Raw genomic sequence first — 559,588 nt, 5'->3', positions numbered from 1 at the left:
ATTGTCTCGAACAGAGCTCTTCCAGTTTATTCTCTAGTGATTGCATGTTCGCCAATAGAAGTGAGGGTAGAGGCAATTTATCCACTCTCTGATGTAGTCTCATCAGGTATCCTGCACACCGGCCTCTATAGAGGCGTGTCCTCCTCCTTTGAGGATTTGGGCCTGGTCCGCGATAATCAACGTATTTTTTCTCAGACTCATTGAAGTAGAAGTCCTCGTCCAAGTGGAGGTTAGTGACAGCTGTTCTGATGGCAGGAACATTATGTGCAAAAAAAGTTAAAAGATCAGCTCAAACAAATACGTAAAACAGGCCCAATTGGTCGGGAAGCCCGTAAAATGTATTCCATTCCCTCTGGCACCATGATTATTATTGTGTACGTGTCTGTATGGTTCTAGCATGTGTACTGTACATAAATGCATTTGTATGTGAAGCCTATTCATGGGTTGCACCTATTGGCCATTGTTATCAACGTTCTACAGACGCCGCAGCCACATTGATGTCCAAAAGTACAACAGGGGCTGAACGGAAGCTACAGTATGACTGTTTCGACTGAATTACACTATAGTGGCTTACAAATACGATGACTTTGCTAAACAACTTTGCTATCATCATCATCATGTCGTCAAATTTACTTTAGACAAATGGCAATGTGGTCATTAGCTGGCAACAATAGCTAGAAATCCTAACTTTAGCAATCTAAAAACAGGTTTTCTCCCCTTAGTCTTAACTAGCTAGCTAATGTTATACTGCAATAAAAGTCAATCGAGTGACATCAAAATCATGAAAAAAGGTTTTGCTACTAATAATTTACCTTCTTTAGAAAAAGCATTGTGTTTTCAAAGCACAGTAATGCACTTTAGACCAAATCTTCATCACTGCTTACTAAGGATGTATTAAGTAGAATGTTCAGTTGGCAATCAGTCCTAAAACAAACGTTCAAAGCAATATTGTGATGAAACGTGCAACCCATGAATAGCAGAATGATGGTGAGAGAAGGGAGACATAGAGAGAGCGTGCTCTGTACATATGCTCAGAAGGAGCTGTTTTCCCTGCGGTTACGATGGAAAGAAGGGATTTCCCCTGCAACACATTAATTCACAGATTATTATACATGACATTTGCCTGAGTAGCCATCCCTCTCCCCCAGCTGCCAGGCTTCTATACTATCAGCATTGCCTGGAGAGTCTCTCTTTCTGATGGTGACATTTACAGGGATAAGTGAGCGACCTGCCAGGTATTTGAGATGCAGGTAATTTCTGAAGCACATTCAGGTCACAGCAGGCAAGTGGGAGAGACTGCGGTTTGCCTCCCACATTGAGACTTATTTGCATATCTCAGTACACTCTAAGAAACAAGGTTATTTGGCTGTCCCCATAGGAGAACCCTTTAGGATTCCTTGGAGAAGATTTTTGGTTCCAATAGAGCCCTTTTGGGTTCCATGTAGAACCCTCTGTGGAAAGGGTCCTACATGGATCCCAAAAGGGTTCTACCTGGAACCAAAAAAGGGTTGTTCAAAGGGTTCTCCTATGGGGTCAACCGAAGAACCCTTTTAGATTCTAAACCTTTTTGTCTAAGAGCTTATATGCAAACAAGCAAGAGTAGCGTGGAAGGAATGTAAGTATTACTCTACCATGGGGCCTCAGCTCAGAGTGTGTGCAAGTCTTCGTTTGCTCTGTGCTGTCCTAAAGGTGTTTTTTTACAAGCAAAGAAACCTCTGCCGGTGTTTACCTTCAGGAGCAGTGGGCAGACGACGTGTGTGTGTGTGTGTGTGTGTGTGTGTGTGTGTGTGTGTGTGTGTGTGTGTGTGTGTGTGTGTGTGTGTGTGTGTGTGTGTGTGTGTGTGTGTGTGTGTGTGTGTGTGTGTGTGTGTGTGTGAGGGTGTGTGTGTGTGTGTGTGTGTGTGTGGGTGGGCGGGCGGGCGGGGAGGGAGGGGTAGGGTCAAGTGGGGTTAGTTAAGTGTCTAGCTGTTGTTTTCTTTGTTGTTCCCTGAAGAGAGGGAGAGAGACAGTGAAGGGGGAGGAAGGAAGGAGGTAGCATTTGATGTACTGTTCAGGGACACACTGAATGAGGGTAAACAGGAAAAACCTTTATTTAGGTTATCATTAGGAACACACACACGCAGTCTCTCTCTCACAAACATACACACAAACAACACAGGAGGCTGGTGAGGGAAGGACGGCTCATAATTTCTGGAATGGAGTGGTATCTCACACAAGTACTTACACTGAGAGCTAAAAACACCAGACATTTGTCTGCTGTATTGACAGTGAGGGGGTGGGGAAGAAGGGGAGGGGAGAAGGACAGGAACACAATTCAGTCCACCATCTAACAAGGATTGTGACCTGTGCTTGCCCCTCCACCTTAATTTGACCACAACATCAGCAAGTAAACACACACACACACACACACACACACACACACACACACACACACACACACACACACACACACACACACACACACACACACACACACACACACACACACACACACACACACACACACACACACACACACACACACACACACACACACACACACACACACACACACACACACTTTTCATCAACCCCCCTAATACTATCACAAAAACAATGTCCCAAACACACATACTGTTTATCCCCCTCCATGCCCTAACCAATATCCTCTCCTCTAGCCCAGAGCTGAAGCCTTTTTATTTTTTTATTTCACCTTTATTTAACCAGGTAGGCTAGTTGAGAACAGGTTCTCATTTGCAACTGCGACCTGGCCAAGATAAAGCATAGCAGTGTGAGCAGACAACACAGAGTTACACATGGAGTAAACAATTAACAAGTCAATAACACAGTAGAGAAAAAGGTGGAGTCTATATACAATGTGTGCAAAAGGCATGAGGAGGTAGGCGAATAATTACAATATTGCAGATTAACACTGGAGTGATAAATGATCAGATGATCATGTACAGGTAGAGATATTCTTGTGCAAAAGAGCAGAAAAGTAAATAAATAAAAACGGTGGGGATGAGGTAGGTGAAAATGGGTGGGCTATTTACCAATAGATTATGTACAGCTGCAGCGATCGGTTAGCTGCTCAGATAGCTGATGTTTGAAGTGGTCCTTCTGTAGCTCAGTTGGTAGAGCATGGCGCTTGTAACGCCAGGGTAGTGGGTTCGATCCCCGGGACCACCCATACGTAGAATGTATGCACACATGACTGTAAGTCGCTTTGGATAAAAGCGTCTGCTAAATGGCATATATTATTATTATATTATAAGTTGGTGAGGGAGATAAAAGTCTCCAACTTCAGCGATTTTTGCAATTCGTTCCAGTCACAGGCAGCAGAGTACTGAAACGAACGGCGGCCGAATGAGGTGTTGGCTTTAGGGATGATCAATGAGATACACCTGCTGGAGCGCGTGCTACGGATGGGTGTTGCCATCGTGACCAGTGAGCTGAGATAAGGCGGAGCTTTACCTAGCATGGCCAGACCCACCTGGAGCCAGTGGGTCTGGCGACGAATATGTAGTGAGGGCTAGCTTCACCTCCTGATTTATCCCCAGTTTGATAATGGCACAGGAGTCATCCAGTCATTTAGTCTGGATGACTGGAGAGTGACAGAGCTTGGGGGTTACTGACCACGTGCGTATTCTTGCATGTCAGTCACCTTTGCCATACATTCCCCAAGTCCCTTGGGTCACTCCATCACCCCCAAGGACTACTTTGAGGAGTACTTTTCACCCAGACCATGCTGGTGTAGAAGTATGTGTGTATTGGTTGTATCGGATGGATGGCCCACTTTGGCCTGGGAGGAGAGTGTTACGAAGATGATAGTGATGATTGTGACATGACACCACTCAGGGTAATAGGTGTGTGGTGAAAACTGTCCCTATTGTATCATCACTGTGCCACAACAGGGCCATCCTTTCCCCTTAGAGAGGACCACCCGCAGATGGCCGTGCCCCCCCCCCCCAACACACACACACTACATTGCATGATCAGGTGAGAATAGAATAGAATAGCACACAAACGGAGCACATGAATATGCCCTTCTCAGATCCTAAGGATCTAGCATCACAGAGGATCTATTATGCACTTTGTGTTTGACTGGATAAATGACTTCCCCCTAGAGGATTTTCCCAGGAAGAAATGTTACATACTTCTAACGGCTTTTAGATGTACCTGAGGCAGATTCAATGAAGAGCAACAGTTGCAATGTATGCTGTCAGAAATCACTATGCTTGCATGCATATGTTAAGCACAGGGAAACTGTGGGATTCACACTTGCCATATTTGCATAACGTGTTTCTATCCTGTTTGATTAAGAAGTGTTTTCTCTGACTAACACGGATGCTGGATCAAAACAAGTCTGTTTTTCTTGAAACATCATTACAGTTTTTTTTACAATCACTTTGGCACTAATTTCAGAACCTTGTGGTCATTTTTCAAACTCAAAACGGTCATCCCTTGTAACACAGGCTGTCCAATGTTCAAAACATTGCATTGTGCACTCATATCTTTAAAGAAACCTTGCACTTGAAGAATCATTGGTTCAAATAACTCATTTATCAAGAAATACCATATGTACAGTCATTTAGATCACCCACACACAAGATAACGATAGTTTCACTGTGAAGTTGTTCGTACAATCATTAAATATTGTAATACAAAATATGTGATACATGTTTCATTATGCTACTGCACATAAATCCATCACTGTAAAAGGACTAGTAGAGAGAATGCTACAGACACAGTGGAACATCATTGAACAAAATATGAAATGTATTGATGAAATGCAATAAAATCATAACATACGTTTCTTTGAATCAAAGCAAAAATAATTAGCTACAAAAAAAGAAAAACTACAGTAAAACATCAACTGCAGTGTTCCTCACCTGGCTTACTGTAAAACATCACTGCAGTGTTCCTTACCTGGCTTACTGTAAAGCATCACTGCAGTGTTCCTCACCAGGCTTACTGTAAAACATCAACTGCAGTGTTCCTCACCAGGCTTACTGTAAAACATCACTGCAGTGTTCCTCACCTGGCTTACTGTAAAACATCACTGCAGTGTTCCTCACATGGCTTACTGTAAAACATCACTGCAGTGTTCCTCACCTGGCTTACTGTAAAACATCACTGCAGTGTTCCTCACCTGGCTTACTGTAAAACATCACTGCAGTGTTCCTCACCAGGCTTACTGTAAAACATCACTGCAGTGTTCCTCACCTGGCTTACTGTAAAACATCACTGCAGTGTTCCTCACCTGGCTTACTGTAAAACATCACTGCAGTGTTCCTCACCTGGCTTACTGTAAAACATCACTGCAGTGTTCCTCACCTGGCTTACTGTAAAACATCACTGCAGTGTTCCTCACCGTGGTTACTGTAAAACCATACTGCTGTGTTCCTCACCTGGCTTACTGTAAAACACCACTGCAGTGTTCCTCACCTGGCTTACTGTAAAACATCACTGCAGTGTTCCTCACCAGGCTTACTGTAAAACATCACTGCAGTGTTCCTCACCTGGCTTACTGTAAAACATCACTGCAGTGTTCCTCACCTGGCTTACTGTAAAACATCACTGCAGTGTTCCTCACCTGGCTTACTGTAAAACATCACTGCAGTGTTCCTCACCAGGCTTACTGTAAAACATCACTGCAATGTTCCTCACCTGGCTTACTGTAAAACATCACTGCAGTGTTCCTCACCTGGCTTACTGTAAAACATCACTGCAGTGTTCCTCACCTGGCTTACTGTAAAACATCACTGCAGTGTTCCTCACCTGGCTTACTGTAAAACATCACTGCAGTGTTCCTCACCTGGCTTACTGTAAAACATCACTGCAGTGTTCCTCACCTGGCTTACTGTAAAACATCACTGCAGTGTTCCTCACCTGGCTTACTGTAAAACATCACTGCAGTGTTCCTCACCTGGCTTACTGTAAAACATCACTGCAGTGTTCCTCACCTGGCTTACTGTAAAACATCACTGCAGTGTTCCTCACCTGGCTTACTGTAAAACATCACTGCAGTGTTCCTCACCTGGCTAACTGTAAAACATCACTGCAGTGTTCCTCACCTGGCTTACTGTAAAAAGCAAAACAAAGGTTTGATTACTATACTTCTATATTTCCATCAACCCTGTCTTGTGGATTTGGCCATACAGTGAGGGAAAAAACTATTTGATCCCCTGCTGATTAAGTATGTTTGCCCACTGACAAAGAAATGATCTGACTATAATTTTAATGGTAGGTTTATTTGAACAGTGAGAGACAGAATAACAACAACAAAATCCAGAAAAACACATCAAAAATGTTATTAATTGATTTCAGGGATAACTGGTGTAACTGGTTTCAGGGTTTACTGGTTTACTGGTGTAAATGTTTTCAGGGATACTGGTGTAACTGGTTTCAGGGTTTACTGGTGTAACTGGTTTCAGGGTTTACTGGTTTACTGGTGTAAATGTTTTCAGGGATACTGGTGTAACTGGTTTCAGGGTTTACTGGTGTAACTGGTTTCAGGGTTTACCGGTGTAAATGGTTTGAGGGTTTATTTGTGTAACGATCGTCGTAGGTGGAAGAAGGTGAGGACCAAGGTGAAGCGTGGTATGTGTCCATATTTATTTAATGAACACAGAAATAACAAAAATACCAAAGGGAACGACCGAAACAGTTCTGGCTGGTGCAGACACACAACAGAAAACATAGAATGCCCACCCCAACTCACGCCCTGACCAAACTAAAATAGAGACATAAAAAGGAACTAAGGTCAGAACGTGACAATTTGTGTAACTGGTTTCAGGGTTTACTGGTGTAAATGGTTTCAGGGTTTACTGGTGTAACTGGTTTCAGGGTTTACTGGTGTAACTGGTTTCAGGGTTTACTGGTGTAAATGGTTTCAGGGTTTACTGGTGTAAATGGTTTCAGGGTTTACTGGTGTAACTGGTTTCAGGGTTTACTGGTGTAACTGGTTTCAGGGTTTACTCGTGTAACTGGTTTCAGGGTTTACCGGTGTAACTGGTTTCAGGGTTTACTGGTGTAACTGGTTTCAGGGTTTACTGGTGTAAATGGTTTCAGGGTTTACTGGTGTAAATGGTTTCAGGGTTTACTGGTGTAACTGGTTTCAGGGTTTACTGGTGTAACTGGTTTCAGGATTTACTGGTGTAAATGGTTTCAGGGTTTACTGGTGTAACTGGTTTCAGGGTTTACTGGTGTAACGGGTTTCAGGGTTTACTGGTGTAACTGGTTTCAGGGTTTACTGGTGTAACTGGTTTCAGGGTTTACTGGTGTGCCAGTTTGCAAGCTATCTGGCTACTGGCGCATTTCATTGCTGTTCATCTGCATTGTTCAATAGATTTTGCTTGGAGATGCTGTGTTGAAAGTAGTGCATGTACAGGATTTAAAAGAGGTTTAGGGTTATAGGCCCCACCCCATCAACCCCTTTATAGAGGCACATTAATGTCCACCTCTCCACCCCACGTTTACTGCCCTTTTCAGTCCCCCTCCCCCCCAAACGCACACACACCCTTCACGCCCATCACCATACACAAACTCCCTTGATCCATCCGTCCCTCATTCCCTCCATCCCTCTGTCCCTCCACTAACCCAGTTCTCGTTTCTTCTCTTCCCATTTCCCCAAATCCTACGGGCCACCTAGTGTGTTGCTTTGGAGAGCAGTGTGGTGGAAATAAATCATTTCATCTCAACACTTTCTCAATTTTCAACTAGAGACTAGCAGGGCTGTCTCTCCCTAGCAGGGCCGTCTCTCCAGACAGATCCATCAACACGGACCAGACTGCTACGGTATACACAGAGACGCAGACACATACAGACAGACACAAGAAGACATTTCCCCCCCGACACTCTACACACAAACAGACTCACGCACTCCTCCAATATCCCCTCCCCACACACAGACATACCCTTATAAAACACACCCAACAACATTCTACACACACACTCCACCCACCCTCACACACACATGTATCCCCTAACTGCCTACACACCCATCAACACAAATCCAACCCTCCCCTCCCCCTGCCTTGATATATTGTATGTCAATGCAGAGCTTTCTTGTGCTTTTCAGATAGGAAAACAGAGTGATAAATCAAAGACTGCACAGTGGAAACAGATGAACCTGTGCTACACTCCTAACCTCTACTGGAATGGTAGAATCACAGCAAATACTCATTTTTCATCCATCCTTCATTTGGTCAGCAGGTCTGGAAACAGAGAGGGAGAGTCTGATGCTGAAGCTAATTAACACAGCAATTAATGAGATTCTATACTGCTGACCAGGCAGACACACACACACACACTAATGTCTCAAACATGCACACACACCCTAGGAACCCTGTGATGCTAAAACATGACAGGAGAATGTTCCTGTGATTGCAGATACATACTTGTCTGAGACAACACCTGCAGCTGTCTAGTATGGTCTGAGAGAGAGAGAGAGAGAGAGAGAGAGAGAGAGAGAGAGAGAGAGAGAGAGAGAGAGAGAGAGAGAGAGAGAGAGAGAGAGAGAGAGAGAGAGAGAGAGAGAGAGAGAGAGAGAGAGAGAGAGAGAGAGAGAGAGAGAGAGAGAGAGAGAGAGAGAGACCGACCATTGGAGGCTGCTGAGGGGAGGACGGCTCATAATAATGGCTGGAAATGGAATCAGTGTAATGGTATCAACCACATGGAAACCACGTGTTTGATGACATTCCATTGGCTCCATTCCAGCCATTATTATGAGCCGTCCTCCCCTCAGCAGCCTCCAATGGTCTCTACACTGTCAAGCTAAAATTGTTGCTGAGTAAATGGGAATGTCTCAGGTTGTCAGCTTCCTCCTGGTTTTCTGTTCAGAGAGTCAGGACATGGGACTACATGGAAAAAAACTGCTCTGGGAATTATAATAAATCATGTCAATAACAATATGATTTCCTTGGCAAATGGAAGTATATTGCGTGCCGTGTAGCCTTTGTATAGCAATGTTGTTTTTCTTTCCCATGGCATTTCAGTATATGGACTTACTGTATGAGGTATATCATAATGCACACACAAACATACACTCACACGGTGCTATATTCCATGTCCAATATTCCAAAGTAGTATTCCTGGCGGAAATTCCAGATTATACATTTTCAGCAGGGTATTGTAAAAGAGAAAATATAGCAAGATTTTACTACAGTAGAACCCATGCATTGGAAATATGATTCATGATTTTACTACAGTAGAACCCATGCATTGGAAATATGATTCATGATTTTACTACAGTAGAACCCATGCATTGGAAAAATGATTCATTGTGCATATCTTTGCCGGATTTGATCGATAAAATCATGAGGTAATGAGGAAACGCTTTGCAAGCAAAACAGATTGTCAAAGAAAGGACACAGTTAAGATCTTTGTGCTTCTGTATAGCTTCTTTAAATAATCTTTCTACATTCGTCTACACTATCAGATGTAATCTGAAAGGTTTGCTCTTACATCAACCATTGTACACTGTCAATCATGAGTTGGGGGAGTGGAGTAATGTTGATATGAGATTTAGATTAGATTATTAGATTAGATCACTGTACTAGTCACATGCACAGGGTCGCAGATGTAATCGCAGGGTACAGTGAAATGATTGTGCTCCGAGATCAAACAGTGCAGGTCAAAAAAAGAGGGGTGTTGAATGTCCATAGGGGGAGCAGCAGGAGGGAAGTGAATGAAACAATAATGCAAAATAAAAACATGTACATATTTACAGCTGTAACAATGATAAATGTCAATTGGTGGTGGGGGCAGGGTAAATGTTTTGTTGGGAGGAAGGGGGATGGAATATCCACAAGGGAGCAACAAGGAGGAGAGAGGGGGCAGGTATCTGCCAGCCTAACAGTCTGGGTGTAGAAGCTGCTGGCCAGTCTGACAGTTTTTGCCATGATAATCCTATACTGCCCTGGTCTGAGTGATGGATGCGGGGCGAACAGGCTGTGGCTCAGGTGGCTGAGGTCCTTGATGATATTTGGCCTTCCTACGACACCTGGTGTTGTAGGTTTCCTAAAAGGCAGGCAATGAGCATCCAATAGTGCGTTCGGTTGAGCGCACCACCCTCTGTAGAGCCGTGATGAAGCCAAACAGGATGTTCTCGATGGTGCTCCTGTAGAACACTGGGGGCCCCTAAGGACAGGTCGAATTTCTTCAGCCTCGTGAGGGTTTAGAGTCGCTACCGTGCCTTCTTCACCATGGTGTCCGTGTGGTTTGACCATTTCAGCTCATCGGAGATGTGTACACCGAGGAACTTGAAGTATTTGACCGTCTCCATATTGCCCCCGTTGATGAGGATGGGGGCGTGCACAACCTGGTTCCTCCTGAAGTTCACAATCAGCTAATTTGTTTAGCTGATGTTGAGAGAGAGGTTGTTTACCTGGCACCACACCGTCAGAGTGCCTACTTCCTCTCTGTAGGCAGTCTCATCATGGTTGGTAATCAGGCCTACTACTGTCATCTCATCAACTTGATGATGGAGTTGTGACTGTGTGAGCCCATGCAGTTGGTGATATACAGGGAGTACAGGAGGGGACTGAATACGCACCTTCGTGGGACCACCGTGTTGAGGGTCAGTGTGGAGGAGGAAATGTTGCCTACCTTCACCACCTGGGGAAGGTCCGTCAGGAAGTCCAGGATCCAGTTGCATAGGGAGGAGACCCAGGGCTGTGAGCTTTATGATGAGCTTAGAGGGCACTATGGTATTGAAGGCCTAGCTGTAGTGAATGAACAGCATCCTCACATATACATTCCTTTGTCCATGTGGGTGAGGGCAGTGTGCAGTTCATTGGAGATTGCGTTGTCCGTGGATCTGTCAAGGCGGTAGGTGAATTGGAGAGGGTTAAATGTGTCGGGGAGAGAGGAGGTGATGTGGTCTTTGACTAGCCTCTTGAATCATTTCCTGATGACGGAAGTGAGTGCTAAGGGTCAGTTGTCCGGTGGGGATGGCGGCCTGAGCTAGAGAGAAATATTTTTTCCTTCAGAAACACAACAGCTAGCTGGTCTGCTAGGGATACCGTCTGGGGCATCAGCCCTGCGAGGGTTAACATGCTGGTCTGCACATGCTCTGAGGTCGCTGCTAGGTATACCATCTGAGCCTACAGCCTTCCGGGGTTAACATGTATTAATGACATCTATACATTGCATTCAGAAAGTATTTAGATCCTGTGACTTTATCCACATTTTGTTACATTACAGCCTTATTCTAAAATTGATTAAATTATGTTTTTTCCTCCTCAATCTACAGACATAACCCCCTAATTTCAATGCAAAAACAGATTTTTATCATTTTTTTTGAAGACCCTGCCACATATGCTTCTTGTCCGACCCATAGAATTGCTGAATTTCTCCTTCACTTTGTCCTTACTACATACTTGTGTCTCACCATCTTGATCGATCTGTGTAGGTCATATTTGTACTGTTTCACCATACAATTGTCCCCGGTCTCCTTGCCGTGTTTATAAGCAGAATCTCTCTCCTTCAGTTTCCCGACAAGACTGCCATCAATCCACATTTTCTGAGATGAGGAGCGGAAATTTGTAGGAAACACACTTGCATTTCCTCTGGCATATTCTAGATGTATAGACGTTGGGTTTGATAAGGCCTGTCTGACTGGATTAGACCAGGCTCTATAGGATTGAATGAGGCTCCATCAACAAACACCTTCCCCAACATATATAATATGAAGATCCACAGATCTCCAAGATTTTAATCAAGCACTTGCCAGCTAATTAAATCTCCTCATTTTCCCAGCTAGGAGTCGTGAGGGATCTAATTAACAGTCGAGGTAGTGTCTTAATGAGAAAGTAGAGGAGAGATAGGGAATGATTGGAGAGGAACAGAGAGAGCAAAAGAGAAGAGAGTGGGGAAGTACACATCCTTTTTATTACTGGCCACCTCCTATCTACAGTTGAAGTCAGAAGTTTATATCCACTTAGGTTGGAGCCATTAACACTTGTTTTTCAACCACTCCACAAATTTATTGTTAACAAACTATGGTTTTGGCAAGTCGGTTAGGACATCTACTTTGTACATGACAACATCCAACATGACAACATCCAACAATTGTTTACAGACAGATTATTTCCCTGTATCACAATTCCAGTGGGTCAGAAGTTTACATACACTTGTTGACTGTGCCTTTAAACAACTTGGACAAATCCAGAAAATAATGTCATGGCTTTAGAAGCTTCTGATAGACTAATTGATTGACTAATAGACTGATAGACTAATTGACAACATGTGAGTCAATTGGAGGTGTACCTGTGGATGTATTTCAAGGCCTACCTTCAAACTCAGTGCCTCTTTGCTTGACATCATGGTAAAATCAAAAGAAGTCAGCCAAGACCTCAGAAAAATATTTGTAGACCTCCACAAGTCTGGTTCATCCTTGGGAGCAATTTCCAAATGCTTGAAGGTACCATGTTCATCTGTACAAACAAAAGTACACAAGTATAAACACCATGGGACCACACAGCCGTCAAGCCACTCAGGAAGGAGACTGTCTCCTAGAGATGAACGTTCTTTGGTGCGAAAAGTGCAAATCAATCCCAGAACAACAGCAAAGGAACTTGTGATGATGCTGGAGGAAACAGGTACAAAGTATCTACATTCACAGTAAAAAGAGTCCTATATCAACATAACCTGAAAGGCCGATCAGCAAGGAAGAAGCCACTGCTCCAAAACCGCCATAAAAAAGCCAGACTACGGTTTGCAACTGCACATGGGGACAAAGATTGTACTTTTTGGAGAAATGTCCTCTGGTCTGATGAAACATAAATATTACTTTTTTGCCATAATGACCATCGTTATGTTTGGAGGAAAAAGGGGGCTGCTTTAAAGCCGAAGAACACCATCCCAACCGTGAAGCACGGGGGTGGCAGTATCATGTTGTGGGGGTGCTTTGCTGCAGGAGGAACTGGTGCACTTCACAAAATAGATGGCATCATGAAGGAGGAAATTATGTGGATATATTGAAGCAACATCTCAAGACATCAGTCAGGAAGTTAAAGCTTGGTCGCAAATGGGGTCTTCCAAATGAACAATGACCCCAAGCATACTTCCAAAGTTGTGGCAAAATGGCTTAAGGACAACAGTCAAGGTATTGGAGTGGCCATCACAAAGCCCTGACCTCAAACCTATAGAAAATGTGTGTGCAGAACTGAAAAAGCGTGTGTGAGCAAGGAGGCCTACAAACCTGACTCAGTTACACCAGCTCTGTCAGTAGGAATGGGCCAAAATCTATCCCACTTATTTTGGGAAGCTTGTGGAAGGCTTTCTGAAACGTTTGACCCAAGTTAAACAATTTAAAGGAAATGCTACCAAATACAAATTGAGTGTATGTAAACTTCTGACCCACTGGGAATGTGATGAATGAAATAAAAGCTGAAATAATGAATTCTCTCTACTATTATTCTGACATTTCACATTCTTAGGGATAGGCGTCCTGTTATAGCATAAGACACATACAGGTGTCTTATATCCTCTGAAAGCTTAAATGCTTGTTAATATAACTGCACTGTCCAATTTACAGTAGATATTACTTGTGAAAAATGCCATGCTATTGTGTGAGGAGAGCCCCTAACCACAAAACACTTGGTAACTTTGTCAAATAAGCACCAATCGGGGTCAAACAAAGCTAGCTAGAGAGCCAATGAGCTGGACTTTACGGGAGTCAGAAACCCAGTATCTGTCGCAAAATGTTGCTGCTAACGTTGTGCAGCATCAAGCCTTTCCCTTTTGGACAAAAATTATAAGAATATGGAGAGTTATGAAGTTATGAAAACTGAGTGTTTTGTAAATATTGAACTTATAATATGGATACTAATACTGAAAAAGTTAAACTATACAGATTTGAAGATATTCTTACAGAAAAATGTAATGTGAATGTAAATTTGGAACCTTTCTGTTGCGTTTCAAAGATGGTGGTAGAAAGGAAAAAAACAGGGTTTTTTTCATTGTATTGTCTTCTTCCAGATCTACTGTGTTATATTCTCCTACATTCAATTCACATTTCCACAAACTTTTCCACATTTCCACAAACCTGAGCTCCAGGCAGTTCGATTTTTGTATGTCATTTTAGGCGAAAATTGAAAAAGGGGGGCCATCCCTTTAAAGCATTCCAATTATCTCCCAGTTCCCATCAATTCCTAAAATGTATGTAAACATGGAATACCACTCTCACTGTCTGACACTGGGGCGGAATCATTCCTCACACACACACACACACACACACACACACACACACACACACACACACACACACACACACACACACACACACACACACACACACACACACACACACACACACACACACACACACACACACACACACACACACACACACACACACACACACACACACACACACACACACAGGCCTCAGAAACACAAAACAGCAGGAGCCATTGTTCCATGGATTTCTAACACAGCCTGTCTGATAATGTTACACACACACCTCCTGTCTACTCTTTCAGAACACACACACACACACACACACATGGTGCTATATTACATGTCCAATATTCTAAAGGAGTATTCCTGGCGGAAATTTCATAAGCAATTCCAGATTGTACATTATATATAGCCACCCGAAAGTCTATGCTCTTCCAGGGCTCCTTCTCTGCATGCAACTACAGTATAGACAACATAAATCCCTCTCATGTTGCCATGCTGGGCAGTTAACCAACATGTTTCCTTGGTAAATGTAATGGCTGTCCCCAGGCTGAGATTATACTGGATCACATTACTATTTATCTCATACTACACTGGCTGGGTGGCCTCTACACTAACTGTATTAGGAACAGCCTCAATTCGTCAGGGCATGGACTCTACAATGTGTCTAAAGTTTTCCACTGTGATGCTGGCCCATGTTTACTCCAATGCTTCCCACTGTTGTGTCAAATTGACTGGATGTCCTTTGGGTGGTGGACCATTCTTGATACACACAGGAAACTGTTGAGCTTGAAAAACCCAGCAGCGTTGCAGTTCTTGACACAAACAGGTGCATCTGGCACCTACTACCATACCCAATTCAAAGGCACTTAAATCTTTTGTCTTGCCCGTTCACCCTCTGAATGGCACACATACACAATCCATGTCTCAATTGTCTCAAGGCTTAAAAATCCTTCTTTAACCTGTCTCCCCCCCTTCTTCTACACTGGTTAAAGTGGATTAAACAAATGGCATCATCAAGAAGGGATCATAGTTTTCACCTGGATTCACCTGGTCAGTCTTTGTCATGGAAAGAGCAGGTGTTCTTAATGTTTTGGGCACTCAATGTGTACTGTACATTCAAAAAAAGCAAGCGCAAACATATACTCTAGTGTTGGATAAAGATCGTGAGCAGTGTTTCCAGATGGCCAGTAGTAAGAATGTAGTGACATGCTGTAGACCACACTATCTACAAAGAGAGTTTTTATCTATATTCTTCGTAGCTGTCTATTTACCACCGCAAACCGATGCTGGCACTAAGACCGCACTCAATGAGCTCTATATGGCCATAAGCAAACAGGAAAACTCTCATACAGAGGTGGCGCTCATAGTGGCAGAGGACTTTAATGCAGGGAATCTTACATCCGTTTAACCTCATTTCTACCAGCATGTTAAATGTCCAACCACAGGAATAAACTCATGGCCACCTTTCCTCCACACACAGAGCTCTCACTCGCCCTCCAACTGGCAAATCTGAGCATAATTCTATCCTCCTGATTCCTGCTTACAAGCTAAAATTAAAGCAGAAAGCACCAGTGACTCGGTCAATAAAAAAAGTGGTCAGATAAAGCAGATGCTAAACTACAGGACTGTTTTGCTAGCACATACTGGAATATTTTCTGGGATTCTTCCGACGGCATTGAGGAGTACACAACATTAGTCACTGGCTTTATCAATAAGTGCATCGATGACGTCGTCCCCACAGTAACTGTACATACATAACCCAACCAGAAGCTATGGATTACAGGCAACATCCGCACTAAGCTGAAGGGTAGAGCTGCCGCTTTCAAGGAGCGGGACTCTAACCCGGAAGCTTATAAAAAATCCCACTATGCCCTCAGGCGAACCATCAAACAAGAAAAGCATCAATACAGGACTAAGATGAATGGTACTACACTGGCTCTGATGCTCGTCGGCTGTGCAAACTATTACAGACTACAAAGGGAAGCACAGCCGAGAGCTGCCCAGTGATACAAGTTTACCAGATGAGCTAAACTACTTCTATGCTCGCTTTGAGGCAATGCTCGCTTTGAGGCTGTTCTGGAACAGGTCAACATTCAAAAGGTCGCAGGGCCAGACAGATTATCAGGATGTGTACTCCGAGCATGCTCTGACCAACTGGCAAGTCTCTTCACTGACATTTTCAACCTCTCCCTGTCTGAGTCTGTAATACCAACATGTTTCAAGCAGACCACCATAATCCCTGTGCCAAAAAACCCTAAGGTAACCTGCCTAATTGACTACCGACCCACAGCACTCACGTCTGCAGCCATGAAGTGCTTTGAAAGGCTGGTCATGAGTCACATGAACACCGTTGTCCCAGAAACACAAGACCCACTCCAATTTGTATACCGCCCCAACAGATCCACATATGATACAATCTCTGTTGCACTCCACACTGCCATTTCACACCTGGACAAAAGGAAGACCTATGTGAGAATGCTATTCATTGACTACAGCTCAGCATTATACACCATGATGCCCTCAAATCTCGTCACTAAGCTAAGGACCCTGGGACTGAAAACCGTCCTCTGCAGCTGGATCCTGGACTTCCTGATGGGCCGCCCGCAGGTTGTAAGTGTAGGTAACAACACATTCGCCACGCTGATCCTCAACACGGGGGTCCTCAGTGGTGCGTGCTCAGTCCCCTTCTGTACTCCCTGTTCACTCATGACTGCATGGCCAGGCATTACTCCAACACGATCATTAAGTTTGCAGATGACACAACAATGGTAGGCCTGATCAACCGACAACGACGAGACAGCCTATAGGGAGGAGGTCAGAGATCTGACCATGTGGTGCAGTGACAACAACCTCCCCTCAAGGTGATCAAGACAAATGAGATGATTGTGGACTACTGGAAAAGGAGGATGGGAATGCCCCCATTCTCATTGACGGGGCTGTAGTGGACCAGGTTGTAAGCTTCAAGTTCTTTGGCGTCCACATCACCAACAAACTAACATGGTCCAAGCACACCAAGACAGTCATGACGAGGGCACAGCAAAACCTATTCCCCCTCAGGAGACTGAAAAGATTTGACATGGGTCCTCAGATCCTCAAAAGGTTCTACAGCTGCACCATCGAGAGCATCCTGATGGGTTGCATCACTGCCTGGTATGGCAACTTCTCAGCCTCTGACCGCAAGGCACTACAGAGGGTAGTGCGTATGGCCCAGTACATCACTGGGGCAAGCATCCTGCCATACAGGACCTCTATACCAGGCGGTGTCAGAGGAAGGCCCTAAAAATGTTCAAAGAATCCAGCACTCTAGTCATAGACTGTTCTCTCTGCTACCACACAGGAAGCGGTACTGGAGCGCCAAGTCTAGGTCCAAGAGGCTTCTTAACAACTTCTACCCCCAACCCATAAGACTCCTGAAAATCGAATTAAATGGCTACCCAGACTATCTGTTATTATCTATGCATAGTCACTTTAATAACTCTACCTACATGTACATACAGTTGAAGTCGGAAGTTTACATACTCTTTAGCCAAATACATTTAAACTTAGTTTTTCACAATTGCTGACATTTAATCTGAGTAAAAATTCCCTGTTTTAGGTCAATTAGGATCACCACTTTATTTTAAGAATGTGAAAAGTCAGAATAATAGTAGAGAGAATGATTTATTTCAGCTTTTATTTATTTCATCACATTCCCAGTGGGTCAGAAGTTTACATACACTCAATTAGTATTTGGTAGCATTGCCTTTAAATTGTTTAACTTGGGTCTAACATTTCAGGTTGCCCACAAGCTTCCCACGATAAGTTGGGTGAATTTTGGCCCATTCCTCCTGACAGAGCTGGTGTAACTGAGTCCGGTTTGTAGGCCTCCTTGCTTGCACATGCTTTTTCAATTCTGCCCACTAATTTTCTATAGAATTGAGGTCAGGGCTTTGTGATGGCCACTCCAATGCCTTGACTTTTTTGTCCTTAAGCCATTTTGCCACAACTTTAGAAGTATGCTTGGGTCATTGTCTATTTGGAAGACCCTGTATGCGACCAAGCTTTAACTTCCTGACTGATGTCTTGATATGTTGCTTCAATATATCCACATAATATTCCTTCCTTATGTAGCCATCAATTTTGTGAAGTGCACCAGTCCCTCCTGAAGCAAATCACCCCCACAACATGATGCTGTCACCCCCGTGCTTCACATTTGGGAAGGTGTTCTTCTACTTGCAAGCCTCACCCAGTTTTCCTCCAAACATAACGATGGTCATTATGGCCAAACAGTTCTACGTATGATCTTTGTCACCATGTGCAGTTGCAAAGCGTAGTCTTTCTTTTTTATGGTGGTTTTGGAGCAGTGGCTTCTTCCTTGCTGAGCGTCCTTTCAGGTTATGTCGATATAGGACTTGTTTTACTGGGGATATAGATACTTTTGTAGCTGTTTCCTCCAGCATCTTCACAACGTACTTTGCTGTCGTTCTGGGATTGATTTGCACTTTTCGCACCAAAGTACGTTTATCTCTAGGAGACAGAACGTGTCTCCTTCCTGAGTGGTATGACGGCTGTGTTGGTCCATGGTGTTTATACTTGCGTACTGCTGTTTGTACAGATGAACATGGTACCTTCAGGCGTTTGGAAATTGCTCCCAAGGATGAACCAGACTTGTGGAGGTCTACAATTGTTTTTCTGAGGTCTTGGCTGATTTATTTTGATTTTCCCATTATGTCAAGCAAAGAGGCACTGAAGGTAGGCCTTGAAATACATCCACAGGTACACCTCCAATTGACTTAAATTATGTCAATTAGCATATCAGAAGCATCTAAAGCCATGACATAATTTTCTGGAATTTTTCAAGCTGTTTAAAGGCACAGTCAACTTAATGTATGTAAACTTCTGACCCACTGGAATTGTGATACAGTGATTTGTATGTGAAATAATCTGTCTGTAAACAATTGTTGGAAACATGACTTGTCTCATGCACAAAGTACATGTCCTAACCGACTTGCCAAAACTAAGAAATTTGTGGAGTGGTTGAAAAACAAGTTTTAATGACTCTAACCTAAGTGTATGTAAACTTACGACTTCAACTTTATTACCTCAATTACCTCGACTAACCGGTGCCCCCGCACATTGACCCTGTACCGGTACCTCCTGTATATAGCCTCGCTATTTCTATTTACTGCTGCTCTTAATTATTATTCATTTTATTTGTTGTATTTTTCTTAAAACTGCATTGTTGGTGTAGGGCTTGTAAGTAAGCATTTCACTGTAAAGTCTACACCTGTTGTACTCGTTGCATATGAAAAATACAATTTGATTTGATTTGATATTAGGTAGTGATATCAATGTGTTCTCTGACACGTCCTCCAACAACTTAATGCAGAGAGGAACGTCACACAGCCGGTGATATATCAGTTCCACCATACCCTCACTAAGCACAGATATCGGAAATTATTTGCACCTTTTAATGGCACTGCAATCGTATCTGAGAGAAAGAAACCACTCACACATGCACATAAATCCACACACAATCATGCCTGAAGTGCATGTAAACCTAGACAGAAATACAAAACACACACACACTTTCATTTCATTCTTTAATTTCATTGAAAGAGAGGCATGTGTGTGTGTTAATGAAAGCATAGTAGTCCTTAAGGAGGGAAATCTACTGGCTTGACTCATTTGAGAATTTGAAAATACCTGAGTGTAAAGTCTATTTACAATATCTGTTTATTGAGAAATTCATTCACCAATCTGAATATCACTAGCTGGAGTGTGTGTGTGGATTTATGACAAAACATTTTATGCTGTCTCTCTCTCTTATTCTCATTCTATCTCTCTATCTCTCTCTGTCTTTTCTTGTCTTTCACTGTCTCACTCTCTCTCTTTATCGGTAGTTCTGGGTAGGACACTGGGGATCGGTAGTGTCTGGGAATGTACCATTTCATTCTCTTCCTCTTCCCCGTGCCGTCAAAATGTTCTGTTCCTCTGTAATCTCCTCCATCAGCCGGCTCTCTCTCCCTGTCTATGCGCCAGCAATTCGAGCCTGGGGACGAGGTTAGTTCCTCAGTGACTCCAACACATTAGTATTCAGCAGGCGTATCACAAGGCAGTTGTCTAGCAGCTAGGTGATGCACTGTCTGTTGAATACACACACACACTCACACACACACACACACACACACACAGACACACACACACACACACAGACATACACGAGACAGTCACGTGGTGATGCACTGTCTGTTCAATACTGTCTGCCTGCTTCCATCGTTTTCCCATGTGCTTTCTCTTCCTCTCTGTGGGTCTCTGTGAATCAATGAGGATAAAGTACCTATGATCCAATACCAGTCTCAGTTCACTGTTAGTTTGACTGTGTTGGTAGGCCTACTCACAAACAGAACAGATCTGACTTCAGCCATGAAACTACTATAATGTTTGCCAGACAGTCAATGCCACTCTGACATGACTTGTCCTAATATTTATATATTTCTTATTTCCATTATTTTACTTTGAGATTTGTATGTATTGTTGTGAATTGTTAGATACTACTGCACTGTTGGACCTAGGAACACAAGCATTTCGCTACACCCATAATAACATCTTCTAAATATATGTGACCAATAACATTTGATTTGGCATTTGAGATGGTGTATCTGAATCATTGTTGATCAAAACTTTACTCTGTGTACATCTCATATTGACAACAATGGATCAATGTAACTGTATATGCATATTTTCTATGTGGTGGCCCTGCTAGCACATTTGGTTCCTTGGAAGTTGTGGGAATGTAGGTTTTTGGTTTCCCATTGGTTCATGGAATAAAGTCATATGTTTCCTGACCAGTAAAACGTAATGTTTTTTAAACATTCTGAGAACAGAAGGGAACATTTTGCCAGTTCTGGCAACGTACATTATTAGTTGCAGGGAGGTTCTGGGAACATTTTACTATGGTTCCCTGAAATTATAGGTTATTTTGAGGTTTATGTGGCAATGTGTCAGTGAGATTCAAACCTATGACCTGTTCCTTATCCATGGAATTTGTCCACAGCGCTACTAGGATGGAGCTAGTATGCCATGTTTTCTTTTAACTATCTGCAGTGACCAATTTACAATAGCTATTACAGCAGGGGGGGGGGGGGAATGCTATTGTTTGAGGATAGTGCACAGCTAAAAAAACATTTTTATCAAGGCAACTGGTTTGATACATTCACCTCTGAGGTAAATAATGTACTTACATTCAGTAATCTTGCTCTGTATTGTCATTCTGAGAGTCCCAGAAATAAAATGTAGCTTAGTTTGTTTGATAAAATACATTTTTATATCTTAGCGCGATCGATGTTGTATACAGTGTTTTGCATGAATTCCAACCTATTCAACAACAAAACAAAACGTTATTTAACACAGTCACGTTCAATCCATAGACAATCTAAAATGCTACCAAACTTGTTTCATCATTCTACATTACGTATTACCTACACAGCATGTCAATTGGCCCATGGAAAGTCAACCATCATTACGCACCAATGAGACGAGTGGTATTAACTTTATTGACAGTGTCTTTGTCCAATGACCACCTATCGTTTTGAATCATAGCTAGCTAGATAGCCAATGAGCTGGGATTTCCAGTAGTATGTGAATACCTTTAGTACGACAAACAGCAGCTGTGCGCAACAGTGTTCATTCTCAGGTGAAAGCAAACAGGACGCGCACAGTAGTTTACTTTACGCAGCGGTTCATTCCCTTCTACAAACTTTTCTCAAAAATGAAAACGTAAAACATGGTTGCTTCGAGCAAAAAAGCTAAATCGAAGTCCAAGTATACAAAGTAAAATACGTTTTAATTCGAGATATTTTCTTTGAGTCATATATATATATATAGAACCCTGAGGCATACAATGTAAGCCTATTTGTATGTTATGTTGGCTATGACATGCTGTGGTTTTTGAGTGTCTTATTGCCTACTGGTCCACATATTTCATTATTATCAGGTGTGAAGGTAAGACCCAGATGCAGACAACATCAAATTAACAATGGTTTAATAATCCAACAGGGGCAGGCAATAGACAGGTCAAGGCAGGCAGGAACCAGTTAACCAAAGGTGGGGCAACGCTTCCGGACCGCAGGCAGGCCCAGGGCAGAACGAGTGGTCAGGCAGGCGGGCTCTTAGCCAGGACAGGCAGGGGTCAAAACCAGGAGGATGAGAAAAGAGAGACTCGAAAAAGCAGCAGATGAGAAACAAAAACGCTGGATGACTTAACAAACAAGAAGAACTGAAAATAGACAAACAGAGAACACAGGTATAAATACACAGGGGATAAAGGGGAAGATAGGCAACCCATGGAGGGAGGTAGACAATCACAAAGACAAGTGAAACAGATGAGGGTGTGAAAATTATAATACTCTATAAAATGTAAATATTTGTAGATACACTACCTTTCAAAAATTTGGGGTCACTTAGAAATGTCCTTGTTTTTAAAAAGAAAATAACATTTTTTGTCCTTTAAAATAATATCAAATTGATCAGAAGTACAGTGTAGACATTGTTAATGTTGTAAATTACTATTGTAGCTGGAAAATTCCGATTTTTGTGGAATATCTACATACAGACAGAGGCCCATTATCAACAAACATCACTCCTGTGTTCCAATGGCACGTTGTGGTAGCTAATCCAAGTTTAGCATTTTAAAATGCTAATTGATCATAAGAAAACCCTTTTGCAAGTATGTTAGCACAGCTGAAAACAGTTGTTCTGATTAAAGAAGCAATAAAACTGTCCATCTTTAGACTAGTTGAGTATCTGGAGCATCAACATTTGTGGGTTCGATTACAGGCTCAAAATGGCCAGAAACAAATACCTTTCTTCTGAATCTTGTCAGTCTATTCTTGTTCTGAGAAATGAAAGCTATTCCATGTGAGAAAATGCCAAGAAACTGAAGATCTGGTACAACGCTGTGTACTACTCCCCTCACAGAACAACAAAATCTGTCTCTAACCAGAATAGAAAGCGGACTGGGAGGCCCCGGTGCACAACTGAGCAAGAGGACAAGTACATTAGAGTGTCTAGTTTGAGAACAGATGCCTCACAAGTCCTCAACTGGCAGCTTTATTAAATAGTACCCGCAAAAGACCAGTCTCAAAGTCAACAGTGAAGAAGCAACAATGGGATGCTGACTTTCTAGGCAACTCCAACGAGACCACATTCAAGTCCTCCACCCCCCACTCATTCAAACATAAGAACTGGTTCCTCCAGAAAGAGGCACGAAAGCCCATTTCCATCCAAGACCTATACTGTTACATCTCACTGGTCACTCAAGACTTTACCAACTGCCTTTCCCACCACAGTCAGGTTTCTGACGATCTCGCGGGTGCTTCAAATCAGTGACCCACATGCTGACGATGACAATGAGAAGAATAGGGGCATAGCAATCTTTGATAAGCTCTGCAAAATCAAACCTCTCTACTCCAGCATTGTTGAGGCCTGCAAGAACCATTTTCAGCCCGCCCAGAACCTCTCCATAGATGAGAGGATGGTTGCCTCAAAAGCTAGAACTGGCCTCAAACAATATATGCCTGACATGCCAAAAAAACTGGGGTTACAAACTGTTTGTTTTGGATGATTCTGTGCATGCCTACACTTGGAATTGTTTTGTTTACGAGGAGATATCCATCTCAGCCACCGGTAAGGGAGTTAGTTACGATTCCGTTATGGAATTATTATATTTTCCACTGCTGAGGATGGGCTACAAACTGTTTGTGGACAGCTTTTACACAAGCCCTACCCTGTCTATAGACCTGAGGACCTAAATGTGTCACGCCCTGATCTGTTTCACCTGTCTTTGTGATTGTCTCCACCCACCACCAGGTGTAACATGTTTTCCCCATTAGTCCCTGGGTACTTATTCCTATGTTCCCTGTTTGTCTGTTGCCAATTCGTCTTGTTTGTAAAGTCAATCAGCGTGTTTTTCCGTGATCCCTCTTTTTCTTATCTCTGTTTTTGCTACTTCTCACAGTTTTGACCTTTGCCTGCCTTGACTCTGAACCCGCATGCCTGACCATACTGCCTGCCCTGACCTCGTGTCTGCTGCCACTCTGTGCCTCCTGGACTCTGACCTTGTTTATGATCTTTTGCCTGTCCACGACCATTCTTTTGCCTGCCCCTTGGATTATAGTAAATATCAGACTCGAACCATCTGCCTCCCTTGTCTGCATCTGGGTCTTGCCCTGTGCCCTCATAGAATGTCTTGTGGCACCATTCTTCCGAACAGAGTGGGTTTTCCCAAAACAAAAGTAAACTACATGCCTAAGAGGGCTGATAGGGGTATCATGCGAAGGATTCGTAAAGATGACCTGCTCTTTGTAAAGTGGATGGATACCAGAGAGGTGGTCATGTGCTCCAGTATCCACAAATCGTGTTGCCCTCTGCTTCACAGATGAAATAGACTGCTATGGTACTTGGCATCAGCAGCACAATCTTGAGTAGAAGACCGTGGGTGTTCTAAATATTCTAATTTTAAGTAGTGTGTAAATAGTTTGTGTGGTTTGTGGTGTGTGCACTTATGACGTTAGATCAGTGTTGGCAGCTTGGCCCTTATCTTAAATAGTTCACTTCTGTGTTAGGGGGCAGTGTATAAGCGTTTTTCGGCGATTCTCCTGTTCGTACCTTTTACGTAGGAAAGCTATTGATCCATCATGTATGACATTCCTGGGAGTGTGTAAACTTACATTTTTTATTAACCTCTCTAGGGTAGGGGGCAGCATTCGGAATTTTGGATGAAAATAATGCCCAAATTAAACGGCCTGCTACACGGGCCCCGAAGATATGATATGCATATTGTAGATTTGGATAGAAAATACTCTAACGCTTCCAAAACTGTTAAAATAGTGTCTGTGAGTATAACAGAACTGATTTAGCAGGCGCAAACCTGAGAAAAATCCATTCAGGAAGTTTTTTTTGTGTAGTTTTCTATTCAATGCCATTACAGTATCCATTGACTTAGGACTCCATTTGCAGTTCCTATGCCTTCCACTAGATGTCAAAAGTCCTTAGAAATCGTTTCAGGCCAGTCTGAACGAGTGGACCCTAACATGACGCAGAGTTTTTACAGGCGCATGTGCATTTCTTGTTTACCTTTTAAATTGACAACGTTATTATCCGGTTGAAATATTATAGATCATTTAGACTAAAAAACTACCTGAGGATTGAATATAAACATCGTTTGACATGTTTCTATGAACTTTTCAATTTGGATTTGATTGTTTTGACTGAGTTTGAGCCTGTGAATTACGGAAGAAAACGCCCTAACAAAACTGAGGTTTTTGGATATAAAGAGACTTCATTGAACAAAAGGAACATTTATTGAGTAAATGAATGTCTTCTGATTGCCACCATATGATGATCATCAAAGGTAAGGCATTCATTTTATCTCTATTTCTGAGTTTTGTAGCGCTTCTGCTTGGCTGGTTACTGTTTGTAATAATTTGTCAACTGGGCTATGTACTGGGCTAGGTATGTTCTGGGCTAGGTATGCTTTCGCCAAAAAGCATTTTATAAATATGACACTGTGGTTGGTTTAACAAGAAGTTAATCTTTAAACCTATGTAAAATATATTTTGTTTTCTGAATGTTTATAATGAGCATTTCTGTAATTGAATTTGGAGCTCTGCAACCTCACTGGATGTTGGCCAGATTGGACGCTAGCGTCCCACATACCCTAGAGAGGTTAATGTAGCATTTTTGTTCTCTATAGTTATGCACTTGAAAATGTATCAATTGACCAATTTGGCCACTTGGAAGACAATTGGGTACATTTGGGCAAACTCGTGAGGGACACCTGGGAGACTTCATACCAAGTATTATGTACAGTCCAAGTTGTAAGTTTACATACACCTTAGCTAAATACATTTAAACTCAGTTTTTCACAATCCCTAACATTTAATCCTAGTAATAATTCGCTGTCTTAGGTAAGTTAGGGCCCGCACTTTATTTTAAGAATGTGAAAAGTCAGAATAATAGGAAAGAGAACGATTTATTGCAGCTTTTATTTATTTCATCACATTCCCAGTGGGTCAGAAGTTTACATACACTCAATTAGTATTTGGTAGTGTTGCTATTAAATTGTTTAACTTGGGTCAAACATTTTGGGTAGACTTCAACAAGCTTCCCACGTTAAGTTGGATGAATTTTGACCCATTCTTCCTGACAGAGCAGCTGTAACTGAGTCAGATTTTTCGGCCTCCTTGCTTGCACACACTTTTTCAGTTCTGCCCACAAATGTTCTATAGGATTGAGGTCAGGGCTCTGTGATGGCCACTCCAATACCTTGACTTTGTTGTCCTTTAAGCCATTTTGTCGCAACTTTGGAAGTGTGTTTGGGGTCATTGTCCATTCGGAAGACCTCATTCGCGACCAAGCTTTAACTTCCTGACAGATGTCTTGAGATGTTGCTTCAATATTTTCACGTAATTTTCCGAACTCGTGATGCCATCTATTTTGTGACGTGCACCAGTCCCTCCTGCAGCAAAGCACCCCACAACATGATGCTGCTACCCCCGTGCTTCACAGTTGGGATGTGTCCTTCGAATTACAAGCCTCCCCTTTTTCCATCCAAACATGACGATGGTCATTATGACCAAACAGTTCTATTTTTGATTCATCAGACCAGAGGACATTTCTCCAAAAAGTACGATATTTGTCGCCATGTGCAGTTGCAAACCGTAGTCTGGCTTTTTTATGGTGGTTTCGGAGCAGTGGCTTCTTCCTTGCTGAGTGGCCTTTCAGGTTATGTTGATATAGGACTCGTTTTACTGTGGATATAGATACATTTGTACCTGTTTCCTCCAGCATCTTCACAAGGGCCTCTGCTGTTGTTCTGGGATTGATTTGCACTTTTCACACCAAGGTACGTTAATTTCTAGGAGACAGAATGCGTCTCCTTCCTGAGCTGTATGACGGCTGTGGAGTCCCATGGTGTGTATACTTGCGTACTATTGTTTGTACGGATGAATGTGGTACCTTCAGGATTTGGAAATTGCTCCCATGGGTGAGCCAAACTTGTGGAGGTCTACAATTATTTTTTCTGGGGTCAAGCAAAGAGGCACTGTGTTTGAAGGTAGGACTTGAAATACATCCACAGGTACACCTCCAATTGACTCACATGATGTCAATTAGCCTATCAGAAGCTTCGAAACCCATGATATCAATTTCTGGAATTTTCCAAGCTGTTTAAAGGCACAGTCAACTTAGTGTATGTAAACTTCTGGCCCTCTGGAATTGTGATACAGTGAATTGTAAGTGAAATAATCTGTCTGTAAACAATTGTTGGAATAATTACTTGTGTCATGCACAAAGTACATGTCCTAACCATGGTTGAAAAGCAAGTTTTAATGACTCCAACCTAAGTGTATGTAAACTTCCGACTTTAATTGTTGCTCTCTCATTCTTGAATGTATCAGTCTGCACACACTGTTGCCCTGTTTTGGACAACATCTATCCCCAGCTTCTTATCTTTTACATTTCATAGATGATGCAAAAAAAATGAAAATGCATGTTTTTTTGTTTGTTTCATCTTTAACCAGATCTATTTGTCACGTTCTAACCTTAGTTCTTTTGTTATGTCTTTGTTTTAGTATGGTCAGGGCGTGAGTTGGAGTTGGTTGGGTTGTCTATGTTCGTTTTTCTATGTTGTGTTTTGTGTTTGGCCTGGTTTGGTTCTCAATCAGAGGCTGGTGTCGTTAGTTGTCTCTGATTGAGAATCATACCTTTTCCACCTGTGTTTCGTTGATGATTGTTCCCTGTTTGGTTGTTTGTGTCACCATTCAGGACTGTTTCGGTTTTAGTTTCCATTCACTTTGTTATTTTTGTATTGAGTCGTGTTCAGTTATTATTAAAGTATCATGGACACTTACCACGCCGCGTATTGGTCCGGTCCTTGCTAGTCCTCCTCAGAAGATGAGGAGGAAAGCCGTTACAGAATCACCCACCAAAAAAAAGGACCAAGCAGCGTGGTATCGGGCAGCAGCAGAAATCTCTGAACTCATTGACATGGGAGGAGATTCTGGACGGAGAAGGACCCTGGGCACAGGCTGGGAAATATCGCCGCCCCAAGGTAGAGCTGGAGGCAGCGAAAGCTGCGCGGCGGTGGTATGAGGAGGTAGCACGGCAGCACGGCTGGGACGAAAGGCAGCCCCAAAAATGTATTGGGGGAGGCACATGGGGAGTGTGGCTAAGTCAGGTAGGACCTGAGCCAACTCCCCGTGCTTACCGTGGAGAGAGGTGGACCGGGCAGGCACCGTGTTATGCCGTGAGGCGCACGGTGTCCCCGGTGCGCAGGGATAGCCCGGTGCGTTACATCGCAGTGCCTCGTATCGGCCGGGCTAGAGTGGGCATCGAGCCAGGTGCCATGAAGCCAGCTCAGCGCATCTGGTCTCCAGTGCGTCTCCTTGGGCCAGGGTACATGGCACCAGCCCTACGCACGATGTCCCCGGTTCGCCATCACAGCCCAGTGCGGGTCTGTTCCACCTCGCCGCACTGGCCTGGCTACGGGGAGTATCCAGCCAGGTAGGGTTGTGCAGTCTCGGTGCTCGAGACCTCCAGTACGCCTCCACGGTCCGGTCTATCCGGTGCCTCCTCCACGCACCAGCTGCCCGTCAGTCAGGAGCTGCCAAAGCCGCCTGTCAGCCAGGAGCTGCCAGAGCCGCCCGTAAGTCAGGAGCTGCCAGAGCCGCCCGTCAGTCAGGAGCTGCCAGAGCCGCCCGTCAGTCAGGAGCTGCCAGAGCCGCCCATCAGCCAGGAGCTGCCAGAATCGCCCGTCACTCCGGCACTGTCGGAGGTACCCTTCTCCGGCGTTGCTGGAGTCTCCCGCCTGTCCGGTCATTTCTTAGCCGGTAATTGAGATGAAGGTTCCTATCCAGAAGTTTTAAGTCATGCAAAGCTGTTAATTTTAGTCTATTCTAACAGATCCCATTTCAATGTAAACAAGCACTCATTAAGATCAGTTTTGGCCAATTATTGGGCACGTCCAATACACCTGAACACAAGATAGAGTTTTGTTGACGCTGAGAATGGAATGTATATGTTTTTCAATAACCGTCTTTGAACGTTACTAATGTTATCTTGTGGATATAATGGAACGTTTTATTAAAGTTCTGAGAACATGACTCAGAACCCTGAGGAAATCTGCAGAAAATGTTATGCTGAAGTAATGACATTCCCACATGAGAACTTTTTTTCTTAACATTCTCAGAGCTATTTGAGAACATTCACAATTTCAAACCAGTTGTAGAACATTCCTAGAACATTACCAAAAATGTAATAAAATGTAACCATGTTTGAACTTTTAGGAAACATTCTGTTAAATTAATGAAATACCAAGAAAATACCATTATTTTTGTCAAGTTCCTTGAATGTGCTGAGAATGTACCAAAGCCAAACAATTACCCTGCACCATTCCCAGAACGTTGTAAGGTTGTATACAAAATAACCATAGGACAACCACGCACTCACCAAGCTCTAATAAACATACTGTATGATTCTCAGAACATTATGTGCTAGCTGGGCTGTTTCTACACACTGACACAGTGCTCACCTTGTCTGTTGTGTGTGTTATGGTAAAAGCAGAAGTCAAGTCAGTGGCGTAATGTTGACACAGAACACAATGGCAGGAGCAGGAGAATCCGAACAGAAAGCGGTAGGCCAATGTCAGTGTTGGGCCAACAGGCAGGTGATGACACACTGGTTAAAGACTCATTAGTGACTTCACTACTTTTCCTTCCAGTCTGAACTGTTGACATAATGATCAAATAGAAGGGATCACTCGCTACCTCGCTACCTCGCTGTCGAACAAGTTGCATGAATTGAGGAGCAAACTGAGGTAGAGAGGAGATTCAGCAACACTTGGAGGACAAATGGAATTAAATAAAATACAAAAGCTTCTTACTTGTGAAAAGTAGAACCAACACATTTGGACTTTTGAACTAATTCAGGTTATTTTTAATAATGATACATTAATAGTTCATATCTAAAGTACAAATCTATATCTATAGAGAATTATGTTTTCATAGTAGTGCTACCTGGGTAGTTGAAATATATGACTGGTTGTGTGTATACTGTATACCATCTGAGTCTGCCAGCTGTATCCTATTTCAAAGTTGGCAGGCATATATACCAACTTGGAATTGAAAGGCAAACTTGGTCAATTAAGTCATAATACTGTATTTTATAATGTAATAGGCTTGTTGTGTGTAGAATTAAAATGGTATGTGGTGAGTCACGATGACAATGGGGAGAAGTGGGATGACATGGCATTCTATCGCTTGTTCCACAATCTAACTTCTAAACAACATTCCACATAGCACTGTAGTAGCTGTTCTCTGTGGCTGAACTCTAGATGCTCCCTATACCACTGTGACACTGTGCGATAACAGGGCTTAAAACACTTCGCTTTAGAAAAGGCTTCAGGTCGTCTGGATGGTGGACAGGTCTTTTGTTTTTTTGCTTTGTCGTCTCTCACTGTCTCTCTCTCTCTCCATCTATCTCTCTCTCTCCATCTATCTCTATCCCTCCATCCAGGTATTGTTCTTCCTGTGTGTCTGTTCTTTCTCAACAGAAGGATTTCTTCTGAACGGAATGTTCAGAGTTGGCAGTCTTCAAAGAAAAACAGCAACAACTGTATGATTGGCTAAGTCGGAGGAGAGGGGAAAGGTCAAGCCATCTAATGAATCACCTGGCTGTATGGTGATTGTCTCCCGTGTCACGGCTGGCTGTGTGTATTAGATAGGAGATAACATTGGGCAAATAACAGCATGTTGACTTCTTAGGAGGATGTCCTATGGAGAAACGGATGTTCTGGGGAAATAGTGGTAACTGAGTCAATTTTCTTTTTACTTTTTTTCTTCCTCATTATTGTTTCTGTTTGTGTGTCTGTGTGTGTTCCTTTACTGCACCCTATTTTGAGTATGTACTGAATGTGAAATCCACAACAGGAGTATCAGAGCAAAATAGCTTATTTTCCTGAACAGCTCCAGCTGTGTGAGAGGATGACATTTCCAATAGTAGGTCATCTCTGTCTCTTAGTATAGTTAGAATGTGTTGAGTTAAGCACAGGTTTATTTTTACCCTTCTCTACCCAGGCTCTGCCATGGGGCGCTGGCAGCTGTTTGCATGTGTGCATCAGTGGAGGATCCTCAGAAGAGGAAGGTGAGGACCATCCTCCTCAGTGAATTTCATTAAGAAAAACAGTGAAACATTGAAAAAGTCATCCTTTTCGATCCTAAAAATGATCCTAAATATATTCACGTCACCAAATAATTGATTGAAACACACTGTTTTGCAATGAAGGTCTACAGTAGCCTCAGCAGGACTCTGTAGGGTAGCACCATGGTGTAGCCAGAGGACAGCTAGTTATTGTCCTCCTCTGGGTACATTGATTTCAATACAAAACCTAGGAGGCTCATGGTTCTCACCCCCTTCTATAAAACTTCCTGAGGAAGTCCTCCAACCTATCAGCGCTATTGCAGCAAGAACTGACATATTGTCCATCCAATCAAAGGATAAGAGAATTAATCTAGCACTGAAAGCATAAGCTAATGCTTATAGCACTATACATGTAGTGAGAAGTTGACTCAAAGAGAGAGAAAGAAAATAGTTGAACAGTTTGAACAAATTAATTTCTTCCAAAATTAAGGAGAAGCTAGAGTGAGAGAAAGAGAGATATTTAATAGGATATCTTTTTTTCACTTTCACTTACTTAAAATAGCATCAAATGCAGCTAGTTTAGCCTACTCAAACACCCAGCTCAAACAGAGAGGGATGATATGTTTGTGTGTGATCAGGGGTGTATTCATTCTGCCGATACTGTTGAAAACGTTTCTTAAATGGAAACAAACGTAACGAAGCGGGGATAAACATACTCTCATTTGCAACTGTTGGACCAATGATTACACCCTATATCAGCTAGTGTGCAACGCAGTATTGAATGTGTCAATGTTTGTCACCTTGATTACGGTAAATTCTCTCAACCTGTGCAGCTATGTTGTAAACTTTCATTCATAGGCTAGGTTGTAGTAACCTCATGATGGGTACAGGGACAATTCAAGTATCATGTAGTAGCCTAAACCTATCGATGTTACATTGAGCTGGGTGAATGCAATATGAATGACAGTCATCCAAAATGCTGTAATAGAAATAAGCCCATGTTCATAAAATAATAATCCTCCCTCATCTTAAATGGAACAGACCGTCACTGGTGTGCATGTGTACATGTGTGCATGTGTGCATGTGTGTGTTCCTGGGGTCGGGAACAGAACGTGATGCAGCTGAACTTGGGGCTAATTTGGAGTTCTGTTTCCATTCCCTCCTCTGGCACCCTGCGTTCTTCAGATCTGTCAACAGGGTACAAGAACACTACTCAGCCCCTCAGCTTCCAGGTTCAACCCACACACACATATGCAGACACACACACAGCAAACAGACAAAGACAGAGTGTTCCTGTCTCAGAACACACTATTCTAGGAGAAGAAAGGGCAGGTTGTTACTGAAACCTCATTTAGTTATCAGGAGCGGATGTATTGGTGCATCTAGCCTGAATGACAGCAATGTATATGTGTATGTTCTTGTTGATGTACGTGTTTGTGTCCTTGTGCATTTGTGTGTGTGTGTTCATGAGGGCATCCCTTTTACAATACTCTCCTCTCTATAATTAACACACACACGGTCAGTTGGCCGTGGCATATTATAGTGACTGGCAGTTTATTTTCTCTGCCATTCCAGAGAGAGATAGGAGAGGAGTGTGGCAGGGTGCCAGAACCACAATGCACCCAAACGATAACCCACTCTGTCAGTAACCGTGATGACAAACACACAGCCTCGGAACAGCATGGAACAGCATTTGTTTTACACTTAGTTCAGCTGTTTTCATACCGAAGAAAGACTTAGGCAGTCAGCCATATAGGCTAGTAACTCTCGTGGAAAACCTGCAGAGACTGTTGAGTGACTGATAACATGGAGATTACAGGTGGAAGATACAATATGAGCTATCGGGTAGACCTTGGGAAAAACACATACAGCTACTTCAACAAATATACTGTGTTTGAGTGGGAAATATCAATAAAAGCTTATCAGATTACCTTAAAAAATGAAGTGTCACCCTGGTTTGAAACCACAAAACATAAATCATAGTGAGACAACGTTCGTCCACTTTTGCTCATACTGAGAAGAGGTACAGTACATATTATAGAAAGGACACATACACAGTAACCACCCTGACATTTTCTTCTAATCTGTCATCTAGACTGATATATCTGATGTGAAACACTGACTGATCTGAAACAATGGGAGTCTTTAATACAATCACTGTGTAAGGACCCAAAACAAATGTGCTCTTTATTCAAGCCAACACATAACAATAGGCCTGCCTTGTCCCAGACAGACTGGGAGGTCACCACAAGCCAGTAATACAGTGGAGTGGAGACCGGTAATCGAGTTCTCCTGCATTCAATTCAAATTCAATCACATTTAAATCCCGCTTGACACCGAGGGCAGGTTGACCTTGAGGTCACACGCACACACACACACACACACACTGGAAGAAAGTCACATGCCTCATTCTAACCAGCCAATGCACACATACACACACACATACCCACATATGCACACACATGCACATACACAAACATGTACAAATACGTATATATGCACAAACATATCCAATCACAGTTAGAACAACTGACATACAAAGAGACTGAAGAGAGCAGGGGGAGAGAGGGGAGGAGGGAAAATCTGTTATTTTTTTCCTTTTTTTCTGAGCAGGGCTGACGCAGGTGTCTGCAGACACATTTGGCGGCCATCCAGGTATGGATTACACCAGCACTACCACCATGGGAAAACAAGAGACAGAGGGAGAGGAAGGGGAGAGAGAGACAGAGAGAGAGAGAGAGAGAGAGAGAGAGAGAGAGAGAGAGAGAGAGAGAGAGAGAGAGAGAGAGAGAGAGAGAGAGAGAGAGAGAGAGAGAAAGAGAGAGAGAAAGCCAGACAGAGAAAGAAAGAGCAGACGGAAGGGTGTAGAGAAACAAAAAAGGGTCAGAGAGAGATAAAAAATAAATTAAAAGCAAGTGAGAGGCATGGAAAACATTATTGAATGTATTTCTGTCTGAATCTGGATATTCATCATATTTACCTTGTTTACCACAGAAAAGCAGTTGGCGTATCATCCATATCTATCCGTCACCATCATCCTCCTGCTCTTATAAACAAATAAAATAAAATTGTATTGGTCATATGCACCGAATAGAACAGGTGTAGACTTTACCGAGAAATACTTACTTACAAGCCCATTTCCAACAATGCAGAGTTTAATAAATAAGAAAAAGCATTGCGAATTTTTTATATATATATAGTACCAGTCAAAAGTTTGGACACCAATTGAAGGGTTTTTATTTATTTTTACTATTTTCTACAATGTAGAAGAAAATTGAAGACATCAACACTATGAAATAATACATAGTAATGGAATCATGTAAGCATTACCCTCTGTAGCGACTTGTGGTCAGATACCAAGCAGTTGCCATACCAATTGGTGATGCAGCCAGTCAAGATGCTCTTAATGGTGTAGCTATAGAACAGATTGAGGATCTGAGGGCCCAGACCAACTCTTTTCAGCCTCCTGAGGGGAAAAAGGCGTTGTTGTGCCCTCTTCACGACTGTGTTGATGTGTTTGGACCATGATAGTTCCTTACTGATGTGGACACCGAGGAACTTAAAGCTCTTGACCTGCTCCACTACAGGCTCCTCCTCCGTCTCCTCCCTCTCATCCTCATCATCATCATGAACATCATCATCAGCATCCTTCCATGCTCATGTCATAATGCCATATTAAGTCAGTTTGTCCTTAATGTCCTCTCCATACGTGTCTACAGTGGGCTGGGTTAGTCTATCTCACCCACTTAGAGCTGCAGGCCCAGCAGCAAACACAGACAATCAATATCTAAGATGGAGCTAGCAGCATTTATCCTGTCCTGGGTGGGGGAGAAAGGGTGGACAGAGATACCAGAGGGGAGGAGCATAGAAAGAGAGTAGGGCTGGAGGAAACAGAATACAAGTTAAGACTGTAGAGATAGGAAGAAAGGGTTAGCAGGTGGTTCGTTTTAGGGGGAGGTGGGGCTGGAGACTGATGAAGGGAAAGTGCACAGGGGTTGGGTAGATTTTGGAGGGTGTGTGCGGAGGGGGAGTCACTCTAGTTTTTACGGGATATTAGAGGTCAAAGGAGTGCATTAGACAGGGTCATTAGTGAGAGAAATTATTGGTACTTTTGTCTACAGCAGAGTTGTCATTTCATTGGGGAAGTATCAAACATACAGTTGAAGTCGAAAGTTTACATACACTTAGGTTGGAGTCATTAACTCGTTCTTCAACCACTCCACACATTTCTTGTTAACAAACTATAGTTTTGGCAAGTCGGTTAGGACATCTACTTTGTGTATGACACAAGTAATATTTCCAACAATTGTTTACAGACAGATTATTTCACTTACAATTCACTGTATCACAATCCCAGTGGGTCAGAAGTTTATATACACTAAGTTGACTGTGCCTTTAAACAGCATGGAAAATTCCAGAAAATGATGTCATGGCTTTAGAAGCATCTGATAGGCTAATTGACATCATTTGAGTCAATTGGAGGTGTACTTGTGGATGTATTTCAAGGCCTACCTTCAAACTCAGTGCCTCTTTGCTTGACATCATGGGAAAATCAAAAGAAATCAGCCAAGACCTCAGGAAAAAATGTAGACCATCATGGGACCATGCAGCCGTCATACCGCTCAGGAAGGAGATGCGTTCTGTCTCCTTGAGATGAACGTACTTTGTTGCGAAAAGTGCAAATCAATCCCAGAACAACAGCAAAGGCCCTTGTGAAGATGCTGGAGGAAACAGGTACAAAAGTATCTATATCCACAGCAAAACGAGTCCTATATCGACATAACCTGAAAGGCCGATCAGCAAGGTAGAAGCCACTGCTCTGAAACCACCATAAAAAAGCCAGACTACGGTTTGCAACTGCACATGGGGACAAATATTGTACTTTTTGGAGAAATGTCCTCGTCTGATGAAAGAAAAATATAATTGTTTAGCCATAATGACCATCGTTATGTTTGGAGGGAAAAAGGGGAGGGCTTAAAAGCCGAAGAACACCTTCCCAACCGTGAAGCACGGGGGTGGCAGCATCATGCTGTGGGGGTGTTTTGCTGCAGGAGGGACTGGTGCACTTCACAAAATAGATGGCATCATGAGGGAGGAAATTATGTGGATATATTGAAGCAACATCTCAAGACATCAGTCAGGAAGTTAAAGCTTGGTCGCAAATGGGTCTTCCAAATGGACAATGACCCCAAGCAAACTTCCAAAGTTGAGGAAAATGGCTTATTGACAACAAAGTCAAGTTATTGGAGTTGCCATCAATCCTATAGAAAATTTGTGGGCATAACTGAAAAGGCTTTTGCCAGCAAGGAGGCCTACAAACCTGACTCAGTTACACCTGCTCTGTCAGGAGGAATGGGCCAAAATTCACCCAACTTATTGTGGGAAGCTTTTGGAAGGCTCCCCAAAACGTTTGACCCAAGTTAAACAATTGAAAGGCAATGCTACCAATTACTAATTGAGTGTATGTAAACTTCTGACCGACTGGGAATGTGATGAAGTAAATAAAAGCTTAAATAAATCGTTCTCTCTACTATTATTCTGACTTTTCACATTCTTAAAATAAAGTGGTGATCCTAACTGATTTATTACTCAGATTAAATGTCAGGATTTGTCAAAAACTGAGTTTAAATGTACTTCACTAAGGTGTATGTAAACTTCCAACTTCCACTGTAGTTGGATGAAGCTGGTGTTTTATTAGTGTAGCATTAAACTTTGACCTTTTGTTACATTCTGTGGAGTAGGAACCATAATCTGGCGACACACAGAGAGTCACACCACTGCCTTTAGATATACTGTATGTGTCTGCTCTAGTATGTCTTCATTATGTTACATCTATCTGTCCCCGTGTGTGCCGATTATATTAAGTTGATATGCCCTGTGTGTCCATATATTCGATTAGTGTTTTGTGTGTCCACTATCAAATGCCGGGGTTGAGTATAGTAAGGCTAGGGTATACTGCTACTGATTAGTCAAAGTATTCATTAAATAACATCATATTACATTTCAGTAATTTACCAGACGCTCTTATCCTGAGCAACTTACATTCAAATATCGTGTTGGAATACACATAATATGAACAGCAAAGTAATACCTTCTTCAAACGTAGAGTTATTAGTGACATGCCCTAAGTAGAGTATTATCTGTTGTGTTGTTGATCTACTGTATGACAGTCAGGCTAAGAGCTTTTACATAAAGCTTACAGTTACACTAAGGTAATGTCACACACACACACACACACACACACACACACACACACACACACACACACACACACACACACACACACACACACACACACACACACACACACACACACACACACACACACACACACACACACACACACACACACACACACACACACACACACACACGCGCACAATCTTACTAATGTCCTGTCCTGTCCCGTCACGTAATGTACTGTAATATAATAGGGCTGGTCTTCTGCTAGGCTTATCTGCTCTGCTCTAATAGATGCATCACCGTTCTTATACAACTCTGACCTGCTATCTACTACTGCCCCGGGGGCCTCACCCCCTACGGAGTGTCTGTCTGTCTGAGTGTGCACACATACAAGAGGGTGAGTGTGATATGTTAAGCATTGTACTGCATATGTTTTGTCTATGTGTGTTGGAGAGTGTAAATGCATGTCCTGTTGTTGGTTCATAAGTGTCTTCCCTTCTGCTCTGAGGGCTTTCACAACACAACTAGAACAGAACAGGACACCGTGTGAGTGTGAAAAGTACTGTAATTGTAGTCATTTAGCAGACACTCTTATCCAGAGTGATTTCCAGGAGCAATTAGGGTTAAATGCCTTGCTCAAGGAACACATTGCAGATGTTTTTTTTCACCTAGTCAGCTCGCGGATTCAAACCAGCAACATTTCAGTTACTGGCCAAAAGCTCTTAACCACTAGGCTATCTGTACATGTGCTCATTCAGGTCGCAATTGTAAATGAGAACTTGTTCTCAACTTGCCTACCTGGTTAAATAAAGGTGAAATAAAAAAATAAAAATAAATATGTTAAACTGTGGGAAAGGATCATGCCAATGTTGTTGTTCTCAAACCATTAATATATTTAAATATTTTAAGTATATGATTACACTGGTAATAGATCACTTGTTATATTACTTGTTGTATTACAGCACAGCTGAGTGAGTATAATATTCTTGTTTTTTTACTGAACTAATGGCCTTGCTCTAATGGTCAGTCTGAGGGGAGGGAGCAGCAGTGTGGCTGCCTGTCACCTGACCCACCGTCCCTCTGCTCTCCCTCCGCTGAGAAAAAGGGACACAGTCTTCAAACTGATGGCAAAACTGAAGTCACACTGCATTATGTCTGCGTCACGCACCAATTCATGTTGTTACTCCTATGACCAGAGAAAGTGAAAGATTCCTCGATATTAAACAGACACAAGCTGCTAATAATAACAATGCAAGCTTATTAGAACACTTTGTTATACTCCTTCATTGCAGCTGCAGTTCTGGTTGTAGCGTGAGTGGAAGTAGGGAGAACATGCATTTTATGGCTTATAAAAGTGTTGAAGTGCCTCACCCCCTACTGTGTTGACAGTGCTGAATAACAACTTAAACATGAACTTACCAATAAAAAACAGCAGCTGTTTGCAGTATTTGTTGAGTCTCTCACAAGTCAAGGTTTTAAAAGTTTTGAAATCTCACAATATCAACTTTGGTGTGCGTTCGGGTCTTCTATTTACAGTCTATGGCTTGAGGAACTGTGCATAAACAGTGATCTGAGCTATCTGATTGGCCAGAGGTAGGCCTATAGGTGCTCTTGATTTGCTCTCTTGGCCTGCTGGGTCTGTGAAGTTCATAACGGGAACACTTTGCCTTCCCGGCTCTAGGGCTGCTGAATCAAATACACCTGCCGCAACAGCGTGAAACAAATGTTTTAAAAAGCAACATACGGCTGTATTGTTGGGTTTTCTACATAAATGATTGGTGATCAACTCGGAATGTGTTGGAAACTAACCACCTATGTAACCTCTGTAGAGTATACAAAGTAGAGGAGGTGTTGAAGAAGGAGTACTTCATGAACTACATGTGTACATTCCACAAATTCTGACCTCTTTGTGAACTGTGGGAGCAGACAGGTTTAGAACAGAGTGTCCGAGCTTGCTTAAAGTACTTTGTGTACAGGTAACAGCCAAAATAAAGGAAACACCAACATAAAGTGTCTTATTAGGGTGATGGGCCACCACGAGCCGCCAGAACAGCTTCAATGTGCCTTGACATAGATTTTACAAGTGTCTGCGACTCTACTGGAGGGATGCAACACTATTCTTCCACGTAAAATGCCATCATTTGGTGTTTTCCCAATAGGCACCATCATCTAGTTTTGGCTTACATGTGGTTGAGTTTTCAACTAACTTCAATTCAATCAGAAAATGTCACCATGTCATTGGGATTTAGGTTCAAAAAATTTGGCATAACCACGGGAAGTATGGGTGCGGAAGGTGCCGATATCGCCGTCTGTAGCACGGCACAAACCTCTCTGTCAGCAAAAAAATTGCAGCACCCCCACTCCCAAACATCTGCCTGCGGGTGTGAAAGTTGGGTGAAGAAAATACAAAATCCCCTTACGTTGATCACTTTTTTTTTATTACAATGAGTTTTCCACATTGATTCAAATATTTTTTTTTGTTGAAATTATGTTGAAACAACATTGATTCAACCATATACGCACACATCCTTTATTAAACCCTTATGCTCCTCTTAGACCCTTCTTTAAAGTGACTAAGATTTCTTCTTCTCATGTAGCCAAAATAATGGGCAACTGGGCATTTTCATACATGATCCCTAAGCATGATAGGATATTAATTGCTTCTCCCTCATTTACTCAAGTCTTTCCTTTTAATGCATGATTGCGTGTGTGAGAAACAGTATGGCCTTTAAAACGTACTGTATTTGCATTGATAAAGTACACAACAGCCATATTTGCATATTACTCCAAAGTTACTTGCTGCGGTTGATTGTCAGGTGAGCATTAATTTTAATCTTCTGATCACTGAGCAGTGTCCCGTTGATGTCGGTGTGTTGTTTGGGCGTTGGTCCAGCTTTAGTGCAGCGTTGGGTGTGTGGCTTGTGACTATGTTTGCCCTCTCTCCCCCCATCTCTACTGATAGCGATCAGAGGAAGTCTTTATGAGTTCCGTTATGGCTCAACGTTCATGCCACACACACACACACACACACACACACACACACACACACACACACACACACACACACACACACACACACACACACACACACACACACACACACACACACACACACACACACAAACACACACACACAAACACACACACTCAAACACACACACACACACTCAAACACACACACTCAAACACACACACACACACTCAAACACACTCAAACACACACACACACACACACACACACACACACACACACACACACACACACACACACACACACACACACACACACACACACACACACACACACACACACACACACACACACACACACACAACACTCAAACACACACACACACACTCAAACACACACACACACACTCAAACACACACACACTCAAACACTCACACACACACACACACACACACACACACACACACACACACACACACACACACACACACACACACACACACACACACACACACACACACACACACACACACACACACACACACACACACACACACACACACACACACACACACACTTACATATTCTTGCATGCATGAACACACTCTCTGTCCCACACATACACACACGCACACACAAATCTCTCTCCCTCAGCTGACCAGCGTGTCGTGTGTCAAATAGAGGAAGCTGATGATTAGTATCCTGAGGAACAGAGAGGAACAGATGAGTGGAGGAGGAAGGGAGACAGGAAGACAGGAAGAGATTATCAACACTATGGATTGCCCAGTCGGAAGCTTCATCTTGCCTCTCCACTGGGCTGGGGGCTGGGGGAGGGTGTAAGAAGGAGAGAGACTAAAAGAGAGAGAATAAGGGATGGAGGTTTCCAACTTTTCTGGCCCGTAGCAGGACAGAGAGCGAGCGTGGTAATATTATTGACACAGGATGTGGAGGTCCGGACAACAGGAACTACCATGCCAATGACTCTTCCCTTTATAAACACCAACCCAACCTTCAATTCCCTACCTCTTGACTATAAGAGCCAGGAGGACATTTACATGGCCTAGTACCAATGGTTTTATTCATCATGAAATGTGTGTACAATGTAAGCGCCCCCCCCCCACCAATCCATTTATTGTTTATCATCTGTGTCCACGTGTCTTGTCTTTTCCTTTATTCTTCATTCTTTCCTCTCCCATTTCTTCTCCTTCTGTGTGTGTCTACCAGCTATGTGCTTCGATACGTCTACAGATTCATAAACAGATAAGTCAACCTAACCACAGCCACAGCACAGCAGCACAACAGCCACAGCACAGAAGAGCTGTGAGACTCCAGAGGCTTGTGCTTAGGATTAGAATGGGAAGGGGTATGGGTGTGGTTGTGTAATTGTTCCTCACACTCTAACGCCTATCCACCACAGAGAAAAACATACGCCTAGATCAAAGCACTCGTGCACATATAAACGCAAACACACCAAAACACAGTCACACACAATCCAGCCATCAGCCCAGACTTGTTCCAATGAGAAAATGGGTTTAAAAAAAAAATAATGTGTTTGGCCTTTTAGTATGTTCTGGACACCGTTTTCCCAGGGCAGGAATGTGGACAGGAATGTGTTTTGCTCCGGTAGCGCTTTGCTTCGACAGAGAAAAAAACACCATATCAGAGGAAAAATGAGAAAAATGAGAGCAAGTGAAAAACAGAACGCAGAGGAGCCAAAAGGAGGAAAGGACTAAATAATACCTCCATTAGTCTTGTGTAATAACCACAGGGCCTTAGGCAAACCCTCAGATCACTGGGATGAGTTGACGTCTGCCATACATACACATGACTTGTCTCCCTCTCCTCTCCCCCTTCCTCTGTATCTTTGGCTCTCATTACCGTTGTTATGATGCCTGGAACACTCTCTCGCCGGTACAGTTGCATAACTGCCTGCCTGGTATTAGGGTTCTAGTCCAAACCTTCAATTAAGCCTGTCCCTCAGGGTAGTGCTGCCCTACTCACTAGCTCAGGAGGGGAGCCAGAGGAGCCCGTGGGCTAGCTACCTGAGAGATGGATGGAGCCTGAAGATGGCTAACAGGACAGCAAAACATATCACACAGCATCTCTGACACAACACTGCAGGAGAGGTGTCTGATGACTTATCTTGATATATCTGCATCTAATCTGTGAGTGATTGTACATGTGAAAGAGCACTCTGAGTGTCCATTTGATACCCCTGTATGTGGTCCAGACCCATCCCTCACCCAGGGGCGCACTGATAGCTATTTATCCCTGGCAGGGTCCAGTGGGGGAAGAAGAGATAGATGAATGGAGAACAAATGGAGGGAGGAGGGTGGGGTGAGGCAGGGGAAAGTATTGGAGGATAAAGTAGATGTGAGATGGAAGAAGGGAAGAGGGGGAGTAGAGTAAGGGCGGGCAGAGGTAGAGATAAAGGGAAGACAATCTTGTTATCCATAATTGCTCTTCCATTCATCCGGTCATGTGTTGGGAGACCACCGGAGTGTTTGGCAGCCAGGGAGGTGTGTGTTTGTTTATGAGAGTGGATGGGGAGGTTGATGGATGTGCTATATGTGGCTGTATGACTGGCTGTCCATGTAAAGTCAGTGTGTGCATCTGTGCATACGTGTGTGCGCACATACTCAATGCATGCCTTCTCTTTCAGACAGGAAGTAAACAAAGAAGAAAGGATGTCAATATTAGGATGATGTTGTGTCCACAATGCCCTGAAAGTACACACCCACACCCACACACACTCTCATTCATGTTTTATTTACCTAATGTGTATTTGTGACGTGCTCTATCATAATCAGTCGGAAGTCGCAATGGCAAATTTGCATATACATTCTGTTTTTATCCAAATGTAGAGTTTTTGCTGTTTGGGGATTTCATCTCTTTTTAACAAAACAATGTCTTTGCTTTCATTATCTGTTTGTATTATTGCCAAATTCAGAATATAAAAATAGTTTTCAATCTTTATAAAGTAGGAGGAGCCCTTTCACATCGTTTCGGTGGATGCTAGCTTCTAACACATCACATCAGGCTTTAGCAGCACTATCTTATCTTCAGTATTAAAACCCAATGTCATGTTTTGTCTTATATTGTCTTGTCATTTTGCTTTTCCCTCTGTTAGTTTTCCCCCTGCTGGTCTTTTTAGGTTCGTTCCCCTTTTTCTCTCTCCCTTCCTCTCTCTCTTCTCTCTATCGTTCCGTTCCTGCTCCCAGCTGTTCCTATTCCCCTAATCTATCATTTAGTCTTCCCACACCTGTTCCCTATCTTTTTCCCTGATTAGAGTCCCTATTTCTCCCCTTGTTTTCCGTTTCTGCCCTGTCGGATCCTTGTCTATTGTTCACCGTGCTGTGTCTGTGTATCGCCCTGTCGTGTCGTGTTTCCCTCAGATGCTGCGTGGTGAGCAGGTGTCTGAGTCTGCTACGTTCAAGTGCCTTCCCGAGGCAACCTGCAGTTCATGATCGAGTCTCCAGTCTGTTCTCGTCATTACGAGTGGAATTGTGCTTTATGATTGTATATTTACTTTACTGGATTAAAGACTCTGTTTTCGCCAAGTCGCTTTTGGGTCCTCATTCACCTGCATAACACCCAAAGTCAGAAATGAATTACAAACTAGCTATATATTTTTATTCAAGCTACTAGGCTATTCAAGGCTATTCAATCAGATGATTTTCCTGTTTGCCCAATCAAAGTTACTGTAGCGTATCATCTGCAGTTAAACTAAAAGTGTACCTCAGCTAACACACTCTCACACTTCAAAACCCATCATACGTAGTCACACTGTCACGACTGACTACACCTTAGCTAGCTAGCTAACGTAGCTTTCTACTGCATCGATGGATTCCCAGGAGAGAAAAATCGCTACATTTTTAAATAGTAATGTTGTTCTGGGAGCTAGCTCAGATGATCAGTGGAGTCAACTTATTGGCGACTACTTTTTGACCCTGAGCCAGAGAGCGTCGTCACCATCAGCGACTCTCTAGACAGCACACATACCAACTCAGAGGAGCTCAGTGAAGTTGAGGCCGAGCCCATTGAGGAGGCAACCGAGGAAGACCACCCGTTCATGGTGGAGCCGTCAATTACGGTCCTTCAGTTGGTCGAGGGGTAATATGTCAGTGATGGTGGACAGGAAATTGAAAAGGCTTGTGTGTGTGGTATGTGTGGGCACATGAGCGAGAGATAAGTGGGGAATGTGTAGCACATAAAACATTTTCAGGGACCTGTGCGTGTGCGTGTGTGGCGGGTGCTTATATTTGTGCTGTTTGTTATGAGAAACATCTAGTGTTCATTGGGAAGATCGCTGGCTCTGCAAGGAAACGGTCATCTCGAAAAGGAAGGAAACATCAGAGGACATCATATTTCCTATTTCTATTATTATTGGGGCTGCAACAGTATTAAAAGGTTCATGAGGTATTTAAGAAAGAAGGAGTAGTAGGCTGTATCATGAGAAAAAATACAAGAGCTCAGAATACACTGTGCCTTTCATGTTAAAGACATGAAATCAGTTCTTTTCTGGTTTCAGAATTTCTGCAACAAGCTGACTGCAGTGATATTTTCACAATAACATGGTGTGGCTCCAAGGGAAAAAAGGTGTTGCGGTCGTCTCGCCAGCAAATGAGTGCTGTCCTATGAGGACATTCAGTTAATCGTCCACTATGTCAACAACTTCACCATTGTCCAAGCGATGCCACTCCCAGGACAGATCCCTGGATTTAAGAGGGCAGACATCCAGGTGCTACTGACATTTAAGATCAAGTCCTCTCTGTGGTGCAAGTACAAAAACGTTGATGTGTGATCATGGTGAGTGGTTTCTTAAATTGTTATACTTATACAGTATTTGTGACAAATGTTCAACAGCTGAAGCCAGTGGACCAGAGGCAAAGACTCTAACCAAAGCCCACACGGATCCAATCCAAAGAGACTGTCAGTCCTTACTCTCTGGTGACATGTTTCTGTGGTCAGACTTTCTTAAACTTTTCACATTTTAGTTGCTGCTTAGAGACCAGAGCTTACTGGGAACGTTTGTAGCTCTCATCTCCTCCATCCTCTTCCCTGTTTTAGCTCTTTTCAGATTTCATTTACTCTGTGTGGCTTTCATAAAAATGCGGGTCCTGGCTTTGTGAGGGTTGCTTCATGACATCTATACACATTCTCTATGACGTATTTATAAGAAGTGTTATTTTCAGTGGTAATTTATTCATTATTTATCCACAATGCCTCTCTGAATGCAATCTAATATGGAAAAACTATGGCCCACAGCCATGATATGTTAGAGGATATGATATGTTAAATGTGTGTATGTATAGTTAGAGCAAGATGTAATCTGTGTGTGTGTGTGTGTGTGTGTGTGTGTGTGTGTGTGTGTGTGTGTGTGTGTGTGTGTGCGTGCGTGCGTGCGTGCGTGCGTGCGCGTGTGCAGGCGAGTGAGTGAATGAGAAAAGTAAGAACATTGGCAGTCATGTCAATGGATTTCATGTATTCTGTTTTGTATTAAGTATAAAGTTATTAATTATTTGAATAAATGTCTTAAAAGTAACTTCAAACTTTGACTGCTTTTTTATGGAAAACATGGTTTGGTGACACTCAGCATGTAATAGTACATAACTCACTTGATATTTGGAGTAGAGATAATGTTGGAGTAGAGAGATAATGGTGCTCATCGGCCATTGGACATAAACATTACACAACAAGTTGGAAATCGCAAATTCAACAATTAGTGGTTTGGAAGGGATCAGTGGCTAACTGCAAGCATTGCAAAGCAATCACTAGCCTGCTATTCAGTGGAGTGGGTGTGTGGTCCCAAGTCTGGGTTTAAGGGTCTCTTTTCCAAGCTTAAAAGGATAAACATTCAACTGTGGCCATACTGTCAATCCAGCATGACTTCTGCCGCGCTCAAAACAACTGTTAACTCAGAACTGGGAAATCTGACTTCAGATTTCAAGACAACTGGGAAAATACGTTTGAAATGATCATCCAACTCGCAATTGCAAGTCGGGGGACAACCTGAAGATCACAGATGTCATCATGATTCAACCTTGTTTTTTTCAGAGTTCTCAGTTGTCTTGAAAGCACCATAAATCCAGACAATGTCAGACTTTGATGACAAAATGTTATGATAAATTTTGCTCACAAAGTACCGCAACGCGCCACCTTCCTGTTCAAGTGAGCACAGAACAACAAGGTGAGTCCAAAAATGTATTGTATGCTGCCGCATAAATTATATAATATGCCATGGAGATATGTATACTGTCTGTAGCTAAGAAAGTAATACTAAATGTATGTTGTGTACTAAGCTTTGTGCCTCACCCTAATAATTTCCCCCTGATAGTTTTGCCTACTGTTCTGACTTGGTGGTGCACATGTAGCCTATAACCTGGTTTAGAGAAATGTAATCATGGAATATTGTAAGAGCTTTCATTATCTGCTTATATGACCCCTTTATTTATCCTACAGTTCTGACTTGGTGTACAGGGACAATACTGTAAGAACGGCCTATGTTCTTAATTTTGTTGCTGTACGTTTTAAAAGTGCAGAACAAATATATTGACTGTGTACGTCCTGGCTCACTCATGAATGTCTTAATGGAAATTACGGGTTGCATCTTACCCAGTTGTCGTCCCTTTATGCCATAGTTTGTACATCTCAATTGTCAGTAGTAACCACATTTGTTTAAACAAGTCAGCCATATCAGCTATGTTTTCTTAAAGGTAGTAAATGAGGCTGAATGAACTGTTTCGCTGCCAGACAAGGCTCTGCTGATAGCCAGGTGTAGCAGTGATAAGATGTTGGGACTGCTGTTTGGACAGCTTTATGTAGGCCCCAACCGTTTTTGTGCACTGTTTGTCACTGTCATAGTGCAATTAATTTATTGTTTAGTGTTGTGTTGTGTATTGGGCTTGCTGGCTTGCATCATTTTTTTATTTATTTTTTGCCCCACCAAGATTAACATGCTAAAATTGCCACTGCTAACAATACACATACATGTAAATTGCCACTGCTAAACAAACACCCACACACTGGGTACTGCCCTCTGTTCAGTGGCAGTCTCTGTCACTGATCCGGTTCTCACTGGCTCATTCTATATGAATTCAATCACTTTCTAAGTGTATGCTGTGTCTCAACCCATGACGGGCACAACACAATCACCTCTCAAGATGTAAATAGGGTCTAAGTACAACATATATGAACGTGAAAAATCTGAGTTTACACGTTTTTAGATAATTAACGTCAAAGGTAAAGAAAATATTATGTGACAAATGTAGGCGGAAACACCTTTATGAGCAAATATTGATGTAATAACTATCATATTGAAGTAAATGTGGAGTCACGATGACATGGTGCATGGTCCTCCCACTACAACTCGGGAAACTATGCATTTTATTAGGCTACACATTAAATAAGTTACGATGAACTTCACAGGGTGGTGAGAGTGCAAGGTGATGAGCTTGATGCTCCTTATTCTTGTGAAATGATGATCGATGCTTGACTGCTGTTGGACAAGTACAAATATTCTCGCTCTTATCCATAATAATCTCCTTTTGTAGACTTACCTACTCATAGAGCCTACTGTATTTGTGAGCTGTTGGCTAGAGCACAGGTACCAAGACCAGAGTAGCACATTTGCTATTTAACTCAGCAGTTTGTGACAACAAAATGTAACAGTTGAAAATGTAACATTAGATTTTTATTTGGTTCATGCTTTTACATAATAGCTAACTAGCTAACATTGAACCTGTTTGGTTAACATTCGCTAGCTATGACAATCAGTTTGTATTGCTAGTACTCTATGGATTGGGATTTGGTTAATTGTTTAGCAAAAGACCCCACGTTAAATCTTGCTATTAGCTAGTTAACTGACTGATGGCTGGCTTGCTAGCTAACATAACATCACTACACATAGTTCATACACGTAATCTCAGAATGCCATTTCACATTTAATAATGCTAAAATATTTGTATTTGGAATTCGCCTTTCATCAGTAGAACACACTTGACATTCCTCTTCCAGTCATACAAGGAGAATGGTCTAATGCCTCCCATCAAGAAGAGAGTTGGCCCAAGCAAGCACAGGTTACACCTGAAGCATGAGGACTTGCAGAGAGGGGTGAACTTCATCAACAACTACGCAGAAGATAATGCAATAGTATTAACAGGATGCCACACAGGACACAAACACTTTGGTGGAAAGCTGCTGCCATGTCATGTGACAAAAGCAGCAGTGTGGCGTCTCTTCAAGGAATCGATGACAACAATTGGTATGTAAAGCTTTGATTATTTAATTGATCTCCAACATGATTGGCACTACTTTTATTGATCTCACATTACTTATGTATGCTCCAACACAGTCTGGACCTTCACTTCCTGATCACAGGCCACACCAAGTTTGCCCACCCAAGTTTGCTCCAGCCTCATCAAACAGTGCTTCAGAAAGACCAGAGTGAACACTTTGTCTGAGATTGCAGGTGTTGTGAAGGACAGCACTGTGACGGGGGTCAACATCCCACAGCTGGTTGGACTGGAGGACAGTACGGTGCTGGTGGAAAGCTATGGCTGGCAACAACACCTGACTCCGTACTTCAGGCAGCTGCCACAGATCTAGCAGTACCAGCACATCAGGGGAATACCATTTTCATTGCTTTGTATGAGGTTATTCCTCTCATCTAAACATGGGAGGTGAATTGATGTTGTGCAAGGTTCTAGTGTCCTCTAAAATGGTTTTGTTATTTCCTTTTTTTACAGCTTCGATGCTCTGGAGCCTGGTGTTGTTGTCGCCAAGGAGCGTTCGGACTCAGTCGGTGCCAGGTTTCAGCTGATAGGTGGTCTGCCTTCACAAGCACCAACTGGACTGGACACAGCTAGACAGACTTATCTTTTTGAGAAGATCAGGGAGTTTTGAAACGAAGAGGCTATGGACATCACATGCCCTGCACCAAAGCCTTGTTCATGTGTGGTTAATCTGCAGTGCCTCTATTCAAATTCGTCTCTCCTAACACACACGCCATACGTTGCTGCTACTATTTTATCCTGCTGCTCAGACACTTTACCCCTGATTGTATGCATATAGCTACCTTGCCTATCACTGATATCGGTTTAAATATTGTTCTTGTACATACTGTATATTATTTTATTTATATTGACACTATCTATCTATTTTTTATATTGCTACTACGCAAGTAACCATTTTGCTGTACCATTTACAGCTTCTGTAGAGACCCGTCCACTTAGCAAGATGTGGCCAGTGGTGTAAATGACCTAAGTCAAAATATTTTATTTTATAAGTATTTTGGGGGAGTATCTGTACTTTACTTTACTATTTATATTTTTGGCAATTTTTTATTTTGCTTCACTATATTCTGAAAGAAAATAATATACTTTTTACTCCATACATTTTCCCTGACACCCAAAAGTACATTTTGACAGGAAAATGTTCCAATTCACACACAAGAGAACATCCCTGGACATCCCTACTGCATCTGATCTGGCAGACTCACTAAACACAAATGCTCTGTTTGTAAATGTGTTGGAGTGTGCCCTTACCTATCCATCAATAAAAATACAAATTGTGCCTTCTGGTTTGCTTAATATAAGGAATTTGAAATGATTTATTCTTTTACTTTTGATAATTAAGTACATTTTAGCAATTCAATTTACTTTTGATACGTAAGTATTTTCAATCCAAATACTTTTAGACTTTTACTCAAGTAGTATTTTACTGGGTGACTTTTACTTTTACTTGAGTAATTTTTTATTAAGGTATCTTTGCTTTTACTCAAGTATGATAATTTACTTTTTCCAACAATGGATGTGGCTGGGGGTTACAGCATTTCTTTCACATGACCCATCAAGTTAGAAAAGTGCGTCTGGGTAAACTTTCGGTTTCCCTGGAATTTTTCCTTATCGTAGGCTACTACTTTTACAACTTTCAGTCTTAATCTTTACTAAACTACTCACTGTTTAGCACCACATAACATGTGAATCCTTAAAGAGATGGGTGGAGCTGGTTTAAGAGGGGGTGAACAATCCTGAATGGGTGTAGACAAAGGAGAGCTCTCCAATAGGTACCAAAACATTCAAAGTCATTTTCTCAAAAGTGAGTTTACAAGTTTATCAACTTTCAAAGCAGAATTAATTTCCTATTGTTCCTCAAAAATGCAGTGTATAATATATCATTTTATAGTTCTGAGTCTGTATCCAATATAAAAAACACCATTTCAAATGTTGGTACATAAGACCGCCAATCTGTCGCCAATTAAATGGAAACATAGCTAATGTTGCAAAAATAGCTAATGTTTGCAAAAATAGCTAAAGTTGCAAAACCATGCTGTTTTAGAATATAGTAAACAAACCAAATCCTCTAAATCTTTGCTGTAAAAATACCATCTGCTACACATATTAATCAAATGTAAACTTGCGTACTTACTATATCTTGACCACTACCTCCGGAGGTAGTGCACGACACTCACCTGACAGTTGCCCCCCTGAAGCAGTGCAGTGTAAAAAGAATTGCATCTTTGAGCCAAAACTTCTACGGTATAAATGGTAATAGCAGAGCAATGTTTTTGAAACAGCTGAAATGTAGAGATATTTTCATAATGTTTGAGACTTGTTTTATTGTGTTTTATTGTGTCCAAACATACAAATAGGATATTTGAGACAACAACTGTGATTGGACAAAAATGAACAATGAGCTCGCTGTACGCAGGGTTGCATTGTGTAGAGCTTTGCATCTGTAATTAAAAAGATACTCATACAGTATATCATCCCTACTGTGTTGACGGATTAATTCCAGTCAATAGTTTTGGATTAAAAAGGCCTAGGTAACCTAGCCACCCGAATTGTGAATATAAATCAAGTTTGATTAAAATAAAATTATCTAAGAACACAAATAAATGGGCCTATTTTAAACTATAAATACATAGCTTAGGCTATAAATTCATAACTTAGGCTATACAAACATGAGGTTATGTTACCCCTGGCCAGGCCCAGATGGGATCAGAGTGCATAAGCTTCTCTAGGCTACCTGCAGCTGTGGTTGTTAATCAGTAGGCTGAAGTTGATCAGACTGAAGCACATACTAATTGTGCATGTTGACAAATCAGCATTACATTTTGGGGTATGGGCTCCCATATAAAACAGCTAGTTGCAGGAAACTCACTTATACCCACGTTTTCATTCGCAATTTGCTTTCACCACATGTAATGATTTGCATGATATTGATCAAAAATGAAGCCTGGTTTGTTGTAATGTTGTAAGGTAGACCTACTGTACTTTTATATTTGCCTGATAGGGTTAATCATTTATTTTTGATAGGCTAACGTTATTTAGTAAATGCTGTTCTAGCAACTAGGCTTTTGTCTTGATGTTACAATGTAATGTGTAGCCCAGACCCGGAACCAGGATAAAGTGAATAAGGGGGCAGTTGAAGTCGACGAGGGGGCTATTCATTCTTTGGGGTTCTTGCATTGGAATTACATTGAATTCTTCTGAACATGAAGTTCAAATGTCAAGACTCATTGTGTGCTTTTGAAGTGACAGGTGGGTGTGAAATCTGTATCTCCGCTACACTGTATCAGCGTGAAATAGGGGCCTTCTAGCAGTCATAAGGATAAATATTCAGTAGGAGGCAGGCAGGAAGAGGTCCAAATGAGTGTTGGATATATTTACACAGTGCTGGTGTTTAAAAGATGAAGGTGAAATTTATAAATATAGACAAAGTTCTGACATCAAAATGTCAGCATTCAAAAGGAAAAGACTCTCATCAGGCAAAAAAACCTGTCTTAACCAATAAAGCACAGATGGAGTCTACCAGGCTCAGATATGGCCACCCTATGAGTTACCCAAAAGAGAACTAACTAGAACATCCCCAAATGGTCATTTATATACACTTGGCCACACCTATTCATGGCGCGCAGGTCAGGTATATCTATGTATGCTAAAGCACGCGAGTTCACACAACATTAAACATGACGGAGAAACAGGGCACATGCTCTCCAAACAAAGACAACAAAGAAATTGACAGTACGCTGGTAAAAGCAAATTAAATAAACCAAAAGTTCTTAGTCGCCTGTGTTACACAGTTTGTGCTCTCTACAAACAACATTTCCACTGAGAATGGTATGAATTTATATTATATTTAACCTCTTGAGGTTAGGGGGCAGTATTTGATGTTGTCACGCCTTGGTCATTGTATTTTGTGTTTTTGTTATATGTTTGGGTAGGCCAGGGTGTGACATGGGTTTATATGTTGTGTTTCGCATTGGGGTTTGTAATATTTGGGATCGCGGCTGATTAGGGGTGTGTCTAGTTAGGCTTGGCTGCCTGAGGCGATTCTCAATCAGAGTCAGGTGCTTGTCGTTGTCTCTGATTGGGAACCGTATTTAGGTAGCCTGAGTTCGCGTTGTATTTTGTGGGTGTTTGTTCCTGTCTCTGTGTTGTATTTCACCAGATAGGCTGTAATTAGTTTCTCGTTTCGTTTGTTGTTTTCGTATTTCAGTTATTTCATGTACCGTCTTATCATTCATTAAAGTCATGAGTAACCTACACTCTGCATTTCGGTCTGACTCTCTTCTTACAACAGACGAACGTCGTTACAGATGTTTGGATGAAAAACGTACCCAAATGAAACTGCCTATTTCTCAGGCAAGGAATCTAGAATATGCATATAATTGTCAGATTAGGATAGAAAGCACTCTAAAGTTTCCAAAACGGTCAAAATATTGTCTGTGAGTATAACAGAACTGATATTGCAGGTGAAAACCTGTGGAAAATCCAACCAGGAAGTGCTGTTTTTCCTGAAACCTCTCTGTTCCATTGCATGCCTTCCCTTCCATTTAAAGGGAAATCAACCAGATTCCTTTTCCTATGGCTTTCACATGGTGTGAACAGTCTTTAGACATAGTTTCAAGCTTATATTCTGAAAAATTAGCAAGAAAGAACACATCGCGTCATTGGATGGCTGGGTGCCAGCAGAGCTTGGAGCAGACATTTTCTCCATCACTCCCATTGAAAAAGCTACAGTCCGGTTGAAATATTATCGATTATTTATTGTAAAAACAACCTGAGGATTGATTATAAAAAACGTTTGACATGTTTCTTTGAACTTTACAGATACTATTTTGATTTTTCGAATGCCCTGTCGTGACCGCTCGAGTCTGTGGATTTCTGAATATAACTCGCCAAACAAATGGTGGTTTTTGGATTTAAAATAATCTTTATGGAACAAAAGGAACATTTATTGTGTAACTGGGAGTCTCGTGAGTGCAAACATCCGAAGATCATCAAAGGTCAGCGATTCATTTTATTGCTTTTCTGACTTCCGTGACCAATCTACTTTGCTGCTAGCTGTTTGTAATGTTTTGTCTGCTGAGAGAGATGTCCTCACATAAACTCTTGGATAGGTTTCACCAAAAATATTTTTTGAAATCTGACATGCCAGGTGAATTAATAACAACCTAAGCTGTGTTTTGCTATATTGCACTTGTGATTTCATGAAAACTAAATATGTTTAGTATTTGAATTTGTCGCTCTGCAATTCAGCGGATGTTGATGAAAATGATCCAGCCAACGGGATGGGTGCGCCAGGAAGTTAATGAACACACTCCTTCCCTTATTCTGGAGTTCGGACTATAGACATTTCTGTGAGAAGACCGATTTTCGGGATGTCTCCTGGTCTGACAAATAGTGCTGTAGCTCTGCCACTTTCCACCGCAGATGCGGCAGGCAAAACATAGGCGGATGCGGCGGATTGAGACGCAGCCTATCCAAAAAAACTGATATCTCTAGCATAAACTGATTTTGATGAGGATTATTTTATTATGTTACTTTGACTGATGCACGGGCTTACATTTGTATTGGCGGATCGAAACCAACTGAACGGTGCATATACCACACCCTACTGTACTGGAGTGTGAGGCCGGTCATCTATTTCTCTTATCTAGCCTTGTGTTTCCTCCTACTATTCTGGAGTGTGAATTAATTACACTTTGTGACACAAAAATGGAAGGGAAAAGGACGGGAAAAATGCGAAGAAAATTGTCATATCAACTAACCCTACACCCATTAAAACCTCACCACTATTCCACTACTTGACCCTATCTGATCCTACACCAGGCCGGCAGCCTGGGAGGACGGGACACTATTGTTCAACACACCTTGTAACTTTTTAACAGTAAAAACTTGCACACCCAGGTACTTCTCTACAACTGCCACTACAAGATGTATTTTCTTTGATTTACGTGACATTTCTGCGGTACAGTTGATAACCATGGCCACAGTATGAACGCTAAGAGGCCAACCTTATTGAAGCACATGTTATTCTTTTGACTCTCTATTGGCCCGCGGCCTCCTCACAGGGATCATCTCAGGATCAGTCGCCCTGAACCCATCTTCCTCTACTACTCTATTCACTGCCTCAGTATATGACACCTTCTATACTTCTCTGATCCTGGCAACCTCAACCTGCCTTTTTCTCACCGGACACTTCTGACCTCCAGCATCATGGGTATCCCTACAGTTAACACACACACAACTGTTTCCTCAGATACTACACATTCCTTTGTCTCATGCCCTCCTGCATATTTCTTAAATTTAGGAATCTGTAACATGATCATAAACTTGGCACCTAAAACAACAAAAGCTCTCATGGGATAACTGATACATTCTAACTTGACTTTAGCTAGTATCAGTGCTCACTCAAAAGCAGCTTTGGTCACTACAAACCCTGACTCCTTCTGTGTCCTGTCTGAGACACACCCCTCACTCCCACTTGATGAGAAGTGCTGTTTCTCCTCCTCCTCCACAACAACCTCCATTTACCCCTCTCCCTCACACCCTTCTCCCTTTAACCCCCCACACCCCCCACACCCTTCTCCCTTTATCCCCCACCACACCCTTCTCCCTTTACCAGCCCACACACCCTTTTCCATGTATCACCTCCCCCCCATAAGCAGTGAACTCACATAAGACGCACTATATTAACCCACTCCGTCCCTGGCTTAATCAATCCTCACCAGCCCACACATTTTTGCCAGTATTTCATTCATGAAACAACACTTCCTGTCCCATCAGAACACTCAAGTAGCGAATACATTTTTGAAAGTAATTTAAATAAAGTTTGAATTTGATTTGACATTGTGTTTTTAATTATCCAATATTTATTTAGAGAGGAATAGGCCAATTCCGTGTAAAAAAAAAACATGACATGTGAAAAGCATTTGTCACATTTTCATCATTCAGTGACGTGGGTCGATCAGGATTCGAAAGTCTGTGACAGAAGCCTAGTAACATAATTTAACGTATTTGACTAAACCTGTTATTAATAAGTCACATCTTTACAATTCGACTATTTAATTCAACAAAATCTGACTGACTGCTGAGCTGAACTGGGGCATGAAAATGAGGACAATGGCCAAGGTGGTAAAAGCTATCAGCATGTGTGAAGAAGAATGTCCTTCCAGAGCTGATGACTAGGACTGGTGAAGTTCACAACAATTCCAAACTCATGACTGTTGAGATATTTTTTTATTGTGACTTGTCAATTCTTGGCTATTACTTGCTATGATTAGCACAGCCTGCTGAGTTCCAGGCTCTGGTAAATCATGTTTACTGCGACATGTTGAACCGGTTCATCTTCGTCTACATTGATGCCATCATCATCTTCTCCCGCTCCCCCCAAGAACGTGTGCTCCACGTCCGACAGGTTCTTCAACGCCTCCTGGAGAACCAGCTGTTTGTTAAGGCAGAGAAGTGCGAGTTCCATCACTCCACCATCCCCTTTCTGGGGTACATCATCTCCGCTGGAAGTGGCCCGATGGATCCCGGGAAGGGGAGAGTGGTGCTGGAATGGCCCCAGCCTTCATCCAGGGTGCAGCTGCATTGTTTCCTGGGGTTCACCAACTTCTAACGCCACTTCATCCGGGGTTACTGCACCGTGGCTTACCCCCTGTCAGCACTCACTTCTCCCAAGTTTCCGTTCAAGTGGTCCCCTGCTGCTGACCGGATGTTCCGGGACCTCAAATACCTCAAATACCTCAAATACCTCTTCACCACTGCTCCCATCCTGGTTCTTCCAAAACCTTCCCGTCAGTTCATGGTGTAGACCGATGTATTGGATGTAGGAGTGGGGGCGGTGCTGTCCCAGCATTCTGCCCTGGACCTGAAGCTACATCCCTGTACCTTCCTCCTCCCATCGCCTCAACGCCACAGAAACTTTGATCTGGGAAATCGTGAGTTCTCGCAGTGAAGATGGCGTTGGAGGAGTGGAGGCACTGGCTGGAAGGGGGAGAACATCCAGGGTGCAGCTGCAATGTTTTGTGGGGTTCACCAACTTCTAACGCCACTTCATCCGGGGTTACCGCACCCTGGCTTCCCCCCTTGTGGGGAAAACAATCTGGAGTATCTTCGTTCCGCCAAACGCCTTAACTCCAGGGAAGCTAGATGGGCCCTGCTGTTCACACGGTTCAACTTCTCCCTCTCATATCGGCCGGGACCCAATAATGTCAAGCTGGATGAACTGTCTCGGTGGGCCACCAAAAGCGTTGTCGCACAAACGCCAGTGTGTGCCCAGAACAAGACTCCTTGGCAAGCTCTGGCTGGCAGGAACCAGGATGGCAGGCCAGTCTGGAAGAGTGGGCCCACTCCAGGACCGCAGAGCGGACTGCGTCAAGCATGAACATCTGGCTAACCTTCTGCAACCTCTGCCTGTCCCTCAGCGTCCCTGGTCCCACATATCGCAGAATTTTTTTCACGGACCACCCCCATCTGAGGGCAACACTGCCGCCCTGACGGTGGTCGACCAGTTTTCCAAGGCTGCCCACTTCATTCCTCTCTCCAAACAACCCTCGGCTAAGGAGACGGCCCGGCCCAGCTCATGGGGCAGCACGTCTTCTGGATCCATGGACTGCCTGTGAACATAGTATCCGACCAGGGCTCTCAGTTCTTGTCCCGGTTCTGGAAGGCGTTCTCCACCCTCATTGGGTTATCAGCCACCCTGTCCTCTGGGTTCCACCCCTAGTCCAATGGCCAGTCTGAGTGAGCTAAACAGGACCTTGAGACAACTCTGCGCTGCCTTGTCTCCAACCCCACCACCTGGAGACAGTAGCTTGTGTGGGTGGAATACACACGCAGCGCCCTTCTCTGCTCTGCCACAGGCCTATCGCCCTTTAAATGTTCCCTGGGGTATCAGCCCACCCAGCTCCCCGGTATCGTTTCGGGCAGAAGGTATGGCTATCTGCCCCTCCGAGTGGAATCCTGCAAATTCTCCCCCCGGTTTATTGGCCCGTTTCCCATCTCTAAAATTATTAGTCCCTCTGCTGTTCATCTTCTGTTGCCCTGTACCCTTCATATACACCACACATTTCATGTGTCAAACATTAAACCCATGTCTCACAGCCCTTTGTCTCCTGTTTCTAGGCCCACTCCTCTTCCCCATCTCATCGACGGCCAACCGGCTTACACGGTGAGACACCTCATGAGTGTTCGACTGCAGGGCAGGGGTTTCCAGTACCTGGTTGACTGGGAGGGTTATAGCCTGGAGGAGAGGTGCTGGGTCCCCGCTAGAGACATCCTGGACCAGTCCTCGTTGTTGACTTCCACCGCCGGCATTCCAAACTCATGACTGGTGAGATTTTTTTTTTATTGTGACTTGTCAATACTTGGCTATTACTTGCTATGATTAAAGACCTTTGGACACACATCTAATCAATTGGAAACAGGACATATAATGCAGTGGTGGAACTGACTCTGGGTCCAGGATGTCTCTGGTGTCACACCCTGATCGGTTTCTCCTGTCTTTGTGATTGTCTCCACTCCCCTCCAGGGCGTTGCCCATCTTCCTGTCACAATCGTCGTTGGAAGCATACTCGGACCAAAGCACAGCATGATCTGGGTTCCATATATTTATTGATGTGAAACTTTGAACAAGACAAAATGAAGAAACAACAAAACGTGATGTAAATGAAGTGCTCAAAGGCAACAAGACAAAAACAAGATCCCACAAAACACAGTGGGGAAAATGGCTGCCTAAATATGATCCTCAATCAGAGACGATAATCAGCTGCCTCTGATTGCGAACCATACCAGGTCAAAATATAAATAAACCACCTAGATAGGAACACCCCCCCTAGTCACACCCCGATCTAACCAAAATAGAGAATAACAAGGCACTCTATGATCAGGGCGTGACAGCACAGGACGTACTGGGCTGTGGAGGCGCACTGAAGATCTGGTGCGTAGAGCCGGCGGCACAAATTGTACTGGAACAATGACATACTTCGCACGGCGAGTGGGGAGAGCTGGCACAGGACATACTGGGCTGTGAAGGCATACTGGAGACTTGGTGCGTAGAGCTGGCACAGATGGTGCCGGGCTGAGAAGGAACTCTTCAGCACGCTTCCACTGAAGCATACCCCTTGCCAAAACCTCTCTCCGGTATCTCTCATTACCTTCCTCTATCAACTCCCACACAGGCTCTGGCTCACTCCCCGCCTCCGCCGACCACCCCGTGTGCTCCCGCCAAAAAAAAACATTTGGGCTGTTTTTGTGGCTTTCTAAGTGGCCGCGAACCCCGGCGTCGTCGCTGTCCTCCCTTCTCTCCTTCCATCTGCTGTCAAGGAAGGCGATCATGTCCTTTCCTCCCAAGTCCAGGATCCCTTCCCATCCAGGATTTCCTCCCAAGTCGAGGATACCTTCTCCTCCTGGGCACGCTGATTGGTCCTGTTGTAGTGGGATCTTCTGTCACAATCGTCGTTGGAAGCATACTCGGACCAAAGCACAGCGTGATCTGGGTTCCATATATTCATTAATGTGAAACTTTGAACAAGACAAAATAAAGAAACAACGAAACATGATGTAAATGAAGTTCTCAAAGGCAACAACACAAAAACAAGATCCCACAAACACAGTGGGGAAATGACTACCTAAATATGGTCCCCAATCAGAGACAACGATAAACAGCTGCTTCTGATTGGGAACCGTACCAGGCCAACATGGAAATAAACCACCTAGATAGGAACACCCCCCCTAGTCACACCCCCCCTAGTCACACCCCGATCTAACCAAAATAGAGAATAACAAGGCTCTCTATGGTCAGGGCGTGACACTTCCCCATTATCCTTTGTGTATTTATACATGTGTACTCTGTTTGTCTGTTGCCAGTTCGTCTTGTTTTGTCAAGTAAACTAGCGTTTTTTTGTATCAGCTCCTGCTTTCCCCCAGTCTCTCTTTTCTTTTCCTCCTGGTTTTGACCCATGCCTGTCCTGTCTTGTCCTTGAGCCCGCCCGCCTGACCACTCTGCCTTCCCCTGACCCTGAGCCTTCCTGCAGTCCTGTACTTTTGCCCCTGTTGCTTTAATAAACATTGTTACTTCGACACGGTCTGCATCTGAGTCTTACCTTTATCCTGATAGTTGGAGCCTTCAAATCTGTGAGCATCTGCTCTTGCAATCATTGTCATGAAGCCACACCCACCCACTCCTGCTAGAAGTGCAGAAGGAGAAAGTTTAGGCTATATAGAAATAAAAAGAAGGATTTTTATCATCCTAATCGTCTATCATCCTAATTGAGGTGTAGCATACATCTCACATTCCAGTGTTCCAACTTGTTAACAAGGCTGCATGGGATTTCTGTTAATACGACTCCATGCAGCCATTGGCAATGTTCGCTTTAGGTATGATGCCAGGAGCCACTTGTGGATTTGACAGCTATAATGCAGTGTCACCTCCAAAACAAACGTTACAGGATGACGGCTAAAGCATATCTGATTGAATAGAGCGTCCCCACTCTCTCTCTCTTTTTTACTGTTGTTTTGGGAGGCAGTATGAGGGTGGATGTTTTTATGGGTGGCTGTGGGGGTCTAATTGGTGCCCTGTGAAAGAGTTCAGAGACCCTCTCTACACACACACACACACACACACACACACACACACACACACACACACACACACACACACACACACACACACACACACACACGCACACACACACACACTCAAACACTCAAACACACACACACACACACACACACACACACACACACACACACACACACACACACACACACACACACACACACACACACACACACACACACACACACACACACACACACACACACACACACACTCAAACACACACACACACTCAAACACACACACACACACACACACACACACACACACACACACACACACACACACACACTCAAACACACACACACACACACACACTCAAACACACTCTCACAGTTCAGTGGTCCTGTGCAGAGCCTGGGAATGGAAGTCAGAACTGTGTCTGTCTGATGGTAAACAAACAGAGAAGACAGAAGGGCGAGGGCATTCCACAGGCCTGTCTGAACACAGGAGAAGGAGAAGAAGGAAAATATGTGAGGGAAGAAACAGAGAGAGAAAGGGAGAGAGTGTAAAAACAAAATAAGTTATTGCGTAAGAAAGAAAATGATTCCTGCCAGATCTCCGTATGATGCTGCGTTTCTTATAAGAGGGTTTGTGCATTTCTTAACAACCAATGGGATTCCTTAGAAATTAGTCAGGATGTCCCAGCTGTCCATGTGTGTGTGTTTGAACATGTGTGTGTGTGTTGTATGTGTGTGTTTTTGTCCGTGTGTGTGTGCGTGCTTGCTTGCGTGCGTGCGTGAGTGAGTGCGTGAGCGTGCGGGTGTATGTGTGTTTTGGTCAGCCTGTTTTCCTTCTCCAGACACTCCCAGCTGTTTTCCAGGTAGTGTTCTCACGGTGACTGTGGCCCTGCCTACACTTGGCCACCAGGTGAATGTAGCCCACCTCAGCCACACCCCTTAATACCTCTGATCACAGAGAGAAGAACAACAAAGACCAGAGAGAGAGAGACAGAGAGAGAGAGCGAGAGAGAGAGAGAGAGGCAAGATGAGACAAAAAGGAGAGAGAGAGAGGGAGTGTGAGCGATGTAATGAGCTCATGCTATGTCTCCCGACCCAAGCCACCCAGAGTGACTCATCCCTGGTAGGTGTGTGTGTGTGTGTGTGTGTGTGCGTGCGTGCGTGCGTGCGTGCGCGCGCGTGCGTGTGTGTGTGTGTGTGTGCACACATCTGTTTGAGAGTGTGTCTGGGTGTGTGCATGTGTGTGTGTTTACAGCTGATGTAGGTCAGGTATGGGTGTGTCTTTATTACAACACATAGAGAGCATGTTTCTTCAAGCACAGTATTTCCACCAGAATTTCCAGAGAGGATCTCAACAACAACTAATACTGTCATGAAGAACAGGGATAAAACAAAGTTATCTCTCCAATGAAACATATCCCAGTCCACGTGATGGAAGCAGTCTTGGAGTGTGGAGTCAGTTTGGTCGGACCAGCGATGGACAGACCTCAGCGTGGGAGCCTCTTGTTTTAGTTTCTGTCTGTAGGCAGGGATCAACTAAATGGAGTCGTGGTCAGCCCCCCTTTCGGAAAAGCTGACCACGACTCCATTTTGTAGGCTTGATTACCAACAACGACGAGACAGCCTACAGGGAGGAGGTGAGGGCCCTTGGAGTGTGGTGTCAGGAAAATAACCTCACACTCAACGTCAACAAAACTAAGGAGATGATTGTGGACTACAGGAAACAGCAGAGGGAACACCCCCCTATCCACATCGATGGAACAGTAGTGGAGAGGGTAGCAAGTTTTAAGTTCCTCGGCATACACATCACAGACAAACTGAATTGGTCCACTCACACAGACAGCATCGTGAAGAAGGCGCAGCAGCGCCTCTTCAACCTCAGGAGGCTGAAGAAATTCTGCTTGTCACCAAAAGCACTCACAAACTTGTACAGATGCACAATCGAGAGCATCCTGTCGGGCTGTATCACCGCCTGGTACGGCAACTGCTCCGCCCTCAACCGTAAGGCTCTCCAGAGGGTAGTGAGGTCTGCACAACGCATCACCGGGGGCAAACTACCTGCCCTCCAGGACACCTACACCACCCGATGTTACAGGAAGGCCATAAAGATCAAGGACATCAACCACCCGAGCCACTGCCTGTTCACCCCGCTATCATCCAGAAGGCGAGGTCAGTACAGGTGCATCAAAGCTGAAGAAGTTAAGGTGCCTGGAAGAACCTTTAGGGTTACCACCCTGTCAGAACCTTTCCATTTGAAAAAGGTTCCTTGAAGAATCCCACTAAAAAGGGTCTTAGAGGAACCACTGTGTAAAGGTTCCAACCCGTCATGTTTTTCATGAAAGTGAATGATATTTGAAGGAAACCAGATCAAAGTACGATGACCAAAGTGTGAAAAATGACTGTTACTTCTACATTGATCAAGTTTGATCATAAAGTTACTGGTCCCTGCCCAGCCTGCTCATCAGAAACACATGTCAATTTCTCACTTTTGAGAAGGTCCTGAGGACATTGATAAACAACACTGGCCTCAAACTCATAACTCTCAGAGCCAGAGAGCATTGTTTTTATTATTATTATGTTTTATGGTTTCCCCAAACCATAGCACTAACCTTAACCACTTGGAATTAATACCTAAACGTAACCCTTTGAGTTGGTTCTGATAAAAACATGGAGCCACACGGAATGAGCCCTGTAACCATGTGGAATTAATGGGTCAAAATTAGACGTTCATCCACATTAAGTCAAATCCCGATTTGAAGCTATGAGATCATGATCATGTTGCCCCTCCCCCATGTCAAAAACTTGTATTCATTATTAAGGGGACAAGGTGACGTCACCTTAACTCTCACTTTAATACACCTATGTTGACATTATATTATCTGTCCTCATTTAAATGTGTACCGCCTTGTAACCAACATTGGACAAAGTGTGTTTGCGGAGGGGCATGGTCTATATACATTTACATTTACATTTAAGTCATTTAGCAGACGCTCTTATCCAGAGCGACTTACAAATTGGTGCATTCACCTTATGACATCCAGTGGGACAGTCACTTAACAATAGTGCATCTAAAACTTAGGGGGGGTGGGGTGAGAGGGATTACTTAACCTATCCTAGGTATTCCTTAAAGAGGTGGGGTTTCAGGTGTCTCCGGAAGGTGGTGATTGACTCCGCTGTCCTGGCGTCGTGAGGGAGTTTGTTCCACCATTGGGGGGCCAGGGCAGCGAACAGTTTTGACTGGGCTGAGCGGGAGCTGTACTTCCTCAGTGGTAGGGAGGCGAGCAGGCCAGAGGTGGATGAACGCAGTGCCCTTGTTTGGGTGTAGGGCCTGATCAGAGCCTGGAGGTACTGAGGTGCCGTTCCCCTCACAGCTCCGTAGGCAAGCACCATGGTCTTGTAGCGGATGCGAGCTTCAACTGGAAGCCAGTGGAGAGAACGGAGGAGCGGGGTGACGTGAGAGAACTTGGGAAGGTTGAACACCAGACGGGCTGCGGCGTTCTGGATGAGTTGAAGGGGTTTAATGGCACAGGCAGGGAGCCCAGCCAACAGCGAGTTGCAGTAATCCAGACGGGAGATGACAAGTGCCTGGATTAGGACCTGCGCCGCTTCCTGTGTGAGGCAGGGTCGTACTCTGCGGATGTTGTAGAGCATGAACCTACAGGAACGGGCCACCGCCTTGATGTTAGTTGAGAACGACAGGGTGTTGTCCAGGATCACGCCAAGGTTCTTGGCGCTCTGGGAGGAGGACACAATGGAGTTGTCAACCGTGATGGCGAGATCATGGAACGGGCAGTCCTTCCCCGGGAGGAAGAGCAGCTCCGTCTTGCCGAGGTTCAGCTTGAGGTGGTGATCCGTCATCCACACTGATATGTCTGCCAGACATGCAGAGATGCGATTCGCCACCTGGTCATCAGAAGGGGAAAGGAGAAGATTAATTGTGTGTCGTCTGCATAGCAATGATAAGAGAGACCATGTGAGGTTATGACAGAGCCAAGTGACTTGGTGTATAGCGAGAATAGGAGAGGGCCAAGAACAGAGCCCTGGGGGACACCAGTGGTGAGAGCGCGTGGTGAGGAGACAGATTCTCGCCACGCCACCTGGTAGGAGCGACCTGTCAGGTAGGACGCAATCCAAGCGTGGGCCGCGCCGGAGATGCCCAACTCGGAGAGGGTGGAGAGGAGGATCTGATGGTTCACAGTATCGAAGGCAGCCGATAGATCTAGAAGGATGAGAGCAGAGGAGAGAGAGTTAGCTTTAGCAGTGCGGAGCGCCTCCGTGATACAGAGGAGAGCAGTCTCAGTTGAATGACTAGTCTTGAAACCTGACTGATTTGGATCAAGAAGGTCATTCAGAGAGAGATAGCGGGAGAGCTGGCCAAGGACGGCACGTTCAAGAGTTTTGGAGAGAAAAGAAAGAAGGGATACTGGTCTGTAATTGTTGACATCGGAGGGATCGAGTGTAGGTTTTTTCAGAAGGGGTGCAACTCTCGCTCTCTTGAAGACGGAAGGGACGTAGCCAACGGTCAGGAATGAGTTGATGAGCGAGGTGAGGTAAGGGAGAAGGTCTCCGGAAATGGTCTGGAGAAGAGAGGAGGGGATAGGGTCAAGCGGGCAGGTTGTTGGGCGGCCGGCCGTCACAAGACGCAAGATTTCATCTGGAGAGAGAGGGGAGAAAGAGGTCAGAGCACAGGGTAGGGCAGTGTGAGCAGAACCAGCGGTGTCGTTTGACTTAGCAAACGAGGATCGGATGTCGTCGACCTTCTTTTCAAAATGGTTGACGAAGTCGTCTGCAGAGAGGGAGGAGGGGGGATTCAGGAGGGAGGAGAAGGTGGCAAAGAGCTTCCTAGGGTTAGAGGCAGATGCTTGGAATTTAGCGTGGTAGAAAGTGGCTTTAGCAGCAGAGACCGAGGAGTAAAATGTAGAGAGGAGGGAGTGAAAGGATGCCAGGTCCGCAGGGAGGCGAGTTTTCCTCCATTTCCGCTCGGCTGCCCGGAGCCCTGTTCTGTGAGCTCGCAATGAGTCATCGAGCCACGGAGCGGGAGGGGAGGACCGAGCCGGCCTGGAGGATAGGGGACATAGAGAGTCAAAGGATGCAGAGAGGGAGGAGAGGAGGGTTGAGGAGGCAGAATCAGGAGATAGGTTGGAGAAGGTTTGAGCGGAGGGAAGAGATGATAGGATGGAAGAGGAGAGAGTAGCGGGGGAGAGAGAGCGAAGGTTGGGACGGCACGATACCATCCGAGTAGGGGCAGTGTGGGAGGTGTTGGATGAGAGCGAGAGGGAAAAGGATACAAGGTAGTGGTCGGAGACTTGGAGGGGAGTTGCAATGAGGTTAGTGGAAGAACAGCATCTAGTAAAGATGAGGTCGAGCGTATTGCCTGCCTTGTGAGTAGGGGGGAAGGTGAGAGGGTGAGGTCAAAAGAGGAGAGGAGTGGAAAGAAGGAGGCAGAGAGGAATGAGTCAAAGGTAGACGTGGGGAGGTTAAAGTCGCCCAGAACTGTGAGAGGTGAGCCGTCCTCAGGAAAGGAGCTTATCAAGGCATCAAGCTCATTGATGAACTCTCCGAGGGAACCTGGAGGGCGATAAATGATAAGGATGTTAAGCTTGAAAGGGCTGGTAACTGTGACAGCATGGAATTCAAAGGAGGCGATAGACAGATGGGTAAGGGGAGAAAGAGAGAATGACCACTTGGGAGAGATGAGGATCCCGGTGCCACCACCCCGCTGACCAGAAGCTCTCGGGGTGTGCGAGAACACGTGGGCGGACGAAGAGAGAGCAGTAGGAGTAGCAGTGTTGTCTGTGGTGATCCATGTTTCCGTTAGTGCCAAGAAGTCGAGGGACTGGAGGGAGGCATAGGCTGAGATGAACTCTGCCTTGTTGACCGCAGATCGGCAATTCCAGAGGCTACCGGAGACCTGGAACTCCACGTGGGTCGTGCGCGCTGGGACCACCAGATTAGGGTGGCCGCGGCCACGCGGTGTGGAGCGTTTGTATGGTCTGTGCAGAGAGGAGAGAACAGGGATAAACAGACACATAGTTAACAGGCTACAGAAGAGGCTACGCTAATGCAAAGGAGATTGGAATGACAAGTGGACTACACGTCTCGAATGTTCAGAAAGTTAAGCTACGTAGCAAGAATCTTATTGACTAAAATGATTAAAATGATACAGTACTGCTGAAGTAGGCTAGCTGGCAGTGGGTGCGTTGTTGACACTACACTAATCAAGTCGTTCCGTTGAGTGTAATAGTTTCTACAGTGCTGCTATTCGGGGGCTAGCTGGCTAGCTAGTAGTGTTGTTTACGTTACATTGCGTTAAAAGAACGAAAATAGCTGGCTAGCTAACCTAGAAAATCGCTCTAGACTACACAATTATCTTTGATACAAAGACGGCTATGTAGCTAGCTATGTAGCTAGCTACGATCAAACAAATCAAACCGTTGTACTGTAATGAAATGAAATGAAAATGTGATACTACCTGTGAATGCGACCGGGTTGTTGAGTTCTATTCAGAAGACGTTGGCTAGCGTTGGCTAGCTAGCAGAGTCTCCTACGTTAAGGACGACAAATAGCTGGCTAGCTAACCTCGGTAAATTAAGATAATCACTCTAAGACTACACACTCTAAACCTAAACAACACAATTATCTTGGAACGAAGATATGAAGACAGCAAAGACAGCTATGTAGCTAGCTAACACTACACTGATCAAGTCGTTCAGTTGAGTGTAATAGTTTTCCCAGTGCAGCTAATCAGTGGACGTTAGCTAGCTTAGGACGGCGAAATACGATAATTACGCAATTATCTTTGATACAAAGACGGCTATGTAGCTAGCTGAGAAGAAATTGCTAAGATTAGACAAATCAAACCAGCTACTCTACTGACTTTACGGTGCCAGGAAATATAATTAAAAGTTTACCCTATTCATATATGGCCAAGATACTTATATGTTTCCCCTTTCATCTGTGTCTGGTGTTTGCTATTCTGAACAAAAATATAAACGCAACATGCAACCATTTCAAAGGTTTTACTGAGTTACAGTTTATAGTAAGAAATCAGTCAATTTAAATAAAATCATTAGGCCCAAATCTATGGATTTCACATGACTAGGAATGCAGGTATGGATTTGTTGATAACAGACACCTTTAAAAAAAATTGTAGATCAGAAAACAAGTCAGTATCTGGTGTGACCACCGTTTGCCTCATGCAGCTATTGATTGTGGCCTGTGGAATGTTGTCTTACACCTCTTCAATGGCTGTGCTGGATTTTGGCCGGAACTAGAACACGTTGTCCTACACGTCGATCCAGAGCATCCCAAACATGCTCAGTTGGTGACATGTCTGGTGCATAAGCAGGTCATGGAAGAACTGAGACATTTTTAGCTTCCATGAATTGTGTACAGATCCTTGCGACATGGGGCTGTGCATTATCATGCTGAAACATGAGGTGATGGCGGCGGATCAATGGTACAAAAATGGGCCTCGGAATCTCGTCACAGTATCACTGTGCATTCAAATTACCATTCATAAAATGCAATTGTGTTCATTGTCCTTAGCTTATGCCTTCCCATACCATAACCCCACCGCACTCTCTTCACAACGCTGACATCAGCAAACCACTTGCCCACACAACGCCATACACGTGGTCTGCGATTGCGAGGCCGGTTGGACCTACTGCCAAATTCTCTAAAATGACTTTGGAGGCTACTTATGGCAGACAAAAGGAACCTAAAATGTTCTGTCAACAGCTCTGGTGGACATTCCTGCAATCAGCATGCCAATTGCAAGCTCCCTCCACATTTGAGACATCTGTGGCATTGTGTTGTGTGACAACCTTTTATTGTCCCCAGCACAAGGTGCAACTGTGTAATTGCACCTTGTGCTGATCATGCTGTTTAATCAGCTTCTTGATATCCCACACCTGTCAGGTGGATGGATTATCTTGGCAAAGGAGAAATACTCACTAACAGGGATGTAATCAAATTTGTGCACAAATTTTGAGAGACATTTCTGGGATATTTTATTTCAGCTCATGAAACATGGGACCAACACTTTACATGTTGCATTTATATTTTTGTTCAGTATAGATACTGGCTAGCAAGGTCTTCAGCCAGCATTAAAAAATGGAGGGAAGTATAGTTCAAAACACAGACGCAGTCGTCAAGCTGACGCATCCATCAGTGCTGGTGTGTATTAAAACAAATTGAGGTGGGAGACGGGATAGCAGCCGAGCACCCTGTTTGGTGTGTGTCGAGGAAAATGCCATCCCTTGAGAGGGCAAGAACAAGATGTATTTCAGGAAAAGTGCAGTATTATCATAAGGAGGCATATACTTGAAATATGGAGGAGGAATGGAGGGAAAAGGAGAAGCAGAGGAGGTCTAAGAGAGAGAGGAAGAGGGTGAGCTTGAATCTGAATTTCTTTTTAAAAATGGTGGAAAAAAGGGAGATGGTTTCTGAAAGAAGAATGGTAAAAAGTGTAAGCAGAGTGAGCTGTATGCCGGATCCAAGACAGGAGTTCAAATGGAAGTGAGTAAGGGCGAAGTATCGAAGGGGTAGGTGTGGTGAAGTTCTCGGAGCCCAAGGCTTGTACCAAGGGTCAGCATAAAGATGAGTCTGTGATGGTAGGAGTGACATTTTCTTTCAAGTGGACCCTTGCCTTTGCTCTGATCCGTTTGTGGCTTCAGAGTTGGGTGCTATGGAATCGGTGAGGGTAACCAGAAGTGGTCTTGTGATAATTGTTTGGGTTTCTGCGGGTCAGAGGGAGCAGCCGCTCCGCGTTTTTTTTTTTTTTTTTTTTCCAACTTTATTTAACCAGGTAGGCTAGTTGAGAACAAGTTCTCATTTGCAACTGCGACCTGGCCAAGATAAAGCATAGCAGTGTGAACAGACAACACAGAGTAACACATGGAGTAAACAATTTACAAGTCAATAACACAGTAGAAAAAAAGGGAGTCTATATACATTGTGTGCAAAAGGCATGAGGAGGTAGGCGAATAATTACAATTTTGCAGATTAACACTGGAGTGATAAATGATCAGATGGTCATGTACAGGTAGAGATATTGGTGTGCAAAAGAGCAGAAAATTAAATAAATAAAAACAGTATGGGGATGAGGAAGGTAAAAAATGGGTGGGCTATTTACCGATAGACTATGTACATCGGTTAGCTGCTCAGATAGCAGATGTTTGAAGTTGGTGAGGGAGATAAAAGTCTCCAACTTCAGCGATTTTTGCAATTCATTCCAGTCACAGGCAGCAGAGAACTGGAACGAAAGGCGGCCAAATGAGGTGTTGGCTTTAGGGATGATCTTCTGGAGCGCGTGCTACGGGTGGGTGTTGCCATCGTGACCAGTGAACTGAGATAAGGCGGAGCTTTACCTAGCATGGACTTGTAGATGGCGACGAATATGTAGCGAGGGCCAGCCGACTAGAGCATACAGGTTGCAGTGGTGGGTGGTATAAGGTGCTTTAGTGACAAAACGGATGGCACTGTGATAAACTGCATCCAGTTTGCTGAGTAGAGTGTTGGAAGCCATTTTGTAGATGACATCACCGAAGTCGAGGATCGGTAGGATAGTCAGTTTTACTAGGGTAAGCTTGGCGGCGTGAGTGAAAGAGGCTTTGTTGCGGAATAGAAAGCCGACTCTTGATTTGATTTTGGAGATGTTTGATATGAGTCTGGAAGGAGAGTTTGCAGTCTAGCCAGACACCTAGGTACTTATAGCCAGACACCTAGGTACTTATTCAAGGTCGGAACCATCCAGGGTGGTGATGCTAGTCGGGCATGCGGGTGCAGGCAGCGATCGGTTGAAAAGCATGCATTTGGTTTTACTAGCGTTTAAGAGCAGTTGGAGGCCACGGAAGGAGTGTTGTATGGCATTGAAGCTCGTTTGGAGGTTAGATAGCACAGTGTACAATGACAGGCCGAAAGTATATAGAATGGTGTCATCTGCGTAGAGGTGGATCAGGAATCACCCGCAGCAAGAGCAACATCATTGATATATACAGAGAAAAGAGTCGGCCCGAGAATTGAACCCTGTGGCACCCCCATAGAGACTGCCAGAGGACCGGACAGCATGCCCTCCGATTTGACACACTGAACTCTGTCTGCAAAGTAATTGGTGAACCAGGCAAGGCAGTCATCCGAAAAACCGAGGCTACTGAGTCTGCCGATAAGAATATGGTGATTGACAGAGTCGAAAGCCTTGGCAAGGTCGATGAAGACGGCTGCACAGTACTGTCTTTTATCGATGGCGGTTATGATATCGTTTAGTACCTTGAGTGTGGCTGAGGTGCACCCGTGACCGGCTCGGAAACCAGATTGCACAGCGGAGAAGGTACGGTGGGATTCGAGATGGTCAGTGACCTGTTTGTTGACTTGGCTTTCGAAGACCTTAGATAGGCAGGGCAGGATGGATATAGGTCTGTAAAAGTTTGGGTCCAGGGTGTCTCCCCCTTTGAAGAGGGGGATGACTGCGGCAGCTTTCCAATCTTTGGGGATCTCAGACGATATGAAAGAGAGGTTGAATAGGCTGGTAATAGGGGTTGTGACAATGGCGGCGGATAGTTTCAGAAATAGAGGGTCCAGATTGTCAAGCCCAGCTGATTTGTACGGGTCCAGGTTTTGCAGCTCTTTCAGAACATCTGCTATCTGGATTTGGGTAAAGGAGAACCTGGAGAGGCTTGGGCGAGGGGCTGCGGGGGGGGGGGGGGGCGGAGCTGTTGGCCGAGGTTGGAGTAGCCAGGCGGAAGGCATGGCCAGCCATTGAGAAATGCTTATTGAAGTTTTCGATAATCATGGATTTATCGGTGGTGTACGTGTTACCTAGCCTCAGTGCAGTGGGCAGCTGGGAGGAGGTGCTCTTGTTCTCCATGGACTTCACAGTGTCCCAGAACTTTTTGGAGTTAAACAAATTGGGACAAGAAAATTGCCCCATTGAAAGGAGTGATTACTGGGGTAGCAGTAAATGTGAAAGGGGAAGATTCCCGGTGTTTATGATGCTCATATTTGGTGCAACGCAGACAGGGTGGCGTGAGTGGTGAAACAGAAGAGTCGTCTGTTTTGAGTTTGCATGTTGAGTCTTTGCCCGATAAAGTGATGTTTGGATATATAAATGACCCTGTATGAGCTTTTGTGCCGAATACATTACGTTGTTACAGGTGTCAAGTCAAGCTTATGGGCATGTGGCAGCAGTGTGTAGGACTGAGGTTCCTAGGTGTGAGAAGTGTGCAGAAAAGCATGAGACAAAAGAATGGTTAGCATTGGGGAAAGTAGTGGTATGTGTTAGTTGTAGGGTGCCCATGGGGCTGGTGATCAGAAATGTCCAGTGCGAGAGAGGCAGGTTGAGGTTTCCAGGGCAGTGCAGTAGTGCAGAGGTTGTCGTATGCTAAAGCAGTGAAGAAAGTAGAGGAAGATAGGTTAAGGGGGAGGAATCCTGAGAGGAGTGGTGTGAGTAGTAGATTTATACTAGTACAGAGGGATAGGCTAACAGGTGATATATTCTTCAGCAAGATTGGCTTTTTAGCATTTATAGAAATGGTTATCAACTGCACTGCAGGGATGAAACATAGGTCACAGAAAATTGAGGTTGTGGTGTTACCTATCAAAGAGGTATTTGTATGTACGAGACTTGACTTCAGAAGAGTTACAGGGTGTGTTGAGTGGTGGTGTCCCATCCTTTCAGGCTGTTAGCCTGATGTAGGAATAAATAGATTTAAATAGTGGAGTAGGGTGGTGGAGTTTTAGAAGGTGTAGGGTTCGATGGTAGGTTATTTGTTGATTTATTTTCAAGGAAATTATAAGGGAGTTATACTCCAGTCTGGTATGTGGTGGTAACACAACATGTATTGGATGCCAACCGCCGTGATACCTCATTGAAGAAGAATAAAACATTTGTTTTGATGTCACTGATACAATTTCAATATGGTTTGAGTTGCTTTGTGTCTCACCAAATTTGCTTGAGGATTATTTTATTGCAACACGTGCTCACTGCATCCAAGTTGCTTGACATAGTTGTTTCAAAGAGCTGTTAGTCAAGGCAAGCTCATGACTATAAGCTCCCCGCCCAGTCAGCCTGTCTTTTCAAACTGGTAGTTAGCCATGAGAGAAAATGTACTTTTCAGAATGACTGTTCAGGACCTTCAATAATACATTATATGGTAGAGATGTCAGCCTATCAGATCGGTGTCATCCCTGTTCTCCATGTTAAGTTTGCACAGTGCAAGTTTAAACACTCCTTGAATATTTATGTACATTACATTATAGCCGATTAGATACATTAATAAAGTGGTAATTAATCCAAATTTTAAAAAAGGCATTGACTCTGTTGACCGCATTGAAACTACAAAACTGTATTCAACCTTAATATGTAATGTCACTACAACAGAACCCTAATGTGTGGGACAAAAAACATCTAGCTTATAGCCACTCCCCTACTAAACCACACCTCCACTCCAGGGTTCCTCCAGGAACCCATTGCTACATTGAACTATTAAAAGTTCCTCCAAGAACCCCTTAACTAACCGAAGGGGCAAATGTGAACCATTGACTAGCAATGGTTCCTTGAGAAACTCCAGGGGCTCGTTGAGGATCTCCAGGGTTCTTTGATCTACCATTAATTCCAAGAGTATTGAAAAAAAAAAAAAAGAAAAAAAACAAGCTTTTCCAGAAGCCCATCTCAGAGCTGGCTGAGCTGGGGAGAGTTTTAGAAATCTCGCTAGCCATCACCCACTCCCCTCTCCTTCTCCCTGTTACCAGCCCTGGGTGATATGGTGGAGACGGCATACGACTCCCAGACATCCCGCCCCTTACCCTCTCGCCTTCTCATCCCTCCTCCCCCTTCCCTCAGCAACAGGGAAACACCACCTGGACCCTAGCCATAAGTGCTCAACACAATGAGTGCTAAATGGCAATGAGGCGTGTGTGAGTGAGTGATTGGCCGTGGGGGGGTGTATGTATATGCATGTGGGGTATTCATGGTGGTGAGTAGCAATGAGCTGTAGGTGTATACTGTATATATGTGTGTGGTGGTGAGTGGCAATGAGGCGTGTGTGTGTGTGTGTGTGTGTGTGTGTGTGCGTGTGCGTGTGTGTGTGTGTGTGTGTGTGTGTGTGTGTGTGTGTGTGTGTGTGTGTGTGTGTGTGTGTGTGTGTGTGTGTGTGTGTGTGTGTGTGTGTGTGTGTGTGTGTGTGTGTGTGTGCGTGTGCGTGTGTGTGGCACAAACTGCAGGCTGTGTCTGTACTCCCCCTTTCCTCCTCTCCTCTCCTCTCTCTATCCCTTTTCTACCACCTCCTGTCGTAGTGGAAATAATGGGGCTGGGACAGTTCCACTGGACCATGACTGACCACATGGACTATAGGGTGGGAGAGAGGAGAGGAAAGAGGAGGAGAGGGGGAAGGGAAGAGAAGAGGAGATGGTTCACTCAAAAAAATATTATGGGCTAAAAACAACCCAATTTGGGTTATTGATTACCCAGCACTGGTTAAATAGTGGACAGAAGCAACATTGGGAAATTTTGACCCAGCCAGTTGGGTTGCGTGAAAAATGCATTATAGTAATAAAGTTGGGTTGTTGGGATTACCCAACCATGGGTTAATTTAACCATCTGTTAGGTATGTTTTACTCTCATGCTGGGTTGACCTCGAAGCTGGGTCTTTTTTAATATAATCCTTAAATTATTTTTAGGAGGTTTGGCGTATGAAGGGAGTGTCTTTTAGATAGACCTTGTTGGACATCCACGAGAGTAAATGTCATCCATGTTCATCATATGATAATTTTTATAACACGTTCTATAATATTAAGATGATTTATTATAGATTATAACAAAGTATATCACCTTATTGTATCCCGACAATGCAGTTTGCATAGGTTTTAGGGAATGCATACACTTCTGTAAGTGTCATTGAATGCATAAAAGATCAATGTTCAACCTTAGCATGTGAAAACTGTGATGTCCTGTTTGATACCAGAGCTCTGAGGAAGGTGTCAAAATCGCTAAGCAGCTAACTTCAAAGCAGTGTGCCGATGCGTGTATCACTTTATCAGAAGTACGTCATCAATGACATACGAAGCGTCATTTGATCACATGCTTTTTCAAACAATTTGTTGCAAAATGCGAGATCCCAGTGTTTGCGTTGTTGTTTCAGTGCTTTCTTCTATTCCAAGCTGCTTTTAATTTGTTTGGGATGGGGGGCAGCATTTTCACTTTTGGATGAATAGAGTGCCCAGAATGAACTGCCTCCTACTCAGTCCCAGATGCTAATATGTGCATATTATTAGTAGTAGTATTGGATAGAAAACACTCTGAAGTTTCTAAAACTGTTTGAATGATGTCTGTGAGTATAACAGAACTCATATAGCAGGCAAAATCCTGAGAAAAAAATCCAAACAGGAAGTGGAAAATCTGAGGTTTGTAGTTTTTGAACTCCCTATTGAATACACAGTGGGATATGGATAAAGTTGCACTTCCTAGCGCTTCCACTAGATGTGAACTGTCTTTAGAACCATCTTTAGAAACTTGAATGAGGATTCTACTGTGATGTGGAGCCGGATGGGAGCTCTTTGAGTCAATGGTCTGCCTACAGCCTCGTTCTCAGTCACACGCTTTCACTTGAGAGCTAGCTGTCGTTCCATTGCTTCTCTACCTACATAGGAATTCTCCGGTTGGAACATTATTGAACTTTTATGAACTTTTAACAGCATCCTAAAGATTGATTCTATACTTAGTTTGACAAGTTTCTTTGACCTGTAATATAACTTTTTGAAGGTTTCGTCTGAATGGACCAGATCGCGCATTTGGATTTGTTTACCAAACGCCCTAACAAAAGAAGCTATTGGACATAAATGGACATAAATTAGGGACATTATCGAACAAAACAAGCATTTATTGTTGGCTTGGTGGTGATCTAACATAATCGTTTGTGGAGCTTTCCCTGTAAAGCATTTTTGAAATCAGACACTGTGGCTGGATTAATGAGAACTTTATCTTTAAAATGGTGCCTAATACTTGTATGTTTGAGAAATTTGTTTTATGAGATTTCTGTTGATTTGTATTTGGCACCCTGCCATTTCATTGGCTGTTGGTGAGCGGAACCCCAGTCCTAGACAGGTTAAACACCAACCTCTACTGGAGACCGTACTTTTGTACAAAATGATTTACCTGACTGGCAGCTTAGCAGGTAAAGTAGGGAACTATGGAACAGTCAGTGATGTGACGGTATGATGTTGAATGCTGTTGAAGGTACACTATTAGAAATGTTTTAATTTGAAACCACATTTTCTGCACTGTTGTTCAAATGATTTGTTTTATTTAGTATAGTATAAGCGTCTGTCTCAAACATCCTAAATAATGCCAGGCGAAAAATGGAAGCGTGATGTAAGACGTGAAACTGTTTGGTATTCCAACTGATTATAGGCTACTAAAGCCAATGGATAGGAATAACATATATCTGATAATCACACACTGCTATTTTTGCTGACCAGCAATCAGTACAATTTGGTGAACGCACCAAAGCCTGCAAAACGCCTTTGTTTCCCATCACTAATGATAACTGAGCAACAGACCAGATGAACAGGAATGACATTTACTCTCATGGGTAGTTAAAAAGAACTAGCTGAATGCCACACCCCTACTAAACTACGCCTCCAGTCTTCTGATCTGACCGGAGCTGTGTCATATCGCTATAACCCAGCACCCAGCATCAATAACCCAGTTGTTTTTAAAGAAAACTACCCAACTAAGTGACCCAATGCCTGCAACCCAGAATATCACATACTCAAGAAGAGTACAACCCTAAACATACACACACAAACATACACTTGGAATTGATTTGAAGTGTATTTTCAAGTTCAAATATTTATATCCTCCACGCATTTGAATCCAGGTCTGTTTGATATTTGAAGTAATGCATTTGGAAATAAGAATTGTAAAATAGTTTAAAAAATAGCACACACACACACACACACACACACACACACACACACACACACACACACACACACACACACACACACACACACACACACACACACACACACACACACACACACACACACACACACACACACACACACACAATGTATTCAGTCAAAAACAGTGGTTCCAAACTGTGGGTCACGGCAGGAGTCCAGGTGGGTGTAGCAGGATGACATTTCTTTGTGCATTGTTTCAAATGATTTCATTATTATACAGTACATTTCTTAAAATTGGACACAAGTACCAGTGTTGAAAAAAGTACCCAATTGTCATGCTCAAGTAAAAGTAAAGATACACTACATGACCAAAAGTATGTGGACACCTGTTGGTTCAACATCTCATTCCAAAACCATGGGCATTAATATGGAGTTGTTAGCTCCTTTGCTGCTATAACAGCCTCCACTCTTCTGGGAAGGCATTTCACTAAATGTTGGAACATTGCTGCGGGAACTTGCTAACGTTCAGCCACAAGATCATTAGTGAGGTTGGGCATGAGTGAGGTTGGCTCGCAGTCAGTGTTCCAATTCATCCCAAAGGTGTTCAATGGGGTTGGACTTCGCTTTGTGCAAGAGGCATAGTCATGCTGAAACAGGAAAGGTCCTTCCCAAAACTGTTGGCACAAAGTGGGAAGCACATAATTGTCTAGAATGTCATTGTGTGCTGTAGTGTTAGGATTTCCCTCCGCTCGAACCATGAAAACAGCCTCAGACCATTATTCCTCCTCCACAAAACTTTACAGTTGGCACTATGCATTGGGGCAGGTAGTGTTCTCCTGGCATCTGCCAAACCTAGATTTGTCTGTTGGACTGCCAGATGGTGAGGCATGATTTATCACTCCAGAGAATGCGTTTCTACTGCTCCAAATTACAATGGCGACGAGCTTTACACCGCTCCAGCTAAAGCTTGTCATTGCGCATGGTGATCTTAGGCTCATGTGCGGCTGCTCCGTCATGAAAACCCACTTCTTGAATTACATTCAGTTAAATGGTTTGGAGAAAAGGGGTTAACTGTATTAACTTGCTCTTTAACTTTAAATTCGCAATTTCACTTGCTCTTTGATCTGGGTATGTTTTTTCATAGCTCAGCTTATGGTGGGTTTTGAGTCAACCTGGGCTATAACACCACACCACAGACACCAAATTGCATTAGTACATTTACATTTACATTTAAGTCATTTAGCAGACGCTCTTATCCAGAGCGACTTACAAATTGGTAACCCCGTGCTGATTGGTTCCGGTAACGCTGAACATTCCATTTCCTCACCACAGTCTTGACTGTATCTGGCTCATGTGTCACTCTCTGTTATATCCTCCAGTAACCCCTCACTGTAAACACAGGGGACCTGACCTGACCTGGGCCTCACACATATTTCAGAATACAGGCTACAGCATGATATTACCCTTTCACACAATATTTTGTAATTGTGACAGTCATGATGGATCGTGTGTGTGTGTGTGTGTGTGTGTGTGTGTGTGTGTGTGTGTGTGTGTGTGTGTGTGTGTGTGTGTGTGTGTGTGTGTGTGTGTGTGTGTGTGTGTGTGTGTGTGTGTGTGTGTGTGTGTGTGTGTGTGTGTGTGTGTGTGTGTGTGTGTGTGTGTGTGTGTGTGTGTGTGTCCATAGAGAACATTTTGGCTGTGTTTAGCCTGATACATTCATCTTTATTTAATAGGGCAAAATAGTGTGCTTAATTAGGCCTAACGAGCAGAGAGGGAGGAGAGACATGATGGATGGAACCTCATTTAGAAAGAACAGGTGAGCCCTCTCCTGTCAGAATCCTCAGTCCTTTCAGGATTGTAAGATTTTTGGCAAAATCAACAATTCCCTGCATATTATGCCAGGGCTTGCAACTTTGACCAATCCCTATTACCGCATAAAACAGTAAAGTCATCGCAATATTACTGCATATACAGTAACAGTCCGCTCAATGCACTACAAAATCGCTATTTTAACAAATCACCACACTGTCAACAAACCTTTTCCGTCATCAGAGCCCTTTCGTGACAAATTGCACTAAATCATTGTTAATTGCCATGCAACATTTCAGAATTATGTCAGCAAAGTCAAGCATTTTGGCCTGCAAATGTCACGCTACTGAATCCTTCAATCCTATATCCCTCTCTCCTACCCCCTTCAATCCATTGCGATTAAGATCCACGCTGTAGATTGAGCATATGCAACGTTTACCGTGAATCCAGTCTCTGCGAAAGTGAAAACATTGCCTTTAAATTTCAATCGCTATGGATTGAATCTAACCCTAACCCTTTCTGTTACCCCTCTCTACTAATTTGGGTACAACCAGTCCTTCATTCCTGTGTTATATTCTACCCAGGCTACTGTGATTCCTCTCTGTAATCTATGCTTCTTTAGCCTCTGCCCCACACAGCTCTACCAGCTCAAGACAGAACTGAAATAATAGACTGGGTTTGATTTGGTCTGTTGTCCCTGGAAACCAACTCTTCACACTCATAAACATGTCAACACACAAATATGTCTCCTCCTCTCACCTACACGCACATGCTACATGCACACAATAACAATCTTACCCACCCCCCCACAAACATACACACCCCACCCTCCACCCAACACACACATGCATTCAAAATACAATCACCTCCCTCCATAAACTCTGCCCCCATACACATACCCCCCCCCCAAAACACACACTTATATCCCAACCAGACTGTTACACTGATACCTGGTTTCTCAGCCTTAATTACCATTTTAATTAGCACAGCTGTGAGAAGGACTAATCTGACAGCATGTGGCTGAGGGCACAGGATCATAATCCCATCACTGCTTTTTTTATTCCCTCACAGTTCTGCATGTCGCTGATGACAAGCTAGTCTAATTACTATTGTAAGGGGTCAGAGAGAAGGGCAGGTGGAAGTGGAGGGGGAATTGGGTAGGAGGAAGATAATGGGTGCAGGGGGAGTGGAGGGGGGCAAAACAATAACAGTTTTAATGCTAGAGGATGCTAAGATAACTCTTCTCATTTGTTCATATTGCTACTGGGGTGTTGTTCAATGGACAGAAGTCATAGAACAACACTTACTGAAGGATACTAGCAGAGAGGGAACAGAGGAACATGAGTGGCTAAGACACAAAGGACATTCTGAGAGAGGGATTTTATTTGATGTAATGAAGAAACCTTGTCATTTAACAAGCCCTAAAACTAATTGAGTCATCTGGTGTCTGAGGAGACTGGTGATGCTCCTTCATTCTGCCATTCAGATGAGAGAGAAAAAAACTCCACAGTTGTTTGTGAAGAAATATAGAGGAGAGGAAAGAGAGAAGACAGAGACATTAGCTTTCTTAAATAGTGTTATTCTTTATTGCATGTGTCTATAAAGAATCAATACAGTCCAAAGCCATGGTAACTACACTAGGTTTAAATTATATTCTCTTAGTAGAACCACAATAAGCAATACGATATTAAGTATTTACAATGGAAGACACAGCAAGTTAAGCTAGTTTGTCATGTTATCTTATCCTTTAGATGCTAAATTAAAACCCAACGGGAACGTTATCCAAATGCAAAAAACACCAATAAGCTCCAATAGCAAAAACAAACAAAAAAATGTCCCAATAGAAATTGGCAGAAAAAATTTACAAAGAGGCCAAAAAATTACACGTTTTGAGGTTTAACAAAGATTATTAACATAGTATTTATAAATGTGGTACCTCTCTGTAAAGAAATGTAAATATTGCATATGCCATTCGTGAATTGTACCTAAGTAGCAAGAATTAACTTTTAATTAATAATTTCTCTTAAAATCTATCTTGGCATTACAGCATTAGAAAATGTCCTTGTAGTGGCATTCATTTCACAAGACCATCCTGTAATAATAGTTTCAAAAAATCAAGTCCAAACTTTGTTGCTTGGCGTATATAACAATAATTAGTGCTTTCATTTCCAAGAATTCACTCCAAACACATATATACAGTACAAACAACATAAGTTATCATATTTAACTTAAAATATCTCCAAAGCTAAAGGTTCAGCTTGCACTCACTTGTAATTCTCTGTATTTGTACATTATTTACAGTATATAGGCAAACGCTGGGTACCAACAAACTCAAAGTAAGTGACACTGCTTTTCGTATCTGTTTTTTTTTGTTGCCTCATTCTGCATGAAGTTGTTGCAGTAGTTGTTTTTATTAGTATTGGTGTGGTATTTCTCCTTGCTGTCACGGTGGTTGCATTCCCCAAGAGGAGAACATGGAATAGACTACATTCAAAAGTGTCTTGTGTTTACAATCTAGGGAGTTTGTAAGTGCAAGACCGTGCAGCGTCAGCTCTGGTGTCTCCTCATTCAGTGTCAGATCCCAAAGCAGCAGCGATGGCTTCAATCATGTCAAAACCTCCCTGAACAGCCAGGTGTGTGTATGTGTCTGCCCACCCGCCCAATGACAGCTCACCTATGTGCCAAATAGCCTATCACAGCTTACCAGAGGCTCAGTGCTGAGGCATCATGTGAGAAAACATGTCACAGGTGGGTTGTTGTGAGACAACAAGGTAATAGGTTAAAGTATATAAAGGTACCTTCCGCTTTGTCTCTATAATGGTGTTTTAGTCACTAAAGACTACCAGAAGCCCAGGTCAAACTGGGATGTGTGTGTGACGATGGTGTGCATGTCCTACTTCCTTCTCTTCTCTGTATTTGCATTGTGTGTGTGGAATAATGCCTAAGAGATTCTTCTCCTAACCTTTGTATGCAATGATACATATATTACTATGACATTAATATATAGTACCTATATGTGAACAAACTGTAATAATCTCAGGAATCTATGCTAACAGAGGGAAAGAGGAAAGATTTTTTCCTCTCCGGCTGCTCAGACAAAAATTCCATCTCCATGGCGATCGGTTTAAGTTTTAGATTTTCTGCGTGTTTATAGGTCCAAACTAAATGTCTGTCAGTAACAGTGGACAGTAGATAAGTAAGGCTTTGGATTGGTGTTCATAAAATCATTCACCTCTGAAAATAAATAAATATATCTCTGTATGCACTGAGTGTAGAAAACATTACGAACACCTCCCTAATATTGAGTTGCACCCCCCTTTTGCCCTCAGAACAGCCTCAAATCGTCGGGGCATGGACTCTACAAGGTGTCGAAAGCATTCCACAGGGATGCTGGCCCATGTTAACTCCAATGCGTCCAACAGTTGGGTCAAGTTGGCTGGATGTCCTTTGGGTGGTGGACCATTCTTGATACACACGGGAAACTGTTAAGCGTGAAAAACCCAGCAGCGTTGCAGTTCTTGACACACTCAAACCAGTGCGCCTGGCACCTACCACAATACCCCGTTCAAAGGCACTTAAATATTTTGTTTAGCCCATTCACCCTCAATGGCACACATACACAATCCATGTATCAATTGAAGTGGCTTTAACAAGTGACATCAAAAAGGGATCATAGCTTTCACCTGGATTCAACTGGTCAGTTTATGTCATGGAAAGAGCAGGTGTTCCTAATGTTTTGTACACTTCTGGTGTGTAAATAAGTACTAACCTGGTTTGCTCTGAGGTAGGCTTTTAAGCAACTGTTAACTTAGTACATTGTTATAAACTGAATATGTTCGTAAAATGCCAACTCTCTTTCGTACAAATTTAGTGTACACATCCACACAAACACATATACACAACAAAGTGCACACATATAAATAAATAAATATGTGATGTGTACGTATATATAACGTGTGTGAGTGGGAGTGTGTGGAATATCTCCAGGTTTGGTTCACAGGTTATTAAAGTGAGGGTAACTGGCCCTGTCAGCCAAAGCCAAACGAAAACCAGTGGAATAATAATTATTATTATTATTTTGCAGAAGTAACTTTGCATGTACATAGATAATCATCGATGAGTACAGTCCTTTAAGTTGTAGTTGTTCAGAGAGCAGCAGCGACGGACCCTTAATATTTGGGTGCCGAATGTGGGGAGGATAGGAAGCTTGGAAGGGGGGGTGTCCACATTGCCGTGACGATGGTGGTCCCGTTGACCCCTGGGGAGGGGATGGTGGAGGTTAAAGGTTGTCTACTGCAGCACATGGTCCAGCTGTCTGCGTGGCGACTTCGTCACTAGGCTGCAGCTTTATCCCTCATTCACAGCCAGGCGAACAAGAGAGAGGGAGCGAGGAGCAGGGGGTGTAAGAGGGGGCGGTGCCATCAGTGTTCAGTCTGATTGGAGAGAAAGAGAAACAGAGAGGGGAGGGATTTGGTTAAATAGGTTGCCGTATGTATCTACTAGCAAATTACACATACAGGTATTGGAATGCATTACATTTTCTGTCCCACTACGATCTCGCTATCTTTTCCTTTGAAAATGATGTGTGTGTGCATGAGTGTGTTGTTGTTTTGTGTGTGTGTCAGTTAGTGCTTGTATGGGTCTGTGTTTGTCGTCATTGGAGACTGTACTCCGTCAGCTGCATAGTGCTAAATGCCACGGTTTTCCCCCTGCCGCAAAAGCACCTGCTCCCAGCTGACAAACACACGCACGCACACACACACACACACAAATACCCCTTACTGAAGAAGACTTATTCCATACTTGGTAACAGAGTGGGGATACACCGTTTGACCTTTCTCTCCTGTGGCTCCCATTCCAACCTCATAAATCACTCGCACATACACATTATGTTCTTCTATCTTCATGGGAACCTAAAATACATTTCTAACCCTAACTTCTAACCCCTCAACCAAACCCTAATTCTAACCACAACTCTAATTGTAACCGTAAACCTAACCCCTTAGTGTAAAATAACCTTTGTCCTCATGGGGACGTGGGAAATGTCCCCACGAGGGTGAATTATCCTTGTTTTACTATCCTTGTGGGGACTTTTGGTTATTTTAGGTCCCCACAAGGATATAAGAACCAACCCTAAGAATACAGAACTCACAGAAGCACATACAGAAGTAGAATCTTGAATTTGAGCCAGTGATTACAGGAGGAAAATAATCCTGCAGCAATAGGAAATGTGATTAAAACAAACACCCACTGACAAACATGTACGTATACACAGTGTTTTTCTGGCCTTGTGTAAGCTCTCTCTCTCTCTCTCTCTCTCTCTCTCTCTCTCTCTCTCTCTCTCTCTCTCTCTCTCTCTCTCTCTCTCTCTCTCTCTCTCTCTCTCTCTCTCTCTCTCTCTCTCTCTCTCTCTCTCTCTCTCTCTCTCTCTCTCTCTCTCTCTCTCTCTCTCTCTCTCTCTCTCTCTCTCTCTCTCTCTCTCTCTCTCTCTCTCTCTCTCTCTCTCTCTCTCGCTCCTGTGTACTTGTTTGTGCGGTGTGATTTGCATGCAGTGCTCACATGGCAGCGGAAGTCTCAGCTAACAGCACATAGCAATGCCTCACTCACTCACTCCTCTCTTTTCCAAGCAGAGAACAAGAGGTGTTTTCACAGAGCTCGATGTGATCGTCACTCTCTTAAACAAACCCCCAATTCAGAACCCCCAGTGTTACAACACACACACACACACACACACACACACACACACACACACACACACACACACACACACACACACACACACACACACACACACACACACACACACACACACACACACACACACACACACACACACACACACACGGCATAACACCAGAACTTGAAACGAAAAGGTCAGCCCAAAACACTAAAATACTGGTACTTTTCCAGACTACTGATCCCCTATACCCACCGACTAGGAGAAAGAGAGGAAAGAGAGGAATCTCCTAGTGCACTGCTTATACCCAAAACTTCAGTTACAGAGGAGGAGCAGTACATCGTTTACTATAGTATATAGAGGAGTGATTCACACACACACACACGAGGCTGATTAGCGTCTCCATTAACCTGCTAAGCACATTAGAGGGGCTGACCCACTTCCACAGACATCCTGTCTCACCATGTGCTGTGCTCTGTCTGAGACAGTAAACCAGGAAGCAGGAACTAGCCTGCTACTGGGAACCAAACCTCATAGCTGTCCAACCTTACCAAAATACAGTATATATGTTTTATTATTATTTTCGGTAAATCGTTTTCAGTTTAAACTTAAACGACTAAAACCATATATAAAGTTTGTAGACACAAACCTCTTTTTGCTTTGTCATTATGGAGTATTGTGTGTAGATTGATGGTTGGGTCTAAATACTTCCCGAATGCACTGTGTATCTTTCTTAATCAGATCATCGTTGAAAACTAACAATCACCAAAATAAAAAATAGACAGTCAGGGAGAATCTAATTAATTTTGTGATAATGTTTGAGACACTCGACAGCATAAGAAATATGCTTTAAAACTATACATTTCCTAGGGGAAACACTGAGGTAGGTTACAAAACCTAGCCATAACACTACACCTAATAACGCACACTACCCACATGAAAAAATACTATACAATATACTATGGTATAAATACTATAGTATTAACTGTAGTGTTTTGAGGGCCTTTACTGTATTCACAGTAGTATAATTTATAGTTCAACTATAGCATGAATCAAATCAAATTTTATTGGTCACGTACCGAAATTTAGCAGATGTGTAGCGAAATGCTTGTGTTCCTAGCTCCAACAGTGCAGTATTATCTAACTAAATGCTTGTGTTCCTAGCTCCAACAGTGCAGTAGTATCTAACTAAATGCTTGTGTTCCTAGCTCCAACAGTGCAGTAGTATCTAACTAAATGCTTGTGTTCCTAGCTCCAACAGTGCAGTAGTACCTAACTAAATGCTTGTGTTCCTAGCTCCAACAGTGCAGTAGTATCTAACTAAATGCTTGTGTTCCTAGCTCCAACAGTGCAGTAGTACCTAACTAAATGCTTGTGTTCCTAGCTCCAACAGTGCAGTAGTATCTAACTAAATGCTTGTGTTCCTAGCTCCAACAGTGCAGTAGTACCTAACAATTCACAACAATACACACTAATCTAAAAGTAAAGAGAATGGAATTAAGAAATATATAAATATTAGGACAAGCAATGTCGGAATTGCATTGACTAAAATACGGTATAATACATATGTGTAAAAACAGTATTTAAACATTATCAAAATGACTAGTGTTCCATTATTAAAGTGACCAGTGATTCCATGTTTATGTACATAGGGCAGCAGCCTCTAAGGTGCAAGGTTGAGTACCTTGCGGTAGCCGGCTAGTGTTGGCTATTTAACAGGGATGGCCTTGAGATAGAAGCAGTTTTTCAGTCTCTCGGTCCCAGCTTTGATGCACCTATACTGACCTCGCCTTCTGGATGATAGCGGGATGAACAGGCCGTGGCTTGGGTGGTTTATGTCCTTGATTATCTTTTTGGCCTTTCTGTGACATCGGGTGCTGTAGTGTTCCCCCGGTGTTGTGACGGTCTTAGGGGTCAAGGCACATTTCTTCAGCCTCCTGAGGATTAAGAGGCGCTATGCATCTTCTTTACCACACTTTATGTGTCGGTGCACCATTTCAGATTGTCAGTGATGTGTATACTGAGGAACTTGAAGCTTTTCACCTTCTCCACTGCGGTCCTGTCAATGTGGATAGGGGTGTGCTCCCTCTGCTGTCTCCTGAAGTCCATGATCAGCTCCTTCGTTCTGTTGACGTTGAGGGAGGGATTATTACTCCTGGCACCACTCCACCAGGGCCTTCACCTACTCCTCCGCCGCCTACTGTTGTGTTGTTTGCGAAACTTTATGATTAAGTTGGAGGCGTGTGTGGCCACGCAGTCATGGGTGAACAGGGAGTACAGGAGGGGTCTAAGCACGCACCCTTGTGGGACCCCTGTGTTGAGGATCAGCGTAGTGGAGGTGTTGTTTCATGCATTCACCACCTGAGGGCGGCCTGCCAGGAAGTCCAGGACCCAGTTGCACAACGCGGGGTTCAGACCCAGGGCCCCACGCTTAATGAGGAGCTTGGTGGGCACTATGGTGTTGAAGGCTGAGCTATAGTCAAAGAACAGCATTCTTACTTAGGTATTCTTCTTGTCCAGATTGGATAGGGCAGTGCGCAGTGCGATGGTGATTGCATTGTCTGTGGATCTATTGGGGCGGTATGCAAATTGAAGTGGGTCTAGGGTGTCAGGTAAGGTGGACGTTATATGATCCTTAACTAGCCTCTCAAAGCACTTCAAGATGATAGAAGTGAGTGCTACAGGGTGATAATCAGTTAGTTCAGTTACATTTGCTTTCTTGGGTACAGGAACAATGGTGGACATCTTGAAACAAGTGGGGACAGCAGAATGGCATAGCGAGACATTGAATATGTCCATAAACTCTCCAGCCAGCTTGTCTGCACATGTTCTGAGGACGCGGCTACGGATGCCATCTGGGCCGGCAGACTTGCAAGGGTTAACATGCTTAAATGTCTTACTCACATCTGCAAAACAATCTTGAAGCATGTATTCCGATTGGTCAGACCAGCATTGAATAGACCTTAGCAGGGGTACTTCCTGTTTGAGTTTCTGCCTTAAGAGAGGAACAGAATGGAGTCGTGATCTGATTTGCCAAAGGGAGGGCAAGGTAGGGCCCTATAGCCATCCCGGAAGGGAGAGTAACAATGGTCAAGAGTTTTTGAAGCGTGAGTACTACAGTCAATGTGTTGCTTTCAAAACTTCTTCTGTTTTCTATATCATGTAGGGAACAAAATATATGGTCTATTCTTGGCATGTGGGTTTCACAATTATTGGTGGCACAAATTGTGATATTGGGGAGGGTAATGGGTAGGATATATGCAAATTAAATACTGTATTTACTATAGTTAAAAAAGTGTAATGTTTTGTGGACTGTAGTGTTTTTGCAGATATTACTGTAATATTTACTACAGTTTTTTTCTTGGATAATACAGTATACTATAGTATTCTCCAACATTATATAGTAACTACTACACATGATCAAGGGATCCTACAGTGTGAAGTAGAGTTTTCTACAATATACTACAGTTTACAATATAACTCTACAATAAGCACTGTAGAATTCTATAGTGAACTGTAATCATTTTTCATGTGGGTACCAATAACAACACAGCTGATAAAATGCCTTCTCACTTCTGTGTTCAAACTAGAAATTAAAACAACTGCTGTGAATTTTGCCCTCACTCTCCCTGTCCCACACACACCACTCTGAGTGGTCAATTGTGTTATATGTGTGGGACGGGAAGAGGGGGGCAAAGTTCACAGTAGTAGTTTGAATTTCACAGGGCCAATTACACCAAGGCCCAGTCACTTTCTCTGAGGGGTCAGGGAAAGGAGGAAAGGGTCGGAAAACCAGAGTAACACAATCAACGTGACACACAGACATGAGAATGTGGTGAGGCCATGCGTGTGTGCCAGCAGGGCCGGTTCAGACCTGTTGGTTGCAGACACAGGGGTATGAGGGAGTGGGGATGAGGGAAGGTTGCCGGGAATCAGAGTTGAATCATCTCAAGACACACAGGCCAGGTCTCTAAACACACATCTCTGGTTACCAATCACACACTCCTGCCCAGCTATCACAATCTCCTTTTATCAGTGGAGACTCAACCAGCCCTGCTGAGTGCAGTGTGTCAGCTGAGAAAGACAACCTCTCCTAACACAGCTAATCTTACACACGCTGATCACAGAGGGAGAGAGATAGAGTGCGAGGGGGAGAGGGAGGGATAAATGAACCCGTTACTCTGTAACCCTCCTCCTTGCAGCCATGCCACACAGACCCCGCTACCCATCCCTGGAAGGTACCCCTACCCCGTCCCACACGTACACACTGCTCTCTACATGAGTTATGTATTTCTCACTGGCTATATTTAGACCTGCATCTCTCAGGCCAGGAACACTCTACCACACACACACACACACACACACACACACACAGTACTGTACTGCTAGTACAGTCGTTTAAAGTACAGTAAACATGTGCTTATGTGCTTACTAGTTGATTTATATGGTTCTCCTAGCAGTAGTTGATTATATGCTTCTACTAGCAGTAGCATAGCTCAGACATAACAGGCCTGTAGCTCTCCTAACAGGACTTACCCCAATGTAGCCTTTCTGCCACGCCTGAAGAGGGAAGGGGGGACATGGGGAGATGTAATATCATCAGCCATCGCTCTCCCTTCTTCGCTCTCTTTCTCTCTCTTCTCAGCAAGTCAAGAGCCCACAGGACAAACAAACAACAAACAAACACCAAACAAACAACAACAACATCCACGTTGTTTACATTGCTAACATGGCCAGCTCCTCCTCCTATCTAGGCCACCCACACACAGACACACCCACAAGCTTCCAGGAAGGACACACACGTTTAACACATTCATAACAAACACATTATACATTCATAACACACACACAAAGACAGCTAATCACACAACAAGTGGTGTATGTAGGGAGGAGAGGGAGGTAGTGGTGTGTGTAGGGAGGGGAAGGGGTAGTGGTGTATGTGTATGTAGGGGGGTAGTGGTGTATGTAGGGAGGGGAGGGGGTAGTGGTGTATGTGTATGTAGGGGGTAGTGGTGTATGTGTATGTAGGGGGTAGTGGTGTATGTAGGGAGGGGGTAGTGGTGTAAGTAGAGAGGGGGAGGGGGTAGTGGTGTATGTAGGGGGGGTAGTGGTGTATGTAGGGAGGGGAGGGGGTAGTGGTGTATGTAGGGGGTAGTGGTGTATGTAGGGAGGGGAGGGGGTAGTGGTGTATGTAGGGGGGTAGTGATGTATGTGTATGTGGGGGGGTAGTGGTGTATGTAGGGAGGGGAGGTAGATTTTTGGTTTCGGCACAGGGTTGTGTTAAAAAATAATGCGAAATGTGAACATTTCAATTTTTGAGATAGGAAGAGGGAGGGAAAAAGAGTGAACTAAAGAAAGAAGAATAAGAAGGAATGGGTGAGGAGATCACGTAAAAACCGCTTGGCATCGTCCAAATAGGCCTAAATTACTAAACGAGGTCAGACAATAACCATCACTACCATTACAGCCATTACATTTCCTCTGATTGTATAAAGTCATTATCGCAATAGCATATTACATTAGTCACACACACATCTGTCCAACCGCCAAGTGCTTCTCTGTGCACGGGGAGAAATGCGTTCATTTAAAATCATGTCACATGCTGGGCAATTATATTCAGTCACGGCACAAGCCCTTAAAGAGAGCCCAGCACCCATTTATATTCTATTATTACAAATCGCACGTGTTTATATTTCTTATTCAATTGAAATTTTACCTTGTGCCAAGGAGAAGGCCCCCCACCCATTCACACACGCACGTGTTCTGGGACACCGATTAAACTTCATCACAAATGGCCAAGGTAATCCAACAACACACTAATCTAGCCATTTGTACGACCATGTCTCAGAGCACTACTCGCACCCACACACATGCAGTTGACATCTGACTGACTGTCAAACATAAACATACACATTGTTCTGCGGAGAGGAGAGGACATGAGAGCTGTGTTATGATGTAACTGTAGTAGTTGGCTGAGGGACTGAAGCCTGTATCTGAGAAGTCAGGACATGAGCACAATGAGGCTTAATTGATCCTAACTTCAACTCACCTCACTGTTTGGGAAAAACACCTCAGTGTGTGTGCTCTCCGTTCCCCTAACTCAAAACAAGCTGCTCAACAATGTCTAATCCTGAGCAGAATGTAATCCTCCTTAACTCCCAGCTAAATGGAGGGAACATTGACAGAGTTTTTATCTACCCATGGAACATCCCGCCCTAGTTTACTCAAAGGTACTGTAACGGACAGGGAGGGAGGGAGGAAGGGAGGGTGAGGTGAAAGACGGGTGAAAGAGAGAGACAGGGGAGGGAGGGAGGGAGGGAGGGAGGGAGGGAGGGAGGGAGGGAGGGAGGGAGGGAGGGAGGGAGGGAGGGAGGGAGGGAGGGAGGGAGGGAGGGAGGGAGGGAGGGAGGGAGGGAGGGAGGGAGGGAGGGAGGGAGGGAGGGAGGGAGGGAGGGAGGGAGGGAGGGGTGAAAGACGGGTGAAAGAGAGAGACAGGGGAGGGAGGGAGGACAGGTGAGGTCAAAATATATTATTTTTTAAATATGCCACTACATCTAGGTTTATTATAGGACTGCTCTATAATTAACCACACACAGCAGCTGACAATTCAAGACTTTTTCAGCACTGCTATGATATCCTCTAAAATCACACCACCTCAGTAAAGTTAATTTAGTTAACTAATTTAGTTCAAATTAATGAAAGCCATTATTCTATTCAAAGTCCATAAAACAGAAGGCAATTCAAGGAATTCCTGTAATGGGGCTGATTAGCTATCTGATGAGCTACTTGTTTAATTAGTCATTAAACAAACCTCCATGGTCTGTCCTTAAAGCCAATCAGTGGCACTCAGCTGGAAGGTTAGAGAGAGGAGGGCAGAGACCAACTGACTTGGAGGCCAGATCACATGATTTACCGAAAAGAGAAACTAATGCTAGAAAAAGTGAGGGAGATAAAGAAAGAGAGAGAGGAAGTGAGTGAAAGAGGGAGAGAGAGAGAGAGAGTAGGATACAGGATAGAGTGATATTTGGCTTTTTGCCCCACCCCCCCATCCCAACCCCCCCTCTCGCCACCATCTCTCTCTCTGTCCGTCTCTCCTCCTTTCTCTCTGTCCGTCTCTCCTCCTCTCTCTCTCTCTCTGTTGTTGTGGCAGATGGTGCTGGTCATTAGCGTATTGTCACTCCCTCTGAAGGGCCAGATAACCAGTGCTTGGAGGCGCAGGTGCAAGACCCCGGCCATCACCATCTGCTAACACACACGGGCATACTCACAAACACACACTGAGGTAGAGAGGGAAGAAAAAGGGGTGAGAGGGTTTGGTCAGGGCTCCTAAATAAAAACATGAAGAGAGTGAGTCAGTCAACTCCCCCGTCTCCCTCTGTCTGTACCAAACACCTGACTAACCCCGGCCAGAGAAAAGAGAGAGAGAGAGAGCGAGCTCTGGTAAACAAGGGGAAGACATGAGGAATGGAGAGAGGCAGGAGAGAGGGATGATAAAGAGCTTCAGAGAAAAACAGAGAACGTCAGGTGACAAAAGAGAGTTAGAAGATCGACAGAGAGATAAAGATTAGAGAGAAAGTCAGACACAGAGACAACGAGACAGTAGGGGAGATAAATAGATAAATACTGAATAGTGTGCATGTTTCTTCTGTTTGCTGATATCTGGTGTTTCTCAGGCAACATGCTAATCCCAACAGCCCTTGCACACCCAAGGGCAGTTCAAAGGTCACACTTCTGATGGGGGCATAGCGAGGGGTGGGGGTGGGCCGTACAGGGGCGTGTTGAAATGTAAACAGCCTCCAACCCACTCAGTGACCCCTCACCCCATCCCCTGTCAGTGAGTGTATGCAATTTCCCAAACCAAAACAACAACACTGGCAAAAACGCTATCGACCGACCATCAGCTCAATGAGCCAATAAACTAATATATCTCAAACCCTGATCCCTCATTCACAAAAACACAAGGCCAGAGTAATCTACACACAGATACACACAGCAGCTGTCACACTAACACACGCGTGCACACACACGTTTAGAACAGGATGTCAGGCCCATATCCTTGGTGTGTAGGTAAAGAGCTTTATCTCTAATATAATGTGTTTGTCAAAAGAGCAGCAGGCACACACACACAATAAAAAAGGTCATTTCAGCCTCAGATGATTTGCATTTCAAATCTAGCCACTCGAAAATTAATGTGAGCATGTGGAATGTAGACTGTCTCGCCTTGTGATGGTGAGGGGAGAATGTGGAAAAGCCGGTAATTTCTTAGTAAACACACACATACACAGTGAGGCCTGTGGCTGAAGTCTAAGCCTCTCTGTGGGGTGGGTGTTTATGATTAGAGTGTTAGTGAGTAGCTGGCTGTCCTGACAGCATTCCTGATCGGGGCAGAGTATTGGGCCGTTCCGGAAACACAGCTAACTGTTCTTTCTCCGGCTGATCTTTTGTTTTTCAGGAATCCCGTAAATAACCAGGCAAGCCAGCCACGGCCAACTTTTACCGGATCAACACTGCTCCCTTTCTTTCTATCTTTCTCCCCCTCCTTCGTTCTTTAGCCTCTCCCTCCCTCTACCTACTGGCTCCCTGTGGTCTGTTTTATCATGATTTTGAAAAACAAACTAACGTCACTCCATTCCTCCTCCTCCCATCTCCTCTCCTTCCATAGCCTAGGGCCATGTCTTTCTTCCTGCTCAACTTATTTAGTAGAAAAAAACACATGAGTGCAGAAATGCCTGCCCTACCTAGAAAACAACTCAGCAGACATACTCATGCTCAAATGCACATTCAGAGACAACCCAACAGAAATACCTTATTGCACATATATATATTTTTTAAATACACTGGCATAATACATACTACAACTACACACACACCCTTGATTTACTATGTTTGGCCAATAAGTGTGAAGACTTTTAGTCCTCTAGAGAGCAAGTTCAGTGTGTGTGTGTGTGTGTGTGTGTGTGTGTGTGTGTGTGTGTGTGTGTGTGTGTGTGTGTGTGTGTGTGTGTGTGTGTGTGTGTGTGTGTGTGTGTGTGTGTGTGTGTGTGTGTGTGTGTGTGTGTGTGTGTGTGTGTGTGTGTGTGTGTGTGTGTGTGTGTGTGTGTGTGCGCGCACACTATGGTCTGTTTTGTAAAGTGCCTCAGAGTTTAAAAAAACAAAAGCATCTCCAGTAGGTTAGAAAAACAAGTGAGCATTCACCTCTCCCAGCAACCTTTGCACAATGCCTGCATTCCTGCCCTGAAGCCCAGTACCTGATAACTGATAAACAACTGACTCACTTGTTTTTCTGGGGGACCCAGTACACAGACTGCACCCAGCCCTACGGTATACAGCCAGAGAGGGAGACAGAGGAGAGAGAAAAGGAGGAAGAGTGAAAGAGGAGGAGGAGAGAGAGAGCTCCCTTCACCAGTGCATTGCAGATCACTATGTCAGTGGGGAGCTTCAACAACAACAACATTGTGTAACCACTACCTATAGGCCTACAAGTCATTCATATTTCACCATCAATGTGCAAACCTATTATACAATGGGTACAGATCTATGGTAACTTATGACATAGCGCTTAAAAGTTATATACATTGTTATTTGATTTTGTACAAGATACTGATGCTGCAGTAGACATATGCACGCATAGATTTGCCAGAACGAGGTGAAAGGTCATGTTTTGGTGTCCCCAACTCTCTATCTCATACAGGGATGCATCAATATTTACACATTACATTACCGGGGTTGAAGTGTGATTTGTTAGATGAACGAACTGTCCCCATTATCCAATTATCATTTTGAATAGAAATTAGTTTCCTTCCCACTATATTTGCTGTATCCTAAGGTAAACTCTCAGAGCACATATAGCCTAACTGTGTTATAGAAATAAGAAAAACCCTGGTCCATACCCACTGGACACAGATGACAATTCAGTGACGTGGAACAACGTTGATTCAACCAGTGTGTGACCAGTGGGTTGGCTATTCCTAATGGATTGTTCTAGCATGCGGAGGAAAACATCTTCTGCATCATTGAACCCCTTGGGATGTTTTCTCGTACATTTGTACTAGCGTAGTCTGGTACAAAGATAATAACTACGTAACAGGGAATGCTGCTGGGTGGGACTCGAGGGCACACATTGATCCAGAATAGAAACGACTTCAATTACTTACTTCACAACACCATGCATATTTCCCACAGTCTTGGGCTAACTGATGTACTGTATGGGTGTGACGGGCTACTCCTAATCCAATCCAAATACCACAGTTTACAAGCACTTATTATACTGCTTGCCAGGGCTGGAACATTTACTGTACATTTATCATTGTGCTTCAACTTGCCCTGTCCTGTTTCATCTCATCCACCATCCACGTGTTTGATAAATCACGTTTAGAGTAGGAAATAATATCTCAAGTCTATGGTCTAGTTCAGAATTGTCAAGCATACGTCGGGATCCAGCCCGCGAGGGGGGCCAGTCTGGCCGGAGGGTGGTTTGAGTAAACATCCACATCGAACAAAAATGTATAATAATGAAAACAACATTTGGGGGGGAAACAAACTCAATATACTTTAAGTTGACTAAAACCAAATCGAAACTGTGTAGAAATTATACCGTTTCTTGACTGTCCAGCTCACTAAAAATCACTGTGCATTCAACGGACCTGCATTCATCCAGTTTCTTGACTGTCCAGCTCGCCAATAGTCACTCGACAGTCAGGGAGCATCGGAAATTCCAAAAACGATGGTTAGAAGACAATTTTTTGTTATTTTTGAGGGCAATAAAATATAACACATTTTTAGTGCAGCCCTCCAGACCTCGTTGAAAACCGAATGTGGCCCAGGGGCTAAATTTGCTTGATATCCCTGGTCGAATTAGTAGTCACACTATAAGCACCAATGCATTTGTTTAAACGGACTTGCAATAACAAACAGATGAACACTAAACAGCCTGAAAAACATGGTTGTTTTTCCATATTCATATTTTCCTTCAATATACAGCACATAAAACTGTCACATAAAAAGTAGGCTAATATGGGCGCGCTTCATCATTGTAAGACTGCATTGCTTCCGTAAACATATATATTGTTTCTCTCTCTCTCATGACTAGGTTGCTCAAAACCATCATGCCGTCTCGCCACCTAATTACAAAGGGCGTGTAAAAAACAAAATTACATTAAATATAGGATGCGTCAACGGTATATCAAATACCAAGTATACAGCCTAGATAAACAGCGCCTTTGTAACCACTGCGCAAGTCTGTTTGTTTTTTCCACTTGGGTAAAGTGACAGGGAGCTGCTAGCCCTAGAGCCGGGCAGCAGAGCTCAATTTCACTGCCTGTCGATACATTAGTGTGTACAGTAAGCCACAGTGGAGTGAGTTGGCTGGCTACAGTGGGTTGGTTGAGTTCAGACTATGAGGGATAGAAACCCGTGGTCTGCGTGCCGAGCTATCGCATAATGATAATCACGCGCGCACATAGGCAGCTGCTGTCCATGCAACATAGGCAGTCTAAATTCTCTGGCATTATTAGAATGTTGGCTTCAGTTTGACACAGCGAACACACAACGTCTCCTTAGGACACGACAAACTTGGAGTGCACTGCTGCTTAGCAACGGGTAGATATGCCAAATAAATGGGTTGCTATCACTAAAGCGATATCTTTACTCAAGCACTGACACACACTGACTGTTTGAATGAACACCTGGATGAATGAATGGGCTCATGATAAGCATGCAAACACACACGCCACACAGAGTCGGTGCTGGCTCACCTTTCACTGCTGTTGCAGTCTCCTTGAAGCCCATGGTGGCATAGGGGCTGGTGTTAAAACCGTTCATGCCCCCCTTGCATCCACACGCTGCCTTGAACCTCAGCAGTCCCTCACTGCCCCCCAGAGTGCTGCAACCCCCCAGGCTCCCTTCCATCAGGTTTAAGGCAATGTAGTTAAGTCCATTCTGGTAGCCGGCCGACGTCTCCCGGCACATGGGGCTGTTGCTGTTCCCGTACTCTTCATCTGAACCCTCCGAGCTCCGGACCGGCCGCGACACGTTCTCCACCGATGCCGAGCTGTGCCGCTTGTTGGCATCGGGGGCAAACGACGGGCACACTGGCGTTACCATGGTGGTGGAGGAGAAGGTCTCTGAGCTGTGGCGCCTGCGCCCCTGGGGGTCGGCCCGGATCACCTTTGCCCCCCTGTCTGGGTTGACAGGGGAGATGGAGAGGGACGGACACCCAAGGAAGAAGGTCTCGACAGGAACCGGGGGGGACCCCACTGTACCCTCTCCCCTCAGGGTGAGTCTCTGGACACAGGCAGACGGGCTGGTGGGCAGGGGGGTGGTGGCATCGGAGGGGCACAGGGTGGCAGGGAGAGGCGCAGAGGGAGGGGGGTTGGTAGGACTGAAGGTCATCTCAGTGTAGTCGTCTTTTACATCACCAACCAGGTATACAGGGCTTGCAAGCTTTTGGAGAGGATATTCCACAACGATTATCTTCTCCTGTTCCTCACTCTCCCTCTGCTCTTCTCTGGGAGGCTGGCTGGGACACAAGGGAAGCGCAGGACTCGGCTCCAGGCACCCTATTGAAGCAGGGGAATCGCCGTGTTTGGGAGAGTGCGATCTGACGTCAATGTTGACGTAATCGGAGAGTGGCGGGGAACACCTCATCAGCCCGTCCACCGAGCCCAGTGATGAACGAGAGCGCTCAGTCATGGCGGAGATGGGCGGGTAGCGTGTAGTGTTGCTAAAGTCAATGTTGATGTACTCCCCGGGACTCCTGGGCTCAGAGGGGAGGGGGTGTTCGATCATACAGGGCAGCGTCCTTAGAGAGTCCAGGGCTAGCCGGGTAGGCCGGCTCACCCTCCCCTTGTGGACCAGACCCCCCTCCTGAGTGACCGTGCCGGCTCTGAGGGGTGAGGGGCTGAGGAGAGAGTGGAGGTGGGGGGTGTAGCGGAGCAGACAGGTGAGATGGGACAGTAGTTGGACTCTTCCTCTATCCTCTTCTTCTGTAGACTCATCACCACGTACTGGTCTGTGTCTGTAACCCCCTTCCTCTGGGGCTGGGCTTTGAGAGAACGGGGCAGGGAACTGATGGAGTAAGGCTGTCTGTGGTGAGGGTGAAGCTGGGGAGTTGTGTCTGTGAGGATGTAGTCTGGGGGGGTGAGAGAGACCACGGGGTCCACAGGGGACATGTTGAGGTACTCCCCATTGGTGAGCTTCCCGTCGGAGCTGTCCACAGACATCTTGGCCCCGCAGAACATTCTCATGTAGCCGCTGTCCTCCAGAGACACACTTCCAGGGGAGTCGGTATGGGAGCAGAGCCCAGCTGGAGAGGGGTGAGAGCGGGGATTGATGATCTGCTTGGGGGCCGACACACACATGGGGCTCATGGGCATATAAGCATCACCTTTGACCCACCCTGTCTGAGCGGCAATGCCCGGAGTCATGGGCATGTAGCCACAGTCACCTAGGTGACCGTTGGAGCCTATCTGGACATCGCCATAGTCCTCAGGATAGGTAACTTTCGGAGAGGCGGTGTGAGAGCTGCGACCCGATTGGCCGCTACTGGTATAGGTGGCCCTCATAAGCGTGTACTCGTCCAATGAGGTGGAGGAGACCTGGGGCGGCGCCCTGTGCTGGGGCGGGGTGGTAAGGGAGTATGTGCGTTTCCGGTATGCCTTGTCCAGCTCTGGTAACCGGCGGAAACCGTTCTGGTTCTGCCTCTCCATCACCATGTAGCCATGCAAGTCGCTGCTATCCCGAGAGGGGGGTGTGTCTGCCCTTAGGGACTCTGGAGTGTTACTGCTGCGAGTGAGGTACAGGGCTGCAGGACTGGAGCCATACTCATCACAGGAGATGAAGCCGCCATCACTGGGGGAGCCAGAGACAGATGCATTGCAGCTGGAGGGGCGAGGAGCACTGCTTTCAGAGCAAGAGGACAGGCTGACAGGGCTGGGGGTGGCTGTGGGTGGGGAGTGGGACAGAGGCATGGACATGGACTTACTGTGCTGGAGGGAAGAGGATTCAAATGTCCGGCAGTGCTGGGCTGTGATGGTGTTTGAGCTCCCTAATAGGGTCCGGTGAATATCAGGGCTGAGGGGACTCCCGTTCACAGGCAAGGTGCGCGCCATGGTGCCATCTCCCTCACTGGCAGTGCGTATCCGACAGGAGGTGAATTTACTCATGGGGGACTTTTTGGCCATGCTGTCAGTGCGCGACCGTCGCTGGAGCCCGGTCTGGCTTGGGGGAAGGTTGTTGTGGTGCCGCCGGGTGGGCACGGAAATGGGGTTAGTGCCCGATGACTGGCTCTTGCTGCGCGGCCGGAACTCTGACAGCTCCTTCATGGCTTTCATCGCCTCCAGAATAGTCTCGTGGATGTTTTGCGCCACAACGGAGTCGTCAGCCTGCATCCACAGCTCGCCGGGTCCTGTGGCTGCTGACCGGCCGACTTCGATGAAGAAAAAGCTCTCCGAGTGCCCGCATCTCCTAATGTTCATCAGTTGTAAACTGACGGACGCAACATCCGAGTTGAGCTTCACAAAGCTGATAGTCCGGCTGGATAAGCACAGCCTGTACACCCCGGTAAGATTCCGGCTCTGTCCCAGCCCTTTGGATTTTAGGTTAACTTGCCATACCTCCTTATACACAGCCGTTACCGGCGTAATCATCCCGTAGTTCCCCTCATCAAACCCCACCAGCGAGGACGCGGAATTGGATGCGGAGCCGTCTGAGTACACTTTCCCCTCGCTCATTAAATCAGTTAAGACTCTGTACCAATTCTCCTGCTCCTGTTCATTCTCTGCTGCCACAGCAAAATATTCGTCCTTGGTATAGAGGGCGATAAGGTGTTTGTGTTTGGAGTCCGCTCTCTTATTGATATTGAGGCAGCAGTCCAGCGGAATAACTCTCTTTGCCGCTGACTTGTTTTTCCATTTCTTCTCGCTCTCGTAGTACTCCAGCCGGGCAGGGAAGCCCTCGCTCGGCTCCTTCAGAACGAAAAATCGCTTGTGTCCGTGCTTCTGCTTCTTGAGGTATCCACATTTCTTAATTTTGTTGTTGTTAATATTCGCGTTGGATAACAAGTGTCCTCCAGTATTTGGTGGATTTGCCATTCTATCGTTTTTTTAACAACTCACTTTCCCTAACCTGTTGTTATATCCTCACTTATCGAAGGCTGGAGAGATCAACTGTAGTTTATAGTCCGTATCTCTCCAAGGCTCTGTTTCACTCCAGGCGCCGGTTGTGCGTCCGGCGTATGTAACAGTTTAACAGTAAATAACCCATATCGCTAAGTTACCGAAGTGAAGAGAGAAACAACGTGTGACGTTCTACACGTCAAGCTTTAGTTACAAAAAAAGAGAAGGGCAGGGAAAAATACACACACTGACACTGGGGCGGTGCAAACCGACGGGGCGTACCTGCAAATCCGCCTATTTGATGAGATCATGGGCTCATTGGTGGACAGGGCTGAATGATAGTGAAAGACTCAGTCAGATGGGAGAGAAAGCCCTCCCACACACACTCTCTCTCTCACACACACACACACACACACACTCCTGCCATCTTCCGACTCACCCTGGGTACGGTTGGAACTGTCAACCCGCTCATCTGTCTATGATGCATTTATGCATAACTGCTTACGTATATACTCTTCTCCCAGGGCAATTTATCAACGTATTCATTAAGAGGCCTATCACAGATCGTGTTGGCTATTTGGGTTAAGTATTGATATATATATATATATATATATATATATAAAAAAATTGATGTAATAGGTTTGTGCGCAATAAGAATGATTGAGGACACGGTCAATGATCAGTTTATTGATATGAAATAAGAACAGTAGCTGTCAGAAGTTTCAGAGTGTATAAACTGATCGAAGTTCGTGGGAATGTAGGCATGTAACGTTAAGCAGAAGTATTTCTCCGCACCACAAGCATTTCGCTACACTCGCAATAACATCTTCTACATATGTGTTTGTGACCAATAACATTTGATTTTATTTGATGTTATAAATGTTAATTTATCTATATTAGCCTACATATCCGAATACAAGGCTTGTGCAACAATTTCACCCGTGGCATTTACATAACAACCCAATGATGATATTAAGCACTATGTCTATTGGCATTTGATTACGCACGAGTTATTACACAATTCAAAAAACACTGTGTGATCTAGTAGATTCTACAATATATTATTCAACTGCGACAACAACGTGACTGGGGCGCACGTAGTGAGGGGAGGGTGAGAGGCCCCAGCCGCTGCCCTCCAACTTCAGAAGAAAATAAACTTCAAGATTAGACTGCGGCTCTGTCACACAACTAGGCTGGGAGGGAGAGCGGGAGAGATCGAGGTAACGCCTCTGACGCAGGGAACACTCGATAATTACCCTGCGTCCCCGATCATCATACCCTAGATTCATGTCTGCGCCATGATGGCAAGGGAGTTATGCCGTTCTTCTCCCTCTTTTCCTCTCTTACAACATTCGGGAAGATGAGAATCATTAAACTGCGAGAGCAAAGCGCGCAGTGTAGTTTGTTACGTAACGCGCGTGCCCACTGATCTATTTTTAATGCGCCCTGGCTCCCAACTATTCAGTACGAGTAGCTCTAGCGTTTCTGAATACTGTGTCCTTATTTGCATGCGTGGGTATATTTGCCTTTGCAGACCGTGTGTGAGCAAAGGGGTGGTTGTGACCATTGAACATATGGATGCTGTGTGTATTCGATGTTCTGGAGACGATGCCTGTATTATTGCGTTTGTATCTATTGCATAGATACAAACTGGCAGGGGAGGGAGAGAGCCCCTCGCAACATGAAAACAGCTAAAATAGCTATCGCACAACCCCAAATCCTCTCCATGCCACCATCCCAGATTATTTTCCAGTGGAGGCAGTCTTTTATGAAAACACCCTATTTGTCTGCCAGGCAGGTGATGTAAGGTCGTGTTGTTCTGTTCGGTGGCACTACATTGTACCGGTGACGCAGCTTTTCCAGGAATGTATGATCGAGAGAGGGTTGATGGGATTCTTTAGACACCTACTAACACAATGAACTCCCCTTAATTAGTGCCACTAATACTGTTAATACAAATGACGTTAAAGTCATTCTTATGTCATGTTTTAAATGAAATGCCTTCATGTAGTGGTTTGCGAAGAAGATGCACTGCGAATTTAAGATCAGAATTTGAACACAGCAGTGTTAAACGTCAAGGTCATGAACAGTCAATATAATGTTTTTCATGAAATTAGATGATATTTGGATGAAACTGGTATGATGACCAAAGTAGGAAAAATGAATGTTGCTTCTACTTTGTTAAAGTTTGATCATAAAATTACTGGTCCCCTCCCCCATGTCAAACACTTGGATTCAGGAGGGTCATTCAAAACTCTGATGCAGTTGTCATATCAACACATCCATAATTGCTGCTGTGAACTACATCACAAGAAACATGTTAAATGGGAGCTGTTGACAACAATAGCCACGTTTGTATCCACACTTTTATGCAAGTAAAGTCATACAGTATCAAAAAATATTTCACAACAGCTGTGGTGGAAACAGAACGTTTTGAAGCATTTTTATAAATGCTGACAGATATTTTGTTCATTCAACGTGGTGGGATCTTTTTGTGTTGGTAACATTAATTATGTGAGAAATGGTTATGGAAATGTCTTCATGTGCAAATACTGTATTGATGTAATAACCATAATATTGAATGTAAACTTCAGTATGAGTCACATGATGACATGGTGTGTAGTCATCCCACTATGACTGGGGAGACCATGCTTTTTATTAGGCTACAAATAACTTAGAATGAACTTCACAGGGTGGTGAAAGTGCACGTGATCTTGATGCTCCCCCCCAAAAAAAAAACAATGGTCTGATTCTGGTGGCATGATGATCGATGCTTGACAATGGTTTTGACAAATAAAAGCATTCTTGCTCTTATCCATAATCTTTTCATGTAGACTAGCCTACCTCCAGAGCCTACCTGCACTGTATCTGCAAACTGTTGGCTAGACATTTGCTATTTAACGCAACAGGTTTTGTGACAAAACTATCCATAGAGTTGAAAATACAATGGAAATACATTTAACTTAATATTTTATTTGGTACATGAAAACTTAGGCGAGAACGTACATTTTCTGTGCACTATGTCATCAAGCACGGATTTCTATTCGCAACAAGTCCGTTTGGTGGAAACACCACTGGGTGGGAAAATGTGCAGATTTTCTTTGTGAGGATTTGTTTTTTATTTGCATGAAAATCTGTCACCAATTGGATGGAAACATAGCTATTGATGCAATTTCAATGTTGTTTGAGTTGCTTTGTGTATCACCAAATCAGCTTGAGATGATTTTACTGCAACACTGCTCACTGCATCCACGCTTCTTGGCATTTAAAAGAACATTTAAGAGAACTGTCAGTCAAGGAGACCTTTATTAATATAAACTCCCCGCCCACTCAGCCTGTCTTTTCAAACTTCCTGGTACTTAGCCATAAGACAACTAAATCTTTTCTAAAAATGTTTGCATTTCAATCCTGAAAAAAAATATTATGGGTGATATTTTAGTCATTCAAAATGTTATTTTACATTGGAATCAGAATGACTGTTCAGGACCTATAACACGTTCTTATCAATGATGTGACCCTGTTAAATACCTACACCATGGATGGTGCAAATCCCGATTTAAAGAACACTTTATTAGAGGTATGACGCTACAAGCTTGGTACACCTGTATCTGGGGAGTTTCTCCCATTCTTCGCTGTAGATCCTTTCGCTGACAGGTTGAATGGGCAGCGGTTTCAGGTCTCTCCAGAGATCCTCGATCGGGTTCAACTCCGGGCTCTGGGTGGACCACTAAAGGACATTGAGAGACTTGTCCCGAAGCCAATCCTGCACTGTTTTGGCTCTGTGTTTAGGGTTGTTGTCCTGTTGGAAGGTGAGCCTTCACACCAGTCTGAGGTCCTGAGCACTCTGGAGCAGGTTTTCATCTTTTCCTCGATCCTGTTTAGTCTCCCAGTCCCTACTGCCGAAAAACATCCCCACAGCATGATGCTGCCACCACCATGCTTCACCATAAGGATGGTGCCAGGTTTCCTCCAGACGTGACACTTGGCATTCAGACCAAAGAGTTCAATCTTGGTTTCCTCAGACCAGAGAATCTTGTTTTTCATGGTCTGAGAGTCTTTAAGTGCCTTTTGGCAAACTCCAAGTGGGCTGTCATGCGCCTTTTACTGAGGAGTGGCTACCGTCTGGCCACTCTACCATACATTTCTAATTTTTTGAGTGCTGCAGAGACGGTTGTCCTTCTGGAAGTTTGGCCCATCTCCACAGAGGAACTCTAGAGCTCTATAAGAATGACCATCAGATTCTTGGTCACCTCCCTGACCAAGGCCCTTCTCCAACAATTTCTCAGTTTGGCCATGCGGCCAGCTCTAGAAAGAATCTTGGTGTTTATAAAAACTTCTTCCATTTAAGAATGATGGAGACCACTGTGTTCTTCAGGACCTTCAATGCGGCAGAATGTTTTTGGTGCCATTCCCCAGATCTGTGCCTCAACACAATTCCTTGGTTTTCCTCATGGCTTGGTTTTTGCTCTGACGTGCACTGTCAACTGTGGGACCTTATATAGACAGGTGTGTGCCTTTCAAATCATGTTCAATCAATTCAATTTACCACAGCTGGACTCCAATCAAGTTGTAGAAACATCTCAAGGATGATCAATGGAAACAGGATGCACCTGAGCTCAATTTCAAGTCTTAAAGCAAAGGGTTTGAATACTTATGTAAATAAGGTATTTCAGGGTTTTTTTCATACATTTGTAAACATTTCTAAAAACCTTTTTTTGATTTGTCATTTTGGGTTATTGTGTGTAGATTGCTGAGGATTAAAAAACAATAAGGCTGTAACGTAACAAAATGGGGAAAATTTCAAGGGCCCCTGAGGCCCCTCCCACATCCTTTCACCGAGAGAATGAATGGAAATTAACTCAACATGGTCGGTCGAGTAACAATAAACACAAAGCAACGCAGTGTTGATTCCACTGTGATTCAGATAACACTTCAATCCCACTGGTGTTAACCCCACTCAAAAAAAAAATCAGCTATAACACTCACTACACCTTTTACCTTAAGACCGAGATTTTAACACTTGTAAATTTGCTGCAATGACACGGATATGACAGAGATAGCCAAACATAGATATCCAACCCACTGTCTCTAATGTATTTTCAACTAGAGATCCTTCTAGTTCTAACAGTCAGTCTGTCTACCACATAAGTGGTCTATGTAAGTGGCATAAAGATGAAAATGTTGAAAGTCAACATATTCCTCCCTCACTGCTCTTTATTCCTGTTAATAACCTTTCTGCTGGCTCAGCAGCCAGTTAACTCTGTCCTCAGCACCAAGGTCAATTACACAGTGCCCTGCACGGGTCAATTATGCCACCAATAGCACTGATTTGACTGTTGCCGCACTGGAAATGGAATCAAATCACGGAGTGACATCAGCCTGACCCGCTCTCTCCCCTCAGCTCCCCTACAGCCAGCGAATTACTCAAGTGAATCAATGGACGGGTGTCAGGTCCTGATAGGGTATGGGCCTGTATTTAATTTGGGTGCAGACCCTGCTGCACCCCTCTCTGCCCTAATCACCACCTCCCACAACCTCTAAGGCTCTTTACGATCACATTATTAATTTATGAAGCACGGGAGCGCTGATATGTCAAATTCAATTTTAATAGGTTGAGGGTTTTATATCCGTCTTTGGTCCATGTTGATGTGAAGGAGACTATTGAAATGTGTAATGAACGATAATGAAGGTGTCGGGACAGACAGGCTGGCAGCTTTTCTCAGCCAGTCAAAATCATGAATCAGCATCCTTTTTATGGATAAATATGAAGAAATGTCAATAGAAAAACACGAAATGCAGCTAGTTTGCTGTCATTCCAGCTTCTATTTGAAGTGATTGTGTTGGCTGTGTGCAGGGTTGGGTAGGTTACGTTCTAAATGTAAAGCGTTACAGTTACCTGGCAAATTGTAATCAGTAACGTAACTTTTGGATTACCCAAACTCAGTAACGTAATCTGATTTCATTCAATTACTTTTAGATGACTTTCCCCTTAAGAGGAATTAGAAGAAGACACAAATTTAATGACATCTATTGCAGGATAAATTCATGTTAAAGTTTACACAGCTGGCCATATATGGATGTAGATTTTTACTTTATGGGTTGGTTAAGTAGGCTTCTTCTAACCAATCGCTTTCTACAGGTGCAAATAATAATGGGGATCAAGGGAAAACAAAAGGTCAAAAGGCACAATGGGGGCATCTAGTGACCAAAAACCGGAACAACCCTGACCAAATCCTGACAGAATCCCCCCCTAGGAACGGCTCCTGACGTTCCTACCAGCTCTCTCAGGGTGGAGGGCCCTGAACTGACGAATGAGGTCAGGGTCCAGTATGTCTTTGGCAGGAACCCAGGAGCACTCCTCGGGACCGTAGCCTTCCCAGTCCACCAGATACTGCCAGGACCGCTGCACCCGGCGGGAATCCAGTATCCGATGGACGGTATAAGCCGGCTGGCCTCCAATGACACGAGGCGGAGGGGGAGGTCTGTCTGCCGGGACAAGGGGAGAAAAAACAACAGGTTTTAATAAGGAAATGTGAAACGTGGGATTAATCTTAAGGGATCTGGGTAAGTGTAGGCGATAAGAAACTGGGTTAACTCTCCTGGCAACCTTAAAGGGACCGATGTATTTTTGGGACAGCTTGCGAGACTCCACCCGTAGTGGTAAGTCTCTTGTGGAGAGCCAGACTCACTTGCCACGAGACTTGCCACGACTCACTTGCCACGAGACTCAGACTTGCCACGAGATCGGAGCCACGATCTTAGCAGCAGGAAGGACAGGCATGTCCGTGTCATCTCGAATGGCAGGAGCGTAGACTCGGGACAGGGCATCCGGTTTGAGATTCTTCGACCCGGGCCGATAGGTGAGGATAAACTGGAATCGATTGAAGAAAAGAGACCATCTAGCTTGTCTAGAGTTCAACCGCTTCGCCTGCTGGATATACTCCAGATTTTTGTGGTCCGTAAGCACTTGAAACGGGTGAGAAGCACCCTCAAGCCAGTGTCTCCATTCCTTCAATGCCATCTTAACCGCTAGGAGTTCACAAACCCCCACATCGTAGTTCCTCTCGGCCGGGGTAAGCTGGTGTGAGAAGAAAGCGCAAGGATGAAGCTTCTTGTCTTCACCCCTCTGAGACAGGACAGCTCCAACACCAACCTCTGAGGCGTCTACCTCCACCACAAACGGTTCATCCGTAGTCGGTAGTATCAGGATGGGAGCAGAGAGGACGCGCTGCTTGAGTCCTTGGAAGGCCGTCTCAGCTTCTCTTCCCCACAAAAACCTTGCATTGCCACCCTTGGTTAAAGCTGAGAGAGGGGCTGCCACCAAGCTGAAGTTCTTGATGAACTTGCGGTAAAAGTTAGTGAAGCCCAGGAAACGCTGAACTTCCTTAGCGGATTTGGGGGTGGGCCAATCCGCTACCACCCCTACCTTCCTGGGGTCCATTTGGACTCGACCGGGTTCCACTACAAATCCCAGGAATTGTACTCGGGATGAATGGAATTCACATTTTTCCGGCTTAACATATAGATGGCTGTCTAGGAGGCGTTTGAGTACTTGTCTGACATGCTTAGTGTGTTCTTGAAGAGAGCTTGAAAAGTGAGGATGTCATCCAAGTAAACGAACACAAATATGTTAAGCATATCCCTAAGCACATCGTTTATGAGCGCTTGGAACACCGCTGGGGCGTTGGTCAGGCCGAAAGGGCATCACCAAGTATTCATAGTGACCAGTAGGCGTGTTGAAAGCGGTCTTCCACTCGTCACCAGGTCTGATCCGCACAAGATGGTATGCGTTCCGCAGGTCAAGCTTAGTGAAAACAACTGCTACCCGGAGCAGCTCGAAGGCTGTGGCCATAAGGGGTAGCGGGTAACGGTTACGGACGGTTATGGCATTGAGTCCCCGGTAGTCGATGCAAGGACGTAATCCACCGTCTTTCTTGGCCACAAAGAAAAACCCTGCTCCCGCCGGGGAGGTGGAAGGACGCATGAGGCCTGCTTCCAGAGCGTCCTTGATGTAGGTATCCATAGCAGCTCGTTCGGGTGGAGATAGGGAAAAGATCCGACCCCTGGGAGGGCAAGTGCCCGGAAACAGTTCGATGGGGCAATCATAAGGTCTATGGAGTGGTAGCATGGTGGCCCTCTGTTTGCTAAATACCAGTTTGAGGTCATGGTAACACTCGGGAACTCGGGTCAGGTCGATGGATTCTAAAGACTCGGGAGTAGAACTCGGGGAATTCGGGAAAATACAAGTAGCTTGGCACGTAGGACCCCACTGCTTGATAGTGCCCACAGACCAGTCGATGTGAGGGTTATGGCTGTGAAGCCAGGGGTATCCAAGGACGAGAGGGAACTCGGAACAGGAGATCAAATGAAAGTTCATCAATTCCTGGTGTTGTGAAACTGAAAGTCGCAAGGAGGTAGTGACATGAGTGACAAGTCCAGATCCCAAAGGGCTTCCATCCAATGTAGTAACCCTCATGGGGTCACTTAGAGGTTCAGAGGGAACGCCATTCTCCTTCGCCCAGACACCATCCATGAAGTTACCTGCGGCTCCAGAGTCTACCAAGGCTTGAAGGTGAAGCTTGTGGTTGTCCCAGGAAAGGGTGACTGGAATGAGCAGACGGGAGTTGGACGGATGGGAGGAGGTTATGTTTCCCGTTACAGTTCCCCCCGGTCTGTACGGGACAGAGCGTTTCCCTGGAGCCCGGGACACGTGGAACGGAAATGGCCCGGTTAGCCGCAATATAGACAGCGTCGCTCCCTCATTCGGCGGTCTCTCTCAGCCTGGGAGATGCGTCCAATCTGCATGGGTTCCGGTGGAGCCAGCGAGGATAAAGGTGGGGACTTGGAGCTGGGACTGATAGGGGCTAGAGGTCTACGGTTGAGTTCTCTCTCTCCCGGAAGCTGGTCAATGCGTGAGGCCAACTTGATCAGGGACTCGAGATTGTCCGGTGGTTCCCGAGTGGCCAGTTCATCTTGGATAGTGTCGGAAAGGCCTTTCAGAAAGCACACCGTGAGCGCCTCGTTGTTCCAGCCACTCGCTGCTGCCACCGTGCGGAACTGGATGCATAGTCCGTCACGCTGCGCCAACCTTGGTGGAGAGTCAGGAGCTGTTTGGCTGAGTCAGGACCACTGCTTGGGCCTTGAAACACTCGTTTGAATTCCTCAGCAAAGGCAGAGTAGCTGGCACAGCAGGAACTATGGGCATCCCACACAGCAGTAGCCCAGGCCAGGGATTTTCCGACAGCAGGGTGATGATATATGCGATCTTAGACCGGTCGGTGGGGAACGACGAGGGTTGCAGCTCGAAGGAGAGAGAACATTGGGTGAGAAACCCTTTACAAGCACTTGGATCACCTGAGAACCATTGGGGAGGTGGAAGATGAGGTTCAGCCAGAGTGTTAACTGCCATGGGTACGTGAATCTGAGGTACTGGGACGGGAACTGTTGCCGGGGTAAGTCGATCAGATATCTGCTTTATGGAAGTCAGCATCTCCGACAGAAGATGAGAATGTCTAGCCATTAAGGCCTCTTGCTGAACCAGGGCGGCTTCGTGGCGTTGGACAGTCTCCTGGTGGTGGGACAGCATGGCAACTAGGTCCTGGGAACTGGCTGCCTCTGGGTTCATTTTTGGCTCTGTGTTTCTGTCAGGACCCGGTTACGAACCCGGGTCTCCGGTGTGAGAAACAGTCACTTAACCAACTGAGCCACGAATAGTCGGCAGAACCCAGAAGATGAGGCAGACACAGCAGTACTTGAGACGGTGTATTTAATGAAGTAAAAAGTGAAGTTCTTCAGGAAAACATGTAACTCCACAACCTCAAAAGGAATCCTACAAGAACAAAGGTAATCCTCCAAGACAAAAAAGGTAAATCCACAAGGTGGAAGGTAAAGCACAAAAAGCCTCAAAAGATACTCAAAAAAAACAAACAAACAAGAACAAAAAACAGAATTCCACAAGAGAGTCCACCGGGATCAACAAGAGTTCTCAGAGTACTAGGGCTGGGTGCTAACATACAAACACAGAGCAAAGAACAGAGGAAAACAAAGGGTTTAAATACAATCAGGGGAAACGAGGCACAGGTGCAAATAATAATGGGGATCAAGGGAAAACAAAAGGTCAAAAGGCACAATGGGGGCATCTAGTGACCAAAAACCGGAACAACCATGGCCAAATCCTGACATCTACTACATATAATAATATAATTAAATTATATCTTTACATTAAAAACCAAAGTCTTTCAGAATTCCAATAAATATTATACCCCTTGATCTTCAAGAATAGGATTTGGAAATATGGAAGTATAGATTAGCCAAATTGTTTTACCTGAGCATAACCCCAAAACTAAGAATTTACGAGCCAGCCCTACTCTGTTGTTTATTATTTATTTATTTTGTTGTCATGAAGGACTGATTGGGCTCATTGATTTGAGTTGAAAAATAAATGCTGCGCTCATGGAATGGCATGCTTTGAGCACTACTGAAAAGTGCTATTTACTGTACGTGTGAAAAAGGAATACCATATGCTGTATTTGCCATAGGCCTATTGTTTACCTCTGTGTTGGTGACACTGATATCTTGATAATATGCAGCTGTTTAAAGGGCAAATCCACCCCACCTCTGTTTTGGTAAAAAGCTGAAGGCTGGGCCTGGAGAAATGTAACCACTCTCAGATTAATAGACAGAGCTATGGATGCAAGGACTGACCATCCATGATATCAAAATGATTGTTTTAACCATGTTACGAGGCTATACATTGTTTGTTTACATTTACAATGTTTACAAACATTTTTGGGAAAACAAGCTTATATTTTGGGTTCTCATAGAGTGTGACAGTTGAACTAAACTCATGAGGCATTTATAAATTATATTTTTCAAGAATCAATGGATATATATGAGAGCAGCAGTGTGATTCACATCAGTGCGCTATGGAGATATCAGTAATAAGTGATATCCGTATCGCCGTCGACTACACCACTGCAGTCATCCTTACCTCCGAGCGTTTATTCAAGTTGGATAATCTTGGATGCCGACAGCAGCCGCACCATTGGAAGACATGGCTTGGACTGTAGCATGCAAAAGCCTATTCCTGCTCTTTTCCCGCGATCCATCAAACCCATTTGGTGTGTCATCATAGTGGTTTCTGACTTGCGGTCAGACTGGCTCAGCTGGAACAAACTTAAATGTGCGTTTTTTTTCCAATGCTGATTTGAATGTCATTGAGAAAACAAAGTGTCAAATAATGTTTTTCACAAACATCCTTTCTGAATTTTTAAAAAATCCTCGAAGTGATCATCTAGTTTTTCAAAAGTATCTGTAATCTGATTGCAATATTTCTGCTGGTAACGTAAAGGATTACAGTTACCAAATTTTTGTCAATCCCTTACATGTAACAGATTACATGTAATCCGTTACTCCCCAACCCTGGCTGTGTAGTTGGTTATCTCTTCCAAACAGTGGCTTGGCGAGAGAGAACATGTTCTATGCCTTAAGTCATTGTTATGGATGTATCTAAAAAAAAAACAGAACATTTAGAACAAACGACTGGGTCATGTCCATAGATTTAGAACACAAATACAAGAATATTTAGAACAAAAACGACCGGATCGCATCTCTGATAGGCCTATAAAATGCCTTGCCTGGATTCCGTCACTCCTTAGCTGTGTGCACATCTGCTCATCTCCAATGTCTTCTCCGTCCTCTTAGGTAACTACATACATATTTATCTCCCATGCGAATTATACACCGTGGTGAATTAATTTACGAGTTCATTAAACGGCCATCACACCCTGATTTACAAGGCTTTAAACACGGCCCATCCGCACCAGTCTGTATGAGTCCATTAGGCTTTATGGGTTCATTTATTTAGCCCAGGATGGGGTTGTCATGTCAATGAGGGATGGCACGCCAAATGTGATATACAGCACAACATCACTTCCTTATTTACAACTCCAGATGCTATAGAATGGTGAGGGATATGGATGGACTGAAATTGGGAAATCCTATTGTAATAAATGGCATGTAGGCATCCACATGGCAATACTGGAGTATGACATAGGGAGGTAGGGGACAGAGTAGGGGACAGGGTGTTCTAAAAAATAGAAGACAATGAGACAGAAAGAGGGGACAAGTCGGCAGAAAGGGAGGTGATAAGTTGACAGAAAGGGAGGGGATAAGGAGACAGAATGGGAGGTTAAGAAACCAGAGATGTAGTGTACAAGGAAACAGAGACAGCAGGGATAACATATTTCCAGGATTTGATCTGTCTGCTGGCAGCTCTAGGGGACAGATGAAGGATGTATATTTACAATCTTCCCACCACTCCCCATCCATATGCCAGGGGTCATAAATCAGACGCACTAACAGTAACAAAAACGTCGGAAAAACAGGACACCTCATTGTTGCTGTGAGATTTTGCACTCAGCTCCATAGATTGGTAACTATCTGCCTCTAACTGTGCTCCTTGATGCCTATGGTTTTGCAAGTCAAGCAGTAAAATAATTTGACAAAAAATGATTCTCTAAGTATATGAATGTAGCCATAGCCAAAACTGAAATCGACTGCATCCATCAAATCTCTGTTGCCTTGTTTCTTTTGTTATTGACACAGAATGGTATTTTATGCAACGCATAGCAGCACATTTCGGCAACACTGCAAGACAGAATGGCTTGTCTTGGTGGCCTTGTTGATTAAAAACAACAACAGCAGAGGGTTAAAGGCCATTGGGGCTGGGATCATGGGGTCATTGCCTCTTAAAGTTCAAAGTTCATTAGGTTAGCAGCACAAAGATGGAGGTTTGGATGGTGGCGGTCACATGGCTAGAGACTGACTCTTGTTCATGTGTCCCTGCCTTTTCATAGAACCACAATGGACCGATGGGGGGACGGATGGAGGGACTGATGGAAGGATGGTCGGATGGATGTATCATTTGGAATTGGTAAGCGGAAAGCATACAGTTGAAGGTGAGAGACATGGTGAGGGTTATAGGGGAGAAATAGAGATGGAGACAGTATACAGAGGAGAAATGTGAAACCATGTGTTTTTAGAACACTTCACATGTGATGATATTTCACATGAAGTTTCACATGATCACAAAATGTTTTCACATGTGAAATGTCACACAACATGTTCCAAAGAAAAGTTTTCAGATGATTTCACAGGTGAAATTTCACAATGTGATTTTCCACATGTGAAATCATGTACAGTAGTTCAACATGTGATATCATGAAACTACACTGTTAGTCATTGCTGTCAATTTTGTTGTAATTTTTACAGTCATTATACTGTACATGTCTACAGTAATAGGATACTGTATATGTGTTTTTTCTATATATTTACTGTCAATCACAATGCACTTGGGTATTTTTTGGCCCGTCCTGCAAATTAACTTGGCATGTCTCATTTGCAATTGCATTTAAACTTATAGATGACTTTAGATGTCATGTTTTGTCATTGATTATCATGTCTTGTCTCTGTGCTTCCCTTCTATTCGTTTCCCTCTGCTGGTCTTATTAGGTTCTTTCCCTCTTTCTATCCCTCTCTCTTCCCCTCCCTCTCTCCCTCTCTCGCTCTCTCTCTCTATCGTTCCGTTCCTGCTCCCAGCTGTTCCTCATTCTCCTAACTACCTCATTTACTATTTTCACACCTGTCCCCTATTTTGCCCTCTGATTAGAGTCCCTATTTCTCCCTCTGTTTTCCGCTTCTGTCCTTGTCGGATCCTTGTTTGATGTTCGCTGTTCTGTGTCCTTGTTCCGCCCTGTCGTGTTTTTACCTTCTTCAGATGCTGCGTGTGAGCAGGTGTCAATGTCAGCTACGGCCGGTGTCTTCCCGAAGCGACCTGCAGTCTGTGGTCGCGTCTCCAGTCGTTCCTCTCTACTGACGAGTGGATTTCAGTTTTCCTGTTTTTGCATTTACCTAGATAATATCCAGGATTATCGCTTTTGTTTAAGACTGGAATAAAGACTCTGTTTTCCGTTAAGTCGCTTTTGGGTCCTCATTCACCTGCATAACATTAGATGTGCTTATGGCACAAACTGTAAAATAAATGTTCCTGTAATTTTATAGTAAGTTACCGGCTACTGAGTTACGGAAAGAATCATGTAAACAATATTAAATATACTTTACATCTGAGCTGTATTTCTCAGTACATACAACAATGAACTGTATTCAGAAAGTACACAGAAATTCCAATTCTATATAGTTATTTTCAATAATGGAACATTTGCAATTTGGTTTATTTTCTGAATGGACTGTAACTTAAAAGGAATTGCTCCCAAATTTTGTTAGCATACTTGGAACGCAACCCCATGTGCTATTTGAACTCACAACCTCATAGATGACAGCAACCTGAATTTCATGTTTTGCCACAGGTCTGTGGCCATGACGGAGATCGGCCACCAATTTAATGGCAATAATACATTTCTGCACTTTGCTAAAAGTTCCCCAGAATCAAGTCAATCATTGTGCGATTAACTGACAACACCGTAGGTGTACAGTACATTTGGACATATTCAGTCCCCTTTACTTTTTCCATATTTTGTCATGTTTTTTCATCGTTTTTCCCCCGTTAATCTACATACAATACCTTATAATGAAAAAGCAAAATAGGTTTTTAGAATGTTTTTGCTAATTTCTAAATAAGAAAAACAGAAATATCACATTTACATAAGTATTGAGACCCTTTACTCAGTACTTTGTTGAAGCACCTTTGGCAGCGATTAAAGACTTAATATTTATTGGGTATGACGCTACAAGCTTGACACACCTGTATTTGGGGAGTTCTCCCATTCTTCTCTGCAGATCTTCTCAAGCACCGTCAGGCCGGATGGGTAGCGTCGCTGCACAGCTATTTTCTCACCAGAAATGTTAGCTTCAAGACCAGGCTCTGGCTGGGCCACTCAATGACATTAAGAGACTTGTCCCGAAGCCACTCCTGCATTGTCTTGGCTGTGTGCTTAGGGTCGTTGTCTTGTTGGAAGGTGAACTTGAGTGCTCTGGAGAAGGTTTTCATCAAGGATCTCTCTGTACGTTAATCTTTCCCTCAATCCTGACTAATCTCCCAGTCCCTGGCGCATAAAAACATCCCCACAGCATGACATAGAGATGATGCCAGGTTTCCTCCAGACGTTACGCTTGGCATTCAGGCCAAAGAGGCCAATCTTGGTTTCATCAGACCAGAGAATCTTGTTTCTCATGGTCTGAGAGTCTTTAGGTGCCTTTTGGCAAACTCCAAGCGGGCTGTCATTTGCCTTTTATTGAGGAGTGGCTACCGTCTGGCCACTCTACCATAAAGGCCTGATTGGTGGAGTGCTGCAGAGATGGTTTTCCTTCTGGAAGGTTCTCCCATCCCCACAGAGGAACTCTGGATCTTGGTCAGATTGACCATCGGGATCTTGGTCACCTCCCTGACCAAGGCCCTTCTCCCCCGATTGCTTAGTGTGGGTGGGCAACCAGCTCTAGGAAGAGTCTTGGGGGTTCCAAACTTCTTCCATTTCAGAAAGATGGAGGCCACTGTGTTCTTTGGGACCTTCAATGATGCAGAAATGTCGACCGCATTATCTACCAAGGGAATTCTCTTCGATTATAATCACAGCCGTATATATTCCCCCCCAAGCAGACACATCGATGGCCCTGAACAAACTTTATTTGACTCTATGTAAACTGGAAATCACATATCCTGAGGCTGCGTTCATTGTAGCTGGAGATTTTAACAAGACTAATCTGAAAACACGACTCCCTAAATTCTATCAGCATATCGATTGCGCAACCAGGGCTGGTAAAACCCTGGATCATTGTTATTCTAAATTCACGATGCATATAAGACCCTCCCCCGCCCTCCTTTTGGAAAAGCTGACCACGACTCCATTTTGTTGCTTCCAGCCTACAGACAGAGACTAAAACAAGAAGCTCCCGCGCTCAGGTCTGTTCAACGCTGGTCCGACCAATCTGATTTCACGCTTTAAGACTGCTTCGATCACGTGGATTGAGATATGTTCCGCATTGCGTCCAACAACAACATTGACGAATACGCTGATTCGGTGAGTGAGTTCATTAGAAAGTGCATCGATGATGTTATACCCACAGCAACAATTAAAACATTACCAAACCAGAAACCGGGGATTGATGGCAGCATTGAAAGCGAGAACCATTGCTTTTAACCAGGGCAAGGTGACCAGAAACATGACCGAATACAAACAGTGTAGCTATTCCCTCCGCAAGGCAATCAAACAAGCTAAGCGTCAGTATAGAGACAAAGTAGAGTCGCAATTCAACGGCTCAGACACAAGAGGTATGTGGCAGGGTCTACAGTCAATCACGCATTACAAAAAGAAAGCCAGCCCCGTCGCGGACCAGGATGTCTTGCTCACAGACAGACTGAATAACTTTACAGTGCCACTGACACGGCCCGCTACCAAAACCTGCGGACTCTCCTTCACTGCAGCCGACGTAAGTAAAACATTTAAACGTGTTAACCCTCGCAAGGCTGCAGGCCCAGACGGCATCCCCAGCCTAGTCCTCAGAGCATGCACAGACCAGCTGGCTGGTGTGTTTACGCACATATTCAATCAATCCTTTTCCCAGTCTGCTGTTCCGACATGCTTCAAGAGAGCCACCACTGTTCCTGTTCCCAAGAAATCTAAGGTAACTGAGCTAAACGACTACCGCCCCGTAGCACTCACTTCCGTCATCATGAAGTGCTTTGAGAGACTAGTCAAAGGACCATATCACCTCCACCCTACCTGACACCCTAGACCCGCTCCAATTTGCTTACCGCCCCAATAGGTCCACAGACGACGCAATCGCAACCACACTGCACACTGCCCTAACCCATCTGGACAAGAGGAATACCTATGTGAGAATGCTGTTCATCAACTACAGCTCAGCATTTAACACAATAGTACCCTCCAAACTCGTCATCAAGCTCGAGACCCTGGGTCTCGACTCCGCCCTGTGCAACTGGGTACTGATCTTCCTGACAGGCCGCCTCCAAATGGCGAGGGTAGGTAACAACATCTCCACCCCGCTGATCCTCAACACTGGGGCCCCACAAGGGTGCGTTCTGATCCCTCTCCTGTACTCCCTGTTCACCCACGACTGCGTGGCCATGCACGTCTCCAACTCAATCATCAAGTTTGTGGACGACACTATAGTGGTAGGCTTGATTACCAACAACGACGAGACGGCCTACAGGGAGGAAGGGAGGAGGGGAGGGCCCTCGGAGTGTGGTGTCAGGCAAATAACCTCTCACTCAACGTCAACAAATCAAAGGAGATGATTGTGGACTTCAGGAAACAGCAGATGGAGCACCCCCCTATCCACATCAACGGGACAGTAGTGGAAAGGGTAGAAAAGGTTTAAGTTCCTCGGCGTACACATCACGGACCAACTGAATTGGTCCACCCACACAGACAACGTTGTGAAGAAGGCGCAGCAGCGCCTATTCAAATTCAGGAGGCTGAAGAAATTCTGCTTGTCATCAAAAGCACTCACAAACTTGTACAGATACACAATTGAGAGCATCCTGTCGGGCTGTATCACCACCTGGTACAGCAACTGCTCCTCCCACAACCGTAAGACTCTCCAGAGGGTAGTGAGGTCTGCACAACGCATCACCGGGGGCAAACTACCTGCCCTCCAGGACACCTACACCAACCGATGTCACATGAAGGCCATAAAGATCATCATGGACAACAACCACCCAAGCCACTGCCTGTTCACCTCGCTATCATCCAGAAGGAGAGGTCAGTACAGGTGCATCAAAGCAGGGACAGAGAGACTGAAAAACAGCTTCTATCTCAAGGCCATCAGACTGTTAAAAAGCTACCACTAACATCGAGTGGCTGCTGCCAACATACTGACTCAACTCCAGCCACTTTAATAATGGAAATTGATGTAAAAAAATGTAGCACTAGCCACTTTAAACAATGCCACTTAAAATAATGTTTACATACCCTATATTACTCATCTCATATTTATATGTATATACTGTACTCTATATCATCTACTGCATCTTTATGTAATACATGTATCACTAGCCACTTTAAACTATGCCACTTTGTTTACATACCCTACATTACGCATCTCATATGTATATACTGTACTCGATACCATCTACTGCATCTTGCCTATGCCATTCTGTACAATCACTCATTCATATATCTTTATGTACATATTCTTTATCCGTTTACACTTGTGTGTATAAGGTCATAGTTGTGGAATTATTAGGTTAGATTACTTGTTGGTTATTACTGCATTGTCGGAACTAGAAGCACAAGCATTTCGCTACACTCGCGTTAACATCTGCTAACCATGTGTATGTGACAAATAACATTTGATTTGATTTGACTTAGCTTTTCTTTCAAAAACAAGGACATTTCTAACTTTTTGTCCATTAAAATAACTTTAAATTGATCAGAAATACAGTGTAGACATTGTTAATGTTGTAAATGACTATTGTAGCTGGAAACTGCAGATTTTTTATAGAATATCTACATAGGTGTACAGAGGCCCATTATCAGCAACGATCACTCCTGTGTTCCAATGGCACGTTGTGTTAGCTAATCCAAGTGTATCATTTTAAAAGGCTAATTGATCATTAGAAAACCCTTTTGCAACAAGATTAGCACAGCTAAAAACAGTTGTTCTGATTAAAGAAGCAATAAAACTGGCCTTCTTTCGACAAGTTGAGTATCTGGAGCATCAGCATTTGTGTGTTTGATTACAGGCTCAAAATGGCCAGAAACAAATAACTTTCTTCTGAAACGCGTCAGTCTATTCTTGTTCTGTGAAATAAAGGCTATCCCAATGTGAGAAATTGCCAAGAAACTGAAGATCTGGTACAATGCTGTGTACTACTCCCTTCACAGAACAGCGCAAACTGTCTCTAACCAGAATAGAAAGAGGAGCGGGAGGCCCCGGTGCACAACTGAGCAAGAGGACAAGTACATTGGAGTGTCTAGTTTGAGAAACAGACTTGTGTGCTTTTCTTTCAGAAACAAGGACATTTCTAAGTGACCCCAAATGGTAGTTTTTTGAACGGTAGTGTATATTTATAATCCATTTTAGAATAAGGCTGTAACATAACAAAATGTGTAAAAGGTGAAGTGGTCTGAATACTCTCCTTTATGTCTTCTACCCAATACCAAACCAATCAGGTGAATGTTCGACAAAATGAAGCTTTGGACGGCATCAGCACACTGTTTCAAAGTAAACTGCTTAGCAATTACGACGCATGCATGGTAGCTCCGTTATCAAAGATAACATTGCTACTGCCAAGGATTGCTAGTGGCATCAAGTACCCTGTAGGTTACTTGCAAAGTTTTGACAGTAACTGACTGACAAGGAGTTTCCAGTTATGAAATGACAGGTTGCCATTAAATAGTTGGAAAATGCACAGCAATGTCTTTACAGTACAACTCACTACTGAACCATTCTTTGACAGAGTTTATAAAACAGACAGAATCAATAGAGGAGCTCATTTTGCATTGGCATATCCATCAAACACTTAAACTGCTATAACACTTCCATGGACGGTTGACACAAATATGCACATTTGACCACACACCCAAATATACTAATGAACCCCACCAGTACATTACCTACCTAGTGATGATTGTACCTTGTATTAAAAATATTAGGTAAAAAAATATCCCATTATACCTACAAGGTACTGAACTGTACCATGTGAGTTCATATGTGTACTTGTGAAGTGTACCATTGAACTTTTTGTAAACCAGGGAATAACACAGTAGCATACCCTAACTAGGGTTGCAAAGGAAACGTTTAAAAGTGTACCAGTAAACTACGTGAATGTGGGTATCTTTTAAGGATTTCATGTAATCTCTCACAATACATCTAGTGGTCATTTTGGTTACATCATTTATCATAGGTGTCTGTAATTATCTATGGGCCTCTGTGTGATCTTATCACGTGTTAAATATATATTAAATGATTAAATAGGATGATTTTCAGAGCCCCACCCGTTTTTAACCCCCCATTTTTAGCAAAAAATGTTTTGCATGTTTTGCATGCACTTTGAGATGTCAGCTGATGTAAGAAGGGCTATATAAATACATTTGATTTTTGATTTGAATTTTGGCATTAATACCTGTCACATATCAGTTTGCAAACCATGTAAAAAGTTAATAAAGCCGCATACAAACATGGTCTCATTTTTGCTTTCTTGAGTAAGGCAGCTCCAAAATGCAGGTGTTTCAGCCTAGCTCATTGCTTTCTGTGGTGGTGGTGGTGGTGGTGGTGGTGCTGGTGGTGGTGGTGGTGGTGGTGGTGGTGGTGGTGGTGGTGGTGGTGGTGGTGGTGGTGGTGGTGGTGGTGGTGGTGGTGGTGGTGGTGGTGCAGCCAGCGGAAAATATGGATTAGCATACACTACATGTCAAAGGTTTTAGAACACCTACTCATTCAAGGGTTTTTCTTTATTTTTCTATTTTCGACATTGTAGAATAATAGTGAAGACATCAAAACTATGAAATAATACATATGTAATCATGTAATAACCAAAGTGTTAAACAAATCAAAATGTATTTTATATTTGAGATTCTTCAAATAGCCACCCTTTGCTTTAATGACAGCTTTGCACACTTGGCATTCTCTCAACCTGCTTCATCTAGAATGCTTTTCCAACAGTCTTGAAGGAATTCCCACATATGCAGAAAACTTGTTGACTGCTTTTCCTTCACTCTGCAGTCCGACTTATCCCAAACCATCTCAATTTGGTTGAGGTCGGGGGATTGTGGAGGCCAGATCATCTGATGCAGCACTTCATCATGTTCCTTCTTGGTAAAACAGCCCTTACACAGCCTGGAGATGTGTTGGGTCATTGTCCTGTTGAAAAACAATTATACCTTTTTAATTATATTTGACACCTGGACTTTTACATGTGCTCAAATGTTGTCATATGTAATTTCATGGCATCAAATGGAAAAAGATGTATCCCCACGATGTCACATTGTCTTCACAAGATCATGTTTTCATGTGCTCAAATGTTGTTGTGTAGTTTCATGTTATCACATGTTTAAATGTTGCATCCCATTGTTGTCACATTTATTTAAAATTAATTTCACGAAATCACGTTCTCACATGTGGTCACGTGTGTTTTCACATGTTGCTTCGCATTGTCACGTTATCACATTAACGTCATGTGATCACATGTTCACGTGAAATCCATGTGTTTTTTCCTTCAAGTGTGTAATGTACACATATTTGCTTATGTTTCTTTCTTTATTTTAATTGAACCTTTATTTAACTAGACAAATCAGTTAAAAACAAATTATTATTTACAATGATGGCCTACCCCGGCCAAACCCTAACCTGGACGATGCCACTGTCACGTTCTTACCTTAGTTGGTGAGGCAGGGTAGTGTAACGGATGTGAAACGGCTAGCTTAGTTAGCGGTGTGCGCTAAATAGCGTTTCAATCGGTTACGTCACTTGCCCTGAGACCTTGAAGTAGTGTTTCCCCTTGCTCTGCAAGGGCCGCGGCTTTTGTGGAGCGATGGGTAACGATGCTTCGAGGGTGACTGTTGTCGTTGTGTGCAGAAGGTCCCTGGTTCGCGCCCGGGTATGGGCGAGGGGACGGTTTAAAATTATACTGTTACATTGATGCTGTTGACCCGGAATACTGGTTGCTGCGGAAAAAGGAGGAAGGTCAAAAGGGGGGTGAGTGTAACGGATGTGAAACGGCTAGCTTAGTTAGCGGTGTGCGCTAAATAGCATTTCAATCGGTTACGTCACTTGCTCTGAGACCTTGAAGTAGTGTTTCCCCTTGCTCTGCAAGAGCCGTGGCTTTTGTGGAGCGATGGGTAATGATGCTTCGTGGGTGACTGTTGTTGATGTGTGCAGAAGGTCCCTGGTTCGCGCCCGGGTATGGGCGAGGGGACGGTTTAAAATTATACTGTTACAGTAGCCTAGTGGTTAGAGTGTTGGACTAGTAACTGGAAGGTTGCAAGTTCAAACCCCCGAGCTGACAAAGTTCAAATCTGTCATTCTGCCCCTGAACAGACAGTTAACCCACTGTTCCTAGGATGTCATTGAAAATAAGAATTTATTCTTAATTTACTTTCCTATTTAAATAAAGGTTCAAAGAAAAGGTTATTTTTTATGTCTTTGTGTTAGTTTGGTCAGGGCATGAGTTGGGGTGGGTAGTCTATGTTCTTTTTTTGTGTTGTATTTCTGTGTTTTGCCCTGTATGGTTCTCAATCAGAGGCAGCTGTCGATCGTTGTCTCTGATTGAGAATCATACTTAGGTAGCCTGTTTTCCCCATTTTGGTTGTGGGTGATTATTTTCTGTTTAGTGTTTTTCATCACCTTACAGGACTGATTGTCTGTCATTTTTGTTGTGTTTGTTCAGTGTTCAGTTGTTTTATTAAAATAATTCACATTTATCACGCTGCACCTTGGTCCTCCTCTCTTTCTCCAGATGACACGCGTTACAGAATCACCCACCAAGAAAGGACCAAGCAGTGTGGTAATGAGAGGCAGCGAGATCTGGACTATGTGACAACTTGGGAGGAGGTAGAAAGGTGGTCGGTCGACCCAGGGAGAGTGCCGGAGCCCGCCTGGGACTCTCTGGAGCAGTGCGAGGAGGGTTACAGGAGAATGGAGTTGGCGACAAGATCACAGCAGCGCAACAGGCACGAGAGGCAGCCCCAAAGAACTTTGGCAAAGATTGGCAATGTCAGGTAGGAGACCTGAGCCAACTCCCCGTGCTTACCATGGTGAGAGAGCGACCGGGCAGGCACCGTGTTATGCGGTGGAGTGCACGGTGTCGCCGGTACGTGCTCATAGCCCAGAGCGCTATAGGCCAGCCCCCCGCAAGTGCCATGCGAGAGTGGGCATCCAGCCAGGGCGTGTTGTGCCGGCTCAGCGTGTCTGGTCTCTGGTACACCGTTTCGGCCCAGGGTATCCTGTGCCGGCTCTGCGTGCTGTGTCTTCGGGGCTCTGGGATGGTGCAGTGCATCCTATGCCTGCGCTCCGCCCGTGCCGGGTGAATGTGGGCATTGAGCCTAAGGGAGAGGTGCATGTAGCATGCACCAGATCTCCAGTGCTCACCCACAGCTCGGTTCAACCTGTGCCTGCACTCTGGATTGTCCGGGCTAAAGTGGTCATCCAGCCTGGAGGAGTGGTGCCAAGGCTGCGCACCAGAGCTCCAGTGCTCCCCCACTGCCCAGTCTATCCAGTGCCTCCTCCACGCACCAGTCATCCTGTAGGTCTCCCCAGCCTGGTGGGTCCTGTGGCAGCCCCACGCACCAGGCTGTCTCTCCATCTCCTCCCTCCAGGTTCTCTCTCCAGGCCAGAGCCGCCAGTCTGTCCTGAGCTGCCGGAGCCGACCGTCTGTCCTGAGCTGCCGGAGCCGCCCGTCTGTCCTGAGCTGCCGGAGCCACCCGTCTGTCCTGAGCTGCCGGAGCCGCCCGTCTGTCCTGAGCTGCCGGAGCCGCCCGTCTGTCCTGAGCTGCCGGAGCCGCCCGTCTGTCCTGAGCTGCCGGAGCCACCCGTCTGTCCTGAGCTGCCGGAGCCGCCCGTCTGTCCTGAGCTGCCGGAGCCGCCCGTCTGTCCTGAGCTGCCGGAGCCGCCCGTCTGTCAGGAGCTGCCGAGCCGCCCGTCAGTCAGGAGCTGCGGGAGCCCCCGGCAGTCATGTGCTGCCGGAGCCGCCCGTCAGTCATGTGCTGCCGGAGCCGCCCGTCAGTCAGGAGCTGCCGGAGCTGCCCGTCAGTCAGGAGCTGCCGGAGCCGCCCGTCAGTCAGGAGCTGCCGGAGTCGCCCTTCACTACGGTGCTGCCGGAGTCTCCCGCCTGTCCGACGCTGCCGGAGTCTCCCACAGGCGCCCACCCAGACCCTCCCCTATAGGTTCAGGATTTGTGGCCGGAGTCCGCATCTTTGGGGGGGTAATGTCACATTCCGACCTTAGCTCCTTTGTGTTAGTTTGGTCAGGGCCTGAGTTGGGGTGGGTAGTCTATGTTATTTTCCATGCTGCACCTTGGTCTTCCTCTCTTTCTCCAGACAACAAGCGTTACAGCCACCCTATGAGACTCCCAGTCACGGCCGGTTTTGATACAGCCATGAGATCGAACTTGGGTCTGTAGTGATGCATAACCAGGGGTGTGAGAGTGCCTCTCCTCTCACTCAGAGGTGGTGGAACAGGGGAGGAGACAGGTTAAAGAAGTATTTTCAAGCCTTGAGACAATTGAGATATGGATTGTGTATCTGTGCCACTCAGAGAGTGAAACGACAAGACAAAAGATTTAAGTCCCTTTGAAAGTGGTATGGTAGTAGGTGCCAGGCACACAGGTTTGAGTGTGTCAAGAACTGCAACACTGCTGTGTTTTTCATGCTCAACAGTTTCCTGTGTGTATCAAGAATGGTCCACCACCCAAAGGACATCCAGCCAACTTGACACAACTGTGGGACGCATTGGCGTCAACATGGGCCAGCATCCCTGTGGAATGCTTTCGTGTAGGTGAAAACAGCTGATGGTTAGTCTGATCCTCTGAGGTTAGATGTTTGAAAACCAAAGCATCCTGGAATACAGGCCTTTTCCTCGTTGGCGGATTCACCTGACTGCTATGCACAAGACAGACATTAAACAACAGAATAAAAACATTCTCTCTCTCTCTCGTTCTCTCTCTCTCTCATGTTTCTTCACATACCTCCCCATGTTCCACTCTCTCCAGCCTGCTACACTCCTAATAAATATCATCACTGTCTCATCGGGGGCCTGAACAACATGGGCCGTTCAATAAAATGCAGCCTAACTAATAACAACTTTATTGAAGTAGAAAACATGAGACATTAAAGTTATAATTTGGGATTTTGGCAATGAGGTCCTTTATCTACTTCCCCAGAGTCAGATGAACTTGTGGATACTATTTTTATGTCTCTATAGCTAGGTTTCCATCCAACTGGCGACAGATTTTCATGCAAATATTCTCCACTGGCAATACAGAAAATATGCCCATTTTCCCAGTGGTGTTCCTGACTTGTTTCAGAAAAAATCAGTGCATGATGAAGTAGTGCACACAAAATGTACTTCTTCGCATGGGTTTTTACGTACCAAATGAAAATCTATAGTTCAATGTGTTTCCATTGCATTTTCAACTCTACCAATAGTTTTGCCAAAAACTGTTGCATTAAATAGTAAATGTGCTACTCTGGTCTTGGCACACGCGCTCTAGCCAACAGCTCACAGATACAGTGTGTGTAGGCTGTGCGAGTAGGCTAGTTTATATGATGATGATAATAATAATAATATATGGGAATGATATAGTTTTTCAAGGACCTAAAGTCGCTTTACAATTGTAGAGAAAAAAAACAGTAGTCAAAACAATACATCAGACTGAACAGACACATGAATAAAGAGAGCGGTGGACCAGAAAGAGTGTGATGCATCAGTGTATGGGATTGCGCTTGTGGGTTGGTAGAGGAGAAAAAGGTCTGAGAGGTAGAACTATAGAGACAGGTTTCAAGGGTGACGGTTGGGAGCTTGGTCAGTCAATAATGAGTTTATTTTGGTGATCTCATCCTTGAAAAAAACGAAGGAAGGAGTTGCAGAGTTCAGTGCAGGAAGTAGAGAAGGTGTCGTCAAGAGGCTGATGTAGTTTGCTGAGAGTGGAGAACAGAGTCCTGGAGTTCTTATTGGAACTGTTGATGATGTTGGAGAAGTAGGTGGAACTTGCAGCACTGAGCTCAGGGGTAAACCAGTGGAAGGAGAAGGAGAGGTTTAGTTTGGAGAGGGAGACAGATAGAGCAGTTCGTTTGGCAGCTAGTTCATCAGATGAGTTGGGGCGTGACATGGTAGGGAAAATATGAGTTTGGTTGAGGCAACAGAGCATACAAGGTCAAGTATGTGTCCCTCGGTGTGAGTTGGAAAATTTACATTTTGGTTAATATCGAAACAGTCCCAAACAGCAATGAAATCAGAGGCAAGTTTTGAGTTTGAGTCAACATGAATATTCATATCGCCAAGCAACAGTAAGCGGGGGGAGAGTGGGACAGCAATGGTGACTAGTTCAGATAGTTCAGACAGGAATGATTCATTAGCTTGAGGAGGACGGTACACAAGGATAGTGGCCATGGAGCAAGATGATTTGTAGGCAATGTATTCAAATGAGGAGACATTTACATTACATTTAAGTCATTTAGCAGACGCTCTTATCCAGAGCGACTTACAAATTGGTGCATTCACCTTATGGCATCCAGTGGAACAGTCACTTTACAATAGTGCATCTAAATCTTAAAGGGGGGGGGGTGAGAAGGATTACTTATCCTATCCTAAGTATTCCTTAAAGAGGTGGGGTTTCAGGTGTCTCCGGAAGGTGGTGATTGACTCCGCTGTCCTGGAGAGACAGTAGGGAGAGACAGTTCAGTTATTTCGATTTTGGAGTTCTACAGTAACAGTGAGGCTGCCACCACGGCCAGTGGAGCGGAGGTGACACAGGCAGCCATAATCAGCGGGAGTAGCTTGGTTAAGAGAATATAAATCACCAGGTTGTTGCCAAGTTTCAGTTAGGAGGAGGAAGTCTTATCTTGTTTTTCAGATATTAGTTCATTGAACATGGGGGCTTTGTTGTTCATTGATCGAATGTTGAGGAGGGGGGAGTTTATGGATAGTGGTTTATTGAAGGGGGCGTTGGCAGTTATGGTTTACAGTAAGAGACTATGGATTGGGAGCAGGGCCAGAGTGAGATCAGAGAGAGTTAATGTTGCTACCAGTAGTATAGTTGACAGACCAGTTACGATGGGAGCCACAATGCAGGTAGCAGCGTCTACGTAGGATGCATGATGAGTGGGCAGGGATAAGTACATCAGAGGAGAGACCATAATTATTATTCAGGCCGCAACGGGGGGAGTAGTATTTTGTCTGGAAATAACAGGGAGAGGGAAACTATATTACGCCAGGGCGGAGCGTAAACAGGAGGAACAGAGAGGAGCCATTGGACAGCTGCATGAGAGAAATTTAGATCCAATAAAACAGATGGCATCGCGCTAATGCTAGTTAGTAACTTCCTTTAACGCTGGGGCCTATACGATGGCATTGTGCTAACGCTAGTTAGTAACTTCCTTTAACGCTGGGGCCCATATGATGGCATCGCGCTAACGTTAGTTAGTAACTTCCTTCAACGCTGGGGCCCATATGATGGCATCGCACTAACGCTAGTTAGTAACTTCCTTTAACGCTGGGGCCCATATGATGGCATCGCGCTAACGCTAGTTAGTAACTTCCTTCAGCGCTGGGGCCCATATGATGGCATCGCGCTAACGCTAGTTAGTAACTTCCTTCAACGCTGGGGCCCATACTATGGCATTGTGCTAACGCTAGTTAGTAACTACCTTTAACGCTGGGGCCCATACGATGGCATTGTGCTAACGCTAGTTAGTAACTTCCTTTAACGCTGGGGCCCATACGATGGCATTGTGCTAACGCTAGTTAGTAACTTCCTTTAACGCTGGGGCCCATACGATGGCATTGTGCTAACGCTAGTTAGTAACTTCCTTTAGCGCTGGGGCCCATACGATGGCATTGTGCTAACGCTAGTTAGTAACTTTCTTCAACGCTGGGGCCCATACGATGGCATCGCGCTAACGCTAGTTAGTAACTTCCTTTAACGCTGGGGCCCATACGATGGCATTGTGCTAACGCTAGTTAGTAACTTCCTTCAACGCTGGGGCCCATACGATGGCATCGCGCTAACGCTAGTTAGTAACTTCCTTTAACGCTGGGGCCCATACGATGGCATTGTGCTAACGCTAGTTAGTAACTTCCTTCAATGCTGGGGCCCATACGATGGCATCGCGCTAACGCTAGTTAGTAACTTCCTTCAAACTGCACACAGAGACATAAAAATGGTAACCATGAGTTAATCTGGCTCTGAGGAAGTAGATAAAGAGACAATTACCAACATCCCAAAGTATCCCTTTAATCACACAAAATGTTTTTAGAATCTCGTCTTCACAGCCTCCATTCACACAAGGCGCCGTCCCAATGCTTTGGCATAAGATAACATAATGCCAGGGGCATTGCGGTATTGAATAATGCATATATTTCTAAATAACATAATACCAGGACCATTGTGGCATTGAATAATGTATATATTTCTAAATAACATAATACCAGGATCATTGTGGCATTGAATAATGTATATATTTCTAAATAACATAATACCAGGACCATTGTGGCATTGAATAATGTATATATTTCTAAATAACATAATACCAGGACCATTGTGGCATTGAATAATGCATATATTTCTAAATAACATAATATCAGGACCATTGTGGTATTGAATAATGTATATATTTCTAAATAACATAATACCAGGACCATTGTGGCATTGAATAATGTATATATTTCTAAATAACATAATACCAGGACCATTGTGGTATTGAATAATGTATATATATATATTTAAAAAATTACATGCAAGTAGAAATACTGGTGTGCAAAAGAGCAGAGAAGTAAATAAAAACAATATGGGGATGAGGTAGGTAGATTGGATGGGCTATTTACAGATGGGCTATGTACAGCTGCAGCGATCGGTTATCTGCTCAGATAGCTGATGTTTAAAGTTAGTGAGGAAAATATCTCTCCAGCTTCAGAGATTTTTGCAATTCGTTCCAGTCATTGGCACCAGAGACCTGGAAGGAAAGGCGGCCAAAAGAGGGCTTTGGGGATGACCAGTGAGATATACCTGCTGGAGCGCGTGCCACAGGTGGGTTTTGTTATCAGGCATTTTGTGACAATAAGAGAGGTTGCATCTCTGGAAGTACTAGTTATGCTGGGTGAGGTCACCGCATGTGTGGGAGGTTGGACAAAGAAGGTATCTGAGACATTTTGAGTGGGACTAGGGGCTCCGCAGGAAATTAAAACAATGATAACTATCCTACACAACAATATACAAGGCATATTGACATTTGAGAGAGACATAAAGCAAGGCATAAAGCAATCACAGGTGGTGATTTGGGGAGCTAGCTAAGACAACAATGGGTAAGACAACAGCTAATCAGCTAAGACAACAACAACAGGTAAAATGGCGATGAATGGGCAGAGAGGGTCAGTTTTAACTACACACAGGGCCTGAGTTCAAGGCTGGGGCTGACAGATAAACAAAAAAATTAACAAAATGGAGTACTGTGATTAGTGAACAGTCCAGCAGATGATGCTACGTTCATCTTTACCTCGATCCTGACTGGTCTCCTATTCTCCCAGTCCCTGCCACTGAAAAACATTCCCACAGCACAATGCTTCCACCACCATGCTTCACCGTAGGGATGGTGCCAGGTTTCCTCCAGACGTGAGGCTTGGCATTCAGGCCAAAGAGTTCCAGCGTGGTTTCATCAGACCAGAGAATCTTGTTTCTCATGGTCATAGAGTCCTTTAGGTGCCTTTTGGAAAACTCCAAGCGGGCTGTCATGTGCCTTTTACTGAGGAGTGGCTTCCGTCAGGTCACTCTATCATAAACACCTGATTGGTGGAGTGCTGCAGAGAGGTTTTCCTTCAGGAAGGTTCTCCCATCTCCACAGAGGAACTCTAGAGCTCTGTCAGGGTGACCATCAGGTTCTTGTTCATCTCCCTGACCAAGGCCCTTCTCCTCCGATTGCTGAGTTTGGCCAGGCGGCCAGCACTAGGAAGAGTCTTGATGGTTCCAAACTTCTTCCATTTAAGAATGATTGATGGCACTGCACTGTGTGTGTGTCTTGCTATCACTCAAATGGTGAGAGGCTGAAGATCATTGGTTAGAACTCAAATTATTTGGGGGCTGGACCACATGGGGGAAAATGTAGGGAAAATGGCACAGCATAGCTTCCAGAAAAACAGTCGCTTTCAAACAAGGGAGTTCATAATTGAAGTAAAACAGTAATTCTGCTCATAGATTATGCATGTCTGAACTACACATTGACACATCCAGCATTTAAAAAATACTTAGTAGGCGCCAAAGGTCCGGGGCATGTCTTTAACTATGTGATTAACTGAGTTTTAGAGGGAGTGTCCCCTCTCCTACCCATGGGCCCTATCTGTGCCTCTCAGACAGACAGTCATTAACATGCAGCATTCAATTAAAATACTTGATTGGTTAATCACGCCACATGCATAACTTAGCTGTCTCGCTTCTCTCATCTCTCTCTTTTTCTCTCTCTCTGTTTTTATTGTTCACGACATCTCTGTTTTTCTCTCGAGGCACCACAGAAGTCAAACTGAGTTCCATTGTCTGAGATGCTGAATGAAGAACATTCACTAACAAATACAGTATGCATATCCTCCAATGCAGTTGCATAGACACACAAACGTGCACACACACATTAAAGCACATGTGAATGCAACCCCCTATTTTCCTCTCATGCGGCCAAAACTCAACATGGCCGCCATAAGGCAAAATATTTGCATTGATTTAAACAAAACACAGGTATGCTACAGTTTGAGATCAAATGGTTGGCATGCAGATGCTGTATAAACGTTTCACTCATAAAACTTGAAGAATTATTATTCACGATTGACAGTGAGAAAGTGACCGAAGGGTTACCACAAACATGTGTGGGTAGAGGTAATGAAATACATGCGCAGAACTTGATACAGATTTTTCTCGCTAGAGGACGGGCTTCCAGTGGGGCGGGACAGGTGGCAGAACAACAAGGTTACCTTTGGAACCGCAGCCACTCTATTTTCACTACCACTACGTCAATGTGTAATGCTCCAAACTTATGTGAATGTTCTATGTTTGCTGTATTACATTTGATCCATGAGTAACAGGGACAATCACATCTCCCCTCATGATATTAGACCTATTAACCTTATATTAGTCCCTCATATCAACTCCAGACCAGACCACACACTTATCTATGACCGTTGCATTGATGTTAGACGAGGACACTGCAGGTGAGGTCTGAGGCTGAGACTCTTACACCATGACTCAGTATCAGGGCCGGCCCTATCCTTTTGTGGGCCCTAAGCCAAATTTAGTTGTGGGACCCCTCACCTTACAGGTAAAACATGTTAGTGGCCCCCCTCGTGATGGTGGAGAGAAAATAATTAAAGTTTTAGAGTTAATATGCAATACTACACGTTTTCTCATGAGACACAGAGAAAATGATGCCGTTTCAAATCAAGTTTGCTGCAATTCTACACATTTGCCATGGGGCAAAGAGAAGATTTTGCAGTTTTGTAACTAATTTCATGCAATTCTACTAATTTTGCCATGGGGCAGAAAGAAAAAAATGTAGTTTTACAGCTAACATGCTGCCATAGTTCGGAGATACATTTTTGCAAATTTGTATCTAATTTCCTGCAATTTGACATATTTTGCCATATATTCTACTATTGTAACTCTCTACAGTAAGTTTAGACCCCAAATTAGTTCCTAAATATTTTTTAATAATTGGGTGGGGGGCCCTAGGGCCCTAAACAGTCGCTTATGCCTGGAACAGGCCCTGCTCGGTATTATTCATTATGAATAATCCTCCTCCATTCTATAAAGGAAGGAACATACATTATTGTAAATCTCTGTTGAGGAGCTTAAACTGTACCTTTCCTGTAAGTCAGTTATACAGAGGGAGATTTAACAAGTGCACAACAAATTGGTTAGTGTTACTTTATGTAGATTTTTCAGTTTAGTATTTCTAGTGTTGTTTCAGGAGTTAAATTAACTCTCAGTGGTGTACAATAACCTGAGTGTTGGTGTTAATAACCAGTCTTGAGTATGAGAGTGTGATTGTGTCAGTTTTACTCAGTGGACAGTAAAACGTTCCATCAAAAAGACACGCATCATTATCTTATTTCTCAGCATGCTCTTCTAAAGCTAGATTTTTTTTAGGATTGTATTTAATACCTATGTTTTTGCGTGTAAATGTATTGATTGATTAAAATTATGCTACACAAAGATCAGTTTCGGTTAGATTTATTGCACCCATTACTCAAATGGTTGTTCCAGTTTAAATGGTTTGGGTAGTCTCCTTTAACCAATATTTTTAACAGTCATGCCATGTGCAGGATGCAGGTCAATAAAAATTCCAACTGTTGGTTGTCCTAACTCTGGCTAGATTCCAGTAGGAACTACATATATACTTTGTAAGCCAACATGATGTGATTTACAGACCCAGTGTGGTTTGTAAACCAACAGGTTCTTTACACTACTGTGTTGGGGGTAGAACATGGCCATCAAAGTAAGGCTTTATGATATATTTCATGTATTGTCATAAACAGTTGAATTTTTTGTCAAATTAATTACATAATTAAAAAACTATCAAAATAATAAACAATTCAAACAAAAAATCAATCCAACATTAGTTAATAAAAATAAAATTAACAAATGAATACCAAAAACAAGAAATGCATTCAATCAAATAACATGTAATAATCATCAGTCTGTCAATTTCATAGTTAGTTAGTTAGTCAGTCAGTCATGGTTGGTCTGTTGGAGTGGTTTGTGTGTTGTTGTGTTGGGTGGGGGTCTGAGCTGGCAGTTGCTGGATGAATGTGGCAGTTGTGGTTTGTCGTTGCTGTGTCCAGGGTTGGTGCTGGTGTTGGGGCTGGGACCAGGAAGAAAACCTGGGGCTGGCTTGGAAATCGTGCTGGTACAAGCGCTGGAAAACCAGGGGTTGGTGCTGGGTCTGGTGCTGGGACTGTGGGCCTGGTCGTTGGTATTTTGGTATTTTATTATTAGCTTTTTATGCATGAATACGATGCCTCACTGTTCGTTATTGGCATTTCCTGCCTAACTTTGCCCACTTTCCCAATAATTGTCAATATCAAATGGTTTTGTGATGAATAAGCCATCTGATTTGATGAAGGATGGAGTTGAATTGGTTTTTCTGCCCATAATTTCATTTAAATTACTCCAATTTTTTTTTACATAATTCTTTATATCATTGATTTTGGCTTCATAATACAGTTTCTTCTTCTTTTTGTTGAGTTTCGTCAACAGCCAATCAGATGTGCAGCCAGACTTATTAGCCACTCCTTTTTCCCCATCTTTTTCAACATACAATTTTTCAATTCCTCATCAATTCATGGAGCCTGAGTCCATTTCAAAATCAAATCAAATTTATTGGTCACATACACGTGTTTAGCAGATGTTATTGCGGGTGTAGCGAAATGCTTGTGTTTCTAGCTCCGACAGTGCAGTAATATCTAACAAGTAATATCAAACAATTTCCCAACATATACCCAATACACACAAATCTAAGTAAAGGAATGGAATCAAGAATATGAAAATATATTGACGTGCAATGTCAGAGAGAGCGGCATAGACTAAGATACAGTGGAATAGAAAACAGTATATACATACGGGATGAGTAATGCAAGATATGTAAACATTATTAATGTGACTAGTGTTCCATTTCTTATAGTGGCCAGTGATTTCAAGTATATGTATATAGGCAGCAGTGTCTAATGTGCTAGTGATGGCTATTTAACAGTCTGATGGCCTTGAGATGGAAGCTGTTTTTCAGTCTCTCGGTCCCAGCTTTGATGTACCTGTACTGACCTCGCCTTCTGGATGATAGCGTGGTGAACAGGCAGTGGATCGGGTGGTTGTCCTTGATGATATTTTTAGCCTTCCTGTGACATTGAGAGCTGTACGTGTCCTGGAGGGCAGGTAGATTGCCCCCGTGACATTGAGAGCTGTACGTGTCCTGGAGGGCAGGTAGTTTGCCCCCGTGATTCATTGGGTAGACCACACCACCCTCTGGAGAGATCTGAGGTTGCGGGCGGTGCAGTTGCCATATCAGGCGGCGATATATCCCGTCAGGATGCTCTCAATTGTGCATCTGCAAAAGTTTGTGGGGGTTTTAGGTGCCAAGCCAAATTTCTTCAGCTGTTGCGTCTTCTTCACCACACTGTCTGTGTGGATGGACCACTTCAGTTTGTCTGTGATGTGTACACCGAGGAACTTGAAGCTTTCCACATTCTTCACTGCGGTCTCATCGATGTGTCTAGGGGGGTGCTCCCTCTGCTGTTTCCTGAAGTCCACAATCATCTCCTTTTTTTGTTGACATTGAGTGAGAGGTCATTTTCCTGGCACCACACTCCCAGAGACCTCACCACCTCCCTGTAGGCTGTCTCATCATTGTTGGTAATCAAGCCTACTACTGTTGTGTCATCCCCAAACTTGATGATTGAGTTGGAGGCGTGCTTGGCCACACAGTCATGGGTGAACAGGGAGTACAGGAAGGGACTGAGCACGCACCCTTGCAGGGCCCCAGTGTTGAGGATCAGTGAAGTGGAGGTGTTGTTTTCTACCTTCACCACCTGGAGTCGGGGTGGGGTTCAGACCCAGGGCCTCGAGCTTAATGATAAGCTTGGAGGGTACTATGGTGTTGAATGCTGAGCTATAGTCAATGATCAGCATTCTTTCATAGGTGTTCCTCTTGTCTAGATGTGATAGGGCAATGTGAAATGTGATGGCGATTGCATTGTCTGTGGAGATATTGGGGCGGTAAGCAAATTGAAGTGGGTCTAGGATGACAGGTAACGTAGAGGTGATATGATCCTTGACTGTTCTCTCAAAGCAGTTAATGATGACAGAAGTGAGTGCTACTTGGCAATAGTCATTTACTTCAGTTACCGTTGCTTTCTTGAGTACAGGAACAATGGTGGCCATCTTAAGCATGAGGGGACAGCAGACTGAGATAGGGGGAGATTGAATATATCCGTAAATACAGTGATCCATTCACAAACAAACAAACAGAAATTACTGTTTTAAATTTCACCTGAACAGTCTTCTTCTAATTTTCCTTTCTCTCAATTTGGATGACTATTTGATTTGTCTTTTGATGTGATCCGCCTAGTTTTGTTTTAATTTGATGACTTAATTTGATTTAACATTTTGAATGAATTATCTTTTTGATTGATATTTGAGTTTATATTGACTTACTGTGCATTTTCTAATACAGAAAAAGTTTAATTTAAATTTATTTAACTAGGCAAGTCAGTTATGAACAAATTCTTATTTATAATGACAGCCTACACCGGCCAAACCCTAACCTGGACGATGCTGGGCCAATTGTGCACCTTAGACCGCTGCACCATCGGGAGTCCTCCATCTTAATGGAAGTCGGTTTACAAGAAGTTTCTGTTTAATTCATTTATTATCAACAAGTGGGTTATTGTACAATTCTCAGCAACTTATTATAGCTAATCCATCAAAAGTGAGAATTACAATTACATTGGGTATAAGGGCACAAGGCAAGAACAAGATGCAGACACAGGAGGGAGATGTTTAGAATCCAAGATGTTTATTAACAATCCAAAAGGGGTAGGCAAGATAATGGCTGTGGACAGGCAAAAGGTCAAAACCAGTTCAGAGTTCCAGAGGTACAGAATGGCAGGCAGGTGTGAGGTCAGGGCAGGTAGAATGGTCAGGCAGGACGGAATGGAGAACAGAAAATAGGCAAAGGTCAAAACCAGGAGGACTAGTAGAAGAGAATAGAAAAGTAGGCGCACGGGAAAAAACACGCTGGTTGACTTGAACATACAAGACGAAATGGCACAGAGAGACAGGAAACACAGGGATAAATATACCAGGGAAAATAAGTGACACCTGGAGGGGGTAGAGACAATCACAAGGACAGGTGAAACAGATCAGGGTGTGACATGGGGACTATCTATGAAATATCTTAATGTTCTTTGGTATCACATGCACTTTCTTCAGTCTTTAACAACACTGCAGAACTGACCATGTCCAAGCTCACCCTCTCTGAACCACCCATACCGGATCCAGGATAATTGTCATCAGCAATGCTGAATAGCATAGCGCCACAGTCAAATAATATTACTAGAAAATATTCATATTCATGAAATCACAAGTGCAATATTGCAAAACACAGTATAGCCTTTTGTTAATCGACCTGTTGTCTCAGATTTTGAAATTATGCTTTACAGCGAAAGCAATACAAGCGTTTGTGTAAGTTTATCGATCGCTCGACAAAACAATAAGTACACTTAGCATCAGGTAACTTGGTCACGAAAATCAGAAAAGCAATCAAATTCATTGTTTACCTTTGATGATCTTCGGATGTTTTCACTCACGAGACTCCCAGTTAGACAACAAATGTTCCTTTTGTTCCATAAATATATTTTGTATATCCAAATACCTCTGTTAGTTTGGTGCGTTATGCCCAGGAATCCACCGGAAAGAGCGGTCACGACAACACAGAAAAAAATCCAAATTATATCCATAATGTCCACAGAAACATGTCAGACGTTTTTTATAATCAATCCTCAGGGTGTTTTTCAAATATCTATTCGATAATAGATCACCCAGGACAGTTGGCTTTTCACTAAGTCCGGGAGTAACAATGGCTGCCTTTCTCTTTTGCGCACAATTCACTCTGAGAGCCCCCACCTATCCACTTACGCAATGTGGTCGTTCACGCTCATTCTTCAAAATAAAAGCCTGAAACTATGTCTGAAGACTGGTGACACCTTGAGGAAGCAATAGGAAAAGGAATCTGGTTGATATCCCTTTAAATGGAGCAATGGGAGGATATGGAACATGGAGTTTTCAAAATAGAAGCCACCTCCTGGTTTGATTTTTGTCAGGATTTGGCCAGGGTTGTTCCTGTTTTTGGTCACTAGATGCCCCCATTGTGCCTTTTGACCTTTTGTTTTCCCTTGATCCCCATTATTATTTGCACCTGTGCCTCGTTTCCCCTGATTGTATTTAAACCCTTTGTTTTACTCAGTTCTTTGCTCTGTGTTTGTATGTTAGCACCCAGCCCTAGTACTCTGTGAACTCTTGTTGATCCCGGTGGACTCTCTTGTGGAATTCTGTTTTTTGTTCTTGTTTGTTTGTTTTTGAGTATCTTTTGAGGCTTTTTGTGCTATACCTTCCACCTTGTGGATTTACCTTTTTGTCTTGGAGGATTACCTTTGTTCTTGTGGAATTCCTTTTGATGTTGTGGAGTTACATGTTTTCCTGAAGAACTTCACTTTTTACTTCATTAAATACACCGTCTCAAGTACTGCTGTGTCTGCCTCATCTTCTGGGTTCTGCTGAATATTCGTGGTTCAGTTGGTTTAGTGACTGTTTCTCACTCCGGAGACCCGGGTTCGTAACCGGGTCCTGACAATTTTACTTAGGGTTTCGCCTGCAATATCAGTTCTGTTATACTCACAGACAATATTTTTGACAGTTTTGGAAACTTTAGAGAGTTTTCTATCCTAATCTGTCAATTATATGCATATTCTAGCATCTGGTCCTGAGAAATAGGCTGTTTACTTTAGGAACATTATTTTTGCCCCCTTCCCCCTTTGGGAACGTTATTTGTGCCCCCTAGCTTCAAGAGGTCAAAGTTTATGAACAGAGCACATTAACTGGGATTTACATTCCCTTCTATGGGAGACCAAAAAGAGCTTACTAAAAGCCTGGAATAAGCCACACCTGTAATCTTCTGATAGGCTGCCACTGTTACAGTATGCTGCCAATCAGCAAGTGATGTGCATGTTGTCAACAGATAAGTGAATGCAGGGGTGCGTGCTCAGTCCCCTACTGTACTCCCTGTTCCCTCACGACTTCATGGCCAAACACAATTCCAACACCATCATTATTAAGTTTGCTGATGACACAATAGTGGTAGCCCTGAACGGGACACCAAAAACTGTAATATCCTATGTTTCACGGAATTGTGGCTGAATGACGTCATGGATATTCAGCTAGCGGGAAATACTCTGCACCGGAAAGATAGAACACACTCTGGTAAGACGGGGGGGGGGGGGGGGGGGTCTGTGCATATTTGTAAACAACAGCTGGTGCACGGAATCTAATGAAGTCTCTAGATTTTGCTCGCCAGAAGTAGAGTACATTGTGCTAAATTGCAGACCACACTACTTGCCTAGAGAGTTTTCAGCTATACTTTTCGTGGCTGTTTATTTACCACCACAGACAGATGCTGGCACTAAGACTGCACTCAGTCAGCTGTATAAGGAAATAAGCAGGAAACCACTCACCCAGAGGCAGCGCTCCTAGTGGCCGGAGACTTTAATACAGGGAAACTTAAATCAGTTCTACCTAATTTCTATCAACATGTTAAATGTGCAACCAGAAGGGAAAAAATTCTAGATCACCTGTACTCCACACACAGAGATACGTACAAAGCTCTCCCTCTCCCTCCATTTGGTAAATCCGACCACAACTCTATCCTCCTGAGTCCTGCTTACAAGCAAAAATGAAAGCAGGAAGCACCAGTGACTCGGTCATTAAAAAAAGTAGTCAGATGAAGCAGATGCTAAACTACAGGTCTATTTTGCTATCACAGACTGGAACATGTTCCGGGATTCTTCTGATGGCATTGAGGAGTTCACCACATCAGTCACTGGCTTTATCAATAAGTGTATTGAGGACATCATCCCCACAGTGACTGTACATACATACCCCAACCAGAAGCCATGGATTCCAGGAAACATTCACACTGAGCTAAAGGGTAGAGCTGCCGCTTTCAAGGTGCGGGACTCTAACTCGGAAGCTTATAAGAAATCTTGCTATGCCCTGCAACAAACCATCAAACAGGCATCATACACGGCTCCGACGCTCGTCTTATGTAGCAGGGCTTGCAAACTATTACAGACTACAAAGGGAAGCACAGCCGCGAGCTGCCCAGTGACACAAGCCTACCAGATGAGCTAAATCACTTCTATGCTCGCTTTGAGGCAATCAACACTGAGGCAGACATGAGAGCATCAGCTGTTCCGGACGATTGTGTGATCCCGCTCCATAGCCGACGTGAGTAAGACCTTTAAACAGGTCAACATTCACAAGGCTGCGGGGCCAGACTGATTACCAAGACGTGTGCTCCGGGCATGTGCTGACCAACTGGCAGGTGACCACTGACATTTTCAACATGTCCCTGATTGAGTCTAATACCGACATGTTTCAAGCAGACCACCATAGTTCCTGTGCCCAAGAACACGAAAGGCAACCTGCCTAAATGACTACAGACCCGTAGCACTCACGTCCGTAGTCATGAAATGCTTTGAAAGGCTGGTAATGGCTCACATCACCATTATCCCAGAAACACTAGACCCACTCCAATTTGCATACCACCCCAACAGATCCACAGATGATGCAATCTCTATTGCACTCCACACTGCCCTTTACCACCTGGACAAAAGAAACACCTATTTGAGAATTCTATTAATTGACTACAGTTCAGCGTTTAACACCATAGTACCCTCAAAGCTCATCACTAAGCTAAGGATCCTGGGACTAAACACCTCCCTCTGCAACTGGATCCTGGACTTCCTGACGGGCTGCCCCCAGGTGGTGAGGGTAGGTAGCAACACTGATCCTCAACACTGGAGCTCCCCAGGGGTGCATGCTCAGTCCCCTCCTGTTCTCCCTGTTCATCCACGAATGCATGGCCAGGCACGACTCCAACACCATTAAGTTTTTCGACAACGACAAGACAGCCTATGGGGAGGAGGTCAGAGGCCTGACCGGGTGGTGCCAGAATAACAACCTATTCCTCAACGTAACCAACACTAAGGCGATGATTATGGACTACAGGAAAAGGAGGACCGAGCACGCCCCCATTGTCTTCGACGGGGCTGTAGTGGAGCAGGTTGAGAGCTTCAAGTTCCTTGGTGTCCACATCACCAACAAACTAGAATGGTCCAAACACACCATGACAGTCGTGAAGAGAGCACAACAAAGCCTATTCCCCTCAGGAAACTAAAAAGATGTGGCATGGGTCCTGAGGTCCTCAAAAGGTTCTACAGCTGCAACATCGAGAGCATCCTGACTGGTTGCATCACTGCCTGGTACGGCAATTTCTCGGCCTCCGACCGCAAGGCACTTCAGAGGGTAGTGCGTACGGTACATCACTGGGGCAAAGCTGCCTGCCATCCAGGACCTCTACATCAGGCGGTGTCAGATGAAGGCCCTAAAAATTGTCAAAGACCCCAGCCACCCCAGTCATAGACTGTTCTCTCTACTACCGCATGGCAAGCGGTACCGGAGTGCCAAGTCTAGGACAAAAAGGCTTCTCAACTATTTTTACCCCCAAGCCATAAGACTCATGAACAGGTAATCAAATGGCTACCCAGACTATTTGCACTGTGTGCTCCCCCCCAACCCCTCTTTTATGCTGCTGCTACTCACTGTTTATCATATATGCATAGTCACTTTAACTATACATTCATGTACATACTACCTCCATTGGCCCGACCAACCAGTGCTCCCGCACATTGGCTAACCGGGCTATCTGAATTGTGACCGGCCACCCACCACCCGCCAACCCCTCTTTTACGCTACTGCTACTCTCTGTTCATCATATATGCATAGTCACTTTAACTATATCTACATGTACATACTACCTCAATCAGCCCGACTAACCGGTGTCTGTATGTAGCCTCGCTACTTTTATAGCCTCGCTACCATATATAGCCTCTCTACTGTTATTTTTCACTGTCTTTTTACTGTTGTTTTTATTTCTTTACTTACCTGTTGTTCACCTAATATTTTTTTTGCACTATTGGTTAGAGCCTGTAAGTAAGTATTTCACTGTAAGGTCTACACCTGTTGTATTCGGTGCCCGTGACAAATAAACTTGAATTTGATTTGATTTGACCACCGATAACGATGAGACAGCCTATAGAAAGGCGGCGAGAGACCTGGCAGTGTGGTGTCAGGACAACCACCTTTCGCTCAACGTGAGCAAGACAAAGTAGCTGATCGTGGACTACAGGAAAAGGCGAGCCGAACAGGCCTCCATTAACATCGACGGGGCTGTAGTGGAGCGGGTCGATAGTTTCAAGTTCCTTGGTGTCCACATCAACAATAAACTATCATGGTCCAAACACACCAAGGCAGTCGTGAAGAGGGCACGACAACATCTTTCCCCACTCAGGAGACTGAAAAGACTGAAAAGAGCATCCTGACCAGGTGGAATCATGGCGTGGTATGGCAACTGCTCGGCATCTGAACGTAAGGCGCTACAGAGGTTAGTGCGTATAGTCCAGTACATCACTGGGGCCAAGCTTCCTACCATCCAGGACCTATATACTAGGCGTGTCAGAGCCCCAAAAATGATCAGAGACTCCAGTCACCCAAGTCATAGACTGTTCTCTGCTACCGCACGGCAAGAGGCACCGGAGTTCCAAGTTTAGGACCAAACAGCTCCTTAACAGCTTCTACCCCCAAGCCATAAGACTGCTGAACAATGAATCAAAAGGCCACCTGGACTTTTTACATTGACATGCCCACCCCCCTTTGTTTTTACACTGCTGCTACTCGCTGTTTATTATCTATGCATAGTCACTTTACCCCTACCTACATGTACAAAATAACTCGACTAACCTGTACCCCCGCACATTGACTCAGTACCGGTACACCCTGTATATAGCCTCCTTATTTTTATTGTGTTACTTTTTCTTTTTCTTTTACTATTTTTGCCTTCGTTCATTTAGTAAATATTTTTGTAACTCTTTCTTGAACTGTATTGTTGGTTAAGGGCTTGTAAGTAAGCATTTCACAGTAAGGTCTACTACACCTGTTGTATTCAGAGCATGTGACAAATACAATTTGATTGATGGCAAGATTGCTAGTGGCAGCAAGCATCCTGTAGGTTACTGGCAACAAAAGGGGGTATGATGCTGTATGCTGATTATTTGAGACTCAAACTCACAAGCTGTTGGCTGCTAGCTAACGGAAGTTCCTGCTGTGCTACCAGGTCTGTGGACACAATGGAGATTGGCAAGAATATATTTTCGCCGTTTGCCTAAAGTAGCAGAGAAAACATTTGTAAATATATACAGCAACATGAAGGTTTTATTTCTATAAAATGACACTATGCTGCTGTATTACTATTTCAATTAGTATACAAAAAAGCTTGTAACATTTCATACTATGACCACACCTGGGACTCACTCACACTTGGAATGTCCTACTACAGTGCAGCTACACCACCAGATCTGTGAGCATGAAAGACATATGGCCACAGACTTAATGGCAAGAATGCATTTGTGCACTTTGCCTGAAGCTGCCCATAATCAAGTTTTTTTAAATCCAGTTATCACCACCAACCTAACATCAACGTAAAACCGGCGTAAAACTTGCAACCTCTTGGTTGGGACTGCATCAATGTTTCTGCAGTGCCACCAGGTTCATACTTATTCATACTATACTATACTATACTATACTATACTATACTATACTATACTATACTATACTATACTATAAGTGTATGGTTAGGGTACAGTGTTGTTACCCGGGGTACAACAAGGTCAAAGGTACACTTCACATGTACACATATGAACTCACATGGTACAGTTCGGTACCTTGTAGATGCACTGTACAATGGGACATCTTTCTCCCCAATACTTTGAAAATAAAGTACAATCATCAATGCGCTTTGTTAGGTGGGGATAATGTACTGGTGGGGCTCATTAACATTTTTGGGGGCATGCCATTTGTGCAATCTCTCAGTGGAAGTGTTGTAACAGTTGAAGTGTTTGATGGTTATGCCGATGTACATAGAGCCCCTCCTTTGGCACTGTCCGTTTTGCAAATGTTGTAAGAGAACGTGTCAGTAATGAGCTGCAATGGGAAGTGGTAATTGTGCATTGTCCTGTAACTTAATGGTGACTTGTTGCTGTAAATTTAAAACTTATTTCTTAACTGGAAACTACTTGTCTGTAAATTATTATAAAAGTTGCAATAACTTACTGTCAAAATATTGCCAACATTAACACCTGCATTTAGCTGTACAAATTCAGTAGTTTCACCTCAACTAGAAGATAAGCTCCAGGGGACCATGACACAACGTTCTAAGAACATCCTAAAAACGTCTTTGGGATGTCCCTAGAACAAAGTGGGAACTAGACAAAACCTGCTGGGGCCAATCTGTAAAATATTTGATATTACATTTGACATTTGGGCTTTCACATGTGTTCAAATGTTGTCATGGTTGCATCATGTTGAAATGTTGCATCCCAAAGTTGCCACATTTATGAACATTCATTTCACATGAGATTATGTTCTCTAGCATCACAGGGACCAGAAGACCAGGGGACCACAATACCTTACTGGGCCCAGCAACATCCTTATTTTAAGGGTACATAATAAACCATTTATAAGGCATTTATTGGGTATTTAAAAACCGTTTGCTCACTATTAAACGTTACTTATTAAATATTAGATATATTTCAGTATATGAAATTAGCGGGAGATAGTGGGGATTTTCATGAACTCTGCATCCTAAATCCTGCACATCCCAGCGCGTAACAAAATCAACCAAACCAAAGATATTGAACTGTTTTAAACAATCCATTTTACAGTGTGTCATCGTGACATTACCCATCTGAGGTTAAAAGGATGTATGATTCCACTCAATTTTGTGGGGGGAAAATGCTAATTTGTATAAGGTAGTACGTAGCACCAACTGTCCACATTAGGCAAATTAGCGCAACATACTATCATTTAATATGGCAAAATATATTGTGTTAATTTCAGATGATAGTATATGTTGCCCACTCACAAACTGTTGCAACAATAACATATATTTCTCACTCATTTAACCATTTAGATAGTTTAAAAATGCTCTCAAACACAATTTAAACATGTGCTCTAGACTAGAGCCTCCATAGTTTGTGCAGCAGCCTGAGCATTTGATGCCCTACTCCTATAGCCTTGTGTGCTAGAGCTCTAGGCTTTGCAGCTAATGAACAAGACTTTCTCAAAAGTAGCCCGCAAAAGCTTTTGTTTTAGGACGGTTGTCCCTTTCTAAGGGCAATTTCCCTTTTTCGGTAAATATGCAAATGTGCCGCGATTGCATTCATCATCGCCACAGTGTTGATTAAAGCCAAGCTGTTGATTAAAGCCAATACATCTCTGGGACTGCCCCTCCCCAGGGCCTTACATGAGAATTTAGGGGAGTGGAGTGGGTAGGTTGTATTATTTACAAAAAGTTCAACCTACAAGCAAGAACTAATTGAATATTTTATATGGGTTCAGGATATTGCACAGGGTCCCTGTAGAATAGAATAGAAACCATTTTTGTATGCCCCTTAGATTAGGTTGTGTTATTGTTGATATTGTTGTTTTGTGCTACAGTGGCTAGCCTACTAGACTAATGGTATTCCCATGGTGAGGTGGAATATTGAATGTTCTTTTACCTTCATTCATCCCAGGTGATTATGGAAAATCAGAATTAGCTTTAGGGTGATAAATCCACATTATTGATAAGTGTGCCTTCTATAATTCCCTGGAGACCGTTCAGGATACATTGAAGAATACAGTAATAGGGGAGGGGTATTTCAAGACCACCTCCAGTGAAAATAGATAAAAGCTCCATAGAATTCCATTGAAATGTGCACACATTACAAAAATGTTACACTTTTTGATTTCAATCTTTATTTAAGACTGTGAGACAGAGATAACTTTGCTTTGGTTAAGACAAAACATACTTGTAAACCTTTTCTATATTCAATGTGACCAAATGTTTCTTTATCTCTCTCTCTCCCTCTCTCTGTTCTTCTCTGGTTGGCAGCGTTTCTGTTTACCTTCCCTCTCATTAGCTTGATTAACTGGTCTGTCCTGATCAAATCCAATCTTTCTCGAACACTATCAGTTGGCGTGCGTGCGTGTGCGTGCATGTGTATGTGTGTGTGAAATACGGAAATGTTGTTTTCAAATGTGCCATATGTGTTTGAAGTTAATGAGGAATAACCACATGGTAGGTGTTAGCCAAAATTAGACCTGTCGTATCTTACACACAAACTGGCATCTTACATCCGCCCTCACATGCTGTCATAAAAACAAATTTAGCCTATTGTCTCTTTATTGATGAAATTAGCAAAGGGAAAGCATTTGTGTCAGATGTAGAGACAGAAAATGAGAGAAACAAATCTAGAAAGAAGTGAATGCTTCTCTATACCTCTCTATGTACCCTCTGTTACCTTTTTTTCCCATTATATCCACTTCCGTTTCTCCGTTGTCTACAGCAATCTACATAAAGGTCTACAAAGATTCCTCTGTGTCTCTGATTCAAGGGGTCAGATAAGGTAGGCTACCCATTATGTCAGTATGTGCCAGTCTGTTTCCAGCTGAGTGAGGTCGTCTGAGGTTCATCCCAACCCTGTCCAGAGGAACGAGCCCAATCAGAATGAGCGCTGGGCAGTGCTGGACAACGGGCTCAGGGCTATAGTTAAATAAGCCCAAGTGGGTAAGGAGATAAAGGAAGCATGTTAGCTGGGCTAAGTCTGACTCACTGAGCAGCTTATGCCATTGTGAAGTGCTAAGTCCACACAGCAAATTCTCCAGTGTTAAATCAACACTGACAGTGTAACATTTAACACATTTGTGTGTGACTAAAATATCACCCATAATTATTTGTGGGTAGAGAAACATACTTTTTCTCTAATGGCTAATTACCAAGAAGATTGAAAAGACAGGCTGAGTGGGCAGGGAGCTTTGACTGAAACGCAAACGTCAAGACGCTTGGATGCAGTGAGCAGTGTTCCAGTAAAATCATCAAGCCAATTTGGCGATACAGAAATCAACTCAAAATATATTGAAATGAATGTCAATTTGTTTATATATCCCTAGTTTGGCATTTGTCTTGTGATGCAGTACTGATGGATGTGTTGACTTGACAACTGAGTCTGAGTTTTGAACAACCCTTCCCCCTCTTTTGTTCCATGAAAACCTAGCTAGCCAGTAACAAGCTCCAGACTCAGACTCCAGACTCAAATTCCACACGCAGACGAAAGGGGAGACCTACAGTATAAGTATCTTTGCCATAGATAAATAGTGTAAACTTGTAATTATATTTACAGACACCCTACAGTCAAATTCTGACACCAGTAGAGTAGCTATTCAACTATATAAACCACGCCTCACAGCAAACACACATTTTACGATGTTGGTTACAAGGTGGTACTTATTTAATGTAGGTAAGAGAATACCATTGTTACCATTGGTGTATTAAAATGAGTTAGGGTGACGTCAACCTATCTGCTTAATAATCCCGCCTCCTGAATCCAAGTGTTTGACATGGGGGAGGGGACCAGTAACGATATTATCCAACTTTATTCATGTAGAAGCAACAATAATTTTTCATACATTGGTCATCATACTTTGATCTGCTTTCATCCAAATACCATCCAATTTCATGAAATTGAAATGAACACTGCACTTGGTACTGATGCTGTTACACTTTGTCAGTGTTAGGGAATAAACACTTTTAGTGTTATGCAATAACATCTCACTTGGTGTTTTTAACCATTTCACAAACAGGTTGGTGTCTCTTGACAAGGGTTAAGGTTATTGCAATAATATAGTCTTTATTTTCACATGTTCCTACGTAAAAGGTCATTTTATTTGGTTGTACTTAACCTCTTAAAGATCATGAACAGTCAATATCATGTTTTTCATGAAATGTGATGATATTTGAATGAAACCAGATGAAAGTATCATGACCAAAGTATGACAAATGAAAGTTGCTTCTACATTGATCAAGTATGAACATATAGTTATTTGTCCCCTTCCCCATTTTCGAACACTTGGATTCAGGAGGTGGGATTATTAAGGGGATCAGGTGACATCACCCTAAAGGCGTCTGCATGCTTCCCAGCAGAAACAGTTTGGTTAAAGTTGACATTTTGTGACGTCTACTCCCATTCGTTGTTGATGGGTCAACAGTCGGGATTCTTCAATCAAGTCTTTGTTGTCATTCAACGAGAGACGACTCATTTTCATGCACATTTTTGAATTGACAAATACTGCACCAAACATCTTAGTTGGATGTCAAATTGTGTCACTAAGATCTCCTTGGCAATAAACATCAACATTAATGACAGTTTTCTTGAGTTATCTTAGATTCATTCTGACTATTTTGAGGAAGTGTATACTAGCTACGACATCTCAAAATGGACAAACAGTGCTATTTCCTTGTTTACTATTTCCTTGTCTTGACTAAAAGTACTTTTTCTCAAATATTTTGCATTTCTATCCCAAATATTATGGGTGATATTTTAGTCAAGACATACGGCTATTTTACATGGGAATCATAATGACTGTTAAGGACCCTTTAAATTTGACACCCCCGGGCCAGAGTCTATATGGGTCCACACTTTTGAGCTTTAAATTAACACTATGCTTAGTGCTGACACTATGACAGTTTGTTAGTGTTAGGGAATTACTACTTTCAGGGTTATGCAATAACACCTCCTACAGTATTTTTAACACAAGGAGGTGTAGATAGTTTGCACCAATGGTGTTATGCAATAACAGCTCATATAGGTCCCCGACAGACGTTCTGATTTCCAAGCTCATCAAAGAGCATCAAGCTCATCACCTTGCACTTTCACTACCCTGTAGCCTAATAAACTGCATGCTTTCCCAAGTCCTAGTGAGATGATCATAGGACATGTCATCACATAACTCCAAGTTTACTTTGAGTCCACTGCCATTTATCGCATAATTCATTTTACTGACACTGTCACGTATACTCCCTCTCGGGCCTCTAGGTCATCAGGCTGCTGATTATCCCACACACCTGTCACCATCGTCAAGCACACCAGCTCCTCATGACACTCACCTGGACTCCATCACCTTCCCTATAACTGTCACTCCCCTTGGTTCTTTCCTCTGGTGTTAGTCACTCTGTTTCATGTCGGTGGATTGTTTGTGTTTCGTCTTTGTTTTGTTTATTTATTATAATACGCACTCCCTGTACTTGCTTCTGACTCTCAGCGCACTCGTTGCAGACACAAAAACATCCAACTTGTCTAGTGTATTTTGTTTTGTCGACATTTGGAAAGTTTCCTGACAAATGTGACCGACCGGCTTTATTTGGTCATATGTAGCAAAATTTGAAATTGTGGATTTTGACATTGGATAAAAGTAGGGACTTGAATGTTTTGGTAAACCTACCGGAGAGCTCTCCTTTGTCTACACCTATTCAGCATCGTTCACACACTTAAGCATTAGCCCCATCCATGTCTTTAACGATTCTCATGTGAGGCCATGTACAAAACAACCAAAGATTTCAAGACTAAAGGCTGGTTTATACTACATCTATCAACAGTTGTCGCAGTGACATCATGAACATTCTATTGTCGTCCGACATCACACTTGTCATTGTCGTTATGAAAAAGTATAAACACAAACTACAGGCTGCATGACAACAGCAGCCTGGTGGTCCAAATTAGCATAACTTGTGTATTTTAACACCAATAAATCCATCCGTTTAAAAATGAATTTAGTATATGTCAATCTAGCAAACTAGGCAACTAAAAGCAACTTTCTAAACAATCTTTTGATTTGTTTCTAGCTTGTTAGTTAGCTAATGTTAAGTTCGCTGGCTAGCAATTTCAAATACTGACCATATCATATACAGTTGATGTCGGAAGTTTACATACACTTTAGCCAAAAACATTTAAACTCAGTTCTTCACCATTCCTGACATTTAATCCGAGTAAATATTCCCTGTTTTAGGTCAGTTGGGATCACCACTTTATTTTAAGAATGCGAAAAGTCAGAATAATAGTAGAGACAATGATTTATTTAAGCTTTTATTTCTTTCATCACATTCCCAGTGGGTCAGACATTTACATACGCTCAATTAGTATTTGGTAGCAATGCCTTTAAATTGTTTAACTTTGCTCAAACGTTTTGGGTAGCCTTCCACAAGCTTTCCACAATAAGTTGGGGGAGTTGTGGCCCGTTCCTCTTGACAGAGCTGGTGTAACTGAGTCAGGTTTGTAGGCCTCCTTACTCGCACACACTTTTTCATTTCTGCCCACAAATGTTCTATGGGATTGAGGTTAGGGCTTTGTGATGGCTACTCCAATAGCTTGACTTTGTTGTTGTTCTTAAGCCATTTTGCCACAACTTTGGAAGTATGCTTGGTGTCATTGTCCATTTGGAAGACACATTTGTGACCAAGCTTTAACTTCCTGACTGATGTCTTGAGATGTTGCTTCAATATATCCACATAGTTTCCTCCCTCATGATGCCATCTATTTTGTGAAGTGCACCAGTCCCTCCTGCAGCAAAGCACCCCCACAACATGATGCTGCCACCCCCGTGCTTCACGGTTGGGATGCTGTTCTTCGCCTTGCAAGCCTCCCCCTTTTTCCTCCAAACGATGGTCATTATGGCAAAACAGTTCTATTTTTGATTCATCAGACCAGAGGACATTTCTCCAAAAAGTACGATCTTTGTCCCCATGTGCAGTTGCAAACTGTAGTCTGGCATTTTTATGGCTGTTTTTAAGCAGTGGCTTCTTCCTTGCTGAGCGGCCTTTCGGGTTATGGGACTCGTATAGGACTCATTTTACTGTGGATATAGATACTTGTGTACCTGTTTCCTCCAGCATCTTCACACGGTCCTTTGCTTTTGTTCTGGGATTGATTTTCACTCTTCGCACCAAGGTACTTTTATCTCTAGGAGACATGACGCATCTCCTTCCTGATTGGTATGACGGCTGTGTGGTCCCATGGTGTTTATACTTGCGTACTATTGTTTGTACAGATGAACATGGTACCTTCAGGCATTTGGGAAATGCTCCCAAGGATGAACCAGACTTGTGGAGGTCTACATTCTTTTCTGAGGTCTTGGCTGATTTCTTTTAATTTTCCCATGATGTCAAGCAAAGATGCACTGAGTATGAAGGTAGGCCTTGAAATACATCCACAGGTACACCTCCAATTGAATCAAATTATGTCAATTAGCCTATCAGAAGCTTATAAAGCCAAGATATAATTTTCTGGAATTTTCCAAGCTGTTTAATGGCACAGTCAACTTAGTGTATGTAAACTTCTGACCCACTGGAATTGTGATACAGTGAATTGTAAGTGAAATAATCTGTCTGTAAACAATTGTTGGAAAAATTACTTCTGTCATGCACCAAATAGATGTCCTAACCGACTTGCCAAAACTATAGTTTGTTCACAAGAAATTTGTGGAGTGGTTGAAAAACAAGTTTTAATGACTCCAACCTAAGTGTATGTAAACATCCGACTTCAACTGTAGCTGACAACGTCTTCACTTTAGCTCATTTGCCTTCATTATTACAGGAAAATAAACTCACAACAAGGTCATTATTTACAATTTAATGGCGAGCCAAAATTGCTTACAGTAGTGAGTGTGGGCGGCAGGGTAGCCTAGTGGTTAGAGCGTTGGTTAGAGCATTGGACTAGTAACCGGAAGGTTGCAAATTCAAACCCCCGAAGCTGACAAGGTACAAATCTGTCGTTCTGCCGCTGAACAGGCAGTTAACCCACTGTTCCTAGGCCGTCAATGAAAATAATAATTTGTCCTTAACTGACTTGTCTTTAAATAAAGGTTAAAAAAAATAAAGCAGGGCATTCTACTACTGCATGAATCTGCTAGCTAGCTAACATTAGGCTATAACAAGCAATGCAAATGGTACAGAGATACAAATAATAATACTACACAGATCATTCAATACACGTAACGGTAGCTAGCGAGCCAGCCAATGAATGTTAGCTAGCTAACAGTATGCTTTAACTAGAAACGAAAACGACTTTCTGACAAAATTAGAAACTTATAATTTTTGAAAATGTAGCTAATTAGACTATCTTACCCGTATACATGGATGGACACTTCTCCCTCTCTGTCACAGATGCCATGGTTGCCCTTAGTTTGAAGATGTAATCCAGAGACAGGTGTTTTCTTCAACAGCCTTCTGTTTGTTCTCTTTTCGACTCCCTCTGCATATTTGCAATCAAACAAATCAATCAAATTCCCACTGGACATTCCAATGATTTCAAAACTCGGTCCACCAGAAAGTGGAGATCAACACTTTTGCAGTTCTACTACGTGATATCTTTCAAAATTTGCGTTAGAAAGGATTACCTACACATATTGACCAGTATGTGAAAAAAATCAAGTTTACGTTCAAATGCCTCTTCTGTGAATTAGTGACGCACAACACACACTTAGTTTCCTGAAACGAGTCACAAATGTGCTGTTTCCATCAGGCCTTTATTAGGCTACAGATTAAATAAGTAATGATGAACTTCACAGGGTGGTGAAAGTGCAAGGTGATGCGCTTGATACTCCTTTCCAATAAATATTGAGGGTCTTGTTCTGGTGACATGATGATTGATGCTTGGCTGCCGTTTGATAAATACAAATAATCTCTCCTTGTCCATAATAATCTCATCCTGTAGGCTATAGGCCTATCCGCACTGTATATGCAATCTGTTGACTAGAGCACAGATACCAATACCAGAGTTGGCATAAGACAAAACCATGGGGGGACAAAACCATCAGTACAGTTGAAAATGAAGTTTGTGTGGACCCAGCCTTTTCTGTTTTTTTTTTTATATACATGAGAATTTAATCGCAAAAGTTCATTTAACGTGTATTACGTGATCAAGCACAGCCTTTAATCCGCAGGAAGTCAATTGTGACATTATTTATCCTCGTACATTTCACTCGCATTAAAAGGTTGGATGGAAACCTGGTTCGTGTTGATTTACCACTGGAGGATTGCTGTATAGTTCTACAGTTCTACCACCCACACAAAAACTAACATAGCCTAACTCACAAACATGCAAACATCAATACACACACAGCCAGAACCATTACAGTATATTATACTCTCTGCTATTTACAGTTAAACAATAGACATAAAATCTTTGTGAATTATTTAAACTCGTGGTCATAGTAATGGTAAGCAGAAGACTCGTTATCACGGTTGTTTGTCTCTCAGTTCCCTCAGTAATGGGATCAAAATCCATTCACCCCAGGGTTGTTTTAATTACCTTTAAACTCCAAGTAGAATAGACCTTAGTCTGAATACTTTACCACTCAGTCAGGTCATAACAGCCCAACAGCAAACGAGTGCTTGTTATTGTATATACACTGTAACAGTTAAAGACAGGAACCTTTCTGCTAGCCATTATCTCTGTATGTTTTCTGTAAATGCAGCAGTAACTGACATATTATTAACATTCTGTAACATGATCATATACTATTACATTTGTCTATCTGAATGTGAATAGTCATTAGCTCCTAGTAGTTCCCTGATAGTCAACATTCCCTCTAAATCTGGAGAGGAATGACTGGTAATAACACGACTGGTTAGTTTCCATTCCCTTTCTTTAATGGTACCCTGACATTGGTTACACTCCATTCTAGGCCTGTGCAGACGGTAGCTAGCTATGGCTGGTTGGCTGTTAGCGTTCTAGCTACCTAGCGGCTGTCATGTTGTATAATTGATCTTGCTTTTGGGGAGAAAAGCTTTGGGTTTTGGTTAATGGTGCTTGCCTGTATGGACAGAGAGGGCTAAATGATGACTTCACTCAACATGCAAATGACTAGTACGCCATGCAGTGCAATTTAGTTAGATATGATATGCATGGAGCCGGCCCGTGATATTAACTGGTGTAATTTAGCATGAAACCCAGTAAGAGGTTATTTACTGCGTCTCCAGTCTCAACTTCAACAGTGAAGAGGCGACTCTGGGATGCGGGTACTAGTTAATGAAGCTGCCAGTTGAGGACTTGTGAGGCATCTGTTTCTCAAATTAGACACTCTAATGTACTTGTCCTCTTGCCCAGTTGTGCACCGGAGCCTCCCACTCCTCTTTATATTCTGGTCAGAGCCAGAATGTGCTGTTCTGTGAAGGGAGTAGTACACAGCATTGTATGAGATCTTCAGTTTCTTGGCAATTTCACTCATGGAATAGCTTTCATTTCTCAGAACAAGAATAGACTGACGAGTTTCAGAAGAAAGTTATTTTGTATCTGGCCATTTTGAGCCTGTAATCGAACCCAGAAATGCTGATGCTCCAGATACTCAACTAGTCGAAAGAAGGCCAGTTTATTGCTTCTTTAATCAGAACAACAATTTTCAGCTGTGCTAAAATAATTGCAAAAGGGTCTTCTAATGATCAAATAGCCTTTTAAAATGGATTAGCTAACACAGCGTGCCATTGGAACACAGGAGTGATAGTTGCTGATAATGGTTCTCTGTACGCCTATGTATATATTCCATAAGAAATCAGCCCTTTCCAGCTACAATAGTCATTTACAACATTAACAATGTCTACACTGTATTTCTGATCAATTTAATGTTATTTTAATGGACAAAAAAATAGCTTTTCTTTCAAAAACAAGGATATTTCTATGTGACCCCAAACTTTTGAACAGTAGTGTACGCTACAACGCATGGAGCTGAGCATTCCTTTCTTCCCAAACATCTTAATGATTATAATATCCATTAAAATGGCTGTGTCGTAAAAAGCAGCACAGGTCTTGTGATGTCTTACTGGTTGAAGACCCATCAAGTCTAAATAGGAGAGATCCTAATATGTCTGCTTCTCTTTCTCAAACTTGCAGATGTGACTTCAGTTCAGCTGAAAATACACACACAAATACAAACAGACATTTTGTCCTGAAACTACCCCAACGTCTCTCAACACTCAACACTATACCACTAAGATGCTTTGCACATACAAAACATATCCACCATCCTCCATACCATTGATCCACAGTGTATTAGTCTTAGGCCCAGCTCCTCAGCTCATTGTATAGTCCTTCATTATCCTTCACAGGAGCTTTGTCCACAACTCAAGAGGTGTGTGTGTGTGTGTGTGTGTGTGTGTGTGTGTGTGTGTGTGTGTGTGTGTGTGTGTGTGTGTGTGTGTGTGTGTGTGTGTGTGTGTGTGTGTGTGTGTGTGTGTGTGTGTGTGTGTGTGTGTGTGTGTGTGTGTGTGTGTGTGTGTGTAGATTATTTCCTGACTGTCAAAACGTCCATAAACAAGAGTTCCTCCCCCATGTCCTGTACATACTAATCAAGCAGATATCAAATAAAATAAAATGTTATTGGTCACATACACATGGTTAGCAGATGTTAATGCGAGGGTAGCGAAATGCTTGTAATGAGATGAACCTATTAGCATTTCTGACAGTCCAGACTTTAAAGCTACATTATAGCACCCCACTGGCTTCCCCTCAGTTTTATCTTTTTCACCCAAGGGAGTGTCAGAGGGGGTTTTAATCTCAGTATAGACCATGTGGAACAGAAAGCCCATATGTTATTTTACGTCAGACATGTCCATCTATATTTGACAGATGCTTTGTAAATGACAGGCGCATATGAAATTATGGCCTGGTGTAGTGGCGTCACCCTGCCTGAGACCTGAAGTCGACTGTGGTCCCTACAACAACAAGCACAAGGAGTATATGAGAGCATGATATTGAATCAGGGTTACTGTAGGGTTACTATAGTGTTACTGTAGGGTTACTATAGGGTTACTGTATGGTTACTATAGGGTTACTGTAGGGTTACTGTAGGGTTACTGTAGGGTTACTATAGGGTTACTATAGGGTTACTGTAGGGTTACTGTAGGGTTACTATAGGGTTACTGTAGGGTTACTGTAGGGTTACTGTAGGGTTACTATAGGGTTACTATAGGGTTACTATAGGGTTACTGTAGGGTTACTATAGCCCCCTCCCAGTTAGGGGGAGTGATGAGCTCTACAGCCCCTCCCCCAGGTTACTATAGGGTTACTGTAGGGTTACTGTAGGGTTACTATAGGGTTACTGTAGGGTTACTATAGGGTTACTGTAGGGTTACTATAGGGTTACTGTAGGGTTACTATAGGGTTACTGTAGGGTTACTATGGGGTTACTGAAGGGTTACTATAGGGTTACTATAGGGTTACTGTAGGGTTACTATGGGGTTACTGAAGGGTTACTATAGGGTTACATGCTACTGTATACAGTTTATTTTCTATGTTCTATATACAACTCCTTGTTTCATGACCTTACCTCACCTGACTGAGATTTTTTTGGTAATACCAAATGACCACTTCCCATGATGCCTCTCTGAACTGAGACAAAGTTTACTATGCCCCCCCACCCCTCCCCCAATCACCACATACCACCACAAATACACACACAAACAGAGTCGTCCTTGTTTTTCAACATACAATCCATTCAATTCAGGTACTCAACTCCGTGTTAAACCCCTCTCAATGTGTCTGGGTAAACACAAACTCACATATACACACCTTGTGTAGCTATAGAAATTGTCAACATCATTGCCCCAAGACCTGGTAGGTTTCCCTAGACCCCTGTCTGTCTGTACTTTCCGTAGAGAGAGATCTGATTGTCCTTGGAAAGGATGACTCTTCACTTCCACACTTAAATGATTGTTAGATCATAAAATATTGGACATGTGCTTCATTTTTTACTATGACATAGAATGACAGTCAAAGAGTCTTGTACGAAATACATTTTTCAACCAGATTGTGTTCTTTTCTGGCTTGGCAGTTTTTCCACTCTTAATTGTGCTGTGTGTGTGAGAAAGAGAGGGATAGAGAGAGAGATGTCAGGGCTGCTCAGCCATCTGATGGTAGTGACACTCCAGCAGGACCAGGCAGACCCTCATGCATTTCTTCCAGTATTTTGCTTTTGGAAGGCAGATACAAAGGACACATTTTGAAATGAAATCCTATATTTAATTGAAAGTCCCCCTGTCTCTCTCCCTCTCCCTCGGTGGCAGGTAGCATAGCGGTTAAGGGCGTTGAGTGATGTAACTGAAAGATCACTGGTTTGAATCCTAGAGCCAGCAAGGTGGAAAACTCTGCCGTTCTGCCCTTGAGCAAGACAGTTAACCCCTGACAACAACCGCTCACCATGCACCAATGACAGCCCACACACCCCTCTGATTCAAAGTGGTTGGGTTAAATGCGGACGACACATTTCTGTTGAATGCATTCAGTTGCACAACTGACTAGGTATCCCATACCTCTCTATGTGTTGTTAGAAGTACAGGCAACGACACGAGGTGAAGGAATATTGGCCAGTGTTACCTAGTGATGTATAATTTCTAGTGGCGATTGAGGAGTTAAATTAACTCTCTAGCAGTGAAATTAACACACATTGGTGTAACTGAACCTGTCACGCCCTGGCCATAAAGAGGCTTTTATTCTCTATTTTGGTTAGGCAAGGGTGTGACTAGGGTGGGCATTCTAGTTTCTTTATTTCTATGTTTTCTATTTCTTTGTGTCTGGCCGGGTGTGGTTCTCAATCAGAGGCAGCTGTCTATCCTCGTCTCTGATTGAGAATCATACTTAGGTAGCCTTTTTCCCACCTGGGTTTGTGGGTAGTTGTGTTTTGCATAGTTTAGTTACCTTATAGAACTGTTCGTTTCTCGCTTTGTTGTTTTTGTTCTAGTGTTCAGATTTAAATTAATATCATGAACACGTGCTGCGCTTTGGTCCATTCCTTCTTCATCAGATGAGTGTTACAGAGTGTGATTGTGTTTGTTTTACTCTGTGGGGACTTAAACATTCCCATCAAAACCATGCCCAACATTATCTTATTTCCAAACATATTTAGGATTGTTTTAAATATCTGTGTTTTTGTATGTACATCGATTGATTGATTAATCTTACGCCACATAAAGATAAATAACATACATTTTTCTAAACTAATCCAAGCAGTTGGTTAGCTTTATTGCACACTGGTTGTTCCATGTTAAAGTTGCTGTATGGAGGTGGCAGTTGTGGTTGGTTGGGGCTGTTTACAGGGTTGTTGCTGGTGTTGGATCTGGGACCAGGAGAAACCTGGGTTGGTGTTGGGTTTGGGACTTGAAGTTGTGCTGGTACTGGGATTGGGCTGGAAACTAGGGGTTGGTGCTTGGTTTGGTGCTGGGACTGTGGAACAACATGAACTGGGAAACAGGAATCGGGAACTGGGGCTGCTATAGGTCCTGGGTCGGGATCTGGGTCTGTAGAGGGGAGGAAAGAACCTGAGGAGCAAGTAAAAACACAAGGGAGTCCTCGACGGAGTGATCAATGGTGGTCCTCCTCTGTGTCCTGCTCGCTCTGGGTGAAGGTCTGATCCTTGGTCCTTCCTCCGCACCGCATCTGGTGGTCTGGTGCTTGGGCTTGTGCTGTAAATCGGGTACTGGGTGGATGCTGGTGCAAGGACTGGTACTGGATCTGCAGAGGGTAGGAAGGACCACCTGAGGAGCAAGAATTCACTCAGAGGGAGGAAGAAGGAGAGAGATGGAGAAGGGAGCGGTGGAGAGTATGTCCATTGGCATTGGCTGGTGCTGTAGTAGGTGTGAAGCGGTGACAAGTCTAGAAGGAACAAACAGGGCCCAGACCTGCCTCGGAGCACTCACCAACAGTTGGTTCAGTTTGAATGCCTCTGTGGGGGAATTTCTCTGTATGTACCCTGTGCCGTCAATAGATTGATTCCCTAGCCGGGAGGCAACCATGAACATTCATCTGGAGTGTGTCTTTCTGTTCTGAGTGCATTGTCAGGGTAATGGTGATGGATTTCTGGGAGGGGGTCCCATTCTGGACTTGATCATTTCATTGCAAATTTGGATGAGGGCCTCTAGCGGGTCGTTTGTGTTGTTGGGTGGTGCTTGGTGCTTGGCTGTTCACAGGTCTTGGCATGTCTCCCAACTGACTGCTTGGTATCCCTCTGTACTGACTTAGCTATAGAATGGAGGATGCTGGGTGGAGTGAAGGCAGTTCGGAGTGAAGGCAGTTCTGGATTGAGGCTGGCTGATTTGCTGCTGTGCAGAATCAGGGGGCAGAGAGGCCTATTGGGGGTGGATCTGGGTCACTAAGGAGCAGGGGGAGGGGTCAGAGGCAGTAGAGGTAATGGTAGGGGGGTCAAGGGCAGTTGGTGTGGGATGGGGGATGCCTGTGGAAAGGTCTGGGTCTGGTTGTTGTCTGGTGGAGGGGGGTGGTGGGTTTGGGGTTGGTGGTGTTCACCCTTGCCCTGCCGGCATAGGAACTGGGGCAGGTTCTGAATAAGTGGCTCCCTTCCCTCACAGGTTGCAGGGGCATGTGCAGGTACAGTCTGAGGTGGGATGGTTGTCTTTACAGAGCTCACAGATGATGGCTGTGCAGATGGCAGCCAGATGGCCCAGTTGGCCGCAGTTCCTACACAGTTTGAGCATGCCGTAGTAGCGGACGGAACCTTTTTTGTTCCCCAGCGTGATGGTGCTGTGTAGGTGTTGCACTCCGCCTCCGATCTTAACTGGACCAGCCCCAGTCCAGACGATGTCTTCATCCAGGACCCCCCTAGCCGCTGACTTCAGATTGGCAAATATGCTTTACCAAACTTGTGTCATAGTCCTGGATGCATTCATTGTGACGCTATACTGTTACTACCTTGGATTCTGTGTCGGGAAGGGGGTATGCTCTGAGTCTGTTAAAACAGGGCTGAAACATTGTATTCTAGCGGACCAATATGTGGTGGCAGGTTGGGTGGAGAAGAGGTTGGGGACTGTTGGTGAAAGTAACTCAAAGTGGATTTGTGATGATTTATTGTGTTTCACCAAAAGTTACTGATCCCCTCCTCTATATCACACACTTGGATTCAGGAGGTGGGATTATTGAAGAGATAGGTTGACATCACCATAACTCTCATTTGAATACACCAATGGTAAGATATTCTCTTACCTACAGTGCCTTACAAAAGTATTCATCCCTCTTAGCGTTTTTCCTATTTTGATGCATTACAACCTGTAATTTAAATGTATTTTTATTTGGATTTCATGTAATGGACATAAACAAAATTGTCTAAATTGGTGAAGTGAAATGAGAAAAGTGGTGCGTGCATATGTATTCACCCCCATTGCTATGAAGTCCCTAAATAAGATCTGGTGCAACCAATTACCTTCAGAAATCACATAATTAGTTAGATTGCACACAGGTGGACTTTATTTAAGTTTCACATGATCTGTCACATGATTTCAGTATATATACACCTGTTCTGAAAGGCCCCAGAGTCTGCAACACCACTAAGCAAGGGGCACTACCAAGCAAGCGGCACCATGAAAACCAAGGATCTCTCTAAACAGGTCAGGGACAAAGTTCTGGAGAAGTACAGATCAGGTTTGGGTTATAAAAAAATACCAGAAACTTTGAACATCCCACTGAGCACCATTAAATTAATTATTAAAAAATGGAAAGAATATGGCACCACAACAAACCTGCCAAGAGAGGGCCGCCCACCAAAACTCACGGACCAGGCAAGGAGGGCATTAATCAGAGGCAACAAAGAGACCAAAGATAACACTGAAGGAGCTGCAAAGCTAGGACAACGTTAAGCCGTACACTCCACAGAGCTGGGCTTTACAGAAGAGTGGGCAGAAAAAATCCATTGCTTTAAGAAAAAAATAAGCAAACACGTTTGGTGTTTGCCAAAAGGCATGTGGGAGACTCCCCAAACGTATGGAAGAAGGTACTCTGGTCAGATGAGACTAAAATGAGTTTTTTGGCCATCAAGAAAGCGCTATGTCTGGCGCAAACCCAACACCTTTCATCACCCACGAGAACATCATCCTCACAGTGAAGCATGGTGGTGGCAGCATCATGCCATGGGGATATTTTTCATCGACAGGGACTGGGAAACTGGTCAGAATTGAAGGAAGGATGGATGGCACTAAATACAGGGAAATTCAAATCCAGAGATTCGAGACTGGGACGGAGGTTCACCTTCCAGCAGGACATTGACCCTAAGCTAAAGCAACACTCAAGTGGTTTAAGGGGAAACATCTAAATGTCTTGGAATGGCCTAGTCAAAGCCCAGACCTCAAGCCAATTGCGAATCTGTGGTATAACTTAAAAGTGCTGTACATTAGAGGAACCCATCCAACTTGAAGGAGCTGGGGCAGTTTTGGAAAAATGGAAATGGAAAAAAATCCCAGTGGCTAAATATACCAAACTTATAGAGACATACGTCAAGAGACTTGCAGTTGTAAATGCTGCAAAAGGTGGCTCTACAAAGTATTGACTTTGGGGGGTGAATAGTTATGCACGTTCAAGTTTCCAATTTTCTGTCTTATTTCTTGTTTGTTTCACAAAAATATTTTGGATTTTCAAAGTGGTACATGTTTTATAAAATATATATTTAGTGTTAGATAAACTTGGATTTTTTTTTGGCAGGGTAGCTATACCGGATGCTAGTCTCCACAGCATAACCTATAGTCCAAATCAAAACTCCAAACCTACAGCTTAATTTTGGACAAAATGACCTGGAAGGATTAATACACCATCCAACCTGGAACTGAGACAGACCAGACAGACCCTGATACAACTTCAGTTAGCACTGAGGTGTGAAGTGAGCGGTGTCGAAGCCTTTGAGCCCAACAAATGGCAGGCTACCCCACCCAAATCCGGAGGCCTTGAAGCCCCCTCCTGCTGTTCAGAGACCATCTACTGGCATTTTCTACAAGATATCTGCCTCCAGAAATAAAAGCTTCTCCCAAGTGGGTGTGACACCTACTCCCGTTGCCTGCTGCACTGCTGCTTGGATTCCACCTGGCGATCTGTTCACTGTCTTCCCTGGTTGTCTCCCCCTGTCTAGTACAGGTACCCCCACCACACTCCCCCCTCTCTCCCGAGGTTTCACTCACCTCCAGCACACTGTTGGGGAGAGTGACTGAACATACAATGGCTAGCCCCAAGTCGTCATATTCTTTTCTTGTGCATTTTGCTATTTGCCTCATGACTCCAGCATGCTTTGCTGACTATGAACGTTCTTGTTTATCGAACCGTGGGACAGACTGTTTGTTCCCACACTTGGGATTCTGACTCTCTATTGGTTACACAGACTTTTGGCCTCCCATCCTATTCTAACTACCTCTCGACGGCTTTGTATTCACGTTGCCTGAAGAAATTGCTGCATAGTAGGATATTTTCGCCATCTAATGCACATTCAAATGTCATAAATCAACACTGCAGAGCTGTTGATGATATCTGGAAATGTGCATGTACACCCTGGCCTGGCCCATCTAATGTTACTAGCCCCAATTCTGACTGGTTCTGATATCTGTTTCACTGATTTCTGCTCTCGTAAAAGCCTGGGTTTTCTGCACATTAACACTCTCCTGACCCCTTCCTTATTTGTCCTGCTAGTTAACCTAAACTGTGACATGCATAAACCACCTGACCAAGTCCTAAACCAATGTGACTCCCTCAGTCTTTCTCAGATTGTTACCAATCCTACAAGGTATGACTCTAAACACCCAGAAAAGGCTACTCTCCTCGGTGTAATCCTCACAAACAATCCTGATAGGTATTAGTCTGGTGCTTTCTGTAATGACCTTAGTGATCAATGTTTTACAGCCTGTGTTCGTAATGGCTGTTCAGTGAAAAGACCTGATTTGTCATAGACGTTTGCTAAAAAAACTTTAAACCTTCCTTCATGACCTGGCCTCTGTAAATTGGTATAGAATCAGCTTGCTCCCCTCTGTCGAAGAGACTTGGACATTCTTTTTTAATATTTTCAATGATATTGTTAACAAACATGCCCCCATAAAGAAAATGAGAATAAAAACAGATTCAGGTGCTGATTTGAACGTGATCTTGCAGAGTTGCTCCACCCCAAGAATTGCATTTGGCAAAAGGCTCGACACACGCATACTCAGGCTGATTGGCACTTGTTCAGGCAAATGAGAAATAAGTGCACTCAGGCTATCCGGAAGGCCAAAGTTTGTTACTTTAAGAAGCAGTTCTCTCTGTGGGTCTAACCCCAAGAAGTTCTGGAAAAACGATTAAAGACCTGGAGAATAAACCCTCCTCACAGCTTCCCATGTCCCTTAAAGTTGATTATGTGGTTTTACTGACAAGAAGCACATAACTGAGATTTTTAATCACCACTTCATTAAGTAAGGATTCCTATTTGACTCAGCGATGCCTCGTCTGTCCATTATTTCCTCATCTCCCACCCCTTCTAATGCGACTAGCCCCGATGCTCCTCCCTCTTTTCCCCCTGCCTCACTATACATTTTCTCCCTGCAGGTGGTCACTGAGTCTGAGGTGCTGAAGGAGCTCCTTAAACTTGACCCCCAAAAAACATCTGGGTCAGATGGATTAGACCCTTTCTTCTTTAAGATTGCTACTCCTATTATCGCCAAACCTATCTCCTCTCTGGGGAGGTTCCCATTGCTTGGAAGGCAGCCACGGTCTGTCCTTTATTTAAAGGGCGAGATCAAGCTGATCCTAACTGTTATAGGCCTATCTATTTTGCCCAATTTATCAAAAGTGTTGGAAAAAACTTGTCAATAATCAACTAACTGGCTTTCTTGATGTCTATAGTATTCTCTCTGGTATTCAATCTGGTTCCGCTCAGGTTATGGATGTGTCACTGCAACCTTAAGGTCCTCAATGATGTCACCATTGCCCTTGATTCTAAGCAATGTTGTGCTGCTATTTTTATTGACTTGGCCAAAGCATTTGATACGGTAGACCATTCCATTCTTGTGGGCCGGCAAAGGGGGTATTGGTGTCTCTGAGAGATCTTTGGCCTGGTTTGCTAACTACCTCTCTCAAAGAGTGCAGTGTATAAAGTCAGAACATCTGCTGTCTCAGCCCCTGCCTGTCACCAAGGGTGTACCCCAAGGCTCGATCCTAGGCCCCACGCTCTTCTCAATTTACATCAACAACATAGCTCAGGCAGTAGGAAGCTCTCTCATCCATTTATATGCAGATGATACAGTCTTATACTCAGCTGGCCCCTCCCCAGATTTTGTGTTAAACGCTCCACAACAAAGCGCTCAGATTGTCCAACAAGTTTCCTCTGCCCTTAACCTTGTTCTGAACACCTCCAAAACAAATGTCATGTGGTTTGGTAAGAAGACTGCCCCCTCTCCCATAGGTGTGATTACTTCTGAGGGTTTAGAGCTTGAGGTAGTCACCTCATACAAGTCATTGGGAGTATGGCTAGACTGTACACTGTCCTTCTCTGAGCACATATCCAAGCTGCAGCCTAAAATTAAATCTAGACTTGGTTTCCTATATTGTAATTGCTCCTCTTTCACCCCAGCTGCCAAACTAACCCTGATTCAGATGGCCATCCTACCTGTGCTAGATTACGGAGATGTAATTTATAGATCGGCAGGTAAGGGTGCTCTCTCGCAGCTAGATTTCCTTTACCATTCAGCCATCAGATTTGCCGCCAATGCTCCTTATAGGACACCACTGCACTCTATATTATTTGGTAAACTGGTCATGTCTGTATACCCGTTACAAGACACACTAGTTGATGCTTATTTATAAAACCCTCTTAGGCTTCACTTCCCCCTACCTGAGATATATACTGCAGCCCTCATCCTCCACATACAACACCCGTTCTGACAGTCACATTCTGTTAAAGGTCCCCAAAGCACACACATCACTGGGTCGTTCGTCTTTTCAGTTTGCTGCAGCTAGCGACTGGAACGAGCTGCAACAATCACTCAAACTGGACAGTTTTATCTCCATCTCTTCATTTAAAGACTCAATCATGGATACTTACTGGCAGTTGTGGCTGCTTTGCGTGATGAATTGTTGTCTCTACCTTCTTGCCCTTTGTGCTGTTGTCTGTGCCCAATAATGTTTGTACCATGTTTTGTGCTGCTACCATGTTGTGCTGCTGCTGCCATTCTGTGTTGCTACCATGTTGTTGTCATGTTGTGTTGCTACCAGGCTGTGTTGTCATGTGTTGCTGCCATGCTATGTTGTTGTCTTAGGTCTCTCTTTGTGTAGAGTTGCCGTGATGTGTGTTATGTTCTATGTTTTTATTTCATTTATTTTTATTTGTAATACCAGCTCCCGTCCCCGCAGGAGGCCTTTTGCCTTTTGGTAGGCCGTCATTGTAAATAAGAATTTGTTCTTAACTGACTTGCCTAGTTAAATAAAGGTTAAATAAAAATACAAATAAAATACAAAATATAGCTAGAAAGCTACTCTACTGGTGGCAAAATCTGATTGTAGGGTGTCAGGAAATGTAATTACAAGTTTAAACTATTCATCTATGACAAAGATACTTACATGCCATCCCTTTCATATGTGTCTGGTGTTACCTTGTTGCTGGGTAGCTAGTGCTTCAGCCAAAATGGAACAAAATGGGGGGGAGGATCGTTCAGTACTCTGACACAGTTATAATGTCAACACATACTTCAGTGCTGCTGTGAACCACATCAGATGAGAAATATATTACGTTGATGCAAAATTGACATGGATGCAATTTCAATGTTGTTTGAGTTGTTTTGTGGATCATCAACTTTGTTTCAGCTGCTTTTGTTTCAACACTGCTCACTGCATCCAAGGTTCCTGAAATAGGCATTTCAAAGAGCTGTCAGTCAAGGCGTTCATCAATATAAGCTTGCTACCCACTCAGCCTGTCTATTCAAGCTTCCTGGTAGTTAGCCATAAGAGAAAAAGTAATTGTTCTACCCAGAAAATGTATATCGCCCAAAAATATTATGGGAGAAATTAATCACTCAAAAGTTTTTTTTTTTACATTGGAATTGTTCAGGACCTACTATATAAGGTGTTATTGCATAACACCATTTGTGTAAACTATATACATTTACATTTTAGTCATTTAGCAGACGGCCTTATCCAGAGCGACCTACAGTAGCCATTCGGGATAAGTTTCTTGCTCATGGGTACATCAACAGATTTATCACCTACTGTAGTCCGCTCCTATTGTTAGAAATTCTATATAAAAGTGTTAATTCCCTAACACTGACAAAGTGGAATAGCATCAGCACTAAGCACAGTGTTAATTCAACACTCAAAAGTGTGGACACGTATAGACACTGGCCCAGTGTTCAATTTAACACGGTCAGTGTTTATTTAACACGAGAATTTGATGTGTGGCATGTGAGGATTCAATATTTTTGCATAAATTCTACATTAAAGTCATTGCAGATAAAGATATCAACAGGAAACGAGACAAGAGGAAGTGATTTGAAGACAGAAGGACACATGAATGAGATGCAGAGCCAAAAAAAGATGGAGAGACAGAGAGCATTGTTGGAATGCAGCCCGCATCACTCCCACACATCTCCCTGCACCCACACTCTCTCTGTTGCCGTGACGTCCTCTCATCCTCTCTTCCTCTCCACTCCTACTCTTCACTGTGTGGGCGCTCTGTTCTTCATTCATCCGTCCAACTGCTCCATTCTGCTTTTTTCCCCTCCCCTGTGAGAGCTGTTTCCGTTCTTTCGGTTTTGGAGGAGTGAGTTGGAGTGTAAAGACGAGGGACACGAAGAGGGGGAGGAAGAGGAGGAGGACTAGGAATAGGGACCATGTTTGGCTTTATCTGAATACATTGTCGGATGTCCGATCATATTTAGATTGTGATCGTTGTTCACATGAGAGCCAAGGTTCTACAGATGGAATCATTATCGTCACCATTTAACACCATTATATAAACTAACACACTAGTACACAGTACATTAATATACACCAACATAGATTTTGGACCACAGTTCAATCTTAGGGCTGCAATCCCGTTAACGGGATCGATATGACAACAGCCAGTGAAAGTGCAGGGCGCCAAATTCAAATCAACAGAAATCTCATAATTGAAATTCCTCAAATATACATGTATCTTATACCGTTTTAAAGGTAATCTTGTTGTTAATCCCACCACAGTGTCTGATTTTAAAAATGCTTTACAGCGAAAGCTCCTCAAACAATTATGTTAGGTCACCACCAAGCCAAAGAAAAACCCATTTTTCCAGCCATTACATTACATTACATTACATTTAAGTCATTTAGCAGACGCTCTTATCCAGAGCGACTTACAAATTGGTGCATTCACCTTATGACATCCAGTGGGACAGTCACTTAACAATAGTGCATCTAAAACTTAAGGGGGGTGAGAGGGATTACTTATCCTATCCTAGGTATTCCTTAAAGAGGTGGGGTTTCAGGTGTCTCCGGAAGGTGGTGATTGACTCCGCTGTCCTGGCGTCGTGAGGGAGTTTGTTCCACCATTGGGGGGCCAGGGCAGCGAACAGTTTTGACTGGGCTGAGCGGGAGCTGTACTTCCTCAGTGGTAGGGAGGCGAGCAGGCCAGAGGTGGATGAACGCAGTGCCCTTGTTTGGGTGTAGGGCCTGATCACAGCCAAAGAGAGGAGTCACAAAAAGCACAAATAGAGATAAAATTAACCACTAACCTTTGATGATCTTCATCAGATGACACTCATAGGACTTCATGTTACACTTTTCATGTATGTTTTGTTTGATAAAAAAATCTGAGTTTACATTGTCACGTTACGTTCACTAGTTCCAAAAACATCCGGTGATATTGCAGAGAGACACATATTTTACAGAAATACTCATTATAAAATGTCGATGAAAATTCAAGTGTTAGACATGGAAATACAGATATACCTCTCCTTAATGCAACCGCTTTGTCAGATTTAAAAAAAAAACTTTACGGAAAAAACAAACCATACAACAATCTGAGCTCAGAAAACAAATAACATTTTCCGCCATGTTGGAGCCAACAGAAATCAGAAATTACATTATAAATATTCCCTTACCTTTGATGATCTTCACCAGAATGCACTCCAAGGAATCACAGTTCCACAATAAATGCTTGATTTGTTTTCGATAATGTCCATTATTTATGTCCAAATAGCTAATTAGCGCGTTGGCTACACATATCGAAACGATCGTGCAGGTCAGGCATAACGTCAGACAACAACTTCAAAAAGTTATATTATAGGTCTTAGAAACATTTCAAACTAAGTATAGAATCAATCTTTAGGGTGTTGTTATCATAAATCTTCAATAAAGTTCCAACCGGAGAATTCCTTTGTGTCTAGAGAAGCAATGGAACTCAGGTCGATATCATGTGAAATGCGAGTGACCAGGAAATGGCTCTCTGCCAGTAACCTGACTCATTCCCCTCTCATTCAGCCCCACAACACAGTAGAAGCCTCATTCAAGTTTCTGAAGACAGTTGACATCTAGTGGAAAGCCTAGGAAGTGCATCTTCATCCATATCCCACTGTGAATTCAATAGGGCCTGGGTTGAAAATCGACCAACCTCAGATTTCTCACTTCATGTTTGGATTTCTTCTCAGGTTTTTGCCTGCCATATGATATCTGTTATACTCACATACATCATTCAAACAGTTTTAGAAACTTCTGAGTGTCTTCTATCCAATACTAATAATAATATGCATATGTTCACAACTGGGAATGAGGAGCAGGCCGTTTACTCTGGGCACCTCTGGGCACCTTTCATCCAAGCTACTCAGTACTGACCCTGCAGCCATAAGAAGTTAACCCTTGAGTTGGATGTCACAGTGCCTGGCTGGAGTGTATCTGTTTGTATTAAGTCATAACAGAGGGCTCATGTACCTGGCAGGGCTGTGGTGTGAGCAGGTGGCTCAGGCTTGTCTATGTGTAAATAAGGATTTGATTGGTTGACATTTACATTTAAGTCATTTAGCAGACGCTCTTATCCAGAGCGACTTACAAATTGGTGCATTCACCTTATGACATCCAGTGGAACAGTCACTTTACAATAGTGCATCTAAAACTTAAGGGGGGGGTGAGAGGGATTACTTATCCTATCCTAGGTATTCCTTAAAGAGGTGGGGTTTCAGGTGTCTCCGGAAGGTGAGACTAAGGATGTGATTGGTCCAGGTGTGAATCGGATGCTGATTGGATGATGCCTCTATGGGGAATCTTCAGTGGGAGGAAACGACCACATGACAGATAGACATATAAAGTAAATATATAATTCCATTTTATGACAGAGAACCCTGTCTGTTTTGAATATATTTTCCTTGAATACTCTTTTGCTTCATATGTCCTCCTGAATAATCCCTTCAAATGAGGCGATGTGAAACTAGCCATAATCAATAACTATAGGAGTTAATCCAGAGCTATTCTATGATTTATTAATTATCATCATTCTGTACCGGTTTGGCAACTCAGTTGTGATTGATGGACTGCCCTGGATGAGCGGGTGAGTGAGCGGGCAGGAGAAAGCTGTAATGGGCTTCAAGTACTGCACCAAGCTCACCTGGTTATGTCTGTCTGTTTACCAGTGTGGTTACTCTATTTTTTGTAGTTTGTGGTTAAACCCAGCACCCATATAGCCTAGCATTCATAAACACCCTGATCAGTTGTCAGAGAGTTGTGTTACAAAATGCTCCAACATACTACATTTTGAAAAGGCTAATGCACATCCACTGCACTGAGATTAGGCATTATAGTTACCTTAAACTGTATTATGTCATTAGACATTTATTGATTTCTTTGTCTCAACTGTACAACATGTAAATGTATGTGCTTATGTGTGGGGGTATTGTGTGTGCTGAATTTGCACGTTTAAGCCAAGTGCCACCATTATGATTGATCACTGTCAAAGCTGTAAAATACCGTGTTGGTAATAAGGCATTATTTGTATGACCCGAGTGGGAAAAAGTCTGTGTGAGCATTTGATCAAACGAGCAGGATCAAAAATGTTTGCAAATATCTTTGATACAGATGTTATTAGCAACTTATGGGATAGCTAGCTAGCTTAGCTAGCAAAATTCTAAATCAAATCAAATTGTATTTGTCACATACACATGGTTAGCAGATGTTAATGCGAGTGTAGCGAAATGCTTGTGCTTCGAGTTCCGACCATGCAGTAATCTAACCTAACAATTTCACAACAACTACCTTATACACACAAGTGTAAAGGAATGAATAAGAAAATGTACATACAAATTGTGGCAAACCTCTTCAAGGTTAGGAGCAATTGTCACAAACTAAGTGGTAAACTGTCACCAATATACCCAAGTATGAGAGTTCTTTCGAACAGGACAGTACCTGTTTGTTTGTTTCTCCGCCCTGGTCCACCCAGGCCGTAGGCGAGGTCAAGGATAGCAGGGTTAGGTACACGAATCGGGTTCTCGGTAGGTCCAGGTCCAAACGCCAACAGGTAAGTCCAAAACAATCCAGCTCATACACGGTAAATCCAGCCAATCTCTATAGTCTCTTTCTCTATTGTTCATAGATCCTTCCAGCACCCTCTCTTCCTCTTCCTGGTTTTTCTTGACCCTTTATCTGTGAGTCGGCTCCACCTTCTGAGGGTTCCCCTTGCTTCTGGGACTTGTAGTTTTGGCGGTCGGCCATTTTGTGATCTGTAGTTCTGACAGGGGTGGCCATTTTAGTGATCGGGCAGAGCCCGTTTATTAGCTCTGCTCTCACATATCTGCCACTTATCACTCGACCCCCTTCTTTGCCACAAAATATATGAATGAGCAATGGCCGAATGGCATAGGCAAGATGCAGTATATGCTATAGAGTACAGTATATACATATGACATGAGTAATGTAGGGTATGTAAACATTATATAAAGTGCATAGGAGAGGACTGAGAATGCACCCTTGTGGGGCCCCAGTGTTGAGGATCAGTGGGGTGGAGATGTTGATACCTACCCTCACCACCTGGGGGCAGCCAGTCAGGAAGTCCAGGACCCAGTTGCACAGGGCAGGGTCTCGAGCTTAATGACGAGTTTGGAGGGAACTATGGTGTGTGAGCTGTAGTCGATGAACAGCATTCTTACATAGGTATTCCTCTTGTCCAGATGGGTTAGGGCAGTGTGCAGTGTGATTGCGATTGCGTCGTCTGTGGACCTATTGGGGCGGTAAGAAAATTGGAGTGGTTCTAGGATGTCAGGTAGGGTGGAGGAGATATGGTCCTTGACTAGTCTCTCAAAGCACTTCATGATGACGGAAGTGAGTGCTATGGGGCGATGGTCATTTAACTCAGTTACCTTAGCTTTCTTTGGAACAGGAACAACGATGGCCCTCTTGAAGCATGTGGGAACAGCAGACTGGGATAAGCCATTAAATTGTGACTCTACTTTGTCTCTATACTGACGCTTAGCTTGTTTAATTGCTACACTGTTTGTATTCGGTCATGTTTCCAGTCACCTTGCCCTGATTAAAAGCAGTGGTTCTCGCTTTCAGTTTTGCACAAATGTTGCCATCAATCCATGGTTTCTGGTTGGGGAATGTTTTAATAGACGCTGTGGGTACATCACCGATGCACTTGCTAATAAACTCGCTCACCGAATCAGCATATTCATCAATGTTATTGTCGCCAATATTAGCGGCGTAGTAGCTCTTATTGCGGGACTTTGACAGTGGGAAATCACTTTTCCAGTCAGCCTATTGTGTGTATTGACATTTATATTGCACTGTACAGCCTTACCTAAGGATTGGGGAACAACAAAATAGTGTATCAGTCTACTCAGTACCCAAGTGCTTTAGTCCCCAAAGTCAGGCTCAAAAACATGCTCCAAAACATCAACGTCGTATTGTTTTTTCTCTGGAGTAGTGGTCAATACACATAGTAGGTTGACTGGTACAATAAATGTGGCTCAGTTCACAGTGGTTTCAGAGTATAAGAGCTACGACGCTAATGTTCTCTGGGTGTCACTGAGTAGACTGATACCACATGTCATTGATCCACAATCCGTAGGTAAGGCTGTACAGTGAAAGAAGTATGCCCCCAGTGCAATTCTAAAGTCTAATACATCCAGTGTGATTAACAGATTTTTGTCAAAATTAACAAATTCCAACCTCGTTAGCATGATCTTTTCTGTTATGGCATGATTCCACTATTTGTATTAATTTGAATCACTTTCAATGTGACTTTTATTTTGAAGGCGAACCGCAAATTTCAATAAGAATGTTTTATAAACAGTGGCGACCCGTCATTCAGGGCAGAGCCCCACCTGTTTTGAGCACCACACTTTTTTGCCTGTTTTGCTTGTTATTTTGGCATTAATACATGTCACATATCAGTTTGCAAACAATGTAAAATAAATATGTAATTGAGTTAATAAAGCCGCAAAGAAATATGGTCTCTTTTCTGTTTCTTGAGTCAGGCAGCTCCAAAATGCAGGTGTTTCAACCTAACTCAGTGCTTTCTGTGGTGGTGGGGCTAGCCAGTAGAAAACACAGAGCGTTATGCCTGATTGGTTATGTTTTCTGTCATGATTGGCTCAATTTTCTGTCACTCATGGGACAGTACGTCATCCCCAATTCTAAGGTTAGAGCTCGAAAATGTTTGCCCCTCGTGTTCTGCCATAGGGTTATATTAGAAGTGCACATCCAAGAATTGGCCACAGATAGAATGACATCAAATCACGTTATATCAACAATAGCTTTGATTGAACTGTCAACACCTTACTTTCAAAGTCTTAGCTAGCAATCATCATCAGTTGTCATCAAGTCGACAATCTACTGGCAAATCCTTTTTTAATCCTTGTCATATGAAGAGAAATAATGAAGAGAAATTATAGGTAAAACATATCGGTGCTATTCGGTCATTGTATATAAAGATTGCACAACAAGTTGGAAATCAGTGGCTAACTGCAAGCGTTGCAAAGAAACCACTAACTTTAGCCTGCTATTGGAGTGGTTGTGATGTTTTTCAGAGTTCCCACCATAAATCCAGAGAATGACAGACATTGATGACAACGTTTGATGACAAAATGTGCCCACAAAGGACCGCTGCGCCACCTTCACAAGGTGAGTCTAAAAGACCAAAGACCCAAACGATGATCCATACCTGAAGGAGGTTTCAGACCTTCCTTCACACAAACATGAACACATGCAGACTAAAAACAGGTAGCACACACAAAACATGCACACCATAAATACAACCATAAATACAACTACACATTTTGCCTTGGTTGAATTTCTTGATTTTAAGCTCCTTTTTTTCTAAAGACAACTTGTCCTGGAGCGCTTGGTTAGTTTTCATAAGTTCATTGAATATGCCATAATTTGTATTTGTATTTGTGTTTGTATTTATTATGGATCCTCATTAACTGCTGCCAAAGCAGCAGCTACTCTTCCTGGGGTCCAGCAAAATTAAGGAGGTTTATACAATTTTAAAAACATTACAATACATTCACAGATTTCACAACACACTGTGTGCCCTACTCCACAACTACTACATATCTGTTTAGGGTTAACTTATTCCTTGCCACTCACTCTGAAACGAACTGCACCTCTTTGTTGAGTGTTGCAGTCATTTCAGTTGCCGTAGGAGCTGACGTTGAGTCGTCCCCATACATAGACACTCTGGCTTTACTCAAAGTCAGTGACATGTTGTGACTAAAATGTGAAAAATCAAGGGCCTAAACAGCTACCCTGGGGAATTCCTGATTCTAACTGGATTATATTTGAGAGGCTTCCATTAAAGAACACCCTCTGTGTTCTGTTAGACAAGTAACTCTTTATCCACATTATAGCAGGGGGTGTAAAGCCATAACACATGTGTTTTACCAGCAGCAGACTATGATCGATAATGTCAAAAGCTGTACTGAAGTCTAACAAGACAGCCCCCACAATCATTTTATCATAAATTTCTCAACCAATGATTTATGTAAGTGTCCTTCCTTATAAGCATGCTGAAATTCTGTTGTCAAGTTGTTTACTGTGAAATAGAATTGTATCCAGAAGTTTACTAAGGGTTGGTAACAGGCTGATTGTTTGGCCAGTAAAGGAGGCTTTACTATTCTTGGGTAGCCGAATGACTTTAGCTTCCCTCCAGGCCTGAGGGCTCTAGTAGGCTTAAATTGTAGATGTGGCAAATAGGAGTGGCAATATCGTCTGTTATCATCCTCAGAAAATTTCCATCCAGATTGTCAGACCCCAATAATTTTTTCACCTCTTCCACACTGATTTTACGGAATTAAAAAGTACAATTCTTGTCTTTCATAATTTGGTCCCATATACTTGGATATGTAGTGTCAGTGTTTGTTGCTGGCATGTCATCCCTAAGTATGTTAAGTATATGCTAAGTATATATTATTGCCATAATATGGATTTAGCCTTTTACCAAATAGGGCCATCTTCTGTATACCACCCCTGCCTTGTCACAACACAACTGATTAGCTAAAACGCATTAAAAAGGAAATAAATTCAACAAATTAACTTTTAACAAGGCACACTTATTAATTGAAATGCATTCCAGGTGACTACATCATGAAGCTGATATAGAGAATACCAAGAGTGTGCAAAGCTGTCATCGAGACAAAGGGTGGCTGCTTTGAAGAATCTCAAATATAAATGTATTTTGTTTTGTATAACACCTTTTTGGTTACTACATTATTCCATATGTGTTATTTCATAGATTTGATGTCTTCACTATTATTCTACAATGTAGAAAATAGTCCAAATAAAGAAAAAACCCTTGAATGAGTAATTGTGTTCAAACTTTTGCCTGGTACTGTATGTTCTTGAAAACAAATATCTGGTGGCACTGCTGAGACATTAATGCACTCCAGATCAACAAGTTGCACATTCAAATCCCGAGAGCATTTATGCACACTTGAGGCTATATTCTATCATTTCCGAGCAGTTGTTTTGTCAGAGTAGAACAAATCCACAAGAATCTCCTGCCATTACACCTGAAGCGGAAATTGCCATTGGCTGCACGGAGCTGCATTAAGAGAAATCCCATACAGCCTTGTTTTCAAGTTGGAACACTTGAATGTTGTAAGTAATCTACACCTCGTTAAGACTAATAGAGATCCTCCTCATTTTCTTGAATTATTCTCAATTTGAGTGTCATCAGACCTCTGACACCCTAAAACACCAGCTCTGCAGGTATCGGCTATTGCGTGTTTGTGCTTGATCTGATTGAATCTAGGACTTAATGTCAATTGTGCCGGTGCACTGTTACTTTTTAGATGGTATTGTCAGATAATTGTACGATTATTGACTTGATTCCGTGCAACTTAGCGAAGTGCAGAAATGTATTATTGCCAATAAATCTGTGGCTGATCTCATTCATTGCCACAATCAATCAATCAAATGTATTTAAACTTTTTTGTTGTTGTTTTTTTTAGACTTTTACCCCCTTTTTCGTGGTATCCAATTGTTAGCAGTTACTATCTTGTCTCATCGCTACAACTCCCGTATGGCTCGGGAGAGACGAAGATCAAAAGCCATACGTCCTCCGAAACACAACCCAACCAAGCCGCACTGCTTCTTAACACAGCGCGCATCCAACCCGGAAGCGAGCCGCACCAATGTGTCTGAGGAAACACCGTGCACCTGGCGACCTGATTAGTGCGCACTGCGCCTGGCCCGCCACAGGAGTCGCTAGTGCGCATTGAGACAAGGATTTCCCAACCGGCCAAACCCTCCCTAACAACGCTAGGCCAATTGTGCGTCGCCCCATGGATCTCCCGGGCGCGGCCGGCTGTGACAGAGCCTTGGCACAAACCCAGAGTCTCTGGTGGCTGTGATGCAGTGCCCTAGACCACTGCGCCACCCAGGGGGCCAAGAAACCCTTTTTACATCAGCAGAGTTCTTATACAGAAACCCAGCATTAAACACTAAAAGTACAAGTTTTGCAGCCCTGTTGGCAAAGCATGAAATGCAGGTTGCTGTCATTTAATAGGTTGTGAGTTCAAATCTTAGTTGTGGTTGTGTCCCAAGTGGGGTAACCAATGTTGAGGTCAATTCCATTTAAGTTCCAGTCAATTAAGGATGTAAACCAGATTCCATTTCCTAAATTTCTGGTGAAAAAATGTATATAATTAGATTTAGATTGTTGTGTACTTCCTGAATACAGTTAATTGTTATATATTTACTGACAAACTACAGTTCAGTTGTAGAAATACATTAAAAGTTGTTTCCACTATTTCATATTTTAGCAGTTTGTGCCAGTATCGGATCTAGTATCCCCAAAAACATTTAATTGAAGAATCCCTACTGTTGATCAATCACCGACGAAGAGGGGTAGACTTCAGCAACCGAACTTCAGCTTGCCTCAAGAAACATTTTTGTATGCACAAACAGCCCAAAAAAACCTTCCCAAAGACCAAAACGAACAACAATGTCACAAAATGTCATAATATATGCACAAAGTGTTTCACGTGGGAAGCATCCGGATGCTGTAACAGTGTAGTTTCAATTGATCATATGTTGAACCACATGATTTCACAACTTTGTTTTGGAACACTTCTCTTGTGACTTTTCACATGTAAAATCAAGTGAAAACTTGTTTTTGGAAGAGTTCACATGTGAAAACTTGTTTGTGGAACACTTCACATGTGACATTTCAGATGTGAACATGGGTTTTTGAAACACTTCATATGTGATCAAAGTGGGTTAACTGCCTGTTCAGGGGCAGAACGACAGATTTTTACCTTGTCAGGTCCGGGATTTGAACTTGCAACCTTTCGGTTACTAGTCCAACACTCTAACCACTAGGCTACCCTGCCGCCCCAAATGATTGATTATAACACACTATTTTGCAAAGAAGGTCTACAGTAGCCTCAACAGCACTCTGTAGGGTAGCACCATGGTGTAGCCGGAGGACTGCTAGTTTTCGTCCTCCTCTGAGTACATTGACTTCAATACAAAACCTAGGAGGCTCATGGTTCTCACCCCCTTCCACAGACTTACACAGTAGTTATGACAGCTTAATTATGACAGCTTCCAGAGTACGTCCTCCAAACTATCAGAGCTCTTGCAGCATGAACTGACATGTTGTCCATCAAATCAAAGGATCAGAGAATTAATATAGTACTTAAAGTATAAGCTACAGCTAGCTAGCACTGCAGTGCATAAAATGTGGTGAGTTGTTGACTTAAAGAGAGAGAAAGAAAATAGTTTTGAACAAATTAATTTATTCCTAAGTGATGGAGAACAAGAGGGAATAGAGAGAGCAATTTCATAATTTCTTTCACTTTAAGTTTCACTTACTTAGCTAGCAAATGCAGCAAGCTAGTTTAGCCTACTGAAACACCCTGCTCAAACAGAGGGTTGCTATGTTAGCTAGCTGGCTATGACTATCAAACACAACACTGGAACTCTTCCAAGTCAAGGTAGGCTTTTTGGTTTTACAAATGTATTGACACCCGGGCTTACTGACTGTACAAAATAACATTACTTCATGATTGTAGCGGGTTTACTAACATGTTAGTTATATTAGCTATGCTAACTATGACATTACTTTAGCTAATATGGTGACAATGATGTAGGCTGTGTGTAGTGGTTTGACTTGGAAAGGTTTTTTCACCATGTCACTTACAGCTGATGTGTTGTGCATTGAAGTCCACAAGTGAAGGGAAGAGCTGAAAGGAGGAGAGTGTATAACCTAGATGCGAGATGGAATACAACGTGACTGCTATGAAACTGTCAACTGTGTTTAGGTGTGATCAGGGGTGTATTCATTCCACCGATTCTGTTAAAAAACGTTTCTTAACCATGAAACAAATGGAACAAAATGGTGATAAACATACCTGATTTTGTCCAATAGAAACTATTTTTGCAACTGTTGGACTAAGGATTACAGCAAATATCAGCTAGATGCAGGCAAGAGTGTGCAAGGCGGTATTGAGTGTCATTGTCTGTCACATCAAATGTGTCTCTCGACCTGTGTGCACCTACATTGTAAACTTACATTCATAGGCTAGGTTGTATCATGTAGTAGCCTAAACCGAACACTGTTACATTGAACTGGGTGAATGGAATATGAATAGCAGTCGTCCAATATGCTGTAATAGAAATCAGACCATGCTCATGAAAAACAATTGGCCTCCCTCATCTGAAACGGCACTAACCGCCACTGGAACTCACAATATCTGAATCTGAGAAACGCTGATCTTTCCTCTGCTCAATAAAGTCTATAGCATTCCCCTAAACATTCATTACCTGTAATACATCTCTGTAATACATCTCTGCACTTAGTGAAAGAGTGCCATCTGCACTGGTTAGTCTCTCATAATTGATTTAATTGACTTATTTCAGCAAAATCAAGGGTTTTTCTGTATAGTTGTCTAATGTTGGTGGGCATAGTATTCTGTGTTAATGTTACTGCTGAATGCCTATGATAAATGTAATTGTCTTTCTTGTGTATTTTTAATGAGGCTGATTTACTTGGAAGTCCAACGTGTTGGAATACAGGAGAACACATAGACATGACACAGACATGGTGGCGCAGCAGGAAGATCGGAATTCCGTGAACGAAAAGGTTGTGAGTTGAAATCCCAAGTGAAGACATGTTGAATAATTATTTCCATATAAACTTACACAATGTAGCGAAGTGTGTCATTTGAAAGCATTTTGTCATAATGATGAAGCATGTTGACCTGGTCTCTGTCCACTCCCAAAGGGTCCAACAGAGAGCTAGGAGGGCCTCCACTGACCACGTCTGGCTGGTCCTGCGCTACACCTGCACCCTGGTTCTGGGTGAGTGGAGTGGATAGTGGCTATCAGGACTGGGCCCCGGACCACGGGTTCAGAATTGAGAAATATGGGACGACTGGAGACGGACAACGATTGTCGGTGGGTCACCAGGCCGGAGACGGACAACGATTGTCAGTGGGTCACCAGGCCGGAGACGGACAACGATTGTCGGTGGGTCACCAGGCCGGAGACGGACAACGATTGTCAGTGGGTCACCAGGCCGGAGACGGACAACGATTGTCAGTGGGTCACCAGGCCGGAGACGGACAATGATTGTCAGTGGGTCACCAGGCCGGAGACGGACAACGATTGTCGGTGGGTCACCAGGCCGGAGACGGACAACGATTGTCAGTGGGTCACCAGGCCGGAGACGGACAATGATTGTCGGTGGATCACCAGGCCGGAGACGGACAAGGTCAACTTATTTTGCAGCAACTATGAGGGTGAGTGTGGCTGGGACTCAATGATCTGATGGGAGAGATATTCATGGTGTGTGTGTGTCTTTTGTCCCCAGAGATGAGCTGAAGCCTGTCGTGGGTCGTTAGGATTATTGTAAGACCTCCCACTCTACTCTGGAATCACAGTACATTTACATTAGAAAGCATCGGCATATGCATTGCTACTTGTAATATATATCGTTTTTGATGATATGACTTATTGATAGCATTAAAGGATTTCAAGGATTAAAGGTATAGGGTAAGGGTTGTATTTCCTAAATATGTATTTTGTTGTACTGTACTCCAAATGCCTTTAAATGTGACAGCATGAATTCCCTTGATTACCTCAGGTTCTTCTCGGGCAGTACATTTACATTAGAGACCATCTACATATCAATTACTATACTACATCTGAGCATTATGATATTACTTCTTGATAAGAGTTAAATGACTTTAAGGGTAAAGGGTAAGGGTTGTATTCCCTAAATATATATTTTATATGTTATGAACTCGAAGGCCAGGACTCAATCTGATCGCGTGTGTCGACAATTCGCCATTTAAAGGTAATTTCAGATTGAGCCGAAATCTGCAGCATTTGACTGTTTATGCATTCTTCATCAAGACGATAGCATTGCCTTTAAAAGCAGCATAGGCAAAACCCGTGATCGGATTGAATCCCAACCATTATGCCTTGATATATAACAGCTTGAATTCCCTTGATAACACCTGGTTATAGTCTGGCATAACAGTACATTTGAGTTTTTGATGATTTGACTTATTGATAGTATTAAATTAGTGGAACTGACAGCATTTTAGCAACATTAAATCTTGATTAAAAAACAAAATGTAATATTAAAACATACAATCTACTTGCAGTGAAGCCGCTTAACATTTACTTTTAGGCATATATCATTTATGATACTAAATGTATACTGTACTTCTGCTAGTGGTTAGAGCGGTAGTCTAGTGGTAAGAGTGTTGGGCCAGTAACCGAAAGGTTGCTAGATCAAATCACTGAGCTGACAAGGTAAAAATATGTTGTTCTGCCCCTGAACAAGGCAGTTAACCCACTGTTCCTAGGCTGTCATTGAGAATAAGAATTTGTTGTTAACTGACTTGCGTAGTTAAATAAAAGGTTAAAATAAAAATATCTAATTTAAAAAAATATGAAGTAGTGAACTTGAAGTGACATGAAGGGCAAAAACAACCCCTTGCATCTGCCCTTACTCCTTCAATGTTTGAAGAGCTGAAACGAACTGGATAAATGTAAGCAATATGGTGGACGCTCCCCTTAGTCTACTGGAAGGTTAGGTGTAGCCAATCAAGTTCCTTCAGATCTGCTATATCCAATGGGTAGTGGTTAAGTTAAGGGGCTGGACATTGCTTATGGATGAGGACGTAATAGGAGCCTATATTTTCTGCTCGACCTGGGTTACATCAGTCTCTGTTTACACTTCCTGGTCAAGTGCAACATGTTTTTATTGGGCTGCTAGTGACAGCAGAGGAAACAAGGGGGTAGGATTCCAGTAAGGGATGAAAAACAAGAGGCGGAGAGATGAAGGGGAGGTTATTGTGCTCCCTCTCTCCCCGGAGTGCATTGATCCGTTAATGTTTAGCAGCCTGGGGTGAGTGGGTTTGTTGGCCTCGGGCCTAGTAGAAGTGCTGATGTAGAGGCTGCCATCCCCGATGTGGTGGTGCATACTCTGCCACTAGAAGCAGGGAGAAACACACTCAAGGTGAATATCCAAGTTGACTGTTGGGCCTACTTGATATTGGTGGCTCGGCTGCATTGTAATCTCGACCATCTTCAATCTGAGTAATATCATCTGCTGAATGACTAAAATGGCAGGGTGGAAATGAAGTGAATATGGCTTCCCACTGAACTGTAGTGGACGAGACTACTACTATAGTATATCACAGAGCTTTTACATGTACAACACAATGGACAGAAAACATTGAGATTGATTTAGGCTGTTGGGCTCCCCAACAGTGACTGTATCCCACCGCTGCCACCAATAGGAGACAGTTATGATTACACACCATATTTTATACAAATAATTTTATTGTATGATTTACACAGTATGGGGACTGGGAGGTGAGAAGAATAGTTGGAAAAACATTTGGTCGGTTGGTTAATAATGAGCTAGGGACTACAACCAAGTACTCTCATGCAAAATGTGTCACTGAACTCAAACATATTCCTAAACAAGTGCTACTAATACTGTATGTATGAATGAGCATTTTCTGAAGAATAATAAAAAAAAAACATGTTTTGAGTTCAGTCTACTAATGATAAGAGACTTTTACTTTCAGAAGGCTTTGATTGGAGGAAACCTCTGAATGATTGCCGGTTACAAGTAGTTTGTGAGGTTTGGATGCTTTATTTCTTCCATCTCAATAATTTAGTACTCGACTAATTCTGTGCTTGGACAAGAGAGTCTTGGTTCTAGGGTTTTTGCGTTCACCCTCAGACAAAAGGGGGAGCAGCAGGGTAGGATTCATGTAGTAGATTAGGGACAAGTGCCAAACAGAGCAGTAGGGAATTTACATTTTAAAAGGGAGCTTGAAAAGTAGATTCAAAATACCCAGGAATCTGTAAAAGCACTTAGTCATAAATATATCCTTCTCTGTCTTTGACCAAAATGGAAAATCTAAATATATCTAGCTAATTATCACAGGAATAATATTGCAGGAGGCATGATCAAGTATATCAGAGTAAGAATAAGAGTACACATAGGTGTGCGTGTGTATACATGTCTTTCTTTGGGTTCTAGCATTTGATTAATAAGCTTCAACACACAAAACCATGTGAAGGACGTATTCAGGAAACGTACATCACACAGAACTATTGATGCACACAGAGTTGATTGAGTGGCCAAGTGAACTGACGAGTGTTTGACGACTCGCTGTCTTAAGGATTGCTCTGCACACAAATTACAAGCCATGAACTTCTTCTGTCAACAGGTCCGTGTGTGAAAACTCTTTCGGCTTGTGACAACACACACACCCTCTGCATACTACAGATGACAAGCTGTGTCAATGTTCCCCCTCGTACTGACAGGGTGTGGATGCGCGAGTGTGTGTGTGTGTGTGATGCGGGCGGCACCTTCATTGAAGAGGACAGGCTCGTAGTAATGGCTGGAACGTAATCAATGGAATGGTATCGAACAGATGTTTTCCATGTGTTTGATACCGTTCCATTAACATGAATTATTATGAGAGGTCCTCCACTCAGCAGCCTTATGTGATGTGTGTGATGCGCTCCAATGAAATAACACACCATCAGTGATGCTGCCACCACTATGTTACTGTTCTGCATACTGACAGATAAGGCACTGAAGGTGTTGGCCTATAGCGGCAGGTCTGATGTATGCCAACTGTAGCTTGTAACATTAAACCCAGTATTAGAACTATAAGTGCCTAGGTCAGGTTGGAACAGAATACCATACTGTACTTTCTTTAGTGACATTGATTATGGTTCATTGGCGACTCAAATCCACTCGAGCTCTACATTTACTCAAATAAATACAAATTGAAATAATACAAATTAAAATGTAAATACCTGAAGAGATTATGGTGGCTGTTATTTTAGGAAGGAAAAAGAAAAGTAATATATTTACAACAGAACCATCGCGATGCATGCATGCTAGCAACCATTAGGGCTCTATTCAATCTGCGTCGCTGAAGCGTTACAGATTGCATGATATAAACGTAAAGGTCATTTCCGATTGAGCCGACGTATGCAGTGTTTACTGTGAATACAGTATCTGCTAATGTGGGAACATAGGCTTTGAATTTTCAATCATGCTGTAACGATGAACTTCCATGATAGATTGAATAGAGCCCTTAACTTACAGTGATGTCTCAGCATGACAAGCATCTGTAACCAGTGGTAACTCCCATCCTTACATGATTAGTATTGTGTTATTACAAAAGTGAGGAACAATAACAATATATATAACTAACTCAGAGCTGAAAGTCAGTGGCATTGAGTGAAAATACAAACATAATGTACTGGAATAAGGCAAGTAGATTAGATTCAATAGCACCTGACTTACACAAACACCCCCTTTCAAAATGGACGCCAGTTTACTAATGGGGAGGGGGGCGGGATGTACTCAGTGCAGTCGTAAACTGGGCGACATTCGCTAGAGAAACGTTGTGAAAATGTTAGTAAAGTGTTCTGCATGATGGAGCGTAGGGCCAGTTGATCTTATGGTTTGGTCTCTGGTGTGTCAGAGAAGGCTGGTAGGAGGAGCTATAGGAGGAGTGACTCATTGCAATGGTTAAAATGGAACGGTATCAAACATATATGAAACACATATTTTACTCCATTCCATTATTCCATTCCAATGAGCCTGTCCTCCTATAGCTACTCCCACCAGCCTCCTCTGACAGTGTGTTTTGTTCTTTCATAAATCTTTCTGGGTGTTTTTTGTTTGTTCTGTTTCACAGTGTGTCTGCCTGTTCCTCTCACACACGCAGTGAAATAGCACCATCCTTTGGTCAATAACACAAAGTCACGCCCCGGACCGTCGGACTGGGTGGGGTCAGGGGTTGTGGTGGGTGGTTAAGGGTCACAGAGAGGTCAGGGGGTAGAGCCTATGTCCTCTTCATGCACACCTGGCAACGGCTAATGTTACTCCGGAGATTTCCTGCCTTTTGTGTGGTGGGCACAGGTTTCCTGGAACCAGACAACATCAGTCAATCCCTCCATTCAATCAAGACCATGTCAGAGATCTGATGAGAGAGGAAAAGAGAGAAGGGAGTACACTTACGTAAACATATCCTCGTCCTCGATGGTGGCCAGCCAGAAGCTGTAGGAGTTGGCATAGTAGTTGCAGGTTCCACGGCCGTGACACTCGATGAACGGAGCGCCACGGAACTCCTCTAGACAGGAGCCAGGAGATGCCAGTGCCTGTCCAGAGCCCTCAGCACCTGCACTAGTGTGCTGCACAGAGAGAGAGACATGGGGGGTTAAGGATATGCAAACAAAAACATTGGTAAGTTCATCAAATCAAGTACAGATAAGTACACTAGATATGGTGTTGCAATACGAGTTGTATTTCTCTCACCATGACGAAAGAGTAGCCAATCCAGAGTGAGTCCCAGCCATTGGGGCATGATGGGATCATGATGTTCTGACTGTGCACTGCTATCACCATGGCAGGAGCCTCACACACTGAACACCTGGAGGCATAGACTGAGGTCAATACACAGACAGTCACACACGCAGGTGAGTACACAAACATATACTGCCATCATTGCAAGGGCCAAATGCACCACATATAGAAACAAGGAACCCACACACCTGCTAATGAAGGGCTTGATGCTCTGGCCAGTGATAGGGGCCATGTTCATTGGCATGGGCTCAGGGGAGGTGAGCCAATAGGAGTAGTCGTTACGGGAGGCAAAGTTACAGACGTTGTTGATGTTACAGAAGAGGAAGGGCATGGGACTGAACTTCCTTAGACAGCTACCAGCCGTACCTACACACAAGTAGTTTAGTGTGATGCTAATCTGAATCACAAGATAGCCTCATCTACAGTACCTCCCCTCCCTCTCTAGCTTACCCAGGTCCTGGCCGTGGGAGCGCTCGTTGCCCTGGACGTAGAGTAGGGAATATCCATCATAGATCACTGACGTTCCCTCAGGACAATGTGGAACCTCCACCGATTGGCTGTGCCTGGTTACCAGGAAACCATGTTCCATGGAGGAGGGGCCAGGAGGACCCACCTGACCCGGAACACCATCAGGTCCTGGGGGTCCAGGGTACCCTCTGGGTCCTATAGGTAGGAGAGACAAAGGTCAAATGGAACGTTTTCTGAAAATAACCCCAAGATATAAATAGTACATCAAGAATGATCAGACATTCTATTCTACATGCAGTGTAGTGACCTTTTTAGTGTGGCTATTAACTGTACAAAGGGGGTGTGACTCACCTGAGGGACCAAGCAAGCCTGGTTCTCCCTTGGCGCCGGGGAGACCATTAAACCCTGGGTTCCCCTCATCACCTTTAATACCCTGAATACCTGTCACACCTGGGAGACAGAGGGGGGAGAGAGAAAGAGAACATTGAATGAGAGGGGTGCAATATTTCAGGGTGATCAGAGCTGATGTTTGGTCATAATAGATTGGCTCATTGTAGATAGGATGGTTTGAAAAAAGGGGATACCTAGTCAGATGTACCACTGAATGCATGCAAATGATATGTGTCTTCCGCATTTAACCCAACCCCTCTGAATCAGAGAGGTGCGGACTCTCACCTTGCTGTCCTTTCAGCCCAGGGATACCCGAGGGCCCCACAGGCCCCTGAGGGCCCTGATTACCAGGGAAGCCGCTGTCTCCCTTGATGAAGATGTGGGGGCCAGGAGGACCAGGGGGACCATCATTACCTGAAAGGAGGAAGGGAAGGACGATTAATACCATTTCATGTAATCAAACATATCAGAATCCATATACTCATTCGCACAGTAATAATATAGGTGTCCGATGCTATATAAGCTCAGGAGAGCTTTTCAGTGAAACAAGCACTAAGTGATTCGGTTTGACGTGGTTATGTTTCTCTTCCTTTCACCTTTGTCTCCTGGGAATCCTCTGTCCCCCAGCTCTCCTTTGAATCCAACCACTCCGAATTCACCCTTTGTCCCTGCAAGAGAGGAGATTTAGCCACAAAACCAACAGAACCACTGACTCATACACACACTGTGTACACCATCTAAATCAGCTGCACCACTCACCTGGGAAACCAGGCACTCCCTGCAGTCCTATCTCTCCCTTCAGTCCATCAACACCCGGAAGGCCAGCTTGACCCTGTAACACATATACACACCAGTCAGATGGTGGACACTAGTCAAGTGTCATGATAAACAGACTGGACTGACATGGATCGGTCAGTGAGCAACAGGAAGTGACCTACAGAAAGTCCAGGGTATCCTTGATCTCCTTTGAAACCCTGCTCCCCATGTACTCCTGGTTCACCCTGGTCCCCTTTGTCTCCCTTCCCCCCCACGCTGCCTGGAACACCAGCAGGCCCTGGAGCACCACTGGTACCTGAGATGGGGATGAGAAGAGGAGGATAATGAGAGGATGGTCATATGTATCCGAATGTACATTACAGCAGGATTCAGGTGTGTGGCATACAGTACCTGGTTCTCCAGGCTTTCCCGACACTCCTTGGTCTCCTTTGGGCCCCTCCATGGCGGGTCCTGGGAGACCCCGTTCTCCTGGCTGGCCATGGGAACCCTCAAATCCTGGAATACCCTTGTCTCCCCTGGTCCCTGGGATACCCGGGATACCTGGAGAGCCTGGGAAACCTGGAGAGCCTTTGTCACCTTTATCCCCAGACGACCCTGGTGTCCCTGAGAAGCCCCTGCCGGGTAAACCTGTAGGAGAAACACAGAGAACAGAGTTGCTAAAACTCTAGGCCATGACTGGAAACACTTCACCTGCCTGCGCTGTCAATTAACTGTTTGGATCCACAGTACAGTTGATATGGCTTCTAATAGAAATATAGTACAAATCATAAAACCATGTGGTTTACAAGCGGTTTAGAAGATGATAAACACACCCGATCATCTTCAAGGTCAGGAGAGGTAACTCACCTGTGTCTCCTCTCTCTCCTGATGATCCAGGTATGCCGTCCACTCCTGACGCTCCTTTGTCTCCGGTTGTACCTGGTGGACCCTGCAGACCAGGCTCACCTAGGAAACAATACAGTTACCTGGGTGTCTCTCTACCCGCTGGGGCATAGTAGCTACAGTATGTACACTTGGGAAATGATTCAGGGGTAAGCTTCTTGACTAGCTGTCATATTGTACTGAAAGGAACCTGATGCATTGTTACTGTGTTCCATCTGTTAGAGTGCTTACCTGGTCGACCTGTTTGACCTGGCTCTCCTGGTGACCCGGGAAGCCCACCAATACCCTTCTCTCCTGGCTGACCCGGCTGACCTGCACATTACAACACACACCTGGGTTTAGAGGTTGCCAAGCAACAAGACACATCTCTGGGTTTGTGAGATTATCAAAAATTCTATGTACCAAATAATGCTTACTTTTAAACCCAAAATAAAATCAACCAACTAATCAATCAGGAGTAGTTGTGACCATGGAGCCTCACCTTGGTAACCAATGTGTCCAGTGTCTCCCTTGGTTCCTGGTGTTCCTGGCATCCCGGGCACTCCCATTCCTCCCTTCTGACCCTTCTCTCCTGCGTTACCAGGGAACCCAGGCAGACCCAACTGACCCTGAGAGAGAGAGAGAGAGAGAGAGAGAGAGAGAGAGAGAGAGAGAGAGAGAGAGAGAGAGAGAGAGAGAGAGAGAGAGAGAGAGAGAGAGAGAGAGAGAGAGAGAGAGACACAGGGATGGAGAGATAGAGGGAGGGGAAAAACAAATAGAAAAGAAGAGCATAGAAATATTTATTGAAAGAAAAACCGTTAGTGGCATCTAATTACAAAAATGTATGTACTGTAGCAGACACACAAACACACAATAAGTGGTAGTAAGTAGCTTACCTTCTCTCCAGAGGGTCCTGGTACTCCAACACCTGGCAGACCGGTTTGTCCCTTGTCTCCCTTCACCCCCTCTGTACCCCTGAACCCTGGATGACCCGGTGTGCCCACAATGCCTTTATCACCCTTCGTACCTAGAGAACCTGTGGAACCATACAGGAGAACCCGGTTAGAACCAATTCAACCAGAACTGAAGCGCATCATGACCAGTAGGCCAGTTAGCATATCTTAGCCTTAGACTTGACACTTCCACAATTGACACTTTTTTCGTGGGCGTAGCAAACAGATCTGAGTGGATGTTCTATTTAAAGGATGATGTCTGTTCTTCTCAGTGAAAGGATTGTGTTGTTTTCTTACCTGGATATCCCATTTCGCCAATGCCTCCTTTATTTCCAGGATATCCAATACTGCCGGGCTCTCCAGGAAAACCTGTCTCCCCTTTATCACCTGAGAAACAAGAATCATAGTGTCTGAAAGAGAATTTTGTTTTATCACCACATTGACTGTGTCCCAATACCCAAACGACAGTGCCTTCAGAAAGTATTCATACCCCTTGACTTATTCTATAAGTTCAAAATTATTGATGATTTTTCCTCACCCATTTACACACAGTACCCCATAATGTCAAAGTGAGAATGTTTCGAGTAATTTTAGCAAATTTATTTTAAATTAAACAGATATGATTTACATAAGTATTGACACACGCCAATACTTTGTAGAACCACCTCTGGTGGCGATTACAGCTTTGAGTGATCTTGGTTATTTCTGTATCTGATTTGAGTGGGTCTTGGGTATTTCTGTATCTGATTTGAGTGGGTCTTGGGTATTTCTGTATCTGATTTGAGTGGGTCTTGGGAATTTCTGTATCTGATTTGAGTGGGTCTTGGGTATTTCTGTATCTGATTTGAGTGGTCTTGGTTATTTCTGTATCTGATTTGAGTGGTCTTGGTTATTTCTGTATCTGATTTGAGTGGGTGATGGGTATGTCTGTATCTGATTTGAGTGGTCTGGGTATGTCTGTATCTGATTTGAGTCGTCTGGGTATGTCTGTATCTGATTATGAGTCGTCTGGGTATGTCTGTATCTGATTTGAGTCGTCTGGGTATTTCTGTATCTGATTTGAGTGGGTCTTGGGTATTTCTGTATCTGATTTGAGTGGTCTTGGTTATTTCTGTATCTGATTTGAGTGGTCTTGGTTATTTCTGTATCTGATTTGAGTGGGTGATGGGTATTTCTGTATCTGATTTGAGTGGTCTGGGTATGTCTGTATCTGATTTGAGTCGTCTGGGTATGTCTGTATCTGATTTGAGTCATCTGGGTATGTCTGTGTCTGATTTGAGTCGTCTGGGTATTTCTGTATCTGATTTCTGTATCTGATTTGAGTCGTCTGGGTATTTCTGTATCTGATTTGAGTCGTCTGGGTATTTCTGTATCTGATTTGAGTGGTCTGGGTATTTCTGTATCTGATTTGAGTGGTCTGGGTATGTCTGTATCTGATTTGAGTCGTCTGGGTATGTCTGTATCTGATTTGAGTCATCTGGGTATGTCTGTATCTGATTTGAGTCGTCTGGGTATTTCTTTATCTGATTTGAGTGGGTCTTGGTATGTCTGTATCTGATTTGAGTGGGTCTTGGGTATTTCTGTATCTGATTTGAGTGGGTCTTGGGTATTTCTGTATCTGATTTGAGTGGTCTTGGTTATTTCTGTATCTGATTTGAGTGGTCTTGGTTATTTCTGTATCTGATTTGAGTGGGTGATGGGTATTTCTGTATCTGATTTGAGTGGTCTGGGTATGTCTGTATCTGATTTGAGTCGTCTGGGTATGTCTGTATCTGATTATGAGTCGTCTGGGTATGTCTGTATCTGATTTGAGTGGGTCTTGGGTATTTCTGTATCTGATTTGAGTGGGTCTTGGGTATTTCTGTATCTGATTTGAGTGGTCTTGGTTATTTCTGTATCTGATTTGAGTGGTCTTGGTTATTTCTGAATCTGATTTGAGTGGGTGATGGGTATTTCTGTATATGATATGAGTGGTCTGGGTATGTCTGTATCTGATTTGAGTCGTCTGGGTATGTCTGTATCTGATTTGAGTCGTCTGGGTATGTCTGTATCTGATTTGAGTCGTCTGGGTATTTCTGTATCTGATTTCTGTATCTGATTTGAGTCATCTGGGTATGTCTGTATCTGATTTGAGTCGTCTGGGTATTTCTGTATCTGATTTGAGTCGTCTGGGTATGTCTGTATCTGATTTGAGTGGTGTGGGTATGTCTGTATCTGATTTGAGTCGTCGGGGTATTTCTGTATCTGATTTGAGTCGTCTGGGTATGTCTGTATCTGATTTGAGTCGTCTGGGTATTTCTGTATCTGATTTGAGTCATCTGGGTATGTCTGTATCTGATTTGGGGATTTTCTCCCATTCTTCCTTCCTGAATCTCAAGCTCTGTTAAGTTTGCTGCTCATCGCCCCTCCCCAGCGAACTTCAAGTCTTTCCTCAGATTTACAATGGGATTTAAGTATCGGCTTGGGCAGGGTCTCTCAAGGACTTTCACATTCTTGTTCTGAAGGCATTCCAGCATTGTTTTGGCTGTATGCTTGGGGTCATTGCCCTGTTGGAACATAAATCTTCCCAGTCTAAGGTTATTGGCACAACAAAGCAGGTTCTCATCAACTATTTACCTGCATATGGCTCCATTCATTGTTCCCTCTATCCTTAACAGTCTCCCATTCCCTGCCACTGAAAGGTATGCACATAGCATGATGCTGTCACCACCATGCTTCACAATAGGGATGGTGTTTTTTTCCACCTTTATTTAACCAGGTAGGCTAGTTGAGAACAAGTTCTCATTTACAACTGCGACCTGGCCAAGATAAAGCAAAGCAGTTTGACACATACAACAACACAGAGTTACACATGGAATAAACAAACATACAGTCGATAATACAGTAGAAAAGGTCTATATACAGTGTGTGCAAATGAGGTAGGACGAGGGAAGTAAGGTAATAAATAGGCCATGGTGGCAAAGTAATTACAATATAGCAATTAAACACTGGAATGGTAGATGTGCAGAAGATGAACGTGCAAGATGAGATACTGAGGTGCAAAGGAGCAAGATAAATAAATAAATACAGTATGGTGATGAGGTAGTTGAATGGGCAATTTACAGATGGGCTATGTACAGGTGCAGTGATCTGTGAGCTGCTCTGACAGCTGGTGCTTAAAGCTAGTGAGGGAAATGAGTCTCCAGCTTCAGATATATTTGCAGTTCGTTCCATTCATTGGCAGCAGAGACCTGGAAGAAAAGGCGGCCAAAGGAAGAATTGACATTGGTGGTGACAGAAAGATATACCTGCTGGAGCGCGTGCTACGGGTGGGTGCTGCTATGGGGACCAGTGACCTGAGATAAGGCGGGGCTTTACCTAGCAGAGACTTGTAGATGACCTGGAGCCAGTGGGTTTGGCGACGAGTATGAAGTGGGTGCCAGCCAACGAAAGCATTCAGGTCGCAGTGGTGGTTAGTATATGGGGCTTTGGTGACAAAACGGATAGCACTGTGAAAGACTGCAGCCAATTTGTTGAGTAGAGTGTTGGAGGCTATTTTGTAAATTACATCGCCAAAGTCGATGATCGGTAGGATGGTCAGTTTAACGAGGGTATGTTTGGCAGCATGAGTGAAGGATGCTTTGTTGCGAAATAAGTGGCCGATTCTAGATTTTTATTTGGGATTGGAGATGCTTAATGTGAGTCTGGAAGGAGAGCTTACAGTCTAACCAGACACCTAGGTATTTGTAGTTGTCCACATATTCTAAGTCAGAACCGTCCAGAGTAGTGATGCTGGACAGGCGGGCAGGTGCAGGCAGTGATCGGTTGAAGAGCATGCATTAGGTTAGTAACACAGTGTCCAAAGAAGGGCCAGAGGTATACAGAATGTTGTCGTCTGCATAGAGGTGGATCAGAGAATCACCAGCAGCAAGAGAGACATCATTGATGTATACAGAAAAGAGAGTCGGCCCCGAGAATTTAACCCTGTGGCACCCCCATAGAGACTGCCAGAGGTCCGGACAACAGGCGCTCCGATTTGACACACTGAATTCTATCAGAGAAGTAGTTGGTGAACCAGGCGAGGCAATAATTTGAGAAACCAAAGCTGTTGAGTCTGCCGATAAGAATGTGGTGATTGACAGAGTCGAAAGTCTTGGCCTAGTCGATGAATACGGCTGCACAGTAATTTATCGATGGCGGTTATGATATCGTTTAGGACCTTGAGCATGGCTGAATTGCACCCATGACCAGCTCTGAAACCAGGTTGCATAGCGGAGAAGGTACGGTGGTATTCGAAATGGTCGGTAATCTGTTTGTTAACTTGGCTTTCGAAGACCTTAGAAAGGCAGGCTAGGATCGATATAGGTCTGTATCAGTTTGGTTCTGGAGTGTCTCCCCCTTTGAAGAGGGGGATGACAACGGCAGCTTTCCAGTCTTTGGGGATCTCAGATGATACGAAAGAGAGGTAATAGGCTAGTAATAGTAATAGGGGTTGCAAGAAATTAAGCAGATAATTTTAGAAAGAGAAGGTCCAGATTGTCTGGCCCAGCTGCTTTGTAGGGGTCCAGATTTTGCAGCTCTTTCAGAACATCAGCTATCTGGATTTGGGTGAAGGAGAAATGGGGGAGGCTTGGGCGAGTTGCTATGGGGGGGTGCAGGGCTGTTGACCGGGGTTGGGGTAGCCAGGTGGAAAGCATGGCCAGCCGTAGAAAAATGCTTCTTGCAATTCTCAATTATAGTGGATTTATCGGTGGTGACAGTGTTTCCTAGCCTCAGTGCAGCTTTCCTAACTGCCTGTGTATATTGGTTCCTAACTTCCTTGAAAAGTTGCATATCACGGGGGCTATTCGATGCTAATGCAGAACGCCACAGGATGTTTTTGTGCTGGTCAAGGGCAGTCAGGTCTGGAGAGAACCAAAGGCTATATCTGTTCCTGGTTCAATTTTTTTCAAATGGACATGCCATGGTGAGGAAGGCACTTTTAAAGAATAACCAGGCATCCTCTACTGGCGGGATGAGAAAGGCCTGCTCGCTGATGTGTTTTAGGGAGCGTTTGACAGTGATGAGGGGTGGTTGTTTGACCGCAGACCCATTATGGATGCAGGCAATGAGGCAGTGATCGCTGAGACCATGATTGAAAACAGCAGAGGTGTATTCGGAGGGAAAGTTGGTCAGGATGATATCTATGAGGGTGCCTGTGTTTACGGATTTGGGGGGTTGTACCTGGTGGGTTCATTGACAATTTGTGTGAGATTGAGGGCCTCTAGCTTAGATTGTAGGATGGCCCAGTTTAGGTCACCTAGCAGCACGAGCTCTGAAGATAGATTGGGGGCAATCAAGTCACATATGGTGTCGAGGGCACAGCTGGGGGCAGAGGGTGGTCTATATCAAGCGGCAACAGTGAGAGACTTGTTTCTGGAAAGGTGGATTTTTTAAAGTAGAAGTTCAAATTGTTTGGGTACAGACCTGGATAGCCTGCAGAGTTCTGTCTTACTAGCTCTGCAGTAGATTGCAACACCGCCCCCTTTGGCAGTTCGATCTTGTCAGAAAATGTTATAGTTAGGGATGAACATTTCTGGGGTTTTGGTGGTCTTCCTAAGCCAGGATTCAGATACGGCTAGGACATCCGGGTTGGCAGTGTGCTAAAGCAGTGAATAAAACAAACTTAGGGAGGAGGCTTCTAATGTTAACATGCATGAAACCAAGGCTTTTAAAGTTACAGAAGTCAACAAATGAGACCATCTGGGGAATAGGAGTGGAGCTAGGCACTGCAGGGCCTGGGTTAACCTCTACATCACCAGAGGAACAGAGGAGGAGTAGGATAAGGGTACGGCTAAAGGCTATACGAACTGGTCGTCTAGTACGTTTGGAACAGAGAGTAAAAGGAGTCAAGGAGTTATAGAATAGATTCAAGGCATAATGTACAGACAAATGTATGATAGGAAGAGAGTGCATTGGAGGTAAACCTAGGCATTGAATAATGATGAGAGAAATATTGTCTCTAGAGACGTTTAAACAAGGTAATGTCACCGCATATGTGGGAGGTGGAACTAAATAGTTGGTTAAGGCATATTGAGCAGGGCTAGAGCCTCTAGGACAGCAATGGACAAGGCATATTGACATTAGGGAGAGGCATGTGTAGCCGAGTGATCATAGTGGTCCAGTGAGTGGCTGAGCTGGCTGGAGACACGGCGATTCAGACAGCTAGCAGGCCGGGGCTAGCATGCCGGGGCTAACATGCCGGGGCTAGCATGCCGGGGCTAGCAGGCCGGGGCTAGCAAGCTAGCAGAAGGGCCTTAGAGGGATGTTGCGACGGAGGAAAGTCTGTTTTAGCCTCCTCGTGCGTGTGTTAGACTGGTGATGAGTTGTGCCTGGTTATCTCCAGATATAATGCTTTGCATTCAGACCAAATATTTCAATTTGGGTCTCATCAGACCACATTATCTTTTGACTCTTTCTGAGTCTTTCACATGCCTTTTTGCAAACTCCAGGCGCGCTGTCATGCCTTTTTTCTCAGGAGTGTCTTCCATCTGACCACTCTCCCATAAAGCCCAGATTGGTGAAGTGCTGTAGAGACTAGAGGTAGACCGATTAATCGGAATGGCCGATTTCAATTAACAATCGGAAATCGTTTTTTTTGGGACACCGATTTGTTTTTTTTGTTTACAGCTTTATTTAATCTTTATTTAACTAGGCAAGTCAGTTAAGAACACATTCTTATTTTCAATGACGGCCTAGGAACAGTGGGTTAACTGCCTCGTTCAGGGGCAGAACGACAGATTTCCATCTTGTCAGGTCGGGGGATCCAATCTTGCATCCTTACAGTTAACTAGTCCAACACAATAACCACCTGCCTCTCGTGGAGACTGACTGCCAGTTACGCAAATGCAGTAAGCCAAGGGAAGTTGCTAGCTAGCATTAAAATCAATCATAATCACTAGTTAACTACACATGGTTGATGATATTACTAGATATTATCTAGCGTGTCATACGACTGAGCATACGACTGAGCATACAAGTATAATATGACTGAGCATACAAGTATCTAAGTATCTGACTGAGCGGTGGTAGGCAGAAGCAGGCGCGTAAACATTCATTCAAACACTTTCGTGTTTTGCCAGCAGCTCTTCGTTGTGTGTCAAGCATTGCGCTTTTTATGACTTCAAGCCTATCAACTCCCGAGATGAGGCTTGTGTAATCGATGTGAAATGGCTAGCTAGTTAGCGCGCGCTAATAGCATTTCAAACGTCACTCGCTCGCTCTGAACCTTGGAGTGGTTGTTTCCCTTGCTCTACATGGGTAACGCTGCTTCGATGGTGGCTGTTGTCGTTGTGTTGCTGGTTCGAGCCCAGGGAGGAGCAACCTAAAACTTCTTACCTGGGAATATTGAAGACTCATGTTAAAAGGAATCACCAGCTTTCATATGTTCTCATGTTCTGAGCAAGGAACTTAAACGTTAGCTTTCTTACATGGCAAATATTGCACTTTTACTTTCTTCTCCAACACTTTGTTTTTGCATTATTTAAACCAAATTGAACATGTTTCATTATTTATTTGAGGCTAAATTGATTTTATTGATGTATTATATTAAGTTAAAAGTGTTCATTCAGTATTGTTGTAATTGTCATTATTACAAATAAATAAATAAAAATTGGCCGATTAATCGGTATCGGCTTTTTTGGGCCGGTATCGGCGTTGAAAAATCATAATCTGTCGACCTCTAGTAGAGACTGCTCTAGGCAGAGTCTGGGTGGTTCCATATTTTTTCCATGGACACCACTGTGCTCTTGGAAATGTTAAACACTAAATCACACATCTATCTTGCAGCTATACTGACAGTTTATTGGACTTGGTATAGTTTCTGCTCTGACATGCACTGTCAACTGTGGGACCTTATATAGACAGGTGTGTTTCTTTCTAAATCCTGTCCAAACATTTTAATTCGCCCCAGGTGGAATCAAGTAAGTCGCTCTGGATAAGAGCATCTGCTAAATGACTTAAATGTCAAATGTAAATGTAGCGACATCTCAAGGATGATCAAAGGAAATTTGATGCACCTGAGCTCAATTTTGTCATAGCAAAGGGGTGTGAAAACTTATGTACATGAGATATTTCTGTATTTCATTTATAATATATTTGCTAAAATGTAAAAAAACTAGTTTTCACTTTGTCATTATGGGATATTGTGTGTAGATGGGTAAGAAAAAAATATATTTAATCCATTTTAAATTTGGGCTGTAACACAACAAAATGTGGAATAAATCAAGGGTCATGAATTCTTTCAGAAGGCAGTGTATACTGTATATTGTGCAAGACAAATACATACTTTCAGACTAGGTAGTATACAATTTTGGACCATTCCTGATAAACCGAGGGGTGGTGCGAAGCCTACGCAGGTGACTTACCTGGCTGACCAGGTGTACCGGGCTCTCCATCCTTTCCTGGCATACCAGGTACTCCAGGCTGTCCTGGATAACCCTTCTCTCCCGTGTATCCAGGGTCACCTAATGAGAAAAAGTGGGATTTAGCACAACTAAATTATTCACAGTGACGGTTTGAAAATACCATTTGAACTAATCATCTGACACAGACATACAGCGCAGTAGGATGGGCCATGTTCATGTTCTATACCTGGATCCCCAAGGTCTCCTTTCTCGCCCTTCATGTGCTCCATGTCAACATCAGTCATGTTGCCAGCAGGGCCCTGGAGACCTGGCTCTCCCCTCTCTCCTTTGGGTCCATTTTCACCGAACTCCCCCCTTGGCCCAGAGATACCAGGGTCACCTGAGAGAAAGAAATGAGTTGTGAGAGATGTAATAGTATAGTGGTGTAAAACACACTGATGGGTATTCTAGAAGTGCAGAGGCTGTAGTTCTACTGTCTCACCTCTCAGTCCTGGACTTCCAGGGTTCCCAGAAGGACCCTGATATCCTGGTGTTCCAGGTGTTCCCATGACTCCCATCTCTCCCTTGGGGCCTGGGAAACACACACATCAACAAATACATGAAAATGGAATGGAAAAAGATCTGAGTATTGAAGGTCAGAGCTTACAAAGTGTTGAAGGTCAAAGCTTCTCAATTTCACCAAATGCTCTTTCAATTCAACAGTAATCAACAAAGACTTGTCCAGTCAACAAGTGTCAATGTCCTTCAGTTACATCAGACCTCCTACACTGTTCTGAGGCATGTCAGTCTCACCTTCCCCCCCAGGGAATCCATCTCTGCCAGCGGGGCCTGGTCGTCCTGGAAACCCTTTGGAACCAGAAAGTCCAGGTAATCCTGAGTCTCCCTTATCTCCCTGAGGGCCGGGCATGTCCAGACCAGGAGAGCCAGGCAAACCCTTATCACCCTTCACACCATCATGACCGAAGAGGCCTGACTCTCCAGGGGGTCCCATGGGTCCAGGGGCACCAGGTTCTCCTGCTCCAGGGGGTCCAGGGGGCCCTGTGCCACCATGCTGACCAGGGGGGCCGTGGTCACCTTTGATGCCCTGAGCTCCAGGTGGTCCTGTGTGTCCCTCTTGTCCGGGAATACCAGGTAGACCAAGGTTGCCTTTCTCTCCAGGGAAACCTGTCACTCCGGCAGGACCCTGAGCACCTTTAGGTCCAGGTAGACCCCTACCTGGCTCACCCTAGAGAGGACAGTAGAAGATTGGTTGGTTGTGGAGTTTGAAACAACAGGAAGTGAAGCAAAGACACACATATAAAACACCCACCTTTGGACCAGGTGTGCCTGATATTCCAGAGAAACCATCCTGTCCAGGTCTTCCAGGCTCTCCTGGCAACCCAGTGGCTCCTGGAGCTCCAGAATATCCTTTGGGTCCAGGTGGTCCTGAGAATCCCATGCCAGGTGCACCTGTGTCACCTTTCTGTCCTGGGAATCCTGGAATTCCTGGGTCTCCATGAGGTCCTCGGTCACCTGGGTAGGGATGGAGAAGATGTTCATGATGAGCTGTACAGGGCCATGCAGGACCATAGCCTACCACAAGCTATACCAATACATATAAACACAAAGCTGATCCTCACCTTGTAGTCCACGTATGCCAGATTCTCCTCGAGGTCCAGGGGTGCCCTGGGGTCCAGGTGAACTCACACCTTTTCCTGGTTCACCTTTCACTCCTGACACGTAGGGAGAGAGTAGATACACATGGTCATAGGCTCCTTATACCTGAATGTATGTATGTATGTATGTATGTATGTATGTATGTATGTATGTATGTATGTATGTATGTATGTATGTATGTATGTATGTATGTATGTATGTATGTATGTATGTATGTCTGTCTGTCTGTCTGTCTGTCTGTCTGTCTGTCTGTCTGTCTGTCTGTTTGTCTGTTTGTCTGTCTGTCTGTCTGTCTGTCTGTCTGTCTGCATGTATGCATGTATGTATGTATGTATGTATGTATGTATGTATGTATGTATGTATGTATGTATGTATGTATGTATGTATGTATGTATGTATGTATGTATGTATGTATGTATGTCTGTATGTCTGTATGTATGTATGTATGTATGAAGCTGCATCTATAGCTTCATCTGCAGCTGCACACCCACCTGGTTGTCCAGGGATTCCAGGTCGGCCTCCTTGGCCAGATGTACCCTTCTCTCCAGGCTCCCCCTGTCGGCCAAACCCTGGTACACCAGGAGGACCCCTCTCTCCTGGGGGTCCAGTGATCCCAGGTTCCCCATCCAGACCACGGTCCCCCTTGATGCCATCTTGGGCCTGTAGGCAGAGATCAGAGATAGAGAGGGATGAGTGACTACATCACTGCATGAGCGTAGATGCTGCAAGCTTTAAAGTGATGGCTGAAACACACGCACGCATGTGTGCACACACTTACAGGTTCTCCTTTGGGTCCGGGCAGGCCTGGTAGTCCAGCTTTCCCTGGCAGTCCATCCACGCCTGGCAGTCCTCGTGTGCCCACGAAGCCAGACCCTCCTTTGTCACCCTTCAGCCCTGAAGCCACGTAGATATCGCCAGGCTCACCATGGGCTCCTGGAGCCCCGATCAACCCAGGAGTACCGTAATTACCCTGAGGAGAGGAGACAGCAGGATCAATCAACAATTTATTTTATTAGAAAACTACTAGACAAACATACATAGCAATAACGTGTCAATATTGCACTATAAATTGTGCCTTCCTGTGTTATACTTATGCTACAAAGTGTAGTCTATTCTACTCAGCCATTTACTTTATGTTCATATTCTTGTCTTTTATTATTTCTAATTGCTGTTGCATTGTCGAGAAGGTACCTGGAAGTCAGCATTTCATTTTACATACGACTAATAAAACTTGAAATGTGAACGTCCTCTGACTACTTGTTACACACAAATAAGGATCTTGATCTTCATGGAGCTATAGTGACGCAACATTTCCACCGTAATGGTCTTCATCATGTTCTATTAGAGGAATGAGTAATGTGATGAAGATAACTCACGGGGCTTCCATCAGGCCCAGTAGGTCCAGGCAGGCCCGTGTCTCCTTTAGTGCCTGCTGCTCCAGGATATCCTACAGGAGACGAACCACACCTCTCAATCAAACACATCAACGCCATCTCATAGGAAAGAGTGTGGAGGCGGATTAATATAGGCCCTAGGGTCAGGATCTTAACCTGAGATACGGGCTGAAGATGTGGAACTCAATCTTAGCGCCAATCTCTTGTTGAAATCAATGGCACCAAAAGGTTTCAATGCTGTACATGTAATCTCAATTTATGATTCATTCAATAGTGTGGGTCACCTCACCTTGCAGTCCTTTAGGCCCCTGTGGACCAGGGAGTCCAGGGGGCCCGAAGGCTTCACACTGCACACACGTGTCTCCCTGATCACCTGAAGGTACAACGCAATACAAGTTTACAGTATAGAAATAACAGGTAGGTGACGGCGTGGGATGAGATGACTCGCTAACAAAGTCAACTTCTCAACTGCACTATATGAAATGAACAAGTCTCACCATCTCCTCTCCTTACCTTTCTGTCCCAACTCCCCCTGTAGTCCTGGTGGGCCGGGGGGTCCGGGTGGTCCCTTCTCAAGGGCTGGATCACATGGCTCATCACCTATACAGAAAGCACAACACACACACACACACATACACATACAGAGAGAGGTGGTAAAAGTGAGAGACATCTCAGGTAACACTGAGGCACTTAAAAGACTCCGGCACTATATGTATAAATCAGCTACATGACTCCAGAATGACAAAGGTCACACTATGCATGTTTAAAATGTACCTACCAGGAGGTCCGGGAGGACCAGGGGGTCCGACGGATCCATCTTGTCCAGGCTTTCCTGTGAGAGAGTCCCCATCTGCACCCCTGTCTCCCTTCTGACCAATCTCTCCTGGTATGCCCTTCTCTCCGGGAGGTCCTTCAATAAGACTGCCTAAGATACACCACAGAGGAGGCACACAGTGAGGTTTGAGGATGTCAACTAACACACTACATGACAGAGAGGATGTAAAATATGACCAAGTTTCAAAGAATGCACTGATCACTTGATGGGTGTGTTTTTGTTCTCTTACCTGGTGGACCAAGGTCTCCTTGAAGACCAGGGAAACCTTTTAGACAGAGGAAAAATTGACAGTTGGTGGTACATAGAACCTTAGTGTGCATTCTCCTATGGATGCTGGTGTGATAACATAAACAGTGGAGATTTATAAAAGGTGGTGGTGGGGTGCACTGTACCTCTTTCTCCTTGTAAGCCCGGGAGACCAGGGGGGCCGGGAGAGCCAGGAGCACTATCAACCTTAAAATCACAGAAAACAAAAATGTATACAAATATAAAATGTCCATCACCCTGCATACCAGACTCATATATCACTACACTATTTAAGAATAATGCTGATGCTCAGCACTCTGTTGGTCTCAATTCACTTTCAAAGATTGTATGGTGACATCTGGTGGTAAAAAAAGAGAATTGCACCTAAATGTACCAAAGTTAGATAGAGGTGCTGAGACCGTTAAGCTGTTTACAGAGAAAGCGAACAGAGCAGAGCTTCCTAAACTAGGGGTTGCCTGATATGAAAATGGAAATTATTCAAATCTAAAAGTTAAAATTCAATGAGACAGCACCCTTATATTGTGGGAAAGTGCCGCACTTGACCATTGCCCTTGAATATAATAATACAATATAATAATATTACCACGGTGAATGGCTAAGCTTGCAATGCTATGAAACCACACACTATTGAATATATTTTGATATTACCGGCTGCTATTGATATGGTGAAAACAATGTGTGGGGGGTGTAGAGGAACAGAAACTCACATCAATACATTTGTAAGATAACACTGTGAAACTAAAAATTGATGCTAGCAATCAAGAGGAAACTGACTGAATGACTCAAACTCCCCACCATATGCTCTCCAAATGGACGTTAGCTGTGTGGGCCGAGACGCAGAGTGCTATAGTGACGAAAAACTGATTTCATGGGATAGAGTGGTGAGCTTTTGCAAAGATGGAGCTCCATCTATCACGGGACGGCGGGCAGGCCTCTTCACTCTAGTTATGTTCTCAACTGGCCTACCTTGAAGGTCATAAGGGTGAAATTTACAAAAATGAATGGGTCTCCCTCTACCATATGGATGCATTGTATGATACACCCACTATATGGAGATATGGGATCAGAGAATGACAATGTTCTATTTCATATTGAGTCTTGATGGTTATCGAGGGAGTGTTGGAAAGATTTTTCAAATTGAGAGAGGAACTGTAGTCATTCGCAATGGATGTGAAAAAATTGACTTTCTGTGTAATGACAATAAAATGTGTATCTTTGCCTATGCAACGACATACAGTATTTGGGATACTGAACGAACTGAATGCAAGCATGCAGGGGAAATACAACAACAGTCTACAGGTGAGTGACAGAATCAGCTAAATCCGTTTGACGGTGATCCTGGCTCAGTTGACATGCCGGTAAGTAAAATCGAACAGCTGATCTAGCTGTCATGTGACCGAATGCTGCAGGCAATAGATTCACGGGTCACCATTGAGGAGTTTTGGTTCCTGACTCAAAGGGAATACGATGCCGTTTCCCTCCGAGCATTACAACTCATGGTACACTGATTCAGTGCTCTCGTCTGCATTAAAAACAAATAGCAATCCAGGTTGGATGTGACAGGAGAGATGAGGTGCGACCACGTCCCCTGACCTTGAGAAGCTCAGATGCGACATGCACATGCATACTCATCTCATTAGTGGTGGTGAGATCATTTATTTTATGTCAGACTTATATGCAATTGACTGTCATAGCCCCACCTTCAAAGTATATGATGGTGAGTTAAGAAGACAATCAGTTCCTCAGATCAGAAATACTGTTAGAATGTTTTACAATCGACTGTCATAGCCCTAATTTAAAAAATTAAACATGGGCTGTTAATTACATCATTTGTTTTCACATGGGTGAGATCATGATCATTTTCAGATATCAAAATGGGGTCGTGGGCCAAACATGTTTGGGAACCACTGGTATACAGTATGCAGAGACAGTACTTACATATGCTGGAGGTCCTTTCTCTCCTTTTTCACCCTAGAACACAGAGAAATGTCCGTTTTATTAGCCTCAGAACTGAAAGGTAAATCAGAGATAATTTCTGATAAGCATATGACAGGTTTGTACAGGTTTTGACAGGTACAGTATAAATGGTTGCGTAGTTACCGGTGTTCCATGGTATCCAGGGCCGCCAGGAAAGCCTCTCTCTCCCTGTATGACAACAGGCACATCACAATGATCAGGACAAAGACATCAAACAACTGAACTACTGAGACAAAACCCCAAGAGAGAGCGAGAGAAGGACAGTGACAGACATAATGAGAGAGAGAAATACAAGAGGGTGGTGTGAGAGACTAGGTGTATACGTGTATGACTCTATACCTTAAATCCATTGTCGCCATCTTTGCCAGGTTTTCCCTGAAATCCAAGACACAGAAACTCAGTTTTTCCATGAAAGCAAATTATGTGGTTTTTCTTCAATAAAATATTGAAATGTGATCATCTTCACTCACCCTTGGTCCTGGTGGGCCTTGTTCACCCTTGACCCCGTTTAGATGGGGAATGCAAGAACCCTGCAGACAAAAATGGAAATTACATCAATGTTACTCATAATGGCCATCAAAATATTTACTTCATGTACTGTAATGTCATTTCATGTAAGAACAAGTTGAAAAATACTAAAAACACTCACTTTGTCTCCTCTGTCTCCTGTCTCGCCTCTCTGACCCTGAAGGACAGATACAAACACCTTTAGTAAGGAGGCAGACCTACTTTCCCTGCATCCATTCATCAAACCATTCATCCATCCATCCATTGATACCCATAGATGTGTTAACAGAATGAGATGGAGGACATTCGTCAGTGACCAATGCTCCATGAAGGATTCAAGGGCTTAGGTCAAAGTAAGTCATCATCGTCCATTATTATAATTTATTATAAAGAGCTGGGTACCGGTGGTCCAGGGAGGAAATGAGTAACGGTATTTCCTCCTGCTTCCTGTGACGGGAGTCCAGGGGGGCCAGGGGGACCACGGAGCCCTTGTGCACCCTATCAGGAGAGGGAAATACCAAGGGTACGGATCAGAAACGGCAACAAAGAAAACTATATAGAGTGGAAAGGCAGAGGGTTTTGTCCTGGAAGAAGAGGTGAAGGGAGATAGGGACCAAATCTGTTCCTCAATGGTGAAGGAAGGATTTTAGAACTGTTTACAACTGATTTATTATGGCTAAATAATTGCTTATTAACTCTTTATAAAGATGTTGTGAACATGAACGTGTGTTTCACCTTGTCTCCCTTCTCACTCTGGAATGACAGCCGGTCACCCTGGAGAGAAGGCCAACGTCATTACTGAGACAACTTATTGAACATCACAAATGAGAGCATTCTGATTGGATGAACAACAATATAGAGTACAATAGGTGGAAACTTTGTCCTATTATTAGAAGATAATTGACAACAAGCCTACCTTTTCTCCTGGGGGGCCAGGTATGCCAGGGAAACCCTAAAGGGAAAGAGGAATATAGTCCGTGTTCTAAAGACAATATGATCCTAAATGTTAACATTCTTCACAAAAGTAGTGAGAATAAGGTATCATAGAATTGGGTATCATTTAAGTCTAAGTGATCCTGTGTTGGCCCAGTGTTAGAGTGGTCGCTCACTCTGGGTCCGTCTGATCCCTGGTTTCCTGGGGGGCCTTCGGGTCCTGAGGGGCCATTAGGTCCCTGTAGGAAAGAAAGGATGAATATTCTGTATAAGCAAGTTGTTGTCAGGCACATGCGCACACATACAATCACAAGCACGCACACACATACAGTGCCTTCGGGAAGTACTCAGACCCCTTGACTTATTCCACATTTTGTTACGTTACAGCATTATTCTAAAATAGACTAAATAAATACAAATCCTCAGCAATCTACACACAATACCCCATTATGACAAAGCGAAAACAGGTTTTTAGAAATGTTTGCATATTTATTAATTATAAGAGACAGAAATACCTTATTTACATAAGTATTCAGACCCATTGCTATGAGACTTGAAACTGAGCTCAGGTGCATCCTGTTTCCATTGATCATCCTTGCAATGTTTCTGCAACTTGGGGACCTTCAGTAATGCAGAAATGTTTTGGTACCCAAGAACACAAGTTTGGAACCACCAAGACTCTTACTAGAGCCCGCCTCCCAGCTAAACTGAGCAATCGAGGGAGAAGGCGCTTGGTCAGAGAGGTGACCAAGAACCCAATGGTCAGTCTGACAGAGCGCTAGAGTTCCTCTGTGGAGATGGGAGAAACTTCCAGAAGGACAACCATCTCTGCAGAACTCCACCAATCAGGCCTTTATGGTAGAGTGGCCAGACGGAAGACACTCCTCAGTAAAAGGCAAATGCCAGCCAGCTTGGAGTTTGTCAAAAGGCACCTAAAGACTCTCAGACCATGAGAAACAAGATTCTCTGGTCTGATGAAACAAAGATTGAACTCTTTGTCCTGAATGCCAAGCGTCACTTCTAGAGGAATCCTGGCACCATCCCTACGGTGAAGCGCGGCGGTGGCAGCATCATGCTGTGGGGATGTTTTTCAGCGACAGGGACTGGGAGACGATTCAGGATCAAGGCAAAGATGAACAGAGCAAAGTAGAGAGAGATCCTTGATGAAAACCTGCTCCAGAGCGCTCAGGACATCAGACTGGTGCGAAGGTTCGCATTCCAACAGTACAATGAGCCTAATCACACATCCAAGACAACCCAGGAGTGGCTTTGGGACAAGTCTCTGAATGTCCTTGAGTGGCCCAGCCAGAGCCCGGACTTGAACATGATCAAACATCTCTGGAGAGATCTGAATATAGCTGTTCAGCAACACTCCCCATCCAACCCGACAGAGCTTGAGAGGATCTGCAGAGGAAAATGGGAGAAACTCCCCAAATACAGGTGTGCCAAGCTTATAGAGTCATACTCAAGAAGACTTGATGCTGTAATTGATTGCAAAGGTGCTTCAACAAATAACTGAGTAAAGGGTCTGAATACTTATGTAAATGTGATGTTTTAGTTTTAGATTTTTTATAAATTACCAAAAATGTATAAAATCCTGTTTTTGCTTTGTCATTATGGGCTATTGTGTGTGAATTGATAAGGGGAAAAACAATCTAATACATTTTAGATTAAGGCTGTAACTTAACAAAATGTGGAAAAGGTCAAGGGGTCTGAAAACTTTCTGAAGGCACTGTACGTACCGGTAAACCAGGTGTTCCAGGGAATCCTTTATCTCCTTTCAGTGGGATGATTCCTAAAACACCACCTGGGTCTCCCTGAGAGAGACAGACAGACAACAATGTTTTAGTAGATGTCTTATGATGCTTCCATACCTTTTAACACCGAAATGTACATACTTTATTTAGGATGTAAAAGTCCTCAGTTTGAACTTACTTTCATTCCCATTAGCCCAGGGATACCCTGAGGAGTGAGATAGAGTTGTAAATCTCGACCGATTGAATGATAAACACATTTTATTAAGAGCTTATTATAACATCTTTCAGTCTAGTGCCTTTTATTCTGTTAATTGATTTAGGTCTAGTATGAAATACTGGTCTAAGGTGAAGTCTGTGGCAGCGTTGAAGTAAACACTGTGACCATGTTGGTAATGTTGATGGGGCAGAGCTCTTACAGGAGGACCCTGTAGACCAGGGAACCCAGGCTGTCCATCTGTCCCTCGATCTCCCTGGAACACAGACAAGAGACATCAGTTCACACTGAAGACAGGGTTGAGACAGCATGGTTAGGTAGAAGTGCATAAATAACAGGAATTATTAAATCAGTTCCTACACAGGTGTGTAACAGCAGAGAGTTGATACCAAACAAATGACTCACCTTTGTTCCGTTGCACCCTGGGATACCTGACGATCCAGGGGGGCCGTCTTGTCCGGGGATACCCTGTGGGGGAGAGGCAGGACACACAAGGACAGGTAAGACATTTGTGAGGTAGGACACATGGCCTAAACAGTCAAAACTACTTGCATGTGAAGTTATGGTTTACAGGAATTAACAGAACGTACCGGTAGCCCTGGATTTCCTGGGAAGCCTGACAAACCATTAGATCCCTGCAAGACACCACAACACAGTATTTATATTTGAGCCATTTAGCAGATTACTTTGAATACAAGTAATTGCATTCCAATAAGAAGGCAGAATCACATAAATGCAGTAATATGAAGTTATACGCTGTTCAAGGTAGTCCAGGCAAAAGCCAAAATGCTGTAAGAAAGTAAAAACTGGTTTCCAGACAAGGAGAGGTCTGCTCTGATAGCGTTATTGTACTTACACGTGTTCCTTTCATTCCAGGAGTTCCAGACTCGCCATATTCTCCCTGGGAAGAGACAAGTGACATGGATGTGACATTAAGACAACATAGAAGTGACATAACACATAGTAAATCACATTATACTGTCCCAAGTAAGGTCTCCTGGTGGGTTGGGGAAACTCTGAAGGGGTGTGGTCTGGAGCTGACACTCACCTTAGGGCCCATCGGCCCGGCGGGCCCCTCGTTGCCCTGCATGCCCGGGAACCCCATGTTGCCTTGGAGACCAGGAAACCCCCGCTCACCCTACAGGACACACAAAGCAGGTTGAACAGATTCGAATGAAGTTAACCGTATAGATGCTGATCTATGTTTTTCAGAATCATGGTTGAGTTTAGGGTATAAGTAAGGTAAGCTGATCCTAGATCTGTGCCTACAGGCAAGTGGGGTTAAACAAATTATGATTAGAAAAATATATGAAGAGGATTGATGAGACAGCAGCAGCTTGTCAGTAGTGATTGCTTCATGTGTTCCTTCTATCTGCCACTAGATGAAGCTACTGTTCTTTCACGGGGCCATGTAGTCTGCCCTCACCCATTGAACACTGAACAAAAATATAAACGCAACATGTAAAGCGTTGGTCCCATGTTTCATGAGCTGAAATAAAAGATCCCTGAAATGATCCATACACACCAAAAGCTTTTATCATCACACAACGCCACAGATATCTCAAGTTTTGATGGCGCGTGCAATTGGAATGCTGACTGCGGGAATGTCCACCAGAGCTGTTGCTAGATAAATTAAATGTTAATTTCTCTACTATAAGCCGCTTCCAACGTCCTTTTAGATTATTTAGCAGTACGCCCAACCGGCCTTACAACCGCAGACCATGGGTGTATAGCGTCATGCGGGCGAGCAGTTTGCTGATGTCAACGCTGTGAACACAGTGCACCATGGTGGCAGTAGGGTTTATGGTATGGACAGGCATACGCTACGGACACCAAACACAATGGCATTTTATCAACGACAATTTGAATGCAGAGCAATACCGTGACGAGATCCCATTGTCGTGCCATTCGTCCTCTGCCATCACCTTGTGTTTCAGCATGATAATCCACGGCCCCATGTTGCAAGGATATGTACACAATTCCTGGAAGCTGAAAATGTCCCAGTTCTTCCATGGCCTGTATACTCATCAGATTTGCCACCCATTGAGCATGTTAAGGATGCTCTGGATCGACGTGTATGACATTGTGTTCCAGTTCCCGCCAATAACCAGCAACTTCGCACAGCCATTTACGAGGAGTGGGACAACATTACACAGGCTACAATCAACAGCCTGATCAACTCTATGTGAAGGAGATTTGCCTCATGCACGGCACATGTTAGTCACATGAGGTAGTGACTGGTTTCCTGATCCACGCCCCTACCTATTTTTTAAGGTATCTGTGACTAACAGATACATATCTGTATTCACAGTCATATGAAATCCATAGATTAGGGCCTTGTGAATTTATTTTAATTGACTTATTTCCTTATATGAATTGTAACAGTATAATCTTTTAAATTGTTGCATATATATTTTGTTAAAAGTACATGTTCTGCTGCCAAGAGTGAGAGAGAGGGATCTAGAGGAGGTGGGTGAGGAGTGGAAAAGCAGTGTTTTTTTGAGCCCTTTTTTCTGTGTGTGTTTCTGACTGTCTTACTCTCTTGACCTCCTGCCTTTCTCTTTCCATCCCCTTCCCATATCCCTCCATTTCTAAAGCTCACACGGGGTTTGAAGTTGAACATTAAATTCTGGGCCATGAGAACCAGGACACGGGCCAATCGCCAAGGGAAGAGAACTCCGATCGTGGGCGGCAGGAAGTCACATCATCACAGCGAAACTATGCAGGGAGAATTAAAACAGCGGTTGGTTTGCCAGGCTTCAACACCTTTCAACAGACAGACAGACATGAGGTATGACTTCACCAGGCACAGTCTGTCAGACAGTCAGTAAAGGCCTGGGTCCAGAGAACACACAGCTCCTCTGTGGTATGTCTGTGTGGCTACTGTTTCTAAAACAGTGAGTCATCTTCAGAGCTTAAGGCTACACATGCAGGGTAGATAAGACACTGTTGCTAGGCTCTAATGTGAGTCAATACATGCAGTAACAGCTACATAATAGTTTTTTTGAATCCCTGAGAGGGTGGAGATGGAACTGAGTGTGTCATTGTTACTTTGAGATAAGACAGGCAGTGTGCAGACTTTGTCTTCAAGTGTCTTAGAAACTTCTAACCACAATTTTAAACCACTGATTGCTGGATGTACTGTAACAGTGTGATACCCTTTCAAAAGTGAGTGGGAGATTGTTCGGTCCGGTGGGAATGCGGCCTCAACCCAGCTGTGTGTCTGGACATGCTCTAATTCTGCCTGATTCCTGCTCCGTGTCGGCCTTCCGTTTCGCCGTTTTCCACCAAGGACTAGACTGACCTGCCTCGACTCATACTATTCCTAACATAGTAAATGTACAGCTGTGACACACAAATTAGTATAATATGTTACGTTTGGTATGGTTACATAAGGCAGGGGGTTGCTTACGCCAAAAACTAAAGGAATTAAAGTAGGTCAGGAGGATGGTGTCCTATGACATGGGGAGAACGTAAACATCTAGGAACCCAAAAAGTTGCATGTTGAATTTTTTTTGCATTTGAACTTTAACTACTTGCTACTTTTTTAGCTACTTTGCAACTACTTAGCATGTTAGCTAACCCTTCCTCTAACCCTAACCCGTAACTACTAGCCTCGCTGAGGTTAGCCACCTAGCTGAGGTTAGCCACCTAGCTGAGGTTCGCCACCTAGCTGAGGTTAGCCACCTAGCTAAGTGTAATTCGAAACATATCATACGAAATGGATGACGGACATCCAAAAATGTATGCATACTGTACCATAAGAAACGTCCCTTTCGCCACTTTGTGCCTAACAGGGATTGTGGAATATGTAGTTTGTAGGTGGGAATCTCAGGATGAGTGAGTAGGTGAATGAGATATGGTGTGAAGAAAACAAGAGCAATGTGAAACTGGTAGACAATGGAGTTTATTTTTCCTTTACTAGGCAAGTCAGTTAAGAACAAATTCTTATTTTCAATGACAGCCTAGGAACAGTGGGTTAACTGCCTGTTCGGGGGCAGAATGATAGATTTGCACCTTGTCAGCTCAGGGGTTTGAACTTGCAACCTTCCAGTTACTAGTCCAACGCTCTAACCACTAGGCTACCCTGCCGAGTGATGGACAGAATGCTTACCTTTTCTCCTTTTACTCCACTGCAGTCACATTTTCCACCGCACGATGACCCAGAACACCCCTACAGGGAGAGAGAGAGGAATTAGCAATCAATCTACTTTACAGTCAACGGCATTAGTGATCAATAGACTGAGACCATTTTACACCACTAGAGGGCAACATAATCCCCCCAGCTGATCACCCCAAGTTTTCCAACGCCCTCTGCTTTATTTTACAGCATTTAGCTCTCCTGCCAGTGGGAACACACACACACACACACACACACACACACACACACACACACACACACACACACACACACACACACACACACACACACACACACACACACACACACACACACACACACACACACACACACACACACACACACACAACATAAACCAGAATCATTCATTTGATCAGATCAAATGATAAGAAAGGCTATAGTGGTGGTAACTGTTGCCATTTGCTTTGCAGCTTCTACAGAACTCTGCAGGCTTACTATCCAGGTCGGTACCCGAACAATTTGAACTTCTACTTTTAAAAATCCACCTCTCTAAAAACAAGTCTCTCACCGTTGCCGCCTGCTATAGGCCACTCTCTGCCCCCAGCTGTGCTCTGGACACCATATGTGAACTGATTGCCCCCCATCTATCTTCAGAGCTCGTGCTGCGAGGCGACCGAAACTGGAACATGCTTAACACCCCAGCCATCCTACAATCTAAGCTTGATTCCCTCAATCTCACACAAATGATCAATGAACCTACCAGGTACCACCCCAGAGCGGTAAACACGGGCACCCTCATAGACATCATCCTAACCAACTGGCCCTCTAAATACACCTCTGCTGTCTTCAACCAAGATCTCAGCGATCACTGCCTCATTGCCTGCATCCGTAATGGGTCAGCGGTCAAAACGACCTCCACTCATCACTTTCAAACGCTCCCTGAAAGACTTCAGCGAGCAGGCCTTTCTAATCCTGGTTATTTTTTTAAATGCCTTCCTCACCATCTTAAATAAACATGCCCCATTCAAGAAATTTAGAACCAGGAACAGATATAGCCCTTGGTTCTCCCCAGACCCGACTGCCCTTAACCAACACAAAAACATCCTATGGCGTTCTGCATTAGCATCGAACAGCCCCCCGTGATATGCAGCTGTTCAGGGAAGTTAGAAACCATTGGTGCAGCAGGGTAGCCTAGTGGTTAGAGCGTTGGACTAGTAACCGGAAGGTTACTGACAAGCTGACAAGGTACAAATCTGTCGTTCTGCCCCTGAACAGGCAGTTTAACCCACTGTTCCAAGGCCGTTATTGAAAATAAGAATTTGTTCTTAACTGACTTGCCTGGTTAAATAAAGGTAAAATGTAAAAAACACACAGGCAGTTAGAAAAGCGAAGGCTAGCTTTTTCAAGCAGAAATTTGCTTCCAGCAACACAAACTCAAAAAAGTTCTGGGACACTGTAAAGTCCATGGAGAATAAGAACACCTCCTCCCAGCTGCCCACTGCACTGAAGATAGGAAACACTGTCACCACTGATGAATCCACTATAATTGAGAATTTCAATAAGCATTTTTCTACGGCTGGCCATGCTTTTCCACCTGGCTACTCCTACCCCGGTCAACAGCACTGCACCCCCCACAGCAACTCGCCCAAGCCTTCCCCATTTCTCCTTCTCCCAAATCCAGTCAGCTGATGTTCTGAAAGAGCTGCAAAATCTGAACCCCTACAAATTAGCCGGGCTAGTCAATCTGGACCCTTTCTTTCTAAAATTATCTGCCGAAATTGTTGCCACCCCTATTACTAGCCTGTTCAACCTCTCTTTCGTGTTGTCTGAGATTCCCCAAAATTGGAAAGCATCTGCGGTCATCCCCCTCTTCAAACAGGGGGACACTCTTGACCCAAACTGCTACAGACCTATATCTATCCTACCCTGCCTTTCTAAGGTCTTCGAAAGCCAAGTCAACAAACAGATTACCGACCATTTCGAATCTCACCATACCTTCTCCGCTATGCAATCTGGTTTCAGAGCTGGTCATGGGTGCATCTCAGCCACGCTCAAGGTCCTAAACGACATCTTAACCACCATCGATAAGAAACATTACTGTGCAGCCGTATTCATTGATCTGGCCAAGGCTTTCGACTCTGTCAATCACCACATCCTCATCGACAGCTTTGGTTTCTCAAATGATTGCCTCGCCTGGTTCACCAACTACTTCTCTGATAGAGTTCATTGTGTCAAATCGGAGGGTCTGCTGTCCGGACCTCTGGCAGTCTCTATGGGGGTGCCACAGGGTTCAATTCTTGGACCGCCTGTCCAACATCACTACTCTGGACGGCTCTGACTTAGAATACGTGGACAACTACAAATACCTATGTCTCTGGTTAGACTGTAAACTCTCCTTCCAGACTCACATCAAACATCTCCAATCCAAAGTTAAATCTAGAATTGGCTTCCTATTTCACAACAAAGCATCCTTCACTCATGCTGCCAAACATACCCTTGTAAAACTGTCCATCCTACCAATCCTCGACTTCGGCGATGTCATTTACAAAATAGCCTCCAATAGCCTACTCAACAAATTGGATGCAGTCTATCACAGTGCAATCCGTTTTGTCACCAAAGCCCCATATACTACCCACCATTGCGACCTGTACGCTCTCGTTGGCTTGCCCTCGCTTCATACTCGTCGCCAAACCCACTGGCTCCATGTCATCTACAAGACCCTGCTAGGTAAAGTCCCCCCTTATCTTAGCTCGCTGGTCCCCATAGCATCACCCACCTGTAGAACGCGCTCCAGCAGGTATATCTCTCTGGTCACCCCCAAAACCAATTCTTTCTTTGGTCGCCTCTCCTTCCAGTTCTCTGCTCCCAATGACTGGAACGAACTACAAAAATCTCTGAAACTGGAAACACTTATCTCTCTCACTAGCTTTAAGCACCAACTGTCAGAGCAGCTCACAGATTACTGCACCTGTACATAGCCCACCTATAATTTAGCCCAAACAACTACCTCTTTCCCTACTGTATTTATTTTATATATTTATTTATTTTGCTCCTTTGCAACCCATTATTTCTACTTTCTTCCACTGCAAATCTACCATTCCAGTGTTTTACTTGCTATATTGTATTTACTTTGCCACCATGGCCTTTTTTTGCCTTTACTTCCCTTATCTCACCTCATTTGCTCACATTGTATATAGACTTGTTTCTACTGTATTATTGACTGTAATGTTTGTTTTACTCCATGTGTAACTCTGTGTCGTTGTATGTGTCGAACTGCTTTGCTTTATCTTGGCCAGGTCGCAATTGTAAATGAGAACTTGTTCTCAACTTGCCTACCTGGTTAAATAAAGGTGAAATAAATCAATTAAAATGATCCACCTGTTCCTTCACTCACGTTTGAGGCGTGCTGCCATAGACCTGTCAGGCAGAGCAGGCTGGAGTATATCTACTGAGACTGGGCCAACACTGAGGACAGGGCTAAGGAGCTCACCGCCATGTGAGTGACACTCCCAAGAAGCACACACACACACATACACGTGTGGCTAACCCTAAGTAACCCCTACAGAGCACAGTCGTAGAACCCCAAACATACAGTACACACATACATACAAGGGGCTCCAGAGTGGCACAGCGGTCTAAGACACTACATCTCAGTGCAAGATGCATCACTGGTTTGAATCCAGGCTGTGTCTCATCCGGCCATGATTGGGAGTCCCATAGGGCGGCACACAATTGGACCCAGCGTCGTCCGGGTTTGGCCGGGGTAGGCCATCATTGTAAATAAGAATTTGTTCTTAACTGACTTGCCTAGTTAAATAAAGGTTAAATAAATACAAAATATAGAAACATACATACAAACATATAGTACAGACATTCAAACATACAGTACACACATACAAACATCTCCATCATCTACCCTCACTTCCTTTCACAATTCCCTGTTCACCCCCCACTCTCTCTCTCACACACACACACACACACACACACACACACACACACACACACACACACACACACACACACACACACACACACACACACACACACACACACACACACACACACACACACACACACACACACACACACACACACACACACACCCTGCCTCCGCTCCAACTCAAGTCCAGGCTAAGTGGATCAATGTGTACTTGCTGATCTGAGAACCCTGGTAAACATGGGTATCAGTCACCCTCTAAAACTCAAACCAGATTGGAACTCCATCCTGCTATCTTCATCGTCACTTCAGGCCCCACCTGCATTCACTGTATATGTGTGGCCTGCAGCAAGTCAACCTCTCTACTTCATACAATATCTCTCTTTCGCCACTTCTTTCTTTCTCTTTTCCTCACTCTGTAACAGTGCTGCTTCCGTCCCTCTCCTTGCTTACAACTGGATTTGAACCACGGATCCTCTGAACACATCGACAACAGTCACCCACAAAGAATTGTCACCTATCGCTCCACAAAAGCCGCAGCCCGTGCAAAGCAATGGAAACACCGATTAAAACATAACTAGCTTGCACCGCTAACTAGCTAGCCATTTTACACCAGTTACCTAACTTTCCTATTGTTTTTATAGAGATTTGACTAGATGTCCTTATTATGTGCTGGAGGAATAGTCAATTAACATGGTAGAGTGAGTGCCTGCCTTGCGAGAGCAAGATTACTGACTGTATGAACCATCTATGTACATGTTACTTGTTATGGTAAAATCTTCTAGCTCACACCAGTATGGCTTCAGATGTACGTACATACTGGTCATTATTTTGACAAATCCCCATGATTGTTAGATACTGTAAGCCAAGAAGAGTTGAAACTGACATTTGTGACATTCACAAATGTAACTGATTTCAGTGATCAATGTCCATGTGTTGTTCTCTCCGTTTCCCTCCGCCTCCAATGCTCTCTCTTTTCTGTTTGTTCGGTCTCCCTCCCCATCTCCTTCCCTCCATCCTCCTGTTAGATAAAACTTCTTTCTCTGATCAAACATTCCAGCAGGCTCTTTGCATGACTGAGATACCCCCAACCCTCTAACCCAGAACACACTGACACGCATGATGTGGTAATGTCTCCACACGTGTGTGTGTGTGTGTCATCTCCTGTCTATGTTCTCACTCTAGCATTCTGCGATGTCTATCACACACTCTCTAACCACAACATGCTGATGTAACAGGATATGAAAGCAAGAGTAGCCTATTTTTAGATGTCCCTTTTTGCTTTCTTTCTCAGTCTGTTTCGCATCTCACTAAACCAAAACACCAGATTGGCGAGATAGTAGGCAGACTGAACTGACATCCATACAAAAACAGATTTGTAGTTAATGACCTGTGCTGCTAGAGAGAGAGAGACTGTCCACTGGGCACAGACGTCAATTCAACATCTATGCCATGTTGGTTCAACCAGTGTGTGTCCAGTGGGTGGGGTGGTTGAGTATCTGGTCCTATGCGAAAAGGGGATCGTAAGAGGGCGTTATCACCTATATTCCCAAGTCTATAGGGCTATGGGGACTATCAGTAATAACAGAGAGCAGTAAAATGTATAAAACATCTCTCTGTACATGTGTGAGTATGTATGTGTGAGGGTTTCTCTCCACTAGTTCACATACTGGACCAATAGGCCATGACAGCAGAATTAAATCTGTGTGAAAATGATGAGAACAGAGAGGATGAGGAATGAAATGATTGTGAAAGTACAGGGTAGGAGGTGAGGATGATGTATGAGTCTTGACTTGGCTGTAGCGAAGCCATTTTCCCAGAACGGTTGCATACTCAAACACTAAACAGATTCCAAAAAAAAGATTTTAGATTCCAAACAGACTTCAAAAGAAAATAACCTACAGTATGCTTCGTGATGGGGAGAGATTCCTGGGTGTTGAGTGGAAGGTATTGAGTTTGATTAACCAGTACACAATGGTCATGGCCAGAATCTGGCTTTCCTACTACTTACTTAAACTGCATACTGTGTACTAATCGTACTCCATACTTTTTTAGAACATATTGTTTAGTAAAAGCAAATGTAGTAAGCTACAATTAACAGCATACTAGACTACTGAGAATGCCTCATCTAATGCGTAATTGCGTTGATTCCCATCATTCGTTCATTTCGGTACAGTGCGACACACCTGGGTCTCGGAATACGATTCTATTACTCAATAGTGTGTACAGAATTCTATTAGATGAAAAGCCAAAATGAGTGTGACATCCCAGCATACTACATTTTCAAAATTTCACATACTATATACCCAAAATGCCTACTATTTAGAACCAAGTAGGGGTTTTCGGACACTGCCAATGGCCTGGGTCTGGTGTAGGTACAATAACCACCTCAACATAAACCTCACAAGTCGGTGTAAGTGTGGTTGTGTATCATTTGTATGCTTGTGTGTCTGCCTGTCAAATCTGTCCAAAATTATTTGTATTGTGTATGTATGTATGTATGTATGTATGTATGTATGTATGTATGTATGTATGTATGTATGTATGTATGTATGTATGTATGTATGTATGTATGTATGTATGTATGTATGTATGTATGTATGTATGTATGTATGTATGTATGTGTGTATGTATGTATGTATGCGTGTATGTATGTATGTATGCGTGTATGTATGCATGTGTATGTATGTATGTATGTATGTATGTATGTATGTATGTATGTATGTATGTATGTATGTATGTATGTATGTATGTATGTATGTATGTATGTATGTATGTATGTATGTATGTATGTATGTATGTATGTATGTATGTATGTATGTATGTATGCGTGTGTATGTATGTATGTATACGTGTGTATGTATGTGTGTGTGTGTGTGTGTGTGTGTGTGTGTGTGTGTGTGTGTGTGCGTGCGTGCGTGCGTGCGTGCGTGCGTGCGTGCGTGCGTGCGTGCGTGCGTGCGTGCGTGCGTGCGTGCGTGCGTGCGTGCGTGCATGTATGTATGTATGTATGTATGTATGTATGTATGTATGTATGTATGTATGTATGTATGTATGTATGTATGTATGTATGCGTGTGTAATTGTGGGTGTGAGTGTTTAATCCATGGCCATGCTGCACAGGGCCCATGGGCTCCAGTATTTGTTTAGAAACAGACAGATAGCATCTCAGAGTGCCAGCAGATGAGTGAAGGGAAAGAGAATAAAAGGAAAGAGTTTTTAAAAAAGGGAGAAAGGAGGTGAGAGACCAATTACCAGAGCTCATAGAGTGCGAGAGCGAAGGTCAGTTCAGAAGGAGGGGACTGTGATAGGACCAGAGGTAGAAATATCTACAAGCTTTGTGTGTATGCAAGTGGGGGGATTTGACCATAAATCTCCCAGTAGGCTCAATCCCAAGAGCTCAGCCAGTTCAACACTTTCCCACTAGTTTGTCTGAAGTCATCATTGGTTTGTCTAATGTCACTACTCAGAAAGTAAAGCTCTTCTTAGAAACTCCCTATACTGAGGATAGAGGTAATGTTTAGACTCCAGATTAGAGGGCTGAGGCCGGGGGAAGAGTGGATTGATACTAGGGGGTCTGACAGCCATATAAACAGTCATTATATGAAAGAGGATGAGAGTGCGAGAGAGTTACGTAACTGTATATGTCCATAATCACCTTGGCAGAGATAAGCATACAGACCTGCGGATGGATGTTCACATAGAGCCTGATCATCACTTCTCAGTGACCACGCCTGATTGACTGGCCGACTGACCATATGCCTCAAATCAAGACAACCCTAAAATAGCCCTAAACATGCTGGAAGACTGATTCTCTGAAGGACTCTCCAACTCAATTACTGTAGAGGCCTAGCTAGAGAGACATACACACAGAGAGAGAGAGAGAGAGAGAGAGAGAGAGAGAGAGAGAGAGAGAGAGAGAGAGAGAGAGAGAGAGAGAGAGAGAGAGAGAGAGAGAGAGAGAGAGAGAGCATGTTTTCCCTCTCCTAGCAACAGGACTTTCCCTGAAATCCTAAGGCTAAGACAAACAGGGTTCCTCTCACTGTGAAATTCTGAGAATATTTCTGTACAAATCTGCCCTTTACTGGAACATGCCATCTATATGAAGTAGCTACACTCTGTTCTCCTTCTCCCTGTTACAGACAAGCAAGTGGAACAAGCTGTGATCAGACACAGATCTGGTCAAAACATCTACAGAGTCCAATCCAATCACAAGGGTTTGTTTCCATGGTGATTTTGCTATGAAAAGGCAGCATGACTTTTTCCTCCCTGTGTGGGAAAGACCATTTTGGCTGGTATCACTTTTAATAGCTCACAAGGTTGCTGCCATGTCCTATGGTGGTGAGCTGAGAGTTAGGAAAGCAGTACTGTTGTTCACCAGATGGGGGCAGAAACATGACTTGGCTTGAATCCTTTGAAACTGCGGTGCGCTCACCTTTGATACTGTAGGTTAACCTACTGGCACTTTCCTGAATGGTCTGTATAGTGTTTATGAGTGTGTCTAAATAAGTGTGTACTGTAAATAGGTGTGTCAGAAGCGTCGTCAACACATGCATATCTAACCTATAGGTCAGGTATGTCTAATGTCCTGAAGCAACCTTTGGAGCTTGCAGCCACATTTCTGTGGTATAGCACAACATTGCCTTCATAGCTGCCCACCACTGATTGATGCACCCCACAAACCCCCAGTCTATCCCAAAAACCCTCAGTGGCTGACTTCAACCCATGCCTGGCATGTGGGAGAATCAGTCCCTCATTCCAAGACCTCTCTCCCTAAAATGTTGCTGCAATAGCCTGAAGTGCATGTGCACTAGAGGTCGACTGATTAATAATATAAATATAATAATATATGCTATTTAGCAGACGCTTTTATCCAAAGCGACTTACAGTCATGTGTGCATATATTCTATGTATGGGTGGTCCCGGGGATCGAACCCACTACCCTGGCGTTACAAGCGCCATGCTCTACCAACTGAGCTACAGAAGGACCGGCCGATTAAATATGGCCGATTAAATAGGGCCAATTTTCAGTTTTCATAACAATCGGAATTCGGTATATATATTTTTTTTTCAGCTTTATTTAATCTTTATTTAACTAGGCAAGTCAGTTAAGAACACGTTCCTATTTTCAATGACGGCCTAGAAACGGTGGGTTAACTGCCTCGTTCAGAGGCAGAACGTCACCATGTCAGCTCGGGGGATCCAATCTTGCAACCTTACAGTTAACTAGTCCTTGTGCATTCCACAAGGAGACTGTTACGCGAATGCAGTAAGCCAAGGGAAGTTGCTAGCTAGCATTAAACAATCAATCAATCATAATCACTAGTTAATTACACATGGTTGATGATATTACTAGATATTATCTAGCGTGTCCTGCGTTGCATATAATCTGACTGAGCATACAAGTATCTAAGTATCTAACTGAGCGGTGGTAGGCAGAAGCAGGCGCGTAAACATTAAAGAACATCCAATAGTCAAAGGTTAATGAAATACAAATGGTATAGAGGGAAATAGTCCTATAATAACTACAACCTAAATCGTCTTACGTGGGAATATTGAAGACTCCTGTTAAAAGGAACCACCAGCTTTCATATGTTCTCATGTTCTGAGCAAGGAATTTAAACGTTAGCTTTCTTACATGGCACATATCGCACTTTTACTTCTCCAACACTTTGTTTTTGCATTATTTAAACGAAATTGAACATGTTTCATTATTTATTTGAGGCTAAATTGATTTTATTGATGTATTATATTAAGTTAAAATAAGTGTTCATTCAGTATTGTTGTAATTGTCATTATTACAAATAAAAATCTGCCGATTAATCGGTATCGGCTTTTTTTTTGGGGTCCTCCAATAATCGGTATCGGTGTTGAAAAATCATAATCGGTCGACCTCTAATGTGCATGCATGCATGCACGCACACACACACACACACACAGTGATTGTGAAACTGCGGTATAGACAGTCAGACCACTGCTTAGCTTTTTATTGAATGAGATACAAAGGCAGTCAGTCATAACAATGTTTTGTGTCTGGCTTGAAGGTATTTCCTCTGTTCTACCACAGAAAGTACATAAGATCTCACTCATTCATAAACATAGCTCTCCTCCTCACCTCCTCAGCTGGAGTGAAGAGGAATGGCTATGGATATTATCTCAACTGCTCATATCAGGAAGTCAGAATGTGGAAGAAGAGTGCTTGTTGTTGTTTTCAGAAACTAAAACAAAAGTCTTCCTGCTCCGAGTGTGTGTCTGGTCAGCGTCAGAATGCATACAGCACTGACATTAGCATTTTCTCCTGAAAGATGGAGGAAAGAAGAGAGACGAGGGCAGAGAAGGGGATGGGGTCTTCCTTACTTCCTTTCCCACAGATATGGATTTCACTGAGGGGAAAACCATGGAGATAACTTAACTCTCCTTTCTCCGGACCCAGGGGTGGTTTGTGTATTCGTTGTAGTTTCAACTACAGTATTATTAGAATTAACAAAGTAGACAGCTTACACTGTGTTTGAACCCACAACCTATGGAGCATCCAATTGGACCATTCAATCATCACCAGATTAGCCTGTTGTGCTAAATACCCTTTAAACAGAGGTTAATGAGTTACAGCAAGGTTGTGCAACTATCAGGTTTGTTCCCCCCGTCTCTACTGAGTTGTGAGATGTTCTAATGGGCCATAATGACCTCTGATGTAGTCTGGCTCCTTTTCCCACAACTAGGATGATAACCGTTGCAAAATATTGTATCACTGAAGATACCTCTACCAAATGCCTGGATGCACTTGGGTGTATCTGAAATATTCAAAGTGGATTCCTTTTCCACACAGCAAATTCTCCAGTGTTAAATTTAACACTGGGCCAGTGTCTATATGGGTCCACACTTTTGAGTGTTCAATTAACACTGTGCTTAGTGCTGACACTGTTAGACAGTCAGTGTTAGGTCATTAACATGTTCAGTATTATGCAATAATGCCTTTTTCTTCTTTGTGTGCATTTCCGGCAGACTAGACGCCGTGTTGCGTATTGCTGCCTTTCACAGGTCGGAGTGTGGATAGCACATTTTGGTCACAAAAAAAGGGGGAAGACAATTGCACCACCATCTAACCGTGCACCTATACACTATCCCCAAAAACACACCACTCCATTCCACTACGTTGGCCCTAAACGATCCTACACCAGGCCATCAGCCTGGGAGAATGGAACACATTCTCTCAAAACTTATTGTAGATATTCTGCATTAAAATCTCTCACACCCAAATATTTATCTGCTGCTGCAACTACCACATCTCTTCTGTGACTTCCACTCCATCGGCTCAGTGCAGTCGATCAGGACAACTCACTAGAGGGCTCCCAGTCGAATCCTCACCCTTGGGCTATCCTCTATTCTCTTCACTGCCTCAGCATAGGAAACGTTCTGCCTCTAGCAATCTGTCCCTTTCTCACAGAGTTCACACACAGTGCTATCTCTATCCCAACTGTACACTCCCTCACACCAAGCCTTCCTGCACATTTCTCACATCTGGAATCTCCCTTCTACACACTGCTGCGACATGTCCGAACCCTGTAAGAATATGGAGACGGGACACCATAGTGTTAACTTACCAAACAGTTTCCTAAAAATAACACCGGATATCGTTCCAGACCATTATGGGTAGTGTAGTACATCATGCTACATCTCCTCCTTTTAGCTCAGCACTGTTCTGTTCTCATGTGAACTGTTCCTTTTCTGAGGATACTGAACTTAGGTTTCTTTTCAGTCTTTACAAGTCCAGCCTTTCTAGAGCTTTTGAAACCCTGCCTGATCTAGTGAAAGCACTGGGGGATCACCAGTAGGACAAAGGTGAATTATATTTCTCCTGAATACGCCCATGTCAGTCTCAGTGTTGGGGCTGTTCTCAGAACTGATCCTGGAGTTTGTTCTGTAGTGATCCAAACTTCCTGTCCAGATGTGAGTTCTGGTAGTGATCTTGAGCAGTGGTGATGGTTGTAGTTCTTTGCTTGCTTCCCCCTTCCTTCCTCATCCATTTTGCGGAAAGCCTGTACATCCGGCCACTAGGGATCCAGTTTGGTTGTTGTTTGTGGTAGGCTTGTGCACAGATGTCTCCCTATTAGCAGTTGTGCTGTAAAGAATACATGCTCCAATGGTGTGGCTCGGTATGCCAACAGTGCTCTGCTATGGTCCATGTCTCTTTTCCAGAGATGTTTTTATGGTCTGTACAGCACCCTCCACCTCTCCACACAGGTGACTAGCAGATTTGGGATAGTAGGAAGATCAAGGAGGCTGTGTGTGTGTGGGTGTGCTAGACACAATGCCCACAGAAGGGGTTATTGAGGTTACCAGCTCCACACATTCTGATTCTAACCCACGCCAACAACGCTCCAATCCAACCACTTTTATTAAAAGTCCAGAAAGAAAATCCAGAATATCTCTTTCACTCCAATATCTTTTTATGGTCACTTTTGCCTCATTTTTCCCCATTGTAATTGACGTATGATTGATGAGGTCATATACTTGTAAAATTACCACAACCAACCAACACCATTCAACTGTCTACAACTGATTTCAAACCATCAGCTGTGTTGACTACACTGTCTGTAACCACAAACTGTAGACAGCCTGGGAGGAGAGGAGAATATTTCCTTTACCCACTCTGACTGGCTGGGATATGCAGCATGACATTCCTAGCCTTCTCTGGAGTTGGGCGGGAAGAAGAGAAGAGAGCAGGAGGAAAGGGGGAGAGGAGGAGAGAAAACGAGTGCACGAGGATCTCACTGCCTTACTTGGAAGACGAGGCTACTGGCTGGTACTACTGGTTCAGTAAACAGTGTGTCTTGTGCCGTGCCATTTGTGTCATTCTTGTGCGTGCGAGTGCTTGGCTTGGCACAGTGTGCAGAGGCTGGCTTCTCTCTGCCGAAATCAATACACAGAAAACGAGTCACTCATCATATGGCTAAGTAGCATTGCAACCAGGATTAAAGACGTACATTAGTTCTTAAATATAGACAAATCTTACATTTCCTCTGGTTAAACTCAATAAAGACAAGGGAAATGTACACTGGACTGTACAGCTAGCTCCTGTTTCCTTCTGTTTCCCTTAGTGACACACACACATATATAGTCTACTGCCTGTAACTGGTCCTATAATTATAAGCGCTGAGCCACAATGTAAAAAATATAAGTGTAATCATGTCACACACATGACCACAGAAACAGCTTCACATGCACACCTGCCAGTCACACATGCACCTGCCAGTCACACATGCACCTGCCAGTCCCACATGCACCTGCCATTCACACATGCACCTGCCAGTCACACACACAGCCAGGTTAATGAACGCATCAAGCAGTCACCACTATGTTCACGCATGACCGACTGAGCATGACCACAATATTAACGTGACTGGGACACAGGTCCAGGTCAAAGAAGACCCGGTTGAACTAAGGCCCTGCGTTTCCCCTGGTCAGGTCACATGGTCAGGATAACTACTGGCCCAATGTGTAATCACCACAACAAAACATTTGTGACTGACAACAAAGCCAAACTACTCAGAATGTCCTGCTCGTAAAAATGAATGTGGAGATTCCCTGATACAAAACAATCCCATGTCCATTGTTAAAACCCATAGGAGAGAGTTGTGGACAGGAAGGATAACATATGGCATTGACATGGAAACTGGCTCTTTAACATGTCACTGGACATGGTAGATAAAGTAGGAGCAATCTACTGTAGGAACCATTAGTGTACGAGACAAATATACTGTAGAAACACACACACACACACACACACACAACTGTCCGAGGCAAGTCCAGGAATTCACATGCCAAATTCCCATTCATTCCTTAGAGAAAATGTGACAATTGTTTTAGAGAAATTCCCAGGCCTTCTGACCCGCTCACAGTGTAGCCATCAGTGTGTGTGTGTGAATAAAGAAACCTCATATGTTTGCCAGATGTCAGGAAAACTGCAGCTAGTACAGAACACTTTAGAACATTTCCCTATATAACAGACTCACGAGAGAGAGAAAGAATGTTGCTGATGGAAATCCCATATTCCATTAAACAAACCCATTGCAATTCATTGAGAATAATTTGAGGGTGATATGGTAGTAACTACAGAACACTTGCGGTCACCAGCATCAACATGAGTGAATGAAACACACACACACACACACATTTATACTGACTCTCTACACACACACAATCATATTCATTTACACTGCTACTACTCTGTTTTTCATACATCCTGATGACTAATCACTTTACCCTTCTACATACAGTGCCTTCGGAAAGTTTTCAGACCCCTTGACTTATTCCAAATGTTGTTACATACAGCCTTACTCGACCAGTGGTAAACTCTTGATTGGACATGATTTGGAAAGGCACACACCTGTCTATATAAGGTCCCACAGTTGACAGTGCATGTCAGAGCAAAAACCAAGCCATGAGGTCGAAGGAATTGTCCGCAGAGCTCCGAGACAGGATTGTGTTAAGGCACAGATCTGGGGAAGGGTACCAAAACATTTCTGCAGCATTGAAGGTCCCCAAGAACACAGTGGCCTCCATCATTCTTAAGCGGAAGAAGTTTGGAACCACCAAGACTCTTCATAGAGCTGGCTGCCCGGCCAAACTTACAGTGGTTCTTCCTTTAAAAGTTTGGAGCTTATGGCGCAACCGTTTGTGGTATATGTTGGCAGATTGTGGTAAATTGCGTCATTCTGGCAACAATGGCGTACACTTAAATAACGAAATCTGCGGCACCCCGCAAGCTGTGCTGCAGTACAGCAGAACTTTTAAAAGAAGAACCCCTGTAGCAATCAGGGGAGAACGGCATTGGTCAGGGAGGGGACCAAGAACCCAATAGTCACTCCGACAGAGCTCTAGAGTTCCTCTGTGGAGATGGGAGAACCTTCCAGAAGGACAACCATCTCTGCAGCACCACCAATCAGGCCTTTATGGTAGAGTGACCAGACGGAAGACACTCCTCAGTAAAAGGCACATGACAGCCGACTTGGAGTTTGTCAAAAGGCACCTAAAGACTCTCAGACCATGAGAAACAAGATCCTCTGGTCTGATGAGACCAAGATTGAACTCTTCGGCCTGAATGCCAAGCGTCACGTCTGGAGGAAACCTGGCACCATCCTTACAGTGAAGCATGGTGGTGGCAGAATCATGCTGTAGGGATGTTTTTCAGTGGCAGGGACTGGGAGTCTAGTCAGGATGGAGGGAAAGATGACCAGAGCCAAGTACAGAGAGAGCCTTGATGAAAACCTGCTTCAGAGCGCTCAGGACCTCAGACTGGGGCGAAGGTTCACCTTCCAGCAGGACAATGACCCTAAGCACAAAGCCAAGACAATGCTGGAGTGGCTTCAGAACAAGTCTCTGAATGTCATTGAGTAGCCCAGCCACACTTGAACACGATCAAACATCTCTGGAAAGACCTGAACATAATTGTTCAGCAACGCTCCCCATCCAACCTGACAGAGCTTGAGAGGATCTGCAGAGGAAAATGGAACCCAATTGAGTATCTCTGGAGAGACCTGCAAATGGCTATGCAGCAACACTCCCCAAATACAGGTGTGCCAAGCTTGTAGTGTCATACCCAAGAAGACTTGAAGCTGTAATCTCTGCCAAAGGTGCTTCAACAAAGTATTGAGTAAAGGGTCTGAATACTTATGTACATGTAATATTTCAGTTATGTGTTTTTTTCTTCACAACAGTATCTCGGACCTGCCTGGTGTGTTCCTTGTTCTTCATGATGCTCTCTGCGCTTTTAACGGACCTCTGAGACTATCACAGTGCAGGTGCATTTATACGGAGACTTGATTACACACAGGTGGATTGTATTTATCATCATTAGTCATTTAGGTCAACATTGGATCATTCAGAGATCCTCACTGAACTCCTGGAGAGAGTTTGCTGCACTGAAAGTAAAGGGGCTGAATAATTTTGCACGCCCAATTTTTCAGTTTTTGATTTGTTAAAAAAGTTTGAAGTCGTTCCACTTCATGATTGTGTCCCACTTGTTGTTGATTCTTCACAAAAAAATACAGTTTTATATCTTTATGTTTGAAGCCTGAAATGTGGCAAAAGGTCGCAAAGTTCAAGGGGGCCGAATACTTTCGCAAGGCACTGTATGTGCGTGATGGATGCTGTATAGAGGTCTGTTTGTGTGCCTACGCATCATTACTTTTGGGCGGTTATTGTTGCATACAATAAAATAATAAACATTCCTTAACAATCCTACAGGAATACAACACACACTAATACGCACACACATACACAAACACACCCACACACATTGTTCTCAAATAAATTACTCATAAAACTGCTATACACTTCTATATAAAAGTTGCACTGGCCAAATAAAACACACACACACTAGCATCTGTGTATGTTTTCAGTGTTGTGAGACTGTTCTCTGAATAATGGAGAGTTGTGTGACCTATAAAACACCAGTAAATCAGAAGAGGCTGAAGCTGAAACACCATCATCCCCAGTGAGACTCTCAGCACTTGACCTACAAACTGGCGATTACTCTCCCTACAGTGTGCGATGTGAAGGTGAGATACTGTTGCTTCTGCGCTCTCTTGTAATCGCTGTCTCTCTTTGTCTCTCCCTTTCTCTTGAAATAGAGTCTATGAAGGAGCATGTGGGTGGCTTAGGAGGACAGCAGCATTTCTGGAGTCTGCTCTTTCTCTCTATGAACAAATAGGGTATTGAGAGAGGGAGAGAGCCGTTTTGTTTTATTGAGTGAGCCAACCCTCTCTTTGAGCTACTGCAGGCTTGAGAGAGTCTGAGTACCCCTGCTCTGTCTCTGGCTTGTCTTCCTGTGTGACTGTATACTACTGTAGAATGTAGGATGCGGACTAAAGGAAGGAGAAAGCCCTTCTTTCTTAAGTGGGAAGGGCCCTTATCCTTGGCTTTTAAGCTGGCAAAGAGGAGAAGGGTCTGCATCACTCTCCTTTTAGAAAGCTCTGGAATCTGGAAAAGGGAGCACATAAGGAGTGTGTGGGTGTGTGTCAGTGATCTCTGTGACTTGGGAGAGACCCCCTACCAAACAAGCACTCACATGAATTAATCTATTACTTTACCTACCTTTCTCTTACACAATCTGTATCTCATGTTCTGTCTCACTCACTCTGTCTCTTTCAGCAAAACATTTAAAAAATAATATGTGTTTTGATCCCATACAGGAAGTATCCCATCTCCCAAACAAGGAGGAGGAGGCGGGGCCTTCAGGTCAGTGAGTGTGTGACAAGAGGTTGTCAGACCAACACCCAAGTTTACTTTCAATGATCACACCAGAGGTGTATTCATTACGCAGATTCTGTTGCAAAACATTTAATCTAAACCGTTTACTCAAAATGGAAAACGTTTCGCAACGAAAACAAGAGTTTCTACTTGACATATTCAGGTAGGTCCCTCTGTTTCATTCCATTTCCTCTGTTTGCTTCTGTTTGGTTCTTATAACGGTAAATGGTTTCCATTGCAAGACATAATAAATACACCACAGAATAAAGGATTTGGCAACAGTCCTCTGGTATTAGCTACTCCTGGATTGCAGAAGTTAGCCAATATGTGAGATGTGGAATCAAGAGGGATTTGACAGTAAAAAACATGTCCTATTTATGGGAGTTATGGCTTCAACAGACCCTGTTTTGGATTGTCCAAGAAGGTAATATCAGAACATCATTAAGACACTTCTGAAATCCTTGTGGTTGACCAGGACTGGCCAAGAAACCACCAGTTTAAATATTTATCCAAGGAACCATCTGGGATATCTATTGAAATAGAAACAAAGAACTCTACTGAAGCCAGAGAGGTACTTAGAGGGAGAAAGAGGAACACACTAATGGGCTGACTCAGTGACTCCATATGGGAGTATACAGGTGTCTGCTAGGCCATTTGGACCATGGCTACAGAAGCAGTTCCATTGTCCAGAAGTGTGTGTGTGTTTGCCCACATACATTGTTCCATTTCCCAACAAAACACCCAAGGGCTTTTTCTGGTCATGTAAGGAAGGTGTTTGTTGCCATGGAAGGAATTATCCTGACGCAATCACCTCTGACATGGGACCAGGTCCACATGGAAACAAAAAGGTCAAAACAAAGCCTCTAAGGAAAGCGAGTGGTAGTGTAAACAAACAGAGGGCGCGAGAGGGAGAGAGATGCTTCATAACTTCCTCCATTTCCCCATCTCTCCCAGACCCCTCCAGCCACCACTACAGAACAGCACAGCTGATTACCATTAAAACTATTACCATATCAGCCACATCTCTTAGATGCTTACTCAGGGCACCAGTTCCCCTGTTTGTCTTTACCTGTAGTCATTACTAGGGCTGTGTATTTTTTTACATGGAAAAAAAGAAAACACAAATCAGATCAAACTTCTTGGTCCTTAAAAATACCTGCTGTATATGAAATATTGGGTGCTCTAGTCTGGATGAAAACATAATGATGTTTTCCTAAATAAGTCAAATTCACTTTGTTTTTTTTTCCTCGCCACGATACTGACGAGTATCGCAATACTTGTATCGTCTAGTGAAGAGGGGGGGAATCAATAGTTCCAGAACAACCATCACTGCAGCACTCCACCAATCAGGCCTTTTATGGCAGAGTGGCCAGACGGAAGCCACTCCTCAGTAAAAGGCACATGACAGCCCGCTTGGAGTTTGCCAAAAAGCACCTAATGACTCTCAGACCATGAGAAACAAGATTCTCTGGTCTGATAAAACCAAGATTGAGCTCTATGGCCTGAATGCGAAGCGTCTGGAGGAAACCTGGCACCATCCTTAGAGTGAAGCATGGCAGTGGCAGCATCATGCTGTGGGGATGTTATTCATTGGCAGTGACTGGGAGATTAGTCAAGATCGAGGCAAAGATGAACGGAGCAAGTACAGAGATATCGTTGAGGAAAACTTTCTCCGGAGTGCTCAGCAACTCAGACTTGGCGAAGGTTCACCTTCCAACAGGACAACGACCCTAAGCACACAGCCAAGACAACGCAAGTCTCTGAATGTCCTTGAGTGGCCCAGCCAGAGCCCGGACTTGAACCTGCTCAAACATCTCTGGAGAGACCTGAAAATAGCTGTGCAGTGACGCTTCCCATCCAACTTGACAGAGCTTGAGAGGATCTGCAGAGAAGAATGGAAGATACTCCAGAGGTTGCCAAGCTTGTAGCGTCATACCCAAGATGACTCGAGGATGTAACCGTTGCCAATGTGCTTCAACAAAGTACTGAGTAAAGGGTCTGAATACTTATGTAAATGTGATATTTCAGTTATATATATATATATATATATATATTACATTACACATACACACTTGGCAAAAAAAATCTAAAAACCTGTTTTTGCTTTGTCATTATGTGTCACGCCCTGGCCATAGAGAGGTTTTTATTCTCTATTTTGGTTAGGCCAGGGTGTGACTAGGGTGGGCTTTCTAGTTTCCTTATTTCTATGTTTTCTGTATAATTACCTTACAGAACTGTTCATTTCTCGCTTTGTTATTTTTGTTCTAGTGTTCAGACTGCAATAAATATCATGAACACCTTCCAACGCTGTGCTTTGCTCCACTCCTTCATCAGACGAGCGTTACAGAACTACCCACCACAAGCGGACCAAGCAGCGTGGTAAGGAAGAGCAGAGGGTTCAGGATTTGGGAGATCCTGGACGGAGAGGGACCCTGGAGACCACCTGGGGAATATCGCCGTCCGAAAGAGGAACTGGAGGTAGCTAAAGCTGAGAGGCGGTGACATGAGGCAAGTCAGCGAAGCAGGCACGAGAGGCAGCCCCAGTCCGGGGTCGGCGGCAAGGGTCCCCGCACCAGAGGCGCCACCAAAGTGGGGGGAGCCAGAGGCGGAGGGGGGGGTCTATGTCCCGCACCAGAGCTGCCGCCATTAAGGAGGCCCACCCGGACCCTCCCCTTTAGAGTCAGGTTTTGCGGCCGGAGTCCGCACCTTTGGGGAGGGTACTGTCACGCCCTGGCCATAGAGAGGTTTTTATTCTCTATTTTGGTTAGGCCAGGTTGTGACTAGGGTGGGCATTTTATGTTTTCTGTATAGTTACCTTACAGAACTGTTAGTTTCTCGCTTTGTTATTTTTGTTCTATTGTTCAGATTGCAATAAATATCATGAACACGTACCACGCTGCGCTTTGGTCCATTTCTTCTTCATCAGACGAGCGTTGTATTATGGGGTATTGTTTGTAGATTGATGAGGGAAAAATTGAATCCATTTTAGAATAACGTTGTAACGTAACAAAATGTGGACAAAGTAAAGCGGTACTTTAGGAATGAACTGTACACCTCGGATGTGTTTATGTCTTTTCCCCTTCAGTTTCACAGGACTGCCCCAAAATCTTCTCACTGCGCTAATGTAGTTCACCAGACCTTTGTTGATGGATAGATTTCTGGTCCAATCAGAGGGCAGAGTGTGCATTTCACTAGCCAATCCATTTTTTTTGCAAGTGCTTTTTTTTGCAAGGCTTCAAGTCAAGTCTCAAGTTGTTTTATTTTCTATCAAGTCAAGTCATCACATTTGTGACTCGAGTCCACACCTTTTATTGCAATGACTGATCAAAATCAATTCTCATGCTCTCTCGTCTCTCTGCAGCAGACATACAGAGCAATATGTTTTGAACATCAAATCACAATACATACAGAATCATGAGCTGCGAGATTGGCACCTAAGTATCGTGATAATATCGTATCGTGAGGTCCCTGGCAATTCCTAGTCCTAGTATATCGTCCCGGCCCTAGTGATCACATACACCCAGTCTACAACCCTACATTATGACATTAGAGCCCACTACAAATGACATGCACCACTGTTCTCATGCCTGTTCTTTGTTGAAGGCGATGGGAATAGAGATGACAGGGATTGATGAGTGGCTCTGATCTAGGTTCAGTTAAAATTATAAATCTGCCTTCACACTGGCTCAACAATGCATAGAGGGTGTATTATAAGAAAATACTGTACATGTCAGAGATTGAGATATAAAGTAAGTATATACCATCATATGACTGACTTAGCTTGTCAGACACCACCACAGAGCGCTCAGGAAATCTGCAATATAATAGAATCATATCAAGCTGAATAAATGAATAGTCCAAAAAGCCGACAGGGCAACAACAAAGAGTTGGGCAACGTTGAGAGAAATGAATCGAGCATCTGTTCTTTAAGGAAAGCAGAATAAAGAACCAGTCATGGCTACGTCAGCGTTCTCAGGTCGTGTGAATTAGAGCCTACAGTCACTCACATGACAGAGAGAAGGACCATAACAGGAATCTGCTCCCACAAATCGCCATGCTTCCATAAGAACTAATAACATATCTGATGTATGGTAAAGTAACTATACACCAGTTTGTGTGTGTGTGTGTGTGTGTGTGTGTGTGTGTGTGTGTGTGTGTGTGTGTGTGTGTGTGTGTGTGTGTGTGTGTGTGTGTGTGTGTGTGTGTGTGTGTGTGTGTGTGTGTGTGTGTGTGTGTGTGTGTGTGTGTGTGTGTGTGTGTGTGTTGCAAAGTACAGTAACCATATACCAGTCAGGCTTGAGTGCGTGACCTTATGGTCCAGACAACAGAAGGGGTGACCACTAAACCATATTACACTAGCAGACCTTTCAACATGTATCAGTATCCGCATGTTCTGTACAGCAAAATGATAAATGTTGCTCTATTTTTCTAGACATGGGCTGGGTGGTTAGTATGTCTACCACTTTAAAAACATAACACTGACAAAACATGGAGATGATTTGACTCTTTTCTACTTTAGGTATGTCTATGTCCATCCAACCTCACCTCAGCTTCAACACACAACGTAGTGTTTCCCATATATTTTTTAAGGGAAAACAGTGTTTTAGGCGTGGCAAAGGCCCCCAAAGCAACATAATGGACTAATGGTAATAACAATTATATTGAAGGAACAAAGCTATTTGAAGGGGCCCAGTCATGGAGGGTGACAGAAGGGGAAATTATTTCTCTCAGGGGGGAAGGGAGAGACAGGGGGAAACATCTCTCTCAGAGGGGAGGGACAGGGGGAAACATCTCTCTCAGAGGGGAGGGACAGGGGGAAACATCTCTCTCAGAGGGGAGGGACAGGGGGAAACATCTCTCTCAGAGTGGAGGGACAGGGGGAAACATCTCTCTCAGAGGGGAGGGAGGGACAGGGGGAAACATCTCTCTCAGAGGGGAGGGACAGGGGGAAACATCTCTCTCAGAGGGGAAGGGAGGGACAGGGGGAAACATCTCTCTCAGAGGGGAAGGGAGGGACAGGGGGAAACATCTCTCTCAGAGGGGGAGGGAGGGACAGGGGGAAATATCTATCTCAAAGGGGAAGGGAGGGACAGGGGGAAACATCTCTCTCAGAGGGGAAGGGAGGGACAGGGGGAAACATCTCTCTCAGAGGGGACAGAAAGTAAGGAGGTTCACCTCTGGTCCTCCACATCTGAACCTAAACCGCTAACCCTGGGATAACCCCATGAGCTCACCATGTGACCCAGTTACACACGTGAGGGGTGTGGGGCGTAGGGGGTTGTGTGTATGTGTGTGTGTGTGTGCAAGTTATCACTCCCTCCTTATTCACTGCATTCTCTGAGCTTCACAGACAAACAGCTGCACAAACAAGCCAAAAACAAAACAGAAACAGAGTGCTGGTTTATGAAGGACAGATCTCAAGAAAGACATCCAGACAGCTGTCAATTCATCAACAGAACAGTATGTGCTGTGTAAGGCAGGCATTACCTATGGGGTCTAAAAATGACAGAGCATGGCAGAATATGTGAAAACACAGAACATTGCTTAACAGATCTAGTTAAGTCATCAGGCTCCTTATAATCACCAGCAGAGCACCAGAGAGAGCTGAGGCTTGGGGGGAGGGATGACCGGGGGGCTAGTAGACTAGGTAAAGACCCAAAGAGCTTGACTAAAGTCTCTCTCTCAATTACCCTTTTCTTCCCCTACATCCCCCTACTCCTTCCCTCTCTTCTTACACCCCCACCCTTTCTGCTGCCCAAGTGTCAGACGAGGGGATGTATTACACCATTACACATTAACTACAGCTGAGGATTAGGTTTCACCCACTTCACCCATAAATGTCAACACAATACCTTGGGATGTGTTCACTCTAACCACTCTGTTGGGATAGCTGAGCTTACAGACTAGGCCTCATGTAAACAGAGTGGACATTCATTCTGTTGGCATAGTGGATCTTATAGAGTATGGGATCCTATGGATAAGGCTAATTGCATATGGAGTGGATCTGCAGTTGGGATATGTGATATTAAATACATTACTGATAAACTGTATAGAGTTAATAATGTGGGAGAAGACAGAGAGGCAGGTATTTCTATTGTCAGTCTGTGTGGGAGAGAGACAGAGGAAAAAAACTAGGTGTGCTTTAGTGGTACCATGGCAGATCAGACTGAGCTTTAAACCAGGCTGAATAGAGGGGTTTCGCTGTGCTTATCCATCATCTAATCCTCTCCCTGCCTGGCACAGAGAAGGAACACACACAGAGGGGCATACCTGACACACTCGAAGAATGAGGGCAGAGGAGCATTAACTTGGGAGTAGCCCACCCAGGGATCTCTATGAAAACACATACACTACACACATGAACACCTCCTACAAATGTAGGCATTTTTACAATGGGGGAGTCAGGTGTCAGGCATATGCTGTTTCTGTGACCTGTGTGTAAGCATTTCTTTGGACGGTGTATAGCATATGTATCCCGTACATTACGACTAATAAAACTTCCCCAAATAATAGCAATACTGTCTGTTGGAGGTTAGTTCCATGATCTCTGATCTTCTCAACCAACAATCTACATTAGCAAACAATCACACACACACACACACACACACACACACACACACACACACACACACACACACACACACACACACACACACACACACACACACACACACACACACACACACACACACACACACACACACACACACGGTGGAACAGGAAGATAAACAGCAGTAAGTGCCGCTACCTCCCTCTCGGCATTCCAGCCTTCCTCCCTTGGGAAGACCTCGGGAACACCATGATCCAAACAGGAGGAAAAACTAGAAATCACTGAGGAGTTCATCTTCAATTCCCACCACTCTCCCAGTCCCCCCATCCTACCCACACATCTTTTCCACCCAGTAATCTGTTCATCCTCCTGAGACTGATGACTCACTGGCCTGACTGACCATGACCGCCCAGGGAGAGAGGATTTGTAAGTATGTGCGTGTGTGTTAGCCCCACTGATTGAGAGGGAGACCAAACCTGAGGCACGTAAGTAGCAAGGTCTTTTCCCTCTCAAGTAACAAGCGATAAACACACGCAGGAAAAAAGAACACAGCTGGAGTACAGCCAAGCCACTGACCAGTATCACAGGACTTACATTAACCTAAAGGCAGGACACACATGTGAGAGAAAGACAAACTTATGGCACAATATTTCAGGCCAGGTCGGTTTTTTTCAACCCCGAAATAGAGCATCCTAAATACGTAATTGTTTTGAAAGGCCCAATGTTCCTCAGACAGAAATCTGTTTATCTATTGACTATGTTATTCTCGACGGGCGTATGGAGAGAACATCTGCCGGGATCACAAGCTTCCTGCTGTTGATCCAAACACAGCTCCCACAGGTGGGTCGGAACACTTTACCTAAATCCATACTGCAGATCCAGCTGAGCAGAAAATGTTGCAACTCTTCACTCTCTCCCTCACTCTTTCTAGCTCTTTCTTTCTCGACTCCCATGGTGTCATCCAATCAGCAACACTATCAAATTCAACAGAACACAAAACGTTCTGCCAAATGTTTTTTCTCACACCCACGTTCACTTTTCCTTCCCCTTTCCTTTCGCCACCCCTCTCCCTCTTCCACCTCTCCTCAGCCCTCTAAATCTCTGGGGGGTAGTCTGTCCAGATGTACGGTGTCCTACTGTCCTCCTTCCAAACACGCACACACACACACCGATTTAAAAAGGCCCATATTAGCATGGTATGCCTTGTGGTTAGTTGTGGTTTTGCGGTTCATTCACTTAACTAGCAAGTACATCAGCGCTAACTCATTAATTCTCTAGATATTTTTTTAGGCTCATAGGAAACTTCTAGCATACATGTTTTTCTCCAAGCTCCCCTCATCCTCTTCTTCCTCCCGCTCTTCTCTCTTCTCTGTTTATCAGTCGTTCTCAATCACAGACCAGAATTCCAACATGAGTATTTCTGGGAAAGTTTTCAGTGTAACATTTTTAGTTTCAGGTGTTAAATTAACTCTGTAAGTGTAAGTTAACACTCATTTGTGTAAAATAACCAATGTGTTAGTGTTAATAACCAGTGTTAAGCCAAACGCAATCATTATCATATTTCCCAACATGCTCTATTGCAGGTATATATTTTTTGATGTGATCAGTAGATGCTGTTGTTTCAAATTGGTCTAGCTTGTGCATCACTATCACTAGCTAACAGGAAAGCAATCAGAGGGTGAGCACAGAGCGCAACTGGGTCAAGCTAGAGCAACTTGAGAAGCTGCTAGAGCTGTTCGCAATCCACTCCGACCAACTTGCTGACCAGCGACTCGGCTAAGCTAGCACAGCTTGTGAAGTTGCTGAAGCCGTTCGCAATCTACACCGACCAAATTCAATCTGTCTGATGTGGTGCCGTGTCTTCTCAACCTTGAGGCACACTTACAGTCATCTACTGTTGCAAAACAGTTGGCTCAGGTCCTCCTGAAGTCACTGTGTGAGCCCTTCGCATGCATACTGAATCCTCTGGCAGCCAACTTCCATCCAACCCCTGCAGCAGCTTGCCATATGGACCCAAGTGAGTCTCTGGCACTTTGCTCAACAGAGATGGAGCCACTGATGAGGGAAGCAGAGTCTTGTGTACTTCAGCAAATACAAGTACAGCCGTGAAAGCAGCAGGAATCCCGCAAGATGCCAGCACGTTGAATTCACCAGTCAAGGCACCAGTCAAGGCACTTATCCTTTGAGTCCAAGTCACATTAAGATTGCTTTATAATTTAAACCTAACCAAACCTATGTCCTGGCCATGGAGTTGTGTGGAGTCCTATAGTGACCAAAAGTATGTGTTTTTGGCTGATCCCTCCTGATGACCCGGTTGGCATGAGTGGTGACAGATGGGTCATCAGGAGGGATCAGCCAATTAATTTGACTTGTGAAGAAGAAAATGTACTATATCATGATGAGATGGCCTCAATGGCTTCCCAGACGCCATTATGACACAGACACAGATATGTTATATCTATCCAAGTCTATGATCCTGGCCCATCACCTTATTACTTTAACTGACTGCAAGTGGCAAGAAGTGACATCCCAAAAAATGAACTATAGGCCTACAACGCATAAATGACCCCTATCCCCCCCCCCCCCCCCCCATGCATAAGCTACTTTCTGTCCCCAACACTAAAAACAATCTAAATAAATGTATCACAAAGAAACTAAACAAAAACTAGCAAATCAAGTTTGAAAACTAACTGCATTTAAAATACAAATCTAACTAATAGAAATAAAAACAAATATTGAATCACAAAATTATAATAACCTTGCTACAAACCCCCATGCACGCATGCTGGAAACACACACACAGAGATCAATCGGTGGGACAGATTTACTTATTTCTTCTTATCAAAAATGTAAATGTAGTGTTAAAGGGATACTTCAGGATGTTGGCAATGAGGCCCTTTATCTACTTGCCCAGAGTCAGATGAACTCGTGGACACCATTTTTATGTCTCTCCATTCAGTTTGAAGGAAGTTGCTAACTAGCGGTAGCTCAATGACTGAAAGTCTGTGGTAACTGCTAGCATGCTAGCAGATACCATAGACATCCAGGAATTGTGCTACCACTAGTTAGCATTGGCTCATGAAACTACCTTTAACTTCATACTGGATGCATTCATCTGACTCTGGGGTAGTAGATAAAGGGCCAGAACCCTGAAGTATCCCTTTAAGTACTAATAGACTAATAACACTGTAATTGATGTACATGTCTGCCCTCTATCCTTTCTAAACCTTCTTTCAAGTAGATAGGGGAGTTATGGCTCCAGTCAACCTGTCCAAACAGTCTATGTCTTGACAGTGATACTCTCCTAACCATCCATATACCACTGCCTTCCCAGCTAATGAAAATGTATAGACATGTCCCTATGGATGGGAGGGGAGGTGAGGGGGCTGCATGTTCAGCATTCTCTACACATTACCAGAGCACAGCCGGGCTGTGATAAAAGACACACTGGACATTTAAGAGGTAACAGAGAAATGCAATGTGAGCTGTCTGTCAGTGTAGGGAAGTGAAGTGTTGGATGGTGCAGACACTTGCAGCTGATATAGATATACACTGACACACAAATTAACTGATCACAGGCTTCTATATAATTAAATACATTTCTGAAAGCTTAGAGTTAATTTACAAACTATTAAAAAAGCACAGAGATACAGAAGTAGGTATGCCATATGAACATACAGTACATATTCACTCGCTGCCGTGGCTTGGCTTTATTTCCTCTACCCCCTGGCCCAGAGCCCTCTTCCCCTACTTTTTTTCCCCATTTGCCCTTCTCAGGCCACCATCCAGACCAGGACCATACAACCGCCAACCATCCGGAGCAGTTAAACAGAAGGAGAGACCAGACTCAGAGAACACCACCACAACAAGGGCGCTGAGGAAGGAAACCCTTAAAGCAGTGTTTCCCAAACTCGGTCTTCAGGACCCCAAGGGTTGCACGTTACATTTTTTTGCCCTAGCACAACACAGAAGACTCAAATAATCAAAGCTTGATGATTAGTTGATTATTTGAATCCGCTGTGTAGGGCTTGGGCAACAAAACAAAACAGCAAGCACCCCTTGGGGTCCAGAGGACCGAGTTTGGGAAACACTGCCTTAAAGATACCAACCTACGGCTGGAGCGACCTGACCACAGGGGACTGCCTCCATTAACCTCTGAGTCACTGGCTTCCAGGTGTGTCTGCTCACTCTGAGGTTGTCCTTCCTCCCCTCTGCAGAACCAGCACCAGTCCCAGCACTAAAACACAAGACGAGGCGCAGAGGAAGGACCAAACATCTATTCTTCACCCAGAGGAAGCAGACCACAGGGGAGTACCACCACTGACCTCCAGGTCTAGGGGCTCCCTTGTGTGCTTGCTTGATCATCAGGTTGTCCTTCCTCCCCTCTGGAGGCCCAGTCGGAGCACCAAACATCTAACCTTCACCCGGAGAAGGCAGACCACATGGGAGTACCATCATTGACCTTCCTCCCCTCTGCACAGTTCCCAGTTTCCAGTACCTGTCCCAGCAGCAGACCACCAGACAAGGGGCAGAGGAGGGACCAAACATCAGACCTTCACCCGGAGTGGGCGGACCACAGGGGAGCGCCTGTGTCCCTATTACCTTGTAGGCTACCTTGTGTGCCACCTTGTGTGCCTGCTTAATCATCAGGTTGTTCTTCCTCCCCTCTGCAGGCCCCGTCACAATACCAGCTCCAACCCAGTTCCCGATATCCAGTACCAGTCCCAGCACCAGACCACCAGATGAGACCAAACATCAGACCTTCACCCGGAGAGAGCAGGCCACAGGGAAATGCCACCACTGATCTCCGGGTCTAGGGCTTCCTTGTGTGTCTGTTTGCTCCTCAGGTTGTCCTTCCCCCCTGCTCTACAGACCCAGATCCCGACGAAGCACCTGCAGCAGCCCCTTGTTTTCCTGGATCCTGGTTCTCGGGGGCCCAGTCCCAACACCAGACCCAGCATCAACCCCTTCGCCAACCCTGGATACAGCAGCTGCCAAACTAACTGCCACCCTACCCAACTGCTGCGAGCCCAGACCCCACCCCTTCTCCTGCCCCAACAAAAGGACACAGACAGACTGTCAACCATATAACCAGACCAACCACTCAAGCAAAAACCCCAATCTCAAGCTTGATTCACTCACACTGCGAAATGAAAGCAAACATCCAGAAAGATGCATTGATTACCCTTCTCCCCCTTTTTCCTTTGACTGATTTCATTGCTTATTTATTGAACATTTTGAATGATCTTTTAATGTGACTGATATCTAAATAGTGATACCGTATTTATATTACATTAGGTTTACTGTAATATGAAATACAGTTTTACTCGTCACTGAGCTGCATGTGCGCTGCTGTCAAAAACAGACAGAACAGAACGCTCCTAACAGAACAATGTCTCTGTAGAGATTCTCAGACCCTGCATTAAACCCTGTGACTGACCATGCTGCCTTGCTCTGGAGGTAGGATGCCAGAATAAGTCAGAGCAGCATGTATTGTGACTTACATTCAGAGTATCATGATGTCTAATGTAATTATATGTAAGTCGCTCTGGATAAGAGCGTCTGCTAAATGACTTAAATGTAAATGTAAATGTAAATAACCAAAATATAATGAATATGTTTATATATTCGGAGCACATATTTAAATTGTGTTTGTTTTTTACATAAAAATCCAAAAGAAAATCTGTCTCTGTTTTTAATTGTAATCCTTAAGCATTCATTGGATGTCCAATATGATCCTGATAAATGGTGATAAGTCCTAAGAATTTGCTACCCTGAGTTTGGACATGACAATGTTTGGCTATTTTCACTGCATCGCTCTATATATTGCAATATTAGAAACTGATCAGTTTCAATACATTTTACAACATAACACACGCACTCACTGGCCACTGCTGAGTCTTGGAGAGACATGGAGCTCACCATGAGTGTGCCTCACTAAACGACAAACTCTAAACACAAAATGTATAGCCTACTTCTCAAGTTGACACATAGATAGTAGTTACATAATACAGTTTGTACATGTTAATTTAAAAAGTTGGTTAAATTGCCCTTACCTTAGCCTCTGTCCGAAATATAGTGTAGGATACAGCCACCAACAGAACCAGCGTACCACTATGGACCATCATTGAGATGGGGTGCAATGGAAACGTATGTACAACTGTGCCGAATGCCCACTAAAGACCACTTGTTGAAACGTTCTTGTTCTTCAGGGAGAATGTAGATCACCAGCAGATCATGTGCAGTGCGTTGGGCTGCATCTTTGCCCAAGACCTTGTGAGCTTCTGAGCAATGCAACTTGCTCTTGTTTCTCATCCACCCCACCCCCTATTAACGACCACCCTCACCCATACGCACGGACACAGCCCTGTTACAAAGGACCACTTCAACTTTTGACTGTTAGGAGAAAGACTGCCCTCAGTCTTTTGGTAATTTTGTCTGTATATTTGAGGATAGTGTGGTGAGCGGGCGACCGGGACAACTGTGCGGTGATTTGAGTTCTTGCCGCGAGACTCTTCCCCGACAGCGCAACACGTCCCAGGAAGAGTGCACACAACGACTGTAAGTGCTTTTTGTGCTAATTGTTGTCTCATTCAATAGCTACAGACTAGAGGTCTTATGTTGTTTTGCCATTTCCATTGTTAATAGCCTACAGGGGTATGACAACCCAGGCGTAAAGCCTACAAAGTCGCTTTCCAAATCCAACCATTCTTGAAGGCTATTTCTAACTGCATCCATTTTTATATGAATATCATGTGTAAATCAATTCATTGAATAATATTGTCCACCAAAAATAGGTACCTTTCACAAACGTTTACGCACGCGTGGGGCGAACGGTGTCAAACATTTTTATATTCTAAATGAAATTTTATAATGTCCAGTTCAACAAATAAATTGCATTTTTTTTTTGTCTCAGTTTCGTTCGTGGCCCACCCGATATGCATTAGGGCAGTCGCACCTGGAGAAGAAGATAGGTGCAGTAATAATGAAGTTTGAAGTTCGGATGAGCGGGACAATGCAGACAAGACACCGGATTGAATTGAAGAGCCTGAAGTAAGTGACATTGTGTGCTCAGTGGGCCCGGTTATGTGAAGCAATTGTCCGTATAAAGTGTATATTAAATGTGTAATACTCTCCCCTTTCTTGTAGGTTTCTGTTTCTATGTCTTTCTGTGGCCATCCTAGCATCAGAAGTTGACGCAGTAAGTTTTATTTTCAACTCATCATAGGGGGAGTATTGTTGACAAGTCGTCGACCTAACATTTGAATGGTTTAAATTGCGCTATTAGCATATGCATAACACGGAACCCAAACCGGCTGCGCGCATGCGCCATCGTGTATACATTTATTTTGTACCCCTATACCAAACGCGATCACGACACGCAGGTTAAAATATCAAAACAAAATCTGAACCAATTATATTAATTTGGTGACAGTTCGAAAAGCATTAAACATTTATGGCAATTTAGCTAGTTAGCTTGCACTTGCTAGTTAATTTGTAATATTTAGCTAGCTTGCTGTTGCTAGCTAATTTGTCCTGGGATATAAACATTGAGTTGTTATTTTACCTGAAATGCACAAGGTCCTCTACTCCGCCAATTAATCCATACATAAAACACCCAACCGAATCATTTCTAGTCTTCTCTCCTCTTTCCAGGCCTTTTCTTCTCTTGACTTTATATTGCGGTTGACAACTTTCATAAATTAGGTGCATTACCACCACTGACCTTGTTCGTCTTTCAGTCACCCACGTGGGTGAAACCAATGAGGAGATGGTACCTGCTTCTATAAACCAATGAGGAGATGGTAGAGGCAGGACTTGCAGCGTGATCTGCGTCAGAAATAGAACTGATTTCTATTTTATCCCTTGGCAACGCAGACACTCGTTGGCACATGGGAGCAGTGTGTAATTGAATAACATAGCAGCAATAATTGAATAACATAGATTTCAAAATGTATTTTGCAACTCTCGCTCACGCAACGCGAACAGTGTGGTCAGTCTGTAAGAGGGTACAGTAGGCCGATTGCGCGTAGGTTCAAGTTCCAAGCACACATTCAGCTAATAAATAGTTTTCGAGGGGACAGTTGTGTGCACATGTACATTTACGGTTATGGATGCAGATTTTCTACGGGCAGTGGGCGTTTCTGGTAATAGTTGCAGCCCGCAATTGCGAACACTCCTGCATATATGCATTCCATTTGCAGGAACGCCCCCCCTCGAGTATGCCATTGTTTCCTGCATGAACCAAGGGGCAGGTTCCAGTCTAGATGCACGGTTTCGACTGGTCAAAATGCAGCCCAGAAAGACAATTTCCATAGAAGGCCACATAGATAAGTCAGATTTGATAACCTCCTGAGACCCCCCCCCCCAAAAAAAAATAATAAGTTTGCTATTTGCACTTTTGTTTTGAAGTAACACAAGTCAACGTGTTTGGGGTGAGAAATAAGACATGTTACGAAAAAAAAATGTGTCCTCTGTGGTGGTCTTCAGGAAGTAAATATTTATTTCAAATGGCATTACAGTCGATGGGTACAGTAGGTGAAAAACATAGTTGAGGCAGGGCAATTTTTTTGTTGATAAGTTCTTATTTAATGTTTAAAAAATACACAGTGATGACAACTCACTAATCTATTTCTGAGATATTAACTTACTAGAAACATTTTGAATATCAAATTCATAAAAATGTAATAATTACACACTTTTTAAAATGCACATTGTTATTTATTTTTTTCAGAGTACCTATACCTATTTTCCACCATAATTTGCAAATAAATTCATTAAAAATCTTAGAATGTGATTTTCTGGATTTTGTTTTCTCATTTTGTCTGTCATAGTTGAAGTGTACCTATAATGAACATTACAGGCCTCTCTACTCTTTTTAAGTGGGAGAACTTGCACAATTGGTGGCTGACTAAATACTTTTTTGCCCCACTGTATCTCAGCCGTATTCATTGATCTGGCCAAGGCTTTCGACTCTGTCAATCACCACATCCTCATCGGCAGACTCGGCAGTCTTGTTTTCTCAAATGATTGCCTCGCCTGGTTCACCAACTACTTCTCTGATAGAGTTCAGTGTGTCAAATCGGAGGATCTGCTGTCCGGACCTCTGGCAGTGTATGGGGGTGCCACAGGGTTTAATTCTTGGACCGACTCTCTTCTCTGTATACATCAATGATGTCGCTCTTGCTGCTGGTGAGTCTCTGATCCACCTCTACGCAGACGACACCATTCTGTATACTTCTGGCCCTTCTTTGGACACTGTAAGCTTCAATGCCATTCAACTCTCCTTCCGTGGCCTCCAATTACTCGTAAATACAAGTAAAACTAAATGCATGCTCTTCAACCGATCTCTGCCTGCACCTGCCCGCCTGTCCAACATTACTACTCTGGGCGGCTCTGACTTAGAATACGTGGACAACTACAAATACCTAGGTGTCTGGTTAGACTGTAAACTCTCCTTCCAGACCCACATCAAACATCTCCAACCCAAAGTTAAGTCTAGAATTGGCTTCCTATTTCGCAACAAAGCATCCTTCACTCATGCTGCCAAACATACCCTTGTAAAACTGACCATCCTACCAATCCTCGACTTCGGCGATGTCATTTACAAAATAGCCTCCAATACCCTACTCAACAAATTGGATGCAGTCTATCACAGTGCCATCCGTTTTGTCACCAAAGCCCCATATACTATCCACCATTGCGACCTGTATGCTCTCGTTGGCTGGCCCTCGCTTCATACTCGTCGCCAAACCCACTGTCTCCATGTCATCTACAAGACCCTGCTAGGTAAAGTCCCCCCTTATCTCAGCTCGCTGGTCACCATAGCATCACCCACCTGTGGCACGCGCTCCAGCAGGTATATCTCTCTGGTCACCCCCAAAACCAATTCTTTCTTTGGCTGCCTCTCCTTACAGTTCTCTGCTGCCAATGACTGGAACGAACTACAAAAATCTCTGAAACTGGAAACACTTATCTCCCTCACTAGTTTTAAGCACCAGCTGTCAGAGCAGCTCACAGATTACTGTACCTGTATATAGCCCACCTATAATTTAGCCCAAACAACTACCTCTTTCCCTACTGTATTCATTTCATTTTATTTATTTATTTTGCTCCTATGCACCCCATTATTTTTATTTCTACTTTGCACATACTTCCACTGCAAATCTACCATTCCAGTGTTTTACTTGCTATATTGTATTTACTTTGACACCAAGGCCTTTTTTTTGCCTTTACCTCTCTTATCTCACCTCATTTGCTCACATCGTATATAGACTTGTTTCTACTGTATTATTGATTGTATGTTTGTTTTACTCCATGTGTAACTCTGTGTCGTTGTTGGTGTCGAACTGCTTTGCTTTATCTTGGCCAGGTCGCAATTGTAAATGAGAACTTGTTCTCAACTTGCCTACCTGGTTAAATAAAGGTGAAAAAAACAAACAAACAAAAAAATATGTGGGAACTCCTTCAAGACTGTTGGAAAAGCATAGCAGGTGAAGCAGGTTGAGAGAATGCCAAGAGTGTGCAACGCTGTCATCAAGGCAAAGGGTGGCTACTTTGAAAAATCTCAAATATATTTTGATTTGTTTTACACTTTTTTGGTTATTACATGATTCCATATGTGTTATTTCATAGTTTTGATGTCTTCACTATTATTATACAATGTAGAAAATAGTAAAAACAAAGAAAACCCTTGAATGAGTAGGTGTGTCCAAATTCTTTGACTGGTACTGTATATACACTGCCCAAAAAATAAAGGGAACACTAAAATAACACATCCTAGATCTGAATGAATGAAATATTCTTATTAAATACTTTTTTCTTTACATAGTTGAATGTGCTGACAACAAAATCACACAAAAATGATCAATGGAAATGAAATTTATCAACCCATGGAGGTCTGGATTTGGAGTCACACTCAAAATTAAAGTGGAAAACCACATTGCAGGCTGATCCAACTTTGATGTAATGTCCTTAAAACAAGTCCAAAATGAGGCTCAGTAGTGTGTGTGGCCTCCACGTGCCTGTATGGCCTCCCTACAACGCCTGGGCATGCTCCTGATGAGGTGGCGGATGGTCTCCTGAGGGATCTCCTCCCAGACCTGGACTAAAGCATTCGCCAACTCCTGGACAGTCTGTGGTGCAACGTGGCGTTGGTGGATGGAGCGAGACATGATGTCCCAGATGTGCTCAATTGGATTCAGGTCTGGGGAACGGGCGGGCCAGTCCATAGCATCAATGCCTTCCTCTTGCAGGAACTGCTGACACACTCCAGCAGGTCTTGCATTGCGGTTGGCCCTGGAACCCAGGGCGCCCCAAATAAATGCCACCCCACACCATGACTGACCCACCGCCAAACCGGTCATGCTGGAAGTTGTTGCAGGCAGCAGAACGTTCTCCACGGCGTCTCCAGACTCTGTCACGTCTGTCACGTGTGCTCAGTGTGAACCTGCTTTCATCTGTGAAGAGCACAGGGCACCAGTGCTGAATTTGCCAATCTTGGTGTTCTCTGGCAAATGCCAAACGTCCTGCACGGTGTTGGGCTGTAAGCACAACCCCCACCTGTGGACGTCGGGCCCCCATACCACCCTCATGGAGTCTGTTTCTGACTGTTTGAGCAGACACATGCACATTTGTGGCCTGCTGGAGGTCATTTTGCAGGGCTCTGGCAGTGCTCCTCCTGCTCCTCCTTGCACAAAGGCGGAGGTAGCGGTCCTACTGCTGGGTTGTTGCCCTCCTACGGCCTCCTCCACGTCTCCTGATGTACTGGCCTGTCTCCTGGTAGCGCCTCCATGCTCTGGACGCTACGCTGACAGACACAGCAAACTTTCTTGTCACAGTTCGCATTGATGTGCCATTCTGGATGAGCTGCACTACCTGAGCCACTTGTGTGGGTTGTAGACTCCGTCTCATGCTACCACTAGAGTGAAAGCACCGCCAGCATTCAAAAGTGACCAAAACATCAGCCAGGAAGCATAGGAACTAAGAAGTGGTCTGTGGTTATCACCTGCAGAACCACTCCTTTATTGGGGGTGTCTTGCTAATTGCCTATATTTTCCACCTGTTGTCTATTCCATTTGCACAACAGCATGTAAAATGTATTGTCAATCAGTGTTGCTTCCTAAGTGGACAGTTTGACTTCACAGAAGTGTGATTGACTTGGAGTTACATTGTGTTGTTTAAGTGTTCCCTTTATTTTTTTGAGCAGTGTATATACACATACACACACACAACATTTTGGAGAGTTAGGATATCTGTCTAGTGTTTTCAGTAATAACTATTACCGATCATGAGCTTGAATTAACAACTGTTGAGTCAAGCTTTGTTTTGTGAATTAGTTCATACACCACGAGTCGGGAATTACCATACACACCAGTATGGCACAGCTGTCAACATTTTTGTTCTCAAACGAAACAGCCATAGAGTTGATCAGGCTGTTGATTATGGCCTATGGAATGTTTTCCCACTCCTTTTTAAATGGCTGTGCAAAGTTGCTGGATACTGTCGGGAACTGGAACACACCATCATACATGTCGATCCAGAGCATCCCACACATGCTCAATTGGTGACATGTCTGGTAAGTATGCAGGCCATGGAAGAACTTGGACATTTTCAGCTTCCAGCAATTGTGTACAGAACCTTGTGACATGGGGCCGTGCGTTATCATGCGAAAACATGAGGTGATGGCGGCGAATGAATGGCACAACAATGAGTATCTCAAAGTATCTCTGCATTCAAATTGCCATTCTCTAAAATGCAATTGTGTTCGTTGTGTTCTGAAGCTTATGCCTGCCCATACTATAACCACCACTGCCACCATGAGGCACTCTTTTCAAAACGTTGACATCAGCAAACCGCTCGCCCACACGACGCCATACAAGCGGATGCAGTTGTGAGGCCAGTTGGACATATCACAATATTCTCTAAAACAACGTTGGAGGCAGCTTATGGGAGAGAAAATAACATTCAATGTTCTGGCATCAGCTCTGGTGGACATTCCTGCGGTCCGCATGCCAATTGTACGCTCCTTCAAAACTTGAGACATCTGTGGCATTCTGTTGTGTGACAAAACTGCACATTTTAAAGTGGTCTTTTATTGTCCACAGCACAAGGTGTGCCTGTGTAAGGATCATTCTGTTTCATCAGCTTTTTGATATGCCACACCTGTTAGATGGATGCATTTTGTTGGCGAAGGATAAATGCTCACTAAGAGATGTAAAAAAATGTGTCTGTAAAATTTGAGAGAAATACATTTTTTGTGCTTATGGAACATTTCTGGGATCTTTTATTTCAGTTCATTTAACATGGGACAAACACGTTGCATGTTGCAATTATATTTTTGTTCAGTATAGTACTGTGCGCCTCCCATAGTCTGTTCTGGATTTGTGAAGAGACCTCTGGTGGCAGGTCTTGTGGGGTATGCATGGGTGTCTGAGCTGTGTGCTAGTAGTTTCAAACAGACAGCTCAGTGCATTCAACATGTCAATACTTCTCACAAATACAAGTTAGCCCTCCGCATACATTTAAGGGCCAGCCGTTCTTCCCTATTCTGGGCCAATTGTATTTTTCCTAAGTCCCTCTTTGTGGCACCTGACCACACGACTGGACAGTAGTCCAGGTGTAACAAAACTAAGGCCTGTTGGACCTGCCTTGTTAATAGCATTGTTAAGAAGACAGAGCTGCACTTTATTATGAACACAACTCTCCCCATCTTAGCTACCATTGCATCAATATATTTTGATCATGACAGTTTACACTCCAGGGTTACTATTAGTAGTTTAGACTCCTCACCTTAATCAATTTCCACGTGATTCATTACAAGATTTAGTTTAGGTTTAGGGTTTAGTGAATGATTTGTCCCAAATGCGATGTTTAGTTTTCTAAAAATATTTAGAACTGACTTATTTCTCCCCACCCATTCCGAAACTGACTGCAGCTCTTTGTTAAGTGTTGCAGTGATTTAATTTACTGTGGTAGCTGATGTGTATAGTGTTGAGTCATCAGCATACATAGACACCCAGGCTTTACTTAGAGACAGTGGCAGGTCATTAGGAAAGATTGAAAAAAGTAAGAGGCCTAGACAGCTGCCATGGGGAATGCCTGACTCTGCCTGGATTATGTTGGAGAGCCTTCCATTAAAGAACACCCTAATGGAACACCCTAATCGACAGTAAAGCCAAAACACATTTTTCCAGCAGCAGGCTATAATCGATCATGTCAAAAGCTGCATCCGATGGATTTGGATACTGCTTTGGAGCAGATTTCTGCATCATTAGTAAAAATTATTTAATTCCTGTGCTGTTTGTAAATACCCTAGTAGGTTTACTGATAACCTGAACCAGGTTGCAGGCACTGAAAGTTTGAAGCTTTTTCTTGAGTAGGCAGCTTGAGGAAAGCCAGTCAATCTTGAGGTCACCCAGAAAATACCAATCTGTTGTTATCACATATATTATCAAACATTTCACACATATTATCCAGATACTGAGTGTGGTCCTGTTTGCCCCTGATCAGTAATGTTTGTGCCAGATATGGTAAGGAGGTCTGAGGATTCTGATCTACAATAAGATATTGAATATCATAAAGTGATTTTCTGGGCCAGATAAAGAGGCTTGTTGTCCTAGTCTCTTATCAGATTTTGCCTGATGAAAAGCATGTGACATGGCTCAGGCCCTCTGTGTATTGTGCTGCTTCTGGCCAAGCCTCTGATACCAGTGATACAAGGACAGAACACAGGATATTTTTGGTCAGACAGCATCCAAGACTACCCTGTGTTCAGTTCAGCAATGGAACCTTTTCAGATTCAGTGAATGTCAATGTGGCTACTGTGCCCTTTTAGAATTTTAAGTCAGGTGAATATTATTAAGCTTTTTAAATAGCATACATGTTATACATATCAAAATCATATTTATTCATTCCTTGCCAAAGTAGATGATATCATATAAATACACTACTGTTCAAAAGTTTTAGAACACCTACTCATTCAAGGGTTTGTCTTTATTTTTGCTCTTTTCTACATTGTAGAATAATAGTGAAAACATGAAAACTATGAAATTACACACATGGAATCATGTAGCAAACAAAAAAAGTGTTAAACAAATCCAAATATGTTTTATATTTGAGATTCTTCAACAGCCTTGATGATACTTTTGCACACTCTTGGCATTCTCTCAACCAGCTTCACCTGGAATACTTTTCCAACAGTTTTGAAGGAGTTCCCACATATGCTGAGCACTTGTTGGCTGCTTTTCCTTCACTCTGGTTCGACTCATCCCAAATCATCACAATTTGGTTGAGGTCGGGGGATTGTGGAAGTCACATCATCTAATGCAGCACTCCATCACTCTCCTTCTTGGTCATAGAGCCCTTACACAGCCTGTAGGTGTGTTGGGTCATTGTCCAGTTGAAAAACAAATGACAGTCCCACTAAGCCCAAACCAGATGGGATGGTGTATCGCTGCAGAATGCTGTGGTAGCCATAACGGTTAATAACCCCTTGAATTCTAAATAAATCACAGACAGTGTCACCAGAAAAGCACCCCCACCCCACAACACCTCCTCCTTCATGATTTACGGTGGGAAACACACATGCGGAGATCATCTGTTCACCCACACCCATCTTACAAAGACATGGCGGTTGGACCCAAAAATCTCAAATTTGGATTTGAGACCGACGGACAAATTTCCACCAGTCTAATGTCCATTGCTCGTGTTTCTTGGCCCAGGCAAGTCTCTTCTTCTTTTAGGTGTCCTTTTAGTAGTGGTTTCTTTGCAGCAATTCGACCATGAAGGCCTCATTCACGCATTATCCTCTAAACAGTTGCTGTAGAGATGTTTCTGTTACTTGAACTCAGTGAATTATTTATTTGGGCTGCAATTTCTGAGGCTGATAACGCTAACGAACTTATCCTCTGCAGCAGAGGTAACTCTGGGTCTTCCATTCACGTGGCGTCCTCATGAGAGCCAGTTTCATCATAGAGCTTGATGGTTTTTGCGACTGCATTTGAAGAAATGTTCAAAGTTCTTGAAATGCCGAGGGGTTCCCTATACCTGCGCCCAGAGGAGAGTAGTTGAATATCCGGATACAGGGGGTGGCTTGGGTCTAAAATGATTTTGTGAGCCTTGCAGAGGGCCTTGACCTTAAATATCTCATTCAGGCCTGTCTGTTTGACTCCAAGTACCTTGCTTGCTGTGGTGATAATCCTCACCATATTTCTCTGGCTGACAGTGGCATTGCCAATCCAACAAACTATACAAAAAGTTAAAATACTCTCAATGAAAGATTTGTAAAACAGAGTCAGTATAGTACAATTAACATTAAAAGATCCCAGCTTTTTGAGAAAGTACAGTCTCTGACTCTTTTCTTTAGATCAGGTCTGTGCATTTACTCCTCTGAAGCATATTGTCCAAGAGGACACCCATACATTTGTATTCCTCTACAATCTCTATGTTCTGACCTCTTATAGATGTTGCAGAGGTAGGTGTTGTATGCTTCCTGAAGTCTGTGCACATCTCTTTCGTCTTATTGGTATTGAGGACCAAGTGTGATTCGTCACAACACTCTACAAAGTAATTTACAAAGTCAAAGTAATTTACTGCTTTGCTTTATCTTGGCCAGGTCGCAGTTGTAAATGAGAACTTGTTCTCAACTAGCCTACCTGGTTAAATAAAGGTGAAATAAAAAAATGAAATAAAAAAGGAGCAGGCCATGGTGTTCCTCGTCATCATGCAACAGGCTGATCGAGGCAGTGTCATCAGCGAACTTAACGAGGTGTCTGTCAGGATGGGAACTAGTACAACTGTTAGTGTACAAGATGTACAGGAGTGGGGACAAAACACATCCCTGAGGAGAGCCTTGGTGTTGCATATGTTTGACATGTGAGGACCTATTTTGACCCGATGTGACCATTGGCTCAGAAAGTCCAACAGTCACAAAACCAGCCCCACATCTTAGGAGAAGTCCCGAATGAGTCTCTGTGCCAGAATGTAAGGCTGGATTGTGTAAAAGTCAACAAACAAAACCCTGACATGGGATTTGGCACCCTCTGTAGACCATGTTGAGGAGAGTAAGAATGGCATCATCAACTCCTCTACTGGGCTGACAGGCAAACTGAAATGAGTTGAGGAGCTTCTGGGTGACGCTGAGAATATGACTTTTCACAATTTTCTCAAGGCATTTCATTACTAAGGATGCCAAGGCGACAGGGCGGTAGTCATTCAGCACAGAGGGATTAGATGCTTAGACATATTAACTGACCATAGAACGTCCTATAGCATGTCATCTGTTTAGTATCTCATTCCCATCTGATCTCCCTGACCAATGTTTTCCCCCTACAGTACAACTCTTTCCCAGGAATCACAGCAGCTGCACTCTCGATATTCTGGTATATTCGGAAATCCCCCAGCTTTACCCCAATGCCTCCTTGTTAAGATGTTTGCCTATGAGATTTAATCATCTATTACCATTATATTTATGTTCATTTGTAGCCAAACAGATGTGGGACTGCATAGGGAAAAAGGCTGCTCTCTATCTCACTAATTGAGATATGGTGTGGTAATAAGGAGAGCTATAGTCCCTTATGTACATGAGCAAGGTCATGTGCATTAGTCTTGACTGTTTGACCCTACTGTGCCAGAAGCCAAGGTCTCAGGGATATGGACCACAATGCAATGGGATATCATATTTCATTATGATTTCCTGTTGTTTAGTCTCCATGGAAATGCCATACTTTTTGGGGGTTAATGTGTTGAGGGAAAATGCACACACACACACTGAGGTTTTATATTTGACCTACCTGCAAATGGAAGCAAAGGTTTGGAGGCAGTAATGTTAACAGGATATTCAGAGTAGGACCCTTGGAATGTCTTGTGATTTTCCATTTGGAGAATACATTTACAGATGTGTCTCATATTGGCGGGAAGCAGATGCCTGAGTTGATGGGAAGCGTGTTTGATCAGGGGTTCTGTGGGCGGAGGAACAGGATATTTCTGGGTGTAGAATCTTTAACCTGGCAAACAGTCTGCTCTAGTGATTATTGGCTTCTTAACTACATAACAATTAACATTAGTGCTGCTTGTAGTATGTGAATACTCCTGCTGCAAAATCAACAGTTGTCCTCGAGGATGAAAATAGTAACTGACCTAAAGCAGTATTCTAGTAACAAAAAAAGAGGTACAGTGACCACTAGGCCATGTAGTAGAGGATCGTGGTAGTGACCAGGATGAGTCTGGCCTGCTGTGACTGCTGGGTTATTTTATTTTATCAGGGAGTCATACTGAGACCAAGGTCTCTTTTACAGATGATCCCTGAATTACATAAATGACAGAAAATACACACCCCAAAATAAAAATACAAAATGCAAGTAGAAAGAAAAACACGATCTTAAAATAAAGACATTCATTAGTAAAAAAGGTCCATAATCAGCATATTGAATTGGCCTAATATAACCATAACATCACATTCCAAAACATTTTGAAGATTGACTCCAGACCTGACTGCCCTTGATTCACTCCAGACCTGACTGCCCTTGATTCACTCCAGACCTGACTGCCCTTGATTCACTCCAGACCTGACTGCCCTTGATTCACTCCAGACCTGACTGCCCTTGATTCACTCCAGACCTGACTGCCCTTGATTCACTCCAGACCTGACTGCCCTTGATTCACTCCAGACCTGACTGCCCTTGATTCACTCCAGACCTGACTGCCCTTGATTCACTCCAGACCTGACTGCCTTTGATTCACTCCAGACCTGACTGCCCTTGATTCACTCCAGACCTGACTGCCCTTGAATCACTCCAGACTTGACTGCCCTTGATTCACTCCAGACCTGATTGCCTTTGATCAGCACAAAAACATCCTGTGGCGTTCTGCATTAGTATCGAATAGCCCCCGCGATATGCAAGTTAGGAACCAATATACACAGGTAGTTAGGAAAGCAAAGGCTAGCTTTCTCAAACAGAAATTTGCATCCTGTAGCACAAACTCCAGAAAGTTATGGGACACTGTAAAGTTCATGGAGAATAAGAGCACCTCCTCCCAGCTGCCCACAGCACTGTGGCTGGGAAACACTGTCACCACCGATAAATCCACAACACTTGAACATTTCAATAAGCATTTCTCTATGGCTGGCCATGCTTTCCACCTAGCTACCCCTACCCCAGTCAACAGCCCTGCACCCCCCACAGCAACTTGCCCAAGCCTCCCCCATTTCTCCTTCACCCAAATCCAGATAGCTGATGTTCTGAAAGAGCTGCAAAATCTGGACGCCTACAAATCAGCCGGGCTAGACAATCTGTACCCTCTCTTTCTTAAATGATCTGCCAAAATTGTTGCAACCCCTGTTACTAGCCTGTTCAACCTCTCTTTCGTATCGTCTGAGATCCCCAAAGGGGGAGACACTCTAGACCCAAACTGCTACAGACCTATATCTATCCTACCCTGCCTTTCTAAGGTCTTCGAAAGCCAAGTTAACAAACAGATCACCGACCATTTCAAATCCCAACGTATCTTCTCTGCTATGCAATCTGGTTTCCGAGCTGGTCATGGGTGTACCTCAGCCACGCTCAAGATCCTAAACGATATCATAACCGCCATCGAATCGAGACAATACTATTCAGCTGTATTCATCGACCTGGCCAAGACTTTCGTCTCATATTCTTATCGGTAGACTCAACAACCTTGGTTTCTCAAATGACTGCCTCGCCTGGTTCACCAACTACTTCTCAGACAGAGTTCAGTGTGTCAAATCGGAGTGCCTGTTGTCCGGACCTCTGGCAGTCTCTATGGGGGTGCCACAGGGATCAATTCTCGGGCCGACTCTCTTCTCTGTATAAATCAGTGATGTGCCCTTGCTGCTGGTAATCCTCTGATCCACCTCTACGCAGACGACACCATTCTGTATACTTCTGGCCCTTCTTTGGACACTATGTTAACAACCCTCCAGGCATGCTTCAATGCCATACAACTCCCCTTCCGTGGCCTCCAATTGCTCTTAAATACAAGTAAAACTAAATGCATGCTCTTCAACCGATCGCTACCTGCACCTGCCCGCCTGTCCAGCATCACTACTCTGGACGGCTCTGACTTAGAATACGTGGAAAACTACAAATACCTAGGTGTCTGGTTAGACTGTAAACTCTCCTTCCAGACCCACATCAAAATTAAATCTAGAATTGGCTTCCTATTTCGCAACAAAGCATCCTTCACTCATGCTGCCAAACATACCCTCATAAAACGGACTATCCTACCGATCCTTGACTTCGGCGATGTCATTTACAAAATAGCCTCCAACACTCTACGCACGAGCTGTCAGAGCAGCTCCCAGATCACTGCACCTGTACTTAGCCCATCTGTAAATAGCCCATCCAACTACCTCATCCCCATACTGTTATTTATTTATTTTGCTCCTTTGTACCCCAGTATCTCTACTTGCACATTCATCTTCTGCACATCTTTCACTCCTGTGTTTAATTGCTATATTGTAATTATTTTGCCACTATGGCCTTACCTCCCTTATCCTACCTCATTTGCACACACTGTGTATAGACTTTTCTATTGTATTATTGACTTGTTTATTCCATGTGCAACTAACTTTGTGTCGCACTGCTTTGCTTTATCTTGGCCAGGTCGCAGTTGTAAATGAGAACTTGTTCTCAACTAGCCTACCTGGTTAAATAAAGGTGAAAAAATATATATATATATTTTTTTTCCACAAATACGTTTTCAAAAAACGAAAAGATGATTTACCTAACTTGGTAGAGACAAAATACATTTCTAGAGTTAACCATCCCTGAGAACGGGTGTGGTAACTCGTATGTCTAAAGTTTAGTAATGATAGGTTACTTTTTGTAAAAGAGCTTTATAAATGAAAACATAGCAATGTATCAACCTATGTCACATCAAAGAGGGCCAACCAACTTTCTGGTAGAGAATGGAGTGATAACATCACAGAGGGCCAACCAACTTTCTGGTAGAGAATGCAGTGATGACATCACAGAGGGCCAACCAACTTTCTGGTAGAGAATGCAGTGATGACATCACAGAGGGCCAACCAACTTTCTGGTAGAGAATGCAGTGATGACATCACAGAGGGCCAACCAACTTTCTGGTAGAGAATGCAGTGATGACATCACAGAGGGCCAACCAACTTTCTGGTAGAGAATGCAGTGATGACATCACAGAGGGCCAACCAACTTTCTGGTAGAGAATGCAGTGATGACATCACAGAGGGCCAACCAACTTTCTGGTAGAGAATGCAGTGATGACATCACAGAGGGCCAACCAACTTTCTGGTAGAGAATGCAGTGATGACATCACAGAGGGCCAACCAACTTTCTGGTAGAGAATGCAGTGATGAATGCTGAACCTGTCGCCCGTAATGAAGCACAGTGTGCTATGACAAAGTGCATCTAACGGCTTTAATGAAGTAGCCGCTGCGTTCATGTAGATGATGTTGCCATAGTCCTAGTGTATGTATGTGTGTGAGCGTCCATGCAATCATATTTGTACATTCTTGCGCCTGTGCGGACATACAGTCCATGCGCATATGTGTTTTTGGGTCACCCGAAGAGTTGACAGGCATAGACGTGAGTGACCCACCTAAGTGCTCTGTTAAAGGGTAGGTAGCACAGAGTAGATTATCCGTATGACGTTGAGGAATAGTGCATTATGGGTAGTTTAGAAGATATCCAGAAATCAGTTAATAAATATGTAATAACCCCAACACATAGCTATGTTCTTACTTATAGATAACCAGATCGTTACTACAAGTTACTAAGTCTTTGACCACACTGTTGTTACATTGCTGAATAAAAACTCATGCTTCTTACCCTTTAATGGGGAGGAAGGCCTGTGTCCGGTGCAAGGAGGGGGAGATGTCTAGTGGCGATAAGGCCAGGAAAATGGCCGCCACATCCTCTGCCAAAATAATGTGTGTGTTATAAAGAGTACCCTGCAGTAACAATTAGGGGAAGTAGCCATTGTACTGGTTATCAGGAAGCAGCTAGGAGCCTCAGATGAGAAGCCCATGTGTGGAGGAATGGAATGGGGCTCCTAGGTCACTGTTTGAGCTGCAGCCTGTGTGTGTGTGTGTGTGTGTGTGTGTGTGTGTGTGTGTGTGTGTGTGTGTGTGTGTGTGTGTGTGTGTGTGTGTGTGTGTGTGTGTGTGTGTGTGTGTGTGTGTGTGTGTGTGTGTGTGTGTGTGTGTGTGTGTGTGTGTGTGTGTGTGTGTGTGTGTGTGTGTGTAGCATGCGGTCTTAAATGAGGTCCCACTTATATTTGAGAGGTGCCGCCCTCACCCCAGTAACCCTCCCAACCTCCCTGACCCTCTCTGGGCAAAGTCTGTTCCTGGATCAGTATAACTTCATTCCACACAGAAGTGCATACACATACCAGGCCTCACACATTTGCACGATTCCCATTAAGGCATAAAGTCAAAGCTGAGGGAATGTTGTACTCTCTCTGTGTGAGTGTGTCTGTGTGATTATGTGTGTTCTGTTTAGTTAAGCATTGTTTCATCGGCTGTGGTGCTTTCCATAAAATAGGACATTGTTTGGTGATCGCTTTATGAGACAGTGAGGCTGGACAGATGGACAGAGTCAGGAAATTCTGTGGCGGACTTGGCTGTTTTCCTTTTGTATTGGTTTTTATATCACTCATTACTGTTATGAGCCCAATAACTAGCCTATGGATATTGTTGCATTCGCTTTGTCTAGGTGTCCTAGGCTAAGTTACATGGACTGTGGCGTAAAGAATGTTTATGTGAGAAATCATAGTTCGGGGCCAGCGCCGTCTTCAAGGCCAGCTCCGTCTTGACCTCATGGTCGGCCAGTCCAAGAGGATTATTATTTGTTCAGATGGTGACGAAACATAAATATGTACAAAATGGAAAAATTCCAAAGGCATGCCCAAACTCGAGTCTCAAAAATAGACTCTGACTGACAATCACCCTAATTGGCAGCATCTGATGTGCTTATCAAGCTCTGGCTCAGAACCTAGACCAGGTTGCTGCCACCTGGGGATGTGGTGAGGAAGTGTATCCTGGATTGTGTGTTCGTCTATGTCCTAACACTACCCAGCGAGCACATAATGTTCTGAGAACCATATATTTCTTAGAGCTTGGTCAGAGCGTGGTTGTCCTATGGTTATTTTGCATACAACCTTTCCACAACTTTCTGGGAATGATGCAGGATAGTTTCTTGACATTTAAGGAACTTGACAAAATTATATTTCTTTTTTTTTGGGGGGGGGGGCGTATTTCCTTACTTTAACAGATCGTTTTCTAAAATTTCAAACGTAGTTATGTTTAATTTAAATGTTGGTAACATTCTAGGAACGTTCTCCAACTGGCTGAGAGAACGTTAAGCAACAACTTTTTTTCTGTGGCAATTTCAGTACTTCAGCATAACATTTCCTACAGATTTTCTCATGTTTCTATTTAGAGTCATGTTCTCATAGTTTGAAGAACCTTAGGCTTCCCATGTGGCGCAGTGATCTCAGTGCCTTAGACCAAAGATCATGGTTCGAGTACAGGCTCTGTTGCAACTGGCCGTGACCGGGCGACCCATGGGGCGGCACACAATTGGCCCAGAGTCATCTGGGTCAGGGGAGGGTTTGGCCAGGAGGCATGTTCTTGTCCCATCGCGCACTAGCGACTCCTGTCGGGCACAATGCACGCTGAAACAGTCGCCAGGTTTTTCGTCGGACACATTGGTGCGGCTTGGCTGGGTTGTGTTTCGGAGGATGCGAGGCTCTCGACCCTTGCCTCTCCCGAGTTTGTACGGCAGTTACAACGATGGGACAAGACTGTAACTACCAATTGGATACCACAAAAATAGGTAGAAAAAGGGGTATTAAATTTTTTTTAAAGTACTTTAAGAATGTTATTTGAAATATACATTCCGTTCTCAGCATCAATACAACTCACTTTTCTCTCTCTTACTAAGTGTTTTCAGGTGTGGCCAACTAATTGGTCACACCTGATCTTAATGAGTGCTTGTTTCCTGTGAGTTGGGGTATCCTTTGAAAAGGAAGGTATTAAAAAACCTTTCCATAACCTAGAATTTTCTTTCTCAGAGCGTTAAATAAACCCAGGACTGGCAAAAATAAATTCCCAGGACTGGCAAAATGTTCACTTCCATTCTCAGAACATTTAACAAACTTTCAATTTTACCAGTCAGAAAACTTGGCTTCCTTCCCAGAACCAATGGGAAACCAAAAACGGTATGTTCCCATAACTTCCAAGGATCCAAATGTGGTAGCTGGGTGACCTTCCCCCATAGCATAACACTACCTCTAGAAAAGCTGTTGACCTATTGAGGATGCTCATGAGACATTTCTCTTTTGAATTGTAGTGAAGTCATTTTTGAATTGACTTTTTGTACTCTGTCAATTGAGAGTCTTTATCCATTAGTCAATAAATCTAGTTTGGTTTGATAGAGTGGTTTATTGTCCTTTTATTACCCATCTAATCTCTCCGCTCATACCTTCTTCTTCATCCCTCCATCTTCAGCCCAATTCGGTTAGTTTTATCTGGGTCCTCCCCTGTCAAACAGGGGTGCCTCCACACGCTCCCTCAACTGTACTTGTAGATCAAATCAAATTTTATTTGTCACATACACATGGTTAGCAGATGTTAATGCGAGTGCAGCGAAATGCTTGTGCTTCTAGTTCCAACAATGCAGTAATAACCAACAAGTAATCTAACTAGCAATTCCAAAACTACTGTCTTATACACATAAGTGTACGGGGATAAAGAATATGTACATAAAGATATATGAATGAGTGATGGTACAGAGCGGCATAGGCAAGATACAGTAGATGGTATCGAGGACAGTATATACATATGAGATGAGTATGTAAACAAAGTGGCATAGTTAAAGTGGCTAGTGATACATGTATTACATAAAGATGCAGTAGATGATATAGAGTACAGTATATACGTATACATAAGAGATGAATAATGTCGGGTATGTAAACATTATATTAGGTAGCATTGTTTAAAGTGGCTAGAGATATATTTTACATCATTTCCCATCAATACCCATTATTAAAGTGGCTGGAGTTGAGTCAGTGTGTTGGCAGCAGCCACTCAATGTTAGTGGTGGCTGTTTAACAGTCTGATGGCCTTGAGATAGAAGCTGTTTTTCAGTCTCTCGGTCTCAGCTTTGATACACCTGTACTGACCTCGCCTTCTGGATGATAGCGGGGTGAACAGGCAGTGGCTCGGGTGGTTGTTGTCCTTGATGATCTTTATGGCCTTCCTGTAACATCGGGTGGTGTAGGTGTCCTGGAGGGCAGGTATTTTGCCCCTGGTGATGCGTTGTGCAGACCTCACTACCCTCTGGAGAGCCTTACGGTTGTGCTTGGAGGGTACTATGGTGTTAAATGCCGAGCTATAGTCGATGAAGAGCATTCTCACATAGGTATTCCTCTTGTCCAGATGGGTTAGGGCAGTGTGCAGTGTGGTTGAGATTGCATCGTCTGTGGACAAAATTGGAGTGGGTCTAGGGTGTCAGGTAGGGTGGAGGTGATATGGTCCTTGACTAGTCTCTCAAAGCACTTCATGATGACGGAAGTGAGTCGTTTAGCTCAGTTACCTTAGCTTTCTTGGGAACAGGAACAATGGTGGCCCTCTTGAAGCATGTGGGAACAGCAGACTGGGATAGGGATTGATTGAATATGTCCGTAAACACACCAGCCAGCTGGTCTGCGCATGCTCTGAGGGCGCGGCTGGGGATGCCGTCTGGGCCTGCAGCCTTGCGAGGGTTAACACGTTTAAATGTTTTACTCACCTCAGCTGCAGTGAAGGAGAGGCCGCAGGTTTTGGTTGCAGGCCGTGTCAGTAGCACTGTATTGTCCTCAAAGCGGGCAAAGAAGTTATTTAGTCTGCCTGGGAGCAAGACATCCTGGTCCGTGACGGGGCTGGTTTTCTTTATGTAATCCGTGATTGACTGTAGACCCTGCCACATACCTCTTGTGTCTGAGCCGTTGAATTGAGATTCTACTTTGTCTCTATACTGACGCTTAGCTTGTTTGATTGCCTTGCGGAGGGAATAGCTACACTGTTTGTATTCGGTCATGTTTCCGGTCACCTTGCCCTGATTAAAAGCAGTGGTTCGCGCTTTCAGTTTCACGCGAATGCTGCCATCAATCCACGGTTTCTGGTTTGGGAATGTTTTAATCGTTGCTATGGGAATGACATCTTCAACGCACGTTCTAATGAACTCGCACACCGAATCAGCGTATTTGTCAATGTTGTTGTCTGACGCAATACGAAACATATCCCAGTCCACGTGATGGAAGCACTCTTGGAGTGTGGAATCAGGGCCTTATATGCGTCGCGGAAGTTAGAATAGCAGTGATCCAAGGTTTTGCCAGGCCTGGTTGCGTAATTGATATGCTGATACAATTTAGGGAGTCTTGTTTTCAGATTAGCCTTGTTAAAATCCCCAGCTACAATGAATGCAGCCTCAGGATGTATGGATTCCAGTTTGCAAAGAGACAAATAAAGTTTGTTCAGAGCCATCGATGTGTCTGCTTGGGGGGGGAATATATACGGCTGTGATTATAATCAAAGAGAATTCCCTTGGTAGATAATGCGGTCGACATTTGATTGTGAGGAATTCTAAATCAGGTGAACAGAAGGACTTGAGTTCCTGTATGCTTTTGTGACCACACCACGTCTCGTTAGCCATAAGGCATACTCCCCCGCCCCTCTTCTTACCAGAAAGATGTTTGTTTCTGTCGGCGCGATGCGTGGAGAAACCAGTTGGCTGCACCGACTCCGATAGCGTCTCTCCAGTGAGCCATGTTTCTGTGAAGCAAAGAACGTTACAGTCTCTGATGTCCCTCTGGAATGCTACCCTTGCTCGGATTTCATCAACCTTGTTGTCAAGAGACTGGACATTGGCGAGAAGTATACTGGGGAGTGGTGCACGATGTGTCCGTCTCCAGAGTCTGACCAGAAGACCGCTACGTTTCCCTCTTTTACGAAGTCGTTTTTTTTGGGTCGCCGGCTGGGATCCATTCCGTTGTCCTGGGTGAAAGGCAGAACACAGGATCCGCTTCGCGAAAATCATATTCTTGGTCGTACTGATGGTGAGTTGACGCTGCTCTTATATTCATTAGTTCTTCTCGACTGTATGTAATGAAACCTAAGATGACCTGGGGTACTAATGTAAGAAATAACACGTAAAAAAAAAACTGCATAGTTTCCGAGGAACGCGAAGCGAGGCGGCCATCTCTGTCGGCGCCGGAATAGTTTTACCATAAGAAATGCCTATCAACTGTGCATGCAAAGGGCATACAGTATGTTGGGACACACACATGCCATCACCACCAAAAACACCCCAACTGTGCCAGCCACAGATTAATGATAAAAAACTGCTGAAGTAGATCATTGGTGAGAGAAGGGAGCAAGTGAAGGAGAGTGAGAGAGAGAATGAGACAGAGTGAGGGAAGGAGAAAGGGGGTGATGAAAGGGAGATCTAAAGCCAATGGGACACCTGCGGTTACCTTTAAGTGGCTAGAAGATTATTTACTTAGCTGAGCTATTTATTTCCACATGTGTGTACAGTGTGTACAGTGTGCATACATTAGTGGTTGCATGTGTGTGAGTGTGGGTCATGTTTGCCTAATCCTTGGAGAAGTTAGATTTGAAGCATCTATGGAGAAAAAATATCCTGATCACAAATGATGTGAATAGCAACCTGATAGATTAACTGAAGTGGATCTCCTAAAAAGGAATGGGAAATGTGGGGGATGCCAACTGGGTGGTCTTTGGGGCCTGATTCCATTTTCACCACATGCATTGTCCCAAAGCTCCAATGCCTTAAATTGTTTTCAATCTGATGGGAACTGTTAAGAATATGATGAACTCTTCTGGTATATTTATTTCACCGAACAACTACTTTCTGATCTGTGAACAGCAAAAAGAGTAGGGCTCTAAAGCCACATTGACAGTTAAAAGTCATTCAAATCCTATTTATTTGTACATCTTATTTCAAATCTGTTCTTTTTCCTGCAGTCTGAATAGCCAAAAAGCACATGGAATCAGATATTTCAAGCCACATTTCAAACAACCTTCATAGGTGTTTTGAAATCAGATATAAATCTAATTCCTGGCCATGTGACTTGTATCTGAACGGTCAAATCTGATTTGTTTGCTCTTAAGGGTTTTTTAGACTCTTATTCAGCATATTTTGTTGCTTGCTACTCTGTTGACAGTTTGACAAGAACATGTGGTAGCTAATTAGCTTGTTAATTGTTTACAATCAAATGAGTGAATGTGATAGAACGCCAAACAGCTACCTAGCTAGCTAGTTGACTGCTGTGGCTAGCCAAATATTATATTTAAAAACAAATGGATCATGTTGAGTGATAGGAAGCACAAGCACCACCACCAATCAGTCTACACCACTGCACACACACCCATCATTACTATTGCAACTACTGTAGCATACCGTTGTCAGTAAATGACTGCTGTCTGACCACACACCCATCTGATGGTCACTTGTAACTTTCTGTTTGGACAATCAGTGGTCCAAAACGGATTTGGGGAAAAAAAACGGAGTTGAGCATTAAGAGAAGGGGTCAGGGGCCGAAATGGAACTGGACCATGGTTCATTTCATGGTGTTTAGTACAGGGTGTTAGATTAGTGAGCTAGTGACATAGTCCTGTAGCTACAGATGTTGTTAACTTAGACATTTCTGAGAAAAACCTCAGTAATATACGACAAGAAATATGAAAGGCAGATCCTGTTGGAAACACATGTCTGATCTAAACCAGTAAGAAAACTCCTGTTGGACCTTAACACAGGCATGCATTGTGGATTAATTTATATATTTATGTCACTGTACATTATGTATTCATGTCTTTGATGTGTTGTGTTGCGTGAGAGGTTCATATTCTGCAGATGCATAGCATGTGACTGTGTGTTAGACCATAAAGGGAATGGATGGGAGTGGGGCTTTTATTCTCCGAACAGTAGAGAGAGATGGGTGTGAGATTTCCAGGGTATCTGATGCCATGGATACCCGTTTCTCTTCATGCCTCATATTCAACCTCAGTCTTGTGTGACAACCTTCATAATGGTCAGACTCACACACACACACACTTTGGGTTTGAACACACACATACTTTGAGCACACACTGAAAACAATTAAGGTTTTTAAATGTTTTTTCCTCAACTCTTAAGGTTCCTTGGAGACCTCCAAAGAACCTTTCAGTTAAGTGTGGGGTTCTTGATGGGGCATCTACAGTTCTTGAAGTGTATGGAAGCCTGCAGATGTGTGTGATTCTTTCATAGCACACAGAAAATTGGCTTGTGTTGATTTTTCAGTTTAACATTTCCAGTATTGATTCAAGAGATACATTAACACTGTTAAGAGTTCAATTAACACTCAGTGGTGTAAAATAACCCCAGTGTTGGTGTTAATAAATAGAGTCGATAACTAGAGTAAATACAATTCAAAATGTTGGATATCCCCACTCTGGCTGGATCCCCACTCTGGCTGAACTGATTGGTGTTAAGAATATGATGACTCTTCTGGTATATTTATTTCACCAAACAATTATTTTCCGATCTCTGAACAGCAAAAGGGGTAGGGCTCTAAGAGAAGGGGTTAAGGGCTGAAATGGACCCCTCTGTAGAGTACAGGAGGTTAGAATCTATAATTCAATAATAAAATAATATATGCCAGGATGCTCATATCATAATCTTCCCAACTTTAGCAGTCATTCTGAATGCAGTTTGTGAATGAATAAAAATTCAAAATTATTGATATTTCAACTCTGGATCGATTCTGATAGTAATTACACATCACTTTGCAAGCCACCATAATGTGATTTGCAGGCCGGAAGTGGCATATAATGTAGTGATGGGAACCAAGGCTTTCCGAAGGCTTCGACGCTTTCTGTGGGCTTCTGCGCTTTCGACAAATTGGGCTGAAAAACAGTTAATTACTCTGAGCTTCATGATCCGTTCACAATGCAAAGAAGTGACATCTGCAAGTCAGTAATAGATAACAGTGTGTGATTATCAGATAGACGTTTTTTCCCCCCACTGTTTTCATCAAAACTCCTTGGCACAGCGGTTCATTTATGGCGTTAGTAGTCTACAATCAGTTGGAATACCAGGTTTGTAGCTTACATCATGCTTCCCTTTTTTGCATTCAAGTTTTCAAAAACTGAATCTATGGCATTATTTATGATGCTTAAGACAGAAGCTTATACTATACAAAATAAATAAATTATTTGAACAACAGAAAGTGTGGTTTCACATAAAATCATTTAGAAAATAGTGTGCCTTCAACAAGATTTGACCTCATACCCCTGACTGTTCCATAGTCCCCTACTCTACCAATTAAACTACCGGTCAGGTGAAAATGTTTGTACAAAATCCTAATTATATTTGTAAGTACACTGTCCGGTAGAGGCTGGTGTTTAAAAGCAGCTTGGAATGGAAGAAAGCACTGGAACCCCGGCAAAATCAGTGGGATCTTGCAATTGAAACACGTGGTTTGAAAAGCATGTGATCCAACAAAGCTTCGGATGTCATTGATGACATCCTTCCGGTAAAGTGATGCATCGGCCCACTGCTCCGAAGTTTGCAGCTTAGTAATTTTGACACATGCGCCGGAGCTCCGGTATCAAATGTAACATCACTGCTGTAAACTAGTTGTAATTAGGGTAAATCTAGGCACTCAAAAGAAGGCCTCATGAAATATGTATTGTGTTTAACTGACACCATATTCACTTAGGGTCTCACTTGGTGAAGGTCACAGCACTGAAAGTGAATGAATGCAACAACCATGTCTCTGTCACTAGCAAAGACACTTATGGGTGGTAGTGGTAACTAAAATTAACACAAAACGCACCTTGGGAAATATGCAAATAAGGCTTAAAACCCTGTAGCAAGTCTATTCAATTCCTGTCCTGTCCTGGAAAGTCGAAAAATTGCTGGCTTTGGATTTATGTATGGTTCTTCAAAGAACCATCCCATGTATGGTTCTTCAGAGACCCTAAAATTGTTCCTTTATGGTATCGCTCTCAAGAATCTTATTTATGTATGCAGTTCTGTCCTTGAGCTGTTCTTGTCTATTGATATCAATTTGGCCGTGTATTGCTACAGACATAGACTTTGGTATAAACTGGTCTATAGAAGACTGTGTTGCTGTGGGTCGCGGAGTAGGCCTACTTGACTGTGGATACTAGTTTCTCGAAGCTCTGCTACAGCTATCTTCACAGTTGGGTGCACAGTTCGCATATGTCGGTGTAGGTTCTGCGTAGAACCAGCTTTATATGAGATTTTGTTTTGGCAAATTCTACACTGTGCTCTGACATTGTCTACATTATTAAAATGTATCCAAATGCTACTATGCTTACAACTAATTTTCCAGCTGTTGTTTTCACAGCTGTCCTTCCTCTCTCTCCTCGGCTGTTAACTGTGTAACTGTGAGTGAGTTAGCTCAGCCCTCCCTCACGCATCTTTGGTTCATTGGTTGACACTGCGTGTCTGATTGACAGGAACAACAGGTGAGGCTGTTAGTCTGAGCATAACGGCAGGCAGAACGTGTGTGCGCTTGAGCATTTAGGCCTATATTATTTCATTTATTTTTTCGTTCTTTGAATTAGTTAATTATATTCATTTAAATCTTCTATTATTCATATCTTAATTTTTTAAATATTTTTATAAATAGATTTGGCTCTTCTCATATGTGAGCCAGCTCCCAACGTTCACCTACAACGTTCACCTCTTAGAGCCGACTCGTTCGTGAACAACCCATCACGACTATGAATCACATTATTCCGGCAGTCTGCTTTCAGAATGACTAAAGCAACTTAACTGGACCAACCATTTCATTAACAGGTTCAAATTAGTCCAAGTAACAGATTGGAATAGTTTTAAAAAAAATGTATGTTATTTGAGTAGAATATAGATGTAATTTGAGCCAGTTTACTACACCAGGAAAAAATCCTGCAGCAACAGGAAAATTGAATTATTTTGTGAATTATAATTAATGGAACTTTTTGTAGGGATTGATACATTTTTCACCAGGGCAAATTAAGTCTGAAATTTCAAAACAGTAATTACAAACTTTAGAAGCCTTTTTAAAACTCATACACTACAAGTTTGCAATTCCTACTGTCTAGGAAAATTCTCAGCAACATGTAATTAAGATCCTCCATCTGTAAGAGTAATGAATGTACATGTATAAACATAGATATTGAAATAAACAATTCTAAAAATCAACCTACAATAGAACATTCTGCGAAATATTAAAATGATGGACTGTGGTTCTTTTACACCACTGAGTGTTAATTTAGTTCATTAAAGTGTTCATTTAACTCCTGAATCAACACTAAAAATGTTACACTGAAAATTCAAAAAGTTTAACACTGGCAAATTTGCTGTGTGCTACAATAGGGAAACATCTGCAGGCTTCCATGCATTCAAGAATATTTTAGAATTCTGAAGGACCGTAGATGCCATGTCAAGAACCCCACACTTACCTCAAAGGTTCTTTATCGGGCAACAGTTCTCAAAAGAACCTTAAGAGCTGAGGAAGAACCGTACATTCTTCTAAATGTCTCTCCCTCTGTATAGCCCCTGTTCTTCTATCTTGTCCTGTTTTGTCTCTCTTTTACCCATAAAAGCTCAAAGTTATACAGTATGTACTGTGCAATGTATTTTTTTGCTTCTTGAAAGGACAGTATTATTATGAAGGAAGTCCTCTGTTCAGTGTGTTTCCCTGTTGACCTCCTATGGAGAGGAGACTTTGGGGAGTGTTTATGGTGTGAATGGTAAGTGTGTGTTTCCTGGGATGCCCCTCTGTAGATGTGTCCATTCTGTATGTGTCCAAACCTTAATCCGAATGGCCATAACTGCTCTTCCTCCAAAAGACTCATACACACATGTACACGCACGCACACACACACACACTTACACAGAGATGGGAAACCCAACGACGAGCTGCCCAGTGACATGAGCCTACCAGAAGAGCTAAATATCTTTCATGCTCTTTTCGAGGCAAGCAATACTGAATCATGCATGAGAGTACCAGCTGGTCCGGACAACTGTGTGATTACGCGCTCCATAGCCTATGTGAGCTAGACCTTTAAACGGGTCAACATGCGGGGCCAGACAGATTACCAGGACGTGTACTCAGAGTATGTGTGGACCAATTGGCAAGTGTCTTCAGTGACATTTTCAACCTCTCCCTGATTGAGTCTGTAGTACCTACATGTTTCAAGCAGACTACCATAGTCCCTGTGCCCAAGAAAGCAAAGGTAACCTACCTAAATGACTAGCGCCCCGTAGCACTCACGTTGGTAGCCATGAAGTGCTTTGAAAGGCTGGTCATGGCTCATATCAACACCATCATCCAGGAAACTCAAGACCCACTCCAATTCGCATACCACCCTAAAAGATCCATACATGACACAATCTCAATCGCACCCCACACTGCCCTTTCCCACCTGGACAAAAGGGACACCTATGTGAGAATGCTGTTCATTGACTACAGCTCAGTGTTCAACACCATAGTGCCCTCAAAGCTCATCACTAAGCTATGGGTCCCCAGATCTTCAAAAAGTTCTACAGTGGCATCATTGAGATCATCCTGACTTGTTGCATCCCCGCCTGGTATGGCAACTGCTCGGCATCCAACTGTAAGGCGCTACAAAGGATAGTGTGTACGGCCCAGTACATCACTGGGGCTAAGATTCCTGCCATCCAGGACCTATACAGTGCATTCGGAAGGTATTCAGACCCCTTGGCTTTTCCTACATTTTGTTAGGTTACAGCCATATTGTTACGGCTTCTATGAATGGTGGGTGGAGGAGTCAAGCGCAGAGAGCAGGTTAGTTCCGTACGTTGATCTTTATTCCAATGACAGTGAAAAACTGACATGCAAAACACAAGGGCGCATGAAACAACCCGTCCAAAATAAAGCAACACCATAAAACAGAGAACAAGCCCGCACAATAGCCAGCAGGCCTAGTGCCCTTACATATCCTACAAACAAAACTAAACTCAAAACAGGTGTAACCAATTAGACCAAACTAACAGAAACAAAAGGAAAGGGAATCGATGGCAGCTAGTAGGCCGGCGAGCGCCGCCCGAACAGGCAGAGGCACCATCTTATTCTAAAATGTATTAAATCGTTTTTTCCCCCTCGTTAATATACATGCAATACCCCATAATGACAAGGGAAAAACATGTTTTTTTAGAAATTGTTACTAATTTATTAAAAATAAAAACCGGAAATATCACATTTCCATAAGTAGTCAGACCCTTTACTCAGTACTTTGTTGAAGCACCTTTGGCAGCAATTACAGCCTCGATTCTTCTTGGATATGACGCTACAAGCTTGGTACACCTGTATTGGGGGAGTTTTTCCCATTGTTCTCTGCAGATCCTCTCAAGCTCTGTCAGGTTGTATGGGGAGTGTTGCTGCATGGCTATTTTCAGGTCTCTCCAGAGATGTTCGATCGAGTTCAAGTCCGGGCTCTGGCTGGGCCACTCAAGGTCATTCAGGGACTTGTCCCGAAGCCACTCCTGGGTTGTCATGGCTGAGTGCTTAGGGTTGTTGTCCTGTTGGACAAAGGTGAACCTTTGACCCAGTCTGAGGTCCAGAGCAAATGTCCATTGCTACTTGCAAATGTATATAGGTGTTAATGAAACACATTACAAAATACAAGTATTTTGTCGTTTATTTTGATACATTGATTAATATGGTATTTTGTGTCTGTATTTGATCATTGTATTTTGACATTGTTGCCCATCCCTGCTCTTACACATCACACTCACTTTTCCATAGGAAACTAGAGTACCCAAGCCTGGGAAACCTCAACCCAACTACTTATAAGCTGCTGTTGGCTTATTTATGTGGATCTAAGTTATATTATATGGTAGCTTAATGGTTTTTGATAGCTGCCTCCTATCTAGCTGAACATCTTTAGCTGTACTCTGTTATAAGTTGCTTTTATTTTTGATTAGTCAAACAGAAATTGAGATGGATTCTGTGTGGTCTGTCACTTTTTACCATCTCTACAGACGTCCTAGCTCCCTCTCTTTTTCTCAATCTCTTTTCTTTCTGTCCTCCTTTCCTTACCTCCCTTATCTTACCTCATTTGCACTCACTGTATATAGATGTTATTTTTTTCTACTGTATTATTGACGGTACGTTTGTTTATTCCATGTGTAACTGTGTTGTTGTATGTGTCGAACTGCTGTGCTTTATCTTGGCCAGGTCGCGGTTGTAAATGATAAAGGTGAAATAAAATAAAAAAATAATAAATTCTCTCCCTCTACCATTCCCATGTTCCCTTTCTTTTTCCTCTCTGTATTGCTCCATGGTCTGTCTCCCTCTTTCTCTCTTCCCCTTCTCGCCTCCTCTCTCTTTATACAGTACACCCCCCCCCTCTTTTTCCCCTTCTCGCCTTTTTCTCTCCCTCTCTCAGTGATTGATAGAGAGACTATGGGGTCTCTTCAGGCTAAGCTGAAGAGATTCCAAGACCTCATTCTCCCCAATCCTCCTGGGCTTCCGAGCAGAATTCCCCTCCTCTCCATCTCTCCCTCTTTCTTCCTTTTATAGTCTTGTTTCTGCCGTCGTCTTTCGCTCCTCTGTTTCCCTCCATTTATCTTTCAAACTGGTACAGTCTTGGCAGAGGGGCAGGAGAACTGGGAGTCTGTCTGTCCTCTCTCTCTCTTTCTCTCTGTCTCACTCCTCCGCGTCAACGTCTGGTCTTCTGTGTCTCCTCAATGGGGATGACTGAAGAGAATGAGCTCAGATGGAAGGATTTTCCAGCTATGTTTGGATGTAGGACACACACCTCACACTCACCCACTCATGCCCTGGACATTGTTGAATGTTGTGTTTTTCTGTCTGCAGGTGTCCTATGCTGATTATGGGGTTGTCATTTGTTTGACTTCATAGTTCAGACTGAACCTATGCATGATCTGCAGAAGTTTTGAATCCAGAGTGATGTTCCATATCCCCTGAAGTCATGTTCTGATTGTTAGCGTTGAAAACTGAATGACGAACAGTACAGTACCTTAAAGGGATAGTGTGACATTTTGGCATGTACAGTAAGCCCTTTTTTTATACTAACCTAGAGTCATAAATTCCTTGAAATAAATTTAAACCTTTATTTAGTACACCCTCAGTCGCTCCTCTCTCAGTACCTTTGTATTTAAGATAGAAGTGCATGCCAAGCCTCCCCTAGCCCCCATGTGCAGACAAGAGGGGGTGAAGCAGTAGTGCTGCGGTCAGTTGTTGATTGGTTGGCTGTTTCTCTCACCCGTTCCACTCAGCTTTGGAGATAGGCCATCTCACTCCATGTGACGATGTACTGTGAACTGATTCGATAGAATCATGTCTTATCAGAACGAGAACGCTGACACACAAACACATTCAAACACACACAAACACTCATACACCGTTTCTTGGCATAACCCTCACCAGGTCTGTTTTATCTCTGATAACACGGCTCAATCCACATCCTCTTTCTGTCTTTCCTTCCCATTTTCTCTCTCTCTTCTCCTTCTTCACCACAGTCTAGTAGACAGCCACCTGACAATAGGCCAATTAATCTGTGTTCCAGACACTACCACAAAGAGTGGAATGGCAAGATGGCTGCCAGTCCCCTCTGTCTTATCTTGTCTGGTGCTTAGGCCTCAGGAATCACACACACAAACACACTCACACACTCTGGGGCTGGCACAATTACTGTCCACGGTGCCTTCCGATTATCCACACAATACTCCATAATGTCAAAGTGGAATTGGGTTTTTCTAAATTAATTTACAATTTAATTATCTGAAATGTCTTGAGACAATAAGTATTCAACCCCTTTGTTATGGCAAGCCTAAATACGTTCTGCAGTAAAAATTTGCTTAACAAGTTGCAAAATCGTGTTTGAATTTTTTTATTGATTTTATCATTCTTTTTTGTTTAATATTTGTTTTTTTGTTTTTTAAAATGTATTAAAAAAATATTAAAATGTTTTAATTTTCTTTACCCCAATTTCATGGTATCCAATTGGTAGTTACAGTCTTATCTCATGGGCTGCAACTCCCGTACGGACTCGGGAGAGGCAAAGGTCGAGAGCTGTGCGTCCTCCGAAACACAACCCAATCAAGCCGCACTGCTTCTTGACACAACGCCCAATTAACCCGGAAGCCAGCCGCACCAATGTGTCGGAGGAAACACCATACACCTGACGACACGTAGCCCTTTCCTGCAGTCAAATTACCTAGTGGCCTCATGGGTGGAACATTATTAATATTTTTCATAAAATAAAAACACTGAAAATCTGGTGATTCTGTCTTCTGTGCTGTATATAAAATATGATATTGGGATGCAAGCTAAAAATACATTTCAACTCCTATATTTGATATGCTACAGTTGTCTTCTTTTTCAGAAGCCCATAACCATATGTGTGAGGTGTATACTTTTGTTTCAAATTAGATTTGTTTAAGACTACCAGGGAACCCTCCGTGTTACCCTGATTTAGCCCACTGCAGTAAAAGATTGTAACTTGTTTAGCATATTCCGTTTGTAACTCCGCTCACTACTTGAAGCTGTATAGTCTGTTTGTTTGTGTTGATCTTGGCGAGCTCAATGTTTCGGTCGGTAGCTAGAACGAGGGAAGCCCTACAATATGTTATTTTCTAAGTAGTGAGAACGCTCGGGAGCCGGCAATGTTGAAAAGTTATATTTTTGTACTTTTCTTAAATGTAGTTTTATAATTGACTAAAACAAGCAGACAAAAAAATAGCATCTGAAAAATGTCAAGTTTTTGCTGTGAGCCAATGGGGTAACTTAGCCGCGACGTACTATCTAATACAGAGTGGGACTATGGCTTCCAGTCCACCAATTAAGCCATAATTAACTTGAATGGGGATGCCATTTCAATTAATTTTATTTCTATGGCAGCTGTATGCAGTCAGGAGCATAGGAGAGGAGAAAATGTTTTTTGCTATTCAAATGATTATTATGGTGACCGCGATCATTTGGCTGGCCAATTACCGTCATCTAAAACTCCAGGACCGTCACAGCCCTAACACACATGCAATCCAAGTTCCCAGGGCTCTCAGGTCCTAGTGTTGTTATTGAATCCCCACCACCTGGATGTCATTGATCAACTGATTAGGTGGGTGAGTTGCTAGCCAGCTGAGGGGACAGAGAGAGACAGGTTAGCATATTAGCAGTGGTGGAAAAAGTACTCAATTGCCATACTTGAGAAAAAAATGGAGATATCTTAGTAGAAAACAGCTCAAGAAAAAGTGAAAGTTGCCCAGTAAAATACTACTTGAGTAAAAGTGTAATAGTATTTGGTTTTAAATATGCTTAAGTATCAAAAGTAAAAGTTCAAATTCCTTATATTATGCAAAGCAAACAGCACAATTTATTGTATGTATTTTTTATTTACAGATAGCCGGGGTCACTCTCCAACACTCAGACATTAATTTACAAACAAAGCATTTGTGTTTAGTGAGTCCGCAGTAGGGGTGACCAGAGATGTTTTCTTGATAAGTATGTGAATTGGACCATTTTCCTGTCAAAATGTAATGAGTAATTTTGGGTGTCAGGGAAAATGTATGGAGAAAAAAGTACATTATTTTCTTTAGGAATGTAGTGAAGTAAAAGTAAAAGTTGTCAAAAAATGTAATACCCCAAAAAACTACTTAAGTAGTACTTTCAAGTATTTTTACTTAAGTACTTTACACCACTGCCTGTTAGTGCCTCTAGGAAGCTCTAGGAAGGCACACCAGAGCCTAATACCACGTCCATTTACCTCAGTCAAAAGCAGGAAGTGCTGATTAGAAGCGCAGCCCCCTGGGAGGTGGAGTTGAGGCTCTTTGTGACCCAGAGCTGGTTTAGTGTGGAGGGTTGGAGGGTTGGAGCTGTGAAGAGACCAGACCTGTGTTTATTCTGGAGCACAGCCAGTCACAGCACAGTGAGGGACTCTTGCTCTCTATCTTCTCTCATTTTTATCCTTTTCTCTCATTCACACACTCTTTCTACTCTGTCTCACTCATTTGCTTTTTCAATTATCAGTTATTCACATTAAAATGTTCCACTATCTTGCACTTCTCCAATGATTTTCCCTCCCTCTCTTTCTCTACGTTCGCTTCATCTATCCTCGTTCTCAGACTTTTCTGCTCTGAATGGTTTCCAGGAATGGTCCGTGGGGACCTATTAAATCACAATCCAGTCCCACAGTCCAGTCCCACAGCTGTTCCCATACTGGAGCTCATGGAATTTTCTGTCACTCACATTCCCTCTCTTCACCCGTGACTAATTTCCAGGCTTCCTCACCATCTCCCTATTTGTACATAATTTATTAATTGGTCCATCTGTTGATGAATCATCAATCTTCTTTCACAACACTATGTGTGTGTTTATGTGTAGTGTCTCTGAGGTGTTTTGGACTTAGGCTATCTAACACTCCTGAGTCCCACAGGAAGTGGATGGTGATGGAGCAGGAAGTTGAATGTGCTGAACACGGCCGAAAGTGAAGACAGATGGGCAACAATGCAACTGAAGGAGACAAAATGGTCAACATGAAGTGGCCCTTAGTGGAGAGTGGCCCTTAGAAATTCCCCCCTTATCTATGTAATGGAGGGCTTTTATGGGAGTTGCATTGTTGCTTCAAGATATGATTCAATAACAAGACATTAGCCAAGAAAAACATCAATATGTTTGATGTATTTTATTGTTAGTGTGTGTGTGTCTGTGTCTGTCTGTGTGTGTGCGTGCGTGCATGCGTGTGTGTGTTCAACACAATTGAGAATAGACTCTAGCATCAGATTTGTATCAGATGTTATTTTAAGCCTTTGTTTATGATATTACATTTACAGTAGCTACTGTTGACTGGTGTACAGTGACATTACTAAAATGTTATAAGACCACTCAATTGAACTCAAATGAAAATCTAATTTTATTTGTCACATGCGCCGAATACAACAAGCATCACCTGGTATAGAGGTCCTGGATGGCAGGGAGCTCGGCCACAGTGATGTACTGGGCCGTAAGCACTACCCCTGTAGCGCCTTGCAGTCGGATGCCGAGCAGTTGCCATACCAAGCAGTGATGCATCCAGTCAAGATGCTCGCAATGGTGCAGCTGTAGAACTTTTTGAGAGCCCATGCCAAATCTGTTCAGTCACCTGAGGGGAATGTTTTGGTGTATTTGGACCTTGATAGATCCTTAGTGACGTAGACACTGAGGAACTTGATGCATTTATTAATGAAGCCGGTGACTGATGTGGTAAACTCCTCAATGCCATCAGATGAATCTTGGAACATATTCTAATCTGTTCTAGCGAAACAGTCCTGTAGCTCAGCATCCGCTTCTTCGGACCACTTCTGTATTGAGTGCATTACTGGTACCTCCTGTTTGAGTTTTTGTGTGTAAACAGGAATTAAGAGGATGGAGTTATGGTCAGATTTGCCAAATGGAGGGCGGGGGAGAGCTTTGTAATGCGTCTCTGTGTGTAGAGATGATATAGAGTTGCTTTGCCTCTAGTTCCACAGGAGACATGCTGCTTGAAATTAGGTCAAACAAATGTAATTCGACTAGGAGCACCACATGAGCATTTTATTGGTTGCTTATGGCCTTATACAGCGCGTTGATTGCTGTCTTAGTCCCAGCATCGGTTTGTAGTGGTAAATAGACAGATACAAGAAATATAGATGAAAACTCTCTTGGTAAATAGTGTGGTCTACATTTTATCATGAGGTCTTCTAACTCAGGCGAGCAGAACCTTGAGTCGTCCTTAATATTAGAGATTGAGCACCAACTGTTGTTGACAAAGAGACACATTAAAAAAGGTTGTTTTCCCCACAGGCGGGCTGGGCCGCGACGTTCTATCTAATACAGAGTGGGACTATGGCTGCCAGTCCACCAATTAAGCCATAAGTAACTTGAATGGGGATGCCATTTCAATTCATTTTATTTCTATGGCAGCTGTATGCAGTCAGGAGCGTAGGAGAGGAGAACATGTTTTTTTGCTATTCAAATGATTATCATGGTGACATACACCCTCCCCTCAGTGTATACAACACACCTGTCCTGTCCTGCCGATGAATAGTAAAACAGCTAGATTTATATTTTCCATGTCCTTGTTCAGCCATGACTCTGTGAAACATAGGATATTACAGTTCTTCAGATCACGTTGATAGGATAGTCTGAGCTCATCCGGTTCATTTTCCAATGATTGCACGTTCACAAATAGAATAATGTAGGGTAATGGCAAATGGTCCACTTGCCGTCAAAGTCTTGTTAGATATCCTGCACGCCCACCTCTATATTGCCACTACCGTCTCCTCCGAGTGATGGGGATTTGGGCTTGGTCTGGGTTGAGCGTTACGTCTTCCACCTCCGATTCATTGAAATAGAAGTCTTCATCCAAAATCGAGGTTAGTAAATCATTGTTTTGATGTCCAGTAGCTCTTTACGGTCAAATTAAATTATGGTTGAAACATTATGTACAAAATTGAACACGTAAAATGGTGGCCATCCCCTCCGGCGCCATTATTACACCCTATTCTCCTACCCTACGCTCTTAGAAAATATGTACCTCTTAACACATCTGTGTGTCTTGTTAGGGACAACACATTGTTACTTTTAACCCAATCACCGTGTTGGCACAACATGACTCCTGTAAATGTTCCAACACATTTTGTGTCAATTTCAGATCAAATCACATTTTATTTGTCACATACACATGGTTAGCAGATGTTAATGCGAGGGTAGCGAAATGCTTGTGCTTCTAGTTCCGACAATGCAGTAATAACCAACAAGTAATCTAACTAACAATTCCAAAACTACTGTCTTATACACAGTGTAAGGGGATAAAGAATATGTACATAAAGATATATGAATGAGTGATGGTACAGAGCAGCATAGGCAAGATACAGTAGATGGTATCGAGTACAGCATATACATATGAGATGAGTATGTAAACAAAGTGGCATAGTTAAAGTGGCTAGTGATACATGTATTACATAAGGATGCAGTAGATGATATAGAGTACAGTATATACGTATGCATATGAGATGAATAATGTAGGGTATGTAACATTATATTAGGTAGCATTGTTTAAAGTGGCTAGTGATATATTTTACATAATTTCCCATCAATTCCCATTAATAAAGTGGCTGGAGTTGAGTCAGTGTCAGTGTGTTGGCAGCAGCCACTCAATGTTAGTGGTGGCTGTTTAACAGTCTGATGGCCTTGAGATAGAAGCTGCTTTTCAGTCTCTCGGTCCCAGCTTTGATGCACCTGTACTGACCTCGCCTTCTGGATGATAGCAGGGTGAACAGGCAGTGGCTCGGGTGGTTGTTGTCCTTGATGATCTTTATGGCCTTCCTGTAACATCGGGTGGTGTAGGTGTCCTGGAGGGCAGGTATTTTGCCCCTGGTGATGCGTTGTGCAGACCTCACTACCCTAGGGCTCAGAACGCACCCTTGTGGGGCCCCAGTGTTGAGGATCAGCGGGGTGGAGATGTTGTTGCCTACACTCACCACCTGGGGGCGGCCCGTCAGGAAGTCCAGTACCCAGTTGCACAGGGCGGGGTCGAGACCCAGGGTCTCGAGCTTTATGACGAGCTTGGAGGGTACTATGGTGTTGAATGCCGAGCTGTAGTCGATGAACAGCATTCTCACATAGGTATTCCTCTTGTCCAGATGGGTTAGGGCAGTGTGCAGTGTGGTTGAGATTGCATCGTCTGTGGACCTATTTGGGCGGTAAGCAAATTGGAGTGGGTCTAGGGTGTCAGGTAGGGTGGAGGTGATATGGTCCTTGACTAGTCTCTCAAAGCACTTCATGATGACGGAAGTGAGTGCTACGGGGCGGCAGTCGTTTTGCTCAGTTACCTTGGCTTTTTTGGGAACAGGAACAATGTTGGCCCTCTTGAAGCATGTGGGAACAGCAGACTGGTATAGGGATTGATTGAATATGTCCGTAAACACACCGGCCAGCTGGTCTGCGCATGCTCTGAGGGCGAGGCTGGGGATGCCGTCTGGGTCTGCAGCCTTGCGAGGGTTAACACGTTTAAATGTCTTACTCACCTCGGCTGCAGTGAAGGAGAGACCGCATGTTTTCGTTGCAGGCCGTGTCAGTGGCACTGTATTGTCCTCAAAGCGGGCAAAAAAGTTATTTAGTCTGCCTGGGAGCAAGACATCCTGGTCCGTGACTGGGCTGGGTTTCTTCTTAGTGATGAGCTTTGTGGTGTTGAATGCTGTAGTCAATGAATAGCATTCTCACGTAAGTGTCCCTTTTGTCCAGGTCGGAAAGGGCAATGGTTCCAACGACCCTTATGTGAGTCACAGAGACAGACTTAAGCATTGAGCAACAGTACATATATTGTACTATGTGTGTGTTACTCAAAATTGTGTAGGCATGTGTGTGAACTGCAGGAACCATAATTTGCTTTTGCCTCAGATGAACGCTTACAACCCATGAGGATATATTAAGGAAATGATCTAAAACGATCTTGGGATGAGACACACACTCGGAGAGAGAAATACGCTTTTGATGTTTTATTTTTTTATTGAACCTTTATTTAACTAAGCAAGTCAGTTAAGAACAAATTCTTGTTTACAATGACGACCTACCAAAAAGCAAAAGGCCTCCTGCGGGGACGGGGCCTGGGATTAAAAATTAAAAATAAATACCATATAAATATAGGACAAAACACACATCACAACAAGAGAGACAACACAACACTACATGAAGAGAGGCCTAAGACTACAACATAGCAAGGCAGTAGCATGACAACAACATGGTAGCAACCTTCCGGAGACACCTGAAACCCCACCTCTTTAAGGAATACCTAGGATAGGATAAGTAATCCTTCTCACCCCCCCCCTTTAAGATTTAGATGCACTATTGTAAAGTGACTGTTCTACTGGATGTCATAAGGTGAATGCACCAATTTGTAAGTCGCTCTGGATAAGAGCGTCTGCTAAATGACTTAAATGTAAATGTAAATGTAAACGTGGTAGCAGCACAAAACATGGTACAAACATTATTGGGCACAGACAACAGCACAAAGGGCAAGAAGGTAGAGACAACAATACATCACACAAAGCAGCCACAACTGTCACTAAGAGTGTCCAAGATTGCGTCTTTGAATGAATAGATTGAGATAAAACTGTCCAGTATGAGTGCTTGTTGCAGCTCGTTCCAGTCACTAGCTGCAGCGAACTGAAAAGAGGAGCGACCCAGGGATGTGTGTGCTTTGGGGACCTTTAACAGAATGTGACTGGCAGAACGGGTGTGGTATGTGGAGGATGAGGGCTGCAGTAGATATCTCAGATAGGGGGGTGTGAGGCCTAAGAGGGTTTTATAAATAAGCATTAACCAGTGGGTTAAAGCGACGGGTATACAGAGATGACCAGTTTACAGAGGAGTATAGAGTGCAATGATGTGTCCTATTGGTGGCAAATCTGATGGCCGAATGGTAAAGGAAATCTAGCCGCTTGAGAGCACCCTTACCTGCCAATCTATAAATTATGTCTCCTTAATCTAGCATGGGTAGGGTGGTCATCTGAATCAGGGTTAGTTTGGCAGCTGGGGTGAAAGAGGAGCGATTACGATAGAGGAAACCAAGTCTAGATTTAACTTTAGCCTGCAGCTTTGATATGTGCTGAGAGAAGGACAGTGCACTGTCTAGCCACACTCCCAAGTACTTGTATGAGGTGACTACCTCAAGCTCTAAACCCTCAGAGGTAGTAATAACACCTGTGGGCGAGAGGGGCATTCTTCTTACCAAATCACATGACCTTTGTTTTGGAGGTGTTCAGAACAAGGTTAAGAGCAGAAAAAGCTTGTTGGACACTAAGAAAGCTTTGTTGAAGAGCATTTAGCACAACATCTGGGGAGGGACCAGCTGAGTATAAGACTGTATCTGCATATAAATGGATGAGAGAGCTTCCTACTGCCTGAGCTATGTTGTTGATGTAAATTGAGAAGAGCGTGGGGCCTAGGATCGAGCCTTGGCGTACTTCCTTGGTGACAGGCAGTGGCTGAGACAGCAGATTTTCTGACTTTATATACTGCACTATTTGAGAGAGGTAGTTAGCTAAGAGGTGAAAGAGACAGAAACAGAGACAGGGACAAAGTGACAGAGGCTGAGGGAAAAAGAGAGAGATAGAGGGAGAGGGAGATAACATGCCCCTATCTGCAACATATGGGTCATTAAATGTAAGACATACTTGTGTGTGTATTTGCGTATGTGTATTCCCGTGCCACATCCAAGAGAAGCAATGGGGATGTAAGAGATAACGTCTGGAGACAAACACAATATACCACCTGGTTTCTTCCACTACAGTTCTGTCCCGCTAAAAGATTATTGGCATTTCTCACAGTAACATTGGCCTTTTGGTCAGGCCCTACAGGCCATTTGTGAGGTAGTGCTTGAGTCTGTGTGGTTTTTAATTCCAATCTTTGACATTCAAGAGGGCGATTAACTTTCTCTTGCATTAGGAGAGTCTGACCCATGGAACTAACCTCATCTGATTGACCTGAAAGTTTGGTTCACAGTCATTGACTAACTGACACAAGCCCAGTCTGTTGGAGTGTACTGATTTTACCAATGAATTGGTCATGGCTGTTAGCAGTACTGAACTAGGACATCAACATGTGGGTCACATTCCTGTTTCCATTTAAGAGATTTAATTTGTCTCCTTCAGCCAGAAACATAAATCGCTGAACATCAGTTAAGTGAAAGAAACGTCACTCCCATTGATTCCTGCATTATTGTTCACATACCCAGATCACATAGCCAGATCACATAGCCAGATCACATACCCATCTCACATACCCAGATCACATACCCAGATCACATAGCCAGATAACATACTCAGATCACATAGCCAGATCACATAGCCAGATCACATAGCCAGATCACATACCCATCTCACATACCCAGATCACATACCCAGATCACATAGCCAGATAACATACTCAGATCACATAGCCAGATCACATACCCAGATCACATAGCCAGATCACATAGCCAGATCACATAGCCAGATCACATACCCATCTCACATACCCAGATCACATACCCAGATCACATAGCCAGATAACATACTCAGATCACATAGCCAGATCACATAGCCAGATCACATACCCATCTCACATAGCCAGATCACATACCCAGATCACATAGCCAGATCACATAGCCAGATCACATACCCAGATCACATAGCCAGATCACATAGCCAGATCACATAGCCAGATCACATACCCATCTCACATACCCAGATCACATACCCAGATCACATAGCCAGATAACATACTCAGATCACATAGCCAGATCACATAGCCAGATCACATACCCATCTCACATAGCCAGATCACATACCCAGATCACATAGCCAGATCACATAGCCAGATCACATACCCAGATCACATAGCCAGATCACATAGCCAGATCACATAGCCAGATCACATAGCCAGATCACATACCCAGATCACATAGCCAGATAACATACTCAGATCACATAGCCAGATCACATAGCCAGCTCTATTTTCATGTCATCTGACCACAGTATCGGTTCCAATCCAAGTTCCAATGTTGTTTTAGCAAACTTAAGGCATTTACATTTGTTGGATGACATGAAAATAGAGGGTTTGGCGTCGAAATAAGGATGAATAAGCAGAAAAGAACCCCACCCCTACTGTAAAATATGGTGGTGGATCTTTGATATTATGGGCTATATTTTGCTTCCACTGGTCCCTTTCAAAATCATGCTTTTCTACATCTATTAGTGTGAGGTACCGCAGCTGCCGTGATATACCCTGGCCATATTTAGACACACAACACACACACACACACACAGGGTCAGTCACATTCCATCTCATAAAGCATGTATTGAGTGAACAGGTGGAGTCTCGTCCTCCCCCATACTCCTCTTCTCTCTGAATCAAACATTCCTTCCCATCTTCACCCCCTAGACACACACACACACACACACACACAGTAAAAAGGTCAACTAAGATGAGAGACTGGGTTTGAAGTCCTAATGAAGGGAGAGCACGCTGCTTTGGGAGAACAACACAACCTCCAAGTTAATTAAATGCCAATTCATTCATATTGCATATAGACTAATAGTGCTGGTTTCAGTTCAGTAGAAAGTGTATTATGACTCTTGTAGAGTTGATCTGAAGGTTGATGGCCCATTAAAACTTTATCCTTCGCTTTGGGAGCATTTAACCATGACAACAACCTGTTCAGCCCCTTGCGGCCCCCTGCCATAACTCAACAGTAGAGTGGAGTAAGATCAGACATTCTTCTGAGCCAGGTTCAGGGATTAAAAGTCAAAGTTCAGTACTCCACAAAGCATGAACAACTACAGTCGCCAAACAGTCTGACCATGAGGTGCTGCACGGTCGACCAAAGCTGAACCGCTCATGGTCATGTTTCCTGCGGTTTAAAGTCAGGAGATTCAGTTACCGTCAACACCAAAGGCACTGAGATTGGTTTGAGATTGGCTGAGATTGGTGTACTTAGAGAAGCTATATTTGACCTGCGTCTGACTTCTGATGTATTTCCTCTATATTGTACTGATATTAGAATACCAATAGTTATTAGTGAATCAGTATTTTACTGTTATTTGCTCTAGTGTTTCCTTTGAACACAGTGTCAGTGGTGATCAGACGATCGCAGATCAAAACAGTGATTCTGACCTCCTGTCCTCTCTGATCTGTGATCTGGGTTCATCTGATCTCCTGGAGCTATGGGGAGTCACAAAGAGAACAGTATTTGTGCTCCTCTTCACCGTTTCATGTGTGTAAGATGAGAAGCCATCTTTGAAGAAATATCGGTCATATCCTTCACTTCAGGTTGATTGATCTCTATGCCTGTTTTGACATGGCGGTCATGATCTGTGAATATATGTAACTACCACTTTGTGAGACTTACGGTAGAAGTTAACCACTGATACAGGGTCGCCCTCGTGTTATAGCTAGAATGTGAGGTATTTTCCTTGATCTGTGGTTAAGGACACCTTTCACCTTGAGTCATCCTAAAAAAGGCACAGAGCATCACACATAACATACCCCTATTTAGAAAAAGGTAAAGTACAGGTGTTAAGAGGAGATTCAATTAGTTAATTAGAAATGCTGTCATTGTCTTCTCCCCAAAGTCCAGCTGTCATTCCCTAAATTAAAAAGTTATCTTTATGTTTCCTCTCCATAAATCTCTATCTAAAGTCTATAAGTGTGGGACAGATTAATGACCTGATATGGATTACAAAATGTCACAGGAAATGATGTGCCCTGCATATGTGCACAGCTGTGCATCGGCAGGGTTAGGGTATGGGCCAGGGAGACGTACGTACGTGGGTATGTCCTCATTGATCCAACGAGGACCTCATCATCGGGGGACAGAGGTCTGGTTTTCTCTGAGGTGCTGTAAACCTCCCATGATGCTTTGGGACAGCGTGGGCTGTACAGTGGAACACTGTTCCTCACTGGGGTTTTCAGTAGCGGTGCATGGGTAAAATCACTGGGGAAGCCAAGCCAGGCAAAAAATACATATTACAACCTATGTGTTGTGATAATTACATTGTTTGCGCTATAACCTATTAGTTCATATGCCTTGCCACCGAGATATACTGTAGGCCTAAGCCTGAGAACACCAGAAGGCACAGTGGCATAATAATTTCAACCACACCTGTGTTTCATCACAAAGAAGTCCACAAAGCATTTTGTATGTACTGTAACAAACAGTTACATGACCTACAGCATGGTCAAGCAAGTTAATGTTTCCAACATTTTCTGAATACTAAACAACTGTTGATTTAGCATCACAGAGAGTTACCGCAAGTCGAAAAGAAAACAGGAGCTGCCTCCACTACTCCAGCACCATTTCAACTTCAACATCATCAAATCACCGCTGCTTAGTTTAATACAGAGACAACTAAAAGATACCAAAAACAATTTAGTCCAATCAACGTAAGCTACAGTAAATACAATATGACGTAGCTGTCCATGGTACTGATTGGTGTGTGTGTGTGTGTGTGTGTGTGTGTGTGTGTGTGTGTGTGTGTGTGTGTGTGTGTGTGTGTGTGTGTGTGTGTGTGTGTGTGTGTGTGTGTGTGTGTGTGTGTGTGTGTGTGTGTGTGTGTGTGTGCGAGTAGAAAAAACTGTTTACTACTTGTAGAAACGCCAATGGCTTCTTTCATGTTGATGAAACGGTCTATCACTCTGTCATACAGTACACGCTTTTAGTTTTTGTTGTCGTGGACTTACTCTCTAGCTTAACTTCCTTTCATGGGCTATGATGAACCAGGCTAGCTAGTTAACTATCTATCTATCTATATATTGAACTTCCATCCTCTCTGGCCAGGGGCACAATGCATGAATTTATGGTTATATCATAATCGCCGTTATAGTCATTGGCCAGTACAGAGAATTAAGTAAAGCCAAGTCCAAATCCCTATCTCCATCCATGGCTAATTTAGGAAGGGAACATTTTAGCTAGCTAGCCACTGGAGGACAACGACAAGAGATGCAATTATTCAAGTGTACATTTTTCTGTAAATTACTTTTTTCTTTTGATGTGATGTGATTGGTGTGAGGCCAAATCTACACTGGCTTCCCTTGACACTATTTTATGTTATATATTTTTCATCAAGGGAGGCCAAAAGCTAACTGGCTTCATTTGCATTCAATGCTGAGGGTGGCAACAATATAATACTATTTTTGACCAGACAACACACTCTGGAAAAGAGGGGCGCTGTTTTGCTTGCTCGGATGCTTTCTCCAATGAAAAACATTTAGCCTTTTGCAAATTTAAGGAAAATTATGAAACACAGCGAGAGGAAAGATACATTATTTTATACTGAACAAAAATATAAACGCAACATTTAAAGTGTTGGTCCCATTCTGAAAAAAAAGATCCCATAAATTTTCCATACTGTCACGCCTTGGTCTTAGTATTTTGTGTTTTCGTTATTTATTTGGTCAGGCCAGGGTGTGATACAGGTTTATTTTGTGGTGTGTTTTTGTATTGGGGTTTAGTAGGTATTGGGATTGTGGTTGAGTAGGGTTGTCTAGCATAGTCTATGGCTGCCTGAGGCGGTTCTCAATCAGAGTCAGGTGATTCTCGTTGTCTCTGATCGGAACCATATTTAGGTAGCCTGGGTTTCACTGTGTGTTTTGTGGGTGATTGTTCCTGTCTTCGTGTTTGCACCAGATAGGGCTGTTTCGGTTTTCGTTATTTCATTTAGTTATTTTTGTAGTTTCTGTATGTATAGTTTTCCTTCATTAAAATATCATGAATCATCATCACGCTGCATTTTGGTCCGATCCTTGTTCTACCTCTTTGTCAGAGGAGGAGATAGAAGAGAGCCGTTACACATACACGCAAAAAGTATATTTCTCAAAAAATGTGGTGCACTCATTTGTTTACATCCCTGTTAGTGAGCATTTCTCCTTCGCCAAGATAATCCATCCAGCTGACAGGTATGGCATATCAAGAAGCTGGTGAAACGGCATGATCATTACTCAGGTGCACCTTGTGCTGAGGACAATAAAAGGACACTCTAAAATGTGCAGTTTTGTCACACAACATAATGCCACAGATGTCTCAAGTTTTGAGGGAGCATGTAATTGGAACGCTGACGACATGAATTTCCACCAGAGCTGTTGCCAGATAATTTAATGTTAATATATCTACCAAAAGCCGCCTCCAACGTCATTTAAGAGAATTTGAAAGTACGTCCAACCGGCCTCACAATCGCAGACCACGTGTAACCACTCCAGCCTAGGACCTCCACGTCCGGCTTCTTCACTTGTTGGATCATCTGAGATCAGCCCTCCGGACAGCTGAAGAAACTGTGGGTTTGCACAACCAAATAATTTCTGCGCAAACGGTCAGAAACCGTCTCAGGGAAGATTATCTGTGTGCTCGTCGTCCTTACCAGTGTCTAGACCTGATTGCAGTTCGGGGTCGTAATCAACTTCAGTGTACAAATGCTTGCCACTGGCATGCTGGAGATGAATCTCGGTTTCAACTGTACTGGGCAGATGGCAGACAGCGTGTATTGCATTGTGTGTGCGACGGTTTGCTGATGTCAACGTTGTGAACAGAGTGCCCCATGGTGACGGTGTGGTTATGGTATGAGCTACAGCCAACAAACACAGTTGCATTTTATAGATGGCAATTTGAATGCACAGAGATAACGTGACGAGATCCTGAGGCCCTTTGTCGTGCCATTCATCTGCTGCCATCACCTCATGTTTCAGCATGATAATGCACGGCCCCATGTTGCAAGGGTCTCTACACAATTACTGGAAGCTGAAAATGTCCCAGTTCTTCCATGACCTGCATACTCACCAGACATGTCACCCATTGAGCTCCGGATCGACGTGTACGACAGCGTGTTCGAGTTCCCGCAAATATCCAGCAACTTCGCACATCCATTGAAGACGAGTGAGACAACATTCCACAGGCCACAATCAATAAATAGCCTGATCAACTCTATGCAAAGGAAATGTGTTGCGCTGCATGAAGCAAATGTTGGTCACACCAGATACTGACTGGTTTTCTGATCCAAGCCTCTATCTTTTTTTAAGGTATCATGATGCATATCAGTGTTCCCAGTTGTGAAATCCATAGATTAGGGCATAATGAATGTATTTCAATTGACTGATTTTCTTATATGACTGTATAAGGAAATGGTAACACTGATTCAGTAACATTGCTGAAATTGTTGCATGTTGCGTTTATATTTTTGTTCAGTGTATATGTATTTTTTCTTGTTACATTTTCCTTGGAATCCATGAGTAGACTCCACTATTGGAGTTGGAACTGAAAATAAAACAAGTAATGAATAGATAAATCTGACATTCTCACAGTAGAATAGTTTATCCATTTACCTAGTCAGCTGGTTGTTGTATGTTCTATGCGAGATAAATATTCCCCTCGAGGCACATTCAAGTTATGAATGCCATATGGAGGGAAACATACATTCAAGTCATTGCACAACAATTCTTGCAATCGCGGGGAAAAGAGCAGTTTTAACGAGTACTTTTGGGTGTCAATGAAAATGTATGGGGTAAAAGGTAAATGTAGTCAAAAAATATAAATAGTAAAGTAAATTACATATACCCCAAAAAACTACTTAGGTAGTACTTTAAAGTATTTTTACTTAAGTACTTTACACCACTGCTCTTGAGTCAATAAATATTCAACCCCTTTGTAATGGCCAGCCTAAATAAGTTGAGGAGTAAAATGTTGCTTAAGAAGTCACATAATAACTTGCATGGACTCACTTTGTGTACAATAATAATGTTTAACATGATTTTTGAATGACTACTTAATATCTGTACTGCACACATAAAATTAGCTCAAGGTCCCTCAGTTGAGCATTGAATTTCAAACACAGATTCAACCACAAGTATCATTGAGATTTTCCAATACCTCGTAAAGAAGGGCACCTATTGGATATCCCTTTGAGCATGGTTAAGTTATTAATTACACTTTGGATACAGGCGTCCTTCCTAACACAGTTGCCGGAGAGGAAGGAAACCGCTCAGGGATTTCACCATGTTGCCAATTGTGACTTTAAAACAGTTACAAAGTTTTTAATGGCTGTGATAGGAGAAAACTGAGGGTGGATTAACAACATTGTAGTTACAATACTAACCTAATTTACAGAGTGAAAAGAAGGAAGGCTGTCATCAAAAAAATATTCTAAAACATACATCCTGTTTGCAACAAAGGCAGTAAAGTAATACTGCAAAAACTGTGGCAAATCAATTCACTTTTTGTCAAGTTTTCCCTGTTAAAGTAGACTTCAGCTTACATCACATCTATCCAGTCTTAGTATGGTAAGAGATAGCTTAGGCACAGACAAAGTAAATCATCATGTGTTACACAGTCTTTGAAGTGTGTTTCAATGGGAAGAGATTCTTGGTACCTGTTTCAGGGAAAGATCGACTGTACAGGAAACAAAGCCATTGACTTTGCTCGTAACACTTATCTGGGTGAGTTACGATGTGCACCACCTCCGCAACTAGACAGATGTGTTTTTATACAAGAAGTCGTAGGCATGTCCCAAAAAATAAATACATCACAGTTTGACAGTGTGTGTGTATGTGCGTGCATGTGTGTGATGTTTGTCTAATTTATTCCAGACTCTCTTTTTTTTGTCTCATTCCCATGTAAGACAGCATGTCTGACTGTTTGTTTATTGTTACAGTCAATGTTGTCTGGAATATTCTGGATTCAGAAATATGGGAACGTTTTCCATTTTCTTTTGTTTTGGTGTTTTGTCACAGTCATGCTCTTTAGACTTTTAGATATTGCCCTGGTCACAACATAGTCCCATAGAGTGCTGGATTTAAGTGCCACAGACCTGCCGTTCACATGGTTCCAATCTTCATGCATGTGTTCTGATCAGACAGCCCACAGAGAGTAGATGGTTGTGACCATGAAGGGTCTCGAGGACAACAGAGTCTAGCCAGTTCTGAGCATGAAACATGAAAGATAATTAACATTGGATAGTCACAGAGACAACTACAAACGTTTTTACAGATTATACAGTCTCTCTTACTGGATTCCCTTTGGTGCTTGTCATGTTGGGTTTCCTAGAAACAAACAGGATAGGCACTGAAACTATAGCTCAGCCATTCATTATAGCAGTCCCAGACTGTCCAATTCATTCAGAATAGGGGAGAAGACGGATCAGATCCTGTCTCAATTCATCATGTGAATTTTTATGTGAGAGTTACTGTACATTAACATAGGAGGTCTGAAGTTTTATGTTTTACAGTCCACAGACATAGAGTCATACAGATTACCATTCCGTCCTCCATCTTGGTTCTTCGTGTGAGGCAGTCTTTCTGAAGCTTTCCTCTGTCACCCTGGCTGTCCTGCACACTGCAATAATGTTGAGTTTGGTTTCATTGTTCATTAGGTCACTGAAGAGACAGGGACTTGGTCCTCTGGCCCAATGGCTTTAAATACTGTAGGTGTCAGATAAATGGTAATAATCCAAGTGCTTGTCCCTGAGCCAAAGCCTCAGCTGGTGTGTTGGGTACGTGGGTGGTCTGGTCTCATCAACTGTTCAGGGACAACATTCTAGGAGGACGTCTGGCTTCATGTCTGGGAACGCTGGTTCTGGACAGCTGGGAACGCTGGTTCTGGAGAGCTGGGAACGCTGGTTCTGGACAGCTGCAGTGTATAATGGCCTTTGTCCCAACCCAATCAACTAATCCTCAAGACCATGCTTAGCTAGCTGAAGTAAAAGTGTTAGTGCTGGGCTATGACAAAAGCCTCCACACTCGGCACTTCCTCTAGGAACAGGAGTGAGGATGTGAGGATAGAGAGAACAAATGGAGAGGAAATTAAATACCTTTGTGATTTGTGTCTTGTGAACTAATTAATTGAATTGCAAGTCTATGAAATGAATAAATCACGTTTTCATTTGATGTGAATAGTTGATCACTAACTCGATTAACCATTGACTTCATGGACAGGACCATGTTAGAAGTCTCCAAGCAGCCCCTAAGCGCCCCCTCGCTATGCTATGAAGGATGTTTAGGTAATTAGTGTAGCGCTTGGAAAAGGTGATGTCGGAAAGTGCAGGTTGTTGTGATGGTGGTGGGTTGGGGCAGGATGTACTGTAACACAATATCATTGTTTTCAGCTGAAATAATCATCAACTATTTTAGGCCAAACAGCAAACCCAAATGGATTCCACAGGCACATGTTATGTTTTTGTCCTTTTTTGGAGGTGGAACGTCTTTGTCCTTTGTGTCTGTCCGGAAGTGATGTATCCTATTGTGTAGCTTGTGGGGTTTTCCAGTCCACTGTCCAGGCGATTCACGCAATGCCTCTGTGATGTCACATCTCAGCATCCCAATAGTCTGACGTGGCTCCTTATCCTCTGCTGAACCTGTACTGGTGCGAGAATACAGGTTGGATGGAAGCAATATGGAGGATGCTGGTTGACTACCAGATACGCTTTCACCTGTCAGGTCCTGTAATGTCTGTGCAGATTAAGGAAAGGTTGCCAAGTAGTGAAAGCCAGTTCAGGTTGTTTTGGTCTTTAAAAGCTGGTGGAATATAGATTTGAATGACACCGTCTCAAGTCAAGTCTTTGGTGTAGGCCTACCATTCAGCAATTATTCATTCTGGGCTATTCCTTCCCACACTATGGCTCTACTGCAGCTCTATGGTCTGCTAAAGACGGGTTTCCTTTAGATTCACAGATCCTCAGATAGATACAGCCAGTTAGAGAGGAAATTGAGCCCCATGCATTCCATAGGGGATGAGAACAAGGTCCTTTGTGTTGGGGCAGATAGGGGATCATGAAAGGACGTCGTCTGCATGGTGAAAGACTCTTTGTGCGCCCGGGGAGGGTCTCAATGTGCTCTTTGTCAGATCTGTGCCTAACATGTTGTGTCGCAGTAATGAGGGACAATTCTTGCCAGTCCAGATCTGCCACTTTGTGTTGCTGAGGACATAAAGTGACCATTTTTACCGTTTTGGGAGTTTTTTGAAAAGGGGGGTTGAGGGATTGAGGCTGACGATTGCAGTCTAAGCAGGCCCTGGTGTAACTGTGTAGGTGGGGGGTGTAGGAGGACACAGTCCAATGATGTCAGAAGATAAACCATCCTTAGAGACTCCTTGCATGGTCCACTATGGACTCAATGGGCATATTGGATTATGCTGAGCTGAGGGTCACCAGTCTATGGCCCTTGACGTAAACGGCAAAAGCGGTGAGGGAGGAGCGCCCTTCTCAAATCGAACAGTAGCCTGCGCCACTCTGTCATGTTTTCAACAAGGCAGCATGGTGCATCGTCCAGAAACATAACATCTCTTTTCCATTAAATACAGTGCCTTCCGAAAGCATTCAGACACCTTGACTTTTTCCACATTTTTGTTACGTTACAGCCTTACTCTAAAAATTTTTTTTTTAAATAGAGAGCAATCTACACACAATACCCCATAATGAGGAAGCAAAAACATTTTTTTCGACATTTCTGCAAATGTATTAAAAAAAAACAGAAATACCGTATTTACATAAGTATTCAGACCCTTTGCTATGGAACTCAAAATTGAGCTCAGGGGCATCCTGTTTCCATTGATCATTCTTGAGATGTTTCTACAACTTGATTGGTAAATTCTATTGATTTGACATGATTTGGAAATGCACACACCTGTCTATATAAGGTCCCACAGTTGACAGTGCATGTCAGAGCAAAAACCAAGCCATGAGGTCGATGGAATTGTCCGTAGAGCTCCAGACAGGATTGTGTTAAGGCACAGATCTGGGGAAGGGTACCAAAAAATGTCTGCAGCATTGAAGGTCCCCAAGAACACAGTGGCCTCCATCATTCTTAAATGAAAGATGTTTGGAACCGCCAAGACTCTTCCTAGAGCTGGCCGCCCGGCCAAACAGCAATCGGGGGAGAAGGGCCTTGGTAAGGGAGGTGACCAAGAACCTGATGGTCAGTCTGATAGAGCTCTAGAGTTCCTCTGTGGAGATGGGAGAACCTTCCAGAAGGACAACCATCTTTACAGCACTCCACCAATCAGGCTTTTATGGTAGAGTGGCCAGATGGAAGCCATTCCTCAGTAAAAGACACATGACAGCCCGCTTGGAGTTTGCCAATAGGCACCTAAAGACTCTCAGACCATGAGAAACAAGATTCTCTGGTCTGATTAAACCAAGATTGAATGCCAAGCGTCACGTCTGGAGAAAACCTGGCACCAGCCCTACAGTGAAGCATGTTGGTGGCAGCATCATGCTGTGGGGATGTTTTTCAGCAACAGGGACTGGGAGATTAGAGAAAAAAAGTAAAGTTTTTGGTTTTTAATACAAAAATACTAAAAACCTGTTTTTGCTTTGTATTGTGTGTAAATTGATGGGGGGGGGGGAACTATTTAATTCGTTTTAGAATAAGGCTGTAACGTAACAAAATGTTGAAAAGTTAAGGGGTCTGAATACTTTCCTGTATGTCTATGGTGTATGCACTGTGTAGGGTCCTGAGCTGAGCCATAAGGGAGACTAGGCATCTACCACCCCACTACCACAATCAGATTAGTGGGGGATGGGCAATGTAGCCTGTGCTTTTTTGTCCCCACAGTTCATTTGAAATAAACATCACCCACTAATTAACTTTTTTTAACAGATTCATTGTTTTGAGCTAGTAATGTATAAATATTACCCACCGTAGGCTACGGGACTTCTGTCTTTGATCGTGTCATGTGACATGTCGACACTGTCCTCTGGTCATAGTTTTGTCCGTGTTTGTGTCCAGTCCTGCACAAGCTGCCCCGTTGTAGTAGTACTGGTATACAGCCTAACATCTCTACAGGGAGTCTGGGGATTTTTCACAAGCCCATTCTCATTGTCAGAATAAAGATATCAGTCCAGGGGGGTTAATGGCTGGAAGTCCAGGGGGTTAATGGCTGGAAGTCCAGGGGGTTAATGGCTGGAAGTCCAGGGGGTTAATGGCTGGAAGTCCAGGGGGTTAATGGCTGGAAGTCCAGGGGGGTTAATGGCTGGAAGTCCAGGGGGGTTAATGGCTGGAAGTCCAGGGGGGTTAATGGCTGGAAGTCCAGGGGGATTAATGGCTGGAAGTCCAGAGGGGTTAATGGCTGGAAGTCCAGGGGGGTTAATGGCTGAAATGAGTCATATGAACCACTATAAAGCCCACATACCACTATAAAGTACACATCCCAGACAGCACTCAGACTATTATACGCAGTCATGCAATGACCCGACAGTCATTAGCAACTAGTCTATACAGACAGTGTACAACCACGCGATACACACACAGACAGTTCTGCATTTTATAAATATTTATATATATATACATTTACAACACAGCAGATCCTATGACTATATAGACTGCTGTATACAATTAAGTGACATGCCTGTTCAACTATTCACATCCATATACCATAGAGCACCTTTAAGCTACACATTAACAAATTGTTCCTTGGGTTTGATATACAGTATATTTTGTATTTTACTTTATTTTGTCATTACTGTATTCCTCTCATGTGGTGAGTTATCATGATATTGTTTTGTTGTCTCTAACCCAGTACTCTGTGTTATGTTCTCCAGGGTGGTAAGAAGCACAATGGGCCATGTGGAGGAAGAGACTGCAGCGGAGGATGCAAATGTTTCCCTGAGAAGGGTGCCAGGGTAAGTCATATTGTCTTCATTGTTTGGCTGTCTAACCCCTATACAACACTATGTGCCCCCAACTCTATCTCCATCTCTACACAACTCTCCTCAACTCTATACCTATAATGAAGGTATTCATTGGCTATTCAGGAGGAATGAAAGCATCATAACAGTGCAATTGTGATAACACCCAACCAGACCTTCATCAATATGGACCTCTCTATCTGCATAACACATGAACTCAGACCCATTACTGTTTGACTCCCAGTATATCTACTAATGGGCTATTGTCCAACCTCTCTGTCTCACGTCTTTATCACCTCATCACACATGCTGTTAGGGAAAGTGGTGAAACTCACACCATTAACTTAACAGTAAAGAGAGGGGGTGGGTGGGTGGCGAACTGGACCCTCCTCTAGAGGGTCAGGGCACTGTTAGTAAAATGGAGGAGAGGAAGGACAGGAACTGAGGACAGGAAGAGAGGTGGGGAGGAGATAGGGGGAGAGGTGGGGAGGAGATAGGGGGTGAGGCGGGGAGGAGATAGGGGGTGAGGGGGGGAGGAGAGTGGGGGAGATCCATGACAGATGTTGTGATGGCAGGGAGGAAGTGAAACACTAAACACCAGGCTCATAATAACATAATGAGGGGCAGAGGGGCTTCACAATAAACCAATAAGGAGAGAGGATCTGTAAGAGGAACCAATCACTTATTGGCGTTGAGCTTTGATATCCCCTTGACGGTTTGTGTGTGTGTTATCTCTTAGGAGTGAGGGTGGGTGATTACCATGGAGACCAGCTAGAAAGTCACAGGGGGCACAGTGTCTAACTGATAATATGGGAAGAGTTGTATTCAAACAGAGCCCTTGTTACCGTGCATGCTTAAACTCAGACAAAGAAATGCTAAGTATTGAAACCAAAGATTTCACTCATAAATCAGCTGATCAAAGGCTGTGTAGTATCTCCTACAATGTGCTCAGTGCCCAGTTTGGTTCTTTCCCACTCATCTTCAAAGTATTCTCACGGGAACTGTTAACCCCCCTGTTAACCCCCCAGTTCAACCTTTATGTGACGTTGAACCACAAGGACAAAGTTATTCCGTTCATAAAACACAGGGCCAGTGAGAAGAAGAATGCTTTGTTAGTGAGTTCTTAAAAAGAAAAGAACGTGGCTTGAGGGAATTGTAGTCTGACCCGGCTGTGTTGAGACTTGGGAATTTACCGGGTCGACTTTACAGTATGCCTCTGACCTTTACGGTCACCGTGGTTAAAGGAAACCCCATAAGGAGGAGTAGATGGGAGAGACAGGAAGAACATTCCACAGCTTTTAAGGATGCGAAGGCCTTGTGAGTGAGGGTCAGACCGTCTATGTTTTCTCACTCTCTCGCTCGCTGTCTCTCTCTCTCTCCCAAGGCTGTAAGAGGGGATATCTCTCTAGTTGGCATCTTGGAATGTTGTTCCCCTGACCTTTGTTGCAGCAAACAAAAGAAAAACATCCTCTGGTCTCTATCACTCCCTATTCTCACACCCTCACATTCACACATTCAGTGGCCCTAGTTACACTCTTTAGGTTACAAAAGGGTTTTTCGGCTGTCCCCATAGGAGAAGCCTATGTGGAAATGGTTCTACATGGAACCCAAAAGTGTTCTACCTGGAGCCAAAAGCGTTCTACCTGGAGCCAAAAACAGTTCTTCAAAGGGTTGTCCTATGGGGACAGCCAAAGATCCCTTAACGTTCTAGAATCTAGATAGTACCTTTTTCTCTAAGTGTATACTGTATATTGGTAAATTATTAATTTGTGTTTAACATTATAAACACTCGTGCTGAGTCCTCTAATGTTTATATGAGGTGGGATAGCAGGTTTGGCCTGCTATTTTGTTTGAATATCCTAAAATGGCAATAGTCTGTTTTCACAATCCTTGTTTATTTTCTAAAATTGGTTTTGTCTTTTGTTTGACTCTTTTTTTGCTTTCATATTTGCACGTTACATTTTCTAGACCATGAAGCCTAATCCACATATTCTGCTCATCGGGTTGATGGATCAGTCCATGAACCAAACAGAAAAGATTCTCCTCCCAGATGTCTGTCCTTCTCTTTCTCTCGCTCTCTGTCTTTCTCTCTCTCTCTCTCTCTCTCTCTCTCTCTCTCTCTCTCTCTCTCTCTCTCTCTCTCTCTCTCTCTCTCTCTCTCTAACTAACTATATATTTCTCTCTGTCTATCTCTCTCTACCATCTATTGTTTCTATCTTCTATCTCTTCCTATATCCCTCTCCCTCCATCTATCTATCTCTCTCCCTATATCCCTCTCCCTCCATCTATCTATCTATCTATCTCTCTCTACCTCCATCTATTGTTTCTATCTTCTATCTCTCTCCCTATATCCCTCTCCCTCCATCTATCTATCTCTCTCCCTATATCCCTCTCCCTCCCTCCATCCCTCCATCCCTCCATCTATCTATCTATCTATCTATCTATCTATCTATCTATCTATCTATCTATCTATCTATCTATCTATCTATCTATCTATCTATCTATCTATCTATCTATCTATCTATCTATCTATCTATCTATCTATCGCTCTCTACCTCCATCTATTGTTTCTATCTTATATCTCTCTCCCTATATCCCTCTCCCTCCATCTATCTATCTCTCCCTATATCCCTCTCCCTCCATCTATCTATCTATCTCTCTACCTCCATCTATTGTTTCTATCTTCTATCTTTCTCCCTATATCCCTCTCCCTCCATCTATCTATCTCTCTCCCTATATCCCTCTCCCTCCATCTATCTATCTCTCTCCCTATATCCCTCTCCCTCCATCTATCTATCTATCTCTCTCTACCTCCATCTATTGTTTCTATCTTCTATCTCTCTCCCTATATCCCTCTCCCTCCATCTATCTATCTCTCTCCCTATATCCCTCTCCCTCCATCTAGCTATCTCTCTCTACCTCCATCTATTGTTTCTATCTTCTATCTCTCTCCCTATATCCCTCTCCCTCCATCTATATCTCTCTCCCTATATCCCTCTGCCTCCATCTATATCTCTCTCGGGGTTGTTATATAATGCAGCAGTGGACTCATCACGTTTTTTTGCTGGCGATTCATAAACCCCTGGATTGGCAGGATTTGGACCACATCTTTTCAGAATGGATGACAGTTGTCTGCGGCTTAACTGGCGACCTCGCAAATATCAACACCTCCCAGGGGTCGATCATATTCATACATTGTTCTGTGTTTACGGCTGCTCGACACTCTGTGGATGTGGCAATGCAGTTGTAGAAGGGCATCGACCAACACTTTCTCGTAGTCATCGGTCTGACATCTGTGTGATGACTACACCGAGGAACAACCCTAATCGAACAACCCTAACAACCCTAATCTCCCAAAACGCCATGGTCCTTCAGCTTGTTGACATCTGTGTGATGACTACACCGAGGAACAACCCTAATCTCCCAAAACGCCATGGTCCTTCAGCTTGTTGACATCTGTGTGATGACTACACCGAGGAACAACCCTAATCGAACAACCCTAACAACCCTAATCTCCCAAAACGCCATGGTCCTTCAGCTTGTTGACATCTGTGTGATGACTACACCGAGGAACAACCCTAATCTCCCAAAACGCCATGGTCCTTCAGCTTGTTGACATCTGTGTGATGACTACACCGAGGAACAACCCTAATCTCCCAAAACGCCATGGTCCTTCAGCTTGTTGACATCTCCTCCAGAACTCGTTACTGTAGGAAAAACAGAGGCTGTGGTTTCTCAGGAAGGAGAGACTGACAGAGAGCAGAGAGAGGAGTTGATTGTGTGAGGGAAAGTTCCGTTCCAGAGATGGTAATTTCATGGCTGTTTATCATCGGGCAGAGAAGTGATTTGGCAGGGTTGCTCTCTACTCCTATCGCCCACTCCCCCTGGCAGATTGTGGAGGGTTTTATACGCAGAGGGTGTTCAAGAAAATATCACACTCCTCTAGGCACTGATACAAGCGCATAGTTGTTTCATAGTCAGCTATTGTGGGTTGTATCTTGTAATGCCAGTCCATAAGACTATAAAGTGTTGACAAATGCACGTGAAGGGTTTGACAAGCCCAAAAATAGATGATGTACTTGTGTCTATAGCAGGTTGGTGATTGCAAGGTATGGATATTTGAGAGGTATTTAGACTTTTGAAGGACAAATTAAACCAAAAGCCTCTAGGCCAGCGGCCCTAGTCCAGTCGAGTGCAGTCCAGCGCCACACAAAAAAAAATGCTGGGTTGTTTGGTTGATCCAACTGCTGGATTGCAGGCATGGGTCACTTAGTTGGGTTATTTACTTTAAAAAGAGCAATGTTGGGTTCTTGTGCTGGGTTATGGGTGCTGGGTTATTGAGATATGACCCAGTGGGTCAGATCAAAAGACTGGAAGCGTGGATTAGTAGGGCTGTGGCTTTCTTTTTAGCCACCCGAAAGTAAATGTCATACCCGTTCATCTGTTCTGTTGTATAGTTATCACATGTTAAGATATTACATTTTTGCTTTGATGAGGTTTACAGAAATGTATGAATTGCCTAAAAACCTCTGTAAATCCCTTTCTCGGGACGCAATAAGTTGGCATACCTTATTATAATATGTAATAAATATTCATAATATTCCAGAAGGTGTAGAACTATATATAAACTTAACATGTTGAAGAGGAATGTCATTTACTCTCACAGGTGGTCAATAAGATCTATCTGAAAGCCACACCCCAAATAAGCCATGCCTCCTGAAAATACGGATTACATAAAAAAAGACCCAGCTGCTAGCCCAGCTTGAGGACTTTGGACACGTTGTTTATCTTTGTGTTGCATAAGATGAATCAGTCACTTAATGTACATACAAAAACACAGATATTAAAAACTTTTTTTTTTAAATCTACCTGCAGTAGAGTATGCTCGGTAAAAAGTACCTTTGTTATCATAACTTTTAAAAATGTAGTTGATGTGAATTCTCATTTAGTTTTGAGTCAGTACCACATACACATTTGAAGTAATAATGGCTTTTCAAAGACTTTGAGTTCAACTTACTAAAGGCATTTGAGTTAAAAATGCCTTGGTGTTTACAGTGTGTGTTTGCGTGTCTATAAATGGCATGATTTCCTTGTTCCATGAAACAAGGGCCATATATACATACCAAATTCCGTGCTCTCGCCCGTCGTCAACTTCTCTGTCTCCATAGGGATGGAATATGTGAACAGTCTGGAATGCCATGGCCTGCCCCTCTGAGGGAAGATCTGAGAGGCCACTTGTTCTATTTACTCTGTGTGTGTGTGTGTGTGTGTGTGTGTGTGTGTGTGTGTGTGTGTGTGTGTGTGTGTGTGTGTGTGTGTGTGTGTGTGTGTGTGTGTGTGTGTGTGTGTGTGTGTGTGTGTGTGTGTGTGTGTGTGTGTGTGTGTGTGTGTGTGTGTGTGTGTGTGTGTGTGTGTGTGCACGCGCAGGAGAGACAACCTTGGTGAACCTTTTGATTAGGCGTTATTAGAGAATGTCCGCATAGATTGAACTTCATCAAAAACTAAACAAACTATTTTTGACAACTGTTTGATTGACACAGTGTATTGAGCCTAAGACATTGAGATAAACCCCTAACCAGAGCAGGATCAGGTGGGATGTGATCTGGACTGATTCGCTGACAGGTTAGACATCTTGTCTATTGGCCTATACACTGGTAGCCCAGTGCTGGCAAAATATTGTACAGAATAACCAATGGGTTATTTTGATCCAGTCAGCTGGGTTGTGTGAATAACCCAACAAGTTGGGATGACCCAAACATTGGTTCATTTAACCATCAGTTGGGTATTTTTACTCTCATGCTGGGTTGACCTAGCAGCTGGGTCTTTTGTTAATTGAACTCTCGTCCAGTGTTTGTACATGTCCACACTTATCAATGTTAACTGTACACACTAATTATTTGCATATTTCCCAGAGTGCCTTCCCTTTTGAGTAAATTGTAGAGTTTCTACTCATGACTGTATTTGTTAGTGACAGAGACATGGTTGTTGCTTTCATTCATTTTCTGTCCAGTGATCTTCATCAAGTGAGGTTCTAAGCAAATATATTATCATTCAAATAAAAATCTCTGTAATACAATACATATTTTCTAAGCCTTTATATTGAAGGCCTAGTTTTAGCCTAATACAGTACAGTGGCCTGAAACTCATGGTTTACAGGGAAAGTCAGACCTGCAAGTCACAGTATGCTGACTTGCAAAGAGATGTGACATTTCTATTGGAATCCATCCCGAGTGGACATTTCCAATCATTTTTTAAAATTCCCCTGCAACCTGCATTCAGAATGCTGCCGGTTTGGGAAGACTAAGATATGAGACTATCTAAAGCATTCAGTAAAGGGTGCAATAAATCAAAGTAACAGATTGGATTAGTTTAGACAAATGTTTATGTATATTTGAGGAGCATAACATTTACTATTCAATCAATATACATGCAAAAACATAGATATTGAATCAAACCATTCAAAAAATCTACCTGCAATAGAGCATACTGGGAAATATGATAATGATGGGCGTGGTTTTGGTTTAACACTGGTTATTAACACCAACACAGGGTTTATTTTACACCAATGAGTGTTCATTAAACACTTACAGAGTTAATTTAACACCTGAATCAACTCTAGAAATGTTACACAAAAAAATCAAACACTGGGTAACACTGACTGATTTTCTATGCACACACACACACACACACACACACACACACACACACACACACACACACACACACACACACACACACACACACACACACACACACACACACACACACACACACACACACACACACACACACACACACACACACACACACACACACACACACACACACACACACACACACAGGTCAAAGTGTTAACTACATTTCCTCCTAATCCGCTGGTATTTAGCTTTACATGTGTCTTAAATGTGAAAGGTCCTTCCTGTGGTGTTGATGAGGTACTAGAATGTCCTCCAGGTAGAGAAAGGGTCTTTGGGGTCTGTTGTGGTATGTGACCAGAGTGGTGGGTCAACATGGCAACCCCTTGTGTTCTCCATCAGTCAGCCCTGTTGGAGCCTGTTGTTGGAGCTGGTTGGAGCCCAGGGCATGGGCCAATTAGAGTGCGGGGCAGGGGCCTAGTGGCTGCAGAGGAAACAATAAGTCCCGCTGTTACTCCACTCTAATTTACCTCTCAGTGAGAGAGATCAGCAGAGCAGGGTACGTTACTGGTAGTGGAGTGTTGCGTACGGTGTTGTGTGTTAGCAACTATAGGCGTCTGTGTCAATGGTCTGTACACAGTGTGTGTTTTATGGAGTGAATATTCCATGTGCTCAGCTCAACCTCAATTTCATATCTCCCCATTGTCCAAGTTAAGTTTAAGACACATAACCTGCAGAGGGATCCCCCATCACATTGCCTTTGTGTAGCAAATCCTGATAATGGGTCAACTTCATGATGGGTCAACTTCTCAACGCATTCTACTGCCCACGCTTGGACTTCTGCCCTGATTGGCTCGTTTGTCCGGTGTGCAACAGTCTAGGAATGCCCTTCACAGCTGGGGAGAGAGAGGAGGCTTTACTCCAGCCTGGGAAAGTACGAGTTTTCCAGAATCGGAACGTTAGACCCATATGGACACTTCAGACAGGCCAGCTGGCAAAGGCTCTTCAGACTGGTGGATTATAGAGGTATCTCTGAGTGGAGTGGGATTGGCTGTCCATGTCAATTATCTGAAAATGATGGTTAATCCCCCCTTGTGGTCCATTTCAGTCTCTCATCATTACGAATGATGCAGTCTTCAGGTATTTGATGGTTGGTAGCATCATCAAAATCATTCCATGTGAATGCATATCTTATCAATTTGTCGTGGAGCCTGTATTTAAGTGTTACACTCCTCTCTAGTCTTTCCAATTTGTAATCGTATCATCTGTGGTGTTATTTAAGTGATAATCCTGGCTTTGAGGGCATTATCACTTTTATACAACGGGTTACAAACATATTCAAATAATGATTGACATATTTTCATTAAAAACATGATTTTGATGAATTTATTCATACTATTTCATCTTTCCACAAGATTAAGTCCCGACACAAATCTAGGGTTGCTACTAAAGCCGGCTGGTCGTTAGTTCTGTCGGTTCGGAGTCTGCAATAGGTCAGAGCGTGACTAGGGCGTGACTAGGGGATGTTCTAGTCTTGTATTTCTATGTTGGTGTGAGTATGGTTCCCAATTGGAGGCAGCTGATGATTGTTGCCTCTAATTGGGGATCATACTTAGTGTGGTCCTTTTCCCACCTGTGTTTGTGGGGTTTCGTTATGGTTTAGTGCTCTGTGCTCTACGAACTGCACATTCGTTTATTCTTTGTTTTTTTTTTGAAGGTTCACTTTAATAAATATGTGGAACTCTACTCACGCTGCGCCTTGGTCCGCTCACTATGTATACGAACGTGACAATAATGGACTACAATGTAATTGGCTGTTGTCCATGTGTCAGTCAACGCAAAACGTTGGGATACTCCCGCCTTGTCTTTACCGCTCAAATACGCCCATTTCATGATGGTATCATCATCTTAAACTATGCATGAAATATTCCTTATGAATCCATTCCTGAGTCTAGAACTTCTGTCCCATATTTTATGGAGTATTATGTGGCCTTTAAGACTGTTCAACTCCCCTAAAGTCATTTTAATATGTTACTCTATCCTCGGTGGTGCCATATGAAGTTAATGCCATATTGTGGCTATGTGAGGAAATGGAGTGTGTCTTTTGAGAACTATGGTAAACAGAAGGAGACGATGGCCTGGGGGGCTAGACTGCATGGAAGGACGTGAGCTGAAATGGCCCTAGAACGGTGCTGATTAATGTAACAATGGCTTTTAGGGGCCACACGCCCCTATTCGATTCCCTTAAACACACACACTGCAGCTGGGTCCAGTTCTCACACACATGTGTCTGGGCCTCAGACCACAGATGTCTCATTCCAGCAGCGTGAGACAATCACACAGGTGTAAGGCTCCCAAAGACTCCTGGGATACTGGAGGGCCAAGCCCTGCTGTTCTCAGCCTGAGATCCCCCAGAGCCTTGAGAGCACACACACACACGCACATGTTATGTTCTTTTATCCTCGTTGGGACTTAAAATATATTTCCATTCTAAATCCTATTTTCCCTAACCCCTACCATAACCTTAACCTGTAACCCTAACCCAAACTCTAAACCTAACTCCAAACAACCACTAACCTCTATACCCTAACCTGTTGGAAATGTCCCCATGAGGGAGAATGTTTCTTGGTCAACTGCATCATGTGTAGATTTCTCCATCCCTCTATCTCATCTCTGCATCGCTCTCTGGGCCCTCTCTATCTGGGCCCTCTCTCTGGGCCCTTTCAGTTAAGTGTGTTTGCACGTGCGCCCTATTGCTACACAGTGATGCATCTGTAGAAATGAGATCTGAGTCTAAACACATTAAGGCTAATGTAAACGGCCCACAGCAGCTGGACAGATGTACGGTCCCTGTGTTAAACACTCCTTCCCTCCTCCATGAGAAACAGAGAGAGTGATGACAAATGACACACATTGTCTATCCTCCTCCTCTCACCCCCCTGTTTTTTTCTGCAGGGAGAGACACGGGATCACGAGTCAGAAGAACAGTGTATTTGAGGAGGATGAGGGCAGGGGGAGACACGGGATCAGGAGTCAGGAGAACTGTGTGTTTGAGGAGGATGAGAGCAGGGGGAGACACGGGATCACGAGTCAGAAGAACAGTGTATTTGAGGAGGATGAGGGCAGGGGGAGACACGGGATCATGAGTCAGAAGAACTGTGTGTTTGAGGAGGATGAGAGCAGGGGGAGACACGGGATCAGGAGTCAGAAGAACTGTGTGTTTGAGGAGGATGAGAGCAGGGGGAGACAAGGGATCAGGAGTCAGGAGAACTGTGTGTTTGAGGAGGATGAGAGCAGGGGGAGACACGGGATCAGGAGTCAGAAGAACTGTATGTTTGATGAGGGTGAGAGCAGGGGGAGACACGGGATCAGGAGTCAGGAGAACTGTGTGTTTGAGGAGGATGAGAGCAGGGGGAGACACGGGATCAGGAGTCAGGAGAACTGTGTGTTTGAGGAGGATGAGAGCAGGGGGAGACACGGGATCAGGAGTCAGAAGAACTGTGTGTTTGAGGAGGATGAGAGCAGGGGGAGACACGGGATCAGGAGTCAGGAGAACTGTGTGTTTGAGGAGGATGAGAGCAGGGGGAGACACGGGATCAGGAGTCAGAAGAACTGTGTGTTTGAGGAGGATGAGAGCAGGGGGAGACACAGGATCAGGTGTCAGGAGAACTGTGTGTTTGAGGAGGATGAGAGCAGGGGGAGACACGGGATCATGAGTCAGAAGAACTGTGTGTTTGAGGAGGATGAGAGCAGGGGGAGACACGGGATCAGGAGTCAGAAGAACTGTGTGTTTGAGGAGGATGAGAGCAGGGGGAGACACGGGATCAGGAGTCAGGAGAACTGTGTGTTTGAGGAGGATGAGAGCAGGGGGAGACACGGGATCAGAAGTCAGAAGAACTGTGTGTTTGAGGAGGGTGAGAGCAGGGGGAGACACGGGATCAGGAGTCAGAAGAACTGTGTGTTTGAGGAGGATGAGAGCAGGGGGAGACACGGGATCAGGAGTCAGAAGAACTGTGTGTTTGAGGAGGATGAGAGCAGGGGGAGACACGGGATCAGGAGTCAGAAGAACTGTGTGTTTGAGGAGGATGAGAGCAGGGGGAGACACGGGATCAGGAGTCAGGAGAACTGTGTGTTTGAGGAGGATGAGAGCAGGGGGAGACACGGGATCAGGAGTCAGAAGAACTGTGTGTTTGAGGAGGATGAGAGCAGGGGGAGACACGGGATCAGGGAGACTGTGTGTTTGAGGAGGATGAGAGCAGGGGGAGACACGGGATCAGGAGTCAGAAGAACTGTGTGTTTGAGGAGGATGAGAGCAGGGGGAGACACGGGATCAGGAGTCAGAAGAACTGTGTGTTTGAGGAGGATGAGAGCAGGGGGAGATGGGTGTTGACAGAAATGTTCTCACTGGTCCCCCTTCTTTCCCCCTGGATGCAGTTTTTGTTGTGTTTTCCAGACTATTTCATTTTCAACAGCCAAACATATTTATATAATATATTGTATCATATCCCCCTTTGTTTGTCGATATTGCATGTGATCCTTTCACAAACATTTTTATATAAACAGGTCCTGGGAGGGTTTTCAGAACTAGGTCATGTAGCCATGGGGAGGAAAAGACGGGAAGCTGATCTGCTAACCTCTCGCTGGCTGGATCACTGAGATCTAAACACACTCTCAAATGAAAACATTATTTCCCCAGACATTTATTCATGCTGGTTGATTTCTGCTCGGGCCAGCCAGTTTGGGACCCCTCCTCTCCTCACCCCCTCAGGGGCACACTGAGTCCCGACATCCCCCTGGGCACCATGGAGAGAGGCAAGGAGGATGTTGATTTTCAGGGAGTGTGTCCAAGAGAAACATGGGGGCTGGGACAGGGCACAGAGGGGCTGTACTCCACCAGAACCCCTCTGAGTCTGGGTCAGGGCTGTGAGAGGCAGAGCAACAGAACACATGGTCCTGGTACTTACTAAATACATCCTCCCTCACCCCTTGCTTACTCCCTCACTCATACTTTCTTGATGCAATGCTGAAAAGGATCTGAGACCTGAAAAGGTTGGATAGGTGAAAACAGTGTAGGGTGGAAACCTGATACCATCACAAGCAGGTCCATTTTCTAAGTATACAGAGAGGCTCAGGCAAGAGACAATACCCACAGCTTCAGGTTACAGAACCATTAGAGCCTCAGGGTTTCTACTGCACCATCAGTCACCCCACAGATCTCACTCTCTACATGAAACTCGTTCCATTCTCAGCACATTCTAAAAAATTATGGGTTAAAAACAACCCAGCACTGGGTAAATAGTGGACAGAACACACACTGGATATTTTTGACCCAGCCAGTTGGGTCACTTAGTTGGGTTATTGAGCTATGATCCACTGGGTCAAATTAGAAGACTGGAGGTGTGGCTTAGTAGGGGTGTGGCTTTCAGATGGTTCTTTTTGGTCACCCGTAACATGTCATTCTGGTTAATCTTTCGGTTGTATTATAAACATATTAAGGTTGATCGCTGACACTTTTGTAGTTTAATGAGGCTTACACAAGTTGAGTTCTTCAAGTGCCTATGTGTTTTCCAATGTTAGTATACAGTAATTACTTTGTTATTATATTTAAATAATAATGTTATTAAATGTATATTCAAATATGTACTGTGCAACGATATTTAAAGAATATATAAGGGAAAAATAACATGATGAACAGGAATTATATTTACCCTCGTGGGTGGCTAAAAAGACCTAATTGAAAGCCATGCCTCCAATAGGCCATGCCTCCTGAAAATAACCTATGGATTACATTTAAAAAAATAGCCATCTGCTGGGTCAACCCCTCATGAAATTGAATAAAAACCCAACTGATGGATAAATTGACTCATGTCAATTAGTTATTTTTGGCACCCTGTGAGAGTAAATGTAAATGTTATTCATTCATTTACAGCTGAAATAAATCACTTTTGGGCGCCCTGACCAAATGATCATAGAAATGCGAGTAATAGATATGTCATTCTCATTGAAAGCAAGTCTAGGGAGTGGTAAATGTGTTCTATGGGTGCTATTTCTATGCTTCCAGTTCTTAAATTTTGTTTTTGCGTCTTTTGGTTTTGTACATGAGCTTCAAACAGCTGAAAATACAATGTTTTTGGTTATGGAAAATATATTTCACCGTGGTTTAGATGGAACAATGAATCTCTCTCTACACAATAACTGCTTGTTTTGTCACATAAACTGAAATTAGGCGAACTGTTCAAATTTTAGCAACCAGGAACTGGCATAGCGGTTCCTGCATATTGCACCTTTAAGTTTGTACATGGCAAATTCAATTTCCCTCAATATTTTTTCACGTGACATATTTTTATGTAAAATTAATAAGATTATTATTTAAATATTATAACTAAGTGGTAATTATACCAACGTAAAGCCCCTCAGTGGAGGTATCATAATACCCATAAAACCTAGCGGTCAAGCAGGGAAATGGTTCCAATCATTTTTCTCATAGGTAATTTTAGAAACAATATAAAGAAGGGCTGTGTTTTATGTGGGCTTACCTTGGCGTGAAGTTTTGATAACCATATAAATCTCTCAGACAATGTGATTTTTATCAATATATTTGGCTCTATTTATTCTCAAATTCATAAATGCTAATTAGCATAAATGTAGACATCATGCAAGACTACAATTCCCTGCAAGCTCCTGCACGTCATCTCTAACTGACACTCTAACAGGTATTGTGTCAATTGTTTTACTTGCACAATACAGTTCACAGAATTGTCTATTTACAAACGTTTTGCCAATTGATTAATTAGCTAACATTAACAGATTGTTAATCCAGCGATTATTACCTTCGCCTCAATTTGGAAGTCTCGTCCAGATCCTCATGGCATTTGTAGATCTTTATGATAGCCACATTTGCAGTTAACTAGCATTTCATTTTTGGTGGGTAAATGCATGCAAATATATTTATAAAAGTCACCTTGTCCTAGAGATATTTACAGGTTATCAAAATGTCATGCCAGAGTAAGCCTATGCTCATACGCTTTTGTAAACCTTATTAAAGCAACAAAAGTGTCAGTGTTCAACCTTAACATGCGTTGACAATACAACCGAACAAATTAACTGGAATGACATTTACTCTCATGGGTGGCCAAAAATAACTATCTGAAAGCCACTCACCTACTAAGCCATGCCTCCAGTCTTCTGCTCTGACCCAATGGATCATAGCTTAATAACCCAGCATCAACAACCCAAATTAAAGAAAACAATGGGTTGTTTGTGACCCAACTGGCTGGGTCAAAATAATCCAACGTGTGTTCTGTCCAATATTTACCTAAATTGGGTTGTTTGAGTGCATGGAAGCTCACGTGTTCCCACAACTTCTTGAATCTCCACAATGGAGGAGGAGCTTGATATGACTTCATTGGGATTGATTGTTTTGAATTGGACCTAGAGAAGGGACGTATGTGTTACGTGTGTGTGTGGGACAACTCACTAAATCTCAGTTTAGTTAGTGGGGAGGGGTATAGTGTGTGTGCATGCTGTGTGTGTGTGCGTGTTTGTGTGTGTGCATGCATGAGTACAAGTCTCTGCTTTTCCCAAGGCTTGGAGATATTTTACAGCATGGATCAGTCACAGACTAAATATCCCAAAGCTCCTTAGAGAGAGAGGCTAAACCAATGGACAAAGAGCTAATAAATGGGCTGTGGTCTGGGGATCAGAACCGTTTGAAAACTAAAGCCCTATCGGACATTACACTTCTTATGTTAAACTTGTATTAACACAAATTAACCTCTTCAAAATCTTCATGTCACATTGATTCATTCCACATTCCTTCACTCTGTGAATACCTATAGTGTTTGTTGTAGATCATTGGTCGTCACATCCACATACTGTACATGTATGGACATACAGTAAATGGAAGGTATACCCTCGATGTCTGTCCATGAACGTACATACTGTATGTTCATAGATGGCTTCAGAAATCATAGATGTCTTCATTGGGGCGGCAGGTAGCCTAGTGGATAGAATATTGGACTAGTAAACGAAAGGTTGCAAGATTGAATCCCTGAGCTGACAAGGTAAAAATCTGTCATGCTGCCCTTGAACAAGGCAGTTAAACCACTGTTCCTAGGCCGTTATTGAAATTAAGAATTTGTTCTTAACTGACTTGCCTAGTTAAATAAAGGTAAAATAAAAAATACAAAGATATTCACTGACAAACACACACCTTCATACACTCTGCCTATCTGTCAAGTTATTACTTTCATCAATCACTCTTTCAATTTTAGGCTATCACCTATCACCTTTGACTCTCAACCCAGATCCCTCTCATACATCAGGAATCAGACCCAAGGGGTTATTCTGTTGATCCCCACCCTCAGACAGAAAGACATTATGTTGACCCCCGCCCTCAGACAGACAGACAGACAGGCATTCTGTTGTTCCCCACCCTCAGATAGACATACAGACTAGAGGTCGACCAATTATGATTTTTCAAAGCCGATACCAGTTATTGGAGGACCAAAAAAAGCAGATGCCGATTTTTATATATATATATATGTAATGACAATTACAACAATGCCACCTTCGTTATAAGGATCGGACCAAGGCCCAGCGTGGTATGCGTACATTCTTATTTATTTAAAGAATGAACACTGAACAAAATAACAAAACGAACCGTGAAGCTATACAAACGACAGGCAACTACACATAGACAAGATCCCACAAACACCGAAGGGAAAATGGCTATCTAAATATTATCCCCAATCAGAGACAACGATAAACAGCTGCCTCTGATGGGGAACCATATCAGGCCACCATAGACAAATCAAATCAAATGTTATTTGTCACATACACATGGTTAGCAGATGTTAATGCGAGTGTAGCGAAATGCTTGTGCTTCTAGTTCCGACAATGCAGTAATAACCAACAAGTAATCTAACTAACAATTCCAAAACTACTGTCTTATACACAGTGTAAGGGGATAAAGAATATGTACATAAGGATATATGAATGAGTGATGGTACAGAGCAGCATAGGCAAGATACAGTAGATGGTATCGAGTACAGTATATACATATGAGATGAGTATGTAAACAAAGTGGCATAGTTAAAGTGGCTAGTGGTACATGTATTACATAAGGATGCAGTCGATGATATAGAGTACAGTATATACGTATGCATATGAGATTAATAATGTAGGGTAAGTAACATTATATAAGGTAGCATTGTTTAAAGTGGCTAGTGATATATTTACATAATTTCCCATCAATTCCATTATTAAAGTGGCTGGAGTTGAGTCAGTGTCAGTGTCAGTGTGTTGACAGCAGCCACTCACTGTTAGTGGTGGCTGTTTAACAGTCTGATGGCCTTACATTTACATTTACATTTAAGTCATTTAGCAGACGCTCTTATCCAGAGCGACTTACAAATAGACCTTGAGATAGACCTAGCCTTCTGGATGATAGCGGGGTGAACAGGCAGTGGCTCGGTGGTTGTGTCATGCAGGTGAAAGAGGACCCAAAAGCGACTTAACAGAAACAGAGTTTATTTAAGTCCAAACAGGGAATAACAGAAATCCTCTAGTCTGTAGAGGGGAATAACTGGAGAAGCGGCCACAGACTGCAGGTCGCTTCGGGTAGGCGCAGGCCGTAGTAGACAGAGACACCTGCTCACACGCAGCATCTGATGAAGGCAAAAAAACACGACAGGACAGGGCGATACACAATCACAGCAAAAACACGACAGGACAGGGCGAAACGCAATCACAGCATGGTGAATACTAAACAAGGAACCGACGGGACAGGAACGGAACACAAAGGAATAAATAGGGACTCTAATCAGGGGAAAGGATCGGGAACAGGTGTGGGAAGACTAAATGATGATTAGGGGAATAGGAACAGCTGGGAGCAGGAACGGAACGATAGAGAGAAGAGAGAGCGAGAGAGTGAGAGAGGGAGGGGGAGAGAGAGGGATAGAAGGAGGGAAAGAACCAAATAAGACCAGCAGAGGGAAACGAATAGAATGGGGAGCACAGGGACAAGACATGATAATAAATGACAAACATGACAGTACCCCCACTCACCGAGCGCCTCCTGGCGCACTCGAGGAGGAATCCTGGCGGCAACGGAGGAAATCATCGATGAGTGAACGATCCAGCACGTCCCGAGACGGAACCCAACTCCTCTCCTCAGGACCGTAACCCTCCCAATCCACTAAGTATTGGTGACCCCGTCCCGAGAACGCATGTCCATGATCTTATGTACCTTGTAAATAGGTGCGCTCTCGACAAGGACGGGAGGGGGGAGGGAAGACGAACGGGGTGCGAAGAAAGGGCTTAACACAGGAGACATGGAAGACAGGATGGACGCGACGAAGATGTCGCGGAAGAAGCAGTCGCACAGCGACAGGATTGACGACCTGGGAGACACGGAACGGACCAATGAACCGCGGAGTCAACTTACGAGAAGCTGTCGTAAGAGGAAGGTTGCGAGTGGAAAGCCACACTCTCTGGCCGCAACAATACCTTGGACTCTTAATCCTGCGTTTATTGGCGGCTCTCACCGTCTGTGCCCTGTAACGGCAAAGTGCAGACCTCACCCTCCTCCAGGTGCGCTCACAACGTTGGACAAACGCTTGAGCGGAGGGAACGCTGGACTCGGCAAGCTGGGATGAGAACAGAGGAGGCTGGTAACCCAGACTACTCTGAAACGGAGATAACCCGGTAGCAGACGAAGGAAGCGAATTGTGAGCGTATTCTGCCCAGGGGAGCTGTTCTGCCCAAGACGCAGGGTTTCTGAAAGAAAGGCTGCGTAGTATGCGACCAATCGTCTGATTGGCCCTCTCTGCTTGACCGTTAGACTGGGGATGAAACCCGGAAGAGAGACTGACGGACGCACCAATCAAACGACAGAACTCCCTCCAAAACTGTGACGTGAATTGCGGGCCTCTGTCTGAAACGGCGTCTAACGGGAGGCCATGAATTCTGAATACATTCTCAATAATGATTTGTGCCGTCTCCTTAGCGGAAGGAAGTTTAGCGAGGGGAATGAAATGTGCCGCCTTAGAGAACCTATCGACAACCGTCAGAATCACAGTCTTCCCCGCAGACAAAGGCAGACCGGTAATGAAGTCTAAGGCAATGTGAGACCATGGTCGAGAAGGAATGGGGAGCGGTCTGAGACGACCGGCAGGAGGAGAGTTACCCGACTTAGTCTGCGCGCAGTCCGAACAAGCAGCCACGAAACGGCGCGTGTCACGCTCCTGAGTCGGCCACCAAAAGCGCTGGCGAATAGACGCAAGAGTGCCTCGAACACCGGGATGACCAGCTAACTTGGCAGAGTGAGCCCACTGAAGAACAGCCAGACGAGTGGAAACAGGAACGAAAAGGAGGTTACTAGGACAAGCGCGCGGCGACGCAGTGTGCGTGAGTGCTTGCTTAACCTGTCTTTCAATTCCCCAGACTGTTAACCCGACAACACGCCCATAAGGAAGAATCCCCTCGGGATCAGTAGAAGCCACAGAAGAACTAAACAGACGGGATAAGGCATCAGGCTTGGTGTTCTTGCTACCCGGACGGTAAGAAATCACAAACTCGAAACGAGCGAAAAACAACGCCCAACGAGCTTGACGGGCATTAAGTCGTTTGGCAGAACGGATGTACTCAAGGTTCTTATGGTCTGTCCAAACGACAAAAGGAACGGTCGCCCCCTCCAACCACTGTCGCCATTCGCCTAGGGCTAAGCGGATGGCGAGCAGTTCACGGTTACCCACATCATAGTTGCGCTCAGATGGCGACAGGCGATGAGAAAAATAAGCGCAAGGATGAACCTTATCGTCAGACTGGAAGCGCTGGGATAGAATGGCTCCCACGCCTACCTCTGAAGGTCAACCTCGACAATGAATTGTCTAGTGACGTCAGGAGTAACGAGGATAGGAGCGGACGTAAAACGTTCTTTTAGAAGATCAAAAGCTCCCTGGGCGGAACCGGACCACTTAAAACACGTCTTGACAGAAGTAAGAGCTGTGAGAGGGGCAGCAACTTGACCGAAATTACGAATGAAACGCCGATAGAAATTAGCGAAACCTAAAAAGCGCTGCAACTCGACACGTGACCTTGGAACGGGCCAATCACTGACAGCTTGGACCTTAGCGGAATCCATCTGAATGCCTTCAGCGGAAATAACGGAACCGAGAAAAGTAACGGAGGAGACATGAAAAGAGCACTTCTCAGCCTTTACGTAGAGACAATTCTCTAAAAGGCGCTGTAGAACACGTCGAACGTGCTGAACATGAATCTCGAGTGACGGAGAAAAATCAGGATATCGTCAAGATAGACAAAAACAAAAATGTTCAGCATGTCTCTCAGAACATCATTAACTAATGCCTGAAAAACAGCTGGCGCATTGGCGAGACCGAACGGCAGAACCCGGTACTCAAAATGCCCTAACGGAGTGTTAAACGCCGTTTTCCACTCGTCCCCCTCTCTGATGCGCACGAGATGGTAAGCGTTACGAAGGTCCAACTTAGTAAAGCACCTGGCTCCCTGCAGAATCTCGAAGGCTGATGACATAAGGGGAAGCGGATAACGATTCTTAACCGTTATGTCATTCAGCCCTCGATAATCCACGCAGGGGCGCAGAGTACCGTCCTTCTTCTTAACAAAAAGAACCCCGCCCCGGCCGGAGAAGAAGAAGGCACTATGGTACCGGCGTCAAGAGACACAGACAAATAATCCTCGAGAGCCTTACGTTCGGGAGCCGACAGAGAGTATAGTCTACCTCGAGGAGGAGTGGTCCCCGGAAGGAGATCAATACTACAATCATACGACCGGTGAGGAGGAAGGGAGTTGGCTCGGGACCGACTGAAGACCGTGCGCAGATCATGATATTCCTCCGGCACTCCTGTCAAATCGCCAGGTTCCTCCTGAGAAGTAGGGACAGAAGAAACGGGAGGGATGGCAGACATTAAACACTTCACATGACAAGAAACGTTCCAGGATAGGATAGAATTACTAGACCAATTAATAGAAGGATTATGACATACTAGCCAGGGATGACCCAAAACAACAGGTGTAAACGGTGAACGAAAAATCAAAAAGAAATAGTCTCACTGTGGTTACCAGATACTGTGAGGGTTAAAGGTAGTGTCTCAAATCTGATACTGGGAAGATGACTACCATCTAAGGCGAACATGGGCGTAGGCTTATCTAACTCTCTGAAAGGAATGTCATGTTTCCGAACCCATGCTTCGTCCATGAAACAACCCTCAGCCCCAGAGTCTATCAAGGCACTACATGTAGCACCCGAACCGGTCCAGCGTAGATGGACCGACAAAGTAGTACAGGATTTTGATGGAGAGACTTGAGTAGTTGCGCTCACCTGTAGCCCTCCGCTTACAGATGAGCTCTGGCTTTTACTGGACATGAATTAACAAAATGTCCAGCAACTCCGCAATAGAGGCACAGGCGGTTGGTGATCCTCCGTTCCCTCTCCTTAGTCGAGATGCGAATCCCTCCCAGCTGCATGGGCTCAGACTCTGAGCCAGAGGAGGGAGATGGTTGCGATGCGGAGCAGGGAAACACCGTTGATGCGAGCTCTCTTCCACGAGCCCGGTGACGAAGATCTACCCGTCGTTCTATGCGGATGGCGAGAGCAATCAAAGAGTCCACATCTGAAGGAACCTCCCGGGAGAGAATCTCATCCTTAACCACTGCGTGGAGTCCCTCCAGAAAACGAGCGAGCAGCGCCGGCTCGTTCCACTCACTAGAGGCAGCAAGAGTGCGAAACTCAATAGAATAATCCGTTATGGACCGTTCACCTTGGCATAAGGAAGCCAGGGCCCTAGAAGCCTCCCTACCAAAAACTGAACGGTCAAAAACCCGAATCATCTCCTCTTTAAAGTTCTGGAACTTGTTAGAGCAATCAGCCCTTGCCTCCCAGATAGCTGTGCCCCATTCTCGAGCCCGGCCAGTAAGGAGTGAAATGACGTAAGCAACCCGAGCTCTCTCTCTAGAGTATGTGTTGGGTTGGAGAGAGAACACAATCTCACACTGCGTGAGAAAGGAGCGGCACTCAGTGGGCTGCCCGGAGTAGCAAGGTGGGTTATTAACCCTAGGTTCTGGAGGCTCGGCAGGCCAGGAAGTAACAGGTGGCACGAGACGTAGACTCTGGAACTGTCCAGAGAGGTCGGAAACCTGAGCGGCCAGGTTCTCCACGGCATGGCGAGCAGCAGACAATTCCTGCTCGTGTCTGCCGAGCATGGCTCCTTGGATCTCGACGGCAGTGTAACGAGCGTCTGAAGTCGCTGGGTCCATTCCTTGGTCGGTTCCTTCTGTCATGCAGGTGAAAGAGGACCCAAAAGCGACTTAACAGAAACAGAGTTTATTTAAGTCCAAACAGGGAATAACAGAAATCCTCTAGTCTGTAGAGGGGAATAACTGGAGAAGCGGCCACAGACTGCAGGTCGCTTCGGGTAGGCGCAGGCCGTAGTAGACAGAGACACCTGCTCACACGCAGCATCTGATGAAGGCAAAAAACACGACAGGACAGGGCGATACACAATCACAGCAAAAACACGACAGGACAGGGCGAAACGCAATCACAGCATGGTGAATACTAAACAAGGAACCGACGGGACAGGAACGGAACACAAAGGAATAAATAGGGACTCTAATCAGGGGAAAGGATCGGGAACAGGTGTGGGAAGACTAAATGATGATTAGGGGGAATAGGAACAGCTGGGAGCAGGAACGGAACGATAGAGAGAAGAGAGAGCGAGAGAGTGAGAGAGGGAGGGGGAGAGAGAGGGATAGAAGGAGGGAAAGAACCAAATAAGACCAGCAGAGGGAAACGAATAGAATGGGGAGCACAGGGACAAGACATGATAATAAATGACAAACATGACAGGTTGTTGTCCTTGATGATCTTTATGGCCTTCCTGTAACATCGGGTGGTGTAGGTGTCCTGGAGGGCAGGTAGTTTGCCCCCCCGGTGATACGTTGTGCAGACCTCACTACCCTCTGGAGAGCCTTACGGTTGTGGGCGGAGCAGTTGCCGTACCAGGCGGTGATACAGCCCACCAGGATGCTCTCGATTGTGCATCTGTAGAAGTTTGTGAGTGCTTTTGGTGACAAGCCGAATTTCTTCAGCCTCCTGAGGTTGAAGAGGCGCTGCTGCGCCTTCTTCACGATGCTGTCTGTGTGAGTGGACCAATTCAGTTTGTCTGTGATGTGTATGCCGAGGAACTTAAAACTTGCTAGCCTCTCCACTACTGTTCCATCGATGTGGATAGGGGGGTGTTCCCTCTGCTGTTTCCTGAAGTCCACAATCATCTCCTTAGTTTTGTTGACGTTGAGTGTGAGGTTATTTTCCTGACACCACACTCCGAGGGCCCTCACCTCCTCCCTGTAGGCCGTCTCGTCGTTGTTGGTAATCAAGCCTACCACTGTTATGTCGTCCGCAAACTTGATGATTGAGTTGGAGGCGTGCGTGGCCACGCAGTCGTGGGTGAACAGGGAGTACAGGAGAGGGCTCAGAATGCACCCTTGTGGGGCCCCAGTGTTGAGGATCAGCGGGGTGGAGATGTTGTTGCCTACCCTCACCACCTGGGGGCGGCCCGTCAGGAAGTCCAGTACCCAGTTGCACAGGGCGGGGTCGAGACCCAGGGTCTCGAGCTTGATGACGAGCTTGGAGGGTACTATGGTGTTGAATGCCGAGCTGTAGTCAATGAACAGCATTCTCACATAGGTATTCCTCTTGTCCAGATGGGTTAGGGTATTCGTATTCGTCAATATTGTTATCTGACGCAATACGAAACATATCCCAGTCCACGTGATGGAAGCAGTCTTGGAGTGTGGAGTCAGCTTGGTCAGACCAGCGTTGGACAGACCTCAGCGTGGGAGCCTCTTGTTTTAGTTTCTGTCTGTAGGCAGGGATCAACAAAATGGAGTCGTGGTCAGCTTTTCCGAAAGGGGGGCGGGGCAGGGCCTTATATGCGTCGTGGAAGTTAGAGTAACAATGATCCAAGGTTTTTCCACCCCTGGTTGCGCAATCGATATGCTGATAAAATTTAGGGAGTCTTGTTTTCAGATTAGCCTTGTTAAAATCCCCAGCTACAATGAATGCAGCCTCTGGATAAATGGTTTCCAGTTTGCAAAGAGATAAATAAAGTTTGTTCAGAGCCATCGATGTGTCTGCTTGGGGGGGATATATACGGCTGTGATTATAATCGAAGGGAATTCTCTTGGTAGATAATGCGGTCTACATTTGATTGTGAGGAATTCTAAATCAGGTGAACAGAAGGATTTGAGTTCCTGTATGTTTCTTTCATCACACCGTGATTCGTTAGCCATAAGGCATACGCCCCCGCCCCTCTTCTTACCAGAAAGATGTTTGTTTCTGTCAGCGCGATGTGTGGAGAAACCCGTTGGCTGAACCGCCTCGGATAGCGTCTCTCCAGTGAGCCATGTTTCCGTGAAGCAAAGAACGTTACAGTCTCTGATGTCCCTCTGGAATGCTACCCTTGCTCGGATTTCATCAACCTTGTTGTCAAGAGACTGGACATTGGCAAGAAGAATGCTAGGGAGTGGTGCACAGTGTGCCCGTCTCCGGAGACTGACCAGAAGACCGCCTCGTTTCCCTCTTTTTCGGAGTCGTTTTTTTGGGTCACTGCATGGGATCCATTCCGTTGTCCTGTTTGAAAGGCAGAACACTGGATCCGCGTCGCGAAAAACATATTCTTGGTCGTACTGATGGTGAGTTGACGCTGCTCTTATATACATACAAATATATACAAATCACCTAGACCTACAAAAACCCTAGACATACAAAAAAAATAGACAATACAAAAACTAGCGTACCCACCCTAGTCACACCCTGACCTAACCAAAATATAAAGAAAACAGAGATATCTCAGGTCAGGGCGTGACAAACCATACTGAATGAACAATGAACACTTTTATTTTAACTTAATATAATACGGAAATAAAATGTATTTAGTCTCAAAAAAAGAATGAAACATGTTCAATTTGGTTTAAAACTTATTTGGGTTCGGGGGCAGTATTTTCACGTCTGGATGCAAAGCGTGCCCAGAGTAAACTGCCTACTACTCAGGCTCAGATGCTAGGATATGCATATTATTAGTATATTTGGATAGAGAACACTCTGATGTTTCTCAAACTGTTTGAAATGTCTGTGAGTATAACAGAACTCATATGGCAGGCAAAAACCTGAGAAGTAATCCAACCAGGAAGTGGGAAATCTGAGGTTTGTAGGTTTTCAAGTCTTAGCCTATCCAATATACAGTGTCTGTGGGGTCATATTGCACTTCCTAAGGCTTCAACTAGATGTCAACATCTTGTTTCAAGCTTCTACTGTGAAGTGGGAGAGAATGAGAGCTGATTGAGTCATGGGTCTGCCAGAAGGCCATGTGCTCAGTCAGGCACGCGCCGTGAGAGTTAGCTCCGTTCCCTTTCATTTCTAAAGACAAAGGAATTCTCCAGTGGAAACATTATTGAAGATTTATGATAAAACATCCTAAAGATTGATTATATGCATCATTTGACATGTTTCTACGAACTGTAATATAACTTTTGTGACTTTGTCTGGACCTAGTGCCTGCACATTTGGATTACTGTACTAAATGCCCGAACAAAAAGGAGGTATTTGGACATAAATTATTTGTTAAGGTTTTCTTTCTCCTCTTCCTCTGAAGAGGAGGTGTAGCAGAGATCGGACCAAAATGCAGCGTGGTTATTACGATACATCTTTAATAAAAGATAAACACGAACAATACAAAACAATAAACGTGAAAACCTAAACAGCCTATACTGGTGCAAACAAACACAGAGACAGGAACAATCACCCACGAAACACTCACAGAATATGGCTGTCTAAATATGGTTCCCAATCAGAGACAACGATAAACACCTGCCTCTGATTGAGAACCACTCCAGGCAGCCATAGACTATTCTAGACAACCCCACTAACCACAATCCCATCACCTACAAAAACCCCGAGACAAAACACACCACATAAATAACCCATGTCACACCCTGGCCTGACCAAAATAATAAAGAAAACACAAAATACTAAGACCAGGGCGTGACATTATTGACTTTATCGAACAAATCTAACATTTATTGTGGAACTGGGATTCCTGGGAGTGCATTCTGTTGAAGATCATCAAAGGTAAGTGAATAGTTATAATGCTATTTCTGACTTTTGTTGACTCCATAACATGGCGGGTATCTGTATTGCTTGTTTTGGTCTCTGAGTGCTGTACTCAGATTATTCCATGGTGTGCTTTTTCCGTAAAGCTTTTTTGAAGTATATCTTTAATTCCATGCATAACAGTTGTATTTTCATCAACATTTATGATGAGTATTTCTGTAAATTGACGTGGCTCTCTGCACTTTCACCGGATGTTTTGGAGGCAAAACATAACAACGCGCCAATGTAAACAGAGATTTTTGGATATAAATATGAACTTTATAGAACAAAACATACATGTATTGTGTAACATGAAGTCCTATGAGTGCCATCTGATGAAGATCATCAAAGGTTAGTGATTTTTATCTCTATTTCTGCTTTTTGTGACTCCTCTCTTTGGCTGGAAAAATGGCAGGTTTTTTTGTGACTAGGTACTGACCTAACATAATCGCATGGTATGCATTTGTCATAAAGCGTTTTTGAAATCGGACACTGTGGTGGGATTAACAACAATTTTATCTTTAAAATGGTGTATACTACATGTATGGTTGAGGAATTTTAATTATGAGATTTCTGTTGTTTGAATTTGGCGTCCTGCACTATCACTGGATGTTGGTCAGGTGGGACGTTAGCGTCCCACGTACCCTCGAGAGGTTTAAATAATGCAAAAATACAGTCTTGGAGAAGAAAGTAAAAGTGCTATATGTGCCATGTAAAAAAGCTAACGTTGTAATTGTCATTATTACATATATTTATAAAAATCGGCCGATTAATCAGTATCGATTAATCGGTACTCCAGTGTTTAATTGGTATATTGTAATTACCTCACCACCATGGCCTATTTATTGCCTTACTGTCACGACTTCCGCCAAAGTCGGCTCATCACCTTGCTCGTTCGGCGGTCGATGTCACCAGTCTTCTAGCCATCGCCGCTCCATTTTCTCATTGTTCCATCTGTTTTGTCTTGTTCCCTGCACACCTGGTTTTCATTCCCCAATCGATTTACATGTATTTATTCCTCTGTTCCCCCTCATGTCTTTGTGTGAAATTGCTTTGTTATGTGTTTAGTGTGATGCGCCAGACTGGTTTTTCCCCCCAGGTATCGTATTTTGACCCGTTGTATGTATTTGTCATACTTGTATATATTTACATTTACATTTTACATTTAAGTCATTTAGCAGACGCTCTTATCCAGAGCGACTTACAAATTGGTGCATTCACCTTATGACATCCAGTGGAACAACCACTTTACAATAGTGCATCTAAGTATTTTAAGGGGGGTGAGAAGGACTACTTTATCCTATCCTAGGTATTCCTTAAAGAGGTGGGGTTTCAGGTGTCTCCGGAAGGTGGTGATTGACTCCGCTGTCCTGGCGTCGTGAGGGAGTTTGTTCCACCATTGGGGAGCCAGAGCAGCGAACAGTTTTGACTGAGCTGAGCGGGAACTGTACTTCCTCAGTGGTAGGGAGGCGAGCAGGCCAGAGGTGGATGAACGCAGTGCCCTTATTTGGGTGTAGGGCCTGATCAGAGCCTGGAGGTACTGAGGTGCCGTTCCCCTCACAGCTCCGTAGGCAAGCACCATGGTCTTGTAGCGGATGCGAGCTTCAACTGGAAGCCAGTGGAGAGAGCGGAGGAGCGGGGTGACGTGAGAGAACTTGGGAAGGTTGAACACTAGATGGGCTGCGGCGTTCTGGATGAGTTGTAGGGGTTTAATGGCACAGGCAGGGAGCCCAGCCAACAGCGAGTTGCAGTAATCCAGACGGGAGATGACAAGTGCCTGGATTAGGACCTGCGCCGCTTCCTGTGTGAGGCAGGGTCGTACTCTGCGGATGTTGTAGAGCATGAACCTACAGGAACGGGCCACCGCCTTGATGTTAGTTGAGAACGACAGTTTGTTGTCCAGGATCACGCCAAGGTTCTTAGCGCTCTGGGAGGAGGACACAATGGAGTTGTCAACCGTGATGGCGAGATCATGGAACGGGCAGTCCTTCCCCGGGAGGAAGAGCAGCTCCGTCTTGCCGAAGTTCAGCTTGAGGTGGTGATCCGTCATTTTTGTGAGTGTTTTCGCACTGATTGACTTTTACCTGTGGCTGGAGGATTTTTGACGCAGTTGCGTCTGTCTTTTGTGCTTTTGCCAAATAAAAGTGCGCCTGATCACAACTCACTGCTTTCCTGCACCTGACTTCATACCAGTAGCGCACAAGCCTGACACTTACCTCCCTTATCTTACCTAATTTGCACACACTGTAAATATATTTTTTCTACTGTAAACAAATCAATAAAGCTGAAATCAAATAAAAATATTGGCTTTTTTTGGTCCTCCAATAATCGGTATCGGTGTTGAAAAATCCAAAATAATCGGTCGACCTCTAATTTTTACGCTTTCAAAATCTCACACACACACACACACACACACACACACACACACACACACACACACACACACACACACACACACACACACACACACACACACACACACACACACACACACACACACACACACACACACACACACACAAATCTTAACCCCCTGTCTTGTGCTGAAGCAGGCCTGTGGACTAGAAGTGGCAGACTGTTTATAAGTGATAGTCTGGGAGCTTGTCCAGAACTAGTTTGGCATCACTGGGCCCTGGTCACACAGAGCAGCTCTCTGATGAGGGCATGCTGAATGATACACTGCACTTACAGAGGAGTGTGTAACTTCAATTACATCTCTGTATAAAGTAGGCCAAACAGACATACACACACAAGTATGTAAGCAATTAGTCCTGCACCGAGGCTGCTTGTCTTTGTCTTTAAAAGGTAAATGTGAGCTCCAGCTCTTCTACAGAAATAATGGCTGCCAATAAACACAATGAGAGAGAGAGAGAGAACTTAAGAGGCTCTCACACACACACACACATCTGAGGAATGTCAGAGCCACTGTGTGTATGTACTGTATGTTTGTGTGTGTCACACCTAGGCCTCTGGTTCTCATTACTGAGTGTAAAATGGACTTCCTCACATTAGACCAGCTTAGACCAGGCCTTTGTTCAGTTAGTGGGTTAGATTCAGTCCTCTCTCTTCCAATAGGGATCCCTCCTGATCTTCACTTTCACACGGCACAGCTAAAATCCTGCTGAAATGTCGGAATCGTATTAATGATCCCAGTCCAAAATTCCCCTCACACACTCTTATTGTGTCATTTCACTGGTGACTGCCGGTGATAGTGGGGGTAAGCTTAAGCATTTGGAGAGAACCAACATGATATTGCAGTGTATGGATGGATTGATGTGTAGGTATGCAGCAGCAGCAACGGGTTAACAGTATTGCAGAGGCTTATGAGCTTTAATTGAGGCTCTGCTTCAAGCAGACAGAACAGCTGCAAGAGGGAGAGAGATGAGAGAGGGGAGAAGAGGCTTCAGTGCTGTTAAGAGTTCTGTCAGTAACCCATCGACACACACCTTTACACACCACTCACTCCTCACCTCTGACAGTATGTGTGTGTGTGGTTAATGCCATTCTGATTAAGTGAGAGGCGATCTGATACTTGGAGACAGAAAGCAGACAGTGGATGGTAGATCTAATCCAGAACTGGAAGGAATGGTGTTTTACTGAACTTTTACAACGTCTCTCTCCCTCTCTCGCTCTCGCTCTCTCTATTGCTCTCTCTTTTCTTTCCTTTTCCATCTCACTAGCGCTCTCCCTATCTCACTCACATTTTTATTTATTTTATTTATTTACTCTCTCTGTCTGTGTGTCTGGTCATTTGCTCGTCCTGTTCCCATGGCAGGCCTGGGCCTGTGTTTCTGGGTGGGGGTATAGAGAAGACTTCAGTGTATGTGTTTCAGGGGGTGTCTGTTTTGGGACCATAGCATGTTTACTGCTGTGGGCTTACAGAGTTACACACTAATCAAAGCCAGGCCTCGTTTTCTCTCTTAGTCTACACTACCACCGGGCTCTAAACATGGACCAGTGGTATGGAAGGGTAGGAAGGGAAGCCTGCGTGGCTGGTCTCTCTCTGTCTCTCTCACTGTTAATGTTGTGAAATGTGCCAAAACCAGAGTGGCACAGGGGTTCTTTGTAGCATCATCACCTGGTTTGATCACAAGATATGACGTAGGATCATTTGACCATGGTGGTGGTGTGGAATAAGAGACATCTTTATAGGAGAAACAGGAATTTAGCCCTTCATATCTTCTACTCTCTCTCTCTCTTTCTCTATCCATGTTTCTCTTTCTTTCTCCCTTTATTTCTAATACTTTGATTAGAATACTTGGGGGATGAGGCAAGAAAGAGAGAGAGAGCAAGGCATTGAAATACAGAGTGGGAAGAATGGACAGAGGTACAGTATCTCACAAGGAGAGGAGTGATCAGTAGGGAATGCGTGACAGCAATACCAGACAGAGAAAGAGAGAAAAAGAGATTGTGATTCAGATGAGGTGCAGTTGAAAGAGTTGAAGAGGGCAAAAAGAAGAAAGGTCCAATCGGCAGGTCATGAACTATTGACCCCCATCCATTCTTTACAGACCATGCCCATCCCTCTCTTTTTTCCTGTCTTCCTTTTTTTCTTTTGATTTGTATCCTAATTGACAGCTGGCTGTGTCCCTTTAGGCCTGATTTCTCATGAAATGAGACGGGAGGGAGACAAGAGGATTGAAAAAGATAGAGGAGTAATCAGCAGGTGCAGGGCAGCGGATATCTCTGTCATGCTGGAAGTTCTGTTATATCCATAACCAGCCTTCAAAGACTGAGTGAGCAAAGCTCAAAAGGGGTGTTTTTCAAAATGCTCCGAGCATGCAAATTGGAGCATGGGAGGATGCGAGTATGAGTCCAAATCGAAATATGCGAAACAGAGCACAGAGGGCACTTCTGGAATGTGTACTCCATTTGTACATATTTTGAACCATGCATTGATGCAAACTTAAATGGAAAGTATGCAATGAAATAGGACACAACCACATAAAAATTAAGACATTTTTCTTGAAATGAATGGCGGCCATTGTTTGAACTGAAGCGAGAGAAAATACACTCCAACTTCAGAATGAAATGTTGCCTATTCACATCTCATATGTTGCCTGACTACAATATTTTATCTTGATATGTTAATAAATACATGCTTTGTTTATTTTGGTATGGTTACCTGCCTACAATGCCCGTAGGTCGCATAGGTCGTAAGCCCGTAGGTCAAGTCAATAGAGCTAACTGGCTAACTACTACTGTTAACTAGCCAGATAGCCGCAAAGAATTGTTAGCTAGCTACCTACGAAGAATTGACATCTACCTTGGATAACATTGGTTTTTGGTAATTTTTGCCTGTTATACTATCTGTTTAGCTACATTACAACGATTCACATATAGCTATATGATAGCTATGAAGTAAAATGTTTGCTTTGTATATATATTGTTTTCTCTATTGCCGTTGTCCTGGCTAGTTTATGCACTGGTTTATGACACTGAATGTGTGTCAATGCTTTCTCTCTCTTTCTCTCTCGTTGTCTTTCCTTCTTTTTCCTGTCTTTCCTTCTTTTTCCTACTCTTTTTTTCCCTTCTCCCGTCATCTCTCTATCTTTGGCCCTTCCTTTGACATCTGTTAAGTATGATTGAGGGCAGACCCCTTTCCACCTGGAAGCAGTTGTAGAGGCGTGAGTCTTTTTGCAATACGCATGTGTGCTAAGGTGGTTTAGTGTGGCAGGGTTTAAAATAGCAATTTTAGCTGTGTATGTACTAATCCAAAGTGGGTCTATATAATTTTAATGGATATTCTGAGAGTCTCTACTGTCTATGGTACACTAAAGCTGCTTTCAAACACCTCTGTATCTGTCTCATAGCTCTAAGCAGGTTGGGCTGCTCATTCACTCTATAACTCTACTTTTTAAAATACAGTCCAGATGTTTTCTTCCTGTCTCTCATACCTGTGGTGGAGGAACATCTCACTGCTACAGTATGTATGCCAAAGTGCTGGCCTTTACTGTTTGGTATTAGTTCTCTACTGCTGTTCTCATTGTATTTCTTAAATAGGTTGGCCTGGGACTGATGTCCATCCTCGCTACTACTTTGTGTCCCTCTATTTGTGAAGGAGCTGGGCTTCAGATATAACAGCGAGGACTATGGGTGAGAGGACAGGAGATGTGTTACATGGTGTTCGAGTAAGGAGGAGAAGGAACAGAGAAAGAGGAGAAGAGGTGTATAGGCAAAAGAAGATTTAGGATTCAGACAGCGAATAGATAGAAGAGATGTGAGAGGATGAGAGGGGGGAAGGAGAATAGAGAGTTAATGTAAGGGAGGGTGGACAGAGTGGACAAAGGAAGATGGGCAAATGAGGAAAAGGAGGAGCAGGAGAGTTAGGAGGGAAGGAGAAAGGGAGTAGCAGTAAGGTCATGGGGTTCATTTGCTTTAGACATAACTGTCAGATATTGTGCTGTTTGTTCAGGTCCACAAGGATGATTTCCTCTTGTTTTGGTTAAGGTGTTCTCACCTGATTCATACAAGCACACCCTGTATAAATAGCTCCCCCCACCTTTATCAATTTCACATAACGACTGGCAATTATCTGCTCTCTGTTTTAGCCATGCAGAAAGATACAGCCCAGTGTACATACCATTGCACTGCACTCTGTAATCTCTGTAATCATTGTAATCTCTTACACGCACACACACGCATGCATGCACACACACACACACACACACACACACACACACACACACACACACACACACACACACACACACACACACACACACACACACACACACACACACACACACACACACACACACACACACACACACACACACACACACACACACACACACACACACACACACACACACACACAGATCCAGTGGGGAGAACAAGTATTTGAAACACTGACGATTTTGCAGGTTTTCCTACTTACAAAGCATGTAGAGGTCTGTCATTTTTTATCATAGGTACACGTCAACTGTGAGAGACGGAATCTAAAACAAAAATCCAGAAAATCACATTGTATGATTTTTAAGTAATTCATTTGCATTTTTTTGCATGACATAAGTATTTGATACATCAGAAAAGCAGAACTTAATATTTGGTACAGAAACCTTTGTTTGCAATTACAGAGACCATACGTTTCCTGTAGTTCTTGACCAGGTTTACACACACTGCAGCAGGGATTTTGGCCCACTCCTCCATACAGACCTTCCACAGATCCTGGGCAATACAGACTATCAGCTCCCTCCAAAGATTTTCCATTGGGTTCAGGTCTGGAGACTGGCTAGGCCACTCCAGGACCTTGAGATGCTTCTTACCGAGCCACTCCTTAGTGGCTGTGTGTTTTGGGTCATTGTCGTGCTGGAAGACCCAGCCACGACCCATCTTCAATCCTCTTACTGAGGGAAGGAGGTTGTTGGCCAAGATATCGCAATACATGGCCCCATCCATCCTCCCCTCAATACGGTGCAGTCGCCCTGTCCCCTTCGCAGAAAAGCATCCCCAAAGAATGATGTTTCCACCTCCATGCTTCACAGTTGGGATGGTGTTCTTGGGGTTGTACTCATCCTTCTTCTTCCTCCAAACACGGAGAGTGGAGTTTAGACCAAAAAGCTCTATTTTTGTCTCATCAGACCACATGACCTTCTCCCATTCCTCCTCTGGATCATCCAGATGGTCATTGGCAAACTTCAGTGCATTAGTCAGGAGCAGGAGAGCAAGGAAGTCCCAGTAGCACAATCGTTTATTGAAAGTCCCAACACAACAACAACAAGTGGGGAAACACCCCCAACGAAGTCGCCACACACAGGGAAATAACGTCACACCCGGAAGAGAAACCTCTACTCCTAAATTAGGGTCCAAACGGTACAACTACCGTGAGAAAACAAAACCCTGTGGCGCAAACACGCACCCCTAACAGAGCAACAACAGCAAATAATCCTGCACAAAAAAATAGCAGGCAGCATAAGATATTACAGTTTTGAATGTCCCGTTGGTAGTTTCATCTTCCCCCTAGGTCATCTATTTTATTCCAAAGATTGCACGTTTGCTAGCAGAATGGAAGGAAGTGTGGGTTTATTCGATCGCCTATGAATTCTCAGAAGGCAGCCTGCCCTCTGGACCTTTTTTCTCCACCTCCTCTTCACGCAAATCACGGGGATCTGGGCCTGTTCCCGAGAAAGCAGTATATCATTCGCATTGGTCTCATCAGACTCGTTAAATTGCAGTCCTGATGTCCAGAAGTTACTTTTGGTCATAAGAGACGGTAGCGGCAGCATAATGTACAAAATAAGTTTCAAAAATAATTACAATCAATGCAAACTAACCAACAAAAAAACACAATAGGTTGGGGGCACGTAAAATGTCTGCCTTCTTCTCCGGCGCAATCTTATCTTAACTCCAATTAGTATAGGGTGTACTTGGATAGGACGAGCTGGAAGAGCTGCTTCACTCTACAGAAACAGGAGACTCCTGCCCCTATGGGTTGTTCCCGGCTTGGACAAGACTATGTTTCTTTACTACCATAAAACTACACAAGAATACCATCCTCTTACTGAACCAGAATGCACTCATCCAATGGGTGTATGGTTTTGAAATCATCTGTAGTTTGTTTGAAAGACTTTGTTTCTAGCAGTTGTGTAACACTTCTGTTTTATTGTTGTTTTCCAAATTCCTATTCCAACTGTTGAATTGGTTGCACCCCAAGCAGCCATGGTTTACATCCTGTGTGTTGCAGTATAAATGACAACAGAGTGATTGAGATTTACATCACCAGCCCTGTTCAAGGGAAGAGGGCCCATGTTGTTTTGTCAGGACGATCTGTCTGTCTCTAATTGAGAACAGCGGTTGACGTTGGGACAGGACCGAGACCCCCCCCGGTCAAAACAACCCTTGTACCCCAAAACCGTCTCACCCAAAACACCCCAGAATACATTCCAAGCTTTATACTGCCCTTGACTAGGGCTCATGTTGACCTTTGACATCTAGCCATTAAACCTTTTTATGGTCATGTTGTTTTCTAACTCCTACACAATGCATACACATGCATCGATGACGCACACACACACACACACAGACACACACACACACACACACACACTCCCGCTCTCAAGTGCAGTACTTGGTGGTCAGATACACGACAGACTCTAATCCAAAATGACTAATCCACAATGAGCCACTTTATCATTCTGTGATAATGGGGTTTAGGGAGTTTGTTTACATTGTTGTCTGACTTTGTTTACGCTCTCTCTGCTCCCTCCAGCTCCTAGGCCAGAGGTTCCCAAACAAGGGGTCGCAACCCAATGTGGGGTTACTTGATACACTACATGACCAAAAGTATGTGGACACCTGCTCATCGAATATCTCATTCCTAAATGATGGGCAGTAATATGGACTTGATCCCCCCTTTGCTGCTATAACATGGCTTTCTACTAGATATTGGAACATTGCTTCCATTCAGCCACAAGAGAATTAGTAAGGTCGGCAGTGATGTTGAGCGATTAGGCCTGGCTCTCAGTCGGTGTTCCAATTCATCCCAAAATTGTTTGATGGGGTCGAGGTCAGGGCTCTGTGCAGGCCAGTCAAGTTCTTCCACACCGATCTCAACAAACCATTTCTGTATGGACCTCACTCTGTACACGGGGGCATTGTTATGCTGAAATAGGAAAGGGCATTCCCCAAACTGTTGCCACAACGTTGGAAGCACAAAATCGTCTAGTATATCATTGTATGCTATATAGAGTTAAGACTTCCCTTCACTGGAACTAAGGGCCCAAACCATGAAAAACAGCCACAGACCATATTCCTCCTCCACCTAACTTTACAGTTGGCACAATGCATTTGGATGGATAGAGTTGTCCTGGCATCCGCCAAACCCAGATTCATCCATCGGACTGCCAGATAGTGAAGTGTGATTCATCACTCCAGAGTCCAATGGCGGTGAGCTTTACACCACTACAGTCGACACTTGGCATTGCGCAGGGTGATCTTGACTTGTGTGTGGCTGCTAGGCCATGGAAACCCATTTCATGAAGCTCCTGGCGAACAGTTATTGTGCTGACATTGCTTCCAGTTTGGAAGTCGGTAGTGAGTGTTGCTACCGAGGACACAAGGCGGTCCCATTCTGTGAGCTTGTGTGGCCTACCACTTTACAGCTGAGCCGTTGTTGCTCCTCTAGACATTTCCACTTCACAATAACAGCAGTTACATTTGACCGGGACAGCTCAAGCAGGGCAGAAATTTTACAAACTGACTTGTTGGAAAGGTGACATCCTATGGCAGTGCCATGTTGAAAGTCACTGAGCTCTTCATTAAGGCCATTCTGTGTGCTCAATTTTATACACTAGTCAACAACGGGTGTGGCGAAATAACCGAATCGACTCATTTGAAGGGAAGTCCACATACTTTTGTATATGTAGTGAATGAAAATGGGTTCGCGGGAGAATTTCCAAAATACTCCCCCAAAAAACAAAATATATCGTCTTCGTATCTCAAAATCATTGTAACCTAAAACTCTAAATGAACATTATTGAAATCTAAAAGATCAAATTCAACCAGATTGCCCAGATTGCCCCGATCGTGGGAAAATACCACACTTGACTGTTGCCCTTGAATCGGAAGGATTCAAATGCAACAGTCAAGTGGGGCCTTTCGAGCTGTCATGTGACCGAACACTACAGACAACGCATTCACAGGTCACTACGGAGGAGTTTTGGTTCCTGACTCAGAGGGAATAATACCCTGCCATCTCCCTCAGAGCATTAAAACTCATGGTACCCTTTGCCAGCTCATATATGTGTGAAGCTGGATTCAGCAGTGCTCTCGTCTGCATTAAGACCAGATATCAAAATGGGGTCGTGGACGAAAAAAGTTTGTGAAACCCTGTCCTAGCCCATAGCCCCAACTGTCTCGGTACACAGAACAAACATCCCTTGGACTTGAGTTGTTTGTGTGTTTGTTGGTTCTCAGTAACACGGTCAACACCGAACCTCACAGGTTACGACCTTATGACCCCACTCAGGCCTTGGGAAAGACATGGAGACTGTCAAAACACACTGTCAAGCTGAGAGACCGGCGACGATTGTGTTGTGACTAAATTAAGTGTGTGTGTTTGGTTTTACTCTCCTTGTGGTGACAGAAATCCTCACAAGGATAGTAAAACTAGGACAATTCAGACAAATAGGAACATTTCACCAGTCCCCACAAGGAAAAAGTATATTTTAGGTTTAGGGGATAAGGTTTAGGGTTGGGCTTTACTTGGCTCACCGCCCTCTAGCGACTCCTTTTGGCGGGCCGGGCACCTGCAGGCTGACCTAGGTCGTCAGTTGAACAGTGTTTCCTCTAACACATTGGTGCGGGCGGATGTTAAAGAGCGCAGTTTGGCGGGTCATGTTTTGGAGGACGCATGACTCGACCTTCGCCTTTTCCGAGCCCATTGGGGAGTTGCAGCGATGAGACAAGATCGTAATTTGATATGATGAAAAAGGGGGTAAATAATCATTAGGGTTAAGGTTAGGGTTACAGGCGTCAGAATACTTCGGTTCGGCTTGCGGCTAGCAGAAGTCGGCTAAGCAAACCGAACGAGTTTTAGTTTAGTTTATTTCATTTTATTTCTACAGGGACAGTGCACATTAATCAACGTTTCAGTAAAAGTGCCGGTTTTAGCCAGCCGGCTAATTTTCAATTTTCGCAGGCCCTGGGCAGGTTATTAAAAACAATTACAATATAGACAATAGCACCATAGAACAAGCAAGACATAGTAACATAGGACAAGCAAGACATAGCATACAGACAGAGCAACATAGAACAAAAAGCAGCAAAACAAAATTCATAAAAGCAACAAAGTGTTTCCACACCTCACAAGCTACAGACAACAGACAACATGGAAAGCTGCAACACACAGCTAGGGACCATGTTCACAAATCTGAATGACCTTTAGCCAGGTCTTCAAGTATTTTGTGAAAGTCTGATATGTGGTGCAGTTATGTGTGTCTGATGGCAGTGTATTCCAGACATGGGAAGCTCTCACAGAGAATGCAGATTTACTAAAGGTGCTTTTCCTTAGGGGAACTATACAGTCACCTCTCATGGCAGACCTTGTGGATCTGCTGCCATATGTCTGGGTTTTCTGTTTAACAAAAATATTGAGTGGAGGGGGACCCAGGCCATTTAGGATCTTTAATACAAGACATGCGTCGGTGTATTGCACAAGTGTGCTAGCATACTCCCTTAAAATGACCGGGAGCCCCATGGGGCGGCGCACAATTGGCCCAGCATTGCCTGGGTTAGGGGAGGGTTTGGCCGGCTGGTATTTCCTTGTCTCATCGTGCTCTAGTGACTCCTTGTGGCGGGCCTGGTGCCTGAAAGCTGAATTCGGTCGTCAGTAAAAGACACATGACTGCCCGCTTGGAGTTTGCCAAAAGGCACCTAAAGGACTCTCAGACCATGAGAAACAAGATTATCTGGTCTGATGAAACATCTCTGTCACATCTGAAGGAAACCTGGCATCATCCCTACAGTGAAGTATGGTGGTGGCAGCATCATTCTGTGTTTTTCAGCAGGAGGGACTGGGAGACTAGTCAGGATCGAGGGAGAGATGACCAGAGCAAAGTACAGAGAAATCCTTGATGAAAGCCTTCTCCAGAGCGCTCAGGACCTCAGATTGGGGTGAAGGTTCACCTTCCAACAGGACAACGACCCTAAGCCACAGCCAAGGCAACGCAGGAGTGACTTCCCAGACAGAACACAGTGCATCAGACAGAACACAGTGCATCAAACAGAACACCCTGCATCAGACAGAACACAGTGCATCAAACAGAACACAGTGCATCAGACAGAACACAGTGCATCAAACAGAACACGGTGCATCAAACAGAACACCCTGCATCAAACAGAACACCCTGCATCAGACAGAACACCCTGCATCAGACAGAACACCCTGCATCAGACAGAACACCCTGCATCAAACAGAACACGGTGCATCAGACAGAACACAGTGCATCAAACAGAACACCCTGCATCAGACAGAACACCCTGCATCAGACAGAACACAGTGCATCAAACAGAACACAGTGCATCAGACAGAACACCCTGCATCAGACAGAACACAGTGTATCAGACAGAACACCCTGCATCAGACAGAACACCCTGCATCAGACAGAACACCCTGCATCAAACAGAACACCCTGCATCAGACAGAACACAGTGCATCAGACAGAACACAGTGCATCAGACAGAACACCCTGCATCAGACAGAACACCCTGCATCAGACAGAACATTCTGCATCAGACAGAACATTCTGCATCAGACAGAACATCCTGCCCCAAGTCAGCCTCTTATCTGACTGTGTGCTCTGTGTATATGATGGAGAGATTAAAGGAAGTGTGTGTGTGTGTGTGTGTGTGTGTGTGTGTGTGTGTGTGTGTGTGTGTGTGTGTGTGTGTGTGTGTGTGTGTGTGTGTGTGTGTGTGTGTGTGTGTGTGTGTGTGTGTGTGTGTGTGTGTGTGTGTGTGTGTGTGTGTGTGTGTGTGTGTGTGTGTGTGTGTGTGTGTGTGTGTGTGTGTGTGTGTGTGTGTGTGTGAGAGAGAGATATAGTAGGTTTCTGTATCAGAGGTACATTGCATGAAAGCACTTGTTCTGAGTGGTTATCACAGATCAGAACAGATAAAGACAGACAGAACATCCTGCATCAGACAGAACACCCTGCATCAGACAGAACATCCTGCATCAGACAGAACATCCTGCATCAGACAGAACACCCTGCATCAGACAGAACACCCTGCATCAGACAGAACACAGTGCATCAAACAGAACACCCTGCACCAGACAGAACACCCTGCATCAGACAGAACACCCTGCATCAGACAGAACACAGTGCATCAGACAGAACACCCTGCATCAGACAGACACCCTGCATCAGACAGAACACAGTGCATCAGACAGAACATCCTGCATCAGACAGAACACAGTGCATCAGACAGAACACCCTGCATCAGACAGAACACCCTGCATCAGACAGAACACAGTGCATCAGACAGAACACCCTGCATCAGACAGAACACCCTGCATCAGACAGAACACCCTGCATCAGACAGAACATTCTGCATCAGACAGAACATTCTGCATTAGACAGAACATCCTGCCCCAAGTCAGCCTCTTATCTGACTGTGTGCTCTGTGTATATGATGGAGAGATTAAAGGAAGTGTGTGTGTGTGTGTGTGTGTGTGTGTGTGTGTGTGTGTGTGTGTGTGTGTGTGTGTGTGTGTGTGTGTGTGTGTGTGTGTGTGTGTGTGTGTGTGTGTGTGTGTGTGTGTGTGTGTGTGTGTGTGTGTGTGTGTGTGTGTGTGTGTGTGTGTGTGTGTGTGTGTGTGTGTTTGTGTGTGAAAGAGAGAGGTGTGTGTGTGAGATATAGTAGGTTTCTGTATCAGAGGTACATTGCATGAAAGCACTTGTTCTGAGTGGTTATCACAGATCAGAACAGATACTCATATATGCAGAGTTTGCCGTGCTCCCAGGCAGAGTTACCAGATATAAAGTATGGTATGCATCATTCACATAGTCACTCTCAAATAGCACAACTCCAAGGAGTAGAACACACTTGAGTTTTCTTTCACAGTAAAATCGTCTCTCACTTAAACACTGGATGGTAGAAGAGAGCAGTTTTTCAGTATGCATATAACTTTACAAACTCAAGAAGATACACGTCTCACCCTGGTGGACATAAATTGATACTACAAAGTCTTAACCAAGGTTTTGGGTGTTTCCAGTTCACTCTGAAGGTATGCTAGCCCAAACATAGACCTCTTTATTATTTATTTCATTTATTAATAAGACTAGGTCTAATTGCATTCCATAGTGAATGCGTTCGAGAGAACTCACAACCAAATCTGTAACTGTGTAGCAGCATGTGTTCTACGCCTCAATGTACACTGTACATTACTCCCCCCAAGAACAGCCTCAATTCTTTGGGGCATGGCCTCTACAAGGTGTTGAAAGCGTTCCACAGGGATACTGGCCCATGTCGACTAAAAGTGCTTCCCACAGTTGTGTCAAGTTGCCTGGATGTCCTTTGGGTGGTGACCCATTCTTGATACACATGGGGAACTGTTGAGCGTGAAAAACCCATGAGCATTGCAGTTCTTGACACAAACGGGTGCACCTGTCACCTAGTACCATTCCCCATTCAAAAGCACTTAAATGTTTTGCCCATTCACCCTCTGAATGATACACATACCCAATCCATGTCTCAATTGTCTCAAGGTCTAAAAATCCTTCTTTAATCTGTCTCCTTCCCTTCGTCTGCACTGATTTAACAAGTGACATCAATAAGGGATCATAGCTTTCACCAGATTTACCTGGTCAGTATATGATCTATGTCACGGAAAGAACAGGCATCCTTAATGTTTTGTACACTCAGTGTTTATCCGTAGTTGGTAGACAGTTCTTCTTGATAGGTTGTCCCTTACATCACTGAGTGGTGCCCAGGAAATCATTCAATCCAATTGTTAGATGCTACCACCCCACCCGCCAAATCAAAACCAAACATGGATGTCCATGTTTACGTGCACACACTCCATTCTACTTCTTGTCTGCTTCCTGTCTGTGGCAGCATTGAACCAGGAAAAAAACAGCGGGTGGGGTGTTTCACTTCCTCTTCCGTCTCTGGTGCCCGTACAGCAACGTGACTAGTTAGGACAAACAGGTGTGAAACACAGACAGTTGTGCACACACAAAGTGAGATCACAACATGAAATCCATGTTTAGTTTTGATTTCGAGGGGGCTGTTAGCAGAGACGGAAGAGGAAGTGAGACATGCCACTCCTTCGTCTTTTCTGGTTCATATACAGTAAATGAACCAAGTAGACCAGATCCAGCTGCTATTGCATTGGTGTCTATGGGAGAGCCACCCCTTAAGTAGACCGGAATTGTGACTCTTTTTTTCATTGTTAACCGGCCTGAGTAAGACATCTTTATTTATCCACCATCTTTGGTGTTATCATCTAACAATTGGATTTAATATCCCTCACCCTGACCCTTGCCTGGAATCCATCTCTCTGCTTCTTTACTGTTCCCCCAGAGTGGAAAAAGTGTTTCTCCATGTAGGTTGTTGTAATAAAACCATAAAACACCACTGGGTGGAGTCTCACCACCACTGCAACATGTTTAGCTGCTGTAGTTGTTTTATATCATTTGACATTACTGTGGTGCTTTCACCTCTATTAAACACTAAAGCCCTGTTACCGGCCTATAAGGGGAGTGAATGGCCTTTCCATGTTCTTTTTACAACAACGGCATGTCTAAAGTGCCAGTGGTGTAAAATACTTAAGTAAAAATACTTTAAAGTACTACTTGAGTAGTTATTTTGGGTATCCTTTCACAAAGCTTTCTTAACTACATTCCTAAAGAATATGATGTACTTTTTACTCCATACATTTTCCCTGACACCCAAAAGTACTCAAAAGTTACATTTTGAAAGCTAAGCGGGACAGGAAAATGGTCCAATTCACACACATAAAGAGAACATCTCACTAAACATACATGCTTCATTTGTAAATTATTGTGTTGGAGTGTGGCCCTATCTATCTGTATATATATATATTATTTTAACAACTAATTCACTGACGTCAGTTCAATTTTGTTCAGTTCTATTACAGTTTCTTCTGTGAGCTCAATGTGCAGTTTCAGTAAAGATACTTCAGATCAAGCCTGATCTGTGAAATGTAGTAGGAAGTTGTAGTTTCCAACAGGCCAATATTCTACATAGTTAGGTGCAGAAAACGTGGCAATTAACTACAATGACCATAATCCATTGCACGCCTGCTTAAACGTGCCCAATTTGTGTGGAGCAGACATGGAGACGGCCCATGTACGCTAGGGGTGCACCACACAGTGAAACACCACTTCCCATTCATTTTCAATGGAAGGAAAGCGGTGAGAAGCGGGTTGTACGAGGAGAGAAGATAGAACCCGTGATCGACATGATCTAAGTGATTCATAGTTGGTATTCAGCAAACATAAAAGTATACCTTATTTACTTTGAAGATCTACTAAAATAGTGATTTTGTCAGACAGCATAGGCAGCAGCTCTATAGAGATGAGATAATGACTTTGAATTAAGTAATAAAGTCATCAACTAAAACAAATATTTTATTAAATTAATGTAAATAAATGATTGTTGATAAGCATTAATGGGCAGTCACTACCATCATGGGACTTTGATTAATTGTTTTATTCAGTGTTGTTACAGCATTCAACCCACATAATGCATAGAGCATTTCATTTTTTTAATGTTGAAACCGAAAATCATTTTTTAATAACGAACCGGAACTGAACCGACCTCAAAAAGCACTAATCGCTCAGCACTAATATTTATCATTCTCCATCCCTTGATGTGTTTCATGTCTCCTTTCTTCTGTTGATTAACATGTCTCTCCTCCTCCTCAGGGCCAACCCGGTCCTCTTGGCCCGCAGGGACCCCATGGGCCTCCAGGGGGCCTAGGGGATCCAGGAGTCCAAGGAGTCCAAGGAGAGAAGGGCGACCGGGGCAGAGGAGGCTTCATCGGCCCCAAGGGTTCTGTGGTGAGGAACATTGACTGGAGAATTCTTCACTAGAGATCTCAGACTCTGGCTTAGTAGTGTGTCCACCCATCAAGTGTTGGTATGGACTTGTATAAGTGTTTTTCATTTCTCCTCAGGGGATGACTGGTGTTCCTGGGTTTTCTGGATCTGACGGTATTCCTGTAAGTGGGATAATATTGGGATTTTTTTTCTCCAAACAAATAAATAGCAAACACACTCATGCCAATAAATAATCTATTGTTGTCTTGTTAATACTGTAAGTTGTCTTAATACAACATGCAACGATGTTGTAAAGGTCTGTCATTAACTCCTCCATATCATCTCCAGGGCCATCCAGGACAGGCAGGGACTCGTGGGAAACCTGGAGCAGACGGGTGCAACGGAACACATGGAGATTCAGGGTTGTCAGGGAAACCAGGCTACGATGGCCAGCCTGGGTATAATGTACGTATGAACCCAGTGATGTCACCAGCAGTTGCGATTTTAGTATGTACATCTTGGTGGGCAAACAAAATATATATATTTTTTACATGCATGCCAGCAAAGCCACTACTCAACACAACACTAAACAATACATTAATTGCACTATAATGGGGACAAACGGTGCCCACAAACTGTTAGGGCCTACATAAAGCTGTCCCAACAGCAGAGTCCCAACAGCAGTACCAACACCTTACCACTGCTACACCTGGTTATCAGCGGAGCCTTGTCTGGCAGTTCATTCAGCCTCATTTACTGCATTAAAAAAAATAGCTGATATGGCTGACTTGCTGAAACTAATGTGGTTTCTAGTGACAATTGAGATGTACAAACTATGGCATAAGGGGACGACGAGCGGATAAGAGGCAATCCGTAATTTCGATTAAGTGAGCTCGGACGGACGTAGTCAATATAACTATTTGTTCATCATTTTTTAAATATACAGCGACAGAATTCAGAACATGGGGTGTTCTTACAATATTCTCCCTGTACACCAAGTCAGAACCGTAGGATAAATAAAGGAGGCTTATAAGCAGACAATGAAATCTCTTACAATATTTGATTATTACATTTCTCTAAAACAGGCTATAGGCTACAGTGGGGCAAAAAAGTATTTAGTCATCCACCAATTGTGCAAGTTCTCCCACTTAAAAAGATGAGAGAGGCCTGTAATATTCATCATAGGTACACTTCAACGATGACAGACAAAATGAGGAAAAAAATCCAGAAAATCACATTGTTGGATTTTTTATGAATTTATTTGCAAATTATGGTGGAAAATAAGTATTTGGTCAATAACAAAAGTTTATCTCAATACTTTGTTATATACCCTTTGTTTGCAATGACAGAGGTCAAATGTTTTCTGTAAGTCTTCACAAGGTTTTCACACACTGTTGCTGGTATTTTGGCCCATTCCTCCATGCAGATCTTCTCTAGAGCAGTGATGTTTTGGGGCTGTTGCTGGGCAACACAGACTTTCAACTCCCTCCAAAGATTTTCTATGGGGTTGAGATCTGGAGACTGGCTAGGCCACTCTTCCCTCTGGATTTATGGTGCTTTCAAGACAACTGGGAACTCAGAAAAAAACAAGGCTTAAACATGATGACGTCAGTAATCTTCAGGTCGAAGATGTAGAAAGAGGCCCGAGTTCCCGACTTGCAATTCCGAGTTGGATGACCATTCAAAACATTTTCTCCCAGTCGGAGCTAGTTTTTTTCAGAGTTCCCAGTTGTCTTGAACTCACAGAAGTCAGATTTCCCAGTTCTGAGTTAACAGTTGTTTTGAGCGAGGCAGAAGTCATGCTGGATAGACAGTATGGCCACAGTTGAATGTTTATCATTTTAAGCTTGGAAAAGAGACACTTAAACCCAGACTTGGGACCACACACCCACTCCACTGAATAGCAGGCTAGTGATTGCTTTGCAATGCTTGCAGTTAGCCACTGATTCCTTCCAAACCACTAATTGTTGAATTTGCGAATTCCAATTTGTTGTGCAATGTTTATGGCTGATGAGCACCAATAAATTTTAACTAACATTTCTCATCATTATTTCTCTTCATATGACAAGGATTAAAAATCATTTGCCAGTAGATTGTCGACTTGATTCATGATGATGACTGCTAGCTTGCCAATCAAAGCTACTGTAGATATAATGTGATTTGTCGTCATTTTATCTGTGGCCAATGACCTTGACCCTTCTTGGATGGGTACTTCTAATGTAACTCAATGCCAGGACCCAAGGGGCTCGAATTTTCAAGCTCTTCCCTTAGATTTGGCGGTGACGTAGTGTCCCCATGAGTGACAGAACACTGAGCCAATCACAGCGTAAGTAGAGAATATTACCCAATCACGGCGCAACTAGAGAACATTACCAACCCTTATGCTCCGTATTTTCTGCTGGCTGCCCCACCACCACAGAAAGCACTGAGCTAGGCTGAAACTGAGCTCCGCTAAAAAGGTGAAGTTCTAAACAGGTGGGGCAGAGCCCTGAAAGACAGGTCACCAGAGACGTTTGTAGAGATATCATGGATTCCACCTTGTAGTCTGAGACGTTTTATCTTTTCATTTTATTTTTCACCCCCAACCCCATCTCTCTCTCTCTCTCTCTCTCTCTCTCTCTCTCTCTCTCTCACAGGGTCAGGCAGGCAGAAAGGGACAGAAGGGAGACACTCTGGAGCTTAGTGTGTTCATGGAGCGGTTCAGGGTAAGAGAAGAGGGTTAGAGAACTGTGGGATAGACCTGCTATCAGTACTACAGTATTATCAATGTGTGTCTTTTCTACAGGGAGATTCAGGACAGCCCGGATATCCTGGATTTGTTGTAAGTATTGCGCCTTTCCCTGTCACTCTAAAGTTATGGTACAAGATAGTTAGCATCATTATACTATATATATATATACACTGCTCAAAAAAATAAAGGGAATACTTAAACAACACAATGTAACTCCAAGTCAATCACACTTCTGTGTAATCAAACTGTCCACTTAGGAAGCAACACTGATTGACAATACATTTCACATGCTTTTGTGAAAATGGAATAGATAACAGGTGAAACAGGGAAATTATAGACAATTAGCGAGACCCACCCCCCAATAAAGGAGTGGTTCTGCAGGTGATAACCACAGACCACTTCTCAGTTCCTACGCTTCCTGGCTGATGTTTTGGTCACTTTTGAATGCTGGCGGTGCTTTCACTCTAGTGATAGCATGAGACGGAGTCTACAAACCACACAAGTGGCTCAGGTAGTGCAGCTCATCCAGGATGGCACATCAATGCGAGCTGTGGCAAGAAGGTTTGCTGTGTCTGTCAGCGTAGTGTCCAGAGCATGGAGGCGCTACCAGGAGACAGGTCAGTACATCAGGAGACGTGGAGGAGGCCGTAAGAGGGCAACAACCCAGCAGCAGGACATCTACCTCCGCCTTTGTGCAAGAAGGAGCAGGAGGACCACTGCCAGAGCCCTGCAAAATGACCTCCAGCAGGCCACAAATGTGCATGTGTCTGCTCAAACGGTCAGAAACAGACTCCATGAGGGTGGCATGAGGGCCCAAAGTCCACAGGTGGGGGTTGTGCTTACAGCCCAACACCGTGCCGGACGTTTGGCATTTGCCAGAGAACACCAAGATTGGCAAATTCGCCACTGGCGCCCTATGCTCTTCACAGATGAAAGCAGGTTCACACTGAGCACATGTGACAGTCTGGAGACGCCGTGGAGAACATTCTGCTGCCTGCAACATCCTCCAGCATGACCGGTTTGGCGATGGGTCAGTCATGGTGTGGGGTGGCATTTCTTTGGGGGGCCGCACAACCCTCCATGTGCTCGCCAGAGGTAGCCTGACTGCCATTAGGTACCGAGATGAGATCCTCAGACCCCTTGTGAGACCATATGCTGGTGCGGTTGACCCTGGGTTCCTCCTAATGCAAGACAATGCTAGACCTCATGTGGCTGGAGTGTGTCAGCAGTTCCTGCAAGAGGAAGGCATTGATGCTATGGACTGGCCTCCCGTTCCCCAGACCTGAATCCAATTGAGCACATCTGGGACATCATGTCTCGCTCCATCCAGCAACGCCACGTTGCACCACAGACTGTCCAGGAGTTGGCGGATGCTTTAGTCCAGGCCTGGGAGGAGATCCCTCAGGAGACCATCCACCACCTCATCAGGAGCATGCCCAGGCGTTGTCGGGAGGTCATACAGGCACGTGGAGGCCACACACACTACTGAGCCTCATTTTGACTTGTTTTAAGGACATTACATCAAAGTTGGATCAGCCTGTAGTGTGGTTTTCCACTTTAATTTTGAGTGTGACTCCAAATCCAGACCTCCATGGGTTGATAAATTTGATTTCCTTTGATAATTTGTGTGTGATTTTGTTGTCAGCACATTCAACTATGTAAAGAAAAAAGTATTTATAAGAATATTTCATTCATTCAGATCTAGGATGTGTTATTTTAGTGTTCCTTTATTTTTTTGAGCAGTGTATATATTTATATATATATATATATATATATATATATATATATATATATATATATATAATATATATATATATATATATATATATATATATATATATATATATATATATATATATATATATATATATATATATATATATATATATATATATATATATGTATATATATATATATATACTCCATATCAAAAATGACATTGCACTCTGACATTCTATCTTTCTCCATCCTCCCTTCTCTCTCTCAGGGTCCTCAGGGTTACCCAGGTCGGTCGGGCTACAGAGGACTCCCAGGACCACAGGTGTGGTGTGTGTGTGTGTGTGTGCATATGAATGTGTTGTTGTACCTTAATACACACTTCTGTGTACTAGATAGATACCCAAACATTATTGTGGTTTGTTTCCTGACTCAGGGCCCATTAGGGTTCCCTGGCCTTCCTGGACCAAAGGTAAGGTTCTCACATCAACATTTGTACTATGTTTCATCTCTCATAAAAATAAATGGCTAGTGTATGAGATTAAAATAAAAGAATAAAGATGGGTTTTAACCTGGTGTGTTTTCTGCTCAGGGCACCATGACCAAAGTGTTGAAGGGGGTCAAAGGAGAAGCGGTATGTGACTGCAGGGACAATTGTATGTTTCAAATAGTTTTATACTGCCCAGCACTTAATGTGTTTGACTTCAAAAAAGAATGATTGTCAATGCTGTCCTCATCTCAGCTGCATGATTCTCACTGCACTTCCCTCTCTCACCACAGGGTGAGGCTGGACAGCAAGGTCCCCCAGGGAACTCCACCCATCCTCATACCAGCCCACTTACCGGACCCTACGTCAGTACAGCTCCACACTTTAATATGTTCAAGAATAACAATAAATATTTTGATTGTGTGTGAACTGAATCACTCTAACAATGTTTTGCTTTGTCTCCTCCAGGGCAGAAAGGGTGAAAAGGGGTTGAAAGGTGAAACTGGAGTTGAGGTAAGTGACCTCACTTCTCCTGTGGTCTCTATAATACCATGTTCCATCTTGACTGGCTGCATCATCGCTTGGTATGGCAACTGCTTGCCATCCGACTGTCAGACCCTACAGAGGGTAGTGTGTAGGGCCCAGTACATCACTGGGACCAAAATCCCTGCCATCCAGGACCTCTATACCAGGCATTGTCAGAGGACGGCCCTAGAAACTGTCAAAGACTCCAGCCACCCTAGTCATAGACTTTTCTCTTTGCTACCGCACGGCATGCGGTACCGATGCATCAAGTCTGGAACCAACCGGGCCCTGAACAGCTTCTACTCCCAAGTCATAAGGCTGCTAAATAGTTAGTTACATAGTTAACCTAACAGCTACCCAGACTATCTGCATTGGCCCATTTTGCACTAACTTTTTTGTCTCATCACATACGCTGCTGCTACTGTTTATTATCTATCCTGTTGTCACTTTATTCCTAGTTATAGGTACATATCTACCTCAATAACCTCGTACCCCTGCACATAGACACGGTACTGGTACCCTGTGTATATAGCCAAGTTATCGTTACTCATTGTGTATTTATTATACATGTTATTACTTTTCTATTATTATTCCTCTATTTTCTTTATCTCTGCAAGTAAGCATTTCACTGTTAGTCTACACTTGTTGTTTACGAAGTATGTGACAAATAAAATGCGATTGAATCAATACTTATCAGGCTGACAACAAAGGAGAGACTGGGATTATGGGGATGCCTGGGCAAAGGGTTAGTATCACACAAACATTATACTGTACAAATTACACACATACATTATTATACCTTATTGAACCCTTCTTTGCTGCTTGTTGAATATCCTTGTGTGTTCTTTCAGGGTGTCCCTGGTCGGGATGGAGAGCAAGGACTAAGGGTATGTTTGTGTGGCATAACAATGCCAAGATCTCCATATTATTGCAGTCAGTATTATGTGTTGGTCTTTGTGGGCTAATAGAGATGTTACAGTTGTATCTTTTGTGCTCTTGATGATGCTGGACACCTTTCTCATAAACTCTCTCCCGCCATCTTTCCCTTTAGGGGGACCTTGGAGAACCAGGATTTAGGGGCAGAGATGGCCAAAAGGTGATCCTACAGTTGATACACACATCAAAACACTGTGATACTATCAGATCTTTGATTGGACAGTGGTCCATTCTAAACTTTCATTCAAATCCAAACACGCAAGCTATATACATACATGTGGTAGAATTTAACAGATGGGGATTATTTTTAGGGTGCCATCGGAGAACCCGGGGAGTTGATCTATTATGAAGGTCCCTCAGGAGGGCCTAACAGAGGTATGATTAGCCAAACAACTCATCAATCACTTTTCTATCAGCATCAACTATCTATCAACTATCAATATATAGTATCGTCTTTCTCCAGGTAGTCAGCCTTTCATTGAATATGATGTTGAACATTAAAGACTAGCTTGTAGAGTTGTTATAATATATTGCTTACTGTTTTATTGTTATAATACTGATCGTTATATTGCTACTGATTGATGTCCATGTGGGGTGGGGATGTAGTTGGTCCCCCTGGACAGCTGGGACCCCAGGGAGAGATGGGTTTGCAGGGGGAGAAAGGTCTGCCAGGCCGGGCTGGACCTCCTGCTAGGAAGAGTGATAGTCAAATACAAGGTCAGTACCAAACCCTTACTTATCTAGTCAGTGGCCAGTAGTGTTAGAAGGTTTTTTACACTAGTTACAGTGATGTCATAAGGTGAATGCACCAATTTGTAAGTCGCTCTGGATAAGAGCGTCTGCTAAATGACTTAAATGTAAATGTAAATGTGATGTAGCAATGTAGATCTATTGTACTTGTTAATATGGTATAATAACAATTATTAGAATTGTATTGTTAACAAGTTGTGCACTGTTTTAACTCCCTTATCCCTCATGCGCCAAAAGTGGAGTACCTGTGGGGTCCGTTTGGGGAACCGGGGGTAAAGGGAGAGACGGGCCCACCTGGAGAGCCAGGTATCCCTGCTCTCAGCCCCGGACCCCCAGGTATCGGCGGAATATCTGGGTTGAGGGGCCCACCTGGACCACCAGGATCATGTGAGTGTGGACATCATATTGATATTTTATTAAAATGTTGTTTAGTATGATGGAATGATATTAAAGGAATTGTTGTGAGTTGTAAATGTGTTTCTTAATATGTGTATGTGTCAAAATATCTGCAGGGGCGGACTTCTACAAGGGATTTGCTGGGTCGAGAGGGCGGCCAGGCTCTGCAGGGAGAAAAGGACTGAAAGGTTAGAGTGTGTGATTATTCAGACATGTAATCCGTGATGTACGTTTGTGCGCTGAATGCTCACATGTTATGTCTTACAGTACAGCTGATCTGAGTTGTGTATGTGTTTTAGGTGATCACGGGTTGTGTGAGTGCAACATTGTCCACTCTCCTCCGGGCCTGCCTGGCCCTGCTGGCAGCCAAGGCGACCCTGGAATGAGTGGCGAGTTTGGTCAGCAGGGCGAGCCAGGCGAGCCAGGACCCCGAGGTGTCATCGGACTGCCTGTAAGAACAACTAAAACCACCTCAGCTTGACAACGTCTACCTCGTAACAAATATCACACATCACTTTCAGTAGGGCAACGTTCATCTTAAACATTTCTCTTCATATTTTTTTCCCCTCTCCAATTCTCTCTCACTGGCTTCCTATTCCCCTACTATATGTCCCGTATTTCTTTCCTCCATAGGGGTTCCCTGGTGCCACAGGACAACCGGGTCCAAAGGGCAGGAAGGGCGACTTAATTTTGGCCAAAGAGAAAGGTGGAGCATTTCTTATCCTTTCTTTTCACACACTTGTATATCCTTTATACAGTGGTGAGTGTGAGACACCATTAAGCAAGTGTATGTGTAAATGAGTGCGTTTGTGTGTGAACTCTACAGGATATGCCGGGGACCCAGGAGACCCGGGTGCGACTGGTGACCCAGGATTGCAGGGCTTCCCTGGGCCAAGTGGGATCAATGGATTCCCTGGGAACCGTGGTCTTTCAGTAAGTGGCCTACGAGTGCAACATAATACCCACTAAAGACCCATTCTTGTCTTTCCCACCATCTACTTTCTCATGGATAACCTGCTGTTCAAGCACCTCAAACACTTTCTACCTGATAATGTGTCTATAATATTAGCTGTTCAAGCCAATGCAGCTGTGTAGATCTTTAGCATTACAGGGAGGGATATGTTCTGAGCTATCTGTCCTGTGTTCTCTGTTCTAGGGGGACGCACCTGAGGGACTCACTGGAGAAAAGGGTTATCCTGGCCGGTCGGGTCTCCCTGGGTTGTTTGGACAGATGGGAGAACCGGGACGGGTTCTAGGTGCCACTAAAGGGGTCAGAGGGTTACAAGGCGATGATGGGGAGCCGGGTTACGCTGGTGTCGAAGGTCGAGCTGGAGATCCAGGTGTGTTACCCTCTCCCTCTTATCTCTCTTTCTCTCGCTGTCTTTCCCAATCACTCTCTTATCTCTCTTTCTCTCGCTGTCTTTTCCAATCACTCTCTTATCTCTCTTTCTCTCGCTGTCTTTCCCAATCACTCTCTTATCTCTCTTTCTCTCGCTGTCTTTCCCAATCACTCTCTTATCTCTCTTTCTCTCGCTGTCTTTCCCAATCACTCTCTTTCTCTCGCTGTCTTTCCCAATCACTCTCTTATCTCTCTTGAACTTTCTCAGTCTTTTCTTCTCTAGCTACCCTCTCTCCTCCTCCGTTAATTGTGGGGAAAACAGAAAGACTAGTTGTAGTAGGGGGCGGCAGGTATCCTAGCGGTTAAGAGCATTGGGCCAGTAACCGAAAGTTCGCTGGTTTGAATTCCCGAGCCGGCAAGTTGTAAAAAATATTCCGTTCTGCCCTTGAGCAAGGCAGTTGAACCCAAAAAACAAGTGCTCCCCGGGTGCCGATGATATTGATTAATGCAGCCCTCGATACCTCTCTGATTTACTGCATTCAGTCGTGCAAGTGACTAGGTATCCCCTTTCCCCATAGTTGTAGACTCCAAGGCCTTGTCATGAATGGGCTGTGCAGAACGTCTTATACCCGCGTGTCCAGAGATGGGCACTATTTCTGTTACATGTATTTCAATTACTTCTGAGTATTTTGAGTCATTTGTATTACACTGGGCTGAACTAGGGCTCCCGAGTGGTGCAGTGGTCTAAGGCACTGCATCTCAGTGCACGAAGCGTCACTACGGTCCCTTGTTTAAATCCAGGCTGTATCACATCTGGCCGTGATTGGTAGTCCCATAGGGCGGCGCGAAAATTGGCTCAGTGTCATTCGGTGTAGGTCGTCATTTGTTCTTAACTGACTTGCCTAGTTAAATAAAGGTTAAAAAAAATCAACATTTAACCAAAAATACACTTTTGTGGCCCCCTTTCACCCTGCATTGGTATCAGAAGTCTGATGGCACTATGGTGTGATAAGAGTGTCTGCTAAATTAACTAAATATAAACGTAGAATGTAAGTCAGAATGTAAAAATGAACAATTGCAAAGCATGCTTAGTATTATTGTAATGAGCTCTGCCCAGAAACAAGGCCAATCATAATACCCAGTGTGATTTGCAGTTCATTTTGGTATGTTCATATTCACACATAGATTTACATTTTGGTTATTTAACAGACACTCTTATCCTGAGTGACTTACAGTCAGTGCATTCTAAGGTAGATAAACAACAACACATCACAGTCATAGCAAGTAAAACGTTTCTGTTACCATTACTGAGAAAGTTGTTGCTGTTCAGGGAGGCTACTTGCAAATGTATTTCTGCATTTTAAAATACAAAATACATGTATTTAAAAGTTTATTTTGATACATTAATATTTATGGTATTTTATAATTGTATTTTGACATTTTTGCCCATCCCTGCTTGTGTCCATGATTGAAATGATGCTCTCTCTCCCCAGATGAGCCCTGATGCAGTCTGTCTGCATCATTCAAACCAGCCCCAACATGTATGAGATCATGCTTGAGCTTTTCTAACCCTTATGTTGAATGTCTCTCTTTTTCTTTCTCCCTCTCTCTTTCCAATCGCTCTTATTGCCATTGAAAGGAGTGTCTGGCTGTAGTCCGAGAGGAGATGGACGACTGAATGACAAAGGTAGCTGGAGTAACAGCATTTTCATTACATTAACCTTTCTCTACTTTTCTACTGGTGCTTTGCTTCCATGGCCTTTCTGTCTTGGGTTTGTTTACAGTCAGTGAGTATGTTTACATGCACACAAATAATTTGATATTAAACTGATTATGGTAGTAAGCCAAGTATTGCATTAGTCATGTAAACACTTTACTCGGCTTAACTTAATCAGCATACGGTCATAATCAATGTAAGGATACGCCAATTAAAAACACCTGGTTTTCTAGGCAATCTTTCAAATGATTAGGACATGTAAATGCCTTAATCAGAGTAACAATGGTGTATATATGCTCTGCGCATGTGCTTGCACAAGCAGTGCGAGCTTCCTTCTTTTGCGCAAGTGAAGTGAGTTCAGAAAAAAAAGTATTCATCTAAGAAATAAGAGTGTCTGCTAAATGACTTAAATGTAATGTAAATGTAAATAGTTTTCACATACAAACTGTATATGTCCGAACTCAGAATCAAATATGCTTCACAAAAATAACTGTAACGGCGTTCGTCTGTTGAAGAAAGAGAGTCGGACCGAAATGCAGCGTGTTGGTTACTCATGACTTTAATGAAATGAATCGCGGTACATGAAATAACTTATAAAGACGAAAACAACAAACGGAACATGAAACCTATACAGCCTATCTGGTGAATACTACACAAAGACAGGAACAATCACCCACAAAATACAAAGCGAAACTCAGGCTGCCTAAATACGGTTCCCAATCAGAGACAACGATAAGCACCTGACTCTAATTGAGAATCGCCTCAGGCAGCCAAGCCTAACAACACCCCTAATCAGCCGCGATCCCAAATAATACAAACCCCAATACGAAACACAACATATAAACCCATGTCACACCCTGGCCTACCCAAACATATAACAAAAACACAAAATACAATGACCAAGGCGTGACAATAACATGGTCGCAGTGGTAGAACGTTTATTTTGATTGGTGATTTTCTGCATTTATCAAAGTCCCATCAGGTAGCCTGATTTCAAGTCCCATCAGGTAGCCTGATTTCAAGTCCCATCAGGTAGCCTGATTTCAAGTCCCATCAGGTAGCCTGATTTCAAGTCCCATCAGGTGGCCTGATTTCAAGTCCCATCAGGTAGCCTGATTTCAAGTCCCATCAGGTGGCCTGATTTCAAGTCCCATCAGGTAGCCTGATTTCAAGTCCCATCAGGTAGCCTGATTTCAAGTCCCATCAGGTAGCCTGATTTCAAGTCCCATCAGGTAGCCTGATTTCAAGTCCCATCAGGTAGCCTGATTTCAAGTCCCATCAGGTAGCCTGATTTCAAGTCCCATCAGGTAGCCTGATTTCAAGTCCCATCAGGTAGCCTGATTTCAAGTCCCATCAGGTAGCCTGATTTCAAGTCCCATCAGGTAGCCTGATTTCAGATGTGTCCATGTAAACAGGATTATTAGGGAAATCATTCTTCAAAGCATGAAATGTTTAAATCAAACTAGTATATTAATCTGACTATTCACAATAACCGTATTATAGTGTGCATGTAACCGTGCTCACTGTGTATAGAGTAAGAGTTAAGTGCACTACTATTTTATAACTGGGTTCTCCCATCATAGTCTTGTCTTTGGTTAATTGGCTAATATGCATCAATTATTTTATTTTCGCTATGCTCTGATCCACAATCCACACTGGGAAACAGTATCGTCGAACCAAGGCAACAAGCAGGCAAACGCACAGACGTTTTCACAGATATGTACAGTATGAGATGTGGAGTAGATCTTCATTAGACAGTAGTGAAACAGCAGTTATAAAAGGAGGACCGTTCTCATCGTAATTATTGATACAATCTAAATATGTCCATTGTGTGTTATTTTTACTCAGGCGATTGTGATGCCGTACCCGGACCACCCGGTATGCCAGGACCACCAGGACCCCAAGGGTTAGTGGGTATCCCAGGTAACGTTTCCTTTAAGTTCAGTTTGAGCTTTAGAATGCAAATCAGAAAATGTGTCATATGCCCTGCATGGTCTTTTCCTGTCAAGATCCACATTTATGATTAACTTCCTGTATGTCCTTTTGTCTGTGCTTCAGGCATCCCAGGTCAAAATGGATTCACAGGTCCACTTGGAGATGACGGGGCCAAAGGAGAGATAGGAGAGCAAGGCATAGGAGGGTCTCCCGGACAGCCAGGTAATCATGTTGCTGCTTTAGCTGTAATTAGTAGTCTTTTTGCTCTAGTTACAGACACATAACATCCGATCCCTCTACACAGGTACATTTACTCTCACTTGTAATGGATACACTATAGAGTACTATAGTGCTTTAATACTTATTACATCTTAGTCCAGGTTCTAACCTCCTACCAGCTGATGGTGATAGTTCTGATGGTCTGGTCCTCTCTCAGGTTTCACTGGCCCCCGTGGAGACTTGGGTCAGCCCGGCGCCAAGGGTAAACCTGGAGATCAAGGTCTGCCAGGCCAACAGGGTCGGGACGGGGAGTCCGGGGAAAAGGGACCACACGGGGAGATCTGGGGAGCGTCGACCGGACAAACTGGAGAAGTGGGTCTTCCTGGAGAGCAGGGACCTAAAGGTTTTAGCGGAGAGCCTGGAAACGAGGGCTACCCAGGTGGGTACTACCATAACATACCAGTGTACTGAAGTTGACATTCAATAAACTACAATGTCTCCACCTTTTCAAGAGTGGTAATGTATAGTAATGTATAGATATTGTAATGGCTTCTCTCTCTGCCCGTCTCTCTCAGGGATGGGTGGCATGCCTGGGATGATTGGGTTCAAGGGCGACGTGGGTCCTTCAGGTCTACAGGGGGAGCAAGGAAGACCGGGAGCTGCTGGAAAGTACGGCTGGAAAGGTGTACCCGGACAGGCGGGAGTCCATGGACCAACAGGAAGCATCGGACAACCAGGTCAGACACACAATTGACTAATTTCTCTTTTTGCTTTGAAGAGGAACTCTATGACTCACAGCTAATACACTGTGTATTGGTATCTTCCAGGTTTGAGCGGAGGCAGGGGTGATCAGGGCGACCCTGGCGCCCCGGGGCCAATAGGACTGAAGGGGACACCAGGGGAGTTTGGAGGTCTGGGTGCTGAAGGAAACACCGGACACCTGGGTGACCCTGGAGAGCCAGGACCTACAGGACACTCTGGCCTGCCAGGGTTCAAAGGTTACTTACTATACACATACTATACTCAGTGGAGTCATGTTCTGTCCAATGTTCTAATTATAGAGTTCGTGGTCATATACAGTATGGTCATACTCTGATCACATTCCATGTCATTTCCCGATGAAGAGTTGATATGAGGATACAATGTCGATCTGGAGTTTTGCAGTGAGTAATGCTGAAATATATAATAGCCACATGCTGCTGTAAGGACGTTTCTCCTGACCTGTGATGTCACTTCCTGTTCCAGGTATCAAAGGTTCTATTGGCATGTCAGGGTTTGGAGGTATGCCCGGTGAGTCGGGCCTGAAGGGCTTCTCTGGACAGAAGGGAGAGGATGGCATACCTGGCGGATTTGGACAGAAAGGAATCATGGGCGACTATGGTTCAAAGGGTGAGACTGAACTGTCAATTAGAATGATGTGTCTTTCTGTGCTCTACCACTCTCTTTCCCTGTCTTTCTCTTACTCTTTATCAGATCCTTCTATCTGATTGGACATTCACACTTAAACCAGCTGTCTCCTAGGTGAACGTGGTCTGAGTGGCCTGCCAGGCGAGAAACCCCTCATCCCTCGTCAGATCATCAATGACATGAAGGGGACCAAGGGAGAAGATGGAACCCCAGGACAAATCGGATTTACTGGACCCAGAGGTGATTCATATCCTCCCGCTCTTCTTTATTCACATATTCTCATCCTTCTCTCCTTTTAATTTCACTCCTCTCATTCTCATCCCTTCTTCACCTTCCCCACTTCTCTTCTACAGGTCCTAAAGGTTTTCCCGGAGTTCCGGGTATGGAGGGCTACCATGGCGTTCCCGGAGACCCCAGCGATAAGAAGGGTTTCCCAGGCAACCCAGGGGCGCAGGGACTTCCAGGGCCAAAAGGAATGCCAGGTCCGACTGGATCAAACGGAATCAGCGGCTTTCCTGGGATGTCTGGTCACAGGGTGAGACCATGTAGTCTGGTTCCCATTGTATCTCTGCTGCAGCCAGGCCCCTTTATTGTTGTTGCTAAACATGTCCTACAAACAGGTTAGACACATCTCTGTCTGATCTAATGTGGTGTTTCTTGTGTTTGTTTCTTAGGGGGAGAAAGGTACCCCGGGTGCCTACGGATCTTCAGGAGATCCAGGAGTGAAGGGTGTCAAAGGTATGACGCCCCTGTCTGTCCCAAATCTCACAGATGGATAAGTACAGTACCGTAGACCACAGGAGGTTGGTGCCACCTTAATTGGATGGCTAGTGGTAGTTACTGTAGCGGACAATAAGTGAAATGGTATCGAACACATGGTTTCTGCATGGTTTCTGATGACATTCCATTCGCTCTGTTCCAACCATTATTATGAGTCGTCCTCCCCTCAGCAGCCTCCACTGCTGTAGACGCCAGTAGTCATCCAAACTTCACTTTCCAGCTGTTACAACTCAGTTTAAGCTTGTCTTTGTTAAGCACTTGGATTCAAAGCAAAGGTCCCAGGACTATTTAACAATAGAAGAGTGAGTGGTGAAAGGCACTGGCTGAAATACGCCTCATTGTTTTCTTCTCCAGGTGAGGAGGGTCCCATAATCGACATGCCTGGATCCACAGGACTGAGGGGGGAGGATGGTTTCCCAGGGGTTCCAGGTGAGTCACTCATTGAGGCTTGCTTCCTTCATTTGCATTAGGAACTGTGGACTGGTGAGAGAAAACACAGTGCACCTGGTGGTGGTAGGCCTCCACCATATTGATAACAGTACAGATGAAGAAAAGGAGTCTAGTTTTACTAAGATGCTGTCTGAGATGCGTTAACATGGTAGCAGTGTTCCTGATGCCCTCTGTCTCTCCCTAAAGGTCAGAAGGGCTACATTGGGAATCCGGGAGACAGGGGCGGTGGTGGTTTCCATGGTATTGATGGTATGAAAGGGGGACTGGGAGAGCCTGGCATAGGTGGACCTCTAGGTAAGAGACTTGACTTCCTACCATGTTGGTCACATTTTTTAAATGAGTGTCATTCATTGCCTGTGTCTGACTGTTGCCTATATATGACTGTTGTTTGTGTCTGACTGTGGTTGCTGTCTCCAGGATCTGATGGTCAAGGAGGGTTTCAAGGCAACCAGGGTACGAAGGGATGGCCTGGGATCCCCGGAGAATCAGGCACAAATGGACGGCCAGGCTTCCCAGGACAGAGAGGTACGCACACACACACAGACACACAGACACACACACACACACACACACACACACAAAAGCATGGGTGTGCACACACAACACCTTTGCCTTATCATTGTGTTTGATCTGCTCCTTTCTGCAGGTTTTCCTGGACTGAAGGGTATATTGGGACTGGATGGACTGAAGGGTGAGAAGGGCATCCCTGGACTTCCAGGTCAGGATAACTTGGGAACCCCAGGTGTTCCTGGTGCTAAGGGAACGAGGGGTGAGACAGGTATACCCAACTCAGAAGTCGGGACCCCAGGATCGCTGGGTTTGAAGGGCGTTCAAGGACAACCAGGTTAGTCATTGCTCCAAAAGACACATGGCATCTTTTTGTTACTAGTTTTGGAGGACATTTCGTGTTTCAAAGTATCTAAGACCTCCCCCTTCTTTTTTTGTCCCTTGTACTCAGGTGACCAGGGCCAGGAGGGACCCCCAGGGTTTCAGGGCCCCCAAGGACCACAGGGCACCTCAGACAAACCAGGACCATCAGGAGACCCTGGCTTCCCTGGACCCAAAGGCCTGCCAGGTATAGTAGAGTGGGGAATGCGTGGATTTACAGTAGATTAACTAAGTATCTATCTTCTGGGATGTGGTGTGCATGGTGTGTGGGATGTGTTCGCTTGGTGTGTGTATTTGGTGTGCTAATAATGATTGTTCTGTTTCATAGGTTTCCCTGGGCCCCGTGGATATCCTGGTGAGCCCTCTCCATACGGAGAGAAGGGTTTAGCTGGCCACTATGGCTTCCCTGGATTCTCTGGTCTGAAAGGAAAGCAGGGGGATCAGGGACCATCAGGCTACAAAGGACAGAGTGGAGTGTCTGGGAAGAAAGGTACAGATCATAGAATTAATAAGTTAATAAATAATAATAATAATAATAATAAAATTAAGTTTTATTATCCATCGTAGATCGCTGTCTGTTTCACATTTGACAAGGAGGGATTATTGAGCTGGTTACTTTGTACTGAAACAGTAAAATTAGTAACAGCCATGGTTTTTGTCCCAAAGGTGTAAAGGGAGAGCAAGGGATGATGGGAATTCCTGGTAGGTTTGGTTTCCAAGGAGACCGAGGTCCTTCTGGCCCAAAAGGAAATACTGGACTCATAGGTAGACATCATCTCTCTCGGTTTGATATCAATCTGCACCTCACTAAAATTAACCTGAAAATCACCTACACTATTATTAAAGTTGCCTGTATAACACGTACAAAATGTGTGTGACCTGGTCTGGTCCTGCAGGTTACCCGGGAGCCCAAGGTAACCAGGGCCCAGCCCCAGTCCCCCACAGGATGCCAGGAGAAAGGGGTGCTCCAGGGCCTCAGGGCATCCGAGGACCAGAGGGGGTACGAGGGGAGACTGGCCCGAAAGGACCCCCTGGAGCTCCAGGTAGGAGGATCCAGGAGCACAACTACCTTATATTGTGTAACAATATTGTTGTATACTTCTCTATGTCAAATGTTGTTCTTTATACAAGTGCTTCTGTAGGATTGGCTGACTTTCTTCACTGAATCCCCCCCCCCTTCCCATTTAGGCTACCTGGGCCCCCAGGGGCAGAAGGGGATGCCAGGGGTGGGTGGCAGACCGGGTACCCCTGGGTACCGTGGAAATGACGGAGGGAGGGGCCACCTTGGTCTTCAGGGCATGGAAGGTAGGTACAGTAAGGCAGCCGTGCCAGGGAATTTAAGGATTACAGCAATCAGGCCTGGATTAAGGGATTAAGAATGGGAGTGAGGCAGGGAGCTAGTTTCCACCAGGGTTTGGGTCAGTCTTATTTGTCTGAATGAGCCACAGGTGTTTTATGAGAGAAATTACCCCATGGTCTGTAGGGATTATTAGTTATGTAATTAGTTTAGTGCTGAAGGGACCAGGATTTTAGGTGGCTGATCTGAAATGAATTCAAACCTGTATTCCATTGACAGTTCTCATAGTTCTCTTGTTTTACCTGAAAGCATCGGCGAACCGTGACTATAGGATTTAGGCCTTCAGAGGGACCAAAAATCTTTCAATACATTGTATCAGAAATCTAGGATATAACAGAAAACATAGCTTCACTTAATGCGCCTGACATGATATCTTCTGTAGTCAGACCATTCTAGTTCTAGTGAAGGAGGAACAATGCCTTTTGATGGCATTATGAATGAATCAAACAGGCCTGGCTGCACTTCGGGCTGCTGCACACGGAGACAGAATCGGCACAGACACAACGTGTGACACACAGTATAAAATAATGCAACCAGCCTGGTAGCCTAACACCACTATCACCAATAGAGACAACAGCAGTCATCAAAGGTGACAGGCTTGTGGTGCTGAAAGACCAGCGACCGTAATACTTGTGCACTTGGTTAAACACATAGACAGGCGACAGCCGTCGCATCAAATATTGTTAAAGAATATGCAGCCTATTCACTCCAGTAGGCATCAAAACCTTACAAAAGCACAACCAATTCATCTCCAGAATGAAATGAACAAACCAGCTATTACTTCCCATTGCAAATACATATATTGTATCACGGTCATCCCACTAACCGGTGATCTAAAGTTTAAATGCAACAATGTCATTATTTCACAGTCATTATTTTCCAAGAGATACTGTAGCTAACAGCAAGCAAGCTGCAACAAAAAACAGTGCCACTCACCAGAGGATGATAATTTGTAAGCGGAGTTTGAAAAATAATCTTGAAAAAGGTGATGCTAATAACTGAGCAACAACATCCACCTTAAAGTTAGGAACAGCTGCTGCAGCCGCTGTGGCCATTGTCACATTACCACAACACAATCTAGGTAATGTTACTTGCATTATGGGAAAAGTACAGCTTGCACCACTGATTATTTGCTTTAGCGCTCACTTTAAAAAAAAAAAAATCAGTGCTACCTATTGCAAGTCAAAATGTGATTGGTTAATTCCACTGTCACTCCAAAATTCTGTTTTAATACAGTTGAATGGCAGAGGACTTCTGTCCAGCTTCTGAAGGCCATTGGCTGGTTGAGCCAGCTCGATGTTTCTACACAGAGACCACCAAAGAATAATCCTGGATATTTCTTTATCCTCAGTATTAACCTAACCCTTCTCTTTCCCATCACAAACGGAAGAGATCAAATCAGAAGATCATTAAAATGATTAAAGATGAAAAGAACAATATATACATAGAAGGCCCTCACGGTTTCCTACTGTCTGAAAGCGTCATTTCATGTCATGTTCAATTCATTTTAACCACTCACAAATTAAAAAGAACCATATGAATAAATTGCACACAATTTCTCTCTTATTCACAGAGGCATTTCAATCAAATGTTATTGGTCACGTACACATGTTTAGCAGATGTTATTGCGGGTGTAGCAAAATGCTGGTGTTTCCAGCTCCAACAGTGCAGTAATAAGTAATAGCTAAAAATTTCACAACAATACACACATCTAAAGTAAAGTCATGGAATTAAGAATATATATATATTTGGATGAGCAATGTCAGAGCGGTATAGACTAAACTACAGTACAGTAGAATATAATTCAGTATATAGGTATGAGATTAATAATGCAGACTAAATACAGTACAGTAGAATATAATTCAGTATATAGGTATGAGATTAATAATGCATAGACTAAATACAGTACTGTAGAATAGAATTCAGTATATAGGTATGAGATGAGTAAACATTATTAAAGTGACTAGTGTTCCATTATTAAAGTGACTAGTGTTCCATTATTAAAGTGACTAGTGTTCCATTATTAAAGTGACTAGTGTTCCATTATTAAAGTGACTAGTGTTCCATTATTAAAGTGACTAGTGTTCCATTATTAAAGTGACTAGTGTTCCATTATTAAAGTGACTAGTGTTCCATTATTAAAGTGACTAGTGTTCCATTATTAAAGTGACTAGTGTTCCATTATTAAAGTGACTAGTGTTCCATTATTAAAGTGACTAGTGTTCCATTATTAAAGTGGCCAGTGATTTCAAGTTTATGTATATCGGGCAGCAGCCTCTAAGGTGCTAGTGATGGCTATTTAACAGTCTGATGGCCTTGAGATAGAAGTTGTTTTTCAGTCTCTTTTTCAGGTCCCAGCTTTGATGCACCTGTACTGAACTCGCCTTCTGGATGATAGTGTGGTGAACAGGCAGTGGCTCGAGTTGTTGTTGTCCTTAATGATCTGTTTGGTCTTCCTGTGACATCGGGTGCTGTAGGTGTCCTGGAGGGTAGTTTGCCCCCCGGTGATGCGTTGGGCAGACAGCACCACCCTCTGGAGAGCCCTGCGGTTGTGGGTGGGGCAGTTGCCATACCAGGCAGTAATACAGCCCGACAGGACGCTCTCAATTGTGCATCTCTAAAAGTTTGTGAGGTGTGTTAGGTGCCAAGACACATTTCTTCAGCCTCCTGAAGAAGGCGCAGTAGCACTGTCTGTGTGGATGGACCACTTCAGTTTGTCAGTGATGTGTACACCGAGGAACTTGAATCTTTCCACCTTCTCCACTGTGGTCCTGTCAATGTGTATAGGGGTGTGCACCCCCTGCTCTTTCCTGAGGTCCACAATCAGCACCTTTGTTTTGAAGAGGCTGAGTGAGGTTATTTTTATGTCACCACACTCCCAGGACCTTCACCTCCTCCCTGTAGACTGTCTCGTCATTGTTGGTAATCAGGCCTACGACTGTTGTGTCGTCTGCAAACGTGATGATTGAGTTTGAGGCGTGCGTGGCCACACAGTCATGGGTGGCCAGACGGCATCCCCAGCCGCGCCCTCAGAGCATGCGCAGACCAGCTGGCCGGTGTGTTTACGGACATATTCAATCAATCCCTATACCAGTCTGCTGTTCCCACATGCTTCAAGAGGGCCACCATTGTTCCTGTTCCCAAGAAAGCTAAGGTAACTGAGCTAAACGACTACCGCCAGTAGCACTCACTTCCGTCATCATGAAGTGCTTTGAGAGACTAGTCAAGGACCATATCACCTCCACCCTACCTGACACCCTAGACCCACTCCAATTTGCTTACCGCCCAAATAGGTCCACAGACGATGCAATCTCAACCACACTGCACACTGCCCTAACCCATCTGGACAAGAGGAATACCTATGTGAGAATGCTGTTCATCGACTACAGCTCGGCATTCAACACCATAATATCCTCCAAGCTCGTCATCAAGCTTGAGACCCTGGGTCTCGACCCCGCCCTGTGCAACTGGGTACTGGACTTCCTGACGGGCCGCCTCCAGGTGGTGAGGGTAGGCAACAACATCTCCACCCCGCTGATCCTCAACACTGGGGCCCCACAAGGGTGCATTCTGAGCCCTCTCCTGTACTCCCTGTTCACCCACGACTGCGTGGCCACGCACGCCTCCAACTCAATCATCAAGTTTGCAGACGACACAACAGTGGTAGGCTTGATTACCAACAACGACGAGACGGCATACAGGGAGGAGGAGTGTGGTGTCAGGAAAATAACCTCACACTCAACGTCAACAAAACTAAGAAGATGATTGTGGACTTCAGGAAACAGCAGAGGGAACACCCCCCTATCCACATCGATGGAACAGTAGTGGAGAGGCTAGCAAGTTTTAAGTTCCTCGGCATACACATCACAGACAAACTGAATTGGTCCACTCACACAGACAGCATCGTGAAGAAGGCGCAGCAGCGCCTCTTCAACCTCAGACGGCTGAAGAAATTTGGCTTGTCACCAAAAGCACTCACAAACTTCTACAGATGCACAATCGAGAGCATCCTGGTGGGCTGTATCACCGCCTGGTACGGCAACTGCTCCGCCCACAACCGTAAGGCTCTCCAGAGGGTAGTGAGGTCTGCACAACGCATCACCGGGGGCAAACTACCTGCCCTCCAGGACACCTACACCACCCGATGTTACAGGAAGGCCATAAAGATCATCAAGGACAACAACCACCCGAGCCACTGCCTGTTCACCCCGCTATCATCCAGAAGGCGAGGTCAGTACAGGTGCATCAAAGCTGGGACCGAGAGACTGAAAAACAGCTTCTATCTCAAGGCCATCAGACTGTTAAACAGCCACCACTAACATTGAGTGGCTGCTGCCAACACACTGACACTGACTCAACTCCAGCCACTTTAATAATGGGAATTGATGGGAAATGTAAAATATATCACTAGCCACTTTAAACAATGCTACCTTATATAATGTTACATACCCTACATTATTCATATATGCATACGTATATACTGTACTCAAATCAAATCAAATTTATTTATATAGCCCTTCGTACATCAGCTGATATCTCAAAGTGCTGTACAGAAACCCAGCCTAAAACCCCAAACAGCAAGCAATGCAGGTGTAGAAGCACGGTGGCTAGGGAAAACTCCCTAGAAAGGCCAAAACCTAGGAAGAAACCTAGAGAGGAACCAGGCTATGTGGGGTGGCCAGTCCTCTTCTGGCTGTGCTGGGTTGAGATTATAACAGAACATGGCCAAGATGTTCAAATGTTCATAAATGACCAGCATGGTCGAATAATAATAAGGCAGAACAGTTGAAACTGGAGCAGCAGCACAGTCAGGTGGACTGGGGACAGCAAGGAGTCATCATGTCAGGTAGTCCTGGGGCACGGTCCTAGGGCTCAGGTCCTCCGAGAGAGAGAAAGAAAGAGAGAATTAGAGAACACACACTTAGATTCACACAGGACACCGAATAGGACAGGAGAAGTACTCCAGATATAACAAACTGACCCTAGCCCCCCGACACATAAACTACTGCAACATAAATACTGGAGGCTGAGACAGGAGGGGTCAGGAGAGACTGTGGCCCCATCCGAGGACACCCCCGGACAGGGCCAAACAGGAAGGATATAACCCCACCCACTTTGCCAAAGCACAGCCCCCACACCACTAGAGGGATATCTTCAACCACCAACTTACCATCCTGAGACAAGGCCGAGTATAGCCCACAAAGATCTCCGCCACGGCACAACCCAAGGGGGGGGCGCCAACCCAGACAGGCTGACCACAACAGTGAATCAATCAACCCACTCAGGTGACGCCCCCCCCCCAGGGACGGCATGAGAGAGCCCCAGTAAACCAGTGACTCAGCCCCCGTAACAGGGTTAGAGGCAGAGAATCCCAGTGGAAAGAGGGGAACCGGCCAGGCAGAGACAGCAAGGGCGGTTCGTTGCTCCAGAGCCTTTCCGTTCACCTTCCCACTCCTGGGCCAGACTACACTCAATCATATGACCCACTGAAGAGATGAGTCTTCAGTAAAGACTTAAAGGTTGAGACCGAGTTTGCGTCCCTGACATGGGTAGGCAGACCGTTCCATAAAAATGGAGCTCTATAGGAGAAAGCCCTGCCTCCAGCGGTTTGCTTAGAAATTCTAGGGACAATTAGGAGGCCTGCGTCTTGTGACCGTAGCGTACGTGTAGGTATGTACGGCAGGACCAAATCAGAGAGATAGGTAGGAGCAAGCCCATGTAATGCTTTGTAGGTTAGCAGTAAAACCTTAAAATCAGCCCTTGCTTTGACAGGAAGCCAGTGTAGAGAGGCTAGCACTGGAGCAATATGATCAAATGTTTTGGTTCTAGTCAGGATTCTAGCAGCCGTATTTAGCACTAACTGAAGTTTATTTAGTGCTTTATCCGGATAGCCGGAAAATAGAGCATTGCAGTAGTCTAACCTAGAAGTGACAAAAGCATACTCTATATCATCTACTGCATCCTTATGTAATACATGTATCACTAGCCACTTTAACTATGCCACTTTATTTACATACTCATTTCATATGTATATACTGTACTCGATACCATCTACTGTATCTTGCCTATGCTGCTCTGTACCATAACTCATTCATATATCTTTATGTACATATTCATTATCCCCTTACACTGTGTATAAGACAGTAGTTTTGGAATTGTTAGTTAGATTACTTGTTGGCTATTACTGCATTGTCGGAACTAGAAGCACAAGCATTTCGCTACACTCGCATTAACAGCTGCTAACCATGTGTATGTGACAAATACAATTTGATTTGAGTATAGGAGGGGGCTGAGCACACACCCTTGTGGGGCCCCTGTGTTGATGATCAGCGAAGTGGAGGTGTTGTTTCCTACCTTCAACACCTGGGGGCAACCAGTCAGCAAGCCCAGGACCCAGTTGCACAGGGCAGGGTTCAGACCCAGGGCCCCGAGCTTAATGATGAGCTTAGATGTTACTGTGGTGTTGAATGCTGAGCTATAATCAATTAACAGCATTCTTACATGAGTATTCCTCTTGTCCAGATGGGATAGGGCAGTGAGCAGTACGATGGCGATTGCATCGTCTGTAGATCCATTGTGGCGGTAAGCAAATTGAAGTGGGTCTAGGGTGTCAGGTAAGGTAGAGGTGACATGATCCTTGACTAGTCTCTCAAAGCACTTCATGATGACAGAATACTTATGTAAGAATGCTGTTCAAACTACCCTGCAGGACACCTACAGCACCCGATGTCACAGGAAGACCAAAAAGATCATTTAGGACAACAATAACCCGAGCCACGTGGCTAGGAACATCGTCTGGGCTAGCAGCCTTGAAAGGGTTAACTCACTTAAATGTCTTACTCACGTCGGCCACAGAGGCGTACCCACAGTCCTTGGAAGCTGGCCTCATCGGTGGCACTGTGTTATCCTCAAAGCGGGCGAAAAGATGTTTAGCTTATCCGGAAGCAAGATGTCGGTGTCCACAACGTGGCTGGTTTTCCGTTTGTAGTTTGTGATTGTCTGTAGATCCTACCACATACGTCTCGTGTCTGCACGTGTCTCCACTTCGTCTCTGTACTGACATTGTGCCTGTTTGATTGCCTTATGGAGGGAATAACTACACTGTTTGTATTCTGCCATATTTCCAGGCCTTGCCATGGTTAAATGCGGTGGTTGGCGCTTTCAGTTTTGTGCGAATGCTGCCATCTATCCACGGTTTCTGGTTTGGGTAGGTTTTAAATAGTCAAATTTTAACCTCTCTCTGACCCATAGGACACCGTGGTAACCCAGGTACTACAGGGTTGCCTGGCATGCCTGGACGCAGTGTGAGTGTGGGATATCTGCTGGTGAAGCACAGCCAATCAGAGCAGACCCCCATGTGCCCCGTGGGCATGTCCAAGCTGTGGGATGGCTACAGTCTACTGTACTTCGAGGGCCAGGAGAAGGCCCACAACCAGGACCTAGGTGAGACAGAGAAGATGAGAACCTAAAAGACAGGAAATGTAAAAAAGACCACACAATTATTAGTTTATACTTGTATCTATTCAAATTTTATTTTATTGGCAGATAACCAATTAGGCTCTCTCAATTTTGCCTGTAGTGGCTGTAGCACTGTGTCATCCTTTTATATGAATATATGTATTGATTAATTAAATGTTTCTATTGATCCCAGGTCTGGCAGGCTCCTGCCTCCCTCGTTTCAACACCATGCCCTTCCTGTACTGCAACCCCGGAGACGTCTGCTACTATGCCAGCCGCAATGACAAGTCCTATTGGCTGTCCACCACCGCACCCCTTCCCATGATGCCCGTGGAAGAGGAAGAGATCAAACCCTACATCAGCCGCTGCTCTGTGTGCGAGGCGCCGTCCGTCGCCATCGCCGTGCACAGCCAGGACATCACCATCCCACAATGCCCTGTGGGCTGGCGCAGCCTGTGGATTGGCTACTCCTTCCTTATGGTGAGTCTCTTGCTTCCTGTTCTAATACAGTCTAAAGTTGCCTATTCTAGTCTCCTTTTCATCTTTATTGATCTGAAAACACAGGACATATGAATGCAATCTCTTCCCCTCCGTCTCCCCACAGCACACAGCAGCAGGTGACGAGGGCGGTGGTCAGTCTCTGTCGTCCCCTGGTTCCTGTCTGGAGGACTTCCGCACCACTCCCTTCATCGAGTGTAACGGGGCCAAGGGCACCTGCCATTACTTCGCCAACAAACACAGCTTCTGGCTCACCTCCATCGAACAGTCCTTCCAGGCAGAGCCTGCCTCAGAGACCCTGAAAGCAGGCCAGTTCCTCTCACGCATCAGCCGCTGTCAGGTCTGCATGAAGAACCTGTGACCTGGCTCTCACTTAGTCCCCTTTGACCCTGTGATGTCATTTCCTGTGACCGTACCCCCCACCAAACGCAATTCAGGTAGACATTACACTTAGGCACAGATCTAGGATTAGCTCACCCTCCCCAAATCTTAACCTTAGCCATAAAGGGGAGAACACAAAACAGACCTTAGATCAGCATCTTGTGATGACTGAAGGACTGTGTGAACGCTTCAAGTGGAGAGCAAGTGTCCTGTGGTGATAATTGGAAAAGAATCCCCGGCATGAAGTCAACAGCAATATGAAATATACATGTTAATGTTATTTTTAAATAGTTTGTCCTATTTGATATGGTGCTCTAACTTATTACCTCAGCTATGTTATATACAGTGCATTTAGAAAGTATTCAGACCCCTTCACTTTACCCCACATTGTTACGTTACAGCGTTATTCTAAAATGTATTAAATAAAACTAGTTTCCTCAGTCTACACACAATACCCCATAATGGCAAAGCAAAATGTTAACTATTTTTACAAATGCATTAATTTTAAAAAACAAACAGAAATACCGTATTTACGTAAGTATCCAGACCCTTTGCGATGAGTCTCTAAATTGAGCTCAGGTGCATCCTGTTTCTACAACTTGATTGGAGTCCACATGTGGTAAATTCTGTTGATTGGACAGGATTTAGAAAGAAACACACCTGTCTATATAAGGCTCCACAGTTGACAGTGCATGTCAGAGCAAAAACCAAGCCATGAGGTCAAAGGAATTGTCTGTAGAAACTCCCCAACTACAGGTGTGACAAGCTTGTAGTGTCTCCAGGCTGTACTGAGTAAAGGGTCTGAATACTAATGTAAAATTTCTGTTTTTTTGTTTTTAATACAAAAACACTAAAAACCTGTTTTCACTTTGTCATTATGGGGTATTGTGTGTGATTGATGGGGGGGGGGGGTACAATTTCATCCATTTTAGAATAAGGCTGTACCGTAACAAAATGTGGAAAAAGTATACTATCCGAATGCACTGTACCAAACATGTTTAACTGACCATACCAAGAACATACAGCTGAAAGAACCAAAGATGCCGGTGTACACACTGCTTCAGTTATCAATGAAACTAATGATTGATAATATTGATTGTGTGTGTGTGTGTGTGCACTGCTTGAGTTTAGATTTAAGTGCGCTTACGTTTTATTCAGGTATACAGTAATGCCACGACACTAACACTGACCCTCTACCAACTGTAAATGAGGTTTGGTTGAGGTTTAAGTGAGAAGAAATGCTCTTAACATTCAGTATTAATCTGCTTTACATCAAGTCTTCTCACGTAACATAACATTTATGCATCAAGAGGCCTTACAGTGCAAACTGTTTGTTAGCAATATATCAAGTGTACGTATCAATATATATATAACCCTAATCTTACCCTAATCTTACATTCATATATTGTTTTGGTCACAAAATGCACTGATTTACATTCCTACGTATATTTATATCCACTGAATGAACTTGATTTTTATGTTTCTCAGAACTAAAAATATATTTTGTAAAATTGGCCATGAGTTCAATGTGCTATGAATCCAATTGTAATTGAGTCATAACAAAAATAAAAATGTTGTTTGTTATACTTCTGCTGGTGGTACATGCATTGACATTCTCACTTTAGCTCAAACAAACTATATCCCCCTATTTCTAAATGAGAATAATCTTTTATCCTATATTTGAAAATATCAAACTTGTATCTTACACATATTGTAGTGTAGATTTACATGAAAAAAAGGGATCAGTAAAAAAAGAAAAACATGCAACAGAACACACCTGATGCAAATGTAAAGCCTGATTGTTAAACACAGTAAAACATGTTTAAAATAGGATTCATTTACACAATTCAGTGTGGCCACCCTGGTAGTCAAACAATTACTGCTGTTGAATAATGCCATATGTAGCTAGGTTTCCATCCATTTGGTGACAAATTCTCATGTGAATATTCTAACCACGAAAAGAAAATCGGAATACCTTCTCACCCGTGGTGTGCTTTTACCAAACAGATTTGTTGCGGATAAAAATTAAAAATATGTGCGTGATGACGTAGTGCACACAAAATATACTTTCACTTACGTTTTCATAACTATTGCGTTAAAATATCAAATGTGCTACTCTGGCCTTGGCACGTGTGCTCTAGCCAACAGCTCACAGAGACAGTGTGGGTAGACTTAGTCTACGAGATTAGATTATGGATATTTTTATTGGTCAAACGGCAGTCAAGCATAGATAATCACATCACCAGAATAAGACACTCGATATTTATTGAAAAGGACCATCTCTCTCATCACCATGCACTTTCACCACCCTGTGGTTCATCATAATTGATTTTATCTGTAGCTTAAAACTACGTTTTCCCGAGTCGTATTGGGGGACCACACACATCATATCGCGTGACTCCAAGTTTACTTCGATATGCTGGTTATTATAACAATATCTGCGCATAAAGGCATTTCCAACTCCATTTCTCGCGCAATTAATTTCGCCGACAGAAAGATGCCACCATGTCAAACGAACAAATCTGTTGGCATTTATAAAACTGTACCGAAACGTCCTGTTTCCCTCACAGTTGTGATTTTTTTGGGGATACAGAATGACTTTACTTGCATAAAAACTGTGGATGGAAACAAAGTTAGTGACATTCTCGTTCCAAAACATGAACAAAAATTCAATGATTGATTTATAAACAGGTGAACTGTGTACCAGTAGTCTATTTCCCATATCCAGGTTGACATGTCATGCATCTTTGCCCTAGAGCCAATAGATTGGCCACCTGCAAAGTCAAAATGGGCAATATTATAAAAGTTCATGAAAACAAAAAATAGCTTTTTGCTCTTAATTTAAGGTTATGGTTAGCAGTGTGGTTAAGTTTAAAATCAGATTTTATGACTGTGGCTGCGCCAGCTAGAGACCACTCTGCCGAGAAGATTAATTACATAAAACGCTACCCTGCTCTACACAGAGAAATTCTGGCCTGAACTCAAGTCCATACAGAACCCCTCAAAGATGTTTAAAATCCAAGAACGCCTTACTCCAGCTCTCCAATATAGTACTTTCCGGCTCATTGAAAGAATAATTAAATTACTTGTTTTAATTATTAATTTGATTGACAGCTTGATTGAAAGAATGTGTGTGCAGGTGTGTGTGTGTATATCAAACAGTCACCGCTGAAAATTCTCAGAATGTCCTGGGAGACCAATACAGAGATGACATGAACTCCTCTCTTTACGGTCAGTCTAAAACCCCCAAACAGTTTATCCATCCCTCCCCACCTACCCCTAATCCCTAGCAGCAGGCGGCCCTAGCCCGTTTTCCTGTCCCTTCGCACTCTTCCAGGTCCACAGTGGGCGATCCCTCTCTCTCAGTCCTCTTCTTGAGGACGGAGGGCAGCACCATGTCGAACAGCGTCTCAAACAGAGCGTCTACGTTGTAGCCTGTCTTGGCACTAGTCTCGAAGCACATCTTGTCCGCAGGCAGGCTGTTCGTCTCTTCCAGACCCTTGTATCTAAGGATCCTCCCATACAACGCCTCTGCGTCCTCCCGGCTCACCTGCTTGTTGACTGACACCCCTGACAGGGAGATGGGGGAGGCTGGAGGGGTGGGACAGGCAGAAGGCACCCTGGGCTCCCCAGTCCTCTCCCAGTCCCCCACTCTCTGGTCCGCTGTCAGGCCATCCTGGTTGGCTAGCAGCTGGGCCTGGGCGTCTGTGAGGTCAGCCTTGTTGCCCACGATGGCGTAGATGCAGTCATTATTGGCTGTGTCGGTGAGGGACAGGAAGCGCTCCTCCAGCTCAGCCAGGCTCTGCCAGTTGGTCACATCGTAGGTGAGGATGGCAGCAGCAGCGCCCCGGCAGTACATGGAGCCCAGCCCGTGGAACTGCTCCCGACCTGGGGGACACACAGGGAAGGATGACCAGAAAACATTAGAAACACACAGGAGAGTAGATGCATACACATAATAGTTGATATAGATTCATGATGTTCTTATTTAGACCAACGAACACCAAGTAATAACAATAATACATTCCATTTAGCAGATGCTTTTATAACCAAAAGGACTTAGTCATGCATGCATACATTTTTTACATATGGGTTATCCCGGGAATCAATCCCACTATCTTAGCGTTGCAGGGGCCATGCTCTACCAAGTGAGCTATAAAAGGTAAACTAACCACAGACAAAAAAGGCACAAGTTTAAAAAGAATGGGCTTCCAAACTACAGGTAGCCTATAGCCTACATATTACAAAAGGGAGAGGGAGGGAGATATAAAGAGACAGCGAGAGAAAGAGAGCGAGACAGTCAGTAGCCGAAAAACAGAAGCAGCCATTGTTGTAGAATAACGCAAAAGCTCTTCAGTGTGTGTGTGTGTTTCAGTACAGCAATCTCATCTGGGAGCCTTTGTGCAAGTGTGGAGTGTCTGAGAGAGCTCTTTGTTCCCAGTGTTTAGAACATCATCAGCCAAATATGTTCAGAAATCCCGGGAACCTTTGAACTAGGTCCAAATGAAATGTTTCAGGAGGTCATAAGATATCTAATTACAAACCTTAGGCCTTACTATCCAGAAGTAACTTGCCTGATATATAACCCACCAAATAAGGAGAGCTGAGCTAAAGTCTAGTTTATGCTGACACATCCATTTTCCAGGGATCAACAGAGTTTGAGGAAGATTTTGTTTGAGGGTAGAGAGTCGTTGTGGGGCAGCAAGGCTAGGGTCCTATTCTGCACAGAAACAGCCAGGATGTGGCAGTGCCATAAACAGGAGATGATACATCTGTGGGGAGGAGGGCCAGTCAGGAAGACATGTGCTAGTTAGGGAGATGACTCGACACTTCAGGGTTATATTAGGTCCAGTAAATGGGTGGGAGGTTGAAGCATATGCGGTCACCCCAAACACCCTCCTCGCGACGCAGTCTTCATGTCATGTAAGTCGCTCTGGATAAGAGCGTCTGCTAAATGACTTAAATGTAAATGTAAATGTGACTTAAGGGCTAAAGACGACGGCAGCCACCGGCTCCTGGCTCTATAACTTCCATAGGAAGTTAATCCACCTACCACTGAAACAGCCATTGGTTGAAGTGAGACAATGTAAGTAGTGTGTGTTGGGAAGTAGGCCTACTGTTTTCTAAAAAGCTAACCCTCCCCAATAGTCATAGGAATTCAAGTAAGCAGTGAAATAAATCAGAGTTGAAACTCCCATAGAGAATAAGGAACCAATACCGTGGCTGTTTGACAATGGTATTTTCTGTTCTGTTCCCCTTTCATTTGCTTAGTTTCTGATACTTGCATTCAATTACAATACAGGGGAAAAAACACCTCTGGTTTCCATGATTGCAGAATCAGATGTTACACCAGTATGGGTATAGCATGATGTATAGCATGATGTCTGGCCGGAATTGGAGGATTTCTGGGAAATTACAACAATGTCTGAGGCCTACTATATACTGTAAATCATTCACTTACAAGGCTCATAACCCCTTCCCCAAGAACTTCGGACTTGATTTTGCAATCATAATACTTCCTATTTTAACCTGTGATGTGGACATAGCAGGCAACCGCATACTGCTGAGAGGTCATGGGGATAAGAAGCAGGGACGGGAAATTGTGTTTTGGTGACTCAGGGGTTTTTCTATCTTTCTGGAGTTAAGCCCCTTCATGCTTTTGACAATGGTGTGCAAAGCAAACACACTCGTTTTAGCATTCTGTCACCAGTTTCTTACAGTAAGTCAACCAAAATAATGTAGCTTTTGTGTAATATAACCAATTCACCTTTCTTTCAGCTGCTGTGATTTTAGTTGATTTTGATAAATGTTTACCCAAGTTCAAAGCACTGATATATCCCAACCTCTCATCTCACTGGTTATTATAGAGTATCAGAAAGTGCCCATTTGATACAGATGACCAAAACAATGCATATCATTACTTCCAGGTTACAACCTCCAATGAGGCGAGGGCTTTAGCCCCACAAGTGTGCCAATCAGGATTTAAAAACACTGAATGCCGAGATTAGGCCTAGGCCTGTGTCTTTCTGAAAATTAGGTCTAATAACACAAAATCTAATTAATTGAAACTCTGGTCAATGCAATATTGCATATACAGTTGAAGTCAGAAGTTTACATACACCTTAGCCAAATACATTTAAACTCAGTTTTTCACAATTCCTGACATTTAATCCTAGTAAAAATTCCCTGTATTAGGTCAGTTAGGATCACCACTTTATTTTAAGAATGTGAAATGTCAGAATAAGAGTAGAGAGCTTTTATTTCTTTCAACACATTCCCAGTGGGTCAGAAGTTTACATACACTCAATTAGTATTTGGTAGCATTGCTTACAAATTGTTTAACTTGGGTCAAATGGTTCAGGTAGCCGTCCACAAGCTTCCCACAATAAGTTGTATGAATTGTAGCCCATTCCTCCTGACAGAGCTGGTGTAACGGAGTCAGGTTTGTAGGCCTCCTTGCTCACACATTTTTTCAGTTCTGCCCATACATTTTCTATAGGATTGAGGTCAGGGCTTTGTAATGGCCACTCCAATACCTAGACTTTGTTGTCCTTAAGCCATTTTGCCACAACTTTGGAAGTATGCTTGGGGTCATTGTCCATTTGCGACCAAGCTTTAACTTCCTGACTGATGTCTTGAGATGTTGCTTCAATATATCCACATAATTTTCCTGCCTCATGATGCCATCTATTTTGTGAAGTGCACCAGTCCCTCCTGCAGCACACCCACAACATGATGCTGCCACCCCCGTGCTTCACGGTTGGGATGGTGTTCTTCAGCTTGCAAGCCTCCCCCTTCTTCCTCCAAGCAATGGCCATACAGTTATATTTTTTGTTTCATCAGACCAGAGGACATTTATCCAAAAAGTACAATCTTTTTATTTATTTTATTTCACCTTTAGTTAACCAGGTCAGCTAGTTGAGAACAAGTTCTCATTTGCAAAGCAGTTTGACACATATAACAACACAGAGTTACACATAAATAAACAAACATACAGTCAATAATACAGTAGAAAAAGTATATATACAGTATGTGCAAATGAGGTAGGATAAGGGAGGTAAGGCAATACATAGGCCATAGTGGCGAAGTAATTACAATATAGCAATTAAACACTGGAATTGTAGATGTGCAGAAGATGAATGTGCAAGTAGAGATACTGGGGTGCAAAGGAGCAAGATACATAGATAAATACAGTATGGGGATGAGGTAGTTGGATGGGCTATTTACAGATGGGCTATGTAAAGGTGCAGTGATCTGTGAGCTGCTCTGACAGCTGGTGCTTAAAGCTAGTGAGGGCGATATGAGTCTCCAGCTTCAGTGATTTTTGCAGTTGGTTCCAGTCATTGGCAGCAGAGGTCTGGAAGGAAAGGCGGCCAAAGGAAGAATTGGCTTTGGGGGTGACCAGTGAGATATACCTGCTGGAGCGCGTGCTACAGGTGGGTGCTGCTATGCTGACCAGTGAGCTGAGATAAGGCAGAGCATTACCTAGCAGAGACTTGTAGATGACCTGGAGCCAGTGGGTTTGGTCACGAGTATGAAGCGAGGGCCAGCCTACGAGAGTGTACAGGTCGCAGTGGTGGGTAGTATATGAGGCTTTGGTGACAAATCGGATGGCACTGTGATAGACTGCATCCAATTTGTTGAGTAGCGAGATGGAGGCTATTTTGTAGATGACATCGCCGAAGTCGATGCTGGTTTTTGTGCTGGTCAAGGGCCGCACATTGTCCCCATGTGCAGTTGCAAAGCATAATCAGGCTTTTTTAATGGCGGTTTTGGAGCAGTGGCTTCTTCCTTGCTGAACGGCCTTTCAGGTTATGTCGATATAGGACTTGTTTTACTGTGGATATAGATACTTTTGTACCCATTTCCTCCAGCATCTTCACAAGGTCCTTTGCTGTTGTTCTGGGATTGATTTGCACTTTTCGCATCAAAGTACGTTCATCTCTATGAGACAGAAAGCGTCTCCTTCTTGAGCGGTATGACGGCTGCGTGGTCCCATGGTGTTTAAACTTGCGTACTATTGTTTGTACAGATGAACATGGTACCTTCAGGCATTTGGAAATTGCTCCCAAGGATGAACCAGACTTGTGGAGACCTACACATTTTGGGCTGATTTCTTTTGACTTTGCCATGATGTCAAGCAAAGAGGCACCGAGTTTGAAGGTAGGCCTTGAAATACATCCACAGGTACACCTCCAATTGACTCAAAAGATGTTAATTTGCCCATCAGTAGCTTCTAAAGCCAGGCACAGTCAACTTAGTGTATGTAAACTTCTGACCCACTGGAATTGTGATAGTGATTTATAAGTGAGATAATCTGTCTGTAAACAATTTTGGAAAAATTACTTGTGTCATGCACAAAGTAGATGTCCTAACAGACTTGCCAAAACTGTAGTTTGTTAACAAGAAATTTGTGGAGTGGTGGAAAAACACATTTCAATGACTCCAATCTAAGTGTATGTAAACTTCCGACTTCAACTGTACATTCGTCGTCATTATGTTGACTTAATTGTCACCCTTTCATCACCCCTTAGAACAACCAGTTTTTTAAAAATATGGTAATAATCAACAGTGTTGGCTGTTTGGGATTGCCCCCAGCCCAATATCTAACACCAGATCTGAAAGGATACAGCCCTTGATCATGACTTTCAGTTCGATTACATTACACATAAGAGTCACTGGACGAAGGAGTCTTCTGTAGGGGGTGTTTTGTTAAGCGTCGTGGCGCATCACTTGCGGCATGGTTTTGGAAGCATAAGTTGCTTATCTTTCATATCAGTGAGAAAAAAGGTTAAACAGAACATGTAAAATGTTTAAACAGAACATGTAAGGTCCTTGGACTAAGGAGTAATGTTAGGCTCCTTTAGTCCAATATTGGTCTAAGAAGGATATAGTCTTTACCCTTGGTGGATGGAATAAATATAGAGATACATAATGTGATGTCATTGTCCCTGAACATCTTGAACCTTGAAAATGTGCAACATCATAAAGTTTTAGTGTAGCACTATATAAAATCATGTGATATGACCTCATCCACAGTGCCAACTAGAATTTGAGATGGGTTTTGTAGAATTAGAATAGACCAATGTCAGATTGACCATGATTTAATGGCAATTTAACTGCATCTGTAGCATATGACCTAGTCCAACATAATAGTAATCAACTTGTCCAACATCTGTAATTCTTGTCCAGTAGCCCATTTAACCTGGTAGGCCAGATCACTAATCTGATCTGGCCACAGTCGCATGAAAGGGACTGTCCTTGCCAAGCAACCCTCAGGTGGTGGAGTCACATACTCTCCACAGGTAAACACAGTGGAAATCAACAACAGAGCTGACCCTTGTAAAGTGACAAAGGTTACTCAGGCTACACTGATTATTACACGTGTGGGGGCCCTACTCCAAATAGGCTGTGGATATTAAAACAATGAGGAAAATAACGTAAGACCTACGATAAACGAGACCTACTCATAACAGTCAATAATGAACACCTTACCAGCAGTGTCCCAAATTGAGATATTGTAGGGTCCCCACTGTTTGAGGAAAAACGCCCCTCCGACGGTGCTCATGGTGTCTTTAAACTTCCTATCCATGTACCTGTGGAGCAGTGAGGTCTTCCCAACGTTCATGTCACCCAGAATGACAACCTTGACATCGGGCTTCCTCATCTTGGAAAGCTCGGGCATGGTTATTGCCCCGCGCCGCTTGGCAGCCTTCCTCAGCCGTGTAGCAGACACACTCCAAACTAACTTTGCTTTACTTTCCTTTAGTTTACGGATAAAGAGCAATGTAGGTACAGATTGCCATTAAAAAACATAGCTACTTAACATAAACAGATTAAAACACACATACATCGTCCTTGGTCTTCGATATTACTCAAGCGATTATCAATACGATCTAACAAGCACGACTAATCGGAAGAACACCGATCTTCCCCCTCTCGTCCACTTGTTAAAAGTGAATTTCAAAGTTGTGCTAAAACCGGAAGTTGATTTAAACACGTGGGGAGGTTCGATAAATGAGGTGCACTTGATTTAGCTCGAATTGCGCTCCTTGAGGGCAAATCATATATTTTTTAATGAACACCACTGCGCGCAGGAGAGCAAATCGAGCAAAACTTACAATGTAAGTGTAACATTAGACTTTTCAATGACGTAAACAAATTACAACTCAATAGGACATTCAATATCCTATGTAGAATGGACGTCTATCTGTGAACTTTACCCTATATTGAATTGCATAAAGTACCTCTGCTTCTTTAAGAGCTTAAAAAAACAATCAGATTCCAGTGTCATATCACAGATAGAACAATCTTTGGTGAGTTTGGTCATATCTCCTCGCAACCAACTTCCTGTTTTGGTTTGGGCTCTTTTTAGCAGCTTTCATGATCCCAGTGACGCGTCTCTCTATCCTATTTTCAGCAGTAACGCACAGTTCGTGCCAAGGTAAGACCTGTCAGTGTGAGTGCGCGCTGTCTGTGACACCTAATACCACTGTTTATCTAGTGGCACTAAATAGGCTCGCAAGGGCATGTCAGAATCATGCAAAATGGAAGTTGGATGGTTGTATTTTGCCTCAGTACTGTTGGGCTGACGATTATTGTAACACTTCTGTATCTAAACGAGGAAGGTATAGTAAAAAAAAAACAATACTGTACTTTAACATTACACCCCTGGCACTATAATTGTATAAATCACAATAATCATTGAATTAATTTAGTTCCTTTAGGACCCAGCAGAGCTCCTCGGTGTCTATCCCTGTGATGTAGTACACATTCTGCCCCTGACGTTTGTGTTGTGGTGTACTGGTAGGGATCTATAATCATTAAGCTTTGCAGACTGTGGAACACATTAATCTCCATTATATGAAAGTGTATTGTCTGAAACTCAACATCAGGTTGCTGAATGTGCGCCTTCCATGTCTAGGTAAATTGTTACCTGGTATCAATCTCAGTCTGAATGTCGAGCTTCGAGGTTTGATGCAGGCTGTTGCTAGCTAGCTAGCTAGATAGCTAACGTTAGGACATTTCACGAGCAGAATTGCTAGCTAACTTTTTTTGGTTTTCAAACTCCTGCATGCTTTAAAATATCAATCACGTTGAACTCGCGCCTAATTATGCTCGCCATTTCAACACGGGGCTTTCTGTGGTCGGATGTCGAGACCAGAACCTTGCTTAACATCTGGGGCGAGCAGGACATCCAGACAGCGTTGGATGGAAACTTCAGAAACAGTCATGTCTACCGCGACGTCGCCCGAAGGTTGGGAGAGATGGGGTTCGAAAGAACCCCAGAGCAGTGTAGGGTGCGAATCAAAAGCCTGAAAAGGCAGTTCCTCCTGGCCAAGGAGGGTAACCTGAGGAACAATGGACAATACCACAAGATCTGCAAATTCTACGATGCCATGGAGAGGATCCTGAGCAGCCGTCCCCAGATTGACCCCCAAGAGCTGCTAGACAGTGGGGCTGTGGGGGATGAGACCATGGATGGGACAGAGGAGGAAGAGGACACAGACCCTCCACAGCACCCATACCTGGAGAGCACAGGGGAATGCTCCTATCCAGAGACCCAAGTGAAGATGGAATACCCTCCCATCCCTATCCCTGTGACCGTGGGAAATGGTAAGTACCATTTATATGGCATGTTGTTACATTGTTATCATATTGTATGCAGATACTACCACAGTCACAGCCCTCAAAACCTTAATCCACTTTCCTCAACAGGCACCACAGTCAGACAGACCAGCAGCAGCCAGTCAGCTAGTGGGCCCTCCTCCAGCCGACCCAAGCGGCCCAAGAAGCGGCACGCCGACCTGCCCCTGGACAGTCTGATGGAGCGATTCCTGGAGCAGAGTGCTGAGGCAGAGCAGAGCTTCTACCAGTTGGAGGAGCAGCGTCTGCAGGTCGAGGACCGGCGACGAGAGGCTGAACATGCCCGCGAGCTCCACATGCTCCAGGTGTTGGGACAGATGTTCTCCAGCATCGCTACCAGAAACCCTGTCGCCCCCGCAACCACAGCAATGCCGCCTGCTCGGAATACCATGGAGTCTACCATGCAGCCCGGTGTGCCGATGTCCGCCTCCAGCCATATGATGCGTGGTCGTTCGTGTCACCTCCGAGTCCGCTCGCCCCAATCCCAGGCTGAGTGGCCCAGCTACCACACTCAGCCACAGTCCAACGCAGGTTCTCAGACTTTAGGTATTCACTTCTCTCACTCAGTTGGCCTGTGTTTGAGCAATGGCCAGCCCTGGTGAGACTGCCTGTCGAAAAGCAGGTCAAACAGAACTGAATAATGCGGAAACAGATGCACAAATATGTCTAAATCTAAAAGCACACAACACACAAGCAGCTAGTGCAGGGAAGCTACACATTTTAAGGAGAACTCTGAATACTTCTCTTTTCTTTCTCAGTCATCGAGCGCTCCTTCTCCCTTGGGACAGCCGCACGCACAGGCATGGATGATATCCTTCCACTGGTGAAAAATATAGTCCCTCCATTGACATCTAAAAAGCACAAAGGCCAAGACGGGCGGATTGGGATTATTGGGGGATGTCAAGAGTAAGTGACCCAACCCAACTCCACCATCAACTTTGATTTCTAAATGAAGGTTTTCTGCCTTATACCAATATTGTGTGAGGTAACCAAAGTAATTTATCATTTTTCTCTCCTCTTCTTTGTGTCCTTTCATTCCATCCACCCTTCCTTCTGACAATTGTTCTTGTCATGGTAAGGTATACAGGAGCTCCGTACTTTGCTGCTATTTCTGCATTGAAAGTGGTAAGCACACAGTAGCTTTATTGGTTCTGTGTAATTTGTTCTCTGCTGGAGACATTGATATGATAAAACCTCTGTTACTTCTTAGGGGGCCGACCTGTCACACGTGTTCTGCACTAAAGACGCAGCGATAGTGATCAAATCCTACAGTCCGGAGCTCATAGTTCATCCTGTGCTGTAAGTTACATCTTAAAAGCCAATGTATACACCTTCCTAATAATGAGTGGCACCCCCTTTTGCCCTTAGAACAGCCTCAATTCGCCTGGGCATGGACTCTACAAGGTGTCGAAAGCGTTCCCCATGAATGCTGGCCCATGTTGACTCCAATGCTTCCCACAGTTGTATCAAGTTGGCTGGATGTTCTTTGGGTGGTTGTCCATTCTTGATAGAGGGGAAACTGTTGAGTGTGAAACACCCAGCAACATTGCAGTTCTTGACACCCTCAAACCGGTGTGCTTGGCACCTGCTACCACTTCAATATTTTGTCTTGCCCATTCATCTGAATGGCACACACACACAATCCATGTCTTAATTGTGTCAAGGCTTAAAAATATTTATTTAACCTGTCTCCCTCCTTAATCTAAACTGATTGAAGTCGATTTAACAAGTGACATCAATAAGGGATCATAGACTGACCAGGTGAATCCCAGTGAAAGCTATGTCATTGAAATGGCAGATGTTCCTAATGTTTTGTACACACAGTGTTTGTAAACTGTGTATATGATGTTGATGATAACTGTGTACACAGGGACAGCCCCAATGCAGTGGAGGAGATAGAGAAATGGCTCCCCAGACTCCATAGCCTGGTGGTGGGACCGGGGCTAGGCAGAGATGACAAGCTGCTGAAAAACGCCAAGGCACGTGGGACACTGAATATATATATATACACACACGAACACAGTCAATTTTAGATTAGACAGTCCACGTGATATTACCAATGTTCTTACGAGTCTTTTTCTTTAGGAAGTAATTGAGAAGTCCAAAGCAAGAGATATCCCTATAGTTATTGATGCAGTAAGTACTGTACACAAAACCAATTTTTGCTTTGGTAGTAGATTTAAAAAACGTTTTTTTTTTAAATATATATATATATATATTACAAGGATGTTCAGTGATTGTGTGTGTTCCACCAATAGGATGGGCTGTGGCTGGTTGCTCAGCAGCCATCAGTCATCCAAGGGTACCAGAAGGGCATCCTGACTCCCAACTACATGGAGTTCACCCGGTTGTATGAGGCTATGGTGAGTCTGCCAGTGCTAGCGCAGTGTGTGTGTTTGTTCATTATTAACCCTCTGTGTTTTCAGTACCATGAGCCTCTGGATAGCAGTGACCATCAAAGGAGTGCCATGGAGCTCAGTGTTGCCATGGGCAACCTGACCGTGGTGCTCAAGGGGGAGGAAGACCTAATCACCGACGGTAACAAGGGTTAGTGTTACAAACACACACAGCTACACTCAGAGTAAGTGCTACACTCACAAATATTCCTGTAAAAAATCTGACGGTGTTTCTGTGGTGTCCAGTGATCTTGTGCAGACAGGAGGGCAGCGGGCGGCGGTGTGGGGGGCAAGGAGACCTCCTATCTGGCTCTCTGGGAGTGCTGGCACACTGGGCATACGCCTCCTCAGCAGACATGACCAAAAGGTACCATATTTATCTCATCATTTTGTCATTAAACACTGACAAGACCAAAATGAATATAGCTTTATGATAACATATCGTCGCTGTATGATGAAAAACCTCGTCATTCAATTTTCATGTATTGAAAGCAGTAACTTTCATCAATGTGCTCCAAACATTTGACTCTAGGACCAAGAACATTTATTCAAAATAGCTTCTGAAGTTTTGAAATAGTATGTTTTGTTAATTGTAAACGAAAGCAATTTTTTCCATTTCCTGAATTTAAAAAAATATGTTTTTGTAGCAGATGTAACCTAGTTGGTCTAATTTTAACGTGTATTCGTCATTAATCTAACTGTTATGTATTCTCCAATCTCTTCTTCTGCCTAAGTGTGAACCCATCAGTGGTGGCAGCTTTTGGGGCCTGTTCTCTGACCAGACAGTGTAACAAACAGGCCTTTCACAAACATGGCCGAGCCACCACCACCACAGACATGATCCAGGAGATCAGCTCTGCCTTCAAAAAACTATTTGAGAGTTGAGAACAGTCTATAGGAGCAGAGTCCAAGATAAACTCACATACATATGTACTGTACATACACTATATATACAAAGGTATGTGGACACCCCTTCAAATGAGTGAATTTGGCTATTTCAGCAACACCGTTGCTGACAGGTATATAAAATCAATCAATCTCCATAGACCAACATTGGCAGTAGAATGGCCTTACTGAAGAGCGTGGCACCGTCATAGGATGCCACCCTCCCAACAAGTCGGTTCATCAAATTTCAGTTTGACGAACAGTTGTCCACATACTTTTGGTCATGTAGTGTACTGTACATGTATACATAAAGTATTACATTCATAAACACAAACAACCCTTTCTTCCATGGGAATCCAACTATCAATGTAGCTAGTCTTTACCTCAGACAGAAAAGCTAAAGCCCGGAAGTGAATCCGATCGCGCCTGTCGACAATGTGCCATTTAAAGGTAGTTTCCGATTGAGTCAACATTTGCATCGTTTTACCATGAATGCAATATTCACGAGCGCGGTAACATTGCCTTTAAAAGCTGCATTGTTGACAACCCTCGATCGGATTGAGTTCATAAGAAATAATTCACACAAAAAAGAATGACTCCAACATATGAAACCACTTCTAGCATAACCACAAAAAGATGTTTGGGAGTGCTGCACTTTTTTTTGCCCACGCTACAGAAGGCTATATCGGTTCGCTAATGCAGACTCGTAAAGGCCCAGTGCGGTACTTTAGTGAAAAAACTAAATTTAAAAAATGCATTAATTAACTACTACTTCCCACTGGTATGACTCATAGTTTATTTGTGCTCAATAAGCTACAGACCTTGATTATTTTTTTTACATTGATTAATTAATTTTGGCTATGTTGTCTCTCATACACTGGATCCATTGAAACAAAAAATTACAATGCAATATCTCCTTTACACTGGAGTCTTACTTTCTTAGTGTCTCCTTTGCTATTCAAAAAAGTGTGAAAGCCAGCACTTCATAATTAATGGGTCACATGAGGGTGAGCTGAGATTACATACCTTAATATCAGACTACCCAATGTACACATACTGTAACACACTGAGCAATACCTGGTGAAAGTTAGAGAATACAATTATTTAGAATCTGTTATTTGTTTCCAGACAGTTAATCATATTCCATAATGACATTCCTGTCTTTACTGTCATCAATAATATAATCTAAGTGATTATGTGTTGTCTCCTGTTTTTGGCAACCACCCTATATTAAAATGTTGGAGTTCACTTATGTTGTATGTCTTTACTCTTCATCGGTCGCTTTTTCAGTCTTCTATCTCCCTAACAGTGTAGCAGAGAGTTGGTCTATAACGTATCAATGTCTGTCTTGCTCAAACAGTACGAACATGTGCAACTGTAACTAGCTACATTGTAACATCAAGCATGGACCATTTTCACTAGATCTGCATCACTGTACTAATTACATGTTTTAAAACGACTGCCTAAAGGATCTAAACTCACTGAAGGAAATTACCAATGGCAGATATGTTTCTGATATGATGCGCATGCGCATACACATGTACAGTTCTCCACGTTGGACCAGACGCAATCAATACATAGTTGAGTTACAAGATTCTCCAGTTGGATTGAATACATTGTATGAAGTTCATTAAACGGCAAATATAAAGTTGCTGGTGAGTAAGAATTGCTCGCTAGTTGCGTAGCTTCATTTTCGTGTTCAGACAATAATTAGTTTGAAGGCTAACGTCACTGCTAGCTAGCTGACGTTAGTTCGCTTCGAGGCTGTTAGCTCGTTTATGGGAAAGCTAGGTAAGCTAACAGTAGTAACGTTGGCGTGTCAAAAGTAAGCTGAGGGAGTTTGCTAGATACATATTTTTTTAAATACAAGTTCAACGCATATCTTTAGGATTATGAGTTTCGGATGTTCTGTGTAACATATCTCTCATTTCGTTGTGGACAGCTTTGTGTGGACTTCGACAGAAGAACATGCTAAATCCGGCAAACGGTGACCCGGTCCACGTCGTTACAAATTATGTGGAAGAATATTTGGACTTGGTCGAATCACTACCATTCGACCTACAGAGGAGCGTGTCTCTTATGAAAGAAATTGACGCAAAATACCAAGGCAATTTGTTCACATTTCATCCACCGACTGTATACATACCTCTAATCATAATGTAGCTAGCTAACGTTAGCCAGCGAAACTGTTAGCCCAGCTAATTTACGTTAGCTACAGTAACTTAGTAGGTAGCAAGCACCTGGCTACTGTTGGCATTCAGCTGTACCAGCTTGTGCATGCATCAGTAATGCAGTTGGAATAGTAGATACCCTTTTATTCACATTTTGTCACTTAGTTATGTACATACTTTGGAACAAATATAGTTCATGTATTTAGCAAGCACAGTAAAACTATTGTTTACCTAATTAACTATTGTTTTTCACTTTTCTAATGTGCCATGTTTGTTACATTAACATTTTTTATATTTAACTATGCGGGCATAATTTGTTTTTCTCAGATGTCCTGCAGGAGCTGGATGATGCTTATGAGCGCTACCGTCGGGAGTCCGACCCTCTCCAGCGGCGCAGAATGCAGCTGTCCATCCAGAGAGCTCTCATCAGCAGCCAGGAGCTAGGAGATGAGAAGATCCAGATTGCTGGGCAGATGGTGGGTAAACGTGGCTGGCTGCCTGTATACTTTGCTGAATTCCTGTCCAGCATGAAAATAACAATATATAGATGAGGTAGCCCCGCATTGGTCACTCTCCTTGAGCAACCTATGTTACCCCACTGATCACAACCCACACTGTATAAAAAATAAACCCTGTATTGTCCCAGGTGGAATTGGTGGAGAACCGTAGCCGGCAGGTGGACTGGCATTCTGAGCTCCTCCACAACTCCCAGGAGATCCCAGAGATCCATGTACCCACATCAACTGCTATGACGACGACTACAGCCTCCATGTCAACGTCAGCAGTGACAACCACGCCGGGCAAAGTGGGTCACCACGACAAGAGGCGTGATGAGGCAACGCCAGGCTCAGTCGGTGGAGGGGAAAAGTCTGGCGGGAAACGTTCGCGGCGGCAGAAGAACGGAGAGAACCGGGAGAGCTATGGAGGCATGGATCATGGTGATGAGGCGGGCATGGGGGCAGCCAGGGAAAAGAGGGCCAAAATGTCATCGTCCAAGAAGAAGAAGAGGTCAAAGGGCAAATCAGAGAGGGAGGTGTCACCCCCAGACCTGCCCATCGACCCAGATGAGCCCACCTACTGCCTGTGTGAACAGGTGTCTTACGGCGAGATGATTGGCTGTGATAATGACGAGTGTCCCATTGAGTGGTTCCACTTCTCCTGTGTGGGGCTACATCACAAGCCCAAGGGGAAGTGGTTCTGCCCCAAATGCAGGGGTGAGAATGAGAAGATCATGGACAAGGCCCTGGAGAGGGTGAAGAAGGAGAGGGCCTACAACAGGTAGCTGCTCTACCTGGCCCAGTGAACGTTGTTTGTGATCATGTTAGTTTTGTTTTTTGTTGTATTTTCTACTCCCAATTAGTATCAATGCTGTTTGAAAATGAAGAATTGGGGCCTCCCTAGTGGTACATCAGTCTAAGGCGTCACTACAGACCCGGGTTCAATCCCAGGCTGTGTCGCAGCCGGCCGTGACCGGGAGACCCATGAGGCGGCACGCAATTGTCCCAGCGTCTCCGGGTTAGGGGAGGCTTTGGCCGGCCGGGATGTCCTTGTCCCATCGCTCTCTTGTCGCTAGTTGTACGGTGTTTCCTCCGACACATTGGTGCGGCTGGCTTCCGGGTTAAGCAAGCAGTGTGGCTTGGCAGGGTTGTGTTTTGGAGGACGCATGGCTCTCGACCTTCGCCTCTTCCGAGTATGTACGGAATTGCAACAATGGGACAAGACTAACTACCAATTGGATATCAAAGTTGGAGAAAGGGTTAAAAATTACAAATGAAGAATTAGAAAGAGGGACTTGTCATTTTAGTAAAGGCTGTACTGTAAGATGGACGTCCTAGTTTAGTACCACTGGTTTAGAGCAGATATGTAATACAGATTATTGTATCATAGCCACAATGATTGTTGACGCTAGTGTATCATGCATGCAACCATACTAGCCATATTTCTCCATACGAACAAATAAAACATTTTAACCAAGATTGTGTGCCGAAAGTCATTCTAGACATGTACTATATTACAAGGTGGCTTACAGATATGAATGCAATGTGCTTCCTATGTTGAATTGTCTTTGCATCATGTATTTACCATGGGATGTGACTGCTGTTTGTTATAAGAGCCATTAGTAATAGGGCTGCTCTAGCAGCAAAAGTTGTTAACAGATGGTTAAATTGATAACTCATGTTTGACTGATGGCATGGGGCCTGTAGTTGTGAGGACAGTCACTTGTGACACCAGTAAAAAAAATGTTATTTAAATGCATCTTGGCCTGGAGTCCATTGTTTCTGGTCCAATGGTAGTATTCTTGAAGGCCTTGGCATGTATATAATGAAATCCTTTGGTCCCTAGTCTGTGCTTACTGTGTCAAAAATAGTAAAGCAACAACTCATGCGTACACCATCATGCCATGTCTGATTAGTTTGTTTTAAAGAGTTCCTTGTCAATAAACCATATTCTCATTAAGTTGGTGTCAAATGTCAATGCTGCAGAGGCATTAACTGATGGAAGTGTGCAGCTAGTTTCTCAGCATTGCAAGAGATGACCGATTTCACAGTATTTACCAGATAGCGAAAGCTAAATATAGAGGTGATGGATGACTACGGTAGGGAGCACATGGTTAACCAGCCAAGAGAAACATTACTACTGTCATAGTAAAAGGTAGCTTTGACGACTTATTTACAATTGCTGAAAAAGTGACATGGTGGACAACCAGTGCAAAATCTGTACAATCAGGATGTATGTTCTAGACGAGTACTTACTGAACAGAGAACAAGAACACACTATCACTGTCATGCATGTAACAGAGCTCACAACACAAAGACATGGGTTAAGCATGTGGGTCTAGTTCTGAATCAGGTTGTTTAAGGATGAACACACGCAACAATTTTCCAAATAAAGGTAATGAACTTGATAGCTCAGATGCTGCTTTGTAAAGTGAGCTTATGTATTAAAGGGTAATGGGAGCACACCAAAGAAAGGACCTACAAGCAGGTTAACATGATTAATTGATATTTCTTCCAAACATTACACATCAGTCCAACTAATTTATTTCAGTGTGGGAAGGGAGGCAGGTAATTGACGTCCAAAAATTGTCCTCAATAGAAGACGGTGGCGACAAAAACAAGATTCAGCACATAAGTCCCCTGATAAGCCAAAACAGGAGAGAGACATAGAAAAAAATAACAAAAACTCCACTCCAAGCGTGTTAGGAAAAAAAATGTTCAACAAGGGACAGGTAAAGTGCATAAATATGTCAAATTAAAATGGAGGAAGAAACAAAAAAATCTAAATTAAGATGTACTACTCAAACTCGCATCACACAGCTCAGCGCTGGTGATAGAGAAGGCCAGAAGGGAGAGGATGTGGTCAACTGTCCCTCCAGCTCTGTTCTACAATGGCCGACACACGCTTCTCGTACTCCCTCTTGTTTTCTTGGTAAAGCTGGGCCGCCTGACTGTTGGCTGGGCTGTTGGGGTTTGGTTCGTCTAGCAGAGACTGGAAGAATGGAAGGGAGCAAGGTGATGAATACTGAGTAGACGAGACAGGCTTTCTACAGCACAGAGATCAAGACATAAAAGTGGGCATGCACCATGACACTTCAGGATGTTCAGTATGGGAAGTGTTTTATAATCTGCTTTGTCACAGTAGGACTAAATGTTGACAGGGAAGGGAGGATACATGGCATATAAAATGTATTATGGAAAACAAGATCTATTTGCCTACCTGAATAGAGGTAAGAATGGATGACACGTCATAGGTTGGACTCCATCGATTCTGCAGAATGTCTAGACATATACTGCCATCTGCATACACTGTAAATAAAACAGAAGGGTTAAAATACCATTAACCTTTGCAGTACTAACCATAATCAGGCTGTTTTGCTACTGTCGTTGTGACAACATACCATTTGGATGAAACATCTTTGACACAAATCGTACTGTGGGGGGTTTGTTAGGGTATTCTTCTGTGAACTCAACAGTAAGCTTAAATGTGCCTGGAACATAAAAGATGGGGAGGAAAGAAGAATTAGAACCATGGCTCTAGTTCATATCGCTCATACTATCATGCAACAAAGAATGTTAGAAAACATTTACAGGTGTTGTATTATCTGTAACACTGCCGGTAGATAAAACAGGAACTTGATGATTGACTGCTTTAGCCTACTTTATGTGAAATTGATCAAATCAACAATTACATCACACACAACCCGTAGCTCCGTAGAGTATGCAAACATAAAGAATGGGGTGCACAGTGCTGTACTCACCGTCCTCAAAAGGTGTCCCTTCTGGGCTGTAAAGGGAAATAAATATGTTTAAACGTTTTCTCTGTATGTGTGAAAAATGTTTCATTTCCCCGTAAATAAGTTAACAGATGAAGGAGGAACATTGTGATGAGCAGATGAATCACTTCACATTTTTGGAATCATTGGCTCAGAAAGGTATTGAAATGACCTTGATCTCACATAATTACCAATAACTACGCTGACCAGCTGGCAAGTGTCTACAATGACATGTTCAACCTCTCCCTGATCCAGTCAGTAATACCTACACGTTAAGACCACCATAGTCCCTGTACGCAAGAATGCCATGGTAACCATCTAAATGACTATCGCCCCATAGCACTCACATCTGTAGCCATGAAATCCCTTGAAGAGCTGGTAATGGCTCACATCAACACCATCACCCTAGCCACCCTGGACCCCTTCAAATCTGCATACCGCCCAAACAGATCCACAGATGATGCAATCTCTATTGCACTCCACACTAGAGGTGGACCGATTATTCGGCATGGGCGATTAATTAGGGCTGATTTCAAGTTTTCATAACAAATCGGTAATCTGCATTTTTGGCCGATTACATTGCACTCCACGAAGAAACTGCGTGGCAGGCTGACCACCTGTTACGCGAGTGCAGTGTCAAAAGGACCTTGGGGCTGCAATGAGCCAAGGTAAGTTGCTAGCTAGCATTAAACTTATCTTGTAAAAAACAATCAATCTTCACATAATCACTAGTTAACCTAGTAATATCATCAACCATGTGTAGTTAACTAGCTTGTCCTGCGTTGCATATAATCAATGCGGTGCATGTTCATTTATCATCGAATCACAGCCTACTTCAACTTTGCCAAACGGGTGAAGATTTAACAAAAGCTCATTCCCCAAAAAAGCACATTCGTTGCACAAATGTACTTAACCACAAACAGCAATGCATTTCTTAAAATCAATACACAAGTATATTTTTAAACTTGCATATTTAGTTAAAATAAATGCATGTTAGAAGGCAATATTAACTAGGGAAATTGTGTCACTTCTCTTGCATTCAATGCAAGCAGAGTCAGGGTATATGCAACAGTTTGGCCACCTGGCTCATTGTGAACTGTGCTTCTTACTAACAAAGACCGTAATTAATTTGCCAGAATTTTACATGATTATGACATAACATCGAAAGTTGTGCAATGTAACAGCATATTTAGACTTAGGGTTGCCACCCATTCGACAAAATACAGATTGGTTTCTTATTACACTGAAAGAATAAACGCTTTGTTTTCAAAATTATAGTTTCCGGATTTGACTATATTAAATGACCAAAGGCTCGTATTTCTGTGTGTTTATTATAATTCGGTCTATGATTTGATATTTTATAGAGCAATCTGAGCGGTGGTAGGCAGCAGTAGGCTCGTAAGCATTCATTCAACTTTGCCAGCAGCTCTTAGCAATGCTTGAAGCACAGAGCTGTTTATGAATTCAAGCCGATCAACTGCCGAGATTAGGTTGTCAATACTAAAGTGCCAATAAGAACATCCAATAGTCAAAGGTATATGAAATACAAATGGTATAGAGAGAAATAGTCGACGCGTCATAATTCCTATAATAACTACAACCTAAAACTTCTTAACTGTGAATATTGAAGAACTGGGAATATTGAACCACCAGCTTTCATATGTTCTCATGTTCCGAGCAAGGAACTTAAACATGAGCTTTTTTTCTACATGGCACATATTGCACTTTTACTTTACTTTCTTCTTTTACTTTCTTCTCTTTGCATTATTTATTTGAGACTAAATATAATTTATTTATGTATTATATTAAGTTAAAATAAAAGGGTTCATTGTTCATTCAGTATTGTTGTAATTGTCATTATTACAAATATATATAAAAATCGTACGATTAGTCGGTATCTGCTTTTTTTGGTCCACCAATAATCGGCATTGAAAAATCATAATCGGTCGGCCTCTAGTATAGAGGTCCTGGATGACAGGAGGTTTAGCCCCAGTGATGTACTGGGCCGTTCGCACTACCCTCTGTAGTGTCTCAATTTTTATTACTATTTACTTTTTAACACTGCATTGTTGGGAATGGGCTCATAAGTACTTCACGGTAAAGTCTACGCCTGTTGTTTTTGGCGCATGTGACCAATAAAATATGATTTGAAACTACCAAGACAAAAGGCTGTTTCTGAACCCTAACTCTGCAATATTTGCTGCCAGAGCATGGGGTTATAAATAATATTGCACAGAAAATCTGTGACAGTCTGAATGTGCACCTCTGACCGCTTGCGCTTCGCCATCTTACCCGAATATGACTGCATTCCACACCATTATGTTGTTTTCGGAAGGGGCACCACTGACGCCAGCCGGAGGGTCTTCTTGTAACCTATGGGGCCCGAGAAGAACAACTTTAGTTCTGTGTCAAAATTGCTTGCTACCTAGCTAATATATGCTTATTAACCCTATTTTCAAAATGATAGTTATTTTACAAATCGACACATTACTGAACTCACTCTTACTTGCAATATTATCAAACAATGCAGAAGCCCATAAAAGTGTTAATGCTACTTAGCTAGCTCAACATACTCCCCTGTACAGTAGGTGGTGGTTACACACCCTATGAGTGTGGTCTGCCAATAAACCTCAAAGAAGGGACGTAAGTGGGAAGATGGCGGAAGTGGATGCAGAGTTTAAATCAAGCAGCACGTTGAGCAAATTTGGTTGAAGACAAATGTTCCGAATGGACAACAGTAGTATTGAAAACTGGAACGAAAAGGAAATTGTCTACAATTGGATTGGAGGATACATGTTTGAATGATAATGAATCGCTTCTTGTTGGGATGCGTTTGTTGAGCAAGGATGCATATGTGAGAAACCCATTTGAGATGTCAAATGGTGAAGTACACGCTTGGAAGTCTGAGAGTGACCAGTAGTGGTTTTATTTTGATTAATTGTATTTCTGAAGAGTAGAGGAAGATTGCTGTGGGCCTAAAAAGAATCCGGACAACAGAATTTGTGTGTTCTGAACTTGGCAGCAGAGCACCTGTCAACCAAGTCATCTCAGGGGTGACGACAGATGTTCAGGTGGAATACCTGAATTGAATTCCTGGTGTGGTTGATGCACAGCGTCTGATCCTCTGGGTGAACAAGAAGAACGTCTGTCGGGCCTGTTGTTTTTTGATAAAGAGCAATTACCTACGCTTGTGAAGCTTTGTTACGTAAGATACGCAGTAAGAGCTTTCACCTGAGTGTAAGGATGTAAAAGATTTGGCCATTTTTCAAGTGTTTGGACTTAAGGCTCGACATCTGAAAACTTGCATGGGGTACTGGCACCGGAAGACCCGCCCTCACCAGGTTCCCCTTGAGCCTGTGTAGGGAACAGATCTGTTTTATTTTTTTTACAGAAAATGTGTTTATTTTCTTTTGGTAGTTTGTTCACTTTTTGGGGGAAACCCTATTTCCACCCCACATTATGGCGGGATGCACATTCAATTGTGTTCGCCAATATACCATAAAATAAACTAAACGTGTCACAAACCGTAACGGTTAACGTTATGCAATTCAAGCACGGGACATCGCATAACCAACCTGAGTAATCTTATGACGTATTGTTAATCTAACCCAGTTTCGCTTGCAAGTGAGCCATAGTGACTCGCATTGGGAGAGCAAGTTGTTTTCTTCGCTAGCTAATCTGTAGCCAAGTATTGGCTGGCAAGCTAAATAATTAACGTAGCTGACTGTTTTAGAGTTCGACGACTTTCTCGGCATGAGCTATTTTCAAACGCAACATTACACATTTGAGAACTGTAAACTAGGTAAACCCCAAAATGTCAGGAAACAGACGGCTGTGTGACTTGCTAGTTAACGTTTGCTAGCTTGCTTGGTAACCTTCACTGACTAGCTTTGCTAGTTATAGCTTCTTCAGACATCAATAACACCATCCGTGAAAATTGTTCATCTCACCGTTTAAAATCTCTCATCAATCGTCTTCTTGCCGGAGTAGACATCGTAAACTAAATATATAACGGTAACACAAATGTACTGCTTTATTTACAACAAAAGTGTTTATAATATAGCTAGTTAACGTTGGGTTTACAACAACATTCAGCTCTCTTTTTTTCCGCTGCCGCCTCGGTGAAACGATATCCTCCGAGTCCTACCCTAGCCGCTGGTAAGTGGAATATTAGGCGATACCACTTCAGCTAATAGGGGACGTTTCCGTAGTCTTTTAAAGAAAACCGAGACGTACGATAATTTAGGTTTTAATATAATTTTGCTTTATTGTATTACATTTGTATTGATAAACGATTTAATACGTATCTATTGACTTAGTCTCACCTTTTTATTTGAGACCCGTGTTTGACGGGGGGCGTGGTTACGGGGACGTAGCATTTGTACGGTTAGGTAAAAAATAAAACTCCAGCTATGAACCTCGGTCTTGGAGACAGGTGACAAACGGGTGTTCGCACAGGTGAAATAGTGGGCATTTTCCAGATACAAAGGGAGCGGAGAGGAATACCATATTCATTAAGTTTACCCAGTACTAGGACATTTTTGCAAAAATCATTCGTAGCCTCAGGCAGGAGGCTGAGCCTAGGCCGCAAGTGGATCTTCCAACAAGGCAATAACCCCAAGCACACATTAACATCTACAATGAAATAATAATTGACCACAAAATCAACAGTTTGCAATGCCCATCTGTCTCTGGACTTCGAACCCCATTCAAAACCTGGGGTTTGAAATGAAGAATGCAAAGTGTGTGCAAAGCTGTCATCAAGGCAAAGGGTGGCTAATTGAAGAATCTCAAATATAAAATATATTTGGATTTGTTTCACACTTTTTTGGTATACATGATTCCATATGTGCTATTTCATAATTGTGATGTCTTCTATTACTCTACAATGTAGAAAATAGTAAAAATAAAGAAAATCCTTGAATGTGTAGATGTTCTAATACTTCAGACGGGTAGTGTAGGACATGCCTCTCACTAAATAGCAGAATGTCAACGTTCCTTCCTGTCCTAGGCTTACATTTTTTGTATATTACCTTTATTTAACTAGGCAAGTCAGTGACGGCCTAGGAAATGTGGGTTAACTGCCTTGTTCAGCGGCAGGACATATTTTTACCTTGTCAGCTCGGGGATTTGATCTTGGAACCTTTCGGTTACTAGTCCAATGCTCTACATTTACATTACATTTAAGTCATTTAGCAGACGCTCTTATCCAGAGCGACTTACAAATTGGTGCATTCACCTTATGACATCCAGTGGAACAGCCACTTTACAATAGTGCATCTAAATATTTTAAGGGGGGGGTGAGAAGGATTACTTTATCCTATCCTAGGTATTCCTTAAAGAGGTGGGGTTTCAGATGTCTCCGGAAGGTGGTGATTGACTCCGCTGTCCTGGCGTCGTGAGGGAGTTTGTTCCACCATTGGGGAGCCAGAGCAGCGAACAGTTTTGACTGGGCTGAGCGGGAACTGTACTTCCTCAGTGGTAGGGAGGCGAGCAGGCCAGAGGTGGATGAACGCAGTGCCCTTATTTGGGTGTAGGGCCTGATCAGAGCCTGGAGGTACTGAGGTGCCGTTCCCCTCACAGCTCCGTAGGCAAGCACCATGGTCTTGTAGCGGATGCGAGCTTCAACTGGAAGCCAGTGGAGAGAGCGGAGGAGCGGGGTGACGTGAGAGAACTTGGGAAGGTTGAACACTAGACGGGCTGCGGCGTTCTGGATGAGTTGTAGGGGTTTAATCGCACAGGCAGGGAGCCCAGCCAACAGCGAGTTGCAGTAATCCAGACGGGAGATGACAAGTGCCTGGATTAGGACCTGCGCCGCTTCCTCTAACCACCTGGCTTCCCGCCACCCCAGACTATAGTGACATACAGTGCATTCAGAAAGTATTCAGACTCCCTTGACTTTGAATTCTAGAATTGATTAAATTGTTTTTTCCCCTGATCATTCTACACACAATACCCCATCATGACAAAGTAAAAACAGGTATTTAGACATTTTTACAAAACAACTGAAATATTACATTTACAATACTCAGACCCTTTAATCAGTACTTTGTTGAAGCACCTTTTGTCAGCGATTACAGCCTTGTGTTTTCTTGAGTATGGCGCTACAAGCTTGGATCACCTGTATTTGAGGAGTTTCTCCCATTCTTCTCTCCAGATCCTCTTAATTAAGCTCTGTTGGTTGGATGAGGAGCGTTACTGCACCGCTATTTTCAGGTCTCTCCAGAAAGGTTAGATCGGGTTCAAGTCCAGGCTCTGGCTGGGCCACTCAAGGACATTCAGATATTAGTCCCGAAGCCACTCCTGCGTTGTCTTGGTGTTGAAGGATTTTTATCAGTAATGATTAAATAATGTATACATTTAACGTAGAATTATAACTAATATAATTATATCCTGTCTGATAAAGAATGGTTCTACATAGGCAAAGAGGAAGTGTTAACAGACAAATTGTGACCACTGTGAAACCGATAACAGGAAGAAAGTCTCCCCACCCAAGGCGAAGAGAAACCGTTAGGCTTGCGGTAGATTATGCAACTTGTGATAGAATATGATAAGCAATATGTGTGTGTTGGAATGGACTTTTGAAAGCAGCTATTTCCTTGTCGGAGAGGAGGGATATTTAGGACGCTATGACGCTATGTGTGATATATAAACTAATGTACATGGTATTTTGAGCAGAGCTTTTGAGAATAAACGCTATTGATTAATTCTGGTGGCTGGTCTCTGTCCATTTTATGCAAATAAGAACCTTACAAATCCTTAGAAACGGACAGAGTGTTTTAATTGAATTGGTTCATGAACACATAGTTACTAAATTCATCTAACACTTGGTTGTGTGCTTAGGGTCGTTGTCCTGCTGGAAGGTGAACCTTCGCCCCAGTCTGAGGTCCTGAGCTCTCTGAATCAGGTTTTCATTAAGGATCTCAATGTACTTTGCTCCATTCATCTTTCTCTCAATCCTGACAAGTCTCCCAGTCCTTGCCGCTGAAAACCACCACCATGCTTCACCGTAGGGATGGTGCCAGGTTTCCTCCAATCTTTGTTTCATCAGACCAGAGAATCTTGTTTCTCATGGTCTGAGAGTCCTTTAGTTGCTTTTTGGCAAAATCCAAGCAGGCTTTCATATGCCTTTTACTGAGGAGTGGCTTCCGTCTGGCCACTCTACCATAAAGGCCTGATTGCTGGAGTGCTGCAGAGATGATTGTGCTTCTGAAAGGTTCTTCCATCTCTACAGAGAAACTATTGAGCTGTCAGAGTGACAATCAGGTTCTTGGTCACCTCGCTGACCAAGGCCCTTCTGCTCTATGGCTGAGTTTGGCCAGGCAGCCAGCTTTAGAAAGAGTTTTGGTGGTTCCAAACATATTAAATTTAAGAATTATGGAGGCCACTGTGTTCTTGGGGTCCTTCAATGCTGCAGAAATGTTTTGGTACCCTTCCCCAGATCTGTGCCTCGACACAATCCTATCTCACACCTCTATGGACAATTCCTTCAACCTCATGTCTTGGTTTTTGCTCTGACATGCACTGTCAACTGTGGGACCTTATATAGACAGGTGTATTTCTCTGAATTTACCACAGGTGGACTCCAATTACGTTGTAGAAACATCTCAAGGATGATCAATGGAAACAGGATGCACCTGAGTTCAATTTTGAGTCTCATAGCAAAGGGTCTGAATACTTATGTAAATAAGGTATTTTTGTTTTTTATTTTAAAGAAATTAGCAAAAAAATATATATATATTTTTTTTGCTTCATCATGGTCTGTGGATTAATGAGGATTTTTATTTATTTTATTGTATTTATTTAATCCATTTTAGAATAAGACTGTAACATATGTAGAAAAAGTCTAGGGGTCTGAATACTTTCCGAATGCACTGTAATCTACATGAATGCAGTCGCCACTTCATTAAAGCCTTTAGATGCAGTTTAACATAGTGCACTTTGTTTTATCAAGTGTGACAGATGTTGTACTCATCACTGCTCGCTCTATCAGAAAGTAGAGCTTTGACCTCACGTAGGTTGAAACACTACATTTTATTCATTTATAAACTCTCACATTACCTGACATCTTTACTTATTCATAGATGTAAGAGTTACCATACCCAATTACAATGATGACTAACTCTGGATATTCAGTCTGTTGCTACACACTAAAAAAACTGTTTTTACACTGAACAAAAATATAAATGCAACATGCAACAATTTCATCGATTTTACTGAATTATATAAGGAAAACTGTCAATTGAAATATATTAATTAGGTCCTAATCTATGGATTTCACATGACTGGGAATACAGATATGTAAATCACAGAGACCTTAAAAAAAAGGTAGGGGTGTAGATTAGAAAACGAGTCAGTATCTGGTGTGACTACCATTTGCCTCATGCAGTGTGACAACTCCTTCACATAGAGTTGATCAGGCTGTTGATTGTGGCCTGTGGAATGTTGTCCCACTCCTCTTCAATGACTGTGCGAAGGTGTTGGATATTGGCAGGAACTGGAACACGCCGTCGTACATGTCGATTCATCCCAAACGTACTCAATAGGTGACATGGTGAATATGCAGGCAATGGAAGAACTGGGGCATTTTAGCTTCCAGCAATTGTGTACAGATCCTTGCGACATGGGCCCGTGCATTATCATGCTGAAACATGAGGTGATGGCGGCGGATGAATGGCACGACAATGGGCCTCAGGATCTCGTCACAGTATCTCTGTGCATTCAAATTGCCATCAATAAAATGTAATTGTGTTTGTTGTCCGTTGCTTATGCGTTCCCATAACATAACCCCACCGCCACCATGGGGCACTGTTCACAATGTTGAACAGTAAGCCGCTCGCCCACACAATGCCATACACGCTGTCTGCCATCTGCCCTGTACAGTTGAAACTGGGATTCATCCGTGAAGAGCACACTTCTCCAGCGTGCCAGTGGCCATCGAAGGTGAGCATTTGCCCACTGAAGTTGGGCACAATGCCAAACTGCAGTCAGGTCAACACCCTGGTGAGGACGACAAGCACGCAAATGAGCATCAGTTTCTGACAGTTTGCGCAGATATTCTTCAGTTGTGCAAAGCCAGTTTCCTCAACTGTCTGGGTGGCTGGACTCAGACAATCCGCAGGTGAAGAGGCCGGATGTGGAGGTCCTGGGCTGGCGTGGTTACACGTGGTCTGCGGTTGTGAGGCCAGTTGAACGTACTGCCAAATTCTCTAAAACGATATTGGAGGTGGCTTATGTTAGAGAAATTAACATTACATTTTCTGGCAACAGCTCTGGTGGATATTCCTGCAGTCAGCATTCCAATTGCACGCTCCCTCAAAAGTTGAGACATCTGTGGCATTGTGTTATGCCAAAATTGCACATTTTAGAGTGGCCTTTTATTGTCCACAGCACAAAGTGTGCCTGGTTTAATGATCATGCTGTTTAATATGCTTCTTGATATGCCACACCTGTCAGGTGGATGGATTATTTTGACAAAGGAGAAATTCTCACTAACAGGGATGTAAAATAATGAGTGTTTAAAATTTGAGCGAAATAAGCTTTTTGTGCGCATGGAACATTTCTGGGATCTTTTGTTTCAGCTCACAAAACATGGGATCAACACTTTACATGTTGAGTTTATATTTTTGTTCAGTGTAGTTTCTTCTGACACCATGTATGGAGCAATCTTCAGAGTTCCCTACAAATGTATGTATCGGTGCCTTTCAGACATTTCAGAGTGTTGATTGAGGACCTCTGCTGAGGAATATGATTGTTTTTCAAGTGGGTTTTTACTTCGGTAATCCCTTCTTATTTCCTGTGTAATTTGTTGTGTAATTGTAAGATGCAGGGCTCCCTTGCAAAAGAGATCTTGAAGTCAATGGAACTCCATTCAAATTAAAAATAAATACATGCAATTCTCACCTGTGGTGTGTGATTCTAAGTTCTGGACAATTCAAGAGAATTATGCCAGTGCCCAACCAAGGTCCCATTGTTTGTGTCCATCTCATCTGTGTGGACTGTGGAGTGAGCATGATCCCCAACCACAGGCATGGGACCTCACATGGACAGAGAGTAAATCCATTGTCTGTGGCGTTCCCTTCCACTGCACGTGCAGATGCCGTTTCCAGGCTCCTGGGTGGTCTTATGGCGTTGAATAACACTCATAATGCAAAACACAGACATATTGCTGTAATTATTGGTTCATTGAGTACAACTCAAAACAACAATTTAACAAATGGGTTATGACACGTGCAATTCAACAGAGGCCCCAGTGCACACAGGGTAAGGTTCAGTTCACTCAATACAAAAAGTGCATTGCAATTCCCAATGTGAAAAAATTGGAACATGAATTTCAGTTTACTTATTGGATAAACTATGGGGGGAAATACACACTGCACAAACATTAAGAACACCTACTCTTTCCATAACAGACTGACCATGTAAACTCTGATCCCTTATTGACGTTACTTATTAAATCAACTTCAATCAGTGTAGATGAAGAGGAGACGTCTTAAAAATCCTTCTTAACCTTTGAAAACAACAGACATGGATTGTGTGCCATTCTAAGGGTGAATGGGCAAGACAAAAAATGTAAGTACGTTAGAACACGCTCAACAGTTTCCTGTGTATATCAAGAATGGTCTACCACCCAAAGGACATCCAGCCAACTCACATATTCAAGCTTTATGAGGCGTAAATGATACAGGATAGTAGTTCAAGACAAAAGTCCTGTATTCCATTTTCATAGCATACCGTATTGTTCCCCATACATTAGTGTAGGAAGGAGCAGTCACATGTTCTGACAATTTGAAGAATCACATCCCAATGTGCTTTTAAGGTGATCTCATGTTTAATTATCATCAGGATAGAGATGAATGAGGATGACAAAACAAAGAACCTAACTCCAAGACATTATTCAAACGTTAGAGGTTGAGGCATTATTTCATTACTCAGAAAAAAATACATCTGACATAACATATCACTTGAATTTACATTCAGACTAGTTTTAGCCCCAGAACAGGATCAATGGGTAAAATAACAGTACATGACTAATTGCAGGATAACTGAACACAGTTTTTTTAAAGTAGAAACATTAAGTTGAAAATCAAAAGATAATGCATTGTATGCATTTACTCTAGCTTTTTCTTTATTCACTCGAAATCAACTTTCACATTACAAAACTATCACAAAAACAAGTTACTGTTTTACAGAACATTTCATATCCAAAAACTATCCCCTTTAGAAGAGGGATGGGCCTTCCCTTTACATTAAAAATATATATTTAAAAAATCACAATGACCATATGAAAAAGGAACCACTCACTCCATGGTTTTAAGGCATATGAATGCTTGTTTACATCAAGCATAAATGACAGGCAAACTGAGGGACGACCTGACAACGGGGTCCTTCAAACTCCTTAGGAGCCGTGGTAGAGGAGGTTGGTGCTGAACAGGGCATGGTTATACTGCTGAACAGGGTATGGTTATACTGCTGAACAGGGCATGGTTATACTGCTGAACAGGGCATGGTTATACTGCTGATGGTAGTACTGCTGCTCTGCCTTCACCGACGTCTGGTGTTCCACCTGGCTGCCTGCGTTACCAGTAGCACCCATGTGCTCCGCTGTATCCCTGTAGACGTGGTGGTGTACGATATCGGCGGGGGCGATGGTAGAGCCGCTCGACCGGGTCCCCTCACACCCTAAACCTGCTGCTAGAGGGTCACCTGCCATTGGAAATGGGACACCTGGTCAAATAATTTAAATGCTGGTTTTGCCAGTGCGGGGCCAAACTTCCTGCTCACAGATGAGCAAAGATTTAAGAATTGATTTTGCACAACTATTACTGATGGAGAAACGGAAAACCTGACTACAGATTGCCAAATAGGTTCCAGTAAACCTCACAATCTTGTGTTACATCACTGTACATCGACACACAAACCCTGCTCGCGGCTGCACTATAGGGATTTGTTCGTAGATTAATTCTGGAGCTATACGGATCTGGGAGTTAGTAAATTCAGAGCGTTGTCAAATTGCCCGTTCGTAAATTCAGAGAGTTTTGCTCTCGGAGCGTTCAGAGCGCACAGTGTAAGATCTGGCAGAGGAGTAGGGTTGACCTGAGCGTTCTGACTTAACATCTTTAGTCAAGCTTCCAAGCTAACTGGCTAATGTTGGCTAGCTACTTCCAGACACAAATGAGAGCACATCTCACTCCATTTTACTCGCACTAGCAGAGCTGGTTAGGCTGTGTCCATGTTATGCAGAGTGTTGGCGACTAACTGTGCTGCTGGCAACAACTTAATTGTGCTTTTTTTGCAGACGTTTACTGACACCGGCCATAATCAACGGGTGTTGAGCGTTCGTAAATTCATAAATTATTCTGCACACTCAGATGAGTGCTCTGAAATCGGAGTAGATAGCCAGAGTGAATTTACGAACGCACCCCTAGTTCCACCCCCTTCCCGCTCCCATTGGTTTAGCCATTATGCCAAGACAGTCTAAATGACAGTCAGAAGCGGACTGGCCACCCCACATAGCCTGGTTCCTCTAGGTTTCTTCCTAGGTTTTGGCCTTTCTAGGGAGTTTTTCCTAGCCACCGTGCTTCTACACCTGCATTGCTTGCTGTTTGGGGTTTTAGGCTGGGTTTCTGTACAGAACTTTGAGATATCAGCTGATGTACGAAGGGCTATATAAATACATTTGATTTGATGACAGCATAATCTTTAGAAATGAGACGGCACAATTTGAGGACCTGCACAGCCTTCTCAATATCACTAGAGGGCACCAAACTACTCAGATATTCAGGTGAACTATAGAAAATATGAAATAATATTGCTTCTGTGTTTTCGGACGATTGTAGATACATTCTCATGCACACGAAAAATCATAGCCCCACCATCATAATTTTATTCAAAATAATTACCTTTTAATGAGTTTAAACCGTACAAAACTACTCCACACTGAGCGTCAGCTCTAATTTGCATGTATATATATGCCATCTACTCATGAACATTTGTGATTCTGTACCGACTGAATAGTACTGCTGAGCGGATTGCTCGACCGAAAAATGTAATGAAGCAGATGTTTGCAGGGAGGGATTTAAAGTTTGTGACCAATACATTTATGAAGGTTCCTATTTTTCCTTCTTAAAAAATTGCCTTAGGCAAGAGTAGCTTTGCCTTGCTTTATAAAAATTGTAGCACTACTAATCACGCTCATTTGTCATAGATCAACGTCTACATTTTGTCATTACTGTAGTTAGCAAAGCAATACAACAAAAACAAGCCAAATAAAGCTGCAAAAACATAGAAAAACAGTCCAAATAAACTCACACAATTTAACACCAGACACAATAGATAGGCTATACAGAAAAGCGTACAGAAACGCGTACAAAGTCCTTTCCTAGAAAAGTAGAATGAGGGCACTAGGAGGGGCTAATTCAATCAAAGTCTCCAGTCTGCGAGCTAATAGGACAGGGTCAGGCCATATAGCACACCTTGGAAATACCTAAAAGCTCACATAATACAGAAAAGCTGTACAGTAAAGATGTATGTATGTACTTTAAACATTAACGTAAAGATATGCTTTGGCATAACAAGGGAGTTCTTGTATAAAAAAATAGCTATGAGACAGAGTCACCACCAGAAATGTCCAAAAAGGTAGATTTTCTCATGGGGAATAAAAGAAAACGCAGATAAAACAAAATATGCTTTCCCTTATTTTTTACTTTAAGGGGAGGAACATCCTCTAGTAGTCTCTTCATTCTGACCTGAGATGATGTCTTTATCCCCTTATTGGCCAAAGTGGTGCAACAACATTAGTACCACTAAATGCAGTACTGGATGTCTTAACTCAGTGGCCCCCAACCGATGTTTAACACGCACTTATAAAACGGGACCTGTGGAATGCACATGGTATTTTTACTTTGGCGCACGAGTGTCGGTTATATAATTTGTATCACTGTACTTAGTCTGTGAAAACCATTAAAACAGGAAAGTCTGATTAAACTTAGCCGGAGTCATTTAAGTCCTACTATATGGCTCTGAGCTTAGCTATACCACAGCCTGTGCTATAGAAACAAACAGAGCATGGCTTTGTTTCCTTGGTTGCACCTTTATAATGCAGAAACCCGCCTGTTTGTAGCGCAAACCGTTAAAAACTAAAATACACATTTAACCAGTGCTACATTTTGTTATTTCTGGTGCAGATTCGGGGACGCTCTTAAACCGGTAGAGGCCTTCACGGGTCAAAAAATATGGATCCATTCTAAAATGGACCTGGGGTTTCGCATCCGGACCCGATATGCATAAATAAAATACAACTATATAGGGACCCGTTCTGAACAGAATCGAGGACAACTAGACCCGTTCGGTATAGACCAGATCGATACAGACCCGGTCCTGAAGCAACAGACAAGTACATTTTTAAGCGAATTTATTTACCGGAGCTGATAAAGCGCAAGGGAAGAGGTAGAGTAATGACGCTATAGCAGGGGCCATGTTGTGTGGTAGGCTACTGTGAGTGTGCGTGAATAAGCGACACAGGAACAGTGGCGGGAGAGACCGCAACCAACCAATCCGACTTGAGCTATAGTAGACTAATTGCTGCCATAGCTAGGTTATGTATCATCATATATGATTAAGTACTGGTACCTATATTGACTGCATCAAACCGGGAGAAGCTAGTTAAGATCGCAAGCTACACTATTTGATGCTGCATACACTTTCCCGTTCTACAGTTACAAACAACTCGCAGAGCTGTAGTGAAGGAAGTTGTCAAGGAAGTCAGTTTGTGTTTATATAGGACCTCCCGCCCTCAACTACAGTCAACCAATCAGTCAACGCGGCGCTATACCGAGACCTCCGCATTTGAGTGGCGCACGGCGATGCCATACAGAGCTCAAGTTGCCCTGTGCGTGCCCTCCGAGGCTCCGCAATTGTCATCCATATGGTACCTTGACATTTACATTTAACATTTCCATTACATTTAAGTCATTTAGCAGACGCTCTTATCCAGAGCGACTTACAAATTGGTGCATTCACCTTATGACATCCAGTGGAACAGTCACTTTACAATAGTGCATCTAAATCTTAAAGGGGGGGGGGGGGGAGAAGGATTACGTATCCTATCCTAGGTATTCCTTAAAGAGGTGGGGTTTCAGGTGTCTCCGGAAGGTGGTGATTGACTCCGCTGTCCTGGCGTCGTGAGGGAGTTTGTTCCACCATTGGGGGGGCCAGAGCAGCGAACAGTTTTGACTGGGCTGAGCGGGAACTGTACTTCCTCAGTGGTAGGGAGGCGAGCAGGCCAGAGGTGGATGAACGCAGTGCCCTTGTTTGGGTGTAGGGCCTGATCAGGGCCTGGAGGTACTGAGGTGCCGTTCCCCTCACAGCTCCGTAGGCAAGCACCATGGTCTTGTAGCGGATGCGAGCTTCAACTGGAAGCCAGTGGAGAGAGCGGAGGAGCGGGGTGACGTGAGAGAACTTGGGAAGGTTGAACACCAGACGGGCTGCGGCGTTCTGGATGAGTTGTAGGGGTTTAATGGCACAGGCAGGGAGCCCAGCCAACAGCGAGTTGCAGTAATCCAGACGGGAGATGACAAGTGCCTGGATTAGGACCTGTGCCGCTTCCTGTGTGAGGCAGGGTCGTACTCTGCGGATGTTGTAGAGCATGAACCTACAGGAACAGGCCACCGCCTTGATGTTAGTTGAGAACGACAGGGTGTTGTCCAGGATCACGCCAAGGTTCTTAGCGCTCTGGGAGGAGGACACAATGGAGTTGTCAACCGTGATGGCGAGATCATGGAACGGGCAGTCCTTCCCCGGGAGGAAGAGCAGCTCCGTCTTGCCGAGGTTCAGCTTGAGGTGGTGATCCGTCATCCACACTGATATGTCTGCCAGACATGCAGAGATGCGATTCGCCACCTGGTCATCAGAAGGGGTAAAGGAGAAGATTAATTGTGTGTCGTCTGCATAGCAATGATAGGAGAGACCATGTGAGGTTATGACAGAGCCAAGTGACTTGGTGTATAGCGAGAATAGGAGAGGGCCTAGAACAGAGCCCTGGGGGACACCAGTGGTGAGAGCGCGTGGTGAGGAGACAGATTCTCGCCACGCCACCTGGTAGGAGCGACCTGTCAGGTAGGACGCAATCCAAGCGTGGGCCGCGCCGGAGATGCCCAACTCGGAGAGGGTGGAGAGGAGGATCTGATGGTTCACAGTATCGAAGGCAGCCGATAGGTTTGTTGCTCACATTTTCGGACCAAGCATACATTGGCTCTTATGATTGGCCAACAACAAGCTACACGTACCACTCTCATGAAAAACAAAGAGCAGCAGCAAAAATGATACAACTTCTCTGTCTCGCGCTCTACTGCAGCATTCGTGTTCGAATGTATGTGGGTCCTAGAAAGTCAGTTAAAAATGACACATACCCAAGGCAATCCTATCAGAGCCGACCCAGACCCTTCATATTATTAAGAATTCTCGAACCGGACACGGTTGCATCCCAGATCTGGTCTCGGGGATTCGTGTCCAGCTGGATTCACGAAGACCTCTAGTACACACACACAATAACAATCATGAGTAAGGAACTATTTCAAACAAACCATATTTAATGTATAAAAAAACGTTTGTCACAGAAAATAGATTTGCTGTATGGATCAGATAAAATAAGAGGTCATTACCACTAAATAAATTAATAGTGAAATGCTATCCCATCAAGGTGTGCCACGGTTAAAAAACAGTTGGGAACCACTGGTCTAACTTCGTAAAGGTCAGAATTCCGCCATTGCATATTCAAGATGTGGAGGGAAACTTCAGTGCAGCCTCTAGGATTTGAACTAACCGAAGTCTAATCTTCTCCCTATTCTTCTCCGGAAACCAAGTGAGGCTGGTTTCAGTAAATTGTTCCCAAGGTGTGGGCGTTTCTACATCAAAGGAATGTAGATTAAAATTTTACAACATTATTACAGTTACCATTGGGCAATGTAGGGTGTGGAGGGATAATTGTGCAAAACAGAAGTCACTCATCCTAAGGGGCTTTGCCAAAAACACAAGATTATTTAACAAGAATTGTGTGGATCATTCAAAGAACCTGGTACAACAACAAAACATAAAACTAATGTTTCTCTATCAATTAAGTATGGTAGCAAGGCAATGGATTTCTTAACATGTATGTAGAATACAATAAATTAACTATTTATGCCTTTATTTCTAGAACCCGGAAATATATCATTATCATGCCAAGAACCCAACAATGGCACTAAAATTAATTCCATCAGTGAGAGAACATGGCCAGAGAGGGCCTGATGGACATTCTACCAAGATACAATGACTAGGAGGGTCAACACTCAACTCAATACATGCACTCTAAGGTCTCTACAGGTAGGCATAAGAGTTAGTGCAGCGACAGGGGATCTGCATGGAGGCCACAGTGAAGATCTCCAGCTCCTTAGGGGCCGGTGTGGACACCTCCACTCCCCCCTGGTCCACCAGGCCTGGCACCGGCGCAGACCCGTTCATCCCAAACGCCAAAGGTCCTGGCCCATCTGAGCTCACTGCCGGTGGCGCTGACTCCATGCTCTCCTGGTGTATGCTCTCCATCAGGAACTCTCCGACGCCGCAGACCGACCCATTCAGCATCCCCAGCGGCAGGCCCATACCTAGTTAGAGCAGTGGATGAGCATGTTGGGCTACCATCTAGAATACAACTAAATAAGAATACAATGACATACAGGTCAGAATACTCTACAGGCCCAAAGAGGTCATTCCATCATGCACAGGCTGTCTGGGCAGAAGGGGAGACACTGGTATTTAGCATTTTAGAATAATCAACCTTACTCAGCAAATCCAATGTCCAATTTTAGGCTTTATCATTCAGCAATAAAAATAAAATACTTTTATTTTTATTATTTTTTTTAATCGGCCACTGTCCCATTTTCTGATTCCCTACAGCCTTTATCAACTTCCTGGCAACAGCTCAAAACTCTGCTCCAGAGTTTGCAGAAGTCTAATAAAACAAGCAGATGCTTTTACATGTCAACCTCAGAGGCCTGGCAAACAGCAAAGGATAAGTCCCCTGCCACCCCCTTCTTCCTCATACTGCTCATTCTAACGCTGCACAATTAAGTAAACAATATATTCTACCAGGTTCTCATATGGGCTAGGCCAGTTTAATCATGGTTTTACAACAGGATTTTAGAATCGGAAAGGTTTTATGACACTTTGCTTTATTACGCATAATTAGGTGAGGAGAACATTCAGTCAGGAATAGGGCTGCAAATGGATGCTATACTACTGGAAACTTTCAAAAGTTTACCAACATTTTGGTAACTTAAAGTATTTTATTTGATCAGGCGACATCTAGTGACCTTTTTTGGGTACTTCAGATTACCACAGGTGTCCATCTCTGGCCAACAAACAGATATAAAATAAGATGATTTTCAAACAAAAAGGGTATGACAAAGCTGTAAACATTATCCTAAATATAACCCATCAACTTAGTGAATACCATTAGTTTTAAATGAGGGCTTCAGCATGAAATATCCCTAATATATACATCCAGTCAAAAGTTTGGACACACCTATGGTGTGGGTTTTTCAAGGGGTTTTCTTTATTTGAAATATTTTCTACATTGTAGAATAATAGCGAAGACTTTAAAACTATGAAATAACACAACATGGAATCATGTAGTAACCAAAAAAAGTGTTAAGCTTTGCACTCTTGGCATTCTCTTAACCAGCTTCACGAGGAACGATTTTCCAAAAAGTCTTGGAGTTCCCACATATGCTGAGCACTTGTTGGCTGCTTTTCCTTCACTCTGCGGTCCAACTCATCCCAAACCATCTCAATTGGGTTAAGGTTGGGTGATAGTGGAAGCCAGGTCATCTGATGCAGCACTCCATCACTCTCCTTGGCCAAATAGCCCTTACACAGCCTGGTGGTGCGTTTTGGGTCATTGTCCTGTTGAAAAACAAATGATAGTCCCACTATGCGCAAAGCAGATGGGATGGCGTGTCGCTGCAGAATGCTCATGTAGCCATGCTGGTTAAGTGTGCCTTGAATTCTAAATAAATCACAGACAGTGTCACCAGCAAAGCGCCCCCACACCACCTCCATGTTGCACGGTGGGAACCACACATGCAGAGATAATTCGTTCACCTACTCTGCGTCTCACAAAGACACAGAAGTTGGAACAAAAAACATCAAATCTGGACTCCAGATCAAAACGACAGATTTCCACCGGTCTAATGACCATTGATCGTGTCTTCTTATTATTGGTGTCCTTCAGTAGTGGTTTTTGTTTGCAGCAATTCAACCATGAAAGTCTGATAACAAACCTCCAGATGAGCTTCAATGACATACAACACTCCTTCGTGGCCTCCAACTGCTCTTAAATTCAAGCAAAACTAAATGCATGCTCTTCAACCGATCACTGCCCGCCCATCTAGCATCACTACTCTGGACGGTTCTGACTTAAAATATGTTGTTTGTGTTGCACTGCTTTGCTCTATTTTGGCCAGGTCGCAGTTGTAAATGAGAACTTGTCCTTAACTGGCCTGCCTGGTTTAATAAAGGTGAAATAAAAAAATAAAAACTGTACACAGTGTCCTCTGAACAGTTGATGTGTTTGGTCTGTTACTTGAACTCTGTGAAGCATTCATTTGTGCTGCAAATCAGAGGTGCAGTTAACTCTAATGAACTTATCTTTTGCAGCAGAGGTAACTCTGGGTCTTCCTTTCCATTTGGCGGTCCTCATGAGAGCCAGTTTCATCATAGCGCTAGATGGTTTTTGCAACTGCACTTGAAGAAACTTTCAAAGTTCTTGAAATGTTAAGGATTGACGGACCTTCATGTCTTAAAGTAACAATGAATTGTTTCTCTTTGCTTATTTGAGCTGTTTTTAGCATTAATATGGACTTGGTCTCTTAAACAAATAGGGCTATCTTCTGTTTACCACCCCTACCGTGTCACAACACAACTTATTGGCTCAAACACATCAAATAAATACATTCCACAAATTAACTTTTAACAAGGCACACCTGTTAATTGAAATGCATTCCAGGTGACTACCTCATGAATCTGGTTGAGAGAATACCAAGAGTGTTCCAAGGGTGGCTACATTGAAAAATATCAAATATATTTTGATTTGTTTAAACCATTTTTGGTTACTAAATGATTCGATATGTCATTTCATAGTGTTGATGTATTCACTATTATTATACAATGTAGAAAATAGTAAAAAAATAAGAAAAAACCTTGAATGAGTAGGTGTCTCCAAACTTTTGACTGGTACTGTATATTTTACACACTTATTTTACTATGTTAATAAGTCTTTGTTGTAAACATTTTGGCTCCAAACTGGTGGTGAAAAGTAAATCAGTAGTTTATAGAATAAAACAAAAATGTTCATTTTACCCAAACACATACCTATAAATAGTAAAACCAGAGTAACTGATCATGTTGCAGTGGTCTCAATTTTTTCCAGAGCTGAACATGAATACATTTTTTAAAAGTATAAATTAGCAAAATGACCAGATTGCAGAAGATGCCGGTAACTTTGGTAAATTACCAGTTCTCTTTGCAACCATAGTCAGGAGATGAATCACCCTAAAACTCTTGCTCATTAAAAAAAAAGGTCACTGGAATACGTTAATAATCCCTCGCAAATTGAAGTTATTTTTTACAGAGTATTAAAACTGCAAAAATCTACCGTCAGTTCTGGCCTTCTTGATTTGATTGGCTTCCATGTTATCAAACGATCTCTTTCTATTGGGTGCCCCATTAAGGAGGCTCCGCCCTAGGATGAGAGGGTGGGAGTGGCCTCCGTTCTGGGTGGTATCGTTCAGACAGAAGCCGTTAAACTGGGTCTGGGTCAGGTTCTGCGCATTGGAGAGCATCTCAGCACATTCGCGGAACCCCTGGGCATGGGCCAGGTCAGCGGCGGACAGCCCACTAGCGTTCCTCATACTGCGCAATAAGAGAAGAGAGCATTAGAGAAACCTACGCCCGGCCATAGCCAGGGATCTCACACACACACACACACACACACACACACACACACACACACACACACACACACACACACACACACACACACACACACACACACACACACACACACACACACACACACACACACACACACACACACACACACACACACACACATCCCTGACTGCCTCTATTACACTAACCTTGCACATCTACAATACCATTATCTCTTTGAGGGAGAGATGACAACTGATCCCTTTAGATATTTTTTCCCCTGAAATTAAGTGCATCTGGAAATAAAAATCTCATCTTTTTTTAAATGAACATGTAGAGCTGTCTACTGCAAGAGAACATGATAAATAACTATCAATATGCACACATTTAAAAAATGTCTGAATCAGGAGACCAAAGTCATTCCCACATCCCAGAAATGTTGATACATTTCAAAGATGCAAAACATTGAGTGGCAGAAATGCACATCCTTGGAGATAACGGACAAGTTCATTCTGATTGACGGTGACCTCAAAGAAATATATAATAGTCAAAAAGAGGAAAAGTTACACAAGGTGGTGTTCTGAAAACAGCACTTGATTTTCAGCTACAGAGAGGTTGAACAGGGTCAAAATCATGGTATCAAGTCATCAAGTCCACCTTGCAGAAAATGTATGTGCATGTATGTGTGTGTATGAGACGTAAATATGAGTGAGTGGGTGTGTGTGTGAAGCTAACAAAGTGTCTCTAAAAAAAGCTGAATAATAGTTAAATTCTTGCTAAAGTGAGTAGAGACTGGCAACACAGGATCAAAGTTCTGCTTATTTGGTCCAAAGGCAGTCCTCAAGACAGGCTTCAGGGTCCTCCAACTCATTCATCGGTCACAGGGAAAGCTAGTTTTTTTTCAGTACATCCATGTTCATGATTTGATGCAGATGGAAGAAGAGACAAAGAAGACAGGGATAAAAATGGAAAAGCATAAGAGAGAAGAAAAGAGATTCAGCAGAGTAATCTTCAAGGAACAGGGATGATGAAAGATGTCCTTTCTTCCAGGAGAGAAAAGCAAAAATTAGACAATATGTTGGAGCTCTACAGTGGCACTCACTGTTTAAGAAGAGGGAGAAAAAAGATTGTCTGTTTTCAATGTCAAAGCAGCCGGCATCCAATCAGAAGGAACCAATAAAGGTTAAGAAAACAACCACCCTTCATGTTGGTATCACAGCAGACACCAAAAAGACCTATGGTTGATTTGGTCTCAGATTCAGGCGTGTGCATAACAGATAGTCTGTTTAGTCATTTCCTGTTGCCACTATAAACCTGTAATAAACCTACAGTAGGACTTTATGAATGAGCGAACAGCAATGCAGTGAGCATAGTTGATCCTGATTTATAATCACGATTTCCATAATGCTTATAGATATGCTAGAAAGAAGACAAGGATGTCACTGGGTGGGTAACAATTCGGAGCATCAGTGTTTGAGCTGTTTTCTGTGTCTGTACTTCTAAAATGAGTTGGGTAAAAAGTAAAAAAAAGTGAGCATCAAAGCAAATTAGTCTAAAAAGATAGGACTACTCTAACCTGGCTACTAGGCCAATTTTGGCCATCTAAAGCGATCAGACAGGGCCAAACCAGTGACCCGCTTCTAAGCAGGTCATAAACAAAAACAGACACCAGGTAGATAATTGCCTGGTCACTGTTCCTGTCATGTGCTGTAGCAGACCAAAAATATTCCCTTGTAAGGCTTGAGGTCTGCTCTGCTCTGCCATGAACATGGTTCAATTCATTTCCAGGAAGTGTCTCGAAAAATACTCTAAGCTAACAGAGGACCGAAACTTGACTGTTTGGATGCCAATCGCCAAACATTTCTGCTGGCTAATGGGAGAACCATTCTGCACTTGTTGTTCCGAGGCTAAACACCATTGGATTCCGTGGCAAAATAATTTCCCAAGCTGAACAACCAGGTCTTTGTAAGGGGAAGAGGGCATTCGAGGCAGGTCCCCCGCATTGATTGAACGTTTTTTGTTGTATTATTTAGAAATGAGAAACACTTGACCTTGTGGGCAGTCTCTGCCTCATATAGATTGCAATGATGCACTAGGCAAATAACCTGCTACTGCAGTGTTGCTGTAAGGGGTTGTAGGACGTTGAAAAGACGTGTAATATACATACTTTCCAGACGTTGAAGTTGGGTTCAATTTAGGTTCTGTATGAAAGATGAACATGTGTATTTTCCGTATGTTTAAAATGCATATTTTCCAGGATGTTGAAACGGTATCTTTTCCTGACATTGAAAAATATGTATTTTCCCGATGTTCCAAAAAAATTGCCTTATTGCTTCTAAATTAAAGTTGAAAATATGTCATTTATAGATGTCTATGATTGGTTCAGATTTTGGACTGTACAAAAAAAAGAATAAAAAATAAAAAAGAGACGACCAAAAAGGCATTAGTGTTGGTCCGTGCTTACTGACATATAGCCTACAGTTTTGCCTGAGATTTAAGTTTATGAATGCCCATCTGTGTGGTAAGCCCACCACTTGTAAAAAAATAATTAAAAAAAGACATTTTGTCCAGATAGGAACAAAGAGAGACGTTGGCTCGTGCTTACTGGGGTGTAGTAGCCTGCCATGACATCCACAATGGAATTGTATGAATGGCCATCAAGTTGCAGCCCACCATTAGTAAAACAGGCCATTGCATAGGCTTTATTAGTCATAAATGCTCTGACTAATCAACTTGGCAATTTAAGCTCTGAATATCAGATATCCAACTTCTTCAGGAGTTAGTGAGCCTATTTGCAATGTGTTTACACTGCGGGAAATGCAGAAGTATTACATTTCTTGCTATAACCAGCTTGTCAAACATTGACAGATACAAACTTGAAACTACTGATCATGTCAATGGGGTGAAACTCCTGGACAACAGTTGTACAGCTGTTTTTAGGATTGTTTGTTAACATGACAACGCATATTTGTATTTGATCGGGTGTCATTTAGGTTAGGCTATTTGATCGGGTGTCATTTAGGTTAGGCTATTTGATCGGGTGTCATTTAGGTTAGACTATTTGATCGGGTGTCATTTAGGTTAGGCTATTTGATCGGGTGTCATTTAGGTTAGAGTCTAACCGTTAGACTATTTGATCGGGTGTCATTTAGGTTAGGCTATTTGATCGGGTGTCATTTAGGTTAGGCTATTTGATCGGGTGTCATTTAGGTTAGGCTATTTGATCAGAGAAACCTGCATGTAAAAACTGTCAGTCTCATTACATTGTCATACATTTTATCTACAGCCTGTAGGCTACAGAAAAGACCACATACTCTAACATATTCTATATTTGCTACACGATTTAATTAAGTCAAAAATTGACGTAATGTTGATGCAACACCGCAGCGAGGGGTCTCTAGATGAGCACCCTGAAGAGGCACGCTTCAAATATGAGTTATAAATGTGAATAAAGTGAAAGGTGTAGCAACCCAGTGACATCCATGAAGAAATATATACTCCAGTTTAGATACTGTTGTTCACTCATTCATAAACTCAGTGCTTTGTCTTTCTTACGATCCCTAGAACTATCTTAATGTGTACAAAGTCAAAACAATAAATTAAATCAAAATGCACTGTAATTAACGTGCTTAAGATCACATTCCTCTGTTGAATAAAAACAAAACAAAAATCACACATGATTAACTTGCATACATATCCCATTCCCCCCATTCTGACTCAGTTTGAAAAAACAAAAATTAACGCTTCCAAGAGATCCCACCTTCAAGCAAAAGTTTTGTTTATATAGAATTTGTGAGCATGTACTGTAGACTGACGGGTCTCACTAAGAGGAGTAACAATCCTTCAGGGTGCCAGAGAATATAATACAACCAGTGTAGGGAACATTATGTGCACAAAGAACATGACACCAAAGTATTCTGCTCTGGCTTCTGAAAAATTGCCTATTTTTGTATTAGTAATCAGGTAACATTTCAACCCAACACTAAGTGAATTTGTTGAAGGGACAAACGAGATATACTGTAGTTTATTATCAACAAAACGTAATTATACTATGCGTATGTCATGTGTATTATATATGTCTAACCCCTCCAACCTTACTATCCTATCCCATCCCATCCCACCCCAGGCCTGGACCCACCCCCTGCTGTCACTGACAAAGACCAGATGTTTCATTAAAATAATAGTTCAGGATTTTGGCAATTAAAAAGGTAGTTTTGCGAGCCAATGCTAACTAGCATTAGAGCAAAGACTGGAAGTCGACAGACTTCAAGTCATTGCGCTTCGTTCAAACTGCACGCAGAGACATAAAATGGTATCAACGGGTTCGTCGGCAAAGGTCCCATTGCCAAAAACCCAAACTATCCATTTAAAGTAAATGGATTTTTTTTTAAAGAGAAAAAAAGGATAGCTAGCAACTCCCATCTCCTTGAACTAGACTAATTTATTATGGATCAAATTAGACTGACTAAGATCCTTTTAAAAAGGTTGCTTCTCTTTTTCTTAGAACAAACTGCAAAAGTGTTCTTCATTACAAGAAAAACAATTGGTTAGAAAAGTAGAGAACATGGGCTTGAAGAAGGAATCCTGGAAATAACATCCCAAAAAGATGAATGAAAGTGACTTTTGGTTGAACATAATCACACAGAATGTTTGCTAATTGTATGTTAGCAGATGCTGAAGTAACTGATAGGATACCATTCGCCCAAAAGTATCAATGTGACAGGTTAGAAGCTATTTTTAAGCCACACAACCACAACACTAATATAGGCTTAACCCATCAGTTTACTGGTTTTAAAGAACTAGAGAACTTAGTCCAATAAGTTAAAAGGACTGAACATGTAAAAAGAATAGCTCAAATATAAGAATTATATAATATTATGAATTACCAGTAGGACCACATGTTCCCATTCACTTAAATAATTAAATCCGAATTATGTTATTACAATCAATTATCTCCATAATAAAGTTAAAGATTTGGAGGCAACACATTAGATATAAAGACACAGTAAGAATCAAAATATTATGGATTTGTTTTATGTGGTGCCTTGTTCCTTTGTACACATAGTGCCCCTCATTAGATCTTTCATAGGGCTACAGTTTAAATCAGATTTCTGGCCAGACTTGATGCCAGTGTGTTTATGGGTTAACTCCTCATTTGTCAGTAGCATGCCATATTGTTTGGAATGACAACAACAATGTGAGTTGGATATGTCAGAAATAGACTGGCATCCAGTCTAGCTTCTGGCACCAAACATATGAAAAACTTCCAACATAGGCAATGGAGCCATTGTGAACAACCATTCAAGTAAAGTGTGCTTGAATCATGAACCCTCAAAGTGAATATCAGCATTCCGAAGATTAGTTTATGAAATCCTGCTGGACGATATGCTTTTAACACTACATACATGACCTCTAGCTACTGAAATACAACTGTAGAGACAAACGGAAAATATATAAAATGTCTCTTGAAAATTTGCGTCAATGTAGCAATTCATTATTGCACTTGAATGAGTCTGTAGATAACGTTACAATCTTAGCATAATGGCCCTTTGACTCAAGCAGAGTTGTGGACAGATGATCCATCCAGACGAAGCGATAATGTCTAAATCGGAACTTTGGATCCTCAATAAGTTCAGCTGGATCAGATGTTTCACTTTAAATTCACCTTTATTAGAGTATATAAAAATCTTACATGTGTAGTTTTAAGCGTATGAAAATCTCTGCTATGCATTTCATAACAGAACACATGCTTATTTGTATGTTAAAGAGAAATATCTTAAAATATAGGGGGAAAAATAAAATCAGCCACAAGAGCATTAGTGAGGTAGGGCACTGATGTTGGGTGATTAGGCAGTCGGTGTAACAATTAATCCCAAAGGTGTTCGATGGGGTTGAGGTCAGGGCTCTGTGCAGGCCAGTCGACTTCTTCCACACAGATCGAGACAAACCATTTCTGTGTGGACCTCGTTGTGCACAGGGGCATTGCCATGCTGAAACAAGAAAGGGCCTTCGCCAAACTTTTGCCACAAAGTTAGAAGCAGAGAATCGTATGCTGTAGCGTTAAGATTTCCCTTCACTGGGGCCATAGCCTGAACCATGAAAAACAGCCCTATGCCGTCTCATTCAGGCAGGTAGCGTTCTCCTGGCATCCGCCAAACCCAGAGTTGTCCGTTGGACTGACAGATTGTGAACCGTGAGTCATCACGCCAGAGAACGAGTTTCCACTGCTTCCACTGAGCTTTACACCACTCCAGCCGACTTTTGGCATTGCGCATGGTGATCTTAGGATGGTGTGCGGCTGCTCGGCCATAGAAACCCATTTCATAAGACTCCCAACTAACAGTTCTTCTGCTAACGTTGCTTCAAGAGGCAGTTTGGAATCTTGGTAATGAGTTGCAACCGAGGACAGACGATTTTTAAACTCTACGCGCTTCAGCAATCCCGTTCTGTGAGCTTGTGTGGCTGCCACTTCACGGCTGAGCCGTTGTTGCTCCTAGGTTTCCACTTCACAATAAAAGCACTTCCAGTTGACCGGGGCAGCTCAAGCAGGGCAGAAATTTGACAAACTGACTTGTTGGAAAGGCACCACATTGAAAGTCACTGAACTCTTCAGTAAGACCATTCTACTGCCAATGTTTGTCTATGGAGATTGCATGGCAGTGTGCTCAATTTCATACATCTGTTAGCAATGGGTGTGGCTGAAATAGACAAATCCACAAATTTGGGGTGTCCACATGTAAAATACTTTTGTACTATATAGTGTAAGGGTCTCCATAGAAAACCCTCTATTTTGGGAACACTGTTCTGAGAGTTCTGTTCAAGCCTGATAATGTAGCATTTCCCTTCATAGGATCAGAGCGGCACTGGAGAAACTCTATTTTAGTTGCTCTAACTGCATTTGTCATCTTGGCTTTAAACCGTCAATGGACAAAAGGAAATCCCCCTTCCCCCTGTGAATTATATTTGGAGACAGGTCCACAATAATGGTAACCTGGTTTCTGGGATGAGTCAAAAACAAAAACATCCAGTGGCCAAATTGATTAATATACCAACATATGTCAGCTCTCACATCACTGAATGTTGTAAATGTGCCTACTAACGATGAATGTCCAATAGAAACGTAAAAACATACTCAGTTAAGCTAAGTGGGTTTTTGATCCTGCAGCTCTTCTGAAGTTTTCAGCTATGGTTCTTAGTCTCTGGCGCAACTCATCACATAGCTCAGCACGGGAGCCAATCGAATGATGCCAGAGCTGACATGAACAACAATAGACTGATTGCAGTCTTGCTCAGGGCAAATCCCTTAGATAAGGGAGGCCTTGCATTCCCCCCTCTTCCTGCCCCTGAATTCTAGCCAACTACATTCTATCGCCCACCCTCTCCCATTTTGTTCCTGTACTACAAAGTGATCCATTTCGATTTTTTGTTTAACTGCAAAGTTTGACATAGTTCAGGTCGAGAAGAGAGCGGTAAATGAACACCAACTTTATTTGAAACACAATGATATCTACAATCACACTCATGTCCTGTTATTGAGACCCGTCATGTGTGTGAATGCTAAAGGGTGATACAGTATCTTGAATAATCAGACTGTTGGATTCTAAATGGTCTATAATTAAGCAATAAGGCCCGAGGTGGTGTGGTATATGGCCAATATACCACAGCTAAAGGCTGTTCGTATGCACAACGCAACGAGGAGTGCTAGAACACAGCCCTTAGCCGTGGTAGATTGGCCATATATCACAACCCCCTGAGGTGCCTTATTGCTATTATGAACTGATATCAACATAATTAGAGTAAGAATAAATGGTATGTCATACCCATGGTATTCGGTCTGATATACCACGGCTTTCAGCCAATCAGCATTTAGGGCTTGAACCACCCAGTTTATAATACAGGATGACCATGTCCAAAACTGAGTAGTAAGTAAGGAAGCGTTAATTTCTCTTTTAAATGCCTGGTATGCTTTGCTTTTCAGTTGTGAACACACAACCACTGCCTTCTGTTGCTAGCCTATCACCTTCGAGAGAGATCCTAAAAATCATGCTGACCTGTAACTTTACATAGGACTAATTAAAAGATCACTAATCATAAATTGGGTCCTATGGTTAGTTTACAAATAAAATACAGGGACAGGTAATATTAAGCAAAGCATGCAGGTCTAAACATGTCTAAAGAAATCAAACTATTTAAAAAGATATTCATAAATGTCCTAGCATTAAAACCAATCACCGCATGAAATACCTCAACAGTTTGCCAGTTTGTAGATAGGAAGCGATAGTGAGAACACTCAATGCCACAACAGTACGGCTATCCCAGGGAACGGGGCAGACTCTGCAGTGTCTATTCTCCCACTTTTCTAGGATTACTTGAAAAAATCAAGTCATTTCGAATTCAATGGCTGCAAAACATTGAGATGTGGAGGTTTCTGAGTCTTATTTGTTGACAGTACAAAAAAGAAGAGATCATACGTTTTTCTATTAAGTATTTTTTCTCTCTTCTCATTGCCACTTTCATGAGAGAAAATGTGACAGAAGATCAGATAATCAAAACAGATCTTACGGTATATCATAGAAATGGGTTAATACTGAAGGTGACATTCAAAAACAGAACAGGTTCTTTTATACAAGCAAAATATTTATAGCATTATAATGTTAGCATTATATACAGTTAAATAGTATGACCCTAGTGACTGCTCTACTCTGGACTTTTCTCTATCCACTACACTACCCAGAGTGATTCTCTATTCACTAAATCTACTGAGCTTACCCCCTAGAGTAGCTCATTGTAAAACCCTAAAAGTGCTAGAGGCTCATGACAAGAAATTCAAAAGGAGAATCCAAAAAGTGAAATTAAATAAAGTTTGATGTTTTAGGTTCAAAACGATATAGGCATGTTTCTAGATATTTAAGGTTTTGATTGCGAATTATGCTATTTTTCCCCACGTCAAAATCAAAATGGATAACTAATTTGAATGAAACAAACACTAATTAATATTCATTGCCCTATTATGATGGTGAAGTAAAACCATACATTTAGGGTTCTACACCTGTTTTGCTAAGCCGTGCTTCTACACCTGCATTGCTTGCTGTTTGGGGTCTTAGGCTGGGTTTCTGCACAGCCCTTTGAGATATCAGCTGATGTAAGAAGGGCTTTATAAATACATTTGATTTATATATTTGAATAAACCAGAACATTTGGCCTGAAATTCCCTAACAATGAAGTTACCTTGCTGCACTTGCTGCTCCATGCATGTATTGTTGAAGAAGATCTGTGAATAATGATACCAAGAGATTGGGTAAATGATCTGGAAAGATCATGTAAACGTTGATGGGAGAAGAAAATAACTGAACCAACAATAGAAGACAACCAAGCTTCTGTGAGTAAGTATGCCGGCTGAGATATTCATGGTTTGTGCAGGATGATTCAACATGATCAGGTCACAAGAAAAGCACCTGTCCAGAATAAAATGGGCCACGGTCCTTGTCAATGTACTGCCACTGACAAACAACAAGAAAATAGGTCATCTTCTTAATACGTTGAACTTGAGTCTTGAGATGCAGAAAACACTATGATAGACGGTTGAACTATCATTTTTTTATTAGAAAATGATCCTCTTTCAGATAGGCTATTCGAGGTGGTTCAGGGACAAACCCACAAACAAGGACATGCTCCATGGCTTCAGTGATTTCACAAGAGAATTAAAATATTTAATTAAAATCACACATCTTGAGTGATAAGATGACGCAGACAGATATGGCAGCTCTGCTTCTAGCTCCTAAGCACAATAATTTTGCTACACCTACAATAACATTTGCTAAATATGTGTACAGTGGGACAAAAAAGTATTTAGTCAGCCACCAATTGTGCAAGTTCTCCCACTTAAAAAGATGAGGCCTGTAATGTTCATCATAGGTACCCTTCAACTATGACGGACAAAACGAGAAAACAAAAAAAACAGAAAATCACATTGTAGGATATTTAATGAATTTATTTGCAAATTATGGTGGAAAATAAATATTTGGTCACCTACAAACAAGCAAGATTTCTGGCTCTCACAGACCTGTAACTTCTTCTTTAAGAAGCTCCTCTGTCCTCCACTCGTTACCTGTATTAATGGCACCTGTTTGAACTTGTTATCAGTATAAAAAAGACACCTGTCCACAACCTCAGTCACACTCCAAACTCCACTATGTGCAAGACCAAAGAGCTGTCAAAGGACACCAGAAACAAAATCGTAGACCTGCACCAGGCTGGGAAGACTGAATCTGCAATAGGTAAGCAGCTTGGTTTGAAGAAATCAACCGTGGGAGCAATATTAGGAAATGGAAGACATACAAGACCACTGATAATCTCCATCGATATGGGACTCCACGCAAGATCTCACCCCGTGGGGACAAAATGATCACAAGAACTGTGAGCAAAAATCCAACTTAACAATAGATTCATCGATAAAACATATGAGTAAAAATCCCAGAACCACCTAGTGAATGACCTGCAGAGAGCTGGGACCAAATTAACAAAGCCTACCATCAGTAACACACTATGCCGCCAGGGACTCAAATCCTGCAGTGCCAGACGTGTCCCCCTGCTTAAGCCAGTACATGTCCAGGCCCGTCTGAAGTTTGCTAAAGAGCATTTGGATGATCCAGAAGAAAATTGGGAGAATTTCATCTGACCATATGACACCAAAATATAACTTTTTGGTAAAAACTCAACTCGCCGTGTTTGGAGGACAAAGAATGCTGAGTTGAATCCAAAGAACACCATACCTACTGTGAAGCATGGGGGTGGAAACATGTTTTGGGGCTGTTTTTCTGCAAAGGGACTAGGATGACTGATCCGTGTAAAGGTAAGAATGAATGGGGGCATGTATCGTGAGATTTTGAGTGAAAACCTCCTTCCGTCAGCAAGGGCATTGAAGATGAAACGTGGCTGGGTCTTTCAGCATGACAATGATCCCAAACACACCGCCCGGGCAACGATGAGGTGGCTTCGTAAGAAGCATTTCAAGGTCCTGGAGTGGCCTAGTCAGTCTCCAGATCTCAACCCCATAGAAAATATTTGGAGGGAGTTGAAAGTCCGTGTTGTCCAGCAACAGCCCCAAAACATCACTGCTCTAGAGGAGATCTGCATGGAGGAATGGGCCAAAATACCAGCAACAGTGTGTGAAAACCTTGAAGACTTACAGAAAACGTTTGACCTCTGTCATACTTATTTTCCACCATAATTTGCAAATAAATTCATTAAAATCCTACAATGTGATTTGCTGGATTTTTTTTATCTCATTTTGTCTGTCATAGTTGAAGTGTACGTACCTATGATGAAAATTACAGGCCTCTCATCTTTTTAAGTGGGAGAACTTGCACAATTGGTGACTGACTAAATATTTTTTTTGCCCCGCTGTATGTGACCAATACAATTACATTTTATTGGATTTATATCAAGGTTATACTTTGCTCTTTCTTCAAGAGAAGTCATTCTAGCTGCTCTTCATGTTGTGGAGGTTTGAGAAGCCTAATTTGCTTAGCCTCCAAAGAAAATCATGTAGCACATTAATGCAGCGGTACTAAAGGTCAGTCTGAGAGGGGGCAATGGGCAGCAGACAGGAGCTCAGATGTCCAAGGAGAAGGTCATTCTAAGTTTAGGGCACAGCGACGACCAGTAGAGCAGCATAAAGCGGGAGGGAAAGAGTACTGGGGCAAAGTGACGAAGCAGAACAAACCCAGCGCAACAGTCATGATGGCGACTTCTGTGATTGGTAAAGGTTGAAATGTCCTCTTCAGAAGTGAGAAAGAGCTCCGTTTATGACCGTGAGAGATATGATACTAGAACTATGAATGATGTGTGCAGCAGCAGAAATAGGGGGATGAATTTGACCAAGGAATATCAGATCTAATCAGTTTGATTAAGAACAAAAGCAAGTTTTAGAGCATTTTAGTCATTTTGAAATAAATATAGTTTTAGCACAATGACTGGAAGTCTATGGGATCTGGTAGCATGCTGGAGATGCTGTGGCTCAACGATTGTGAATGTCACAGTGAAGAGAAAGAGGATGGGCTGTTCATGTATAGACAAGGGAACATTCTCAGAATGGAATCATCCTTGTGGAACTGTGCCATGTAACACAGTGACAAGAGTGCCTCGCTAATGGTGGTGGTTGGTACGGGAGGCATCCATTACTAGAGCATCAAAGAATGTGTGTGTGTGCGCGCACGTTTGTCTGACAGTCACACCAGACAGCAGCTTAGACAAAGTATTTTGAGAGTAGGATAACAGGTTTAAAATAGTTGGGTGCATTTAATAGTTCAATATTCTCCCTATTCTACAGAAAATTATTTTAAAAGGTAAACTTATAGTTGGTAACAGTGGGAAATTGCAATATTGCGGCATATGATTCATACAAATATTAATCTGCCTGACACAGACATAACTTCCAGAATTCAAAGGAAGCAGCTGCGGAAACCTGGCACAAATGGCACCAGTCTGTACTGGAATGTCTGTGTGCAACCAAGAGCTATGTTTACAGTAGCTAGAGCTGGCTGGTCAACTACAGGCCCAGTAACAACCTTATGTTTGTAGAAGCTATTTAAAGCTGAATGCATTTATGTAGCACTGCCATTTATATACTAGTAAGTAAACATCTGAACATAAAAAAATTAAAAAAAGAGATTTAGTAATGTTATATTTCATAAAACCAATATGCACATTTTGTTAAGCCTTCTTTGCATACAACTGGCTGGTGCTTCAATTACTATTAGGCTAGATTTACTCAAACTCCAGCTGCCTTTATCAGCATAGAAATCACCAGTCAAATGCGTTTCCATTGCAGTTGTCAGCTCCCTCTGGGTACTGAGAGCAGATAGGGAAGCAACCACTAAGCACAGGACAAAATGGCTCTATTCAAAATAGTTTTTCGAAAGCAAAAAATAAAAGCTGGTTTCATATAGATTAGCCTATATTTTATAACTTGTTTGCTATTGGTCAAAACCTTTGGCCTTTTGAAGCACCATAGGGCAATAGAAGATTGCAGGGAACAAAAAGGAAGACAACTAAACAATACTTTTAAAGGCTTTAAATAATTTTAATTTCACCTATAATTTCTTAATACGTCACTGTTTAGAGGGCAATGTTTTTGAATTTGAGAATGTATAGTAAAGAAAAATTAAAATCTGTTGCCATGAGCCTCCTGTCTAGTCCTGCCTTTTTCTTCCATACTCTAGAATAGTGGACCATCAGAATCAACATGAGCTACAGCTGTCAAAGGAAACAACTTTGTGACAAACAGTAACTCAAACAGCTGCACAGTAGCATTTCTAGGACCTTTAGGAAAAAACAAACAGCTTTCAAAATTGTTCAGAGGCTAGCGACCATATGCACATTTCATCATAATGAATAGAATGAAAATATTCTAGAAGTGATTGTTTTCCACCCACTGAAATTGTCACCAGTGATTATAAATGCCATAGACCACCAACCCCTTAACCCAATACAAAGCGGTTTCCATTTTTTAACCTGGGTTAACAATATTACTATAACAATATTGTCTAAATCTGTTCTACAATGCTTGTTGAAATTTGGGTTTGTACGACTATAATTTATACTACTTTTGGTTAGGTCGTAACTCTACACTATGAGAATTGAGAATCCTAAAAATTGTCATAGCGCCTGCCAGAAATTAAAATACAATTCACCTCAATGAAGTATGGCATAACTCACTGTATGTCAGCTGAAATAAGGAGTAGAGTACCCTATAGTCACCTAAAAGAGAGATTACATTTCACTAGCTCAGGGATGTAGAACTCAAATTCTCAAGACCTACAGTGTCATGCTGGTTTTTGTTTCTCCCTGGCAATAAAAGTATTTTCTTCCTGATCAGAAAGGTTTTTGTAAAAGTTATATAGTAAACCCAGGTAGTGGTAGAAATTAAAATATAAACATGGCATATAAACTCACTGGTGTTTCTGGTTTACGGTGTGTGCGTTGGGGTTTTAACGGACAGATGAAAAAGGTATAGGCTACAGGTTGTCCCACAGATGACACAAAGAGGGTACTGTAACTAATCCACCTATTTCTGCCTTAAATGTTGATCTATCCTTCAGGGTGAATCCTTCCAACACTTGCTAAGAATTTTGGGGAGCAAAAACATTCCCTTGAGTGAATCGGACTATGCATGTTTGTGAGCAATTTGTCCTTGAGACAGATAAAAGGTATAATCAATTTAAACAGACAATGATTATCATTTAGTAACCAATTTAAAATATGCTGTGAAATAATTAGATCCCTGTCAAATTGAGGTAGTCTCTGCAGTCTGCTGTCAACAATGTGTCTTGCCCACACTAACAGATGTGTATTTGTCAAGGTTTCAATACTGCTCTTGTAGAAGTTAATGGTTCTAGTATCTGTCGACCTAAACACGATGGCACTTGGTCATACAATGAGGAGCACCCTAAAACTGTTGGTAAAGCACTATTTGCAGGGCATGGTGGTGGCCTTGACTAAATGTATGCACTAACATTCAGTACGTACAGTGCATTCAGACCCCTTGACTACTTCCACATTGTTACGTTTAAGCCTTATTCTGAAATTGATTACATCATTTTTTCCCCCTTATCAATCTACACACAATATCCCATAATGACAAAGCAAAAACAACTTTAGGAAAATATATATATATCTTTACTCAGTACTTTGTTGAAACACCTTTGGCAGTGATTACAGCCTCGGGTCTTCTTGGGTATGACGCTACAAGCTTGGCACACCCGTCTTTGGGGAGTTTCTCCCATTCTCCTTTGCAGATCCTCTCAAGCTCCGTCAGGTTGGATGGGGAGCATCGCTGCACAGCTATTTTCAGGTCTATCCAGAGATGTTTGATCGTGTTCAAGTGTGGCTGGGCCACTCAAGCACATTCAGAGACTTGTTCTGAAGCCACTCCTGCATTATCTTGGCTGTGTGCTTAGGGTCATTGTCCTGTTGGAAAGTGAACCTTCGCCCCAGTCTGAGTTCCTGAGTGCTTTGGAGCAGGTTTTAATCAAGGATCGCTCTGTACTTTGCTCCGTTCATCTTTCCCTCGATCCTGACTAGTCTCCCAGTCCCTGAAAAACATCCCCACAGAATGATGCTACCACCACCAAGCTTCACTGTCAGGATGGTGCCAGATTTCCTCCAGACGTGACGCTTGGCATTCAGGGCAAAGAGTTCTATCGTGTTTCTCATGGTCAGAGTCCTTTAGGTGCTTTTTGTACAAACTCCAAGCGGGCTGTTCCTTTTACTGAGAAGTGGCTTCTATCTAGCCACTCTGCCATAAAGGCCTGATTGGTGAAGTCCTGCAGAGATGGTTGTTCTTCTGGAAGATTCTCCCATCTCCACAGAGGAAATCTAGAGCTCTGGCAGAGTGACCATCGGGTTCTTGGTCACCTGCCTGACCAAGGCTCTTCTCCCCCAATTGCTCAGTTTTACTGGGCGGCCAGCTCTAGGAAGAGTCTTGGTGGTCCCAAACATCTTCCATTTAAGAACGATGGAGGCTTTTGCACTGACGTGCCCTGTTAACTGTGGGACCTTATATAGACAGGTTTGTGCCTTTCCAAATCCTGTTCAATCAATTGAATTTACCAGAGGTGGACTCCAATCAAGTTGTAGACACATCAAGGACGATCAATGGAAACCGGATGCACCTAAGCTCAATTGAGTCTCATAGCAAAGGGTCTGAAAACTTAGGTAAATAAGGTATTGGTTTTTTATTTGTAATAAATTAGCAAATTTAAAAGAAATGTTGTTTTTTTTCCTTTGTCATTATGGGGTATTATTTAGAAAAAGAATGTAACGTAACAAAATGTGGAAAATGTGAAGGAGTCTGAATTACTTGAACTTCATTGAGCATCTGACTAATTATGCAAGACATTAGTTCTGGGTTAACTGAGATTAGGCAGCGTCTAACCCAGAGAATAATTGACAGCAGAGCAAAAGTAGGCCTATAATAAGAATCCATCAGTGTTATACCATGCCTTCTAAAATAATCTCTCTCCTCTTTGAGACTGTTCATTTTACATCCGTCATTTGTGGGAAACTGCAGATATAACCTACCCTCAATAAAACGTTTGATTGGGCAGTTTTCTTTCAGATCACAATATGAATCCATTTACTTGCAAGGAGATAAAGTAGCTGGCACGGAGAGCGTTTTTAGAAGCACATCCACAGTATGGCGAGCAGAGCTTCATCTGTATCTATTTTAATCATGTCAAACACAGACCTTTCATGCCCTGCTAGTTGTGAGGGATTGTGCAAGTATTGAGTCATAGTCCAATTCCTCTCAGGTATATCAAATGCACTCAATCAAAACACAAAACAGGACTGGCAGGTTGTATGTTTCTGTATTTGTCCATTTATTAGTCACTCTGGAAAAAAATTAAGAACGGTTGGTGTTAACGATAATTATTTCATGGTTCGTTCTGGAGTTATGCTAACCTAATATATGGCTAAACTAAAAACACAGGACTTGTCTAGGGTGAGGTGTGTAGTTCACGTCAGGTAAATGACTTATCAGCTCTCTGGAACTTTGGGCATCTGCGCTGAATGGCTGGAGTAGTTTATCTGTGTGTTGTCTGTTATCACCCAACAAGCCTTTTTCAAACGGCAACAGCTTCTATCCTTTGTCAGATCATAGGAGCTGCTGCACAGCATATAATTGTATTCTCGATTTCTATTAAGAAAGGTTGCAAATTTATCTTGGATTATGCATTTACATGCATAATCCGTGCTTTTACACCTGCATTGTTTGCTGTTTGGGGTTTTAGGCTGGGTTTCTGTACAGCACTTTGAGATATCAGCTGACGTACGAAGGGCTATATAAATAAATTTGATTTGATTTGATTTGATTTAATGTTTCAACCAATCTGCTGACAAGAACAAATGGGGGTAATTAACACTACTGTATTCATACTTTTTTGTCAGTGTGTCCCTCTCCATATTTCTCGCTCTCCATTTACCTGCATGCACTGCATCAGCCCTTTATAGTGATGGGAGACCAGGCTGGCTACATCCTGATATGATAAACAAATTCTCAACTAGATGTTTTTTTATTTATGACAAATGGTCAGAAAAGGACTGGATAGGTGAAACCAGTTTGTTATATGGCGTTTCTGCCACATTGCCTAAAAGTTTAACCGATCCAATCCTTTCACATTGTTTGGTTCAACGAGGACAGAAACTCATTAAGGGGTTTTGGGACATCATTTGGTGTGTTTTCAGTGTCATCTCCGAGCAAGTAAAAAAGATTTAAAAAACACATTTTACCTCCATTTTGTTCAAATCTACCAGGAATTGTCCGTTTCTCCTCTTCAGGTTCGTAATGAGGAAATGTGCATTTGGTCAGGCGCTACAGCTATAGAAAAACACTTACCAAAGCAAACGTGAACAAAGAGACAGTAATGCTATATTAATTCTACAAATAATAATCTACAGTTTAAACATATCAAAATAATTTGCAGATGGTAAAGCTTATCAACCTGGGTCACATTTGCAGGAAAACTCCACCAAAACCAATAGAGGTATCACAAATATTTTTCCCTGACAAGACACCGCTCCATGATCAGACTGACTAGTGCAGGAGGGAGAGATTCTCACACACCAGTTTATAGACTAAGGTATTCATCCCTGGCCCAGAAGAGCTACTGGGTATGTAGGTATTCATCCCTGGCCCAGAAGAGCTACTGGGTATGTAGGTATTCATCCCTGGCCCAGAAGAGCTACTGGGTATGTAGGTATTCATCCCTGGCCCAGAAGAGCTACTGGGTATGTAGGTATTCATCCCTGGCCCAGAAGAGCTACTGGGTATGTAGGTATTCATCCCTGGCCCGGAAGAGCTACTGGGTATGTAGGCTTTTGTTCCAGCCCTGAACACGCACATTAAGTTCAGGTAATCATTGTCCAAACAGAAGACCATGATTAATTGAGTCAGGTGTGTACAGGTCTGGAACAAAAGCCTGCACCCTCCCGTACCTCTCCAGGAATAGAGTTAGAATCCCTTGGAGGAGGGAGTGTTGTGACGTCAGATGGCCCAAATTGAGGAACAGCAGCGGATTGCGGAGCAACATGTTGGGATTCAGCATGAATTTATCAGGAATTGTATTATTGTTCTCCATTTATCTGGAAACATGCATCCTTCCAAAGACATGTTGTTCTGCTTTCCTTGTCTGGTTGCTTCAGTAACAGGACTCACACAGAGGAGGAAATCTCAGCAACACATTACTTTTCATAGGCGTAATTTCAGGGTAACTACTAACTAAGGGTATAACTCCTGTAATTACTTTGTAACAAAGTCTAAGTACAGGCAGCTAGATTTCTTACCTTTATTAATCAAGTTTTGAAAAAAAAAGAAGAAGTTGTAAACACAGCATATCTGCACATAAATAACTTGTTACAGGGTAAGAACATATGTTATTCCACTGGTAGTCCCTGTGCAGTTATTCTACTTCATTATCTATCCAGAGAACCTAAGAACCATTCCCGAAAAATCCACACCAATTTCCACAGTTTGAACATGGAGCACAGTGTCAACTGTCCTAAAAAATTTTTTTTTAAAAGCACAGCTTGTTCAGGTTTTGATGGAGTCCTCCTGTAAATGTGAAGGTATAGGAGATTTTGGGTGTTACAGTGAGGGGTAGACAGAGCACACAGGGGGTGCAGTAGCACGACTTACTCAGCTTTCGCCCCCTGAATCAGGAGAGCGTTGACACAGTCCAAACTGCCTGCACGGGCAGCCTTATGGATGGGTGTCTCACCCACATAGTCCTGAGAAAGAGAAGGAAAAAAATACGTTACACACTGCATTTACACAAACTGAAGCAGTTGCTCACATTGGTTTCTTGTGCTGCAATAATATGCAGCAGGTTAGCCTCCCCCCTCTCATTTCCCTTAGAGCAGTGTCTGGTGAGGTCTGCCAGACACCAGAGTAAAGTTCTCCAGAGGCAGAGTGAACTCTTCACCCCAGCTGCACAGCGGGCCACACGGCTGTAGAGTATCACGCATGAGAGAAAGAGAGAAGGCAGTAGAGAGAGAGGGAGAGAGATGTAGAAGGCTGTGGCAAGACAGAGCATTTTTTATTAAATAGATCCCTCCTCCATGAGAGAGAAAGTGAGGGAGGAGCTGAAAGAGTGGTAAAGAGAGAGATTGAGTGTTTTTCCAACATATCCCTCCTCCATCCATAACCGCTGTTCTTCACATCCAGAGAATGTAGGCCATTTGACATGCTGTAGTGGTGACCCACCCTGCACCTCATCCCTGGGTGGCTCTATTCATTCCATACAAGGGAGGGGTTAAAAGAGGGTGATGGGTTTAATGAAGGGGAAACTGTATGGCTATTTTTGAAATGGGTGTTGAAATTTTTAATGTAAGCTGTATTAAAGCAGTATTAGAAATAACAGTAACATTCTGCAGCAAGCCAAGAGTAGAGGTAGGCGTTATGCCATCATGACCTACTATTCAGATGTTTCTGAGTGGTGCAGTGAAGCGTCAGATGGTCAGTGAAAATGTGTGCACACAAGACAGGAGTGTAAACAAAATAACATGTCAGTAGAACAAACACCAATGACATCAAGTCTAAATAAAAACAATATTGTCTATTCATATGTAGATAAGCGTACGTGTGCACACACACCGACTAGTGGTTTTCTGTCAGTCATTAATAGAACAGCACTGAGATAAAAGCAGGCTAGCTGGGGCTCGTAACAAACACGGGATTGAAGAGGTTTTATAGATGTAATAACAACCATAGCCACAAAACAGAATGGATATCTTTCCTCTTAAAATATACAGTACCAGTCAAGAATTTGGACACCAACTCCTTCAAGGGTTTTTCTTTACTTTTACTATTTTCTACATTGTATAATAATAGTGAAGACATCAAAACTATTAAATAACACATACGGAATCACGTAGCAACCAAAAAAAAATGTATATTTGAGATAGTAGCCACCCTTTGTCTTGATGACAGCTTTGCACGCCCTTGGCATTCTCTCACCCAGCTTCATGGGGTAGTCACCTGGAATGCACTTCAACTAACAGGTGTAACCTTGTTAAACATGACATGTGGAATTTCTTTCCTTCTTAATGCGTTTGAGCCAATCAGTTTTGTTGTGACATGGGTGGTATACAGAAGATTTGATTAAAGACCAAGTCCATTTTATGGCAAGAACAGCTGACATAAGCAAAGAGAAACAACAGTCCATCATTACTTTAAGACATGAAGGTCAGTCAATCCGGAACATTTCTAGAACTTCGAAAATGTCTTCAAGTGCAGTCGCAAAATAACAATCAAGTGCTATGATGAAACTGGCTCTCATAAGGACTGGCACAGAAAAGACCCAGTTACCTCTGCTGCAGAGGATAAGTTAATTAGTTACCAGCCTCAGAAATTGCAGCCCAAACAAATGCCTCAGAGTTCAAGTAACAGACAGTCTCCTCTGAACAGTTGATGTTGAGATGTGAATCAGGCCTTCGTGGTTGAATTGCTGCAAAGAAACCACTACTGAAGGACACCAATAATAAGAAGAGACTTGCTTGGGCCAAAGAAACCCAGCAATGGACATTAGACCGGTGGAAATCTGTCCTTTAGTCTGATGTGTCCAGATATTTGATTTTTGGATTCCAACCACCGTGTCTTTGTGAGATGCAGAGTAGGTGAACGGATGATCTCTGCATGTGTGGTTCCCACCGTGAAGCATGGAGGAGGTGCTTTGCTGGTGACACTGTCTGTGATTTATTTAGAATTCAAGGCACACTTAACCAGCATGGCTATCACAGCATTCTGCAGCGATAAGCCATGCCATCTGGTTTGCACTTAGTGGACTATCATTTTTTCCCCAACAAGACAATGACGCAACACACCTCTAGGCTATGTAAGGGCTATTTGACCAAGAAGGAGAGTGATGGAGTGCTGCATCAGATGACCTGGCATCCAATATCACCCAACCTCAACCCAATTGAGATGGTTTGGGATGAGTTGGACTGCAGTGTGAAGGAAAATCAGCCAACACGTGCTCAGCATATGTGGGTTGGGGACCGCAGAGTGAAGGAAAAACATATGTGGGTACTCATTTAAGAACTGTTGGAAAAGCATTCCAGGTGACGCTGGTTGAGAGAATGCCAAGAGTGTACAAAGCTGTCATCAAGGCAAAGTGTGGCTACTTTGAAGAATCTCAAATATATTGGGATGTGTTTAACATTTTTATGGTTACTACATGATTCCATGTGTTATTTCATAGTTTTGATGTCTTCACTATTATTCTACAATGTAGAAATAGTTTTAAAAAATAAAGAAAAACCCTTGAATGAGTAGGTGTGTCCAAACTTTTGACTGGTAATGTACGTTCAATCTAAATGTGTAACTGGTACCTATTCAGATGGGTCAAGGGTCAGGTGGCCCAAAGACAGGATTGATCCCTTTGATTGGATCAGTCTGAGCTCAGCCCCTCTCACAAACACTGGCTGCTGTCATTTTTACTACGTCTGTTCCCCTTTTCCTACTGTGTGTGTGTGTGTGTGTGTGTGTGTGTAAGTATATGCATCCATGTGCACTGTACCTGTCTGTTGATGTCGGCGCCAGCTTGCAGCAGCCACAGCAGGCATTCTGGGTGGCCCCCAAACGCAGCGATGTGAGTGGGTGTCTGAGCAAACCTTGTGGTCACCGCGTTGACCCCACAGCCCACCTGCACCAGACGCATCACACACTCCAACTGAGAAGAGACAGAAATATATACAGTTGCACACACACACACACACACACACACACACACACACACACACACACACACACACACTTGAAGTCGAAGTTTACATACACCTTAGCCAAAAACATTTAAACTCAGTTTTTCACAATTCCTGACATTTAATCCTAGTACAAATTCCCAGTCTTAGGTCAGTTAGGATCACCACTTTATTTTAAGAATGTAAAATGTCAGAATAATAGTAGAGAGAATGATTTATTTCAGCTTTTATTTCTTTCATCACATTCCCAGTGGATCAGGAGTTTACATAATTAGTATTTGGTAGCATTGCCTATAAATTGTTTGATTGGGTCAAACGTTTCAGGTAGCCTTCCACAAGCTTCCCACAATAAGTTGGGTGAATTTTGGCCAATTCCTCCTGACAGAGCTGGTGTAACTGAGTCAGGTTTGTAGGCCTCCTTGCTCGCACAAGCTTTTTCAATTCTGCCCACAAATATTCTATAGGATTGAGGTCAGGGGTTTGTGATGGCCACTCCAATACCTTTACTTTGTTGTCCTTAAGCCATTCTGCCACAACTTTGGAAGTATGCTTGGGGTCATTGTCCATTTGGAAAACCCATTTGTGACCAAGCTTTAACTTCCTGACGGATGTCTTGAGATGGTGTTTCAATATATTCACCTAATTTTCCCACCTCATGATGCCATCTATTTTGTGAAGTGCACTAATCCCTCCTGCAGCAAAGCACCCCCATAACATGATGCTGCCACCCCCGTGCTTCACACTTTGGATGGTGTTCTTCGGCTTGCAAGCCTCCCCCTTTTTCCTCCAAACATAACGATGGTCATTATGGCCTAACAGTTCTATTTTTGTTTCATCAGACCAGAGGACATTTCTCCAAAAAGTACACTCTACATCCCCATGTGCAGTTGCAAACCGTAGTCTGGCTTTTTTATGGCGGTTTTGGAGCAGTGGCTTCTTTCTTGCTGAGCGGCCTTTCAGGCTGTCAATATAGGACTCGTTTTACTGTGGATATAGATACTTTTGTACCTGTTTCCTCCAGCATCTTCACAAGGTCCTTTGCTGTTGTTCTGGGATTGATTTGCACTTCTCACCAAAGTACATTAATCTCCAGGAGACAGAACGCGTCTCCTTCCTGAGCGATATGGCAGCTGTGTGGTCCCATCGTGTTTATACTTGCGTACTATTGTTTGTACAGATGAATGTGGTACCTTCATGAGTTGGGAAATTGCTCCCAAGGATGAACCAGACTTGTAAAGGTCTACAAATCTTTTTCTTAAGTCTTGGCTGATTTTTTTATTTTCCCATGATGTCAAGCAAAGAGGCACTGAGTATGAAGGTAGGCCTTGAAATACATCCACAGGTATATCTCAAATTGAGTCAAATGATGTCAATAAGCCTATCAGAAGTTTCTAAAGCCATGACATCATTTTCTAGAATTTCCCAGGCTGTTTAAAGGCACAGTCAACGTAGTGTATGTAAACTTCTGACCCACTGGAATTGTGATACAGTGAATTAGAAGGGAAATAATCGGTTGGTAAACAATTGTTGGAAAAATGACTTGTGTCATGCACAAAGTAGATGTCCTAACAGACTTGCCAAAACTATAGTGGTTGAAACACTTATGTTGGAGTCATTAAAACTAGTTTGCGTAAACGTTAAATACAGTGTGTCAAAGCCCCCTGCTGTGTCTGTCCTGCTGTGAGGAAATCCACAGGCATCAAGCAAAACAGTATAGTGAATAAATACAAAAGGAAAGGCCTACAGTATCAGTATTTCCTGTCATCAAATACCTCCCTGTGGTTATTTTACAACTGGTACAAATCACACTAGGCTGGGGTGGTATCCAGATTGCCATACCGACCTTCAGCCATACATGGATATTTGTTAATACCGCCACTGAACACAAGGGACGCTATTTTCAAACACCACTTAGACCATTTTAATACGAAGGTTAGCAATGCTAACAAGTACATGCAAGGCTCTTGATCCACGAGGCGATTTTCTGCTGTTACTGGCAAGCGAAGCTTGATTTTCAAAGACACTAGCCACTTAGCTAGATAGCTAACTAGCAACTAATTTAGCACACCAAATGCACAACTGCAATGCATTTAGCAAATTTTAGACAGTTAACTTAATAGTTATAAGAAATCTTAGCTGGCAAACATTTAGTTGTGAATTCCATTCTGTAACTAGATCACCTGGCTCGTGTTGCACAACAGCGAGTGAGTCACAAGGCTCCGGTCTATCATTGTTGTGTGCTTGTAAACAAACACCACGTGAACGGGTACTACAGGTAAGCTTCATAATGAAAAATGATGTGACCGGTGAAATGAAGAAGGCAATCTTCTTAATCTCCGAACATATTGCACAAGTTGACTGCAGGTATTTACTTAAAAAGTAGCTTCAACATTCAAATGTTTATCAAAATTTAAAAAATTGTTAACGGTATTGAAAAAACATTTGTAGTTATTTCCAAATACTCCGGTATATGGTATACCGCCAAAGCCTAAATCAGACCCAGTTAACCACCACCAGGGCAATATAATAATGCATCAATCCAAATAACTATATCACATTTACATTTGTGTAATGTATCTTATCCAGAGTGACTTACAGTAGTGAGTACAAACATTTTTTGTACTGGTCCCTCGTGGGAATCGAACCCACAACCCTAGTGTTGCAAGCACCATGCTCTACCAACAGCCTCATGGGACCTACCACCTCATTTGGTGTTAAACCAACCTAGAAATTGTGTTTTTAATGGTTTTATTTTTTTTATTCAAACTATTTGACATGTCAAATAGTGGGGGGGATTACCTTACCCCTATGCAAATACAGTCTGACCCTCCGTGAGAGTGGCTTGATCAAACATATTTTTTTTGCAGCAGTAGTAACAGTGCTGTAGCAGGATATTTATTAGACAAAGATGTAACCTGGAAGTTGGCCATGCTCCATTTTGTTTGTATATTGTGTTTGTGCAAGTTAGTTTTTTATGATCAACACAAGTGAGAAAACTATGCTTCTCACAACCACAAACTGCCTTGTGTTCAGTCATCGAGTCAGGCAGAACATGCCTCGGGCTATTTGTAAAACCCTGCTCTAACAGTAACAGGATACAGTAACAGTGTGAATAACTCAGTAGCACAGAGGAGAGTCAACGGATGACTCGATTTCAGTAAATGCCTGAGGCTGAGCTAGCATACTGTCACTAACCAGGCAGGGACAGGGAAATAGAGAGGGCAGAATGTGTTGTTCTCAGTGTGTGCTGAAAATAGATTGACAATTTATACAGTGTAGCAATTGTACTTTCACTTCTCTCAAATCGATCAGCATCCAGTCAGTGATGAGGCTGATTTGTGCAGCAAGTGGCACAGCGGTCTAAGGCACTGCGTCCCAGTGCCAGAGGCGTCACTACAGACACCCTGGTTCGAATTCAGGCTGTATCACAACCGGCAGTGATTGGGAGGGCGGCGCATTGCGTCGTCCGGGTTTGGCTGGTATTGTAAATAAGAATTTGGTCTTTAACTTACTTAGTTAAATAAATAAAAAAAACATGGATTTATAATGTTCCTCTTAGTTAAACAATCAGGTAGGCTGGACTGGAGCTCACCTCGTCCTTCGGTTGACTTGTTTACAATGTGTATGTATACACTTACACATGGGAAGGAGTCCTGTGTGCTTACAAACCACCTTTTGGCGCGTTACAGCTTATTGGTTTTCCAACGCAACCAATAAACAATCGAGCCCGCCACACTGTAACCGGTGCACATATCAAAGAAACCACACTTACCGAGTTAAACTTACACACAGGTGTTCGGAGCATGCTAGATAGCTAATTAGTACAGGTGGTCACCTCTTGGCTTCCATCTGTTTTCTGTAAACAAGCGCTGTAACGTGGAGATATGCCCGTGTGGGAACACGTTATCAAGGTGTGTATCAAATTGTTATTTCTGGCTAATATGAATGATACGGGGTTGGAAGCATAGGGACCGTAGTACCACAAGAGACATGTTAATGTTCAGACCGAACCGTGTCAGGGAGGGACCTTAACAAAACTCTCCCGGAAGACGCCTTCGTCCAATGACTTGTGTAATCTAATGGAACTAAGTAATGATCAAGGGCTAGCTAGCTAGCGTTACCTAGATATTTATAATTCAGTCAGTCCGTCTTAAAATGGCAGCTGGAAACCTCGGCCAAAGATGGTTAGAAACCCTGTGCCTCGGCCTTTTCATTTCTTGGTAATAAAAAAAAAACATTACCTTTCCAAAATGAGCAGCCCAATGTATGGGTGTCCAGCCATAGAAAGAGTCCTCCACTGCTAGGTCCGCCGGGTTTGAGGTGCACTGAAGAAGCGAGCACAACGCACCGATATCTCCATCCCTGCACGCCCGGTGGAGTGGGAAGCGAACGTTCAAAACCTCTTCACTTGAAAATCCCGACTGAATGCCCACCGACATTATCAAACTAATATAAAATACTATTTTAGCAAGGTACCGGTAAACGCAGTCGCCTGTTTCCAAATGTAATTATTGTGGTAATGCTTCTTTGAGTGCCTTTTCACTAAGGCACGGTCACCCTGCTTGCTTGCAACATTAAGCACACAGAGACAGTGATGAGGCTCGAGTTTCTTGTCCAATGCACTGAGAATAAAACTTGAAGCGACTTGCAAATTCAGGAATGGAGTTTTGTACGCATGACTCGGCACTAAATTCACACCTTATCTGATACATGTAATAGAAATACGGCCAATCTCTGCCTGTATCCTAGGCTATTATACCTGCAAAACGTCAACAAACCCAGCCGATCTACTTACAATTGGATATAATAATAATAATATATGCCATTTAGCAGACGCTTTTATCCAAAGCGACTTACAGTCATGTGTGCATACATTCTACGTATGGGTGGTCCCGGGGATCGAACCCACTACCCTGGCGTTACAAGCGCCATGCTCTACCAACTGAGCTACAGAAGGACCATATGCATGACTCTTTGCAATTAGATTGCACAAAAACATCTGCCTAAATAACTTTTTATTTCAACAATGAAACATAAGATCGGGTTACATACTGTAGTCTACGATTCACAAAATAAGCTCAGATAGAGCACTACTCAGTATGAACATTTTTAAAACAATGGATTGTAAGTAGCCTATATTCAGCTAAGGTAGGTCAAAACATCCACATATACCAGTCGGGCTATTTTGACTGTGATTTCAGTATGTGCATGGTTTATGCATAAATACGTGTAACACTTCCTGCTAAGGAAAACTTTTATCCTACTGATTTACTGTGGCCAAGCTCAGTGGTTCCCAAGCTGTGGAGTGCGCGAGGAGAGCAGCAGTTTACCTCTTGTCATGTCAGTCATTGCATACATTAGAGAGCTATTTTATAACTTCTCAGAAATGTCCAGATCAACTAGCCCATGTCAGCAAACGTTATTTAGCTAGTTTTTTTAGCCCATTGATTTTGTTGTAACGCTTGAGTCACTCAAATATAATAAAACATTGGGGGTCACCAGTTCACAAGGACACACGGGTGTCTAATCACGGCCAGATGTTTTCTTTTTTAAATCTTTATTTAACTAGGCAAGTTAAGAACAAATTATTATTTACAATGAAGGCCAAACCCTAACCCGGACGACACTTGACCAATTGTGCGCCACCCTGTGGGATGGCCGGTTATGATAGTGACGCCTCTAGCACTCTAGCAGTGCCTTAGACCGCTGCGCCATTCGGGAGCCCACATGAAGACATAAGACATGGCAAAATGTCTAGAATTGCAGGAGATTTGCTTTAAAATGGTGGAAAAAATATCCATCCTATGGTAAAATGTATTGAATTGCAGAAAATAAGCCTTAAACATGCTAAATGTTATCTCCACCAACGAGGTGTGTGAACAGTTACAAACAGACTTCTGCCCATAGAAATAGACCTGGCGCGCGCGCAGAAGGGCGGGCGCGGGATGTTCGCCAATGCTGGAATAGTGGCCTGAGTGAAAACGTTTGGGAACTCCTGGCCTACTACCAAAAATACTGGTGATTAACTATACCCTCTTCTATTCAATTCAAGGGGCTTTATTGGCATGGGAAACATATGTTAACATTGCCGAAAGCAAGTATAGTATATGTGCTCATACTCAGTATTGTTGTGGATGAAGTAATGAGATACTGTCTCTCCTCTATATCTGGGGGTTGATGGTCTTATTTCAACATGTTTCACAGAGTGCAGAACACAAGCACAGTAAAACACACTCTTTTGTGATATCCGACAGACGTTTTAGATATTACAAAGTCAATGTATAGGTGATTTCTATCGTGTTGCATGATTGGAAAATTATCGGAAATTGCTATTAAACAAAATTAATCGTTTTTCCACTGTTCTGCCCGCAACTGCGTTCATAAACGCCACGAAACCCTGAATTTCAAACACAGATTCAACCACAAAGATCGGGGAGGTTTTCCAAAACAAGCTACACTGTGATTAGGGAGGATAGCCCCATTTCGCCTGCACCCCGCACTTCTGGAAATATATTTCTCAAAACTATGGATCCGTTCTGCGCATGTATTATTTTACGCACACATTTTATTCTACGTAGCTTCTGCTGCTCAAGCCACCTCCCTTCACTCACGTCCATCCTTTTCTGAATAATGACGATGTAGCCTATGTCTCTGCCTCATAACTGAACAAAAACTGCGCACAGATGTAGGCTAATCTTTGTAGTTGTTTTGGCCTTTGTTGGTATGCTTTCTAATGTTTGGCTATGTGTAAAATGGAAAACACATTTTTCAATTCAAAGAGTGCTGACCTCTTCTCTCTACTGATGATTTTAAGTCAATAGGCTACACCAACTAACCATCTAAAAAATAATACTTTAATGATTCCTTACACAGGTGGTGTGTGTATACTCTAAAAGTTCAAAGGTTCTTCTAAAATCCTCAATGTTCTTTGAAGAACCTTAGGGGTCTTGGCACTGAAAATGACCCCCAAAAAGTTATTCCAAGTACACCATAGGAGGTAGGGTTCATCGAGAAACCTGCTTAGTTGGTGTGGGTTCTTGCAGGAACCTAACTGCCCCACTGAAACAACTGGGTTTGGATTTGAAAGGACAGCAGGTGAAGAACACATTTCAATTAATATCAATCAACAGAGGTAAGAGTATGTAAGCTATAAGAATATGTTGCAGGCTAGCTATTTTGGGTGCAGATGACTGAACTTTTCACTGTTGTGTCTGTGCAGGTATACAGACAAGTAGACGGGCAAAGGTACGTCAATTGGTATGTTATGCAGATCACATTTACCATTCTCATACCTTAAATCTTCAACGAATATCCCATAGGACTCTACATTATGGACAAGGTATGTGTATGAAAACCATTATCAAAACAGTTATTTATTTATTTTTCACCTTCACCACAAAAACCAAGGTATGAATACTGTCGTGTGCATGTTTTGTTAATCTGTATTTTTGGGGGGGATTCAGACTTCTCCCTCCCTCCACCTCTGATTAATATAACAGGAAACCTGTTCAATCACCATCACTGCCAAATCATTCTGGCTATGGATACAGAGAACATCAACACATTAACATCAACAAGCCAGAGGATAAGCCCATTGGACTTGGGGCTCTGCTGGGAGTTTACCTCATATTTTGATTTTTATATTCTGCTTTGACACTAAAACCATAATAAACACCGAAAAATAAAAGTGTGTTATTGTTTACCCCAAAAGGTTATGAGGATCCATTAAAAGGGGTTATTCAAAGAACTTATAGGGGTTCCCCCATATTTTCAATTTGAAGAACCCCTAAAGGATACTCCAGGAATCTTTTATTTTTAGAGTGTATACCTGCAACTGAATTGCAATAGCTATCTACCCTGTTTCAGTTAGAGGTTGCCGTCAAGTCCCCTCACACGCCCGTCGGCAGGGTCAGGAGGGAAGACAGCCAGTATTAGAGAACCCATGCATGGGATACCAGAGAGGATGTACAATGTTATCTTTTGGCTATTTCTGCCAGCAGGAGGTGCCATTGTATAATTATACAGTAAAGTACAGTTTGATCAAAGATTTGTATAACTAAATTAAGATTGAACACAGCCTGTCGTTTCCAATGGGAACAAATAAGTAATTGTGGGCAGAACAAGCAAGGAGGTGGGCAGAGCCAAGCACGAGCTAGCAAGATACTATTGGCCCGTTCTGAGATGCATCTGCATATTTCCGTTAGAGACTGCCTACTGTGTGACGTGCGCAATAACTCAATTTGCCTTTGCACTCCTTCTAAACAACACAATTTTAAAAAACTTTGCCAAAGGGTAAAAATCCATCACCGTCCATCTTCAACCACTGCCAGCCGCTATCATCCTAACCAACTTGCCCTCTAAATACACCGCTGCTGTTTTCAACCAAGATCTCAGCGATCACTGCTTCATTGCCTGCATCCGTAATGGGTCAGAGGTCAAACGACCTCCACTCATCACTATCAAACGCTCCCTGAAACACTTCAGTGAGCAGGCCTTTCTAATCGACCTGGCCCGGGTATCCTGGAAGGATATCATCCTCATCAGGATGCCTGGTTATTTTTTTTTAAATGCCTTCCTCACCATCTCAAATAAGCATGCCCCGTTCAAGAAATGTAGAACCAGGAACAGATATAGCCCTTGGTTCTCTCCACACCTGACTGCCCTTAACCAACACAAAAACATCCTGTGTGGTTCTGCATTAGCATCGAACAGCCCCCATGAAATGCAACTATTTAGGGAAGTTAGAAACCAATATACACAGGCAGTTAGAAAAGCCAAGTATTCTGCCCTTGAGTTGCGTTCCCATGCAAAACTAGACAGATAGCTAACAACTAAGTCTTCAATAAAACTCCCAAGGCGTGACTTTTCTTGAATGAATATATTGAAAACGTTTATGTTGTGAAACTGCAAAATACAGAAAAGAATATACTTTAGTGTTCAATTCACACCGACATACTGTAGCTGTACATTAAACATTTGAAGTTGCATAAATACAAAGCACGCGCTAAGGTACCATGCATCTGGCATGATGCCAAACCATATAGCTAATTGTTAACCATATGGTAATTGCTCCTTTCATTAATCTAATAATGTATAACCATCTATGTAGAATAACAAAGCATATTACACTAGAAACAGTAACAAAACTACAGTATTGTATATTTTACAATTCGTTTGCATGACGCATGAGCAAAGTAATACAGCTAACGACATACACAAAAGGCATTGCAATTTGTGAGTAAATGCAACCAACATTGATATGTAAGAAACTCTATCAATAACAAGATTATCATCATTAGCTAAATGCTTGATCGAACTTACAAACAAATATTTTTCCAAGGCTGAAGCGTGACAAGAAATAACTACATTGAAAGACCTGCAACGTAGCGTTGTTTGTAGCTGCTCTATGCGTGCAAAACAAATTCTGAACTTCCTGTTTGCGTCGTCTCTCTAAGTACCAGAAAACGCCACTAGGGGGCAAATAACACCATTGAACACAATGAAAATCCAATTTACCCATTGTAATAAAATAATCTGTTATCTTCTAACAGGATTGCAGCACACCAAGGCTAGCTTTTTCAAGCAGAAATTTGCTTCCTGCGACACAAACTCAAAAAAAGTTCTGGGACATTGCACCGACTCCCAGCTGCCCACTGCACTGAGGATAGGAAACTGTCACCACCGATAAATCCACTATAATTGAGAATTTCAATGTAAAAAATTATACCGTCTGGCCATGCTTTCCAACTGGCCACACCTAACCCGGTCAACAGCAACTCACCCAAGCCTTCCCTATTTCTCCTTCTCCCAAATCCAGTCTGCTGATGTTCTGAAAGAGTTGCAAAATCTGGACCCCCACAAATCAGCCGGGCTAGACAATCTGGACCCGCTCTTTCTAAAATTATCTGCTGAAAATGTTGCAACCCCTATTACTAGCCTGTTCAACCTCTTTCGTGGTTGAACAATCCAAAGTTAAATCTAGAATTGGCTTCTTATTTCGCAACAAAGCATCCTTCACTCATGCTGCCAAACATACCCTTGTAAAACTGACCATCTTACCAATACTCGACTTTGGAGATGTCATTTACAAAATAGCCTCCAACACCCTACTCAACAAATTGGATGCAGTCTATCACAGTGCCATCCATTTTGTCACCAAAGCCCCATATACTACCCACCACTGCGACCTGTACACTCGTTGGCTGGCCCTCGCTTCATACTCGTCGCCAAACCCACTGGCTCCAGGTCATCTACAAGACCCTGCTAGGTAAAGTCCCGCCTTATCTCTGCTCGCTGGACACCATAGCTGCATCCACGTGTTCCAGCAGGTATATCCTTTGGCCACTCTTCTTCCAGTTCTCTGCTGCCAATGACTGGAACAAACTACAAAAATCTCTGAAACTGGAAACACTTATCTGCCTCACTAGCTTTAAGCACCAGCTGTCAGAGCAGCTCACAGATCACTGCACCTGTACATAGCCCATCTATAAATAGCCCAAACAACTACCTCTTCCCCTACTGTATTTATTTATTTATTTAGCTCCTTTGCACCCTAGTATTTCTACTTTGCACACTCATCTGCTGTCAAATCTACCATTCCAGTGTTTTTAATTGCTATATTGTAATTACTTCGCCACCATGGCCTATTTATTGCCTTTACCTCCCTTATCTCACCTCATTTACTCACATTGTACATAGACGTATTTTTCTACTGTATTATTGACTATGTTTGTTTTACTCCATGTGTAACTCTGTGTTGTTATATGTGTCGAACTGCTTTGCTTTATCTTGGCCAGGTCGCAGTTGTAAATGAGAACTTGTTTTCAACTTGCCTACCTGGTTAAATAAAGGTGAAATAAAAAATTAATACAAAACTGCCGGCTGCTGAGCTTCCTCTCATTACCATATTTGGATGTTTCACATTTATACATCCGGTGAAATATCTGGTCTCATTGTTCTATCTGTGGTGTTGTCACATTTTATGCTTTAATTCACCATATGGAATTCAGGATTTGGGCCGTTGTCAATCAAGTATTTGACCCAGCTCTGCTTTGTAGTGTTGCAAATGCTCATAAAGCTGTAACCTAAGGATGCCCTCGGCAGGTAGTGCTAGAGTTAGAATCTTGGCAAGGGGATCTGGGGGGAGTAGTCAGTCAGCAGAGAGACCATCAGACCCTGGAGAGATAGAAAGCATGAGGCACAGATAAAATAAGGGAAATGTTAGAATGTCTCTTTGAGAATAAGAACCTGGACACACCTACTCATTCCAGGGTTCTTCTTAATTTTTTACTATTTTCTACATTGTAGAATAATAGTGAAGATATCATCACGATGAATTAACACATATGGAATCATGTATTAACCAAAAAAGTGTTAAACAAATCCAAATATATTTGATATGAGATTCTTCAAAGTATCCACCCCTTGCCTTTGACAACTTTGCACCCGCTTGGCATTCTCTCAACCAGCTTCATGAAGTAGTCACCTGGAATGCATTTCAATTAACAGGTGTGCCTTGTTAAAAGTTACATTTGTGGAATTTCTTTCCTTAATGCATTTGAGCCAATTAGTTGTGTTGTGACAAGGTAGGGGGGTATACAGAAGATGTCCCTATTTGGTAAAAGACCAAGTCCATATTGTGGCAAGAACAGCTCAAATAAGCAAAGAGAAACGCTAGTCCGTTACTTTAAGACATGGTCAATCAATTCGGAACATTTCAAGAACTTTGAAAGCTTCTTCAAGTGCAGTCGCAAAAACCATCAATTGCTATGATGAAACTGGCTCTCATGAGGAGTGCCACAGGAAAGGAAGACCCAGAGCTACCTCTGCTGCAGAGGAGAAGTGCATTAGAGTTAACTGCACCACAGATTTCAGCCCAAATGAATGCTTCACAGAGTTCAAGTAAAAGACACATCTCAACATCAACTGTTCAGAGAAGACTGTGTGAATCAGGCCGTCATGGTCGAATTGCCGCAAAGAAACCACTACTAAAGAAACACCAATAAGAAGAAGAGTCTTGCTTGGGCCAAGAAGCACAAGCAATGGACATTAAACTGGTGGAAATCTGTCCTCTGGTCTGATGTGTTCAAATTTGCGATTTTTGGTTCCAACTGCGTTCCATGCAATAATGGCTCTATATAATACTGTATGCTTTCTTGAATTTGTTCTGAATTTAGGGACTGTGAAAAGACCCCTGGAGGCATGTCTGGTGAGGTAAGTGTGTGTGTCAGAGCTGTGTGTAAGTTGACTATGCAAACAATTTGGGATTTTCAACACAATGTTTCTTATATATCAGCCCTCTGATTACAATGAAGAGCAAGATGTGCTGCTCTGTTCTGGGCCAGATGCAGCTTAACTTGGTCTTTCCTTGCAGCACTGGACCACACGACTGGACAATAATCAAGATTAGATCAAACTAGAGTCTGCAAGCAGAGCATCTCTTTATTACGGACAGACCTCTCCCCATCTTTACAACCATTGAATATACAGTGGGGAGAACAAGTATTTGATACACTGCCGATTTTGCCGGTTTTCCTACTTACAAAGCATGTAGATGTCTGTAATTTGTATCATAGGTACACTTCAACTGAGAGACGGAATCTAAAACAAAAATCCCCCAAATCACATTGTATGATTTTTAAGTAATTAATTTGCATTTTATTGCATGACATACATATTTGATCCATCAGAAAATCAGAACTTAATATTTGGTACAGAAACCTTTTTTTGCAATTACAGAGATCATACGTTTCCTGTAGTTCTTGACCAGGTTTGCACACATTGCAGCAGGGATTTTGGCCCACTCCTCCATACAGACCTTCTCCAGATCCTTCAGGTTTCGGGGCTGTCGCTGGGCAATACAGACTTTCAGCTCCCTCCAAAGATGTTCTATTGGGTCAGGTCTGGAGACTGGCTAAGCCACTCCAGGACCTTGAGATGGACCTTCTTCTTACGGAGCAACTCCTTAGTTGCCCTGGCTGTGTGTTTCGGGTCGTTGTCATGCTGGAAGACCCAGCCACGACCTATCTTCAATGCTCTTACTGAGGGAAGGAGGTTGTTGGGGCAAGATCTCGCGATACATGGCCCCATCCATCCTCCCCTCAATACGGTGCAGTCGTCCTGTCCCCTTTGCAGAAAAGCATGATGTTTCCACCTCCATGCTTCACGGTTGGGATGGTGTTCTTGGGGTTGTACTCATCCTTCTTCTCCCTCCAAACATGGCGAGTGGAGTTTAGACCAAAAGGCTATATTTTTGTCTCATCAGACCACATGACCTTCTCCCATTCCTACTCTGGATCATCCAGATGGTCATTGGCAAACTTCAGACCGACCTGGACATGCGCTGGCTTGAGCAGGGGGACCTTGCGAGCGCTGCAGAATTTTAATCCATGACGGCGTAGTGTGTTACTAACTGTTTTCTTTGAGACTGTGGTCCCAGCTCTCTTCAGGTCATTGACCAGGTCCTGCCGTGTAGGTCTGGGCTGATCCCTCGCCCTCCTTTTTATCAATTTCTTTCAAACATCAGTAAATTGTGTTAGTGCAGTACACGTTGTGTGTCGTTCTCTATAAGCATGCTAAAAGTCTTAATTTGTTTCCAGAGAAATATCGTTATATTTGGTCAAAAAAAATTTACACAACAGTTTGCTAAGAGGTTGCAGCAGACTTATAGGTCTGCTGTTAGAAGCAGTAAAAGGCTGGTTTACCACTCTTGGGTAGCATAATTACTTTGGCTTCCCTCCAGACCTAAGGACAGAGACTTTCCTCTCGGCTCAGATTTAAGAAATGACAGATAGGGATGGCTATAGAGTCAGCTACCACCCTCAGTAGCTTTCCATCGAAGTTGTCAATGCCAGGAGGTTTGTCATTATTTTCCACCACTCCCACACTAACTTTACAAAATTCAAACTTGCAATGTTCTTCTTTCATTATTAGTTTTTTATGCTTGAATACGATGGCTCACTGTTCATTGTTGACATTTCCTGCCTAAGTTTTCCCACTTTGCCAAAAAAGGAATCATTAAAATAATTGTCAACATCAAATGGTTTTGTGATGAATAAGCCATCTGATTCGATGAAAGATGGTGTTGAATATGTCTTTCTGCCCATAATTTCCTTTAAAGTACTCAAGTTTTTTCCTATCATTCTTTATATCATTGATCTTGGCTTCATAACAGTTTCTTCTTCTTTTTGATGAGTTTAGTCACATAATGTCTCACATAATGTCTCAATAAGTCAGATGTGCAGCCAGACTTATTAGCCACTCCTTTTGCCCCATCTCATTCAACCATACTGTTGTTCAATTCCTCAATCAATCCATGGACCCTTAACAGTTCTAACAGTCAGTTTCTTTACAGGTGCATGTTCATTAATAATTTGAAGATGCAATTTCATAAGTGCAGCGTCTGGATGCTCCTCATTAATCACATCAGACCAACAAATATTTGTAACATCATCCACATAAAAATCACAGCAAAATCATTTGTATGATCTCATACACGCTATTTTAGCTGTTGGAACTTTGGCATTCCTGGATATAGCCACTATATTGTGATCACTACGTCTGATGGGTATGGATACAGATTTAGAACGAAGTTCTACAGTATTAGTACAAATACCAAATCAAATTGTATTTGTCACATACACATGGTTAGCAGATGTTATTGCGAGTGTAGCTAAATGCTTGTGCTTCTAGTTCCGACAATGCAGTAATAACCAACGAGTAATCTAACCTAACAATTTCACAACAGCTACCTTATACACACAAGTGTAAAGGGATGAAAAATATGTACATAAATATATATGAATGAGTGATGGTACAGAACGGCATAGGCAAGACGCAGTAGATGGTATCGAGTACGGTATATACATATGAGATGAGTAATGTAGGGTATGTAAACATTATATTAAGTGGCATTGTTTAAAGTGGCTAGTGATACATTTTTTACATGTGTGGCAGCAGCCACTCAATGTTAGTGGTGGCTGTTTAACAGTCTGATGGCCTTGAGATAGAAGCGGTCTCTCGGTCCCTGCTTTGATGCACCTGTACTGACCTCGCCTTCTGGAAGATAGCGGGGTGAACAGGCAGTGGCTCGGGTGGTTGTTGTCCTTGATGATCTTTTTGGCCTTCCTGTGACATTGGGTGGTGTAGGTGTCCTGGAGGGCAGGTAGTTTGCCCCCCGGTGATGTGTTGTGTAGACCTCACTACCCTCTGGAGAGCCTTACGGTTGTGGGCGGAGCAGTTGCCATACCAGGCGGTGATACAGCCCGACAGGATGCTCTCGATTGTGCATCTGTAAAGGTTTGTGAGTGCTTTTGGTGACAAGCCGGATTTCTTCAGCCTCCTGAGGTTGAAGAGGCGCTGCTGCACCTTCTTCACAACGCTATCTGTGTAGGTGGACCAATTCAGTTTGTCAGTGATGTGTACGCCGAGGAATTTAAAACTTTCTACGCTCTCCACTACTGTCCCATCGATGTGGATAGGGGGGGTGCTCCCTCTGCTGTTTCCTGAAGTCCTCGATCATCTCCTTTGTTTTGTTGTCATTGAGTGTGAGGTTATTTTCCTGACACCACACTCAGAGGGCCCTCATCTCTTCCCTGTAGGCCGTCTTGTTGTTGGTAATCAAGCCTACCACTGTAGTGTCGTCTGCAAACTTGATCATTGAGTTGGAGGTGTGCATGGCCACGCAGTCGTGGGTGAACAGGGAGTACAGGAGAGGGCTCAGAACGCACCCTTGTGGGGCCCCAGTGTTGAGGATCAGCGGGGTGGAGATGTTGTTACCTACCCTCACCACCTTGGGGGCAGCCCGTCAGGAAGTCCAGTACCCAGTTGCACAGGGCGGGGTCGAGACCCAGGGTCTCAAGCTTGATGACGAGTTTGGAGGGTACTATGGTGTCAAATGCTGAGCTGTAGTCGATGAACAGCATTCTCACATTGGTATTCCTCTTGTCCAGACGGGTTAGGTCAGTGTGCAGTGTGGTTGCGATTGCGTCTTCTGTGGACCTATTGGGGCATTTTTTTTGAATGGGGCATGCTTATTTAGGATGGTGAGGAAAGCACTTTTAAAGAACAACCAGGCATCCTCTACTGACGGGATATGGTCCATATGCTTCCATACCCGAGCCAGGTCGATTAGAAAGGCCTGCTCGCATAAGTGTTTTAGGAAGCGTTTGACAGTGATGAGGAGTGGTCGTTTGACCGCGGACCCATTACGGACGCAGGCAATGAGGCAGTGATCGCTGAGATCCTGGTTGAAGACAGCAAAGGTGTATTTAGAGTGCAAGTTGATCAGGATGATATCTATGAGGGTGCCCATGCTTACGAATTTAGGATTGTACCTGGTAGGTTCCTTGAAAATTTGTGTGAGATTGAGGGCATCTAGCTAAGATTGTAGGACGGCCGGGGTGTTAAGCATGTCCCGGTTTAGTTCACCTAACAGTACGAACTCTGAAGATAGATGAGGGGCAAACAATTCACATATGGTGTCCAGGGCACAGCTGGGGGCCGAGGTGGTCTATAACAAGTGCAATGTTGAGAGACTCATTTCTGTAATGGTGGATTTTTAAAAGTAGAATCTCGATTTGTTGGCACAGATCTGGAAAGTATGACAGAACTCTGCAGGCTATCTCTGCAGTAGATTGCAACTCCGCCCCCTTTGGCAGTTCTATCTTGTCGGAAAATGTTGTAGTTGGGGATGGAAACTTCATAATTTTTGGTGGCCTTCTTAAGCCAGGATTCAAACATGGCTAGGACATCAGGGTTGGCGGAGTGTGCTAAAGCAGTGAATAAAACAAGCTTAGGGAGGAGGCTTCTGATGTTAACATGCGTGAAACCAAGGCTTTTACGGTTACAGAAGTCAACAAATGAGAGCGCCTTGGGAATGGGTGTGGTGCTGGGGGCTACAGGGCCTGGGTTAACCTCTACATTACCAGAGGAACAGAGGAGTAGTAGGACGGCTAAAGGATATAAGAACTGATCGTCTACTGTAGTGCTCTGGGGACAAAGAATAAAAGGAGAAGATTTCTAGGCGTGGTAGAATAGACTCAGAGCATAATGTACAGACAAGGATATGGTAGGATGTGAGTATAGTGGAAGAAAACCTAGGCATTGGGTGACGAGAGCTGTCGCGTCTCTGGAGGCACCAATTCAGCCAGGTGAGGTCTCCGCATGTCTGGAGGGTGTGACAAAATAGCTATCTAAGGCATTTAGGGTGGGGCTGGGGGCTCTACAGTGAAATAAAACAATAATAACTAACCTAAACAGCAATAGACAAGGCATATTGACATTAGGAAGTGGCATGTGTAGCCGAGTGATCATAGGGTCCAATGAGCAGCAATAGGTGAGTCAGGGAGCCGTTCGGTAGGTGCTACTACGCTACGCAAGCTGGAGCTAGCGGGCCGTGGCCAGCAGATGGGTCTTCGGCGACGTCACAATGGAAAAGCCTGTTGAAACCACCTTGGACGATTCCGTCGGCAGACCAGTCGTGATGGATCGGCGGGGCTCCGTGTCGCCAATAAAGGGTACAGGCCAATTGGCATAAGAGTTATTGTAGCCCAGGAATTAGCTGGTAGACCTCTTCGGCTAGCCGGAAAATGGGCCTAGCTCGAGGCTAGCTCAAGGCTAACTGCTGTTTGCTTCGGGACAGAGACAGGAGTAGCCACTCGGATTGCAGCTAGCTAGCTGCAATGATCCGGTGTAATGGTCCAGAGCTTACGCTAGGAATCCGGAGATGTGGTAGAGAAAAAAGCAGTCCGATATGCTCTGGGTTGATATCGCAGACTGGCAGGTATTGACCGAGCTGAGGCTCGCTGGTGTCCGAGTTAACGGTGAAGTCCGCTAGCAGTGGCTAACTGACTACTAGCTAGTAGCAGATCCATACCATGTTGGGTGAGGCGGGTTGCAGGAGAGTATATTCAGTCCGTAAAATATATACCAAATATATACGGGAGGAAAACTATTATTTACACGGGACAAGACAAAACACACGTCCGACTGCTACGCCATCTTGGGAAAAAATGAGCATGTGTAGGGATGTGACTTCAATCAAATCAAATTTCTTTATAAAGCCCTTCTTACATCAGCTGATGTCACAAAGTGCTGTATAGAAACCCAGCCTGAAACCCCAAACAGCAAGCAATGCAGGTGTAGAAGCACAGTGGCTAGGAAAAACTAGCCAAAGACTTGAATGGAATATGACTTAAGGAGTGGGATGTTTATTTTTCATGTCTCTTTTTTAAAATTTTGTATATCGGTTTTTCCCCTTTCCAACTATCGATATTTGTTCCATAGTTTACCATCCGTACAGTAGGTGGCGGCATGCATCTCTAACGATTGTTTGCGGACCGACATAAGACCATAAAAGAAGAAGGTTATTTCGTTCGAGGAACGTCACCTGCGTCTGTAAGGTGTTCTGAAACCAGGGAAGGGATGACCGGCCAGACGGAGGCTGATATACCTGGTAAGAAAGCCTGTCAAGTGTCTGTATCTCGATTTTTTTAAGCATATGGCTGTTATTTAGATAGTGTAGCACCAGTAATGTGTGGTGGTGAGTATTCGCTAACCTGTTGCTATTTCTGGCTTGCTGCGACTTAACGTTTAAATAGGTAGCTGACTACCGCTTGGCATTAGGATTTACTTACTCCTGTAACGTTAGCCTAGTGAAATCAGGGTCATTTTAGTACAACCAGACCTTCCTTGTAGGCTATATTAGGCCTGTTATATTCCTAAACCCCAATGAAATGTCGTAGTTTCTCTCCTGTCTGAAGGTAGTTGTTTTATTTATTACCGTAACAGAAACGGGAGCAGTCTTCACCTTTGGGAAGAGCAAGTTTGCTGATAATGTGCCCAGTAAATTCTGGCTGAAGAATGACCATCCAGAGGAAATCTCATGTGGGGGAGATCACACTGCTGTCATAACAGGTACTCAGTTTGTAGCCAACTCTCCCATGGGAGTGGGTGACTTGGAGATGCTGTATAAAACCATAAATGATCTGTCTGTTGTTTATAAAATGACTAAGTTATTGTAAATAGTTATTAACAGTTTATTGATGCTATATTGAACCTGTAATTAGTTATTGCAATGAACAAAATGTTTTATACTTCAAGACGTGTAGTATTTAGGCATTCAAATAAAAAAATAATATTTTTACAAAAAAATGCATAAAAACAGTATAATTAAGAGTTTTATTATCAGTTTATGAAATATAAGTGTAATGCCTTTTCTCCTACCTGTAGGCCATGGCAGGCTGTTCATGTTTGGAAGTAATACCTGGGGTCAGCTAGGACTGGGGTCAGAGATCAATGTCAACATCAACAAGCCCACCGCTGTGAAAGGTCAGTCAGTCCATCATGTACTAGGATTATGTTTGACTCATGTTTTGTCTAAGTTTTGCTACGTTTTGTAATGTTAAAACCTATGTTTTTTCCTTTAGCGTTGAAGTCTGAAAAAGTGAAGTTTGCATCATGTGGGAGAGACCACACAATAGTGTGCACATGTAAGAGAACCATGTTATTTTACTCTGCATTACTTGAGAGGATGTTATGAATGAATATCTGCTGTTATCATTACTTATGAGTCTTTCCCCCATGATTGTCAGGGAGTGGGCGTGTTTATGGTGCTGGCAGTAACCAGGAGGGGCAGCTTGGTTTGGGACACTGTGACGACACAAACACCTTCCACCTGCTTCATCCTTTCTCTGACCATGCACCAATCAAAATGCTTGCTGCTGGCTGCAACACCTCAGCTGCCCTGACAGGTAAGGATGACGACAGATGGGTTGTTTACTGGCATCATCAGTGTAGAGCAGTCCTGTCTGTCTGTCTGTCTGTCTGTCTGTCTGTCTGTCTGTCTGTCTGTCTGTGTGTCTGTCTGTCTGTGTGTCTGTGTGTCTGTGTGTCTGTGTGTCTGTCGGTCTGTCGGTCTGTCGGTCTGTCGGTCTGTCTGTGTGTCTGGTCTGTCTGTCTGGTCTGTGTTTCTGATCTTTCACATGCAGTCTGTGTGCTGTATTGTTAGAGGACGGCAGGCTGTTCATGTGGGGTGATAACTCTGTGGGCCAGATCGGTCTTGGCACAGAGAGCTACATCTCAGAGCCCAGAGATATGATGGTGGGACAGCCAGTGGCCTGGGTGTCTTGTGGATACCACCACTCAGCGTTTGTCACAGGTAATACACTCACACGTGCATGGTTATTTTATATTGGGATCTTAACCTTATGCATACCACATCCTGTTGTTATATAATAATGCGGCTGCGTTATTGTTGTTGGTTTGGGCTTGTTCCAGTGGATGGGGACCTCTACACGTTTGGGGAGAGTGGGAGCGGAAGACTGGGTGTATTCCCAGACCAGCTAGCCAATCACAGAGTCCCTCAGCGTGTGGAAAGCATCCAGGACCCGGTCATCCAAGTGTCCTGTGGAGGGGAGCACACAGTGGCACTCACAAGTAAATACCTCTGTGAAATACTATTACTATTAACCTTTACACATGTGAGTTCCAAATATCTCTAACGGTCGCCCCAGTGTGAGATGTTTTATGCGCGTGATGTCAGAATGCATCACTGTTCCAAAATATGATTGTTATGCAATAGGACAGTTAACCCCATGCTGCCCTCAAACCAAGGCACACTGCCTGCTAATCTATAGGCTATGAATTGAGGTCGGTTCCGTCTCCTCGTTAATTCACATAAGAATTAGCCCATTTCACTGTTGCTGACAATTTATGTTTTAGGCTTTACTGAGCCGGACAAACTTCTCTCTTCGACAAGAGCCCAAGCACTTCCCCAGTGTTTCCCTCAAGTAGGCATCTCTAGTCAGAACAGGCCCTGCACAAACTTTTTTCCCCTGGCAAATTTTCCGACTGGCGCCCGCATTGTATTCATTGTTGTTTTCCTTACAAATAATAACTTTGGACATGTGTGCATTCCTATCCAAGTAAGTGCCTTATTTTCTGTATATTGTGTTGTCATTTCTACTGTAACATACCGTATGTATGTATGGAGCATAATGTATTTACTGTATTCCGATTCTTGCATAGATTGTAATGGACACATATGATGTGTGTAAAATACTTTTTTGAAGGTTGTACTGATTATGATGAGCTAATGCTAAGCTATTTTCCAGCTATTTGTGGTGCCATGTTTGTTGACACCATACAATGCATTCTGATTGTCACGTAAAGATGTCAGACAAATATGCTATAAAAAACAAGGTGAAGGGATAGTTCACTCGACTGACTTATGGTGCTTTGAAGACAACTGGGAACTGAAAAATACGAGGTCAAATCATGATGTCAGTGATCTTTAGGTTGGAAAGAGGCCCGAGTTCCTGAGTTGGAATTCTGAGGTGGATGACTGTTCAAAAATATTTTTCCCAGTCCGAGCTCTTTTTTTCCCGAGTTCCCAGTTGTCTTGAACGAAATGAAGGCGGAAGTCAGTGAGATGTAGTTGTTTGAACATCAGATTGTAACTATGGTATCTCAGGGTTGCCAACTTAGACCTTTCCAGGGGTTTTATTTTTATTTAACATATAAACTTCTCCTGTATTTGCCCCCCATTTATTGATAAATCCCCCCATCGTAGTAATATTTCCTGCATGATATCCCCCCACAATACCTTCCCCCATTTCTTCCGCCCATAGACTTGAAAACTCCCCACAAATGAAATTAACCCCCCCCAACAAACGGTTTCATCCCTGTTTAGCTTTCGCACTATGGTTAGGCTAGGCAGTAGGCTTGTATTTGGGGTAATGATCTGTGAGGTGAGAACATTTTAATTGCTTTGTGATTTGTCAAAAACGGTAAATTCATGTGTTCTGGTTATTGTATACATTGTGAAAAGTACATCAAAGCATTCTGGGATTAGGGAGTTTTCGCTTGTCAAGCATAAACAAACCTGGCTGCCAGCATAAAGAATTTAGCTGCTGTTAGTTTAGCTCACACGCATCTATTTTCTAAACAATATTACATTTCTCCCTTCTGCTCACCAGATATGTGGTATATTGTAAACAAGTTTAGTTGTTAGGTCGCTAACTTATGTTAATTTTTTTGTCAGCACAACCTGTTATTTAGACTGTTTTATGGAATGAGTTTGGATGTGTTCTGTGTGATGTTTGGATGATGAAGTTTGCATTTATCTTTTACAATAAAAAGTGAAATTGAGGAATTAAGTTGTGAAGACCTTTTATTTATCATCAGTACAAAACATTGTTTAGATGCTTTTCAGACAACAATGCTGTTTAGACACGTTTGTTGCATCATATGTTCTGCTGCCACTGTTCCAATCACATATTTGCGAAGGTACTCTGCAGGGACCACTCAACAATGATCACAAATATGTGATCGTACGTGTCAAAGGGTTAATACTAACTAAAGATACAGTACTGTTAATGAAATAAAATAGTCTGTCTACTGTTCCTAGCTGGTAACTGTCTCATCTTCTTCTACACCTCTCTCTCTTCCTCTCCATGTTCCAGAGGACAATGTGTACGCATTTGGGCGGGGGCAGCATGGGCAGCTAGGCCATGGGACCTTCCTGTTCGAGGTACCTTTGCCAAAAGCACTGGACCACTTCCGGAATGGCAGAGTCAGTCACGTAACCTGTGGAGAGAACCACACTGCAGTGATCACAGGCAATCTTCCATACTATTCTACTAGTATACACTGTTGAATGGATGTTATTCAGAAATTTGAAGCCTGAGCATTTTTCCATTGAGGCCTCATTTCTCTCACTCCAGACAGTGGGATTCTATACACCTTTGGGGACGGTCGCCAGGGTAAACTAGGACTGGGGGAAGAGAACTTCACCAACCAGTTCAGACCAACACTGTGTCCACGCTTCCTCAAATACAGTGTCCAGTCAGTAAGTCAAGTAGTGTCTGAGTCTATGTTCGTGCACCTGCTAATACTGTGTATGTGTGTTCAGGTGGCATGTGGCGGCTCTCACATGCTCGTGCTGGCTATGCCCAGACTCTCAGAGGTTGAGGAAGTGGTGATAGAGGAGGATGATGTTACAGAGAGCATTCTGGAGTCTCTGGAGACCTACACCGAGCTGCTCCTGATGGACCCCTCCTTCTTGATGCCCAACCCACAGACCACACCACCTCTCTGGACCCTGTCTGCTAGGGCCCGCCGCAGGGAGAGGGTGAGTACTGCCAAAACATCTGACAGTTCCTGAAAGGAGATCTGAAGTGTTGATTACAAAGGGTGACAGAGTTGTGGTGTTTTGGTTGCCTTCACTAGTGACCAGTGTTGCATCACATTGCTGCACCTCAGTAATGGTCATGTGTAGTAGCCGACTTTATGTGAACCAGTCTAAGTAACTACTCTTTAATACTATTATTATGGTCTGAGGGAGCAATTTAGCCCTTATGTATCCATTATTTAGTAGATTTATCTACTTTCTGTGTTGTGTGTTTCAGGAGAGTTCTCCAGAGCAGTTTGGCCAGATGTTCCGTAACCTTCCGCCTCTGTCAGGCTTCCTCAACGCCTCCCTGCCCCTGTCCAGAAATATCCGCATCTCCAGAACACCATCTGAAGACCCCTGCACCTCCTCACTGTCCTCCAATCCCTCCTCAAACGATCCCCCCCAGCCCCTCACGCTCCCTTAAATCCAGATCCAAAACCCCATTAACACCGTCACCCAAGTTCATATTCCCAGACCCTCCTAGCCCTTCACTCTCCTCCAAGTTCTCCCCTAAGAAGAGGCCCAGCCCATCAAAATCCCCCAAATATGCATCTAAAGAACACCTCACCCCCCCCACAGTCCTTTAAATCCACACATAAACTCATCCCCACCCCCTCAGTGTCCCCTAAACCCTCCTCTGTAAAGCCCACAGATGACAACCAATCCCCCAAAACGCTGTCTGAGGGTCCCACCACACCACAGACAGGTAGCTGAATCCTACAATACCGTCTTTCCTTTTCACCACAGTACAGTGCCTTCGGAAAGTATTCAGACCCCTTGAATACTTTTGTCTTAGATTTTATTTTATTTTTATCCATTCTAGAATAAGGCTTTAACGTAATGTGGAATAAGTCAAGTGGTCTGAATAAGGCGCTGTATACAGGCATAACTGCTTCCCATATTCTATGACCTATCCAGACCTGGGTTCAAATACATGGATTTCAGTATCTGGTATTTAAAATACTTTTTCTGTGTATTTGTGTATTTTCAAATACACAGCCCAAAACAAATCACTCATAAAACTTCAATTAATCGCAGTCTCAAATAGCCACCTATCCCTTTTAATAGCCAGGCAACTGCACACATTTCAGCAAATAACGCCTAATTCAAATAAATACAGGGTCTATGTGAAATTTGAGGTAACCATGAATTACCATGACATTTACAAGGTTTAATATTTGAATTTGGTAAGTAAAATAATTCAGTGATGACTTGAAAAAATGGTCAATCATCCGATTTTTATCGGCAGTAGGAAACTGCTAGCCAATGGCTACTAACAGATGAGAGCTGCTAACTAACTGGCAGGCACAAAAACCATCAACAATCTAGGGAGTACAGACCCCCAGAAATTGGCCGATCACATTCTAGTGGAGAAAGTAAAAACTGCCAAAAATGCACAGTCAAGAGGAGAATAATTATTCTGTCAATGAAAAGTTTTTTAATTTTTCGAATAGAGGCATACTAAGACAAAACGTGACACAATGTGTAAATGATAACACATTCGTGCATGAAATTTATTAAAATGCTGGAAGTGCATGCTGGAATTCAACAATTAACAATGCAAATGAGCAAACGCTGTGTTAATTATGGAAGTAGACGCCTGGCTCAAACAGAAGCCTTTCTCTAATAAACAGCTGTTGTGATCAGTGATTCAAACAAATAAATGTCTGGGCTATTAATTGAAGTTTTACAGACTTTTATTTGTAAAAACCAAATAGTCTGCCAAATTGTATTTAACAGTATGTTCAAATACTTATTTCAAATAGTATTTTCAAATACCTGGGTTAAAAGCATTGGAGTGAGTCAGTGTATTTTAGTTTTCAAATACTTTCCAAGTGTATTTCCAAATGCATTATAATATTTTTTAAATAAAATAAAGTACCAGTCAAAAGTTTGCGCTCAACAGTGCATCCCACTTGTAAAGCCATCCGAAACGGTGCATCCCACTTGTAAAGCCATCCGAAACGGTGCATCCCACTTGTAAAGCCATCCGAAACGGTGCATCCCACTTGTAAAGCCATCTTTAAGACTAAATTTTGGCTAGCCTATCCCTCCCCCTAGACTTTAATTGTTGCTTTTATATATTTGATTGTTGCTTTTATTTATATATACAGTGCCTTGCGAAAGTATTCGGCCCCCTTGAACATTGCAACCTTTTGCCACATTTCAGGCTTCAAACATAAAGATATAAAACTGTATTTTTTGTGAAGAATCAACAACAAGTGGGACACAATCATGAAGTGGAACGACATTTATTGGATATTTCAAACTTTTATAACAAATCAAAAACTGAAAAATTGGGCGTGCAAAATTATTCAGCCCCTTTACTTTCAGTGCAGCAAACTCTCTCCAGAAGTTCAGTGAGGATCTCTGAATGATCCAATGTTGACCTAAATGACTAATGATGATAAATACAATCCACCTGTGTGTAATCAAGTCTCCGTATAAATGCACCTGCACTGTGATAGTCTCAGAGGTCCGTTAAAAGCGCAGAGAGCATCATGAAGAACAAGGAACACACCAGGCAGGTCCGAGATACTGTTGTGAAGAAGTTTAAAGCCGGATTTGGATACAAAACGATTTCCCAAGCTTTAAACATCCCAAGGAGCACTGTGTATGCGATAATATTGAAATGGAAGGAGTATCAGACCACTGCAAATCTACCGAGACCTGGCCGTCCCTCTAAACTTTCAGCTCATACAAGGAGAAGACTGATCAGAGATGCAGCCAAGAGGCCCATGATCACTCTGGATGAACTGCAGAGATCTACAGCTGAGGTGGGAGACTCTGTCCATAGGACAACAATCAGTCGTATATTGCACAAATCTGGCCTTTATGGAAGAGTGGCAAGAAGAAAGCCATTTCTTAAAGATATCCATAAAAAGTGTCATTTAAAGTTTGCCACAAGCCACCTGGTGAGACACACCAAACACGTGGAAGAAGGTGCTCTGGTCAGATGAAACCAAAATGGAACGTTTTGGCAACAATGCAAAACGTTATGTTTCGCGTAAAAGCAACACAGCTCATCACCCTGAACACACCATCCCCACTGTCAAACATGGTGGTGGCAGCATCATGGTTTGGGCCTGCTTTTCTTCAGCAGGGACAGGGAAGATGGTTAAAATTGATGAGAAGATAGATGGAGCCAAATACAGGACCATTCTGGAAGAAAACCTGATGGAGTCTGCAAAAGACCTGAGACTGGGACGGAGATTTGTCTTGCAACAAGACAATGATCCAAAACATTAAGCAAAATCTACAATGGAATGGTTAAAAAATAAACATATCCAGGTGTTAGAATGGCCAAGTCAAAGTCCAGACCTGAATCCAATTGAGAATCTGTGGAAAGAACTGAAAACTGCTGTTCACAAATGCTCTCCATCCAACCTCACTGAGCTCGAGCTGTTTTGCAAGGAGGAATGGTAAAAAATGTCAGTCTCTCGATGTGCAAAACTGATAGAGACATACCCCAAGCGACTTACAGCTGTAATCGCAGCAAAAGGTGGCGCTACAAAGTATTACATTTATTTAATTTTGCACGCCCAATTTTTCAGTTTTTGATTTGTTAAAAAAGTTTGAAATATCCAACAAATGTTGTTCCACTTCATGATTGTGTCCCACTTGTTGTTGATCCTTCACAAAAAAATACAGTTTTATATCTTTATGTTTGAAGCCTGAAATGTGGCAAAAGGTCGCAAAGTTCAAGGGGGCCAAATACTTTCGCAAGTCACTGTATATACATACATACATACATACATACATACACACTACCATTTAAAACTTTGGGGTCACTTAGAAATGTCCTTGCTTTCCATGAAATATAGTCAAGACATTGACAAGGTTATAAATAATTATTTTTAATTGAAATAGTAATTGTGTCCTTTGCTTTCGTCAAATAATCCTCCATTTGCAGCAATTGCAGATCTTTGGCATTCTAGTTGTCAATTTTTTGAGGTAATCTGAAGAGATTTCACCCCATGCTTCCTGAAGCACCTCTCACAAATTGGATTGACTTGATGGGTATTTCTTACGTACCATACGGTCAAGCTGCTCTCACAACAGCTCAATAGGGTTGCGATCCAGTGACTGTGCTGGCTACTCCATTACAGACAGAATACCAGCTGACTGCTTCTTTCCTAAATAGTTATTGCATAGTTTGGAGCTGTGCTTTGGGTCATTGTCCTGGAGGAAATTGGCTCCAATTAAGCTCCGTCCACAGGGTATGACTTGGTGTTGCAAAATGTAGTGATAGTCTTCCTTCTTCAAGATCCCTTTTACCCTGTATAAATCTCCCACTTTTACTGCCACCAAAGTACCCCCTGCTTGACAGATGGCATCAAGCACTCCTCCACATATTTTACTTTTTTTCCAATCTTTTTCTGTCCAGTGTCTGTGTTATTTTGCCCATCTGAATCTTTTCTTTAAATTGGCCAGTCTGAAATAGGACTTTTTCTTTGCAAATCGGCCTAGAAGGCCAGCATCCCGGAGTCGCCTCTTTGCTGTTTACGTTGAGACTGGTGTTTTGCGAGTACTATTTAATGAAGCTGCCAGTTAAGGACTTGTGAGGTGCCTGTTTCTCAAACTAGACAGTCTAATGTACTTGTCCTCTTGCTCAGTTGTGCACCTCTTTCTATTCTGGTTAGAGACCGTTTGCGCTGTTCTGTGAAGGGAGTAGTACACAGCATTGTACGCTGTTTCTTGGCAATTTTTCGCATGGAATAGCCTTAATTTCTCAGAACAAGAATATACTGACGAGTTTCAGAAGAAAGTCTTTGTTTCTGGCCTTTTTGAGCCTGTAATCAAACCCACACATGCTGATGCTACAGATACGCAAAAAACAAGGACATTTCTTAGTGACCCCAAACCTTTTAACGGTAAGATATATATATATATATATATATACAGTTGAAGTTAGAAGTTTACATACACTTAGGTTAGAGTCATTCAAATTAGTTTTTCAACCACTCCACAAATTTCTTGTTAACAAACTATAGTTTTGGCAAGTTAGTTAGGACATCTACTTTGTGCATGACACAAGTACTTTTTCCAACAATTGTTTACAGAGAGATTATTTCACTTATAATTCACTGTATCACAATTCCAGTGGGTCAGAAGTTTACATACACTTCTGATGAGCTAACTGACATAATTTGAGTCAATTGGAGGTGTACCTGTGGATGTATTTCAAGGCCCACCTTCAAACTCAATGCCTTGTTGCTCGACATCATGGGAAAATCAAAAGAAATCAGCCAAGACCTCAGAAAAATATTGTAGTCCTCCACAAGTCTGGTTCATCCTTGGGAGCTATTTCCAAACGCCTGAAGGTACCACGTTCATCTGTACAAACAATATTACACAAGTATAAACACCATGGGACCACGCAGCCATCATACCGCTCAGGAAGGAGATGCATTCTGTCTCCTAGAGATGAATGTACTTTGGTGTGAAAAGTGCAAATCAATCCCAGAACAACAGCAAAGGACCTTGTGAAGCTTCTGGAGGAAACAGGTACAAAAGTATCTATATCCACAGTAAAATTAGTCCTATATCGACATAACCTGAAAGGTCGCTCAGCAAGGAAGAAGCCACTGCTCCAAAACCGCCATTAAAAAGCCAGACTACGGTTTGCAACTGCACATGGGGATGTAGATTGTACTTTTTGGAGAAATGTCCTCTGGTCTGATGAAACAAAAATAGAACTGTTTGGCCATAATGACCATCGTTATGTTTGGAGGAAAAAATGGGGGGGCTTGCAAGCCGAAGAATGCCATCCCAACCGTGAAGCACGGGGTGGCAGCATCATGTTGTGGAGGTGCTTTGCTGCAGGAGGGACTGATGCACTTCACAAAATAGATGGCTTTATTAGCAAGGAAAATTACATGGATATATTGAAGCAACATCTCAAGACATCAGTCAGGAACTTAAAAGCAGCTTGGTCGCAAATGGGTCTTCCAAATGGACAAGCATACTTTCAAAGTTGTGGCAAAATGTCTTTAAGACAACAAAGTAAAGGTATTGGAGTGGCCATCACAAAGCCCTGACCTCAATCCTATAGAATATTTGTGGGCAGAACTGAAAAAGCGTGTGCGAGCAAGGAGCCCTACAAACCTGACTCAGTTACACCAGCTCTGTCAGGAGGAACGTGCTAAAATTCACCCAACTTATTGTGTGAAGCTTGTGGAAGGCCACCCAAAATGTTTCGCCCGAAGATTAACAATTTAAAGGCAATGCTGCTAAATATTAATTGAGTTCATGTAAAGTTCTGACCCAAATGGGAATGTGATGAAAGAAATTAAAGCTGAAATAAATCATTATCTCTACTATTATTCTGACATTTCACATTCCTTGAAATAAAGTGGTGATCCTAACTGACCTAAGACAGGGAATTTTTATTAGGATTAAATGTCAGGAATTGTGAAAAACTGAGTTTAAATGTATTTGGCTGAGTAGGTGTGCCCAAATGTTTGACTGGTACTTTATATGTAAGTTTGGACACACCTTCTTTGGACTGGTACATATATATTGTATGTTTATGTATGTATACAGTACCAGTCAAAAGTTTGGACAAACCTACTCATTCAAGGGTTTTTCTTTATTTTTACTATTTTGTACATTGTAGAATAATAGTGAAGACATCAAAACTGTGAAATTACACATATGGAATCATCTAATAACCAAAAAAGTGTTAAACAAATCCAAATATGTTCTACATTTTAGATTCTTCAAAGTAGCCACTTTGCCTTGATGACAGCTTTGCACACTCTTGGCATTCTGTCAACCAGCTTCATGAGGAATGCTTTTCCAACTGTCTTGAAGGCGTTGCCACATTACCTGAGCACCTGTTGGCTGATTTTCTTTCACTCTGCAGTCCAACTCATCCCAAACCATCTCAATTGGGTTGAGGTCAGATGGTTGTGGAGGCCAGGTCATCTGATGCAGCACTCCATTACTCTCCTTCTTGGTCAAATGGCCCTAACCCAGCCTGGAGGTATGTTTTTGGGTCATTGTCCTGTTGAAAAACAAATGATAGTCGCACTAAGCGCAAACCAGATGGGATGGCGTATCGCTGCAGAATGCTGTGGTGCCATGCTGGTTAAGTGTGCCTTGAATTCTAAATAAATCACAGACAGTGTCACCAGCGAAACACACCCACAATTTCACACCTCCTCCTCCTCCATGCTACACGGTGGGAACCACACATGCAGAGATCCTAGCGTTCACATACTCTGCGTCTCACAAAGACACGGTAGTGGGAACCAAAAATCTCAAATTTGGACTCATCACACCAAAGGACAGATTTCCACCAGTCTAATGTCCATTGCTCGTGTTTCTTGGCCCAAGCAAGTCTCTTCTTATTATTGGTGTCCTTTAGTAATGGATTCTTTGCAGCAATTTGACCACGAGGACCTGATTCACGCAGTCTCCTCTGAACAGTTTGTTTAGAGTTTGTGTCCCTAAACTGGAACGGTTGTTGTTAACATGCGCTAATGTGACTAGAATGACAGTGTAAATAGCAGCCAACTTTCCAGGACAGTAGACATGTCTTATGTGGGCAGAAAGCTTAACTTCTTGTTAATCTAACTGCGTTGTCCAATTTACAGTAGCTATAAGAGTGAAAAAAGACCATGCTATTGTTTGAGGAGAGTACACAACAACAAAACACTTATCATGGCAACTGGTTTGATATATTCACCTCTGAAGGTAAATAATGTACTTACATTCAGTAATCTTGCTCTGATTTGTCATCCTGTCTTAATGTAATGATGGACTGTCGTTTCTCTTTGCGTATTTGAGCTGTTCTTGCCATAATATGTACTTGGTCTTTTAACAAATAGCGATATCTTCTGTATACTACCCCTACCTTGTCACAACACAACTGATTGGATCAATCACATTGAGATGGAATGAAATTCCACAAATTAACATTTAACAAGGCACACCTGTTAATAGAAATGCATTCCAGGTGACTACCTCCTGAATGCCAAGAGTGTGCAATGCTGTCATCAAGGCAAAGGGTTGCTACTTTGAAGAATCTAAAATATATTTTGATTTGTTTAACACTTTTTTGTTACTACATGATTCCATCTGTGTTATTTGATAGTTTTGATGTCTTCACTATTATTCTACAATGTAGAACATAGTAAAAATAAAGAAAAACCATTGAGTAGGTGTGTCTAAACTTTTGACTGGTACTGTATATCTGAATTCTTACATTGAATGTATGTGAAAGTAATTGAGATTTTTGAAATAGTATTTGAACCCAAGTCTGGACCTATCCCAGTGCAGCCATGTTCTCAGTATCTGTATTTACAGAGAGGACCAAGGACACTGTGATAGAAGCAACTGACAGCCGGATTCTCATTGAGAATTTGAAGAAGAACATGGATGGAGAGGACAATAAAGACATGTTGCCAGACCTGGTGAGTACAGTGGTTTTATTATAGAATATTACCATTTGTAGCATGCGTTATGTGTAGATAGGTATGCTGTCTTGCTTTCTTCTGAGGTACAGTATGTGGGCTCCATGTCTTTGGCCTGGGACCATAATGGTCTCTGTTCCCCTCTACGTTTGTCTGGGTTTTCTGTTGTCCTTTACTTTGGTCTGTGGCCTGGGTGCTCCAAGGCAGGAAACAGTGTTTGCAGGCAGTCTTTGAGTATTCCAGGAAAATGTGCATAGCTCAGCGCACTCGTGTGTGTGTGTGTGTGTGTGTGTGTGTGTGTGTGTGTGTGTGTGTGTGTGTGTGTTTATGGGGGTTGATTTAACATGGGGTCTTTGTATTTATTTGGGGTTGTTAGTTAGACTTGAGTGAGTGAGATAGGGGGCATTTTCCATTTGGTGGAACACTGGGGGGGGGGGGGGGACCCAAAACCACTCAATTTAATTGTACTTGTTTTGGAATCTCTCCATCTGTTTCTGTATCTGCCTCACACTCATTTGCTTTTCCAAGAAAATATGTCATAAGTCTCCTCAAGGCAGCTTCAGTGCTACAGATGGCTCCTGCCAATAAACAAATGTGTTTGAGCTTAACCCATGTCCCTGCCACCATCCCTCCCATCACCATACACACACAGAACAAGTATACACATACATACACACACATACAGCACCTCCTTGGTGTAGCTAATCCATTGATTTGGCTGGGATGACGACACACTTCACGTCCATGTTTCCATGACTCCTGCTGAGGGAGACTGTGAGGGAGTCTCCTGTCTTCAGATGAGAAGCGTATTTAGCTACACACAGCCAAACACTGCCACAGAAGCTGGATGCTTTTAGTGATACAAGCACAATGTTTTTACCAACAATATCTTCATCACAGTCTTCATCAGACCATGCATGTTGCAGCACACAATGACATCCAGCACTGTGAACAACAGACGTGGAGGAGAGAGAGCAGCTAGAGAAAACATGGAATTGGGAAGACCAGGCTTTTCTTTTCGGTGTGCTTCCTCTCCCATGCATCTGAGGTCATTCTTTACACAGAGCCATTAGTGTCTTGTGTGCTATGAGCCTGAGTGTATACTGTACAGGTTTTATCTAGTCCATGAGAGCCTCTGAGGTGTAGTATATGAGAAGTTATGAGATATATGAGTTTGGCACACGTTGATGAAGGTGCATATGTTAATTAATTGTTTGGAAAATCTTCTAATAAAGGTTGCCTTGGCAATGAGCACCCTCTCATTATCTTAGATTATAATTTATTTCCAGCGGAGATGGGGGAAAAAATAGAGGGATTGAATCGCCATGCATCTTAGTTCTTCCTACCGGCCTCTAGTTATGTGGTTTGTAGGCTCATGCTTGCCTGCAGGAAAGCTGATTACACACACTTTGTTTACATTCCTGATGGAAAGAAGATTATAGCTTTTGTGTTGTAACCCTTTATAGTGGTTTCATTGTAAGAACTTCTATGTAAGTATTGCCGTATCACTATATAGTTCAATGAGATGTTGAGTTTGGTTGTGAGACTTGTGTCCCGTTCTCTTTGAGGCAGGCATTACCATCAGGGGGAGATTTTGGCGATGAGACTGGGACTACATCTGCAGAACAGAAGGATAAGGTATGTTATTGTATTTCCTGGAAGGGAGAGGAAATAAGGACTGCCATCTACAAGTCTTTCTCCTTTTCTCCTTTACTCTACCTTTAGCTACTTTATTCTGCTTTACAATTTACTGGCTCCTCGTTATGTTTCAAATCCTTCTCTCTTTTTCTCTACTCTTTGAATATTCTCTCTTTTTTGCAAAACCTTATCCTGTTTTCATCTAATTCTTCCTTTGCTCTCTTACTTTTATTTATTTTATTTCTCTTTACAACTTTCTCTGTCTTTCTCTTTCTGTCTCCTTTACTCTTTCTCTATCGCTCCAGGGACATAAAAAGGGTCGGGCTCTGAGGAGAGCTGTTAAGGAGGCAGAAATGGAGGTTGAACAAGCCCCGGCCAACAGGAAGCCACAGCTACTTTCCCATAAGGCCCTTCCTACCGAGCTTCTGAGAGGCTCCAGCTTGAGTTCATTAAAGGCAGAGGGCACACCCCCAAAGAGCCCCAAATGCTTAATGAACCCTCAGACCCCAGCCAGCGGCAAGGAAAACATTGCCTTGACAGCAGAAAATTCTGGCATCAAAGTGAACACCAGTAAACTGACAGGTAGTAATCTGCAAAGCACAGGTAAAGCAGGGTCTAAACCAATTTCACCAGCAAAGAAACAAAGCAAGTTATCCGTATCGAAACCTAGCACTCCTACACACAGCCAGATCCAGATATCTGTGTCTAAACCCAGCACTCCAAAACATGGTCAAAACAAACTGTCTGAATCTAAACCCAGCACTCCAAAACATGGTCAAAACAAACTGTCTGAATCTAAACCCAGCACTCCAAAACATGGTCAAAATAAACTGTCTGAATCTAAACCCAGCACTCCAAAACATGGTCAAAACAAACTGTCTGAATCTAAACCCAGCACTCCAAAACATGGTCAAAACAAACTGTCTGAATCTAAACCCAGCACTCCAAAACATGGTCAAAGTAAGCTGTCTGAGATGAATAAAGGTACAGAGATGAAAGTTAAAGTTAAAGGCCCTGTAAAAGTTCAAGGTAAAGAGGCTTTCAAAGACAAGAAATCTAAAATTGCAGAGGAATATACTAAAACAATTGAAGTTCAAAATAAACCACTTCAAGAGATCATGTCCCCTCCAGTCAAAGTTAAAGGTAAACCTGTGGAAATGGAAACAACTCCAATTAAGGCTACTGCTGAAACCATTCCTTTGAAAGTAAAGAGCATTCCCAAGAAGATTGTAGATGATAACAAACCATCTGAATGTAAAGGCACTCCAATAAAAGGAAAAAAGAAGGCAAAAGAGGTGAATGAAGAGAAGATGGAAGAGTCTATTACTTTCAACGAGTCAGGGACAATAGTGGGGAACAAAATGGCAGTTAAAGATAAAGGCAAAGAAAAAGAAAGTGCACCCACCAAAACAAAAAATGTGCCCAAACCAAAAGATGTTGAAGCGAAACTAACTGAGATAGAGGGAGCCCCAGTGAAACTGAAAAGCAAGCCGACAGAGGTTTCCAGCCAAGCAGTCTTAGTAGAACCTACCTCAAAGGCCAAATCACCAGTCACATCACTCTCATTATCAGATGCACTACCTCAAAATGCTGGAGATAAGAAGTCAACAAAGTCACTGGTTGTCTGTCAGGTTAGGGATAGAGTGGAGGTCCCAGGGGAAGATGCCTTTGATGAATCCCAGAAGGGGAAGCCTAGCTGGGGAGGATTTCTCAGCGATGCAGCCTCTCTCCTTCCAGATGTGGGGATGGCGGGGACAGCCATGGGGTTCCTGAGTGAGGCGGTGACGAGCGTGAGGGGGATTCCGTCGGAGAGTGACACAGACACTTCTATCCCTCCTCGGCGGTCCAGCCGGGTAGAGAGGTTCACCAAACAGAGCGACATCACCCAGCCTTCCTCCACATCACCCTCTTCTTCAACATCAGATCCAAGCACAGCTGAGCAAAGCAAGAGGAATGACGCCCGCATCGGCACCCTCAGGAACTCTGATCAGGAAGTGGGGAGCAGGATTATTGAGAAGGACCCAGAAACCACAGAGGCTGCTAGTGAGAGGTCAGGGGGTCAGGCCAAGGTTGATTATGATGAGAACTCTAGTAGTCAAAGTTCGGGAGCTGAGGATGATGAAGATAAAGAGGGCGGAGAGGCAGAAGAAAAGAGTGAAGACAGTGAGGGCGCAGAGGCAGAAGAAAAGAGTGAAGACAGCGAGGGCGGAGAGGCAGAAGAAAAGAGTGAAGACAGCGAAGAGAGGGAGGGCGTGGAAGAAGAAAAGAGTGAAGACAGCGAGGGCGTGGAAGAAGAGAAGAGTGAAGAGGATGCGGAGGCGGAAGAAGAAGAAACGAGTGATAGTGTGGGGACAGGAGAGGGGGAGGAGGAAGACGAGAGGTGTGAGAGTGAGGGGACAGGAGAGTGGGAACAGGGAGAGAAGAGTGATAGTGATGCGACTATAAAGGGGGAGGAGAAGAGTGATGGTGAGGGGACAAGTGATGGGGAGGAGAGCAAAGAGAGTGATTCTGAGGCAAGCCTAGTGGAGGAGGGAGAGGAGACGAGTGCACAGAGTGAGGGGGAAGGAGAAGAGGGCGAAAGTAATTCTGGGACAAGTGGAGAGGAGAAGATGAGTGAAGAAGAGTCCAGTGATGAAGAGAGTGGGGATAAAGAGGAAGAGGAGGAGAGCAATTCGAGTGAGTATGAAAAGGAGGAGAGTGGTGATGAATCAGGAAGTGAGGCTGAGCGCAAGAGTGAGGTATCAGCAGAAGAGAATGAAGATAAACAAGCAGAAAAAGCAGAAAGTAAAGCCACGGAGTCAGCAGAGGAGGAAGGAGAGAACCAAGAAGAGGAAGAGAGTGGAGCAGAGGAGGAAGGAGAGAACCAAGAAGAGGAAGAGAGTGGAGCAGAGGAGGAAGGAGAGAACCAAGAAGAGGAAGAGAGTGGAGCAGATGAGGAAGGAGAGAACCAAGAAGAGGAAGAGAGTGGAGCAGAGGAGGAAGGAGAGAACCAAGAAGAGGAAGAGAGTGGAGCAGAGGAGGAAGGAGAGAACCAAGAAGAGGAAGAGAGTGGAGCAGAGGAGGAAGGAGAGAACCAAGAAGACGAAGAGAGTGGAGCAGAGGAGGAAGGAGAGAACCAAGAAGAGGAAGAGAGTGGAGCAGAGGAGGAAGGAGAGAACCAAGAAGAGGAAGAGAGTGGAGCAGAGGAGGAAGGAGAGAACCAAGAAGAGGAAGAGAGTGGAGCAGAGGAGGAAGGAGAGAACCAAGAAGAGGAAGAGAGTGGAGCAGAGGAGGAAGGAGAGAACCAAGAAGATGAAGAGAGTGGAGCAGAGGATGAAGGAGAGCACCAAGAAGAGGAAGAGAGTGGAACAGAGGAGGAAGGAAAGAACCAAGAAGAGGAAGAGAGTGGAGCAGAGGAGGAAGGAGAGAACCAAGAAGCGGAAGAGAGTGGAGCAGAGGAGGAAGGAGAGAACCAAGAAGAGGAAGAGAGTGGAGCAGAGGAGGAAGGAGAGGGAGAGGATAAGGAAGGTAGTGAAAATAAAGAAAATGAGGAGGGAGAGGAGGAGGCAGGCGTAAGTGAGGAGGAGGGGGAGGAAGAAGATGACGAGGGAAAGGATGAAGAAAGTGGAGAAGGTGAGGATGATGCAGGAGAGGGGGAAGCACTTGAGGGTGAGGGTGAAAAGGATGAGAACAACGAAGTTGAAGAGGGTGAGGAGGGACGAGAAGATGATGAGAAAGAAGCCAGGGGAGAGGAAGAGGTTGAAGGTGGAAAAGGTGAGGAAGAGGAGGAGGAAGAAGAAGAAGAGGGAGACAAAGAAGCAGAAGGAGAAAAGGAAGGAGAGGAGGAGGAAGAAGAAAAACAGCAAGGAGAGGGGGAGGATGAAGGAAAGGAAGAGGGTGAAGGGGAGGAGGAAGAAGAAGAGGAAATTAAGAATAGAGAAGATCAAGGAGAAGGAAAGGATGAGGATATGAAAGAAAGAGAAGAGAATAATGAGGAGAAGGCAGAGGATGAGAGTGAAAAGGGGGATGGTGAAAAACAGGAAGAGGAGAAAGAGGAAAGAGGAGTGCATGAAGAGAGAGATGAGGAAGCAAATAAACCAAAAGAGGAAAGGGAGTGGCAAGAGGAGGAAGAGAAGGGAAAAAACAGGGAGGGGGAGGAGAAGGGGGGAGGTAAAAAAGAAGGGAAAGAAAATAAGACAAGTGATGGGGAGGTAGAACAAGAGGAGGAAGAAGAGGGCACATGTGAACAGAAAGGGGAGATGGATGAGGAGGAAACGGGAGCGGGAGAGGAGGAAGGGGAAGGAGAAGAAGAGGAAGAGGAGAAAGAAAAGGAGGAGAAAGATGGTAAAGGAGAGGAAGAGGAGGGAGAAGAAGAAGAAGAGGGGGAGGAAGATAGTAAAGGAGAGGAAGAGGAGGGAGAGGAAGAAGAAGAGGGAGAGGAAGAAGAAGAGGGGGAGGAAGAAGAAGAGAGAAAATCACAGAAAGGGATAAAGAAAGGGTCACAGAGCGTACCACCTAAAGCAGCTCCCCCCAGCAGGAAAGGGAAGGAAGAGCCTCCAATGGAGAAACCCAAACCACCAGCCCGCACCAAGCTGAGGACCACAGGGGGAAAACAGGCTAATGGAACCCAAGATTCCCAACAGTTCTGGAACAATGTCTTACCCCAGTACCTGGAGCTGAAGTGAAATATACTGGACATCAATGGTTCCCAATTTTATTTGGGTCAGAACCCATAACCTGACTGTTAATAACAGCTGGAATGGGTCTGGACCTCAGAAAACTAAGCCAGGTGCTCAATATACAGCACGACCCTACGTAAACTCCTTGAATTTAATCAATATCTGCATACAATTTACACAATATGCCCACTGTACTGTAAGGTACTAAACTGAGTGTACTCATGCACTATACTGTACTGAATTGTAATATACAGATATTTGTATTAAATAAAGAGAAATTGAGAATTTCACAGGACTGTCAGGAGCAAAGACTGTTTCTCTAGTAGATATAGTAGACATAGTTAAAGATGATTGTTCTGTCTCTATCCCCTAGGTATAGGGTATCATTAACCCCTAGAGTTCAGTTTACTGTAATTATAGATTAATGTACTATGACTGTCTGGAAGGGCACTTGGAGCCAGCAGAAGACATGGGATCCACTTCTAGAATCTAAAACATCAATTTCTGCAGTACATGTAGGAGAAACAAACACGTGCACAGTCACGCGCACACATGCAGTTTGTGTTTCAGCCTAGTTCAGTCTGTTTTGGTGTTATTGTTATTATAGTTCCTGAGAGGCTACTGCACAGAAGCTATGTTTGACTCACACTACTCTCTCATGTTTCCTGTGAAGACAAGGAGCACCTTAACACCTTCATGTGGAGACTCGCCCCTAAAGAGACCAGAGAGGAGAACTGGCAGGCAGGCAGTCAAAACTGTGTGTGAGTGCGCATGTGTGTGTGTGTGTGGTGGTGGAGAGTCTTTCATCAGCTGTATACTTTCTCTCACCACTCATGTGCGAGTGTCTGTGTGAGATCTCTTTCTGTGTGTGTGGATGTGAATGGACATGTTTAACTATACTTGTGGGGACCAAAATAATAGTAAACAAACAAGATTTGACTAACTGGGGACATTTTGTTAGTTCCCATGAGGTCAAATACTATTTCTAGAGGGTTTAGGGTTAAGGTTAGAATTAGTGTTAGGATCTAGGTTCGTTTGGGGGGTTAGGAGCTAGGGTAAGAGTATAGGTTGGGGTTAGGGTAAATAGGATTGTGAATGGGACTGAATTGTGTGTGTGTGTGTCCAGCAATGATGTATCACTTTGGTGTTTCAGATGCCTTTATTTGGTTGTGCTTTTAGATTTTTTTATTGGGGAATGTATTTCCCCAGCAGCCTTGGCAAGTGGCAACTAGACCTAAATGCGTAAGCTATTGTATGAAAACAAAGTCCTTTTGTTGCAGGTTAAAATGTCTACTATAATTTGTTAGAGTTGTTTGCAGTGTTTAGTTCAGTGTTGCTGCACTTAGCTGTGACGCGCGCGCCGTGGCTCAGGCCAGATTCGATTAGGATCCTGGTGGAGTATCCTCTCGTGTTTCTGGAGCAGGAGGCGGGTCTTTGGAAAGTTGGAATGCCTTGGAAGTTTTCCTGTACTTTACAAAGATGTTGAATATGGACACCTGGCTGGTAGTGTCCCTGTTCGTGTTTGTCCAGCTCTTCTTCAGTTTAGCGTATGAAGGTAAGGAATTGCAAATATTTATCCATCCCGCGGATCAGAGGGATTTAGTTAACCCACTAGTGTCCAAATTGACACCGTCCATTTAATTTACATTTCTCAAATGTAACGTTTTTAGATATTTGCATAACATAGTTAGTGGTTGTTGCAATTTGTTCTGTTATTACGTATTCATTATCGGTTAGCCTATATCCCACCGCTACTTTTTTAGAGCCACATTTTATGTTTACGTGGAGGGGTTGAGGCTAGGGTAAAAGGGGGAATGCAGTGCGCATCTGGGGGACGTCTCCCGCAGAATTCATGAGAGACACTAAAGCCAGCATTATGTAGATGGTGCCTTAGCTTACCTTCGTGCTATAGCCTGTAAAAAAACATTTATTAATTAAGTCCTTTGTTCAAGTTATTTTGCCATGCAAAGTAAGGGCGCTATCCCACTGGGCACAGACGTCAATTCAACGCAGCTATTCCACGTTGGTTCAACGTAATTTCATTGAAATGTAGTGGAAACAACATTGATTCAACCAATGTGTCCAGTGGGTAATGAGTTTAACAGTTGTACATTCTTTTAACAAGGGGATATGTACGTTAAACGTGCCAAAATGTAACTAATCTTTACCTAGCCAATGGTCTATGATTTCAGTCAACAGAGTGGCGAATCACATCGAAATTGTCAATAGCCTAGATAATTCCACGTCTCCAGTAAATATTTCCAGACTACAGTCCACCCCAGTGTGACCGGCATTGGAGCTCCGTGCTCTGCAATCAGAGCCCATAGCTCCGGGATGTCGGAGCCGTCACCGGCCACAAGCCACACAAGGGCGCCTGTGTTCGGATTAACTGCACATTTGCTCGGACTGCCTCCTCCCATTTCCTAGCTTTCCTAGACCCGCAGATCTGTGGAGTTAGTGTCTGTCCAGTGCTGGGTGGTTTTGTTTAATAAGATTGTAAGGTCTCTTTGGAGGGTGACAGGAGGACTGTACCAGTTGAAAGGAACCGTCAACAGGCCATACCATTGATTTAAAGGTAGACAGACACCATGATGGGATAGAGAGACCAGTATAGTTGTTTTATTTTTTGCTGGTCGATTGATTTGATTCCATGTGGTGTTCTCTCATCTTAGCTTGGTTACACAATAATTTCACACAAAGTCACACACACATATATGCAAGCACTTACACACACACACATGCACTGAGAGAGTTTTCCAGATGGCTGGGTGCCAACAGGGCAGGGACAGTATCCTGCAGAGGAACATTCACTGAAGAGTAATGACAAGCTGAAATAAGTTCAAGACGAGATGGGACTGTATAATAGTTTGGATGCCTGTGTGTATACGTGTGCGTTTATCATGGAGTGCATGTGTATGTCTGTATCAAGGTTAGAGATGTAATGTGTGTCAGAGAGAGAGATTGTGTGGGTGTGTGTGCTTGGGGTGTGTGAGGGTGTTGATTTGGAGATGTATGTGTCTTGTCCAGTGGCGGCGCGGCTTACCACTTCTGTCTGAGAAACAGGCTGAAACATGTGCATACGCTACTGGAGTTAGATTTACACTGACAGGGTAAACACAGCTTGTCAAACTGATGCTTATAGCTGGAGGTCACTGTGTGTGTGTGTGTGTGTGTGTGTGTGTGTGTGTGTGTGTGTGTGTGTGTGTGTGTGTGTGTGTGTGTGTGTGTGTGTGTTTATGGGGGTTGATTTAACATGGGGTCTTTGTATTTATTTGGGGGTTGTTAGTTAGACTTTATGTGGCGTAATTTATGTGTGTGTGTGTGTTTTAAAGGGGGTTGAGAAGGATGGATGGTTTGGGTTTTAAGTAGCCTTAGTAACCTTTCTTTGCTTTGGTGTTATAGAATGCATTGAGGTGTCTACTGAGAGACAGGCTGAGTGTTGTTACTTTACGTGCATTGAGGTGTCTACTGAGAGACAGGCTGAGTGTTGTTACTTTACGTGCATTGAGGTGTCTACTGAGAGACAGGCTGAGTGTTGTTACTTTACGTGCATTGAGGTGTCTACTGAGAGACAGGCGGAGTGTTGATGCTACCTCCAGGGCATATGAAGATGGGTGGTAACTGGCAAGGGAAGGGATTGATGGTTGGTTCTCTCCGGAACTCTGTATGTTTCTGTCTCGGCTGCTGTCTCAAAAAACAAGATGGTTGCCACTGTCTCCTTTGTCCCGTCTCATTACTATTTTCTCTGTCAGCACAAGCAGACACTCACACAGACACAAGTACACACTCAGCGACGCTTTCTCCTTTATAGCTCGCTCAGCATGCATTTCTACTTACAGTGAAACCCAGTCATAATGACTCTATGAATCATTCATATTTTACAAATGGACTGTTGTGCTGTTGGTCTAGGTGGTGAGTGACCTTGTATGTATAGTTAATTGTCAGAAAGCTCAAACATGCCGTCTTAGCACAGAGTGATGTAACCCAGGGAATTCTCTAAGCCTGCCAGCTTACTAATACCACTGGAATAGCAGTAATAATGTTTCTTCTCATTTTCCATGGTGAGAGAGAAAGAGAGCATGACGGTAAGCGAGTCAGGGATTGATGCGTTAAGGTGTCGTGAGCATGTGATGTTGGAGAGAACACAAGTTTAAGTGGTTGGTTGAGGAAGAGATCTATTAAAGGGAAGTTGTGCACAGAGGCAGTGCGAAAAATATGGTCAAATCACTTCACTGTCTTTAGTCTATGTGTTTCTAATGCCCAGATGAAATAACAGATGCCTGTACTGCCTGTTCAGTTCTCCTCCTGGCATGTTTCTACATTAACCCTGTCATCAATTCCTATTACGCACAGCTCAGCTGAATAAAGCTGACTGGAACCTCAGTTTGTGTTCCCTCTGGCCCTGTTGTTCTCATTGAGCTTGGCAGGAGAGCCTCTCTCGCTCTGTCGCTCTCTCTGTTTTATCAACACCGTGTTCTCTCTGACGTCTTCCCACCCTCTGAGGAGTCATTTTCACAGTGAGAGAGAAGAGAAAAGAAGAGAGAGACTGTTAGGGATTCTGTCTGATTCCAAACCTCAGTGCACTGACAGAAAGACTGTTGGGACCGGGACCATGTTTATGTGGATGAATGACAACTTATAGGCTTTCTCTTTCTTTGTTATTGAAAACTCTGGATCTGGCCTTCATTCACACACTGATATTAAGCAAATAAGAAATAACTTTATACTGCCAAGTTGAGTGTCAACTTCTCAGCATATCAGCTTTTATTCAAGGCTGGCTCAATTTGATGATGTGGATGAGATCGTTTCAAGTTAATCATAGTGTTATTTTATTCCTGGCTGTTCTGGAGACCCGCTTTGAGTGGAAAAGGAACAGTACTGCGGTATTCTAAGATCCCTCTAAGATCCCTTAGGAAAGGAGAGAGACACGTCTATAATAATGTGTTATGCCCTCTGCTGCAGATTGCTGGATGGGATGTGAGTGTCAGTCTAACTGGCTGCCTTTGTCTCTAAGGATGTGCATGTGGAGAAGATGGACTAGCTCTGCCTCTGGGAAATATCCCCTGCTATAGGCTATGAGGCTCTCTGCTGGTATGGTGTATGTCAGTAGAGCCCCCTAGGATTCCATTTATTACAGAATAACAAAACCAAAAAATCAGAGCAGAACTTTAGTTGTTGTAGCAGGATAGTAATCTCTAGAACAGTCTCGATAGAGAGGGAAAGGAAGGCCTACGTGTGTGTGTGTGTTAGATTTACTCTGTTGTCTGTTGTCTATTATGGCTCCATAACAAAGCCCAGTAGAGATGTGTGGTAAGTTCTCCATGTGCACTCTGGTGTTGGGCCATATAGCGGTCGTACTCTGTAAGGATAGTCATATATAACCTCACTGTAGGCAGTGAATTGACTGCAAGCTTGTTATAGAACTGATCTGAAGCAGCAGCACACACCTGTGATTAGTTTCCCAGATATGTCTGTTTCCCTCTGATAGACTTCCTTGGCTGTGTGCCCGTGACTTTTCCCCTCAGTCAGCCAAATCAGATTCAGGGTCTGTATACGGATGTGCTCAGTAGCAGTGTGATCTGACTGCTAAAACCGCAGTGCACGTTAGGCATTTGGCTGACGTGTATGTACGCCTGCCGGGCTGGGAGCGTGTAGCTGTAGCAGGAGTGAAAGACTTCTCTGTCTGTTTTGTCCCTCATGGATCCTGAACAGAGAACACATTCACACTGGGTTGGAGTCCACAACATCCTCCTCTGGTAGTGATTAGGCGTATCTGAGCTCGCTTCTCACTCCTCTCTCCCATTTACACCCCTTTCCTTCCCTCACCCATTCTCTCTCCCGCTCCCTTCACTATAATCCTCACCTTTTTCTCTCTCCCTAATGTCACTCCTTTATCTTGCATTGTGAATTGAAAGGTTATGTATCATTTTGAAGCAGTAATTTTGCTGTGACAGCGAAGCATTGTCTGCCAGACAAGCAACGTCCCAATACTCATATCTGCTTTCCTTTTGACAACTGATATCAAATATCTTGACAGATGAAAGCAATAAGCCAGATTTCTATTGGAAGGGCCATTCTTTTTCTAGCTCTCTCACATAGAGGTCGACCGATTAATCGGAATGGCCGATTAATTAGGGCCGATTTCAAGTTTTCATAACAATCGAAATCGTTATTTTTGGCCCCCCGATTTGGCTGAATTATTATTATTTTTTGTACACCTTTTTAACTAGGAAAGTCAGTTAAGAACACATTCTTATTTTCAATGACGGCCTAGGAACGGTAGGTTAACTGCCTTGTTCAGGGGCAAAACGACAGATTTTTACCTTGTCAGTTCGGGGATTCAATCTTGCAACCTTACAGTTAACTAGTCCAACGCTCTAACCACCTGCTTTACATTGCACTCCACGAGGAGCCTGCATGTTACGCGAATGCAGTAAGAAGCTAAGGTAAGTTGCTAGCTAGCATTAAACTTATCTTATAAAAAACAATCAATCAATCATAATCACTAGTTAACTACACATGGTTGATGATATTACTAGTTTATGTAGCGTGTCCTGCGTTGTATATAAACGATGCGGTGCGGGAAAAGGACTGCCGTTGCTCCAACGTGTACCTAACCATAAACATCAATGCCTTTCTTAAAATCAATACACAGAAGTATCTATTTTTAAACCTGCATATTTAGCTAAAAGAAATCCAGGTTAGCAGGCAATATTAACCAGGTGAAATTGTGTCACTTTTCTTGCGTTCATTGCACGCAGAGTCAGGGTATATGTGATAATAATAAATGTTTTGTTTTCGAAATGATAGTTTCCGGATTCGACCATATTAATGACCAAAGGCTATGATAATTAAGTCTATGATTTGATATTTGATAGAGAAGTCTGACTGAGCAATGGTAGGCAGCAGCAGGCTCGTAAGCATTCATTCAAACAGCACTTTCGTGATTTTGCCAGCAGCCCTTAGTAATGCTTCAAGCATTGCGCTGTTTATGACTTCAAGTTTATCAACTCCCGAGATTAGGCTGGTGTAACCGATGTGAAATGGCTAGCTAGTTAGCAGTGTGCGCGCTAATAGCGTTTCAAACGTCACTCGCTGTGAGACTTGGAGTAGTTGTTCCCCTTGTTCCGCAAGGGACGCGGATTTTGTGCAGCAATGTGAAATGCTGCTTCAAATGGTGGCTGTTGTCGATGTGTTCCTGGTTCGAGCCCAGGTAGGAGCGAGGAGAGGGACGGAAGCTATACTGTTACACTGGCAATACTAAAGTGCCTATAAGAACATCCAATAGTCAAAGGTATATGGAATACAAATGGTATAGAGAGAGATAGTCTAATAATAATATAATATATATAATATTAACTACAACCTAAAACCTCTTACCTTGGAATATTGAAGTCTCATGTTAAATCTTCTTAGGGCTGCAATCCCGTTAACGGGATCGACATGACAACAGCCAGTGAAAGTGCAGGGCGCCAAATTCAAAACAACAGAAATCTCATAATTACAATTCCTCAAACATGCATGTATCTTATACCATTTTAAAGGTAATCTTGTTGTTAATCACACCACAGTGTCCGATTTCAAATATGCTTTACAGCAAAAGCACCACAAATGATAATGTTAGGTCACCTCATAGCCACAGAAAAACACAGCCATTTTTCCAGCAAAAGATTTTCCAGCCAGTCACAAGAACCACAAATAGAGATTAATCACTTTAATCATCTTCATAAAATGACACTCATAGGACTTCATGTTACACAATACATGTATGTTTTGTTTGATAAAGTTCATATTTATCAAAATATGAGTTTACATTGGCGCATTACATTCACTAGTTCCAAAAACATCCAGTGATTTTGCATACCCACATCATTCAACAGAAATACTCATAATAAATGTAGATGATAATACAAGTTATACACATGGAATTATAGATATACCTCTCCTTAATGCAACCGCTGTGTCAGATTTCAACATTTTTTTACGGAAAAAGAAACCCATGCAATAATCTGCAACGGCGCTCAAAAGTAAACGTCACAAAAGCCGCAATGATGGCGTCAATATAAACAAGAAATTATATGATAAATATTCCCTTACCTTTGATGATCTACATCAGAAAGCACTCCAGGAATCTCAGGTCCACAATAAATGTTTGTTTTGTTTGATAATGTCTGTTATTTATCTCCAAATACCTTCTTTTGTTAGCGTGTTTGGTATACATATCCAAACGCTCATTCTGGTCAGCATTACATCGGACAAAAACTTCAAAAAGTTATATTACAGGTCGAAAAAACATTTAAAACTAAGTACAGAATCAATCTTTAGGACGTTTTTAACATATAGCTTCAATAAAGTTCCAACCGGAGCATTCCTTCATGTCTTCATGAGCAATGGAACGCAAGTGAATACCATGAGGAATAAGCGTGATCAGAAAATGGCTGACTGCCAGACATCTGATAGATTCTGCTCTCATTCACTCCCACAACACCGTAGAAGTCTCATTCAAATTTATATTGATGGTTGACATCTAGAATAACATCTGGAACCCCTAGGCAGTGCAACATCATTAATATCTCAAGGGGATTTCATTGGTGACTGTAACGTCGTTTGTCTGTTGAATGAAGAGAGTTAGACCGAAATGCAGCGTGTAGGTTACTCATGACTTTAATGAAGTTAATCGCGGTACATGAAATAACTGAATAAATACAAAAACAACAAACGGAACATGAAACCTATTACAGCCTATCTGGTGAACACTACACAGAGACAGGAACAAACACCCACAAAATACAAAGCGAACTCAGGCTACCTAAATACGGTTCCCAATCCGAGACAACGAGAATCACCTGACTCCAATTGAGAATCGCCTCAGGCAGCCAAGCCTAACTAGACACACCCCTAATCATACACAATCCCAATTAATACAAACCCCAATACGAAACCCAACATATAAACCCATGTCACACCCTGGCCTACCCAAACATATACCAAAAACACAAAATACAATAACCAAGGCGTGACAGTGACGCTGGTGAATACATACAAAGCTCAGATTTCTCACTTCCTGTTTTGATTTCTCCTCAGGATTTTGCCTGCCATATGAGTTCTGTTATACTCACAGACATCTTTCAAACAGTTTTAGAAACTTTAGAGTGTTTTCTATCCAATACTAATAATAATATGCATATATTAGCAACTGAGACTGAGGAGCAGGCCGTTTACTTTGGGCAACTTATTCATCCAAGCTACTCAATACTGCCCCCCAGCCATAAGAAGTTAATGCAACCGCTGTGTCAGATTTCAAAAAAGCTTTACGGACAGAGCAAACCATGCAATACTCTGAGAACGGCGCTCAGAAATTATTATTTTTTATCTGCCATGTTGGAGTCAACAGAAATCAGAAATTACATTATAAATATTCCCTTACCTTTGATGATGTTCATCAGAATGTACTCCCAGGAATCCTAGTTCCACAATTCATGTTTGATTTGTTCGATAATGTCCATTATTTATGTCCAAGTATCTACTTTTGTTAGGGCGTTTAGTACTCAAATCCAAACGCTCGTGTAGGTCAAGCCAAACGTCGGACGAAAAGTTCAAAAAGTTATATTACAGGTCATAGAAACATTTCAATCTAAGTATAGAATCTATCATTAGGATGTTTTTATCATAAATCTTCAATAACGTTCCAACCAGAGAATTCCATTGCCTGTAGAAAAGCCATGGAACTCAGGTCGCTCTCATGTGAAATGCGCTGACCAGGACCTGGCTCTCTGCCAGACCACTGACTCAAAGAGCTCTCATCCAGCCCCACGTCACAGTGGAAGCCTCATTCAAGCTTCTAAAGACGGTTGACATCTAGTCATCCCTAGGAAGTGCAACATGAACCATATCCCACTGTGTATTCGATAGGACTGTTCAAAAACTACAAACCTCAGATTTCCCACTTCCTGTTTGGATATATTCTCAGGTTTTTGCCTGCAATATGAGTTCTGTTATACTCACAGACACCACTCAAACAGTTTTAGAAACTTCAGAGTGTTTTCTATCCACATGTACTAATAATATGCATATATTGGCAACTGGGACTGAGGAGCAGGCCATTTACTCTGGGCACCTATGGACACCTTATTCATCCAAGCTACTCAATACTGCCCCTGCAGCCATAAGAAGTATAAAAAGGAACCACCAGCTTTCATATGTTCTCTGGTTCTGAGCAAGGAACTTAAAGATTAGCTTTTTTACATGGCACATATTGCACTTTTACTTTCTTCTCCAACACTTTGTTTTTGCCTTATTTAAACCAAATTGAACATGTTTCATTATTTATTTGAGGCTAAATGGATTTTTATTGATGTATTATATTAAGTTAAAATAAGTGTTCATTCAGTATTGTCATGTAATTGTCAAATAAATAAATAAAAAATAGTCCGATTTAAACGGTATCGGCTTTTTGTGGTCATCCAATAATCTGTATCGGCGTTGAAAAATCATAATCGGTCGACCTCTACTCTCATAGTGACCAAGAAGGAGAGGAAACCAATATTGGAGCACTAGTCACATATCACAGTAAGTATGTTGGTGACCTCACAACAAGACCCTGAGTCACATTTCAGCAAGAACAAACATGAAAAAACATTTTGGAATGGAGAAAAGGTTTAGGTAGTTCCTCCTCCGTTTCAAAACGTTTCCTTCAGTTTCATACTTACTGAATGTAACCCCAGTGTGAGGTTGCCATTGCACCACTGGTTTTAGAACAAGGTTGCAGTAAAAGTGATTCATTGTGCCAAACCAGCTGGGGAGAAAGGATCCCTTGAGGTTCTGCTTCTCTGCACGTGTTAAAGAGATTTCTCTCATTCCTCTTTGGAGGAATAGTTTAGCAACGTTTTCCAACAGTGATAATCTTGATTTAATAATGACCTCTTGCAAAACACCAGTAAAGTCCAACCCAAATCTTTTGTTGAAGGATTAGGCCCACATCATGTTTTGAAACGTTGATAAACCCTTTCAATCAAATGTATTTATAAAGCCCTTTTTACATCAGCAGATGTCACAAAGTGCTATACAGAAACCAATGCAGCCCTACTCTTATCTTGAATGCAGCCTTGCTCTCTCCCTGCCTTGGTCACTAGCTGCTTTCTTCTCCCTCTTACTTTCTCAGGGTCGGGATACTATGGCTATGGAGATGATGAAGATGCATATGCTCGTAGAAACGGAGGTGAATGCTTTGACCAAGCTCTGCTGCCACACGCACGCACGCTTTTTACACACTCTGGCACTCGCTTTCAACTTGCAGGAAAGTTTAGGGTTGAAATGAGCCTTTTAAACTCAAAGCATTGACTTCACTTTTTATCAACATTGAAAACATTTATTTTATTTAAAAAGCCAATCAAAGTTAGCTGCGTGTCTTTCACTTCAATGTGATATACATAACTATGTTATTTTCTTCTCCACAAGATAGCGATATGCTTCATCCCATGTTTTACAAACTGACACAATTATGTCAAACTAACTTTCAACTTTTCTTTGAGGTCAGTTAGACAGAATTTTACCCTCTGGGCCAAACCAAACTCCTGGACTATTTCTCTTCTGTAGAGACTCAAATATAGTATTGTGTTCTTTTACTCAATGACAGTGGAGACTGGAGTTACAGCCAACACACACAAACACAAACTGTCCAGCTCCTGTCCAGCTGGTGTATGTTTGAGAGTGTGTGTGTGTGCGTGCGTGCTTACAAGAAAGTGTGTGTGTTCTGAGCCAGTGGGAAAAGACTGCATATTTTATTTCCCTGGAATACAAACCTACTGGCCCCTCAAACTTGGCATTCCCAAAAGGAATCTTTAGGTAAGCTTTTGAGGGATGGATAGAGCCATCCAACTGGTCGAGGAAAGTTGTAGGCAACTTGAGTGTTCTTCTGACAAATCTTTATCCCTCATGCTGTAAATCAGCTCTAGATCATCATCCACTTCAGCCTCCATTCTGAAGGTTATATTTATTAATAGTTCAATTGATGGGGTTTAGTAGCTCTAATCAACAGTATGATTGAGCGATCCCGTTTAAATCCACTGGATCAAAGTGATCAAAGACAGACAGACACCCACACACACACTCAATCTATTTCCCTTACTCTCAACCTCTATCTTTTCTTTACTCAAGCAAGTACTTCTTGTTGTCAAGTACTTCTTATTGTCAGTATGGATTATGGTGAGTGACAAAGCCATTGTATCATTCTGTCTACCTGTGATAAGATGATGGATGGGTTTACACTAGCACTCCAGATTTCATCTCTTTAGTCTGCTGTAAACACTGTCCTGTGGTAAATCAGTATGGATTATGTATGTTGCTATGGGAAACTCACTGCCTGACTTACACTCATAGCCTCTCTTCATTTTAGCAGTAAGGTGAGAACACAATGATGTCCAACACACTGGTAAATACCCCCCGGCCCCCAATAGTTAATTTACATTGCGGCACAAACAGATAATGTCTATCTCTATACTGTATAGGAAGATGTCTGTCCAGCATCTGAACCAGAAGGACATTTATTTCAATCTTTTATGTGAATGCTATAACTCTCCCTCTTATTCCCCCCTCAACCCCATTTTTAGGGACCCCTTGGTGCGCGCCCATCAAGGTGAAGCATGGCGACGTGAGTTGTCGGAGTCCTGGGGGGCAGTATTATAAGAACGTGATGGGATCGCGCTGTAAGATCCGCTGTAAGAGGGGTTACGAGATGCAGCAGGGACACCCAGAGGTGGTGTGTATGGCCAGCAAACACTGGTCAGGAAACTACGCCTGCAGGGGTGAGACCACCACACACACAAACTCGCACACCTGGCCTACTGGCGAGACCCAAAATCACTGGACACCTTTACACCAAACATACAGTACCAGTCAAAAGTTTGGAAACACCTACTCATTCAAGGGTTTTTCTTTATTTTTAAAATTTTTTACATTGTAGAAATAACACACATGGAATCATGTAGTAACCAAACAAGTGTTTAACAAATCTAAATAGATTTGAGATTTTTTCAAAGTAGCCACCCTTTGCTTTGATGACAGCTTTTGCACACTCTTGGCATTCTGTCAACCAACTTCAACTGGAATGCTTTTCCAACAGTCTTGAAGGAGTTCCCACAGATGCTGAGCACTTGTTGGCTGCTTTTCCTTCACTCTGCGGGCCAACTCATCCCAACTCCTCAGTTTTGAGACACTGTAAAGTCCATGCAGAATAAGATCACCTCCTCCCAACTGCCCACTGCACCGAGGCTAGAAAACACTGTCACCACCGATAAATCCACGATAATCGAGAATTTCAATAAGCATTTTTCTACGGCTAGTCATGCTTTCCACCTGTCTACACCTACCCCGGCCAACAGCTCTGCACCCCCTGCAGAAACTTGCCCAAGCCCCCCACCCACCTCTCCTTCACCCAAATCCAGATAGCTGATGTTCTGAAAAAGCTGCAAAATCTGGACCCCTACAAATAAACTGGGATAGACAATCTGGACCCTCTCTTTCTGGACCCTCTCTTTCTGCGGCAATTGTTGCAATCCCTTTTACTAGCTTGTTCAACCTTTCTTCCCTTCTTTAAAGGGGGAGACACTCTAGACCCAAACTCTTATAGACCTATATCCATCCTGCCCTGCCTTGCTAAAGTCTTCGAAAGCCAAGTTAACAAACAGATCACCAACCGTTTTGAATCCCACCGTACCTTCTCCGCTATGCAATCTGATTTCGAGCCTCCTTCACTCATGCTGTCAAACATACCCTCATAAACTGACTATCCTACCAATCCTTGACTATGACGATGTCATTTACAAAATAGCCTCCAACACTCTACTCAGCAAATTAGATGTAGTCTATCACAGTGCCATCCGTTTTGTGGCAGGGTAGCCTAGTGGTTAGAGCGTTGGACTAGTAACCGGAAGGTTGCAAGTTCAAACCCCCAAGCTGACAAGGTACAAATCTGTCGTTCTGCCCCTGAACTGGCAGTTAACCCACTGTTCCTAGGCCGTCATTGAAAATAAGAATTTGTTCTTAACTGACTTGCCTAGTTAAATAAAAAAATTGTCACCAAAGCCCCATATACCACCCACCACTGCGACCTCTATGCTCTCGTTGACTGTCCCTCGCTTCATGTTTGTCGCCAAACCCACTGGCTCCTTGTCATCTATAAGTCTTTGCTATGTAAAGCCCTGTCTTTTCTCAGCTCACTGTTCACCATTGCAACACCCACCTGTAGCTCTCGCTCCAGCAGGTATATTTCACTGGTCATCCCCAAAGCCAACTCCTCATTTGGCCACCTTTCCTTCCAGTTCTCTGCTGCCAATGACTGGAACAAATTGCAAAAATCACTGAAGCTGGAGACTTACATCTCCCTCACTAACTTTAAGCATCCGCTTGTCTGAGCAGCGCACCTACACACAGCCCATCTGTAAATAGCCCACCCAACTACCTCATCCCCATATTGTTATTTATTTTTGCTCTTTTGCACACCAGCATCTACTTGCACATCATCATCTTCACATCTATCACTCCAGTGTTTATGCTAAATTGTAATTATTTCGCCACTATGGCCTATTTATTGCCTTACCTCCCTAATCTTACTACATTTGCACACACTGTATATATATATATATATATATATATATATATATATATATATATATATATATATATATATTGTGTTATTGACTGTATGTTTGTTTATGTGTAACTCTGTTGTTGTTTTTGTCGCACTGCTTTGTCTTGGCCAGGTCGCAGTTGTAAATGAGAACTTGTTCTCAACTGGCCTACCTGGTTAAATAAAGGTGAAATAACATTTTTAAAAATCCCAAACCATCTCAATTGGGTTGAGGTCGGGTGATTGTGGAGGCCAGGTCATCTGATGCAGCACTCCATCACTCTCCTTTTTGGTTAAATAGCCCTTCCACAGCCTGGAGATGTGTTTTTGGGCCATTGTCCTGTTGAAAAACAAATGATAGTCCCACTAAGTGCAAACCAGATGGGATGGCGTATTGCTGCAGAGTGCTGTGGTAGCCATGCTGGTTCATTGTGCCTTGAAATCTAAATAAATCACCGACCGCATCATCAGCAAAGCATTCCCACAACATCCCACCTTCTCCTCCATGTTTCACGGTGGGAACCACACAGGCGTTCACCTACTCTGCATCTCACAAAGACATGGCACTCAAATTTGGATTCATCAGACCAAATGACAGATTCCCACAGGTTTAATGTCAATTGCTTGTGTTTCTTGGCCCAAGCAAGTCTCTTCTTTTTATTGCCGTCCTTTAGTAGTGGTTTCTTGCAATTCAATTCAACCTTGAAGGCCTGAACAGTTGATGTTGAGATGTCTGTTACTTGAACTCTGTGAAGCATTTATTTGGGCTGCAATTTCTGAGGCTGGTAACTTTAATGAACTTATCCACTGCAGCAGAGGTAACTCTGGGTCTTCCTTTCCTGTGGCGGTCCTCATGAGAGCCAGTTTCATCATAGCGCTTGATGGTTTTAGCGACTGCATTTGAAGAAACTTTCAAAGTTCTTGATGTGTTCAGTATTGACTGACCTTCATGTCTTAAGATCGGTGTCCCTAAACTGGAACGGTTGTTGTTAACATGCGCTAATGTGACTAGAATGACAGTGTAAATAGCAGCCAACTTTGAATTCTAAATAAATCACAGACAGTGTCACCAGTGAAACACACCCACAATTTCACACCTCCTCCATGCTACACGGTGGGAACCACACATGCAGAGATCCTAGCGTTCACATACTCTGCGTCTCACAAAGACACGGTAGTGGGAACCAAAAATCTCAAATTTGGACTCATCACACCAAAGGACAGATTTCCACCAGTCTAATGTCCATTGCTCGTGTTTCTTGGCCCAAGCAAGTCTCTTCTTATTATTGGTGTCCTTTAGTAATGGATTCTTTGCAGCAATTTGACCACGAGGACCTGATTCACGCAGTCTCCTCTGAACAGTTTTTGTTTAGAGTTTGTGTCCCTAAACTGGAACGGTTGTTGTTAACATGCGCTAATGTGACTAGAATGACAGTGTAAATAGCAGCCAACTTTCCAGGGCATTAGACATGTCTTATATGGGCAGAAAGCTTAACTTCTTGTTAATCTAACTGCACTGTCCAATTTACAGTAGCTATTACAGCGAAAAAAGACCACGTTATTGTCTGAGGAGAGTGCAAAACAACAACATGCTTTTATCATGGCAACTGATTTGATACATTCACCTCAGAAGGTAAATAATGTAATTACATTCAGTAATCTTGCTCTGATTTGTCATCCTGAGGGTCCCAGAGATAAAAGGTAGCATAGCTTTGTTTGATCAAATCCATTTTTATATTCAAATGTAAGAACTGGGTTCTACGGTTTGAACCCCTGCTGTCTCTGGCCTCACACCCACCCTGCCCGGCAATCTAGTTGCGAAGGTTGAAAAAGAGGTTGTGATCCTTGCTTATTTGAGCTGTTCTTGCCATAATATGGACTTAGTCTTACACAAATTGACTTTTAACAAGGCACACCTGTTAATTTAAATTAATTCCAGGTGACTACCTCATGAAGCTGGTTGAGAGAATGCCAAGAGTGTGCAAAGTTGTCATCAAGGCAAAGAGTGGCTACTTTGAAGAATCTCAAGTATAAAATATATTTTTGATTTTGTTTAACACTTTTTTGGTTACTACATGATTCCATATGTGTTATTTTATAGTTATGATGTCTTCACTGTTATTCTACAATGTAGAAATGTAGTACAAATAAAGAAAAACCCATAAAATAGTAGGTGTGTCCAAACTTTTGACTGGTACTGTATGTAACCACTGAAGATACACACAACCAATAGAATCATTGTCAGATTTATCAGCTACCTGCTAATCATACACCCTCTTTGTGAAAATACATTTTTGGACTTGATTTGTGTTTCCCTGTCAGAGATCCGGTGTCCTAAGCTACAGATGCCTGCTAATGGTGGCTATAAGTGTTCAGATGGATCCTACTTTAACTCCCGCTGTGAGTTCTTCTGCTCCCTTGGATACACTCTGAAGGGGTCCAAGACTGTCACCTGCCAGTACCACAAGACCTGGACCTCAGGGGAGAGCGCCTGCATAGGTGAGTCAGAGAGTGCTTGTGTGGATGTGTGTACGTGCGTTCGTGTGTGCATTTACCGATGTACAGTATGTGTATGGCGTTTGTGTGTGTGGTGTTTGTCTGTAGCTGCCAAATCAAATCAAATCAATTTTTTTCAACAGTGAAATGCTTACAAGCCCTTAACCAACAATGCAGTTTTTTTTAATGTTTAGAAAATATTTACTAATTAAACTGAAGTAAACAATAAATAAATACAAAGTAAAAAATAAGAAAATAGAAAAATAACAAATAATGAAAGAGCAACAATAAAATAACTGTAACAAGGCTATATACAGGGGGTACCGGTCCATGTGTGGGGCCACTGGTTAGTCGAGGTAATTGACGTAATATGTACAGTCGTGGCCAAAAGTTTAGAGAATGACACAAATATTAATTTTTACAAAGTCTGCTGCTTCAGTTTGTGTGATGGCAATTTGCATATACTCCAGAATGTTATGAAGAGTGATCAGATTAATTGCAATTCATTGCAAAGTCCCTCTTTGCCATGCAAATGAACTGAATCCACAAAAAAACATTTCCACTGCATTTCAGCCCTGCCACAAAAGGACCAGCTGACATTATGTCAGTGATTCTCTCGTTAACACAGGTGTGAGTGTTGACAAGGCTGGAGATCACTCTGTCATGCTGATTGAGTTCGAATAACAGACTGGAAGCTTCAAAAGGAGGGTGGTGCTTGGAATCATTGTTCTTCCTCTGTCAACCATGGTTACCTGCAAGGAAACACATGCCATCATCAGTGCTTTGCACAAAAAGAGCTTCACAGGCAAGGATATTGCTGCCAGTAAGATTGCACCATAATCAACCATTTATCGGATCATCAACAACTTCGAGGAGAGCGGTTCAATAGTTGTGAAGAAGGCTTCAGGGCATCAAGAAAGTCCAGCAAGCACCAGGACCGTCTCCTAAAGTTGATTCAGCTGCGGGATCGGGGCACCACTAGCACAGAGCTTGCTCAGGAATGGCAGCAGGCAGGTGTGAGTTCATCTGCACGTACAGTGAGGCGAAGTCTTTTGGAGGATGGCCTGGTGTCAAGAAGGACAGCAAAGAAGCCACTTCTCTCCAGGAAAAACATCAGGGACAGACTGATATTCTGCAAAAGGTACAGGGATTGGACTGCTGAGGACTGGGGTAAAGTCATTTTCTCTGATGGATCCTCTTTCTGATTGTTTGGGGCATCCGGCAAAAAAGGTTGTCTGGAGAAGACAAGGTGAGCGCTACCATCAGTCCTGTGTCATGCCAGGAAACTCCCCAGACCGTAATCCCATTGAGAACTTGTGGTCAATCTTCAAGAGGCGGGTGGACAAACAAAAACCTACAAATTCTGACAAACTCCAAGCATTGATTATGCAAAAATGGGCTGCCATCAGTCAGGATGTGGCCCAGAAATTAATTGACAGCATGCCTCTGCGGATTGCAGAGGTCTTGAAAAAGAAGGGTCAACACTGCAAATATTGACTCTTTGCATCAACTTCATGTAATTGTCAATAAAAGCCTTTGACACTTATGAAATGCTTGGAATTATACGTCAGTATTCCATAGTAACATCTTACAAAAATATCTAAAGACACTGAAGCAGTAAACTTTGTGGAAATGAATATTAGTGTCATTCTCAACTTTTGGCCACGTCTGTACATGTAGCTAGAGGTAAAGTGACCATGCATAGATAATAAACAGAGTAGCAGCAGCTTAAAAATGGGGGGGGTCAATGCAAATAGTCCAGGTAGCCATTTGCTTAGTTGTTCAGCAGTCTTATGGCTTGGGGGTAGAAGCTGTTAAGAAGCCTTTTGGACCTAGACTTGGCGCTCTGGTACTGCGGTAGCAGAGAGAAAAGTCTATTACTAGGGTGGCTGGAGTCTTTGGCAATTTTTAGGGCCTTCCTCTTACTGGTATATTTTTTGTTTTATTTTTATTTAACCTTTATTTAACTAGGCAAGTCAGTTAAGAACAAATTCTTATTTACAATGACAGCCTAGGAACAGCGGTGTAACTGCCTTGTTCATAGGCAGAACGACATATTTTTACCTTGTTCTTATTCGATCTAGCAACCTTACGTTTACTGGCCCAATGCTCTAACCACTAGGCTACCTGCCGCCCCAACCACTAGGCTTCCTGCCATCCAGTATAGAGGTCCTGGATGGTAGGAAGCTTGGCCCCACTGGTGTACTGGGCCGTACACACTACCCTCTGTAGTGCCTTGCGGTCGGAGGCCGAGCAGTTGCCATACCAGGCCGGCAATGCAACCAGTCAGGATGCTCTCAATGGTGCAGCTGTATAACTTTTGAGGATCTGAGGACTCATGACAAATATTTTCAGTCTCCTGAGAGGGAATAGGCATTTTCGTGCCCTCTTCACGACTGTCATGGTGTGTTTGGACCATGAGAATTCGTTGGTGATGTGGACACCAAGGAACTTGAAGCTCCCAACCTGCTCAATGACCTTGACTAACCGGTGCCCCCGCACATTGACTCTGTACCGATACCCCCCGTATGTATATAGTCTCGCTACTGTTATTTTAATGCTGCTCTATAATGAATTGCTGTTTGAATTTTTTACTTAAGACTTCTTTTTCTTAACTGCATTGTTGGTTAACAGCTTGTAAGTTATCATTTAACTGTAAGGTCTACTACACCTGTTGTATTTGGCGCATGTGACAAATACAATTATATTTGATTTGTAAGCCGGAATCAGGAGGATAGAGATATGGTCAGATTTTCCAAATGGAGGGTGAGCTTTGTATGCATATCTCTGTGTGGAGTAAAGGTGGTCTAGAGTTTATTCCCTCTGGTTTCACATGTAACATGCTGGTAGAAATGGGGTAAAACGGATTTAAGTTTCCCTACATTAAAGTTCCCGGGCCACTGAGAGTGCCGCCTCTGGATGAGCATTTTCTTGTTTAATATGGCCTTATGTAACGGATGTGAAACGGCTAGCTTAGTTAGCGGTGCGCGCTAAATAGCGTTTCAATCGGTTACGTCACTTGCTCTGAGACCTTGAAGTAGTAGTTCCCCTTGCTCTGCAAGGGCCGCGGCTTTTGTGGAGCGATGGGTAACGATGCTTCGAGGGTGACTGTTGTCGATGTGTGCAGAGGGTCCCTGGTTCGCGCCGGGTATGGGCGAGGGGACGGTTTAAAATTATACTGTTACACTTATACGGGTCGTTGAGTGCGGTCTTAGTGCCAGCATCGATTTGTGGTTGGTAAATAGGCAGCTACAAAAAATATAGATAAACTCTCTTGGTAAATAGTGTTGTCTACGTGTTATCGTGAGATACTCTACCTCGGGTGAGCAAAACCTTGAGACTTCATTAATATTAGATTTTGTGCACCAGCTGTTATTGACAAAGAGACAGACCGCCACCACTTGTCTTACCAAAGGCAGCTCTTCTATCTTGCCGATGCATGAAAAACCCAGCCAGCTGTATGTTATCAATGTAGTCTTTCAGCCACGACTCTGTGAAACAGCACTCATCACAGCAGCTTCTCTAGTCTAAAATCACCCCAATTACACAGACAGGACATAACATGACAGAACAGAACAGGGAAAAGCACATTTTTCCTGTTTCTCTTCCCTCCACATCTGCTGACCTTTTAACCTCTTTACCCCATCTCCTCTCTCCTTCTCTGGTAGATGTGGATGCCCCAGTAATAAAGTGTCCTAACCTGAAGGACAAGACGGCAGAGCCTGGCAAGCTCACTGCCAGGGTGACCTGGGACACACCCGAGGGCAAGGACACGGCCGATGGCATCCTCACTGAGTCAGTCTGACCCCTGATCCTTAACCCCTAACTCCACTGAACCTTCATTTATAACCTGTAGTGGTAGTTAGGCTTGGGCTGTATACCGTGTATTAGAGGTCGACCGATTTTTCAACACCGATACCGATTATTGGAGGACCAAAAATGCCGATACCGATTAATCGGACGATTTACAAAAAAATATATATATATATTGTTTTTACATACACTGCTAAAAAAAATAAGGGAACACTAAAATAACACATCCTAGATCTGAATGAATTAAATATTCTTATTAAATATTTTTTTCTTTACATAGTTGAATGTGCTCACAACAAAATCACACAAAAATTATCAATGGAAATCAAATTTATCAACCCATGGAGGTCTGGATTTGGAGTCACACTCAAAATTAAAGTGGAAAACCACACTGCAGGCTGATCCAACTTTGATGTAATGTCCTTAAAACAAGTCTAAATGAGGCTCAGTAGTGTGTGTGGCCTCCACGTGCCTGTATGACCTCCCTACAACGCCTGGGCATGCTCCTGATGAGGTGTCGGATGGTCTCCTGAGGGATCTCCTCCCAGACCTGGACTAAAGCATCCGCCAACTCCTGGACAGTCTGTGGTGCAACGTGGCGTTGCTGGATGGAGCGAGACATGATGTCCCAGATGTGCTCAATTGGATTCAGGTCTGGGGAACGGGCGGGCCAGTCCATAGCATCAATGCCTTCCTCTTCCAGGAACTGCTGACACACTCCAGCCACATGAGGTCTAGCATTGTTTTGCATTAGGAGGAACCCAGGGCCAACCGCACCAGCATATGGTCTCACAAGGGGTCTGAGGATCTCATCTCGGTACCTAATGGCAGTCAGGCTACCCCTGGCGAGCACATGAAGGGCTGTGCGGCCCACCAAAGAAATGCCACCCCACACCATGACTGACCCACTGCCAAACCGGTCATGCTGGAGGATGTTGCAGGCAGCAGAACGTTCTCCACGGCATCTTCAGACTCTGTCACGTCTGTCACATGTGCTCAGTGTGAACCTGCTTTCATCTGTGAAGAGCACGAATTTGCCAATCTTGGTGTTCTCTGGCAAATGCCAAACATCCTGCACGGCGTTGGGCTGTAAGCACAACCCCCACCTGTGGATGTCGGGCCCTCATACCACCCTTATGGAGTCTGTTTCTGACCGTTTGAGCAGACACATGCACATTTGTGGCCTGCTGGAGATCATTTTGCAGGGCTGTTTCAGTGGTCCTCCTGCTCCTCCTTGCACAAAGGTGGAGGTAGCGGTCCTGCTGCTGGGTTGTTGCCCTCCTACGGCCTCCTCCACGTCTCCTGATGTACTGGCCTGTCTCCTGGTAGCGCCTCCATGCTCTGGACACTACACTGACAGACACAGCAAACCTTCTTGCCACAGCTCGCATTGATGTGCCATCCTGGATGAGCTGCACTACCTGACCCACTTGGTGGGTTGTAGATTCCGTCTCATGCTACCACTAGAGTGAAAGCACCGCCAGCATTCAAAAGTGACCAAAACATCAGCCAGGAAGCATAGGAACTGAGAAGTGGTCTGTGGTCACCACCTGCAGAACCACTACTTTATTGGGGGATGTCTTGCTAATTGCCTATAATTTCCACCTGATGTCTATTCCATTTGCACAACAGCATGTGAAATGTATTGTCAATCAGTGTTGCTTCCTAAGTGGACAGTTTGATTTCACAGAAGTATGATTGACTTGGAGTTACATTGTGTTGTTTAAAAGTGTTCCCTTTATTTTTTGAGCAGTGTATATATATATATATATATATAATGACAATTACAACAATACTGAATGAATACATTTTTAATTTTAACCTAATATAATACATAAATAAAATAAATTTAGTCTCAATTAAATAATGAAACATGTTCAATTTGGTTTAAATAATGCAAAAACACAGTGTTGGAGAAGAAAGTATGTGCCATGTCACGCCCTGACTTTAGAGAGACGTTTTATTTCTCTATTTGGTGAGGTCAGGGTGTGATGTGGGGTGGGCATTCTATGTTTTGGATTTCTTTGTGTTTGGCCGAGTGTGGCTCCCAATCAGAGACAGCTGTCTATCATTGTCTCTGATTGGGAATCATACTTAGGTAGCCTTTTTCCCACCTATGTTGTGGGATCCTGTTTTTGTACAGCCTACGGAATGGTGCGTTCGTTTTGGTTTCACTTTGTTATTTTGTTGCTGGTTCTCATTTAAATAAATGTGATGACCACAAATTACGCTCCTTCAAACAATGCACGTTACAGAAGATCCCATCACAAAAAGACCCAGCAGCGTTTTCTGAAGGAGTGGACATGGGAAGAGATACTGGAAGGCAAGGGTCCCTGTGCGCAGGCTGGAGAGTATCACCGTCCAAGGGAGGAGATAGAAGCAGCTAGAGTTGGACGGCGAGGATACGAGGAATTAGAGGAACGGCAACTATACAAGAGGTCATGGCTAGCACGGAAGCCCGAGTGGCAGCTCGGGCTTCCACGGGGAAGTCAATCCCCGTGGTGTCAATCCCCTGACACCACGGGGAGATTGGCGGTGTCAGGATTTAGACCTGAGCCAACTCCCCGTGCTTTCCGTGGGGAGCGTGTGACCGATCGGGCGCCGTGCTATGCCGTGATGCGCAACATGTCTCCAGTGCGCGTTCACAGCCCGGTGCGCTACATTCCAGCTCTCCGCATTGGACGGGCTAGAGTGGTTATCCAGCCAGGACAGATGGTGCCGGCTCAGCGCTCTTGGCCTCCAGTGCGTCTCTTCGGCCCAGGATATCCTGCGCTGGCTCTGCTCACCGTGTCTCCGGTGCGTCTGCACAGCCCAGTGCGTCCTGTGCTAGCGCCCCGCATTTGCTGGGCGAAAGTAACCATCCAGCCAGGACGGGTTGTGCCGGCTCTACGCTTGAGACCTCCAGTGCGCCTCTACGGCCCAGTGTATCCAGGTGCCTGCTCCACGCACCAGGCTTCCAGTGCGTCTCCTCAGTCCGGTAAGACATGTTCCGGCTCCATGTAGGAAGCCTCCAGCGATGAGCCATGGCCCGAAGCCTCCAGTGATGATCCATGGCACGAAGCCTCCAGTGATGATCCATGGCACGAAGCCTCCAGTGATGATCCATGGCACGAAGCATCCAGTGATGATCCATGGCACGAAGCCTCCAGTGATGATCCATGGCACGAAGCCTCCAGCGATGATCCATGGCACGAAGCCTCCAGCGACCGTGTCCAGTAGCTGACCTTAGAGACGTTTTATTTCTCTACTTGGTGAGGTCAGGGTGAGGTCATTGTCATTGTCTCTGATTGGGAATCATACTTAGGTAGACTTTTTCCCACCTATGTTGTGGGATCTTGTTTTTGTACAGCTCTTCTAGCCTACGGAACGGTACGTTCGTTTTGGTTTCACTTTGTTATTTTGTTGCTGGCTCTCATTGAAATAAATATGATGACCACAAATTACACTGTGCCCTGGTCTCCTTCAAGCAACGCACGTTACATGCCATGTAAAAAAGCTAAAGTTTAAGTTCCTTGCTCAGACCATGAGAACATACGAAAGCCGGTGGTTCATTTTAACATGAGTCTTCAATATTCCCAGTTAAGACGTTTTAGGTTGTAGTTATTATAGGAATTATAGGACTATTTCTCTCTATACCATTTGTATTTCATATACCTTTGACTATCGGATGTTCTTATAGGCACTATAATATTGCCAGCCTAATCTCGGGAGTTGATAGGCTTGAAGTCATAAACAGCGCTATGCTTCAAGCTTTGTGAAGAGCTGCTGGCAAACGCAGGAAAGTGCTGTTTGAATGAATGCTTACGAGCCTTCTGCTGCCTACCACCGCTCAGTCAGACTGCTCCATCAAATCATAGACTTAACCTCTAGCGTCGAGAAATCCCGTATCCGGGAGCGTAATCATAGCCTCAAGCTCATTACCATAATGGAACGTTTCCTATTCATGTAAATCGCAAATGAAATGAAATAAATATATTCAAACACAAGCTTAGCCTTTTGTTAACAACACTGTCATCTCAGATTTTCAAAATATGCTTTTCAACCAAAGCTACACAAGCATTTGTGTAAGAGTATTGATAGCGTAGCATAGCATTAAGCTTAGCATTCAGCAGGCAACATTTTCACAAATACAAGAAAAGCATTCAAATAAAATAATTTACCTTTGAAGAACTTCAGATGTTTTCAATGACGAGACTCTTAGTTAGATAGCAAATGTTCATTTTTTTCCAAAAATATTATTTGTGTAGACGAAATAGCTCCGTTTTGTTCATCACGTTTGGCTAAGAAAAAGACCGGAAAATGCAGTCACTTACAACGGCAAACTTTTTTCCAAATTAGCTCCATAATATTCACAGAAATATGGCAAACATTGTTTAGAATCAATCCTCAAGGTGTTTTTCACATATCTATTCGATAATAAATCAGTGGTGGCAGTTGGCTTCTCATCAGAAGCAAACGGAAAAATGCTAGAGATTACGCAATAATTGCGACGGAGGATACCAAGCGACCACCTGGTAGATGTAGTCTCTTATGGTCAATCTTCCAATGATATGCCTACAAATACGTCACAATGCTGCAGACACCTTGGGGAAAACGTGGAGCTGACTCCTAGCTCCTTCACAGCCATATAAGAAGTCATTGGCATGAAGCAGTTTCAAAAAATGTGTCACTTCCTGATTGGAATTTTATCTGTTTTTTTTTCTGTAACATCGGTTCTTTGGCACTCACAGACAATATCTTAGCAGTTTTGGAAACGTCAGAGTGTTTTCTTACCAAAGCTGTCAATTACATGCATAGTCGAGCATTTTTTTGTGACAAAATATATTTTTCATCCAAAAATTAAAATAGCGCCCCCTATATCCAAGAAGTGAATTATAATATAATAAACACACAGAAATATGAGCCTTAGGTCATTAATATGGTCAGATCCAGAAACGATCATTTCGAAAACAAAACGTTTATCAGTGAAATACGGAACCGTTTTGTATTTTATCCCTTTTAATCCTAAATCTAAATATTGCTGTTACATTGTACAACCTTCAATGTTATGTCATAATTATGTAAAATTTTGGCAAATTAATTATGGTCTTTGTTAGGAAGAAATGGTCTTCACACAGTTCGCAACGAGCCAGGCGGCCCAAACTGCTGCATATATCCTGACTCTGCTTACACTGAACGCAAGAGAAGTGACACAATTTCCCTAGTTAATATTGCCTGCTAAAATGATTATTTTTAACTAAATATGCAGGTTTTAAAAAATATACTTTTGTATTGATTTTAAGAAAGTCATTGATGTTTATGTTTAGGTACATTGGTGCTACGATTTTGCCCTGCACACGAAGAGACAACACACAATATTTTAGCCCTTGGCGCAGTCATAGCTCTCAGGCACCTGCGCGAGCTCATAGAAACTCACTCAAACACAGTCCCAAGTACTCACAAGTTACAATAGGTACCCTAGTTAGCGAGCTCGGTGAAACTTTAATAAATCTTTATATTGTCCACATTGTGTAACATTACCACGGATTTATATTGAACAATTTCCGAGCCACGGACAACATACTTTGCTTGCCGAAGGTCAGGCAAAAGAGAACAATAAGAGGGTATGGAAATACAGATAACCCGCGATGGACCAAACCAAAATATACAAAACTTTTACAATCACGTGTATGTAAAATATAGATATGAAAAAACGTTTGTACACCAACAACTAACATTAGCTATGCAGCTGTAGTTTAACAAACACACTGAATAATTATTATTACCCCTCTTGACCTGGCCTATTTGAATTGGTCCTTGTGTGCAACTTGGTGCATAATCTAGGGGAACAACATCACACTGCTACACTAGCTAGAAACTTACCTTGGCTCTTTGCTGCACTTGCGTAACAGGTGGCCAGCCTGCCACACAGTCTCCTCGTAGATTGCAATGTAATCGGCGTACAAAAATGCAGATCACCGATTTGTTATGAACTTAAAATTGGCCCAAATTAATCAGCCATGCAGATTAATCGGTCGACCTCTACCATGTATATACCTTATAGCGGGATATTTGGAAATGGCCACAGGATGTTTTTTCAATACCGTTTAAACTATTTATTTGAAGTTTTTGTATACATTTGAATATTTGTAGTTACTTTTTAAGTAAATACCTGCAGTCAGCTAGTGCAATATGATAGGCAATAAAGAAGATTGCGTTCTTTATTTTACCTGTCACATATTTTTTCTTACCGGTAGTCCTCCTTCACGTGGTGTTTGTTTACAAGCACACAACAACAAGAGACTTGTGAGTCACTCACTGTTGTGCAGCACACATCTAGTTACAGTATGGAATTCACAACTAAATGTTTGCCAGCTATATATTTTATAGCTATTAATTTAACTGTCTAAAATGTGCTAAATGTTCTGCAGTTGTGTATTTGGTTTGCTAATTTAGTAGCTAGTTCGCTATCTAGCAAAGTGGTTAGCTTGGCTTAGTAACAGTAGAGAATCGCCTCCTGGATCAAGTGCCTTGCTGTCTAGTATTTGTTTTGTGCCTGCAGCAAACTGTTAAGTAGCTTTTTGAGTTACTTGTATAGCTTTATGAGCTGGGACGTTTGTCCTGGAAATAATTTAGATCAGAGGCTGTATAAAATATTTGCAAAGAACTTGTTAGCATTTAGTTTGCAATCTCTATGAAATTTTACATGTACTTGTTAGCATTGCTAACCTTAGGATTACAGAGGCTGTGGATTTAGAAAACCGCTCCCCTTGTGTTCAGTGCCGGCATTACCGAATATCACGGTATAGCACAAGGTTGGTATGAAGGTATTACCATCTGGATACCGCCCAAGTCTAGTGGCAGTCGCAGTAATAGTAGTATTCATGGTAGCAGTAGTAGTAGGGTAAGTCTTTAGTTAAGCTTCAGTACTATTGACACAGTGTAGTATTTGACTGAGGCTGTGTTTACAGTGTGATCCTGAAAGGGAAGCCTCCTGGACACTTCCCCGAGGGGCTCCATAAGATGTCCTACACCGTCTATGACCGCGCCGGGAACAAAGGCAGTTGCCGCTTCTCTGTCAGAGTACGAGGTGATCCCCCAACATTTTTACAGTGTTTCTAGTCAGACAGCAATGTTCTGACAACATTTGAAGGAACAAACACAGAACACTTACACATTTATGCCTGTTAGGCTGCTTTTACACAATCAGACAATTTTTATATTCCACTAATTGATCTTTTGACCTATCACGTCAAATCTTTTCACATCAGATCTTTTTCAGAGCTGAAATGATTGGTCAAAATACAAAATTAGCAAAAAACTATCAGAATTGGGATGCGTGAACACAGCCTTAGAGTGTGTGTCTGAATCTGTTTTGTGCCACCAGTGCGTCGCTGCAGCCCCATCACCCCTCCAGAAAATGGCTATATGAAGTGTGACAGTGATGGAGATAACTACGGAGCCACTTGTGATTTCAAATGTACAGGAGGGTATGAACTCCAGGGCAGTGCTGCCAGGGTTTGCCAGTATGGACTCACCTGGTCAGGCACGGAAACCAACTGTGCAGGTACATATCTGTGCACACACATGTATGTATACACACACACATACACACATATTGTTCACATCACATAAGCATACCTCACAGACACACATACAGTACTTTACACTTCACATAAACCAATAGGGCTGGGATTTGCTAAGGACCTCCCGATACAATATCATCACGATACTTAGGTGTCGATACGATATGTATTGCGATTCAATACTGTGATTATATTGTGATTCGATGTTCCAAACATATTGCTCACCATCTGTCTCCTGCAGAGGGACAAGAGAGTGCCATGAGAAAATGAGTTTTGATCAGACATGGAAATAAAAGTTCTGAAAAACAAATTGACTCCCTATTTAAAAAGAAGAATGAGAACATGCAGGCACATCAAACCAGCACAATAATGACATTGTGATATTTTCAAAATGATACGATATATCGTCAAAAATAATATCCCGATATGTAAGTATTGATTTTTTTCCCCTCCCCCATCACTATAAACCACACACACATACAGTTGAAGTCGGAAGTTTACATACACCTTAGCCGAATACATTTAAACTCAGTTTTTCACAATTCCTGACATTTAATCCTAGTACAAATTCCCTGTCTTAGTTCAGTTAGGATCACCACTTTATTTTAAGAATGTGAAATGTCAGAATAATAGTAGAGAGAATGATTTATTTCAGCTTTTATTTCTTTCATCACATTCCCAGTGGGTCAGAAGTTTACATACACTCAGTTAGTATTTGGTATCATTGCCTTTAAATTGTTTAACTTGGGTCAAATGTTTCGGGTAGCCTTCCACAAGCTTCCCACAATAAGTCAGGTGAATTTTGGCCCATTCCTCCTGACAGAGCTGGTGTAACTGAATCAGGTTTGTAGGCCTCGTTGCTCGTACATGCTTTTTCAGTTCTGCCTACAAATGTTCAATAGGATTGAGGTCAGGGCCTTGTAATCGCCACTCCCATACCTTGACTTGGTTGTCCTTAAGCCATTTTACCACAACTTTGGAAGTATGCTTGTGGTCATTGACCATTTGGAAGATCCATTTGCGACCAAGCTTTAACTTCCTGACTGATGCCTTGAGATGTTGCTTCAATATATCCAAATAATTTTCCCCCCTCATGATGCCATCTATTTTGTGAAGTGCACCAGTCCCTCCTGTAGCACAGCACCCCCACAACATGATGCTGCCACCTCCGTGCTTCACTGTTGGGATGGTGTTCTTTGGCTTGCAAGCCTCCCCCTTTTTTTCCCCAAACATAACTAATGGTCATTATGGCCAAACAGTTCAATTTTTGTTTCATCAGACCAGAGGACATTTGTCCAAAAAGAAGGATCTTTGTCCCCATGTGCAGTTGCAAACTGTAGTCTGGCTTTTTTATGGCAGTTTCGGAGCAGTGGCTTCTTCCTTGCTGATCGGCCTTTCAGGTTATGTTGATATAGGACTCGTTTTACTGTGGATATAGATACTTTTGTACCTGTTTCCTCCAGCATCTTCACAAGGTCCTTTGCTGTTGTTCTGGGATTGATTTACACTTTTCGCATAAAAGTACGTTCATCTCTAGGAGACAGAACGTGTCTCCTTCCTGAGCGGTATGATGGCTGCGTGGTCCCATGATGTTTATACTTGCGTACTATTGTTTGTACTGGTACCTTCAGGCATTTGGAAATTGCTCCCAAGGATGAACCAGAATTGTGGAGGTCTTGGCTGATTTCTTTAGATTTTACCATGATGTTATGCAAAGAGGCACTGAGTTTGAAGGTAGACCTTGAAATACATCCACAGGTACACCTCCAATTGACTCAAATTATGTAAATTAGCCTAATAGAAGCATCTAAAGCCATGACATATTTTTCTGGAATTTTCCAAGCTGTTTAAAGACAAAGTCAACTTAGTGTATGTAAACTTCTGACCCACTGGAATTGTGATACAGTGAATTATAAGTGAAATAATCTGTCTGTAAACAATTGTTGGAAAAATTACATGTGTCATGCACAAAGTAGATGTCCTAACCGACTTGCCAAAACTATAGTTTGTTAACAAGACATTTGTGGAGTGGTTGAAAAAATAGTTTTATTGACTCCAACATAGGTGTATGTAAACCTTTGACTTCAACTGTACATTACACATCCACCATGCTGTGTGTTAAGCAGCATTGAAGTTGTGATCAGGGGTGCTGAGGGGTTCGCTGGAGGTGAAAACGGGGATGTCTCCCTCGGCCAGGATGGGCTGTCGATCGCTCACAGAGATCCAGCAGATCAATACCGCCTGCTCTGAAATCGACCAGCACTGTCTGTGACACATACTTAAGTGGATTATTGTCTAATAGAAGAGACAGTATTATACTGCTATCATATTTTAAAATACAGTGACGCTCCATATAGCACTTCTGATATATGCTGTGGAAGGAACAAGTCAGAGCAAACTTTATAACAACAAGACCAGTAAAGACAAGTAAAACAGAGCAATGAAATGAACATTTTGAGTTTTTTTGGGCAATTGCAAATCAAGTTACATTATTTGCTTTCATAGAATGTGATGATGTGATATGTTGCAATGATGTAGTGTTTTATGATGTCATAACATGTTATGTCACAGCTATGAACATCAACGTGGGGGTGCGTACAGCCTCAGGTCTGCTGGACCAGTTCTATGAGAAACGACGCCTCCTCATCATTTCTGCTCCCACAGCTGCCAATCATTACTACAGGTTCCAAATGACTAATCTACAGGTGAGGGAGTAGGAGGGAAGGATGGAGGGAGGGAGAGGGAGGGGAGAAAGGCAGAGCGTGAGGAAAGAGAGAGACCGAGTGGGGGAGTAGGTCAAATTGTCTGTGGTTCTGCTGATGGGATGTATAGTTCCTCAGTTTCTGGTAAACAGAGAAAATGTCACCGCGCAGCATAAACAATGCCGGTGTGCTCTGTAAATTCAGGCTATTCTGGGTTTGGATGATTTTCTGCCTGTCAAAAGATATTAAAAGGGAGCAGCCTTTAAAAAGCGTGACCTTTAAAGTGTCAGGAAAGAGGTGACTCTTGTCATACGCGGTGAGTCATTACAACCTTGCCTTTAAAGGTCCAATGCAGCCAATTTCATCTCGTTATTAAATTCTTTATGGGAAACAATTAAGTACCTTACTGTGATTGTTTTCAATTAAAATGGTCTAAAAGAGCAAAGAGCAATTTCTAAAGAAAGAATAGTACTAGGACTGTCTGGGAGTGGTCTGAGTGGGGAAGGTAAAACTAGCTGTTAGCGAGAGGTTTGGAACTCTCTCTCTTATTGATCTATTAACTAATTTACCGCCTGGTGATGTCACCAAAACTCAATCTCATCAAAGTAGGCTGAAATTTCAGGCAGTCTTTTTAAACACCTCTTACACTACAAGGGCATTTTCACAATTTCACAGTATTATTCCAACTTCATAGTGTGGAAATATATATAAAACACAGGATAATCACGTTTTTTACTGCACTGGGCCTTTAACAGGTCAGGTGATGGATTCTGTGAACCTTGTTGACATTGAATTTGTATCTGAGTGCATTTTCATGTTCTGTGCTTGTATGTACAATGCTATTTGTGTGTTTTTGGTGTGGTTATAATGTAAATGTGTGTGTATTCCAGCATGCCCAGTGTGGTCTGGATCTCAGGCATGTGACGGTGATTGAGCTGGTCGGGATTTACCCGGCACAGATCGGCCGCATCAGCCACAGACTCATCCCCCCAGGGCTGGCTCTACAACTCCGGTACACACACACACATACACACACCGTCATCATCATTCATTACAAACCTATAACTCATTCTTCAGACCTACCATTGTGTGTTCAGCCTTGACCTGATGGAAGTGTTGATGTATGTTGCCTAGGTTACTGCTCCAGATCTCCCATAATAACTTCAACATGGTGATGATTGACAAGCAGGGGATGGACAAGGAGCGCTACACATACCCCATCACCTCAGCCCAGATCTTCACCACCATTGACACCTGGCAGGGACGCATGGATGAGATGGTGCTGCAGCAGGAGGCAGGCCACACCTGCCAGTAGTACAACATCTCAATGACACCCCTCACTAACACCCCCAACCCAGCACCATCTCCCCAAAAAAGCCCACTATTCCCAATTGTACTCAACGCACCCGATTTCCTTCACCCCATGGACAGTCCTTCTCACCCCCACAATATCCCTCCAAGTCCATAATTAAACCCTACCGTTGCTTAATATTACTTCCTGAACCCGACTCCCATCCTCCAGTTCCCCATAGCAGACCACAGCTAGTTAACGTATCCATCAATAAGTCATTGAACCCTCTATTTCCCACCAACTGAAAGTCATCACATTGAAGTTCCATTCTAATTATAAGGAGACAGGGGGTTCAATAGTCACTACTAAGTAGGAATCATTAGTATCGGAATGTCTGATTGGAGTTTGGAGCTGTGGAGCATTGGGCCAAGGCTAATTAGAATGGAAATATAACTCACTTTCATCACTGCATCCTACAGCAGTTAGAGGTCCTGGGCAGAGTGGGTCATCACAATCATATTGATTACTGTACTCGTCAGTCTTGTTTTTTGTTTGTTTTTTAAAGCTTGGACACATTTTACTATTATTATGATGTTTTGTATAATAACTATTTTCTTTTTTTAAGATATGAAACTGGAAAAATCCTTTAGCTGTTTTATATTTATGTTTCTCAATTCTGGTAGCAGTGTTTTAATTAGGACATTAATAATAAGCACTCGGGAATGTGTGTGTGTGTGTGTGATGTGACAGCCAGTGAGGCTGTTCCATCAGTACACTGCTGTTCGTTCCCTTTGATTTCACACAACCATGATTAAATAGCCCTCTTAAAAAGAGTGACCTCGTCCTTCTGTTGTTACAGTTAGAACCAGAACTATGTTTTACGACAGTCTAGTTTGTCTTTTGCAATGTAGTTTGTCTTTTGTAACGACATAAAAAGTTTTCTACTTTTACGCTCAGGAGAGATGGCTGCTGTGGGAATGCAAATACACACACGTGCACACACACACACACACTGACCCGGTCAGACACGCTCAGTTACATTCCGCACAGAAAGTCTGTTCTAAACATAGAGATCTGATCTGTGGTCTGATATGTGTGGTTTATTACTTCAAAATATTCTGATAACACATTGCAATCAAAAGAAGAGATGGATTCAGTCACATTCCAAAGTCAAATCAATCTAGTTTTGAAATGAGAGGACATTAAAACAGAGACCGTAACATGCTGTTAGACACGTCTAGTGTTTCTTCAGTAGCAGCAGGGTATTGCGCACAACTCATCTATACAGTAAATGCCATTTTAATAGTATCATTATTATTATGCACTTTTCAATGGTTGTTGAGCATAACAGAAACTTAGACAATGGCGAATGTGCAGACTTGTCATTCCACAGAAAGAATGGCACCACAGTAGGATATGACTGTATACAGAGACATAGTCTGCGGTCAAATGGTACCCTATTCCATTTCCATTTAGCAGACGCTCTTATCCAGAGTGACTTACAGGAGCAATTAGGGTTAAGTGCCTTGCTCAAGGGCACATGGACAGATTTTTCACCTCTGCAATTCGAACCAGCGACCTTTGATTACTGGCCCATTCCCTTTATAGTGCTCTACAAGTGCACTTTAAAGGGAAAAGGTTACCATTTGGGACGCATGCCAAGACAACGGAACCCTTTACGGGGGGATACTAGAAGTGTTATTACTCATCCAGGGAGGTTACAAGGACCGAGGGGTCACAGTGGCCTGAGTTACAGGGACAGACACTCTGACGGATGTGCTTTATTCAATGAGTCACAGACAGAGGGTGGACTGGACACTGACTCATCTCCTCAAGGCTCCTGGGGCAAAACGTTTCCAGTGTTGCAGATGGAACTGCCCTGACTCTATTCCACGTTTGACACAATACATTTTGATCAGCAATTTGGTGCTGATAGATCTCTGGTTAGATTTCCACCTTAATCTGTTTCCACACAAAGTTAGGTCCAAAAACGTCTGTTGATGAAGTGAGTATTGTTTGTGCTGTTCTACTCTTAAAATGTGCTTTATCAAGACAACAGTAAAACTATTGGTGTGTTCAGGATCAGTTACAATGCAATTGTGCAACAATTTGAAACAGGTGATTATCAGTTCAGAATGTTGCATAATACAATTATTGCATGAAACATCGCAGTCTTGAACATACCCTAATTGTCATTGTGCAGTATTCTATTGGAATGTTTAAATCTCCTCAGCAATGCAACAAACCCAAAGTGCCTTTGGAGTAGTTACCTTATGAGAGTAGGTAGAGGCTATCCTGAACCACTGATACAGGGTCAGATATGTTAACTTCCCACTAGTGGTTATAGTTAGGAGCAGGATAAGACAATCTGATCCTAGATCTGGGAATAAGGACAACTTCTAACTCGTGGTCTCATTACAGGGAGAGGAGAGTGTTGTAAATAAACTACAGAGACAAGGACAGGTTCCCCCACACACCCATAATGTATGTGCATAGTGGAAACCGGGAGTCAGATCAGATCATACAATGGCACATGCTTGTTCATTATGTTACATATATGTCATAATGTACAGCGGTATTAGTAGTTGTTGTTGTTGTTGTAGCAGTGCTTGGTCTTGGCTGGATGCTTTGGAGGGCAGGGTGTGTGTGTGTAAGGCATGACTGGTTGTCCACTTAACCAGGTAGAGGGCCACGAACCCCAGTGCAGGATCAGGGTGGCTCAGTGGTTAGGGTTCAAAGTTCAGGAAGTGGGGTGATGTCATCAGCTCTTTATTGCGGGGATAGAGCAAGGCCATGGAGCACTCTCAACCACTGTCCCTCTCTTTCTTTTGTTCATTTTATTTCCCTCTTTCTTAACTTCCACTTTTTCTCCCCTCTCTGATACCTTTCTCTGTTTCCCCTCTGTCTTTCCAACTGCCTCTCTCCTTTTTCTCCCCCCCGCCATGTCATGTGTTGTGCTTGCACATGCTGGACCTCAGCATCAGTGTACACTCCTGGGGGACCTCTGGGTTGTCAATCATGCGTTGCCATAGCCGCTGTTCCTCTCCGTATGAGTCCATCCAGTCCACCTGGTTCCCATAGCTCTGGTCTGGAGGGAGACAATAGGTCATCACTATCTGTTCCATACACTCCATATCCCTACAGCGTTATGTTGACTGAATATGCTACAAATCACCCTAAACCTCAGAGGAGAAAGAGAAAATAATTGAAAAGACAGACAGACCTGTCCCTCCGTTGAGTCGGACTCCCCCCAGGAAGACGTTGCTGGCCAGAGCCTCCTTGTCCCAGACGGTGAGCTCCAGACACACGTTGTTCAGGTCTCCGGCCTGCAGGCCACAGTAGGTAAAGGTGTGGTTCCACTGGGGGTTGACCGTGCGACGCAACACCGCCGTCTTGTGCTTGGTGGACTTACTGTTGTCAGGGAGCAGATACCTGAACAGATGGGGAGACAGGAAACAAGAAATACAAAACTGTCAGAGGAATATTTAACCTTTATTTAACTAGGCAAGTCAGTTAAGAACAAATTCTTATTTACAATGACGGCCTACCCCGGCCAAACCTGGATGACGCTGGGCCAATTGTGCGCCGCCCTATGGGACTCCCAATCACAGCTGGTTGCGCTACAGCCTGGAATCTAACCAGGGTCTGTAGTGACACCTCTAGCGCTGAGATGCAGTGCCTTAGACTGCTGCGCCACTCGAGACCCATTGAATAGGAAGAAGGTAGATAGTAGGTCCTAGAAATGTAGGCTGATGGAAATAAATGGGTCTCCACATGAAACTAAATGGGTGCACCCGTCTCACCCTTTCACAAAGGGGTCCGAGGTGCCTCCAGACTTGACAGCGGTCAGGTTCTTGGCCTCCTTGACCAGCAGCTCCACCATTCCTCCTTTGGGCAGCTTGATGCTGGTCTTCTTTCCTTTCAGAAAGCCTTTCTTCACTGAGAGGAGGAGAGGACGAAAGGGTTCCGTTTATCAACATCTTTAGTCAATTAGTTGAATCAGGTGTGTTAGTGCTGGGCTGGGGGCAGATAAAACAGAGGGGGTAATTGTGGAGTACCTTGGACCTGGTCCAGGGGTAGCATGAGGTTCCTCTCTGCAGGAATGTACTTAAGAACGACGGTTAGCTCCCCTTTATACTGGAGCGTGGAGTCCATTCTACTGTCCAGCTGCACATAGAACAAACATACTGTACTTACAGCATTTCCGACTTACATACAGTAGAAATCCACACATGTACGCTATTGTCCATCTAAACACAGAATACCTTGGGTTGCAGAGAGTACCACTCCTCCATTTTAGTGTCAAACTCCCAGGAGTCAAAGGTCAGCTCCACCTCCCCAAGGAAGCTGTTGTGACCGAAACGGTCGTGGTGCCACACAGACAGCTGCAATGTCCGTGTCTCCAACTGGGAGTGGCTGATCACATACTACACAGCACAGCACAGGTGAGAGAGACGGATGGAGAGTAGGACTGAGTACCAAAACGAATTTCCTGCCGATGCTCATACAGGAATAAAACACACACACCAGGGCCTTGATGAAGGCTGAAACACTAGGTATGGTGGTGTAGGTTAATGAAAGCTTCATTTCTTTAAATATGAACACCTGCTGACTGTCACTAGTATTGACACACACTCTTTCTTCAGGCATCGATACACATTCTCATGACCACAAAAACAAACTCATGACATTTTACTGTCTCCCAAGCTATACACATTTTCATACGTGCACACAAACACTTCCTTACCCTAAGGTTCTCATTGAACACAGGGTTGTTTGTGTTGGTCTTGATGCTGGTCTTCCTCTTGCTCTGGCGAGACTTGTCTGGGAGAAGGTAAGCCTTCACATAGCTGCCAATGGAAGGTACAGTCATTCAGCCACACTCCAGAGGAGGACATGTATGCAGGGATCCATATGATCACCCCAGGGCTTCACTAAGGTTACTCTATCATACCATGACTGTCGCAGTCATTGTGGGTCATGGTGAGTTCACACTTCAGTCATGGATTGGTTCAAGTTGAGCTGATGGTCAGTGACTGTGATAATGTAGTGTGTGTGTTTGTGTAAGCATACACTCTTTAGAAGAAAGGTTTCCAAAAGGGTTCTGTGGCTGTCCCCATAGGAGAACCTTTTTTGGTACCATGTAAGACCCCTTTTGGCTCTATTTGGTTCTATGTAGAACCATCTGTGGAAAGGAATCTACATGGAACCCAAAAGGGTTCTACTAGGAACCAAAAGGGTTCTACCTGGAACCAAAAGGGGTTCTTTAAAGGGTTCTCCTGTCGGGACAGTCAAAGAACCCATTTTTGGTTCTAGATAGCACCTTTTCTTCTTAGAGTGTAGGTTGTTCAGTGTGTGTGTGCCCTTACGCATCTGTGCGTTGCTTCCTCTCATCCCCGGTGGCCAGGTTGCGACACTCCTTCACCAGGACATTGAGAGCGCCTGTCTTATAGCTGTAGCTGATGTTCAACAGCAGCTCCCCACTCACATTGGCGTTGCCATAGTCACCAGTCTCACTGTACATACTCATCATACTGTTCAGACTGCTCTGTGAGGAGAAGAGAGGGGAAGAGGAGGGGAGAGGGGGCAAGAGAAGGGGAGAAAGGGTATAGAATAGAGAAGATGGGTAGTGAGAGAGCAAGTGGGGGTACGAGACAGCAAAATGAGTAAAATAGTGTAATAGAAGGGGGAGATGGGAGAGGAAAAGAACAGAATGGAGAAAAGAGAAGTAGATGATTGGGGTAGAGAATCAGAACAGATGAAGAGGAGAGTCAGAGCAGGAGGACATTTTAAAAAGAAGTAGAGGGAAAAGGAGGAGAGAGTAAGACAGATGTCGGCCTAGATAGCCTTTAGTCTTTCTGAAGGTAAAAATGCAGAATGGACAGATTGCGTCATTTGATGTGTGATGTATCTGGCAGGTGAATGTAATATCCTTATGATGATCTAATTTATGTCATAGGATGAGCCCGTATGAGTGGCAGCGATTGGAGCAGAGCGGCACAGCTTGGTGGAAATATATTCACAATAAGTGTGGCGCACACATGCAAGCATGCACACGCAAGGAGGCAAGGACTCACAGTCTCTGCGTCCGAGTCGCCAGGGAGACTGAGGTAGCCCCATTTCTTCTCTGAGCCAGGAGTAGAAGACTAGCAGCCAGAGGAAGAATAGACCCAGAGCCAGCAGTGGGAGGAGGAGACAGAGAGAGGAGGGAAGAGAGGTGATACATGTGAAAGTGTAAATAGGACAGAGACAAGGGGAAAGAACCTAAGTACAAGAGCAGAAACTCCAGACACCCCATCACCAGATGCTGTGACAAAACAGAATCTAGCAGGGTTGCCATGGTGTTTATCAGATGAAGTAGGAACTGATTTGATCTCCTCCGGGGATAACATGAATAAACAGGGATGGACAAAGCAGGCTGACAACACCAGTAAATATCAAAGGCTTGGCCCAAAGGAACAGGTCCAGGTGGAGCAGTGGATACAATGAGAAGCAGCCTTTCTGGGCCTCAGTTATGATTTATCTATTTAACTAGGCAAGTCAGTTAAGAACATATTCTTATTCACAATGACAGCCTACCCCGGGCAATGCTGGGACAATTGTGCACAGCCCTATGGAACTCCCAATCACAGCCCGAAGTGATGCAGCCTGGATTTGAACCAGGGACTACAGTGACACCACTTGCACTGAGATGCAGTGCCTTAGACCACAGCGCCATTTCAGGCATACATGAACATTATAGAAATAATAGATATGTAGATATCTATTTTGTGTGTGTATGTGTGTGTGTTTCCCTCATCCACCCCTATCCATCCCTAGTACAGCCATCAAACATTGTGTTCTATTCATACATTATTTTCAAGTGGGGAGATTCACAGAAGCCAGTCACCATTCATCTGAATAATCTCCTTAATCATGGCTCTCCACCTCTGCTGTTATTGAGAGCAGATCCCACTGCTGGGGTGAAATCATAAATGTCAGACAGGCAGGGGATGCGTGTCTCTTGTTAACATAGCAATGTCTCAGAATAACACTGAGGGGGTTTCAGTGGCGTAAATACGTAGATAAGCCAGCAATGACAGTACATAGCTAATTGGTTAGTGTAACCTAGTGTTGATTTTTCAGTGTAACATTTATTGTGTCGATTCAGGTGTTAAATGAACTCTGTTATTGTTACAGTAACACTTATTGGTGTAAAAGAACCCCAGTGTTGGTGTTAATAAGCAGTGTTAAACCAAATCTGGTTTACTTCAAATATCATCCAGTTTCATGAAAAACATTTTGATTGTGCATGACCTTCAACACTGAAAAGTGTGGACCTGTATAGACACTGGACCAGTATCCCGGTGGCAAAATGTGTTATGAGAAAATAAATATAAATGTTGTGAAGCCAGGCATACATACACTACCGGTCCAAAGTTTTAGAACATTACTCGTTCAAGGGTTTTTATTTTTACGATTTTATACATTGTAGATTAGTAATGAAGACATCAAAACTATGAAATAACACATATGGAATCATGTAGTTAACCAAGCAAGTGTTAAACTTGATGAGAGCTTAGCAAACTCTTGGCTTTCTCTCAAACAGCTTCACCTGGAATGCTTTTCCAACAGTCCTGAAGGAGCACTTGTTGGCTCTATTTCCTTCACTCTGCGGTCCGACTCATCCCAAATCATCTCAATTTGGTTGAGGTCGGGGGATTGTGGAGGCCAGGTCATCTGACGCAGCACTCCAACACTCTCCTTCTTGGTCAAATAGCTCGTACACAGCCTGGAGGTGTGTTGGTTCATTGTCCTGATGAAAAGCAAATAATAGTCCCACTAACCAGATGGGATGCATATTGCTGGGATAGCCATGCTGGTTGTAACCTTTATTTAACTAGGCAAGTCAGTTAAGAACAAATTCTTATTTACAATGACAGCCTACTGGGGAACAGTGGGTTAACTGCATTGTTCAGGAGCAGAACGACAGGGATTCAATCCAGCAACCTTTTGGTTATTGGCCCAACGCTCTAATCAATGGGCTACCTTGAATTCTAAATCAATCACAGCAAAGCACCCCCACATCATAACACCTCCTCCTCCATGCTTTACGGTGGGAAATACACATGCGGAGATCAACCGTTCAACTATTCTGCGTCTCACAAAGACACAGCGGTTGGAACCAAAAATCTCACATTTGGACTCCAGATCAGAGGACAGATTTTCACTCATCAGATTGTCCCACTAAGCGCAAACCAGATGGGATAGCGTATCGCTGCAGAATGCTGTGGTAGCCATACTGGTTAAGTGTGCCTTGAATTCTAAATAAATCACAGACAGTGTCACCAGCAAAGCACCATCACACCTCCTCCATGCTTCACGGTGGGAACCACACATGCAGAGATCATCTGTTCACCTACTCTGCATCACACAAAGACATGGTGCTTGCAACCAAAAATCTCCAATTTGGAGTCATCAGACCAAAGGATAGATTTCCACCTAATGTCCATTACTCGTGTTTCTTGGCCCAAGCAAGTCTCTTCTTCTCATAGGTGTCCTTTAGTAGTGGTTTCTTTGCAGCAAGTCGACCATGAAGACCTGATTCACTCAGTCTTCTCTGAACAGTTGATGTTGAAATGTGTCTGTTACTTAAACTCTGAAGCATTTACTTGGGCTGCAATTTCTGAGGCTGGTAACTCTAATGAACTTCTCCTCTGCAGCAGAGGTATCTCGGGGTCTTCAATTCCTGTGCCGGTCCTCATGAGAGACAGTTTCATCATAGTGCTTGATGGTTTTTGCGACTGCACTTGAAGAAACTTTCAAAGTTCTTGAAATGTTCCATATGGACTGACCTTCATGTCTTAAAGTAATAATGGACTGTCGTTTCTCTTTGCTTATTTGAGCTGTTCTTGCCATAAATATGGACTTGGTCTTTTACGGAATGGAGCGATCTTCTGTATACCCCTTTACCTTGTCACAACACAACTGATTGGTTAAAATGCATTAAGAAGGAAATCAATTCCACAAATTAACTTTTAAGAAGGTACACCTGTTAATTGAAATACATTATACAAGCTGGTTGAGAGAATGCCAAGAGTGTGCAAAGCTGTCATCAAGGCAAAGGGTGGCTATTTGAGGAATGACTCTCAAATTTGATTTGGTTAACACTTTTCTTTGGTTATGACATGATTCCATATGTGTTATTTCATAGTTTTGTATTCACTATTATTGTACAATGTAGAAATGTGTCAAAATAAAGAAAAACCCTTGAAAGAGTAGGTGTTCTAAAACGTTCGGCCGGTAGTGTACATATGCTATACATACAGTATATATATATATATATCATTAGACTAATGGCTCCAACAATGGCTCCAACAAGTGCTGTATCTTTATGTGAGCTCTGCTGTGAAGTGTGTTTGTGACACTGCTCTGCTCCCTTGGGCCACTGGCCCTTTGACACTGTTCACACTCATCCCTCTTCTTGGGCCCTTTCTGTGTGTGTGTGTGTGTGTGTGTGTGTGTGTGTGTGTGTGTGTGTGTGTGTGTGTGTGTGTGTGTGTGTGTGTGTGTGTGTGTGTGTGTGTGTGTGTGTGTGTGTGTGTGTGTGTGTGTGTGTGTGTGTGTGTGTGTGTGTGTGTGTGTGTGTGTGTGTGTGTGTGTGTGTGTGTGTGTGTGTGTTTGCCAGAGAAGGACAGAGTAATTGTTTTGAGTGTTGTGTGTTAGTGATACCGCAGGGTATTACCGTGGACAAAGTGTTGCTCATGCGTCGGCTGGTGGCCTTGCTGTGTGCCGACATCAGAGCATCGATGTCCTCGTCTTTCTCAGCATTATTAAACTCCTGTGGAACACATAAACTATCAGAGGAGACATCAGCCCATTAAATCTCCATGTACCTTCTCAGTAAGGAGGCCACACAGTGTCAACCTATCGTATCAGTCTGTTTCCAGTGGCAACTTTAAATTCAATCAGACAGGTCAGGACAGAGTGTGTTAATTAGATGACCCACTCATTGCACATGCTGTCTTTGAGATCTTTGCAAGTGTGTGTGTGCGCGTGCGTGTGTGTCCATGCATGTGTGTGAGTGTGTGTCCGTGCACGTGTGTGAGTGTGTGTACTCACACGTGTAAACAGATCAGACCGTTTATTGAAATGCACACTTACAGTAAATACAGAGGAGTAGTGACCCTAAGCCAGTGGTTAAAATCTTTACCTGCTTCACCACACAGCCTTCAGCCCTGCTCCCAAGCCCTGCTACTGAGCAGGTGTTGATGTGAGCCTACACTCACTAATTAACTCCTAACTGGGCTCCTTATTGAAGCTCATATCTCATTCATGCAGTTGTGTTAATTAGACAGACTTGATATGGATAGGATGTATAGATTAGAGCAGGGTTTTCCAAACCCCCCTAGGTGCACGTTTTGGTTTTTGCACTAGCAAAACAACAAACTCATCGTCAAGATTTGATTATTTTAATCAGCTGTGTAGCGCTAGGGCAAAACCCAAAATGTGCACCCAGGGGGTGGATGAGAGGACGTCTGGATTAGAGGACGTCTGGATTAGAGGACGTCCACTGTACTGTGCTGTGCACTTTCTGTACGGAGCAAGTTCTCCAGTGTTAAATCAACACTGTGAGGATTAAATGTAACACTGGTCCAGTGTTTATACGGGTTCACACCTTTGATTGTTAAATTACCTCTGTGCTTAGTTCAATGTTAGACTACACTAAGTATTAGACTACACTTTGTCAGTGTTCGGGAATTAACACTTTCAGTGTTATGCGATAGCACCTCATATAGTATTTTAACACTAGGAAGTATGTACAGTTTGCAACAATGGTGTTATTGCATAACACTGAATATGTTAATTCCCTAACACTGACAAATTATAACAGCGTCAGCAATAAGCACAGTGTTAATTTAACCCTCAAACATGTGGGCTCGTATAGACACTGGCCCAGTGTTACATTTAACACTGTCAGAGTCAAAGATAAAATATTCCCTGTTTAGAGCGTTCTCGATTTATTCTTACTTTTTTTCCCCTATGTTTACTGAAACCGGTCATATTCAGCGAGTGTTGCGCTTTCCTAAATTCATCAGTTACTCTGCACTCTGGCACACAGACGAGAGTGTTCTGAAATCAGAGTAGACAGCCAGAGTGAATTTGTGAACGCAAGAGATATGCTAACTGGACAAAAGTCGTTCAAGTGCTTGCTAGCTAACCAAAATCAACTTTATAAGAGATTTTATTAATATAGGTTACATTTGACTCAACATTCTGTAACACTAAGACATTGTTGGCGGAACAGACTGATGCAGTTCAGTGCAGGATTAACATAATTCACCAATACATTTCTTGGTAGTTAAAAAAATATTGCTTCTAGGTGGTAAATAACAGCTAGCCTGGGACATTGTTTTCTGCCTCCATTGGGGATGCACTGTTTCAGTTTCAATGATTCAATATTTTGGACAAAAACGGATGAATGTAACTAAGGCTGGCAATGTCAACACAATCAAACTAGCAAGGACAATGATCACAAATCAGCCATAACACGGCTAATAGGCTAGCATATCTATTTATGTATAAAGCTAAAAACAGATAGCTAGCTAGCTGCTAAGAGGATGTCATGTCATTGGAGAAGTGGGTGAAGGACTGACTTTTCCCCCTCATATTGTTTTTCGGTGGCTATATACAGCTTGAGATGCAGGTCTCATTTGGTTAGCTTGAATGCTGAATATGACCGGTTTCAATAAATGTAGGTAAAGAAAGTAATAGTTCATCACGAATGCTTTAGATAACATGTAACAGCCTAGGGCGATTCTAAAATGGTCATAGTGAGGTGTTCTCTCATTTGTGTCTGGAAGCACACTGCATGGCTAAAAGTATGTGACAATTGTTCGTCGAACATCTCATTCCAAAATCATTAGCATTAATATGGAGCTGGTCCCCTCTTTGCTGCTATAACAGCCTCCACTCTTCTGGAAAGGCTAGAACATGTTAGAACATTGCTGCGGGGACTTGCTGCCATTCAGCCACAAGAGCATTAATGAGGTCGGGCACTGTTGGGCGATTAGGCCTGGCTCGCAGTCGGCGTTCCAACTCATCCCAAAGATGTTCGATGGGGTTGAGGTCAGGGCTCTGTAGAGGCCAGTCATGTTCTTCCACACCAATCTTGACCATCCATTTCTGTATGGACCTCACTTTGTGCACGGAGGCATTGTCATGTTGAAACAGGAAAGGGCCGTCCCCAAACTGTTGGCACAAAGTTGAAAGCACAGAATCGTCTAGAATATCATTGTATGATGTAGCATTAATATTTCTCTTCACTGGAACTAAGGGGCCTAGCCCGAACCATGAAAAACAGCCCCAGACCATTATTCCTCCTCCACTAAACTCTACAGTTGGCACAATGCATTCGGGCAGGTAGTGTTCTCCTGGCATCCGCCAAACCCAGATTTGTCCATCGGAGTGCCAGATGGTGAAGAGTGATTCATCACTCCAGAGAACGTGTTTCCACTGCTCCAGAGTTCAATGGCAGCGAGCTTTACACCACTCCAGCCGACGCTTGGCATTGCGCAAGGTGATCCTAGGCTTGTGTGTGGCTGTTCGGCCTTGGAAACCCATTTCATGAAGCTCCCAACAAACAGTTCTTGTGCTGTCATTGCTTCCAGAAGCAGTTTGGAACTCAGTAGTGAGTGATGCAACCGAGGACAGACAATTTTTACGCACTACGCGTTGCAGCACTCGGCGGTCCCGTTCTCCGAGCTTGTGTGGCTTAGCACTTCATGGCTGAGCCGTTGTTGCTGCTAGACATTTCCACTTCACACTAACAGCACTTACAGTTCACCAGGGCAGCCCTAGCAGGGCAAAAATTTGACAAACTGACTTGTTGGAAAGGTGGCATCCTATGACGGTGCCACCTTGAAAGTCACAGCTCTTCAGTAAGGCCATTCTACTGCCAATGTTTGTCTATGGAGATGCATGGCTATGTGCTCGATTTTATACACCTGTCATCAACGGGTGTGTCTGACATAGCCGAATCCACTAATTTGAAGTGGTGTCCACATACTTTTGTGCATATAGTGTACCACGGCTGTCAGCCAATCAGCATTCAGGGCTTGAACCACCCAGTTTATAATCCTCATTATACAACGGGTGGGTCTAATCCTGGATGTTGATTGGTTAAAACCGCATTCCAGCCAGTATCTATTCCACAAGTTACCACAGGCTAAATCTATTACATTGAAATGGCTATTTACTCTTTTCCATCTTATATATATATATATAGTGGGGCAAAAAAGTATTTAGTCAGCCACCAATTGTGCAAGTTCTCGCACTTAAAAAGATGAGAGAGGCGTGTGGAAAATAAGTATTTGGTCAATAACAAAAGTTTATCTCAATACTTTGTTATATACTCTTTGTTGGCAATGACAGAGGTCAAGCGTTTTCTGTAAGTCTTCACAAGGTTTTCACACACACTTGCTGGTATTTTGGCCCATTCCTCCATGCAGATCTCCTCTAGATCAGTGATGTTTTGGGGCTGTTGCTGGGCAACACAGACTTTCAACTCCCTCCAAAGATTTTCTATGAGGTTGAGATCTGGAGACTGGCTAGTCCACTCCAGGACCTTGAAATGCTTCTTACGAAGCCACTCCTTCGTTGCCCGGGCGGTGTGTTTGGGATCATTGTCATGCTGAAAGACCCAGCCATGTTTCATCTTCAATGCCCTTGCTGATGGAAGGAGGTTTTCACTTAAAATCTCACGATACATGGCCCCATTCATTCTTTCCTTTACACGGATCAGTCATCCTGGTCCCTTTGCAGAAAAACAGCCCCAAAGCATTATGTTTCCACCCCCATGCATCACAGTAGGTATGGTGTTCAGACGGGCCTGGACATGTACTGGCTTAAGCAGGGGGACACATCTGGCACTGCAGGATTTGAATCCCTGGCGATGTAGTGTGTTACTGATGGTATGCTTTGTTACTTTGGTCCCAGCTCTCTGCAGGTCATTCACTAGGTCCCTCTGTGTGGTTCTGGGATTTTTGCTCACCGTTCTTGTGATCATTTTGACCCCCCGGGGTGAGATCTTGCGTGGAGCCCCAGATCGAGGGAGATTATCAGTTGTCTTGTATGTCTTCCATTTCCTAATAATTGCTCCCACAGTTAATTTCCTCAAACCAAGCTGCTTACCTATTGCAGATTCAATCTTCCCAGCCTGGTGCAGGTCTACAATTTTGTTTCTGGTGTCCTTTGACAGCTCTTTGGTCTTGGCCATAGTGGAGTTTGGAGTGTGACTGTTTGAGGTTGTGGACAGGTGCTTTTATACTGATAACAAGGTCAAACAGGTGCCATTAATACAGGTAACGAGTGGAGGACAGAGGAGCCTCTTAAAGAAGAAGATACAGGTCTGTGAGAGCCAGAAATCTTGCTTGTTTGTAGGTGACCAAATACTTATTTTACACCATAATTTGCAAATTAATTCATTAAAAATCCTACAATGTACTTTTCTGGATTTTTTTTCTCATTTTGTCTGTCATGGTTGAAGTGTACCTATGATGAAAATTACAGGACTCTCTCATCTTTTTAAGTGGGAGAACTTGCACAAATGGTGGCTGACTAAATACATTTTTGCCCCACTGTATATTGTAGCTCTGAATCCATGATATAGCAGAGGTTGAAAAGCCATAAAACATACATTTTCTCAACAACAGGTTATGGTCAATAATATCAAGGCTGCACTGTACTAACAGTACAGCTCCCACAATATTATTTTATCAATTTATTTCAACCAATCATCAGTCAGTCAGTTTGTTTACAGAGAAATAGCATTGTATTAGGTCAAACACGTTTTTTTCAACAGTTTTCTAAGAGCTGGCAGCAAGCTGATTGGTCTGCTGTTAGAACCAGTAAAGGCCGCTTTACCACTCTTGGACAAAATAACTTTGGCTTCCCTCCAGGCCTGAGGACACATACCTTCCTCTAGACTCAGATTAAAGATATGTCTGTCTGTCTGTCTGTCTGTCTGTCTGTCTGTCTGTCTGTCTGTCTGTCTGTCTGTCTGTCTGTCTGTCTGTCTGTCTGTCTGTCTGTCTGTCTGTCTGTCTGTCTGTCTGTCTGTCTGTCTGTCTGTCTGTCTGTCTGCCTGCCTGCCTGCCTGCCTGCCTGCCTGCCTGCCTGCCTGCCTGTCTGTCTGTCTGTCTGTCTGTCTGTCTGTCTGTCTGTCTGTCTGTCTGTCTGTCTGTCTGTCTGTCTGTACCGGTTCATTGAGCCCAGGGACAGAGTGGCTCCTTAGACTGAGGGCCTCATCACTGGCAGAACCAGGAACAGACAGGTCCACCTCAGAACGACTACGATCTAGAGAGAGAGAGAGATGAGAGGAGGGAGTGACAAGGTATTACCTTCCCACAGCCACACATAGAAACAGTTCTCCTCAGTACTGTCACAGCCATGCTTAATGACACTAATTGGAGTTGTTATGAAATGCTAATATGTGACAGAGCGCCATATGCTGCTACAACAGCCAGCTGTTACTGGGTGAGATGAGAAAGGTGTCTGAGTAGAGAAAGGGAGGAGAGAGGAAACGTAGAGAGGGAGACAATGAGAAACAAGAAGAGGAGAGTGTGTGTGAGCGTAAAAGAGCAATCGAGGGAGAAAAAGAGGAAGAGAGGAGAGAGAGAGAGATAGAAAGAGAGGAGTGAGAGAGCGAGAGAAAGAGGAAGAGAGGAGTGCGAGAGAGAGAGAGAGAGAGAGAGAGAGAGAGAGAGAGAGAGAGTGAGAGCAACATAAAAGTGCTATACAACCCACCCTGACGATTGAAGGACTTGGCTCCAAAGCTCCCAATCTAATAGAACACCTCCTAACCTTCTGAAACACCTCCATAAAAACTATGATATTAAAGGCTTCATCTTCATCTTCTTCATGCTCCCCTATCAGATTAAATCTCAGGAAACAAGTAATTGAATTTGTTATCTGGGGTTTGTGAAACAGAGAGATTCCTGTCTCTCTCTATAGGTGTTCACATACACACATGGTGGAGGACTGTGTTGTCATGATGATACCTGAAGACACGGAGGCCCTGGAGACAGCGATGGTGGGGGTGGCGGTGCCAGGCTCCATCCTGCCATGCCTGGTGACGGTTTCGGCCATCTTGTCAAACACGCTGTCGCTGGAGTGGAAACTAGCCACGCTCTCTGCTCCGTCCGGCTACACACACATATACAGACACACACACAGAGGTGTGTTAAAAATCACATATTATATGAGCGTGTTTGTGTTTATTTAACCTATATTTAACTAGGCAATTCAGTTAAGAACCAATTCTTATTTATAATGACGGTCTACCCTGGCCAAACCCTAACCCGGAAGACACTGGGCCAATTGCGCTCCGCCCTATGGGACTCCCAATCATGGCCGGTTGTGATACAGCCTGGAACCAAACCAGGGTCTGTAGTGATGCCTCTAGCACTGAGACGCAGTGCCTTAGACCGCTGCACCACTCGGGAGCCTATGAGACCATGAAACTGTGTTATTGTGTGTATTTGTTGGGTTGCTGACCCTGACCCTCCTGGTCTTGCTGCTGGGTGTAGGGGACCTGTCCCTCTCCAGGGTTTGGGAGCACAGGTTGTTGGGTACAGCAGGGAACCCTAAGGTCTCCAGAGCCACAGCACTGCCCCTGAGGAAAACACAGAATACAAACCGTCACATTACACATCATACACACTGGAATAACACACATTAGATTCTGATGATTCGGGTTATGTTTTGATCAGGGTGTGAACATAAAGCAAAGGTTTGGGTTTGGCTTATGGCTAGGGCTGTGGCTGTGGCGGTCACAACATTTTGTTAGCCGGTGATTGTCAAGCAAATAACTTTTGGTCTCATGGTAATTGTCTGTTAATTAACATAAACATATTTAGCATCTCCTGGCTTCCATACATAGCCTACAAGCCACTGATGCAGACCTTTGGAACATCTATTTAAAAAGTCTAATAAATCCATAAAATATAGCCCACACCTTCACAATAAATCCATTATTTATTTTAGACAGGCTCTGTTCTAGGCCCTCTCCTATTCTCGCTATACACCAAGTCACTTGGCTCTGTCATAACCTCACATGGTCTCTCCTATCATTGCTATGCAGACGACACACAATTAATCTTCTCCTTTCCCCCTTCTGATGACCAGGTGGCGAATCGCATCTCTGCATGTCTGGCAGACATATCAGTGTGGATGATGGATCACCACCTCAAGCTGAACCTCGGCAAGACGGAGCTGCTCTTCCTCCCGGGGAAGGACTGCCCGTTCCATTATCTCGCCATCACGGTTGACAACTCCATTGTGTCCTCCTCCCAGAGCGCTAAGAACCTTGGCGTGATCCTGGACAACACCCTGTCGTTCTCAACTAAAATCAAGGCGGTGGCCCGTTCCTGTAGGTTCATGCTCTACAACATCCGCAGAGTACGACCCTGCCTCACACAGAAAGCGGCGCAGGTCCTAATCCAGGCACTTCTCATCTCCTGTCTGGATTACTGCAACTCGCTGTTGGCTGGGCTCCCTGCCTGTGCCATTAAACCCCTACAACTCATCCAGAACGCCGCAGCCCGTCTGGTGTTCAACCTTCCCAAGTTCTCTCACGTCACCCCGCTCCTCCGCTCTCTCCACTGGCTTCCAGTTGAAGCTCGCATCCGCTACAATACCATGGTGCTTGCCTACGGAGCTGTGAGGGGAACGGCACCTCAGTACCTCCAGGCTCTGATCAGGCCCTACACCCAAACAAGGGCACTGCGTTCATCCACCTCTGGCCTGCTCGCCTCCCTACCACTGAGGAAGTACAGCTCCCGCTCAGCCCAGTCAAAACTGTTCGCTGCTCTGGCCCCCCAATGGTGGAACAAACTCCCTCACGATGCCAGGACAGCGGAGTCAATCACCACCTTCCGGAGACACCTGAAACCCCACCTCTTTAAGGAATACCTAGGATAGGATAAGTAATCCTTCTCACCCCCCCCCTTTAAGATTTAGATGCACTATTGTAAAGTGACTGTTCCACTGGATGTCATAAGGTGAATGCACCAATTTGTAAGTCACTCTGGATAAGAGCGTCTGCTAAATGACTTAAATGTAAATGTAAATGTAAAGAAGCATGATATGAATAAAATGTAGTCTCTTTCAGAAGAACAGAATAGCATACTGAGTTGTCCTTATGTTAGGTACTGATCTGGCTATGCCAAATGGCTGTGGGCTACACTAGTTCATTTAGTAGACAAGATTTGCTTAGAATTCTGTGGCATTATTTTATATGATTTCATAGTATGAAGAATACAATTGAACAAACCTGAATAAAATAGAAAGTATATTTTCTCCAAATAATATGAGGAATGTGCACATTCTGTGTTGAGCAATTAAGAAATAGGTGCTCCTATATGCTTAATTTAAAGGTAATGTAACTTTAGTTGTTCTACAAACTTGGGCTATATGTTTTGATTTTAGTACATTGTAAGGCTGCATGATGTGACTAATGATGATTTGAAAAAAAATAGCTTAAAAGGCATGAGTTCTGCTTAGTTTTTTTGCACAGGCTGTCATTCACAATTTGAGAAGCAGTTGATTATGCCTGAAATTTACCAACGGCATCCCCTTTGTGTGGCCGTAATAAACCCTAAAAAAAATCAATGCCTTTGGCAGCCAACCTCCCTAAAAGAAAATCCATGCCTTTGGCAGCCAACCTCCCTAAAAGAAAATCCATGCCTTTGGCAGCCAACCTCCCTAAAAGAAAATCCATGCCTTTGGCAGCCAACCTCCCTAAAAGAAAATCCATGCCTTTGGCAGCCAACCTCCCTAAAAGAAAATCCATGCCTTTAGCAGCCAACCTCCCTAAAAGAAAATCCATGCCTTTGGCAGCCAACCTCCCTGAGTGCTGTGTGATCCAAAGCACCGCTCACTCACAGGCTATAAGTGAAGACAGACACATCAGGGACGCAAATGCGCGCGCCAATATCCAATTCCGAGGTGCATATTGAAGATCTGACCACATTCACTTTGTCAGTCATCAAGATGAGTAGGCCTAATGAACAGCAAGAGCACTAGCCTATGTCAATCTACTATCCCCCATAGTACAACAGTTGACCTATTCTATTCTGTGCGAGAAATAAATATTCCAAACATAGTCTGGGACAACTGTGGGATGCGATCGATCCCAAATGAATACAACCACTAGCATCAAAAAATATTTTACACAATGAAGCTGACGCAACAGATCAGAACATAGCTTAAAATGTTGATAAACTATTCGGTTATTTCTTCAAGTTATACACGCACCAATGAGCGCACGGCATTAGGCAATAAGCGTGAATGTTCCATTAGCGGGAAAACACCATTATCAAAAGTGATCGCAAATACAATGTCATGATCGTCGTCAGGGAAATGACCGGACCAAGGTGCAGCGTGGTGAGCGTACATGTTCCTTTATTAAGAATGCCGCCAACAACCAAACAAGAAACACGACCATGCCACTTCCTAGGGCTATACAGGCCAGTAAACAAAGACAACTACCCACAACTAAGGTGGCAAAACAGGCTGCCTAAGTATGATTCCCAATCAGAGACAACGATAGACAGCTGCCTCTGATTGGGCACCACACTCAGCCAAACACACAGAAATACAAAACATAGAATGCCCACCCCACATCACACCCTGACCTAACCAAATAGAGAAATAAAACGTCTCTCTAAGGTCAGGGCGTGACATACGATTATACGATTTTTATTGTGAAAGTGCATTTAGGTGAAAATTATCTTCCCCAAATTTGAAACTCACACGCTGATTATATATGCCAGTTAGGCGCTACACCCCTTGTAAAGCAGATTAATGTGTCCCCGTGATAAACAAATTCTATTGACAGAAATCTGATTTTTGAGGTAAGAATAATTATTTTAACAAAATGTCTTTTAGTGATGGCTTTGTAGTTCCATTCACCAAACTTATATAATGTTTATAACTAGTCTGTGTAGAGATATTTGATGCAAGTTAGCAATGCTAAAGTTTTAACATTTAGCTCAAATGGAAGCTAGCTAATGGCTGTAAGGGTCAGGGTTAGTTGTAACAACTTGTGAAAAAATGTTACAACTAACCCTGACTAAAACTGGATGTTTTGGTAAATGTTTTCTTTTACTTTCAGCATGCCTAGATCATGGAAAAGTAAGACAGACAGGGGAGTACCTCTCCACACTTTTAAAAGAGCATCAAGTGATGTAACAGAGCAGGGGAAATCAATCTGATTGGTTGCAAAGATGTATGGCATGTGTCATGTGACGCTGTGCAGATTCTGCAGGGAGAAATAGTAGCTACTGGAGAAGGGGTTGAGCGAACTTGCAGGCTTCTGTAGTGGAGACAAAACATTTTTCTACCCTGCCTAAAAGAATGGCAAGAAGCAAGCCAAAACAAACCACACTGACCAACAACACATTTTTGACTGCCTTCATGACATGTGAACACTGGTGTGGAGATAATACTTACTGACTTTATTGTCCCCATGGGGAAATTTTGTTGCAGTGTCATGTACACATTTACAGTGGCATTTAAATACAAAACAAAATTGACAATACAACTTTCATACCAAGAAAATAAATAAAACCTTTTTTAAAGATGAGCCTGCTGGCCTTACGGAGTCAATAGGAATATTAGCCCGAGCTATTTAGGAGGGATCTGGCACGAATGATTGTCTCGTTCTGTTTTTCCTGCTGAGGGGTGCCCTATACCTGCGGCCAGAGGGGAGTAGTTCAAATTCCAGGTACAGGGGGTGGCTTGGGTCTAAAATGATTTTGTGAGCCTTGCGGAGGGCCCTGGCCTTAAAGATCTCATCCAGGCCTGTCCGTTTGACTCCAAGTACCTTGCTTGCTGTGGTGATAATCCTCACCATATTTCTCTGGCTGACAGTGGCATTGCCAATCCAACAAACTATACAAAAAGTTAAAATACTCTCAATGAAAGATGTGTAAAACAGAGTCAGTATAGTACAATTAACATTAAAAGATCCCAGCTTTTTGAGAAAGTACAGTCTCTGACTCTTTTCTTTAGATCAGGTCTGTGCATTTACTCCTCTGAAGCATATTGTCCAAGAGGACACCCATACATTTGTATTCCTCTACAATCTCTATGTTCTGACCTCTTATAGATGTTGCAGAGGTAGGTGTTGTATGCTTCCTGAAGTCTATGCACAACTCTTTGGTCTTAGCTACAATGCTGTTAGTCACCGCAACAGCCCTAGTTATGGCTAGGGTTACTGCTGTAAGTACAATGTATTAGGGTTAGAGTTAGGGAAGGGGTAAGGGTTAAGATTAGAGCTAGGGTTATTGATATAATTACAATGTAATGTAGTTTACGAAAGTCCAATCAGGATGGCGGGTCTGAATGCTCATTTAACTTCATCCAGTCAGCATAACAATTCACTTTGTTGACTATTTTCCTGATATCAGGGAACACCCACATTAAGAAACACCCCGAACTGCATTCTGAAATTACACCATATTCACCAATGGGCGTAAATCTTTGGATTTATTTATGTCAACTACCTGCCATCACATTATCTGGCACCGAGGATCTTCCCACGGAGACGAGGCCATTCCCGAAACGATTTAATAAATTGTCATATTGCATTCCATCTTTGTTGTCCATTCAGTTAAGCCTGTGCTCAATTGAATTACCTTTCAGGGTTAGTACTTTCAATTTAACCAGTGGTCATCAATCATCTAGTCACACCCAATCTCTACAGCTTTAGTTATTTCCTAAAACAGGTGAGCTGCTTTCACGTATCCTTTGACTTCAATTGAGCGTAAATGAAGAAGATGCTGACAATGGAGATGTGCCCAGTGTGTGCCGGTGTATTTGACAATAAAACCTTTTAAAACATTTTTTACTTGTATGGGTTTGGTGGTTTAGTCTCACCTGTGTGAGTGAGGCGTGGAGCGTGGTGCAGACCGGGCACTGCGTACGCTGCAAGGGTCTGTGTCGGGAACCGGAGGGGACACACTACCACCGTCCGCCTCGATTTCTGGCTTCAGGCTGGGACGGCTGCCCCTCTTTTCCATCCGCATCCTGGGATTCAACACACAGCTGTTCATTTTACACATCAGCCTGTGGTGTGTGTGATACATCAGTGTGTGTGTGTGTGCACGCGTGTGTGTCGCAGGGTTGGGTACACTCTTAGAAAAAAGGGTTCTTAAGCTGTCCCCATAGGATAACTTTTTTTGGTTTCAGATTTAACATGGAACGAAAAAGGATTCTTCCAATGGGTTTTTTATTTTTAGCTTTTTATTTCACCTTTATTTAACCAGGTAGGCTAGTTGACCAAGTTCTCATTTGCAACTGCGACCTGGCCAAGATAAAGCATAGCAATTCGACACACACAATAACAGAGTTACACATGTAATAAACATAACACAGTCAATAATACAGTAGACCAAAAGTCTATATCCAGTGAGTGCAAATGAGGTAAGATAAGGGAGTTAGGCAATAAATAGGCCATGGTGGCGACGTAATTACAACATAGCAATTAAAACACTGGAATGGTAATGTGCAAGTAGAGATACTGGGGTGCAAAGGAGCAAGATAAATAAATAAACACACTATGAGGATGAGGTAGGTAGATAGATGGGCTGTTTACAGATGGGCTGTTTACAGGTGCAGTAATCTGTGAGCTACTCTGACAGCTGGTGCTTAAAGCTAGTGAGGGAGATATATGAGTCTCCAGCTTCAGAGATGTTTGCAGTTCGTTCCAGTCATTGGCAGCAGAGAACTGTAAGGAAAGATGACCAAAGGAGGAATTGGCTTTGGGGGTGACCAGTGAGATACCTGCTGGAGCGCGTGCTACGAGTGGGTGATGCTATGGTGACCAGCGAGCTGAGATAAGGCGGGATTTACCTAGCAGAGACTTGTAGATAACCTGTAGCCAGTGGGTTTGGCGACGAGTATGAAGCGAGGGCCAACCAACAAGGGCGTATAGGTCACAATGGTGGGTAGTGTATGGGGCTTTGGTGACACAACGGATGGCGCTGTGATGGACTGCATCCAGCTTGTTGAGTAGAGTGTTGGAGGCTATTTTATAGATGACATCACCGAAGTCGAGGATCGGTAGGATTGTCAGTGTTACGAGGGTGTGTTTGGCTGCATGAGTGAAGGATGCTTTGTTGCGATAAAGGAAGCCAAGTCTAGATTTAATTTTGGATTGGAGATACTTAATGTCTGGAAGGAGAGTCTGGAAGGAGAGTTTACAGTCTAACCAGACACCTAGGTATTTGTAGTTGTCCACATATTCTAAGTCGGAGCCGTCCAGAGTAGTGATGCTGGACGGGCGAGCTGAATGCGGTCAGTGATTGGTTGAATAGCATACATTTTGTTTTACTTGCATTTAAGAGCATTTGGAGGCCACAGAAGGAGAGTTGTATGGCATTGAAGCTCGTCTGGAGTTTAGTTAACACAGTGTCCAAAGAGGGGCCAGAATGGTGTCGTCTGCATAGAGGTGGATCAGAGAATCACCAGCAGCAAGAGCAACATCATTGATGTATACAGAGAAGAGTCGGCCCGAGGATTGAACCCTGTGGCATCCCCATAGAGACTGCCAGAGGTCCGGACAACAGGCCCTCCGATTTGACACACTGAACTCTATCAGAGAAGTAGTTGGTGAACCAGGCGAGGCAATCATTTGAGAAACCAAGGCTGTCGAGTTTGCCAATAAGAATGTGGTGATTGACAGAGTCGAAAGCCTTGGCCAGGTCGATGAATACGGCTGCACAGTAATGTCTCTTATCGATTGCAGTTACGATGTCATTTAGGACCTGAGCGTGGCTGAGGTGCACCCATGACCAGCTCTGAAACTAGATTGCATAGCGGAGAAGGTACAGTGGGATTCAAAATGGTCGGTAATCAGATTACACAAATTACGTAATCATTACATAATCAGATTAGACAAATTAAGTAGCTGTCATCAGCCCAGATGCTGATTACACTTTGGATTACTTAATCAAATATCAATATGATAATGTGATAAATATTTGTCTCATTGAGAATATTTGTCTCATTGTTGAGTGGCCAGTGGGCCAGGTGTGTCCTGGAAGCCTACTAACCCAACCAGTCAGAATGCAATGGGGAACGCATTCTCTGATGTTGGACCATTCTCCACCTGCCTGTGTCGTGGACTAGTCATCGTATTAAATCTGTGCAGTGATCTTCTCCTGTGTCATTGCCAATTTAATCAATCTGTCATTTGCAACTTGAATTAATCCAGCTCAACCGTGTGTGTGTGTGTTTCTCACCCTTTCCCTTTCCTCTTGGCACCATCCACCAGGTTCCTTACGGCGCCTCTTCCTGATTTGGACATGTCAGGCCTCTCAGGTGTGTGGATTGTGTCGCCTGGTGCAGGAGACTTCCTGTGGGGGCTTCCAGCAGGGCTGCTCATGATAGACTGTTTGACAACGTCACTGCTGAGCACCGTACTCTGGTCAAACCGCTTGGACCGCTCCTCCAGGAACCACTCCCCGGTCACTACCTTCAGCTCTCTGTCAACCAGAGACACCATCAGACAAGAACCACTGACCTCTGACCCCTGTACAATAAACTAACCTCCCAACTTTAACCCTGGCTTTAACCGTCTCTAAAGGTGATGTCAAAAAGTTCTGAAAAGGATGTCACAGAGCAAATGCAGAGTGATTAAAAACAAATAGGAGGCATCTGTCGCTCATTAAAAAAACTCACACACTCACACAAAGCCATAACTGTTACTCGTGCTAAACCATGGCCTGATGCCTTTGCCCAGACTCACGAGACTTTGGAGCAGATGGAGCACTTCCACTGCTTTCCTTTAGGGGGCATTACGCGGCAGTCGCTGCAGACACGCTGTAGGCACTCCTCACAGAGCTCCCCACGGTCGAAGATCAGGCCCAGGCCCTTCAGGCAGCGGGCACATTGACGCTCCCCAACCTCCTGGGGGCAGCGTGAATCCTTATGCCTGATCTCCACCAGCTCATTCTTCAGCTTCCTACAACAGGGAGAAACAGAGGAAGAACACTTAAGTTTGTCATTGTCACTAATGATTATGACCATGATTGTAGTAGTTGTGATGTTGTGGTCGTATTGTGATTGTAGCGGTACGAAAAATGATGATTACAATTTAAAAAATAATCATCAGTGGCGACCCGTCATTCAGGACACGTGAGCCCCACTTGTTTTAGCTGGAAAAAATACAAAAAAAATATTTATATAATAATATGTATACCGTAGCTAAGAAAGTAATACTAAATATATGTTGTGTAGTCAGCTGTTAGTAGCCCATGTGCCTCACCCTAATAATTTGTTCCCTTTCCCCCTCATAACATAGCCTACTGTTCTGACTTGGTAGTGCACATTTTAGAGAAATGTTATCAAATATTGTAAGAGCTTTCATTGTCTGCTTATATTCCCTCTTTATATATAATATGGTTCTGACTTGGTGTACAGGGAGAATACTGTAAGAACGGCTCATGTTCTGAATTCTGTCGCTGTACATTTCAAAAGTGCTGAACAAATAGTTATATTGACTATGTCCGTCTTAGCTCCCTCATTAATGTCTTGATCGAAATTACGGATTGCCTCTTATCCGCTCATTGTTCCTTTATGCCATAGTTTGTACATCTCAATTGTCAGTAGAAACCACATTTGTTTAAGCAAGTCAGCCATATTAAGCTATGTTTTTTAAAAAGGCAATAAGTGAGGCTGAATGAACTGTTTCGCTGCCAGACCAGGCTCCGCTGATTGCCAGGTGTAGCAGTTGTAAGGATTCACTCCGAGGTGCTGAAAAGAAAGTACTGCTGTTGGGACAGCTTTAGGTAGGCCCTAACTGTTTGTTGTCACCGTTTGTCCCCGTTATAGTGCAATTAATGTATTGTTTAATGTTGTGTTGTGTAGTGGCTTTGCTGGCATGCATCAAAAAATAAATAACTGAGTAAGGCCACATCAAGACTTACATGCTAAAATTGCTACTGATCAACATCTTCATCAAGGAAGGTGTAGTAGTAGATGTATTGTTGTAGTTTAGTGTATCGTATAATGATGATAATGATGACTTATTCTACCCTCACCGTATCCTCTTTTCCTCTCTCTTCCTCAGTTTCTCGTCCTTCTGCAGGACACTGAGGATCATCTCTCTCTCATGCTCCAGCAGGAACGAGAGGTTCAGCTCCTCAGCACTCTTCTCCATTGGTCCGTCACTCTCGAAACCAGCAAATCAGAGAAGCCGAGACGAGGCAGGAAGAGTGGTCACATGCAGGGCGTTCCGAGTGCAGCTACATGACCTCGCTGAGTGTTCCGTTAAGATTCTGTTAACGTTTTGTTAGCATTATCATGGTTTCTATGTGTGAAGCAAGACGTTCTCCACGTTCCCCAAGGTTTCTCTGTGTTCTTCTCCTTATCTTGTTTCTCTCTAGCGTCTAATACAAACCTTGAATCACACAGCAGTTACTCTATCCCCAGAGACTTGTCCACAGCCATTCTGATCCTGTGCAAAACACAACACAGCACACACTGTTGTTAGGGAATATCTCTGAAGTGAGAGACTGTGGCTGACCCTTGATGTTAAGATTCTGGTCTCACTTCCTATTGAGCTCATAGTTCATCTGCTGGTCTAATCACATTACCACAGTGTTGAAGCTCTTATGAACAGACAGTTGATGTTGATTGTCAGCAGGATTACCATAATAACTTCTACAGTCTGACAGCCCCTGACCATCCCCACATCACCCAGTCAGTCCATGCCTCACACCTCGGGCTTATCACACCATCACCTTAATACAGCAATCACGCTATACCAGTTAACCTTATCAAATCGCCAAATAAGTCTAATAGTGGTTTATACTCATTTAAGACGGCCCTAATGGCTACACACATGCATTCAAGCCCCCATGCACGCATGCCCACACACACACGCACAAAGTGTTAATTTGTGTGCACCTGTCCTCTCCTCTGATAATAAGTCCACTGGGTACTTGGCGTTCAGCGACGGTGCAAATGTCAGCCCATCCCCCTGTTGCAGTGCACCATGGGAATGCTAACTGGCTCATTACTGCATGCCACTGTCAACACTGAGTCCTGCTGTTATTTCAAAGACACACACACACACACACGCACGCACGCACGCACGCACGCACGCACGCACGCACACACACACACACACACACACACACACACACACACACACACACACACACACACACACACACACACACACACACACAGAGGATGGTCTTCTTTGATTGGTTCTAAAAGCAAAAGTATTCCAATGTTTTTGTCTATACAGCAGCTGTGCTATCTGTGTTGAGTCTGTAGTTGAGAAGAAACTGATTGCCTTTCCCAATTCGTTTCAGCAACATTCATCATACGTTTGTTGTCTAATCTATATGCACCCTCTATCCTGCTGGGGGGAGATAGATACGGAAAGGAATACGGTATAATGATTTTGTTTCAAGTGTTAGGTTTTGATCGTTCTCTGAATTACAACGGAGAATAATTGTGACTGAGGTGTAATAGGTTTATCCCCTAATGATTCAGCTTTTCAAGGGCAGATGTTCTGTTTTTAACCTGCTGACAGAGAGAGATGGAAAGGTGATGGAGGAATAAAATAATACAGGACAGACAGGTCAGAGAAGAGGAGGAAGGACTGAGGGTGAAAAAGACGGTGAAATTGATGTAGATAGAAGTGGAGAAATTAATCAGGGGGCAGACAGACTGAAAGGAGGTTGTGAGAGGGGAAAGATGGAGGAGAGATAACATGGGGAATAAAAAGGAATTAATCAGGGGGCAGACAGACTGAAAGGAGGTTGTGAGAGGGGAAAGATGGAGGAGAGATAACATGGGGAATAAAAAGGAATTAATCAGGGGGCAGACAGACTGAAAGGAGGTTGTGAGAGGGGAAAGATGGAGGAGAGATAACATGGGGAATAAAAAGGAATTAATCAGGGGGCAGACAGACTGAAAGGAGGGTGGGAGAGGGGAAAGATGGAGGAGAGATAACATGGGGAATAAAAAGGAATTCATCTGGGGGCAGACAGACTGAAAGGAGGGTGGGAGAGGGGAACGATGGAGGAGAGATAACATGGGGAATAAAAAGGAATTAATCAGGGGGCAGACAGACTGAAAGGAGGTTGTGAGAGGGGAAAGATGGAGGAGAGATAACATGGGGAATAAAAAGGAATTCATCTGGGGGCAGACAGACTGAAAGGAGGGTGGGAGAGGGGAAAGATGGAGGAGAGATAACATGGGGAATAAAAAGGAATTCATCTGGGGGCAGACAGAATGAAAGGAGGTTGGGAGAGGGGAAAGATGGAGGAGAGATAACATGGGGAATAAAAAGGAATTCATCTGGGGGCAGACAGAATGAAAGGAGGTTGGGAGAGGGGAAAGATGGAGGAGAGATAACATGGGTAATAAAAAGGAATTAATCAGGGGGCAGACAGAATGAAAGGAGGTTGGGAGAGGGGAAAGATGGAGGAGAGATACAAAAAAAGAGAAACCAAGGACAGAGTGAGAGAATGGAAGACAACAAACAAGAGAGAGAGAAGTTGCAAAACGTAGAATGTCTTCTGTCTCTGCCAACTAGAGGGGTGTGGACAATTTGCGTCATGAACAGTTCTTGTGCCTATAGAAATAGACGTGGCACGTGCGCAGGATGTTCCCCAATGCTGGAAAGGGCATCTGAGGGAAAAGGTTTAGTAACCCCTGCAATAAAGAACATTTCTTAATATGAAATGTTCTTTTGTAGATCCTTTTAATGAACCATAGAGTTTGTTTTATTCTGGTCAGCCGTATTATATTGGTAAAATTCTATAGGTATTGCTATTGCATTAATTGAAACGTTTAATCAAGTGAGCTACCTCTGGAACAGCTGGGGGTTCCCAAGAAGAGTATTGCAAACCACTGAGTGATTTAGTCAACCATTCTCAATTAACACAAAGTCTTTCACAAGACACTGTCACTGGCCATAGTCATATATTACATGACATAATATAACACAACACATTAGATAAACTGGAATGGCACTCTCACTCACAGTTGCATTAAAAAGATCAAATCAAATTGTGCGTGTATGTACACTATATTGCCAAAAGTATGTGGACACATTGCTCGTCGAAACTCATGGGCATTAAATATGGAGTATGTTCCCCCTTTGCTGCTATATCAACATCCACTCCTCTGGGAAGGCTTTCCACTAGATGTTGGAACATTGCTGGGGACTTGCTTCCATTCATATCTCTATCTTACTAACTGACTGATTTTTATGGGAAATGTTTCAATATGGTAATTAGAATTATGCGGGGGTGCGGACAATGACCTCCGGGTGTTTTGCGGACCTGCCTGCTCTGCCCGGGGGAACAAGGGGGGGGAGCAGATGGGCTGAGAATGGAGAGGAGAAAAAACACAAGGAAATCAAGATAGCAGTGGCAGCTGTACAAATAACTAATCCAAAGGGTTTTCCTTCTCAAACACAGCAGAAAGCTAACACAATATGATGCCCCATCACCTTATTAATTCAGCCACTTAGATAGCAAGTTAAACTTAGAATTCTGCGTCTTTCTCGCAAAATAAATATTAAATGCAGAAATAGCTTGCAGCGTTTTGTAAACGCAGATCTAATATGCTTCTTATTGTAATTTCTGCTTGGCATCAGACAAATGTTGTGCTTCAGTTGCACTTCTAAACCCGGATTGACAATTCACGAACAGGCATTCTGGCATTCTCCGGTTCCGGTTGGAGCGAGTGGTCGCATCTGCACTTCGCTCCCGCGGGTAGTATAACTTTTTCATTATATTTCAGTATATCACAACGGTTTGATTTGTCTAATCTTAGCAATTTCTTCTCAGCTAGCTACATAGCCGTCTTTGTATCAAAGATAATTGCGTAATTATCGTATTTCGCCGTCCTAACGTAGTCTTCACTAGCCAGCTAGCTAACGTCCACTGATTAGCTGCACTGGAGAAACTATTACACTCAACTGAACGACTTGATTAGTGTAGTGTTAGCTAGCTACATAGCTGCCTTTGCTGTCTTCGTTTCATCGTATCCAAGATAATTGTGTTGTTTAGGTTTAGAGTGTGTAGTCTTAGAGTGATTATCTTAATTTACCGAGGTTAGCTAGCCAGCTATTTGTCGTCCTTAACGTAGGTGACTCTGCTAGCTAGCCAACGCTAGCCAACGTCTTCTGTATAGAACTCAACTACCCGGTCGCATTCACAGGTAGTATCACATTTTCACTTCATTTCATTACAGTACAACGGTTTGATTTGTTTGATCGTAGCTAGCTACATAGCCGTCTTTGTATCAAAGATAATTGTGTAGTCTAGAGCGATTTTCTAGGTTCGCTAGCCAGCTATTGTCGTTCTTTTAACGCAACGTAACGTAAACAACACTGCTAGCTAGCCAGCTAGCCCCCGAATAGCAACACTGCAGAAACTATTACACTCAACGGAACGACTTGATTAGTGTAGTGTCAACAACGCACCCACTGCCAGCTGGCCTACTTCAGTAGTACTGTATCATTTTAATCATTTTAGTCAATAAGATTCTTGCTACGTAGCTTAACTTTCTGAACATTCGAGACGTGTAGTCCACTTGTCATTCCAATCTCCTTTGCATTAGCGTAGCCTCTTCTGTAGCCTGTCAACTATGTGTCTGTTTATCCCTGTTCTCTTCTCTCTGCACAGACCATACAAACGCTCCTCACCGCGTGGCCGCGGCCACCCTACTCTGGTGGTCCCAGCGCGCACGACCCACGTGGAGTTCCAGGTCTCCGGTAGCCTCTGGAACTGCCAATCTGCGGTCAACAAGGCAGAGTTCATCTCAGCCTATGCCTCCCTCCAGTCCCTCGACTTCTTGGCACTGACGGAAACATGGATCACCACAGACAACACTGCTACTCCTACTGCTCTCTCTTCGTCCGCCCACGTGTTCTCGCACACCCCGAGAGCGTCTGGTCAGCGGGGTGGTGGCACCGGGATCCTCATCTCTCCCAAGTGGTCATTCTCTCTTTCTCCCTTACCCATCTGTCTATTACCTCCTTTGAATTCCATGCTGTCACAGTTACTAGCCCTTTCAAGCTTAACATCCTTATCATTTATCGCCCTCCAGGTTCCCTCGGAGAGTTCATCAATGAGCTTGATGCCTTGATAAGCTCCTTTCCTGAGGACGGCTCACCTCTCACAGTTCTGGGCGACTTTAACCTCCCCACGTCTACCTTTGACTCTTTCCTCTCTGCCTCCTTCTTTCCACTCCTCTCCTCTTTTGACCTCACCCTCTCACCTTCCCCCTACTTACAAGGCAGGCAATACGCTCGACCTCATCTTTACTAGATGCTGTTCCTCCACTAACCTCATTGCAACTCCCCTCCAAGTCTCCGACCACTGCCTTGTATCCTTTTCCCTCTCGCTCTCATCCAACACCTCCCACACTGCCCCTACTCGGATGGTATCGCGCCGTCCCAACCTTCGCTCTCTCTCCCCCGCTACTCTCTCCTCTTCCATCCTATCATCTCTTCCCTCCGCTCAAACCTCCCACCTATCTCCTGATTCTGCCTCCTCAACCCTCCTCTCCTCCCTCTCTGCATCCCTTGACTCTCTATGTCCCCTATCCTCCAGGCCGGCTCGGTCCTCCCCTCCCGCTCCGTGGCTCGATGACTCATTGCGAGCTCACAGAACAGGGCTCCGGGCAGCCGAGCGGAAATGGAGGAAAACTCGCCTCCCTGCGGACCTGGCATCCTTTCACTCCCTCCTCTCTACATTTTCCTCCTCTGTCTCTGCTGCTAAAGCCACTTTCTACCACGCTAAATTCCAAGCATCTGCCTCTAACCCTAGGAAGCTCTTTGCCACCTTCTCCTCCCTCCTGAATCCTCCGCCCCCCCCCCCTCCTCCCTCTCTGCAGATGACTTCGTCAACCATTTTGAAAAGAAGGTCGACGACATCCGATCCTCGTTTGCTAAGTCAAACGACACCGCTGGTTCTGCTCACACTGCCCTACCCTGTGCTCTGACCTCTTTCTCCCCTCTCTCTCCAGATGAAATCTCGCGTCTTGTGACGGCCGGCCGCCCAACAACCTGCCCGCTTGACCCTATCCCCTCCTCTCTTCTCCAGACCATTTCCGGAGACCTTCTCCCTTACCTCACCTCGCTCATCAACTCATCCCTGACCGCTGGCTACGTCCCTTCCGTCTTCAAGAGAGCGAGAGTTGCACCCCTTCTGAAAAAACCTACACTCGATCCCTCCGATGTCAACAATTACAGACCAGTATCCCTTCTTTCTTTTCTCTCCAAAACTCTTGAACGTGCCGTCCTTGGCCAGCTCTCCCGCTATCTCTCTCTGAATGACCTTCTTGATCCAAATCAGTCAGGTTTCAAGACTAGTCATTCAACTGAGACTGCTCTCCTCTGTATCACGGAGGCGCTCCGCACTGCTAAAGCTAACTCTCTCTCCTCTGCTCTCATCCTTCTAGATCTATCGGCTGCCTTCGATACTGTGAACCATCAGATCCTCCTCTCCACCCTCTCCGAGTTGGGCATCTCCGGCGCGGCCCACGCTTGGATTGCGTCCTACCTGACAGGTCGCTCCTACCAGGTGGCGTGGCGAGAATCTGTCTCCTCACCACGCGCTCTCACCACTGGTGTCCCCCAGGGCTCTGTTCTTGGCCCTCTCCTATTCTCGCTATACACCAAGTCACTTGGCTCTGTCATAACCTCACATGGTCTCTCTTATCATTGCTATGCAGACGACACACAATTAATCTTCACCTTTCCCCCTTCTGATGACCAGGTGGCGAATCGCATCTCTGCATGTCTGGCAGACATATCAGTGTGGATGACGGATCACCACCTCAAGCTGAACCTCGGCAAGACGGAGCTGCTCTTCCTCCCGGGGAAGGACTGCCCGTTCCATGATCTCGCCATCACGGTTGACAACTCCACTGTGTCCTCCTCCCAGAGCGCCAAGAACCTTGGCGTGATCCTGGACAACACCCTGTCGTTCTCAACCAACATCAAGGCGGTGGCCCGTTCCTGTAGGTTCATGCTCTACAACATCCGCAGAGTACGACCCTGTCTCACACAGGAAGCGGCGCAGGTCCTAATCCAGGCACTTGTCATCTCCCGTCTGGATTACTGCAACTCACTGTTGGCTGGGCTCCCTGCCTGTGCCATTAAACCCCTTCAACTCATCCAGAACGCCGCAGCCCGTCTGGTGTTCAACCTTCCCAAGTTCTCTCACGTCACCCCGCTCCTCCGTTCTCTCCACTGGCTTCCAGTTGAAGCTCGCATCCGCTACAAGACCATGGTGCTTGCCTACGGAGCTGTGAGGGGAACGGCACCTCAGTACCTCCAGGCTCTGATCAGGCCCTACACCCAAACAAGGGCACTGCGTTCATCCACCTCTGGCCTGCTCGCCTCCCTACCACTGAGGAAGTACAGCTCCCGCTCAGCCCAGTCAAAACTGTTCGCTGCCCTGGCCCCCCAATGGTGGAACAAACTCCCTCACGACGCCAGGACAGCGGAGTCAATCACCACCTTCCGGAGACACCTGAAACCCCACCTCTTTAAGGAATACCTAGGATAGGATAAGTAATCCCTCTCACCCCACCCCCCCTAAGTTTTAGATGCACTATTGTTAAGTGACTGTCCCACTGGATGTCATAAGGTGAATGCACCAATTTGTAAGTCGCTCTGGATAAGAGCGTCTGCTAAATGACTTAAATGTAATGTAAATGTATATCTCTGTGGTCACCCCCAAAACCAATTCTTTCTTTGGCCGCCTCTCCTTCCAGTTCTCTGCTGCCAATGACTGGAACGTACTACAAAAATCTCTGAAACTGGAAACACTTATCTCCCTCACTAGCTTTAAGCACCAGCTGTCAGAGCAGCTCACAGATTACTGCACCTGTACATAGCCCATCTATAATTTAGCCCAAACAACTACCTCTTTCCCTACTGTATTTATTTATTTATTTTGCTCCTTTGCACCCCATTTTATTTCTACTTTGCACAATCTTCCACTACAAATCTACCATTCCAGTGTTTTACTTGCTATATTGTATTTACTTTGCCACCATGGCCTTTTTTTGCCTTTTACTTCCCTTATCTCACCTCATTTGCTCACATTGTATATAGACTTGTTTCTACTGTATTATTAACTGTATGTTTGTTTTACTCCATGTGTAACTCTGTGTCGTTGTATGTGTCGAACTGCTTTGCTTTATCTTGGCCAGGTCGCCTACCTGGTTAAATAAAGGTGAAATAAATAAATAAAAATACAATTTTATCAGCAAACAGCGCTCTGACTGATGTCTAGCTACTTTTCTCCGGTACTTTTCTCAGGTGTAGCCAGCCTATTTTTCTCTGGTAAAATGTAAGATTCAATTAAGTAAAACCCAAATGCGAACCCTTTCAATACACAGCTGGACTCAACTGCTCCCGCTTTCTCCTGTTGTGCTGTTTACAAACAAACACAGGACTGGCTTTAACTGTTCTGGGTAACTACATAAGCTTCATAATGTGAAATAATGAGATGGTGAAATAAAGACCGCGATCTGCTTTATCTCCTAACGTATGTTGACTGCAGGTATTCACTTCAAAAACAGCTACAAATGTTTAAATATACTGAAAAACTTCAAAGAAATTCTTTCAACGGTACTGGCGGTTTTGAAAAACCATCACGTGGCTATTTCCAAATACCTTGGCATACGGTATATACCGTATAGGTATACCGCCAAAGCCTACATAAAACCATCACCCTTCCCAAAGCACCCTTGAGTAACCCACATTTTTTCTGTGCAATGAAGACGCACAGCCACCTCCAGCAGATGTGTCTCAGCCCAGAGACAGAGGTGCTTGTGATCAGCATATCAAGTGGCACTGCGCTGCTCCTCCACAACAACTGATGGATGAATCAATAGTCTGACACTAAATGGCTGTTTGGTTGAGCTACGGACACTGAACATCAACGAGGTTTACCTTTGGTGTGAGTCGATCTAAGAATCCAACAGTACAATGAACTGAAGCATTTCTCCTGGATTCTGAGGACACACACACTTCACAGTGTACACCATGAGTTAGCATATCATGCTTCACTTGTGGGGAATTCTTTGAGTTACTCAGAAATGTTTTCCGCCAAGATTAGATCTGCAATGTCTTATGTATTTAAACATGTGTGTGCAATGTATTCCAACTTTGTGAGATGAAGGGTGTGTATGGATGAGTGAGAGTGTGTGTGTGTGTGTGTGTGTGTGTGTGTGTGTGTGTGTGTGTGTGTGTGTGTGTGTGTGTGTGTGTGTGTGTGTGTGTGTGTGTGTGTGTGTGTGTGTGTGTGTGTGTGTGTGTGTGTGTGTGTGTGTGTGTGTGTGTGTGTGTGTGTGTGTGTGTGTGTGTATGTGCACCAGTGTGTGTGCAGTCTGTGCACCCTCTTATACGGCAGGACTTATGGCACAGTGCCTTTGTTTCTCTCTGACTTAGGGGGAAGCCAAGCAAATATAGTTAAGCAATAAGGCCAGAGGGTGTGTAGTATATGGCCAATGTACCGCTGCTAAGGGCTGTTTTTAAGCACAATGCAACGTGGAGTGCCTGGATACAGCCCTTAACCGTGGCACATTGGCCATATACCACAAACTCCCGAGGTGCCTTATTTCTAACGTAATTAAAGCAGTAAAAATAAATGTTTTGTCATACACAGGGTATACGGTCTGATATACAGTACACTTTCCACTGGATGTTGGAACATTGCTGCGGAGACTTGCTTCCATTCAGCCACAAGAGCATTAGTGAGGTCGGGCACTGATGTTGGGCGATTAGGCCTGGCTCACAGTCAGCGTTTCAATTCATCCCAAAGGTGTTCGATGGGGTTGAGGTCAGGGCTCTGTGCAGGCCAGTCAAGTTTTTCCACACCGATCTCAACAACCATTTCTGTATGGACCTCGCTTTGTGCACGGGGGCATTGTCATGCTGAAACAGGAAATGGCCTTCCCCAAACTGTTGCCACAAAGTTGGAAGCACAGAATTGTCTAGAATGTCATGCTGTAGCGTTAAGATTTCCCTTTAATGGAACTGGCGCAGGAGAAGAAGGCAGACGTTGTACGTGTCCCCAACTGATTGTGTTTTTTGGTTTGTTTATTTGCGTTGTTTGTAACTTATTTTATACCTGTTTTGTACATAATGTTGCCGCTACCATCTATTATGGCCTTAAAGAACTTCTGGACATCAGGACTGCAATTACTCACCACAGACTGGCAGAATCTTTTAATGAGTCTGATGAGCCCGATGCAAATTATATACTGCTTTCTCGGTAACAGGCCAAGATCCCAGTGATTTGCGTGAAGAGGAGACGGAGAAAAAGGGTCCAGAGGGCAGGCTGCCTTCTGAGGATTCGTAGGCGATCGAATAAACCCCCACTTCCTTACATTCTGCTTGCAAACATGTAATCTTTGGAGAATAAAATTGATAACCTACACGCAAGATTAAACTACCAAAGGGGACATTCAAAACTGTAATATCTTATGCTTCACAGAGTCGTGGCTGAACGACGACACTATCAACATACAGCTGGCTGGTTATACGCTGTACCGGCAGGAAAGAACAGCGGCGTCTGGTAAGACAAGGGGCGGCGGACTATGTATTTTTGTAAATAACAGCTGGTGCACAATATCTAAGGAAGTCTCGAGCTATTGTTCGCCTGAGGTAGAGTATCTCATGATAAGCTGTAGACCACACTATCTACCTAGAGAGTTTTCATCTGTAGTTTTTGTAGCTGTTTTACATACCACCACAGTCAGAGCCTGGCACTAAGACAGCATTGAATTAGCTGTATTCGCCATAAGCAAACAAGAAAACGCTCACCCAGAGGCGGCACTCCTAATAGCCGGGGACTTTAATGCAGGGAAACTTAAAACCGTTTTACCAAATTTCTATCTGCATGTTAAATGTGCAACCAGAGTGGGAAGAAACTCTGGACCACCACTTTTACTCTCCACACACAGAGATGCATACAAAGCTCTCCCTCGTCCTTCATTTGGCAAATCTGACCACAATTTTATCCTCCCGATTCCTGCTTACAAGCAAAAATTAAAGCAGGAAGCACCCGTGACTAGATCAATAAAAAAGTGGTCAGATGAAGCCGGACTGTTTTGCTAGCAGAGACTGGAATATGTTCCGGAATTCATCCGATGGCATTGAGGAGTACACCACATCAGTCATTGGCTTCATCAATAAGTGCATCGATGACGTCGCCTCCACAGTGACTGTATGTACATACCCCAACCAGAAGCCATGGATTACAGGCAACATCCGCACTGAGCAAAAGGCCAGAGCTGCCGCTTTCATGGAGAGGGACTCTCACCCAGAAGCTTATAAGAAATCCCGCTATGCCCTCCGACGAACCATCAAACAGGCAAAGCGTCAATACAGGACTAAGATCAAATCATACTACACCAGCTCTGACGCTCGTCAGAAGTGGCACGGCTTGCAAACCATTACAGACGACAAAGGGAAGCACAGCCGAGAGCTGCCCAGTGACACAAGCATACCAAACGAGCTAAACTACTTCTATGCTCGCTTCAAGGCAAAAAACACAAACATGCATGACAGCACCAGCTTTTCCTGAAAACTGTGTGATCACGCAGCCGCAGGGCCAGACAGATTACCAGGACGTGTACTGCGAGCATGAACTGACCAACTGGCAAGTGTCTTCAATGACATTTTCAAACATTATCACTTAATTACACGCCTGCTCTGTATGAGTTTATACTCAGACTTCACAACACACACACTGTCATGTATGTACATGTGATCATTTGTACTTGCAGTTGACCCATGATATCAGATACACATTATTTTACCCCATCACTGCCTCAGTGTGCTAATATATTATACACACAGATGAGCATGAGTGCACGCACACGTACGCCCACTGATAAATATGATTACACCACACACACACACTGATACACACACAAACATGCACTCACAAACATACATTCTGTAATCTATAGTAAGACACTCCATCTGCAATACCAGCCAATATCCAGACTACTTCACAACCTGGCAGCCATAGAAATCTATAGCATATAAAATGTGACTCAAGTAAGCAGCCTAGAAGAACAACGATGTCTGTTGACTCAATACATGAATTAATTTGATTTGACCTTGTGCCATTAATTCTGCTATTGTGTCGCACTACTGTGTCTACAGTACCTGTCTCTTTACGTCGGACTCCTAAATGTCACAAAAGCAGGTGCTGTGTTGTGTGGGAGTTGAAGCCCTCCTTCAGCACACTGCTTAACCGTAAACACACTAATAGCAAATACAACATCCAGGAATGTCCAAAATTCAGCCTCTAACCAGAGGTACCGCACTCTGCACTAACATGCTGACTACACCGCTCGCGTTGCGTGCACGAGCGTTGCAAAATAGATTTCAACACACATTATTCAATTATTGCGACAACGAGCGTCTGCGTTGCCAAGTGCTAAAATAGGAGTCAGTTTTAATTGTGACGCTGATCACGGTGCAAGTCCTGCCACTCCCATCTTCTCATGTTTATAGAAGTAGATACCCACGTGCCATCTCCTCATTGGTTATACCCACGTGGACGATTGAAAGGCAACTGAGTTTGTTGGTTGTTGTGGTAATACAATGAAAGTTTAGATGACAATCACCATTTAAAGTCCAAAGAAGAAAAAGCCTGGAAGGAGGAGAGATGACAAGAAATTATTTGGTTGACCGTTTTATGTGTGGATTAATTATCGGAGTAGAGGACCTTGTGCATTTCAGTTAAAATAACAATTCAACTTTATATCCCAGGACAAATTAGATAGCAACTGCTAGCTAGCTAGCTAAATTGACATAAATGTTTAATGCTTTTCGACCTGTCCCCGAATTAATATAATTGGCTCAGAGTTTGTCTTGATATTTTAACCTGCTTGTCATGATCGCGTTTGGTGTGGGGGGACAAAATCAACTTGCGCACGATGGCGCACCGGTTTGGATACGGTGTGCTGAACTCTTCATACTCATCCATTTTATAACACTTGATACTCGTAATCGGATTTACTTGTGATCGTAAAACCTCAAAGTGTGCTTTAAATGCCGATAAAGCCTATACCTCAAGTGCCTTTTACTGCGCTATCACTCATAGTGACTTATGTTCCTTCACACACTGTTCAAAGGTAAACGATCCCAACAGATGAAGATGCACATGATTTACTTACTTAGTCCTATTCATTTATCAACGAAATAGGCTGATACTAGTGCCTGTATTTATTCCAGACACAGATTTAGATGAAGGTAGGCTAATTCGCTTGCCCCATGCTGTTTCATGTTTGAGAGGAACTTCTCTCCCGACACTTATGCCATAACATTTGCACAATTAAAATAAACAATCTACATTTGTAATTTTATTTTCGAATAAACATGCCTGGACGAGAACAAATAATAATAGCAAGCGAGCTTGGGCTTGGATCACGAAATAACGACAGACGTCATCAGCAATGGACTAATTATATGGACAGACAAAGTAACCTACTAAACAACACCATGTAGACAGACAAAAACAACCATATGGCCTCAGCAAAGTCACCCGGAAATAACTAAATTTAACAACAATGACTAGTTACAGATTCTGATTTATACACAATATTTGGAGAAGGGGAGACTTCTGCCCCGATACGAGTGAGTGAAACAACTCCACTAGTGTCTGTTTGGGGAAATGAGAGCAGAGGGAGAGCGGTTTGTTCTAATCCAATCATTGCAGCAGGCTCAACCGCTACCCCGACCGTTTCTTTACTGACACAATAACTAAACAATAGTTGTTAGAGCACACAGCGCTTCACACTGTTTGAGTGCAAGAGCAGCTGAAAATTACTTTTTTCTTATCGCGGAGAACTACAAAAAATATGTGTCATAATTGTATTCTGAAAATTCACCATATCCGTTACAATACTCATTTTGTCCGAGTACTCGGCACACCCCTAATCTGCACTCAACCAATAAAGCCAGAGCTATGGCAAGTGCTTTTAAATCTGACACTTGAGTCCGCAGTGCTGTTGCTTTTGCAACTCTTCTATTATCTTTCTCATTTACATTTACATTTACATTTAAGTCATTTAGCAGACGCTCTTATTCAGAGCGACTTACAAATTGGTGCATTCACCTTATGACATCCAGTGGAACAGTCACTTTACAATAGTGCATCTAAATCTTAAAGGGGGGGGGGGTGAGAGGGATTACTTATCCTATCCTAGGTATTCCTTAAAGAGGTGGGGTTTCAGGTGTCTCCGGAAGGTGGTGATTGACTCCGCTGTCCTGGCGTCGTGAGGGAGTTTGTTCCACCATTGGGGGGCCAGAGCTTTTTACTTCAACTTTATCGTGATTCTGTTTCTCGAACTTCTGTCTCCAAAACAGCAAATTCTCCAGTGTCAAATCAACACTGAGAGTGTTACATTTAACACTGGTCCAGTGTCTATATGGGTCCACACTTTTCAGCATTAAATTAACAAAGTGTAAAGCCTTATTTGCATATTTCCCAGAATAACCATTACTGTATTTGTTAGTGACAGAGAAATGTTTGTTGCATTTATCTATCATTCATTCAGTCATCTGGCCTTTACCAAGTAAGATCTTAAGCAAATATGTGATTAGACAATTTTTTATTATTTAATATAATACAACATATTTCTTAAGGCCTTATTTTGAGGTGTGCTGAAACTCATGGTTACAGGCAAATTCAGACATATACGGTATGTCACATTATGCTGGCTTGCTAAGTGATGTGTAATTCCTATTGGAATCCAGCCAGAGTGGGGCTATCCAACACTTTGAATGTTCATTCACCCACAACATGCATTCCGAATGATTGCTGGGTTGGGAAGGGTAAGATATGATTATACGTAAAGCATCTAAACTTGAACAACCATTTCAGTAAAGGGAGCAATAAATACAAGTAACAGATTAGGTTAGTTATAAAAAATGTTATTTATATTTGAGTAGCATAATTTAACGTAAATTAACGTACATGCATAGATACATAGATATTGAAACAAACAATTCTAAAAAACAACCTGCACTAAACATGCTAGGAATTGTGATGATGAGCGTGGTTTCGGTTTAATACTAGTTATTAACACCAGCACAGGGATTATTTTACACCAACAAGTGTTAATTTAACACCTGAATCAACACTAGAAATGTTATACTGAAAAATCAACACTAGGTACCAGGCCAATTTGCTGTGAATGGTTAACTAATTGATTCATGTCATTGATTTTTCCACTAATCTATTGTTCCAGGTCTAAATCAGTTCCTTACAAGAGGGGAAGGATAGAAACCAGCAGAGCAATGCTGCAGACCTGTAGGCCCAGATCTGAATACTCTGGGTCAAGACATAAAATAAATACTGAGATTTCTTGGTGTAGCGTGGGAGTAGCAGTGGAGGGAGTTTCCTACCCTTTTCTGCATTATGCGGTACAAGGCTACAGTTCATGGTCTGACTAATGGTTTATCAATAGCGTCCATTCCACTGTGGGCAGAAAGGAATGAGTCACCAGAACATGTGTGACTTCTTGAATGGGGATCTATGGTAACAGAATTCAGAATATAGAAGCAAAGTATCCGGTGTCTCTTGTTCCATCATGTGGGTTCCGACTACATTTACGTCAGAGAGGGAAAGGACTGTGCCGATACCTGGGTGACTAGCAGGTGATACCTGCTGATGAATTGGATTTATGTAGCTGTTTTCGAAGGGCTCAGTCATTTACAGGCGGGTCACCTCCTCCACTCCCAATGTGTAGCATCTGCCTAGGTGACGCAAGGCAGCCTTGTTAGCGTCAGACTACTCACCCACTACATTCGTATCATCTATCAGCAGGGCCCATCTCTGGGCCCATTGCAGTGTGATTTTGAGCCAAGGGTATGGAGTTATTGTTGGTTCCATTATGTGGTTTAAAACTACATTCACTATCTGAGAGAATGGACTGTGGACACCCAGGAGACATTTTGTTTCACTGCAGCAGGTACAAGTGGAGAAAGCTGCATCCATCTACCTATTACACACCACAGGAGTGTCAGAGTGACCATGCTCCAGTTGACAAGAAGCAGAAGAACCAGATTATATTTTGTGTAAAGTAGAGTAAAAACAATCCAACTATTAATGTGAACAGGAGATAATTTAGACATCCAGTACATTATAACACACATACACGAGCACACACACAATTAAAAACAAAATAAAAACTATAAAAACTCATTAAGATTGATTGTGTCTATGTCCCATCAAATGTAATACACTTTTCAAAGAGCATTTCAACCCCTCCCCCTCCCCCAGTTCTCTCTCTCCCCTTCCTACTTTTATTTTCCCTGCTTTTAGTCTTTGGGCATAGGCAGGGGAGGACTGGCCATCTGACATTTCGGGCAAATGCCAGATGGACTGTTCCAGTTTTAGCCTAGTGGACCTGTCTTACTTGTTTTTTTTTTATAATCAAAATTATAATTATCTGGCTAAAAATGTTGTCTCAAGGAATAAAATAGGCCTGTGTGGGGGCCTCGAGGGAATAAAATGGGCCGTTGTTTAAGAAATGCCCGAGCGGATTTCTAGTCCCAGTCCGTCCCTGGGCACAGGGCTGTTGTGTAGAGAGCTCTGGTATTAGGATCAGTGCTACAGTGATACAGACAACAATAGTACACTATCCTCTATGTGCGTGTGTTTGTGTGATAGTACTGTGTATGTGTGCCAGTGTATGCATGTGTGCCCATTGTGTTAGTTTGTATGTGTCACTACTAACGTGTACGTAGTGCTTTTGTGTGTGTGCGCACCTATGTGTTTGTGCATACGTGTGCATGTCCGTGTGTACTGTTAATGTGAGCGTGTGTACTGTAACTGTGGGCATGTGCGCAATGCGCATTTGTGCTTGTGTGTGTACCCTAAATGTGGGTATGTGGGTCACTCTGCGTCGTCTTCCCATGGATCCCATGGAAAACATAGCAGATCCCAGCAAGGCATCAGTGTCTCAGCCTCATTATTTCAGAACAAATTTATCAGACTTTAGAGACTTTCTTTGGCCTTAAATCAGTGGGTTTTTCGTTCTAAATCAAATATATTTCAGCTCACAGATTTTTTCCCCATTCATCAGCAGATCCAGCTTCAGAGAAGCAGATCTATTTTACCAGATAATTTCATTGTGTTTGACACAGAGATGTATAATGTAATGCTCAAGGGTTTAAGGGTTTGTGAAGAGCTGCTTGAGGGTCATGGTGGTCTGTCTGTCTCATTAATATTTATCACACAGGAAAGCATTCTCTCCTTAAAGATTCTGCTTTTTCTTACTGTTCATGTTTTTGGTTTAATTATGGCTATTAATACCAACACTGGGGTTATTTTACACCATTGACTGTTCATTTAACACGTACAGAGTTGATTTAACTCCTGAATGAACTCTAGAAATGTTACACTGAAAAAGCAACTCTAGGTAACACATGCCAATTTGCTGTATATTGTTATTAGCGTAGCCTATGTTCTAAATGTATAACTGGTCTAACTCTATTTTCATGGTAGTGTGTAAGAAATCATTTCTGACTGTATGGCTGTACAGTCGTGGCCAAAAGTTGAGAATGACACAAATATACATTTTCCCAAAGTCTGATGCCTCAGTTTGTATGATGGCAATTTGCATATACTCCAGAATGTTATGAAGAGTGATGAGATGAATTGCAATCAATTGCAAAGTCCCTCTTTACCATGCAAATGAACTGAATCCACAAAAACATTTCCACTGCATTTCAGCCCTGCCACAAAAGGACCAGCTGACATCATGTCAGTGATTCTCTCGTTAACACAGGTGTGAGTGTTGACGGGGACAAGGCTGGAGATCACTCTGTCATGCTGATTGAGTTCGAATAACAGACTGGAAGCTTCAAAAGGAGGGTGGTGCTTGGAATCGGACCGTCTCCTAAAGTTGATTCAGCTGCGGGATCGGGGCACCACCAGTACAGAGCTTGCTCAGGAATGGCAGCAGGCAGGTGTGAGTTCATCTGCACGTACAGTGAGGCGAAGTCTTTTGGAGGATGGCCTGGTGTCAAGAAGGACAGCAAAGAAGCCACTTCTCTCCAGGAAAAACATCAGGGACAGACTGATATTCTGCAAAATGTACAGGGATTGGACTGCTGAGGACTGGGGTAAAGTCATTTTCTCTGATGGATCCTCTTTCTGATTGTTTGGGGCATCCGGCAAAAAAGGTTGTCTGGAAAAGACAAGGTGAGCGCTACCATCAGTCCTGTGTCATGCCAACAGTAAAGCATCCTGAGACCATTCATGTGTGGGGTTGCTTCTCAGCCAAGGGAGTGGGCTCACTCACAATTTTGCCTAAGAACACAGCCATGAATAAAGAATGGTGCCAACACATCTTCCGAGAGGAACTTCTCCCAACCATCCAGGAACAGTTTGGTGACGAACAATGCCTTTTCCAGCATGATGGAGCACATTTCCATAAGGCAAAAGTGATAACTAAGTGGCTCGGGGAACAAAACATCGATATTTTGGGTCCATGGCCAGAAAACTCCCCAGACCTTAATCCCATTGAGAACTTGTGGTCAATCCTCAAGAGGCGGGTGGACAAACAAAACCCCACAAATTCTGACAAACTTCAAGCATTGATTATGCAAGAATGGGCTGCCATGTGGCCCAGAAGTTAATTGACCCCATGCCAGGGCGGATTGCAGAGGTCTTGAAAAAGAAGGGTCAACACTGCAAATATTGACTCGTTGCATCAACTTCATGTAATTGTCAATAAAAGCCTTTGACACGTATGAAATGCTTGTAATTATACTTCAGTATTCCATAGTAACATCTGACAAAAATATCTAAAGACACTGAAGCAAACTTTGAAAATTAATATTTGTATCTGAGCTATAGGTCTGAGCTATATGGCCAAAACATTATGTCAACCCCCAAAATAATGCCGTTATTTTACCGTTTCTGAATTCTAAACGTCTTAAAATGGCAAGTTTTATGAGTAGTGGATGACCCTAGGATTGCAAAAAATGAATTTAATGTAGTTTTAATGGTCTTTCTCCATTTTGATTGTTTTATACTCAACCAAACTAGGGCAAAACAGTAAAGTAGTGTAATTGTAGAAGTTTTGATTTATTTAGCATTGCATCAAAATATCGTAATAGATGGTATTGTAAAATGATCCATACCTCTATACGTTAATATACAATATGTCATCCATTTTACTGACTTGTGTATTAAAATAATGTACTGCTCTGCTCCATTGCCTTCTCTGCTGTTAAATGAATATACTATACATCCTCTGTGTGTGTGGTGAGAGTTTCCAGGCTGTGTCTCTCGCTGCAGTGGTTTCCTCCTAAATATTTAATGCCACTCTGACATGGACACAGATCGATGGTGAATGTCAGAGCATCTCAATCCAGTGACAACACCAGGAGAGCACTAAACACTCCACTTAACCAACGTCACTACACTACTCACAAATCAGCATTCTGTACGGATGGAGTATCCTTCAACAGTGGATGATATTACAGACCATTACACTCAGAGAGATTGTGGAATCATGCGCAGTATTGGTTACGGTATGATTTAATTGTGCATCTTAACAATTTCCAACTCAACTATTTCTGGTCTAAGGATAAGGAGTTATGTCGAATATTCTAATTCTGTCAAAGTGCCAGAAAGCACACAATCTAAGGTTCAGAGTAGTGACAAAAATCACATTATGTGAACATTTTTATGAAGCCTGAAAAGGAAAAGGTGAACGTGTGTATATAGTTGTGACTATATACTACAGATATCATACATACATATCATACTACAGATATCATAATGGATAACGGTCACGGCCGTCGAAAGAAGTGGACCAAAGTGCAGCGTGGTGAGCGTACATTTTCCTTTTATTTAAAATGTCACAAACGAAGAACAACCGTGACGCTTACAGGGCGAGAAGATACCCATACATCTTTGCGTCATTGCATACTGACACAGATTGAAAGAGACCTTGAATGAGTGCCACACCACATCTCCCCTCTCTAACCACAGTGACTCAATGTACAGAACACAGGGGCTGGATTTAGTTATTGGAACAGAACACATAAAGTGCAGAAAGTTATTTGAGATGGGAGGCTGTGACACGGTGTCAACATGACTGGAATGGGCCTCTATGGGCAAGCCAGCCATTCAGTGTGTTTTATGATAAAGCCATAAAAAGGCTGCTGTATGTAAAACTGACGGACATCGGATACTGTGTTGTAAACTCAGCAAAAAAAGAAACATCCACTCACTGCATTTATTTTCAGCAAACTTAACATGTGTAAATACTTGTATGAACATAACAAGATTTAACAACTGAGACATAAATGGAACATGTTCCACAGATATGACTAACAGAAATGGAATAATGTGTCCCTGAACAAAGGGGGTGTCAAAATCAAAAGTAACAGTCAGTATCTGGTGTGGCCACCAGCTGCATCTCTTGCTCATGGACTGCACCAGATTTGCCAGGTCTTGCTGTGAGATGTTACCCCACTCTTCCAGCAAGGCATCTGCCAGTTCCCAGACGTTTCTGGGGGGAATGGCCCTAGCCCTCACCCTCCGATCCAATAGGTTTCAGATTTGCTCAATGGGATTGAGATCAGGGCTATTCGGCTAGCCATGAGTACTGACATTCCTGTCTTGCAGAAAATCACGCACAGAACGAGCAGTATGGCTGGTGGCATTGTCATGCTGGAGGGTCATCTCAGGATGAGTCTGCAGGAAGGGTACCACATGAGGGAGGAGGATGTCTGCCCTGTAATGCACAGAGTTGAGATTGCCTGCAATGACAACAAGCTCAGTCCGATGAAGCTGTGACACACCACCCCAGACCATGACGGACCCTCACCTCCAAATCGACGCTGCTCCAGAGTACAGGCGTCAGTGTAATGCTCATTCCTTCGGCAATAAACGCAAATCCGACCATCACCCCTGGTGAGACAAACCGCGACTCGTCAGTGAAGAGCACTTTTTGCCAATCCTGTCTGGTCCAGCGACAGTGGGTTTGTGCCCATAGGCAACGTTGTTGCCGGTGATGTCTGGTGAGGACCTGCCTTAAAACAGGCCTACAAACCCTCAGTCCAGCCTCTCTCAGCCGATTGCGGACAGTCTGACCACTGATGGAGGAATTGTGCGTTCCTGGTGTAACTCGGGCAGTTGTTGTTGCCATCCTGTACCTGTCCCGCAGGTGTGTTGTTCAGATGTACCGACCCTGTGCTGGTGTTGTTATACGTGGTCTGCTACTACGAAGACGACCAGCTGTCCGTCCTTTCTCCCTGTAGCGCTGTCTTAGGCATCTCACAGTACGGACATTGCAGTTTACAATGAAGAGCTGTGAACTTATTTGGATTTTTACGAATTATCTTTGAAAGACAGCTTCCTGAAAAGGGAAAACGTTTTTTTTTTGCTGAGTTTAGTTAATGTTGGTGTGGCTGAGTTGGGAGCTGGTGTACATTACACAGAAACAGGTATGTACAGTCACTGCACAATTCAATTAGGCATACACAAGCACATGCATTCAGAATAGAATAGATCCCTATCTGGTACATAGTGAGTATATTTCGTCTAGTATATCTAGGTGGTTCTCAAGGTTTGAGTGTTTTGGTACCTGCCTGGAGACTATAGAGCTGAGCTCGTTAACCTTTAGACTCATTGTGTTAACCTTCTACAGAAAGGTATGTAAAAAGCTCCACACACACACACACATGCACACACACGCACTTAACATTAACTTTATCTGACATTTTTGGGGAAATGCACTGAATCTAATTTCTGCTGTCTATCTAACGGCATATAATCCACTTCCTGTAGATAGGATGTCAGTCTCTCTGCACAGCGAGATGCAATCGATGGCCAGATAGCCTCTTTCCAGTCAGCCAGAGATAAGACCTTGCATGCTGAAGGGAAATTGGGAATGTTTGCGAGAAGACCGTCAACCTCTCTGCTAGTCCAACAATCAAGCTCCAAAATCAAAACAGACAAGATCTACTCCAACACACTGTGGAAGACTTTTAATATAAACTGTGAAAAGACCATTTTTATTGTATTTTTGTGTTGATCTTAATGATATTTGATTAGATCTGCTTAGTTTTGCTTTGATGTATTGATTTGATTGTTTTTTTTAAAGTTCTTACTTTTTATTGAAATATTAGTTTGGATTGAATTATGTACAACCTAATAAAATTACCTAAATCGCAGTGGTGTTAGGAACCTCCTGGTTTACAGGCCACATCAGGCCTGCAAATCACATTTATACGCAATCTGTATTCAGCACGACTGTCAGGATTAGAAACTTGGATAAATATCCATATCCATCAATATCTATATCCATCAATCTCACTCACTCCTTTGTTTAGACATGCATGCCAATACCTGTTGAGAAATACTGCTAATTATTATTTTGTGGCAATCACAATCCAATTAAGCTTGACAATCACTGAAGATGTCTGAGAGAAATAGCCATGGTGCATGTTCTGCCCTAAGACAAAAGATGTGTGGGAAGCCAATTATAAAAGACACAACATTCTAATTCAATTAGTATCAAAATGTAGTTTTGTTATACATATAAAATATGTTTCAGTCATCATGTGATCTTCAGACATTCCAAAAACACACATTACACTTTTGCAGCTCATCAGACGCCACCATTTTGTGATGAAATACAGTAACTGCAAGTGGAGTAGGATAAAGTTTCCCCCTAGACACTGATCTCAGACCAGTCTTGAGTTTCCCTCCCTAATATGAAACATTATGATTGGGGAGAGTACACTGACTCTGCATCTGCATGCTGGGACAGGTTCTACCCATCTCATTTATATAGGGCACACCTACCCATAATTCCCAGCACTCTGTGTACTGTCTGCAGCTCCAATTCATTAGACACACGCTGGGACAGGGGGCAGAATAAAGAGTTCCACAACACAAGCACATACTGTACACATACACACACTGGTCTGGATAGGGTTACTTGCCCAACAAATATGTTATACGTATGTAATAAAGCACACACAACAGCCGTAATGATACAACATCACTACCCTGCAGTAGTATCGCTACAACCCATAATACTGAGTCTGAGTAATCACCAAACCATGCCCAAGGCTGCTGCAACTTCATGCGGGGCTCAATGGAGCAGAAAATGAGAAATAGATTCAACCATCTGAGCCTTTGCCTCTATAGACTTACCTCCCCCCTCCTTTCCGCTTCTACCTCTCAATTCCTCATCACTCTCCTTTTTACACTCCTCATCTCTTCTCTTTTCCTTTCAAACCTGTCCTTTCAATTCCTCATCACTCCACTCCTCCTTTCTCCCTTTCCCTCTCATCACCCCTGCTTCATCCCCCTGTTCCTCCTCTCCAGTTATCTGCTCTCCTCCTGCCCCTGAAGGAATGCATCTCCACGTCCATGCTGTTAATGACCTGGTTGTGTCTTTTTTCCTCTAAATGAGATATGCCACCATGCACAGGCCAAGATTAGCATGGAAACACAAAGCCCATCCACAGAGATGACAGTCCCCTTCAATAAAACACACCCACAGAGAGAGAGGGAGGAGGAAGTGAGGGATGGAGAGAGAGACATGAGAGAAAAGAATGAAGGAATTACAAGAGTGGAGGAGGCAGGAGAGATCACCTTTGACCTTAAACGTTGATAGTATTGTTGTACGTGTCATATTCGTTGACATTGTGAATGCCAGGGAGAGATTGGTTAGGAATCCTTGAGAAGAAGCTTTGGCAATGATGACACAGAAATAAACCAAGCCATGCTGAGCGGAGGCAGGGGAACAAAACACAAAGAGATGATATCATTATCAAACAATGATCGCGTTTTCACTGCCGCTGTCATATCTATCATGACAGGTTGTTATACTCATCGAGTCATCATGATGGTTGAGTCCCAATCAAAGAGAGATTGTGGTTTGAAGGGTTTATTCTACGCCTAAGACACTGTCATGACTGTCCACGAGAATCCGAATAGGTCAGATCAGGTTTGCAATGAATAACTTCAATCAGACCCCCTCTCACCCTATAGAGGGGGAAGGAAAGAACTAGTGGGGGTTAACAACTCACGCCCTGTTGTAAATCAAGGGAGAAGATTCAGGCCTGCGCTCTCAAGATTCACCAAAAGGAAAGTGCTTTGTTTCAACATACTTATTTCCTGCTGAAACTAACACGTTCAAAAGCGAATACTGGAACAATATTTCTAACATAGAACATGGGGAACGGTCAGAGGCGATCTATAGAACACTATTATTTTGTTTGTTATTTTGTGATGTCATAAAAATTGTTATACAGGAAATACAGTAACTTGGAAAGTAACCCACTACATACAGTGGCAAGAAAAAGTATGTGAACCTGGATTTTATCTGGATTTCTGCATATATTGGTCATATATTTTGATCTGATCTTCATCTAAGTCACAACAACAGACAAACACAGTCTGCTTAAACTAATAACACACAAATTAATGGATTTTTCATCTAAACATTCCCAGTGTAGGTTGGGAAAAAGTATGTGAACCCCTAGGCTAATGACTTCTCCAAAAGCTAGGAGTCAGCTAACCTGGAGTCCAATCAATGAGACAAGATTGGAGATGTTGGTTAGAGCTGCTGATGTTCATCAGTCCATGATAAGACAAATTGTCTATAAATGGAGTTGTTGTTACTGTCCTTGGGAGTGGCCGACCTGCAAAGATGACTGCAAGAGCACCGTGCAGAATGCTCAATGAGGTTAAGAAGAATCTGAGAATGTCAGCTAAAGACTTACAGAAATCTCTGGACCATGCTAACATCTCTGTTGACGAGTCTCTCATCTCTGTTGACGAGACACGTAAAACACTAAACAAGATAGGTGTTCATGGGAGGACACCACGGAAGAAGCCACTGCTGTCCAAAATAAACATTTCTGCATGTCTGAAGTTCGCAAAACAGCATCTGGATGTTCCACAGCGCTACTGGCAATTTTTTTTAATTAATTTTAATTTTACCTTTATTTAACTAGGCAAGTCAGTTAAGAACAAATTCTTATTTTCAATGATGGCCTAGGAACAGTGGGTTAACTGCCTGTTCAGGGGCAGAATGACAAATTTGTACCTTGTCAGCTCAGGGGTTTGAACTTGCAACCTTCCGGTTACTAGTCCAACGCTCTAACGACTAGGCTACTGGCAAAATACTCTGAGGACAGATTAAACTAAAGTTGAGTTGTTTGGAAGGAACACACAACACTATGTGTGGAGAAAAAAATTACCTAGATCCTAATGAGTTAATTGTTACATGATAAAGTTAAATCAGGTAATAATTAAACAGTTTGTTATTCATCGGATTAACTGTCTTCAGATTAATGTTAAACTTCTCTAGGGTAGGGGGCAGCATTTGGAATTTGGGATGAAAAGCGTGACCAAATTAAACTGCCTTCTACTCAGGCTCAGAAGATAGGATATGCACATAATTGGTAGATTTGGATAGAAAACTCTAAAGTTTCCAAAACTGTTAAAATAGTGTCTGAGTATAATATATATTTTGGCAGGCGAAAACCTGAGAAAAATCCATTCAGGATTTCTTTTTTTTGGTAGTTTTCTATTCAATGTCATTACCGTATCCATTGACTTAGGACTAAAATTGCAGTTCCTATGCTTTCCACTAGATGTCAACAGTCTTTAGAACTTGATTCAGGCTTGTATTCTGAAAAATGAGGGAGTAAGAGTAGTCTGAATGAGTGGACCCTGCCGTGTCACAGAGCTTTTTCATCAGCGCGACCGAGAGAGCGCCGTTCTTGTTTACCTTTTATATCGACAACGTTATTGTCCGGTTGAAATATTAGCGATTATTTAGGCTAAAAACAACCTGAGGATTGAATATAAACATCGTTTGACATGTTTCTATGAACTTTACGGATACAATTTGGATTTTTTTTGTCTGCCTGTTGTGACTTCGTTTGAGCCTGTGGATTACTGAAGAAAACGCAAACAAAATGGAGGTTTTTGGATATAAAGAGAGACTTTATCAAACAAAAGGAAAATTTATTGAATAAATGAATGTCTTCTGAGTGCAATCATATGAAGATCAAAGGTAAGCGATTAATTTTATCTCTATTTCTGACTTGTGTAACTCTTCTACTTGGCTGGTTACTGTTTGTAATGATTTGTCTGCTGGGCGATGTTCTCAAATAATCATAAGGTATGCATTCGCCGTAAAGCATTTTTGAAATCTGACACCGTGGTTGGATTCACAAGAGGTTAATCTTTAAACCTATATAAAATAGTTGTATCTTTTCTGAATTTTTATAATGAGTATTTCTGTATTTGAATTTGGCACTCTGCAATCTCACTGGATGTTGGCTAGGTGGAACGCTAGCATCCCACATACCCTAGACAGGTTTTTAAAGTCAAGTCACGACAACACTGTGACAGTCTTTGTGCAAAATGCTACACAAGTAACACTGAAATCAACACCTGTCCTGAGAAGCCCTCTTCCTCCCTTCCACCTCTTCTTCTCATCCACCTTCTCCACCTGTCGTCCAACTCTTCTGTTGTTCTCAAAGCATTGACCATCCAATCAGCTCTGAAGCATTGACAATCCAATCAGCTCTGGGTGATGATAATCCATCTAGTTAATTAGGGGCCTGACTATTCAAAGTGACAGAGACAGATTAAGGACCACAGCACACCTCCTGTCCAGTGGCTGCATGCCAGCAGGAGAACATTGGCACAGAGAGAGAGATCAACGTAATGAACACAGAAATAATAATGTAATCTCCCATTTCCCCAGGGAGGCCAGTGAAACGGTCTGTTGAATGGAGAATGTTCTTAATGAAGGCTGTATTGTTTCAATCTTTCCCCTCGGAGTCATGGCAAGGAGTGATGAGGTCACTGTGACTGGAAATGGCTTTCTGGATCCGCTGGGTTCCAGAAATCTGTCATCTGTAGTCCAGAGGTGAGCGTAAATGTTTATTGGTTTATCAAATTAAATCAAATGTTATTGGTCATATACACATATTTAGCAGATGTTATTGTGGGTGTAGCGAAATGCTTGTGTTCCTAGCTCCAACAGTGCAGTAGTATCAAACAATTCCCACAAATCTAAAAGTAAAATAATGCAATTAAGAAATATATAAATATTTGATTGAGCAATGTACGAGTGGAATTGACTGAAATACAGTAGAATATAATAGTATATAATAATATACAGTATACATATGAGATGAGTAATTCAAAATATGTCAACATTATTAAAGTGAATAGTGTTCCATTATTAAACTGGCCAGTGATTCCAAGTCTATGTATATAAGGAAGCAGTCTCTAAGGTGCAGGGTTGCATAATCAGGTCTGATGGGATTGAGATAGAAGCTATTCAGTCTCTTGGTCACAGCTTTGATGCACCTGTACTGACCTCGCCTTCTGGATGATAGCGGGTGAACAGGATGTGGCTCGGGTGGTTGATCTCCTTGATTATCTTTTTGGCCTTCCTGTGACATCGGGTGGTGTAGGTGTCCTGGAGGGCAGGTAGTTTGCCCCTGGTGATGCGTTGGGCAGACCGCACCAACCTCTGGAGAGCCCTGTGGTTGCGTGCGGTACAGTTGCCGTACCAGGCGGTGGTACAGCCCGACGGGCTGCTCTCAATAGTGCATCTGTAAAAGTTTGTGAGGGTTTTAGGGGCCAAGTCAAATTTCTTCAGCCTCCTGAGGTTGGGCGTTCTTCACCACACTTTCTGTGTGGGTGGACTATTTCAGATTGTCAGTGATGTGTATGCCGAGGAACTTGAAGCTTTCTATTTCCTTCACTAAGGTCCCGTCGATGTGGATAGGAGCATGCTCCCTCTGCTGTTTCCTGAAGTCCATTGAATGATGGACTTCAGTTGAAGTCATCAACCTTCACAGCCAACAACGGAGGAGAATAAGTACGTGCTTGCCAGAATTATAGCATGCATTAAATTGTGTGGCAATTGTGAGACAGCACTGAGGGGAAATAACGAGTCGGCTGACTCCTTGAACCCAGGCGTTTTCAGTGGTATTTTTGAGACCATGCATGGAGATTACAGGCTACAAAAGCATTATGACAACCAACCAATTTTTAAGGGTACATTGAGCACGATCCAAAACAAACTTTTGGATTGTATGTATGAAGTGTACAGAGAAGCTATACTGTAGTTAAGGAGGTGTCTGAGACTCCTTTTGCGTCTGTATATGTAGACGAGACCCCTGACGTCTCCTGCAAATCATAGATGGTAATAGTGCTGTGCTACATGTTACCAGACAACAGTGTGTGTGAGAGGTTTCTGGAGTTCGTAGAGGTGAAGGACAAAACTGGTGTTGGCCACACCAACACTATCAAACAAGTCCTAGCGCCACTGAATGTCAAGGAGAAGCTGGTTACACAAACCTACAACGGGGCAGCGGTGATGAGTGGTAATGTACGTGGTGTCCAAACGCTACTGAAAGAGACTTACCCAAACGCGCAATTGGTGCACTGTTACGTACACTGACAAAATCTAACACCAGAAACTTTGTGCTGGGAGAGTGAGCATGCTTGAAGTGTTTTTTGCAGGCCTATCCTCCTTTTCCACCTTTTTCACAGGCTCACCCAAAAGACTCTCCGCTCTTGCGGAATCAACAAACAGACGGGTCCCCAAGCCACCGGGTACATGATGGAACTGCAAAAGCAGAACCGTCAATGCTGTGTGGGAGGACCATAAGATACTGGCCCAGTGCATGGAAGACATCCGCACTCAGCCTGGATGGGATGAGATCACCATCAGCGAGGCTTATGGCCTGTCCATGAACCTCAAGGATCCCACATTTCTGCAACTGCTCGAGTTCTTTTCCTAGGTCAATCCAAAGGTGGATGTTTTGTACAACATAATGCAGAATCGAACCATTGATGCAGTAGGAATCGCCTGAGCAATCAACAATTTCAAGGTGAACATTCCAAACATTTGCGAGCAAACTATTGCACTGGCCAATGGACATGTTGATGCCACTGAACCAAGGTGGAGAGAACTTAACACTACCCCCATGATGAAGGAAGCATGCGACACAATCGCTGCTCATGTGCAAGAAAGGTTTTCTGAAAGTGACCACTTAATTGCAGCAAGTTGGTGGGCAGCTCATTTTCCCCCCAGTATGTACATTCCTTTCTGACCGCAGCACTCCCGTGTGCTACCAAGATATGGCCTGTGGGCAACCAGGAGAAGATGAAAACGGAGCTGTCCACTCTCTACCTGTCTCCTTAGCTGGACACTAGAAAGAACGCACTTTCTTTATTGAAATCACTCTGAGAACAACCTGATATAAATACTATGCATGCTGGTCTCTCTTGGCTAAGAGTTGAGGAGAGACTGACTGCATCACTTCCTTTTATAGGAAACATTCATGTGTTGAAAATCCCAATTTCTTTGCATAGTCAACTTACACACAGCTCTGACACACACACTTATCCCACCAGACATGCCACCAGGGTATTTTCATTTGCCCCCAAATCTAAAACAAATGTACAGTATTATATAGAGCCCTAATTGCATGGAACTTCCTTCCATCTTATACAGCTCAAATAAACAGCAAACCTGGTTTCAAAAAACGAATAAAGCAACACCTCACGGCACAACGCCTCTCCCTTATTTGACCTAGATAGTTTGTGTGTATGCATTGATATGTAGGCTTCGTGTTTGTAGATAAAAATGTATGTAGTTCTGTCCTTGAGCTGTTCTTGTCTAATGATGTTCTGTATTATGTAATTCTGTATTATTATGTTTCATGTTTAGTGTGGACCCCAGGAAGAATAGCTGCTCCTTTTGCAACAGCTAATGGGTATCCTAATAAAATACCAAATACCAAATATCTGCAGGAGGCCTTGTCTGAGACGGTCTCTCTTCTCAAAATAATCATCACCACTCCAATGACAAGAGAGACTTTTACACCCTTAAAAGGATAAAAAACCTTCACACGCAATTCCATGGGACAGAAAATGTTAAATGCATTGGCCTTCATCCAGAGAATGCCAGACTTGGATGACAAAGTAATTGAGAAGTTTGCCCACAAGGACCACCCTGCCAAGTTACTGTTCAAGTGAGCACAGCACAACAATGGTGAGTCTATAAATATGTCTAGTATTCTGCTACGTAAGTGATGTAATATGCCAGGGAGATATGTATACTGTAGCTAAGAAAGTAATACTAAGTGTTGTAAGCAGCTGTGTAGTAAGCAGTTATTAGCCTATGCGTCTCACCCTAAGAATGTGGTCCCTTTCCCACTTAGAACTTATCCTACTGTTCTGAGTTGGTGGTGCGCATGTAGCCTATAGCCTGTTTTAGAGAAATGTCATCATCAAATATTGTAACAGCTTTCATTGCCTGCTTACCTGCCCCATTGCAAAAGCTTTCATCATCTGCACATGTAGTCTATAGCCTGTTTTCGAGAAATGTAATGATCGAATGTTGTAAGTGCTTTCATTGTCTACTTATGTGTCCCCATTATTTACCCTAAGGTTCAGACTTGTTGTACAGGGAGAATACTGTAAGAACGGCCCATGTTCTGAATTATGTCGCTGTCAATTTCAAAAGTGCTGAACAAATAGGCGGCATATAGGCTACATCTGTCTCAGCTCGCTCATGTCTTAATCAAAATTACGGCTGGCCTCTTAACCACTTATCGTCATATATGCCATAGTTTGTACATCTGCATTGTTATATTGCTTATATAGGTCTATTTCATCAGTATATTACTAATAATTTTAGGAAATGTCAGAATGATGCATTTAATTGTTTTTCTTACTTTGTGTGTTGTAATTAGCTAGGGTGCTTTTCTCCATGAGGCCAAGACCCAACAACATTATATTGTAGTGTCCCCTCCTCGTAACCATGTTTGCCAGTGACAGTCTCTTCCCATTCAAATATTTGTGTTCAACAAAAAGTTCAGTAATAGACCCATCTAATTCCAGTTCATATTTCGAGGGCTGTGTGTCAGTGGGTGTATATATTGTCTATAAAAGCGGATCCTCGTGATTGTATTGTCCTTTTTTAGATCACATAGGCCGAATAATATACTTTGAAAGGTAGTCTAACCTCTAAGTCTCGGTCTCTTTCTCTCTCTCTGTGGTGACTTAAAGAAGAGTAAAGGGTTCCCAAGGGCTCCACCGAACCAGTCAGAGCCATATTGTCCAAATGGAGAAAGTTTGGTACAGAAGTGAATCTTCCCAGGAGTGGCCGTACCAAAATCTCTCCAAGAGCTAGGCATAAAATCGCCCAGGAAGTCATAAATAACTCTCAAAAAAACATTGCTCACGAAAAAGAATATGTTTGAGATGTTGTAGCAGGATCTGAAATTAGCAGTTTATGCTCAAAAACCCAGAAATGTCACTGAGTTGAAGCAGTTCTGCATGGTGCTGTGAGAGACTAATTGATAACTACAGGAAGTGTTTGGTGACAGTTATTGCAGCTAAAGATGGCATAACCAGTTGTTGTTTAAGGGGGTGATTACATTTTCACACAGGGGCATTGGGTGTTGCATTACTTTCCTTAATAAATATGTACACATTTGTTGTGTTATTTGTTCACTCAGCGTCCCTTTAATAAAATATTTGTTTTTGGTCGAAGATATAACATCCAGTGTCAATAATGTGCAAAAGTGAACAAAATTTAACGGGGTAAATACTTTTTCACAACACTGTACAGTACATAGAGTACCAGTACCATATCAATGTGCAGAGGTAGGACATATTTGAGGTAGATATGTACATGAGGGCAGGGTAAAGTGACTAGGCATCAGGACAGATAATATATAATAAGAGTAACATAAAGAACAGAGTAGCAGCAGCAAATTAGGAAAAGTGTGTGTCATGTGTCTGTGTGTGTGATTGTGATTGTGTTGTGTCGGTCTGCGTGTGTGTTAAGTGTGTGTGGGTGTATGTAGTGAATGTGTGTGGGGTTTGGTGTGGGAGTGTCAATGTAGTGTGTGTGACTGAGTTTGTGTATATGGTTTGTATGTACAGTCTAGTGACTGTGCGTAGGGTGAGTGCAAGATAAAGTCAGTGCAGATCGTTTGGGTACCATTAATTGTACTGTTTAGCAGTCTTATGGCTTAGGGGTAGAAGCTATCTCGGAGCCTGTTGGTCCGGGAGCCGATATTCCGGTACCGTTTGCCAGACAGTAGCAGAGTGAACAATCTATGGCTTGGTTGGGTGGAGTATTTGGCCATTTTTCTGAACTTCATCTGACAACCCCCTGATGTAGAGGGGGTTTGAAAGTTGAAAGTCAATATATATAAAATATTTTTTTTTAATAAAAAGAGTTCTTAGTGATGTACTGGCCTGTCCGCATCACCCTCTGTTGTGCTTGTGTTGGAGTCATGCGAGGCTAAGCAGATGGGGGTGAACAGGGAGTACAGGAGTGGACTAAGCACACAACCCTGAGTGGCCCCCATGTTAAGGGTCAGCATGGCGGAGGTTTTGTTGCCTACAGTCACCACCTGGGGCTGGCCCGACAGGTCGTCCAGGATCCAGTTGCAGAGGGAGGGGTTCAGTCCTAGGGTCCCAATCCTAGGGTCCCTAGCTTAAAGGTGTTGAACGCTGAGCTGTAGTTCATTAACAGTATTCTCACATAGCTATTTCCCCTTTTGACCAGGTGGGAGAGGGCAGTGTGAAGTGCAATTGAGATTGCGTCATATGTAGATCTGTTGGGGCAGAGTGAGTCTAGGGCAGAGCTCTCCAACCCTATTCCTGGAGCGCTACCCTCCAGTAGGGTTTCTCTTCAACCCCAATTGTAACTAACTTCATACATCTTATAAACCAACAAATTATTTGAATCAGGTGCGCTAGTTTTGAGTTGGAATGAAAACCTACAGGGTGGTAGCTCTCCAGGAACAGGACTGGAGAGCCCTGGTCTAGGGTGTCTGTAGCTCAGTTGGTAGAGCATGGCGCTTGTAACGCCAGGGTAGTGGGTTCGATCCCCGGGACCACCCATACGTAGAATGTATGCACACATGACTGTAAGTCGCTTTGGATAAAAGCGTCTGCTAAATGGCATATATTATTATTATATTATTATGATGGTGTTGATGTGTGTCATGACTAGCCTTTCATAGCACTTCATAATTACAGATGTAAGTGCCACAGGGTGATAGTCGATTAGGCAGGTTACCTTGGAGTTCTGTGAACAGGAACAATGGTGGTCCGCTTGAAACATATTGGGATTACAGACTTGGACAAGGATAGATTGAAAATATCTGTGAAGACACTTGCCAGCTGGTCTGCGCATGCTTTGCGAACACACCCTGGTATTCCGTCTGGCCCGGCAGCCTTGTGATTGCTAACCTTTTTAAACATTTTGCTCACATCAACCACGCAAAGCGAGATCACAAAGTCATCTGGTAAAACCGGGGCTTCCTTGCACAGTGTCATATTCCTCAAAGCGAGCATGAAAGGCATCTAGCTCATTTGGGAGTTCTGGATCGCTTAATCCTTTATTGTCTGCAAGCCCTGCCACATACGAAGAGTGTCAGAGCCGGCTTCATAGAATTGCACCTTCTTCCTATATTGTCATTTCGCATGTTTGATGTCTCGGAGGTCGTAGCAGGCTTTCTTGTATGTGTCCATGTCCATGTCCCATTCATTGTAAGCTGTAGCTCTAACCTTTTGCCTAGCGCAGACATTGCATGTAATCCTTGGATTTTGGTTTGGATGTGTTCTTATAGTAACTGTGGGGACGACATCGCCTATGCACATATTGATGAAGCCTGTGACTGTTGTGGTTAATTCCTCAATGCTATCGAATGAATCCTGGAACATATCCCAGTCTGTACTAGCAAAACAGTCTTGTAGCCTCGCGTCTGCTTCATCTGACCACTTCCGTATTGAGCTCATCACTGGTACTTCCTGTTTGAGCTTTTGTCTGTAAACAGGTAGCAGGAGAACGGAGTCATGGTCAGATTTGCTGAAGGGAGGACGAGGGGGTGCCTTGTATGTGTTTCTAGAGTTTGGTCTAGAGTTTAGTGCCCCTAGCGGCGCAGGAGACGTGTTGGTAGAAGTGAAGTAGGACGGTTTTAAGTCTCCCTGTGATAAAGTCTCCGCTCACCAGAAACACTGCCTCTGGGTGAGTGGTGTCTTGTTTGTGGCCCCATACAGTTTGTTGAGTGCCAAAGTGGCCCTGGAAAATAAATAATGTGGACAAAACATAATTTGAAGTGCAAATTATTTTTTCGAAAGAACACTTTAGCGTGTGGAAATGTTGTATCATCCATCACCTTCCGCTGTAAAAAAAAAACACGGAAATTAAAAACAAAAAAATATGTTTAAAGTGATAAGTAGGCATTGGTCTGAAGCCGGAAAAGGAAATTCATAAGTACCACAATGCCTACTCCACCCACGATCTAGCAAGGTTTTCTAGCAAACAGCTTTGAGTAGCTATGAGTAGCTATGTTGTTTTATTTTACTTCAAACAATATGTATGCAGGTTTCTTAGGATTAAAACCTTCTCCAACAGCCTAATTCATACTCTTCTGTGGAATAATGGACTTCACAGTGTCCTGCTATTTAAATAATATATATACAGTACCAGTCAAAAGTTGACACAGCTACTCATTCAAGTGTTTTTCTTAATTTGGACTATTTTCTACATTGTAGAATAATAGTGAATACATCAAAACTACGACATGACACATATGGAATCAAATAGTAACCAAAAAAAATTGTTAAACAAATCAAAATATATTTTATATTTGAGATGCTTTTCCAAAAGTCTTGAAGGAGTTCACTCATATGCTGAGCACTTGTTGGCTGCTTTTCCTTCACTCTGCGGTCCAACTCATCCCAAACCATCTCAATTGGGTTGAGGTCGGGTGATTGTGGAGGCCAGGTCATCTGATGCAGCACTCAATCACTCTTCTTCTTGGTCAAATAGCCATTACACAGCCTGGAGGTGTGTTGGGACATTGTCCTGTTTAAAAACAAATGATATCCCATCTGGTTCGGGCTTAGTGGGACTGGCGTATCGCTGCAGAATGCTGTGGTAGCCATGCTGTTTTTGCTTTGTCATTATGGGGTATTGTTTGTAGGTGGATGAGGAAATTGTTTTATTTAATACATTTTAGAATAAGGCTGTAATGTAACAAAATGTGTAAAAAAGTGAAGGGGCCTGAATACATTCTGAATGCACTGTATATTACACTTCAAATGAGTGGATTGAGCTATTTCAGCCACAAAATCAAGACAGGTGTATAAAATCGAGCACACCGCCATGCAATCTCCATAGACCTCAGTGATTTTCAACGTGACACCTTCATAGCATGCCACATTTCCAACAAGTCAGTTCGTCAAATTTCTGCCATGCTAGAGTGTCCCCGGTGAACTGAAGTGCTGTTATTGTGAAGTGGAAATGTCTAGGAGCTACAACAGCTCAGCCACAAAGTTGTAGGCCACACAAGCTCACAGAAGGAGAACGCCGATTGCTGAAGCGCATAGCACGTAAAAATGCTCTGTCCTTGGTTGCAAAACTCACTACCGAGTTTAATACCCTGACTACACCGCTCGCGTTGCAAAATAAATATAGGAATCTATGTTATTCAATTATTGCACCCACACTGGTCATGCGCGCCAAAGAGCGTCTGTGTTGCCAAGGGCTAAAATAGAAGTCATTCCTATTTCTGACGCAGATCACGCTGCATGTCCTGCCTCTCCCATCTCCTCATTGATTTATAGAAGCAGGTACCCACGTGCCATCTCCTCATTGGTTATACCCACGTGGGTGATTGAAAGACAAACTGTTTTGCCAGTTGTCGTGGTAATACTATGAATGTGTAGATACCAATAACCATATAAGTTCAAAGATGAAAAAGCCTGGAAGGAGGAGAGAACTAGAAACTATTCGGTTGACCGTTTTATGTGTGGATTAATTATGTGTGGACCTTGTGCATTTCAGGTAAAATAACAACTCAACGTTTATATCCTAGGACAAATTAGCTAGCAACAGCAAGCTAGCTAAATAGGACAAATTAGATAGCAAGTGCAAGCTATCTAGCTAAATTGCCATACATGTTTAATGCTTTTCGACCTGTCCCCAAATTAATGTAATTGGTTCAGAGTGTGTTTTGATATTTTAACCCGCGTGACGTGATCGCGTTTGGTGTCAGGGGACAAAATAGCCGAGCAGCCACACACAAGCCTAAGATCATGTGCAATGCCAAGCGTCGGCTGGAGTGGTCTAAAGCTCGAAGCCATTGGACTCTGGAGTGATGAATCACGCTTCACCATCTGGCAATCTGGGTTTGGCAGATGCCAGGAGAACGCTACCTGCTTGAATGCATAGTGCCAACTGTAAAGTTTGGTGGAGGAAGAATAATGGTCTGGGCCTGTTTGTCATGGTTCAGGCTAGGCCCCTTAGTTCAAGTGAAGGGAAATCTTAACGTTCCAGGATTCTAGATGATTCTGTGCTTACATTCTTACATGTGCTTACGATTCTGTGCTTCTGTGCTTTGTGGCAACAGTTTGGGGAAGGCCCTTTCCTGAACTAGACTGGCCTGCACAGAGCCCTGACCTCAACCCCAATTGGAACGCCGACAGCGAGCAAGGCCTAATTGCCCAACATCAGTGCCCAACCTCCTAATGCTATTGTGGCTGAATGGAAGCAAGTCCCCGCAGAAATGTTCCAACACCTAGTAGAAAGCCTTTCCAGAAGGTTGGAGGCTGTTATTTCAGCAAATGGGGGACCAACTCCATATTCATGTCCATGATTTTGGAATGAGATGTTAGACGAGCATGTGTCCACATACTTTTGTCCATGTAATGTCTATACATATATATAGCATTAAGCTCTATGTATTTTTAGATATAGGCCTATTGTAAATATGGTATTGCAGCATAACCATCTTTATTTTAAACATATATACAAATACCCACAACTTTAAGCTACAAACTCATTTGACAGAGGTAATGAACTGCCCATTGTTCAGCACAGCAATTAATAAAACAGGACCATGTTTGCAAAACAAGTGTTTCTGAGCTTATGTCAATATTACACAGGTAAGCTAACGGTTACAGAAATCAGAATTGTAGACAGGTTCTATATGAGTGACTGTGTCCAACACACCACCACATGTTGTTATGTTGGGCACTTACTGACCAAAGAAATATGTTATGAAATGTATTTTTTTCTGAATTACATGTATTGCTAAAATAAAGGTTTAAGAAAATACAGACAAAACAGCTCAATCAAGGACGATGGTCTTGTAAGTATAAAAGCAGAAAGTATTCACACCCCTTGACCTTTTCCATATTTTGTCGTGTTAAATTGAGACTGAGATGTTTTGTCACTGGCCTACACACAATACTCCATAATGTCAAAGTGGAATTCTGTTTTTTTATTTTTTACAAATTAATTAAAAAAATTCAAGCTGAAATGTCTTGTCAATAGGTTTAACCACTTTGTTATGGCAAGCCTACATAAGTTCATGAGTAACTGTGCTTTCAAGTCACATAATAAATTGCATGGACTTTGTGTGCAATAATAGTGTTTAACATAATTTTTGAATGACTACCTCATCTCTGTACACCACACATACAATTATCTGTAAGCCGAGCAGTGAATTTCTAAAACAGATTCAACCACAAAGACCAGAGAGGTTTTCCAATGCCTCGCAAAGAAGCCACCTATTTGTAGATGGGTAAAAAATAAAGCAGACATTGAACATTTTGAGCATTGTAAAGTTATTAATTACACTTTGGATGATGTATCAAAACACCCAGTCACTACAAAGATATACAGTGGGGAGAACAAGTATTTGATACACTGCCGATTTTGCAGGTTTTCCCACTTACAAAGCATGTAGAGGTCTATAATTTTTAGCATAGGTAGTACACTTCAACTGTGAGAGATGGAATCTAAAACAAAAATCCAGAAAATCACATTGTATGATTTTTAAGTCATTCATTTGCATACCAAAAGGCAGCGGCGTAGCGCCGAGACACTTAATAGGGGGATTGGGGATCAAAGCCAGTGAGTGGGAGGGAGGGAAACCCAGCACAACACAACTACATAGCACATCACAGGCACAGCTCTATGCAGCATTTCACCACCAACTTGGTGTAGTAAGTGCAGTACAACATAGCAGAGTCCAACATAACATTACTCCAGTCCAGAACATGCTAGAACACTCCGCAACAGCTCCGAACAGCCTGCGCTGCAGTTCCACATTCTAAAAAACAATCCAATTTGGGTAAATATTGAACAGAACACATGTTGGGTTATTTTGACCCAGCCAGTTCTTTAAGTTGGGTTGTTGATGCTTGGTTATTGAGCTATGATACACAAGGTCAGATCGGGAGAATGGAGGCGTAGCTTAGTAGGGGCGTGGCTTTCAAATAGTTATTTTTTGGCCACCCATGAGGGAATTGTCATTCAGGTTAGCACTGACTCTTTTGTAGCTTTAATAAAGTTTATAACAGTGTATGAGTTTTTACATTTGATTTATTTAACCTTTATTTAACTAGGTAGGTCAGTCAAGAACAAAGTCTTATTTACAATGACGGCATAGGAACGGTTCCTTAAATGCATATCCCAATGTTGGGATCGTTACCACTTCGTTATCACACTATTGTTATACATTTTATATAAGCCACACCCCTAATAGGCCACACATTTAGATTACCCAAACGTGGGTTAATTTAACCATCAGTTTAGTTTTTATTCAGTTTTATGCTGGGTTAACCCTGCAGGCATGGCATATTGGTAGCGTGGCTTTGAGATAGGTATTTTTGCCCACCCATGAGAGTAAATGTAATTCCTGTTCAACTGCACTTGAACAATATAACTTTATGCAGGGTTGTATTGTGTAGGCCTTTGCATTTGTAATTCAAAACTTACTCACACAGCATGCCATCACTATTGTATTGATTAAATCCAGTCAATCATTTTGCATTGATAAGGTCTAGGTAGCCTAGCTACTCCAAGTTTGAATATAAACCAAATTTGATTACATTCACATTGTCTCCTGACACAAATAAATAGGCCTATTTTAGGCTATAAATAAATGACTTTAGCTTGCAGCTGTGTTTGTTATGAGTAGTCTACAGTTGATCAGACTGAAGCACAGATTTATTGTGCATGTGTCATGTTTTGTCTTATATCATCTTGTCATTTTGCTTTTCCTTCTGTTCGTTTTCCCCCTGCTGGTCTTTTTAGGTTCGTTCCCCTTTTTCTCTCTCCCTTCCTCTCTCTCTTCTCTCTATCGTTCCGTTCCTGCTCCCAGCTGTTCCTATTCCCCTAATCAATCATTTAGTCTTCCCACACCTGTTCCTTATCTTTTCCCCTGATTAGAGTCCCTATTTCTTCCCTTGTTTTCCGTTCCTGTCCTGTCGGATCCTTGTCTATTGTTCACCGTGCTGTGTCTATGTATCGCCCTGTCGTGTCGTGTTTCCCTCAGATGCTGCGTGGTGAGCAGGTGTCTGAGTCTGCTACGTTCAAGTGCCTTCCCGAGGCAACCTGCAGTTCTTGATCAAGTCTCCAGTCTGTTCTCGTCATTACGAGTAGAATTATGCCTTTTGATTGTAAAGTTACTTTACTGGATTAAAAACTCTGTTTTCGCCAAGTCGCTTTTGGGTCCTCATTCACCTGCATAACAGCATGAGGCAAATCAGAGGCAAATCAGTCTAAACAAATGTACTTTGTCCCTATTTTCGATGCTTGTGTGTCAATATTTTTTATCAAACCAAATCAAAAGTGTTGGGCCATATGCCATTTGCCGGTGGCCCTGTTGTGTCGATGTCTGCAACATGGATAAATCGAAATCACCACATAATGCTACAAATGAAGAAACATATCCTATCCTGTTCTACTATCTTGAAACTTTGAATTTGTATCATACTTTGGTGTGATTTCATCCAAATATCATCCAATCTAATCAAAAACGTGATGTGGACTGTTCATTACTATCATGCCCTGACCACAGAGATCTTTTTATTCTCTATGTTGGTTAGGTCGGGGTGTGACATTTAGGTTATTATATTTCTATGTTGGGTTAGTCATATCCAGAGGGGGGGGGCTTTTTATTCTCTATGTTGGTTAGGTCGGGGTATGACTAGGGAGGGACATCTAGGTGATTATATTTCTATATTGGCCTGGTATGGTTCCCAATCAGAGGCAGCTGTTTATTGTTGTCTCTGATTGGGGATCATATTTAGGCAACCATTTCCCCTTTGTGCTTTGTGGGATCTTGACTATGTATAGATGCCTGTGAGCACTCTAGCAGCTTCACGTTTAGTTTTGCATTTATTGTTTTCTTTGAGTTTCACTTCAAAATAAAGAGGATGGAACCATACCACGCTGCATCTTGGTCCACCTATTACGAACCAACGTGACAATTACCTTTTAAGACAATCTAGTATTCATTAATATGCAATTGCCTGCAGCCAACCTGCTTCCTTTAATCCCTTGTGATTACAGTAAAATACTATAGAAACAACTTTCTTAGATTTTAATAGTCACTTTTACTGTATTGTACTGTGTTTCATTGCTCTGGTATCAAGTTACCTTTAATAGTTCAGTATTGTATTGACACTATTCAGGAATAGGCAAAGATATCTTATGATATATTGTTATAATTACAATTCTTTGGAAGACCAATGCATCCTTAACTACAACAACATTTTCAGTAAAGGTAACAGAAACATTTTACTTGCTATGACTGTGATATGTAATTTGTTTAATCAACAATAAAGGACAAATGTGCCCACTAAATGACCGATATGTAAATGTGAAAAAAATGAACTTGCAAAGAACACTGGGTGATATGTCACCATATAATGCTACTATCTCAAAATGTCTCAATGTTGACATACATTTCTTCAAAATGTTGACTTACTTATCTCAAAATGTATTAAGGTTTTAAAAACATTTTGGTGGCAGGAATGTGCTTCCATAAGCCTGTAACTTTGATGCAATATTAGTTTAAGAGGTGCTAAGTGAATATGAAACATTTTGATGAGTTCAGTTCATGCTATTGCATTAAATCCAACATATGTCTCTGTGGGATAGTCTAATTACTCATTATTAAGTTAGTAGATGCAAAATGTGTAAATTGTTTCACAGTATCATAATAATAGCCCATAGAAATAATATTTTCTATAATTAGCCTATATTTCACAGCTCTGTCTAGACAACAATAACTGTCAGATAAATTGAACATCTTCGAACCAGTTTCTAGTGTGACTGGACGGAGAGCACAAAAAAATGCCTTTTGCTGCATTGCACCTGTACAAACAAACGCTGCTAACTTTACATGCAGCTGTATGGTAGTTGAGACCTCACCTGAACAGAAACGTTTTATTTTATAATTACTCTACTGAATTATTTGTCCATAATACAATTATTTAGAAGGTTATGTAACAATACAAAATAAATGTTTAAAATCTATCGCAATTTTGCAAAAACAGCATGTAGCCTATGAGTTTTAAGAATTAGCTTATGATGATGGTTATTCGCTATGGGAATGGCTTACTGGTCTCTTGACGCTTGTTACCTCCTCGTCGGGAATCTCCCTTTCAGAATCATTCTGGGACATTCACCGCAGTTCATGTTTCACACAGATAGAACCACCAACATAAAATTACAATGGTTTCTCTTAAGATTGTAACAGAAAAGCCATCATACCTGAAAGCAGCACTCCAGCAAGTGGTGGCTTGGTGACTCCTGCGAGTGGATGCTATGGGGGAGCTTGTGCAGTTAGTCCATCTCTTTGCGCGTCTCTCTGATCACAGCTGTGGTGTCAACTGCTCTGCTCCGCATAGCAGCCCAGTGCTCTCGTGTGTAAGGGGGCGTGGTCACATTTTCGGGAAAACAGCTGGGGCAGCTACTCTGCAGTCTATCTACGAACCCGATTTAGTAGGCTATTATTTCTCCAGTGGCAATATACTGATACTGAATATCGGCTAATAATTTCCTATTGACTCAATAAGTCATGCTGCAGTGGC

The 559,588-nt window shown here is 43.3% G+C and overlaps 11 protein-coding genes and 1 long non-coding RNA gene across 21 annotated transcripts; 5 read left to right on the top strand and 7 right to left on the bottom strand.

Annotated features, from left to right (window-relative positions):
* Positions 1 to 33,200: 33,200 nt before the first annotated feature.
* LOC124023200 lies at positions 33,201 to 34,849 on the bottom strand. Its single transcript, XR_006836679.1, has 3 exons — positions 34,678 to 34,849; positions 34,328 to 34,388; positions 33,201 to 34,020 (listed from the first exon to the last, which is right to left on the bottom strand). It is a non-coding gene; the product is annotated as an uncharacterized LOC124023200 (long non-coding RNA).
* Positions 34,850 to 81,708: 46,859 nt separating this feature from the next.
* LOC124045618 (insulin receptor substrate 2-like) lies at positions 81,709 to 99,132 on the bottom strand. Its single transcript, XM_046365044.1, is given in 3 exon segments — positions 81,709 to 82,517; positions 95,515 to 96,660; positions 96,663 to 99,132. Coding segments are annotated over 3 exon segments (3,339 nt in total). The 5' UTR covers positions 98,851 to 99,132; the 3' UTR covers positions 81,709 to 82,512.
* A 79,182-nt stretch (positions 99,133 to 178,314) lies between these two features.
* On the bottom strand, positions 178,315 to 236,910 carry LOC124045179 (collagen alpha-1(IV) chain-like). Its single transcript, XM_046364434.1, has 48 exons — positions 236,662 to 236,910; positions 206,881 to 206,940; positions 203,815 to 203,904; positions 203,623 to 203,667; positions 203,357 to 203,401; positions 203,172 to 203,234; positions 202,969 to 203,022; positions 202,731 to 202,757; positions 202,538 to 202,612; positions 200,972 to 201,034; positions 200,779 to 200,814; positions 200,598 to 200,636; positions 200,265 to 200,360; positions 200,005 to 200,040; positions 199,826 to 199,885; positions 199,695 to 199,730; positions 199,479 to 199,523; positions 199,317 to 199,349; positions 197,504 to 197,564; positions 197,341 to 197,376; positions 197,055 to 197,201; positions 196,790 to 196,876; positions 196,566 to 196,649; positions 196,259 to 196,329; positions 195,661 to 195,852; positions 195,374 to 195,542; positions 194,846 to 194,938; positions 194,536 to 194,738; positions 194,019 to 194,451; positions 193,708 to 193,797; positions 193,453 to 193,605; positions 193,227 to 193,325; positions 185,140 to 185,229; positions 184,786 to 184,925; positions 184,392 to 184,518; positions 184,142 to 184,222; positions 183,875 to 183,973; positions 183,419 to 183,655; positions 183,190 to 183,323; positions 183,011 to 183,083; positions 182,848 to 182,919; positions 182,537 to 182,665; positions 182,213 to 182,311; positions 181,844 to 182,056; positions 181,582 to 181,759; positions 181,346 to 181,460; positions 181,049 to 181,221; positions 178,315 to 180,954 (listed from the first exon to the last, which is right to left on the bottom strand). The coding sequence occupies exons 1-48, from the start codon at positions 236,731 to 236,733 to the stop codon at positions 180,873 to 180,875; spliced, it is 4,935 nt and encodes a 1,644-aa protein (XP_046220390.1). The 5' UTR covers positions 236,734 to 236,910; the 3' UTR covers positions 178,315 to 180,872.
* Positions 236,911 to 236,961: 51 nt separating this feature from the next.
* Positions 236,962 to 357,735, top strand: LOC124045171 (collagen alpha-2(IV) chain-like). Its single transcript, XM_046364422.1, has 47 exons — positions 236,962 to 237,166; positions 237,522 to 237,658; positions 237,755 to 237,806; positions 288,718 to 288,798; positions 331,026 to 331,160; positions 331,277 to 331,321; positions 331,488 to 331,604; positions 333,776 to 333,844; positions 333,925 to 333,960; positions 335,858 to 335,911; positions 336,023 to 336,058; positions 336,179 to 336,220; positions 336,367 to 336,438; positions 336,542 to 336,586; positions 337,296 to 337,343; positions 337,450 to 337,485; positions 337,650 to 337,694; positions 337,846 to 337,909; positions 338,141 to 338,251; positions 338,522 to 338,671; positions 338,797 to 338,868; positions 338,980 to 339,131; positions 339,314 to 339,386; positions 339,507 to 339,613; positions 339,837 to 340,020; positions 341,659 to 341,706; positions 343,585 to 343,659; positions 343,795 to 343,893; positions 344,108 to 344,329; positions 344,466 to 344,627; positions 344,718 to 344,888; positions 345,136 to 345,279; positions 345,412 to 345,537; positions 345,651 to 345,832; positions 345,972 to 346,035; positions 346,432 to 346,506; positions 346,714 to 346,821; positions 346,945 to 347,052; positions 347,174 to 347,371; positions 347,486 to 347,602; positions 347,744 to 347,905; positions 348,082 to 348,180; positions 348,312 to 348,458; positions 348,604 to 348,720; positions 356,024 to 356,215; positions 356,424 to 356,710; positions 356,835 to 357,735. The coding sequence occupies exons 2-47, from the start codon at positions 237,591 to 237,593 to the stop codon at positions 357,087 to 357,089; spliced, it is 5,052 nt and encodes a 1,683-aa protein (XP_046220378.1). The 5' UTR covers positions 236,962 to 237,166; positions 237,522 to 237,590; the 3' UTR covers positions 357,090 to 357,735.
* A 506-nt stretch (positions 357,736 to 358,241) lies between these two features.
* On the bottom strand, positions 358,242 to 367,096 carry rab20 (RAB20, member RAS oncogene family). The gene is made up of 2 exons (XM_046364858.1): positions 366,605 to 367,096; positions 358,242 to 360,997 (listed from the first exon to the last, which is right to left on the bottom strand). Exons 1-2 carry the CDS (start codon positions 366,792 to 366,794, stop codon positions 360,396 to 360,398), a joined length of 792 nt encoding a protein of 263 aa, XP_046220814.1. The 5' UTR covers positions 366,795 to 367,096; the 3' UTR covers positions 358,242 to 360,395.
* Positions 367,097 to 367,748: 652 nt separating this feature from the next.
* Positions 367,749 to 373,284, top strand: naxd (NAD(P)HX dehydratase). Of its 2 annotated transcripts, XM_046364637.1 has the most exons (11): positions 367,750 to 368,725; positions 368,828 to 369,301; positions 369,514 to 369,661; positions 369,835 to 369,880; positions 369,966 to 370,054; positions 370,626 to 370,734; positions 370,841 to 370,891; positions 371,014 to 371,118; positions 371,182 to 371,302; positions 371,398 to 371,518; positions 371,886 to 373,284. In XM_046364637.1, the coding sequence occupies exons 1-11, from the start codon at positions 368,224 to 368,226 to the stop codon at positions 372,034 to 372,036; spliced, it is 1,917 nt and encodes a 638-aa protein (XP_046220593.1). In that variant the 5' UTR covers positions 367,750 to 368,223; the 3' UTR covers positions 372,037 to 373,284. The 2 variants fall into 2 exon arrangements, with proteins under 2 accessions (XP_046220587.1, XP_046220593.1); XM_046364631.1 differs by having other exon boundaries at positions 367,749 to 368,725; positions 371,014 to 371,302.
* On the top strand, positions 371,403 to 376,463 carry LOC124045490 (inhibitor of growth protein 1-like). 3 transcript variants are annotated; one of them, XM_046364817.1, is made up of 4 exons: positions 373,416 to 373,691; positions 373,979 to 374,143; positions 374,535 to 374,683; positions 374,854 to 376,463. In XM_046364817.1, exons 2-4 carry the CDS (start codon positions 374,005 to 374,007, stop codon positions 375,487 to 375,489), a joined length of 924 nt encoding a protein of 307 aa, XP_046220773.1. In that variant the 5' UTR covers positions 373,416 to 373,691; positions 373,979 to 374,004; the 3' UTR covers positions 375,490 to 376,463. The 3 variants fall into 3 exon arrangements, with proteins under 3 accessions (XP_046220790.1, XP_046220773.1, XP_046220781.1); XM_046364834.1 differs by lacking the exons at positions 373,416 to 373,691; positions 373,979 to 374,143 and adding an exon at positions 371,403 to 371,518; XM_046364825.1 differs by lacking the exon at positions 373,979 to 374,143.
* Positions 376,464 to 377,193: 730 nt separating this feature from the next.
* On the bottom strand, positions 377,194 to 382,775 carry LOC124045554 (ubiquitin-conjugating enzyme E2 A-like). Of its 3 annotated transcripts, XM_046364920.1 has the most exons (7): positions 382,431 to 382,775; positions 381,712 to 381,834; positions 380,773 to 380,853; positions 378,466 to 378,491; positions 378,106 to 378,195; positions 377,925 to 378,013; positions 377,194 to 377,696 (listed from the first exon to the last, which is right to left on the bottom strand). In XM_046364920.1, the coding sequence occupies exons 1-7, from the start codon at positions 382,472 to 382,474 to the stop codon at positions 377,568 to 377,570; spliced, it is 582 nt and encodes a 193-aa protein (XP_046220876.1). In that variant the 5' UTR covers positions 382,475 to 382,775; the 3' UTR covers positions 377,194 to 377,567. The 3 variants fall into 3 exon arrangements, with proteins under 3 accessions (XP_046220876.1, XP_046220884.1, XP_046220893.1); XM_046364928.1 differs by lacking the exon at positions 381,712 to 381,834 and having other exon boundaries at positions 382,431 to 382,759; XM_046364937.1 differs by lacking the exons at positions 381,712 to 381,834; positions 382,431 to 382,775 and adding an exon at positions 381,561 to 381,701.
* A 12,273-nt stretch (positions 382,776 to 395,048) lies between these two features.
* Positions 395,049 to 425,814, bottom strand: LOC124045483 (ankyrin repeat domain-containing protein 10-like). Its single transcript, XM_046364804.1, has 5 exons — positions 425,448 to 425,814; positions 421,023 to 421,175; positions 418,142 to 418,233; positions 399,170 to 399,426; positions 395,049 to 396,119 (listed from the first exon to the last, which is right to left on the bottom strand). Exons 1-5 carry the CDS (start codon positions 425,643 to 425,645, stop codon positions 395,836 to 395,838), a joined length of 984 nt encoding a protein of 327 aa, XP_046220760.1. The 5' UTR covers positions 425,646 to 425,814; the 3' UTR covers positions 395,049 to 395,835.
* A 13,718-nt stretch (positions 425,815 to 439,532) lies between these two features.
* Positions 439,533 to 458,282, top strand: LOC124048491 (X-linked retinitis pigmentosa GTPase regulator-like; the record flags this gene model as incomplete). The annotated part of the gene is made up of 18 exons (XM_046369372.1): positions 439,533 to 439,660; positions 439,996 to 440,121; positions 440,437 to 440,535; positions 440,634 to 440,696; positions 440,799 to 440,957; positions 441,215 to 441,364; positions 441,484 to 441,642; positions 443,670 to 443,825; positions 443,931 to 444,055; positions 444,119 to 444,337; positions 444,615 to 444,793; positions 444,895 to 445,085; positions 452,693 to 452,799; positions 454,372 to 454,437; positions 454,743 to 455,040; positions 456,175 to 456,782; positions 457,392 to 458,091; positions 458,167 to 458,282. Coding segments are annotated over exons 1-18 (3,552 nt in total), but the record flags the coding sequence as incomplete, so codon positions are not given.
* On the top strand, positions 454,372 to 492,421 carry LOC124045378 (sushi-repeat-containing protein SRPX-like). Of its 3 annotated transcripts, none has more exons than XM_046364690.1 (10): positions 454,372 to 454,437; positions 470,257 to 470,313; positions 471,704 to 471,898; positions 476,044 to 476,220; positions 479,886 to 480,012; positions 486,981 to 487,099; positions 487,397 to 487,576; positions 490,167 to 490,300; positions 491,188 to 491,309; positions 491,432 to 492,421. In XM_046364690.1, exons 3-10 carry the CDS (start codon positions 471,787 to 471,789, stop codon positions 491,610 to 491,612), a joined length of 1,152 nt encoding a protein of 383 aa, XP_046220646.1. In that variant the 5' UTR covers positions 454,372 to 454,437; positions 470,257 to 470,313; positions 471,704 to 471,786; the 3' UTR covers positions 491,613 to 492,421. The 3 variants fall into 3 exon arrangements, with proteins under 3 accessions (XP_046220646.1, XP_046220640.1, XP_046220633.1); XM_046364677.1 differs by lacking the exon at positions 454,372 to 454,437 and adding an exon at positions 460,464 to 460,650; XM_046364684.1 differs by lacking the exons at positions 454,372 to 454,437; positions 470,257 to 470,313 and adding an exon at positions 460,463 to 460,650.
* A 257-nt stretch (positions 492,422 to 492,678) lies between these two features.
* LOC124045290 (synaptotagmin-like protein 5) lies at positions 492,679 to 559,375 on the bottom strand. Of its 3 annotated transcripts, none has more exons than XM_046364586.1 (17): positions 559,269 to 559,375; positions 517,676 to 518,091; positions 516,382 to 516,597; positions 515,876 to 516,118; positions 513,510 to 513,659; positions 508,125 to 508,242; positions 507,629 to 507,773; positions 506,827 to 506,924; positions 501,313 to 501,408; positions 497,666 to 497,734; positions 496,958 to 497,136; positions 496,336 to 496,438; positions 495,854 to 496,015; positions 495,647 to 495,755; positions 495,392 to 495,527; positions 494,812 to 495,020; positions 492,679 to 494,676 (listed from the first exon to the last, which is right to left on the bottom strand). In XM_046364586.1, the coding sequence occupies exons 2-17, from the start codon at positions 517,792 to 517,794 to the stop codon at positions 494,534 to 494,536; spliced, it is 2,295 nt and encodes a 764-aa protein (XP_046220542.1). In that variant the 5' UTR covers positions 517,795 to 518,091; positions 559,269 to 559,375; the 3' UTR covers positions 492,679 to 494,533. The 3 variants fall into 3 exon arrangements, with proteins under 3 accessions (XP_046220542.1, XP_046220549.1, XP_046220553.1); XM_046364593.1 differs by having other exon boundaries at positions 508,131 to 508,242; XM_046364597.1 differs by lacking the exon at positions 497,666 to 497,734.
* Positions 559,376 to 559,588: the final 213 nt, after the last annotated feature.

Source organism: Oncorhynchus gorbuscha, linkage group LG01 (assembly GCF_021184085.1).
Source record: "Oncorhynchus gorbuscha isolate QuinsamMale2020 ecotype Even-year linkage group LG01, OgorEven_v1.0, whole genome shotgun sequence".
NCBI classification, from domain to species: domain Eukaryota; kingdom Metazoa; phylum Chordata; class Actinopteri; order Salmoniformes; family Salmonidae; genus Oncorhynchus; species Oncorhynchus gorbuscha.
This window is presented reverse-complemented; position numbering and strand designations above follow the sequence as displayed.

Coding starts and splice junctions, on each gene's coding strand:
- naxd (XM_046364631.1), top strand. CDS start 368,224: ATGCTCGCCATTTCAACACGGGGCTTTCTGTGGTCGGATGTCGAGACC. Junction 370,892..371,013: donor TCCCTATAGTTATTGATGCA/GTAAGTACTGTA, acceptor TTCCACCAATAG/GATGGGCTGTGGCTGGTTGC. Junction 371,519..371,885: donor TCAGCAGACATGACCAAAAG/GTACCATATTTA, acceptor CTTCTGCCTAAG/TGTGAACCCATCAGTGGTGG.
- LOC124045554 (XM_046364920.1), bottom strand. CDS start 382,474: ATGTCTACTCCGGCAAGAAGACGATTGATGAGAGATTTTAAACG. Junction 378,196..378,465: donor AGGGACACCTTTTGAGGACG/GTGAGTACAGCA, acceptor TTTATGTTCCAG/GCACATTTAAGCTTACTGTT. Junction 378,014..378,105: donor AAAGATGTTTCATCCAAATG/GTATGTTGTCAC, acceptor TTTTATTTACAG/TGTATGCAGATGGCAGTATA.
- LOC124045179 (XM_046364434.1), bottom strand. CDS start 236,733: ATGATGGTCCATAGTGGTACGCTGGTTCTGTTGGTGGCTGTATCCTAC. Junction 199,886..200,004: donor CAGGAGACAGAGGAGACAAA/GTGAGTGTTTTT, acceptor TTTTGTCTGCAG/GGTTCTTGCATTCCCCATCT. Junction 181,461..181,581: donor ATCAAGCCCTTCATTAGCAG/GTGTGTGGGTTC, acceptor CTATGCCTCCAG/GTGTTCAGTGTGTGAGGCTC.
- LOC124045490 (XM_046364817.1), top strand. CDS start 374,005: ATGCTAAATCCGGCAAACGGTGACCCGGTCCACGTCGTTACAAATTAT. Junction 374,144..374,534: donor AATTGACGCAAAATACCAAG/GCAATTTGTTCA, acceptor TGTTTTTCTCAG/ATGTCCTGCAGGAGCTGGAT. Junction 374,684..374,853: donor TCCAGATTGCTGGGCAGATG/GTGGGTAAACGT, acceptor GTATTGTCCCAG/GTGGAATTGGTGGAGAACCG.
- LOC124045378 (XM_046364677.1), top strand. CDS start 460,575: ATGTTGAATATGGACACCTGGCTGGTAGTGTCCCTGTTCGTGTTTGTC. Junction 471,899..476,043: donor AGGAAACTACGCCTGCAGGG/GTGAGACCACCA, acceptor TTTCCCTGTCAG/AGATCCGGTGTCCTAAGCTA. Junction 491,310..491,431: donor GGGCTGGCTCTACAACTCCG/GTACACACACAC, acceptor TATGTTGCCTAG/GTTACTGCTCCAGATCTCCC.
- LOC124045171 (XM_046364422.1), top strand. CDS start 237,591: ATGAAGTTTGAAGTTCGGATGAGCGGGACAATGCAGACAAGACACCGG. Junction 337,910..338,140: donor CTCAGGAGGGCCTAACAGAG/GTATGATTAGCC, acceptor GTGGGGATGTAG/TTGGTCCCCCTGGACAGCTG. Junction 338,672..338,796: donor ACCTGGACCACCAGGATCAT/GTGAGTGTGGAC, acceptor AAATATCTGCAG/GGGCGGACTTCTACAAGGGA.
- rab20 (XM_046364858.1), bottom strand. CDS start 366,794: ATGCCCGAGCTTTCCAAGATGAGGAAGCCCGATGTCAAGGTTGTCATT. Junction 360,998..366,604: donor CTCAATTTGGGACACTGCTG/GTAAGGTGTTCA, acceptor TGTGTCCCCCAG/GTCGGGAGCAGTTCCACGGG.
- LOC124045290 (XM_046364586.1), bottom strand. CDS start 517,794: ATGGAGAAGAGTGCTGAGGAGCTGAACCTCTCGTTCCTGCTGGAGCAT. Junction 506,925..507,628: donor CAGGGCCTCCGTGTCTTCAG/GTATCATCATGA, acceptor CTCTCTCTCTAG/ATCGTAGTCGTTCTGAGGTG. Junction 495,756..495,853: donor GGTACTCTCTGCAACCCAAG/GTATTCTGTGTT, acceptor TTCTATGTGCAG/CTGGACAGTAGAATGGACTC.
- LOC124045483 (XM_046364804.1), bottom strand. CDS start 425,645: ATGTCGGTGGGCATTCAGTCGGGATTTTCAAGTGAAGAGGTTTTGAAC. Junction 421,176..425,447: donor GGGCTGCTCATTTTGGAAAG/GTAATGTTTTTT, acceptor GTCTCTTCTCAG/TTGGAGTGTGTGATGCGTCT. Junction 418,234..421,022: donor GCGCCGACATCAACAGACAG/GTACAGTGCACA, acceptor TCTCTTTCTCAG/GACTATGTGGGTGAGACACC.